Below are 547,610 nucleotides of genomic sequence, written 5' to 3'. Positions count from 1 at the left end.
GCCTAGTCTTGAAAGGGTAAAAGGCGTGACAGTAACATTATATATTATGAACAAATCAACAAGAAAATTTACGTGATAGTAAGCAATCGGCGACGCCCAGTAACACAACATCGTGGAGTTAAAAGTTAAGGATTTTTAAAGGTTGGGATTTGCGGATTGAAAATGGAAGGGAGAGAGATTGGGTCCATGGAAACCTTACTTACACAGCGAAACACAACGCAAGCATTATTTCACGTCAGTTTTCTTTATGGCCGTGGTATCACTCCATTTGTGCTAAAGCATGGATCTCCCACACCTAAAATTATGGATGAATGCAGGTCGCTTCCAACCGGTCAACCTGAAATTTATTGAGAAAGGTCTAAGTTCGGCGACAATGAATGATCTACCGCTGTTATGATGATGATTGAAATATGCAGTTAGTAAGTAACTATGAAAAGCAGCTTAATGCAGCCGGATAGTTCTACATTGTAACCTTTAAATACTAGACACAACTGTACACGCCAATAGACAGTTATGAACTAGTTAAATCCGGAATAAAGTAACTTACAACATTACTGAAACAGGTGCAAATTAGTTATTATATTAGACTTACACGTGGTACCTAAAGAAATTTCCCAGGCGAGTTACAATATTAGCAAGTTACGTGTGATGTATGTTGTCTTATAGATTTCGATTTTATACATGATCGTCCCATTGGAAGGGTGTCCCAGGGTGAAGGCCTCCCTACACTCCTTCCACTCTTCTCTGTTTAAAGCTTTTTGCGGTCAATACTTGTCAAAGATGTCGAATTCCGTACCGACATCTAATTTTGGGTCTGCCGTGACTATGTGTTAGGGATTATCTAAAAGACCTTAGGCATGCCAAATAGTTTACGATTGCAAAATAAAAGCTTACCAAAAACACATTTAGGTCTTTGACTGTCGAAAGAGATTTCTTCGAGGCAGATCCTCCGTTACCGTGATAATTTAATTTTTCATTTCTTTATGTAACCTTCGTGTCTTAGAATACTCTTTAAGGCTGTTAGGTCAGTCGGGGTCTAATACAGTATTTTACCCAGTACTAAGTTATATCATGAGATGGGAACACGAGACTGAAAGTCAGTTAACTACAAAAGTATTTAACGCACATAGTTCACAACAATATCTCCTGTGGTGTGTATATCTATTTATCAGTAAAATTGATCTTTAGAAACGTCATTTGCCATTCTCACGAGACATAAATATTTGCATGACATATACAGGAAATTAATGACGATTCAACGTATTGTACGATGCAAAAATTACAGAGTAGATCAAATCTTAACATTTTCTAAACAATTTCGTTAACTTAATATAGGATCCGCTGTTTCTGTGTAAAAAATAGAGTCGACACGATAAGGCAAGACAACCAAAATATTTCAAATAGATCTCTTTAATTATTCCGAACTTGTTTTGTTTTATTTAAACAAGCTAGGTATTTGGTTGGACCTACATATCTATGTAGGTCCAACCAAATAAAAAGTTCATCTGCACCTATAGTACGAATATGTTTATTTGTAATAAGGAAAGATAGTGTATTCGAGAACCAATCTAGAAATCGAAATACACCAGAATTATGCAAGATCTGAGAGGACACCATAATCTAAATATCTAGTAATAAGAAGAGGAGAAAATAGACCAATACCAAGATTCTTAAACTGAGCAAATGCGCCTATGGCAATAAAATTACAAAAAGAAATCCCATAAAATTTCCAAAATACAAAACGAATAATTTTGACTGACACCTACATCCCACCAGCAACTAAAAGTACACAAAAAAAACAACCAGGAGCCATCAACTAGACATGCGGATTAAAAGACCAAACAATCGTACTATATTTGCCAAAGGCTACATTCTCCGCAAATAGCCCACACCAAGCTATCAGTGTACTTAGGTAAACTTTCTAAGAGGCTGTAATGATGACTACGGAGCCGAGATAAATTCGTGACGTATTTCACACAATATATAAGGACGGGAGACCAAGATACAGACATTATTAGGAGACGCAAGTACACCAAGCAAGCAGTGTGTGGAATCGCAAAATAATTAATTAAATTATTACCATAGATATTGGATATTTTTGGTAAGGCTGCACTGCATATTAAACGGGATTTTATTAATAAAATATTATTTTAAAAATATGTGACTTTTTCTCTAAAGGAGAAGAACGTTCGAAAAAATAAAACTCCTCAATAATGAATGGAAAAAAAAACTTTTATGGTAAAAAGAAAAATAGCTGTGACTAAAGCTGATCTAAACTTTATAGTGTCACCCATTAATTATAGTTCTTAAAACAACAACACTATTGAAAAAATATAAGAAACCCTTTGAGATTAAATTCTCCAACTAAAGCCAAATTATATAAACCGTTTCTTATTTTACATAATTATAATATTAAATTACTACGTCAATTTACTCTCTACCCCAAGACTTTCTATCTAAATTGTTTTAAGGGCGTTGTTTAAGTTCTTGCAAAAAAGTCATTTTGGGCAGATGGGCAATAAGTATATTAATTCTGAAACAATACCGTTGAACCAAAAAAAAATTATTCTACTTTCATAGTGAAAAATGATGTCTTGGTTCGAATTTGTCCAATTCTTTCTCTATTCGTTTTTCTTACTGCTGAAGATCATGTTAACTTTGTAACCAGTTGTATCCTAAAGCGGTGTTAATGGTCCATTCCCTGATTAAGTGCAATACTAATTGGTATCACCATCTTTTTTGATATTTAGTCGAACCACATCTTGTAAATCTTCGGCCGTCCATTTTACAGATCACAATCAATCACAGGTAGCAACTGATGAAATAATGCTCTTGCTATTGACCTCTGCAATCAAAACCTTCACAATCGTAACTTCCCAGACTCAATTTACAGAAGATAAACTTTATATATAAATTCAAGGTTCTATTCTATGCAAGTTCATTATCACCTGACGTAGATATCTATACGTAGACAATGCATAATGCAATTGATAATGAAGATGTCACTAACTGAATTTAATCATTTGTTTGCAGATCCAAAAATGTGTAAGAAAGCTACAAGAGAGGTCGAGGTGGTGGAGACCGGAAAGAAGCAGTATTCCGCTTCTGTTGAAGAAGCGTTAACCATGACAGGTAAGTTATAAGGACCATAATTTAATGATATCATCTAAAACCCATACAGCGACTATTAGTTGAATCAAAATTGGTAGCTCTTAGCCCAAAGCAGTGAATGATAAGTTTAGCTGATTAAAGCTACTGCTAAACTCATATCATACAAATTTATTTACCGCTCTACCCAACATTAAAGTGAGCATTTATTGAATAAGCTTTACTTAGCCTACGAATGGGGGTTTCATTCAATCTATTTGCGTCATGTTGTTTCATATTTAGATCAATACCTACCTACCTATGTCAGATCTGTTACATCCATGATTAAAATTGATCCTATTCCTTTTTCTCAGGTTTCGGAAAGTACAACTTCGGATTACTTCTGGTATGCAGTTGGACGCTACAGGCTATGGGGATGGACATGTTTGGCAGCAGCTTCGTGATAGCTGCTGCTCACTGCGATCTAGAACTGACATTGCAGCAAAGAGCCCTGCTTACTGCCATGCCACTACTTGGTAAGTTATCAGAAGAAATTGCTATTCTCAATAATATAGCCAGTAATAATTTTAATGTCCAATAAAGAAAGATAAGCATTTTCCAATTTGGTCCTTCGAGCTTACATTTGGTCCTTTGAGTCTAAAAGGATTTTATATGTAATAACGTCTCTTACCATTTTTCTCCTTACTTTCAGGTGTGGTAGCGGGAGCTCAACTATGGGGTTACGTGTCTGATACTAAAGGAAGAAGGTTGACACTGGTACTGTCTATGTCAGTAGGCTTCGTGTTTGCAGCGCTCAGCAGTCTATCTCCAAACTGGCAGACAATGGCAGTCCTTAAACTGATTTCCTCTATTTTGTAAGTATTAATTCTATTTCCTATCATTATCAGTCTAAAAATAACAGACAAACATTTATAACTTTCTACAATTTTTTTCTTATGTTTAACATGTCTAAGAAAATTAATGATTACTAAATACACATCTTCGAAAACTTTTCTTTCATAGAGATATAAAAACAATTTTCACCAACAAGATGACTAGCTGTACAAACAAAATTGTAACGCCATCACCTACGGCTGTCCAAATATTGTTCACATTCGAAGCTCATTTTTCCCACGTTATCTAGATCATGTGACCAAATAAGAATACGTTTTAGATAACACATACAAAAATAGAAGCAAATAAAACCTTTAAATAACATTACTCGTGGGCAGTGGAAAATTACCAAACTTTACCTGATATGATAAAGAATTTATGACGACATAGAATTAAAAAACTTTCCATCTTAATTTTTGGTCCTTAGGGTCATATTAGTAAGAATTTGATCTTAAAATATTTTATGGTAAAAAAATACCTTAAAAGTTAAAATACATTTTAAGAATTTAAATACAAACAAAGATACATTCTTAATCCCTTACGACAAATCTGAAAAATCACAAGCACTTAATGATGTAGAGATGACACTAAGCAAACACGAGTGACGACATATATGTCGTGATCGTGAAACTTTACATCATGGAAGTAGCGTTAGTTATCTCATTATGCAAAGTTTTCCGAGTAAGTATTTGTACAATGATAACAAACCCCCTAGTGAGACAAAGACAAGATAACTACTGAATAAACTTTCTCAGCTCTATAGTAAGAATGTCAATAAGATGTTGGTGGTGCGATTTCTATTTACTTTTCTTTGTTAAAGGATACTGACCTACCGGAATTAGATTAGCTTTTTTGATTTTGGATTATGGTGTGATTAAGTTTGGTTTATGATCATTATAGGAGACCTTTTGCTTTGCATTCACGAAGTCATACGGTTACTAAAGTTTGACCCAACACTAAAGATAGATCTATAATTTTCATCATCTAACATTATTATGTACAAAAGTAAAAAATCTACCTTGACATAGTACTTATGAGTTTTGGTCCTTTGTCCCCAGCACTTCAGCCAGTAATTCAGGAGCATACACACTGTTGGGAGAGAGCTGTTCTGAACGCGCTCGCGGCCGCGCCATGTTGATGTGCTCCTGCGCACTCATGTGCTCACAGGCTACTGTTGCAGGTAATTTACTAACTTTATAACAGCTATTTGATAATAATCTGCAAACAATCATCTATATCTAATCTAAATATTCTAAGCTTTTTATTTTCATTAACCAAACATTTTTTTATTCTCAGTGATGGCCTACCCAATCCTGCCCCTGGACTTTGCGTACCACATCGACTTCCTTGGCGTGGTGTACCGACCCTGGCGTCTACTGGCCTTCATCATGGCTCTGCCGTGTTTGTTCACCGCCTGTCTGCTGCAGCTCTTCTACGAGAGCCCCAAGTTCCTCGTTACTCAAGGACGATATGAAGAGGCTTTGCATGTCCTGAAGAATATTTATGCTACTAACACTGGCAAGGATGCTGATAGCTTCCCAGTAAGTAGACTTTATAAAGTTCAATGCTGATAAATCTATTAGACTAGTTACAAAATATTAAAATGAATTTGTACCTCCACCATTAAAATGTTTGGTCCTTTGGTACTCATTCAAACTGATTCATCAGTCAAGATTTATTTTTATTTAGATTTTCATGACTTTTAAAGAGTTTTAATCATTCCCATCTTTTTCCCAGGTTCAAAAGCTTCAAGAAGATACTGAGAACAAGACTACAGAAGTTAGAGTATCATTCCTCAAGTCGGTGTGGCAGCAGACGGTGCCTCTGTTCAAGGCACCCCTGCTGAAGGAGACCCTCAAGCTGTTCTACCTCGTCGCTGTCATTTACATGACGTAAGTTATGGAAAATGAACCTTGCTGTCTTCCTTTTACAGTTCACTTTACCCTATCAGATCTGGCTTTACCTGATCTTTGAATGTGCTTGTGTTAATGTACTAATTAACCATCATTTTATTTCCAGTGGCAGCGGCTTCATCCTCTGGTTGCCTTACATCATGAACAACCTGTTCTTCGTGTTGGAGTCTGGTGGTGGTGAGGGCATGAACCTCTGCGCTATCATCGAGTACCCATCAGCTGCTGGTTTTGCTACTGGAAATATAACGGTAAGAGACTACTTCGATACTCTCTATTTGCTATCTATTATCAAAAAATATTTAACACTAGCTCCTTTCGCGCGGTTTCACCTAATCTGCTTGTCTCCTATTGGTCATAGCGTGATGTTTTATAGCCTATAACCTTCCTCGATAAATGCACTATTCAACACTAAAAGAATTATTCAAATCGGACCAGTAGTTCTGGAGATTAGCGCGTTCAAACAAACAAACAAACAAACAAACTCTTCAGCTTTATAGTATTAGTATAGAAGTATAGATTATCTAAGGAAATTTGGAATGCCTAAACCTTTATTATTAACCTCAAAATCTTCATTTTTCAGACTGTAGAAGTATGTGACGACACGATCCAGGACACTACATTATTCTCCGCGATGACATACGGCGCCATGGCTAGCTGTTCCAACGTGGTTCTTTCTCTGACCTGCGGCAGTCGGAAGCGCATGGCCATGATCTGCATCCTAGCCATGTCTGCGATCGCCGCCATCTTGCAGAACGTGGTGGCCGTGCCATTGGCTGGAGGGATCTTCTTCTTCTTCTTCCTCATGTGCGCACTGTCCATGGGCATCCTGAGCGTGTACTTCGTTGAGCTTTACCCGACTTCTCTAAGGTTGGTACCAAGAAATATAGTAATACTTTATTCTCTTTTTGATAAAGAGTTTGTGATACATGACGTCTGGTGAACAGAATACAAAAATATAAATTAAGTACTAGATATTTTGCTAATTACCGGCTCCAAAGAAGAAGGGCAAGGACTTCCATCTCCCTACTAGCATTTTTTCTCCCTGAAACTACAAGCCTACAGACACAGTTATAACTAAACTAACTAAATACATGAGCAACGCATCAGACACTATTTAGGTGCTATTCCGCTTCTTGAGGCGCACCTAAACTGATCAATCACGTGTGTGCCAGGCTTATTGATCGATTAATATAAAAGACACAAATAAAAGATATTACAGATAGCAATTTTATTACTACTCATGTTCGATAACTTTCATCATTGTCATGTCATCATTAAATGACAATAATTACGTAGATTTTTGAATTATGAAAGTCATTATGAAATTACTTTAATGCACGTTTTCTGACTCGTGTATCTGTTTAATAATTTCTTGCAATTACATTATATTAAAATTGGTCTTTTAATTTTTCATTAAATTCTACCCTGGGCATTAAAATAATGCCTACTATGATTTAAAAGTAGGTAACAGGATGAACTAAGACATATTTTTTTACGATTTACTTTACTCCAATTATATTCATAACTTGTCTAACCAATGTATGACACTTACCCAAACAATTATTTTTTATTTTACAGAGGCATGGTATCGTGTCTATCCGTGATGCTGGGCAGGTCGAGCGCCTTCCTCGGAGTGAACGTGATAGGTGCCCTCATCTCCAACAGCTGTGAGGCCACCTTCTACGGCTGGTCCCTCTTATTATTTAGTAAGTTGTCTTTTACTATTTTATTTTGTGATATTTGTTTGGACAGCCTTTTTATTTTTATTTATTTCATCGTCACGAAGCTTAGTTAGAATACCTAGTTTGCAATCTGCACACAAATATGGAAACCTGTGTCGGCTATGCAAACTAACTTAGCTTAGCTGTTTCTTCTTATCCCAACATTGAAAAACTTGCCTCACATATTGACAAAGCGGAAATGAGAGTCCTTGCTTTATTTGACAAGTGAACATTGAACTATTTGGGTCTTGTGTACAAAAATATATTAACAAAAAACTGCACCAAACACATAATCATTATGTAATGTGTCAATATCGTATCTAACTCATAAATAACTTGATTAGAGGTTATAGTAGTAGGTAAAGTTATAAATTATCTTATTTCTTTAATATTTTTATAGTATTTTTCTTTAAATTATCACTGATATTTTACATTCATAGCGCCGCTTTTATAAAAACCCTCTCGTGTAGACTAGGCTCATATAATCTAACAATTGTTAATGTGTGTGTGTTTTTGTATATTGATGTTTATTAACTTTTTTCTCTACTCTTTACAGGTGCCATAGTAGTAGCATGGTTCCTGCCCAAAGACAGAGCACCTAAGAAGTAAAGATTCAACCATCTGATGGTGACTGGATCTACTGAAGACTGAACTAAATCTACTCTTAGTTGTAAATAATGAGTGAATGAAATGAACGATGTAGAATGGTACTGACTGACTGAACATATTATAAAAATATAGTTGTTATGTTTATATTTGCTACAAAACAATAATATTTTGTAATCGTTAGTGCCATAAAGTTTATAGTCTATGCTTGGTTAGGGATTAATGTAATCTTTGTTATCTGTGGCTTGTGATTCCCGCGCTTTTATCACAAGTTTTATAGGTACAGGGTCAAGACTGCCATCTTGCGGACATTTTAAAAGTTATGTTTTCTTTTCTTAGTCCATTCATTGTTATAATAGTCAATTTCTAAATTAATATTGTACCTGACACGGCCATTTTAGTCAGTAAGTAATATTAGGTAGGTTATCTTAAGTAGTAGTTATATATGTATATTCTCATAGTTATAGCTATTAAGAATAAGTTAATGTATAAAAATATTTTCTTAAATAAACGTAGTTTAAAATATATTTTGTTTTCTTTTTCATATATTTAATGCTTAAGGCCCCAGCCCCATTGACCCGTTGCGACGACTCAACGTAAAACACAGCGCAACGGACAAGTACTGGGGTCTTGTTCTAATATTATGATATGCATGCGTATTATAAACTATTTATTCAAGGTAGGAAAACCAAAGAGTTGGTAAAATAAGTCATTTCTTTTTCTTCAATTACAGGAATTAATCCTGAAGTTAAGTTTTAACTTGTAAATTCAATTTTGTTTAATTTACTATTTATCATATCATAATATTCATTAAGTAAATATTTAGACTGTTCCTAAGCTAGAACAAGCTTGTTTAGCTTGTGCTGACTTCCAGTTTAAAATACGTCTGGCTGTCTTTTCTTTATTTAATTTTTATGGCAGCATAACAGCCTGTTCAGGCTTTACCCTGTTAACTAACATACTAGTGATTTTTTTCTGACAAAATTCAACATTTACTTATAAAAACTATAATACGAACTTAAGATTTATATTTGAATTGACATTACGACTTAAATAAAATAAATAATCTTCTAAACACAAGCCCTAATTCCGCATTCATAGCAATCTTAGTTGTTGACGACACAAATATTCAGATTCCTACAATCTATCTTGTACCTAAGTAGGTACATATATAATTATCGGATTATACAACACTAATTATTGAAATCACGCCACAGATTGATATCTTTTACGATAGAATTACTGCTGCTATCGAAACTATTGTCATACTTACTTTAAGAAAATCAGTTTTTCAAACTACCTAATCACACTAATAATATTATAGGTGAAACTGAAAGTTTGTTTGTTTGGATGTTTGTCAATCACGATGAACGGATTTTGAAATTTGGTACACAGACAGCGTATGAGCGTAAGACTTGTGTAATATTTTGTTATTTTTAGCTGTGGTCGTCCAACTGCAGAGCAAAGAGTTCCCTACCCTCCTTCCACTCCTCTCTGTGCAGAGCTTTTTGCGGCCAATCCTTATCGTAGGTGTCAAGTTCATCCCGCCATCTCCTTCTGGGCTTGCCGCGATGTCAGTTGACTTGGCTCTTGAGTGGGCTCTCCACTCACTTATATAGATAAGATACATATTAACACACAATATCGCGAGCGAAGCCGATGCCAAAAGCTAGTTAATAATAATCCAATACTTATTTATCAATTTATTTATTCTTTTTATTCGCTCGAAGATTTTTTTTTATTAGCTACCTATATACAAAGACGATCTTGTTCATAAAGCGACCAACTCTTACTTAGACTACATACTCTCTCTTAATCTAAATTTATACAGAGAAATAAAGATAGGGAGAGATAGGATATAAATAGTCCTAAAAGTCACGTGTACTGCTTAAACAAATATTATGTAATCTATCTACCTAGGCACAATTTAAGTATGTTAAGATTACTATAATAAAGGACTTATACCTAATCTAGGCGTCATAGCGCTTTAACCGATCACTAACGAACTGTAGATAAGATTAATTTATTATTTAACTACTGATACACTAATTTATCTCCAAATATATACATATAGATATATACATACATTTGTGTAAAGTATATCTACTTATATAAAGAAAAGTCGTGTTGGTTATAACTATTTATAACTCAAGACAAGATAACGGCCAAATACATACATTTATAATTATAAAGTATACTTATACAATGGAAAGTCGCGTTGCTTATACTATTTATAACTCAAGAACGCCTAAATCGATTTGAACTAGAAGATGGACATAAGATATAATCCTACAGAAAAAAACAACATTGCGCGTACGAAGTCGCGGGTAGAGGCTAGTATAGTTTGTTATAGGTATCTATAACAAACACGTGAATATAACAAAGATATTTTATCACATTATCTACCTATATACAATATTTGCGAACAACTTTGTCTTAATTGAGAACTATTTTGTTTATTCATATTTTTTCCTAAAATTTGACTCTATTATGATAATTTTTGAAAGGTGTATCGTATAAGTGATTCGATTTAGGGTCAATAAAAACGAGTTTCAACTGACTAGACTCCAAAAGGTGTCTCCTTGAGCTTAGGACGAATACGTAACTAGGTATATTAAACTAAATAGATATACCATATACTACATGTATAAATAAGAATACAACCCAAGATCAATATCATTACATTTCAATAACAATTGAGGGGTCGTAAAAGTCCAGGTACTCCTCCCTGGACTTTCTGGACTTACCAGTTCAGGAGAGGCAGTGATTCTCATAAATGCATTTATGTAACACCCACTTTTTCTCATTTAAATGTTAGGTGCTTGTATAAGCTGTACCTAAATGACACAGAAAATATAAAGGCAAAACCACACTTATTGGGGTTGGGTCCACTCCAGGTTATGTGACTGGGACAAGGAACAGTTTCAACAATGTCGCGGCGATGTCGTCTGACGTCGCCCGATGTCTCCGGGACACATGTCGCTCGATAAATCTTCCTAGTGGGGACGAGGCTTCATCACTAACACATTACAGTTACGGTTGGTATCTGAATTTCTCGTAAAGTAAGTAGAAGTTATTAATTAATCGTCTGAATCCACAGCAACAAGGATTACGCAACCACAATAAGTAATTGTACAAGAAATCGCAGTGCGTGCCGATTCTGAACCTTGAGTGGCTAATGCTAACTTTCTGAACGCGAGTCGTCAAATAACAAACTGTATTGGAATAATATTCCATGAAATAATACTCGTACTATGATATCCTTTAAGAAAAATACTTACTTTCCTACAAAATATAACTTGGGTGTCTTCAAGTCTCGAGTGAACAGGTTGCTCATAGGTAGGCGTCAGTCCATCGTCGGGCACTTCATACGCTTACCACCAGGTCGAGATGGTGGCCAAACGCCATCCAACATCCATCGCAAGTGCCAGTCACTTATGCCATGACGTTAAACGTGTTAAGTATAAAAATAAAAGTTACCAAACGTATAATATCTAATTCGCAATCACATTAAATATATGTGTTAAACATATTTAACGGTTTACTCACATAACAGGGTACAAGGTACCTCAACTAGTTTCAAGTTACACGGGGCTCATATTCATGAGCAGCATACGCTATCTTTGTCACTCATTTACTTTAATGCAAGATTATGCTATTGCTGTTTCATGTGTTATTTATTTTGGCATATAAACATTAGTTTACAGTAGTGGTCCCTCTCGGCAATCAAGAACGCAACAGATGAAGAGTGGTCCTATTTGATGCAGTCGTTCATGAGTTATGCGAACATATACACTTCGTTGAAAAATATTAATTTAATATTCGTCTCGGCAATAAACAGCACAACAAACAAAGAGTGGTCCAATTTGATGCAGCCGTTTAAGAGCTATGCGCTTACGTACACTTCTTACAATAAAAAATATTTGTCTATATATAAAAATAAGTCGGGTTTTCCTTCCTGGCGCTATAACTCCAGAACGCATGAACCGATTTCCATGGTTTTCCATTCGTTGGAAAGGTCTCAGATACAGGTGGCGAAACGGAGTTCGCCGTGTTTGCTAGTTATTTATATATGTAAATAAGTACTATATAAATAGATCTTAACAATGAAACAATAGAAGTATATTAATTATAAACGCAATACAACACGTGTCTGCGTATTTACACCCACTGACAAGATTGTAAAACTTATTTTTCTTTAATACTACCTGTGTAACCCGGCTTCGATTGAGTGTTATTCCTTATTGGTATGCATAAAGCTATGGTATCTAGACATTTTGGGATTGGGCTCCTAATATACAATTAGAACTGCTTATTGAAATTCTATCAAAATGTGCTCATATGTTTCTTTTTACCAGATCTCTATAAAAACGTAAGTATAACAACCTTAAAAATCAGCTGACATACCAAACTTATGCTATATTTTCCTACACTAATGTGAGGTCTTGTTAGATTAGAAACTTTTAGAAAAATAATCTTAGAAAGTAGGTACTTATTATACAACTCACACACATTGTTTGTAGAATAATGAGGTTGTTCCTAATTTACAAAAACACGAGTTTCCTTTTATTCTCGCCTTGATAACAGCTCCTCTCAGCACCAATTTTTACATTATTCAATTAATTGATTACGTTGTAAACAGATAAATTATTAGTAGATAATAATAATAGCAACTGCTAGGAAGGACTTTGGCACATATCGGTGTAGATAATTTTGCAAATTGGGTCCGTCGTATCGAAGTACAGCGATTATCTTCACATCGGCAAGTTACTCGTAATTTAATCATTCGTTTTAAAATCAAGCCCACCCAGGTCGCACGTTACGATGTCTTATAATGATTTTGTAAATTAAAAAGGCATTAGTCTTTTTAATTGTTTGAATATAATAGTTGAATTGTGTTTGTTCAATATTTTATTTGTGATTTATTTAATAATATTTAATAAAAAGTGAATTATTTGAAAATGGCAGAAAAAAATGGTGGTTCAGTTGAAAAACTATCGTTTGAGGCCGCTCTCGATAAAGCAGGTAAGTTCGTAATTTATGAGATAATTATAATTAAAATTTCTTATACTAATTTTAAGTTTCACTTATATAAGTATATTAATGGAGCTGGTGTTTCGGGTGTCCATGAGCGACGGGGATTGCTTACCATCAGGTGATCAGTCTGCGCGTTTACCGGCTTATACCATTATACAGAATTACGCATTCTTTATCATACACCATAAGGCAACTGAAACATTGGAGCCCATTCATAAAAGTTTGGGACAAAACTCCAACTTTAAGGATTCCTACTTAACTCACATCAATAGCCTGAAAGTACTCACTGCTGAGCAAAGACCTCTTCCCACACAGAGAAGGTACATGAGCATTAATCACCACGCTTGCTCTACGCGGGTAGAACAACCTACTTAACTCCCTTTTTTATGAAACACGCCGGTAAACGGGCAGACGTATCACCTGATGGTAAGCAATCGCCGCCGCCCATGGACACTTGAAACACCAGAGGCGTTACAAGTGCGTTGCCGGCTTTTTGGGGATTAGGAATTTTAGGGTTATTGTTCGGGAATCTGGGATTGGGAAGATTGGGAAGGGGGTAATTGGGCCTCCGGTAACCTCTCTCACACAACGAAACACGTCGGTAAAACGTCGACCCAAATCTTCCTATTTACACATATTCTTAAGACAAACGTGTAATGTTCCAGGTTTCGGCCTCTACAGCTACATAATGACGAGCCTGGCAGGGCTGGCCATCATTTCCTTCGCCTGCATAGTCTACGCCAACACCATCATAGTCCCCACCAGCGCCTGTGAACTGGCCACCACGGGCAGTCAGCAGGGACTCCTGGCTGCCGGACCTGTTGTAGGCAAGTTGTGACTTTAATTCGTAGGTGTAAGGTTGCATTTTGATTGACTGTCTTTCGGTCCAAGTGTACTTATAGATATCAGTGGTTCCCAACTGGTGGTCCGCAGAAGACAAAAATTGCCGCGAAGTGAAAAAAATATACAAGACCTCTGTTTAATTAATACTACGATTCAAGGTTGAATTAAACTTATATCAAAAGAGACAACTGATTATACAATAATGTGATTTTATGAATGAAAGTTTGAATGAATCTGAGTGTTGAACCACATGAAAAGAGTAATAACAATAGTGGTCCCTAACCTAACAAGAATGATATAAAAGACCACTTTTATAAAAGACTTAAGTAATTAGCATATTACCAAATTACACATTATCTAGACAGCTACATAATAATTAGCGTACTTTGTTCACATTTCCTGAGTTTTCTTCCTTCCATGAAAACAAAGAACCGGTCAAGTGCGTGTCAGTAAACTAATTCCATTACATAATATATACAACTAGCCAAAGATAGCACAGTTAAAAAAATACTAAGTTTCAGATAGGTACTTTTTATCGAACAAAAACAATAACTAATCTGAATCCAAAATATCTGGATTTAATTTATCTAAGTTTCTGAGTAATAATTGCGGCCGATAGTCTAAAGGCTGAAGGCCTGGTTTTTCTTTTGAGTTATCTAGTTACACTTTGAGTTATTTAAATACACTGATAAAAGCTACTATTACTCTACTAGTTTCGAGTCGTAGTGGGACTCTTTCTCACGAGAAGTCTGCACGAATGCGGTGACTCGAAAATCGTAGAGCGTTTCCCAGTATATTTAACTACACTTTCTAAGCAAATAGCTTTACTAAAAGATAGTAAACACTTACTTATTTTTTCTTATTGCTTAACGATTCAAAGGATCTCCTTACTCTAATTAAAATAGGTAGGTGGATAAATACTTCGAAGTAGGTTCTGATTTTGACAATCAGTAAGACTTTATAATCTTGCTTAGCTAAAAGAACTTTATCAGCATTATTCCTATCAATGTTTTTCTGTTCCATAATACTTAACAAGTAACTCGTTCACTCCCCAGGTTCGGTGCTGGGTGGTCTGACATGGGGCTACCTGGCGGACACGCGCGGCAGACGCAAGATGCTGCTGGTGGCTCTAGTGGGAGCCGTGGTCTTCAACCTCATCGCCAGCATCTCCGTCAACTGGATCATGCTGCTCATCTTCCAGTTCATTGCTTCTCTTTTGTAAGTTTCCTGAAGTCAGTTACTTCATTATAAGGTATCTCTTTAGGGAGGCCTCTGTTCAGCAGTGGACGTCTCTCGACTGATGATGATGATGATGATTGAAACGCAATAGCTAACGAATCACCTACGTGTCTGATAGGAAACAGTGTACTATAACGGGTAATGGTATTACGTGTGAATAAGGTTCCCAAACAGACAATCCTCTCTCACTAGTCTCTCCCCCATCCAAAATGCCCAATTCCCAAAAAGGCCGGTATGGCACGTGTAAGTCAACTCCTCTCGTATCTGCTTGTTTGCCGCCCTATACTGAAGACAAAGGCCAACTCAGTAAAAGCCTTAAATAGATCTACCCAATAAGTTTTTAGTTACCGGCTATTTAAGGCAAGGCAGGAGAATAAATAGGAACCAAATTGTTTCAAGAAGTTATACCGGTAGTGACCGTTTCAGTCTAAGAATTAGTCAGCACTAACTTATTTTTTTTATGAATACTTGAGTATAAACAAATAATTCTATACTTATATACAACGCCTTCCTCTCTTCTAATTTACTATTTGCTGTGCCCATCAGGGTCCACGATTGCTACCATGTTATTTATATTACCATCTTATCTTTACATTGTGGATTTGCAATAAAGAATTATGAATTATTATGTCTATGGTACGTATCAGTCAAAGAATTTCCTAAACATTATTATTTAGTTAAATCTGTTAAATCAGTCATAGATATACAGATGTATACTCATATATTTACATACCTACTTGTGCGTGAGTAAATAGGATAAGATAACAAAACGTGTTACTGCTAAAATGATTAATTGATGTACAATGAAATTGCGTTTATTTTGTCACAAAATATTAGTAGATGAAGGTGAGTCAGATCAGAGTAACATGGAAAATAGATTAGCTAACACTTTTATCTGGAAAATAGTAAATCAGATCGCCGTTTGTTATAATTATTGAACAATGAGTAATTAGGTACGAAGATTCAGATTATACCCATACCTAAAAACATAACACAGCATCACGGCGATCACCTGTTCTCAAAACGACGTAGGCAGTACCTTTACTTTGCTAGACCATATTGTCCACGACGTTTAGAGTATTAGTTGCTGGAAGAAAACTGTTGAAGGCAAATCCTCCGCTAAAAGTCAGAAAGCAAAAACGTTTTGTCTAACTTGAAGTACTCTTCAAGTTACTAGAAGTGCTCTTCAAGTGCCTTAACAACTTGATTCCCCCTAGTCCCTTCCATCATCGAACCACAAGACAAGCGGCAAAGCGCACGAAGCACGAAGCGCTTCGCTTCATGGTAGATATCCCACCCACTCACACGTAGCGCTTTGCTTCAAGCTTCCTTGTGCGAACTGCTAAGGAGTGGAATTCTTTGCAGGAGTCTGTTTTTCCTGATGTAGGTATAACCTGGGTGTCTTCTAAGCCCAAGTGAATAGGTTGCTTATGGGCAGACGTGCTCCATCGTAGGCCGCATCATCACTTACCATCAGGCGAGATAGCGGTCAAACGTCGACCCAACAAATGTAAAAAAAATCAAGTTAGTAGTCAACAAAATAAATAAATACATTTTGTTACTCTTCAAGTCTTCATGCCCTTCTCAACGGTCTAACTATTACAACTAGAAACCAAGAAAACTCGACGCAACTTATAGCTCAGTAGTTATCTAAGTTATGTCACTTACTTTGGAAATTACATTACAGTGGGTCCGGTATGTACTCGATGTCGATGTCACTGCTCAGCGAGAGTGTCCCCATGGCCAAGAGGAACCTCGTCGTGCTGCTGGTCTCCAGCATCTTCCTGCTGTCCCAGGGTATCATGGCAGGTGAGCACAATACAATAAACTTAACTAAAATAGGCCAATTTATCTCGAAATGGCTAAAAAATTAGTATTTCATATGAATCTGTGTAACTCTGACTGTTAGGTTACTAACTCAATTTTATTTGCATTTCGATACCATTCAAAATTAAAACACAATAGAGCAATTTGCAAATATACATAAAAATATTAATTATTACTCGACTAGTTTCAAGCCATGCTAGAGGCTCATATTTATGAGTAGCATTCCGCGACACACGACGCAGCGATTGAGGCGTTGATAGGTACGTAAGTACGCCGATAACTTAAAAATTAATTTAGTATGTCTCACGAAAGGTAAAATAACATTAAATATTATCCCTATTCAAACATAGGCATGTCCAATGCCCATTGCCGACCTTAGGTGATTGAGAAATCGAAGGTTTGTCATATCGATAGTGGTTTGTGGGTAAGCAACTTCGTCTATTTACAAACAAAGTACCTGTATATAGGAGGAAATACGGCTTTTGTTTGTCACAAGTCACAAACTATGTTGCAAAACCAATAGATAACACTTTTGTTCAAGTAAATAGATGCGAATAATCATAAAGTACACAAACGTTAACAGATGACGAAAATTTTAACAACAAAAGATTTTTAGTCCCTTTGTAATAGAAAGATTAGAAAGCCAATTATATCATGAAACGATCTCAAATGTTACTGAATCACTAAATATTACAATATTAGTTAATTACCAGGACCAAGACAGCACGTCTGAAACCGGGCTGTTCAAGTAAATTGCTTAAAATCACCCTACCCCTTTATTCCAGTATTGGCGATACCAATCATCCCCCTGAGCTTCTCCTACTACCTGGAAGCTCTGGACATCTACTGGAACTCCTGGCGGACGTTACTGGTGGTGTACGCGGTACCCAGCGTCCTCACCATCATCTTCATATCCCTGATGAAAGAGAGCCCTAAGTTCGTGTTCGTGAAGGGAGATGAACCAAGGGCTTTGGAGATTCTGAGGACTATTCACAGAGTCAATCATCTAAGGTCTAAAGAGGAATTTGAGGTGAGAGATGGTGACATTAGTTATGATATTTGTGTCGTTCTACGTGGAGCCTTGTTTAACAGTGGACGTCTCTCGGCTGATGATGATGATGATGATATTCTTAAGAATAAATTTTCATTTAATACAAGAGACACTGGTCTTGGCCGTGGATGTCAAATTACAATCGATTTAATATTTTCCTTTAATCGTAGGTTCATTTTATTTTTACTTAATAAACTTTTTGTTACTTGTATTCGTTGGTTGTACATGTGTGTTTGTTCTTTGTACCAGGTCCAAGGACTGATCCTAGAAGAGAACACAGGATCCAGTGGTTCCGCCAAAGACCAGATCGTGCCGCTGTTCAAACAACCACTCCTGAAATACACCTTCATCGTGATTATACTGTTTACCTTCCAACAGTTAGTATTTTAATACAATTACAGATAGTTAGTCTCGGGTTCCATTCCCGGATATAAATATATGGCATTTTTCGTCAGTATAGTAGTCATATAAGCATTAGTACCTAAGTTCGTCTATTTTGTTTCTTTGAGAGCTTATACATAAATGGTTGAGAGCGCGTAAAACAGATCGGATCAAAGTTAAAAGATTCTATGATGACGACTTTATAAAGACTTCAAAGATTTTAATTTTAAGGGTATCTTTTGAGAGACATATTAGAGCACCCACTAATTAATATCACCGCCATGTTTCAGAGTCGGAGCCTTCCTGGTCTGGTTACCAACCATCGCTGACCAGTTCGTGCGCATACTGCAGTCTGGTGATAACTCCGACCTGACCATTTGTGATATCATCGGCATGGAGGTACCCGTCAATGTAAGTACCAAAACCTTTCTACCTATGTTTTACAATAAATCCATTACATTTCAAAGATCTCGATAAGTGAACCTGTGAGTTGAGTATCATCATCATCATCAGCCGAGAGACGTCTACTGCTGAACAAAGGCCTCCCCTTAGTCCTCCACGTAGAACGACAAGCCGCCACCTGCATCCACTGGCTCCTCGCCACTCTGACGATGTCGTCGGTCCACCTAGTGGGAGGTCTGCCCACGCTGCGTCTTCCGGTCCGCGGTCGCCACTCAGTCACCTTCCTGGCCCAGCGGCCATCAGTCCTCCGAGCGACGTGGCCTGCCCATTGCCACTTCAGCCTGCATATTTTGAGAGCTATGTCTGTAACTCTTGTTCTTTGGCGAATTTCCATATTTCGGATTTTGTCGCGCAAAGATACTCCGAGCATAGCTCTCTCCATCGCACGCTGGGCGACTCTGAGCTTTTCTAAAAGGCCAGCAGTTAGGGACCATGTCTCGGTACCGTAAGTCATCACCGGCAACACACACTGGTTGTACATCCTGGTCTTCAGACACTGCGGGATTTTTGCGGAGTTGAGTATGGTTGCTCATTAAGCATACGTTTAGAATTTATTTTAAAAGAGAAAAAAAACATCCTGCCTACTATAACTGCACGGTTGACGCATTGGCTAAGTATCCGGCTGCTGCGTAACATGTTGCGGATTCGATTCTTGCATAGAAAAATCGTTATTTAGGTACTGGGTCCGGAGTGTGATGAGTATGAGAAATTGTACGTTTGTTAAAGCACTCACAAAAGAAAAAACAGAATAAGACCACTCGTTTTGTATCTAAATCCCTTTGTAACCCCAGATTAGGATGTAAAAATTCAAGACCTCTTTAGGTTACCTTTGCCTAACATGCTATGGGTACCGAAATATTTTGCAAACCTAATTATTCTTTGTTCTCATTTCCAGGAGGATGCAGTGCCCTGCGCCATGGATGAAACCTCCTTGCTAATCGTGCTCGGGTTGGCGGCAATGCAGTCTGTGTTCAACTTTGTCATGAGTTTGGTGAGCAAAGATTTATTTTCCTCTTTGTTACAATTATTTGCAGAGAATGCCCCTTTCTGTTTACTTATAGTATTTACAGAGGCAATCCTCTTTTATCCACCATCAACGCTATGACGCAAAAAATCTGCTTCATCTTTTACTTGCTTTATGGCTATACGTAATCAACCTTCAAGATTTTTTATTGTAAGTAATTAATAGCGTTGATGACGAATTGTGAAAATTAAAAATTTCATTTTGTCCGTCAGTTAGGTAAAGAAAAGATATTAGAAACGTATTTCTTTATTTTGTCAGATGACTTATCTATGGTGGATATCCTATTATCTACTAACGATAGAAATAAACCTTACATACAGTTTTCTAAACCACCTGATGATAAATAAATGGTGGTCATAGTCAATGACGTTAAGCAAGATTACAATACAACTATGACTTAAAAACTCTCTATTTCCACTTCCTCAGCTCCTAGGCCTCGTGGGTCGTCGTAACATGGTGCTGGTGGTGACCACACTGTGCGGTGTCTGCGGTATCTTGGTGAACCTGATGCCCAACGCCATCGCCAGTGCCATATTCTTCGCCATATTCCTTCAGGGAGTCGTCGTCATTGGGCTGTATACTGCCATTGTAGTTGCTATATTCCCTACTAATTTAAGGTAAATGGATAACATTGCATTTTACTTATAATATCGGTGTATATGTAAAACATAGGTACTTTTCACCAGTTTTGAATTTCAAAAGCCCAACTCTCCTTATTGACTTTTTTACTCGTACTAAGGTAACGAGTTTGCTTCACGTTGAACGAAAACGAGACGAAACAGCGTTAGGCGTTTCGATTGGACGGTGTAAATGAACCAACCAATCAGAGCGCTAAACACGCTCTCGTTAAATGTAAAACAAACTCGTACTAAGCCCTCTGATTGGTTGGTTTATTGGAGCCGGCCAACAAGACCGCGTTCGGCGCACTGATTGGTTCTTCTTACATTACATATTAAGTGCGAACGTTAAATCTCAAGTGAGCCTTTATTTTTTCAGGGCCATGGCAATTGCTCTTCCAATGACATTTGGACGTATCGGAACCTTCGCATCCGTGCAGATCATCAATTTGATGTTGGTTAACAGCTGCGAAGCCGGCTTTTATCTTTTCGCGTGTATTTTCGGAGGTAAGTGTACCTACACACCAATTCCAACTCTGTTTCCTAGAATTTAGAAATCAATATTAAACGTAATTTATTGTATTACAGCATCAATGATTGTCGCACTGTTTCTACCTGACGACCGACGCCTTCAAAAACCAATAGCTTCACCACCACCAGTAACAAATGTTGAAAATGATGAAATACTCAAAAGAGAAAGTGAAAAAATGTCTCACTTATAAAATATATTATTAGTAAAATAGCTATAAATAATTTAAGTTAGAATTTATTTATTATCTTGTTAAGTTTTCCACTCATTTAAAATAATCAGATCAGTGTAACACAATTATGTTTTAAGTAGTTATGTTAAATAAAAAACTACAGCCTATTTGCATTTTTACTCACCATCTAATAAATAATCTCTTATTGGAATGATTAAATATTTTTGGGTAAATAAGTTTACAAAGTCAGCTAAACGCACACAACGGAGCAAGTTTATTTGACAACTGTGACACATCACACTGACAGCTGTCTTCGTAAACGCACCAGTTGCGCTTGTCAGCTCGGTTATCAAAAAGTCGTGATAAAGATTTCTATCAGTTGAAAGTGAAATAACTCTAAATTAAAAACATCGATCGCGGGCGGCGGCTGTTCCTCGCAGAGCAACGTCCAAGGACACTCGGCTGATTACAGAGGTGACAAGAACTTGTATTATTATATTCGTCCTTGTCCGACGACGGCGATCAGGCGACCTGTCGCATTGATTTTTCTATAAAGCGAGCTAGTAAATATTGGTTAACGCTCATTAATCAGTATAAGATGTCTTTGAGGTTAACGGTGTCGGCGCTATAAACATTGGGTCATGTATTGCGGGCGCACATAAAACTGTTTAGTTTATCTCCAGCCCTGCGTGTGGTAACTGGTGACTGAGAGTGTCGGTCCCACGATACTACTACACTACTACTTAAGATAATAACCGTGATTATTAAAGGTGAGCTGATAATCAACCTTATTGCAGATTATAAAGATATCATGAAGGCCTCATTTTGGAGATTAATGAGTTTATAATAATATGAATGTAGTCTATGGCTCTTTTTATTGGTAGGCTATAATGTAAAGTAAGTAATCAATGGTCATCTGATTTTTGGTGGCCAGATTGTTTTGATAATTTTGTTTGTAAAAAGATAACAAGTTTGGGAAAAACATAAGATAACTAATGAATCATAACTACCTAGGTTACAAAGTGCAAATTCTGTGTGAATATTGTACATACTCATCTATTTTATTTATACAATATTGTAACTGACTCAAGACTATTCAACTACAAGTCATTTATTTTAATATTATTAAAGGGCCACATTAATTTAAAAAAAAACAACTAAAAACACTATTCTTCATTCAAATTCAAAATACAAATATTTAAATGAAGAACTCCATTTATATTCCAAACCGTTAAAAAAAACTTGCCATAACAAAAAAATATTCAAATAATATTCAAGTAAGTATCTCATTTACATGTTAAGCATTAAAAGTGAACATAAAATCAATTGTTTGTGTATGATGAAATCCTACAAGGGCTAAGCTTGATCAACATGTATCAAGTGTCCAATGATCCAGTTTAAATTTAGGTAATCCTGTTATAAAACATGACACAGTTATGCAGGCATTTGTTCAGAGTTACATTGCATTTGCATACAGCCAGGCTTCGTGTGATATACAGACAATAAAACACTAGGTAATGTATATAATTTTATTTATTTTCTAAACAGATACCTATCTGACCGCACTTTGGATGTGCTTGCTCACATAAATTTTATACCTACACTGCATACACAGTAAGTACAGTTGTAGGAAAAATTGCATATTTGCAATTCACTTAATGTTGATTACATTTAATATTTTTTTGTAATAGTAACATTGGCTGTAAGTTAAAATATAAAATGTGCTGCCACTTGTTGCTATTCGTTGAAAGTTAGGCCTTGATATTTTTTTATTATCAATGAGTTAAGCACTTTTTCAATTTAAGTTTATCAATGTTGCATTTGATATAACATTCTTTTTTTTATTATTAATTAATATATTTTTATTATCAGCCATGATCGTGGCACATGGCATACCCTGCTTCCACTCCTCTCTATATAAAGCTTTTTGCATTTATGTAAATTAATAAGTTAGTTAAATAAAATGTCTCCAGTTTATCTGCAGTTCACTTTGTTGTTTATAGTGATGTTACTTTTGATTTGTTTAGTAAATAATTCAACACCAAAATTTGCCAAATCAGTCCAGCAGTTCTCGAGTTTTAGCGAGACTAATGAACAGCAATTGATTTTTATAATTATAATGCATTAGTTAGTATCTGATTCATTTGTTACCAAAAGTATAAAATAAATTTTATAGTAGGTATGTATATTACAAAACCTTAACCATATTGAAGCTTTATACATTCAAAAAGGCATTAGATGATGATAATAGAATTAATTCTATTTCCATTTATCTTCACATACAATAAGCTTCAAACTTATTGTTAATACTATTTTACACAATTAAAGGTAGTACGCTATGAAAAGGTAGACTTTGTATAGTTTCTCACACACATACAACTTATTGACATGTGGACAATAATGTACATATGTGTGTGTTTTTGGACAAGCTGTCATAAATCAATAATTCTAGTTTATAGACAGTCTATCAATTTATTCTATAGCATTAAACTCTATAGGTGCTTTAGCCTAAACATAAATAGGTACCAGCCGAACTAACGAACGAGACGCGTAAACTGTACCTAGTAAAAATCGATAAATATTGTGCTTTACATAATGCTTTAAAAATTTGAGTTCCTATTTTTTTATACTTATGTAAATTTTCAGGCGTCTTATCATTGCTAGTCTATTGTTGAAGGCACTGATAATATCATGTAACAACTAAATTGGTATCATTAATATGCGATTTTTGTTTGACGGCGCCAGAGCGTAAACTTGTGTTTTTATTTAAATTATTACTTTTTCATGTAAAGGTACGCGTCCACAGGCCCGCATCACACGCACCGCACACAACGGATTTTAGTTTGTCTTGTATAGAAACTCATACAACTGCGTCCACTGATCCGCATCGTACGGACCGCATCATCAGCAATGCCTACATGCGATGCGTGCTGATGACGTCATACGGAATGCGTACGATGCGTGCGTTGCGTACGATGCGGGCCTGTGGACTTACCTTAATACTCCTGTTCTTCAAGAATTAAGAACACTTTAAAGCTAACTAATATCACAATACGACACTTAAAATATAACAAATAAAACCACCAAGAAGTCAGTCTGTCAGTTGCTTATGAAAAAAACTACTTATCCTTAATTAAAATAGAGTCCAATTTCCCACAGCTTGAGACAACGGCGCCAGTAAGTCAAGATGGCGAGCAGTTCGTGGGAGGAGTTCTTCGCTGTCCACCTGCCTCCGCCGGACTTTGAGGACAACAGGTCCCTGCTGAAGGAGTTCTGCGAGCGACACGACCAGTACGGGAACAAGATTGTACTTGTTACGGTGAGTTCATTCATATATTATAACCCTAATTGGAATAGAATAACCTATTAAGTTCTTTGCTCGTTCTTCTCCATAGGAATCTACACTTTGGAACGAGCAAATAGAGGACTGACCGACAGACAGACATTTTTTTTATATATTGTAATATTTGCTTTGACGTTCACAAGTGCCTTCCCGGTCTATTTGAAATGAATAATTTTGATTTTGACTTTATACATCACTTGACTTGACGCATGGCTATGCTTTGAAACAAATAGAACTAATAGGAGTGATCCCACGGCCCTTAAAAATTTGAACTGACAACGCTTGCTTTGTGTACACGGTAAGTTTTTACTGTTTATTCATCATTTTATGTGAGAGCAGTCATAGTCATGCTTCGGCACGAAAAGGGCTGGCTGGAGCAGAGTAATGCCACGGCCTGAAGAAATCCGATGTGAAAAAACGCTTGCGTTGTGTGCAGCCATGCCGGAGTCATGTTGTGCGCAGTCCGCAACGAGTCTGCAACATACTCGTAGTATGCGTATTGCCGTATTGCGGGTGTCCGTAGGCAGTTCTGATTGCTTAGGTGGCACTCTCATTTTCGCAAGCTCTTCTTATTATTCAGATTCACTCTATCCAGCCAGGCCCACTAACAGAAACCACATGAAAAAATATACTATTGCAATCAGATAGACACGGCAGGAGAGTTCGTGTTATACTTAAAAATATGTCGAAAATAATTCCTAGTTGTCAGTTATGATCTCATACATTTATGAACATAACAATAAAAGCAATTGTTTCATTGCTCTGACGAACAAAAACCAACCTTGTAGTTTTATGATGTGCAAGCGACATTCAGCCTTATGGTAGTTAAGCAATTTTATGACCGAATATACGACACGAATTAATATACATTAAGGTTGTTTATTGTTTGTATGGCGTCTATCCAGACGCTAGGCAAGCTTCCTTAATAACCTAATTTCTTTAATTGATTTCCAATTCAATTACAAGGGCAATAAAGATGAACCTTCAAAAACCAGGAACAGAACTGGGTATTAAGTACCTACTTAATAAGCTTTTATTATTTAGATACACAACACTTACCATAATTGTAATATCTCCCTAAAGTAGGTTAATCACATTACTATGTTACCCCTCTCGTATGCTTCAACTCCTTTGTATAATCTAACAGAATAATTTCCTGTTTACTAACAGGAATTTCCTGTTTACTAACAGGAAATTATTCTGCTCTAATACAGCTAATTAATATTGCTATTAATTTCATAGAGATAACCACTAAAGGGTATCGTAAAAGGCAAATGTTTCCCATAGGAACTATCAAGTTAGGTCGTAATTCCGCAGTTTTTTCTTTAATCAACCTTTAGTTCTAAGATTCCCTGCAATATAGACTTAATACATACATGCATAACCTCACGCCTGTCTCCGATGGGGGTAGGCAGAGACAATGGAACGCCAATTGCTACGAATCTTACAATATTTAATAATAAATGTATATCCCGATATAAATTCTGTTAAATCAAAACTATAAAGAATTTTGTCGCCTCGATACTTCCATACAAGTTACTAAAACCATATTGGCTGACCTTATAGGTACATACATACAACACAAATGTAAATACTAAAACAAAACATACTCCTATAACTTGAAACCTAGACATCCCAAAATATATCTGTCTAGGGCAAAGTAATTATCTTAATGTAAAAAGGCTCTAATTCTAAGTATATGCAATCAAGTAATTAGGTAATAAGGTGGTCGAACATGCCTTGACCTTTCGTACGAAATTACTCGTGAAATTCTGGCAGTAAAGATCAGGGAAACGCTAGTAGATGTAGTATAGTTTAGGCCAGGGATGGCGAACCATTGGCACGCGTGTCACTGATGACACGCAGCACAATATTTGGTCTACCAATAATTATTTATACTAAAATCTTATTTAGAAACATACATTTTAAACTTAAAACAGTATAACAATTACTTAAAGGTAAACACCACTTGACAAAAAAATTAATCACACTATTAGCTACAGCTACTTATCAGTAAAATATACAAGAAAACTTATTATTTACGCAATTGATCACAAAATCTGTCCTATACTTGTCGTTATTTTCACATATGAATAACATTGCCTAACGATTGCTTAACGAATTACTAAAACATTTTTATTTTAATGGCACATGTAGCACCTCAAAAAACATTTCTTTAAAAAAATACATTTTGGTAAGTAAAGGTTCGCCACCTCTGGTTTAGGCAGTAGCACGTCATAGCTGAAGGTCTAAGCTAGATTTATTATGCGAATGAGCTAGCATTTTTGTAAAGGTTGAAAATCTTGATAGGAGTGGGTAAGTAGTTGAAATTGCGGAAATAATTTGTAGTAGATGGAGGAGTAATGACTGGTCCTTAATGCCAAAGTTAATGTGAAAAATATTACAGTTTTGTGTCATGATTTTGAAAAAAGACACTTCAAATTATTCACCAGTTAGTTTACATTTTTTTTGAGTTGTGAAAATCCGATCCAATAACTTCTCCCGCGTTGGGCAAGGCGAGAGGGAGTATCACTCTTACTGACTAAATAGCACCCCGTTCCTTCTCCTGCTTTAAGCCGGAGCCCCGGTAACCTGTTACGTAGTCCGCAGCTCCGGATAGGGCATCAGCCCAACTGGGCCCCATCTGTTGTGGTGATCTGGCTCTTTGGCCAGTTAGTTAACATAAAATTATACACTGGGTTAATTTCATATCTCTTATGGCATTTTAAACCACTTCAGACTGTAAAACCCATCAGAAGGCATTAAACAAACATAATTAAGTAACCGCTTACACTTTAAAGTCCATTAATTAGTTTCCCTAAAGTCCTACTAACGTACAACTGATTACAACAAAAAGGTTTTGTGAAAACTTAATCGTAGTACTTAATACTGCCTGCATTGCGTGTTCCGATGTCTCGAGAGACCCTCAGTAGTTACTCACAGTCACTATATCATACTGACTGCGGCGCTAAACCGGCTATTATGACCATGTCGCACGGATTCATTACTTATTTAATACAACTTCATTGTGTATGCCACTTGTTGTACGAAAAGCAACCTTATTGTTATGAATTTAAAATTAATTGGCCCATATGTTTTCGTTTATATGTACGCTAACTGACGTTGGTCCCCTAGTGAACTACAAAAGACAATAGCACATAGTACAAAACAATTTAAGTGTGGGAGAGCCAAGCACGAATGCGACGGCTCGGCCGGAGTGATACCACGGCCTCACAGAAAACCGACGTGAAACAACGCTTGCGTTGTGTTTTGTTGTGTGAGTGAGATTACCGGAGGCCCAATTACCTCCCTTCCCAATCTTCCCTAACCTGTTGTTCGATTCCCCAACAACCCTTCTTCTAAAATTCCTTACCCGCAAAAGACCGACAACGCACTTGTAACGACTCTGGTTTTTCAAGTGACCATGGGCGGCGGCGATTGCCTAGCATCAGGTGATCCGTCTACTCGTTTACCGGCTTAACCATAAAAAATAGGTACTGTCTTTTGTACATTTGTAACTTGTGTAATACAATATTTCCATTTGTTCCTTCCAGTCGGGAGGCACGACAGTACCGCTGGAGCACAACACGGTCCGTTTCGTGGACAACTTCAGCGCTGGTACGCGAGGCGCCTCCTCCACGGAGTACTTCCTGGAGCAAGGGTACGCGGTCATCTTCATGCACCGCCAGAAGTCCCTGGAACCGTTCACCAGACACTTCACCGGCCAGAAGCTGCTTGATATGCTCGAAATCCAGGATCGAGGACCTAATACTACGATTTCGGGTAAGTTTACACATTATATAGGACCTATACAATGCGTGCTATCCTATAGGGCATTTCGTAATACTTATGCTATTACCATCGTACTCTAGTCATTTAATGGTTACTTAACCCAGTCCTTAGCAATTATTTTCAATACAAAATCGTTACTAAGAAATAGTTTAAGTAATCATTAAACTTCTATAAGTGCGGCAGTTAGGTTTCCACTTGTAGTTAGCAGTAGGTACCATTATTCTTCAAAGTTATTTTACAGTCAGAAGAGTCCGTTACCCTGACCTGTGTCAGGACCAATTTTGATAATAATTCTCCGTTCCTCCAGTGAAACCGGACAGCGTAGACGTCCTCGCACCGATCCTGCTCCGCTACAAAGCTGCGCACGCGGCGGGCGCCATCTTGCACGTGTCGTTCACCTCGGTGTCGGAGTACTTCTGGCTGCTGCGCGCGGCCTGCGAGTGTCTGGCCAACCTGGGCGCCAGGGCCGTGCTGTACCTGGCTGCGGCAGTGTCTGACTTCTATATTCCTAAGGATAGAGTGGTAAGTGACACTGTGACTAATGGAGCTAAGTAATTTGTGTGTTACCTAAACCGCTTTCGATACAGAAATATAGGACCCAGTAGAGTTAGGTGGTCACTTGCCTACAGTTAAACAATAGGGTGTTCAAATAAGAAATATAATCTACTTATACATTTCTTATAAAGGGTGTCCCAACAAGAACGCAAGATTTAAATTTTAAATAAAACGCAGATATTTAAAAAAAAATCGTGAGAGCTTTATAATATCGTAATGTAGAGAGTATGAGGTTATCTATGGAACAATACATCGGGCAGTAGCTGCCGCTGGTTTGCTGAAACATACGCGATCTTTCAATGAAAACTTCAATGACCGTTTTGCATAAATGCTGCGGTATTTCATTAATACAGCGTCCAATTTCCTTTTTAAGGCTTGAGTCGTCGTCGGCTTATTCGCATAAACCATCGACTTTAAGGAACCCCAAAGAAAAAAGTCTAATGGTGATAAATCATATGATCTAGGCGGCCAATTATGGTCACCAAAACGTGAAATAACACGACCGGGGCATGACTTATGCAGAAATTCAATTGTGTCTCTGGTTGTATGACATGTGGCGCCATCTTGTGGATACCACATGCCTTCCTAATCCATTTCTTCAATTCGAGGTACGAAAAGACTGGTTATCATTTTACGATACCGAACACCATGATTGACTGTTTGCGCTTGACCTGGCTCATTTTTAATCGTGTAGCGCTCCATTTTTACTAACCTCGTACCTTATACTAACAAACAATAACACGTGTTCAAATGTCAAACAATGATACTTCGAATGCCGCCAAATTTAAATCTTGCGTTCTTATTGGGACACCCGTTAGTAGGCACTAATGCCGCTAGTCATACTACTACAAACTCAAAAGTTAATACAATTTCAACTTTATTACAAAGCAATAAAGTTTAAACTTGCTCACATCTACATCTGTACCTCACTATTGCAACTGACCAAATCTTCGGTCCTCCAGCCGACCCACAAGATGCAATCAGCCTGTGGAGCTCCCATCATCCAGCTGCACTTGGTGCCGAAGATGTTGGCGCCGTTAGTCAACCTGTGGGTCCCGGAGGCCTACGTCGTGTCCTTCAAGCTGGAGACTGATGAGAACCTGCTGATCCCCAAGGCAAGGGCTGCTTTGGAGAAGTATAAGCATAAGGTAAGATGGATGTTGAGATGGTTTTCGTCACCGTAGAGATTTTATTACACTTTAGGGAACAGAGAGTAAAGTTCCCTAAGAAAAGAAGGATCCTCCGGTCAGGCTTTGTTCAGGATCGTGTCTGGCGGGCATTCTGCCAATGTTGCTGTTGTTCGTAGCGATTTTCTATCCATGTTTATTCGCATGTGCGATGTAGGATTTATGACGTCATCCGTTGATTTGATCGTCGATCGTCTATGTGCGACTTCTGTCATGTGTCGCTACAATACTTTCACAAAATGATGACTGATATCGATAAAGTTCCGTGTACGACTTAAAATATTGAAATCGATTTTTGTAATTGTTATTGGTTAAAACTTGTAACTGGCTCAGTTGTCTCAACTTTGGATTTTAGAATAAACCATAAAAATATCTAAACCTCATTGGAGTTAACAATATTGCCAAGCAGCTAGTAACTTCTACACAAATGAGTCTAAGTAAGAAAATTGATAACAAACTTTTTATTCTCAATTCTATTTCAATGGTACCTAACATTATCTACATTGGTTGCAGATGGTGGTAGCCAACCTCCTGCAGACGCGCCACCACCGAGTGATCCTGGTGTCTCCCGACATCTCGCAGGAGATCGTGCTTACTAGGGAGGAAGTTCATGCCGGTGAGAATTTGATTTATTTCTCATAATTATTACTAAAATATTTGTCTTTAAAAACTAAACACCTATTTCACATTCTTTAAATTAGTTAGCGATCGTATAGATCGAGATTGTCCTTCGTATACTCTAGTTCCAAACCGGTTCTTTTATACCTGTAGAAACTCAATTAACCGGACTAATTGTCGTTAGGCATTCGGATAATAGAAAATCCGGATGATCGAATTTACGAAGAAAAGCGAATTTTGTGCATACATATTATGTATTTATTAAAAACAACAAACGCATATGAATGAAAATTATTAATAATTATTATGAGATACATCTTCTTAGATTACATACAAACATGTACGTTACGTTGCATAAATCCAACATGTAGGTAATTTTAATATAATTGTCGGTAGTCCGGATAATCGCGAATCCGTATAACCGGGAGCCGGATAATCGAGTTCCTACTTTATACCTAAACTAGTACCTCGCCTTTCAATAGTTTGTAGGGATAACATGCATCAAACCACCACTACAATCTAAGAACAACCCATATTATTTACCTCTCACTACATAGCAACTGTCAGAGTTGACTTGACTATAATTGAAAATCCAGTTAATCTATCTTATTAATTACCTGACTATAAAATGTGAACATATTTGGTCCAGGCGTGGACATCGAGTCCTCGATAGTATGCGAGATAGTCCGTCTGCACGGGCTGCACATGCGCCTGGCGGGCGAGGCGGTGTCGCCGCCGCGCTCGCCGCGCTGATCTCTGCGCGCGCGGCCCCGACTCTACCTCACCAACGAGTAGCCGCGCCACCCACCCAAACAGTGACGTGAATAATGACTTCTGTGTACTGTTTACCCACTACACCTAAGTAAGTGACTTTAATCGAACTTAAACGTGTTTATCTATACCTTCTGTGTGTGTTTCAGTGTTTTCTTGTGAACGGTACTTGATTCTAAGCTGATTTTCTTTCGTATGGTTATTCAAACACTTTAAAAGGTTGAAGATATCATAATATATGTACCTAAAATCAATACAATCAATATGTGAGAAAATCCGCTTAGTATTCCTACGAACATATACGATTTAGTATTGTCGTGTATCAAGTATCTTATATCGATAAATCTATGGATGCTACTGTAAATAATAAAAGTCGATGGGCATATTTAATCGAGTCTCTATAAACATATTATAGCGAATATTTTTTATTCTGGTGTTTGTTGTAAGTATCTTTGTAACACTAGTATTGTAATATCGATTTGTAAAACTATCGATTGTCTCTTAATCGATATAAAAACTTCTCGAATAGGTAATCGATCGCTGCTATTATGTTATTGATTGATGATATTAATATCTTTTACCTTTCTTGTTATAAGTATACTATCTTTTTGCATAGAGAAGGGATACCTTCACGTTTTATCGATATTTTTTTTATTTATAAGTATTTGTGAAGAAATCAATTGAATCATCGATATTTATTTTATCTAGTAATCGTATTCGATGTTTTGTAAACACGTGTTAAGACAAACAAAATCACGTTGCCTTAAAAAAAATCGAGATTAAAAACAAAAGCGTCAGAAATTCTAATCGATTGAAAAATACTATCAGTTTACGTCTGACGTGCGTGGTTCATTGACACCAAACATATCGGCTGTGGGTCATATCACACGATGCGATAGTACAGCCCTTGTACAGTTTAAGGTCGATCCCAAACCCGATACCCCACTATCATCACCTAAAAAAAATACGATGATGAAACTCCACGAAATATTGACATTACTAAAAATGTTACAAGACTAAAAAAATATTTAACGTTATCGTTGTGTTGCCAGTCTAAATTATTATTCTTATTATTTGTTGAAAAATAAAAAGTTTTATTATCAGTTGCGCGTTTTTTGGCTATTTATAAATTGTATTTGAATATTAAATGTTTCAACTATATGTGCCCCAGTATGTTCTGAATAGATTTTATATATGTGTAACGTGTAACTATGGAACTTATATCTAAGTGTAACATAGTTTTAGACTGTATATAGGTATAATTCAAAATATATCTATCGAGAACTTCCAATAGGATTTTAAATGTTTACTCTATAAAAAATATATCATAAATTGTACTATTTATTATGAAATTTTGTCATGGGGTAACACTGGTTTATAACAAAAACGGTCATAGAAAAACTGTTTTAATATCGTTTTTGGTATAAAGAGATTAATTGTTAGTTAAATGGTTTTTTGATGTGTAGATGTATGACATAATTATATTAGTGTTATATGGGTTAAATAATAAGATTTATAGTTAAAATTATATATAATATATTATACTTTATATAAATGTTTTATAGGGCCTTAGGTGCAGGTGAAGTAACGTTAGAACAAAATTATTTGATATTTAACGTCACAATATTTTAGAGAGAGAAAACAGCCCAAGCTGTACCTTTGTACTGTACCCTTAGTACGAGTGTGCTTTACCTTGAACGAAAACGAAACGAGAGCGTTTGTCGCTCTGATTGGCCGGCTCGAATGAAATAACCAATCAGTATGCAGAACGCGCTCTCGTTTCGTTCTCGCTAAACGCTAAACTCTGAGATGAATTGGAACACAGCCCGATGTATGGGATTTGAGTCATTCTCTAGTTTATGGGACTCATAACATAATTGATTATAAGTGGGCTACATTGTATATGTGTATCTCTGCCTACTACTTCGAGGATTAAAAGGCGTGACGTCATACTATTATGGTCACCTGCATCTTATATTTATCCAAAAATATCAATAAATGTACTATTGATATTTATATAAACAAAAATATCTCTTTTTTATTTACAACTATTTTACATACGATGCGATTATTGTATATTAGTTCTTATTACAAGTAGGTAAGGTTTAAATTGTAATATTTATGTACTGTATCGTTATACAGGGTGTCCCAAAACTCAATGATGAAGTTTCACCCGATGGTAGACCTGCTTATGGGTATAAAAAATTTAATCAATTTTTTTTGTTGGGTTTTGGTACACACTGTATATTATGTTTTTTTTTATTTGTATATTAATGGTTAAATGTTGTCTCGTGTTAGGCTTAGGCTTTCGTTTCTACTTCTAACTAGACTTACTCCTCAGGACCACAACTTTGTAAGACAGATATAAGATAGCATTTTGATTAAATAAAAATCTTACGACTCATTTTTAAATACATAGATTATTAACTGTAAATTGGAAAGTTCGAGCCTTATTTTCAAATGCCTTATTTGGAATTTTTGTATAGTAAAACTTTTATGAGACAGAAAATTTAAATAAAGTTTATAATATGGCGTTTACTATTTTCGAGCCCGATCACTTTCGAGCTACAGCGGGGTCTTTAATTTGAACTAACGGGCAACCCAGAAATAGTATACGTAAGTTGAATAAACTTTATTTAAATCTCGTTTAGAAACTCATTGGTAGTATCTATAAAGCATTTTCTAGTAGTTTTTAAATATTTTGATGTTCAGTTATTACAAATTGAGTATTTTACACTTAGGCTGTTTCATCTTTTGATTATTTTACAGTTAGTACTAACTGGCAGATAGTTTGACGTATCTACCGTATATGAGTGAGCTCATTCTGTGTTCCAGAATAAGCCGTGTTTTTGTAATACCGAGGTTTTCCCAGCTACAAGATGGGTTACTTCAAAAAGGGAATAAGTAGGTTTCTTAAGGTTCGGCAAAGCGCATGTAATGTCCTTAGTGTTGCAAACTATCTGCCAGTTAAGCTAATAGACATTTATTGAGCAATCGTGAGAGCCCTTATAATATTATTTGACAAGTTTTAAAGATATTAAAAAGTTTTACATATCAAAAGCACACAATAGACAGTTTCGTGTTTTTCCTATTACTGTATCGTGAAACATATTAAATTAATTATGTTTCTTGACTTACGTAACTTGACTAACCGCTGTACTCAGTCATTTAATGGTTACTTAACCCAGTCCTTAGCAATTGTTTTCTGAACAAAATCGTTACTAAAAAATAGTTTAAGTAATCATTAAATAACTCTTAAGTACGGCAGTATTATGCTAAAGAGTTTCTTACGCGTCTTTGGCGTCGGTTATTACTAATACTGCTCATGAATATAGGTCCCGAACGTAGCTTGAAACAAGTCGAATTATCTCGAACAGTTACGCGAGCGAACCGTACAACATAACTAAGTTTCAAATGTTATCATTAGTAGTTTATTTCACGCGTTAGTCATTGTGCTGATAATTTTAACACAATTAATTTTGTTGATAAGCTTCCTAGATAGCTCGGAGCCGGTTTTATCGAGTTTCCAGTGAGCACTAGTGATCTCTTATTGTTCTTTCAGCTTTGTTATCTGTGAGTACCACTTCGTATTTCTGCGATGCTGGTAGACAAAGAGGGCGTACAAACGATATATAGCGTCATCTCTTTCTTTAATTTCTTCTTATAAATAAATATTAATAATAATAAAATACATATATTTCGAGCAACCTTAGCTCGTAAGTTGAGTAAACAAAATTACAAAATATACATACATAAAACATTTTGAATTGACTTGAAACCTATATGCACGTATTGTGTTTTAAGGTATAAATAGAGTATCATTGATTAATTTGACACGCAATTTAAAATAAAAGCGGTATTCTGGTAAAGTCGGCCCACTCTGCACTTCTTCTTATAATAATTAATTTAGTATGTCTCACGAAAGCTATAATAAAATTATGTTAAAATTCTTCAGAGAAAATCAAACTCTGCTGCATAAGGTGCTCCGTTTAACACGTTAACTGCCGCGTAGATCACCGGTGACCTACGTTAGTAGAGGATTTGCCTTCAACAGTTTTCTGATGGCAGTTAAAGCCTTAAATCTATTCGTTAAACATATTCATTGTACGAGCGACACCTCTTTTTATATAATAGTTGATCGATCAAAGGATTTTAATCAATTTAGCATTATCTATCCAAGTTTTTAAATGTATGATTATAAGTGTTAATACTGCTACATATAATGGAAAATATAAGCTCACTGTAACATGTTGCGATACGTGTTACAGGTACGATAGACGTGACTTTATCGTGCAACATGCAACACGAACGTGTATTGCAACGTGTCACGTGTCAATCTCTAAGTGAATTCGAAGTGCATGTAATGCCCCAAGTGTTGCAAGCGTTCATAGACCACAGTGACCACTTACCATAAAGTGAGCCGTTTGCTATGTAACATGAGGTTTATATGTAACATTATGTGTAGCAGTTAATATATTCACACTCCTAAACCCAGGAATGTTGGTTAACATCAAGAGATGGACATTTACTTTTGTTTCCTTCAAAAATTCATTTTTTATGTGTAATAAAAATCCTTTTGTACTTGTTTAAACGTATTAATGTAATTGACATTATTTTCCAAAACGGATATCTAATACTAAATGGGCTACTAACGTCACTTTAGCCACAGACTATACATAAAAGATAATACGTACGTATTGCAACCACAGATTAAAAAGATTCCACAAGTTATACAGACTGTTCACTAAATTATTGCCAAAACGATGAACAAAAACGATATTAGTATCGAATAGCTCGTTCCTAATGTTCTAGAACTGATATTAAAGTGTATATGAAATTGTTTATTTGTTAATTTGATTTGTTTTCTATTATAATTATGTTAATTCAATACTGTGTAAAGCACATGGGAATCTAATTGCGATCTTTCTTTAACCCTATAATGGAAAATCCTCATGAAGTCCCTGTGAGGAATATGAATTCATTGATTGAATTAAAAATGTTGGTTCATCAACTTTTTAAAAAATCATACGTTTGTCTACAGCAAACGTGCCACCATTTTGTGCATAAAATGGTTATTTGCGCATTCCCGCGTATTTACATAGTGTTGAAAAAACGAAACGCGAAAGTTAAATTTAAAAATTATTTATTTGGATGGTGTATTAAAGCGCTGTGTTTAAATTAATTATAAGTAAATGTGTGTATTTGGATATAAAGGGTATTTATCGTATAGATGTTGTGACGGAGTGGTGTTTATATCAGACTTATAGAAATGTTCTATGTAGATACATATTATACCTGTTTGTGGGTCTGTATGTTTGCGTGGGGTTTAAAACTCCAATTTTTACTAACGAAACATTAAGATTAACCACTGGTTAATGTATAGAACATGCATTTTTACACAAAGAGGTAAATGTTCCAAAATCTACCAAAATGGTAGTTTTTTGAGTTACTGGCAACATTGGACAAAGAACTCCCACGCACACATGCAAACAATGATTGTGTAAGTGTATTATCATGTTTTATAACTATTATATCATATTTTATGAAACGTTGATGTGTGAACAACCCGGTCCTCATGTTCTTCGAGTATTCAATCCATATATTATTACCTAGGTGTACTCTACGTATCTATTAGGTAATCAAATCCTTATGTACTTGACAATAAGGTCGAATACAGTTTTAACTTTTAACTCTGCTGTCGTGATGAACTTGGTGACTGTTCTTACACATGAGTCTGGCTATGATGGATAATTTTGCAGGTAAATACTTAGAAACACAATTGAACTGCATGTTTTGTAAGTAAAAAAGCAAAAAAATTCATTCTCAGTAAAATTACAGCGCTAATCAAGAGGTATTAGGTTCAGCAACGCCTACGAAAGTTGACCTTCGGTTGGGTGGTTCCCAGTCACTGACTTCTCCACAACGGCAGAGTATTCTCAGCACAATACAATACAGCTAGCTACTAGACTAGTTTCTACTTCTAGATTTGAAATTACTAATGTGGGGAGCACGAATTCAGTTTCATAATTATATCTATATAATACTTTTTGCTATCCCAGTAAATAAAAACGAAATAACCGAAATCGGTATTGAACTTTGAACAAATGGTTTCAATAAGATTACACCGTGATTGTACTACCTGCTTCATCATATCAGCTACAGGACGTCCACTGCTGAACATAGGCCTCCCCCTTCCAGATAGGCCGGTTGATAGCGACCTACATCCAGCGGCTCCCAGCGACCTGCCTATATCCTTTCAAATTGACGATATGGAATTGAATTCGTGCTTTATACAACGAAAACTTTTTGTACCTACGAGAATGAAATGCTTTCGTGGTCCATGTAACTTCAGTATGTTTATCAATACCTTTTTGAACACATTAAGTAAAAATTACAATTCGGCGTATCATCGATCGCACTAACGTATCATCGGTTGAGTGTGAACGGTAAACTGTTTACCCGACTGCGCCAGAAGGAGGGTTATTTTCTACACATTTAACTGTTCTGGCGATGCGTGACCGACAATACGCGTCAGGTATGAACTGACCCTAACACAACAACTACGCTAACGTACTCATATGTGGTACCAAAAGTACGCGAAGAAACGACAAAAAAACGCAATTTTCTATAAAAAAATCAAAATACTAAAGATCACTTATATAACTGCTAATTATTATTATTCTTCTTCCACGAAAGCATGAAGTTCTCGTTCCAACTTCTACCTAAGTATTGTGCCTACAGTTCCATATTGACGTACTACTGTGAGTTTATCTAACATGGGTATCTATCGTTGTGATATTGTACTGTCTACGCTACTCATGGAGACTTTACTACACGTGGATTAAATACTTTGGCATATTTTAATGTATTTGCTTGTTTTATTTTATTCACCCGTATATGAACAAACTGATTACCTGATGGGGAAATGCTCTACTAGTATCGAGTCATAGAGGAACCGACCTACCTACGACCTACTAACCAGTAGTATGCACGACGTTGCTGCGTCTGCGCATGCTACTCATCAAGAATATAATCCCTCTGTGACTCGAAACTAGTAGAGCTTTTCTCCATCAGGTGTTCAGTTTAGAGCTTTTCTCCATTAATGTATGTCTAACGATAGTTATTAAAAAAATATGATGACCTGATGGTAAGCTAATAACACCCATGAACTCTCACAACACCAGAGAAGTTACATGTGCGATATTGCGCTCGAATATCGTAAGTAACATCAAACGAGTAACATCAAAACAAACTAAAGCAGTAAGCTTTTGGTTAGGACCTAAAGTCGGTTAAAACATAATCAGTGATCTGAGTTTGGTCTTATAATCTACATTGCAATCGATAGCTTTTAACCCGCAACTCGCATAATTATGATTGTTATCGATTTCACATGTTACCGAACTATTGCTGACTCTAGTTTTCGAAAATAAAACAAAACATGAAATGACAGTTTCTCAGTTCAAAGTTGTCATGGCCTGTCAGAATTGCACTGAAATATTTGTAAATACATAAGAGTACTCGTTTACGTGGTTACATTAGTGGCGAATGTTATAGTTTGCATTCTTTTTGTTCAAAATTGCCCGAATATGGTGAGTAAGTCACACGCTATTTGAAACCCAAGATCCCAGTAACTATAGTGGACCTAGCAAGTAGGAACGCATCCCGATTTGTTCGCAACGAGAATAAAAAATGAAGAGAAGTACCAGCACGAACGATTCCTTCAGCGCAAGCAGCACTCAATCCTTCCCAAAATCTCTGCAAAACATATTTCCGGATGATGAAATAGAAGACGTTGTGGGCGAAGTTAAACTTTCAGAATCACAAAAAAGTGTAGCCATGTCAAATGTATACTCTATGGACTTCACGGACAGTAGTAGCTCAGAGAAACACAACTCCTCAGGCATGGAAACGTATATCTTAGAGTGGGACAGTGAGGACAGCGAATCTTCAGCTCTACAGGGCAATCTCAGCATCATCAGCGTGAAGGACAGTAGGCCAACCAAACCTATTCTTGTCAACAAAGACGCACAATGTGATGTCACGAAGAAAATAAGTAAATCTTCCTCCACCAGTCTAAACAAATGCTCCATCTTCGCACAAGAAATATTCACACAAACCAGTAAAACTATCATAGAGCTAGCTGAAAGTGACGGCGCGATCAGAAAGATCGACAGTAAAACGTTAGAAACACAAACTTCCTTTATATCCATAACAGAAAACAAAACTTTCGAGTACAGAATAGAAGTATCTGGTGCCGCACAAAATTTAATTAGAAACGATGTCGGTGACTCAGGCGACAACTATCTTGATGTTGTAACCCCACAACAAATATTCCCGACCTCCATCGACGATGGTTCATCAAAATTCGTAACATCCGAAACAGATAACGAAAAGTCTGATGACGGTACCAGTAATAATAGTTCGTGCAGTAACGACAAGCTCGCGGACATAGTCAATGACGATTTCAAAGACAACGACCTGCTATATGACGAGTCAAATGAAGATCGGTACGAGATCACCAGTGAATTTGAACAATCGCCAAATATCAGTGATATGGAGGAAGATTCACTCATGGAAATTAAAGCTAAAGATAGTAAAGTTGACAATGAGAGTGACACCTGCAACACGCCAATATCTGTTGATAATGATGTTGCTGAACTGTACACTAAATTATCTGAAACCGTAGAATTCTACATGCCGAACCAGGAACAAGAAAAGAGACGTATTATTGGGTACTTGACTCCTTTGACTGAGGAGTCAATTGTTAAGAAAGATAGTACAGGGGAAATGGAATGTAGTTCGTCTAACAACATCATAGACCTGACCGCAGACGACAACGACGTGCTGTTCACGAACAATGCTGGAATAAAAGTCAAATTATTCCCCAAAAGTGAATCTAACAAAGAAATTGAAAGTTTCAAGTTGCCCCCCATACAGGGGAACCACAATAACTCTGATGGCAACTTGAACTTTTTATTTAATGGTAAAGGATCGAACAAGAATAGCTCACCGGGTGATGATCGAAGGGACAGGAATCTGAATAGAAATATGGATAGATGGGAGATAGGAACTAAGGATCTGGCGTCAGGAGAGAGTCCACTGATTAGTGGAAGAAGTGGTAAGTTTACAAGATGTAAAATCGCATGTCTAGTAGGTAGCTCCGTAGTAAGATGCTCGTCCATTCTACATCAAATAAATAATCTGGGTCTCGTTCTCAACCGCATGCATATTTCTTATCCCTTAAAGTAATATCAATCCATTTTACATTAGACGCTGAGAGAGCGTCTCACGGGTCCGTGCAGCTGCCCCCAATACATGCGGAAGGACACGGGACGCACAGCCCCAGTAAACTTGATCAGCACTTGAGCAACTCGAGCAAGACAGACGCTGTGTCCTCGGAACCCACCTTGCCAATCAGTATTAAGGAGAAGATCAGAGAGCTGAAGATGAGTCACAGGCCACGAAACTCTTGGACTAATTCTAAGTATACGTAGTAAGAATAATGACGATATTTAAACACCATAGCTTCGGATTACCCTAAAAATAGACACTCAGTCTTTAATAATTTATGAGAATCTCGAAAACGTAATACGTCGTAAGGGTCCACTTAGGGATTACTACTGATGAACCTGAATCTTTTAAACTACGGTCTCTAACCTGCTTGCTAAGCTTGACGATTATGACCTTGACCAGGGGTTTGGTTAAGGAACGCCCATAGTCCAATAGTAGACTATTAGAAAAACACTCAAAAGAAATGTTACCCTTCATTTCCCTTTAGAGGAAAAATTTCGTAACAGAACAGTCGTAAAACCAGCATGTGTTTACCAGTGGATCAGGCAGTAGAAGCGGGTCTCCCAGCACGGTGTCTCCTGATGAGAGCCGGGTGACTGACGCTGCGGAGCGAGGGTGTGAGCTCGTCTGCATTGAGCTGCTCAAGAAACTGCGCTCGCAGTCTTGGTTAGTGTTTCCTAGAGTGATTATCATCTATTGAAGTCTGATGCGCACCCAAAATGCAAGTGTGCAAAGTGCAAGTGCCATATACTGCAATTGATTCCAGAATTTTAGATAATAACCAAGAAGTTTGAAAATTGCATTATGCTTGGCCCTACCAGCACCACTGTACTTGCGACAATCAAAAAACTTACAGTCAATATTAGATTTTATTTACATAATTTAGATCTGGAAGTCGTTGAAAGTCCTATGTTCAGTAATAGACGTATTGTGGCTTGTACGATGAAATTCATGCAGTAATAGAGTAGGCTACGCGATATCGCTGCGTCTGCGCACGCAGCTCTTGGTGAAGAAACCCTCTGTGACTCGAAACTAGTAGAGCTTTTCTCCATTAATTTACATGAGTAAACCGTGATTTTTAATTAACTTAGTATGTCTCACGATAGTTATTATAAAAATATAGTAAAAGAACAACTCACGCAAAACGTCCAATAACTTAACTAATGCTTTCTCTTGGTCATCAAAGAATTTAGTCAAGTAACCGATTCAATGACAAGCGTTTTGTGAACAGGTTTGAAGTAGCAGACTCGTTAGAGGACCTTCCTCGTCTGATGGACAAGTTTTGGGGCATCATAGCGGAGCATAGAATTGCAGATCTTATACGACAAGTAACTTTATACTTTTATTGTTCGTCATTTAGCTTATTTGAATTTAATAATATTGACCTATATTAAATAACATAATGGTCTGAATTTAAAGATTTTTTTATAGAATAAGCCGGTAAACAAGAACGCAGATTACCTGATAGTAAGCAATCGCCATCGCCCATGGACACTTGAATCACCAGAGGGGTTACAAGTACGATGCCGGCATTTTGGGGGTTAAGAATCCAAGGATTGTTGGGGATTTGGGGATGGGGTTTTAATGACCATACTACCTATTTGAGTAGTACATAAAGTTAAATAAGCATAATTTTAACGTAGATACATAATGTATGATAACGCTTAGTTTATAGTTTCAAATTGTCGTCTTGTCTGTCAGGTGACGGCACACGTGGAGTCACCGAGGACGCAGGTAGCGCGCGCCGCCTGCAATACTCTCGCCTCCATACTCAAAAATACCAATTACACAAAGAAACCGGTTAGTTGTTGCTTAGAATTTCATATTATATAAGAAAAGTGTATTTAACAAGTGAAAGAAATGAATACTTTGTGAATTTATAGCTGCAAAACACAAGAGTCTTATTTAGATTTCTTTTCTTATTTTTTATTTGAAAATACATGGCCTCATTCTAGAATTGTCTCCAATGTCATGAGTATGTTTGCAAACACATCATTTCATCTGTACATCGCACACCGAGACAGAACAACAATTTGTATCTATATCACACAAAGGAATTTTCCCCGGGGAAAACATTGCGCAACACACGAACGTATAGCCATAACCATTTCTTTACATCTTGAGAGCCAACTCGATTGTTATTGCAGGACTTTTACGAAGCAGTGACAATATTATTAATAAAGACTGGCAGCTTCAGTCGACCCGTGAGACGTGCTGCCAACGTGGCTCTGGACGATATAGTCTGTGGCGTGGACTTGAGCCATGCAATCACTGCTCTGTGCATACATGGCGCTAGGTAAGTACCTAACTAACTAAATAGTTCATCGGTCGGAGGGATCATCCAATTAAAAATGGTAAAGTTTTCATCATAAGGCTGGTAAAAAAAATTGTAAACTTAAGTATATATTGATAGAATCCCTGGCTTGAAAACCCGAACCCGAACCGAGAGCATATAAAACAAATATTTTAAAGCCATTACACCACCCGTAGCCCGTTGGGCTCGCTGTCATCGCAGCGGTAAGTCCCCTCTTTGAGGAGTGGCTAGAGAGGCGCCACGGCGTCCTCACCTACCGCCTGACGCAGGTGCCGGACATGGGAGTTTCGGTAGGTTCCTGTTCCTTATTGGGCGGGAGGAAACGCCCGGGTGTCATCACTGCGAGGACCGCCCGGAGGACACGGTAGAACATACGGTGGCGGTGTGCCCTGCATGGGCTGAGCACCGCCAAGTCCTCAGGGATGTGGTCGGCGACGGCGACCTCTCGCGCCCGGCACTGGTTCAGGCCATGGTGCGGAGCGAGAGGGACTGGGATGCCGTCTCCTCTTTCTGCGAAGCAGTCATGCTAGCCAAGGAGGAGGCGGGGCGCGTGAGAGAACAAACCTCCTTACGCCCCAGCCGTCGCGAGAGACACCCCGGGCGTCGGGGATCGCGGGACGATCTCCGGCCACCGTAAGTGCGGGCCTGCGGGCGGCGAGTAAGGGTAGCTCACCGCCCGAACAGAACCAGACCCGTGCGTGCGGCGCGTAGCGTTCCGCGCGCGCCTCAAAGAGCCATCAGACCACCACAGACGGGGCCCAGTAGGGCTGATGCCTGATCCGGAGCTGCGGACTACCTAGCGGGTTTACCGGGGCTCCGGCTCGAAAAGCAGGAGAAGGAACGGGGTGGTTTTTAGTCAGTAAGAGTCTGACACTCCCTCTCGCTTCGCCCAAGGTGGGAGAAGTCATTGGATGATATTCCCCACTGAAAAAAAAAAAAAGCCCGTAGTCGTAGCAATAGACAAAAATTGCACCAAAACTCGTAGCACGTAGCAGGTGTGTCGTAGACCCTGGCTCGTAGCGCATGGCAGGTGGGTCGTAGCCGTAGCCTACGGCGCGTAGCCCGTAGCGCAATAGTTCATGACCTATGAAATAAATGTCCTTGCTGCTCTTGCCATAGTTAACGGCCTTATATGATTATACAAAAAATATATTAAAAATACAAAAAATATACTAATGTGACATCAAATCTTGTAGCACCGTAGCACGTAGTAGTTATGTCGTAGCCCGTAGCCCTCATAAGTTATCTGTGGATATTAATCCGGCGGTAATTTTTCCAAGGTAAATTAGAGCTTACGATCAAGAAATTCTTTAAAAAATATATTGGTTCTATATTTAGTCACAAGAGTGCGCTAGTGCGGTGCGCGGCCGCGCGCCTGCTAGTGGTGTGCTGTGCACTGGGGGGCGGGGGGCGGGACTTGCTGCGCACACGCCCGCCCACCGCCGCCTGCGCACGCAAGCACGCGCTCCGCTCACTCGCTTTGCTGCTTGATGATAAAAGCACTGAAGCCAGGTATGTGAACTACAACCGCTTAAAAATTAACTGAATTATAAAAGATACAAATATTTATGATTTAGCTTAAATAACCTTGACTTTAAAACTTTTGAGCTTTGAAACACACCTTATACCCGAACATACTGGACTACAGTAGAACAAAAAAAAAATTATTAAATTTTTGCGTTGAAATAGTACAAAAAAATAAATGCTTACAGAAAATACGCCGAACGTTTGTACTCAATGTTGCGACCGCTTGCAAACTTCGAGGCTTACTACCTAACCGATGTGGACCTGGACACGGCGTCGCGGCAGATGAAGAAATACGACCAGCTGCTGCTGTGCGGCCCGCCGGAGACCAGGTGACGTCACACTGCCACTCATGACGCATCAGCGTGACGTCATCACCTCCTTGTAGCGTAAATCGCTGATTTACTTTCTCATTTATAGTTTGCGTTGAATTAAGGGAAGAAAATACTGGTACGAATAGATGCCTTCTCTATTTATTTTATCGCCGACGATGTATACGAATCTTTTAGTGCTTTTCTGATTGTATAAATAAATATATAAATGTAATAATCCATTAAAAACACAACAGCATAATTATAAACACAAAAATAATGAAATGTAAACGTTTACTGTCGTTATTTGGGTACCACGAGGCTTGCGATCAGTGCATTTTGAATGAGTTTTAACTAAATGCAATTGTGATTTCTCTAAATCTAATTCATAACTTTTTTGAAAATATTTAATACGATAACTTGTTAAGAATATCGGATGACATTATTATATCACTACGTTATAATATCATAATTTATTGTGTTAGTTTATTAGATTTTTTCACAAATTAACTATCGAATGAAGTACGAACTGTATACCAACTCTTTCAAGTTTGATTTCTTTTAAATAACTTGATTGACTGAAAATATATTTTGAAAGATTATTTTGCTTGTGGTCACATATGAAACTTTCTTTAAATACGCATACACATACCTACGCACTCAATTCTATGTAAGTAGCTAATGTGTGGGACTATGAAGTTCAGCCTACCTATTCGGTTATTAGTTCCTGTCGGTCATGTCGTATTGTGACAGAGAAGTATAAATATCCCGTCTCAAGTTCCAATGATAGCGTTAGTGACTATGTCTGTTTAAATTTTTTATTTTTTGTTCTGTAGCCACGTACTAGGGGCACGGTAATTGGTATTTAACTGGGCGGTTTAAGGTGTCTATTAACAGAAAAATAAATATACATCATCCCCAATCGAAAATTTCCACTCGAAAAGTCAGTTATTATCCCATTTTCCTTAAGTCAGTCAGTCCCGTGGTACCCAGATAGTATCAATTGATAGTTAATCTGTAGTTCTATGATATATAACTAAAACAAAATTTGTTTTCGTAATGAAAATAGAGTTTTGTAAATATATATACTGTATTTACATTATTTATCTCGATGCTTGTTTTATAAACATTTTAATCTGTGACAGTTATTAAGTAGTTTTTCGCTGTGAGTTTGTATGGCCACGGTTCTAAAATAAGTATGACATTCAGATTTATAGTAAACCATGTAGATTATGGGGGTTCTTTTATTTTACAGTGCTTTTTCGTAAGAGATGTGCTATGGTATGTTGTGTGGATGAGTTTGGCTTCCACCAATTATATTCATTGGTACAGCTTTGTACTGATGGAAACGAAGTCAGCTAAGTTATGTTGTTTATATGAAAAGATGCTATGGATGGCTTCTTTACTATCGATACATCGTATACTCGAGCTACGCATCTACCTCGCACAGCTACTTTGCGGCAGCGCATCTTTATAGCATATCTTACTCGCACAGCTACATAGCTTAGTATCGGTGGAAACAGTCACATAGTTTCGCAACTTAGCTACTACATCTTCGTAGCATAGCTACATAGCACATCTCTGGTGAAAAAGCACCCTTAGACTAGTTCCCTGACATATTTCCTCAGTTTTGACAATGCACACAAAGTATAAAAAGTATCAGATAGATATAGAAAAGAGATCGCAGAGATGAGGAACTTTAACAATATGTAATGATTTATATCAGCTCAGAGATAACCTCATCTCTGTTACAATCGTAATCATTAATATCAAACTATGGATTCTAGTATAACACCCTTAGTATGAGTTTGCTTTACGTTTAACGAGATCGAAACGAGAGCGTATTCGGCGTTCTGATTGGATGGTTTATTCGAGCCGGCCGTTCTAAGCCCTCAAAGCGTAGTTTCTACTACTTTAAATGTAATGCAAACTTATACTAAGGTTACAGGTGTGGCTCAGGAACAGGAGACACAGCACACGCATTCGAAGTAAGAAAACATTTTTTTCAATTTACTGAGTATCCAAAAAGTGTTCGATTTTGTATCTCATGCATGTAACTACAGAAGGAGAACGCTTGTCTACTAAGTACCTTATCCCCGAGGGGGTAGGCTGAGGTTCACATTGCGCAGGTAATGCCGCTATACAATGTACACCTACGTTTCACTATTTGTGTTATAAGTCCCAATAACATGGGGTGAGCCTATTGTCATATCCTGGGCACCATTCTAGACTCCGGACTACTACTCAGAAATTTTCGCTTATCTATTTGCTTTTGGTATTGGCTACATATACGTATTAGGCATTGGTTGAATGTAATAATATCTATCATTCATCATATATGCGAAAACAATCACGTGTGTATCAGATGAACTGACATTTGACAGATAACTGGAACGCATCATGAATGATTTTTAGCGCAGCTTGCGTGATTCACGAATAGAAACATGGTGCACGTGTAACGTCGTACGGGCGGCCGCCCTAGCGACACGATCGCACGACACGTCGCGCGTATGTAGTGCCCAGTACATCACCAATGACACACAGCACGGACAAACAACCTCTGTGTGCGTAAAACACAACTGACACGCTGCCAGTGTGCGTAAGGGCCCCGCGAGTGCATCCGCACTGCACAAGTGCACCCGCACTGCACCAACCAAGGTCAAGCGACCAACATTATATCAATATGTTCTATTGATAACTTTCTACGTGTTTCCAGATTGCGATTGTATTTAAAATCTAATAACAAAGCCAATTTATCTTATAATGTGATCTGACCTGGTGATCTTGACGTAAGTGCGCCTAGATAGTGCGTCGATACATCTGTTATTGGTACGGTGAAGTTGCCACAATCGTTCAGGTCACTTGGATTGTCACAACAATTGCAACTTGCGTGCGCGCAAATACCTCGGGGCCCCGCTGAACAGATGAGCGGGCAACGTGCTCGATTGGTTCCACGTCTGCATATTTCTAATGATCGATATAGTTATCTTAAATGTCGTCTTTGAAGTGCTATGCACTAGGCTATGGTATTCTGTTCCGCGTAGTATAACTATGTCTAAAGCTTCCTTATGAAGTAAAAATTTCCTTGAAAAATAACAAACAGGTTGCATAAAACACAATTATATTATAATCTGAAGACCAAAAAACATGAGAGTAGTCTTGCCCTTCAAAGAATACTTAAATAGGAATAATTATCTAGCGAAATAATATCGGTCAAACCCACTCTTTGTTCTGCTAGCCAGGCTAGTTGCCCACTAATTTATCAGAACTGACTCACAATTCAAGTAAAAAGGTTGCTGATAAACTCTTTTCTCCCATTTTACGAGCGAGATAACGGAGAAATAACATAAAACATATTGTTTTATAACACATTTCCACTATCTGTTTATCTGTAATGTCCCACCCACGACTATCTTTACGAGTCTGAAAAGAACCGCGGGTCATAAGTCAACTTATGACAATCGTTTACACTAGCGTAACCTGACATCTGTAATGACTCTTGTTACAAGTGCATAGAGTTTATAATCGTGTGGCTCACAGGTCTGTTACTGGTTGTATGAGTATCGGACCATTCTGTATGTTCTTGCTTGCTGGTCAAGTGATAGGTTAGTTTCTAGTCGATTTGTAAAGCTTGCTGTTTATCTATACTAGTTGTGGCGCGTGGATTTACTGTGATAAATAACATTATTTATATTTTTATATGATTTATTAATAAGGTATACTTATATTAATTTAATCCTTACATTTGGGTACTTTTCAACGCCCGTGTTTGCAGTTGTTATAGACTAGATGAGAAGTTAAATGTCTAACAGAATATATACATTTAAAAAAATCTGTACTGACGTCAATAACATCCACAGCTTCGGACACTACCTGGTTTATTGACTTCTTCTACAAAGAGTGGTTTGCAAGTTTTCAATTGGCAGGCGGGTTGGAGATAGCAGTTTAAAGACTTGAGATTAATCAAAGAGTGCTGTGTCTGGCAAATATTTGCAACTATTTGAGCGCCTATTACAGCAAATAGTAAATAAGAAAAAACTAAACTAAACTCTTTACTGATTGAGTTGTAATAGGCGCTGATTGAGTTCAGTTTTTTAGAGACTACGACAACGTAGATAAGGTAGATTTAGGAGCTATTAGCTAGTACATAGGTAGAGGCAGGATAATGAAAAGTTTTAACTTTTACAGGACAACATTATTTTATTTAATGTTTTTAAAAAAAATAGACTTTACATACATAAGTTTTTAGCATTTTCTTCTTATTTTATTTTATTATTCTTTTTCTTATCCTCTAATAATATCTTCTCATTTATTTCGTTGTGGGACCAAGATAGTCATTCATGTTCTTGGGACGCGCCGGACACCAGTTGTATCTACTGTAGATTCTTAAAGTTCTACAGGACTTGCAGCGGTATGGGAGGTTGTGGCGGGACTGTCCCATAAAAAAAGTATTAGACACCTCTTTCTACCCTTTCAGGGATTCAGAAGCGTGATGTTATGTTATGTTAACGTTGTTTAAGAATTGCAACACGAAAATGTAATCAGAGATCAGTGAGTAGGTATTACATAAAGTCGTCGACCACAATCGCACGTTTATTGTAATCACGGCAGAGTTATAATATAACTGCAAATAATAACATATTAATATAACTGCGAGATAAACCGGCGGCTTAACGTCACATTTACGTACGTAAACCATGTGTGCGGACTAACCACGTACGCATATTTATGAAGAAAGTTACTCGTTCTGCGTCTTTTGCTAATAAAGTAACATTACATATAATATATGTTTCTTATATACTATTATACAATGGGATATTTTCAACACGAGGCATCTAAAAGACCTTTCATAACAAAATTGAGCGTCAAACCATTTTAAGAAATTTTTAGGGAATACTGCCCTTAAAAAAACGTGAATGCAACAGTCTGTTTCACACCGAAGCATCTGAACAAATTTTAATATAGTACACAGTTATAATAAACCTTGAGAAAGGACGTAGAAACTATATATTATACTGTTATAGATATCATAGATACTGTCAGAAAGTCGTAAGTTTAAAATGGAACTGGGCTGGTCACATATGCTGTATGTCGGACGAGCAGTGGGCAAAACTCACTACTGAGTTAAGCCCACTCAACTTCAACAGACAAGTCGCGGTAAGTTTGGCTTTGGATAGCCACAAGGATTGGCACAGAACGCTTTGCACATAGAGGAGTGGAAGATAGGTTGGGCCCCCTTGCCCCGATTTGAGACGATCACGGCCCGGCCCTAATCAGCGGCCCGTCCCAAACCACTGCTGGACTATCGGCCTTCATAAGAGGGTTTGCCCTAATCTCTACGCTTGGTAGGCGAGTTAAAGATCGCAGTTCAAGTTTCAGGTTTATCAGAAAGCGCTGCTGTCTGGTCTCTGTCAAATGGCTTTTCCCATAAATCACCTTTGCTACACTTTCCAGATAAAATAATAATAGGGTTAGGTACCTACATATAATTAGATGGATACAAATACTCATGTCAAATATACATGAACCAGGAATATTTATTTATACTAACTTCATTCTTAAGCATGAATCATTTAGGTATAGGTAAATTAGCGGTTAGTTTATATACATAGTTCAATGGACTAAATAAAAATATGAGTCCATTCATAAAAATGGCACGCTTTAGATAACGTCCGAATTATTAGCTCAATGTTATCTCGTACCTACTCGGACGTAATTAATCCCAACCTAGCCGGCACACCTATTGACATTTAACACTTCTAATCTATTTCGTTACATTATTGGGCATATCGGTCTATATATAGAAGTGCATGTAACCAAATATTTACGTAGTGTTTCGCCATTGTGTTATGCCTATCACATAATCACCCATGATGTAACAGGTTATTGATTGCCATATCAAAATCTGCCAATATACGCAGCAGTTTGGGAAATTTTTTGTCAGTCATACGATGTACTTTTATCACATTTAAACTTTTAATGAGGCCGAGGAGTATGATACAATCACAACACATATTTAGTAAGAAACCAATTTATTATAATTGCCTACCTACGTAGTCATTATCTTAAACTAAACAATAAATATTTTAAGTTATACTTTAGAACAATTACCAAAACAATACTAGTGTTACATAAGTCTACGATAACAGGAACATTCTACAGACAAGCAGTGCCTTACTGCTTGCTTACTATTTACTATCTAATTTGACTTTCAGTCCTATGCCTAGGATAAAATACTACATTTCCATATTAAGTACAGAATACTTCTGTTAGGCGGTAGCCTAATATAGGCCAAATATTACAGTCAATACTCGGATACATATAAACCGTTCTTCTAGTCTGGAGCGCAGCCAAGACTTTCTTCCTTCAAACATATCTCGTCCTGATTGCTTGGCTTGCCGTACTGACACTTCTAAACTCCGTTTCACTCGGGCACTCGCTTCTTGTTTCTTAGTAGACACTCTACAAGATATGGACGGGTTTCAGTCGCTATAGATGTCCATACAGGCCACCCCTGACATCTGAGTCCAGCTCGAGTTGGCGAGGCGCGCGGCGGTCGGCCGGGGCTCGCTGGCGCACTACCGCATCCTCTGCACCTTGTGCGCCATGGGGATGTACCTGCAGACCTTCAGCATGCAGAAGGATGCACGCTTCTGTTTGTGCGGGTGTTTGTCGCCCCTCCGCGGCGGCCTGGCCACGCCCACCGACGCCAGCAGCAGCACGCTCAACACAACAATAAACAGGTGCAGGAAACGCATTGTGATTGTTTATTATTTGATTTACACAAATTTACTCGTAAATAAAGCTCTAAATATAATTCCAAAAGCACAGTATGTAGCTGTTTGGTGTGTCTCGTTGTCCGCTAGCTTGTGTACTGATGATTCTGTAAAGATGCTCGAGTTATATAGCGGCGGGGTTATCTCGCGCGTGGCTGATAACCCGCCAAAATGAAGTAGCCGATAGCGGCGAGGTTCGATGACTGCGCCTCAATGTCACTCGCGAGATAGGCTCCGTAGTAAAATTATCGTAACTAGGTAGAGTGCCACGTGCCGGCACACGCTGGGACCTAAATTCACTAAACACATGACATTTTTTCTCCTATCGAACACTTGTGAACTTAACCCGGTTGAACTTGTGGCTGTATTCATTTCACAAAACAATATTACAACAATGTATTTTATTAGGTACCGTTTATTAAGAACCGTAGGTAAGCAACAAGGTTCTCGTTGCATATCGTTCACGCTGTTTTATAGACAAAATAATACTTAATTAAAAAATAGCTTAGCAAACAAGAGATATGCACGAACTAAGTAAATAAATACGATGCAGATTACTATTGTTTATAGTTATATACATAAACAAAGTACATGTTGTATGTATACAAAGAAACCTGGCCTAAATCTCTCGCGGAGATAATTCGAAAGTTGACCGGAGAGTAGTTACAAGTTAGTGAATCATGCTCTCTCTGTAACCTACCTCAATTTTATTGAAAGCTTATTTACTTGTAGCAATCTTTCGTGTTTATCATCACGTAGGTAATTATGAAGCAAATATATTATATAGCTATTTTATTTACCTATAATATACAGCCTTACCTTATTTATAGCACTTGATAATTTTTTTATCATGAATTTAATTGGCATTTTGGCTCTTTATATGTAAGTAACATAGGCAGGCGTATAACATAACAATAGTACATTATTACCTCAATTAATATATTCCGGGTTAATACGTGTTAAATAAAATCGTATGACTTTTATAAACCTGTGGTTTTCCTTCCTCTTCCCCTAAAATGTGATGAAAGAGGAAACGGGCGATATGGCATGACTGATTATTTAACTTCCAGTTACCTCACTCCAATATAACAATCTCATATTTTGATTGCATCAGTAAATAAATAAAGAAGTCATGTAGGTATCCTGTTGTACACTAATTATTACGCAAAATCATTTTTATCACATTAAAAACATAACATATATTTAGCTAAAATAAAACAGACAATCAATAAATACCTATAGACAAAACTCATAACAGACTCGGTTCGATTTATGTTCTATTCTGTTGTCTAGACCGAATACTGATTGATGCTATAACTTTTGATTACGAGTAGTTAATTTGAAAGCTCGGAATTCAAAAATCATATCATTTTTCTTTTCATTAATGGCAAAAACAACGTATTCGAATCGAGTTTATATTTCGATTTCATTTAATAATCGAATATTTAGATTTCATTTATTTTTATTCAATCTCATTCCCGCCAAAATAAACGTCATCCCGCGACTTAATATCAATACGTTATCTGTGGCAGTCTAATTAAATTACCTACGTGAGGTATTAAAAAAGCGATAATTGTTTATAACTTTATAGCCATTGTGATATATGCCCACGATGTCCACCTCACGTATGTAATGTAGTCCATTATAAAAATATATATACTTATTGTAATATTTTTATGCAAGAAAACTGCAGATAGATAAAAGCCGTGTCATATTGTAAACTTGAGAACACACAGAGGGAGCCTGTTATCGCGTACCTACCGGACGTTAAAAAAAAAGATAGCTTATATTCTGAAAAATTAATAAAAAAAAATTGGCACAATCTTGTTCAAACTTGTTATTACGGACAGATTTTTGTGAGAACCGGTTTTGGGCGGTTATCAACGGTAATGTAATATGAGGTCGAAATGTTACCGATTTGCGAATAGTTCGCCCCTGTGTGTTCAAGTGACTAGTAACACGTATTTCAGGCATGATCGATATAAGTTGGATAATTATAGACTTCATTCTTTACTTCGTTAGTATAAATAACTTTAATGATATGATAATATATTGTTCAATGAAGTGCTAGACAGAGTATTGTATAATTAGTGCTCGTAAAAAGTTCTAAACTCTTTGGAAGAATCCCTATTAAGCTGTGTGATTGACTGTTGCATAAAAAAACAAATCGGAGTAGATTGCTGAATATCAGGCATAGATTCAGACTTTAAGGGATAGTTACAGATTTTAAGGGGCAAAATCATCCAATGACTTCTCCCGTCTTGGACGAGGCGAGAGGGAGTGTCAGCTAGGCAGTCCGCAGCTCCAAAAACTACTTAACTACGCCTATGTTATTTTGGCTGACCTAAGAGATCGAATTAATACACTATCAAAACAGTCTCGAATAGAATCGGTCAAGTACAGCTGTCAAGACAATCTATTATTCAATAATAACTAAATTAAGTACACATGTCCTGACTCTGATAGACATAATAAACAATTAAATTACGACATTTAGGTACCGACATCAGCAGATCAACCGATCCCAAAGTAACAAATTCCTTCAATAGATCTTGGACTTTATATCAAAAGGATAAGATTGAAAATTGTAACACAGAAAATTGTTATAAGGATACCTTGATATGCTGGTCTGTTGAAACAAGGAAAGTTCATAGAGGTATCTCGGTAGACAACACATCATGATCCACTAGTGGCCGCGACGGGGGCGACCTCTCGCACCTACCTCCTACACTTAATTAGGTCAATGAGATTGTCCAACCTTGATTCATTTTACAGTAAATAACGTGAACATTTAGACCCCTAGTTTATCTATCTAGGTTAACACCAGAGCGGCCAATCGCAGCTAACTAGAGACGAGATATCTTGCTCTTTGGACACCCAGTTCCGGATGGTAACACAATATTCAAATTAAGATCAATCTAGAATCTAGTTTTAGGGGGTTTAGGAAAGTTGAGCGAGTGAAATGTGAAGATTGGCTGAACAGGGTGATTCGAAGCCTCTAGCTAAGATACAGTTTAACATTCTGTCACATTATTGCTATATATTTGAAGATTGTTCAGCTTACGCAGGTGCAAAGGTGTTAAAGTTGATCTCATACTGCCATACATTATTGTAATTGGATGGTTCGCCAGAGTTTTCCAATTTTGCCAGGAAAACTGTTTAAAAGTTTTACTAACTTAACTTAAAATCATAGCAAAACGTACCTATGTTTCTTATGATTCAGAAGTATGATAACTATCTAAGTATGTAATTTATCAAATAAATAACGTTTTTATAATGCCGTCTAATACCTTATTTATTTCTATAATTTAACTAAACTAATACTATCTACATAATACCAACTTGGAATTCCCGAGACACATGTTAAAACTTGAGCGACGAACTTAATCCAACAGCCAATCAGAGCGCTCGCATCTGATATCATTCTATATTTAAATAACAATTATCCCTCGATTATGATAACGTATCTTGAATCGATATCAATGTATTATTTGACAACATAGTGAATCAGCGGATAAAATATTGATTCAAAATTTCTATAAGATTTTTTACTACGCAGTTAGTTAAATATTAGTTTAAAAAAAATGTGCGGTGTTCATGACGAAATCTGATAAAGGTTTGGTTGTATCTTTCCGACGGGTGATGCAATGTGTCACGATGTTGCTTGTAGCTCCAAAATGGCGGGTGACATTACTGAAACAGTTGTGCCAGCACCGTGATGGACTGGTGATCGACATCTTACCTAAAGGTTATCGTTAATTCGTATTCTTTTGTCTAGCAACTTCTATAGGTAAGTAGAACTGGACTTTGTATGGATCTCTTTTCGTGCAGTGTCGACTGCACGGTTGGCGCGCGAACAACTCTTTGAGTGATCCAAAAATTGTTGTGGCGGATCTAGCTGGCATGTATATTTAAACTTGTATGTTTGTAAATGCAAACACAATACAGGAGAAAAGCCTAGTGTTGGGCAAAGTAAAAAAAAAGAAAAAGTATTAAAGATAGAATACCTATAAAAGATAGAGAGACGTAGATATGATTAATAAGGTATGCTTTGGATATATACATACACTATACTTACATGAAGAAATTTTAGTAATTGCAAATTAATTAATTGAAGAGTAGAGTGTTATACCATATTAGAATCCTTATTAAATGCACCAACTTTGGTGTTTGCCACTACTAGTGTAGTAAATTTTTTTCAGTACAGTCACTTAAAGTAAGATGATTATTTTTTCTATAGTACTTCAGTCGTCTAATATTGACATCTTTTTCCCAACTAAAGCAGTTGGCTCAGAATTTATCATTCCATACCATACAAAATGCGGGCGAAAAAATAAATATTTGTAGCAGTCAGTTTTTCAGTCTTTGACCCTTGTTGAGTCAAAAGACTGGCAAAAAGTGTACTTTTTCAAGGATAACGTCGACTTCACGTGTACTATTCTTAAACTGCTAATCTACAATGTTAATGAAATATCAAGTCAGACTTGAAACACCATTCGTCATAGTGAGTGAAATCATCGATTCATGTATATAATCATGTATAACTTTATAATACACAATGGTACCTACTGATATATAATCATAATTGATGTACGTGAAGGCTTACTGTATCGAGTAGTTTAATCCTCCTTAATGTGCTTAATTTATTATTTATTGTACCTATTATTGCAGATTGTAAAGGCTTTTACAATATATGATCTAATGCTTAATAAATATTAAGTATACTTAAGATACATGTATATGTGACTACAGACGTGTGAATACATGAAATGATTTGCTAATTCAGCACAGTCTATTAAACACCTGCACAACTATGGAGTAAAACATTGTTGGGTTCTTTATTCTATTTCAGCTAAATATTGTAATAAAAAACTTTATAAAATAACGTTAAATTTCATGTCAAGCTTTAACGTTACAATTTAATTGCACTTAGAAGTACGGTACAATATGTCTGTGTAGACTTAGTTATTGAGAAAGTTTAATTAAAAGTAAACACCTAATGAAAAATAATTGGCATTATAAAACTAAGCATACACCAAGTCCATCTCTCCTTTCAATACAACATAAAAAAACAGTTTACCATTATTTATAAATAACAAATTTTCGTCAGAATCACGCCCATTTATCACCCGATATCATACTACCCACACCTACGAGATCGCGCGTCCATCACACAAGTAACCTTCAACCCGCCATTTCCTCTGCAAAAAATTATCTCCCGACTATAAATAAATAGGTGTTCACAAACTAAACAGATAAGCTTACGACACTGCGCATTAACTTGCGTGGGGTCTATTTTGGTACAGTTTCATCAGACTAGAGATCACAGACGTGATCGGTGCTTGGGTCACAGACACCCAAATAGACACGTGATGGGATTTTAATAAATTATCTGTTTTGTTATCTTTGTATTCCGTCGCGTGCGCCGTTGAAGGTAGCGGTGATGTAATCAATAGGTACCTACTATTTAATGAATTAATTCTCTCCGATGTCTGTTGAAGATTCCACGATGGTCGGCGTTCGTTGTGAGCGCAGGGATTAGGGAAGGACAAATTCTGTAATTAAACTTTAAAATATACTATAAAGACTGCTTAGTTGTTACAAATTTTCAAAAAAAATGTTGACCACGAGAGTTAATTAATCTTTTTATTATTTTTGGTCGCTCTGTATAATGAGCTTAATTATAGACATGAAGGTAGCTATGCTAGGAAGGAGGATAGGCTACTTAATTGGAATCATTAGTTTCATTATCATCATCAGCCGGAATACGTCTACTGTTGAAAAAAGGCCTCCCCCTTAGTCCTCACCGTCGACCGCCAAACCGCCACCTACATCCACTACTTCCCCCCACTTTGACGAGCCACTTAATCTAGAGGTCTACATTAGGTCTTCCGGTCTGCGGTCGCCACTCGGTCACTTTCCTGGCCTGGCAGAGCGACGTGGCCTGCCCACTGCCACATCATTAGTTTATTATTATCGATCAATCGACGTGTTAATTTAATTATAATTACTTACCTGATAGTACCTGATGCTATGGTTATTAGTTTGATAATGATAGTGTACGTAATCTCACGCAGGTGTGTTTTACACCTGATTATTTAACCTTTACGCAGACGAAAATAATCATTTAAGCCATTAGCCAGCTACGCGAAATATCCACACCAAAAGCCATCTAGCGATATAAAGCACTTTAAATTAATGTATAGAATATCCTGAATAGCTCTAGAGTAATTAGTAAATTGTTATTTAATTTATATTATGTTTTTAATTGTTAAAACCTCCTTTTTTAAAGGGTGGAAATCTTCCAATGACTTCTCCCGCCTTGGACGAGACGACAGAGAGTGTCAGACTTTTACTGACTAAAAACCACCCCGTTCCTACTCCTGCTTTTCGAGCCGGAGCCCTGGTAAACCCGCTAGGTAGTTCGCAGCTCCGGATCAGGCATCAGCCCTACTGGGCCTCATCTGTGGTGGTCTGATGGCTCTTTAAGTCGCGCGCAGAACCTACCCTAACCTAACCTACTCAAAAAAAAAAAGACCCCGGCAACTGAAATTGATACATCACATGATGTTGTTTATACGAAAACAAAATTGGATCATTCAAAGTTATCACAGACACCTATCCGACAGATAGTGATCTTTACATCCTCTGAACTTCGCACCTTTTATACATATACTGATGATACTGATAGCTCCTCCTGAGAGCTATTCGTGATTCATCGGATTCCATCAATCAAATCTATCAATGTATTGTGTTGTAATTTTTTTTTAAGCGGGGAACATCATTCTATTATTTCTACTCTTCTACTCCTGCGCTTTGAGCCGGAGCCCCAGTAAAACCGCTAGGTAGTCCGCAGCTCCAGGTCGGATTGTGCGGGAGGAAACGCCCGGGTGTCATCATTGTGAGGACCGTCCTGAGGACACAGTGGAACATACGGTGGCGCTGTGCCCTGCATGGGCTGAGCACCGCCGTGTCCTCAGGGATGTAGTCGGCGACGGCGACCTCTCGCGTCCGGCATTGGTACAAGCCATGGTGCGGAGCGAGGGGTACTGGGATGCCGTCTCCTCCTTCTGCGAAGCAGTCATGCTAACTAAGGAGGAGGCGGGGCGCGTGAGAGAACGAACCTCCTCACGCCCCAGCCGTCGCGAGAGACACTCCGGGCGTCGGGGATCGCGCGACGATCTCCGGCCACCGTAAGTGCATCAGCCTGCGGACGGCGAGCAAGGGTAGCTCGCCGCCCGACCAGAACCAGACCCGTGCGTGCGGCGCGTCGCGTTCCGCGCGCGCCTTAAAGAGCCATCAGACCACCACAGATGGGGCCCAATAGGGCTGATGCCTAATCCGGAGCTGCGGACTACCTAGCGGGTTTACCGGGGCTCCGGCTCGAAAGGCAGGAGAATATGTTATAAGTTTCTTGTAGGTAATAAGGGGTGAGCCTGTTGTCTTGAAACTTTTTGAAAAGCATATTGTATGTTCGCAACGACAACCTTCTAAAAGAAAGAAAGAAAAACGATTTATTTTGAATTCCTCTACACAACTGGGTCCAATTCCAATACGGAACAACTAATTGTGTAATAAACTGTTGTTCTACTGTTCTTCTACTCAATATGTGTTGTGTTTGTAAACGCAATCACGTATCGCATATAAAGAAACTCCAATTTTACTACGTTAAAAAAACTGCTTCCATTGATACTGAGTTGACCCCCCATTTAAACGCTACAAAAATATAGATAAGGAGTGACTCAACTTACACATGACACAATAACTTGAAAAACATAATATAATCGTACAAAACAACGTTATACAATCAAAATTACCCAAACGTTTAGGCAATCGCATAGTGTTTATACAAGAGACGCACTGCCTGCCAGGCAGATAGCCTACTCAGTAGATAAATTGCAATGAAGTCCATAAAACAACGACTATTAGCCGGATATATGTATATTGTATAGCTATAAATACGTGTCTTGTAGTTTTTTATATTATAAGCCGGCGAATGGATAGACGGATCACCTGATGGTAAGCAATCGCCGCCGCTTATGGACTCACGAACCACCAGAGGCCTTACAAGTGCGTTACCGGACTTTTGGGTTGGGAATTTAAGGGTTATTGATAAAACGGGAATTAAGATGGATCTTCACTCACACAATGAAATACAACTCAAGCATTGATTTCACGTCGGTTTTCTGCGAGGTTTTGGTATCACTACAGTCGAGCCGGCCCATTTGTGCCGAAGCATGGCTCTCCCACACTGAAAAATTATAATGAAGTCCATAAAAAGAAACAACTATCAACCGGATATTATGTATGTATAGCTATAGGTAAATACATGTCGTTTAGTGATGGCAGAGTGAAATACATTATATAGTCACTGCCCCTTACTGCAAATGTCGTAAGAGCCGAAGAAGAGATGCAACCATGAAGCTAAAGGTCTTTGTATTTTTATGTTGGGGAAAGACCATGGTTTGGCACGAATGGGCCAGCTTGAGCGAAGTGATACCACGGCCTCACACTTTCGTTGTTTGAGTGAGGTTACCGGAGGCCTATTTACCCCCTTCCCAATCTTCCTAATCCTCTATGCCCCAACAACCCTTAACGCCCTAAGCTATTTTTTATTGATTTTTATAATTGATTTTTATATAGATATAGAGATTCCGCTCGTCTTCAAAATGATGACACATTTGACCAGCAATAGTTCGACATCGTATGACTGTACATATGTAATACATATCTCTCTTACATTAGATCGGATAGCTTAAAAAACTTATTTTATTTCACAATCGATTCAGACAACAATGCCGTGATATTTCTCAGTAATTAAAAGTCGGTGATTACATTTTTTAATTACATGTTTGTCACGTAGGCCCATTAATCGCCGAGTGCGTATCACGAGCCTCAAATGTGAAGGCTTTGTAGGCACGATAACGACTGTAACGACTAACGACACTTATCTTAAGTAAGATAAATTCGTTAATAAGCCTCGTTAGTTCGTTACACGTACTTATGTTTTGTTTCTTGAATATTCTAAAGATATGTTTTGTTATTTAAAGTGAAGTATGAATTTGGATAATTTAAATAACTATCGTGTCGTGATTAGCATCAACTCTGCTCATAATGAATGTCCCTCTGTGACTCGAAACTAATGGAGCTTTTCACCATTACTATACGACCGGGAAAAAATGGGTCGACGTTTGGCCGCTATCTCGCCCGATGGTAAGTGATGATGCGGCCTACGATGAGCTATAAGCAACCTATTCACTAGGGCTTTGTAGACACCCAGGTTATACCCATCAGGAAAAACAGACTCCGGGAAGGAGTTCCACTCCCTAGCCGTTCGCACAAGGAAGCTTGAAGCGAAGCGCTTCGTGCGTGTGGGTATTTATTTTTTTAATTCATTTTCGAACCCTTAGTTTAGGGTCCGGCCGTGTCGGTGACATGAGGTGGTGCAATAAACGCCATGAGTCAAAGATTTCAGTCAGTCCCGTGCCATTCAATACAGTGATATTTAAATAGTTTTCATGATGTATAACCTAAGCAAAGATCCTGAATTTCTCATTCTTTGTATAGGTCTGTACCATATTTTGAAAAAGACGCATTCTACAATTATGTAGATATATTGACGTATTTAAACTGATAATGCAATCGAAAAAGTCAATAATAGCCTAACCCGGGGGTCGTATCTGCGACCACTCGACTAACGAGGCATTAATTATTATAATTTTTTAATTGGTAAGACAATGATGTAACTTAGGCGAATTATATCTCACTGTGATCTCTGGCCTCAAAATATTTTAAAAATTGTATTATGTAGGTATCTGTAACATTATTACAAATTAACTAAATGCAGAAATTAATATGAACATTGAAATTGACAAGAGCAAACGTAAAAAAGCCATGTGTTACGGATGTATACAAAACGTTCGTTTCTAAAAAGACCTTACACAACGCAACGACATACCTTTTATCCCCGTAGGGGTAGGCAGACGTGCACATTACGGCACGTAATGCCACTATACAATGTATTCACCATTTGAGCCTATTGCCATATACTGGGCACAATTCTAGACTCCGTGCTACTACTGAGTCGGGACAAAAACCGATACCCCTTGTCCGGCAGTCGCACTTGCGACCAGAAGAACAACGAGGCAGTCGAGGGAATCTTAAGAGGGACAATGAATCTAATGTACCTACCTGGTAATATGGTAATATTCTATAGACAAAACTACACAAAACGACCTCTTAACTACAAAATTCATTATTAATTCCCCAGAAAACAGATTAAGTAGGCCCCTACCTACAAATATCAAATATTTTTTAAGTCACATGTACCTAAAACAAGATATTTATTTTATTTATAAATGATAGACAAGAAAATTTCTTAGAATTTTAGCGATTTATTTTTGTGGAAGAATACTCACTTTATTTTAAAACAAATAAGTATTAATGATAAGGGATTCCCCACGGAAAATATTAATAAACATAAAATATTCCATTAAAATAACTAAATAAATATGTAGGCAAATAATTTTTGTAGGTATATAATTACGATAACCACAAAAATATTTACGTATCCTCAATCAATATTTTATATTTTTCTTTTTATAATACATTATTTTTTCCGTATGTGTTTTTCCATACAGGTATACATTAGATAAAAATATTTTTATAATAAGTATTGTGAGTCACGATTTACTCACGTACATAATGGAGCAAATAAATAAAAATATGTTGGCTAAAACTAATATTAGACACATCTAACATAAAGCGCTTCTGCCTACCCATTCTGGGAATAAAAAGACGTTGCGTATATATTTTGGTGGGAGGTCCAAACAGAATAATGTTATGGGTCAATGACCCTCAACGGGCACACCGATTGAAGTCCATTTACTAATAAAATTAAATGTTATGAAAACATTTAAGTTTTTTCAGCAATTACCTACATAGCATTACGCAGTTACTTCGATAAATGTACTTGGAATATGTATATACTTGAAATGCGTGTTCTACTGTGATAGTACTGCAGTATATACTTTCTTTATATAATAGGTATCTGTGTTTAACGTAATAAATTATGTAACATCAGCACCCAAGGTTAGTCTAAAATTTAATTTTGTAAACAAGATTGTCTACGTGAAACTCAGGGCACTATTCAATGCTGGATCGGTTCTCCACAATTTGAATTGAAAAACTGAACCAAGATATTTTAATTCATATAAAGATCGAACTTAAATCTTTGTGCGTACTACTGATATCTCTTCAGAATAGATATTTCTTCGAATCATCTGACTAAAAGTTATTGAATATAAGCAGGAGGGAACGGGGTGGTTTGAACATTATTTTAGAAGGTCAAACTTAAGTCATTGTGCCTACTACTGACATTCTGGATCATCTACTTAACCTTACTGGACTGTTCTTAAAAATATGTAGCTAACCGCCGCGCCTTACTCAGAGTCATTTAATGATTACCCAGACCTTAGCAATTGTTTCCGAAACAAAATCGTTACTAAGGAATATTTAAGGTAATAATTAATTGGCTCTGAGTGCGGCAGACGTAAAACCATTGACCACCATTCGTTGATATTGACGCAACAAGAACGATTTTAAAAACTATTTGTCAATGTAATAATTCTTTCATTTTATTTGTTATTTTTTTCTGTTATATTAACTTACTTGGTGGCACTTATCTCTACATGCAATAGTTTGTTTATTTTGATATTTAAAACATTGAACTTTACTGCCACACTCCGAGTAGGCATCGACGTAATCCAAGTTGTGAATGAACGCTAAAATTAACTACGAGTAAGATATTAAAATGGAGTAATTTATACGATATACACACATAATTCGCGTGTAACGGTATACCTACATATTAGTAGCTATTTTGTAGTAGTTTTATTTATAACTGACATTTTTATCACTAAAATTCAGAACCATTCTGAAGTACGGAGGACTCTCAACTAGCATGCACCACAACCAGATGCATGAATATGATGGAAATATCTCTCTATAGTTTCCATCTCTTGCTAATGGCTAGGCTCATGTGGGTTCAGTACTTCTTTAAAAGTAAGCTGGAGGCCCAATTATCCCCTTCCCAATCTTTCCCATCTCTGATTCCCCAACAACTCTTAAATTCCTAACCCCCAAGAGGCCGGCAACGCACTTGTAACGCCTCTGTTTAAGGTGTTCACGGGCGGCGGCGATTGCTTATCATCAGTGTTCCGTCTGCTCGTTTACCATATACCATACGTTTTAATCTATATTCAAAATTATGTTTGCGAAAGTATCTGACAGACACAACTATCAAACTAGACATAAGGATAGATTAAGTCAACCATTTTTTAGATTGTCAAAAATAAGTAAGTCATTTATGGGATTCTGTGTTAAATGTTATAATAGAGTTCCAATGGAAATACAGAATCTGAATGAATCAAAATTTAAACTATGTATTAAAAAAACGTTATGTAGACAAGCATACTACAAACTAAATGATTATATAGAAGATAAAAATGCTTGGAGGCAAGCTGGTCCGGCTCCACAGGATAACTAATAAAACGTAGTAATATAACCATGTTATTTCGATGTATTCTGTACTTTATACAATTATTGTAAATGTGAGAGCCCTGTAATTAACTGAAATCAAATTAGACTAGTAGAATGCATTTATGTCAGCTTGGAGTTGTCATGCTCACTCAAAGGTCTCATTGGCGGTGGCACGGACATTGGATCGCTCGATTCCCTGCAACATGGTTGAGTTGGGCGGTGCTGGTGTACGTGTCATGTTCGTGAACGGGCGCTGTCAACTGGGACTGGTCAGCTCCGGACTGCATTAATTTTTATTGTCCTCTAGGTTATTTTCTTTTTCTGTCACTTTGACTGTATATAAGTTTTACATTGTTCTCACATAGCTGAAGTAATCGAAACAATGTAACCAAGAATTGTATTGTAAATCTGATTGAAAAAGAGTAACCTATGGAGTTTCTTGCTCGTTCTTCTCCATAGGAATCTACACTTTGGAACGAGCAAATAGCTTCACTAGAGGACTGACCGACAGACAGACGTTATTAATATTATTATATTTGCTTTGACGTTCAAAAGTGCCTTCCTGGTCTATTTGAAATAAATGATTTTGACTTTGACTTTTGACTTTGACTTCACTCAATCACCATCATCAGCCCGTGTCCTTCTGTTGCTGGACATAGGCCTCTCCAATAGCTCACCACTGAGCTCGATCTTTAGCTCTTCTCATCCAACCGCAGCCAGTTATCTTGCGGATATCGTCACTCTACCTAGTTAGAGGGTGCCCTACATTACGTTTCACTCTATAGGTACAGTAATTACAGAGAGAGATAAAAATGTTATACAGTATACTGTATAAAAAAAAAGAAAGTCGTTTCTCCGTTGCACAGTTCATACATGCGAATAAGTATGTATATCTTCAATCCGCAGCACAACAAAAGAGACCCTAGTAACAAGAAGACAAATTCTAAAATAGGACAACGTCTTCAAACTTCGATAACATCATTTAATACGATTATGACGCGAGCAAATCCAATCTAGAACCTTCCTGGTCGGGTCACTTCAGTTCGGAGTCGTATCGTTGGTCGAAAGGCTGATTTATCAAAGGCTGTGTCACAAATGAATAATGGCTGAGATAAGCTATCGTGTACATCGTGCGATGCTTGGAATAACAATGAGACAATGACAGTCGACCCTTCTGCAAATGGTGCACATCGCCACGTGTAGCGCCATGCAGCGCGACACTACCTACGCAACATGACAGCGATATAATAACTTTCCTTTTCCAAGAAAACAGCTGAAAACATGTTTATGTAACCTCGTGGTTCAATTGTGTGAAGAAGACAATTGTTGAATTGAGAAGGACATTGTACAGTTTTATGAAGAATACCTACTCAATTTTAAGACGCTCTTAAGACTATTTCTGTCCCTATCAACTCTTTAAAAAATGACAGAGATAGCACGATATTTAAGTAGAACTTAAAATTGAGTAGCGTTTCAGTATTCGGGCGTTAGTTACTTATTTTTAGTTCTACCTGTGGTTCTTCATTGTAACGAAAATAATGCTCATCACAATTTCATACTCCATCTGAATGGTGTAACAGAGAAATAAACATTCATCGCCTACAAAATCGAAACATCGCCTAAGGATTTGTAATAACTTTAGTACACCTATCTAACTATCCCGGAGCTCCGGGCTGCCTAGCGGGCTACCGGAGCTCCAGTTCGAAAAGCAGGAGTAACAACGGGGTGGTTTTTAGTCAGTAAGAGTCTGATACTGCCTCTCGCCTTGGCAAGGGCGGGAGAAGATATTGGATGATTTTCCCCCTCGCAAAAAAACCTATCTAACTATTGCTGTTCTTTAATGAGTAAAGTATGTAAGTATTTTCATGAAAAACGTCGTCGTTCGTCTTCGGCATTAAGTTGTAATATCACGTTTGGGCTTTAGACTAATAGCTCGTAATCCCGTTGTACCATTTGCTTGTGGTTACTTTTGCCTTACTTGGAATAACGTATACAGATTATTATACATACTGATGCATATGCTTATGCAGAAATTATTTGACATAGACCGTTAAAACATCTACTTCTACTGATTAAAAAAATCTTTTGCTTAAATACAGACTAAACTGTCCACCCAGCTCTTGCTGAGTCGGGAAATCCCAGAAAACTCGTGTTAAACATAAAACATAAACGCACGCTACATGCGCACTGTCCCAGTGACTCCTAGAAAGCATCGCTCAACTAATTCCTAATCAGAGTAGTTGCCGATCAGTTATCAAGCACAGTATCGGTATCAGCAACAATAACACGGCATGCGGCGTCATGTAAACACAGGCACGTGTTAGGGCGTGTCTCACTGACCCATGCAACGCTTTTTATAAACACCACAGCTATGACAATTGCTTGACGTAAGCCGCTGATAATGCAGGGCAGCTCTAGTAGGACAACTTGTTACAAAATATTGAATTTAGAGACCGTATGTTCTGAATAGGTATGTAAATGTGATAATCACCAAAGTCGCCTCGTACGGAACCAACTAATCTTCGCCCACATACAAAAGATAACTGAAAACCTGGAGATCTGAACTAAATAAATAACATCACGTCACGTCTACACAGAATTTCCAATAAGGTAAGCAAGTTTCTTTCTAGGAATCTTTAAAGTAGCAAATGTTTTTTTCTTAAACTATCCTGACATTTCAAGATTACCACGGACGGACTCATGGCATTGCTTAAACGGCGGGGCTTCTGTATAATTTCCCTCGACTGTGGCATCAGATAGCACAGTGCGTACTTGCCGCGTTGCCGTCAGATAAGGCAGTTTTGGAATTTTCTTACAACACAACGATTTACGTTGAAAGTAATGTTGTTGGGTTTTATCACTAGATATTGTTGTGCTGACAATTACGTAGGTACGAGTGCGTTACTCTCTAACGTACGTACTACGTAGTTTGTGATTAGGTAATAGGCTTCGTATACCAATACAATACGTACATTAATGTTATGTAAGCAGCCTCTCCGTAGCGTCCTTTGATAAATTCAATGTTATCTTAAAGATGTGGTAGATACTTAATCTTAATCTTAAGTCTAAAACGCAACTTATTTTTACTTATGTAACACTGTAGCATGTAGATCCTTCTTTATATAGATAGGTATTTTCTACGAAGCGTTGCTACGAGTAAAAAGCAAATAAATTCTAAACGAATTCGCATCTCGTAGACAGGTCTACGCCGTAGCTGGAGCTAGAGTAGGCGCGTAGCGAGGGCTACAGTTTTACGGTGTAAACTATGTAGGTATGTATTATAGGTAGTTCTGACTTCAGAGATTATACCACTGGATGGAAAAAATATGAAGTTATTTTAGATTCTAATCACCTAATTACTTAAGTCATACTTTAACTGATTGTACACTATGATACCGAGTCTAAGAAGGAAAACTTAATACAAAATATTTCTGCAATATCATTGCAATCAGTTTTTACCAATTAATAAGTAAGTAGATAAGCCCAAATTACTCAATGTAATTTACGATAAATTGCCTCTCGTTAAATAAAATAAAGCGTAATAAATGTAAAAAAATCCGGCATCGTGGTGCGTGCTAATCATTATCAAAGTAATGAATTAACATAAGTCACTCATCATAAGTATGTCTATAATAAGATAATTGAAACAAAACTCGTTTGTAGAGGTTATCTGACACTATTGACGTTACTTTTAAAGCATTTGTTCTGATTCAGAACCGTTTCAGAGGTCAGTTACCCGATACGATGGTAGATATGATTTTATTTATTGCGGCAATAAATTGTCATTCTTATAATATTGGATTGTTTCATTGCGTTAATGTAAGGTAAGGTCGTGGCTCCTGTGTGCGCGGACACGCACACGTGGCCGTTAGGAATTATGATTTGGGTGCGTTTACGCGTAGTGTATGGAACTAGCTCTTGTTTTTCTTGAAGATTTCAGAAAATCTGTACTTACTAAAATCTCATGGTAGGAGACCATCTACTATTAAGTTTTAATTCAGTCCTTAACCTTACTATACTTAGGTAATAAAGAATGGTAGATACATTAAGGCTTACCGCTAACTGTATGTGGACAAAGGTACAACTTGGGCGCCTAACAGAGCGGGGCGGGTTCGGACGTCTGAGGCTCTAGGCTTCTTCAAGCACCTGCGTGTTCTTTGGGCAGTTATAAGCACACCTAAAGACACCTGTTTTAAATAATAATCGGCGTGTACGTTAAGTATTTAAAGTAGGTAACAAATAGATGCTCCGGAGTAGGTCTTTTAAAAGGACCTGTTGCCTCCTTTAGGTGCAGATGGTCCCTAGTTTTTTCCCCAAAAAGCTAGGGGCCTCTTGAAGGTTTCCCCGTCAACAATAAAGAAAGGTAACAATAGGATGTAGCACCTAAACATTGAGCCACCTTCACTGCTATAGATTAGGCTCAGCACCGGTATATCCTATCACATATGCATTATACTGGTGTGGGACTCCACCAAGAGTAGAGCGGTTACCAGCGTCGTCTCACCCGCTCACAGTCGGCCCACGCCAATATCTAAAGCATATTGACGTAAGCCTATTGTCGCATGACGAGCTAAAAATAAAACTGTTAATGGAAAATAACTATACGTATAATATTTATGTTTATATATCAGAAGCAGTGATCCGATGTTATATCTGCGACGACCTCTGGAGACATAATGATAACGATGTGGAAATCCATCAATTGAATTCGCAGAAGTTGGTGCATGCGAGTGTATGTAGGTAGTAAGGACTACAGGGTCGGACTCGGCTTCGACATGCGCGGCGTCCGTGCGTGCATCTATTGTTCGGAATCCGATATCGTCAGCAACTACGCAATAGGAAAGGGGAAACAAGTCCAGAGATTACGAGACAATAAATCAAGTAACGTTAGTAAACTTCCTGGTTATCGCTCTTGTCAAACAAATTGTTGTATTTGTTATGCATCACTTACACAACAATCATAATATTTGCCACTGTTGGAGTTGCGATACACTCCCGCCAGATGGCAGCACGTATAAACACTCGCTCAAAATGAAATAAAAGGCACAAAATGAAATTCTTAATAATAATTTATTGCAGACACAAACTGTTCAGTTCAGTGACCCCGCCGAACTGAATTTGGTGTACCACCCACATTTTGCGATCAATTATAAAATTACCTAACATTATGTACAAGTAAACTAAGACCTTATGAACATAAAATAAATAACCAATTTCTTCTAATAACTGAGTTACGAGCAAGATTACAGCTATTACGTCGTCCAAACTGTGCACAGAGTATGCGACTCTCTTCCACTCTAAGCGGACGGTTTTATCTTGCTAAATTCAACCTTACACATAGTAAAATAAACTGCAATTTAGCAAAATTCTTGTTATCAATAGTTGCAACTCCTTGCAAGTCCAAAAAAACATAAAACAACTAATTTGTACAAAGTCACTTATTAAAAATTGGTTCGTAATCCAAGTATTTGTAGAACACACAGCTCCATAAAGTAGTAAAAAGACAAGAGAATCGCATACTTTGTGTTTAGCAGTAGCGCAGGCCGCAGACTCCACTAGATCTGTACATTACTCTTGCTTGAAACAGATATGTAGGCAGTTAAATACACGTACAGATTATCCATCACTTGTAATGAAACTTGAGTATCAAATATCAAATAAAATATAAAAAAATCCTTAACGTATTCCAATTCATTCCTCAGTGAAGAGCCAACAGGCCCGCGCTACGTAACGATACAACATAAACAAACAAAAAAACAATTTGTTTTACATTGTGTTTAAAAAATACGAGATCATTGTTTCATGTGTAAAATATATATCGTTATAACGTTACTCTGAGCTTCGCGAGACTCGACGATGTTTTAAAAGATCACATTTTAGATATAGTACGGATTGCTCAGTCAGACATTTCATTAATACATTTTCAACCTAATTACACAAGTATAGGCCTCAAAATCTATTAGCGAAATTCACAAATTTGCGACCGTATTTTGTCAGGACTGCATACCCTGGTTCTTTAAGTATTGCTCACGTACGTAAACCAGGTACAACATGTGAATAACATTTTTATAAAGATTTGTACAATAAATAACATTTCTAAGTTCATTTGAGAACTAGAATTTCTAAGTACAGATGCCAGCTCATGCTTCCTCATCCTGTCAAGTATCATTAAAAGATTTTCAACCTTTTCCTATAGTGATAAAGTAGAAAATTGTTAGTCGTCGAGCCTCGCTTCGTGCCGCCCCGAGCAATATGAACACAGCTGGTGTGATTCATGACAGAATATATATCAAATTATAGAAAAATATACCTAAAGTACATTTGTGAACAAATTGTTATATAGCACGGACTCTCAGAGGTCCCGGCCTCTTTAGTTTGACACTCCTAAGTCACTGCGCAACAATCCCGTGTAATCAATATCAGCAAAGAGGAACTCCTTTGATAAAAATAAATTATTTATTGATATAAATCACATTATTGCTTATATCTCTGCGACACTGATTACACGCGACTGCGCTTACTATAATAGTTTACACTGTCGATGATAAATAACAATAAGTTACCAACAAATGCTGAATTGCACTACTTGTCTAATGTTTAGGCAGATACCGATGTAAACATACAAATATTTGTGAAACGAAATATTCATTATTAATAAATCCCTCCAATAAAAATGTCATAAACGCGTCTCGAACGCTTTAATTTTGGTAACATGTGCTTCCCGTATCCAGTCTGTTCTCAACTGAAAGTTGTCGCAAGTTTATACTCATACAAAATAATTGTCTCTAAGTTATTTTCGTCATCTTGTAACAACTTCTAATTGAAAACAAGCAAACAGTATTGTATCTATATTCACAGTTGCAGTGCGAGAGAGAGCGCGTACATTTGATGTAATATCTCGCTCACACTGCGACTCGAGAGTACAATGGCCACGATCCCTGTCACAAACAACAGAACACACATTGTAATCACCTCACACCTTATGTAAAAAACGGAATAATACGTAGTAACAATACAAAAAGTAATAATAATAAATTAAATGTAATTAAATTGATATTTACATAAATTAATCTAAATAACGTAAATGTTTAAAATACTTTTACAATGAGTTATTAGTATCACCCTTAGGGTATGTCCATTTGACTAAATCTTCATAAAGTTACTCGTTACAGCTCGCGACTGACGGCCGTGGCTGCGCTGCACCGGCCAGGCGTACATCTTTGTTATTTTTAAATAAATTATTAATAATAATTACCTGCTTTTGAGCTCTACCTCTAACGGGTATTTAAAGTAATTCAGTCGTTGTTAAATACTTATGTGTATCACTCCATACAACTAGATTTAATTTCAAGTCATTGGTTAAAATATGTTACAAATATTATTTTAAATCTACTTTTCATTGTTATAAAAAAATAACGACGCCTAGATCAGATGCAGCGAGCTACGACCGCAGCAACAAGCATATAGAATGGAAGCATAGTGAAATAAATTTAATATAAGTAGAAAAAAATATAAGAGTAGCGGGGTACCTATACCGAAATGCCCTTTATTAATTTGACTATTTAATTACATAGTTGACGCACCACACGTTATACACGCGCACTAAATGTATGTCACAACCAGAGCCCCGCCTGCGCGGGGAGAAAGCTACGTCAGTAACACAAGTCGCAGTACTGTGTCCGTGGTACAGTTCCGATATACCGCCGAGCAGCGGAGCGATCAATATGAGTCCGACTGCTCAGTCTATAAGGCACAAAAACAAACTCGGCGTACGATCACGCACTCTAAACATTTCGTGGGTCCGCTAGGAGTCCTGCTCGCGTCTAGACTAACATGTCGCGACGTCCCGCTGAAGGAAAGTCTACAACGTCTGGTGCGCCACACTCTCACCTCGACACTCTCCGCCACACCAGTCCTCCCCGAAATGTACACGCTTGGTCCTGTATTTACAACAATTACAATAAATTCAAATTGAACTAGATATTTACAAGCAGCCCGCCGAGAGCCTCGACGCCGTGGATCGCGATGAGAAGGCTCGCGCGGCTAGGCCTCCGTGGCCACGGGCTCGCGCGCGTGGTGGATCTTGACGTGCTTGTTGTGGTTGGACTTGTTGCTGGACGTCTTGCCGCAGACGGCGCAGGCGAAGGGGCGCGCGCCGCTGTGCACCTTCATGTGCTCGGCCAGGTAGTAGGAGCGGTGGAACGACTTGCCGCACTCCGCCACCTTGCACACGTACTTCTTGGCCGACTCGTGCTCGCGCACGTGGCGCTGGCAGTTGTACTTGCGGATGAACTGGCAGCCGCAGTAGTTGCACGTGTACGGCCGGACCGACTTGTGCGCGTTCATGTGCGAGATGTACTCCGACTGCCGGATGAAGGCGCCCTTGCACAGATTGCACTTGAACGGCTTGGAAGACCGGGACATGTGCGTCCAGCGGTGCAGCTTGAGGTTCCACTTGGTGGTGAAGGACTTGTTGCAGATGATACACACGAAGGGCCGCTGGCCGCTGTGGGTCTGCAGGTGCGTCCGCAGGTTGGATCTCAGGTACACCTGCAATGTACGCAAATACAGGTATTTCATTAGCATGCAGAGACACCGATGGATATACGACGAATATGAAGCGAGAGTTATGTACCTGTTTGCAGACGGGGCACTGCACGTTCTCGTTGTTGCCCTGCAGGCGGTCGGCGAGGAAGTACTGGTTGTGCGCGCGGCGGATGTGGCGTGTGAGCGAGGCGGCGTGCACGAACTTGTCGCTGCAGTAGTCGCAGGCCCGCGGGCGGTCTGCGTGCGTCTCCTGGTGCCAGCGCAGCTTGGCGCGCGAGTGCAGCACCAGCCCGCACTGGCACACGAAGTCGCGCACCTTGCTGCGCTTGTGCAGGTGGTGCCGGTCCCTGCAACCACGGGGCGTTAACAACATAGTCATCAACGGGCCCTACGAGGTATTGGCGACAACCTCCACGCTTGGCAAGCCATTTGGATATGACATTTTACTTAGTCAATGATATTTATACATCATCACCTACAAGATATTCACTACTGAACAATGGCTTTTCCCGTAGCCCACCGAACAACATAATACACTTCGACAAGGTGTTTGTGTATATTTCAATGTTAATGATCTACTGTGACCTATTACGAAAATAAACTCACCACATTGTAAATAATTAACAAAATATATAATGTAAATAAATGTAAATGCTCCTCTAAAGTAAATTAAATATCAATATCAACACCATTTTAAACTTAAATATAAATAAAAACAAATCTTAAAACACATGTAAACAAAATATTATTATGACAACATTGATTTCGCAACTTGACATTTGACATCTTATTTGTCAGTGAACTAGATTTTTATAAGGAGTTTGTGTTTTAATTCTATTTTATCTATACTTATGAATTTGTGCCTAATTCATCTGAGATAAATAGCTTCCTATGCAGAATAGTTACTGGTTACTCCCGCATCCTGACGACCACTGGCCACTTGGCGACCTTGGCCAGAAGTAGCCAAGACTGTCGCTGGCGACGAGACGTCACTATGGCGTGCCTCATAATGTAACATTCTCAGCGTTATAAGCTTTGGAAGCACGTGCTTTCTTAAAGTTACGAATCACTGTACTTAATTTTACTCAAAAACCCCTTTATTTTCGTGTGTATTGTTAACAAATTAGAGTGCATTGCAAAAGATGGCTCTTATTTCAACATAATTATGTTCAGAAAGGTCCAAGTGCCGTGTGTGTACCTGTGCTGCACCATGTTGGAGTACCGGCGGAAGGTGTCGTCGCAGAGCGTGCACTTGACGGGCGCGCGGCCCGTGTGCACGTTGTGGTGCTCCATCAGCTTCTGCCGCGTCAGGAACCGCTTCTCGCACACCTCGCATCTGGAACACGGGCCAAACACTCACTTACTTATGCCGAATTTGATATTATTATATCAATGATACAAAATTGTTAGAAAAATACAAAAAGGGCACCAACCACACTTACTTATAATTCTTAATTCCTAAATGTGTCTTTATATGCAGCGCGAGGTTTGCTCGCCTGAAGAAACATTTCCCACACGTGAGGCACTCGAGCGGATGTATCTTGAGATGTTCGTGAAATAATGTCTCTGTAACTTGGTCCACTTTACACGTGGGACACACGTAGTCTTTCCGTTTTCTCTTAACTTCTTGTTTGATCAGACGGTCTACTTCTATCTTAGGCTTGGCTTCTTCCACTTGAATATTCTCATACACTTGCAGTATCGAGGACGATATCGAATCTTTAGAGTCAATCGGCGTTAGGAGGTTATCTGAAATGTGATGAGTAATAATATAATATGATGAATGATGAGTAATAATAACTTCAGGAAAAATGAGAAGTCGTCGATGGCGTGACAACATGGAGGTAAAAAAACTCGTGCAGAGACGAATGCAATGAGCAAAACATTCGCAGTGATTTTGTCTGGCACACCAGGATTGTAGAATATAGAGGGAGCTTACTGGTGTCGTCCGGTTTCTCCTCCTTCATGATGGCCCGCGCGGTGACGAGGCGGCTGTAGGAGGCGGGCGCGTGCGGCGCGGCGTGCAGCAGCGCCTTGTGCGCGCGCAGCTCCTTCAGCGTGGCCACGCTGGCGCCGCACGTGCCGCACGTGTGGCGCCGCGCGCGAGCCCCGCTGGCGCCCGCCCGCGCCCGCCCGGCGCCGCCAGCGCCCCCAGCGCCCCGCCCGCCGCGCCCCGCCCGCCCTGCTCCCCCTGCAGCGGCCCTGTTTGCGTTCACCACCGCCGGCGACGGCGTTGCTATCGGCACGTCCTCGTCACTGTAAACATTAAACAACGCAATCACAACACAATGCCTCCACTAATAGAAAAAAATAAAAATGTCATTAACATCTTCGATTCAGTATAAAATTAAACTTTTAACAAATATGACATTCAAGAAGATTGAAACATTCTCTTGAATCATTTTGGTATAAATTACAAAGGTGTGACTTACATGACTAACATAGGCTCCTTGTCATTAGCGTCCACGTCTGAACCGTCGGAGGCAGACGCCCAACTCTCTCTGGCGATCAGGTCATACGGCTCCGAGGGCGTCACCTCGGAATACATCTGGAAATACCAAGCCACAACTAAAAAAACGTAACTCTACTCTCAACAAATAGTGCTTTACTAAAATATTTAGTGCTACTAAATACAAAAGACTAGATAATATAAAACTGACTGTTGACTGTACAAAACACGGAGTGAATTGAAGTTTATGATGAGTTGAATATTTAAGTGAAGTAGACGATGCCTTACCCCGCTCCAGGGCGACTCCATGTCCCCGTTGCTCTCCTGGCCGCTGAGCTCGCCGCGCGGCGGCATGCGCTCGTCGGCGCAGATGTTGAGCGGCGCGTCGCTGTCGCTGCGGCTCTCGCTGAGCACGTCGGCCTTGCTGTCGGGCTCGCAGCCGTCCACCTCGACGTCCGCCTGCACGTCTCTAGCACCTAGCTCGGAATAATCTATCCCGTTACTCTCTGCTATCTTGTAACTCTCGTGTATAAAGTTGGGCAGCACAAACTCGTCGTCTTTCTGCGACGGCTCGCCCCACAGGTACATACCATCTTTACCGCCATCCTTAAACGACGCCGCCTCACGTTCCGCATCAAACGCTTCGACGCGATCTGGAGTAAAGTAATCCGCGTATATGTTGTCCCCAAAATAATTTTCGTTCATCATATTGACAAATTGCTTGGTTTTTGATGTTCCTTCCAGATTTAACAATTCTCGGTCATTAGCTTCCTCGTTGAAACCCTCGTTGGACATATTGCCGTAGTTAATAACATTAATAGGTCGCAATGAGTCTATTGAATTTAGCATACGGTCAGATGGAGTCATGGTCTCATTACTAAATGCTCCTTCATTGCTTGAGTTTATTTCCTCTTTCACCTGTATGAGGTCCATGTTGCCACCAAATTCAGACTGATTCAGACTGCCAGCTTCCACTTGTTCTATATCCATAGATTGTTCCTCTGTATCAGCATCAAAGTCATTGTTCTCATCACCCTCCTTAATTTCTTCAACAGATATTGTTTGCAAGAGATTACTCTTTTCTTTGCAGTCTGTCTTATCAGTTTGGTGCATTTTATTCATAGTAAACTTTTCAGGAGTTCTGCAAGCTGATGATGATGAAGCCATAGAGTCTCTTTGCTCAATTTTCTTTGAAAGACTCACAGTTAAGGACTTGGCATTCTTAATTTGCAAAACTTTCTTGTGCTTCTTAACAAAGATATTGTTCAGTCTTAGTGTGTTGTGCCTGTAAGGCTTCTGGGGAAGTTGGGTCTTCTTTTCTGGAAGAGCTAGATTACTACGGCTAATTTGATTAGTCACCGGCTTAGGAGATATTGAGGTTCTATCAGTAGAATTGTCACCATTCTCTGACAACTCACTACATGGTGATATGGAAGGTTTCTCATTGCATATTAAATCTGGCACAGGACAGCTATCTGAAAAGTCTGTATCCAACTTATTATCTACAGAACTTTTACTTGGATTACCAACATTTTTTATCACAGAAAATGTATGGGATGCCATGCTGTCTCCACTAGACATTGAAGGCTGGGTGTCATCAGAAGACATTTGGTTGTTATCCTCTAAATCTGGGAGGATCTTTTCAGGACTATCTACTCGTTCCACAGGGTAGTCTGACTCACTAGGGCCAGTAAGATCCATGACGGTGTTTACCATATTCTTGTGATGTTGCACAGGAACTTCAACCTTGATGTTACTCAGAATCTTTAAGCCCTTAGTACCACCTGACATTTCTAACTTGGCATCAACATTGTCTGAAGATCTGTCAGTGCTGTCGGCAGGACTGTTCGCAACTGGCTGGGACATAGAAGAACTAGGATCTTCACAAATATTGTCAGTAGCAGGGGCAACCAGTGGGCCTACCTCAATAATAAGTGTTTTTGGATCATTCATACTCTGAACAGACTTGTCCATTGATATGCTGGGCATCATAGCTCCGGTATCATTATACATAGATGTGGGACATGCTTTGCTCATCATTTGTTGAGGTGTTGTGTACATACATGAAGTATTTCCGAACTGATCAACAACCATCACATTCTGATACATAGAGCTAGCCTGAGACAAGTTATTCACATTCTCGTTTCCAAGTAATGTAGGCATTGTGGTTATGAATGGCTTTCCATCTATATTGTGCACCATTTCTCTGTAGATAATTTGTGAGTTTTGGGTAACAACAGTAGTCCCCGGAGTGAATGCACTAGTACAAGACATTTGGTTGAGAGGGTTGCTACCTAGTGGAGGTGGAACTGTTTTGGTATCAATCTGCATCTGTGGGTTTGATATACCTCCTGTCATGATCATATTGTTTTGCACATTCTTCTGTACAAAAGTAGGTGCGGATGGCACCATTACCATGGGTTTGACCCCTGGGCCTATATATTGCACACCACCCATGTTGGTCTTAAGTAAAATGTTATTAGGTTTAGGTAGAACTTTGACAAGGTCACCTGCTTTCCTACTTGATGTTGGTAACAATTTCATATTGGGAGCAGCCATAGTTGGCACATTGTAAGGAAACATATTGTTGCTACTGTCCATTGCACTATATTCAGCACTTCGAGAAAACTTGATCTCTCTGTCTTCTTGTTGGTCCGGATAGTAAACAAACTGCTGGTCAAAGTCTGGGACTGGAGGAGATTGAAATGTTTGCTGAAGCTTATCTGCTTTTAAAAGAAATGGATTGTTTCCATGTTGTCCTACACTACTGCCAGGCAAACCATGGTTCTCAAAACCCATATCCAACATCCTGATATCAGGTGTGCCATTCCTAGACGTACTTGACAATGGTGTTGATTTAGAAGTTCTGCTTGGTGTTCTACGCCAATAACGATCATGTTCATTGCTCCGTGATGCAGGCCACTTGGTACTGTCATCTGTAGCAGGAGTCCGTGACCTGCTTCTGAATGATCGTTCAGAATGTGCAGGTGTAGAAGTTCTACTACCATAATTGGAGCTTTTAGAGTTTGATGCTATACTACACAAAGCTTTTATAACTTGGTCTTTGGGATGTGTATCCAAATGGGACTCCAAGGTGATCCCATTGTGAAGGAACAGCGTGCATACGGGGCACTGCACCGCGAGCTGATCCATGTTGCTGTCGGGGGCTGTTCACACGGTGACAAAAGCAATGGCGACACGGCCCGCAGCGCAACGTTGCGTTCGTATCAATACAATGTCGTCACAGCACGCGCACTTAGTCCGCGGAGGCAGGCCGCACAATGTCCGTGACGCGCATATCTACTATTCACACGTAAGGCTCTCGCTCGACCCACAACAATACATATCTTCGTTGCACGTCGTCTCCTTATCGATCTGTCAGACAAAATACTCTATATAAATATACGACATTAAGTCCACAACATCACATTCTACAAACTTGTTCAACGTGCAAACAGAGGACAAAAGAAAACAAAACCCCGAGATAAAGGCCATTGAGACATAAAAAAGTCGAGCATTATGTACAATGAAGAATGAACTGGATAACGATTTTCTGTCCGAAACACACGAACAGTACTCACCTATTATATTTTTTGTCATGTATAGTCCATGACATCGATTACTCTAAATAGATCCGTTAATTATTTACGACTAAGCTAAATCTAAAAATATTTCCAAATAGTCAGACATATTGCAGACGTCTTGTTCACGTTCACACACAAACTTTTATATTCCGATACACGAACCCGAACATCAATATGCGCTCGTGGCGATGTGCTATAATCGAATTTCTATACGTTTTTCTTATACAAACGAAACACTGCTAACACTGTATGCGTCAAACGGAATTTATTCATGATATTAACCATAGAGAATTAAAACTGGAATGATTTTGGTTTCCTGTTCTCATTTTTAATGCAAATGATTTATTGATACGTTATCAAAGTTTTAGACATGATTTTATTATTATTAACTTAACAAATCAAATAACTGTACTTGTCAAATAATAGCATCGAAAATAATACTCGATCACTTTACTTCTTTTATCGTTTTTGATGAGACATTGAACTGGAACGCGCTAAATAGGTCAATGACTTTAGGGTAGTTATTTTGTCCTTTGTGGACAAGGTCCATGCCCTCTAGAGTGGCACCTCAAATCGATTATCAACAAGAATCGATTTAGTTCCAAGGTGAATAAAGATTAGAGGCATTTGAGTGATGTCATTATAATGCCTTTCTTATTAGAATGATTCATTGACCAAACGAGAAAATCGCTGTACTGTGCGTTTCGTTCATCTATATTGAGGAAAAAGGCCCAAATGTTACAATACTTGCTTACATTTTACACTATAAATTATTATTCAGGTTAAACTACAAATTTAATATGGCGAACGATAGTAAATAAGGTGATTCGTCGAGGTCACGACCTTCAACATTGAGAACAAACGACGCAAGTAGACAGAAGAGGAGAAACAACCAATTACAACCTAGTAAATGTGAATAATCGATATAATAGATCCAAATCCATCGAATTGTCGAATCCACCCTTATCATTCATCGACTGACACACACAACTGAAAAACTGACATTGACATAATAATTATTGTGACATTTCCTTCTTTCAGTCTTCACAACTACAACTCATTGCGATAATATAAAATAAACTTGAATTTTTAATTAATTGAGAATCAAGTTTAACTTATCACTATCTATTACTATAGTTTCCACGTGAACTAGAATCAATCCTAATTCAAGATAAATTGAAATCAATTAGCAAAATGTCTTACAACTTCGAAGAGTTAACTTACAGCGGTGTGTATTTAATTAATTTTAATATTCTCTGCGTTTTAGCCACTGTATTTGGATTTAAAGAAACATTTTTTAAAGATCTAGTTCATCTAACTATAATAGCCGAAGCGAATATTTTCATTTTAATAACTATCAGTATGAAAACTGAAAACATGTTTTTGGTGCTATAATTTGTGAACTAATAATAGCTGTTAATATTATTATGTATGTATGTAAAACCCTTAATTAAATAGTCATAATGTGTATTTAATTCTAATAGTCAGTAAAAATGTTTGCTGTACTTAACTTTTCAACAAATACTAAACATTTCAGAAGCCAAAGACTTGCTTCGTCAATGGAGGGAGAACAATGAGAGAAGGAGTGAAGATGTGATGGAGTTATGGACTACAGTGTTAAGTGATGACTTGAGCAAACTTGGCAATGAGAGTGAGTACAATGTTCATTGACATATGTCATGAAAACAGCAACAATTGCGATGCAATGCAAATTATATCCTAATTCTCTAAATCTATTGTAACATTTGAGAAGCTACATAGAACTCACTACCAACCTTAAGCAAGGTTTTTATAAGGCCAGCATGCTTAAATGATTTTGATGCTCATATCCCAATGACCTACTATGATACTGATAGCTATAAGTCTGTGATATTTGACTAGGAGACTGGACGAAATCTTGAAAAGTTTTACAAATTGTTCATTTACCATTTTTATTTCAAATTTTCAGAACACCTGGTGTTGGAACAAGTTATATATGCTGCCCTGGACTGCCACTCATATGGAGTGGCCACCATGTGTATCTACATACTGTCCAATGAGTTCCCAGGCAGCATGCGTGTCATGAGGCACAAGGCAGCACTACTGGAGGCTGAGGAAAAGTTAGTACTAGTTATTTTTTTAAGCTTTTAATTAGTTTTTGCAATAACTCATAGGGACCCATATATCCATATCATCATATCAAGTTGGTTAAGACTCATAATTATCAACTAAGTTGACTGCTCATAAACAAGAGTCCAGTACCCTTAGTAAGAGTTTGCTTTACGTCAATGAAAACGAAGCAAGAGTGCATTTAGTTCTCTAATTGGCTGGCTCAAATGAAGCAACCAATCAGAGCGCCGAACTCACTCTCGTTTGATCATGTTAAATGTGAAACAAACTTGTACTAAGGGTACTGATGTGGCTTGAAACCATAATTCCAAACTATAAACTGCTATCAAAGCAGTCTGGAATATATCTTTTAGCTGAATACATACATACACACATATCGTCACGCCTTTTATCCCCGAAGGGGTAGGCAGAGGTGCACATTACGGCATGTAATGCCGCTATACAATGTACACCCACTTTTCACCATTTGTATTATAAGTCCAATGTAATAGGGGGTGAGCCTATTGCCATATACTGGACACAATTCCAAAGCAATTCTTTGCCTGACCCGGGAATCGAACCCGAGACCCCTTGTACGGCAGTCGCACTTGCGACCACTCGACCAACGAGGCAGTCTTTTAGCTGAACACAATAGACTTGTAGACATAAAACGAAAATGTTTTCATAACAAAATAAAATATGTTTCCAGGTATGATGAAGCTTTGGAAGTATTGGACAGTATTATAAAGGCTGATGAGACCAACTCGGCGGCCAGGAAGCGGCGTGTCGCCATACTGAAGGCTCAAGGACTCATCTCTGAAGCCATCAAGGAACTTGTTGACTACCTCAAGAAGTAAGATCACATATATTTATTAGACAACCTACTTCCGCATGGTTTCAGCTGTTGATTCAGAAGTTCAGATCATATCAAGTGGTTGCTCTGTTAATAGACTTCTACACATAAATAATTTTTAACTTAAATAATAATTTAGATTATAGGAGATTATAGTTTTCGACGAAACAAACACACACTTTATATATTTTGTAAGGTCTGGAAATAATTGAAAAATATTTATGCTTGCAAAGGATATGACAATGCGACAAATGATGCTCTAATGAAGGTTCAGAATCCAGTCAATAACTTAGTCTTAAACGATAAAAAGACAAAATGTATTAGATTTGTTTTGCCAAATGTTAAAAGTAATAAATGTGACATATCGGTTCGTCTTAGAATTGGAAAGGCATGGGAATCACCGTAGACCAAATTGCAGGGCCTCACATTACATCTCTAGCGGGACGATTAAGCTCTACAGCTTATGTTGTCTGCAAAATCCGACAGTCAACTGACATAGACACGGAAAGACTAGTGTACTTCAGTTACTTCCATAGCATATGGTACGGCATTTTACTGTGGGGACAGGCTGCTGACATTGAGTCTTTTTTAAACAAAATTCAGAGCTATCTACAATCTTGGTTTAGCGAACAGACTCAGGGAAAAGTTTAAGTAGATCAATAATGACCGTTCCATGTCAATTTATCTATGAAAACATTAATGTTAGGAAATCTAAACTTGTTTGACAAAGTGTCTGACAGACACAATTATGAAACTAGACATAAGGATAGATTGAGCCAGCCATTCTTTAGATTGTCAAAAATAAGTAAGTCGTTCATGGGATTCGGTGTTAAATGTTATAACATAATAAGAGGAAATAAAACACCTAAATGAGACAATTTAAATTATGTATTAAAAAAACGATGTGTAGATTAGCATACTACAAATTGAATGATTATATAGAGGATAAAAATGCTTGGAGGCAGTGGCCGGCTCCACAGGGTAACGAAAAAATGAAGTAATTCCAAGGACTGTAATAATGAAACCATGTTATTTCAATTTGTTCTGTTAAATTAGATAAATCATTGTTGTGAGAGCCTGTAATTTGCTAAGACTGTATTAGACTAGTAGAATGCACTTGTGTCAGCTTGGAGTTGTCATTCACTCATTTATTGGCGGCGGCACGGGCATTGGATCGCTCGATTCCCTGCAACATGGTTGAGTTGGGCAGTGCTGGTGTATGTCATGTTCGTGAACGGGCGCTGTCAACTGGGAAGTGGTTCCAGACTGCATTAATATTGACTTGTCCTCAGGGTTATTTTCATCACTTTGACTAATATTATTTTACATTGTTCTCACATAGTTGAAGCAATCGAAACAATGTAACCATGAATTGTATTGTGAATCTGTTCAAAAGAGTAACCTATGGAGTTTCTTGCTCGTTCTTCTCCATAGGAATCGACTTTGGAACGAGTAAATAGCTTCACAGAGGACTGACCGACAGACTGACGTTATTAATATTATTATATTTGCTTTGACGTTCAAAAGTGCCTTCCTGGTCTAATTGAAATAAATAATTTTGACTTTGACTTTGACTTTATGATGCTGACAAAATGTTAATGAAAGTTTTATTCTAAAAAAGCTCCACTTCTTAAAATTCGGTAAATTTTACTTAAAAATAAATTCCTTTTATGTTCAGGTTCATGTCAGACGTGGAGGCGTGGCAGGAGTTGTGCTCGCTGTACCTGCAGGTGCAGGAGTACTCGCGCGCCGCCTTCTGCGCCGAGGAGCTCATCCTGCACCAGCCACACAACCACCTCATGCACCAGCGCCTGGCCGACATCAGGTACACTATGGTAAGTGGACATTTAATCTTAGTCTTGTTTTAATTTATTAAAATTAACATACCATGGAAACCTGATTGATACCAACATGATGTGAATCTTATGTGTAACAACACAAACAACAACTTATTCTCCTTCTTTCTTCTTATTTGAGAAATACTTTAATTTTAGATATTTACTGTAGTAACAGGGTAGATTTTCTGTAGTAACATCCTCATTTAAAGCAAAAAACATGTAAAGTGTGTCGTTTTTTTTTCAATCTAATCACTTCGAGGAATAGTATTATGTTGTCATTTGTTAAATCTTGCCCCTGATCTTCTCACTTCCTCAGCAAATATTTTTAGATCGAAAAGTGATGATTATACATCAAAATTGTTGACTATAATGGTTTAGATTTTTTTCTAAATATGTCAATCATAATTTCCAGGGTGGTGTGGAGAACATGGAGTTAGCCAAGACTTACTACTGCCAGGCTTTGAAGCTCAACCCAGAGAACATGAGGGCCTTGCTTGGCCTGTTCTTGGTAAGTTTTAATCTGTACTAATAATCCTTTTAAAAAACATTGATGTTTGTAAAATCATTTATATTTACGAAAGTATCATTTGTTATACTAACATACCTACTTTTGTCAGTCACATACTGGTATTGGTCATCTGATATTGTTTACCCTTTCGTCTCCAAGTATATGAGACAACAATAGAATACACATTGTGTCTCGCACTGATCAGTCCTTCAGTATACGACGGGTTAAGCTTATTTTTTCCAATATCAAATTTGAGCTGCAGTAACGTCGCGCTTCATATCATAATGTATCTTCATTGAATAAATGTTTGTTCAGGTAACAAACAACCTACTGAACCACTACAAGTCAGCGGGCAACAGTTCCAAGCGCAAGGAGGTGTGGAAGCTGTGTCAGTGGGCGCAGTCGTCGGCCGCGCGCCGCCAGCGGGCCGCCCGCGCGCTGCCGCCTACTCCAGACCTCTCGCAGATGATGCTCGCACTCGCCATCACTGACTAACCATATTCTATAGCACTAATATAGATAAATTGTAACAATAATATTATAGAGGACCTGACTATATCGTCACTAGGGTACTTGTCTATAGTCATGTTTGTTTATTAATTATTATAATTATAAAGATACAGCACTGATTGTGTGTAAAATTATTAAGAATATAGTAATCATGCATTTTAAATTTAATGTCAGCGACAGTGACTCATCCAAAGTAGGGCTAGAACCCTAAAACCCCATTATAAAAAACAGATGTCATTCAAATAATAACAATAAAAATCTTACACTTAATATTACTTGAAATATTGTATATTATTTGAGGAAAACTTTGTTTGTTTGTTTGGTTGTAATGAATAGGCGTCACTTGTTACTGTCCGATTTTTTTATTCTGTCACCATCGAAAGCTACATTACCACGAGTTTTTAGGCTATACTTCATTTTGGAAAAAAATAGGGTTCCGTAAGATATTTGGATTTTTCGGACACAAACTGAAAAAATCAACCAAACGAAGTTACTCAATAAGTATCAGTTTATTTAAATAATATTTGGTCTTTGAAGGATTAAAATTGGACGTTTGGTTTTGAAGTTGTGTATGAAATTGCAAAATATTACGATTTCTGCTTCACGGCCCGTTGCGAAGTAGACGTCGCCAAGGCCAGGGGTGCGCGTGCGGGAGATCATCGCGGCTCACACTTACGCCGTTACGCCTAAACCAGTAAACCGAACATTTTTGATAAAATTTGGTGCAGAGATAGAATAGACCCTGAAGAACAACATAGACTTTACTTTTTATTGCAAAATATAGGGGAGAGTGGGTAAAATTAAGGTATGAATGTTCAATAGAAATTCGTCATTTTTAAAGCTGTAACAGTGAAACTTTGTATTTTTCTACACTTAATGGGGAACGAAAGAACATAAACTACTGTTTATTGCAAAAAAAAAAATAGGGGAGAGTGGGTAAAAATAGGGGATGAATGATCATATGGAAATTCGTCATTTTTAAATATTCTAACAGTGAAACTTTGTATTTAGACACTTTATGGGGAACGAAAGAACATAGGCTACTTTTTATTTTATAACAAATAAAAAGGGTAGAAGGCGTTTAATTTTGACCACCAACCACTAACACAACCACGCGGACGAAGTCGCGGGCAAAAGCTAGTTCTTCTATAAACATAATAGGTACGGCTTCAGCAGCAATCCCTTGAATGAGCGATCCTGGGACGTCACTTGTTATGTCTTCATCCCTTTTTTAATTTATCAGTGTTGTTATTTAATAGTAATCTTGGTAAGTAATCTTACCACATTTTTAAACTGTTTTTGACTTGTACGTACCTTAGTACGAGTTTGCTTTAAGCTATAACCAATAAGAGCGCCGAACGCAGTCTCGTTTCGTGTTCGTTCCACGTAAAACAAACTCGTACTAAGGGAATTGAACAAAGGATAGAAATTGTTTGTCGCCTTATTGCGACTGCAAAATAACAACTTTCGGATTCGGAACTAATATGTTAATTGGTAACGGATGCCAGCAGTGTACTTTTCATTCTGGTGTTTTGAGTGTCTCTGGGTGACGTTGTTTGTAAGATCATATTATACCATCTACTAAGAGAGTTGGTCTACTATCCACGACAGGATAATATGTCGTAGCCACTTCGCAGACAGTTTTCATTGTTTCTAGCAAGATGCAAGCATTAATTATCTTGGACAGTAGGCCTTAGATCACAAAATGTGTTTCCGTTATTATTTATTCCATATTGTGTATATTATGAAGATATATTTAAGTAAATCAAATGTTTTATTAACATCGAAAACATGGTGTATGGAATGTTTTTGGTTGTCAAAGTTGGGTATAAGTAATTATTATTTAATTTAAATAAATATTATGTTACCGTCAGTTTTTTGTTTTTCTATTTTTCTATTATACCTCCCTCTTTATAATATTCTTGTATGTATTGCAGAAAGTTCTGGATTTATAAATAAAAATCTTTAGTGGGTATTTCTCAATATTATTATTTTACTCTTTGTTGGGTATGTTTACAGACACAAAATCTTACTTGATAGTTTTTTCAGTCAAAAATATTAGTTGTAACAACTTATTAATTCAATATACAATGTGATAGGGGCGAGACTTCTAACCGTACTACATCTAATTTTATCGTCAAAAAAAATAATATGGGGGGTTGAACCCCTAATTGAAAATATTGAAAAATAGTGATTTTTTTTCGGTAAAAATAATTCACAAATGATTTTTTTTTTCACCAAAACATTATCAAACATATGAAAAAGTAATGAATTAGTTAGCCAAGGTTATTAGGTACCGTTTGTTGTTTTTTTTTTGTACTACGACGCATACAACCTTTGATATCAAAAAAAGTAAAAAAAAATATTAAAATAGCCATAACTTTTAGGGGAGGGGATTCGACCCCTTCGGCCCCCGACTTTTGTCGATAAAATTAGGTGTAGAACTCAGCCTTAACAGGTTAGAAGTCTCGCCCCTATCACATTGTATAAAAACAATCAAAAACTATCATTTTCGTTAGTTGGCTACTAGAAGGTTGCGGAATATTTTGTTATCCAGCATAATTAGACTTTTATACGTACTTCGTTTTTGTATATTTTAAGCAAATTTAAGACGATAAGTAAGTTATTTGCTGAAAAAATATAATCACTTTATAAAATGTTATCTTATAAAAGATCTAGAAGAAGAAGATGGCTATAATTCTTTAAAATATCGCGCTACGGTCAATAGGCGCCAAGAAGAGAGTGAAACATTACTGTTAAAATTCTTGTACCTTCTACTATAAAATGTTTAGTTTAACTTACATCGGCGAAAAGTAATTGAACTATTGTGTGTGTCTGTGTACCTACTCTTGCAATCTAACGATACCCCTTCGTCGAAAAATATTATACTGTTATCTATAAGAGTATAGACAGCGTAAAAAATAAATTTTTTACTTAGGTGCTAGTAATTAGTATGACTATGCTACTTGTACGTTTGTTTTAATTGAATGATTAAAACAAAACCTTTCAAAGTTACCAACGGAAAAGGATGCGTGTTTTACAATACATACGTAATTATTTTAATTTATATCTACTTGATTGGACGGTAAAAAAAATCCACTAGGTACTTACCATATTCAAAATTCTAACATGGAGGAACAATAAATAAAACCAACAAGAAAAAATGTTGTTAAAATCTGTATTTTAATTAACACTTAACATACATTATTTAACATCGTTACAGGTAACTTTCACGTGAAAATAAAATACTGACTGATTGAACCGAATGATTAAGGCAACAATCGAAATTATGTAATAACAATTTCAATCTGAAATCTTTGTATTAAGACGGATTTTCGATTAAAGGTCTGTTTCACAATATCCGGATAGCTGTTATGTGCTAGATAAATTGGAATTAACGACATAACTTGTATGAGTTATCAGTCACATAAGTTTGATCGGATAACTTATGTGAGGTTTCAAATCTATTAAACTTTTGTTAAAAACCAAGGGGACAGAATTCAAGGTTTTGGTTTAAGATCCGTCATCAATTCGTAATAAGACTAAGTGGTCCCAAGTCTTGGGAATGGAGCAGGAGTACGGAGGTTATGTTTCACGTGAGGTCATATCTGGTGGACTCCAGTTTCCTCGCGAGGTAGGCTGCGACCTCTTCGGCCCTTTTCTCTTTCCTCTCTCGTCTCGTCGTCTCACCCATAGTAAAGTACTTTTCCCTGCAAATAAATAGGTTAACATTTATTACCCTCAGTCCTACATTTATCTATAAAAAATTAAACTAGCTTTTCATCTAACATATACAGTGAAACATTCAGTCTATCCAATGAAAACTGCATACAAATCGTAAGTATTAGTAGTTTCTATAAGTCGTGCACAAACGCACAATGGGATATTTTAAAAATTATGTACCTAACTACTTAGGGAGGTATGTTAACAAAAACTATGCAAATAAATCATAACGTTTTTACTTGATCATCACAAATCTTTGTTTTATATTGTATACGAAATGTCGGTAGATTATGCAAAACAAGTCTAGTGTACAATCAGTCATTTCAATGATTTAAGACAAACACATAGCATAAACTACAGTGGGATATCCTCCTGCATACTTGAAAAACCACAAAGTTTTATTAAAACTTTACAAAATTAAAAACAAAAATTGTTTGATAACAAAATTCATTTTAGGTACTATGATATTATGATCTAACCGCGCCAACCAGTACAAACAAATATACATACATTGCATATTTTGCTTCGCTTTCAAAAGTTCGATATTGATATTATTTAAACAAATCCTTTACTTATAAATGACCTTGAACAGACAAAGTACATAGGTTACAAGAAATAAATAGTACGTTACCTAAAGTTATGGACTCCAGCGTTGGGATCTACTGGCATGTTGGGCACGTCATCTAGTATTTTCTCGTACGTGAGCAGTCTCCTCGCTGCCAGCTTGGAGAGCACCTGTTCCGAGTTAGCCACCAGCTTCAGACACGGGTGTGACGGTAACTGAGACTCCTGGTACTCTTCCCTGGAGACAATATTAATACAATTATAGACAGGACCCCGGTTTCACAATTCCCAGTTATAAAAAATAACTCGTATGTTATTCTAGATGATAAGCTATCTTGAGTGTTAAGTTTCATCAAAATTCATTTAGTAGTTTTCGCGTGAAAGAACTACTAACATTCATACATCCTCACAAACTTTTACTATTAAAATGCCCATTAGTAGGATAGAATTGCAAACGTTTTTGTGACGCCGAGTGTACTAAGTAGGTAAGGTAAGACTCATCTACTTTTAGCTTCGTCATAACAGGGACCTGTAGGTAAGGTAAGAAACAAAAAAAATTGATTAGCTTATTTATTTCTGTGTATATTGTGCAATAAATATGTGAATACATAAGCCTCATAACATTACTTTACATATACATATTTAGCATCCCTGCCCACCCTTTCGAATGTTATGTCATTATAAATCTATAGTAATTTATATTACATACAATAAACTATGTAAGTAAATAATGCATTTAAAAACAACTAAAGCGTTTTATATAATATAGGCTTACCCTCATACTTAAACATAAAAAATACCTAAGCACACCTAAGTAGGTATGACATGACAAAGTGTTCCCCTGAATTCCTTGTTGAGGGTAGAACGATATTACAATAGGTTAGATGACTGATTTCATAACTTTGAGCAGATAGTTAAAAAAATATTCAATGTACACTTTACGATTCCATCGTGCGTATAGATACGTTTTTATAGACTGTAGGTTGCATAAGGCAACAATAGGAATACTTGAGTTCACGACTAACATTTCATAATACATATATACAATACTAGCTACTTCCACGCGGTTTCACCCGCTCTGCTCGGCTCCTATTGGTCATAGCGTGATGTTTTATAGCCTATAACCTTCCTCGATAAATGCATCATCCAACAAAAAAAGAATTATTCAAATCGGACCAGTGGTTCCGGAGATTAGCGCGTTCAAACAAACAAACAAACTCTTCAGCTTATTCAGCTTTATAATATTAATAGTATATATTAATAGTATATATTAGTATAAGTATATATTAGTATATTAGTATAGTATAGATAGTATAGATTATATTTTACTATACACTATGTGAGCCGGCAAACTTCGCACTGCCTTTTATTCATTTATTCATTTTATTCCCACCTTTTAAACCTTCCCTGGACTTCCACAACTAATTCAAGACCAAAATTAGCCAAATCGGTCCAGCCGATCTCGATTGATTTTTATATATAGATTTTATTTTGTTTTTTTATTGTACACAAATAAAATCGAAGAGCAACCCATGGTTGGGAACATACCATATTATGTCCAACTTTAATAAAAACGTAACAAACGAAAAAATAAAACCGCATCAAAATCAGTTCAGCCAATCGCGAGATAAACACGGACAAACATACATACATACATACAAGTCAAATTGAGAACCTCCTTCTTTTTTGAAGTCGGTTAAAAGAAATCAGAAATACGAATTATATTATCCAAGGTAGGTAGTAATAAATAAATTGAACTTCGTAAGTATTACCATATAATATACACATACACATTCCGATCACCTTTAATAATTTTGTGGGTGGAACGAAAAATTGTGAATGCAAAATTACCAACTAATCTACTAATCATATTGAAATCTACAGCAATGGAACATTCCATAGTAATCTCTTGCAAATTAACTAAATTGTATATTTTAATGAAGTACCCACTAAATTGATGTAACAACCGCCTGCCACCGACCTATCTAATGTGCATCAGCTGTTATGGTGGGTAATTTTAAATGACTTGATAAAATCTTGTTCTTACACCGGCTGTCCACCGCTAATACTAGATACGGCGCTAGTTACGCCCCTGGACTTTATGCTTGTAGTATGGCAAAGTTAGGCTTGCAATGACTTAAGCGAGGCGAAAAGGAGTGTCGGACTCTTGCTGACTAAAAACCACGAAAATAGTTCGTAAAATTTTCTGAGTCAATGATATCCAGCATGGTGGTATAGAGTTGGAGTCAAAGCCATTTTTTTTAAACTGCTCGCTGTCTTCTTTGGCAGAATATTACTTCAGAAAAATGTGATATCTCGCTTCATTCACTTTTGTGCAATTGTTGACGCCATACATATTGGCAGTAAATTCTTGAACGGTGTTCATTTTTTCATCGTTAAAAAATTTCAATTGTTAAGTAATCATATTCTGGACTGAAATTTTTTAGACAACCCATTCGCAATATATTTATTGACTTATTTTATTTGATAAAGAATATCTTTCATCCATTAACCAGCTCGGTGAAGGTCGTTGTATGGCGGGATCCTATACTATCACGAAAGTTCGCAATAAATGGAATTGTAGTATGCAATCTTCGAAGTTTCGGACGAAACTTCGTTTTGTTGAATTAGAGTAGACTAGACCAGTATGAAATTTGGAACAGGGGTAGATTATGGTCTGGAATAAAACACAGGACGCCACCGCCCATGGCCACTTTAAGCACCAGAGACACAGTTACAAGTGCGTTGCCGGCCTTTTGGGGGTTAGGAATTAAAGGGTTATTGGGGAATCGAGGATGGGGAAGGGCGTTAATTGGGCCTCCGGTAACCTCACTCACACAACGAAAGTTATTTCACGTCGGTTTTCTATGAGGCCGTGGTATCACTGGCTCTCCCACACTTTGATCTTCTGTGGTTTTAAAAAACTTACCTAACTAGCGGGTACCAGCAGACTAGTCGTCGGCCCATCTCAAGATGTGTTGCGGCAAAGTTGAGGAGGTCGCTGTAGATGTGGCCCAAACCATACTCCACTTTAGAAGGTACATGGTTCGCCATGTGCTCCTCAGATAATGTGTAGTTCTCTCGCTCTATTCCTATCTTCTCTGTCGGCTCCCTAACGCCGTAGGGTGCTGAAAATTAAAACAATATTAGTGTCTTAGTAATATTATGAATATATAAGTTTGTGTGTATGTTTGTTGCTCAATTACGTCAAAACAGCTGAAGGGATCGGGATGAAATTTGGATCAGACGTAGATTATGGTCTGGAATAACACACGCAAAAGCTAGTACATAAAGTACTTTTGCATTCGTCTGTCCAGTAAGAGGTCTCGGTTTTGCTTCCAAATATCATTCCGAAACACCACTGACAAATCATCATGTATAAAGATATATTTAACAAACCGACCAAAAAGGAATACTTACGGTCAGTAATAATCGCGTCAAATTTAAGGTCCGACCTCCAATTGTGCAGTGAGAAATCGCTGACAACCACGTCTAGGTACCTGGATTCAGTTCCATACTGTCTCATGTTGCCCCGTATACTCTCTTCTTTCGTGCGAATCTAAAAAATATTAGTGTACTAGAAAAAGCATCCAATTAAGTTATTAAACACAGGTAAAACACTAAGCTGCCCCATATTGTATAATGTTTATTTATGAAATACAGAAATACAAACTAAATATATTTTCCCAATTAAAAGGGTCTCCTCTGTCAAAAGCAATTATTATTTAAATTTTTCCAGACAATAAAATATTAAAAATAATAAAATAAAATACTTTTTTGAATCAATAAAATATTGTTTAAAGGAATAAGTATGTACACTATTGCGTACTAAATTCTTAGAGAAATATCGTTTTAGGCCACTAGGCAAATTATAAAGATTAGAAAAAAACTAATAATACTTTTATAAATAGATTTTTAGTTTTCATTTCACTTATGTGTGTAGCATGGATTTCCGCAAAGTAACGCCCGTTTCTATTGAATTAATATTATACATATAAAAATAATATAGAAAAGCACCTCAACCTTCGCAACACATACTTTGTTACCTTTTGACCGACGCGAGTGGGGCGCGTCCTCGCGTGCAGCATCATGTAGTCGATGTCGGAGCCCCACACATACGCTACAAATATACACATACAACTTTAAGATATAGTTTAACACGACAAACATATAACTGAGGGCTTAGTACGAGTTTGTTTTATGTTTAACGAGATCGAAACGAGAGCGCGTTCGGCACAATTGAACCAACCAATCAGAGCATCGAACGTGGTAACATTTCGATCTCATTAAACATAAAACAAGCTCGTACTAAGAGTGAATAAAGTAGAATAAATACTGTCTCGTTTGTCAATTAGTTGTAAGTTGCAATTGCTAATTAAAATCCTAACAATAATGTATGCACCAGCATACACTGTCTGTATAAGATAATGATTAAGTATAAGTTTTTTGAAGGGAAGGAAGTTACGATACGCACGTAAACAACAAAAGCCAATATCTTTACCTCCAAAATGTGCCGCAGCAACAAGTAGAGACCCTGAGCCGACGAAAGGATCCAGCACCATGTCTCCGAGCTTCACTTGTGCCTGGTTGGCCATGATGATGGCCAGCTGCGCGTCCATGCTGGTGTTGCCGATAAACTGCCGCTTCTTCAACGAGTGCACCTGGATCAGGTCGCGTTGACCATCTGCTATCTGTTAAACAAGTAAATGGATGGGTGTCATGTGTACCTATGTGAAATTGTATGTTTGCTCAATAGCCACCTATTCCAGAAAAAAAAACCACAGGAGAAAATCTTAGAGTGGCCCAAAGTTAAAAAAATATTGGAATCTGTTAAAAAATATTATGACCATTCAGGTCATAAACAAAACAGTAAAGTTTTTCTCACCCATTTCCCAAAGAAGACATCATAGGGTTCGTCGGGAACATCATTAGGATCGACACCATAAAATTCCAGATAGGCTAAAGTCACATCTGGGTTCTTTAGCTTTACCGGACCTTCAAATGGTAAATAGCTGAAAGTCTAAAAAATTATACATATTTTTTTTTTATTTGGATTACTTATAAATGTATTGCAATAACATACTTAAATCAGTAGCTATACCTATATAATTTTAATTTGTTTATTGTTTAACACATTGACTGCCAACAAAAATTAGTTGAAGGCAAATCCTCCGCTAGCGCCGGTCACTTCTGCCCCCATGGCCTTTAATGTGTTAAACAACCTTCTTACACATGTGGAGTCTAAATTGAAACTATTGTATACAATATGTTGCAAGACTTTCAATGTCGTAATAAACTTGTGTGTGCCATGCCTAATAACCTAAATTATGTAATAAATGTAAGCAAGTACAAACGGACACTTACTTCAATTTTTGAAACCTTCTCCTTCATAGAGTAGTGCTTGCAAAAGGTCTCAACTTCGATCTTAAAAGATTTCTTAAGGGGACAACTCGATTCTATCAGTTCTTTTGGGCACAAACAGGTATTGCTCACACCATCATTATCTTTCTCTCCATTAACCCAACTGCCTGTCGAATTTTTCAACGAATTCTTCAAGTTCACGTGTAATTGTGACACGGTATTTGCTCTGGCCCATAATTCTATACAGTTTTTCAAAAGTACTGAACGAGAAGCAATCTTTCTGACGCAGTCTTCTGTAGGCATTTCTACAATACAATACGGCTTCCGAACGCATGGCTTCTCCACATACCTCACCGGTATATTCAATAACGATATAATACTTTGCATCTCCTGAAATACATAACATTTTAATATAGAAATCCACTCATCTACTCAGTTCATAAAATGTTTACGAAACTTACTGCATGACGGAAATCAATGTGTTCGTGGGCGAACCACATTAAGTATCTTCTCCACATTTTTGATTCAGTTTGCATAGTGTCTTAACAAAAATAATATTTAAAATAAATTCATCGTTTCAATAACATAACCTCAAAATATAAACAACGTTGTGTTTGTGTACATACGTTCGTGTGACACTGACAGTGACAGTAACACGTTGACACCTAACAGAATATTTTTGCGTCTATCTATGCCGTACTATTTCAAAAGTTAACTAGAAAATACATTATATAAAACTAGCTAGCTTTTTGATTTTAGGGTGATGTTTTATAACCTATGACCTTCATCGATAAATGGACTATCCAACACACAAATAAAATTCAATTCGGACCAGTAGTCCGGAGATTAGCGCATTCAAACAAACGAACAAACTAACTTCAGCTTTATTTATTTAAAAAAGTACAATATTAGATAAAATAATCTATTAGGCTATAATATATTATGCTACAATCAACAAGGGTCGAGCAACAGGTGTTGTAGGTGTCCAGGGGTAACCCTAATCGCTAGCCATACTGATATTACAGGTGATCCGTCTGCTCGTTTACCTCCTATTCCATAAAAAATCTGCGCAGGCGCAGGGGCGATAAAATATTGCTTGCGAATCCTGTAAAATTATCTCTTTTCTACATCTTTTCAGAAATAGCCTTTTGAATAGAAAATATATTCTGCCTACTTGTATTGTGAGTTTGATTCTTATCTTTTTGATTCAAGGTTGAACTGAAGTTCGAGCTATTATATTTATTTTAGCGGTTCGCGGGTACTCAATTTTTTCTACACACCTGTAGTCCCATGTAATGGGGGTGAACATAATTATTATCATGATCATTGCAAATAGGTACCTAAATTATTATTAGAGATCAAGATCCCAGAGTCCATTCAATATTCCTGACAACATACGTAAAAATCCATGGACTTAGTCCAATTTTTATGTGTCTAGCCCGTCGTTTAAGCTAGCGGGTGTATAATATTCATTATACACAATAATAATACTAAACTATAGTAAATATGTTTTATCAATTAGAAAATTAGTCAGGTAGTCACACTCACAACCATTCGACCAAGCCAAGTGAGGGTAGGAAGTGAAAAAAATAATCGACAGTGTGAGAGCTTCGCAAAAAAATTGGTTATTTGGGGATTGAGGGTATAATGAAAGGCATTCTAGATTAGCAGTCATACATTTTATTTTACTTCAAAAATAATTAATTACATAATAATATAGAATTCATGCATCACTGCTGCGATAAACCGACATTGTCATAGTTGTCCATTTAGGCAATTTAATTCTGTAGAAAAAAGCATTCCACTCTTTGATAGGTCATCCTGCAGCCTCATATTTAGTTTTCCCTCTCATCATCGACGTCATAATCAATAGACGACACATGAAGTCAAAACTTCCGACAATACACCAGGTTTAGTGCTCCTGCACACGACACAACACTGCTACACAGTATAAAAACCAGGCAGTTTTATTGGTTGGGTGGGTTTGGCGGATTTGGTGGATTTGATGGATTTGGAGGTGGATGTAGAAGCATCTGATAATGAGGACTTAGTGTAAAAATGGGAACATCTGGCAACTCACTATCTGCCATCAAAAGGCTGGTAAGCATGGGATGAGCTTCAAAGAGAGATGGCTATTCTGCTGTCCGCTCAACTTCTTGTCTGTATATTAGCCTTTGCTGGTACATATCAGCCAAAAAGTCTTCATAAATCGCTTTAACTGCGCCTGAGACCGGAACATAATGGCCATTGGGATGCTCAAATGTTACAGGGTCATTGAATTTGCTTGCAAGGCATTCACTCATTTCTGTAAAAGAAGGAAATATTTTAATAACATACAGATCCTTATTTTATTAACCCATCCGGTGTCTTATATGCCAACATAACACAGTAGGTTTGCAGGAGGTCAACAATGCAACAGGTTAAATGAAAGTTGAAATCTTTACCTTTGGGTATTGTGGAGTCAGTCTCTCCATACACATGTAAAGATGGAATGGTAATAATATTATGTTCATAGAATCCCCTGTGAACAAGACTTCCAGATAAGTAGCCTGATATAATGATAACAAATCTGAATCTGTACGGCAATACTGAAAAAAAGAGGGTAAAAATTATTTCACATGTTACATACAAAATCAAACATTATCATCTATTTCTTAGGAACATCTCTTACATCGTTTCTGCTGCATGGCTGCTAGTAAACCTACAAGACAGGCTCCTTGCGAGAATCCCAGAAGCCCATCAAACGGCCCAAGGTTATCCATTCCAGTTTTTATAGTCTGTAATGTTTCTTCAAATCCATAGGCTGGCCCACCAAGGCACTTTCCGCTGTAACTGTTGTCTTCAGTATTATACCACCATGTCCTAGGATCTGCACATGAATAACAAAGTAACATTATTAAAAATAATGTTTGTAAAAGTTGAAACATATTATGTTCTATATATGGTCATGAAACACTGCGAACATGCAGTTAATGATGTAACAGTAATATTATAAATTCAGTATTGCGATTCAAAATTTTGCTTTCAAGGGAATCAAAATACCTACATATTACATTTTGATGTGTATTTATGAGGGTTCCCTAAGTTCCCTCACAGTTAACTTTAATTTAAGGGGGAAACAAACAAGAGGGAAACAAGTAAAAGAATGGATAGTGTAATTACCTTGATCTCCACCACCTGTCGTGTCAGCAACAGCATGTGGGGCAGTTATATATGTAAGGTATGCATACTTATCAACAATTTTTCGGAAAGCACCTAATTTTGCTCTAAATTTTGCACCGTTTTGTTTATGACCATGAATGCACAAAATTTTCAGCTTCATTGGATCAATCTTTTTCTCTTTTTCTAGTTTGTCTGGACTTTTTGTTGTTGATGAGTTACTAGTTGAAGGTACAGAATTCGAAGTAAAATTTGCGGGTATTTGGCCTGGACTTGATGTTGTAGCCGATGGTGCCTCGCTTGATGTTGCAGTCGCTGGTGCTTCGGTCGAAGTTGAAGGCGACGGTGTTTCGCTTGAAGTTGAAACCGACGGCATTTCGGTATCGATGATAGAAGCCGAAGGTAGGTTTGAAGCAGAACTTGAGCCAGATTGCCCTTCCGACATTATGCCGCTTTAATTTAATAGGTACATTAAGAACATTCGATTTGCACAATTATATATTTACTGATATCTATTTCGTCACTCTAGAGCAACTCCAGAGGTTATATTCCTGAACTCAGACGGTAATTCCTGAACGGTAAGCAAACGGCATGCTTATAAGATAAACTAATTAAAATGACAACAGAAAACACTAGGTTATGGTATTTATACATAATATGCTGGGACCATTGGTCCACAGATAGTTAATCTACGTTGACCATTGATCTTTATTATAATAGATGACAAATTATTGTCTCACTGTGATTCTCTGATTGTGATTAGTGCTGTTTTATTTGGACATTGTTATGTATTCTCAAGTAATTTTCTCACAACTGGAAAGATATTTAAATAACGACTTAGTTTATTTTTTATTGATTTAGTTGAATTGGTTGCAATAAGAATTCGTACACCACTAGTCAGTTAGTCACGAACTATCTCAATTTGGCGCCAAAAGCTAAGCAAATGTCAAATTGTTTTGTTACACAGATATAGGTAGGCAAAAACTTGAAAATTGCAAGTTTTTGTTTGTTTTAAGCAGAAGAATAATATAATTTCAATTATAAAATGGAAGAAGGTGATTTTGATCAACGTTTAAGAGATTTACAGAGAGAATATCTTGAATTTTTGGACGATGAGGTAAGTTTCGAACTAGAACTAACCCTAATGTTTTCTACCGGTATCGAGAGTTCTACTCTCTTTATTTAACCTTGTGTTTGATAAATTTAAGGAAGACCAAGGGATTTATATGGAAAAGGTGAAGCAAATGATAGCTGATAAGTCGCAGCGGTTAGTTGTGAGCGTAAACGATCTGCGACGTAAGAATCCGGAGCGTGCTCGTAATTTGCTTGACAATGCATTTGAAGAACAGATAGCGTTCCAAAAAGCTCTGAAAGAATATGTCTCCTCTATCGACCCTACATACGCGAAGGTTCAAGAGGAGTTTTTCGTCGCGTTCAATGGTAGCTTCGGAAACAAACATGTTACACCTAGGAGTTTGACATCAAGGTATGTTTTGTAAATTTTTAAATAATACGTGTTTTAGTTGAAAACTATGTGAACTAATATAATAATTTCCTCTGTCCAGGTACTTGGGTAACTTAATATGTGTGGAAGGTATTGTGACCAGGGTGTCTCTGGTGCGACCCAAGGTAGTGCGCAGTGTGCACTACTGTCCGGCCACAAAGAAGGTTATGGAGAGGAAGTATACTGACCTGACTTCTTTTGAAGCCTTCCCTACTTCAGCTATCTATCCCACTAAGGTAACTTTACTATATCACATTGTTATAAAAACTTTTTCTAAACATTCCATGCAAACGTAATAATATAGTATTTAATGCTGTCCAACTTGAGAGATTGGATTTCATATCTGGCTTATATTATTTCTGTTTTTTAAATCTTAATATTACTAGCAGTTAACATGAAGAATATGTTCTTCTAGGATGATGAAGGCAATCCCTTGGAGACAGAGTATGGTCTCTCCCGCTACAAGGATCACCAAACCCTGACAGTCCAGGAGATGCCGGAGCGGGCACCAGCAGGCCAACTGCCCAGGAGTGTGGACATCATTTGTGATGATGACTTGGTGGACAAGTGTAAACCTGGAGACAGAGTGCAGATTGTAGGCAATTACCGTTGTTTGCCTAACAAGCAGGGCAGTTTCACTGCTGGTACTTTCAGGTAAATGAGTCTTCTATCTTTCAATTAGCTTGCTGTCAACGTCCTTGCTTGCAGGACAAAAAATTTGTGAATGATACTCAAACCTTCTTCAAAATTATTTTTATTCCTTGAGACACATTTGTAGGGAACATTGTCTAATTGCAGATCAAAGTAATTAGGATAAAAGTTTTTTGAGACTTGCCTCCAATAAGAAAAAGCGATACTAACCTTACAATATATTTACAGGACAATTCTAATAGCGAACAATGTGACACAAATCAACAAGGATATGAACATGAATATTACCTTAGAGGATGTGAAGCTCTGCAAGAGGTTAGCCAAGCGTGGTAATACAGATATGTTCGAGCTACTGTCCAAGTCACTAGCTCCCTCTATACATGGACATGATTATATTAAGAAAGCTATACTCTGCTTGCTGCTTGGCGGAATGGAGAAAGTCCTGCCTAATGGCACTAGACTTCGAGGGTAAGTTTTCTACAAATTCTATTTATTAACTAAAATAATCTCAGTAAATAATATTTTAGTCTCCAGACTACTCCTAACTTGCTTATTGTAAGGATTTTACTAGATATTATAGGACTTAAAATTGGATATGTGAATTTTTTATTTTTTTATTTCTTACTATTATATAATACATACAGAATCCTTAGGCTTGCTTTACATTGAACGAAGCAAAAGGGCGTTCGGCATTCAGATTGGCCGGCTGGAATGAACTAACCAATCAGAGCGCCTAACGCGTTCTCGTTTCGTTTTCGTTCAATTTAAAGCCAGCTGTACTAAGGATACAGTACATACCTACATACCAATAGTCTTCGTACTGAATAAATAATAGTTAAATAAAATAATTTCAATTAAATCAACCTTCTATAATGTTACAGTGACATCAACATTCTTCTAATTGGAGACCCGTCGGTAGCAAAGTCCCAGTTGCTTCGTTACGTGCTGCAGACGGCGCCGCGTGCCATTACCACTACTGGTCGAGGGTCCTCTGGTGTAGGTCTCACTGCTGCAGTCACCACTGACCCTGAGACTGGAGACCGCAGGTTGGTTTGTCACTTCCAGTAGCAAACATTTACTATCCCATTTCTAACTTACTTGACTACTTTATTATAGAAAAGGTGGTGGAATTAGGAAGTTTACCAGCTTTGAGTGTAGAAATTGAAGTTTAAGTCTATGTAAATTTTTAGAATATGTGACGTGGTAAAATTATTGGACGAAGAAGCTGTTGTGCAAACTACAGCATCTCTGTACATTATACATGGTTAAATAATGAAGAAGCATATCTTTGTACCTACATATCATTTACATACCGTACTCAATGGTGTTCTACAGCTTCTGCCTACATGCTATATGTATGTACTTTGTGTTCAGATTGGAAGCAGGTGCCATGGTGTTAGCAGACCGCGGTGTAGTATGTATCGACGAGTTTGACAAGATGTCGGACATCGACCGCACGGCCATCCACGAGGTGATGGAGCAGGGCCGCGTCACCATCGCCAAGGCGGGAGTGCACGCCACGCTCAACGCGCGCTGCTCCGTGCTCGCCGCCGCCAACCCGGTCTATGGAAGGGTCAGTAGCTCATACATTTATGACTTATGAAACTTCATATTTATGTAATATCAATTTAATATAATATATAAAGGGAATGTACTATGCTAACTAGAAAAATAACGCTCTGTAATGTATAGCTACGCATTTGGGGGGGGGGTTTGATCCCCAAAACCCCCCGGGCTACGCCTATGCTGTGCTGTGTGCTGACGGCAGAGTTGAACTTATGTATATTTGACACTACCTCTACTCTTCGCGCATGTGTCGTACTACACATTATAGAGAATGGGCAGCAATGATTAGTGTCTGCACTTAGAATGGAAGAAAGTTTAATTGTAATTGTAATGGCTTTCATTAAAAAATAGTGGCTTTGGCTGGCTTTCTGGCTGAGCACTGGCCTTTTTACGCCGTGTACACTTTTATTATTTGTTTTTAATTTCTGTTTTTATTCTGGTGCAAGTAAACTGTTTTTCTTTCTTTGTTTCTGAAATGATTTTCTTAACTGATAAATCCAATATTTTGTCCCACAGTACGACCAGTACAAGACGCCCATGGAGAACATAGGCCTGCAAGACTCGCTGCTCTCACGTTTCGATTTACTGTTCGTGATGCTGGACATCGCGGACGCAGACCACGACAACATGATATCTGAACACGTGCTTAGGATGCATAGATACAGGTAAACATCGTTAACATTACTTGTATGGAATAGCAGGGAAAACAAGATCAACTGATGTTAAAAAAAAATTGTTTCGTTTTTTATTCAATTTAGTCTTTAATGTTTTTGGCCACTTTGGCTTTGGTTATTGTTGTTTTACGCTGGTTTTCTGTTTATGTGTTTGTTATCTACTCTACTACACTGTGCATACGTAACGTACATACATATAAAACCTCATGCCTGTCTCCCACGGGGGTAGGCAGAGACTATACAACGCCAATTGCTACGAATCTCGCATACATCTTTCGTAATCATCAATCTTTTCATGCATGCTCGTCCATTACAAGTCTACTGTGCTATATATATACATATTATTTATATTTTTTTATATTTTAGGAACCCCAAGGAACAAGACGGTGAAGTTCTACCAATGGGCTCCACAGTAGAGATGCTTTCTACTGAGAATCCAGATAATGATGAAGCTGAGGTAACTATAACACATTCATGTTTAAGAAAACCATTCCATTGAAGAGTAATATGTCTTTAGATGTTAGTGTGGTAGATAAGGCTTATTTCTTTAATTAAATATGAGATATAAGTATATTATTGCCTGTTTGTAATGTAGGAAGCCAACCGTATATACAATTGGCAACTGCTGCGCGGTTTCCTAAACATTGTAACGTGATGTTTTTTTTGCTTCTTCGATAAATGGACTATTCAATCCAAAAATATTTTTTCATATCGAGCTAATACGTATTTCCTCAGATTAACGTGTACAAACAACCAAACTCTTTAGCTTTATATATTAGTATATAGAATATAGATATTTATGATTAATTCGTTACAATTACAATTTTTTTTTCTTTTACAGGAGACAAACGCCTCAATATACGAGAAGTACGATCCTCTATTACACGGGAACACTCGCAGCAAAAAGGAGCAGTACCTGAACACGAAGTTTATGCGCAAGTTCATCCACATCTCGCGGCTTATGAAGCCCAAGCTCACGCAGGAAGCGTCAGACGCCATCGCTGATGAATACGCCCGGCTCAGGAACCAGGATATGATGGACAGTGATGTGGCCAGGGTAAGTCTTTCTTTGTTAAAAGTGGGATCATCAATAATGTCACAACCCGCCCTGTGTGAGGCGTAAGGGTGTGTCAGACTCTTAATGAGTAAAAGCCACCCCATTCCTCTTCCTACTTTAGCTGGGAACCCGGTGCGGGTGATATGAACAATTCTTTACAGCTTGATGATTTAAAGACTGGATATATTAAAATCTGTTTTATTAATAACACCAATCTAATCTATGCTTGTTCAATTTCTGTCCCTGCACATAATGTTAGGTCTTCCCTACATAATATTAGGAAGGTTTTTTCTTAAATAATCTCTATGACAAACTAAGGCGTTAAATCTTTGTATGTAATGATTTTGGATTGAGATCGGTTATTACTTTAGGCCTTAAAGGAGAGAGAGAAACAGAAAGAACCATTCTATTTTGAATACTAGTATGTCTTAAGAAGATGTTTGTGTGGTAGGTTATTTCTTTAATTAAATGAAAGATATATGTATATTATAGGCTGTTTGAAATGTAGTAGGCCATATCAGTATTCCTATAAAGACAGTTTGTCTACCGCATTAACTTATATAAGACATAAATGTTTGACGAGGATCTCGACTAGTTTCAAGCCATGCAAGAGGCTCATATTCTTGAGTAGCATTCCGCGACACACGACGCGACGACAGTATCGCGCAGTCGTGTAATAATAATTAACTTATATAAGATCTGTATTATGTTCTGTAGACGCAACCGGTGACAGCTCGTACTCTGGAGACGCTGATCCGTCTGTCGACGGCGCACGCCAAGTGCCGGCTCAGCTCTCAGGTCACGCAGGACGACGCGCACGCCGCCATCGAACTAGTGCAGTTCGCGTACTTCAAGAAGGTAAGAGAAGTTGTAACGATAATAATATAATATACTAGCTACTTCCGCGCGGTTTCACCCGCTCTGCTCGGTTCCTATTAATCGTAGCGTGATGTTTTATAGCCTATAACCTTCCTCGATAAATGCGCTATCCAACACAAAATAATTATTTAAATCGGACCAGTAGTTCCTGAGATTAGCGCGTTCAAACAAACAAACAAACAATCAAACAAACAAACTCTTCAGCTTTATAATATTAGTATAGATTTGTAATTTAGGGAAATCTAATCATAATAAAGCGCTATACACATAAAAGATACCAATTGGCTGTGGTGTGGTGCTTAGATGTTTTAGTTTTTACAGATTTCCAATAGGGGTCGCAAACCGGGATACCGAATTTTGAAAATACCGGAATACCGGGCCAAATTTAGTAACACAAAGTATAACTACTTCGTTAGCTGCGAGTAGAAGCTAGTTCATTAATTACTAATTAACTAATAGGGCTCCATTGAGTGATATCCGTTAACAATGACAATACATTATGTAATGTATATTAGAATTATGATAATTACGTAATGATCTTTGAAGCTTAGAATGCAATCAATTGTAATCAAACAGTGTTCTGACTCCAGTGCGTTGTGACCGTTATATTGATTTAAATTCAATTTTTAATATAAAAATATTGTATTAGAAAATACCACGGGGTTTAGAAGTGTCTATAGCAATAGGTTCGCTTATTAAACCGCAGTGTTTGGTATACGAGTAATACGGTAATCTTGAAATGGGTCGTCAGGTATTGACAAAGGAGAAGCGTCGCAAGCGCCGCGTGTCTGAGGATGAAGGGGCCGCGTCGGATGGAGAGCAAGCAGCGCCGCCGCGCGCTAAGAAGTCCAGGAGAACGGTAAATATACCTTTTTTTTTATACATAATAAATATTATAAGTACAAATTAAAAATGTTTAAAAATTTACTGATTATAAGTAGTAGTAGTAGTAGTAGTATTGATTGTTTAGTTTAGCATTTTTTTTAATAAACTAATAAATTCCAGTTATTTATTATCCAGTTTTCTTATCTTGGTTCACAAAACTAACTTCTGGGAATCGACAGATGATAATAACTACATGTTAAGTGCACACATTCAGGTTGAATTTGGTTAAGACTTATGACCAGTTTCAATAGCTAATTAGGAAAAAACTAAACTCATGTTTCTCCTTTCAGGCGGGTGCTCAAGGCGAGGATCCTTACACGTTCTCATCAGATGAAGAGGCGGAGCCAGTACTGCGGGCCGCGCGCTCCTCACTGCCGGAGCCCACGCAGCGCTCCACCAGGTCCTCACAGAAGACACTTGACACCAACAGGTAAAAACCACTGATTCATCATCATCTAACGCCTAATGAACAGTTAACTTATTGTTTTAACTTCACAGTTTTACTATTCGCAATTTTGATTGGGGGGCCCTAGGATTAGGTTACTCTTATGGAGCTGTGGACTACCTAGCGGGTTTACCGGGGGCTCTAGCTGGAAAATCAGGAATAGGAATGGGGTGGGTTTTAGTCAGTGAGAGTCTGACACTCCCTCTCGCCTTGCCCTGGCGAGAGGGAGTCATTGGATGATTTTCCCCTACTAAAAAAACCTATGTTACTCTAAAAGTTTCCAATACTATTTCATGTTTACCATCGAGTTAGTTTAACATGTTGTCTACCAAAATTACAATTTAAAACCACACATTCTTTCTTTCTTTCCAGATTAACCCAATTCAAATCAGCATTACACCAGTTATTCAAAGAGGAGCGAGCGAACTCTCTGCCTTTATCGCGCGTGACGTCATTCGTGAATGAGAAGTATTCGCACGAGACGTTCGATGACGCTGAGATACTGGCTGCGCTGGACAAGATGACTCAGGATAACCAGGTCATGATGGCTGATGATATTGTGTTCTTGATCTAACAGATGTGATTGATGTGATTGTATCTGTAATACCCGGCACGAAACAGCCAGATTTTTACGTGATAAGGGTAAGAATTGCTCACTGTGTATTTTATTTTCGCATTATTTAACGGTTATTACCATCATTTTTTTATAATGTCTAATTGGTAGTAAGATAAGAATAAGAAAGGGCATTTGTGTTGACAATTAAAGGAGAAATAGTGAAACATTACACAGTGCGCGAACTTATATTCAAACCATGTCAAAATGTGGTCCTCGTTTATGTTGAGATCTGTAGCTAAGCTCGCTAGTGGTATAAACCTTAAATTGTTAAGTTTGTGTTGCGTAAGCGCAGGCGCAAGAAGTGTTGTTGGTTGGCAAAAATAAAGTTTGTTAACTGTACTCTTAGTACGAAATTGCCTATCGTATAATGAAAACGAAACGATAGCGCGATCGGCGCTCTGATTGGCTGGCGCGAATTAACCAACCAATCAGAGCGCTGAACGCGCATTCGTTTCTATTACGTTAAACGTAAAACAAAACTCGTACTAAGCCCTCTGTATTGTTTATTTTTCTGTAGTTTGGACTCACATTTTAAATTACCAGTGAAATTAGTTTTTGAAGATGCTATGATATGTAATCGATATGTCACATCGTAGTTTTGTGTACAGTTCAATTTAAGATTAATGTGTTACTACTTATTTTAACTTTAATTCAGGTTTATATAATCTTTAGTTCTACAACCCAGCCTATTATTTTGTACGTAATAATATCATCACGAGATACAATTCCCGCCTATAATTACGACAGTTTGTGTTATCATAATCATTGTCATGTTACTGTTACATAACGTTTAGATTTAAGTGCCTTTTGTACCTAATTATGTAATTCATAAATCAAGGTAAATAATGATTTACAATAAATAAAACAATTGATTTTTACAAACAATATTTTGTACATTTATTTAAATACACAATACTTAAACCTAGTTGGTTAGATGTAGTTATTTCCTTCCCTTCTTTCCTTTGCCTTTACTGAAGCCTCCTTTACCTTTTCCAGACTTATTAACTTTGCCTCCAAATACTTTTTTCTGTTTGTTAAAAGGTTTTTGTCCGTCGTTTCCATCTCTTTGGAACTTTCTACCTCCTTTTTTATCGTTTTGGAATTTCCTGCCGCCCGGCCTATCCTGTTGGAACTTCCTACCGCCTGGTCCATCCTGCTGGAACCTTTTGCCACCACCTTTATTGCCCTGGAAGTTCCTGCCGTCTTTCTGGTTACCCTTGAATGGCCTCTTACCATCTTGCTTGTGCGGATTGTTTATTTCTTGACTTTTATGGAATTTCTTCTTTATTTTATTATCTAATCTCATCTTTTTGAATCCTCGAGGTCCATCTTCGTCGCCTTTCCGTTTTTTACTTGGATCACGTGTGAAGAGGTCTAGAAACATAATAGCTAAAGTTAGTGCCAGTAAAACTTAACAGATAACTAAATTGTCTTAAACACACCCAATTTTTTTACATAGTCCAAAACTCTATTTCAATTGACCTTATTTCCAACAAGTGAATGTGTATTGAGTACAGCGAATTAGTATTGAGTACAGTGAATGAGTATTGAGTACAGTGAATGAGTATTGAGTACAATGAATGTGTATTATTGAGAACAGCGAACGAGTATTGAGTACAGTGAATGGGTATTGAGTACAGCGAACGAGTATTGAGTACAGTGAATGTGTATTGAGTACATCGAATGAGTATTGAGTACAGTGAATGTGTATTGAGTACAGCGAATGAGTATTGAGTACATCGAATGAGTATTGAGTACAGCGAATTAGTATTGAGTACATCGAATGAGTATTGAGTACAGTGAATGTGTATTGAGTACAGCGAATTAGTATTGAGTACAGCGAATCAGTATTGAGTACGTACCTTTCTCTGGTTCCTCGCCGACCTCCTGCCTGTAGTAGTCTGCGTCATCGTCCTCATCGTCCTGCTCCATGTCAGCGTGCTGGGACTCCGCGTTCGCTAGTTCCATCATCCTGCATGATTTCAAACTTGTAAGTAAGTACACTAAAATACGGTCTCTGGGTAGATACGATGTGGTTATACGCATCTGATATATATCAGATGCCACCTAAGCCTTAAACGCGAAAAGCAAACAAGAATTGAGTACATTGCAATATAGGCTAGTAAACGAAACTAAAGAACGAAAAGTCAAAGTTGAAAATATGAACGTAGGTTCTATAATAAACCTAATTACTCAAAAGTTCCAATTCTCAAGAGATAGATAACAGTTTAATTTTGCACTATCAGCTGATGCTGGTGGCTAGTGACAAAACAAACGTGTGAAACTGACTGACCTCTGACTTTCAGTCATCTCTTTCTTCTTCTTCATGCCCTCCAGTGCCTTCTGTTTGAGAGATTCCTTCTCTTGCTCTTTCCGCTTGACGTTCTCCTCTTGTTGTGCCTTTCGTTTCTCTTTCAGTCGTCTGAAATAGTAAAATAGGTAAATAATTTTAGTTTTATGTGATACCAATGCAAACGTCGTCAGTTATTACTTCTAACAAAATACCTACTTTAAACTTTTAGCATGATAGAATTAACTTATATTCGCCATGTTAAACAGTCCTTTACAATTAAGGTCCCTCGCCCACAACGATTTTTTTACCACAAGTGCGATAGAATCACTACAAAAAGTCGCTGTGGAGAGGGGCCATGACTTACAATAATTTCAATAACATTTAAATACCTTAACTGCAAGAAATAACTTACCTCTTTTCTTCTCTCTTCTTTTTGATCAACGCCTTCTCTTCTTCTGTCTTCTCTATAAGGTTATGGTATAGTACCTCACCATCCATTAAACCATCTTCTACCTGAATAAACAAATCAAACAATGTTTAATATGAATATCATCATTTTGGAATACAAATTAGCGACATTTACAACTACTACATAGCTTTGTTGGTGGAATGAACTGACCTTGACAAGTTGGAAAGATATCCTAGGACCTAGTTCGAACAGTCTGATGGCCGACTTGGACTCGGCAGCGGCACCTCGCGACGCCAAGCTCTGTGGGAGTACCACCTGCGAGTTTGGATCGTCCTCGAATTCACTTTCTGATAACATACCAGCTCTGGAAAATAAGGGCATAAATGAGAACAATAAGACAAGGAACTAATATTAGTATAGTAGACTCTACTAAAACAAAATAAAACAAAAAAAATGCAATAGGTATACTCACTTGTCGAAAAATTCAGACATATCCTTACAGCGATTTAAGTTGGGGATTTTGCCTTGCACCATCTGTAAATAAAAAGAAAAAATTTAAATTAGAAATTCTAGATGTTATAAACATGCAACTTGTTATCATATAACATGTTTTCAACAGTCAAATTATTATATTAATGGCAATAATGCTTGACAAGAATAGTAAAAAGAATTGTATCAAGAAAAACATTGCTAAATGACCCACTGACTTTTATATTACACAAAATATTATCAAAAGAATTATCTCAGTGCAGTTAATGTAATGCGTAAAGGTTTTAAATACCTTTTTAGTTCCTTTATTGAGTCCGACAGGAGTAGCTCGGATGGCGTAGTGTCGCATTTCAACAAGTTGTGTAGAAGGATTGTAGTTCATTAGTACGCAGCGCCGAATGTTCTTTAGTTTTACCTGAAATTACATACATATTATATTTGTATTAGTTGAGAAATCCATAAAATACATAAAACATAATATCCCCGTCAGAAACAATTAAAGAATTGAATGTACTCTTCGTTCGTTTTTATGATAATGATAACGACTTTCAATGTGGTTGAGCCATAAATTTTACGATCTCATTTCATTGGTACATCTGTACCTTTAGTACGAGTTTGCTTTACGTTTAAAGTAATCGAAACGAGAGCGCGTTTGGCGGTCTAATTGGCCGGTTCGAATAAACCAACTAATAAGAGCGCCGAATGCGCTCACCTTCCGATTACATATCGTCACGCCTTTAATCCCCTAAGGGGTAGGCAGAGGTGCACTTTTCACAATTTATGTTGTAAGTCCCATGTAATAGGTGGTGAGGCTATTGCCATATACCGGGCAGATTTCCAGACTCCGTGCTACTATTGACAAAATTCGAAAAACCGAAAAAAGCAGCAATACTTCGCCCGACCCCGGAATCGAACCCGAGACCCCTTGTTCGGCAGTCGCACTTGCGACCACTCGACCAACGAGGCAGTTTAATTTACCAAGAACAAATTTTATCTACATCGACTGTGCGACAAGGAACTCGGCCAACGAGGCAATCATTACTTTAGACGTAAAGCAAACTAAGGGTACTGGAAAAGATTATACTTACTGTGGTAATATTAATGGTGGGGAATATGTTCTGGAACATGGTGGCCATGAGTTTCATGTGCATGCCCTCTCCGGAGAAGCTGTTCAGCACGATGAGTGGGGCGTGTTGGAAGGCGCGCATCATCACGTACTGCTTGCGCATTGATGATATCACGTCGCGCGCTAGAGTGTACTGTGGATACAAACGAAATAATGTTTAGTATATTTGATTATATGGGTTGAGTGATCACTAGGGCAACTGCCGAGTACAGTTAAATTTGTTTAAAAGTCAATATGTGCATGATATCCAGTACTGTAGTGGATGCAGGTGATGGCTTGTCATTCTACGTGGAGGGAGACTAAGGGGAGGCCTTTGTTCAGCAGTGGATGTCTCTTGGTTGATGATGATGATCCAGTACTGCTACGTCTAGTGTATAACTATAACCTTGCCCCTTACATGTAGACTTGTGAAATTCATATATTATTTAAAAATAAAATCTCAATTCCATTATTTGCTTACCACAAGACATATAAAAATAAAGATGTGGCAAGATATTATTAGAATACAGTAATACTATTTTATTACAGTACAGTAGAAGCTCCTTATTCGCGGGGTATGCGTTCCGTAAATATGCCGCGAATACAGAAACCGTGAATATGGAATGGTAATTTGTATGGGGTTATAGGGGATACATTCCTAGATGACGAAATTAAGAAGCAAATAGTAGATAAAAAAAATGTTTAATTGAACTTTCTGATCATACAGATTGCCTGATGATAATATTATTATCATCAGGTTTAGGTCACACTAGGTTTAGGCAGAAGTCACAATCTAGACGTAGTTGTAATAAGGTCTATTTAATTTTTTTATCCTTCTACTGACGCGTTGACAAAGGATAGCGAATGTATTTTTTTAGGTTACGCACCGATATTTCGATTCGATCCGCGAATAAAGAAATTTTAGACCGCGAATATGGGAATTGGGTCGCAATTTTTCAATCCGCGAATAGTGAAACGGCGAATGAAGGAAGCGCGAATAAGGAGCTTCTACTGTACTGAAATACTTACGCTATGTATGCGGAATGTGAGTGTAGGTCCACGAGGCAGCCTTGCCATCCGCATGTACGAGCCGACGTCCGTCTCTGTGAACACCATCATGTGAGAGACATGCAGGTACCCGGACACTGACACAAAATCCTTTATTGTGTTCTTTTTCCGTTCCTGAAAAATAAACATTAGATAAATTCATATTTAATTTTAGATTTATTAAGTTACATATTTGTGTTCTGTTTGTCTTGCTGTTTGCTTTAAGCTAGCTTTCATTAGTGCACTGCAGAAAATAGGCCACCGCCAATGACTTCTAGATCTACCGGTTTTAAAATAGCTTTAGTGAGGCAATCAAGGTTCTCCTTAATCCTAAGCCAAATTATTATTGACTGCCAACAAAAATCTATCGAAGGCAAATCCTCTGCTAGGGCCGGTAACTTTAGCCCACCATGGCCTTTCATGTGTTAAACTAATAACTATTTTAAATAATATATATGAGTTTCACAAGTAGCATATTAACACATTAAAATTTAGAATTAAGCAGAATGTAGTACAACTGAAGCAATATTATGAAATTTAAATCAGGGTGATTGCTAAATATGACTTAACTAAGTTTCAAGTGCTTTCTAATTTACTACAACCATTGTTGATACTACTACGAGGTCTAGAAAACATTTTTTACCGACAAGGTTTACAGGAGGACGCAAAAATGTGAACAAGTTACTAAAATCACACAAAAATCTAACCTTTAATTGTGACGCTGTAAACGGTTCCATAAGCTTTCGGAAATCCTTCATGAGGTCTATGAGGTCCTTGCTGCACTGTCCTCGATGAATTACGAAGGAGTGAGGAGCCTTCACCAAATGCTCTGGCTCTAAAGACTCTTTGGAGGATGGATTCTTCTTCACACATTTTCCTTTACGTTTACCCATTGTAAGTACTTAATAAACTAGTGTCAATAAATATTAATATAATTTTAAGTCACTTTATTAAGTAAAAATATTTTTTGTCTGCACTCTTTGCAATGCAATAATAAATATCCACACATCCACGAGATTTTGTTTACTTTTGAGGTTAGGACATGCGTATTTGACAATGACAGTTAAATGACACTGCGTCCGTTTCGTTCAGAAACATAAAAACGCAAGCAATAGAAAAAACAAGAAAAAGTAACGTCATCATGCGGCGGGAAAATTTAACACCATACATCAGTGTAAAACTGAGGTGCTTATAATTATGTTGTAAGTCCTATATCCCATCTGCGACTTACGGTGAAACTAAAGTCGCTGTGGTTTTGCTTTATTTTGTACCTGACACAATAAAGGGATATTTCAGAATTGTTTAGTTGCACATTAAATACGAAAATGTGAGTTTGTGTGTTATTCAAGCACATCAAAACGTGAAGGGATCTCTATGAAATTTGGAACAGGTGTTGATTACGGTTTAAAATAACATATTATACCATTTTTATCCCACGAGAAAGCGGCAGCAAGCTGCAGGCAGAAGCTAGATATTATAAAAACATTTAACTCTATAATTATTATTAATTTACTTGCAGTCTTACTTAGTAAAAAAACAAACATTTAAATAAAAAAATTAAGGTTTATTTATTTCGTTAGTTTGTTTATCGATAACTGTATTTTACAACATTAAGCGAAATTGTAATAACGATTGCTGGCACTACGCAGTTCATGTCGATAGCTACCTATTAGCTGATTGCCTTCCATTAACCTTCAATTCAATTCGGACCAGTAGTTCCGGAGATTTGCAAGTTCGAATAAACTAATTCTTTAAGTTTAAAATACTAAACAAATTGTATAAGTACTTATATATTATGAACTTATTAAACATCATAGGTTAATGAAATTGATTACATCATTTCTGAACAATGGCAAAAGATTAATAACAAGGAAATATAAATAAAACTCGTCACAACAAATCAAAACAGCTTTATTTCCTGCTGGTTCATCTGTGGGTTGTTGAAACTACACTAGGTATTCTTTGTCTAAGTCTCATTATGTATTTCAAGCGGTTTTGTTCAATTATTTACTTAGTACTTGGTTTACAAAACCTCTCCGTTTTGAGACCTTAGATTACAATAGCTTAATGTTAAATGAATAAATACATAATTTCAAATGTGTTCTTGCTGAGTACGTAACATTGCAAGGTTAGTACCAGCACAGTAAACAAAGTTGAGTAATATGAGACGTAACAGCTAACCACACTATAGTTTCATACACCTTGAACTCGACTAGTTCACCAACTATATCCCCACTACCACGGCTTACTCGCACACTACAAATTCGATAGAGAGAAAGCATATGGTACAAAACATTGACTTATCACGACACGTAAATACTCAAGTAAACTCATGGTAGTGGTTCCGAATCACATAAGAATGGTTTTGAATTCTCTATCTTATTTTAAGTGCAATTAGGTGCAATATCGTTACCCACCAACTATCCTATTTTTGGGTATGAATTTAAAAAAGAAAGTGTATTTGGTAGCAAGTCTGACTCACAAAATTTTTAGTATGTTATTATCTAGCTATGCACCGAAAGCGGCTCGTCTGTCAGTGGGCCGCGGACACGCTCACACAGCAGACGTGTGGCCGTGTCGCTGGCCGCACCGGCAGCGCCGACGCGTATATAATGGATGAACCCCAACCAAAATATACAAAATATCTTACATTAATAAAGGTGCAATAGAAAATTACATAAAAAATAGAGAAAACATTGTTTCGTTGAGAGGAACTAGAAACATTCAAATTCATTTGCGATACGTTATTTTTTTAATATAAATCACAATAAAGAATGTTGCAGAGAAACGAAGATTACTTTTGTAATTATGAAATATAAAAAGCCCCTATTTTACCCCTATTAAATTAGCTACTATCTATAGTCCATTCTATACTATCTCAGTTAAATACCGTATCATTAATTTTATTTAAAATCATATTTATAATGTGTACACATGAACGTGACCGAAACTAAAGTAACACTGATAAACTGTGGGACGAACCGTACCCTCCACCAGCACGTTGGTGACATCGGACCCAACCTCAATGACCAAGTTCATGTCTTAGCATTCCAAAACGAATAGAAACCTAGCAGAAATAAATATAGCCGTAACAACTTGTATTACTGTGTAATAAAATTAAAAATTATAAAATCCACATACAAAATCAGATGTCACGAGATCAGTTTGCTTCGAGCGCATCAGCGAGTTTCTCAGTATTACTTTATGCTTCAAACAAACTGCTTATTAAAAAGACAATAGAGTATGTTTACTTGCAGCACTCGTGGTAACGTAAGCTTACAAGTAATCTAGCAATACAATTGCAACATTAATCAAAATATAGTTTATATGCCGCGGGGCTGCAAGTAAACACACCCCCACTCCGACTCACCGACGAGCCCTACGTAATGCTATCGTGAACGATGAGTTAATATTAGGGTACCCTCGAATATATGACAAAACGGTACAAGTTGAAGCGTCAAGCTTTAAAATCAAGTGTCGCGGAGTTAGTAACATAGATCGTTTAAACATTTATCAACTAGTTAAGTGCGAAAAATTATAGGCACAAACTTTCTAACATTCACTTTAATAATTGAGATACCATTTAATTTTATATTCCCAGCTATAAGTTCAAATGGTGTGATGTCATGGCCTAGGTAGTCTAACGAAGCCACAATAGATGATGAATGATTAATATCAATTGTGCCAATAAGTATATGTCCGCACCGCGCGAGGTTCTATTCTCTGTGTATTCGGTAGAGATGTACCGGCTGCCATATGTTACACCAACTATAGTTAAAATAAATACTATTAGCACTAGAACCTAGGTTTCAATTGAGCTAACTTAATCGATGTAATTTATTCGTAATCCTGCAATAGGTATTCCATGCGCTTCAAGTTGTAAACGTTGGATATAATGTAGACTAGTTGACTAATACTCGACTACCGATACATCCCTGAATGACTCTGTCGCAGAGTGCCACCAGATGGCGGCACGGTGCGGCAGGCGCGCGCGCGACGGCGCAGAAGTCACCTCAACATCTATATGTAACAAAACTAGTATGAACCACTTACAAATGTGTAACCACTGAGCAGTCGTGGTTGAAGTTTCGCAATAAACTACAAAAAGCTACACTCCCTTCGTACAAAGCATCACAAAAATACTACAAAGAAACGTGTAGACGTAACAGAATATGTTAAAATCGAGCAAAATGATCGATAAATTAATAACAAAATATGTTATATGCAAAAAAATATAATTAAGTTGTCGCTCGCGGGCGATGGTGGAGCCCCCGAGCGAGTTAGTTCAGTCGAATGAACTAGGTATATTACAAAATCGTTGTGATGCCAAGTTGGTGCTCGCATCAGTTTCGTCCAAACCATAGCCGAGTCGTTTAGTGTTGATCCATCTGGAAAATCATAATGTTCATTTTAATAATCACCACTCCAACCCTTGGGTTTATTAAGTTTTAAAAGCTTTTCAAAATCAGAATCAAGTGTAAAAGTCCGTTTTAATACTCAAAACATTAGCAACATTTTTAATATTGTTTTTATCTGCAAAAATATTGGTTTAGCAGGAAAGGCTTTGATCATGTCTAGATGGAGCATCATCATACAATAACAACAAAATGGTGTTGCAAACATTCTTGCATGTGGCTTGTGTTGCACTGTGCAAAAATGTCACTGTGTGCGTCAATAATGATACCAGTTTCAACGAAAATTCTCCCATAAACATTTAGATACACATAACAAAGTGACCACTTTGAAGAAAATGGGAGAAAATAGTAAACATTTCTTTGAATATCTTTTTTTAATATTTTTTATTGGACGCTGCGGACAGTATTTTTTCATATAAGTAATTATTTTTCCGTGTGAAAATAATCATATATTTTTTTATCGATTGATTTAATCATTTCAAACTGTCAAAAATCGAAACGAACATGTTAGCTAGAATAAATAATACATTGAAGCTTAGGTAAGTGTAAATGTTATAAATAATAAAATTATTATTTTATTTTTATTTCATACTGAGAGGGGAAAATTGAAGAAAAAATGGCAACACTGATAAAATATGGCGGAAATTGATTAGGTTAAAACATGAATTAAATAAATTATAACATTTGATTACTTTTTCATAGATAAGTGATCTATTACTACTTTATAAACTTCCTTTTCGGCATATTTTTTTACATTGTACTTTTTTGTTGACGTAATTATATTGTAGCATCCATGACACATGGTGACGCCTAGGTGACACGATTGGTAATACTTAACGGGAAAGTGCATTGCAGTGAACAACAGGTTTTCGTGACCTGACACTCCATCTAGACAAATATAATCAAAGATACCTTCCTCTCTGAGTAGGTACCTGGCATTAGTAACTTAATAAACTTAACTACAACTTTAGTACCACATTCAAACATGAGTACCCATCTTCTAAGTACTGAAATTATCGCACGTAGTTAAATAATTGATTCGAGACTGATAATGTATCATTAATAAATAAATAAAACACTTCACACACTAGAATTTTATTTTTGTTATCGATATTCGGTATTCCCAACACTATTCCAAAATAATGTGGGGTTAGGGGTAAGTCAAGGGTAGCAAAACTTGGCGGTTACAGGGTTAAATATTTTTATTTATTGTTTTAATTTTAGTTTCAAGTGATGTATGTTAAGGCATGATTTCTTGTATATTTGTGTAAATAAAACCAGATACCTTACTGTGTAAAATATCAAAATTAAGCTTTTATTACCAATGGCTTATGACTCTCACGAGCTAATAAGTGAGTACATACTTGTTCCTGGCCGTTAGTCTCCTGTGACTTCATCACGTCAGGCAAGTCCGGTGGAGAGGAGTAAGGAGTCAGATCCAGTGGTTCGAACTCGCCATTTTCCTTCCTGTATAAATATAAGCAATAAATACATATTAGTATTATTATGAAATAAAATTGTGTTCAATTACAGTGTCAGTTGCATATAATATGTAATAGACTGTGCATGTGGTCCTGTTCAAGGTCGTAAGGAGTCTCGCTCTTTTCCTTAATTTTATTAGACTTATGGATTTTAAATAAATAGATAATAGAGTAATTGAAAGAAAACTTAGGTTTAATCCTACGTAAATCCTCTAGTTACGGACTACCTAGCGGGCTTACCGTGAACTCCGGTTCGAAAATAAGGAGTAGGAACAGGGTGGTTTTTAGTGGGTGAAAGTTCGACACTCCCTCTCGCCTCGCCCAAGGCGAGAGAAATCATTGGATGATTTTACCCCTTAAGAAAAATGGTTCAATCAGTCGTAGTAAGAGTCTTATTCTTATGCAATAGAAGACCAACCTATTGCCATGCAAATATTTGAAATCGTAAGCTAATAAATAGGTCCTTATCCGACCTGAACACTGTGAATTCGTAGTCAGCAGTTAAGCTTCGACCAAAGAGCATGAGGTAATTATAAAACAATTTATGCTACTGTGAATTTGTAGCATAGCAACGAATCACTATCCATGACGCTGATCGCTGACGTTATTTCAGTAATAATAACTCTTACGTTACTTTACTCATATTAGACAGACGTTCTCGACAGTTCATTACGTTCTTGTTAATTGTATGTATATTTGAAATATTATTGAACTAACATTATTTTTAAATGTGGGAGAGCCATGCTTCGGCACGAATGGGCCGGCTCGGCCGGGGTGCTACCACGGCCTCACAGAATACCGACGTGAAATAACGGTTGCGTTGTGTGAGTGAAGTTACCGGAGGCCCAATTACCCCCTTTCCAATCTTCCTAATGCCCGATTCCCCAACAACCCTTAAATTCCTAACCCCCAAAAGGCCGGCAACGCACTTGTAACGTCTCTGGTGTTTCAAGTGTCCATGGACGGCGGCGATTGCGACTCTGTAGAGTTGTATGGTTATTTGTCACAACGAATCATTTAGGTACAATTTATAAGCTTAGTCATAAATATCAAGAATTTATTTATCAGTGAACTAATCTAAAACTTAATTAAAATATAATAATAATTATCTAAGCATTTCATATTGTTAACGACCAAAGACATTAAGCCCCACCGAGTTGGAAAATTGTTACTTATTTGTTAAGCAATAAGAGCGATTATCGCGACGCAAACTAACAGCATTCGTGTCGAGCCCTAACTCCCTGGGTGTATGAAAAATGCAATGGAATCATTCTAGGTAACAATTTCATTACATGGCGTGTTCAGGTCATGTAGTTATACGTGCAGTGTTGGCTCGAAATCGATATGGTGTCAAGGCAATAAAACCAATGTCGTTTCATTTATTTACCGTACACTGCAGGGTCACACCTAGTTTTAAGTGCATGACATTTTGCACTGACATGAAATATGTGCACGTTAGAGTAATGAAGAATAAAAAGATATAGTTTTCGCTCCCTACGTTTTACCAAAATGTTTTTCGTGTGACGAAAATCATCCAACGCCTTGGGCGAGGCAAGAGGGAGTGTCCGACTCTTACTGACGAAAAACCACCCCGTTCCTACTTTTGCTTTTCGAGCCGGAGCCCCGGTAAACCTCCGGATCAGCTCTCCATCACTCAATCCAAGGATCGATTTTCAGTATTGAATCACCCGAAGATTTACACATATTAACTCACTAGATGGCGCTATTAAAACATGTCTAGTTCGTCCAATCACAGCGATTCCCTAGGGCCCTATTACAACCTCTTAATTCCAGTCAATTGACGCCTTAAAATGAACTGCCTTGCTTATTCATATCGGTCTTATTGCCAGCCAGGCAGGAGTCATATGACACTTGATCAACTTCTAACTACTAGCTGGCTGTCATGGTCACTGGCTAGAAATTTCGTATGAGCGCTGATATCCTTCTGCCTATCATCTCAAGGCATATAATATAATATAATGAGTAACTAATTCCTAACAAATGAATTCAATAACAATGTCATGTTTGTTACTATACCAACTGTCTCTATCCACTTGCTGTTAAAACCACTCTGGGTAAAAAAAGTTTGAACTAGGTATTGTTACGTACTAGTGCTTGACCTTCACCCAACATTCAATTACACAGTGAGCTATCCGCAACTATTTTAGCAAGTCACACTTTTATGTAAATGCTACAGCTACAAATTGATGATGACAATTTGTTTACACCTACCTACACAGAGCCTTTAGAGATGCTTATTTTAAGTCATTTTGTTCAGGATCTTTTTTTATTTATTGTATAATTTTGTTTAGTATAAAAGGTAATGAGTTGAACCTAATTCTGAGTTTTAAGTATTTTGTCCATTTAGTGTCTTATGCACCATCACAAACTGACTGGTTTGCAGGGGTCAAACATGCGATGGGTTAAACAATAAAGTAATAGTTTTAATGACTATAAAGAATAGGATAGTCATTCAAATATAGGGCTAATAATAGCATAATCGGTCAAGTAGCCTATGTTTATAGGACCAGGTATTTTGGCTGATATGTAATGATGATGATATTGAAAGATTGTGTGTATACCTTAAAGCCAATCCGATAGGTGCAGGACACTGGGCCTTGGCTGTAGCCGATGTCAGGCCATATTCAGCCAGGGTCTTCTCATCGTCCATCAGCTGACTGTCCTTGTTGAACAGCATCTGACTTTGTGGTGTCACTTTCAAGATACCTGGTGATTTAGATATAAATAACATTAACATTTGTGATGATGACTCAATAATGTATAAATAATTATGATGTAATTGTATATTTAAATCTAAAGTTGTATTTACACTTGGACACAACTTAAGCTACTTTTTCCATGGTTGTTTTGGTAAAATTACTTCTTCTAAAGAGGTTTCACACATTGTTTATGGTTTAGACTTTCATGGGTGAATAATCCATCCCTTTTATTACTCTATTCTCATACTCTCTCTACTCATTAAAAAACAAATAAGGAACAAACAGCATAAACATTCTGTAAACTGACTGTGTACTAGTTATTTAAAGCAATAATGTAATGCAGTAATAACAACATAACTCTGGCAATGTAATGTTGCTCATATCTTTTATAGCACTCATTTGGCAATACTGGTCTAATTCTTGTGATTACTACAGCTGAAATAGTTTCTTACAGTCTAATGGTGCTTGTAGCTTAATTAAAAACACTGTGAGTATAGTTTTCATGAAATTGTAGAAGAACACAAGACTTCTATGGTATGTTTACTGTAATGTTGATAAAATATTATGTCCTTTAGTTGTTTTCTCTGCTTTTTTTTGGATAATTATGCACTAAAGTACTATGAACACTGTTGCTTATCTGAACAAGAGTTGGATAGTATTATTAGGATTGTTGTCATAGTTAAAAATGTTCCAAACAGTAACAATATAACTTTTTGCTGTACTTTCATCACTCTCCATTGTGTTTATTGAGAGGGGCTTAGTTATCTTGCTTTATATTGATTACATTGACACTGTAATCACTGTCCAAAGTCTAAACACACAACAACAGTGCACTTCCTAGGAAACAGTATACACTTTCTCCGCGTATTTATTCCAAAATTACTGGCAGTGAATTATGCTAACACTATTTTTTTTTTATTTGGTCATAAACATTCATATAATGCTTGTTTTAGCAACACACCTGGAAAATAAAACGAGTCATATTTTCCGTTGGAAAATGTCGCAATTGAGTACATTCCCAGCACATTAAACATTCACGAACAATGAAGAATAACACAAGGCTTAACAACAAAAGCTGCGCTGCGCGCCCGACATTGTATCCCGACTATAAATAGAATTTTCTCATATCGCGATAAACGCACCCACCTTCTATCATTTTCTTCAGTTCTAAGACAGTTGTCGTGTCCTTCGCGTCAGTGAAGATGGTTAATTTTTTTCGCCTAATCATGAGAAAGACATCCTGAAAACAAATTCCATTTTTGAGGTTACATCTTTCAAGCGAAAATCGCACGTCAATTTAACACTGATTACACAATTCTTCAATCACAGTTACAGATGAATGTATACTTCTGGAAACTTACCATTTTTCGTATATATTTATTTTATATTAACTATTTATTTTTAGGAAAAAACTCTCCAAGGCGTACCTACGAAACGAAATTATAACGAAATGACAACTGCAAGATTCCACAGATTACTAACTTCACTATAACGCTGCGTTGCAAAGCCAATGAGCAAATCGATTCTGAGTACTAAATACAACAATAATATAAAGCCAAAGAGAGGTAAAAGATTTAGAGCAATACTAAAAAATCTGTGATTATTTTACCTTGTAAAACGATCTCCGTAGTGTCATTTTTCTTTTAAAGTCCTCTTACCAAGATTCTGACCCCTATTTACCTATTGTGTTTTTTGTCCTTTTTTTTATTCATGCGACATACCCGGCCCTTTCCCATCCCTATATTGTGCAGTCTATGAACTTGAGCAATGTAAAAAAAATGATCTATGCTCACCACAGATTATTAATGACAGCTTCTAAGTTTACGCGTCAATTTCAGGTTTGTTCAAAAGCACTAAATTTTAAAACTATTAATCAAGTTAGGTAAGTTTTTTTTAGCGGAATATATTAGTCAAACGACGATACTGAAAATGTATTTTCAGTTTTTTTTATGTATAAGTTATAATATTGCTGGTAATACAAATAAATTTTATTAATAGGATTTTTAATGTGGTATAATTTTATATATATTTAGTAAATAAAGCTTTGTTTCTGAAATCTATCTTGTTTTTGAACGTATTAGCATTTTTAGCTTCGCACTTCGCGAAATGAAGGAAATATTGTTTGATGTGTTTTTAAGATTATAGTACTATTGCAATGTCATTTTTAAACATAAATAAAACTCTTCGTGTTATTCTTGTGATGTAAATATTTTCTAAAAGCAGTGTACACTTTAGTTCTGGGATAACCTCTGATAGGTTTTTACAATATGAACCCGCAAGTTTGTACGAATTGCTGCAATGAAAAGCCTGTAAATGCGACTGATAACCGGCTGGTAACTGAAAGTTGTGGTCATGTGAAATGTATGGACTGTTTGCTGCATGAGAAGACTGGGTGCCAAGCTTGCCTTAGTGAGAAATCGAGTCTTAGAGTTGAAGAAGGTTTGAACGAAAGTTTAGACGAGGAATTTGCGGAGGATAGTCCGCTGCCGGAGACTGACAAGTGCTATGATGAACTGGATAAGGAGGTACAGAGTGAGGTTTACGACGAGTTCTACAAGAAAAAGAAACTGGAAACATCACACATTAAAGTGGAAACTGGTAAGATGCACAACAGTTTCTGAACATTAGCCATATTGGGTGGAATGTCAAAAAGCTGATTTGTTTGTAAACAATGTAATGATACTCTTTATTATTTTTTATGTTAATAATTTTTCGATATAGTTATTATCTATTGGGAATTGTAACTGAAAATATCTCTGAGATAGTATCAGAAGTTTACATTCAAATTATAACATATTTCAAGGAACTATCCAGATTATTAAGTGATCTTTTTTATTAATTTTACTATGAAACTGACTGTTAAAATGGAAGTCTTGTGGCTGGTATGACAATGATGGTGATGTTGATCAACTTTAAAAATAAACACTGATTGCTCATTTGTTTGGTTTCAGATGCAAACGGCAAAACATTTTTGTGTACTGTGTGCAAGAAGAAGTTCCATGCTCCTAGTCAAGTGGCTTACCATGCTTACTGCAATGGGCAGCGGAAACCATACCAATGTCCAGAGTGCAACAAGGTATTGTTAGAGTAGCTTGCTAACTAGCATATTATTAATTTATTATCAACCTGTGTTAAGGGTGCTTTAACAAAGTGCTCAAGCCATTAGTTAAGGGAATTAGTATGTAAGTTTTCCTATAAAAAAATGCATAAAATAAAATTAGTTTTGAGTGTGATGATTAAAGCTGAACTTTATTTATATATTTAAGAATAAATAAATCCTGCAGTTGTAAAAAAATACTATGTTACTTTAATACTCTAAATATACACAAGTTATAAGTGTTCAGAAAGTGGCACATTAGAATGTGGACAATTGGCAATGTTTTTGTAGTATGGGACTGCATGTTGGAAAATAGGGAGGTGTGTGGTTTGTAACATCCCACTCTTCCTGTAAAGTGTCATGCATTATATTAAAGGTAAATCCAGTTATGACATCTCTTTGTACAGTAGAGTCCGTTTATAATGACATCGAAAGGAATTGACAAACACGTCATAATAAGCGGACGTCATACAAAGCGTTATGTATAAATGAAAATCTTTTTATGTAAATATGTATGTATTAAGTATTTTAATACAGAAACATAGTATATTTGCATATGTTTATATATTGTAAGGCCATATTAAATCAAAATCAAAATTGCACGTAATCAGCAGATTATTATAATAACACATACAAGTGTATTTTTTATTGTAAGTAATCTGTAATTTTTGTCTGCTTTTGTTTCTTCATTTTATTGTAAAAACAGACTCTCACACTATTGTGTATAGAAGACATAGCTATAGTCAAATTATCATTTTCAATATTGCTGTGGACAATGTGGACTCACTGAGATTCAAAACAAAAACTAGGCACGTGCCGAACGTCGTCGGGAATTAACGAACATTATTGAAGGTAAAGAATCGTGCCGGTCATTATAACCGGACATAATTTATTAAAAATGGGTCATATAAAGCGGCATGTCACTGTAAGGGAAGTCATTATATCCGACTTTTTTATAAAGAATTTTATATGAAAACCAAACTTCGTCATGCAATTACGTTATAATAACCGGTTGGTCAATATAGGCGGAGTCATAATAAACGGATTCTTCTGTATTTGCTACATGGTAGAAATGATTGATTAGATATATAATTATGTACATTTCCCTCTAATTTTGTATAAAACATTAAGTCCATTTTACATACATGTATGAAGTGTAATAAATAAATAAAAAGTAAATGAATGATTCTAATGTATATTTCAGACATTTGCAACCATGTCACATTACAAGTACCATATGCGTGTACACCGCAATGAGCGCACATACTCGTGTGACGTTTGTGGCGAGGGATTCTTCCAGATGTCCAAGTTACAGAGACATAAGTTGAAGCATACCAGTGAGTATTACAATATTTTTACTCTAATTATTTCAATAAAAACATATAATACAACTCAAACACTATGTATACATTTAGCTTAGCTTTTTGAAACTCACAAACTTTTCAATATAGATAATTTGTACATTTATTTACAGAGGAAAAGAAGTTTGCGTGCAACGAATGCAACAAGGCGTTCAACAACCTCTCGTCTCTACGTAAGCACGGCCTCACGCACACGGACGAGCGCCCGTTCTCCTGCCCTACCTGCGGGACCCGGTTCCGAGACAGTTCCAATCTGAGGAAACATAATATGCGGAAACACGGTAAGCCAGTTAAGATCAAAGTTATGTATTTAAAAGAGCCTATAAAAATACTCTTAATAATCTAGAAATTGAAGATGAAGATTAAGAGCAACAATAATTAATTAGTCTCGATTTGATTCCGCATGGAACAACTCTCCTTGTGTGATCCACAATTTGTTCCAATTTATGCATGGTAGTATGTCGTAGAAAGGAAGTGCGCTTGCGGCGGTTGGGGCGGGTGCGTGCGCCCGGGGTGCAGCGGCGGGGACGGGGGCGGGGGCGCGGCGGGGCGCAGCGCCTCGCGCCGCACCTACCAGTGTCCGCGCTGTCCGCGGGCCTTCCACTCCGGGAAGGACATGAGACGACACGCCGCCGTGCATACAGGTACGATACTACATTAACATTCACACTGACAAATAGGCAAAGTAAAAAAAAATACTCTACATTTTTTTATAAGTTGCAAAAACACTTGGTATTTATTTCAAATCTAGAGGAGCGTTTTTGTAGTTTTGACGTTAACGTTTGTTTCAGATTCCAAACCCTTTCGCTGTAAAGTATGTAGCCGCCGCTTCAGAAGGAAAGACAACCTCGAGCGCCACATCCGCAACACACACCCGGAGTACGTGCCTGCAACCGCGGTGGATTGCGACGAGACCATCCTCAAGCAGATCCAAGCCAATGGACATAGCACTAAACTTGATGACTACCAAAAGGACGAGAAGTTCAAACTAAAGATCATGAACCCACTGCCACCTCTACCAGACGAACTGATGCAGAAACATATGCATGAGACCGACAAGAAGCAAGAGAACGCTGACGAAGATGAAAAGATAGATAAGTCGTACATTTTGGTCGCTAACAATGCGCGGCAGAGCGTGATCGTTGGGAATAAAACTGCTACTGTCGAAAAAACCGTGGCAAATTCCCCTGAGCATTGCGAGTACGTACATAAAATTAGAAAAGCTTCCATTATACCTCTACCGCCGATAGACGTGCGGAAGATGATAGAATTGGAGGAACAAACTAATTTGAATAACTTGGATCTGGGTACTCCACCGAAGGACAAGAAGACGTTGTATGAGAAGATTTTGTACGGAGACAGAGATAAGAAGGATAGTGAGGAGCCGAATGTTGATTCGGGGCCCGAAGTCCATTGGAGAAGGAAGCTGAAGCAATCCGTTTCTATAGGTAAGACCATCAATGCCACATCTAACTAGCTGAGGTACTATCGCCCGAATACTCAAACGCTACTCAATTTTAAGTTGTACTTAAATATCGTGCTATCTCTGTCATTTTATAAAGAATTGATAGTGACAATACTACATTTGAGAGTGTCTTAAAATTGAGTAGCGTTTGAGTATTCGGGCATTAGTCAAGTAACCACCATTTTTATTGTAAAATAATATGTTTTTCTTTCGCAGATATATAATGAAGGCTGAGTCGAAGCAGGGTTGGTGGGAAAGGCAGTTATTGTGGTAGTATACAACCAATTTTATATGTATTTAATGCATATTAAGATATATTTCAAGAACTTAAGTACATTTTATCCATAGTGTTCTGATTACTTTTGATGCTACTGAGTTACTTTCACATTTTTCAAGTAACCCTTAGTAAGTTTTAGCAATAAACAAACTGTTATTCACGTTTCAATAACTCTTATAATTGCCCTTAGCACTAAAATTCGCGTTAAAATATTTTTCAATATATTTTTTTATTTCGTGCTAGTGTATACTATTGTTTAATGATTCTGTTCTGATAGGAAGCAGTCAATGTTACTAATACTAGGTTTATAAGTGCGTCCAAGACGCGTTAGGTTAGGCTAGGTAACACTACAATACATACTATTTGCTACAGTTACTATATTATCCGTGTATATATGAAATCAGATTTTAACAAGTTATACAAAATGTTTTATATTGAAATTATGAATTGGTATTTTCCGGCAGAGGACCAAATAAATGTTGTTTTTTTATGTTTGATCTCGATAGTGGTTTTAATAATAATTTGTTTTTAATGGTAATGTTGGGACTGAATTAATGGGGCAAGAGACTGATTGTAATGTGGGTAGGAAGGATTAAGAAGGTTGCATATAAAACAACAATCTTTGAATAATACAATTTTAGTGGAAATGTAACTTGTGCAATGAAATTTTGTTCTAATAATATCATCAAATAAATGCTCACACTGTTATATTGGTCTGCCAAAACTATATTTATGTGATAAAAATCTGTTATTTTGAGTCTGGAACTTTGAACAAAATATAAATAAATGAAATATATAATATTAGTTATTAAAATGTCGACTGAAGATCATGATCTCCGATGTAAGTTGATCTCACGTATTTTAAGTTGATGTTTAACATTTATTGTGAGGTACCATGTCGCATAAACTCGTTCACTTCGTCCTACCGATTTAAAAAAAAAACAATAAACAATCATGGCGGCTTGGAATTTACCGCCAAAAAGTTTCAACAAAACAATCTGTCTACAATAAATAAATCAAAACGAAACTAAGGTTGTGATGTATGTTTTTTACACATACTTTACATTTGCAAAGATAAATAAGTAACATTAATTAACAGACAATTACATTATTGTTTTGGTAATACACAATTTTGTAAAGGTGCATTTTCTTATAATTCAGAATTTTTACACATTTTCTTGTGTTGGTGTTTTACGCAATTGTATAAATCAAGCCTGTGATCAAGTTTTCTATACTACGAAATCCCGTAGAACAGTTTCATTTATAATTAATTGTGTAAAAAATCGTGTAGCTAGATAAAAATATAGGCAATAAGTGGACGAGCCGCGTTACTAGTACCATAATGTAATAACGAGCCGTTTAGTCATCCATTAATATTAAACTGATCGTCACTGTAACATGGAATGCATATTTTATACTATTCGTATCTGTATTTTGCTATATTTTGTATGAATATTTGTAATTTACATGAATTTAGAGACAAATAAATGCATTGAAAAGATACGGTGTATGTTTTATTGTCATTTATCAGTTGTGATCGCTACCTGAATGTATTGCCAATTGAAACAATATTCTTGGGTTGCAGCCAATTTTTTCTAGTAACGCATTAGGGAAATTGACAGAGACGGATTTAGATACTACGCAACGATGATATATTATATTATGGCTTTCGTAATATGTACGTTTTAATATTGTGCGCTATCTTTTTTTTATAGATTTCCCAAAAATAAATACCTACGACATTGACATAAAACAAATATAATTCTCTATTATATTTATAAGAATATTTGTGTACCAAAATACATTTCCGCAATGCCTTCAATCTTCAAGAACACATTGCATTACTGTTACTCTTTCTCATTCTTTATTTTAGTGTAGAACCGTTATCAATCCTAAATCCATCTCTGCTAAGTAGTTCAACAGATAAATCACAGGGAAGGGTGTTATGTAAGCTCGGGCAAGCCCGGTGTATTCGTAGTTCACAGTCAATGTTACTACTGACGTCCGCATTCTGCACTATGGACATAGTCGCCGATATACGAGACTTGTACAAAGATAATAAGTGGAGGGAAATAGTGGCTCGGTACCATGACCATCCGGAGAGAAATAAAGTATTGTGGGTGTACCCAAGTGAAGAAAACTTCAGTTTTGTCAAAAATTGCTTGGCGGAGTTACGTTGTGACAGGATCGTGAGCATCGGCTGTGGCAGCGGACTTCTAGAGTGGATGATCATTCAAGCTACTGGTAACACTTACAATTTATTTTTACTTGTCCAATTTTTCTACTGTGAAATTCACACAAAAAATAAAAACTGGAGTAATCACGTTATTTTTTGTAGCATTGCATTTCGTAGGCTGGCTATTAGGTGCAAGTGTAACTTTTTAAAATAATAATCAAATATTATTGAGCTGTATTGAATAGTGCACAACAAATTATGTACATAATTGCATTCCTTGCATTGCAGGCGTGCCAGTATCGGGCATAGAAGTAGACGGGGCGTGGTGGAGCTGCAAGTACGCCCCGCCGAACTTCATACCCCTACATATCACGTCCGCAGAAATGGACAAGGAGACAATCTCTATAATTCAGAGAAATAAAAACGCTGCTCTACTCTTTTGTTACTTCAACAATCGAAAAGCTTTTGATAACTACCTCAAGTATTACGACGGCAATGTGCTGATCATCATCGGGCCCCACGAGAAACCGGTCCATACAGACCCCAAGCCATTCAATGACGTCACTGACACTTGGACCCTCTACAAGTCCCAAGAAATAAGAAACAGCGGGGACTTCATTGTAGTATATGAAAAAACAAAAAGTATAACACATTCCATTTAATAAATAAATATTTACAATGATTAAGATTAACAGTCTTTTAAAAATATTATCTCGGTCTTAGAAAATATGAGAATGGGCTAGTTTCCACTTAGTCAAATGCAATACTTTTATCGAAATGTCAAAAACTAGATTTTCTATGAGTTTTATAGATCGTGAGTTATGATGTCATTATATAATTTTTTTGTGCCAAATAGTAAACTTAATTCCAGAAAATCATCTAGAAAAAAATCTGTAACCATTGAATGGAAGTGAAATTCTTTTTTAATATTTTATTGTACAGAACAGTCGAAATGATTTATTTTTGACCGAGGAAACTACCCATTTGGTGACACCCGAGCCGCTAAACGCATTGTACAACAACAAGATGCTTGTTAGGCAACATTCTCTTTATTTAATGATACATGATTATTTTTACATTTTACATACCGGCCTAAAAATAGTTATTTACAACAATTGCCTAGTTGGTCGAGTGCTCGCAAATGCGATCAATAAGGCAGATCTATGCAGATAATATATAATAGGGTCGACTATTTTAATCCTAGCTTAACGGCGATTTACTGGCGCCATGTTATTTTTATATTATACCTACCGATTTTAGGTACAAACATATTTTCTCCTTTTTACATTCCCAGTCGAAATATTCTAGTAAATTACATTGATTAGTCTAAAATATACACGTATGTATAGCTACACATTAAAATACATTACACATAACTATGTACAATAGTACAGAAATGTTGCCTAACAAGTAACGGGAGGTATTAACTACATCACAGAGGGAACATTCATAAGAGCAAATGGAAATCTCATTAATTCTTCATGAGTTCAATATTTTTAACATTTATTTTGTTAGTGGTCAGTCGCACCGTGGTATTCATGATGGGATCCATTACACTTTGAGTACAACCTTGGTTCTCACTTGCAGTGCTTACATTCCCTTCACTAGCAGAGTCCAGCAAATCCTTTTGGTTAATACTGGGCACTTCACTGACCATCCTGTTTAGATCGTCTGGTTGGAAGCCAGGCTCGTTGTCCAGGAGGAAGTGGAAGTCATTGTGCGGATACAACCCTTCCAAATTGTAGTATATGTCTAGCCGTGGCAGGAGCTTGTTGTCGTCAGAGTTGTCATCGATTTCTATCACATCATTCTGATCGTCTGATATCGGCTGCAGACTGACGCCAGTTAGATCCATGAGCCCGGATGTATACTTCTCTCCCGCGCACAAGTTGTCCAGGAAGAAATTGTCCATCGAAGATATAGCAGGGGGGTTTGGTGTCTCGTTATTGATCGGCAAGTTATAGAACGAATCTGATTTTACTTCGTTTTTAATTTCGCTAATATTCTTATGTATTTCTTCAAGCGGCGGTGATGCCTTATATTCGCGGGTTATAGCAGAATTGTTCAAAAGATTAGCATTACACATTCTTTCCAAACTTGGCGACTGCGTGTTTTGTTTTATTGTGCTCTCTAATTTGATGTAGCTGGGGTCATTGGTTTGGATCTTTTGCGGCGGTGGAAGCATCGTCATGGCATTCACATTAATTTGCTGGTTGAACGAGAATATTTGGGGGTTATTGCTGATTTCGGTATCGACTGGCGTGTTCACTGCGTCCGCTATCATCGGCTCCTGAGGATACACCATTATGTCCCTCGGAGACTGACTTAGTGACGGCTGAGGCTGCAGCTGCATGAACTGCGTCGTGATCAGGTTGTTGAAGGTGACGGGGCTAGCCAGCCCAAACCTCTCATTGTCCTCCAGCCTCCTGAATGCCATCTTTTGCTGTGAATGGAACATGTTTTCTTGATCTGGACCCTTCAGGATTAGATTGCTCTTCACTGATATTTTGGGTTTCTTTCTCGGTACTCCCTCTGGATCCATGGATATGTTGACAGGGGAGTTGCTGGACGAAGGTACTGGCAAGATCTGCGTCGGCTTTATGATTCCTGTTACTTTAGCTCCAGGCAGGGATATCTTGTCGCTAGGCTTCAATGTTATATTGTTGCGCAGCGATATTAGGGGAGCGGGAGGTAATCTAATCGGGAAGTTGGCCATGATGTTGTTGTTAATGCTGTTCGGTATGGAACAGTGACTGGACGTATGAGGGCTGTTATTATTTTGCAGAAGGTTTTGCTCCATTGACCCAGATGTATTCAGGAAGCCGTGTAGATTGGACGGGTTGCCATCGTAAGTAAGCAACGGGTGTTGCGCTTGGTACTGATGCCTTTCCATCATCGTATCGTTGGAGCTTTCGGAAAGGAGGCAGTCGGAGTTGTTGTCCTCCTTGCTGAGGTCGGTGACCATTAGCTGCGCGTTGAAGTTAGGCTGCTGAGTGTTGTTGCTTGTCGTGTTACAGAAATTCTTCACGTAGTTCTGCGGCAAGTTCTCTGCGTAGTTGTCACAGTCGTATACTTCTATTGGTATCTCATTGACAGGTTTGGGGGATACTTCTACTGGCTCGGGGTTAATAGTGGGATTTTCGCTTGGTTTCTCTGCTTCACTAGGTGGTATTGTCCACGTTGGTTTGACTTTGTTCATTTCAATAAGCACTTGAATTCCTTCTTTGTCGGAATGTGTGGTGAGATGTTGGAAGTACTTATCTTTCTTGATGCACTTGAAGGGGCAGTACGGGCAGCGGTACACGTCAGCATCGGTGACGCTAGGATGCTTGGAGATCATGTGGGAGGTGAACATGGTCGACTGTATGGCAGTATACGGGCAATGCTTACATTTGTAGACACTGTCCTTTGAATGCTGTTTCTTATGTCGGCGCAGACCGTTGTGGTCAGCCGATCTGTAGTTGCATTGGTCACACTGATACGGTTTATCTCCTGGAAAGAAGCATAATGAAATTATATTTTGGCCTGCTTTAGGCAGTTGTCCCACCAACGGCGAGTGAACGACTAACTATCGGCTATTTTCTCGCTCAAGAAATGTACAATAGATATACTTTCCGTGTAAACAAAAGAGATGCATATACAAATAGTTGATCGCTGACTGTTCACACTGCCGGCGAGTGCTCGCTTCACTAGTTTGTCGCTAAGCGACAAGAGCTATGACAGATAACACTCGCTCGGCGACACTCGCCAAGCGATTAAAACTCACGCCGAGCGAGCAACCAGTGGTCATTTTTCTACAGTAATCGTACTGATGCGAGTAATCGCCCGCCACACTCGCACACTCGCTTGTAGCCGAGCTACACAAATATCAGAACTACACACTCGCTCGCCACGTCTCGCTTAACTCGTTTCTAGTTCTAGCTCTACTCGTTACTCGTTCATCGTTGCCGGTGGGACAACTGCCTTATGAAGAAAAGTTTTTAACTTTCAGCACATTCCTCTGGAGAATATCACGAGAACGCTGGGGCGTAGCTAGCGCCGTATCTGCCGTATCAATTATACGGGGCCCCCGGTCCTCAGGGGCCCCACACATAAGCTCCCTGTTAAGGTAAGATTTGAGGCTTGAGAGACAGGACGGAAAAAGTAACAAGGTACATGATTTTCTCCCACCAAAAAAAAAAGAAGAGTTATACGGGGCCCCGTCAAAACACGCTACGTCACTGCGAGAACGAGAACTAACTATGCATGTTTTAAAAGACGAAGTTTAAATACAGAAATAAACAAAATTAAGTTTTAAATCATCAGTAGAAGAGTTAGATAATAGATATTTTTGGTAATTGCCGAGAACATTGCAGATACATACCAGTGTGTGACCTTAAATGCTGTTTGAGTTGCTCCTTCCTGGCCGTGGAGTAATCACACATCTCACACTTGTAAGGCTTGATCTTATCATGGACCTCAGCAACATGAGACTTCAGTCTGCGCTCATTGGAGAACTGGCGCTGGCAGATGGAGCAGCATAACGGAGTCTTACACTCCTTGTGTATGAGCTTATGTTTGGAAAGTTGGTTGGAGTTTTTGAAACCTTTCGAACATATTGGACCTGTAACAATTAGTTGACATTATTATAAAGAAATGGTGGTTGGTGTTTGGTAACTAATAATAAGGCTCTGTGTTTAATCAATACGATTGGGAAAAAATAATACAAAGTGAATTATGTTTTGTTATAGAGTTAAATATAGATTGATCTTAAAGCCCATATTTTAAACTGGAGACTGTAAAACAATAAAATCTTCATAAACAAAGTAATAACATAAAGTACTCACATATGAAGTCTTTCAGCTTTTTGTGACAATTCATGTGCACATTATAAAGCCTGTATCTATTATATGTCTTGAAGCCACACACATCGCAGGTTGGCAGTTCCATATCCACTTCATGGATCTTCCACAAGTGGGTGTGCAGCACATCTACCGCAGGAAACGCCTTGTTACACTCTGGACACACTAATTTACCATTTTGATGACACTGTCTATGATATGCAAGAGTCTGATCCTCCTTCAAACAAGTTCTACAACCATTCACTAAGCACATTGTTCCACCCTTCTTTGGCACCTCTATGCTACTCGGTTTGACTTCCTCTGTAACTTGGTCAGCTTTAAGGAGTAATGGAATGTGTGATAAATCTTTAGTCTGTGTTGGTGACAGTGTTGCCTCCATGGAACTTGAGCCCGGTGGTATTGAAGCTATCAAGTCGGGAGGTGCTGTGGTCACCGGTATCACATTACAGGACTGGCTCACCGTTCCTGCATCAGATACACTCACAAACTGTGGAGTCTCATTCGTATACACTATATTTATACTAGCCTCCTGTATAATTTCTTTAGGATCAACCTTTTCAAAGTTCGGAGTACTCATTTTATGTAATTCATCAACTGATATATATGCCACCCCTTTTGGCAAGTTGTTATTGATATTAACAGCATCGGGAACTATTTCTATGACTTGAGGTATCTTTATATCGGCTATATTCTGTGGAGGGGTGACAACTTGTCCTGTATCCGAGACTTCTCCATTTGTGCTTTCTGTTTTTAACTTGGCATTTTTGAGAGCTATTTGTACTAGGCTTTTGACCATTTTCTTTACGTCTCTGAAACCCATTTTGTGATGATTACGTAGATGTGTCCTGAGAGTCTCCTCAGCGTCAAAGATACTTGTGCAGCCAGGACAAGGGATTTGAATGTTATCTGCAAGACCATTGCTCTTGGCTAATTCAGGATGAACAGTGAATAGGTGGAACTTAATATCATCCTCTGCAAGAGCCATGTAAGGACAGGCTTCACACTTGAAGAATGGAGTCGATCCCACTGACTTTTCTTCATAAGACATGACCTTCTCCTTGGGCATAGGTTTCACTTCGTTTAACCTTTGATTTGGCATGGTATTTACACTCATTAGGAAGCATCTACCCGACATGATTGACGACACAAAGACCACTGCAACTGCCTATATTTTAATTTTGAAGATACAAATAAAAGCAAAACAATGCTTTTCAAAACAGCTGTACCCATGCGATGTGATGATCACCATTGTGATGGTTTTGAACTCTCAGCTGTTTGAATAAACAAAACGAGAGGTTAAAATGTTTAACTTTGAACAGATGAGACTCAATTATTAACAATTTTATTAATTATTTTACATGGTCTCTTTGGAGTTTTTTTTACTTGCTCAATCATTGACACTATTGACAGAATACTTTGACGGCTTGAAAGAAACATCAATATTACATCATGTTTTATCTGTGAAATCAGATGGTTAGGTGAGAATTTACGCATAATCAGATTTAAAAAATATAATATGTTCTTACGTTTTATTTAATGAAAATCATATGAAAATATAAAAAATGTGTATAAATCGTTCAGCTATTCAATATCATAGCTATTTTAGCAAAGGTATTAAAGTATAACTGTCAATCATAAATTTCTTTTTTTTTTTATTTCAGCAGCATTTATTGTAAATTGCACATATTTATTTATTACTTATTATTTAAGTTCTTATTTTATGTAGATTAATTTATAGTCACCATGTATTTAAATAAAAGTCGTTTACTAAAAGTCTATGATACATTCTGACGTTTTTATTTTTTTAAACTTGTCGATGGCCGGCAAATTGACTGACGTATCCCTTTGATGACAGTGTTTAGCATCGTGTCGTGTAATTCTAATTTAAAGTAAAGAAAAATACTGCAAAATGAGTGTGAGTACATACTTATTGGAAAATATCTTATAATGTGCAGTTACATTTTGATTCGTATTGAGAATATTCATTGTTTTTTCAGCTGGAAATTGAATCGATGGTGCGCTACACGTCTCCGATCAACCCGGCAGTTTTCCCGCATCTCACACTTCTCCTCCTTGGTATCGGGATTTTCTTCACTGCGTGGTTCTTTGTATACGAAGTTACAAGCACTAAAGTATCGAGGGATCTGTTCAAAGAATTGTTATTGTCGCTGGTCGCCTCCCTATTCTCCGGCTTCGGGATTCTCTTCTTACTACTATGGGTCGGAATATACGTGTAATATTGTAAAGAAAGTTAGTTTGTAAGCTATGTACAGCATTCCGAGAGTGTTTCACGAAATTGGTTCTGTTCAACCTAATACTTGTTTGTATTCATAAATTTTATATTTAAGAAAACAAGTGTTTTACTTATCTACGAAGAGTTTATTGTATTTTTATTGCTACTTAACAATTCTTAGCTTAATTACCAATGCAACACAAACACATTCCTACAATCTTAACAGATGTAAAATCACTACAGAGTATAAAACAATCACTTTCCGTCATCTATGTGACTACACTTAGATCTTAAAAATTATGCAACACATTTTGCTGGGGTTTGTAATAGACAGAATTAAAGGAAGGAGTATAGTTTACAATAACTGCTAATCTCACATGTGTAAAGCTGTGGGCAAAATATAGTTGTAATATAGATTAAGACTGAATAAACGAGTGCAGTAACATTGCAACTTGTTTTCCATCAAAAGAGATTCTTATTTGAAAGCAGATGGAAAATTGTTATTGCTGCTTCTATCTGCTGGATTGCTGGCTTTTCAGTACTGACAGTAAAATCTGCAAAACAAAGAAAATGTAAAATTAGATATTGGAGAATATCTTGAAACAAAGCTGGTCACGCAGCCACATCAAAAAAAAAAAAAATCTTTTGCGTTCCTGATAACAATTTTTTATCAAAATAAATATATAAACCAATAGGCAGCAATATAAAAAGTAGTCTATGTATTCTCCAGATAATAATAAATCCATGTTCCAAATTTCATCCCATCCGTAACCGTTTTGACGCGATTGAGTAACAAATATACATACAAACGTTTGGCCATCATCTCTCCTGGTACGGCAAGTGATGATGTGCCCGACGATGGGCAACCTATTCACTCGGGACCACAAATACGAAATTCGCCTTTTTTTATGGATTAGGTGGCAAACGAGTCACCTGATGGTAAGCGATCAGCGCCGCCCATGGACACCCGCAACACCAGAGGAGTCACAGGTGCGTTGCCGGCCTTTTAAAAGGCCTAAATATAGGGTCCAAAAATACCAAATTTGCCTAAATACATAATAACTACTTACTTATTTATGTTTGTAAGGCACATTCCATCATCTTTACTTTCGATACGATACTGTGTTCAAGTTTCAGTATATTCATTAGGTAGGTTAAAGAGTTGTTCGGCGAGGTTGTGCTGTTCCCTCTCTCGGCGGAATGCGTCATCAAGGAGCACTGTCTGGTGCATGCGATGGGACGCCAGCGCCTCGATGCGGTCGTACAATGTCGGGTGGGACAAGACAAACCGGCTGGATGGAGTAAAAGGGAAAACTGTATTAGGTACCTAGTACCTACATAATATTTGGAAAAAATGTAGTAGAGATCCGTGCGATTTTGTTTCTGCCTACCTACTCTCATGGGATAAAATCGTGAGTATTGTTAATGAAGAGTATAATATTTTTTTGTATGTAAATCCAATTAGCGCCGTTTGATTAATCTAGGGTTGGTATAGGAACCTTCAATCATTTACAACAATAAGGTATTGGTGCTTTTTACTGGTTGTTGATTACGTAACCGGATAATTCTCTTTTTATGTTTTTTTTTTATTGGTAATGGAATAGTCTTTGCCCATCTTATTTGATGGTAGGTAAGTGATGATTCGGCAACCTATTCACTCGAGACTTGAACACACACAAGTTGTACTCCTTAGGATGTTTCAAGGAAGATCTAATATAACTGTACTAAGTACTAAAGTACTAGTGTCTTATGAAATCACAATGTTACTTGAAGTCAAGTGCATCAAGTCGGTACAGCTGAGTAATCTCGACAGCGACTACAGTGGCTATGCGTTTGCTGTCCTTCATCAGTAACGCCACTTCGCCAAAATGGTGGCCGTCCTCCAAGTGGCACACCTGCGAACACACATTGTAGGTAGCACACAAATTCTAGGTGAAGTAAGTAGGTACCAATTATGTCTGTACATTATTTTAAGATTAAGTAGGTACAGACATAATTGGTACCTGCTTGGGCGTGATGGGGCGATGGCCCAGGGCGACAAATTCTGGGGGGCGCCGATGTCGCCGCCGATGGGTAAAAAAATAATACTTGATATTGCTTCCCTCAAGTGGGCGTCACAATATTTTCGCCCCAGGGATCAGTGGCCTTTACGCCGGCACTGTACAAACGCAACCGAAGCTGGACTAAAACACGATATGATGGGTTCCAAACTTAAAGAGTATCTACCTACAGTGCCGGCGTAAGGGCCACTGACACCCCGGGCGAAAATATTGTGGCGCCCACATGAGGGAAGCAATATCAAGTGTTAGTAGTAGTTTTTAATTTTTTTGGCGCCCCCCAGAATTTTCCGCCCTGGGCTATCGCCTCACCGCGCCCCCCCTCCCCTAACGCCGGCACTGTCTATCTACCTATTTAAAAATACGTAGTGATTCTAGTCAACTCTCAAGAGTCGAACCCAGCGTAATTGAACAGGTCTGAAGAAAAATGATCACCTCAACTCCCTTCAAGGAGTACACAGCAACAGTCCCAGTGGCTATGAAGTACATGCAGTCGCCGATGTCTCCGGCGCGGACCACCAGGTCATTGGACAGGTAGACCTCGGGGCGCAGGCAGCCCAGCACTGTGCCCACCACGCTCGCAGGCACGTCCTCGAACAACTTCACCTTGTGGACCAACGTGCGACACGTGTGCAGCTTGATTTCATCACGTAATTCCTCTGATGTAGGAAAAATCCATTAGAAAACTTAAATTACGTCCCTAAATTAATGACTTAAATTGATTGTACCACTGAATATGGAAAAAAAATGGTGGGTACTCAATTGTATGCGGTGTATCTACGCAAATTATAGACTTATAAAAACTTGCGATTTGAACTCAATAGGTACCCCTGTAGTGCAGTTAAGTCAAGTCAGGTCAGTCGGACAAATGCGCAGGCATATTTTATCTGTATCGTTAAGCAATCCACAAACAAGGTAATTAATTTCAATTTTACCCGAAAGACAGTCCAGTTCAGACTCTTCTTTAAAGTACCGCTCCTGATATCTGTACTTGTAGAATGCCCGCACACGTTTCTTCAAGGAAAGCGGGAACTGTCTGTATTTCATGTACTCCTGGTGAATGAAACACTCCGTTCAGGAATTTAAACATTCAATTCAGTTATCTATAGTTTGAATTGATCGACAGACATAAGTACCTATTCAAGTATTTATTGCGTCCATAATGTACACAGGTGTTTGAAAACTCATAAGTAGCTAAGAACTATTTACCAATAAAAGTGTCATAAGCAACTTACCTCTACTTGATTCATAAGTCCCTGGTACCGCATTGTAGACCCAAAGATTGTGAGATAACTTTTTATCAGGTAAACTGGTAAACAAATTACAAGTTTTTAAGAATACATAGAAAATATTTATAAGAAAATAAGCTACCTACATAATTAGTATTGCTTGTCGAGTAAATCAGTTTAGTTTATGAGGCAAGCAGGCACTGAAGCCCGACCTACCTAGCGTAAATACCATAAACATGGCGGCGTAGACAATGATCACGGAATGAATCAAGATTTCATCTGGCTCTGTTGAGCGGAACATAGTAAAGCCGGTACCTGAAAACAATGATACCTACTGTTATCATCAAATCTGTTATTATTAAAGTTTCAAGAATCACATAGCTATGCGCATTTTCGAAAACTAAATGTAAATGAGTAGCCCATGATCAATGGTCCCTGATAAAGAGCAAGCATGAACAGATGACGAAATAGTCTGCGTAGGTACTCCAATAGGAGAAAAAGTCTAGTGTAGGGACCTACTGTAATAATAATATATATTATAAGCATTAAAATATGTACCAAAGAATGCGGAAAGAGCAATTATAATAGCTTTATTGTATCGAGTGGACAGGTCATGTCCCATTAAGTCTTTCGTGCCGGGGATGCGCATGTAGAAGTTGTAATGTGTCGGCATCTCTCCGGACCCTGTAACGAGAAAACGGTACAACGAATACTTACTTACATTCTGAAACATCACAATAAGTATCGTACTACATCCTAACTGTTTTTTTGTTGTGGGGTGAAAATTATACAATAACTTCTCACACCTTGGGTGAGGCGAGAGGGAGTGTCAGACTCTTACTGACGAAAAACCACCCTGTTACTACTCCTGTTTTTCGAGCCGGAGCCGCGGAAAACTCGCTAGCTAGTCCGCAGCTCCGATTCTTCTTCTTTTGCCGACTCAATGTAACTTGATCAAAAACATGTATTTTTGAATTTAATATAAGGTCTAATCTGCTCACTGGTATTATTATATATTAAAGGGCTGCAGTATATTCACTGTACAAAGGTAGCATAATCATTAGTGATTTAATTGTAATACTGACAGTAGTAGACGACGATAGCCGGGCAATACATGAGGCAGCTGCACCAGTGCGAAGACAACACAAACATCATACTCAGGCGAACCAGACCGTGCACGATATACGACTCCGTGAACAGCTGAAGACAAAAACATGTTACAACTTTAGGTTACACTTGTGACTAACATGAATGTACTACGCTGGACGCAAGAGCATTATCTATGGCGTAAAGTCAATAAAGAATAAAAATCTGAGTTAATATAGTTAAAATTAAAGCTTGAAAATATTGATTTACAGAGTATCAGTCCGATTTAAGTAATCATTTTTGAATTCGTCTATCCTTCACGCCGTAAAACAGCGGTAAAGTGCTAGGTACTTACTAAATTAATATGACTTACCCTCAAAAAGACCTTTATATCAATAATAACGTTGTAGATCTTAGCAGATCTAAGTAGCGCCATCATATGAGCTACCAGCAGCCACCGGTTACCAGTATTCAGGTAAGTGAGGACGTAGACTCCTGGCAGGCTGGACGCCAGGTCCACAATGAACCATCGACGAAGGTAGTGACTGAGACAAATTAATTTACTTTTAAACAAGGGGACAAGACATTAGGGTAGCATAAAATAGTGAAAGCCATAGCAGAAAATATGTGATAACAGAAAAAAAAATCAGGTCTATAGGTAAGTATAGACTTCGGCACGTAACTTGGCAATTTTTATTTTAAATAATAAGAAAGTTCCGCCAATCCCACAGGGATTGATCCTCACAAGCATCGTGCGCAGACGCGGCGACGTTGCGCTGAATATTGAACGTCCGCGTTCGCGTATTTTTAGTTAATAAAGTAATTTTCTTGAAAAAAATGATAACAAAATCTTACCAAGTTATCTGCCAGCCTTATTACCTAGTCTGATTAGCTGGGATAGGTACAAGAAAAAACTTACCAAAAGATAGATTTCCTGCTCATAAAGACATGGAAATGACTTTTGTATAAGTATCCCGTGTTGAACTTGATGAAGATATCGACGAGGCAGACGAGCTGTAGGCCTACCATTACAAGGTCCAACCAGTGTATCTCCGGATTGTCGATATACTGCAGGATGAAAAACAGCCGGAAGCTCGACAAGACCATGTGTGCTAGATTTATAATTATCATCACGGACATCCAAACTAGGCTGAAATAAAAGATACATTTTTCAAACACCAGTTACTATTATTATCGTCAGCGTTATCAGTTAGGCAGCTATCAGTGAACAAGTGCTGAACAAGTGAGCAAGGGGCACATCTTAAGAGCGGATTTGTCACAATCCTCATGTTTGGAAGGCGGATTGGGAATCAAACTCAGTAGGGCTAGTCCGGTTCTCGAATGCGAAGTATCGTTTAATTTACTAATTTTTACTAATGAAATTATTTTAAATAACGTTTTATTGAAATGTCACCCCACATCGTCCGACATCGCTTGATGTGTCTGGGGACACATGTCGCTCGACCAATGTTCCTAGTGGAGATGAGGCTTAATCCAACCATATTTAACTGATCATTTGACATGTTATGTGTACTGTACAGTAAAATTTAACACCTGAACAAGCTAAGAGGGTGTATAACATTCCCTCCCTCCTCCAGTAGTTGTCTCTGTCGTTCGGCGACCACGGCCGAATAGCTTCGGAAATATTCGTACGTCTCCGGATGGTGTTTGGTGATCTGCCCCAGCTTGCGCAGGCTACGGCACATGCGACCGAGTAGCGTAGTCTTTTTGGGCAGCATACTGTCAGAACCTTGAAGAATATTGTCGTTATGTGCTATTTGCATAACGTAGGTACTACGAGAAAAATATCTTCTTTTTTAATTTTACTAGACTGCTTGGTAGAACTTTTTTTAAAGGGGGAGGAAATCATCCATTGACTTTTCTCGCCTCGGGCGAGGCGAGAGGGAGTTTCAGATTCTTACTGACTAAAAACCAACGCGTTTCTACTTCTGCTTTTCGAGTCGGAGGCCCGGCAACCCACTAGGCAGTCGCTTGGTACGGGAAAATACGTTTTATGTAAAAATGGCAATCATCAAATATGTAACTCGTCCTGCCCCAATAATGTCGGACTCTTGCGGACTAAAACTCAGGCCTTTCCAAATCTTACCATAGGTATACTGCTATACATAAACCCTTACGCCTGACACCACGGTATGACGGTATATGCTAGTATGCTCGAGCAGTACGCGACCCAGGGTAGCAATAAAAAGGAAGTATCGTATAAGTACTTGGAAGTGTGGGAGAGCCATGCTTCAGCAAGCACAAATGGGCAGCACCGACATGAAGCATCATTAAAATCCGCAGCTGGAATGGGCACACAACGCAAGCGTTGTTTCGTTGTGTGAGTGAGATTACCAGATTCTGCCGGAGGTCCAATTCCCCCCTTTCCAATTTCGATTCCCCAACAACCCTTATATTCCTAACCCCCAAAAGGCCGGCAACGCACTTATAACGCCACTGGTGTTTCAAGTGTCCATGGGCGGTGGCGATTGCTTACCATCAGGTGATACGTACTCGTTTACCGACTTATACTATTCTGTGGCTTATACCCTTATACCATTAAAATAAGTAATATATAAGTACTACATTTACTACCTACCGAGATTTAAATCGCAATTGTGTTTCTTGTGCGGCATTTTGTATTTATTCTTCTTCGGAAGTAATCTTGATATACTGTTATTTCAGATTTGTTTATGTAAATACTTATGCAAGTAAACTTAAGTTTTTAATGAATTTGACTTGTAAGATATATTATTAATCTAATAAGTAAGTACGATAAGCAAAAAATAAGGGCAACGTTTGTATCATTTTATTCATCTTGCTCATTTCCCCGCATCTTTATTATACTCTTGGCCTTATATTTATTTAACTCTTTGATGTTCCTATCAAGTTGGGTGCGTTTCACGTTCACTGACAGTTTCTTTTTTTTATTTGTCGTTGTAGCGTTCGATCTATTGTTTCACCGTATGAAACCTCTGTAGTCGTTCTATAATTATCTTGTCTTGTCGTCGGCAGTATTTTCGAACCGATACTACCTTCAAACCTTCAAGAAAAGAGCATACTCCTTTTGAAAAGGCCAGTGCCGGCGATAAGTGCATGTGCCGTGATGAGGCGATGGCCCAGGGCGACAAATTCTGGGGGGTGCCGATACCGCCGCCGATGGGATCCGCAAAAAACTAACACTTGATATTGCTTCCCTCAAGTGGGTGCCACAATATTTTCGCCCGGGGTATCAGTGGCCCTTACGCCGACACTGGAAAAGGCCGACAACGCACCTGTGACTCCTCTGGTGTTGCGAGTGTCCATGGGCGGCGCTGATCGCTTCATTGATCAGTTTTTCTGAACTAAAACATTATAGGCTCACCCCCTACTACATGGGACTTATGACAATGGTGAAAAGTGGGTGTATATTGCATAGCGGCATTACGTGTCGTTATGTGCACCTCTGCCCATCCCTTCGGGAATAAAAGGCGTGACGTTGCATTTATTACAAACTTTGGTCATGGTATTAAAAATAAAGAATCATTAAAAAAATATTTAATATTTTTATTTCTATATATAAACATAACACTTATACATTACGAGTATGTTATTACGTACCTACAACAGCTATGTTGATTGTTACGTACATTTTATCACACTATTATATAAAACATTTAAATTTAATGTAAAAAATGGTATAAAAATAAAATTTAATGTAAAATTATTAAATACATAAGTCTATGCAACTGATAAAAGTGTATTTAGTTTAACTTCTAAACTGGGAGTTGGAGAACTCTGGGTTGGAGGGGCTTGAGTTTACGCCAAAGTTGTTCCCGTGTGTCGCTATGGGGTTACGTGCAAAATTCTGGAAAATAATATTTAATTAATAAAATATATTGAACAAGCTCTTTATTTTTTCCTTAACCTTCAATTTTGACGAAACTGTTTTGACAATGCTCCTAATTATGTGTAATCCAACTGTGAAGACCGCGTTCAAATCCGTTGATTAGTTTCGAAGTTATAACATACCAGACAGACAGACAGACAAAAAATAAAAATAAAAATTGGTTTCTGTGACTCTTCTTTAGTTGCCTCCTATCAGTCTTTTGGAAAAATATTTAATGTACAGACATTCGATGTTTACTGTCTTATTGGGTATATGTAGGTATTGATTTAATTACCAGGCTCTCAATTTCGTTTTCGGGTGGGAAGTAATCCTTTCCAAACTGTTCCAAGTCTTCGACATCCAGCAGGTCATCGGATACTTCGCTGTAAAATATACAGACACATGTTGATTATCAAGTACCTGGGTGATTTTTCAAAAAACTTTAACAAATCATATTTCTGCCGCGTTATTAAGCATCGTGGTAGCTTGTTATCATTCTTATTTTTATTGGATTGGTTGAGAACAGTGTCACAGCTTAATTTATTGAAACCAAATTTTGTGTTGGAAACGGCAGAATTGTTAACTTTTGGTTGAGGATATTGACGCCGCTAACTTTTTATCTTTTTTTTGTAAATCACCCACCTACTCCTATTAAGTCTCTACGGTGGAAGCAGATACACAATTTGCATGGTCTTACTCTGATTAGGGCGCTTACTCTTGAAACCAATCGAAAGTCAATGCAATCTCAATAATAATTATATTTCAAAACTATGCAACCGCAATCGCAGCTATTAAAATAGCATTCAGAGTACGTAATATAAAGCCTGTACTGGCTGTACTGTATTGAATGTTTATTCAATAGTCATGCAATATGGAGGCAGCACTCGAGAATAGGTACGAAATTTCACAATATCAATGTCGATAGATCAGATTCAAGAGTAAGCGCCCAGGTACAATTCTAAAATCGGGAAATACATACTTTGTAAAGCCAATAAATTAATTGAAATATACAGTAAATATGACAGGTTCGAGTGAATAAATGCATTTAACGTAGAAGAGGAGAGAGGTGTTTTAAGTGTCCATGGACGGCGGCGATTGCTTACCATCAGGTGATACGTGTGCTCGTTTACCGGCGTGTTCCATAAAAAAGGATAATAAAACAAGGTACCTTATAGTGTCGAAGTTAGGTGTCTTAACATCCGGGTTATAGAAGGGATTGGAACCAGGTTCTGTGTGCTTGTTAATGTTTAGCACTGCTACTGACGCGTGGCTTGGCTCGATGTCCGTAGGAACATCTTTGATTGTGAGGGCTTCGATGCGCCGGTTCAGTCTGACAACATATTTAATTAGTTATTATTTTATGTATACATTACACACATATTATAATACAAAGAACAAAAGATAATTAATACATAAAAGTGAAGTACATAGGTAAGGTACTACATATTCCGATTGGAATGAAATCTCTTCCTGTAGACTTGTGGCAGGAAAAGTAATTATGACATATGTACTCAGTTTGTAATTATATACAGAACATTAAAATACCTAGAAAAGAGACTTAAATCTAAACAGACTAAACACCGAATAAATATAATAGCTAGCTAACAGCTGCAATAGCCGCAAAGTACACAAATAAATAAAGAAATCTACATATGAAATATATAAATATTGGAGGACTAAGATCTTGGACAATCTAATGACCCTGTCTAATGGCTATTGCAAATGATTTTTATTTAAGATATAAATAATGACTTGTATAATTTTCAAAATGCAAAACCGTGGAAATCGGTTCGTGCGTTCTGGAGTTATAGCATTTTTTTTTCAACAAAACTACTTGTAAATATAGCAATAATGGGTTCATTTATTAATTTAATTTTTTTACTAGATGTGGTAGATACTAACGTTCGGTTCCTAATGAAGAAAGCGATGAGGAGAGCGAGACAGATGACGGCGAGTAACGCTGCGATGCCGGCGAGGATGTACACCGCTAGCGCGTACTCTCCGCCGGGCAGCACAGTCGACCCTCCCGCCGCAAAGTCCAGTAGCGTCAATTGCTGAGTACTCAGTACCTCTCTGATGTCACGCATTGTATTGAGTTCCGTAAATAATCTAAGGACATCATATAAATTAGTATCATTTACCATTTTTACCGTACAAGGTGGGCAATCAATGCATTCAAAGCTAATGCTACTTAGGTATTCATAAGCAACGACATTGACTTACCCCTCAATATAGTCAGCTGGCACCGGCTGGTCGTCTCGTATGAAGTGAGCCTGGAGTTCTGTGTACCCCTCGCGAATCACGCCGTTGGCGTCGGTAGCCGGCAGCACGCTGTCTATGTTACAGGTCATACCAAACGCGTTGGCGAACGTTTGTGCAATCTAGTGGATGACGAGAATATATGAGACTCTAAAATGAATGGTGACTAACAACAGCACACACAGTTCTGGTATACTTACGAAATTTCTTCTCTCGTTAACTTCAGCTTCCGTGTTGTAGAACAGGAAGGCTACTCTAACGCGAGTCGATATCATGTAAATTGACACTTTTGCTCGATCACTCGCTCCACCTAAAAATGAAGGAGCTTTAAATTGAACAATCTCATAATATCCCCGATCTTGGAATTGCTTGATAAAAACTCATCGCTTGGCAGGCTTGTTTACGAGGGACCAACGAGGCAACCAAATGTACAAGAGCCGTACTAATATTTAATTCTCAAAAGCAAGGAACTATTTACTAGTCCATGCTTGATGCAACTTTGGATATAGCACTTCACTTCACTGGTATATAAACATTTTACATTGGTTAGCCTGTCCACATCTCCTCAACTGAAATCATAATTTGTCGAAAATGCTTCTTGGTGGCAATGTGACATCTATCACAATAGCTTTAAGAAACACTTACGCGTGTCACTAGCCACCACCTCGAAGTCGAAACTGCCGTGCATGACAGATGTTGGCTGGAAGTTCAGCGATATGACTCCGGTTGCAGAGTTAATGTCGAAGGCGTCCTCCACAACTGTTTGCAACGACTCGTCTATTTTCATGGTTTCTTGATCTATCGAGTAGACGATAGGAAGCCCTTCTGAATGTTTTGCCTGCAAATTATTGCCGAGTTCTAAATTTTGCAATTTTTAGTTTTCAATCAATTACTTACTATGATGACTATGAAGGGGGCATTGGATTCTTTGGATGTTTAAATAAGACTTTTTTACTTTTGTGATCATTGGTATGGCAAGAATTTGAGCCTATTTATAATAGCTTTTTTGTTACAAAGTTACTTTATTGTGACTGTTTCTGACATACTCAGTGTAAGGGGATAGTGTTGAGTGTGATACGAACCGCCAGGTAAACGAGCTCCTTGTGTATGCTATCGGTGTGTAAGACGCCAGCTGTGTAAAATTCACTTTCGAAGATCGGTCTAGGGTTTGCTTCTCGAACCTGAAAATATCATTACATATTTCAAATTGCGAACCAGCCTTCTATCAACGATAATATTATATTTTAGACAGATAAAATTATAGTTAAACTATTAGTTGCTCGAAGGTACCAGCTAACTGATATTGTAGGACTGAAATCATTCTGTCTGTTGAAATGATTCGTTGGTTCACAAGGTTCACTTACATATCCAGACCCAGCGTATTAGAGAGACTTTCTAAATAAGCCAGGTTTGCACTTTATCGAGAAATGAAAACCTAAAAAAAATCTCTTATCTGCGACGTTGCGGGTGGTGACACGAGAATAGACCTTATACCCATATCATAAAACTATTCGAGTAGAAAGGTTACGTGGGAACAGGATGATACTGACGCCGATAGTGACGGTGAGGAGTGAGGAGGACAAGGTGGAGGTGCCGCCAGGCGTGTTGGAAGCCGCCACCACTACCCTGTACTGCTCCTGTTGGCTGCGGTCCAGCGGCTTCAGCAAATAGATCACGTTAGTCTCCGGCTCCACGGCGAAGTGGTCACCATCGTTGCCATCTATGAAATTAATAAACGTATATTATAAAACCTAGATAGATAAGTGTTCGTTTACTACCAGAACGGCGAAGCCAAGATGTGGCTGAGGATGAAGCACAGACTTAGAAAGTACCTATTTACTCTGACCTTGAAAAGACCCGGGTTGTATTTCTCAGGAAAAATAGAACGGATGTTCTTAGCGACTTATGATAAATTAGCAGTATGACAAGACAAGGAGATAGAGAGAAGAAAACATGTCTCACCAACGATAGAGTAGTAGATGGTATGGCAGTCGTCCATACACCTGTAGTTTTTGGGGTCATCGGCCTGAGGAAGCTGAAACCTTTCCGACATACCAGCTTCCTTTTCTGTAACGATAAGTTAATAGGTTACTATGCTGTGGTTACTGCATACTATATACCAAGGAAGTAATAAATAAAATAAAAAATATTAATAATTTACAAGATTTGTAATAAAATGTAGGAGAGGAGATGCTACATCACTTGCACACGTATGCGCTACCTCATCTTTCAACCAAATCAAACTAAAAGTCTCGATATTTTATCTATGCGCATGAAAACTGGGGAACATGTTTATCATACATCACGAAAGTGTGGGTGAGCCATGCTTCGGCACGAATGGGCCGGCTCGACCGGAGTGATACCACGGCCTCAGAGAAAATCGACGTCAAAACGCTTTCGGTGTGTGAGTAAGGTTACCGGAGGCCCAATTACCCGCCTTCACAATATTCTCAATCCCCGATCCCCAACAAGCTTAAATCCCTAACCCCCAAAAGACTGGCAATGCACTTGTAACGCCTCTGGTATTTTAAGTGTCCATGGGCGGCGGCGATTGCTTGTGTCCGTATCTATACTGCACGTTATCATTATCTTTCCTGGTTGCATCTTAGCTCAATATTCAACAATGTCTCCGTCTTACCAACGAAGCGGACAGAAGCTGCGTTGTCGTCGAACACGGGGTCTCCCTGCGTCATCACAAACACCACAGTGACGGAGCAGTCGGTACTCCTAGGTCCCGGCTCCGTCCCGCCGTCCGTGGCCCGAATAACCAACTACAAATTAAATAATACTCAAACTCAAATAATTAATTGCATTCATTGTGTACATTTGGATAGTATATAATTAGGGGCATTTGTCAATATTACTCCAGGGGCCTTAGTCTGCTATTACAATTGTGTAAGAATGGTCAATCAGTGAGCAGTGCAAGAGGGACGGAGCTATACAACCTACATAGCTCCGTCCCTCTTGCACTGGTCAATGATCGATCATTCTGACACAATTGTAATAGCAGACTAAGGCCCCATCATCATCATCCCATCCCGAAAACGTCCACTGAACAAAGGCCTCCCCTTGGTCCTCCACGTAGAACGATGCCGCCACCTGCATCCACTGGCTCCCCGCCACTCTGACGATGTCGTCGGTCCACCTAGTGGGAGGTCTGCCCACGCTGCGTTTCCGGTCCGCGGTCGCCACTCAGTCACCTTCCTGGCCCAGCGGCCATCAGTCCTCCGAGCGACGTGGCCTGCCCATTGCTTCAGCCTGCATATTTTGAGAGCTATGTCTGTAACTCTTGTTCTTTGGCGAATTTCCATATTTCGGATTTTGTCGCGCAAAGATACTCCGAGCATAGCTCTCTCCATCGCGCGCTGGGCGACTCTGAGCCTTTCTAAAAGGCCAGCAGTTATACCATGTCTCGGTAATTACGTCATCAATGGCAACACACACTGGTTGTACATCCTGGTGTTCAGACACTGCGGGATTTTTGAAGAAGACTTCATCTTCCCATCTGCCCACTCGAGTTGGATTCTTCGAGCGACCTCTTTATCGAAGCCTACCTAGCTGGATATCTGACCCAGGTATGTGTAGTGGTCTACAACTTCGAGTATATCGTTCCCAACGACAACCGGTATAGGTGCAACATGGACATTTGACATGATTTTCGTCTTGTCCATGTTCATTTTAAGGCCCACCTGTTGGGAAACGGTATTGAGGTCGCTGAGCATGGTGTTCAGCTCTCCAGCGACTCTGCCATTACGACTATGTCTTCGGCGAAACGGAGATGAGTGATGTATTCGCCATTAATGTTGATGCCGCGTCCGCTCCAGTCCAAGCTTAAAAACGTCCTCCAGTGCGTTCGTGAACAGTTTCGGAGTATAACGTCTCCCTGTCTCACGCCCTTCCGCAACTGGATTGGCCTCGTAGTCTCTTCCTGGAGTCGGATGCGCATGGTGGCGTTGTTATACAAACACTTCAAAACCTCGATGTATCTATAGTCGATGTGGCACCGCTGGAGAGACTGAGCACCGCCCAGGTTTCGATTGAATCGAAGGCTTTCTCATAGTCCACAAACGCCAAGTAGTGGCAAGTTATACCCTCGGTCTTCTGTATAATCTGCCGCAGCGTATGAATGTGGTCTATGGTACTGAAACCTTTTCGGAATCCGGCTTGTTCGGGAGGCTGGAAGTCATCAAGCCTGCGTTCGAGACGGTTCGTGATGACCCTCGAAAACAGCTTATACACATGGCTCAGAAGTGAGATAGGTCTGTAGTTCTTTAGCAGACAGTTGTCGCCTTTTTACCCGACTGCGCCAGAAGGAGGGTTATGTTTTTCGAGTGTATGTATGTATGTATGTATGTATGTATGTATGTATGTATGTATGTATGTATGTATAATTGTTTGGCACGCTCTGCAGCCTAAACGGCTTGATGGATTTTGACTTGAAGGTGTCGTTAGATTCGTATTTACTGTGAGAGTGACACTGGATATATCAAAATTAAAAAAAAACAAAATGGCGGATTTTTGGCGCCGAATTCGAATATTTCTCACTCTCTGCCTAAACGGCTTGATGGATTTTGACTTGAGAGGTGTCATTAGATTCGTATTTACTGTGAGAGTGACACTGGATATATCAAAATAATAAAAAAACAAAATGTGGATTTTTGGCGCCAAATTCGAATATTGCTCACTCTCTAGGAACGACTCGATGGATTTCCGCTTGATAGTCGTTTGATTCGTATTTACTATGAGAGTGACACTAGATATATCAAAATGAAAAAATAATAAAACTAAAAAAAATAAATAAAAAAAAGTAATTTAAAAAACTAAAAAACCCGATGCGTTAATATTAAAATGAAAAAAACCTAAAACAAGAAAGTCATCGTAAAATTTAAGCAGTCGGGACCCATTCTAGAAAGCAAGCCGTATGCGTCCTCACTATATCTTTATATTTAGAATGGGTCCCGACTGCTTAAATTTTACGATGACTTTCTTGTTTTAGGGTTTTTTCATTTTAATATTATAAAGAAACGCAGTCGGGTTTTTTAGTTTTTTAAATTACTTTTTTATTTAAAGAACAGAACCACCACACTCCGTTGCCATGCTACCGGCGTGGTTCCCTCGAGTATGACAATTGAATAGCTTCTGGAGGACTAAAAGTTTTCCACAAGTTCCGACGGGATTAGTCATCGCCCGGCGCCTTGTTGTTTTTAAGCTACCATCCTAATCTCGTACAGGCTGATGTCTGGGATAGCCTCAGTGTAGTGCGCGTCAGTTTAGCTCTTGGGTCCCGAGCTGTACCGACGATGGGTTGCCGTGTTGAGGTGTATAACTGTCCGTAAAACCTCTGCTCTCCGAGGATCTGGACTTCGACGAGATGACGCTGCCATCCTCGAGCCTCGTATTTGGCTTTGCCCAACAGACGAATAAACTTGAGCCCTTGTTTCGCTCAATTAAGTCTCTGACTCTTGCGGCGTTATAGCAGACTAAGGCCCCAGTTTAGTAATAATTGTTGGAGAATGATCAACTATCTCCTTTCTCGTAAGATTTTCCAAATACGATAGGGTCAGGTTGGTTTTTCTACAACTTTTTTTGTTTAAGTTACGTGCTTGATTGAACATCAAAGAAACCAATTTTAATTAAAAATGATTACAATTGTAACTGAAACCGTAACAGCCTGTGACCCTTGCTCAACGCAATAGCCAGCCATACTGTAGTCGATTCATGTATCACACAATCACACTAATATTTTAAATGTGAACGTTTGTTTGTTTGGATATTAGTTCGTCAATCATGCTGAAACCACTGAACGGATTTTGATGAAATTTGGTATACAAACAGGGTATGAGTTGACTTGGGTGATAGGATACTTTTAATCCTACGGGAACCCTGGCGAAGACGCTGGCAGAAGCTGTTTTTCTTTACCATCGTTATCGTCATTTTGTTACGTCCAAAAATGTATTTAAGCTGTAGTTGTCTCGTAGAGATACAAAAGCTACGTAGCGTACGTGTATATGTAGCCAAGTAGTAACTGCGGGATTATGACTATTGTCAGTAGAATCATTTAGATTTAGTGCTCACTACAACATTAGTATAGTGTTTGTATTGAAAAGAGGATATATGATAATGCAACGCACCTCAAACTGCTGGACGCCAGCGGGCAATGCTTGCTTCAGCGTGAGCATTGCTGAGTTGTCACCGTCGTTCAACACATTGAAATATTCCGCAGCTTCATCTGGTAATATAAACTACAAGTAAATTTCGTTCACTCCCCCTTACGTTGATGTAGCAGTGATTTGTACTTCCAAAGAACCCTTATTATTTCACTTAATAAAAATGGATTTCATAAAAGTGCCTAAGAGCTTTACTCGATACAGGTTCTGATATGATTAATACTTTGAACCTATTTGCTGTTCATAAAATGAAACCTGATGAAGTCCTTACCGTTTCCAGCTATGGAGAAAGTTACTCTGCCTGCGTGTAGCCCATCTTCATCAGTGGCAGAGAGTCTGTCGAGGAACTCTCCGCTCGCGATATTAGCCAGAGCCAGCATACCATTGACTATGGCACGCTCCTGCAATAATAAGTGGAACACAAATGCTGCTTATGCTCAAACACTCTCCTGTAAATTATAATCTACAATGAAAGCCTAAAATTATTGAGACAGTTTAGCGTAGTGCGCTTTGGCAGTCATAAAATAAATAATAAATGATATTTATTTCTGTAAGTTGGTTATAAAATAACACTTTTACACGTCAATCTGTGAAATAACTTGATGAGGCCGGCATTTCCTATCCGATTACTCTAAGAAGAACTGCCGAAACAAACTCAGAGGTCATAGTCTCTTTTAAAGTCCAGACAATCAAATAAAGGATAATGTGAGAGAACCGTGCAAGCTAATTCTGATGTGGTCTTTTGAGGAAAGAACCACAACAGTATGAGTGGACCTATTCAGATGGCATTACACATGTGTCAGAAACAAGTTAAAAGTAAAAAAAACTTCGGTTGAATAACTTACCCTAGAAAGCCTGATGGTTGAGCCAGGAGTTGGGAACACAAACACCGGTGAATGGAAGTTGTATGGCCTGACGGTTAGTTGATAGGTCTCGAAAGAATCCAGCATCGGGACACCGTGGTCAAACGCCTAGAAATGATAATCACCTTACAGTTTTGTGATAAGATCGGGTGCATATCTTCACACAGCACCTGGTTAGTAAAAGACTTTTGGAAGTCATTCGCAGCTATAACGTTTTATTTATGACACAAAACAGAACTACGTTTATGTATCTTTATATAATTGCATTGTCGTGACACATGTGTTGCCAAGTGACAACCATTTAACGTAGTCTCAGCATTCAGTTCAAGGGAGTCAGTTAGTCAGTAGTGAGGGAGGGAGTTAGTAATAGCCCTCAAATCGCAACGCTTAAAAAGGCCGTTAAGCTGTTCAAAATATTTTAATTAAGACCTGTGTAATACCTTAACATGCTAATAAAGATTTTGAGTTTGAGTTATTGTGGGTCCAGTTGCAAAAGTTGAGCTTGTTCAATTTGAGAAAAATTACGGCAAGACGTCCATTCGTGAACAAAGGTCGTGTATTGGGGATAAGCACCATGCCTGCGGTTGGTAGGCAGGATCGCGGGTAGTTATCTAAATATTAAGCAGCTTTCACAGTTTCAGGACTTGTACCGGCTCTCAATTAACCTATATCTTCGAACTCTATATTTGCTTTGATTTAATACTTACACGTATCTCGACATCATAGGTTCCCCAGTATCCTCTAAGGTCCATGGTAGTCTCCAACTCTCCAACGAATTTCCAGGTATCGAGATCATCAATCGTTATTATTTTGAATGGATCTTGAGGAAGCTCGATGTCTCTATTGATCAATTTGATCGATCGAATTTCATATCCCACGCGAGAGTTGTCGTTGAATGGTTCATCTCTGTCGTGTGCGTGAATCTCTGGTGGAATGCGTTTTCCCTGAAAATTTTATCCAAAGTTAATTAGCACCACGAAAATTATCTTGTGTTCCTGTTCAGGTTCGATCAATATTGTAATGAGAGTAAACATTTTAATGGAAAATTCAAATACAGTTTCAAGGAGTGATTCCTTCTCAATTCTAAATTCGCCAAACGCCACCAGAACGTATCAAACCGTTAATGTTAATAGAACAGGGGAAGGGAACAGGAACAGGAACAATAATGTTTAAAAATATCACAAAAAGAACGCTATGTGTGTGCTGGGATCGAACCGGCATCTCGTCGGTTTATGTGTATTTCTCATGCGTATGCATAACTCTACTGCTGGCCTAAGTTCTCTTACCGGTAATTGAGCTAGTATTGTGTAAATTTATAATAAATTGTGGCATTTTTACCTCCACTTCACCTTCGGAAACGGTCCAAAATTCGCCATCAGGAATTGGTAGTTCCGGCTTATTGTCGTTTATATCAAGCAGTATAACACGCACCTCCGTGGAGATTGTGTTCTGATTGCCATCTAAACAAACACGCATTTTATGAGACTACTTTAATAATCGAACTTTGATGTTATTTGTTGCTCACACAGAAAAAATGTTTTAATGTAAACGTTACTTAAACGGGTAAAGATACTCCTTACAATTTTACCCAAAAAAATTTGGTTTTATAATGACTATAATACCTCCAGCGCCTTCCAAGTTATCGACGATGGTGAAGATGATCCTATGCTCCGGTTCCTCTCCGTCTCTGTCCAACACTTCGCTAGTGGTGAAGTGTACAAACAGTTCACCAGTATCAGGGTCCACTGCGAAGAAGTTCTCCAGCCTGTGGTTGAATGCGTAGTTGATTCTGTACGTCAGCGCGTTATTTGGTCCTGCAAAAGAATTTTGTTTTTATTAGATTAGAATAGATTATATGGTCTTTTTGTTAACATTTTTTTAGAAGTCGTGGATTGGTCAAGCGGTTCAAGCTGTATTTTAAGTGTATAAGTATTCTCAGTTCAAATGAAATATTATAGGATTTTGTGACTTTTCAATTCAACCGGTGCTGAATCTGGAACTGCTTCCGTTTCCTTGTCCTTCGTACCGTAATTTAATACATAGGTATCTAGTCCAACTACGTTCTTTTTTGGAATACTTAAATATCGGGTTATATAAGCACACTTACGATCTCTATCCTGGTCACTAGCGATGATCGTCGTGATCTTGGTACCATTGGGTGCGTTCTCATAGATGCGCTCTTCACTAGGGAACATATCTGTTTCCGCGCGTGGAATTTTGTTGTTCGTATCGGTTATCGCGATCGCTATCTGTAATTGTAAATTAAATATCAACAATACGATGCATTAATTCTCGAAGAAGTATTTGAAACCTATAAAAAATTATCGTGTTATACGGAATGCCACAGAATAAACGCCAGACTCCTAGGCACTGATTCAGGCCATGAACTGAAATTCCTCTGTCTCAAAAAGTCATGAGGAAATGATTTACGATATTTTATTATTATAGCAATAGAAGTAGGATAATGTTGTTTAAGTAACATATCATTAGAGAGATGATAGAAAATAAACGTAGTTCAGGGGCCTTAATCTGCTAGTGCGAAAGGGACGGAGCTATACAATCTACATAGCTCCGTCCCTCTCGCACTGCTCAGTGATCGACCATTCTGACACAATTTTAATAGCAGACTAAGGCCCCAGGCTGCTGGTCTCCTACTCACCTCTCCCTCGGTATTCCAGTAGGTGGGGTCAGGTGGGCACACAGGGAAGAACTCGTCAAGAGAGCACTTATCGCTGGCAGTGACCTTGTAATACAGGTAGAAGCGAGGTGGATCGTCTGCGTCAATTGCTTGGCCCTTGTTCACAGTCAGCTGACCGGTGACGTAGTTGATCGCTATCAGGTCATCAGGAGTGTCCTTGATGGGGCTAAAGTAAAAAAAGCACTAACCTATGTAAATAATGTTTTATAGGGAACTAGAGTAGCTACGACATGGGTAAATTTAACTCAAATCTCTTATTTTAATTAGTCCAAAAGCTATTTTTCAAAGTCCAATAACAAAATATATACCGTACCTTAATAAAAATATAAAATTCCTAGTCTTTTCAAATATTCGTATTAAGTAGAAATATCTAATGCTTGATAGCATTTGCATGTGTTAAGACTTCTGAACTGGGTTAATATTATACATTTAAGTGCAATGAATATTCGAAATGTACCTACATAGATAAATAGTCTGAAATATCTGGAGTGTAATCGAAAGACTTTAGATTTAGATCGTAGGTGTGTACATGAGGTTTTTTCTCTCGGATATATTTTAAAAGTAGGTATCTCAATGTTAAATACGATATTTTATGCGAGTATATAGATGATGATGGAATACTGACACCATGGTGTAGCGGACTCGGTTGTAGAGAGGGCCATCCAAGTCGGTGGCGAGCAGTGTACCGACGATGATTCCTTCGTCGGCCATCTCGCGCACGCGCAGTGGTTGCTGCAGCGTGTTGTCGGCCCATATCGGCCAGTTGTCGTTCATATCGATTATCGTCACCGTCAGCATTGCTGCAACCAATGTTTTATTATTCTACTGTCTCTGTTTTTACAAGAGTGTAGCTCTTTAGTCCTCATAAATGCTGACTTTTCTATGAAATCTTTTTGCTTTGCTCAATATTGGTTATATTGGACCAATATTGGACTATCGACGAGCAAATCAACGGATGACGTCATAAATATCCTGCATCGCACATTTGAAGTTTACATGCGAAATAACACGGATAGAAAATCCCAACGAACAACTGTTGGACAGAAAGCCCACCAAGCTGATCACCTCGCCTGGTCGAGGATCCTCCTTTTCTTAGGGAACTTTACTCTCTGTTCCCTAAAGATAGATAGGCGTATAATAAATGTAGTACTCATATTTAGGTTGGAACTGTCCATGTAATATAGGTAGTCAATTCTAGAGTGCAAAATGCCTTTACCTGATTACGGATAGCGGGAGTTTATATTTTCACTTACCTTCGTCATAATCAGGGCCAATGACAGTGTTGCGATCTATCACCCTGACGACGAGGTACAGCACCTCAAACTTCTCGTAATCGATGGTCACGCCATCACTGACCTCACTGGCCACCAAGTGACCCTCAGCTCTCCCGCGATTGTTAGGATCTGGGTATACCGTCAGAATTTCTACGCATCTGAAATGTCGGCACATAGGCACTGAGTAGCGTGTCATACAAAATTTTCTACAAAAATTTCTGAATTTTGTATATCAGAATACTAGTACAGTATACAAATTAGGTACATCCAAATATAAAGCGTCACGTAGTGGACTAAAACAATAAGGTAAAATACGACTGTTGGAATTGTCCTGTATCAAATGACTCAAACAAATACTAAAACAATAAGGTTGAAAATAAACGAAAGAAATCCGCTTCTGTTAGCTGGATGCACCATCACCACATCCACCACTGGTCTACACGGTAAGCGGAGGTTGTAATTTGTGTAAGTCTCCTGGGGCCCTAGTATGCTATTACAATTGTGTCATTGTAATAGCATACTAAGGCCCCTGTAGTCGTACCCGTGGTAGTCTGCAGTGTTGGGTCCATTGGTGCCCTGCTTCGTAGCATAAGAATTGTCCCAATCGATCTCGAAGTGTAAATCGGCCGTGGTGTCAGGATCTGTCGCCGTTAGCCCCTCGGTAATCGGGTGCCCGACTTCAACGTTCTCTTCTACACTTGGACTGGAACGTGGCTACAATAAAGAGAAAGCTTATTCATTCATTCAGTAAACTGAATAGAATAGGATAAATTCATTAATCAAAAACAACGACTTACTCATGTCAGTCATTCGAAATTAGAGAAATTATTGAAAAGTAAACCTTTATTAGAAAATATTAAGGTGGAATTTCAACAAATAAAATCTAACACAACAAGAAGGTATAAATAAACTGATGATAGAAAACATGTACTAGATACCTACTCTATCTCTATAACATGATCTAGAGGTTAGTGTAGGTATAAGAATGGATTGCCTCACCAGTCGCAGTATAGGTGGCGTGTTGTTGATGTCTTCCAAAAATATCGTGAGCTGTGTGGTAGCCCTGTTCTGAGGTAAACCTAGTGTATCAACAGCCAGAATCTGCAATTAGATGTCGGAACATTCAGCTATTTGTTTACGATCTAAACTACATACATTCTAAACCTAGAAAAACCGTTAGGCTACTCTTGATTGACAATTGTTTGTCTTGTACCCACGGAATAAAAAAAAACACGCGTAACACGCCCACATCACACTTTCACTAGTTTTCTGTATTCCGTGGTTACACCTATTTAGGCTTACTATAATTTGTAGGTGACATAAATAATTGAACAATGACCATACAGTTAATTTTTTTTTTTTTTATTAAAAACGTTAAACGTTGCCCCACACTAGGATTTTCTCCTGTGTCGTGGGTGCGTTTACAAACATACAAGTTCACATACACATGACACCCAGACCCGAAACAACAATTTGTGGATCACACAAAGAGTTGCTCCGTGCGGGAATCGAACCTGCTACCCGTTGCGCGGCAGCCAGTTGCCCAGCCACCGCACCAACCGTGCAGTCAAAGCTTTAGTTGTAGCGAGTTCAACTTCGACTCCCAGGTCCACAAATTGTTGCTGTGATAAAAGCATCCACGACAGAGTAAGGAGTTTAAGGAGCAACGTTTAAAAAAAGTTTCAATCAGATTGGCTAGTGCTGAAATCAACGCCGTAAACTCGACCTATTATGGCCACGTAGCATTTGGCTGTGCACTGGACATTTTGCGCTCTGACAACGTTTTTAATTATATTATTCATTGTTTTTACTGTTATATTACGATGACGATGATGAAGTTTACCTGAACTATGATTTCGTTCTGTCTTTGATAATCAAAGTAATCGTCCCGTGACACGTACACATCTCCAGTCTCTATGTCAATTCTTAGGAAGTTTGCAGCGTTGCCCAATATCGAGTGCCTAAACAGAAACAATATAAACGGAGTATTTAGTCTCCCGAAGACCGGTGCCTGGGTGTGATGCATATTTATAAAAAGTGTTAGGTACTATCTAAAATTTACTTTTACTTTAAAGAATAAAAACCATGTTCTAGGTTTGAATCAATTCATTTTAATCAGAAGTTGACTAAACCTAGAGAGCGCCCTAGGCAAGCACCTGGGCGCCTTTAATTTTTTAGGCGCTGCCGTCGCTTTAAGGGAAGTTCAGTACACGCGTCTCGCAGCGCCCTTCTTTAACCTGGCGCCTTAGGCTATAGGCGCTTGCCTAATTTGCCTTAGGGACAACACGGCTCTGCTTATTCTTATTCTGCTTGCTAATTACGACTTTGAAAGCTAACCAAAATTATATTTTGTAAGAAGAACTAATTTCTAAAATCTTTAGGTAGGTATACTCTCCAGGGACCCTTTGTCTTCTAGTGTCTTAGTCGTCATCCAATCACTAGCAACGGAAGAGATTATTTTTACTACTTACTCGACTATGTCACCGATGTCTCTGTCTTTAGCCCGGTATTTACCAACGTGGAAGCCATCACCGACCGTCTCCTCAAATGTCACGTTGTAGGCGTCCTCGTCGAATATAGGTAGCTCATCATTCCAATTGATAAGGTTAATGTTAATAATTGCTTCCCCAATGTGATTGTTATCGTGTCTGTCAATTGCTACTGCCTGTAAAGTTACAGCCATTAATAACTTATTCATATAGTAATTCTGTAAAACTTCAGCTTTGGTTGTAAAATTAAGTTTAAAATAATATACCTTTAGCTTTATTCCTGGTCTGTAGTCGTCATCTTCATAATCCAACATGTTATGGATTCTAGTACCTATGGTGAAAGACTGGGCCTGGTAACCTTCTTCAGGGGCGATGTAGAAAGCGGTATGGGCCCCCTCTGGCTGTATACTCTCTAAGTGAACGTCGTACTGAGCGTGGGGACCCTAGGAGAAATTGGAAATAAATTATACTTATATCCGGAATTATGCTCATCGACTGTAACTGTGAACAGGGGGCCTACTCTAATTCAACGAACGAACGAAAAAGCTTTACAGATTGCATACTACAATTCTATTTATTGCGAACTTTCGGGAACAAAAATTAAGATAAATAAATAGGTTTTAATATGAAATTAAAAATAAAACGTTATTCTATTAGTAAATCAATAAAACCTACGGACTCACAAATCTTTATAGCTAAAAGCAGAGTTACAGTGAAAGCGGACTCTCGTTCATCAGGTAAGATAAGAACACTGTAAAACAGTGTTCGTAGTATAAATTTAATATTTTTACAAGAGAAAATATTCACAGAATGTTTACAAAAATTAACAATTACTTACAATGTCACGGTCATGAAAACCAAACTCTTGCAAATCTAAGGTCATCGCAGTTTCTTCCATTATGGAGATCGTGTATTCTTTATGGAAGGGTTCTGGCCTCTGATCATTTATATCGTTAATTATAATCGTCACATTTGCTGAGGTCTCGAACGATGATTCACCTTCTTTGTCATTATCACCTTGTTTATATGCAATTATTCTTATATGAAACATATCCCTTTTCAGGTAGTCTCTGTCTATAGGAGCCACGTGGAATCTGGCACCGTCTCTGCCTTCCCCCATGTTCTCAATGCTGAAGAATTCTTTGTCTATAAACATAATAAGCAAATTAAAGTGGACAATTGCGTGAATAACTTAAAATATTGTTATTATTATGTATGTCTAAACACGGGACAGCAGGGTGCCGGTCATTTGGGAGGCGTATGAGGAGCCGAAGCCAACTGCGCATAGGCTTTTTAGACAACTTTAATCTAAGGGGCTTCTCACGTTAAGCGGACAACCAAAAGTGGTGATGAAGTTTCCTTAAACATATACAATGTGATAGGGGCGAGTCTTCTAACCCGTTAAGGCTGAGTTCTACACCTAATTTTATCGACAAAAGTCGAAGGTGGTGTCGAATCCCCTCCCCCTAAAAGTTATGGCTATAATATTTTTTTTACTTCAAAGACTAAACATGAATAAATCATGCGACCAGGAATGAAAAAAAAATCATTTGTGAATTATTTTTACCGAAAAATCACAATTTTTCATGGGGAGACGCTTCAACTCACAGTATATTTGGTTGGGTGGTATATATACTTCGCCTGGAAGTGTTTGGTAGATATAGTTAAATAAAGAAGGACAACGGAAATATTATAGTGGCTGAATGGTGAATAAATTACCACCACCACTTTACTCAAATCATCTGCATCTGCCTCTCTCGCCGCTTAAAAATTGTTTCTACCGTCCGAGCAGGATCGCTGCCCTCGCAACACCACTCTGGGCGGCCAAGAATGGCAAGCCAGAAGTGGGAGACCTGTTTCTCATCAGTGTTCACTCCAGTTAGCCAATTAAGACCACCTGGAGAAAAAGGAACGGTCACTTCCCTGGAACACTTGGGATGCTAGTAATAATAATAATTATCCGTCACCAACAACTATTGCAACAACTACAACGACTTGTTGAGTCTGAGGTTCCGTACTACAAGTATGTGCTCGACCCAGTTCTAGAAAACGGCCATGTTACAGTCTACTGGGACCGGTCTATCATCACTGACAGGACTATTGTAGCCAATAAATCTGATATAGTGGTGATAGACCGACAAGCGTGTGAAGCGGAAACCTCGTGAAAGCTGAGAAAGATAAACAAATAAAATATCTTGACTTGGCTCACGAGGTTATCGAGATATGGAATGTGGATTCGGCTATTATTAGGCCGATAGTGGTGCCGGTCAATAGGTTGATCCCTAAAAGCCTCGTCATCCATATTAAGAGGCGGACGTTAGGCTGATGGATCAAGGATCTGATACAGAAGGCAGTACTTCTGGAAACGGCACGTATTGTGAGGAGGTTTCTGTCTCTAGAGCCATATGTATTTCGCCGTGAATTATGCGAGTGATCCGTAGCTACGCTAATCGCATTCGATTCAATAGTATTGTATTGCGAGCACTGTATCTCTCATTACTGAGGCTTTAGTAATAATTTAATCTTACCTTCATCTTCAGTTTCTATACGATAGAATATAGGTTTATTGATTCCCGTGTCGCCATCAATAGCTCGCACTGTGAACGATTTCGCCTGTTTTTCATCAAACTGTTGCACAGCAAAGATCTCCATCCACCGAGGATTTCTATGTTCCACGTTCTCTACTTCAACCATCATGACCACGGTCCTATTGTTTGGTAAGGAATCCTGAGGATTTGCATTTGACAGTGATAGTGATGATAGTTATTAAAATAAAAAGGACTTCAAAATCCGAAAAATAGACAAAAAGTAAAAATAAAAAAGGCAAAAATAACTGTTAAAAGCACCCACTCACTGATAGACCCTTACGTATAACATAATTGGCCAAAAGAGAGTACCTAATTGATGTTTCCTAAATAAAATTTCATGTATTCACGTTATTTAATGCCTCACAAAATAATTTACTTACAGAAGCCGTGACTCTGAATATGTGTAGAGGATTCTCTTCGTAATCAAGAGATTTTTTCAATTCAAGAACCATATACACCTTCGTCCAATCGCCCGGATAATCTTTTCTGGTCAGTTCGAATACTTTTTCGTCTCCTCTCTCGCTGTCTATATGATAACTCATAACACTTGTACTGATCAGACCGTCTGCGTCGGACACGATATATTTACATTCTGTAACATGGGGTTCAACAAGTTCCTGAAAAATTATGTTCGATTAATTAACCTTTTGGATAATTTAATTTTCACTAACAATTAGAACCATATTTAATTTTTCTTCCAAGCAAGGAATGAATTTGCAGCCTCCCTCCCGCTCGCAACTGATGCAATGCACGTGCAGCAGAGATGCAACACTAAACACTCACTTATGACATGTAACAAATCACTCGAACTACACACTACACGTGTTTCGCTAATTCGCGGAACATCTTCTGGTGTAGACTCAGACGACATCCTTTTTTATACTTTGTCTAACACAATCCTATAGGCCACAGGTATGGGTGTTGCTGACGATACAGCGGGTTCGAGATCCGATTGTGGCAGTTATTTAGCATCATATTATTCAACTTGTTCCTTACCGGTAAGTTGCAAGGCTCTAACATCTCAATGATGGGCGCATTGTCGTCGATGTTCACAATATCCAGCCTCACCGTTACAACCAGCGACTGGCCTTCCACACTCACATCGAACGTGTATCTCTGCATATCAGGAGTTTCATAGTCCTGCCTTTAACAAGCACTATAGGTTACACACTATACCACTAGCGTAACAGTTCACCTCATAGGGCAGTATAGTCAAAGGATTCTTAGGTTTATATAGATAGTAATTGATCCGATTTGGGTTACTAGTATTCAATTTTAGAGATTCAGTAGGATAACAGTGCGGACCCCAGTCTTGCACATGCTGTTTTGAGGTTGCAAACCAATAAATGTAGGTACAAAGTTTGCAAGCCCTTCAGGATTCTTATTCGGAAATTCTATTCTATTCTAAAAGATGACCTTATAATATGACCTTATAATCACCTTTGAGTAATTACAAGATGCCAGTCTCCAGTTGCGTCAGGATATTTACGAATTTCGGCTCCAAGCATGTGGGCTGCACCAACACGAAAAGGTACTCTTATCTGAGGAGGGGTGTTTCCTGAAAGAAATTTATAGAAGTTTACTTATATAGTCTCGTTTTAGTTGAAGTTAAAAAGAAAATACTTATTTTTTGATTGGTCAAATATTGTAAACTATTCGTCCAATTAAGCAACGGAATGAACATTTTGTGTTGATAAATGAACATTATTATTAAAGCTGACGGCGGTAAGTATTTATGATTTCATTGGGATGGGGATAAGATTGTGACTTTACGTATGAATTGACATTATAACACCCAAATCTGCTTACCTTGGTAGTTAATTTTCGCAATGACTACGGGACCTTCGATCTCCTCCTCCATGTAAATTCTCTGGTCACCATGGTTGTTGCTCCAGGGATCAGGTTCATAGTCATTGAGGCAGACCTCTTCTCGATCCTCAGCTGGTAATAGTGGCTGCTGAGCCCATGTTAAACCTATCGAAATATTTGTTCAATTAAAAGAATCCATGGAAACTAAAAAAAAAACTTCTTGATCTTGATCTTGAAACTTCCTTGTGCGAACTGCTAGGGAGTGGAACTCCTTGCCGGAGTCTATGTTTCCTGATGGGTACAACCTGGGTGTCTTCAAAGCCCTAGTGAATAGGTTGCTTATGGGCTTCATCGTAGGCCGCATCATCACTTACCATCAGGCGAGATAGCGGCCAAACGTCGGCCCATTTCACATAAAAAAAAAAACTATAAAAAAGAGGTTTTGGTATTGAAGTATTAGTGTCACCCCCGTCGTGTCGCGTCGACTCAATCATACCGTAGCTTGGCTCTCTGATGGTAGATAATGATGTTCATTATCTAAAATTACTTGTAAGTGTTACTTACAAGTAATTTTTATTATGCATGCTTACCGTCAAAATTTTGTGGTGGGAAGTCAGGCCTGTCTGGTCTGGGTATTTGTACCATGTAGCCACATCGATCTGGAGACATAAGTACAAGTTATAGTTATGACACTTGTTAATAATGTTACACCTGCTTGCATAAAGTAATACAAGTTACTTAACTTCCAGAATAGGTAACTAAGTACAGTGTGCAATCTAAATGTTACTGATGAGATGAGATGTTGGTTATGTGTGACAACCAGTTACCTCAGGTTCCTCTCGCGTCGCACACTTTAAACTAGGCTAAATAATAACACAATCCACAACTTTTCAACAGTTAATTGGACCAATATCATTATCATGAAGGCTGACAGTTTGGATATACGCATGCCTAGTCGGTCTTCTAGTTACATATATAAAAATATAAATTGGTATTTGGTAGCTTAATGTAGTATCCTCCGTACCTACATTACCTACCTCGCTGTGCTGTAGCAGTGGTGAGTACCAGCAATGTTGCTGTCAGTATTCGCACATCGACCGCCATCTCATGATCTTGCAGTTCTCACTTCTCTAGCGATGTTACAGCTTTGTCTGTGGAAATGTATTTATTAACTATCTTTCTCCGATCATGTTCATTATTAGAATTCGTCCCCTCTAGGAACATTTGTCGAGCGACCCGTGTCCCGCTGGTGACAACGGGTGATGTCGGGCGACGTCGCTGCGACTTTATTAAAACTGTTCCGTGTCGCACAGTCGATGAATATTAGTGATAGATTGTGGACGGATTATATATTGTTAATATTAATATTTAATTATTTTATCTACCAAGAACAAATTTAATCTACCTCGACTGTGCGACAAGGAACAGTTTCAACAATGTCGCAGCGATGTCGTCTGACGTCGCTTGACATCGCCCGATGTCTCCGGGGACACAAGTCGCTTGACAAATGTTCCTAGTGGAGTCGAGGCTTAAGGGAACAGAGAGTGCACCTGTGCATTTATGACCGGAGCTGCGGACTACCTAGCGGGTTTACCGGGGCTCCGGCTCGAAAAGCAGGAGAAGGAACGGGGTGGTTTTTAGTCAGTAAAGTCTGACACTCCCTCTCGCCTTGCCCAAGGCGGGAGAAGTCATTGGATGATTTTCCGCCCTCAAAAAAATGCATTTATGTACCGACTCATTTTTCCCATTTAAAGATTTTTAGAGAAAATCGAACAAAATGTGTCGGTATAGGAATGTTTATGAAATCAAGTGCTTTATGTTTTGATAATTATCAGTAATTCTCAATCAGACATTCCCATCTTTGTGATAGTGAGGTAACGAGGCAGTTTGAATGTCGTACCGGTTACCGAAAATTAAAAAAAGATTTGATCTGAAAGATATCTAGATCTATCGATACCAAGGCCTAACTATAATAACATCACAACTTTTGCTTTTATGATATAAGCTGGTAAACGAGTAGGCGGATTACCTAATGGTAAGAAATCTTCGCTGCCCATGAACACCCGAAACACCAAAAGCGTTTCAAGTGCGTTGCCAACCTTTTGGGGGTTAGGAATTTAAGTTTTGTTGGGAATCGGGATTGGAAAGAGGGGGTTCTCTCACATAATCATCTTCATTTTCATCAAAAGGTAATACCTAATTACCCATAGTCTTCGCGCGCGCCTCAAGGAGTCATTAGACTACTACAGATAGGGCTCAGTTGAGCTGATGCTCGATGCGGTATCTGGTATATCTAAATTTATGATACATCTTTAAACAATCGTCAGACTTTTATGGATGGGCGTCATGGAAATACGAAGCATTAGATTCGAAAAGTCAAATCGGACAATGGAAAGAATGAAATAAATAAATATTGTTTTTTCATTCTGCAATGCAAAGTCTTTGTCGCAAGCTACCTAATCAATGTTTTGTAACATTCCATCTATAGGTATTTAAACCTCATCAACAATCCCGTATCAGTTCACAAATTATTTTTGCATTTTTTGACTATCTTAATACATTTCAAGGGTCCATTCAAAGCATACAGATAGTGTATATAATAATTACCTAGTATATAAATGTAGTGGTATACATATAACTATTACCTAGTACACATAGCGAGTACGAAAACATGTGCCAGTACTTATAATTTTATTATGAGGGAAAGTAAACAAAAGAAATTCAGAAGTGATCCGCCAATCGAATCTTGATAGATATTTTAATTATTATTTATCATTCTATGCTTTCGATCAATGTCCATATTATATTTATCGAACTTCTACGCATTCTAAATCAATATTTATATTTTAAACATTGCAAATACATCCCGGCCACTTATCTAAAATTTAAGGACGTTTGTTTGTTTATTAAAACTAAGATTCTAAAAGACAAGTAAAAAAATAATCGTGTAGTAACATGAAATACAGTATTAGTACTTGATGGTAAGCAGGCACTTAATAGCAGGTACTCCCTCCCTACTAATTTACTTAGGTGGCAAGTTTTTATATCTGACTAGCAAACCGGTCAACGCCGTTATAATGATTTTCCTGAATTTTCTTTGCTATAAACCTCACGGAGCACAAGACCTTTCCAACGAATGCAAAACCGTGGAAATCGGTTCGTGCATTTTGGAGTTATAGCGTCAGGAAGGAAAACCCGACTTATTTTTAGATAATAAAATGGAAGTAGAAGGTGGTAGAAGCCTAAAGATACAGACTGTGAAATAAGCTATTAAAGTAATACTAACCTGTCAATACTTTAACAATATTCCGAAATCTTAAACAATATTCCGAAATCTTTAACAATATTCCGAAATGTTTACACTGTACCCACAAACCACTAGAAAAAAATAAATAAAAAAAGTTTTCACCACAGAATGTCACTTTGTTTCACTATATTTAATGCGACTGTATGTTTTTTGTCAAAATCGTCGGATATCGATAAGATTAAACGATAGGTACCTAATTACGTATTTTACATATCGATTAAGGCGAACGATAGCCTCCGATAGCGGATTGCGATTAATATTTTGTATCCTGAAAAGTATTTAACCTACCAATGACTTTAGCGGAAAGTTTTTTTTTAAGGATAGACTCTGAATTTGTTTGTGGACGATCATCAGTGTATCATCATGTTTAAGTGGGGGAGAGCCATGCTTCGGCACGAATGGGTGTTGTTTCACGTCGGTTTTCGGTGACGCCGTGGTATCACCCCGGTCGAGCCGGCCCATTCATGCCGAAGCATGGCTCTCCCACACTTGAAATGTGTGATCCCACAAAAACATTTCATGTTAAATGTTGCCAAGACGAGACCATATAGCTCGCACTGTCAAAAAGTAATCAGATCCCGTGTAGAGCCAAGTTTCTAACCCTATACTTTTGAACTGGCGAGTCGGCCGCACGGACTTTTTGCTATTCGTCATATGGGCTTGAGCTTAAAAATCTATTCAATCTTCTAAACTCTTTCCGTGCGGCCAAACTTGGCTCTACACGGGATCTGATTACTTTTTGACAGTGCGAGCTATATGGTCTCGTCTTGGCAACATTTAACATGAAATGTTTTTGTGGGATTTCATTTCTTTTTGTAGGTTGCTTATGATAGAAAGATAAAATGAGCGACAAATTCACCTACTAAACTACTAAATTTATAAGAAAATTGGAAACGTAATCCTAATACTTTTTATCAATGAAAATTAAAACACTAGTATCTAAACCTTTACCTACTAAACTACTAACAATTAAATATTAGGCAAATGGTTTTTTTCTCCGCGATAGCAAACTTTTAAATCACCGAAATATTCCGAAAACTTTTCATTCAACGAGACAACCGTCAACGACGTCTGCCCTCGCGCGTCTGCCCGCGTTCGGGTGCCGCGCTCGCTGACGGGCCGATTATTTTTAGCTACTGCGCGGGGACGAGGGGGCAGGCGGCGGGCGTTGGCGCATACTATACTTACGATGCTTATGTTCAAAAGTATAGGTTGATTAATAAACACTTACCGAAGTGAAGTGTAGTAATATTATTCATATCTAAGTACTTATGGGTAGGATAATGTTTTGATTTGATGAAAAGTTTGTGTTCTATGTACTTGTGTATAATTTTCAGATCTCAAGCAGGAAATAGGGAATTAAGTTTCCCTATTTCAGATTTTTACCCCTCCGCGGCCGCATTCAGACCTCTAGGGTCAAAAGTTGCGGAAGTCTCGAACAAACTTTCACCCCCTAGTTTAAGGGGTTGGGGGGTAAAAGTTCCAAGTTTTAGGATTTTTTTGTTGTTTGGGTACTAATACTAGCTTACATACCAAATTTCAGTTTTCTAGGACTTCAGGAAGTACCTTAAGAATTTTGTTGATCATCAGTGAGTGAGTGAGTGACGAAATCGGGGTATTTTAGATATCAATAAAATCTAAAGTATAAGAGCTATGCAATTGAAACTTTAGAGGTTTATTAAGTCTACCACTGACATTATATCCTGAAAATTTTGTTTATCTGGTATAACCCAAACTCAAGTTATGAAGGTTCAAAAATACGACGAAGCGCTTCGAGAAAAGGTAGGTAGTGCCCTTGCGCTTCGCTTGGCTCGTCTTGGCGGGCACTACCGTGCCCCCAGATATATAATGATGTGTATAAAATTAAATAATGTTTTACAATAATCTACAAGACGGACATTAAATAAAAATTAGTCATCTATATATAGTCATAATAGGGTTTATTATTAGGAAGGAGTACCTAAATGTTTAGAATAATATCTAAGAATTTTGGCGAAAATACCGACATGTACAAGGGAGAGGTGACGCCGATGCTTATCACTCACGTTGTATATCTCACACTGTCCGTATCAATTGACGAAACTAAGGCGCCACGTACGCACAACTGTGAACTCTGACCCTTTCACCACGTGTCTGCTGTACCATTGACGTAGCTACGTAATAAACCCATCGAACGAGAAAGAACATTATTGTTACAAGTCTTATTATTATTTTTATTTGTTTAAAATTCTCTAAATTTACATTTTTAAATACTATACATACAAAATAAAATAATATTTAAAAATATAAAAATAGGAGCCGACCAGTAGCGGGAGCATGGTCCAAGCCACCGGTGGTTAGGGCTCCAGAGACAGAAACCTCCTCACAATACGTGCCGTTTCGAGGAGTACTGCCTTCTGCATCAGGCCCTTGATCCATCCGCCCAACCCCAGCCTCCTAAGGTGGTTGTCGAGGCTGTTGTTACCAAGTCTTTATTCTTACTCTATTCATTGACGTCGTTGTCATCCAGTACATACATATCGTCACGCCTTTAATCCCCGAAGGGGTAGGCAGAGGTGCACATTATGTCACGTAATGCCGCTGTGTACACCCACTTTTCACAATAATAATTATTCAAATTGGACCAGTAGTTTCGGAGATTAGCGCGTTCAAACAAACAAACTCTTCAGCTTTATAGATTAGTATAAAGTATAAGTATAAAAAGTATAAATTAGTATAAAAGTATATAGAGATGCGAAAGTTTGTGTTCCTTCAATTATCTGGAGAACAATCGGTACAGACAGACAGTATTTTCTAAAAACAAATACATATTTAGTACATTTCAAAGTATGTACGTCACAAGCCCCAATACTTGTGACTATATTCTTACACAAGACTTTGTAATTTCCCTTGTGTTGATAAACATTTCGTTGTTTCAAGGAAAGATTATCAAATTAAATGATTAATGCGCATTATGGTCAGGGCGTAATTTGGAAACTGACCAATTAATAGATTGTCGTGCAATCGATTGTATCCAAGTAATAGTTATTTATACGAGTATGTATAGTAGACTATCCAGATTTTTTTTATAACGTCACGCCTTTAATCCTTGATGGGGTAGGCAGAGGTGCACTTTATGGCACATAACGCCAATATAACACCCACATTTCACAATTTATGTTTTAAGTCCCATGTAATAGGTGGTGAGCCTATTGCCACATACGGGGTACATTTCCAAACTCCGTGCTACCACTGAGAAATTTTCGAAAAACCGAAAAAGCCCAGTAATACTTCGTTCGACCCGGGAATCGAACCCGAGACCCCTTGCCCGGCAGTCGCACTTGCAACCACTCGGCCAACGAGGCAGTCTGTTTCCAGAAAATATCATGCGTAAATGTACTTTTAATAAGAAGATCAAATCGACAAGAAGATATACGGGTGTACCTACATATACACGTATTTCTACGTTATAGGTCGAAGGTGTCCCAAAACAAACATTCCAAATAATGAACAGCATATCAGTCTGAAGTATTTTATCGTTATCAAGGAAAGTATTGAGCGATACGATTAGGAAGTGATACAATTATTTTTATGATTTGTATGCGACAAGGTACATACAATTATGTATATCTGTTTATGAGCCGTCTAATTCTTAAGATAACGGGGCTCCCCGATTTCTTGTGTATAAGCTGACAAAAGCATACCTACCTACTTTTTTTTGAGGGGGAAAATCATCCAATGACTTCTCCCGCCTTGGGCGAGGTGAGAGAGAGTGTCAGACTCTTACTGACTAAAAACCACCCCGTTCCTTCTCCTGCTTTTTGAGCCGGAGCCACGGTAAGCCCGCTAGGTAGTCCGCAGCTAAAGTATCTCTGCATTGTTGTCTATGCATTGAAATATGTGGTTGTTCGCAGTATGTGACATGCGTCTGGAGATATTTGAACGTCTCTGCCTGGCCCTCTGGACTAAAAACCCATATGGCGATACGAGTGCACCTTTAATTTTAACCCGTCGTCGTTTGCTGAAGCACTGATCAGTGTGAGACACAACGTGTATTCTATTGTTGTCTCATATACCCGCAGGCGAAAGGTTAAGTAAGTTTGCTATAGTTGTAGCTCCCGACTCAAAGCAGGAATAGGAACGGAGTGGTTTTTAGCCAGTAAGACTCTGATACTCCTTCTCGCCTTATAAAAGCGGGAGAAGTCATTGAAAAAAAAGTTTTATAAAGTTTATAGATTGAATACAATCTTTATAAGTAGCATTTACACGTCTTTGAAATTATGTGTAATAAGTAAGTATGCTTAAGTGCGATTGATAAAATATTTTAGTATGTAGGTACCTATCTACTTTCATGTTCTTATCTTGGTAGAAATATTTATATACTGACTTAGCGTGATGCTTCCAGCTCGAAGGAGAAAACAGATATTGCACCATAAAGGTCCATTTTCATAAGAATAGTTTATTTACCTATCATTAGAACTTGAGATGGATCACGGATGAACTGATCTTGGCGCTTACAAGTGCCGAAATATCGGAAACTCATCTAGACATAAATAAACATAGAAAATATCTTGAATGCTAATAATAGTGTTAGTGACCATGTCAGTTTAAAACAAGTTTACTTGCCTATTCTTAAAACTGACATATTTCACTTTATTTACAATTCCTGATAGATAGCATAATTTCAACAAATATTTTAAGCTTGTTTAAAAATGAACCTAACGTTTAAATAAATCAATCACATCTAATGTCAGTGTGTGACCCGCGATAAGGCACACTTTGATGCGCGGTAGGCGGGCCCTGCGCCGGCGCAACATCTCAGTTGAGAGCTGCTCGTCCAAGTATCAACGTACCCTTATCATTACAAGTGAGTTTGTTTTAACTTTCATATTATTATTCATTTATTTATAACATTTTAAATTGTGTTTAGTTTATTATTTTGTAGTAATTTAAAGAGTTAGGTTCTAGAAATGGTGAAAGGCTGTGTTTTTTACCGAAATTGTTAACTTAGGTTTATTATGACACCGAAATACGTTCCTATGTGTCTATCTATATACTAGGTATTCTATATCTACTATGTGTCTATGGGATTTCGGTAGTTTTACAGTCAGAATCACTCTTCAAAAGCCAATACGAGTATCTATTAGCCACTAATCATGTTTATATGTGGAATGAAAGATGTGTGATGTATCCCACACAGTTTAATCAATCCTTAAACTTATCCGTAACCAGTGAAATTGGTTGCAGATGATATAGTTTAGGTTAGTAATTATAACACTGCTGTTATAACTACAATACCAGATTTTTTATTAAATGTTACTTTGTACTTCAAAGTAAAGTTATTTGTATTCTGTTACTCTCAATTATCGACACAATAACACTTGATTGTGAGGGTACCTCGTTTATTTATTAACATTTATATAAATATCAATTGAATGAAATGAGAACGATATTCTGTTTACTACAGTAAGTAGATATTTTGTCATTCATAACTATCTGTTGCCCGCGACTTCGTTCGCGTAGTATAATTGTCTTTTAACAGAATTTGGATTTGTGATCAGTCTAGCCATTTCAGAGATTGGCCAGAAGAGACAGAAAAAAATTGTAAAAAAAATATTTTGATGGATGTACCTAAACCTGTAGTATTTATATTCATATGTATGAAGTAAAAGGCGGTTATTTAAATATTACAAACAGCCACTTAAATTTTTATTAACTAGATAAATAAAAATTCATTCTCAGATGTTGTTATTTCTACTTAAAATATTGGGTAAAAATGCTCCTAGTCCTAAGTAGTACTTATATAAAACTGAAATATTTGGTAAATATTAAGTAACGATAGTGTTAGTGACTGTCACTCGAAATTAATTAATTATTTCAAGTTTAGTAGAATGTCTGATACAAACAAAGATCGACCTAAAGATGTTGGATTAAGATCGGTTTTGGAAACATTACCGCGCAACGTAAAACAAAGCTCGCACTCGCGCTTCAAAGAGCCATCAGACCACCACAGATGGGGCCCAGTAGGGCAGATGCCTGATGCGGAGCTGCGGACTACCTAGCGGGTTTACCGGGGCTCCGGCTCTAAAAGCAGGAGTAGGAACGGGGTGGTTTTTAGTCAGTATGGGTCTGACACTCCCTCTCGCCTCGCCCAAGGCGGGAGAAATCATTGGATGATTTTCCCCCTCAAAAAAAGGCCCTCCGCTGGCTTAACGCGTGCATCTGTGACTCTGCTTGTGGGCACTGCAAGGGTGCAAGGTCCAAGTTACTCATCATCCCTTCTGATAAGAAATATACGATAACTCGTATCATACTGTTATAAAAATTACTACAAAGTGTGTCTCAGTTTGACTTGTATGTGCATGTTTGTTCGCGATTATCTCGCGATTGGCTGAACCGATTTAGATGCGGTTTTTAAAAAGTGTCAATTCTGTAATGACTTCACTCTTTAAATCACTGCCAACTATGCAGTCAACTGCAAATGCAGTCGTCACAACTGTGCAGTAGCCGCGGTGGCTGGGCAAGTAGCTGCTGTGCAATGTGTCGCGGGTTCGATACCCGCACGAAACAACTCTTTTTTGTGTGATCCACAGATTGTTCATGTGTATGTGAGCTTGTATGTTTGTAAACACAGCCACGGCACAGGAAAAAATCGTAGTGCCATTAAAAATGAGAAAAAAATATTGAATCAGAGTCGGATAGTTCCAGTGAAATAGCGCGTGCATTCGTGATTGGTGGTAGGGCACAAGGTCCATGTGCACTCTTGAACTAGTGATAGTGATGATCATACCCTATGATAAGAGACAGTATTAGTCATCAGCATGTTTCAGCATTAGAAGTTACTCCGGGTCAGGTCCTCCTATTTTCGAAGTCAGTACAGAACAGGTGTAGTCCACAGCTGCCATTATTAGAATTAGCGACATAAAGGCCACTACATATATAAAAAAGAAAAGTATATAAATAGTTGGATCGGAGAGTAAAATATTCACATCTATTGAACTGTGTACAAAATAATTTTATATCGGTTATCTGTAATTTTTGTACCCTTCGTGGTCGATCGATCGATTGTTTAATGGCAGCATATCGTGAAGTTACATAGAAAGTTTTGTTAGATGAAAATAAAATAATACGTGCTTACTTAAAATTACTTTTTAGACGAGGGTTGGTCTTGAGAGTTCCTCAAGTTTATATAAATTAGGTAATTTTGATAAGTTAATTAGCAATTTGAGTGACCGTGAAATAGTTTGCAGTCTATAAAAGTATCGCAATTAGTTTGAGGTGCAATCATAATGGAGATTTTCCTCCTAGCCAATAATAATGAATGATATACAAAACATCACGCGACGGCTACTCTCACTCGCATGTTCCAGCAATATCACGCGTCAATTCTGCAATCAACCGTAATGTTTACAATCAGACAATCACTCATTATGATAAGCAGATACTTGTTCGGTTCACAGAGTAACATGAAATCTAAGCTTCCTAAGATTTATGTAAATGTCATGCATATTCTCAATGATACTCGCCCTTGAGGCCGATGACTAATTTAATCATTTCCATTAATAAATATGACCTTATTCTTAGTACAGTCGTGTAACATCTTATTACCAATAGACTTATTATTTTAAAACTCACCGATCCGATAACCTTTGCAGTAAAATAAACAGTACCTATCATTATTCTTGTAAAGTCCAATCTTAATCGACAGTCAGTGCCGTGAAAAATCACAAACAACATCTTTTCGTGTAACAAATTACAGTTCGATTAAAAAGTAATAAATAAAAAAAGAAAAAATTTGACGTTCGAATGTCATTCGAATATAGCGCGAAAATTACGGTGACAAAGATGGCGGAAAACGGTGACGTGTATAAAAAAAGTTTTAACGGCACATGTACTTTGGGTGTGAACAAGCGGACGACCGGTTCCATTGCTAAAAAAGCTGAAGCATACTTGAACGCAGTCAAAGAAAGCTTAGGAACAGCACCAGGTGTGTTAATATATTTACCACAGATATAAATTATACCGATAAGAAATTTACACCCGTTGATTTCGATGATTGTAGATATTTTTTATGTACCTTTTTCAACCAGGGCAACTAGTATGTTCACGATACTATAAATATAGGAAGTAGATAGGTTGGAACGGAAAATAACTCTATACAGATTTTTCATATTCAAAAATATTTAAAAATGAACATGTCCATACACGCAGTTAGGTAGGGCAAGTGACCCGGTTGTGGCCATCGACCCCTTTGTGGCCATTTGGGCCTTCAAATATTTATAACTAAGGCATGGACAAATAAATTACTCTGTGATGTACAGTATTTAAAATATTGAATATGAGAGACATTGATACCGTTGGCAGCTTTAATGTGTCAAACTTCACTTCGATGCAACAAGTCATTCTTTTTAGTGGAGGGTGAAATTGTTAAGATCTTAACAAAAAGGCTAAGGCGAGCGGGTGAGGATTTCCTTTTATTTTTTAAATTTTTGCTTATTGTTTGGATGTTTATGTTAATACTACATGAAGAATATGTTGTCTAAGTGAAACTAATGTTATTTTGTCGCCATATGTTTCTGAAGTGAGGTTTTTAGAAGGTGGCCACTAATGGAGACAAAATTATGAATTTCTCCATCTTTGGCCACATGGCTGGCCAAAACTGGAGTACATAGACACCCCACTTCTTCCCCTTTATTTTATCGTGGCTTTTTTTCCTTGGCTTTACATATCAACAAATACATATTTTTCATTTTCAGAGATGCAATAAATTGCCTTCACACAAAGGGAAGGTCAGTTTACTTTGCAGCTTTTACCAACGTCATATAAATGTTGATCTCCTTATTTGTAAGTTAAATTAAAGTGAAGTAATAATATTTCATATTTTCCAAACTAAATAAAAATCATTGTTTGTAAAATGTCCAATTTAATTAATTTTTGATTACTTTTATAGTATTTTTTGATGGCCAGAACTGGCACACGACCGTGGCCAGAAATGGCACGAATGTGGCCAAAAATGGCACAAACTCCCTTTTTTTTTCTTTTATATACAGTTATTTTTCTATTGGACGTTCTTTAAAAAAGGGGTTTTCTTAGGTAAGGTAACATGTTAAATGACTTTTTACAAGAAATATGTTCGCGATAACAAAAACTATAAGTTAAGAAAGCCGCAAAGTCGACAAAATTCTTAAAGTGGCCAAAACCGGGTCACTTACGATACTAACAGAATATTTTTGTCTTATATAGCCTTATCTTGCAGGTATAAGTATATGTAATTATACATACATAATTATATCTTACTAGCAACATAATATTAACATAAAGTTATGGCATTTTAGTCCGGTCGTAGTCAGGTCTACGAAGCTACGCTACGATGCTACGGCCTACGAACTACGGACGGTCAAAAGTATTTTTTCAATTTCTACTAAATTGTAAATTGGCTTTAATTAGGTGTTTTTGTGTCGTTTGGTGATTAATCTCATTGTCTTCTATTTGCATGAACTTTCTGATTGTTTTACAAGTGTTCACGATTACTGCTTTTTGGAGGGTTACATGCAAGGTTTCTTCTTTATTTTAATAAAAATAGTACAATAGTACAGTTATATGAGCCAATTCATATTGAAAACTGTAACAGATTGATTCGATACATATCTATTATCGTATTTATCGGGATTCCCCGATAAATTATTTAAAAAGAAATGTCTATGCATTTCTTTTGTTTATCGATAAGTTTATTTTTTGTTATTATTATATTCAGTAGTTAGTAGATTTTATCACGTATAACGAACATATTTCCTTACATACTATGCATATCAAATTGATAAGCTATATTGTGTAAAGTCGGTTAAACATTTAATCCAAAAATGGAACTGAGAAGTAGGAATTGGAAGTAGCACTGTTTATAGGTTTTAAGCGTGGGAGAGCCATGCTTCGGCACGAACGGGCTGGCTCAACCGGAGTGATACCACGGCCTCACTGAAAAGCGACGTGAAACAACGCTTGCGTTGTGTTTCGTTGTGTGAGTGAGGTTACCGGAGGCCCAATTCCACCCTTCCCAATCTTCCCAATCCCCGATTCCCCAACAACCCTTAGATTCCTAACCCCCAAAAGGCCAGCAACGCACTTGTAACGCCTTTGATGTTTTAAGTGTCCATGGGCGGCGGCGATTGCTTACAGAAATAAAGAAAAAGTAATTTTCTTCTAAAATTACATCTTATTTTTGGTATTTTGTGAACAGTGGCAAAGGTTCAGCAAAGACCGAGTATACCGAAGCTGGAGGTGGTGCAGCGGGTGGCGGCCATACCCATCGTGGGCTCCGGCATCGAAGTCACCGAGAAAGTCTACTACAAGATTAGGGTAAATATTAATTCACTTATTTTTCCCCATGTACAGAAGGAAGTTATGAATTAAAGAAAAGAAATCACACAAAAATACGTATTTAGCATTCTAGGATCACACATTTGTAGTTATTTTAGTGATAGTTCTACTACATCACCCATTGTCTTATCTCCCGACTAATGTGTCATACATAATCTGGTAGTATTAAGTATATCTCATGACAAAAACCAGGATATTCTCGGTCAAAAAAAAAACACAACATATTTTGGAAATACTGACGACGTAATCACTTCCACCAGGAGTCAAACCCGCTGATCCGTTGGTATCTGTCGCTGGGCGAGAAGTCTTTGGCGACGGGCGTGCAGCTGGCACTACCAGCAGTGTTGCTATTCGAGACTCCCATCCATCAGCTCGACAAGTTCCTCTGCAAGTCGCTAGATGTCGTTGAGAAGACCGTGCCGTCCATCAATCTACCACCGCAAGCAGTAAGTACATTATTATAATAAGTTTTGTACATGTATAAAACCTTAAACCAGTGTATATAATTATATTAAGCCCTTCCGTTACTGAATGACTGACAGACAGACAACAACTTCTAGACTGGCCTAGGAAACTGAAACTTCTTATCATGTATGTTCCTTGAGGAGTATAGGGGAGCACTAAGAGAGGATCTCCCTAAATTCCCACGGGTAAGGGGAAAATAGGAGTTACCTTTTTGTGTATTCCAAGTTGCTAGAAAGCTGGTGACGTACCAATAAATGTCATGTTCGAAGAGAGCAATACTTATGAGTTTAGGATTAGGAAACTTTGAGTTTTGTCTGCAAATTATACATCCCTATATTATTTCTGGTTTAATTTAATTACAGCACGATTACGACAACACAATCGAATCGAATCGATGATGCATTCAAAAACTTCAATAAAGAATTTTGCGATATCTAAGATTTGAAACCGACATAAAAAAGTGCAGCTACTTAATTTATGTACTTACTAGTTAATTACGTTTATCAGTTCCGCGTATCGTATCAGGGACAATACTTATGCAGCTGCTACGATTGGTAGAAACTTCCATTTTGATCCACGATAACTAATCAATGAACGATAATGATGATTCATAAGAATTTATTTAAAAACACAATAATTATAAAGTCTCGTGTTGTTTCAAGCAAAGCTTACTTATTGAGGAATTTTAGGAAATATGTATATGATTAATATTTATAATTTTCTTCCATTTTTCACCAATTATGTTGTAGGTAAGGTAATTAACTGGTGAAAATGGGGATTTAAAGACATGCTAATAAAGTATTATGTTTTGTTAGGTAACCAATAACCATGTGAAAGAGGAATTTGATGCCATGCACCAGTTCAAACTGCATCCATATCTACTTAACATTCAAATCTCCAAATGATATTTTGTCCGTTCTTCAGCTAGCTGATTACGCTTTTTTTGGTCAAATGACTCCTCCCCTCTTGGATGAGGGTAAAGTGAGTAAACCGCCCCGATCCTATTCCTGCCGTGGTTATTGTGCTTATTGCCATTGGCTAGCGTGATCATCAGTGGATCACGCTTGCAAGACAATTTATGTCGACAAATTAGGACAATATTACATGAGAAATGGTTGTATGTCCGGTTAGGTGTGCATTGTTGATGTTTTGTAACAACTCCGATACTGCCGTTATCTCCGTCTCCGGTTTAGGTCATGTTGGTTCATGTAGCAATTATCGCGCGGTGTTACTTCACAGCTTCTTTTGATCAAGGCAATTATTTAGGTACATAATATGTAATATTAAAGTTATGATTACTGTTTATTACGAGTAAGACTGCTGATTAAAATATTAGCGGTATGATTTTTATGTTATTAGGCAAAGTTCTCATTTTTTAAATTTCAATATTATGTATTAGCGATAGCACCGAATATGGAATGGGCAATTAACTAGGTACCTACCTACTCATTACAATTTATAAGATGTCTAAAATAAGTGGCGAAAAGAACAGCCGTATTTTAGAAGTATAGATAGGTAGGTACTGACGTCAGCACACCGACCAAAATCATGAACACAAAAGATGCACAAGATTTCTTCAAAATAAACGTTTTACAGTTATAGTCGGCTATGTAGATCTGATCCGGAGCTGCGGAAAATCTAGCGGGTTTACCGGGGCTGCGGCTCGACAAGCAGGAGTAGGAACGGGGTGGTTTTTAGTCAGTAAGAGTCTGACACTCGCCCTCGCCTCGCCCAGGGCGGGAGCAGTCATTGGCTGATTGCCTCCCCTTAATAAAAAGGCTAGATACATACGTGTTATTGTGTCAACAGATGTACTCCGAGACCCGTAGGTTCGTGGTTCGTCGAGCGGACTCGGTGAAGCAGCTGGGCACTGCCGTGCTGGACTCGCGGGTGACCGCCGTCACCGCCACGGCGCTGGACCGCGCGCTCACCACCGCCGACAAGTACGTCGACAAGTACCTGCCTCCCGACCAACAGGACGCTTCGGATGGTAAGTGGAATGATATGAGAAGATAGATCTATAATATAAAAATAAATCGGGTTTTTCTTCCTGACGCTATAACTCCAGAACGCACGAACCGATTTCCACGGTTTTGCATTCGTTAGAAAGGCAAAGGTCTCGAGTTCCATGAGGTTTATAGCTAAGAAAATTCAGGAATAATTCAAGAGAAAATATTGGTGGCGAAACGGGGTTCGCAGGGTTTGCTAGTTTAATTATATGCCCAACTAGCAAAATCAGTATTTAAAACGATCTCAAGATTACTTTTATTTTCACTTATAAGAAACTTGTAGCATGTTACAAAGCTGGATTTGGGCGCAGTTATAAGATCAGTTATTTCTATATCTATCTTATAATCAACTTATAAAATGTTACTAAGCCCTATAATATACTTGACTAAGCGCAATAGCTTCTATAATGTTATGAGACTACACAATTACAAGTACAAACGCTCTTGTTAGTATCTGACATCAGTATCTTACTGAAGCAATCTTGTTTATATGGCACTAGTAATGTACTTAGTTATTAGTTATAAGTATATTTTAAGAGGTTATTTTTGTTGTTGCTTCGGGTCGTGGTGCCGGTTGTTCTGTAGTCATTTATTTTTAATAAAAACGTAACTATTATTTTGTGTTATTGTAAAATATAACTAATAATACATTTAAAATATAGGGTGTGAACCCGTGGGAAAGTCATATTTACTGTAAATGTGTACCAAAATTTAGTTAATTTCACAATGCCCTCCGAAAAATAGCACATTAGTATATTATTGTAAATTAATTATTTCAACAATGTCATGAATATCCGCCATGTTTTAAAATTGCTCTTCGTTAAATACTTTATAGAATCATTATAGGTAAATTAGTATTTGTAACAGTTTCTGTCCAGATAACTCTCCTCCATTTTAAAACAAATTAGGGTTCCCTTGAAGTCTGCCTGTTAATGGTCGATTTTCCTTTTTTTAGGATTTAAGGTCGTATTTCTGATACGACCATCTCTGATGTCGACTGTTTTTTGACAAAACCTTCTTTGATTTTACTTACAAATATGAGATGGCCTTGGACAAATACACATTTTGTGTTATCCGAAAGCTGCAATGGGTGTGGATTTCCAGTTTATATAAACAATATGTATAGACCTACTCATTTCGTTTGTAGTCAAGAAAACATAATAGTTTTATTGCATCAAATCTTTTTTGGTTCCCGATTTGCTCCCAGTACAGTATATATGACCATTACATCGAGGATGAATGCACAATTTGTTACTGATTTTGTATCCACATATTTTTTAAACACACCCATAAGTACTTAATTTTTTAATGTTAAAATAATTTTATCGGATAATATTTTTTTTTTGACATTTGTTATTTTTTTATAGTCAGTGGTCTCTGCGTTATTTAAATCGTATTCTTCTTCCCAATTTTCAACTTCTTTACTTTCTGAGTAGTGGGAAAAGGGTGAAAAAATATTATTGATCGCGGAACCCTCAATTACTTCACCTGTGTTTGCACTTGACGCGCTTGATTTATATCCCGATCCTGTTGTTTACTAGTAAAGTGATTGATCTACTATCTTATAAACTTTTTTGATCTTATAGCTGTCTTTTTAAGTACTATTAGACTAAAAAGAGTCTCGAGCAAGACTATGATGGCACAAACTTGTAATCGTTTCAGCTAAGTATGTTATAATATCATTTTCTCTCACAAAATGCTACTATAGGATTAAAATATTATTCAGGATTATTTAGTCTTACTTTAAACAATTATAGAAGACTTATTCCTTTAAGTGTCCTAAAAGATAATCTTATAGTTAACTAAAAGACTGAGGTATAAAGGCTATTTATTACTCTTGAGTATATGTATGCTTGTGAAATGCTATTACTAGTAAAAATGTCCTATAATTGTTTTAGAGTTCAGTCTTGTAGCGAACTGCAAGACCGAGATATAAAAACAAATGCACTTGAGTATGTTAAGGCTTGGCAAATGCTATTATAAGTTAAAAAGTCTATCGCAATGCCTTTACAAGAGCGTTATTAGTAGTGACAGACTTATAAGCTTTCTTTATAGGATTACTTTGCTTGTTGGGATGTGCTTATGTAGTAGAATTAGTATTACTTACCCCACTTCCCGTATTAATATAATTTTGTCCCGGACTCGTTTAGGAATGCAATTTGGATTAAATGTATAAAATTTATAATTAAGTGTATGCAAAACATTTGCACCTACCATTTAATAAAATGCTTTCTACTAGATAAGTGTTTAAGCAGGATTTAAACGAGATAAGAACCTAATCCACATTTAATTAATTTGGAATGTGTACCGTATGGGCTAAATCCACACTCATCACTCATATAAATTCGATCTACCTCTATAGGATCCAGTGGCATAACTACAGGGTGACAAGTAGGCAAAATGCAACGGGCCCCCAACTGTGAAGGGGGCTTCAAAGGTTCTCATCTGTACTTCTCTCTTTTCTGTATTGGGAAGGGCCCTCCCTTCTTCTCCCACTAGATGATGAATTTGCCACGGGCCTCGAACGGTGTAGTTACGCTACTAATAGAGTATTCTATGCTAATTGCATCAATTCTCATTTGAAATACTTATAAAGCGTTACATGTTTACTTAGACATACATACTATGTGTCCAACTAACTAATCTTACAGGCGATGGTTGATAAATACCGGATATAGGTAATCGTCACACTTTGATTAGGAAATTGTAATTAAAATGCAATACTAAAACTTTCAACAAATATGTTTTACTTGTGCAATCACAACATTATTATTGCCTACCATTTAACTATTTAGTATGTTCTGATAATATAGTATTATTAATATAAAAAATACAATTAATAAAAACCGCTGCGGTTCTGCCGTAGTACGGCGGGGACTCACATTTAAAGTGCACCTACTTTTGGGGAATTATTTATAAGGGCGGTGTTGTTATTCTTATTTGCAACGTACCTAATTGGACGAAAATAAACATTATTCATTGTCGATTGAGTAAATCCTCGTATTATCTTCATAATAATGAGCACTCTTTTAAGATTAGATTAGTACAAGCGATACCGGACGAGATCTAGCCGATAGCCTCAAAACGATAAGTAAATTCATTAAATAGTTTAATGATCGCATAATGCTCTTTGTTATAATCTTTTAATGTGTTACCTGATTACTTATTTTATTTTGATATTTACGTATACATGAAAGGAAACGGTAGTTAATCGATTCACATCATGAATAGGGATGATGACTGGGTCAAAAATAAATTATTACAACTTTTCAATACAATAAAATATTCAAAAATAATCACACTCTCATTCATAAATTTGATGAACTACTAATATCGATTTTTTCTAGCTAATTTTCTAGAAATAAGTCTGCTATTTGACGTTAAAAACTTATGCCGTCATAATAGAGTATTTCATACAAAGTTCATAGAAAATATCATTTTTGACGTTTTGAAAAAAGTATTGAATTTGACTAGTAGGAAACATGCCTGTTGTAATGTAATACTTAAATACGAGCCGTTCCCAATTCAATACATTGGCAACAGTCTCCAGACAGCTCTAAACGATCGGTCGCAAGGTTACACGATAACTCCAGTCTGAACCCTGTCTGGCCGACTTAACGGAAGCACTTACCTATTGTCCTATAAATAGGCCGTATTCCAATGCAATAAAGACTATTTTATCACTTTCCTCCCTAATTAACGAACCAATTAATGTTACTTTGAACTAGTATCTGTGGTTCTGCTGACAAATTAGACGTTATCGTGATACTGTGTTGGACTCTGCGCCCATTCATATGCCCCGATATACATATTATGACTAATTGCATTAATTAGATGTCGTCTGCTGTATTTTCGGGACACTGTACTTATTGATAATATCTGTTGTAATTAGGTCCAAGAATAAACAGATATTTCAGGTAGATTGTCGATGAAAGCAATGAAATGCATGATTATTGGTTTTTATCTGGTTTTAAAAGGTCGCCGACACCTATGGTATTTGTCTGTCTGTGAACACACTTAAGATGTTTTAAAAATAGCTACTTGGAAAAGTTGGAAGTATCCCAACTTTAGATTAATTTCTCTAAGTTCCCAAATACCATCGGTGTGGGTAGAATCCTAACGTAGTGCCCTTACCATAGTGGTGATCATAGTGACGAGCGCGGACGAGGTGGACGGCGGCGACAGCGGGCGCGCCCGCGCAGCGCAGGCGGTGCAACATGGCGCGCGGCTCGGCAGGAAGCTGCAGCGACGGCTCACCAGGCAGGCACTCGCCGAGGCTAAAGCCATTAAGGAACAGATCCATGTCCTCGTTTATGTTGCTGAGTTGGTAAGAAAGTTGATTAACTCATAACTTGAACTTAGAGAAATGGAGTGCATCATTGCATGTCGAGACGTTCATATTTAAGTTTAATTTTAGGTACTCTGTAACGTGTCCGTACATTACTTTCGTGGAGATATTTGTCACTTTTGATAGCAATAACTGGGCAACCATCTGTGCTACGCTACATTTGTTGTTCGGGGTCTAGATGGGATTTTAGTAAAAATACTAACGACATTAGAGTGACATAGGTTTGGAGTACATAAATCACAAATAAGGCTAACATTGGCCCCGTTTTCCCTCAGATAGCCACAGATCCGGTTTTGGCCTGGCAGAAGGCTAAGGAGCTTTTCGCCGAGCTGAGTCAACCGGAGCCGGAGAACCAGGCCCGACCTGCTACACTGGAGGAACTGGTGGTCCTGCTGACCAGGGAGACTGCCAGGAAGATGGTGCATCTCATCCACTACACACACACTGACCTACCCAAGTATGGAAACTACATCATGGATGTCTTTCGTCAGAACATTACTTATATTATGGTCTTAATTAATTTATGAACTTGGTCAATGTTTCATTGTTTCAGGAACGTCCGTCAAGGCATGACACTGATTACGAAAACTTTGAACACCGCTACCGATGCTCTGATGAAGGTAAGAGAGAGTGTGTCGATCAGACCCTTAATGACTTAAAACTACTCCGTTCCTACTCTTGGTTTTCGAGTGGGAGCCCTAGTAAACCCGCTACGTACTAATAGTGGTCCTTAACATAACAAGAATTATAAAAGTAATCCTTGATCAGCAAAAGATTGGGAACCCCTGATTAAAGTTTTACGATATTCGCAGGAAGAATGGGGTGAGAAATACTGTACTCTACTGAATGTTACCTCACCACAGCACTATTGTCCACTACATTGAAAAGTACTCCAACATTTGTATATCTCTATCGTTAGTGAGTATAATGGTATAATTCGCAGACGATGCCCGTGGAGACGGCGCTGTCTGAAGTGAAGGAATGGCGCAGCAAGCTGGAGACCCTCCTGCAACACCTGCAGAGTGCTTCTAAAACCTACCTGGTAAGTGTTACAACTTGCATCAAAGACCGCGGTTGAAGCAGTAGTTTGATTATGGGCTTCTTAAGTTATTTTTATTGGGTACCAAGGTACCATAATACTATATATGTAGTACTAAAAACTCAATCCTTTTTTTGAGGGGGTTAAATTATCCAATGACTTCTCCCACCTTGGGTGAGGCAAGAGGGAGTGCCAGACTGACTAAAAACCACCCATTCCTTCTCCTACTTTGAGCCGGAGCCCCGGTAACCGGTAACGTTGTCCGTAGCTCCGGAAGAAACTCAAGCCTTGGAGTGCATGTTAAACCATCAATCCAGATGGTCATTCCTATATCTATATCACACGCCAGTTGTTGATCGATAATTGGTGGACTTGGATGATCTTATGCCTCACTAGCGCCACTTGTTAAACAAAAGCTAATAGCATTAAATAACCTTTCAGGAACACTTGGCGATCTTCCTTGCTGGCAATGAAGAACGCGAGAAAATCGCGCCGCGGTCAACGTACGAACAACGAGATGCCTTAGCAGCCCTCAATGGCCTCAACTGATTCACTATTTCATTATTTTAAATTAGTTATTAATACCCAGTGCTGGATTCAACGTGTACGGGGCCCGTAGTAAAGTAGTAGGGCCCTCGTTCTGATGTCAATTATACAAAAACAATGTTTTACTTATATAGGGCCCACTTTGCTACGGGGCCTGTAGTATTTGATACCCTTATCTAGTTATATTTCCTTAAATCTTCAGATTAAACATGTGCAGGGCCCATAGCGAAGTAGAGGGGCTCTCGATTCACTTCTTTTATATAACAAATTACGCTAAAGTCCTCTTTTGCGTGGGCCCTGCAGCATTTGCTACTCTTTTTATTGGTTTACTTGCTTTCGGCACTGGTAATGTCTTTTTTGCCTATATAAAACCTTATTGTACCATATTTAATACTCTCTAGATTAGCCATATTCATCAAATAAATCGTAAAGTTTAGGTTTAGTTCATTAATCTTATGTCATTTTTGCGTTAAGTTGGGACTTATTTTCGACTGAGAACTAGGTATGTACCTAATTTTAATTATCCTTTTAAATCCATCCTCGATTTGACTAATAATACGACATAATCATCTCTAACAAATCGAATATTAAGTATAATAATATTTTATGAAATTGATACCATTGATTATATTAATTTTAAGCTTAATTTACTGATCAAAATAAATTAATTTTAAAATAATTGTAAGTCATTTCATGGGGCTCATGAAAATGTAAAATAAATGTTAAATTAAATTTATATTTCTACAGTTCTATGATTTTTTATTTAATTTTAATTTTTTGTTGTTTCTACAACTTCTCTTTCTCCTACTCCTTTTTCTTCTTTTATACTTCTTACATAATTTTAAAATGCTGGTTTTATGAACTTCAGTGACGTTTTGTCTGTCATGTCGACAAGCAACTATTGTCTCATAATAAAGTATTTTATAAAATGATATTTTAAACTTACATTTATATAAAAAATTCTAAGTAGCCGTTAATGGCAAAATATACAAAATGCATTTAAATGGTTTATTCAAAGACTACCCTCCACATCAATATTTTGTAAGTTTGTTCTATTTATTCCAAAGTAGTAGAAACATTCATTAATTTCAGCTCAAAGTGACTGTGTGTATTGTTTATTATCTTAAAATATTCTTGACCGCTGTAGTTCTGAAACATTACATTATACAACATTTCAAGAAAACAACGCGTATTTTTTTTATACACCCTTTAACGCACTTGTAACATCTGGCGAAGCTGGATCACTTGCCATCGTATGATTCTGGTACTTCGATGCTCCCGATCTCCTAAAGATGCAGTTAAATTGATCCTCTTTTTAAAGTCGGTTAAACGTAAACACTGCCCGGCGCGGGAATCAATCTAAACTAAGACTCGTAGTATTTGCCATTCGACCAACGAAGTGGTTGTTAAATTATATATTACACAATGCATGAGCTACTTATTAATTTCAGCCCAAAGATTATTCTGAAGAACTAGGATTGATTGAACCCGACCAGAATGAAGTTCGGCTTTCAAGCACACAATGGAAGACCCAAGCAACTTTTTTGATGTTGGCATTTGCTTTAGTGCTGTGGATATTCACATATCTGCTGATAATGGCTATTACCATGTGCTTTGACAAAAACTTCCGATCGGTTGGAAGTATCACCGAATCGATACAGTGGTATAATTTTACCACTTATGGTAAAATACCTATAGCAAATTTTTAAACTGTGGCGTGAAAATAAATATAAAATTTGTTTTATACGAATGATTTGTTCTTATTTAATTATAATTCCTATAGAAGGCTCGTAAAAACAATAAATTCATAAAAAAAAATTTAAAATAAAATCCTTAAAACATTATTTTTACTATCATTCATATTCATACACTGGCATCGTGGCATCGTTATGCGTCCAGGAGCGTAGGTGATGAATAAAGTAGCGGTGGCAGGGGTGGAAACCGTCAATGCGACGAGAATATCAGTTTGTGTTTTATCTATGGAACCCTAATGTCATGAACTGTCAACTGTCATTAAATGCATGACATTGACATAGTTTCGCCATTTGCTGTGCGCGTCATTTGCAGTTTCTTGTTTGTTGTCGTATAAAATTGTGATTTAGAATAAAATTATTATTATTTCACTGAAGAGGAGTTTCCAAGGCAGACCATGCCTTCAATAGACGTGCTTCCCCCTCCGGGGATGCCGATGGAGCCGCCGATAGAGGAGCCCCAAGCTCCTTCTGCTCCCGTCATTGGCATTATTTATCCTCCGCCAGAAGTGAGGAGTATCCTTTGAAATAACAAATACTACACATCAATTATCATTTCTTATTAATTGTTAATTATAACATATTGTTTACCCTTTAAATTCTAATGATCATAATCAAAATGCATTATAACCTAAAATTTTTAAATTGCTTGTTATTTGCACATTCATAGCAGGAATCAACACATATCGTGAACCAATACGCTGAAAATATATCAGACGTTTTAGGGGATATCGTTAAAATTATGGGTAGTCTAAATTGGCCGTGGTCATTGTATACAATTATTGCATTTAATCATCCTGCTTTCAATATCATGTTATCTAGTAAAACATTTATTAATCTCCATTTCAATTTCAGCTACATTCCTGAATACGACAATTGGAAGAAAAGTGTGATTGTATGATGAGGATGTATAATCCTAAGGTTACAGTTCCTTCCTAAATAAATAGGTATCTGTCATTTTTATTAATCAATTTTATTTCCAGCCATACACAAAATGATCTCCTTAACCAACCTCTTTAGATATTGTGGACAAAACTGCCAGCTTCGTAGCTCGAAATGGACCGGAGTTTGAAGCCCGTATCAGACAGAATGAGCTCGGAAACCCCAAGTTCAATTTCCTTAATTCCGGAGACCCGTACCATGCTTACTATCAACACAAGGTTAAAGAAATCAGGGAGGGAAAGGGTAAGATCACGTTTTAATATCTAATAATTTTAAATTTAAACATATTTAGGTATTTTACTTGACATCTTATCCACAAAAGGGGATTACATTTCAGAAGTTAATTAATAGAAGTTACCAAATATACAAATTCCTAACAAACTTTCATATATAAGTACTTTAATATACCACATTATAACTATTTTGTTCTCCATAGTAGTTGTCCATATTAAATAAGTACCTTTAGTTATTACACTCGAATGTATGAGTCCCATGAAAGAAATTAATTGCAAACTTTTTTACTAGTGCTCATATAATTAACCATTGCTTGAAATGTTTCCCAAACATTGAAATTAAAATGCTGAATCATAAATAGGTCCAGACCCAGGTGCCCCCGCGATGATGGGTATGCCTGCCATCCAGCGCCCTGGTCTCGCGCCCGCCACCGCAGCTCGTCAGCAAGAATTGTTGAAAGCTGCAGCTCCAGCTGAGCCACCACCACCACGTGACCCCCCACCAGAGTTTGAATTCATTGCAGACCCCCCATCTATCTCAGCACTTGAGCTTGACATAGTCAAACTGACCGCACAATTTGTGGCTAGGAACGGACGTCAGTTCCTTACCGACTTGATGAAGAAGGAAGAAAGGAACCATCAGTTTGATTTCCTTCGCCCGCAACACTCACTGTTCCAGTACTTTACTCGGCTGCTAGAACAGTATACGAAAGTGTTACTGCCACCAAAAGAACTAGTATCGAAGCTAGCTGCTGAAGTACGAAGCGGAGTATTAGAGCAAGCTCGTAGCAGAGCCGCCTGGCACTCTCACCAAGCGCGTCGTAAGGCAGCTGATGAAGCCAAAATCGAGAAAGAACGCCTTGCGTATGCTTCCATTGATTGGCATGACTTTGTCGTAGTAGAAACTGTGGACTATCCAGCGGGTGAGCCTGGAGACTTCCCACCCCCAACAACACCTTTGGAAGTGGGGGCTAGAGTGTTAGCACAAGAGAGGGGTGAAGACATTACACATGGAAATGAAGATGATGATACAGAGATGCAACTGGAATCTGAGTCGGAGTCTGAGACAGATGATGAACTAGCTGAGATGGAAGACCGCACACAACAACAGCAGCGTCCTGACGATAACCGCGTGCAGGACATGGAGGAAGAGAGCTCGTCGTCAGATGATGAAGGTCCTGCGGAGAGTGGGCCACGGGCGCCTGGAGACGAGGCACCGTTACCACCACGACCAGACCGCGTGGTTGTTAAGAAATACGATCCCAAACGTGCCAGACCTCAACCTACGCCAGCTTCAGAAGAATGGCTGGTGTCGCCTATCACTGGTGAGAAGATCCCGGCGAATAAGGTGGCTGACCACGTGCGCATCGGTCTGCTAGACCCGCGCTGGTTGGAGCAACGTGACCGCGCCGCCGCGGAACGTACCGACAGGGACGAGGCCCTCGCACCCGGAGCTGCTATTGAGGCTTCACTTAAACAGGTAAATGGATGTAACGCATACTAAAATTGTGCCACACTACTAACGAAATCACATAAGAAGATTAACACGTTCATATTGCGAAATACGTAACTTTGAATATTATAATGTTAAAACTTTAAAACATTTACATTGTGTACTAATCCATTATCTTAATGTCCGTAGCTCGCGGAACGTCGTACGGATATCTTCGGTGTGGGTGACGAAGAAACTGCCATCGGTAAGAAGATCGGAGAGGAAGAGCGGAGGAGGGACGACCGGGTCACGTGGGACGGTCACACCTCTAGTGTGGAGGCTGCTACTAGAGCTGCGCGTGCGCACATCACACTCGAAGACCAAATTCAGCAGATACACAAGGTAATATTTTCATATTGTCTATTTTTACAGATTTAACTACTATTTACAAAAGCTATGAAATGAAACCTGTTCCTATCCCTGCTACTTCGTTTTACCCTACATTTGGCAAAATTAATTGCACATGTTTTGACAATTTTCACGAAGATTTGTAGAATTTTGTTAGAATTCCATAGTCTTTCATTTCGTTTTACAATACAATATCATTGCTTTAACAGGTCAAGGGTCTACTCCCGGATGAAGAAAAAGAAAAGATTGGTCCGAAGCCAGTAGGTCCGCCGGGCGTGACCCGTGTGGCCCCGCCCCGTGCGGCGCCGGCCCCGCCCCCGCGCCCCCCGGCGCCAGCGCCCGCGCCCCCCGCGCCGCAGCCAGTGCTGCTGCAGCCGCTGCCGTCATTGATGGTGCTGCCACCAATGGCCCCGCGACCACCACTCATTCCCACTCCTGTTGGGGCCGTCACCGCGGTGGGGCCTGTTGGTGCTGTCGGTTAGTAACTAAAATTTTACCTTACTAATGCTTTAGAAGGCCTTTCTAACTTCAAAAGCCAACAATTTATGTGCTACTATATAATAGAATAGACTAACATAATATTATTTTATGTTTCCAACAGCTGCGGTGAGTGCGGGAGGGTTCCCGTTCGGTGCGGTGGCCCCCGTGGAGGAGGAGGAGGGTCCGGCCGCCAAGCGACCGCGCACTGAGGACGCCCTCGAGCCCGAGCACTCCTGGATGGCCAGGCATCCTGGACCTGTTCCACTACAGGTCAGATACATTTTGTAATGTTGTTTATCGACTTGTGTACATTGTTCGATACTGCATATTAGTATTGTCATGTTTTACTAGCAATCCTCTTATGCTCCTGTTTCTAACAGATTCTAATGTGCATTTTCATTTTAGCAAATTATTTTAAAGTAAAAGCATCGTTAATAACTAACGGAGTATCGATAGAACATTGATACTTCTTTAATCCAATGAGCAGCAAATGCGGTTTTACTTATAATCCCATACATAGTACATTACTTCAGACTTTACTTGTGTTTAGCAGCAACGTCACGACTTTATTCCCGAAAGGGTAGGCAGAGGTGCTCATTACGACTCGTAATGCCGCTATACAATGTAGTGTTATAAGAACCCGAGACCCCTACGCACTTGCGAGTCACTTTTACTTGTGTTTATTTACACAATTTGATCGATTTATACACACAGGTGGCGCTACCATCCCTGCCGGAGCGTACCGAGTGGCGGCTGGACGGGCGCGCGCTGCCGCTGAGCGTGGCGCTGTCCACGACGGTCGCGGAGCTCAAGAACATACTGCAGCGCTCCACCAACATGCCCACGGCCAAGCAGAAGCTGCAGTACGAGGTAACTCGATCACATCATACTGTTTTGTTACTAGTTTATTACATCTTAGGAAGTATGCAGACTTGTAGATCTTAAGGCGTCGTCATCATCGTTAGTCTGTTTCCGCACATCTGCTGGATATATGCCGCTCAAGTAGCATGCCACTGATCTTGATATTCAGTCCAGAAACACCTTCTAATACCTATATGTGTGTGCTCATGATCATGTTTTGCCAGTTACGAGTACTAAGTAATTGTATTTTAAATAGTTTTTGTAGTCTAATGCTAGTGACATGAAACTTGCACAATTATTTATATAGTGATATTACAGACACCTTAAGATTTGAACACTGCCAAATCCAGCATCCGACCTCCGCAATAATTAGTGGTCTTACAACTAAACATACCAAAGGGCTTAGTACGAGTTTTGTTTCAACGAGAACGCACTTGCGAAAACTCTGATTGGTTGGTTCATTCGCACCGGCCAATCATCTGTCGACTTACAACTAAACAAGTTTCAGGTTTCGTTCATCGTAAAACAAACTCGTACTAAGCAAGATCAAAGACTAAACTATGCATTATGTTACAGGGCCTGTTCTTCAAGGATACTAACACGCTGGCGTACTACAACGTGCCCCCTGGAGCCGTCCTACACCTGCAGGTCAAGGAGAGAGGTGGACGGAAGAAGTAAACCATTGTCAACCGAAAGTTTCTAATAGACCTAATTTTTCTCAATACCTTGTGCTTGGTTTCAAAATACCATGTTAAATGTGAACGTTTTGTCATTTATTTCATAAGAAGTCAAGTTTATTATTAAATAAATGAATTTATGACAAGATTTTCGTTTTTCTTTTTTTGGGAAACAGCTCGTCCTTCGAGCATGTTAGTGTAAAATAAAGTTATCGATAAAATTAAGATGTGATAAATATTTTGCTCTAAAACTATAGTTGTAGAGTTCTAATACTTGACTCGGAGCCGCGAACTGTCTAGCAGGTTACCGGGCCTCTGCTCGACAAGCAGGAGTAGAAACGTGGTAGATTTAGTCAGTAATAGTCTGACACTCCCTGTCGCCTCGCCCAAGGCGGAAGAAGTCATTGAGTGATTTCCCTCAAAAAAAAAAAAAAAGAGTTCTGCTAATACTGTTACAATGATAATACGTCATATTGGTTTCGGAGTACCAGAACCAAAGAGTATAATAAGTATAGTGGAAACTTCATAAGGCAGTATGTACTACTTATGTATAACAAATGGTACCAAATGGTTAGTGTAATATTACACCCGGCACTGGACAGCCGGTTTCTTTGCAACTTGGCTTGACACGCTCCCGCGTGTCGCGATTATGTATCCAAAATAGCTTCTTTTGATTATTTCAATAACTTCGGTTATGGTACGGGTTGTAATTTCGTTTTAAGGTACAAAATAAAACAAATTGATAATAGCAAACATTTATTTATAAAATCGTATAAAAATTAACAAAAATTTCATATAATTATGTAAATATCAAACGCATATTTCAGTTTAAAACAATTGATTGCAGATTAGATTTTAAAAGCAGACAAATGCACTGTTAACAATAATAGAGTAACATGATTTCATTTGAATAACTGATAACTATTATGCTTACAATATAATGGAATGTTGTTGGAATATTGCACAGCAAAGCACCATGAGATTGTCAAGTAAATAAATATAAAAATGTCTATAATAAATACATCGCTTATCACTATGATCACAAACATCAAGATTCTGAAACATTTTAATAAAAAATCAACAATAAAAATATCAACAAGTGTATGAAAAAGATGTATAATATGAAATATGAATAGAATGGAATGTTTACTAACATCACGCCTTTAAACCTCAAAGGAATAGGCAGAGTTAAGGTTAGCAAAATGTTCATCACTGGGAATGTGAATATCCTTATTTAAAAATGTGGTAAATAAGCTTTCATAATGAATATTAAAACATTAGCTATTAAATGCAGCCCCACAGATCCTTTAGCAGCAATTGGGAATACATGTAGGCACTTTATTTAGCACCAAGTTACACATGAGCCATTTTTGTGTCAGTAAAAGTGCACATTACATGTAGCACCTATTTTCGAGTCCCATGTATTATATTATTTCGCGTAAAAAATGTGATATGTATATTTCTGTTAAGTATATAGTCCAAGCGAAGTCCAGTATTGGACGTTATTATGATGATAGCCTGTTCGTGTATTACCCTAGTTTGGGGATGGTTTCAATGATCTGTCTGTAGCGAGCTAGCATTGGAGTGTAGATCTTGTCGTGATCCGGGTATGGGGTCGCTACTGGTGACACTTTCAGCTCGGAACCTGGAATTTAAAAATAGTATATTGTATGAAATGGTGCAATATTAAATATCACGCATTTTTGCAAGAATTTTATTAGGTTATATTTGTAACAATGTATTTATAATTTATCTGGAATGATATTTAAAATATTGATATTAAGGTTGGGCGGGCATGCAGGTGCATTTAGAGCGAGGCCACATTTGTTCGTTACGCTACGATGCGTCGTCGCAGCGTCGTTTTTCATATTTTTATAACACACCGACAAGTTTAGATTTATTATCTATACTAACATATAGGAAAATTTATAATTTATAAGTAGTAAATATAGAAATAAGAGATGCACTAACCAGGTAGAGTTATGCCAGTCTCCTTGCTCCATACCTCGGCGGCGCGGATAGCTGCTCCTAGCAACGCGGCGTTAGCGTGCTGATCCTACAAGTTATAGTAATAAAACAATAATTTTATTAACAAGTAGACTTTGGATTTTCTTATTGTGCGTCAGCTGACACCTAGGAAGAACGCGTCGATTTCGTTGAACGTTACTCCTACTAAGCCTTCTGTCTGTCAAGCGTGTCAAGGGTACAGGTTGGAGATCGAAGTTTAAAAGGTTTAAGTTTGTCAAAAAGTGCTGCTGGCCGATCCTTGTTAGGTAGAAATGGAAGAATTCACATTTAAAATGTATTTAAGTCGGACGTCACCACAAATGGTAATAAGGCAAGTTATTCCATTACCTGCACGTAGACGGGCGTGTCGAAGACATCGGCGAATATCTGCAACAGCTCCTTGTTGACTGACGCACCGCCCGTCGCTATCACACGGGACGACTTGTCTGGAAATATAGATTTTCATAGAAACCGTGGTATCACTTCAGTATAGTCGGCCTATTCGTGTTTTTTACGCACTACCACACTTCAGTAATATAAGTAGCTGACAGGAGCTAGTAGTCTTTATAAACAGGTAGATTATGGTTTCACTCATGAAATAAGTACAAAGAGGAGATGACATAATATAGTTGTACACTGAGACAAAACAAATGGGCCCTGCCCAATGATATTATAAGGTAAAAGATGTAGACAGGTTATAAGCGTTCAGAATGGAATCTCGCAATATCACATTAAAATGTGGACAGTTGGCAACATGTTTATTGCATAAGACTGCATGTTGGAGAATAAAGAGCCACGGTTTGTAATGTCTCGCACTATCCGTAAAGTGTCACGCATTATGTTACATCTACTCTTTATATTAGCTTCATGGTTTCAGTAACAGAGTATAGTTTTAGCCAGTAGCATACCGAGCGTGAAGCCCATGTCCTCTGCGTGCGCCCTGCGCGCGAGTGCCTGTCCCTCGAGCAGCGCGCGCGCCTCGTACTGCGGCGCGGCGCGCTCCACGCCGCGCCCCGCCCCGTCCTGCAGCCAGCGCCCCGCCGCCGCGCGCGGGACTATCTCCGCCGTGTCGTAGTAGATGCCTGCACATATACACATGGTTATATTTAGCTCACGACGAAATTGAGTGCCTTTTAACCTGCTCCCTAAGACTTTGACTTTTTTATGTTAAATGGGCCGACGTTTGGCCGCTATCTCGCCTGATGGTAAGTGATGATGCGGTCTACGATGGAGCACGTCTACCCATAAGCAACCTATTAACGGCCAACAAAAAAGAAGGCAATTACTCCGCTAGCGCCGATCGTTTTTATCCTCGATGGCGTTTAATGTGTTAAGCAGTCAACGATTGGTCTCATCTTCTCGACACTGGCAGAGCATTCCACAACCTAACAGCCTGTACAATAAATGACTTGCTGTAAGTTTTTATAGAATGCTGGGCCATCTACAATCTCAGATTCCCCGAACATTTACTATATCAACCCGTCGTATATATAATAATTATTATATGTATTTTCTATTGTTGTCTTATATCAGCACACGAAAGGTTAACTAGTAACTCACCCATATACCCCATATTCCCTCGAACAGTAGCGCGCAGTAGTTCATTGAAGGCGTCCCAGCTGTTGCCGGCCAGTCTGTCGCGATGGTTCTGTCTGGTCAGCGATCCGTTGGCGAAGCACAGCAGGGCCATGTAGGGGGCGTCGGGGGTGGGGCCCACCAGGACGTGGCCGGCGCTCGGGGCCGCGGGGGACTGGAGCCCTAGCAGCAGCGTGTCGCTCGTACCCAGGGACAGACCCACCCAACCCGAGCGGAGGCGGAGACCTGGGACAACGTGAAATATGTAGGTACTTTATTCCATGAAACGTTAGGTTAAGTTTTTAATAAACTACTTTAATGGGGTATAAGCCTATTATCATGTACTGGGTAGTATAACAGACTCCGCGCCTTTATTATATGAGTAATTACACTTCGAAACCAAAATAGTCGAAAGGGGAAACACTGTGACTTTATGAGACAAGGGGGCGGATTGAAAAAAAAATGTGTGACGTAATTTATGGATGGCCCCAAAGTATGATTTTTAAACATTCTTAACAAAATGCAAGATTCTAATCATTATTTCATTTAAGTAAGAAAAGTGCATTTAAAAGTCAACTTACAAACTCAATTAGAATAATTCCAAAACAATTTGCCAGTCCGTAAACACAGCAATATAAGTGAGATAAGTTATCTCGGCTGGATAAACTGTACATTAAACCGTAGTTACTGATAACTGGGCCAGTATCAACAACTTGAGAACTAGAACTGATAACTTTGACATCTTATCTTAATACAGTGTAAGATTTGTTTGTTCAACTGTCTGTTTGTCGTGTATGTAGATTGTAGCTCTTGAACATAGTTTAAGGTATTTACAATTTGGCACGTGGGTGGCCAAATGTATGCTATTTGATCAGAGATATCAAATTTAAAGGCAGATTAACAAATAAGAAAAAAATGGTATTTAAATGCGAAAGTTTGACATGAGAATGTATGTTTGTTACTCTTTCACGCAAAAAGTACTAAACAGATTTGAATGAAATTTTGCACTGAGCTAAATTAAAGTCTGGAATAAAACAAGAATTCTATTTATCTCGATAACGTGTTTTCTTTAATATTATATCACCTGCAAGAGCTGAACAGTTGTCTCCAGTAAAGGCGACCACTTTGCAGTCGGGTTTGAACGCGTATCGGCCCACGAAGTAGGGGCTGATAGAGCCCACCACCGTGGCACTGGGCACTGGGGTACCCAACTTGGAAGACAGAGATTCATCACCACACGCCTGGAACCATAGTAAGGGGAATAAGTTAAAACTATACTGCAGTTAATATATTTCATTACCTACCTATCAAATTATGAATTATTAGAATTAGAATTGAATGGTACCAATGAAATGATGATGATTTTATAACGATTAGTTTTAAATGAACAATACATTTAATAGTAAAGATAAGAAACTTGGAACAAGTACAAATAATGTAATGACTTAATGTAGATCTATTTAAGGAAGCTTTAATAAAAGGAACACTTTAGCGCGTGGTATGACGGAACACAGATCTACGAGACACGATGTGTTTTCTGTTGTGTCATATACCGACAGACAAGAAGTTAGCCAACACAAAATCCAACTAAAATAAAAACAAAGTATATATTTCAATTCATAACACACGAACCTGCAAACATTTCTCATCCCACTGCTTAGTTCTGATATCAAGGAGGTTCATGCCGGAGCCATCAGCGAGGTCTATGGGGGCTATCTTGCCGGCCAGGAGCGAGCAGGCGAAGGACGACACCAGCGAGATCCTGGCTGCCGCCTGGTACACCCGCGGCCGCTTCCTGAACATCTTACGGATCTGAGGACCTGTGAACCGCTCGTACGCACGGGATCCCGTGATCTTTGATAGCTCCTGGAGAAATGAGAAATGATCTGGTAGTATAGGAAGTGATGGTGGTAAAAGGCTAACTGATTTAAAAATTAGACATTCAAAATCACAGTAAAAAGGTCCTAATAGTAAATTTCATTAAAATCTATTTAGTACTTTTGAGTTTAAATGCAACCGAAAAAATTTAAAACATGTTGTTTGATTTTTTAAATAAATACATAATTATGTTAGTTCAAAACCAATGTTAAGTGCTTTATATCAAATAGATTACAAAATTAAGTACTTGACCAAACATATAAAAAATACTTTTAGGCCGATAGATAGTAAGCCTCCACCCACCTCAGCTCCTATAGCCTCCTCTAGCTCCTTACAGTCTACAGTGGTGCTGGAGTCCATCCACACAGGAGAATCAGTCACAAAGGCCGTGGCCAGCTGGGTGTGGAGGAACTCATCCGGAGACAGTTTGCCAAGCTTTGACTCAGCATCCTTAGACCACCATACTGAGCCATGTTGCTAGAAAACATAATGTTCATTAAATTTCAAATTACTATATCGTACTACATTTCTAACATTTACCATGTTCTATATAAATTATTTGTTTCAAAAGACTAATATGTATAAAATAAAGCATTGAAAAAAACTAAACTAACAGCATCATCATCATCATCAGCCAAGAAATGTCCATTGCTGAGCAATGGGCTCCCCTTAGTCCTCCACGTAAAACGAAATAGCATTGTCTTAATAAAATGTATTCTTTATATTTCTTTAAATATCTTTTACATTAAAATCTTTGATACTGGCAGTATAGTCAACAACATTGTATTTGAGACTCACTTGCCATCTTAGAAAAAAAAACACACCAAAAATATTTAAATTATGTCATTGTTTCAATTTTCCCATGTGTTTCAAGAATTTTATGTGATAACATAACATTATTATGATAAAACTTTATAACCGAAAATAGGTACTGCAGAACATTTAGATTTTTATTCCCCAAAATAATACATATTATTTTATAGATGTTTCCTTAGTGTGGACTATGTAGTATAAATAGTGGACAAGCCTGTTGCTACGCTATAAATTCAGATTGAACATACCTGTCCAGCTCCAGAAACCGCTTCAATGATAGAGAAGTCGACTCCAGCCACAACGAGGCGGTCCATCACCATGTCTAATGCTTTCACCCATAGTAACGGAGGTGCGATCACCTCACCTCGGTCAGTTCCACGTACCACACCTCCAGCCGTCCTAGGAGATCAGAGTCCAAATAAAGATAATTTATAAAACTTGGCTGCCTTTTATTATTTGGCAGAGATTTAAGACTCGTTAAATATTTATACAGTCATGAATAATGGATTTGTTCAATGTTAACAAGAATGTGCATGTGTGTGTACAGGAGGCTAACCAGTATTTGACATTTGTAAAATAGTCATCAAATCATTTTATACTTGTTTTGTGTGAAAATTACTTGAGGTGTTAAAACTTCATTGACTTAAAATTAAGTTGGTTAAGTATTTTAAGCTAAGGACAGAGTTTATGCGAATAAAATAATTTGTAATTGATTATATTACTATTATTTTTTTGTATGAAATTACCTAAATTCGGGCAGGTCCACATCAAATTCAACATCAGCCTCATGTAGTACACTAAAGTCTTCACCAATAACTATGGCTTTTAGCTGAAACAGACATATAATATGCAAAGAGTTATTGTAAAAATAAAATGAGAAAATATTTAATGATCCTTTTTTATTAATATTCTAAAAAATGGCTGAAGGGATCAGGATGTAATTTGGAACAGGGGTAGGTTACGATATAGAATAACACATAGGACACTTTTTATTCCAAGGGACCGCAGGCGAAGCCACTGGCAGAAGCTAGTTGAATATAGATATAGATTACTATTTTAACAAACAGTTCTAACATTAAGTTTATTTGTTAAAACCTAATTGCGAGACTGTAAAACAAAATTGTAAAAGAAAAAGTAATTCAATGCAATTTTTATTTTATTAAAATTGCCTTTTTTACTAAAAAATTAAAATAAGTTACATTTTACAATAATTTCATACTATTATCGTAATTACTTGTACAATTTACGTCAAATATTCATTCATTTGTTTACTTTTCAACCAAATAAAACTCATCAATCAATAACGAGAATTAAAATAACCAACTTGATTAATTAAAATCTTATCGCCTTGTTTATCTAATTTTACGGAATTAATTAACGAGTGTACAAAAAGTGGGTGAGGCAGACACAAACCCGATGAACACATTCAGAACAATAGCAAATACGCTACAATAAAAAAACTTTATAAAAAGTTTACGTACCCTTTGTGTACTAAAATCGAATCCCAAAAAAGTTCTTTTACTTGAATCCTCGGTCATTTTTATATTTTGACAGCACGGCCGGCCAGTGACACAGCTCTGAGGTGCGTTCAGGAACGCGATATCGACTCAGCTTTCGTGACTGAATGCCGTTTTGTAAAATTCCAACGCGATTTCACGATATCATTATAGTATTTTATTAGTCTCCGCACACAAATTAATCGCTCAGTCGTATGTTTGTTACTATTCGATAAAGAAGCACCAGTAGTATCGCTATTATCTCATTCATGTATTACGCAATCCGCGCCCACTTTTGCTTGTTTTGGAGATCATCATAAAACATGCGAATACCTAAATATAGGTATTATGTTCTATCTGATTTATGTATTATACTGACTAACCATTTTTTTTTATAACGAAGCAATTTTTCTTTCACTCTTATTTCTAGGCGCTACAGTGGACAGACAAGATCTCTCCGTTGGTTTTGCCCATATTTATTTGTTAAAAATATTTTCCATAGAACATGTACCTACGAATCCCTCCTCTGAAACTCATTTAATAAATGCAAAAAGAAAATTCAATATCAGAGATTAGGTATAGCGCATAGAACGACATTTGAACACGATAGGTAATGTAACGAACCATCCCGAGTTAGATTTCAAACAATACAATATTCGATTGGATTAAATTAGCGTAGTTTATAAACTAAAACTATAAAGATAACTTGCCTCTACATACAATAAAAGAAAAGAAAAATCATTCGTTAAAATAGAAAAAAATATGATTTGTGAACGGATTTCATATTTTAACAAGGTAACAGGAGAGCAGCGAAGCAGATCAACACACAATACAACAGTTATGTTGCATTGTTGGCCTTTTTAAGCAACATGGCAGTATGAATCATAGCGCGGAGGCCATGGAGGCTTACCTCACGGGTAGGTATACCGGGTTCACTGACCTATATAGCCTCAACTAATGACCGGCGTGTGGGTACACATGCTTAATTGAACAAAGCGCCTAATATTAGCTTATGTATATTTTTTTAAATTACCTGCTCTGGTCAGCTAGTTTTTACCTGTGCCCGAAGTAGGTTAACCTTTTTGTGTGTAATAACTTAATAGTTACTAAGTTCCAAAGCAACTAATAGTTGAACTGGATTGCACTAAGCATTTCAGGACTTCGTTGAATTTCTTAAGAACCTAAATACGTCTGTATATGTAATTTTAATGTAGATGTAATAAGTATGATTATGCAGTACCGATGCAGCTAAATTTTTTTTTATGGAATAGGTGGCAATCGAAAAAACGAGTCACCTGATGGTAAGCGATCAGCGCCGCCCATGGACACCCGCAACACCAGAGGAGTCACAAGTGCGTTGCCGGCCTTTTAAAAAGGAGTATGCTCTTGGGCAAAACCCTATTCATGTTAAGTTGTTAGCAATAGATTTTTAATTCAATTGTTTTTGCCTTTGACGGCAAACTGTGACAGCAGTCGTGGGTTCGAATCCTGAGTGGCGCCAGAGCTTAGTACATTCTAGAATTTTCGAAAGAAAAATTAAAAACGTTAGTGCTTGATGCATAGCGATACGCTCGTCCCTGAACATGTTATTTAATTAGATTAGATAGTTTTGGCGCCTACGCTTTTTATAACTACTACTTAAAATAGTATATTGCTATCATTATTTTGAAAGGTACGTTTATTAGAGCTGTAATAGCTCACATGCCACATATTTACCAATTCCTATAGTATAAATACCGGCCCTAGCCGATAGTTATTCAGAGTTTAAATTAGTAGTTAAATTAAAAATACATTGTTGGTGCACCTCGCCTATAGATACGTTTCTACCTACCCTTCTCAATGCTAACAAGCTTGATGTTATGTTCATGTATATAGGCAGAAACAACAGAGCGCCACCTAGTAGCATATTTAGTTCTTTACGTGCTACTCCATCACATTCATACTTCTGATTCGGGTGGCTAACTAGTATTGTCTTAAGTTGTTTGCATACATTTTTCTAGATTGACTCTTATTGGTGTGACCACTAAAATTTGTAAAATTCCGCAATCTTACCTTTTATAAATTTTCTGAACCATGCAATACAGATATTTATTTTTTATTAAGTTATGTTAAATTAAACAAACAAAATGCAACTATAAATGACACCCAGACCCGTAACAACAATTTGTAGATCACACAAAGAGTTGCTCCGTGCGAGAACGAACCCGCTACTCGTTGCACGGCAGCAAGTTGCCCAGCCACCACGCCAACCCTGCAGTCAATGATAAAAAATCTGTGGTAAAATCGGTAGGTATGTACCTACTTATCTCTATCCTCTGTGCAAATACGTATAGGTATGTCAGTAGGCGACTGACCTTTATAATTTTTGTGCATCGTCTGTTTTAAGACATAAGCAAGCATAACTAGCTCTCTAGCACTAGATTCCCAGGCATTTTGAGTTGAGGACTGACGAACAAGGAATACCATTTCCCATCATCTTTAAAAATGTTCCACAACGTAGCTAGCTGACCAAAAAGGTAGCACTCACACATACATAGGCGAGCACACAGAGGTTTCCGTGTGTGCTTACAAGGGTGGCATGTAACGAAACTAATCGCATGGAAAACCTACACGGGTGGCGAGGCGCGCTTTCGACGTCTATATTTATCTGTGCCACCCCACTGGGGACTGCTTGGCCGCGGTGCGCGGTGGGACGGACGTTTACGCCTTTAAACTTCAAATACGTGTCACTTTGCGAACGTTTGATCAAGATAATATTAGTGGAACGCAGCCTTTTGGTGCGGTGTTCTTTTTTTAAACCGCTGTCAAAATCAAACGATGGTGGCGTAGCTTGGTGAGGTTTTTGGGATGCGTGGCCCAAATTCCTGTAGGGCAGTACCTACCTAGCCAATGGTTTATTAGGTACTCGCCTATGGGGTATAGAACAGATATTGTAAACTTGTCTTTATCCTTCGAAGTTACAATAATTATATTTCAAATACCTATAAAGGGACCATTTGACGATTGTAAGCGTCAAGCTAAAGCTAAAACCTTTTCGATTTGTACTAAACTATTTATATTATGTTATACGGGTTAAGTATAATATTGTTAGATATGTATACGAGTACCCATTACCTAAGTTCTCACTACAATCATATACCTACTTACCTATACAGAAGTTAGTACTAATACTTTCTCTGTAGTTTAAGTTAATTTAATCCACGGAAATGTTATTAGAAAAGAAAACACAATAATATGAACAGAAACCATATTTGATTCTCATGATACAGCTAAAACAACAGGTAAAACGTCCTGGTTTTGGTTGACTTCTCGAATGCCTTCAATATGGTCAGTCACGACATCCTTTTAGGTATCCTATCCCACCTTACGGTCTCTGGCGAGTCACTGGAATGGTTTTCTTCTTATCTTCAGGAGCGTCAGCAGTCGGTCAAACATGGTGACTCAACATCTAATTGGCGCGAATTAAAAGCTGGCGTTCCTCAAGGCGGCATACTTTCACCTCTCTTATTTTCCATATTTATTAATCTAATCACCTCAGAACTTCAGTGTTCGTACCATCTGTATGCCGACGACTTGCAGGTTTATTGTCAGGCCGGCTTTGACGACTTACCGAGCGCCATCACTAAAATTAATGCTGACTTGTCTGCCATCAGCAGCTGGTCGGCACGGTTTGGAATTGCGGTGAACCCCAACAAATGCCAGGCGATCATCATCGGAAGCTCTCGGTCTCTGGGCAAGGTTGACAATACATCCCTGCCGCCTGTTGTCTTCGATGGTGCGATCGTGCCGTTCAGTAGTGACGTCAAAAATCTCGGCTTGCTCATTGACAGCAATCTGAACTGGCAGGCACAAGTCACAAATGTGTGCAAAAAGGTCACCGGATCACTGCGGTCTCTTTATCGCATTAAGAACTTGCTTCCGTCTACCACCAAGTCAATGCTAGTGCAGGCCTTATTGTTCCCTATTATTGACTATGCGGATGTTTGTTATTACGACCTGAATGCAGATCTCCTCAATAAACTTGACCGACTTCTGAATAACTGCATTCGATTCGTCTTCAACCTGCGTAAATATGATCACGTTTCTGCACATCGGCTGCAATTAAAGTGGCTGCCCATACGCCAGCGCAGGGAGCAAAGGGCGCTTACCACACTTTTTCCCTCCTCGATTCACCTTCTTCGCCTAACTATCTTTCCTCTCTCTTTCAATACACTTGCGCCAACCACAGCAAATATCTACGATCTTCCAATAACCGTCTCCTTCAGTGTCCTACTCATCACACTAAATTCCTTCATTCTTCTTTTTTTATTCAATCTATCTTGCTGTGGAACGCGCTACCCACCGATATCAGGATGCTGTCTGCTCGCTTGACGTTCAAGTGGAGAGTTCGGGAGCTTCTTTTGAAGAGATTATCATAGGGTTCATCTTGATCTTCACTATAAGTAGTATGTATATATTATAATATGTAGATAGTATATGTATTGTTATTATGTAGGTTTATTATGTTTCTATATTATTTAAATATATTTTGGTATATGTTTGTGTTAGAAAGTATATTGTATTTTTTTTCTCTCCTTGAGCTTTTCTTAATTTGCTTGGTCCATGCACCTACCACTGGTTCTTCATTGCATCACCTGTAGGTTTGGCTGGTAGAGAATGCCTGCGGCATTAAGCCCACCTAGTGTACACACTCATGTGCATGAAGAAATAAAATAAAAAAAATAAAACATTGAAAAAGAGAGGAAACCACGTGCAGTTCACAAATACTTGGAGATTATTCAGTTTGCTGAACATTTATTTGGCAGCGCTTGTAATCTGCCGTTAGTTCGTGCCAAACGCAACAGGTGGCGCTGATCGGGCGCTGCTCGCGTTATTTGGCATTCTTTTTTTGTTTTTCACCATTTCCAGCATCTGTGTGCACTAGTTAATGTTCACAGTGAAGTTTTACTTTGAATTTGAACGCAATTTTAAGAGGAACTGGGATTTTCTGTGTATTGTAACACTAACTACAATGTTTTTAGAGCTGGAACTCATATTTCTCACATATGTTAGGATTAGGACATTAATACCCATGTATAATATAAAAAATATATACAAGTAAAGACGCTTACCTTCTTTACGAAAGCTAAAATAAGGTTGTGTGACATGACAACTTGTAACTTGCTACGGTGTAGCATTGTCGTAGCTTCTTGCTACGAACTTCTTTCTACGGACCCGTAGCCTCTTGCTACGAGCTACGACATCATTCAATTATTCTTCTTTTTTAAAAGAAGAACTTACTACTTTTAAAAGCTGTGACTAAGTATGAGGTCCTTGATCAGAATATTAGTCTAAGCGCAGAATTCTACATAGTATGGAGTACCTATATCTACACAAAAAAATTTTGCTTTTGTATATTTGGCCGAATTAGGAAATATTTATAAAATACCTTACCTTATATATAATTATAAATATTTTTACCTTACCTTACCTCGTGCGTAGTTCTTATATATAAATATAAATACTTTTACCTTACCTTACCTCACACATAGTAATGGCTTATGGGACTACACATTTGACAAAGACCATACGCAGCGATCTCTGATAAAACTGAACCTTTCAAACTGCAATATCCAATCCACCTTGTTAAGCATGAAGATTACCTGTATGACAGAGCTTCTTAGGCATGTAGAGGATTGCGGACGACCTAGCGGGTTACTGGAGCTCCGGCTCGTAGAGCAGGAGTAGGAACGGAGTGGTTTTTAGTCAATAAGAGTCTGATACTCCCTCTCGCTTCACACAAGGCGGGAGAAGTCATTGGATGATTTACTCCCCTCAAAAAATAGAAAATATAAAGGTATGTAGAGGAGGCCCATAGTGTAGAAATGTACTGTACCCGCTGCTGTTGGCGAATAATGCTTTGGATGTGAATCAAGTCCACGACTTTACGCTCAACAGTTATAATGGTAACCTAGACTAACACATACTATTTACTATACATAATGATATCGACATAGACTATGTAGTATTGTCCTTGACTTAGCTTTTACATAATATTACGCAAGACTTTTAGAAGAAAAAATGGAAAGTTATAATTAATGCCTAATAATAACCTCGTGTGTATTTTGTCGAAGGAGAAGGCAGAGTTACACTGACTTTTTTAAGGGGGGAAAATCACCCATTGACTTCTCCTGCCTTGGGTGAGGTGAGAGGGAGTATCAGACTGTTGCTGACTAAAAACCACTCCGTTGCTACTTCTGCTTTTCGAGCCTCGGTAACTCGCTAGGTAGTTCACAGCTTCGGAGAGTCACACTGGCTCAACACGCAGCATTCGTCAGTTTATGGTATAGGTTCCAATAAAAGAAATTATTATCTGTTTCTACATCCTACTTCTTCTATAGTTAATAATAGATGCAATTTACAATGTAATTTAAAATTATGGCCTCTATTTATTTATGCCATAAGTACACCTTTTAGTTACGTTACGAATATTTCTTCAATAACCAAGCTACGCATAAATTCAATAAAAATAATTCGAAATTGGTATCCAAATTGAAGTACTTTTAAATATTAGACGTAGCATAGTATTTATGATTATTCTGTAATACTTCATTTATACATAGGTTCGGTATGGACATTTGAACATCGTCACTCATGGGTCAGCATTAGTAGCAGCCAACGAGACCAACGAAATGGCGCAGAGTTATAGTTACAAGTTGTTTGTAAGAGCAGCACTCTTTCGATTTTGTAGTCAAAAAGACTATCATCGTAGTTCTCAATGTGGTTTCATATTATATAGGTACTAGTTTAGTATAGGCTTGTTGCAAGAATCCGCTTGAAGATTAACCAACGTTACAGACTACGAACAGTTTCGAAGACATAAGGTTTCATATTATTTTTTCTTTTGCTTTTTAAATTCTATTAACAATTTCAGTACAACAGCGCTATGGCTGATTCTCATTGGATTCCAAATATCGAGTGCTGGAATAATTCGTTGAAGATGGTGTTTAGTAGATTGGGTGAGTGAGTGTGTGTTGATGTGCGCGGAGTGGTACGTCGGTGTGGTACGCGCGAGTGGCGTCTGGGTGTCGGGCCGCGCCGCGAGGATGCTGCGCCTCTTCAAATTGTAAACAAGAGCTTTTTCGATTGGTGGGCGGCACCGCGCACGCGTCGCACGACGTCTACTTGTAGCGACGTCGTCTTTATTTAATTTTTCAACAATATTTTGAAGATTTCGTACAAATTGTTAGTTTATCTGATTTTAAAAAGTTAATGTCTTAACGGTGACTGCCCGGTTTCGAGAGAACTAAAATATCCGCGTGTTTGATTATAAACATTACCACAACAAACAAACAACTAGCATTATGCACCGTGTAAAGTCAGCTGATTCAGGAGCTCAAATTGTGACAACATCAAAAAGTTTAGTGTAGTTATCGTTATGAATTTGTATTGGTAAGTAACTATTATGTTTATGATCATAGACATACATGTTTAGTTCAACTTCTACATTGAAACTCCACCGTAGGTAAACTTCCAATGTAAAACATGAAGCGCGGCTACAGTACAGTTCCTGAATACGTGTTGGCTGTTTGTGTGCATTCACAAAGTGCAGTCATCGGCACAGAGCGATATGTGATATTTGCTAAGAGATGAAAAGCTTCAAAGTAGGCTATTGTAAGTTGAGGAACGTTTCCAGAGATAAGAGTGGAAATCGATTGTGGTGTGCGGTGTTGCCGCCGGCCGCCGGCACGAGGTCGAGGCTGCGTGCGGCGCTGCGCGTGGCGCGGGCGGGGCGCGGGGGGCGCGGAGCGCGTGCGCGGGCCGGCCGGGGCGCGGGCGGCAGACGCGCCGCGATGGTGGGCCGCGACAGCCGCTCGGAGAGCGCGGCGCGCCCCTGGGCGCCGCGGCATGAGTAGCGCGCCAGCCCGGCCCGGCCCGCGCGCCCGCCATGGCGCAGGCCGCGCCCGCGCCCCATCGCACCCACTCCTTCGCGAAGAAGACCTTCCACAAGCCGACGTACTGCCACCACTGCTCGGACCTGCTGTGGGGCCTCATCGGGCAGGGCTACGGCTGCGAAGGTACGCGTCGCGCATGCGCCCCGTGCGCGTCGATACCGGCTCGGCGCGCGGCCGCCGCCGGCACGACCAGCGCGTTATGCAACCCGGAGCCCGCGCCTGGCCCCGGGCGTGTCCGCCCCGGCCCGGCCGCCCGCCCCGATCGATACCGCCCCGGCGCCCGGCGCCCGGCGCCCGCCCGGCCTCGCGCCTGGACTATCCTCCAACGAGTTCACGTGCACACGTCGCGTGCCAGCCCTGTATCGCCTTGCACTTGAAATTTCAAGGACGTAGGATGGCGCACCGCGCATGTGGCTCCCCCCAGTAGCTGGTCGTGCTGCACGCGTGGCGCCCCCTGTAGGCTGCCGCGGCTGTAAGTTATGGGGAGGGACGTGGTGGGGAGCCAGCAGGCCAGCTGAAAGCTGAGGGTGACGGTGGCACAGCGAGTGAGCATTCGGGAGCATATCGATCGATCTGTTTTGTAAGAGGTTTTTTCATAGCGGTGGCGCGGGGCGGGGCGCGGCGCTGCATCCCCCGCTCGTGTATCCCTAGGCTAAGCAACACGATGCGAGCGTGTCCCCATGCTCTGTGAGGTGGTAAGTGACCATTAGCCGCAGGGTGTGTGCTGTGTCCTCTACTCGACACTCACTCGTTAATTAGCTCCGAGATGAGAAGACATCTTGTTTTTGCGCATTTTGTTTTGGTCCCCTGGAGTTGCTTTATTGAAATATTACGTCCAACTAAAAATCGATGAACGCTTTCTTCTTGATTGTTACATTGTTGAAGCTTTCACTACGAGTCCGAGTTGTGTTCGTTACATGGTCCGCGGCCGCGGCACGTGAAACTACTTGCGATGAGCTCGAACTTACAGGCTCTACGTCTCGATGTGCGTAGCAGTACATTGTACAATACATTAATTAATTTGTTTTTCGGTTATGGACGATAAGTACCTACAGGCTAGGTTGCGTAAAACTCGGATATGTACAAATATTAGTATTATTATACATCGACTACATAACTTGATATATTTAAATGACAAAATGTTCCTGTTTGATCTTTTCCTCGTAATATCGACCGATACGTCACGTCACTATGCATTGTTATAAAATTAAGTAGTGACTAAACTGACCACATTTTAAAGTCCGTGATAATGTAGTAGATGGATAAACTGTACGAAAGTTAAGGATAATAATTGGGGAGCTAGTGTAGTAATGTAATACAGGTTGTAATTCGACATCTCTGGGTGCGTAGCTCGTGGCTCGTGTAGCGTATCGATCTCCACCTCTTCACGACACGTCCCTACGGGATTGGGCAAAGAGGAACGGCGTCGGATACATTGTACATGTACTCCGCCCAACTCTGCGTGATCGCTGTTACATTTCCAACAATAATTCACTAGTTAGGGACGTGTTTAATTATGTCAAATAGTGTATTATGTAATTCGATTGTTGTCGATGTTACGTTATCTCGGTTACAATAGTCATGCCTCGTGTAAACAAGTTAAATGTGAATCGAATGAGTATAGAGAACGGTTTTAGGGCCAATTCGACTATTTATTTTATTTTTATTATAACTTTCGTGAGACATATTAAAATAATTATTGTTATCGGCTCACGTAATTGTTTGACGAAGAACTCGACTAGTTTCAAGCCATACTATTATTTTAAGATTATCAAAAATAAATGATTATCATGTAAACCAAGAAAATATAATTGCTTTTATTGTAGTTGTGCGCTTCGTTGTTCGCTAAGTTGTCATAGGCTCGTGTATTCGTCTTACTTTATAAAACTAAAGCTTAGCTCTCTAACTTGATTTCTGATATTCTTTTTTTTTAATCTTGCACGCAAATAGTCAAACTAATTTGACAATAACAATAATGCTGCTTTTTATTATGCTGATAATTTTCTAATTTCCATATTTAACAATACTTATAGAAAAAGCAAGAATAGTACTTGTACAAACAATATTTAATAATTTAACTAAATAATTTGATTAAACAGTCTTACTTACGAATCTAGACTATTATGAGTCTTAATTTATTTTAACTAACTCAATCTTTACTTACACTCACACGTATCTATTTGCTTATTGCAAGGACGATTTTAATTTAACTAAGCCCGTATGTGTCGATAAAATGGGTAAATGGACTTTAATCAACTTTCTCTTGAAAAAATTATGTAATATTTTAATCCATATAAAAAGCTTTGATTTTAGCAAATGGAGCAGGAACTAGATACAAAGATTCCTCAGCTTCCTTAGCTTACCATATCCATTCTCGCAAAAATATACTATTAATCGGCTTCTTCTTATATGACTATATTTAGAAACATTCATGGAACCTAACCAACTTAACTCGATAATGTGCAGGAAACAAAGTCTTGTAATGCAAGATATAAAGTTGTAGGTGTACTTAGGCTACGGTGAGCGCTTACATTTAATCGGACGCGTAAACTTTCTTGCTACTGATTGTAATAAAAAAAAATCGTCATCATCATCATCAGCTGGAAGAAGTCCAGTGATGATCAAAGGTTTCTCCTTTAGTCCTCCATGTTTAACAACAACTCGCTACTTCCATTCATTGGGTCCCCGCGACTCCGCCGATGGCGTCGCCACTTCACCTAAGCGGGACATAAAAAAGTTTTATAATTATTACTATCTTCTGCCAGTTACTTCGCCCGCTTTCCAGTGGGATAAAAAGTCCAATATTCTATCACCTAAGTCAGCTCATACCCTAAGTCTGCTATATCAAATTTCATTAAAATCCTTTCAGTACCGTACTTTCAGCGTGATTGACGGACAAACATCCAAACAAATAAAATTTAACATTTAGTAATAATTACCCGATTAGTATTATACCCATATCAATAGTAGATATGGAAATACCTCAGGATCACGGATATATCTGTAATATTATGAATACATTAGACCATGTTTTCCAGAAACATGGATCTATAATAACCAAGGTGTCAACTCTATGAAACTTAGGTCCCATTTTACATTAATATTTTTGATGAGATATTCCTAACACATCCCAGAAAATATGACATGTTAAATTCATTCTTAAATATTTTTATCAAACTGTATTGAATGCTGATACTTATTTTAAAACATTTCGTTCGTAAATACGAGAAATTATTGACACCTTGATATGAAAAAATAAAATTGTTGCCCCACACGCACACGCAGGATTTTGTCATATGTCGTGGGTGCGTTTACAAACATCAATTTCATATACACCTAACTAAGTGTTAGGTTAGCTAACAAGTCTTGTAACTTGGAAATGTACCCGCGACACAAGCCACGGCAGCCAGTTGCCCAGCCACCGCGCCCAGCGAGCAGTGAAGTCAAAAGTTTTATAAACAGACTAAAATGATGGCGATCTTGAGCTTACAATTGTATAAGTTACGGTTTTGTTAACATATTTTCCTTCACCAACTTCACTCTATATTATCGTGTCTATGTAGAAATAGTCACATTGTACTTGGTAGCGTTTCACATACGGGCATTCATCTTTATCTAGCTAGGTACAGTTATTTATTAATAATCGTTATAACTATTATTTTATTTACGTATTGACTTAACATTTATTGTTTTAACTAGCTTCTACCAGTGGCTTCTCCCTCATTCCCGTGGGATAAAAATTAATCTAGCACCCAAGTCAACTGTCTGTCTGTATAACAAATTTCATGAAAATAGGTTCAGTAGATTCAGCGTGATAACCAACAAACTCCCATAAAATAAATACAAAAGTAACTGTAACTCTTACAACAAAACAAGAAATTGCATGTAATTAAAATAATACACGTAATGTCCCTACATTATACGGTCACATGTCACGTCATTTACATTTATTTCTGTAATTAGCGCACTAATCAATGTGCAGCTGACACGAAATGTTAATAACTTATAGTGTTTTTAACTATTTTAATGTATCTTTCGTTAAATGATCTTTGTTTCTACTCTTTGATAATGTCATCATTATTACTGATCTTTGAACACTATATTTTGAGAATAGAAAGTAATTTTGGAACGTAAAAGATCTAACTTTTCTTCAAACACAATAATTTTGAACCCGTAACATTTCGTAGCAAGGTCCGCGTAGCGCCCGCCGTAGAAAGTAGGCGTAGCAAATTGTAGTAGTTCGGCGTAGCAGGCTACGGCGTAGTATTAGGTGTACAATGCACAAAAAGATTGTTACATTTTTATATTATTTATAGTTTGTTATATTTATTGGCGCTTGCTAATTTATGTGAAGCGTTTACTACGGCGTCGTACGTCACTGCCGCAAGGTCCTCGTAAGAATAACTTTAGATTTTCGCATTAGAGGTCATAGTAAATTATACAAATATAACGGGTAGTTGCTATATTTGTAGCGCGCTGTTACTGGAATTAGCTTCAAATGATGTCGGTGTTACATGCGTTACGCTCAGTTCCGTTTTCTCCCTGCGTGCGACGTACATGAAAGCTCTCCTATGTACGTACTTATTATGTTTCAGTAGAATATATGTCCCACGATACAATATAACAGTACGTATATAACAACACTCTCTATAGATGCCATTTTTCCAATGATGCGGTAAAATGTCACGCATTATAATAGCCTGTCTATCTCGCGTACAAACTTATTTTCCCCACAATAGCATATTGTATTACACAGAGCTAAAAGGGCTTCAGAGATACATTGTAACACCACACGTCTGAACAAAAGCCGCAAAGAGCTTGCAGAACAAACTGTCACTGCAACATGCAAGACAGTTTCAAACAAAACCATTGGACGAACAACGCAACAATAACGTTCATTATGTAGCGTTGACGCGCACTATCTCGACACACGTCGCGCGACAAAGCGACGCGCGCGAGACAATGCGCGTCCGACCGCCCCGCGCCGCGCACCCATTGTCTCGAGATAAGGGATGCGGCGCGGCGCGGCGCGGCACGACGTGTGCGAATGGACAAGTTATTGTCGCGCGGATACAGCCTTAGGACATCTCTTTTGAATAACGTGACGTCATTGAAGGCGCGTGTATTGTGCACGCTTATCACTTATCAGATGATTATGACGTGCCGGTGTGCCGTTACAGTGGCGACGTGCCTTTTGTTCGATGTTATAGAATACAGGCTCGCCTCAACACGTATGTAATATGTCGCCTATAATGCACGAATATAGTACAATACAATGAAACACAACGAATATAGAATTAAATTGGTGACGAAACATGGAATACTATCTTGGATCGTAGTTACATATGCACATTGTCTAAATTAACAAACTTACATGAAGTATAAAGATTTTAAGTAGCAATCAACCGTCCAACCAACCACTTATAAAATGGTTGAACTTGGACACTGAAGCCATGAAGTACAAGTTCAAGCTAAACATTGACACCAACAATCACTGTTAATGATTCCTTCACACTTGCCCCAGACCTAGTGTTTAACTTCAATTTTTAACTAAGCTAATTGCCTCCCCATACTAATTTAAGCCTTATTGTATGAAAACCTAAGTTGAAATTGCCTTGAGTTAATAACTAGGTGGGCGTTCAGGAAACACCTCAGTCGATCAGTTCACCATTTGTTTTAATAATGGTTTCCGTGGGTTGTGTGTGACACGCCATGACGTTTCTATTTCTGGATACTATTTACATGTAATTAACAGAAACGTCTAAAAATATTTTGGAAAAGTTTTGTCCGACATAATATTGGAAATACCAGTCCAATTAATGTGAAAAGATTTGAGATTACTTATCACTTTATCATCTACACTGTTGTTAATCTAAACTTAAATTACACAACAGTTTGTCCTGAATAATATTCCTGACATGACGTCATAAATACTACTCAGGTAACAAACTCTTTCACTTACAATGTTCACATTCATTCCAAAATAACACCACTGCACAAACTTCCATAACGGCCGCAAAACGCAAGCCTTTAAAGTGCAAAAAGAAAAATAAACCATGTTTATTTTTGATTCCACAAAAGCCTATTGACGTTCTAAATATAGAACTCCTTGGTCTTGCAAGCGAGTTTAAAAAATATCGTACTGGCTGGCTTGGGTCGGTACCGGGGCTACGCCCGGCGTATGTAGGCCAGCCCTGACGTCACACGGTGATGACCCAGTTCCATCGCCATTGAGAGACGCGCGTCAATGGTGCCCCCCCTGCACCGCGGGCCCCGGCCGGCCTTCGTGCAGCAACAGTGCACTACCCGCGACAAAGAACGTGCCAAAAAAATAACTAAATTCATCAAAAATGTACCCTAAAATATTCAAACTACATTCATTTCTTAGGCTTCCTAAGATATCCCAGCTAAATGTAACAAAATTGAAAATTAATATTAATATCTTGATCAAAATACTTTAAACATCTCATATGTAATTATATCACACTTACAATATTGATGAATCTCATATGTCAATGATATAACGTGTAGTGCAAGTTTAGGAAGTACGTAACAGCAGTAATTCATCGAACTAGGTTACTGAACGGCGAGGCACAGGCGCGCTTTCATTCAGCCCGCACCGCGCATTCAAAGTGTATAGTCAAAGGGAGCGCGGCGTGTTGCGCGACACGGCGACACGGCGACACCCAGCACTTGCTGCCTTTGTGCGCCATGTAAATGTCGCAGAATCGCGCGGCTTTAATTTGTTCTTTGTGATGCACTCCGTCACTCCAAGCTGAGGATTCAGTGGCTCGTCCTCATTACTACCTCCTCATATTGTGCCAGTTACACTTAATGAGGCTGTTGCTGTTGCACTGTGTACTGTATACCTCAGCTTTGTTTTCTTTGAGCTCCACATTTTAAATTGAAATGGTTTCTATAAACAATTTTAAGATTCTACATTCATATCTTTCATTTTTAAATTCTGTAAATAAAGCACTTACAATAAAGCAGTAGAAAAGCTTCAATATTCTATGCCTAGACTTATTTAAAAGTTCATACACGTGTAGCTGAGCAACTTTAGACTTGCTCTCCGTAGCTGAGTGTATCCAATTCCATATTATATGTAGCAGCTAGAACAATAGTAGTATAGTTAGGAACGAAATCCACATCGCCTGCACAGTGCACAATAACAAAAGAGCTTGCACAATGGGCGAAAACTTAGTTCTCGCTTTGCGCCGGGACACTGGCCGATCTATTATTTACATCAGACGAGAAAGCATTGTCTGTAAGTCAGCGCTATTCAATTATTAATGCAGTTCTGTTGCACTTCGCCTTTTGTGCCGTGTTCCGGCTTAATGATATGAACATGGGCGACGCAACGACTTCTGAATGGGCGATGTTCATTAGTGCAAGTACGGCGAGTGTCTGCCTGAATGAGACTGCTCCTCATTAAAATATAATATGCGTGTATATGTGTAGGTACTCCGGCTCTGCTCGCTTTAATTAGCAGAGTTATTTTATAACATTTTGCTAGTACTCGGTGCCTATATGAAAAGGTGAAGCGATTCAAAATGTTTGTATCGTAGAGCTTTTTATAAATACTGGATTGGGCTAGAGTTGTATTATAAATATTTGGATTGCATTTGCAATAGTTTCTATCAAATACAATAATTAGTAGTTTGATCTTCGATCAACTGGTTCTTATAATTGATCGAAGAGTTTGATGGATCCTAATATAGAAAGAATTTTATTTATGTTACTTGAATCACGTAGTGGTAGTCGTATTTAGTATACAACTAAAAAATGTGACTAAAGTTCGAAATAGACAACAACACCTTACATTAATTAAATCTACCAACGCAATTACACTGATCTACAACCTACAACACACAACTAAAAACATTACCTCAAAAAAAAAGAACTATGTCAACAAAATAAAACAGCAATTATTCTTCCAAAATTTTGCGCTATTAAAATTTGGCAATGGTGCGTATGTGGGTCACAGTCGGTACTCACAATAGTTCTATTTATAACATAGTAAAACTAAAATACACCAGTATTCTTGTACGGACGGACGGAAATAAACCGCATGTGTATGGAATACGGGCTAACATTTGTCCTACTCGTTGTTACTTCACTATAAACGTGTTAAGAGTTACCTACAACACTCCTTGCAGGAGCTAACTTATACACCTTCGGAAATCAATTACCTTCTGTAGTAGGTTAAATAAAAATCACGGTTTACTCACGTACATTAATGGAGAAAAGCTCTACTAGTTTCGAGCGCGCACACTGCTCACGATGAAGAGTCCCTTTGTGACTTGAAACTAGTAGAGCTTTAATCCATTAATGTACCAGAGTACACCGTGATTTTTATTTAATTTAGTATGTCTCACGATAGTTATTATAAAAAAGTAATGTAGTAGGGTGAGCTTACAATCAGATATACAGAGATTATGACTTTAACTACTAAATAGTATTTAAATAAAACTCAAAACATTTATTTCAATTAATCCTACATACAGACAATTATCAAACTCTAACAATTAACCATTCTCTTAAACTGGATAATATGTTTTTACACAAAACTTTAATAGTACTATTGATCATTTAAATAGAGACCCTGTTTCCAGCAGTTGCGTAAACTGACTACGTAGTCAAACATAAAAAGTGTCTAAAATTACAGAATAGGTCTTACGGTATCGGAGCAGTGACGTCATAGCTGGAGCCATTATGTAGACTCGTGTGACGTCACTGTTACTCTCTGGTACTATAGCTGTTAGTTTAGGTCACAGCTATAGGTTGGACTTGTGAAATGGTTACATTCTGGTTTCTTGGTTGTAATGTGAAATATTAATGACCAATTAACCTGTTTCAAGTTAAATGATAAATGATATTTATTTCAAATAGATTATAAAATTTTTACACGTCAATAAGTTAACATATTTATTTCACAGAAAGAGAAATAAAGAGGGTTTTGAACTTGAAATTATATTTTACAGTACTTTTGCCTTAGTTAGACTATTAATTGAATAGTTCTAATATACATTGATTGACCAAGACAAACATCAACCGATATTTCCAACCATAATTTAGCTAATATTATTTTTAATACTTATTATATTTTTTTAAGTATTAATGCAATGTAATATTACCGAAGAGTACGTACATATCACGCCCCTATCGTACCTCACTGACGCGGCTAGGTACCACGTGTGACGTCACTATGTACGACCTAATTCCCTCAGCTCTCATCCCGCTACACACACGGAATCATGCGGTGCATACTCGATTTTAAACTCTATTCTCAAAGCTATATTATCTAAATTACCTTACCTTGCTTTATAAAGGGTTAAATCGCCGCATGGAGACGGCAGATTGCAATACATTAATCACCATCCTTTATTATAAGTGTCGAAAGATCTCCTTAAAAGACCACGTAGCAGTGTTCTCTAATAAACCTGATCCTTTCAAACTACGATCTCCAAATCGCTAGCCACGCCTGGAGATTACGTCAAACACATCTTTTGTAGAGAACACTTATAGTCCAGCAGTGGACTCTCAATTCCTGTTGATGTAAAATATTACGAATTTAATGCAAAAATATCGTGTATAATACCTACTACGAGACTGGCGTAGCGCGTCGTAGCAAGGTCCGCGTAGCAACGGCGTAGCGCGTAGCTATTTTTAGCCTGAACGTACTTATTGGATTGCCCCGCTCTCAACTTTTATACAAACGAAATGTAGTATACTCAAATATCTTTACGCGTACATACGTTTATGGGGTAGATAGATAGGTTTAATATAGAGTAAAAAAACTTGGTAATACTTTCGCGATATTGCGGTTTGGTTTCTGTATTTTGTTTTCACATATTACTTAGAACAAATATAACGATTTATTCAGCGATATCATATTAATAACGTAATAAAACAATAGTTTTACAGATATCTTTAAAATGTTTAAACAGTACTGAACGGTTTCCCGCTACTTAATGAATCCAGTAATATTGTCCGTGCACCTCTGACGTCACCACTCAGTGACCTAATAATCTACTAGCATTTCATCGCAGATCGCAGCCAATCTCATTCACAGGAAATTATATTTTATGCAACTTTGATTTGAATTCAATTTTAATATAACTATTTCACTAATCGGTGGTATTTTTGTCGAATCGGATTCTTGATACAAAATGAACTATTAGATAATAAAAATAAGAATTATAATTCCAAGCTGGTGAAGATTACATATTTATCCGATGTTATTAATAATAAAGAAAACAGTTTAAAGCTTTTTCTTTTAAGAACATTTTTTTGCATTTGATTTTTTATAAAATTTATAAGTTACTTAACGAAGAAGTCAATGGTTGACCAAATGACCATAAAGTACATAATTAACGTAACTATAAAGTCTGTTTTAAGATAAACTATGTCTCCAGTAAGTGCGGTTCATGGACCGCTGTAGATTTCCCCCGGGCGGGCGGACGTACGTACAAATTGATTCAGCATTAATTCAATCAAATTACTCTATGAGCTTTTCATAATGTTATAGTCTATCCCAGTTTTAAACGTAATATATGATTAAGTCAGTTTTTTGTATTTAAATATTTATCTTAAGTGTTGTAGATTGATGACAAGCTTTAGGCCATTTGCATTGATAGATAGGCAAACCTTTTGTACTTTAGTGAAACAACTACAATTCGAAAAGTAGTGAAGCGGATCCAGAGATTAGTAGAAACGTGAAAGTTTACATATAACAGTTTTAAACAGTGTATATTTAGTTAAAATGTGTGTGATGATAGGGCGGTTCTCATCTCGATCGGCGGCGTAACCGGGTCGGGCGCTCCGCTCGCTCGGCGCGAACTGTGTCACTCGTGACGTCAGAGGGTACCGCCCGCGCCGCTCCCCAGCGCGACCACGCCGCCACCGACCAGCTCGGAATATTATCAATTATTATGACTGATTACTTATGTAGACACCACTCTTAAATGGGTCAACGAACCGCCGTGTGTGATTTTTTTCTACAAAACACTATCCCGTGCCAAATCTTCGGTTTGGATATTTTTTGTTAAAATTTTACGTGGGCTATTGAAAGTTGCTGTGTATCAAACTTTTACAAATCATCGACTGAAATATCTTCTCTTTATATTATTACCGAGAAGTATTTCCTTTAGTGAAATGGAAATTTACTGATTCACGCGGCGATCGTTGTAAGCTTTATCAATTATATTATCGACGAAATGGTTTCAATGAAGTCTAGTGATTCATATTCATTTGTAGTGATAAATATTTTGATTTTGTCAGTAACTAGCGGCACCTGTCGTCACCGCGTCTACTTGAGTAGTTAGTCACCGCGCCGTGTGGCGTGTGCAGATCCCGACGATCTTACAAACTACTTTACTAGGAACTGATTACTAACTCTTAGTTATTCCGAACGTAATTTGTTTTTATTTCTGTTGCTTCATGTGAGAAGGGCATAATTTGATTCTATTACTGAGTCACGGAAAACTTTTCTCGGAACGACTAGCGACTGCTTCGGTTACGTGTTTCTAGTAAATCATTAAACTACTTCGAACCAACAGAAAAATAATATAGGTACACATGTAAATATGTAGGTAGGTACAACCGTTTTAGTTTTTTTAGGAATGATATGAGTTCCTCTATAATACCATCGATAGGTTTCGGTTATATTCTTCGTAGTTGCCTAAATAGTTGCGAAACTGCTACTTTACGTAGCACATAAGTGCGTACGTCACCGGCGGTAACTGACGGTTATTTTTAACCGTGTTTACTGTCGTAACAGTGTCTATTTCAGAAATTTGGATTACGTGTCGATTGGATGGAGTTTCGTTAAGTTTGGAAAACAAAATGTGCTTCGTAAAGTTTACGATGTTATGTTTGGTCACGGAGAATTACATGGAGCCATTAATGCACACTAAGTAGCCAGTCATTTGTAATTGTTTGCGGTAATATCAATACCTTAATTGGTGCATTGTTATTATATCTTTTTATCAATCCTACAAAGTTTAGAAAAACTATTTGATTCAATAACTGTGTTATCTTTTTGTTAAGCTTTCTTTATAAATATCGGTTTACGATCAAACAACAAATCGAATGATTTTAGTGTCCTAGTATAAAGTTACTGACTATTATCAATTCCTTTTTAAAGCTCTCAAATCGTCCATTACATGTAATATTTATTCAAGAACCAATTACAAGGGCCTCACAGTGGCGGCATTCACTTCGGCCGTACTCTGTACACTGTTGCAACATTTACGGCCGGAGCTGATGTATTGGTTGTAAGAAAGATTTACCGAGCCGACCACTGCGCGTGACGTCACCGCTTGTATTTATCTCAAGGCTCTCCTAGGGCCTACTTCTGTTAAATTATGATCCAGCCGGCCCGTACCTCGTTATTTATTGTACGGCCTTTTTATTTGAGATGTTAACTGTGAAAGAAGTATGGCGGCCTGTCATTACAACGTATTTGGATTTGGAACAGTGTTGCGCGTTGCCTGGTTTCATAAGGTTTGGGTATTCATTTGTTTAATATTTGCTATGATGATTTTGTTGAGATTACTCGTATTATTTCGGTGTTAAAATCTCACAAAATTATGTGGCTTTCTAGTCTGTTCGCATCTTGTCCTGATGGTACATACATTCTTCTCGAAACAACTCAAAAATGAATATTATCTTTGATATGGGCGTTCGTACTAATATATAGATTTAAGCATCTTCTAGTAGTGTTGAAGTAACAGAAACATATCAAGTCCATAGTATATTTTTCCAAATCCGGGTATGAGTAGGTCTTTGGCCCATTTGCATGTTAGTACTGTTGGCATTTATCTCCTAAACTAGTGAATGTTTACAGGCGCCAGAGCAGGTGTCGTGTAGTTCCGTATACGCAGCGTTTGATCTCACCCACGCTGTCATAAACTATTTACACTACCTTTATGGTCATCTATAATTGTCTATTGTTTATCTGTCCATTGATTAAAGAGGTCTGCTAGTTGTACATTGTGCCTAGTTGTTAGGCTCGTTTCATGTCCCGATGTACTTACACTTTGGATTTTTTTATTGATCGTACCACTTCTCTTGTCAGAACTAGAAGGTAGTGATGAAAGACACGTTGTAATTATTATGTTTTGTTCCTTAGTTTTCTGGATGTCTATATTTGATATTATGTTTCATCTTACGTCATTGTATAGAGACTTTTCAACAACTCTTTTTTCTTAAAGAAATCAGTTATTTAATAGATGTATGTAATTATACAGATACGTTAGAGAGTGACATCCATACGTAGTTAGTATTACAAATCGAGTGTAGTACTTAGGAAGAAAACAGAGGATATGATGTCTACCACCAATGAAGTACTATGGCAGTATGTATGATACAACAACGAAGAAGGCAACACGCCGCCGAGTACTTGGTGATGAGGTTATCGAACGTAACTAACTAATCTTTATCCAGCAAACAAGATGCAAAGGCATCGAAATTATACAGCCAAAGCTCCCGATGGGGATAGAGCTAAGCCACCCGCGGCTAAGTCAAATTCGAACGGCGAGGTGGAGCGCGATTGGCTTGCGCGCGTGACGTCAATGCCGACCTCCCGCCGCGCCCCGCGCGTCCCGCACGCCCCCCGAAGGCCGCGCCACTCGCTTCTGAAAAATAATCACGATTTTCGGACGGAACGATTTTTTTTCTTCTTTTCTTCACCACGTACAGTGAGACTTCATTGTTTTAATGTTTGTAGGTGAAGGTGTTATCCAATTATTTCTGCGGTGATTCGAAATGTGGTATCGCTGGCTCGCACGTGTTGGGCTAGTCTACGATCTACAACATCGGCTACTATGTACGCATGTATTGTATAGGTACTAATTCGTATATTCGGTGCTCAGTTACGTAGATCACGTAAGCACGAATGATTAATTCGTAGAATAATGAACGTACGTACAACATTGTCAGATGAAATTAATTGAAAGCTTCATTTTCGTTCCGTTATTTTGGAAATCCATTTTTAGTATAAAAAATTAGGATATTTTGAGTTTCCTATTTATTTGTCTATAAGCAAAGAGATTGCGACGCATTAATATATTGATGTTAACAAAATACTTTCGCGTGCATAGATTATTTCTTTGCACATAGTATTTTCAGATACGAAACCAGTGAAGAGAATAAATCGAATTTTTAAAGTGTAGTAGATTTCCAGTGTATTTATTGTAATATTGTCCTATTCTAGTTCCGTAACAGGATGTGCTATATATATGAAACTCGCGTTTACTATAGCATACCTATACGTTACACGAGTAAACCTAGTAAATGACGATGAATCCTTATATGGTATCTTAAAAAGAAAATTACCCAAAGTTCCCAAAAATCTGCACCCGAATTAAACCGAATCGATTCAAAACCCAACTCGATTGAAAACAAAATCGATTAGCAACAACGTTTGTTTCGCGCCCCGTAAGTCAATACGGATTGTAGAACAAGTCGCGAGTGACATGGAGGCCTATAGAACAGCACGCGATGCCAACAGGTGGCTTGAATTTTTACGATACATAATTAAGTACCACCGCACGAGCTAAGGACATGGTGACACTAGTAATGGCTGGGTGGCAACTATATCTACCACCACTGTGAGACAATCATATCATAACAATTGGTTGCTCGAGAAATTGTTCACTAGTTTTCGTTATTTGTTCAATTAAATTGCAGTGCTTGTGACCAATTATTTGATAAGTATTTATTAAGAGTATTGTGTGCAGTACGTACCTAATTAGATACAGAACTTATATTACAAAGATGTAAGTAGGTAAATTATAACTAACTATTATTAAACTGATATACGTAACTACCGCAGCTGAACTTTTATTTCGAGCGATCAATGAAAAAGCACGTGACAGACTGCGACTCTAGAGTCGGGATGGCGAACATCTGTCAAAATATACATAAAAAAATAAATCAAGGTTGTTTTTTAGCAATGGCGTTCCTCAATGAGGAACAATATTCAATAATTCCGCCTATAAATACAATGAAGCGCCGAATATGGCGCCAGAATTGCTCGCGTCGCGGCGTGCGTGCACGCATGTTTACAAGCGCCCGCGCTATATATAGCCAGCCGGCTATTTGTGGTGTCTCTGATTCATTGCGTTAATTAGCCTTATTTCGGACAACGACGGGTTACGCCGAATAGTTTAAATTTAACAACTCAACTCGAGCTTTTAATAACCATCGACTAGTTTTATTGTTTTCTGTGAGTATTGTTTAGTTCGAACGCAATTATCTGCTGTTTATAAGACTCGTAATCTAGAGTCAGGATACCAAACTATCGAACTAATCATTCTAATTCAACAATTTAATGGCAGAAGCTCTATATACCACTCGGTAAAGTTATAAACGGTCTTATAGTAGGTAGGTAGGTACATGCGTCGGTATATAATTATGAATTCGTCCATATGATAAACATTGAACTTCACGATGATGATCACGCCGGTAGGCTATTGCCCTCCGGCTATTTCAGTTCTTGTCTAGTGAGTGTTTACTTTGGCACTACGACTTGCGATGGGCACACGAACTTACCTCCAAAAAAGTTCCGTGACTAAGAGTACTTTCAAAGAACTCTCTATTCCATTTTTGGTATTGAGAGGTTAAAATCAGTAACGGAAATTTTATTTACAGTATGACGAAACGATCCATTCAAATTAGAAACTATATGAACGGAATTTCATCACACACGCAATAATTATTAGAAAGATAAAATAGATACAGCATTAATAGAGGATAAAACATTTCATCAAATTGCCTTACGTCTGTCTGGCTGAATGTGGTCAGTTGGTAATTAATTAAAAAAAAAGCAATGACAGCTGAATTTTGAATGTAGAACGAGGTGTTTTATAGTGTCACCTTCCCGAGCAGCGTGGTGCCGCGCGGGCTGCAGCCGCGTCTGTTCCTCCAGATCCGTGTGTATCGGAGCGGCCCCGCCCGAGGTTATTTAAATATACCGTGACGTATTACCGGCAGAACTACACCACTAATATGTTTCCTTGATCCCCATCCGGCTGTGCCCTTCCGCGTATAAAAACCCGCTGTAGTTTATTGACAAGCGCACACTATAAATAACTTACTTTGTTTTATGTTTCGCGTACGTTACGGGGTAAAGGTTGTTATTTGTTAGCTCCGTATTATTTTTATTTTCGTATCTATTTACAACTTTAACTGGTTTTAAGTAGATCGTATAAATTATACGTATCTACGTAATATGGTAAATATAGAAACTACGTTACCTTTTACGTGCTCGTGTATTAAAATGAAAAGGTTACATGGCAACAGTACGTTTGGATTTTTATATTAACTAACTAGGTACAGTATCTGAACTCTATTTGACATATTAAATACTCTCGTGAATTTATTCCATTATTTTCCTTTTCACACGCCTTACCTAAATAGGTAAATAAGTTATGTTTCCATAAGGAAATAAATTCTTTTTCCGTGTCGGTTAAAACTATGATAGTGAAAAAAATATTATTTAAGTTATGCAACTATAAAACAAATTTTGATTTTATTCCCTAAATTAAAATAAGTAGAGTAGAGTGTACAACGAAATACGCTACGAGTGTCGTAGAACTTCGTAGAGCCTAACACATCCACGGAAAACATTGATCTGTTTAATCATTTAACGAAATGTATAAAAACGCACGCTGTATCCCATACAACCTACGCGAGACTTCCAAACGTTCAGGTTACATCATAACGATATCTGAGAAAATCGGTTACCAAAGGGAACCTAGACGTAATCACTATAATTAGATCATGTTTTAAAATATACAATTTCCTCACAAGGACATACTTAGAGTTGGTACTGTAGCAATTTTATCTAAATTATTATACATTACCTACTCGTGTTAATTATATATTATGTGTAATATACAGGGTGTCCCTGAAGTCGACGTCCAACAGGCACCAGATGATCGGCAAGGTTCCAAATGTTATCAGAAAAATATAAAAAAAATTCTAAGTCCTACAGTTTTTAAATTACAGTGACTTATGTGTTATCCACGAAAAAGTACACTCTGTGCCAGTCTTTTCACTCTTTTTGCTACAAATCTTAATTTTTTCGTCTGCAGTCTTCCTTACATTATCCTGAATAGTGCTCCAGTAATATGGAATCATAAATTCTTAGCCAACTGCTTTAGATTGGAAAACATTGTTAGTTTTAGAGGAACCAAATACTCTGAATAAAATTTTCACCTTACTTTAAGTGACTGTACTGAATAAATTATGTATGGCGCTAGTAGTGGCAAATTTCACCAAAGTTGGCGCATTTAATGAGGATTCTAAAATGGTATAGCACTTTGCACATTATTTCTTAAATTCGACGCAAAAAAAGATTTTTCAACGAAACTCCGTTTCGATGAATTTATTTGAACTTACTAAAAATTCTTCTAGTGTACTCAAATCATACGTTATAACCTCGTATGCACTAGACAACACTTTGCACGCGATTTGTTATCATCATGTTGAAAATCAGCGAGGATCTCTTGTCAAACAACATTGTCTGTTTACCCGTGATTTCGCTTGCAGCTTTCGTCGGCAATATTATCGCTAGACGAACTGGTGTTGTGCATCTCGAGCCATCGTACACGGGCTTCGGCATTTTAGCTGAGCACTGGCTTTTTTGCGCCGTGTTGATTATTTATTTTTTAAATTATTTTTTGCTTTACCTGCAATTCCTTGTAACGGTGCAAATAACTCTGTCTCGAAAAACTAAAGAATATTTGATGCTTCGTCCCGCATTTGATCACAAGGCATGAACACGTAACTTAATCGGAGGATTCATCAATTTCTTTTTTTTTTATGGTGATATGACGAGTAACTGTGCGTAAGGGCTCATGCACACCATACCATTACCGCGTCGATATGCTGTGTACATGAATCTGCCGCGTCCGTTCCTTTTGATTTTACTACACATTTGATAATATGTTTGATGCACTATGAACATCATATTGCAATCATTCAATATTATTTAGTGAAACATGATACACAACATCAGTTCCTCTAGTAAGTCTAGTAATATTGCCGACGAATGCTTCAAGCGAAATCATGAGTAGACAGACAATGTTGTTTGACAAGAGATCCTCGCTGATTTTCAACATGATGATAACAAATCGTGTGAAAAGTGTTGTCTAGTGCATACGAGGTTATAACGAATGATTTGAGTACACTAGAAGAATTTTTAGTAAGCTCAAATAAATTCATCGAAACGGAGTTTCGTTGAAAAATCTTTTTGTGTCGAATTTAAGAAATAATGTGCAAAGTGCTATACCATTTTAGAATCCTCATTAAATGCGCCAACTTTGGTGAAATTTGCCACTACTAGCGCCATACATAATTTATTCAGTACAGTCACTTAAAGTAAGGTGAAAATTTTATTCAGAGTATTTGGTTCCTCTAAAACTAACAATGTTTTCCAATCTAAAGCAGTTGGCTAAGAATTTATGATTCCATATTACTGGAGCACTATCCAGGATAATGTAAGGAAGACTGCAGACGAAAAAATTAAGATTTGTAGCAACAAGAGTCAAAAGACTGGCACAGGGTGTACTTTTTCGTGGATAACACATAAGTCACTGTAATTTGAAAACTGTAGGACTTAGAATTTTTTTTATATTTTTCTGATAACAGTTGGAATCTTGCTGATCATCTAGTGCCCGTTGGACGTCGATTTCAGGGACACCCTGTAGATATAGTAGCAAAAGCCCAAACATCAAAAACGTAAAGCAAGCAAAGTGTAAGAGGTTATCCAACATTCGGCTACTGCCGACGACAATATAAATTGGCAACATCAGTGTCTCCAGTGGGATGGCGGAGAGATGCGGGCATGCGCGCCCCTATCGATCCATGCTTCGAGATGACTTTACGAGAGGCCCGCGCTCGAGCGCCCCAGCCGTGCATGTCCCGACGTTGCCGACTATTTTGTCTACGGCGCCACTAGTCGTACAAACTCCTTTTTTTGCTTTTTATTCTATTTTTAAATTAGGAAAAAAATACACTACATATTATTATAGGTATCGTATCGTCTTTGCACCTACTCTTCAAATACAAATGCTTAATTAAAAAAAAAATAGTTTTTAATTATTTGAATTTGGAAATAAATCTTAGCTATTATTCGAATGCAGTGAATTCATCATAAATTACATTGAAGAGGGAGAACGATTAGAAAGCAATACATTACTGCTATCTTGGCAGGCACTTCAAACCTCTTACGTTCGTAACTACTTGCTTGTGTATCGTAGTTTCATGGTAATCACAATACGGTGTGGAGATTAACTAGCATCCGACCTAATTCAATTAGTCTCGAGATTGAATTCATTGCTTTCCGTATACATTGCACTAAATATCCCTCGATGCACTACTGTCTATTAATTAACTTTAAACACATCTTGTTAAATAGGTGTCCATATCTTAATAATCTAAATAACAATAGCCAAATTTTGACGCTAGATTTTTCCTTAAATAATTCTTTTACTTAAGCATACCCGTTTGTAGACGCGTGTTATATTCTACAGTGAATGCCAATAATAAAGGCTAGGAATGATTATATTCTGGAGCTGCGGACTACCTAGCGGGTTTACCGGGGCTCTGGCTCGAAAAGCAGGAGTAGGAACGGTTTGTCCTTCAGCAAAACGGTCAGTAAAAGTCTGACACTCCCTCCCGCCTCGCCCAAGGCGGGAGAAGTCATTGGATGATTTTCCCCCATCAAAAAAAAAAAAACAAAAGGAATGATTATATATATACCTATATAAAAAGGTCTGTATGTTTATGATAAGTGCATACAATCGGGTCCGTGCGTGGCTCGGGTCCCCACGGTGTCATGTGGCATGGCATGTCCGAACTTGATCAGGGACGATGCATCGCGTGCCTTGTAATGTAATGCGTCCCCACCACTATTAGCTTATTGAATACCTTCATGTACACGACTGATATGTTTTCCATTACCGAAGCTCAGAGGTACACTATTGTTGTATCTAGTTTATTAATTTCATCTATTGGTTTTATGAGCGAGTGTTGTTTTATGATTCAATTTGGTTATGGAATAATGGTAATTGTGATTCGGTCTTAATAGATTAAAAAGGTCAAATGAAAACAAAAAGCGAAGACGTATCTTCATAGGATATTCAATTTGTAAAACTTAGTTCTACGCACTACGGTTTTTGTAGTGGGGATCAAAAATAAAAATGAGATATTCTGCGCAGAAACATGTGGAATACACCACTAAGATACAGGCATGCTTGTGCCTAAGTGGCATTAGCACACAAATACATTTTTTCATCACAAAATGAATTCTCATCCCCTTTACATTCGAGGTAAATTAATTTGAAGGGAATCGCCCGATGGTCCGCGCACAGTAACACCGAAGTCGCTAATGGTCACCCATCCAATTTATTACAGCACTAATCGCAATTTACGACATGGAACTATCGCGGGGACATTATCACCTTACGCTTGGGGAGCGTGTATGACGTCATCTGACATTACAACCTCTCTGTTTACAGTCTGCAACTTCATAGTGCACGAGCGATGCGTGGGGCAAGTGGTGACGCCGTGCTGCGGGGTGGCGCCGAGCCTCATCAAGGTAATATACACTCTATTTCGTATATTACATGACACATTTACCAGTACATTGCAATAGAACAGATAGCTAACTGTGTATCATTCCCACAGAACCCAGTGGCTCACTGCTGGTCAGAGCCCACACACCACAAACGCAAGTTTTGTACGGTGTGCCGGAAGCGGCTCGATGAATTACCAGCTCTACATTGCATGAGTGAGTACTGCTACACGTGACTACTGCGGAATCTCTTTCATTTTGAGTAATGTTAACGTTCCTTTTTATGATAGGTGACACGTTGAGATGCTGGTGTTACGAGTAAATATTATGACTTTTTGATTTGTAGAAACGCTACTTGTGATGATGTACTATGGTTTGTGTACTGCTAAGACAACAGCACTCGTGTTTGTTTAGCTATTTAGCGTCACATGATTTAAATTCCGACAAACGTAGGCTCGACTGTACTACTCGATGCATCACAGCTACACGTATGTTTTGCTTAGCTTGTAAGTGCGGCCAGTGTAGTGACACGTGTGTTGTCGTGCAGTATGCGAGTACTACGTGCATGGAGAATGCGTAGACTTCGCTGCAGCCGACTGCAAGGAGAACGCGACCTACTGCGCGGGCAGCGAGCCGCGCCACGTGCATCACTGGCGCGAGGGCAACCTGCCCGCGAACAGCAAATGCTCCGCGTGCCGGCGGGCCTGCTGGTCCGCCGAGTGCCTCACGGGCTACCGCTGCGAGTGGTGCGGCAGTACGGTGCGTACACATATACATCTCTTACACCCCACTACTTGTAGTCTGTGCACTCCTTACATCGTTACTGACCGCGCGCTCGTCCCACAGTGCCACGCAGGATGTCGCGCCCTCATACAGGACGATTGCAACTTCGGGATGCTGCAGCCGATCTTCTTACCACCGTCGGCGGTGTCTATCCCGCGCACGGAGGTGCCCATGGAAGCCATCATCGGCGTGCACGTGCGGCCGCCGCCGTCGCAGCGGGACTTCGGCTGCCGTAAGTGTCCCACAAACAGTGGCCCCGGCAAACACCGCTTCCCGCCACGTACATGTGCCACGCAATTCGCAGCGAGCTTCCTTAGTATAGGCCTCGCTTGTAAAGTAGTCGGAAGGTTCGCGCTCAGCTGGTCACAGGCACACACGGTCACAGATCTGCTGCTTCAAGATGCAGAGGATCAACACAGGAACTTTTTGCCAAACTATTTTTTGTTATGACTCGCTTTGCTAATGAATTCTTTATCTTACATTGGGTTTGGAATCATAGCAATAATTTTTCCAAGTTACACTTCTTTTGGCTTGACTCCCTCAGTACACTTTTACCTTGGTCTTTCGACTGTGCACTCGGTTCGAAGTACGTGAGTGAAGGGGTTGATGATCGTGCGTGGCTGGTCGGCGGCGGCACAGTCGCGGTAGGCGGTGTAGGTCGGACGCGACTCGGCGAATCGCTTGGCACATGCGTTGAGCGGCGTGGCGTGAGCGTGTGTGTTGGGGCAGCGCGCGCTGGCGGATGGGCGCCGGCGCGGCTGGTGACGCTGGCGCGGCGCCTGCTGCCCGCCGCCTGCAGCCCGCACGGTGGCGCGTCGCCCCCCTACTCCAGAGGTAACCCGCCCGCGCCCAGCCCGCGCCCCCACGACCTCCACGCCCCGCGTCTAGCGCACCCGCACCGGCTCCCGCAGCTGTACCTACCAGGGACCGTACCAGCAGCACCTGGCGCTCCGCACCGCTCGTCCGACATGATCTCTTGCTCGAGACGCTTGTAGTTTCATTTTTCAGAAACCTGTAGAACACGGTTGCCTGGTCGGTACATCTCCATGCATGTTGCTTGACTGAACTCTTACTGCAGTGAAGTCAAGCGAAACGTAAAGGCTTTCTCTGTCAGCTTACACCTTCCTTCTAGATGCTCTACAAACTGTATATATGTTTAAAACACTAACTCTATCCTGTCCCACACAAGGATGTTTACGGGTCTACAATAATATAATTTAATGGATTAAAACATGGTCACCTATGTACAGAACATGTGACACGAGTAGCAACTATCACCGTACACATTCTTGTCTTACACTGAAGCTGTCTCTCCTTCTCTCTTGGTTTCTGTGTGTGCATGAGGCGACTGCTTTATAACCGAGTAACACACATACTGCACACCTGCGGCACTCTGTACCTCACTACTCGATGCCGTCACACGACTCTCTATACCTTCCCTGTTCATGAAACTACAAGACCTCAAAAAGATAATTAATCTAGTATTTTTCTATTTCCAATATTCTGAGTAATACCATGGAGTCTGATTACATGCCCGATGGGCTTGCCCGTATTACATACATAGAAGAAAAGGGCAATTGGTGAATGTACTACGAAACATACCAAGTTAAGCATGTTATAAAATAAACAATCCTTGAAACAATAAAAGATACAAGGAAACAAAATATGGCGACTGAATGTTACCTACTTATTTCTATTCTGTAAGTGAATGCTCCCTTGGCAATATCTCCACACGGCTTGTATCTCCACAATAGTGTATATCTTTAGCTGACCTGTCCCGGCGCCGGCACTAGTCTTGTAGTTGAGTGAAGCCCTGGTTATCCGTGCCCACTCCCTCACATAGCTCAGGGCGGTCAGTCCAAGAATACTCATGATGCAGTATTCCAACGGCACGAAGGTAACAGACGGATATCGCGATATTAACGACATACATTGTGTGTATTTATTTATGCTTAAGTGTCCAACGCTGCTTTGTGTAAGATGTCATTATTGAAAACACGTTCACAACAAGCAATGTACCTTCATTAACATTTTCTATCTAGCAACAGGCAAAGATGGCTGATTTACTTTTTTAATAATGACATCACGATATTAATGTATGTTTATAAAAGTTGTATGATGGTCAGTTTCCAATTGAAAACGCTATTGTTTCTATATTGAACTCACAGTGAATATCTTTCTTTTATATATGTATGAATTAACTTATTACTTGACTAGTCATACAACTTCATGTTAGTAGATAAATAATGACTACTTCATACATCGAGATGTAAGGTACAAAATACAGTTTTCAGTTCCACTATAAAATACAAATGATAATATCAAATGAATTTAAGTACTGTCTCGATGTATGTATAACATAAAAGAACAAAATAATAAACCTATAACATAAATATAAACTATGATAACTCTTTTGGCTGCGATGTTTCGCTTACTTAGGAGCGCTGTGTCCTGGACTTTATACAATCCCGAAAACCGCTTCGATACAGATAAATAATAAAACATTAAAAATAAAATATGACTAAACTAGAGAGTACTGGCAGCTCCTTATAATGAGGTTGAGGCTGACAGCCTCGGCTTCATTCTACGGGCTGTGTCTGACTTCTTGTATCTTACGAGAAGTGACATGTTTCCTCCACAAACATAAATAATGGCGACGGGGGTGTGTATGTGAGCGATATGGGTGTTGCAGCACGCAGTGTCAGCGAGGAGTTCAGTTCCGGCTGCGAGGGCCGTTCGGGCTCCGGCGGCGGCTCCACGGGCGCTCCCGCCGACCAGGACCACCGCCCGGACCACAAACAGCATCGGGACAGGACCCCGGATGATCGAGATGAAGGTAATTCAACCACACATTTTACACTCAATAAGAACATATCAACACCCTGGGAAAGACCTCGCAAAGGCACTTTTAAAAGCCAGTTCATCAGTGAGCATTAATTTTACCACATTTACTTCAAGTGGATGAGCGCTTAAGATAATCCTACATCGAATTTATGTATTTTGGCAACAGAAGTGGTGAAGGTGTACGACGGCGAGGCAGCTTGGTCTCGGCGGCTGTACCGGCCCGTAGTAGTGGGTCGCAACTGGAATGAGCGCGAGCTGGTCGCAGCGGCGCTGCGTGCCTTCCACGTGGCGCGCGACCCCGACCTGTTCGAGCTCACCGACGCACTGGCCGGCGACGAGCCCCCGCTCAGGGACCCCACGCCCCTCGCGCATGTTACACGCCTTCCCAACAAGAGACCGGCACTCTTCTTACGATTCAAGTGAGTACAGAACTACAACTTCTATAAGTCACGATGCAATAGCGATCTAGAAGAAGTGACGATACAATGAAACCCAACACAAATACTTAATAACCTCTACCTGATTGAGAAGATATTAGCATTTTCCTGCTCAGATAACAAAATAGTGTTAAAAATACAAACACTAAGTTTTCCTGCATAGGTAATACATATTACAATCAGGATTGCAACCTGCATAGTTTTGTTACATTCTTATACAAATTTCTAAGAAGACATGTCTGGTTTTTGTGAGTTCAGTGTTCTAGTAATATTCCTAAGAATGTTCAACAGTTCTAAGAAAGAATCGTCAGATTATGTTTGTGGGTGATTCGGTTCTCCTGAACGGTTGGTTGGTTGTGTGCAGAGAACCAGAGAGTGGTGGTGGCGAGGTACGAGTGTACCCGGGGCGGGTAGCGGGCGCCGGCGAGACGTTCGTGACGGTCGGCATCACCGGCGACGACGCCGTGGCCGACCTGATGGCCGCCGCGCTCGAACGGTTTGGACTCGACCCCGCGCGGGCCGTGCATGACTATCGTTGCTCAGAGATATTGCTAGACCGCGGAGGTAAGTGTCTTAGCACATTACACCTTATACAATTTATATAGAAACTTGTCTTTAAATTCAACCACTTGATAATAGAAGACAGTAGAAAAATAGAAGATGAGTAGCGTAGTGGTATTGTGTGGGCTCGGTAATCACGCGTAGCTTGCAACTGTTGGCCCAGTGTCGGAGCGCGTGCTGGAGGAGGACGAGCGGCCGTGGCGCATCGTGGTGCGGCTGGCGCGCGAGTCCGTGCGCCGCATGGAGCTGGCGCGCTTCTACCTGCAGCCGCGCCGCGACCCGCACGGACCCACGCTCGCGCTCTTCGTCGCCTCCCTACCGCCCGGCCTCTCCGAGAGGAACTACGAGAACATCTTGGTCGAGTTCCTGGGTGCCGGTCAGTATACTACATCTTTTCCACTTTAATATCATAATGATTCTTCTTCTTTCTGTCTTTATCTCAAGTTACTTATAGGTCGCAATAATTATCTTCTTTTACAATATTAATTCAAAGCAAGAGTTCCTTTCTTATTTTACCATTATCAATCATGTTGGAACTGCACCAAGTACGAGAAATAACTAAAGGTGAACGTTGCAGATAACAAGTTCACCTCGATCGGCCCGATCTACTACGAGTACGGGTCGATGGTGATCACGTATGAGGACGCGAGCAAAGCGGTGCGCGCGCTTTATGCGCTCAGAGAGGCCAAATATGAAGATAAGCATTTATTGGGTAAGTTAACTTTACACGCAAAATCATTAGTATTACATAAATAAATACTTCATCTTTCTTCTTCTTCAGTCTCTCACTGACTGACACTAAAGACAGTATTATCATGTGAGTGTAATGTTTCCGCAGTGATGTTGTTGCCGAGCATCGAGCCTTCGATGGTGCCGGCGGGCGTGAAGCCTCTGCTGGTGTTCGTTAACGTTAAGTCTGGAGGCTGTCAAGGCCTCGAGCTCATTTCTTCCTTCCGCAAACTCCTAAACCCCTACCAGGTGTTTGACCTTGAAAATGGAGGTCCGCTGCCTGGGTAAGTGACATTTTTAACCTTTTAACCTTCCTCCATAATAATTTTCGAGTCAATATCAATCAAATGCAATCCAATATCCGTCTAGATTACTCTGTAAGTAGGCCACGAAAACCACAAGAGTATTACCAATGTTATATATTCCGTGTGCAGATTGTACGTGTTTCGTCACATTCCCAACTACAAGATCCTAGTGTGCGGCGGCGATGGCACGATCGGTTGGGTGCTGCAGTGTCTCGACAACGTCGGCCAGGACTCGCAGTGCTCCAACCCACCCTGTGCCATCGTGCCGCTTGGCACTGGTAAGTATCCCATCAATAGGGACTTAAATAACTTTATTATTATCAATTACGAACAATAGGAACCAATAGTTTAATTAATACGAACAACAGGTAACCAAGACACCTCCAAGTGTTCACTGCTCATCTTCAGGTAACGACTTGGCCCGCACCCTCCGCTGGGGCTCCGGTTACACTGGTTGCGAGGACCCTCTGTCGTTGCTGCGTGACGTCATAGATGCCGAGGAGATCCGCCTCGACCGCTGGACTGTTGTCTTCCACCCCGAGGATAAGCAGGACGAGCCTAAGGAGCTCTCCAAGCAACTACCTGGTTAGTGGACAGTTCCATTGCAGCAGTGATGATTAACATTTCTTTTTGTTTTGTAAATCATTATAAGAGCTGTTCTTCATCAGTTTTGTAGCTCAAATCTTTCTCACCACACAAAGTAGTGAAACACCCAAATTGCATAAAGTTCAGAAAAAAATCCATTTCGTATCCATTAATTTCTTCCGCCTTAAAACCAGTAGCATATCATAATCATGATAGTGTTTGTGACTACATTTGTGTGATTCCGCAGCGTCTGTGACCACAGGATCACAGAGCGAGGACAACTCGCAGATCCTCGTGATGAACAACTACTTCGGCATCGGGATAGACGCGGACCTCTGCTTAGATTTCCATAATGCTCGTGAAGAGAATCCTAATAAGTTTAATAGCAGGTACGTACTGCATACTTTACTGAACACCCTTTCATTCTAGACAGAATATCAGTATCAGAATATGTGAAACGGTAATGGAATGGAACTTCGTGTTTGCTTTAGGCTCAGAAACAAAGGTGTGTACGTGAAGATGGGACTCCGGAAGATGGTGGGGCGCAAGATGTGCAAGGATCTGCACAAAGCCATCCGTCTGGAGGTGGACGGCAAACTAGTCGAACTGCCGCAGCTAGAGGGCATCATCATTTTGAATATACTCAGGTAATTATATACTCCTAGCTATGTTGCTCAGCTATGAGCATTTACTTGAAGAAAATTGTAGTTTACGCAACAGCAACAACGTGACTTTCGACATCTGTTCATCCGTTTTCGTATTTAAAAATTTAGAAGAATAATAAGACTGATAATCTGACCTGTATTTCCAGCTGGGGTTCAGGTGCCAATCCATGGGGCCCGGAGAAAGACGATCAGTTCAGCAAGCCCAACCACTGGGACGGCATGCTGGAGATCGTGGGCGTCACCGGCGTCGTACACCTGGGACAGATCCAGTCTGGCTTGCGAGGCGCCATGCGGATAGCGCAGGTACGACCCTGTACAAAGAGATTTTGTAAATGTATAGAACGAAGTACATATAGAAATTTATTACCATGCATGTGTGTATTGAAAGACCACCATCTTCTTTTAAACCAAGTCAATGAACGGTATGGAAGTATAGAAGATTCAGTAGGTCTGATATACAGTCACCTTAGCCGATGTGCCTGCTTCAGTAAACCAGCATATTTCTTACCTCTTGCTCTGTTCCAGGGTGGCCACATCAAAATCAACCTTAAGAGCGAGATCCCCGTGCAGGTGGACGGCGAGCCGTGGGTGGCGGCGCCTTCCGAGGTGGTGGTGCTCAAGTCTGCGCTCAAGGTAACTATGTCCACCACTTACCTACTCCTACTGTAGACAACGAGGGTTGAGGCATATCTCGGTGTGAACAACCTTGCTAACTATGTGTCTAAGAGTCCATTTCAAGGTCGACGTGTTGAGCCTCATCAGCTCAGTGGGTGTTCCAGAATGTGTACACTGTAAGTCTGGCGACGCAAGCAATCTCCCACTTGTTTACAGCATCCTATACACAGTTCGGCCACGTGTCGTACTGCTCAACTCTCGTTGGACGTAAGCTCCAATCTGTGTTTGCATGTGCTCGCTTGCCTGGGCCCGCACAGGGCTCAAATTTTAAAGCTTATTTAAAACATTTTAAGTATTATTCTTAAATTTTATTCAAATTAAAAGTTTCACTTGGTCACCTGGAGGCTCGGTCTAGGTTCACATTGATTTCAAGTACTGTTCCATACATGACAAAATTCAATTTATCTTAAACTGATCTTATATTAGACTTTCGAATTGAGTAATAGAAGCGACCGAGCACAGATGATGAAGCAAAGCTTTGTACTATAAGATCTACCGCCCCGAGTCACGTATCGCCCGAGCACTCAAACTCCACTCAGCACCGATGTTACACTAGTTATTCCGAGCGGCGACGTGGCCCGCACCGCGCCACGTCGCCGCTCCGGCCCGCGCCCCGTCCGGTCGGCAGCATACGTACACCTGACCATACATACGCAGCAACATCGGCACGCGCGGGTAATACGTTCAGTCGATCGCACTTCTGGGCACTCGTACTTCGGACTACCGCTTTGTACATACGTTAGCGAGGCACGGCCGTAGTAGCACGGGTCAGGTGTACGTAGCGGGGCGGGGCGGGGCGGTGCGGGCGGCGGGCGGCGCGTGACGTGCGTGTGCTGCAGGCGACCATGCTGAAGAAAACCAAGCGCGGGTCCGCGGGCGCGTCGTCGGCGGCGGGCACCTGACCGCTCGCGCCCCGCCCCGCCGCTGCCAGTCGCGCCCCGTCCGCAGGCCACCATGCTGAAGAAGCGCGGCAAGGTGCGGCGCCGCAACACGGAGCCCAGCATGCCGCGCTCGCCGGAGCGGCCCGAGCGGCCCGAGCGGCCCGAGCGGCCCGAGCTGCGCGAGCGGCCCGAGCGGGCCGAGCGGGCCGCCGACTCCTGAATCTGGCTGAGCGAGCGCCTGATCTAACGCGCCCGCCCGCCCGGGGCTCAGGGCGGGCGCGCGCGGGCGCTCGCTGCGCCGCGTGGCTGGCCGTCACGCGGGTCGCTGTCCGCCGCACCTCTCGTGTATATAAATTTAAAATCAAAATATATAAACATAAATATAAAAAGAATAAAATTAATAGGTGATAGAACAGTTGTTTTATTTAGAAAAAATATTTCACATAATATATATGCAAAAAGAATGTACATTAAATGAATTTAATGAAGACGTATAACATTACAACGTTTTTTCTTTCTATCCTCTGGTATTCACCCTGATTCCTCAGCGACCGAGCGCCTCTTTGTGCGTCCACAAGATAAGCGTAAATAAGATTTTGAAATAATCTGTGAGTCCACACACAATATGCATTGTATAATGTAGATCCGATGGGCAAGGTCGGACAGAGATTTGTAAGCAACCATTGTAGGTAACTGACATAGTAATGGTCATGGAAACCAAAAGACTAATTTTCTTGAACAAGAATAGCTTAATATTTTTAATGAATATAGGATGAATACGGAAATAAATACGGAAGTTATTCCAAAAGCTCTTGGGCCTCGTATGTACCGTACCTAAGGAAGGCCCTTGTCCAATAGTGGGACAGAACCCTCAGTTAAGGGCAGTAACTCATGGCGAATCACTCAATAAAAGTACGAAGACTAGGGAACCAGGATCATGAAAAGGCGGTAGACAATATAAAATGACTCCAGGCTTTGGGTTATTGCTATTAAAATTTAGGCACAACTCGAGAAGAACTTGTAGACATCATATTTGGATAGATTAAGGAAAACATAATCTGTAAGTTTTTTTATGGCATAGGTCGGTAAACAAGCGGCCTGATCACCTGGTGGTAAGCAATCGGCGTCACCTATAGTCACCCGAAAGACCAGAGGTGTTGTGTGCCTTTTGGACGGGTTAGGAATTTAAGGATTGATTGGGATTTGGGGTAATTGGGCCTACGGTAACCTCACTCACACGACAAAACACAACGCAAGCGTTGTTTCACGTCACTTTTCTGTGAGGCCTTGGTATCACTCCAGTCGAGCCGGCCCATTCGTGCTGAAGCATGGCTCTCCCACACTTAAAAGAGAAGAACCAGATGAGGAGTAAGGGAGATAAGGATGTAAGTATAATATTAAAAATGAAAAAAGGAAACCAAAAGAAACTTTAAAAGAAAACAACAAAACTGCAATCAATATTTTTATTTATTTTTATTATCTCATCCCGAGACTTAAGACTAGTACAAAGCACTACCATTCTTAGTTACCGTTACAGAAACGTCTATAGACGTCACAAAGTAATTTAGTCTTTAAGACTGCTTAATTAAAGCTTAAATTATAACAGCAAGCGAATTAAGTTGACCAAAATGGGACTGTTAAGACAAAACGCCTTTTATTCTCCGAAGGGGTAGACAGAATAGCATATACCCTTAGTACGAGTTTGTTTTACGTTGAACGAAAACGAAACGAGAGCGCGTTCGGCGCTCTGATTGGTTGGAATATTCGAGCCGGCCAATCAGAGCGCTGAACGCCGTCTCATTTCGACCACTTTAAACGTAAAGCAAAATCATACTAAGGCTTCAGTTATGTTATGAGTCCCATATAATAGAAGGTGAGTCTATTGCCATTACACAATACAGATTATATAAATGACTATTTACAATAGAATAAGATGGGCTACAAGCGTGAAATAGATTTAAAAATATATTTTGTACTTGATCAGATAGTAACGCAATGTGCTGTGTTCAAAGTTGTATATTTAAATGGTGGACTAACATTTTTGAAAATATTGGGATGTCATTTAAAAAGGTTGATTCATTTGTGATGTGTTTCAATTAATTAATATTTTTACAATCTTGCAAATAAATGACACAACCTTGATCATTAATCTCACAATTATAATAAACTCCTGGTCCAAAATCTTCTGGAACCATTTGGAACCATCTATTTTTATCTTTAGTCCACCACTTGTTAAAGAGAATAAATATTAAATACATACAATTCCAAGTTTTACACATGACGAAAATTTATACAATATTTTTGTTTTAAATAAATATAAAATCAGTATAAAGGTAAACAATTGCACACGAGTCTTAAGCCAATAGATTATTCGTCACATTTTATGCATCGATTCGATTTCTCAAACCACTCGAGTCTTACAAGTAAATCATAAACTTAAACCTAATTGTAATAATAATTATCAAATATAGCGCATAGCGTCAAAAGTACACATTCTCAGGTATCTTGAGAACACCATGTACTTAATCCAAGGCATTAGAAATCACAATATTCGTGCCCCACAGCATAAGACTGGATTCATCGAAAAAGGAACCTACATCCCACGACAATAAGACCTACTTTCAATTTATCAAATTCATATCAGTCCAAATTTTTTTTTAATCATTTTTTTACAATATTTACAGAAAATACATTGAAAATGGGATCCAAAACTAATTATTTTTTGTTCAATTTAGTGCTATGAAAATAATCCATAGTTTAAATTCGATTTGGATGCAGATAAAGCCGTATTGAACGTGAAAATTAAGCAGGAATACTTGGTTATACAAATCACCGTACTACGTTACAAAGTCACGCAAAAATGAACCTTAAATTACACAGCAATAAAGCATTAAATTATTTCAAGATGCCAGAGGGAAAGGTCAAAGAACTTACGCCTACTAAGAATCTATTTGAATTGGGAATTATGAAAAACACACATTATATTCACTACGTCACTACAGCGAATTAGTTTTGCAACAACCTTATTTAAAAACTCATCAAGGCAGATTGACACTTAGGTAGTTAACCGTAGATATATATTTCATTGTCTCTGCATCTGCGCTGAATCCATCTTTATTTTGCTTATCTTTATACCAATTAGTTTGGCTCACTGAACAAGACATTTTTCGCATTGTTTTAAATAATTGTTTTTGCTTATTGTAATGGATCTCATTTTATTTATTCACTGATATTTTGACAATTGTGTAAGGTAATTGGTTTTTTTTTCTAAGTTTACATAATATCCGACTTTATCCACAATAGACCAGTCTGTGTACTCCCTTATATACAAATATGTCTTACACGCTTAGTCAAAGTAATTTACTGTATTACATTTACTTTCTTTCAACTTTTTGTAATTAAAATTTTAACTTAAAGCACCTTTCTTTATGCATTAAATTAGGTTGGTTTTGAGACAAGATGTTTATAAGTTAGATTAAAAATGTCTTTTATTTCATACGACGTAAGGTTGATTTTTACATATCCAACGCAATGTGCAGTCGATTCTAACGCGAATATCACTTTACCATCATATCGGCTGCCCTTAAGTAATGACTTTTGTTTACAATCCAGCAGTACAGTGTACAGTAGTCAGATCACACAGAAAAACTACTAAATACATTGATAATATTTGCGCATGACTTACTAAAGACCGGAATCCTGAATCTCAGCTATGTGACAACCCTGCAGATCGAGCTTTAGTTCTGGAAAGAAGGAAGATGTTGCTAAATGATACTATAATAATGGACATATGAAAATATGCATGGTTCAATAAAGATTATGAACTAAAAAAATCCTTAAAGAATATTTATTAGTTATTTGCGTTATATAGTTGCGCAATCATGTTGGTACACCTCTGGTGTTGCGGGTGTCCATGGGCGGCGCTGATCGCTTGCCATCAGGTGATCCAGCTGCATTATTTTACAAGCAATTGTTCCGTGTAAGAATCAATGCGTCAATCAAGCAGACAAAATACATTAATCATACTCTTTCTATTAAAGTTTGGGCGAAGCAAAGGTGGATAAGGTAAAAACAAAATATAAAGTAACAATAATAATTCCAAACTTGTATTATAACACATACATAGTGTCGAGTAGGCAGCGGTGCTTCAGACTCGGCCATGTAGCTGCGCACGCGACTGAAGCGGAACGGCGGGAACTTGCCGGGCGTGAGCTCGAAGTGGGTCCACTGGTCGCGCCGCGTGCACGCCGCGTAGTGCCGCCACTCCATGCGCCAGTTGCGCGCGCTGCGGGACCCCACCAGCTCCAACTCCTGGAGACCATGACATAACATACCATTGCATCATGAAATAATATTCTGAATAAGTCTTTGACTGCCAATAGAAAACTGTTGAAGGCAAATCCTCCGCTAACGTCGGTCACCGGTGACCACTACGGCGTTCAATGTGTTAATTTTTGTTGCTTTCATAAATGTAGTTCAGTACCCTTAGTACGAGTTTTGCTTTACGTTGAACGAAAACCAAACGAGCGCGTTCGGCTCTCGTCGGCTGGGGCGAATGAACCAACCAATCAGAGCACCGAACGCGCTCGTTTCTTTCTCGATAAACGTAAAAAGAAATTTGTACTAAGCTCTTAGAAACAACTTATTAACTGATTTTGGTCAATGGAAACATCCGACAGATACACAGATGCCAAAATTTAAGAAACGAATGGGCCTACTCTACTAGATTGGTTTACCATAATCTCCACGCTTGGCAACACGGTTAAAGATCGTAAGTTTAAAAGAATCCTTTTCACAAACCTAATTAGATTTGATAAGGAATGCTTCTACTATAATATAATAATAATCTTTTTTGAAACATGTAGCTAGTCGACTCTTCCAACACCCGAGGAAAATAGAAATGGTGACAAATATATTTACTTCACTACATGGTTAAAGTATACTACTCACCACGTGGAAGGTCTGTTCCTGTTGCTGCTCTATCTCCTTGTGTCGGGAGCGGAACCGCGTGTTGGAGGCCGCCGGCTTCTTCTCCTGGTTCACTCTCTTCACCACTATCACAACCTGCATTCATTCAATTATTTATTTGTTTAAGTCAAACTGAGCTCCAAGTACAGTCGCCAAAACGAATGTTGGGACACGAAATGTCAGAGGGAGTTGTGGGCGAGAGCCCTCTTCGTCACACATAGGTATGTGTAGGCAGCAATAAAACAATAAACTGTTACTTCAATAGCTACTGATGGAGCCGAAACAAACTCAGAGGTCTCAGTCTTTCAAAGTGCAAATATGGTTCACAAAGTACATCAAAGATAAGTTTCATATTTTCACTCGATGTTTTGTGGTGGGGGAAAATTGAAACAGTGTATTTTCTCGTTATTTCATATAGTTTTAATCATGTCTTCTTCGAAGTAGAGTATAATTGACATCAAGTCGAAAGCTAAAATGAGAACGTGTCATTGATACTTGTTGTGAATTTTATTCAAACCTATAATTTCTGTATACATCATGAGAGTTATTTAAATATTATGGTAGGAGTACCTTTTCCCCAACGACTCGGTAGTGGCCGGGCATGATGCCGAGCCCGTGCTTGAACTGCCGGCTCTTGAGGTGGCTCACGCACGACTGGGGCTCGTCCGGCGTCGTCCACATCAGCACTGAGCCATCCGCGAAGAACCTAACACATAATCAATAAATAAATATGATAGTATTCCTCATAAAAGAACATACTTAGGTATGTTCACATAGAAGAATATACTTAGGCATGTTCAAATTATAAAAGCTTAAAGTTTAAAATAATATAAAAAACAACTTAATTAAAGTTGAAATAGTAAATAAAATTCTCATAGGAAAAGTTTTTATGAAACTTTGTAAAATAAAGCGGGAACTAAGAATAGGTATATCGAACTGTCAAAGCCGATTCGAATTTCAAATGTCAATAGAAAACTTTAATGGAAACGGCATCACGAAAATTAATAAATAAATAAATAAATCACTTATCGAGATCTTTTTATTGGTAACACTGTAAAACTTTCAAAAGTAGGGGTTACTACCGCTTCGCGTCGGAGCCCCGGTAACATATCACGCTTAACCCACGACCATTTGAACTCACCTGAGGTACCGATAGTAGTCAATAAGGAACCAGGACTGGTAGAACTCGTTCTGGTAGCACTTGTCCCCGTGTCGCACGTACGTCGTCTTGGCAATGTAGACGCCGTGCAGGTGCACCCGCGGCCGCGCCATGTACATCTGGCGCCAGGATATGTAGCCGTGCGACGCCAGGGTGCCACACTCTATGCCCCATGTGCTGGAGACGTCATGTTTTATTATAGATGGTTTAAGAAATATTGTTTTAAAAGACTTTTGCTGTGTTTTAAAAAGAGGTCCAATTACCCCCTTCCCATTTTTCCAAATCCTTGATTCCCCAACAACCCTTAAATTGCTAACCCCCTAAAGGCCGGCGATACAAGTGCGTTCACTTGTATCGCCTGTGGTGTTTTGACGGCATAAGGTATTGATAAATATTACAAAAATGATTAAAATGCTAAACAAAATATTATTTTCTCCATATTCAGCCTACTACCTATTTCCGTTTTTTTTTTTCTTAGATAGGAGTTTTTAGACAAGCAGCTTGCCTAGAACCACATTTTCATCACAATTTACATTATTGTTCAACGTGAAAAGTAATAAAACATGGCAACTAAACTTACTTGAGACAAAGCGAGCGCCAGATGTCTGGCTCCCTAGCAGCGACATACAGTCCGCGGCACACGTTGGACACCTGGTCCAGTGAGAACACGTCCAGCTCGGAGCTGACCACCCAGCGCAGTATCTCCAGGATCACTTCGTACGGCAGCCAGGAGATGTGGGCATCCTGCACAGAAGATAAGCTGGAAGATGATGACAATTCCATACATCAAAATGTTCTGTAGCACGTTATTGAGTGCTGCGGGGTGGTTTTTAGTCAGTAAGAGTCTGACCCTCCCTTTCGCATCAACCATACTAAGATGGGAGAAGTCATTAGATAAGATTCCACCTTCAAAAAAAAATCACGATTTTGGGAGACTGTGGGAAACGAGACTATTTTTAAGAGGAGATACTTCGTAAGAATAGTCTCGATTTCGTCACTAAAACCTATTGACCAATATTTTAAGGCATTAGATGTAAACCACTGGTCTGCAAATACTACATATCTAAGTAGTATTTGCCTAGAATACGAGATCGTAGAATGAAATAGTAGATAAATAAAAAGTGCCTTTTCAATATTAGTTTTCTTAATAGCATTTTAATATACGTGGATATAAATTATGAAATTGTTCCACAAAAAAGAATTCTGAAGAAGAATGGTCTAAACGGAACCAAGAAGAATTTAATAATTCATCATATGATAATCATGTGACAACATCGGATACTGATGGAACCATGCACAAGTGCGACATTCGACATTCGACTTTAAAAGAAAAATAATATTAGATTAAGATCTCTTTTCATTAAGAAGGAAATCATATCTGCCATAGACTTGTCAGAATGACAATAAAATACATCTATAAGTGACTTTTATTGAATGTTTTACTAATACAATAATTAAAACGTTAAATAAACTTATAGAGTATTTTAGTTATTGAGCTGTGATCGAGGAAAGGAACATAATTTGTAAAATTGTTCACAATGGAAAATCGAGGCCATAAAAAGAGACAGAGAAGTGAGAATTGGTTTAAACAAGACAAGGTAATGTTATTTTCTAGAAGAAAAACAATACATAAGTCTTTAATTACAATATTTAGCTAATTATATGTACATCTTTATAGCTGCTATTGACGGAACTGGTCAAAGTAAGAGTGTCCGATATAGAGAATAAAAACACAGATACAAATACTAATACGAAAAAGCACGCAGCTTGGGTTGACTTGCAAAGCAGGTACATTATCCTACACTTATTAGCTCTTATTTTGGGACCTTAACATATCAGATTTTAACTCTTGTATGCCAGTATATAAAACACAATAGAATGCACATTGTGTCTCGCGTAGATCTGCGCTCCCAGCGTACTATGAACCATGTACCCGATGCTAAGCGTGGAGATTATGGGAAACCTTCTTATTTAGAGAAGGCCCTTAACCGGTCACAACACTATTAACCAAAGGCAAGGAAGTTCATATCTCTAGACTAGCTAGACTAGCTTCTGTCAGTGACTTCGACCGCGTTCCCGTAGGATAATTATTAAGCCTATGTCCAAATTTCATCTTGAATAGCCTAACCCTAACCCTAGAATATAATGTGTGATTGTACTGACTTACTTCTGACTCAACGGGGCTGGCATGTTCTAAGAATAAAAGCCCCTAAAATAAAAGATAAAAAAAATATTCTTGATCCCTACAATCGTTTTTACGTAACAAAAAAAGTCACTCACAAACTTTTGCATTTATATTAGTAAGAATCTTAGTAAACAAGACATTATTACAGTTTCAACAGTATGTGCGCTGGTGGTAAACGCACCATATCACAATTAAAATCACAATGGGGCATTATAAAAATGAACACGAAGAGAATGAGAATTGAGGAGAAAAAACTAGCGATGGCTGGTAGTAGCGACCCAGTGCAAGAGAGCCCTAACAAACTAGACGATGTTGGCACCTTGCTACCATTCGACTTTATGCTAGAAAGAAATAAAGCTAATCACGATCACGATGAAAATCATCAGGTATATCATATTACTATTTATTTTTTAGTACAATCGTTTGTAAATTAAAATAATGCCTTACATGCACTATTTGAGAAAAGCTCTACAAGTTTCAAGTGCTTTTGGGACTCTTATTTATGTAACTGTCTCATCATAGTTATTACATTAAAATATTGTATTTATTATTGAATTTTATTATTATTTCAGGTCAAACCTAAAGAAGTAGAGAGATCATCATCAACGGATTCAATTAAATTAGTAATAAATGAGGATGACATTATAATAGAGGTAAATAATGGTGATGAGTAGTCAACAACTTTGAAATACTGCAGAACTTTAACTTATTATTTGATAATATTTCAGGACATTCCATGTTCGAAACAGACAGAGGACACGAAAGAAGAAGTATCAAATAAGGACCATCAAAATGACAATCAGGTAAATGAGAACATTTATTTTCATAAGTTCAATATAAAAAATATGGTTTTCACCGATGTAGACCTTTACTTCATTGCGGGTTTGCTGGCAGCGAGCAAGGATAGCTCGCCGCCCGACCAGAACCAGACCCGTGAGTACGGCGCCTTGCAATCCGCTCGCGCTATCAGACCACCACAGATGGGGCCCAGTAGGGCTGACACCTGACCCGGAGCTGCGGACTACCTAGCGGGTTTACCGGGGCTCCGGCTCGAAAAGCAAAAGTAGGAACGGGTTTCTTTTTAGTCAATAAGAGTCTGACACTCCTTTTCGCCTCGCCCAAAGCGGTAGAAGACATTGGATGATTTTCCCCGCTCAAAAAAAACCTCTACAGGGACCTCGACAGGGTCATTTCTTTTTTTATGGTATAGGAGGCAAAAGAGCAGACAGATTTCTATAGTAAGTTTATTTTTTTTTTTTTTTTAATATGTTTATTTACATTTGTTCTCCACGGACTCTTGGTCCGTGCCCTTGTCATACAATTTGTTTTTCTTTTTACAATAAATCTTATCAATATGGTATCTACCTTACACACTACAATTAACCACAACTATTAAATTTTAGCTACAAAGTTGTAGTAAGTTTATTTTACAAACTTATTACTCACATCGTGTGAGCTGAAAACGCACTATTCATTATACTATTTTCTTTTAGGACATGTCATCATCATGTTATAGGAAAAAACAGAAAGCGGCTGGAAACAAGGTCAGCAGTTATTTTATTATAATACTAGCAAACACGGTGATCTCTGTTTCGCCACCAATGGTTTTCCCTGTTTTCCTGCTATTCTCTTGAAGTCTTCCCAAATTTCCTGCTTTTCTCTTGTATTGTCTTTGCTATAAACCTCACGGAGCTCGAACACCTTTCCAAATCCGTGGAAATCGGTTCGTGCGTTCTTAAGTTATAGGTCAGCAAGGAAAACCTGACTTATTTTTATATTATAGATTATGGAATACTTTTATACTCATTTTTTTTTTAATTTCGTCAGACACCTACCATATGCGGCGCTAGTATAACAGACTTCGAAATAAAATGCAGAAAGGAGCTGCACGCCATACAAATGGAAAATGAGAAACGGAAATCCAGAAACTTGGACCTCGAAGAAGAGTTGTTGAGAAGAAAAATAGAATATTATGAGAAAAAGAGCAGATCACTTGTAGAATGAACTTATTATTATTGTAATTGCTATGTTAATAATGTTAATTTAAGTTTCTATGAATAAATAAATTCATATTAAAATGAGCATTTCATTTTATTTATGTTTTCATCTCCACTTTTATAAACCCAAATTGTGAAATTTGTTTACATACATAACGTTTGAACACGTTCTCTGCCGGTCGACGGTGAAGCGCAATAAAAACGTTGTTTGTTTCTCTGTAACATGCCGTTTTGCATCTAACGATGCGCAATATGTCGTGCGACATGTTGTGTGTTTCTCTGCAACATGCTGTATTGCATCAAAAAATGTCAAGTGAAGACGTGAAGCCACGCAAGTAAAATCATGTTGCTTAATTCTTAATTATAATAACTATAGAATAATAAGAATAATTCTGCGCTAACATTCAACTTACAACATGTTATGCAGCATTTTATACAGTATACATGTCAAATAGTGGACAACGAAGTGTATATGGTGTACTGGTCATCAAAGACTCACCCTAGTCTCAAGCTCAGGTTCACACAGTGCCCCTTTCGAAGCGAGGATCCTCCTCAACTTGCTCAGTAGGTCCTCCCCTTCGATTTCCTCCTCATCATCTTCAGGGTACGCCACCTTTGGTATTATCACGTCTGTTTCTATCTCCTCCTCTGGACAAACGAAGGAAAAGAGTTAGATGGCTTGGAGATGATTAAAATGTATAGGTGTGACGTTGTGTTGCATTTGTTTCAAATTCGGTTGATTATTGAAAAAGTATACTAGTAAAAGTACACTAGTAACTGCGTAAGGCTACTTGGGAGATACTTCTGTTCCTTTCAATTTGGCATGTGATCAATTTATAAAAGACTATATTCTGACCGGAATTATTCTCTTTTGCCACACATAATTCATTTATCACAACTCTACAGGATAATCACCCTTAGATTATGTTACTATTGTCAGACCTCACTATCCAAATTACTACCCTCTAAGACTGCATAGCACACTTGTTCCTTTTCTAATTTGGTATGGCTTACCTTCAGGCATCTCGGCCTGTAGTTCGTTATGCAGACGCTTCTCCACGTCGGGCAGTATCTGCAGCGAGTACTTGTAGTGCTGGATGGCTTCATACAGCCTGCCGCGCCGCTCCATCTCTATACCGCTCAGGAACAACTGCTTAGCCTACAGAATATAAAGGGTATTTATTTTACATGCGAATAAATATTCAACAGTTATTTTTTCCTTAATTTCCTTACTGGATATGGACTAATATTTTTTTATGGTAGGTATCACTCTGGTCGACCTGGCCTATTCGTGCAGGGCTCTCTGAGTTTTACAGATATTCGTATTTTCTACATAATCACATTCACATATCTTTGACAAAAGCATGCCTTTTGGTGTAATAATTAGATTATCTATTTAATCTACCTATCTATCTATATATTTCTATTTAAAGCCAATGGCTTTCTCCAAGGGCGACCATGTCTATTGCGTTCTAGTGTTCTCTTGGACATGTGACGGACGATGCCTTGATGCTGATAATACCTTGCCATTAGTTGATCCATCTGCTTTTTGGCCTTCTATAGAATCTATACTTACTAATATTATAAAGCTGAAGAGTTTGTTTGATTGTTTGTTTGTTTGAAAGCGCTAATCTCCGGAACTACTGGTCCGAATTGAATAATTACTTTTTGTGTTGGATACTTCATTTATCGAGGAAGCCTATAGACTATAAAACAACAAGCTATAACCAATAGGAGGCACCGAGCCAGAGCGGGTGAAACCGCGGAAGTAGCTAGTCTACCATAAAAAGGTGTAAATGCACTCTGTAAGTACCTTTTCTTCATCAGAGATAGGTTCAGAGAACTGCTTCTGTTTCGGCGGCGTGCTCCTCTTCGGGGTAGCATTGGCTTCCAATTCCCGCTGCCACTGTTGACGGAAAGCCGCCAACTCGTCGTCCGCATTCTAAACAAACAAATCATAGAACATTATTTATTTATCTATTTAAAACAAATAATTAGCTATACAATAAAATTACAATATATAAGACTGTTTTCACTAAACATCACAACTTTCTGTGCACTTGTACTTTGTGGCGTCTTCTAAGGGTTACAGCTGTCTCATAAGAGTGAAGTTTAGTTAAGAAAAGTTTGTCCTATATGGAATGTTTCTATTACTTTCAAGACATTATTTATACATAGGACTTCATTGTTATAATTTTTTTTCTGCTATAGATCCTAGTTTACAGGAATTGTACTGGTGTGGGTAAGTCTGGTGAGATTATCTCAATCTATAAAAGGTACCACTAATATAGAAAAAAAAAATAACAACAATATCTACATATTTACTTTGACAAGGTTTATGACCATCAACAATTACCATGACTTGCATATACTTTTAAAGCGACATTTAATAACTATTACTGGACCTGAGTAATATCAGTGATAAGGAAATACAGTCTGATATGGAGCTGATAACAGTTCCAGCTATTTATTCCTGTTATGGTGAGAACTTCAGGTATTCAACTTGGTTTAGTACTATACTATATTGGCAAAAATTTTTAGAATACCATTAAGATTCATCATGCCAGGTAGTCTAATTATGTGCCTTGAATTTTATTCAATGGTTAGTAAAAGAAAATGTGAGTCTATGTGTTGCAAAAAAAAAGAAATTATATAGCACCAAGGGCACATTCTGGACCGGAGTAGATGACTACCTAGCGGTTTTAATAGGGCTCTGGCTCAAAAAGCAGGAGTGAAAAGAAGGTGGTTTTAGTCAGTAAGAAAGAGTCTGACAACTCTCGCTGATGCTCGATGCTGATAGTAAATAAGCCGGCCATTGCATTTCTTTTTTCATTTTACACTTTACAAAAGTACTTATTTCATTAATTACACAATGAGGGAAATATTGGTGTAATTATTTTGGCAAATTGTTTAAATTATCTTATGACTATGAATATTTTATGTAATATAAGATAAGCAGTCCACAATTTTCATTGAATGATAGTTAATGATGACTCATCATCCTATTAAGTATAAAAATATATTGTAGATAATATTATACTTATTCATTTGTGTTTTTTTTTATTTAGGTTGTAGAATGAGACTACTCTTTCTTATTCGAAAGCCATATTTATATCTATAACAATAGTTTTACAATTTGAGAAATATTATGATACTAGATAAGGATTCATGTTTGGTACAAATATTATAAAACAAAATAAACATTTAACATAGAAAACAAGTTTTTTTTATAGACAAAGTTACAGAACCTAGACACATCAACAGTTGGACAGACAACAACCTATCAATATACTTTTTAAACAAGTACAAGAACATTTATGTAATGATTTTTTTGTTAGTAAACTTGAACTTGGGTTTTTGTTGTTGCTCCTATTGAAAGAGAGGGGGAGGGTGGAACGACATGACCAAATTGTCGGTATAGCAAGAATCCAGTAGATGCAGACGGCGGACTAAGGGGGAGGCGTTTGTTCAACACAGTGGACTTCCAACTGATGACGATGATGATGATGAAACTTGTATAAAAGTTATAAAAAGTTGTAATAATAATTTTGTTTCAACATACCTGTGTCTTATCTTGGACATTTAATTTCTTAAGTGAATCCTCAATTTCTACCACATCATCAGGTGACGAGGATGAGGGGTCTTCCTGCTCCTCCCCCTCACTGTCTCCTCCCGCGCCACCAACCGGCGAACCAGTTGCAGAAACTTGAGACTAAAAGAAAATTTAATTAAAAAACTTATAAACATAACACAAGACAGGTAGTTATAGTGAATAGTGATATTATATGACAGAGTAGTAAATGCTAGTGCTTTTCATCTTATTTAATTGAATATACCTATTAATAATTTTACATTTTTATACAAAAAGTAGGTAAAAAAAATAAAAATTGATCAGATAAGTTTCTCCCGGTTTGATACATTATATCTAGATCTACAGTTAAGCCAGGGTAATGATTGTTTATATATGTTTCTATTAACATCATATATTTGTAAATTTACCTATTTTAGGTCAGTATGTTATCTAAAAATTGCCAAAACGTAGTAAACAAATTACAAAAATAAACCAACACTTACCATTTTTATATTTTTCTATAGGTAACCTTGGAATGGGCTTTGCAAGAAATTACAGTGTGTTTTATAATAGCATTAATATTTTTGCCATATGTTGCACTAAACAAAATCACTCGCAAATAAACTATTATCCAAGGTTTCCACTTCCACTTAGCATGTCAATTCAATTTGTCAATGAGCCGCAGACGGAAGAAAACTCTACCAGTGTCTACCTGTCACTAATGTCAATGTAACTCTTTCATAAGTCACAGATAATATAAATATTAAACCGAATGAGCTCTTGATTAGACTTGATTCTCAATACTATTGGTCAGATTTGGCCATTATTTATTTAAAAAATATTAGACATATACAATGTCTCACTTGATAATTATGTGCCCAGTGTTAAATAATATAACCTAAATGCATAATAGTATCTATAAATATGTATTGTAAATGCATATTATTAAGTTATTTCATGTAATGCAATTTGATTCAAATAATCGACTAAGTCGTTTAATTATTTGACATAATCTGTGCTTCTGTCGTATGTTCTGTCAACATTTCGTATGACGTCACCCATCAATGATATTGATCATGTCGTCACGTCAGCCAACAATTATTTTGGCTATATTTTAACTGTATTCAAGGAAAAATATGTAGTAAAGTTTTAATTAATGTCCTTAAGTATCAAACATTCCTTTTTACATATATTGTGGGACTTAGATTTAAGATTTAAAGATGGTGAGTAACCTCTAACGAGTAGCATTTTCCTTGGCTTATTTATTACGTTTTTGTTGGTTTCTACATGGATTTAATCCAATCCTAAGAGTTTATATTTTAGCTTATAAGTGTATTATTTTAATTATTCCGAATTCGTGCTGTATAAGACACCGAAATAGCTGTAATATTGAGGCCAAAAATGTTCATATTTCAGATGCAGTTCATGTTATTGTTCAGCCGGCAAGGCAAACTAAGACTGCAGAAATGGTACGTGGCGCACCCAGACAAGCTGAAGAAGAAGATCACACGAGAACTTATAACCACTGTGCTAGCCAGGAAGCCTAAGATGTGTTCCTTCTTAGAGTGGAAAGATGTCAAAATAGTTTACAAAAGGTATTTGACCTCTTTTATAAACAAATAATACTGACACTGGGTAGTGGTAACAATATTGTGCTAATATGATTCACTATCATGTTATCAGATGAAACATACACTAATCTATCTTCTGTCTTATTAGATTGTCCAAATAGAAAGAAATAAAAACAGTTTTTTGCACACTTTATAAAATATTGCAGGCAAAACAATAAAATAGACCAGTGCTCAGCTAAAATATCATGTAATAATGTTTGTAACAATAACTATTTAATTGAAAACATTATTTTTTATTGTATAGTCAGTTTTGTCAACCAGTGCTTACCTTTTCATTTACTGATTTTAAATTCTTATAAGATATGTGGAAAAAAAATAACAAGAAATTCAATGAGTGTCTACCATAAAGCTCTGATCTCTATCAACAGATATGCGTCTCTATACTTCTGTTGTGCGATGGAGCAAGAGGACAATGAGCTGTTGACCCTCGAGCTGATACATCGCTATGTGGAACTGCTTGACAAGTACTTTGGCAGTGTGAGTATGTTTATTCTTTCATCTCAGCGCCATATTGGCCATAAATAGACTATGATGATTTATATATAGCCTATAGCTTCCTCGATAAATAGACTATGCAACAAATAGAATTTTCAAATCAGACCAATACTTCCAGAGATCAGCACATTTAAAGAAAGAAACTTTTTAGCTCTGTATATTAGTGCAAATAGCTTCATTCACAAATATATCTGCCAAACAAGGGATCCGATTTTCCTGTCTTGTCTTGACTTGAATTTGATAACTTATCATTGACTACATTGTTAATTCTGGCAACTCAAATGACTGTTTTAAAGTCTAGTTTAATAATCAACATGCAATTTTTCCAGGTATGTGAGCTGGATATAATCTTCAACTTTGAGAAGGCATACTTTATCCTGGATGAGTTGGTGCTCGGTGGTGAGCTGCAAGAGACCAGCAAGAAGAATGTCCTGAAGGCCATCGCTGCACAGGATCTACTCCAAGAGGTCAGTAGTCAGGATAATGAGCTTGTCTAATTAATATTATGGGTTATGCAGGTGTTAGGTTTAATTCTATTGGCAGATTTTTTGTTGGCTTACTTAATGTGCTTCTTCCAAGATTTTCATTAATTTATTAAGCTCTTGGTAAATGTGGAACAAATTAATAAATGAAAAATATTATTATTATGGTATAGGGCACAATATGTTAATAACAAAAAATCTGCATGTGATGTAATATTCAGAGAGAGATACTAATGCAATATAGGCAGGGCCGTACTCAGGATGATAATATAATGGTGCAATATCAAATAACCATTTTTAAACTTTTGCTATTTTATCTTAGGTGTTTGTTAAGTAACTTGATTCATATTATTTAGGATTAAACATGTGTTTAACTAATCAAGCTGATCCTATATTCTGATTCCTCAATAATTTCTAACATTATTTATACTATAAGTAACATTAATTATGTAGTTCCTAAATATTAGTTATCAATGATTTATCCTGTTCTTTAAGATTGTTACTAGTGAAAATTAATAGAAATTAACAGACTAATATCAGATTTATATTTAACTTGAAGATGTAGGAAATAGTTTTATTTAAATATAAACAAAACTGCCATAAACTGGAATCATACTAGTCATGATGCAGCTAGATGGTTTTATAGACGTAAATATTGAGTATATAAATAAATATAGGTATATAAAGTGGACCAGTTAATAGGACAGTGGCCTCAGTAGTGCCTTTTGATTATGTATTAGATGTAACACTAATGTACGCGCGTAGGAGCACTGCCTTTTAGATTAACTTCGAAGACGCACTAATGTCTAACACATATCAATTCTAAAGCTATCGTGTAATAACACTATGTGTAGCATATTTGTCTGGAAACATATTTCTTTCAACATCTAATTCTAAATTAAACAAAACCATATCTGTAACTAATGTGAAACAAATATGCTTTCAGAATGAATACGACATATCACGAAATATTAAACAAACACGTTTACACGTGTCATTTGATAGACAGCGAAATTTAAATATTTAAGAGTTAAACGAATATTATGAATAGATAGATAATATTAGTGCCTAAACAAAAAAATATATTTAAAAAGTTGTTTAAAAATGTATGTTAGTCACTGTAAATGATATTATAACAGAATACTCAGCACTTTAACACATACAAAAAAAATGTGAATGTTTTAGTTATCTGCAAAACTCAAAGCTAAAATGACTAGTCTAATGAGTGATGCAGTCGGCGTTTGGAGAATTACTTTTGCTCAATTACTAAACAAAGACATTATTATACTATGTTGCTTCAGAGTTTGTAGAACAGGTGATAGAGGATAGATATTTCAATAATTTCTTGCTCAATACTAGGTACTACTTACTAATACTCTACTGTGTACTCCTCATGCCGCCGCCGGCTGTGATCTCACTCTCTGCTTCTTACTTCTCCTTCCACTGCACTCTGCTAATTTTCTCCTTTGTTTTGGTGTGAAATGCATGCATTGGTGGCGGTCAGGACCTGAACGATGGATTGTTACACTGATGTGTCGCACAACATTGGAAAATTAATTAGTTTACTATTTTAAATATATTTAAAGCTGTGCATGCATGTGCTTTTCCTTATTTTGTATTTATCTAAGTATTATGTAGTTAGTTGTTTTTTAATTATGTATGTAGTTTGTATTTACTTTTATTCATTATATTTTGCGACTCTTGCATGGCTATGTAGAACTAACGTAGCTCCATTTACAGTCACACACACATACAGAATATAAATCTCAGAGAAACATGAATTATCTCGATTCTAGATCTGTCATGCGATATTGTGTACTTGTGAGTAGGGACAGAGGCGTCATTATAGTTAGTTATAAATAGTTTATCTGTATATCGTTGCTTCATACATATATGTGTAGTTAAAGTTTATTATTACATTGTATCGGACACTGCTTTACCATGCTTTTCTGTACACTACACTGTACGTCCCTCAAATGAAATGTACCAACGAGATAGCATAAGTATCTATTGCTCAATCTCTTCATTTAGAGGTCATTCATCCTTACGAGTCATGAATATAACATTTTTCAAAAATATATTTGTGTTATATACGTACGTACATACATTGTAAAACAGTGTCGTTTTTGGTTATTGGTTATGGTCTGGCTGTTCATGCATTTACTGTAATGGGTTGTCGAAATACATTATATAAACAAATTAATCTGTTTTCTTGCATGTACCGAGTCCCGTCCCGAGTTGCCGTACCACGAGTTAGCCGTTACATTATTATAACAAAATAGTCCCAGAACTGAGCATTTAAACCTAAACGCACCATTCATTAGGTGTGCGTAGTAAGATTCTTTTATCAGATAAATATATAATACTATTAAAATGCTCGTCCAATCAATGAATAGTTAGGTGTCAGAATGTATTGTACAGCTCGAGTAACTCGTGGTGCGGCAGTCCCATGTGTCCGGTGTGGTGTCGTAAAGGTGCTATGTATGTCCGTGGTACTCCTCTAACGCTTCCCCTTGGCGTGGACCAGTAATTATGTAACAGTTAACAGCATGCTAATTTTCTTGTAATTTTGATAACGTATTAACATTTATAACAATTTAAAAATATATTGGCGTGGATATTGCAATCTGTGTAAAAAAGAATATGCCCCTTATCAAAATGAAAATATAATAATCTGAACATACTAAATTCAGAAATCAGAGTCCAGCCCTGGATTTTTTTAAATTTTAGTTCTATAAACTACAATTACCTACGTATACCTAATAATTATAATTTAAAGTAAACAATGAGAGATAGAAAGAGTAGGCACTTACAAAGTATACTAATGTATGCATGGTAAGATGTGAATATGAAGTACGTAAGTACTGGAGCATCTAGCTTAGCTGCATGTTGACGGCGTGGATTGTGTTAGGACGAGACAGTGGACGCGGCGCTCCGGGAGGTGGGGCTCCTCTAGACACGGCGGCCGGCGGCGACGTGCACCCCCTGCCCAATACCACCGCGCTAACAAAACGAAGTTCTAAGACAACACCATCTGTCGCCTCGCCTACTCTAACTAAACTCCAAAACACCATTTGCCATAATCATATTTTTAATATCACTATTATATGTCTACAACATATTCATTTTAGAATTTTTTATAGACTGTCATCGTCAGTCGTACATTATTAGATAGAAATAATATTTAATAATGATCTTGTAGATTTTCTACTGTAGTTATTTGGCGACTGATACTTAAGATTGGTTTTAAATTATCATTACATTAACCATTTTAATATATAGGTAAGTATTTTATATGAATGTATTGACGGAATTGTTTCTACAGGCCAAAGTGGACCAAGACGAAATATTATTTTATAAATTATCTTAATCGAATGTATTTTATAGAAGTAAGTTGACTATTTCGGAGTTTCTCTTAACTAGTTGTAATATTAATTGTTCATTAGACTTTATGTTTGTGTTCGTTGTCTTTATTTTAATGGTCGTCCATATTGTTTACGTGGTGCGTTGAACTATTATAATTTTATTGATTGTTACAAAACGAATTATTATTTAAATAAGTTAAAATTTTATTCCTTGCGAAGTTTATTTACTTTTGTTTATTGACATGACCTAACGAATTTCATTGTTTATTGTTTATAAGCCAAAACACTGAAAATGTGTTAATTAGCTTTATTATAAGTTTTTCTAGTTCAAATCAAGTTGAGATTTAAAGTTACTATTTGAAAAAACTATTAGCTTCGGTTATTTGAGATTTCCTTACAGAATCCTTAAGATTTTGTGTTAAAAATAAGTATTTCTTTTTTTATAAATTTAATCGGGTATTTTATCAAAGATTGAAAGATTTTGTGACGTAAAAACATAATCAAGGAGTTATGTGCAATAATGTGTATTAATCCCTACTATGATAATGTTTCGTTCCATGATACATATTATGTCTATGTGATAAAATTACATATTTCTAATAAAATATATTTTACAAGTTATAAACATTTTTACTTTCAATGCCCCTTTTCTGTAGAAAAGGTAATGCGACCAAATTTAATTTGATAAAAGAGGTTAAACGTGTAAATTTGAAAGGAAGTGTGGATAACCGAAAAGCGATGGCTCGGTCTAACACGGCCACGAGCGACTCTGGCTCAGTGATACCCCTTGTTGCAGGAGGAGACGCCCCAGGGCTTCTTCGACGACCACGGGCTCGGGTAAGCAGGCGCCGGCCCGGCCCCCTCGCCCCAGCCACATACGTAGCGACCACGTACAACATTACAAACGTCACGGATTTTGATATTAGAACATTGTAACAAACCTCGTTTTGATATTGATGTCATTAGGGTTGCGACTCGCGTGTACAAGGATATACATATGTAAAATATATTACAGAATATTGTCAACATAGTGATATAGTTGTTGTTTATTGAAATACCTAACTGTTGTACTCAGTAGTCATATACCAGGTTCATTACTTTATTGTTCTGTGGTTTCATTTGCGTATTGTATTCAACTTTGAGCTTTTAGTTTATAAGTAGGCATTTAATTACAAATATTTTTTGCACTTGAGAGGTTGTTTACCTATTACAGTATCAATGGCAACTGCTTATGTACTTAATTTAGTTTAGTAATGATTTGAATGTTGGTAGAACTGCTTCTTTCTATGTACGTAACGTTGGTACATAATGTTGGTTATGAATAAGTTTTTCAGTATCGTTATGTAACTGTGGTAAATGAATAATAATGGTTTGTGCCAAAAGAAGCATACATACTTATATTTTGGTAAAGATTCGCTTATATTGTTATGGATAATAGAGTAGATGAAGTTATGTAAATCTCTTTATATGTTATTACTGAGAATGGTACACTTGCAATACTAGCCCTCCACTTTGTTACATTGCTATGGGACTCGCAGACTGCATGAATAGTTTGTTAGACAAGTATCACACGTACTCGTACTGTGTCGATGTACCTCTCACTAGTACACCCGACGGCCGCCCGCGGCGTTGAAAAGACTGTGCGATTCACATCATTTGTATACATTTGTACATTTGTAAACTTTACAGTATTTATTGCGCTATATTCGTGTAAGCTCCCAACGTCTTACGTCAGACTTTAATCTCATATCACGTTCATATCTACAAATTATCAAGAGGCCTAAGGATCAAACAAATATAACATTCTCTTTGAAACATATTGCGTATTAAATTAATATTTAAGAAATCAAACTGCGTTTTATTTGTATATAAAAATCTTTTATTAAAATGCGATTAAAAACTCGCTACATGATTATAAAATAGCTTCATTACAATAAAATAATTGAATATTGAAGACATATCGACAGTCTTTGATTACTATAAATACATTACATTAAATGCGCCATAACAATGTGGGTACAGCCTGTATACCGGCATTGTGGCTGACTTAACTAAGGACAGACGCGTTGTTATTATTAGCGAGTGTGAATGGTCCACGACCTCATTCTGTATGAGGACGCGCGTTATCGCACGCCGCTGAAACTGCAACGCGCTAAAAATAACTGCGCCTGCAGCTTACACGTTAAACATAATAATTAATAATATTAATTGTTATTACAATAAAATAGGTATAAACATTTAATTAGAAGTTTCTGTAGACTTGGATTCAGGTGTGGATTTCACCTTGTTGGCGGTGGTGGGGGAGGATTCTTCCGTGTTCTTGGGAGGGGAGGATGTCGCCGACGCTGGGGGCGAGGGCTCCGGCGTCTGGAACTTCTCCTTCTCCTGCTGCTCTTGTTCTTTCTCTTGCTGTTGCGCGTCACTGGTCACTTTAGCAAGATGTAGGGCTGCTAACAACGCGGTGATGTACCGACGTACATCCAGTTCCACACCTGCGATAATAACAATTATAAATTAATATCTGAGTGGCTCGTAGGTCGAATATTTTGGGTTCGATTCCCGGGCCGAGTAAAGTATAATTATGGGTCTTTTCTTCAGTAGTAGCTGAAATATTTTCAGTGTCGAGAATTGTAATTGTGAAAGGTAGGTGTTACATTGTAAATGTAGATCTCTGCCTATCCTACATGGCGTGACGTTATGTTATCATTATCAGACGTATCAGTGACGTTGATGATAAGATTAACTTGCAATATAATACGGTCGCTGAAGGTCGGTAGAGGTGAATGTTTAAAGTATCAATTTGCGTACATTTGCATATTAAATGTTACTTGTATTGACGGGTATTGTTTTGGTAATACCTACAGTGTTGCTTTGTAATATAAAGATTATAATTGATTGCAATACAATATTTATAATACCGAAGAATCGAACAAGAATTTTATTATTTTCGATTAAAAAGAAGACACCCACGCTATGATTTTCTTTATATAGGTAGGTTGGGTTTGTCAAACCCGGAAAAACAGTTAATATTTTCATTAGCAATGGTCGTTTTGCATCACCTAACAGTTCACAATATCAACCTGGACTTTGTCTACACGTATGATTCTACACATAGTACAACAATGAGTCAACTGCAAAGTCCACTTCTAGTAAAGTGGACTGTGATGTGCTAATGACTAATGCAATGTATCTAGAAAGTACTATGTAATTACTCTTCACAGTTTACCTGCTATTTTTATCATAAACATAAGTTATTGCAAATAAAGCCGGGAGGGCCTTAGTGGATGTATTCTAGCTAATATGTAATTCTTTTTTATGGAATAGGCCAGTAACTGCCGCACTTAGAGTCATTTAATGATTACTTAAACTATTCCTTACGATTTTGTATGGAAAACAATTGCTAAGGACTGGGTTAATTAACCATTAAATGACTTTGAGTACGGCGGTTAATGAGGTACCCGCAGCACCAAAAAAGTTACAAGTGCGTTACCGACCTTTTGAATTAAAAATGAGGGAAGGAGACGATGATATATGATGATGATGGTTTATATATACAAGTTGTTTGACAATGTACCTGAGTTCCTAAGCTCGTTCACTTTGTAGGCGAGGTTGGCCCACACTCGGCGCGCTGCAACGGCGCTCAGCCGGCCAACAGTCTGCACTGTATGCAGCGCCGGGTCGTTCGACACCGCTACAATTTCATCTACAATTAACAAATCATTACATCCCTTGACTAATTGTCAACTTTTCTCATCTAACTACAAGTTGACATGCACTTACATACTAAGTTAATATAAATCATGCTTTTAATCTGGGCTTAGTTGTGAAAGGGCAAATTTTTTACTATTATACATAGGTACACATTGATAGTGCAACACAGAATCTCTCGAAAACAAGAGGAAAATTAAATTTATTACTACAGCTAACTGGGTCATTAGATTATTACATGCATAGAGTAAATATCACTACTACCTACTGAATAAGTGTTTACTAAGATTTTCCTTTAGTAGCTTAACTACCTACCTATCACGTAAGTATTTGCCCTTGTAACAATTATACTAAATAGAGTAGTAGACAGTATGAAAATTATTATTTTTAATTTTGTCAAATAAGTAAACAATACTAAGTAAATCACGATATTTCAATTCAATGTGTGGACGAGAAAATACGTGTCTAATGTTTTAAAATCTGGTAGATCCAGACGGACATTAAAAAATATATTTGGATTCTACCTTATACATTATATTATTTTGTTTAAATACTACGTCTACACAATAAGCTTGTAAGTCCTGCTTCATATCTTTAGATTAAGATAAAAAGTAATCTGTTTGAATCGTCATTGTGCAATAATCCTGTGTAGTGCAATCAGGGCTTGGATTTCATATCAGTAACTAAGCACTTTTGATCTTCAATCTGTAGGCCATGTCACCATGTGCCTTAATATGATTTAGAAACGAAATTGGTGCAGCTATTACCACGTGAAAACATTTTTGTTTTTTGTTATATGTTAACAGAGTGTTATATTTCAAATTATAACAGAAAAGATTATTGGCAAACAGTTACTTAATATTTTTTTATAACTTGTCTATTGTATGTAAATTAATCAATATGTGTACTTAAATTGATTTATTTTAATTGAATTTAAAGCATTTAAATTACTTATTATTAAGTAGGTAGCAATCTTTATTCATTATTTTCAAAAACTTGATTGTTTAATTTAATCAAAATTAGTTCAGCAGTTTAGGCACAAAAACCAAACGAATTTTGGGTAAAGAGAATATAAAACAATTTGATAAAGGATAATGTTAAAAAAAGAAGACCATGTGTTGACTCTAAGTAGCTTAGAACAAGAGTAAAAGAAAGAAGGATTAGTTTACCATCTAGCAGTTAAGAATTTTCTACAATATTAGTAACTAGGTTCCATGTACATATACCTATTAGCCTTAATTTCCAACAAGGTTACTTATAGTACTTACTGCTAGTTTCCTCCTGAGCTCCGACGGCAGGTAGGTAGTGGTCGAGCAGCTGCATGGCGTACGATGCACCGGCGTCCACGCTGTGCACCACCTTCTGACCGTATGCTGTGGTCAGCAGCGCGTTCGCCTTCGCCCATGAGAGCTCCTTGAGGGAGTGGACGCGGTTCTCCGCTGCTGTTTTGGCTGTGTATACCTGGGGACAAGGTTTTAGTGTTAATTTATTATTGGATTTTTTTTTGGTGTAATAGAGGGTAAACAAGCGGATGGATCAACTGATGGCATGGAACCAGCGCCGTTTGTTAGTCTTTCTATCTCATGTTTTTCATTGTTAATTTAGAAATATCACTTTAGTTTGATTAATAATAAGGCGTTTTTTGATGGGGGAAAATCATCCAATGATTTCCACCTTGGGTGAGGCGAGAGGGAGTATCAGACTCTTACAGACTAAAAACCACTCCGTTCCTACTCCTGCTTTAAACGGCAGCCCCGGTAACCTGTTACGTCATCCGCAACTACGGAGAGGGTAAGCCTATTACTTATTTCAGATACCAGTACAGGTAATGCATGCTGCTATCTACTATCTGGCTGATCTAAGCTGGGGATACCCGGCCTCTACATTTCTCGAAAATTAACCACATGATTTCTGTCGGTATCGGTAGCCGTATTTGCGATCACAAGACAACAACAAAGTGAAATTGTAGTATATTGTTATATGATTGATTTCATATAATTGATACCCAGTTATTTACATAGTGGACCCCGATAACTATGGCGAGACAATGAGTTTTCTATTGTGTCTTATATACGAGAGGTTAAATCATTGTAGCCAGCAATTGTGCACATCCCGTAAACTCGTAAAGCTCAATGCCGTATGGCTTTGTGTATATTTTCTGCGGTCGATGACATTGCAGCAGTATTTTTATGAAGAAAGAAAGTTTTGTGCTATATTTAGTAGCTGTGTATGTCCTCAAATTGCATGCCGATGTAAACGAATGTAAAGAGTGTTGCGTCGCACTAATCACAAATATGTACCTACTGATGTTTCAAAAATGTGCATTTTATTTTAGGATAGTCTACTACATTTTCCTTTTTTTTTGAATAAAACAGTGTTTATTAACGTTGACTTGACTTATCGGTTATCCATACAAATCATACAATCAATATATCAACTTACGATACAAATAATTTATTTCACTATAAATTAAAATGATTAATTTCATATCAGCTTTTTCATAGTACGATAGGTATTGCAAGAAATTCACACAAAGTATAAGTTTCATAATGATATGATTTTCAAATACATATTTTCAGACATAGGTACCTAAGTAGGATTTTTATTCAAATAATTACATATTTATCTATGTACTTATATCTTATATATCCTGAACGTAACGCGGACTTTAATCTTGTAACCTTGACAACGACTATCTAATTCTATTTACATTGTGTTTGACCTACACCTATGTACCTATGTTACAGCTTATTTTTATCGTAAATTAACTGTAAATCATTAATTTATAACATCATTAACGTTAACCTATAGATAAAAACGTTGCTCAATGCGTGAACATGCATACCTTACTTATGTGCAGCTATAGTTAGGTAGATGCATAATAATTAACGTAGCTGAGAATCTTGAAGAGCAAATCTTTTTATCCTTGACAATTTAAAATCTAATTTTACGCTTAATAACTCGATTAGCGCAAACTATTAGCTTCTGGATTCCATGTCTCGTCAAGTAGGTAATTAGGTGACTATCTCGACCTCTCATGTTATTACCTAAGGAAGATAAGTATTAGTGCTTATGTACACATGCTCATATGTACATTGTGTTAGCACCATTGGAACTGTTCACACAGCCACACAATGGTGTCAGAAACATCCAGAATGTATACAGTTTCGAGAAAGAATCATGTAGTTTCATAAAAGATGTTTATCGTGACAAGTGGATACGTTCCGGTTCATTGTCCAGTCCACCGCGTGATAATGAGTCGCTGCTCACATTATCTTATCGGTGCAGTGTTACCCGTTCTAGCTGCTTGTCGCTATGAGCAAATATAACTAAATATAAAGACTATACACGGTGTAACAAAAAGGGGGTATACACATCAAGTGCACGGTTTCTAGATAACATAACAAACGATACGGGAAGGGTTTTTTAAACTCATGTTTTCATGGAACGAAGTTATGAATTTTTCTAATATTTTTTTTTTCATGCGAATCAAAATTACGTACATAGGTACTAGGCGATCAGATTTACTGAAGAAATGTTTCGTAATTAGCGAGTGACCTCTGTAGTGTAGTGACAAGTTTGTATGATTTATAAAGTTTGTATGATATCAAGAACCATGCGACACCAAGTATTTGGTACCAATTTTTTTAATCGTATTTTATTAAGCTGAAACTTTGTGTAGAGATGTATATGGGTATTTTGTTACACGATGTATAGGTTAGAAGGCTAGTCGTTTTTTATTTTTGTCTGGTAGACAGCTGCATTAAAGTATTTACAAAGAACTTTATTTTTGTTTTTACGAGCGTGTGACCGCTGCTTGTTGCTAGTTTATGTACAGAATTATTAATTAGTTAGGTAAAAACTGATGCTATTATTTCGCTCATGTTTTGAAACCTTTGTTGAATGCTAGCTAGTCGTCGTGGCTATTAGATAGGTCTCAATTATACAATTATATACAGCGAAAGAGGTATGTAAGATTCGTAGCAATTGGCGTTACATTGTCTCAGCCTACCCTCGTGGGAGATAGGCGTGAAGTTACGTATGTATATAGCTGGTAGGTAAAAATATTTGCCTTTTATGACAATTTACGCAGTTACAAATTATCTTAAAAATGCATGCAACTAAAATTAGTCAGGAATTTTCCACGATACCGATAAATATTCGGCGATAGCTTTTGCAAAACAGTACCTACCTAGATTACATATTAACGAACGATCATAATTACTAATCTGATATGATTACTGAGAACTTAATACGTATGTATTTATCGTCATAGCGCTTGGCCGCAAGTCACAACGACTTATAATAAAGTTATAACGTGAGTTTCAGGAATGTGGTGTGCCTGGGTAGTCTGTAGTTATATCACTAACCGCGGGACACCGCTAGCATAGGTACGTACCGGTTACATGAGCATACCAGGTCAACCGTACTCTATACTTATGTATAGTTAGGTACTCTGTATAGTAAATACTGCAGCAGTGTAAAGAGACTGGAGACCATGCCTATTAATATCACAATCTATACATACATATATTGATTTTGACGGGACTTTTATTGGCAGGTAGCTGATGTACTAAGGAGTAACTAAGGCTACTTTTATTTGTTACAAAGTCCGTAATACACGCGAGCGAAGCCACAGGCATCAGGTAGTTTCACATAAAATGAATAGAAAGAAGTAGTTCTTATTTTATTGTACCTGACCCTTTTTAAATTAATTTGAAACTTGATATTTGTATGTACAAAGTCCTGTGACCTCACATAACGGGCCTATCTAACGGAAATTAGATTTCTCGGAAATGGTGAAAAGGCGGAAAAGTGTTGTAAGTAGGTATATGTATAGTTCATTTCCATAAAATAAATAATACATGAGAGTTTACGAACTCTTCCCAGTAGCTTAACTGAGGATACTCAGCTAATAGACATGACGCATCCAAAGAAATTCTAGAATTCTTAAATAGTTTGGCTTTTATTTATTCTTAAAATCTGATCTATGTCATTAGCTAATTTCATCAATAACGGTTTAGCTGTTTAGGTGTAAGAATAAACGAAGCAAATGCATTAATAAGAAACCGCATTATAAATAATATTGCAGACTTGACAGTTACATTATTACACCACCTTATTTACCTCTACTAGGTACTACATACATATCGTGAATATCAAAGAACCGTAATTGCAACAAAAAAGGTTGCATGAACGAAGCACTACCACATACGGAGTAGATAATAGCCACCGGTCCAACAAAACCGGTCGAAACTTCCGACCGACGGAAATGGCTACGCATATTTTGACGCGGGAGTCGCGGGACCATGTTTTATAAACAAACTGCTGATGTGATGATCCGATATAATAATAACGTAACATTGCATTGTATGATAGATAATCATTACACGGATAGTGCAACATCCTGCTCTAAAGTTGCACTTTGAACCGTGTCGCCGATATATTGGGGGCTGGGGGCTTTGGGCCACTTCCTGACCTGAGATAAATATGCATCCGCGTCCGGCATATTCTTATTATTAATTCGACTTTGAATGCTGATAACGGAAATTGGTTTTACAATTCATTTTTTGTGTTTTAATTAACGAGTTCTCTGCTGCATTTCGCCTGTAATATTAGTTCTAACCATCGAGGTCTATCTGTAGACTAAAATTAGAATTGTAGTTCTAGTATGTTTAAATAAGTCTAGTCAGCTAAGGCCGCAATTTTAACAGTCTCATAAAATCGTAACAAGCAATGACGTAAATTAAATCAATCAACTACATTTTACGTAAAATCTGAAGGTAGATTGAAGAAAAAGAAGCGAAATCTTACCTTATTAACATGTGGTGAGATTCTGGACAGGACTGCTTGTTTGGTGGTCTCCACAATGACCTTGGGTTGTTCTGTGACGAGTGGCACGCGGCGCTCCAGCTCGTCGATGGCGGCGGCCACCCTGGCGTCTCCAGCAGCAAGGGGCGCCGCCACGTAGGGCGCCGCTGTGTTGGCGGCGCGGTACACACCCGCCTCAGCAGTGGATAGGGCCCATTCTAGCAAGGAGTGGGCTCCTGTATCAATGGAAGAGAATATTTAGAGTCTTGTTCCCTCCTATAATTAATTACAGCAAAAAGAGAAAGGGTCTCTTATTCTGGATGGGTGCAAGCGTTTACTACATTTCCAGATGGCATGCTTTTACAAAGAATTTCGATTATCGAAATATTGAACAGAATTAGGTCTGAGATGCAGTTGAATAAATATTATGATCATGAGAATAAGATAGGTAGGTATATAAAACTTAACTTGTTAATAAACACTTGGTAAGTAGTTACCTTGAAAAATTATTACTTCTAAAATAGGTACAGCATTTTTTTCTTAAGAGTTATTTTTTGCAGTATGACATTATACCTACATTATTGCAATACTTATAGTTTTTTCTGTGTCACTGTGTCATCATAACAACATAACAATGCTTATAATGCAAGACAACATAATATATTACTCTTATGTAAATTGTACACAGCAATTCATAAAGTCAGCGAGATTATTTAGACAACTGGTTACATTTTCGATTGTGTCTACCCACTTATGAAATGTTTATTGAAAATCTAATAAGACTCAAATTGGACACTGATTAGTAAAGTTATGTAGACTATAGAAGATATCTTACACATTTTTAGACATAAAGAATATTACAAGTATATTAAAAGAAAGAAATACCTTTGACTCTTGTGTAGAAAGCTCCGACTTGTCCAACGGCCGCCTCAACTGTGGGCAAAGCCATGGCCTTCTGCACGGACTGCAGCTGCGGCATTGTTTGAGCACTTACTTCTGTAGCCATCTGCAGCAAATACAAAATAATTAAATTAAAATCTTAGTATTAAAAAAAATATTAAACTTTTTTTTCTAAAGTGCTAAAAAAATTACAGAATTAACTGTCTATTACATCTTGAAAGTGATTAAATATAACGCACTTAATAATCCAATAGTAGCGTATTGTCTACCTTCAACAATATTACAAAAATTTGCAATCCAAAGCAGATTTCACTATAAATAATTAAAAAAATGCAATAGACTGTGAAATAATAATTGGTTTAAACACATTAGAAAACTGCAATAATACATATTTATTTAATTACTGTACTGTAATAATTTAAATAATAAGTTTTAAAACCTACCTTAGAAATACACGAAACTTTTTAAATACTTTCTAAAAGTCCGAACAAACGTAAATGTTCACGATTATTTGTTACTTGTTCAATACAATTCAATCGACTGACTGAAGTAAACTGATGTTTTAATAGAAAATATATACGTGATAAGCCGCTCGTACGTATGACGAATGAATAATTAAATAAACTTATTTAATTTTATGATTCAACACTTTGTTTGGACTTTGGTCAGATACAACTAGTGATGTGTGATGTGTATGGCATGTGTTGACATTCACGTTAAAAGTGAAATTAGTTTTACAGTTTTAGTCGATTATGTAAACACTAATACTTCAAGATTTCAAGTAGAACAATAGATTGTTCCTATTACAGAAATAGTATTTTTCAGTTTTATGGAGCGTAAATAATATCAATTTAAACTTATACAGTTAAATAGAATAGTTTTTAGTAATACAGATATAAAGAAGCATTGGGGGAAATTTTAAAGAAAGAGACCACGCTAGAGAGAAAGAAAGAGATGAACTAACTGAGCAGTGTCTAAGCATGAATCCAATAGGGAAAATATTTTTTACATTCTTATTAACTAATAAGATAATTACATATTGGAAATAAAACAAACATTTATTCAAATCACTTAATTTTCCCTCTCGAAAAGTCTATAAAATTACATCATAACTTCATCAAACATTATTGGTTGGTCGCCAAATGCCAATGACGAACATTGATCGCAAAATTTGTGGAACGAGGCCAGCACACGTGTAATCATACACAAACATTGGACGAGGAACGTATTCTGATTGGCTGTCAGACAAGCGGTCTCAGTGTTTTTTGTTTTGAAGAATAATAATTAGAACATTTTTCATTAAAATTGAAAAATGTCGTGGAATAGCGATACTGTTTTAGAATTCTTAGAACTGTACAGAAGAGAGCAACATTTGTGGGATCCAAAACATCCGCTGCACAGAAATAGAAGTGAAGTTTCCGAGTCCTGGCTTAGGATACAGGCATCTTTAAGCATACATTGTTCTATTACTGATCTAAAGAAGAAAAAGGAATCATTAATGACGTCCTTCAGAATGCATCTCAGCAAAAAGAAAGTTCAACCGGGATATCGCACGACTTGGTTCGCCTATTCACTAATGGAGAGTTTTCTTGGCGGCAAATACGAATGTGATAGCACAAATCAATTGGAAAATGAGGTAAATATTAATAGCTTCTATGTTATTTATTTATTTTAATACTTGTACCGGTATTTGAATAATAATATTTGTTCATCTTTAACGACAAGTTTCGTGTCTTTGGTAAAGTATTGGACCAAATTGGAACCAATTGCGTAATGCCTATAACCATTTAGTTTGTATATTTGGCAGCCAAACTTTGGTACGACACATATGCCAATTCGATATTGGATTGGTTTTTACAAATTAGTTTTGCTTTTAAATTATGGTTATCTCAGATGTGTCTAGGCACTTTGTTGTTTGATATTTCAAACGTTTACTTTGTACGCTAAATAAATTAAAGTAGGTACATTATTTCATAGTTAATCATACTATTTTATTTCAAACTTCTGGTACTGATAGCCTCGTTTGTTGAATGGTTAAAAGCGCGACTGCTGAACGTGAAGTTTAGGGTTTGATTAAATTCATGTTTTGAATTAAACCTGGTGTTTAGTTATATTAATTCTCTTTATCCTTAAAGTGAAAAATTGTACTTACGTAATAGTATTTTGTAATCTGGATTCAATTCGCATACTTTATAAATAAGTGCATTACAGGGTAGGTAGAGTACTCTAACACACTTCTATCCAATATTTACAGGTTTTTTTATTTGTTTCAGTATTATACAAATACAGGAAACTACTCAACACAACCAGGGATTCCAGACCATACGAACAACATCAATAGAAATATCAGTATAGCTGATAAACACACAGCTATGGTTCGACAAAATAAACCAGTTTCTCCGAAAACACCAACCAACAAAAATAGTTCAGAATTAAATTATGCAAAGAAACGAATGGATGAAGCTGTAACGTATTTGAAGAATGCATCATCAGGTGGCGTGAAGCATGAAATGGACGAATATGAGTTATACGGTCAGCTATTGGCGAAGAAACTGAGAAAATTAGACGAACACCAACGTGATTTAGCGATGCATGAAATCGACAATGTCATGTTTCGCGCAAAAATGCAGAGTACTACGTCACAGCAAAGGAGTTATTCAACGTCACCGTCGCCTGTTCCTCGGAAGCTGAAATCTCCTATATTTATAGTGACGCAACAGAATCCCACTAACATACAGTACGAAGACGAAAATATTACGTATCAAGAGCAGCCGCCATCTTAGAGGCAGCTCAATGTTTGTTGAGGATATTTGATTGTAGCTGGTTGCAGCTGAACCACACGGTTCGCAGTGCTCTGGAGTATACGGCACGTGGGTCGAGGAAGATGCAATACTAGACAGAGATTGATTATTATTAGTTATACAATTGGTTAATAACTTGCTTTATTTATTTATTCACTAAACTTTAGAAGCAATACACCAAGTGTGAAATGTATATACATAGTTTGTATAGCTGCTAGAAAGTTAAACTTACGATATTTAACATAGTTAAATACTCACATTGCAATATATTTTGTTTTCGTTAATATTATTTATGTGATATTATCTTTATAGTGCACAACTATTAGCTATATTTTATTTAAAAAGAAGTTTTGTTTGTAATAAATTTTGAAATTAAACTGAGAGTAATGCAGGATTATTTTTTAATTACCTAACTACTAATTTTAATTTTTAAATATAAGTTTAATAGTAATTGCGGTTATTTTTTGATCTAAAGAAATAGTCATAAACCAGCTAAATGGTTAAATATCTATTTAGTGGTAGAACCTAGATAATTTATGAGGACCGCAAATGCCTACCTACAATAATTATATTATGGTGGATACGTGTTAAAATCCAGTTACTATCAGAATACATTCAAAATGTCTAATAATATTAGAAGCTACACATACCGATAACACAAACACCTTTCAAATTACCGAGTTTGATAAAAAGGATTAATTACTAAACAGACTACCAAAATATCGTCATTACTTTGTAACTAAATAGACACGTTTTATAAACAAATATGACGAATAGTAACTGTGAATGACCGTGATAAATGATGTCACAATTTAGTTTTGTGTGTATAGGGTCTAAGTCCAGATCCTCCGCCTTGAACTGTTTCCTCAACAAGTATACCGTACTTTGGACGCGACTAAAGATTACGTACGGTACGTGGACATTGAAGATAGGCTTACCTAGCGGTCAGTAGTACAATTCCAAGAATAGGTACACTGACTTATACAGCACCATATACAATTACGATTTTATTCATACGACTATTTAGGTATTCCTAATACTGACGTGGTCTTGGTAAATAATTTAATATTGTGAAATCAATGACAAAATATTACTTGAACACTTTTATCAATACCCATGGCCCTATTTCATGCATGTAACACGTAAATGGGTCATAGTTTAGGAGATACTTAATCATGAGTAGTCCAGGGCTGTTTCTAATAGATTTGTTTATTTTATGATGTATTAATGTAGGTACGTAAGGAAGATGTTGATAAACTAGTATATGAGATAAGTTTGAGTATCAGCGTGATCCAAAGCATGATGCACTGGGTAACGTGTTAGGGTCAAAGAGCGCAAATGTTACATAAATAATAATATTTATCGTAAAAGTTAGAAAATTCCATCATGCGTTTGTCAGCTGTTTAGAGCAGTGACGGTGTAAATCAACTTTGTAAAGTGAGTTCAAATGAAAAAAACTATTTGGGATCGAAGTTCTTACCTACCACGTTTACGTTTTAAAATTAATGGTGTATAACTAGTAGGTAATAATTTCCGGAAGGAAATGTTGGGTCGAGGAAGAAAAATAGTAGGATGAGGACAGCAATTGTTTTTACATTATTTGATTTTGGCAAATTTTTAATTATTGCGTGGTATCAGCCGAGTAGATACCTATATTTGTCATCATCTACTCTTCGACGGCCGCGGATGTTGAACCGGCTAGGGACTAGGAACTACACATTTAACAGAATTGACCAGCAGTGCTCTGATGATAAGGATTGAATCTACTAAACTGAGATCTCCTATCTCAAATTCACGTGCTATTAGCTATGTAGACTTGGCAAATACACGTTTCATGGCAAAGGCTCATGATGAAACTACAAAGTTTGATATACGTATCAAATCATTTCGGTGCTCTTAACATATAAACTAGTTTGACTATATGCCCGGTTTACATTATTCCAGTCCAGCGATCCAGTCCAGTACTGGATTGCTTACTGGAAAAAGTAAACCGGCACTGGAATGAACTGAATCCAGTAAGCATTCCAGTCCAGTAACTGGATTCGCGGTCTACTTTTCGGTCCAGTGCGATCAATCCAGTGCAACTGGAATAATGTACACGGCCTTATACAGTCCATTCCAGTGCTGACGAAGTACACACGTGATTGGTTATTTTTGCGGACTTTTAGGTATTCCTAATACTGACGTGGTCTTGGTAGAAACTTAATTTAATATTGTGAAATCAATGACAAAATATTACATGAACGCTTTTATCAATACCCATGGCCCTATTTCATGCATGTAACACGTAAATGGGTCATAGTTTAGGAGATACTTAATCATGAGTAGTCCAGGGCTGTTTCTAATAGATTTGTTTACTTTCCGATGTGTTAATGTAGGTACGTAAGGAAGATGTTGATAAACGAGTATATGAGATAAGTTTGAGTATCGGCGTGATCCAAAGCATGATGCACTGGTAACGTGTTAGGGTCAAAGAGCGCAAATGTTACATAAATAATAATATTTATCGTAAAAGTTAGAAAATTCCATCATGCGTTTGTCAGCTGTTTAGAGCAGTGACGGTGTAAATCAACTTTGTAAAGTGAGTTCAAATGAAAAAATAATTTGGGATCAAAGTTCTTACGTTTTAAAATTACAGAGTACCTACGTACCCACATAATTTTATAAAAAAAACTAGTAAGTAATAATATTTTCACATTTTCGGAAGGCAAAGTTGGGTCAAGGGAAAAATAGTAAAGGATGAGCTGCAATTGTTTTTACATTATTTGATAATAGCAAATTTTAAATTTTTGCGTGGTGTCGGCCGAGTAGAATAATATAAAAGACCTATATTTAGCATCACCTCTACTCTTCGACGGCCGCGGGTGTTGAACTAGCTGGCTAGGGACTAGGGACTACACATTTGACAGAACTAGGCAGCAGTGCTCTCTGATCAATCTGAATCTGTTAAACTGAGATCACACATGCTAAGTATGGCAAATCCTTTTCATGGCAAAGGCTCATGATGAAACTACAAAGTTTGATATACGTATCAAATCATTTCGGTGCTCTTAACATATAAACTAGTTTGACTATACCGCAAAACAACTTATAGTCATCTAGAATACCATAACTACAATTTTCAAAGTCCTTAGTAGGAAGTATTAGCTTCAACTCATTATAATATGACCCAAAAGATAAATGACAGCGTAAAAATGTATAGTGCACCTACAAACCAACAATACATATTATACTTAATATGGTTTACGTGGAAAAGAGATTTTCTAAACGAATTGACCAAGTATGAAATTCTATTAAGGTTTCTATTTTCTGCAATTTGATATAAAAAAGATTTTCTTTTTATTTATTTTCAAGGAGAACTATTGCAAAAAGTACATAATACTGGCATAATAAAATGATGTTATCTCAAAATCTCAAGTTTTCTAGTGGCTAGGATTTTTTTTTCTAGTAGTGATTGACTTCAAAAATCGACTAACAACGACAAGATTTACATACTTCAACTACTATTTGGCATATTCACAGCTGATTGTTGCGTTTCAGTGCTAAATTTCATACAACATTGAACATCTAATTACCTTTATCTTTTTCTAACATTATTGATATACAATACTCTATCCTGCTGTCAGTCAACATATGATTTTTCAACACTTTGTTTTGATTTTGGGGAATAACACGAATGTACATAAATAAAATCGTTTCATAAAAGGTTTAACTATTGTTGTTTGATTTTAAAATACTCATTTGGATAGTAATCGATCATCATGGCTACAATGGTGAAGGAGAAACGCAAAGATGTAAGTGCTAAATAAGTTAAAATGTAATCCTTTGTTTTAGTTTTTGCGCAGCTATATAAACATGTTGTTTACTAAGCATGCATGTTGCATTTAAAACATGCAATTCGCATGGCCTTACTCCTATAGTCAATTCCATTCTTTTATAAATAAATTCCATTCTTGTAAATATATTTTAAATAGAGCAATATGTATGGAAAGTCGTCTAATACAAACGTTCTGTCCTTGATGTATTTAACTGAATATTTTGGCTCATTCCTTTCATATTTTCATATTTTCATTTATTACGAAGTCACAATGAATGAATTAAAATATTTTAATAATATCTTAGGGATATTTACATGCTCTTATTAGTATAAACTTGTTAAACATTATTAATAATTGCTTTATTGAAAATTAAAAGTCACTTATCACTTATTTCTCTTTCTAAATATAAAATTAATTATCTATCATAGTACCATTATAAAAACAAACAATTATTTTCAGAAAAAGAAATCAAAAGAAAGAGCTAGCACCACAAGAGAACTATCACCAGTTAACATAGCTCCTCCAACATTTGAGGAGTTGGTCTACACTACTGAAAGTTCCTGTGAAGCCGAGTCATCGCAAAATGTTACCATTGAATCTTTCACCGAAGTTTCATACACAGAACAAACTGAAACCAATAATATAAGTATAGAAGTAATAGAAGAGAATAGAGAAAATACAGAAGAAGTTTATAGTGAACAAATTAATGTAGAAAGTAATTTAAATCAAGAATGTTTAGTACAATCTCAGAATATAGAAACTGTTAAAGTTGCAGAACCAAGTCTATTTACCAAAGAGTCTACAGTAGAAGGTGCTTACAAAGAGTTGCAAAGGAAACTAGAACGCATGGCTATACCGACTGAAGTTACCGAAGCAATAAGTCCAGAAAGACAGTTCGAACTTATTCATCCTGATGCTTATTTAAGTACCGAGCAACAGTTACCGGAATCTTCTTCAGAAGTGTTAGAAGATGTAATGCCATCAGCTCCCTGCTTCGAAGAAGTACCGAAAATGGTGCAACGAGAAGAAGTGTTTATAGAAACTAAGCCTAAAGTGAAATGTATGTCTCTTGAAGATGCTATAAAGCTTTGTGGAGGGAAGGAGATGGAGGAAGTGAGAGCTATGAGCCAAAGAGAAGAGGAGTTAGTGGAAGCGGGACCGATGAGTGGACCGGAACATCCACTTGTTGATCTGTTGTCCACATTCAGGTTTGTTACTGTATATTTAGCTGTGTACTATTCTGGATGTTTAGTTTATTGCAATATAAGCTGTTGGATTGTTACTATGTTTACTAGAAACTACTCTTATTTTATTTACTCATTAACAGACAATTAGTTACTCATTAACAGATTATCAAGGGAAAGTGGCATAGTACCCTGAAACCTATTTTACTGTCTTTTCCGTCGAGTAGTTGCACAACTGACCATGCCACACATGACATCACGGTTTCAATTCCTAGACACGAGATTTCAAAGTTTGCAAACTGGTGATTAGTAATATCAACATTACAACTACTATCTTGTTCTGTTGTTTAGATCATCACTAATAGCAGTGGAGAGAGAACGAGTAAAGCTTGCTGCCGGGTTTGCAGACGAAGAGAAAAGGAGAGCCACACTTTGGAAGATAGAGAAACGATATGTGAATCTATCTGAGAAGTGTCAGTGTGGGCTCAATGTGGACCTGAGAGCTAGCTATGAGTACGCTGAGCTGAACAAGGAGAGGCTGCCTATTGCCAAGATGAGGCTGGAGGGTCTACTGCGAGATGTACAGGATTCTTACTGTCATCACCAGCATGCTGCTCTGTTGGCACATTGTCAGGTACGCTTTTAATAAAATGTTTCTTTTTTATAATGTTTTTGTACTGCTGTTGTTGGTTCACCAGGCTCTTGATATTGATAATGTTTTTGTACTGCCTTCGTTGGTTGGCTCCCACCAGGCTCTTGGCCATTGCATCAACCATGTAGTCAAAGTGCATTTCATTGCAGATTCAATATACTAATTATAATGTTACAGTTGCATTGCAGAAGTGCTCACATAGTACATATGCATATTAGGTACAAAAGTTATACAATTATCAGCCTAGGTACCAACTGTTATCTGTTAATTGTCCTGTTTTTGTAGTGTTATAAAACATTGCATTTAAGTTTAGCATCGTGATGACTAATAACATCACAACACGCCCACACTCTTTATACCTAAAGGATAGACAGTGGTAGATTGTACAGTGTTCACTACTACATTAGTGTATCCAGGGGCCTTAGTCTGCTATTACAATTATGTCAGAATGGTCGATCATTAAGCTATACAACCTACATAGCTCCATCCCTCTCGCATTGCTCAATGATCGACCATTCTGACACAATTGTAATAGCAGACTAAGGCCCCAATTGTTTAATACTAATTTAATATTAGTCCCATTATCCATTTACATACCTTTGAACTGAGACAATAATTCTTAACTAAGATTGATCTATTTTATTACTTATTACTGAAAATTAAGGTACATAATTGAATAAGCTTAAATAAATTCCCACTTTCCTAGATCGAGGAGTTAATCTCAGAGACTATACAGAGCAACAAGCTGGTGATACGTGAAGCTCTCTCTCTAGTGCTGCAAGCGCTGCGTCTCAGCGACAACGCGCCTGAAGCGCTCGCCAGCGCTTTACAGCGGTGGGCCGTAGCGCTTTCCGCTGCCTTGGTCGACAACCGAGATCTGAGACAACTGCTGTTCCTTATACATCATTTGTTTAAGTGAGTATCCCCCGAATACTGATATGCTACTTAATATTAAGTTGTACTTAAATATCGTGCTATCTCTGTCATTTTACAAAGAATTTTTAGAGACACTAGCTACTTCCACGCGGTTTCACCCGCTCTGCTTGGCTCCTATTGGTCATAGCGTGATGTTTTTTAGCCTATAGCCTTCCTTGATAAATGCACTATTCAGCACAAAAATAATTATTCAAATCGGATCAGCAGTTTCTGAGATTAGCGCGTTCAAACAAACAAACAATCAAACAAACTCTTCAGCTTTATAATATTAGTATAGATTAGTATAGATAAGACACAGAACTATTTTTGGGAGCGAATTAAAATTGAGTGGCGTTTGAGTATTTGAATATATGACCTACTGCCAATCAGTAGTCGATTTTATTTGTATGAGTCATTAGTTGTTTTTTCAGTGAATATTTATCTTTTTATTATAATTTCCAGACAGTCTCGATCCGTACAGTGGGCGTCACAAGTGATAAACGTGCACGTGGACAGTGCCTCCCCCTGGCGGATACTTGCGATACTAGAGTTGTTACTCGTCCGCTCCCGGACTGAATCTGCGCTTGAGTGCATTGAGGGTGAGAATATTGAGTTCCTAGTACAATATTGTGTTTATTTTATGCGAGAGTTTCCGTGTTTTGTTGTGAAATCGAGTTAGAAATGAGGAAATATGCAGATCCGTTGCCAATATAGTCTAGTTGAAATAAATATATATAAAATAAAATAACTACGGCCAATGGGGCAGAAATGGTCTGAATTGGAAGCCGCATAAGGACAAGCTCAACGCACTACGTATGTACGCAATTATTTCACGATTAGCTTAACCGATATTGATGCAATTTTTAGAAAAAAAAAATACAGGTTTTATATATTAATCTATTTCAGAAAAGGAAATTGAAGTTGGTTTTTTTAGTATATTTTTAAGTAGTATTTAGTTAGTACTTTTAGAGTATATTTTCTTATAAATATTTATAATAATGCATAATGATAATGTTCCTCAGAGTGCGAGGATGCGTGGGAGGAGGTGGACGAGCACGGCGGCGGGGGCGCCGTGAGTGAGGGCTCGCTGCGGGAGCGGGACCTGCTCGCGCTGCTGCGGACCTTCGCGCTCCGGGACCTCGTCGCCAGGCTCGTGCTGTTCACGCATACTGTGAGTTACTCCATACGGATGCAAAGAGTCCAAGTGTCTAATAAATCCGGAGCTGCGGACTACCTAGCGGGTTTACCGGGGCTCCGGCTCGAAAAGCAGGAGAAAGAACGGGGTGGTTTTTAGTCAGTAAGAGTCTGACACTCCCTTTCGCTTCGCTCAAGGCGGGAGAAGTCATTGGATGATTTTCCCCCCTTAAAAAAAAGTGTCTAATAAATATCTTCTTTTAAATGTCTTGTATATTTATCACCACTAAGCAAGACAGTCACCAAAAGTACCACTTTCTAAATATAAGAAAATGTGCCAGGATATCCGCCAAGCGCGTCCCCAAGAATGGGGAGACAGTACCGGCGGGCGCGGCGTGGTGCGCGCGTGTGGCGGCGTGCGCGTGTGGCTGCACGTGCTGCGCCGCGCCGCACGCGCACACGCGAAGTACGCGCGGCTACTGGAACATCTGCGGCACCTCGCTGCACGCACGCTGCACGCGTTGGCCTGCCTGCACCTTACTTCTAGGTACGTTCAAAAAATAAAAGATCAATCAATGAAATAGATTGATTTTATCTTTATATATATAATTCTTCTGTAAGTGTGTATGTCACTGAACTTCTCTTAAACGACTGAACCGATTTCGATGAAATTTTTTGTGTGTCTTCAAGGGGATCTGAGAATGGTTTAGATTCACAATTTTGTCCGCTGGACAATGTTTTTTTAATTAATTTTTAATTTATTAGAAGTTGTTGATTTTGGAATGTTTTACATCGGATCCGACGGACGGCGCTACCATCGCAGTGTCAAATATTAATGACGTTAGATATTGTCATAACATTTGAATAATAATTTTCACCAAAAAGGTCCAGAATGTTTTAGCTTATTAAAAAAAAGATTAAAATTTTCAAATTAAAGACGTGTAGACAGGACAACGTCTGTCGGGTCCGCTAGTTATTATGTATCTCCTTTTCCATGCACGGGACCACAGGGTCCCGGACCTTTGGAAGGCATACGAGGAGCCCAAACCAACGTTGCTATGTTTGACTTGGAACTGATAATAACTTTTTTACATTTTCTCTTACCTAATAAACTCTTTCTCCTACTCCTACAGAGCATTCTACACCCCCGACATAGAGGAGAAGATATCAGCGGAGTTGGAAGCAGCATTCTGCGCCGGGTTCCACCTGTATGATGGACAGGACCTGCATCACCTACCCGCCACATTGCTATCTGATGATGCCGCCAAGGAGTACTGTATATCTCTCATTGTGGGGTTGCATGGTAAGTGATTTTATGGGATAAGGGGGAAGGGGGAACGGTTTACCTGATGGTAAGCAATCAGCGCGCCCATGGACACCTGCAACGCTAAAAGAGTTACACATGTGTTGTTAGCCTTTTGGTAATTTGAAGATTAGGATTGGGCGAGGAAAGGGAGAGAGAGAGAGAGAGAGGAGGAGGAGGATAGGAGATGAGATGAAGGGATTAAGCTTCTGATAATCTCACGTAATGACAAAATATAACATATTTGGTTATTTCGCTCCAGTTTCCAATGAGGCGTTAAAATAAAAGTTTATTTATCCAACAGATACAACTCCGAAACAACTGGATCAGCTTGCAATAGAGTTGCCAGTGTTACCGTGCGACGTGCGCGTGCGCATCATATCGCAGGCCGCCATCGATCGCGCGCAGGACCACGAGCTCGCCAGGCTGCTGTTAGAATTCTTATTACAGGTAATAAAAAGTGTTAATTTGATAATTTATAATTATTTTTAATATTTAATTGTATTGAAAAGTCGAAATATTTTATTTTTAACTGAGTTATAATACTCAATTGTTTCGGTAAATACACCTACTACTCAAAAGAGAACATAACATGATATTATGTATTTTTATACATTATATAATTACGTTTCCAGACCGGATTGAAGCGTAAATCAATGTCGTGTAAGATGCAGTGCGACGCGGCTGCGCGGGAGTGCGTGGGCACGTTACTGGCCACGCACGTGTATCTACACACCATGGCTCTGCATATACTGGCCGATCTTAGTGTGGGTGAGTACTATATGTATATGATACGGGGGATTTACCCAAACTTAAAATGCCGGATTGGGGATTTAGTTCAGTTAGAGGACGTTGCTGTCTGTCTCTCAATGGCCAGTCAAACTAGCAATCCCCCCTCCACTCCCTCCCCCTTCTTCCTTACACAAAATGTTATATTTATAATATTAGTAGGAAGTAGAGTAGAATAGGAAAGTAGATCATCAACACCCTGTGAGAGTCCATTGCTGGACTATGATGGCTGTCAGCTACAAAAGAGGAGTTTGCCATAATCACCACGCTTGATCAGCAGGGTAAAGAAGATCACAGTTTACTTTAGAAGTTTAAGTTTATTCGAGAGTGCCGCTGTCTGTCCCTTATTCTACTCGTAAGACACCCGCGAGGAGACTAAGCTCGCAAATATATTTCTCTCTATAGAATAGATAATGTGTAAACTAACTATTCTACTAATCATACTTATATATGCGAAAGTTTGTGAGTATGCATGATTGTTTACTTTTAACGCAAAAACTAGTGTAGGGATTGGGATGAAATTTGGAATAGGGATAGATTATGGTCTGGAATAACACATAGGCTACTTTTTATCCCACGAGAACGCGGGCAAAGCCGCTGACAAAAGTCTAAAGCTAGTCACATATCGACGGTTGAAAGCCTAATTGAGCTAAACGAAGCATTTTTTTGTGATATTGAATTAAATATATATTCGGAATCAGTGATTTTTCTCCAGCGAATGATATATATTAACTCAATATCGCAAAAACTGTCGCTTGGATCAATTAGCCATTCAACCGTCGATATAATTTGTGTTTACAGTGGAGTCCCTAGACCCGTCGTGCGTGAAGACGTTAAAGGTGAACAAATGGCGGCCCAGTACCGGGGAGGCGCGGGCGCTGCTGGACGACTGGTCCCGGCGCTGCCAGGCCTTGCTGCAGCATCTGTTGCTCGAGATGGATTATACACCTTATGTGTAAGTGCGCAATGTTTATTTTGCTTTGACTTGTAGGTTATGGTGCTTAGATTTTTTGTGATTTTTGCTTTAGTAAGTCGTAATTAATAGGTTAATTAAATGTTTATGAAATTTATTGAAAAATATGACTTACTCCCTTGAAATAAAAGTCCTATTAGTTTACCCCTTCAACCCTTCTTACACTTGAGATTCACCCCTTCAAAGAAAATAGAACAACAAAATTGTGTATAAAATTACGAACATTTGTTAACATTACCTAATCCTTTACAGCGGAGTCTCTTTAGACGTGCAGCTGAGCATAGGTGCCTGGTTGTGTGAGTGGGTGCGGGTTCGGTCCCCCGGCAGCAGTGGGGGCGCGCCCCCCGAGTGGTGCTGGAGCGTGCTGCGGCGCCTGCGCCCCCACCGCACGACGTGGCGCCTCGCCCCCGACGCGCCCCCGCCCGACCCTGAACCGACAGACTTGTTCTCCACTGCTTATGCCCTCATGTCTTCGTCTTGGGGACATTGTATACCTGTCGTATGTATATTGTGTATCTAATTGTGATATTTATGTTTTGTTGAGGATTTTAATTTATTTACTAAATAATAGAAAACCAATATCACAAAGTATGACATTTAATTGGTGGTTTTGTGGAGGGGGGGGTGACCGAATGACTCCTCCCACCCTGAGGGAGACGTACGAGAGTGTTAGACTATAAAACACTTTGTTCCTATTCTGGCTTCGTGCCCGAGATACGATACGAGGCCAGAGATGCGATCGTCGACGCCCGAACCACACCGTTAATATCATTTATATTTGTAACACATAGACATTTTCAGCATCTGTTGTATGAGAGGCCTTTATTGATAAATATAAGTATTATTCCTACAGATATGTTCGGAGGGAGTGTCGGGGCTGTGTAGACTGGCGGGCAGCCGTCCCCGCGACGCGGTGCAGTGCCTGGCCGGGGCCATGCTCGTCATGGCGCAGTCGCCCGAGTCGCTCGCATACACGCCCAAGTCAGTAACGTACATTATAATAATAATAATACCATGTTTATCGCTAGGCAAACTAACGACCAATCCAGTACGCTAAGAAACTGAATATAACTTGCATAAATTGGCAAATGAGCAGACGGATCACCTGAGGGTAAGCAAAAAAACAATCGTCGCAGACTCATGAAACTACAGAAATTACAATTGTGCTGCCGACCTTTTAAGGGTTTGGGGGTTGGGATTGAGGGATGGGGGATAGAAGAGGGGGTCAGTTTGGGATGTTGGATGGAAGAGGGGAGGGCCTTCACTGGAACCGGTTCATTTGCAACCGGCTTGATCACGTTACTGTTTGATAATGTAACTCGATTAATTTCGAGTCACGTTAAAAGTTCATACATAACGAATTATAAAGCATAATTTAAGTTGTTTAATGAGAGTTATATTATGTGGTTTGTTTTTCACTAGGTTTGCAGAAGTAATATCCCTCCTCCTGAACTCCGGCCCGACCCTGGTGCAGCGTGCACTGGGCCGCGGCGGAGTCACCGGGGCTGATCTACTACTGCGGCTCATACTGGCACAGCTTGAGGATAGGTTAGTCTAGCAATACCTATGGTGTTTTCAAGTTTGTATCTACTGTAGATCCTGGCCTACAGGAGTTACAGCGGTAAAGGAGATAGTGGCGGGCTTGTCCCATTAAAAAAAGCATTACCTATTGTTAGTCCTTATATATTATGTACACTAACAAAAGCTCTTCACAGTCTATTGCTGGACTACGGGTCTCCTCTACATGAAAGGTGAGATAATGGTATATCTGCCATTATCTCGACAATCGGCAAGCGGGTTAGACAACGCAGTTTAAATTACAACTAAGTGGAGGTTACGTGTACTTCTACATACGCATTCCGTCAGCTTTAATCTTAAGGGCTTTATCATACTAGTGGTTTGGGAATGGTTATGCGATGACGTTGCAGATGCGCAATAATATTGGCCATTCGTAATAGCACGTATTTTCCATGTGTTCACAACCTTCTCACTGTGTTACCAAGGTGAGTTTGCGATGCATTCACTGCGCATCCACGGTGCATCTGCAGCGTGTGTCTTGATGGGCACTCGTAACATATTCGTTGCAACCCGGTTCCATTTTGAGGATGTTCGCAATCCGCTAATATCATAAGACCCTGCCTGTTTCACTACCTTCTTTTAAATTCATCACTTATATGCTAGATAGGTCATTCAAATCAGAGAGCCTACTCTAATTCAATGAAAAACAAAGTTTCGTCCGAAACTTAGCAAAGTTTCAACTATGAGATTTCATACTACAAACCCGTTTATTGCGAACATTTGTGAACAAAAATTAACCAATGAAATGAAGATAAATAAATAGGTTTAGATTTGAAATTAAAAATAAAACGTTATTTTATTAATAAGTTAATAAAACCTACGGCCGAAGATTAAACGAAACTTCGCATTCGAGTACCTCGAAACTTCCCATTCGCCGAAGCGAGTGGACCTACAGTTCTTTATTTGAAATTATTATAGCGGGAGCGGTTATCTAGACATCGTAAAACAGGGCCTTACATTTATATATTGTTCCCCCGTACAGCGGCGAGTCCCGCGCGAGTGTACTGAGTGCGTGGCTGCACGTACTGTGGGGGCGGGGCCCGGCCGGCGCATGCGCACTGGCCGACGCGGCCGCCGCCGCCACTAGGGACTGGCCCGTACTCGACGCGTATGCTGCTGGATTGTTGCAGGTAATCCTAGTATTTAGTTTTGATTATAAAGTTAAGATAATTAGATCTTTTTTTATGGAATTATAATAATTACATTAGCTATTTGAGTGTAGTTGTCTAAGTTCCTATTGTTTGCTTTTGGATTTAACAGTTACAGATAGAATAGACTCTTTATTTAGAATCGTGTCCAGATTTTTAAAGATTTTTCTCTAAAAAATATACTCATAGGTATAAAATCAGACAACAAACAAGCTCAATTGAATAAGATCTAAGTCTAACCTGTACACTATCAGTACACATTACATTTTTTTATACCAATTTGTACACTTTTAGGAGGAAAACGCGAAAGAACACATAAACCAAGCAGTTCGCAACGCTGGTACAGCGCCGTTACTGTGCGAGTGTATACTGCGGGCCTACCACGCGCAGTACGCGCGCGTACACGGTGCACTGTGCACCCAGCTACACCTGCAGCGTACTGCCAACGCCAGGATACACGTCGATAATGCTCTGCAGGTAGGTAGAACAAGAAATATCAAATTAATTGAATTACAAATTTGTCCTGAGGTATAAGGTTAAATATATGAATTGTAGTTAAACAACTCTATTAGTTTCAGTCACATTGGAGCTCATATATATGAGTAACCAACCAATGTTTTTGTTTACTATATTAAAAAAGTAGTTGATTACCACACTTGGATTTTCTCCTGTGTCGTGGGTGCATTTACAAACATACAAGTTTACATACATGTGACACCCAGACCCGAAACAACAATTTATGGACCACACAAAGAGTTGCTCCGTGCGGGAATTAAACCTGCTACGTGATGCGTGGCAGCCGGTTGTCCAGCCACCGGGCCAAACGTGCAGTCAAATTGAATCTATATAATCTAATATCTAATAATTTAAAGCGGAAGAGTTTGTTTGTTTGTTTGAACGCGCTAATCTCCAGAACTACTGGTCCGATTTGAATAATTATTTTAACGACAAGTACCAATGTGACTTTTTCCGAAATTGTAACATGAGACACATAATATATTATTATATCTGAGTACACTACACAATAGCACTATCGAAACTGTTTTCAATAAATTAGTCAATAAGCAATAATGTTCCAGAAACTAGGCACGAAGCTAACATCAGACGAGCTGGCGATGTACCGCGCGGCGGCGGCAGCGCTGGCGGCGCCGGCCGCGCACCCCGCGCATCTCACGCTGTGGCGCCTGTACATGCATCTCTATCTGCAGGGGCCGCCCGACTACGGGTAGGTACTCTTTATATCACACACTTCTTTGAGGAGGAAAATCTTAAATTATCTGTAGTGACACATGACAAGTGACGTAGTACGAGTTTGCTTGTATTTAACGACATCGAAACGAGAGTGCGTTCGGCGCTCTGATTAGTTGGTTCACTGGAACTGGTCGTTTCGTTTTCTTTCAACGTAAAGCAAACTCGTACTAAGGTTACGTTTTACATGTCGATAATGAGAGCGCGTTCGGCGTTTAATTGGTTGGTTTACTAGAGCCGGCCGTTCTCGTTTAATTTTTTTCTTTCAATGTAAAGCGAATTCGTACTAAGGGTACAGAATTCGCACATAGACAATCGACGAGCAAATCAACGGATGACGTCATAAATCCTATATCGCACATATGAAGTTAAAATGCGAATAAACTTGGATAGAAAATCCCAACGAACAACAGTTGGACATAAAGCCTGCCAGGGATGATCACCTCGCCTGGTCGGAGGATCCTCGTTTTCCGATCATGTCAATGTCACCAGTGCAAGAAACAGAGAATAAAGTTACCTAAGATATCGTCATCCGTTGATTTATTCGTTGACTGTCTATGCGCGAATTCTATCTGCTGTCGCCATATAAAATGGTTCCTCCCGCTCTAGGTAAAGCGTGAGTGTCAAACTCTTTCTGACTAAACACCATACCTATCCTACTACTACTTCAAACCTGAGCTATATTGCTATCCTTTACAAATAACATTATATTAATATTTTACACAGGTCAGTACCAGCAGTAGGCCCGCTATTCTTCAGCGGTCTAATAAAATCCCGTACACTTGCCCAACTGAAACGAAAACTCCAGGAAACGATCACCTACCACCACAACGAAGGTGAAGCTCTGAAAATCGAGCACAAATCAATCGATACTAGCGACACACAATCGATATCTCGAGCGGAAAAAGCGAGTCCGTCCAAAATGGAAGATGGTCTGTTACCAGCCTTATCGATAGTCGATTTGACGGGAGAATCGAGTGAGTCCAGCGATACTGAGGACGATAGTCGCAGTGAGAAGGAATCGAGTCCGAATAGTGAGGCGGTTGATGCCAAGAGGAATGTTTATAATCTCATTGTTTATCATGCTGGGGCTGAAAAGTAAGTTACCATTTTTCTCGTATCGTCACGCCTTTTATCTCCGAAGGGGTAGGCAGAGATGCACATTACAACACGTAATGCCACTGTACAATGTATACCCACTTTTCACCATTTGTGTTATAAGTCCCATGTAATAGGGGGTTTGTCTATTGTTATACACTGGGTACAATACCAGCGTCCGTGCTACAAATGAGAAATTATTGAAAAAAAAATGCAGTAGTAATCGCACGCAAGGGGTTTTCTCGAAACCCCTAGTGGTCGTACTTGCGACCACTCGACCAACGAGGCAGTCAGTTAACACATAGTAGTACATATTTTGTATAAGTTTATTTCCCAAGTTTATTTTTCTGGTTTGCCCAGCATCTCAAAGGTTATTTATTAGTTTTTGTAATTGCCTTATTATTCTGTGTTTAGGATGTTTAACGAATACCTGTCATGGCTGGAGGAAGGCGACAAAGTCCGTGTGCCGCCACACTACGCCGACCTGGCCAGGTTCATACCGGAACAGGTAAGTCTACCACAATACTGGAATATAAATACAGGTTACGTACTATATATATAGTGTATATCAGTCTAATTATTTAGTATGCAGGTAGGATTACTAGCCAACTAGGGGTCGGTTCATATCTGACGTAAAATACGCCGAGTGTATCATCGATCGCACTAACGTATAATCAGTTGAGTGTGAACGGTCAAGTATTTTTCTATACATTTTGTCAGTTCTGGTGTTATGCAACCGATATTACGCGACGTATCTTCTGTCAGATATGTACCGAGCTTATTGGTTACTGCCTTTGTCTTAAATCAATATTGTTTTTTTATTAACTGCATACTAAATAATTTTATGAGTTACGATGGAGTTTATTGCTCGTTCTTCTCCATAGGAATCTACATTTTAGAACGGCCACCTTCTCTTGATGTTTTTTAATTTCAATCTCTTTTCCAGGCGTTAGAAGCAGCATGGAAGCGTGCAGTGGTCCGTCCAGTACCGTGTATAGAAGTGGACAGCTTCCCCCTCCCCACTGCACCGCCGGCGCAGGACGCCGCCCCTCCACAGACACCCTTCCATGTAGCTGTCGATAATATACTCAGGATTAAAGACCATTCTAGAAGGAGGTACGTCATAGATCATCATGATCATTATCAATCCCCCCTACCCCAGTCCCCATTCTTCAAATCCCAAATCCCCATAATAATTTGACTGTACACACGCCAATTTTTTTTTTAATGAAATACGCCATTAAACCTGCATACTTATCACACCAGAGGCGTTACTAGTGCGTTGCCGGCTTTTTGGGGGTTAGGAATTTAAGGGTTGTTATTCGGGAATCGGGGATTAAGAAGATTGGGGAGGGGGAAATGGACCTCCGATTTTGTGTTCCAAAATAATCGCAATACTTAATATTTCTTTTTCTTCTCCAGAAGGAAGCGATCAGTAATCAAGTCGCCAGTGGAGGACGTGGACTTCAAAGATGCGCGTACGCTGCTATCTCTAGTCGACAAACATTTGAAAGACATCGAGAGACTTGCGCAGTAAGTTATTATTTACCATGTTTATTTCAGTATGCAAGTGTATTACAGACTCTAATGCTTTTGCTATAAATTTCAAAATCGCATAACTCATAATGAGTACAGACACATAAAACTTATATCCAATCTTTTAACACGTTTACCGTTACGTAGGTACCGGCCACTAACGTAGGTTACGTTAGTGGAGGATTTGCTGTCAACAGTTTTCTGATGGCGGTTAAAGGCTTAAATTTCATCAATAGATTTTCCACTTTATTACAAAGGATTAAGGTTTAAAATATAATTTTGATGTTGAATATTACACTTGTCTTTCTTCCGTATGAACCAGGGAGTGGTGTACAGAGGTGGGTCGCGTGTCGTCCCTGGACGGTCGGCTGTGGGAGCTGGTGTCGGCGCTGCGCGTGCGCCGCGCCCTGCCGCCCGTGCGCAAGCAGTGCGCTAACAAGTGCAAGCACATCACTATCTATATACCGGTATGTATCTGTTCATTTTTATCGTCATTTTGTAAAATTAATAAAAAAACTATTGAATTATTCGATGAGAATGGGGATGATAGTTTGACTAGGTTATCGCTAAGACTGGGTAGTGGATCTTTCTCAAAATTGGATATACATAATTTAAGTTGTACTAAAATTATGACTTTTTTGTATTGCAATGTCACGGCTTTTATCCCCGAAAGGGAAGGCAGAGGGTTCACGTTACGGCACGTAATGTCATTATACAATGTACACCCACTTTTCATACAAGTGCCATTTAATAGGGGGTGAGCTTATTGTCATATACTGGGCAAAATTCCAGACACCCGGGATACTACTGAAAAATTTTCGAAAAAGCCCAGCAATACTTTGTTAGACCCGGGTATCGCACCCCCAGTCGCACTTTGCGATCACTAGACCAACGAGGCAGTCTTACTTCTTTTTTGTGTTGACGGAGAAGTGTATATTGGCATTATTAAAGTTGTATCGATATTGGTATAGGAGCAAGAGTGGTGCGTATCAGTGGATGCGGAGCGCGGCGTGCGCGACAACCGCAGCAGCGCGCGCGCAGCACTACGGCGACTCGCGCGGGCACGACCACACGCTGCGCGGACTGCCGCCGCGCTGCATACTATTGCTAGGTAACATGCTTTTTTTATTCGTGACATAAACCGGCAAACAGGCATACATTATATACAATCGACGCCGACCATGGATACACAAAACACCAAAGAAGTTATAAGTGTGTTGCTGGTCTTTTGAGGATAAAAGATTTTTAAAATTGGCTTCCAATAAACTCCTTTCACGCCGATTATATCTGTGAGGCTGTGGTGTCACTCCAGTCCAGTCGGTCCATTCCTATCGAAGCATCTCCCACACTTGATAACAAGATTTCCAAATGTAACCACGTTTCTAACCCCCTTGTCCTCCCTCCAGACGTACCCGCAGTAGTGAGGCGGCGGTGCGTGTAGTGGAGCGTGCGTGGCGCTGCGCGGGCGCACCACACTGCGCCGCATGTACTCCGGCCTCCGCACTACTCCACGCACTCGTCTCACAACTTGCTGAGGTAATTAATATTCGTATTATTTAAATAGTGCATTGGAGTTTAAAAAAATATTTAATTATAATACATATATTAAACAATTAAATCTACAAAGAATCATTATGGACTTAGACTTCTGATAATATAAATTCAGATTTATTCGATACATTGTAAAATAAATAATTAGTTTGTGACTCACACGTTAAAACAGCTGAAGGAATCGGGATAAAATTTGAAACAAGGGTAGATTATAGTCTGGAATAACACATAGGCTACTTTTTCATGGGAATGATTGGCAATGATTGGCATGGGTTTGGCAGAAGCTAGTTATTGACAATGCGGAATGTATTCCAGCGCTGGATATGCCACAACGGGCGTATATGTGCGGAGCTGCTGGGCTCGTGGGGCAAGCGCTCCAGCAGCTCCCTGCAGCAGTCGCTGTGCGGAGCCCTGCTGGCGCCGCGGCAGCTGCCGGCGGAGGCCTGGCCCCTCGTCTACATGCAGCTGCTGGGGACACAGCTGCCTTCGCATACACTGTTCAGTTATTTGTCTAAGGTAAGTAGTTTAGAAGCAGTAACGTGGTGTTTTGGTTGAGATCTTTTAGGGAAAGTTGGAAAATCATTTGCTAACTTATCTTAGAAATACTTTGTCTTTACAGTGATAAACACAATAAATATTTTTTTAACATAACGTAATAATGTAATTTATGTTTAGGTGAGTAATGGTCAAATACTCAAACATCATTCAATTTTAAGACGCGCTCAAGAATAGTTCTGTCTCTACAAATTCTTTGTAAATGACAGAGATAGCACGATATTTAAGTGCAACTTAAAATTGAGTAGCATTTCAGTATTCGGGCGTAATTCACGAAAAGCAATTACTATGAAATCTTAGTTATGGTATACAGCAAGTCAAAATCTAAAACTGTTAAAACTCCATAAATGATTAAACATAGCAGGAAACTTTAATGCTTGGATACTTCCAAACTGGTTTTATATCCCTTCTAGTTCGAAATGAGTCGCTGGTCGGAAACTGCGGACGCTGCCCAACGTAAAGAGATGTTGGACGCCTTACTCCGTACAGTCCAGCGCTGGGGTCCCACGCCTGAAGCGGAGCACTGCATGCTGGTGGAACTGCTGGGGCTGCATACTGCAGTGTTGCTGGACGCGAGGGAACTTGGCCAGCATCTCGTCACATGCGCCGGCGCAGCCGTGGACAACAAGCTGCCGGCCGGACACTGGGTGCATCTCATCCGAGCTGTGGATGCTAAAGCCTCGGCGGTGCCTTTTGATCAGGTATAAATAGCATAATGGTATTAAATTTATGTTTAATTTTGTTGACCACTAGAACTAGTAGAGATCGAGCTATAGTTACTTAAGTAACATACATAACTCACAGTCTCGTACCAATTTCATAGAAAACTTTTGATTTAACAATTTGAAATAGTATTTAATTTGACTAGTTGTCAAGAATCCAATAGTGGATTTACAAGCACAATATATTCAAGACACTATAAAACGTGTTACATTCCCTACAGCTAGGCCACATACTTCGCGAGCTGGGAGTGGTGTGGTGGGAGGCGCGCACGCGCGTGCAGGCGGGCCCCGCGCTGCAAGCCGTGCAGGCCGTGCAGGCTATGCACGCCGTGCACGTGGCGCGTCTACTGCACGCACTGCTGCGGGCCTTCGTGCACGCTGCACGGGCACTCAGCTACACGCCCGACAGGGGTAACTAATTAAAAAAATCTTAATCTTATAATTAAAAAAATAGAAAAATATTGATTATATAATTAAATTTAAATATTTTTTTGCAGTCGAAGTACAATTTCAGTAATTTATAGTATTTAAAAAGAAATTACCTAATAACGTAACGTCAACACAGCTCCCCCTTTTCTCACCGAATCATAAAAAAATGACATAACATTAGATGTTTTTGGCACTCTACACTAGCTAAATGCCGTCTATTGTACTAATCAATTTTAATTCCTTTTGACTCAGGTATGCTTCACTACCTGGTCATGTTGTTGACAAATGTTAAATACAGCGAAGTAAAATGTGACATGTGATCCGCAGTGGCATGGTACGCGTGGTCCGGGCTGCAGGAGTCGTGGTGTGCGTGGGTGTCGCCCCAGGCGGGCGCTCCGCCCCTGCTGCCGTCCACCGCCGACCTGGAGGCCTACACGCCCATGCTCCGGCACTTCCTTGACTGTGTGCACCAGGTCATGCTGGACTGTCCTGGTTAGTAACATAATATTATATACCTACTCTATGTTAAGCTAACGGATTGGTAATCAAACGGCGCTGCCCATGGACACCTCATGCAGTACTACTGATTGCTTGCCATTATCATACAATGTTCCCTCAATCTTATTAAAAAGGGTTTCAAAATTTGAAATCATCATCAATAATCTGTGAGAGACCACTGCTGGACTACAAAGAGGTTTTTTTGAGAGTTAGAGATCCCAGATTAAGGGGATCAAGTTTATTATATAGAGGATCGTTGCTGCCCGGTAATAGGGGGTGAGCCTACAGCCATATTCTGGGTACAATGTTAAATATGTAGTACTTTAAAAAGACGGGATATTTTATTATTAGAACTTATGACGGGATATTTACCATGTTTATTCATTTTGGTGAGTTTCCGATATTTCGGCACTGTTGCAAGCGCCATGATCCCGTCATAAGTTCTAATAATAGTGTTAGTGACCATGTCAGTTTAAAAACTTATAAGACGGGATATTAATTTGAAAGCACTTACTTCTTTAGTTTTTACACATTTTTGGAATTAATTCTGTCCAGGCACAGAGATCCACCTCCTGCAGCAAATATTCGAGTGGTGCGTGCAGTCGTACATGTCGGCGCAGGGCCCCGGCTCGGGCGGCGCCCCGGGCCCCGCCTCGGGTCCCGCTTTGCAGGAAGCCCGAGTACAGGCCTCCGCCCTACTCGCTGAGATGGCCAAGCTGCCCTGGTCGGAGCACCAGTGGTTCTATGGCAAGTGTTTGCAGCAGGCTTTACAGGTAAGCATTGGATCAAATTAGGGAATATTTTTATTGCCCTGGCTCGAAGTAGGAACGGAGTGGTTATTAGTTAGTAAGAGTCTGACATTCACCCACTCGCCTCATTCTGGTTGGAACGACACATATGATTATCCTCTCAATAAATTAAAAATTTAAAAAACCCCCGACACAAAAACTTAATTTCCCTTTAAAAAGTAAAAAATAATAAAAGAAACTTAATCTTAAAGTACCTAAGAATGTACTAATAATTCTAAAAAAAAATACGTCGCGTTGGGGGACCGCTCCTAATTATTTGTTACTTACTGTTTAAGTACTTAACTATAATGCAGAAAATAGAAACATAGCGGCGCGGGCGGCGGTGTGCAGTCCGTATGAATGCGGTCCCCCAACGAGACGTATTTTTTTTTAGAATTATTAGTACATTCTTAGGTACTTTAAGATTAAGTTTCTTTTATTATTTTTTACTTTTTAAAGGGAAATTAAGTTTTTGTGTCGGGGGATTTTTAAATTTTTAATTTAATTTTTTATTTCATACTTTTTATAGGTAGGTTAGGTTAAGTTAGGCTTAGTATATTACATATACTTACTATAATTTCGATTCTTGTTAAGGTAAAGATTACACCTAAGGTCAAGCTCGTTCGCTTTTTTTTTGACTTATTAATTACTAGTTTTTGTTTCTATAAGTAGGCTAAAGATTACATTGGTGCAAGATTTTTTGTTTATAATAAAACGTTAAATTAAAAAAAAAATATTTTTGTTATTAAATTTTTAATTTATTTTTTAATCAATTTTTTATTTTTGTTATTATGAAAAAATAATATCTTTCAATATCTTCTTTCAGTGCGGTTTCATTTGAGACCCCATCCCCAGTATATTTGCAGATCTTCGGTTAATCTCCCGCTTACGTTACTTTCACCGCCCATAACTTTAAAACGGCTCAACCGATTTTCATCAAACATGTCTAAGAACACTCGCACATAAGTCCCCTTTCATACGAAAAAAACTAAATTGAAATCACTGCATCCGTTCGGGAGTTATGATGCCACAGACAGACAGACAGACACGTCAAACTAATAACACCCCTCTTTTGGCGTCGGGGGTTAAAAAGGGGAGATGTTGGTGGTACAATGGAAAGCGTGTCATTTAGATGTTGAACCCACGAACCAATAAAAAATCTAAATGTTTAAAAACCCCGTTTTTTTAACCCCTGATTATTTTGCAACTGTTTATCCATTGTACACAGATATCAAATCACACAGACCGCGAGCTGACGTCCTGGTGTACTAACACGTGGGGCTGCGCACGCGCAGACACGTTGCTGCGCGGCTGTGAACCTGCGCAACTGGCGCCGCATCTAGCGCAGCTACTGTATTTCTTCACGGGGACGTTACTGCCACACTCACAACAGGTAATAACTTGAACATAATTACCTATTAATGGAAAATAATTGAAACTAATTGGTTGATAAATAATAAAATCAATCAATCCTCCCTCTATCCCTCATCCCGTGTCTCCAAATGTTTAATCCCTAAAAGGTTGCGGCGCCGATTGCTTACCATTAGGTGACCCGCCTGTTCGTTTACCGGCTTATAACATAAAAACAAAACAAGTATTTTATACGTATCTAGGGGAGCTTAGACTAAATAATGGAATTTTTAACCGGTAGATGTGACATGTGACTGATGTGAAACGATTATCTATTTTATTCTAACTCTCAATACTTGTTTATTTATTCGAGTAGATACTAGAAGAAGCGTGCCAGTTACCATGGCGGCGCCTGCCGGAGCCGGCGCTGGACGAGGCGTTGGACCGGTTCTACATGGTGCACCACAACCCCGCCGTGCCGTACCACGACCTGCCGCAGTTCAAGTAACTATCATTTGATATTTATAACATTGATATTTAAGATATGTTGAAGCGTAAGCAATCATCTAATGGTAAAATATAATGTCTAATATGTCAAGAAAAATAATAAAAAAAAATTACTACTAGAGTAGAGTAGAATACATATGTTAGTCCCCCTTCCCCTCGCGTGGGTGTCGTACAAACCGATTGAGGAACTACACATTTACACAACTACGCATATGTTTTCTAACAAAACTGGACCTTTTAAACCACGATCTTAAATGCGCCTGAAAAATGTAGTATTTATTACGGGGTCGCGGAAGATTTGATGAGTTGCCGAGGCTTCGGCTCGAAAAGCAGAAGTAAGAACAGGGTGCTTTTTAGTCAGTAAGTGTCTGACACTCCCTCTCATCTCGCCCAAGACAAGAGAAAAATCATCCAATGAGTATTCCTAGTCATTGGAGGTTTTTCCCCCTTTAAAAAGGGGGATATTGTGGCAAACTTCCCCTTTTTGTAGAAGAGTGTTGATGATGTTGGTGAAAGTTTACTTATCTTATTTATATGTTTGGTCTGCATAATCAAATTGTACGAAATGGTTTCCAAATTCGTTTCTTAATTACTGAATGATGCACTTATAGTAATATGATATTTATACACCAGGGTGATCCTGGTAGCCTGTGAGCTATCGACCCTCCAGCCTGCATCATCAGAGCCCCTGTCCTGCCTGAAGCGTGCGCGCGGAGTGTCGCAGTGGGTGCGCGCCGCGTGCGCCCCTGCGCTAACTGCGCATGTCACTGCGCAAACTGCGCATCTACTGCGCGTCATGGAGATGTTAGGTACGTTGTACATGTGGACATTTATATACTAATATTGTTTATTATTTTAGGCGCTTTACATAATTTGAGCCAAGATAGACAAATCGTAAATCGAGTTACGCAACAACGAACTTGTAACTCCTCTGGTATTGCGTAGCACTATTTGGATGCCAGCAGGTGGCGCTGATCACTCACCATAAGCTTAACGACATGTTCATTTGCTAGATCTAGTCTTAATGTAATTGCAGAACTAAAATTCTAGACGTAAATTTATAAAATCTCATAATTTGGTCTCGCAAATAATTTTCCATACAAGTCGTTCACATGTCACCCATTTCGAAAGTAGATCTTCAGTGCCATTTATAAAGAAAGTGAACCCTTTGCCTTCCAGCGCCACATTTAGAAGAGTCGGGAGGAGAGCTGGAGGAGTTGATGTCTCGCGCCGTCGTCATCATGTGTATAGAGCCTGCAGCGACCTCTGCCTTACCGGTAAGAAACTTTATAATTTTAGTTTACAAGGAAAATACCCTTTGTTTTAAAATTACTATTTACAGGAGTGTTGTTTTTTTTTTCATAAAATATTAATATGATCATTGATCTTTGTCATACATATTTCCAATTTTTATGTGTCTGCCTTACTCGACTAGTTTCAGGCTACGCCATGGGCTTATTATAGTCATGTAAAGCATAGTGCGACCAAAGACGTATCGAGCGTCAGTTGTTAATTTAATATTGACAATTACATATGATACACATTTATGTTTTTTTTAAATAATTATGTTTTTGACAATATACTGCACTTAAAACTTACCTTAACTCATTGAACGCTACGGGGGTCACCGGTGACCGACGTTAGCGGAGGATTTGACTTCAACAGTTTTCTATTGGCAGACAAAGACAAAATTTTATTTTATAAATCAAACAAGCACATCTGACCTTTGTGTCTGTATATGCCTATTTAATTACCCCACATTTCTTACCCGCAGGTGTGGGTATCGTGGGTATCCAGCGCGAGTCCCCGCTTGGTCCGCGCCACAGTATCGGCGGCGGCGGCGCTGACTGCCTTCGAGTACTTCGCCGTGCTCGCCGACACCGCTGTGCGGGCACTGCTACTCTGTACTGGTGAGAGCATTAATACATTTGCTACCACCCCACCCCCTGGGGGTGTCGTGTGTAATCTATTGGACTACATATTCTACAGAGAGCAAGCACCAGCTTTCTGATAAACCTAATCGGTTTAAACTGCAATTAATTATAGGTACTTACTTATGATTTAAAATGTTTTAGCTTTTAAGAAACAAGTATGCTATGTAACGTTAAAATTCATCTATCAGACAAAATTCATAGAAAAGTGTGTATAGTTTTTGACATTTAGATAAAAAGTACTAAATTAGACAAGTGGTAATCACATCTATTTGTGTTTCCCCAGAGCCAGTAGGTTGGGGCGAGGTATCGTCCCGCTGGCAGTCGTGTCCGTGGCGCGAGGGGGGTCCGCTGTGCGTGCGTGCGCGCCTGCACGCCGCGTACGCAGCCGCACTCACACACACGCACACCCCGCGCGCACTGCACGACCTACTCGCTGCACTACTGGCCGCTGACATACACTTGTACGTTTATAAATACATATAATATTGGATGAAACATAAACAGCTATCGTTCCAGCTTGCTTCATTTATATGTAACAATTTGTGATTTTTTATGAAATAGAGGGTAAACGAGCAGACACCCGTCTGCTCACCTGATGGTGAGCGATCAGCGCCGCTCATGAACACGCATGTTTTAAAAAGGCACCCATAACCCAGGAGAAAAGCCTAATGTATTAAAAAAAAAGAAAAACAAGTATATAGATAGCCAATCATAATAGATGAATACAAAAAATCACAAACACCTAGTATTTTGTTTTTATCACTGACTAGGGCTGCTTCATTCACATTTTGTTATATGTATAAGCAACCATACAAATAAAAAGGTCGCATATAAAAATATCATTTTATTTTCCAATAGCGTGGACAACGAACCAATGATAGCGGTGTGGATATGCTTCGCGTGCCGTATAGCTGTCTCGCTCCCACAAGATACTGATGAAGCACGGGAGAGCTGCGCGTGCGCACGGTCGCTAGTGTCGCGCTGGGCAGAGACACCGCGCCGGTCTATACTCAGGGTCGTCACTATGCATACTGATACTGATAAACCTACTGCACTGTGAGTACTGCTTATTAACAATAATAGATCTTATTACTAAGCTGGAAGAGTGGTTTTTAAATAACATGTAATTGGAGAAATCATCAATTGGGAGAAGTTTACTGCCAAATAACTGCGGAACGTCGAGTCGAGAGTAAAAATATCTACCTAAAAATTACGCCGTTTAAAATAGAGCCATCTGACAAACTTTCATACACATTCATAAGACGAGAAACAGTTTAACCCATTTAGTACTACCGGAGCTGCGGACTACCTAGCGTGATATAGAGGCTGGAAAAGCAGGAGTAGGAACGAAGTGGTTTTTAGTTAGTAAGAGTCTGATACGCGCTCTCTATGGTCCAAGGCGGGAGAAGTAATTGGATGTTTTCCCCCCTCAAAAAACCCCATTTAGTACTATCATACTAACGTCACATTTCACTAGGTAGCTAAATAACAATAATTGTTAATCATTTCTTATTTTCCTTCCAGCCATCGCATCCTTTGCCGCTACGCTCAATGCGTGATGTCCCCCGACGACAACGCACGCCGGAACTATGAGACCGCCTGCAGTACCACGTTGGGCGCCAACAGTGACGTCATCACGTGGGCCGCCTCCCCGCAACTCACCAAACTAGTTAGACTCGCCATCAGACTATGGCCAAAGTATGAGAAATACTTCCAACACGAAATGAAATTAGCTCCCGAAGAAAATAATGTAAGTGTTTAAAGACTGTCTTTATATGTAGTGTAGTTATTTTAACGAATTTTATTATGAATAATGTGCAGTCTAATTTGCTCTTTATAGTAGTGAGAATAAAGTGTTAAATGCCGTGTCCTTTACGGAGAGAAGTAGTTTGCGCAACTAGCTTGTAATGTTTTAAAGTAAACTTGGAAGCTTTGATGAAACATATAGATAATGCCGCTATACAATGTACACCCAAGTTACATAAAACTGTATATAATTATAGTATTATTTTGCTAAGCCTTGCCAAAATTTAGAATAAAATTATTTTTTAATAAAAGTTGCGCAAAACTGTGTAACTTGCGCTAAGTTGCGCATGTCGTGGTACAATGCGCAACGCTAAAAATAAATACGTACACCTTTAGAATGTTTTTAAATAATACTCTGTAGACGAACCAATTTTAAATCGATATTATTATAGTAATTTAAGTTTATTATTTGTGACTGAATGTGTAATAAAAGTGAAAATGTCTACCGTATAGATAGAAAAGTATAAAGAGAGGAAACGCTTCATAGCGTATGACTGATAAAAATACTTCTAAAATTTTATGAAATTTTTAATACTATCATTAGAACCTGAGACATGATATTTACCATGTTTATTTATGTCCATGAGTTTCCGTGATCATGGCGCTTGCAACAGTGCTGAAATATCGGAAACTCACATAGTCATTAACAAATTACCATGTCAGTTTAAAAACTTACTTACTAATTATGTATTTAGAAAAGACTTATTTGTTTTTTTTTTATAATCTAGTTATGAATATCCATTCCTAAAGGTATTAGCGAAAGACTAAATACTAGTTCATTGTAAATCCTTATTATTTTAGTTATTAAAATACTGTTTCGAAAATTCCTTATTAATATGTGTACTAGTCAAATGTATGACAAAATTATTAATTAGCTACCAAATGTTTTTTTTATATTCTTATTAAAATTAAAGACTGCACGGTTGGCGTAGTGACTGGGCAACCGGCTGCCGCATACCGTGTAGCGGGTTCGATTCCCGCACGAAACAACTCTTTGTGTGATCCACAAACTGTTGTTTCGGGTCAGGGTGTCATGTGTATGTGAACTTGTATGTTTGTAAACGCACCCATGACACAGGAGAAATGCCTAGTGTGGGGGTAACGTTTAAAAAAATTGAATTATGAATTATTATTTAACACAATCCCAATAACAGAAGATAGATCGGTAAATTGTGTCTATTCAAATTTTGTTAGTTTAATGTAATAAAACAATTGTTAAGTGCTGGTATGTAATATATTATTATGCTATGTATGTATTGTATAAATAAACATATCACACGTACTGGGTGACAGGCTCACCGTTTTAATATTATAGTATATTTAATAATACTCTTTTTAAAATTATTCTCAGCCAACTCTATATAATTATTAATTACAATTCAATTAAATGAGATGTGTACTGTTTTTTTATGAAACAAAATGTTACAATCAATAATGCTTCTGATTGATGAATTGGTTGCTCAAATAAAACAATGTTATGTTAGCTTTAAAATAAATATAATTTTCTAATTAACTGGGTTTATTATTTTACAATATTTAAGTCTTACATCTATTACAATAATAAATACTTTTTAACACTAAAATATTATATTATATTAGAAATATATTACATTGTTTGCAATTGCAATCAACCACAGCTCACACCTAGCAAGCTCTAGGTTTGAATGGCACATTTCACGTAAATTTAAAAAGGTACTGTCAGCACAGTTGTTTGGTATGCAGATAACAAAATAAACAATTAACTTAGTACAGAGACAGTAGCTATTATTAAGTATGTATATGGTTTTTAACCAAGCCATTAGTCGGTTCAGTAGTCAACCAATGGTTGAATCAATTTTTATTTTCGTACCTACACACTAAATAGTGGCACTGACTGTACTTATTGCTTTAGGAATAAGTCGTGGACCATTTTTAAAGATTTCAACAATGAATCATATAAAAACGAAAGTATGAACCAAATTATCTTTTAAATATTCTAATACCATTTGACACACAGTTTGAGCTGAATATTATCTATATTATAAAGATCAATGTCCACTCGTGACAGATGTTATCAGTCGCTTATTGATAAAGATGACTATTACACGTGTTCGCAAACATGTCCCAAGTACTCGTTAGAACATATCTTTTAATATATGTATTATATCACTTATATTATGTGACTGGGTCCTGAGACTTGATTACAACTATTTTAGCACTTATTTACAAGGCAGGTAAGTCTAAATTAAAACTTCATTGAGCAATATTTCACTTAGTTAATAATTTAAATAAATTATGCTTAAATAAAATTCGACTTAATCTCTTCTCTCATATCTCCCTAAGTATTGTGGGTACAAATGCCAATAATGCTACCATATTTATTATAAACAAGCTACACCAAATTGTCCTTTTTACCAACATACAACTTTATTATAAAGTCATACGGTTGAAAATCGATTGCCTAACAGATTAGGATCACTACATAGTATAAAACAAAGTCGCTTTTTCTGTCCCTATGTCCCTTTGTTTGCTTAAATCTTTAAAACTACGCAACAGATTTCGATGCGGTATTTTTTAATAGATAGAATGATTCAAGAGGAAGGTTTATATGTATAAAACATGCATTATTACCATTGCACCCATGCGAAGCTGGGGTGATGCACTAGTTAATAATAAGTACCTTATATATTGGCATTTGTACACAACACTTTACTTTGAGAGTCTTTTCATGTCACACGCATTCTAAAACCTTTTCCCATGGTAATGTATGACGAGCCCCAGTACAGCGGATACGGTGGCGATACCACTAGCCTGTGGTACACTGAGCCTGCTCCCCCACAGCCAGCCAGGTGGCAGCCAGCTGACTGCATGTATGGTGTCCAGCAGGAACTTGGTGGTGGTCAGGGACGCCTGTGTGAACCTTGCAGGCGCACACTTCGTCCGGTCTGGTCGTCTTAGAGCCTCTGATGACGCGTTGAGGGCACGGATTGATCTGTGATTGTAATTGTTATTGTAGTTATTTAGTTTAAGTTTTAGTTCTTTGTTTCTTGTATGTATTTGAGGCCTTTGTGATGATGTATTTTGGGGTGTTTTGTAGAGATGTGAATTATATTAAATTTATTTTGGTCTGCGAAGTCAAATAGTGAATCTGAGCAGATTTTTGTTAAACTATTGCTGATTTCATTTTTATTATTGAAGTGTTTAGATATTTTAAAGACTTGTTACTTACAAGGGTTCGACAGAAATAAATAATTGAAATAGTAAAGATATAGGACTAGTAATCTTCATAAAAATATTTACAATATTTATGTTTCTGAATGTAATAAATTAACAAATGGCTTATAGGTAGTAAATAATAAAAGCAATAAATGTGTAAGCCAAACTTTTTATTAAATTATCATATTCTGCTCGAAATGTAGGATTACTGTCAGTGTCATGATAAGCCCTTATTGAGATCAGTGTCATTAAGATAAAACAATCTTGGTCGCCTAGCTTCACTTCTAGGGTAGAAACACCAATAGTTAACAAATGTCTTACAAAATAGCTCTTAGTGCCACTTAGCTTTTCCACTAGAGATGTGCTATGCTATGTTGCTGTAGATACTTTTGGCTTCCACCAATCATATTCGTTGCTACGCAGAGCACTGGTGGAAACAGACTCAGCTAAGCTATGTTTTTTATATGGAGAGATGCGTGCTATGGATGGCATCCCCATTATCGATACATTGCATACTCGAGCTACGCATCTTCCTCACACAGCTACATATCTTAGTATCAGTGGAAACAGTCACATAGTTTCACAGCTTATCTATTACATCTTCGTAGCATAGCTACATAGCACATCTTTAGTAGAAAAGCTTCCTTAACCAGTCAAAAAGTTATTTCTCAAAAGAAGAGGTATCAAATAAGGTACAGAACAAATAAATTCTTTTGTAACTTTGTAAACCTATCTCTAACGAACCTGAGGAAGCCGACAAACGCCGACAGTGACCAGAACAGTTTGTGTGCCGTCCGGATCTTGAACTCTGTGTCCTTGGACACGTGCAGCATGCCCGTGTCTATGAGGAACGATAGTTTCTCAGCCTGGAGGTACGCCAGGGTGAACGCACTGCCTGCCACGCCCAGGGTACCCCAGAATGAACCGTCCTGCAAGAAAATGCTTTTGTGATTTGGTCCTTATAAAAGGCTCTTCCTTCTATACGGTAGGTGGCTAGTAAGGTTTAAAAAACACCTTCATAAGTGCAAAACTATTATCCGGAGCCGCGGACTGCCTAGCGCTTTACCGGGGCTCCGGCTCCAGCTCGAAAAGCAGGAGTAGTAACGGGGTGGTATTTAGTCAGTAAGAGTCTGACACTCCCTCTCGCCTCGCTCAAGGCGGGAGAATCTATTGGATAATTTTCCCCCCTTAAAAAAGGTACAAAACCATTAAATTACTCTTGCCCTGAATAAGGTGGGAGTGTCAGACTATAACGAACTCTACTCCTGCTTCGAGCCGGAGCCCCAAATCTGAATATTGACTCTATTCTGTTATGTATTCTTATTTTACTATCTTCTTCTTTCAGACTATCAGTTATTATCAAACTTCTAGTTTGGTATAACAAAATTCAGACTCAACAGCCATGTGCCTGTACCTACTGTCAGGCAACCGGGTAGGTTTTTCTTACTGTTACTTACTTATTTACATCTACTTATTTAAAGTTTCAAAACATTTAAGTTGACAAATGCTTTTCATGAAATAACTTACTTTCGTTCCAAATCCGTAAGCGAGTGCAGTTTTGAGAGCCATAGCATCGTCGAAGAGCCGCATGCAGGCGCGGGCGGCCGCCAGTCGCGCGCTCGCTGACATCACGTCCTGCCGCTTGGCTGTAGAGCCCCATAGCTTCAGAGCGTAGCATGCTAGGTTTACCACCTAAATAGAGACAAGGTATCATACAGTAAAGATATAATATATAAACTAGCATAAATATAAAAAAAAATATTTGTATCACTATCCTTCAACAGCGCTTTGTACTAAAAAACCTTCAAGTTCAAACGATATAAATAATAAGTAAGTACAAGTACTATTTATATACTATGGATGAATGGATAAAAATTTGGCGCGTAAAGAGTGTCAATTTCGTTAGGTGAAGATGTGGTAATGTGAAGAACAAACACACATTGCACTTTGAATATTTGCTATGCTTATGTGATTGTGTCTTGTAATGTGTAAACAAGTAATAAGTAAAAGTATGCTTTCTGGTGTTTCGATTTAAGGTTCCTTTTTGATCCGGCTGATTTGAAAATACGAGTAGCTGGTTTAATTTAAACAAGACCAATCTACCAGCGACTTTAACTGATTCAATCGAATCACATAAACCAATAAAGATACCTATAATAATCAAACAATAAAAAAATATCTTGAACTGAAAACAAAATTCATTCACAAAATGCAAGCACATGTGCAATCATTGATTAAGTACATAATTTATTTACCAATATCGTAATAATATCACCACACCAATAAATGAAGTATCACACATACCTACTTTATCTTTACATAAGTAAACAGGTAGTACATGTATCACATATCATAATTATTATTAATATAAGTTCTTCCTACCTTATCCCGATTAGCGTGCGCCTGCAACAGATCAGCCAATTCGTTCACAGCAGCCATGACACTTTAACAACCTCAATAGCTACTGCTCTCCTTCAATAACCCACGATAACACTGACGTATTCAACTATGTAATGTTTTTCCCAAAAACATCTACTACAGTTATGTAAGCAATCAATTTGATAGCCAAACGTAGTTATCTGCACATGACATTGTAATCTTTGTGAATTAGATATGAAAATATAGATATTTAGTACAGTCAGCACAGCTATTTACTAAGCAGGTAAGATTAAAGATTGATTCAGTACAGAAATAGTAACCATTGGTTGGCTACTGAACCAGGAGTAGGTTACAGAGGATATGATAATGTTCGTTAAAAATTATACAATTTACCACCGTCCTCAGTCATTTAATGGTTACTTAACCCAGTCCTTAGCAATTGTTTTCGATACAAAATCGTTACTAAGGAATAGTTTAAGTAATCATTACATGTCTCTGAGGGCGGCAGTTAGTATCAAAAGCAAAGAATCTATATCTATAAGGCCCGAATACTCAAACGCTCTCAAATGTAGTTCTGTCACTATCAATTCTTTATAAAATGACAGAGATAGCACGATATTTAAGTACAACTTAAAATTGAGTAGCGTTTGAGTATTCGGGCGTAAATGTATGATAACTTCTGTCTCTGTGCTAAGTCAATCTTTATTTTCTTACCTGAATAATAAATAGCTGTGCTGATTGTACCTACTGTTCTGAACTGAATAGAACAGGTATGAAGTATGTGTCTTATAGCTATCTTGTGTATGATAACTATGGCTTTATGAACTACACTTATCTATGATTAGTAAAATAAACACTTGATGTATTACAATGGTATTTGTTTTATATGAATGGTCTATATTCCTTCTGTTGAAACATAACATACATCTTCCATCTTTCATTGGAAAACTGGTAGAACCTATTGAACGCTACCTACTACGTTCCTTGAATACTAGCAATGAAATAAAAGCCTTATAAGTAAATAAATGTTTTTCAAATAACATTTAAGATAATATAGATATAAGTAGAAGTATGTGATACCAGGCTTGCAGACATAGCAAAGAGTATTTTATAAATTTTCAGTGCAAGATCACCATTGTATGATAAGACCGCTCATTAGACTCATACTACTTCAAATTTATGTAATCTAAGCTACTTAAATGTGTACAATAAAGCATATAAAAATAAATAAAATCAGTTATCGTATTTAGTAATATAGTAGAACCTAATTCGCTACAACAATTACGGTCCCATTCTGCATAATTATTTTATCAATTGTTATCATATTTTAAAATTGATCTACATTTAGATCAAGTTGGCACAAAATAATAATCTTAACATACTTTTGCTGAAATATTTGTACCAATGCAAAATGTACCTAAATGGTTAGCTATCACAACTCAAGTTCTTTTACCACATCTAATCTCCAAATATGATTGGAAAACGACATTACATACAAAGATAAATATGATAATGTATTGGTTATTGGTCATATTTTTTGAAATAAAACAGAATATCAGTTAAAGTTGTATATTTTTATATCTATCTAACATTATGAACTATGAAATGTACATAAACGGATTAGCTACAGCTAAAAAAGTTGGTACTTAAGTAGAAGTCTAAACAACATTGGAACGGAATTTAATTAAATGTTTAATTAAGTTTCTTTTAGTTTGACTAATGGATAATTTAACGTGTTTATTACGTTGCATATTATCTGGTACAAAGGGGCGTGGCTATAGACAACTTAGTCAGATATTGTAAAGAAGGCCCTCAATAGATTATATTGAAACAAGTCATTCAACATAATGCACGATAAAAATGACGACATCGCCATTAAAGTAACATGTTCGAATGAGATAGCGGGATTCCCTCTCTACATATTTAAATGCATTTTTTCATTACACTTTTTACGTTGTCATAGCTTATTTGTACAGAGTTATTCACAACAAAATTTGATTTCAACAACATTGCGTGTGTAGCTATTTAAATATATTCGTGAATTAGTTATGCAGTGTAAAGATCAGCGTCCACAATCCCACATCGCACGAATCGGACTAAAAATTAATCCGTTTGATGCGATCCGTCCGATGCGTGCGATGCGTACGATGCGGGTCTGTGGACGCTTACCTTAAGTAAATATAGTTAATATTAAACTACCTATAATTTATTCTATTTGAGCAGTGCAAATACAAAGCCCCACAAACTTATACAACCCGGAAATTGAATATTTGGCACTAATTGACGTTTTGTTATTTAAAGTAATCTGCGTATTATTTTTTGTTGTTTGATGTTATCAACTTTCCGCAATTTATTGGCAAGTTGGCAAGATTTATTGATTGTCGCCATTTTGATAGGTAATGCTTTTTATTTTCTAATAAGAATACTAATCATTTGGGAATTTTTCATTTGTAACATCAAAGTGTATTTAGGTACCTACATATAGGAAAATTAGTATTTCTATGTAACACACATGTTTGTTACCAATACATTCAGGTATCTTTACAACAGTCTCTTGTAAACTAAATAAAATGAATACAAAGGCAAAATATACAGTATTCACAAATAGGTTGTACCTGCCAACCGGTATATGAAATACCTAACTAGTTACATCGACCAACTGCATGTTAGTCGAAAATCGCCTTTATTAACCGCGTAATAAAGACGTTACTAGCAATTGGAAGTATAATAGTCACATTTTCGATGTCAAATATATCTATAATAATTTTATTTATTTCAATAATCGTTTCTTCGCGAAGTACATGGCAATACCTATGACTGATGATGTGGTTGCTATGGCCGCTACTTTCGTTGATCCAATCTTTTCTCCCCAAAGCCAACCCTCGGGCAGGCAGCTGATAGCGTGGGTGATGTCCAGGCATAGTTTTCCTGCTACTATGCTTTCTAATATAAGTCTGACGTCTAGGTGTTTCTTGGCATCGGCTCCACCATTTTCTGATGCTTTTTGTAAACAATCACGACTCCACCATAGTTTTCTTATTGAGCTTGATGTTCTAGAAAGAAAAATAAATTTTAATGAAGTATTTTGTCTTTCAGACTATTTCGTTGGTCAAGTGCTATTGCAAGCACGAGTACCAAGAGGTCTCAGGTTTGTTCCATGACAACAAAATAAAATAACTATCTTAAATCTCGAGTTGTTTTTTGGAGGATCATATCTAAAAACAAGATAAAATTGGTAAAAAAAAGAACAACGTTAAATGTTTTGCATCCGCATGATGTCTTTATCAATTTATATTTCTTATCAATTTCCGAATCAGATAAATGTGCACTATTATTGTGCGATATGAACTAAAAAATAGAACTTACAGTGATTGCAATAAATGTGTCGTAAGACAGTAAGTAATCTTAACCATAAGATAATAATTAGCATTTGATTGATACAGGAAGTAAATAAGCGACATATAGATCTATGAATAGAGACAAAGAGAATGTCGGACACGGAAATCGTTATAATAACTAGATAAGAACTATATTACACACTACGCGCCTTCAATTTTAACTGTACAGGTAAATTGTAGGTCCATGCAGCCTACACACCTTACGATTTAACTGTATAGTCGAACTGTACTGTCGCGTGCGTAAGACTATACTGCACTTAAGTTCCGGTCGATATATTTGGCAAGACCAGAGGCGGATTATCCATAAGGCAAACTAGGCACGTGCCTAGGGGCGCGGGATCTCAGAATTTTTAAATAAATAAAGACAATAACATATCAACGATTAAGAATTAAATGCTGATCTGCAATAGATTATATTGCACAACACAAGCATCGATATACTCGTATTATGCAATATTGCGCGTTTGTTGCGTCGTTGCGTCGTTCTCGAGCGTCGGATGTTACTTTGCATGCAATAGATTCCGGAGATCCCTGCCGCCGGGGTAGAGGCGCGGCTAGCGCGGTGGCGGCAACTAAGTTTTGTCGTCACGTCGCGTCGTCGTCAGTCAGTTACGCGCGCTTCGACGCTCCTATTGTTTACTTTCTCGCTGTGGTATTTGTGTGTATCAATTACCTTTTAGAGTATTTCTCAAAGAATGAGTGAATTAAAAAAGAAACCTAGTGGTGCATCATATAACCACTCAAACGTCCGGCCCGCGCGACCGTTTATCTCTCTAACGTCCAGCCGCGCACGGCATCCGAACCGCGCGCGACTCGCAAGTTCATCGTAACAAAAAACCTATATAGCTACTGAACCGTAATGCCTAGAATAAAGAAAAGAATACCAAAGTCAAAGTCAAAGTCAAAATTATTTATTTCAATTAGACCAGGAAGGCACTTTTGAACGTCAAAGCAAATATAATAATATTAATAATGTCAGTCTGTCGGTCAGTCCTCTAGTGAAGCTATTTGCTCGTTCCAAAGTGTAGATTCCTATGGAGAAGAACGAGCAAGAAACTCCATAGGTTACTCTTTTCCAATCAGTTTCACAATACAATTCATGGTTACATTGTTTCGATTGCTTCAACTATGTGAGAACAATGTAAAACTAATATTTAGTCAAAGTGATAGAAAAAGAAAATAACCCTGAGGACAATAATCTTAATGCAGTCTGGAGCTGACCAGTCCCAGTTGACAGCGCCCGTTCACGAACATGACACGTACACCAGCACCGACCAACTCAACCATGTTGCAGGGAATCGAGCGATCCAATGCCCGTGCCACCGCCAATGAGACCTTTGAGTGAGCATGACAACTCCAAGCTGACACAAGTGCATTCTACTAGTCTAATACAGTTTTAGCTAATTACAGGGCTCTCACATTTACAATGATTGTATCTAATTTAACAGAACAAATTGAAATAACATGGTTTTATTATTACATTATTGGAATTACTTTATTTTTTCGTTACCCTGTGGAGCTGGACCAGCCTGCCTCCAAGCATTTTTATCCTCTATATAATCATTCAATTTGTAGTATGCTAATCTACACATCGTTTTTTTAATACATAATTTAAATTGTCTTTCATTTAGGTGTTTTATTTCCTCTGGAATTTTGTTATAACATTTAACACCGAATCCCATGAACGACTTACTTATTTTTGACAATCTAAAGAATGGCTGGCTCAATCTATCCTTATGTCTAGTTTCATAATTGTGTCTGTCAGACACTTTGTCAAACAAGTTTAGATTTTTCCTAACATACATAATGTTTTCATAGATAAATTGACATGGAACGGTCATAATATTGATCTCCCTAAACTTTTCCCTGAGAGATTCGCGACGACCAAGATTGTAGATAGCTCTGACGGCGCGCTTTTGTAAAATAAAAATAGACTCAATGTCAGCAGCCTGTCCCCACAGTAAAATGCCGTACGACATGATGCTATGGAAGTAACTAAAGTACACTAGTCTTGCCGTGTCTATGTCGGTTAACTGTCGGATTTTCCAGACAGCATAAGCTGCAGAGCTTAATCGTCCCGCTAGAGATGTAATGTGAGGACCCCATTGCAATTTGTCGTCTACGGTGATTCCCAGGAAAGTAGTCTCTTTTACAAATTCTAATTTTTCACGATTCAATAATATGTCACATTTATTACTTTTAACATTTGGCAAAACAAATCTAATACATTTTGTCTTTTTATCGTTTAAGACTAAGTTATTGACTGTAAACCAATTCTGAACCTTCATTAGAGCATCATTTACGTCGTCATAATTATTTGTTCGTCTGTTTATTTTAAAAACTAGTGATGTGTCATCAGCAAATAATACCATTTGAGGTTCATTTTTGAATAAATGGGGCAAGTCATTTATATATGCCAAAAATAGGAATGGACCTAGTATTGATCCCTGAGGTACACCCATAGATACGCTAGCCCCATGTGAGTTTACTTTGTTTATTTGAACTTTAAGTTGCCTATCCTGAAGGTATGACTTTAATAGATTTAGCGATACCCCTCGAATGCCGTACCAAAAAAAAGATTGAAGAATACTGATCAATCTTAACGATTTTTTTAAATCTTTAGTTAATCTTTAAAATACAATAAAACGGGTTAAACATGAAACACAGAAAAAAAAACAGAATTATTTCTACCTTTTTAGAATATACGGAGACCATTGCCTGCAACAGAAAAAAGCCTTTCATATGGAACAGATGTTCCAACTATGCAAAAGTATTTGTTGGCAATCGGTGTTATTGAGCCGTACAAGGAATTTCTTTGCTGATACCAATATGTGATAGGGTCTGACGTTTCGAAGTCGACGACAGGCTGTGTTAAATAATGTTTTAATTCATCTTGTAAACCGTCTCCTTGACTTTCTGATTGCAGCTGATTTCTTACCAACTTGTTGTGAAATTCCCAAATGTTAGATTCTTCTGCTTCCTTCATCTGAATTTCCAAATTTTTTTCTGGATTTTCATGATTTGTATTGTTCTCTAATTGTTGTTTTGAAGTTACAATCATATTATTAATTTTATTAATAACTCTGGAGCATGCTAATTTGTCAGAGAAATGAATTTTCTTGAACCTCGGATCCAGTAGTGTCGTGGTAGCTAAAACATGTACTTGTTCCACTGTACTGAATCTCTTACTTAATTCTTCCAATAATTATAATATAAATATTTTTTGGTTGCAGAGCCAACATCCGTTTCCGTCTTTATAGCACTATATGTTTTTATAAGACAGGATACTATTGGTATAATTTTGCTTGATGTTACAAATTTTTCTACACATATTTCTTTTGTCACAGCTTCCATGGGTTTTAAAGTATTTATAAGATCTCTAATACCATCCAGTTGACTGGCGGTTAACATTGGCGGAGCTTTCGGGTGGTTAAGTAATATTGTAGCACGTAGATTTGATAACTTTACAAATCGAACTAAAATTCGACTGTGGCATCTGATCCTGAAAACTCTGGCAATTTCATGGTTTGGCAATGGCAACAGAATTGCTGAAAGTTTGCGCGGCTAATTTTACTTTCATAACCTGCTTTGTAAAGTTAACATGCTGATTTTTGAGACGGTTAGCTAAATGAACACCTTCTCTTTCTTGCAATTCATTTAATTTTTCAATATACTGCCACGAAATGGTTCGACCCTCTGCATCTAATAATTCTTTTTTTTGACCAAGTGTATTTCTAACTAATTTCAACATGTGCGCGGGGTCTGGAATTATAACAATCTCTTGTCCATTAACTTTGAAAAAGGGTGTGATATTTTCTGGTGACTCCAAATTACAACCTAAAATCTTAGCCATAGCAAAATTTGCAGGGCACCCGTCAAATGTTAAGGATGCATCTATAATATTACATTCAATTAGCAAATTGATACAATTATTTATTAAACAAATATACAAAACTTATTTTGTTTCATTTATTAATAATAATAAATTATTTAAGCTTTTACACAATCTATATCTACAAGCATTAGCGTAAGTACAAGGGTCCTGGTCTACTAAAGTCTAGGGTTTGATGATACAACGTCATCGTAATTGCAAAAACAACTAGTTAAAATTTTTAGTATTAGGATGGCCATTTATGGCTGGTACAGGGGCGCCGATAAAGTGATTGCCTAGAGCGCTCTGGACCTTTAATCCGCCACTGGGCAAGACAGTAATAGTATTCCCTTCTTGTATCTATGAGTGACGAGATTTCGATTTCTGGACCACATCAAGCCAAACTATATTAATGCAGTTTTTGGTATAGAATATTTTTATTATTGCCGCGTTGTTCGAATGGTAGCAAGAGCGACTAATACACGAGCCGGCGGCATGTGCGCTCAGCAAAAACCCAGTGGGACTGAGTACAGAAGCCTTTATAGGGGTGTGAGGATAGAGAATTTGTATATACAACCCTAAAGAAATATTAGCATCAAGTACTTACTGTATAAGTGATATAAGCAGACTAGCAGCCCACAGCATTGTGCTGACAGTCTCTAGTTTGTAAGCAGTGTCGTCTGACAGCTTGAGGACGCCCACATCATACAGCCAGCATGCCTTCTCCACCGGTAAGAATGCCTGGTCCACCATGTTGGCTACTACTCCTAGTATTGCTGCTGCTCTTGTAGTTTCCTGTGAAAACGGAGTATGTTATGAATTCTACTACTATTCGTGAATACCTATAATTGTTATTGGCTTTTTCTTGCATTATTGTCACATTATACCCCATTTTCTTATCAAATTGTACAGTTGTTGGTTTTTCATGTGTTTAAATAAATTTGATACTTTAATTTGCATATCAAATTATGTCGTAATAGAAGTTAAGAATTTAGTTTAAAAAATAAATTCTGTAACAATTTTACTTTGCAATGAATTCTACAATATCAAACTTGAAATGTTACAACAAATAGAGGAAAAAGTAAGACTAAAAGATCAATTTGTAGTAATTACTGTTTTTCCTAGCTTTCCTAGCAAAATTATTTAGTTGATACCTACATGTCGTCCTAAACCATAGTTGTATGTGTGCCTGATCATGGGGATATCATCGAAGAGTCGCAGCATCATCCTGGCATTGGACAACCGAGAGCCGGCTGACTGCCACGGCTTCTCATCTTGAACACATCCATACAGTTTGCATGCATAACAAGCTAGACGGACCACCTGTATAAATAAAACAAAACAAAATTAAATAAAATCAACACCTGGCACATTACAAAACAAATAATTGTTTTATTTTAAAGTGCTAGTTAATGTATTATTATTTTCATGAAAAACAGATGAAAATATACATAGTGTTTTATCAAAACAAAGGACATTGTGTAGCTGAAAATCATATGACCAAAATAAAAAAAAGTATATACATTATTAACCACACAAGACACAATATGTTTTCTATTTTGTCTCATGTACTGGCAGACAAAAGGTTAATCTTAACATTTGTATAAAATTTGAATATTTTGTCATCTATAAATTCCTAGAATTAAATTAGTAATGAACTTGAGAATTTTAAATTAAATAAGTTTGCTTCCTTATTGTAGTATTTACATATTATTTGCCATTTGAATATTTAATAACATGTTTAAGCAATTTGTATCAACCAACAAGCTATTGTATGTTGAGTGGATTTAGGTATTTAATAAATATTATTTTTTAATGATGAAACTGTTTTATTTATAATCTTATAATGTTAAGTGAGCATCTCTTTCGTTCCAATCTGTTAAGCAAGAAATAAAAATTGTAGATAATAATTTTATTTGCTTATTGTATTGGTAATAAATAACATGAGTTATAAAACAACACATGGATAAAAAATTATCTTTATTATGAATTAAAGATCATAAAATTACATTGTAATTAGGCAGATAATGCGAGTCAAAGGTCCGCTCTTTAGAAGTAATTAGGTATATTGACAGATATTAATAAAAGTTATGAGAGTCAGGTTACTAGTGTAACCGGTGTAAGTACCAAGTAAATACCAAGGCCGCCGTGTTTCCGCATACCATACCTTGTCTCTCCCATTGTAGCTGTCCAAAAGATCACAAATATCGTCCACTATCGAAGACATTTCACTAAAACTTCACTGTTTTTATCAAAATCTCAAGATTGTATGAAACTGATTTATTATCTAACGGAATGGCCAGTCCGAATTCGCGCACTATCACAAAACTCGCGGAAGCGTGCGCCTGAGTACATTTACGGTTGATAACTATTACATTTCTCCAATCTATTAGATTGTTAGCGTTTCGCAACCTTGAGACTCGAGTCCCACTTCGTTTTCGAAAGCGTCCAACTGTCCACTAGCCTGTCAAAGACAGCTGACGATGACGCTTTTGACATTACTTTGACAGATCGGCCATATTAACTTTGCGTTTAGTTACGTTGCGTTTTCGTCCAGTTTTTCTTTTCTATAGAGTTTCATGATTAGTTATGAATAAAATATTGTGTCCAACAACAATAATAGAAAATCCAACATAAATATGGCATCGTTTTCAATAATTATTGAGAAAATATTATCTCAATATCAAGGTTCATTAAAAGCAAAAAATAAATCGTGAGACCGATTTCGGCTGTCAAAGTCAAAACAAAACGTTAAGCTATACGAGTGTACGAGTATTTGGTAAACATTGCCAAAATATTGCATTTTACTTGCGAATTGTAATGAAACTAGCACGATGAACGTGTTTCCAATAACCGATATCCCGGAGTTCTCCAAGAAGAAACGTATCGTGGTGGTCGGCGTTATTGGGAAGTCGCCGTATCGGTACCCAAACAAAGCAACCCCACTTGTACCCTCCGCACAATCCGCAGAAGTAAGCTTCTACCAACATTTTTATTATATATTATTAAAAATAAAATAATTATTGATAAAAAATGCCCTAGCTTTACTAGCTTAATTAATAAATTTTATTGAAAACATTAGTATGTGATATTTTTTATTATTATTTAAGATATAACAATTTTTTGCCCATATTTTAGAGTTGTAGAACGAAAAAAGATGTTGGTTTTTTCATAGATTAATTAAATAAAAGAAAAGAAACAATAACCCATTTTTGAAAAACATTGTCCACAGAACGGAATAGAATGTCACTGGGATGAACGTCGCTCCATCCTCTACTTACACGCTGTAACATACCTTGACACAAAAAGACTGACAACCCTCGCAGCTTCTCTAAATGAGGAGGCTGAGAGTGAAGACCAGGAGGCTGATGCCGCAAACTGGTTGGTGGCCTCAGGAGAGCTGGCTGCAGAGTCCTGCAAGGCTATAGCTCTGCTGTTCCACTTGTGTCACATTGTTGTTCTGTCTTCTCCAACATCAGTGTTTGATCTCGGATACCTGCAGCTGTTTAAAGCTATTGATGCTTATAGGTAAGATTTATTAATGGTTTTTAGATTTAGATTTCAGCCATAATCGTCTGCTGTAGGGCAAAGGTGTCTCTACCCTCCTTCCACATAATTAATGTATTATTTTTACTAATGTTTTTTATTTACAAACATATTTATGAATTTGTTATCTAATTTCCATAAAAGCAGTGACATAAGTGAAGGATGGGACAGATTTGTAAAAACCATCACTTTTCAATTATTTTGTAGATACATTCTTTCATAGCTATTCTTCTAACTTGCAGAACAGAACAAATAGGGCGCAGTACAGAAGCGTTACTGAACATAAAAGCGACGGGTGCGTGGGAGTCACACGGGCGGTGTTGTTGCCCTCGCCTGCTGTTCCACTTCCGCCGCGCCCCCAACCCTGTGAAGAAGGTACCGGCTGCACTGAAGAGATTAGAACATGCTGTGGAGGATCAATTGTACTTCATACTTAGGAAAGCCCGGATTATTACCAATGTTTGGTGAGGCTCTTAAATGTGTTATTTCATCATTGCATTTTAATGATTGTTAAAGCATCATACTAGTTAACATTACACACAAAATACATGCTCACTGTAACGTGTTCAAAGTAGTAATGTCGGTAACACGCGATTTTGTTCATAATATTCGTTGCCAAAGAGAATTAGGTTGATCTGAAGCTGCGGACTACCTAGTGGATTTACCGGAAATAAACATATACCGGCCGTTGAAAAGCGCTAGTAGTAGGTAGACCTGATGAAGACGAGGTGTAACCTAATCATTAAAGAAACAGTCTAGTAACTAGTAAACCAAACATGATATAAATTACATATGTATACCCATATAACTTACAATAAAGATACTTAGACTTTGACTCTAAATAATCATTCCTTTCAGTGCCAAGTCCCTGTTCGCGATACCAAAGAACGAAGAGTTTGTATACATAAGCGGTGACGAAGAGAGCACGAGTGCGCGCGAAGTGAGCGCACTGGTCCGTGGTTTGGTCGCGCGATGCAACTCGATACCGGACACTCCGCCGCCGCGTCCCACCTTCCGCCAGTTCCTACAGACGCACATAGACATGGCCTTCGGAGAAGGATTCGATGATAACGTCGGGAAATATGCTATGAGCACGTCGTTCTTTGAGGTGAGTGCGGTTTAGAATAAATAGAGGGCTTATTCGCGTAACTGATTTACGGGGGTGCGCACTAAACGGCGCTTATCTAACAAGATGATAGTTTGTCCAATTACTGTAGCTGTCAATATTTGAATGTTCAATGATGTGGCACTCGGAAATTATATTAGACGAAAATACGAGAGATCCATACTCCGCCAGCTGGTGAGCAAAATTTTCTTTTAGGAAGTACATCATCATCATCATCTAGCTGAGAGACGTCTCTTACTGACTAAAAACCTCCCCATCTCTTTATTACTTTGAGGGTAGCCCCAGTCTTATTATTACAACCATACCTAGCTATTCCATCCTTCACTCAACTTAAAGCTTACTACAATGATTCCCAAATTCCATTTCAAAAATGTTCCACCATTATATCCTGCAGCTACCGAGTGCTCCAGCATGGCGTGCGGCTGCGCAGGCGCTGTCGGCAGTGTACCTGGCGCCAGTTGCGCGGGCGCAGGACGAGCCCGCCTCCCTAGCACTATACGACGCACTCGCCACTGACGTACGATTCTCCCAAGCCAGATGCGCCAAGGTAACATATTATATTTCAATTTAGTTTTAGAAGCTTATAAAGTATATATGTGAAAGTACAGAAGTATATTCTTTGTTCTACAGGTGTTGCCTATAGCACAGGCATCATACGCGGAAGGTTTACCTGCTCATTACTCCAGCCAACATCATGCACATAAGGTTAGTCCATAGACTATAGGTAACAGAACACTGAATTTAGAGCCTTATGTAAAGGCAATAAAAGTTATTTTGCCAAATAACCCTAATATAATATATATTCTAGGTTAGTTTAGCACTGGGCGTGCTGGACAGCATGGCGCGGGGTCCGCTAGCCCGCGGGGCCCGCGCCCGGCTCAGCGCCGCCTGCACCGCCATCTGGCGCACGCGCAGCCTGTGCGAGGCACTCTCTCTAACGGGCCACGTCTGCATCGAGCCCGAGCAGTAAGTCTACCTACTGCAAGTGTACTGTATTATATCAGTGATCGGATTATATTTGCCTAAAATTAAAGTGTTGGTTAATATGGAATGCACTTTTGTATCGAAAAATCCCGGAATTTCGGATTCATCAAATTTAGTTTTTTTTACTATGGTATCAAATCGGGTGTAGGAATTATATTTATCTAGTTTAAGGTGTGGGATAATATTATGGAATGCACTTTTGTGTCGAAAAAGTCCTGTGATTTCGGATTCAAGAAATTTACTGTATTAATTATATATATAGATTAGTTTCGCATTCCCGAATTTTCTGAAATCCCGGGATTTATATTGCAAAAAATATGTTTTAAGAAGCCGCTTTCATAATTTTCTAACCAAAAATAAACTTTAGGCAAATATGATCACTGATTATTATAGAGTAGGTATACAATGCAGTTGTCGGTTGCAGTGACAGTAGCAAGGAGCACTCGTCGGGCGTGCGCTACATATCGGCGTGCAACTGCGGGCGCTGCAAGTGGTCCCGCGAGGACCCGTACTCGCTGCGGCGCGCCAACTGCACCTTCTACACGGAGGCCGCCGAGGAGTGCGGCGTCTGCCCCACTCTGCAGACCATCGACTTCCCCGTCTTCCAGCCCTCTACGCCCTCTTACAAGTAAGTACCTTTCGACTCAGAACCTTATCATATCAGATGGCGAGCGTCCACAAAGCGGATCGGAAACGCAACGAACACGCGACGCAGGCGCAGCGAATTTACGAATGAGATTACGAATAGCAAAGTAGACGCCATGTTTGTCATTGACTTACTACAAACATGCGGCGCATTCAGTGCGCGCCTGTCTCGCCCTCGTAGCCTCTCGCAAATCACTAGTATGATAGGCTAACTTATAATCTTGTTTCATCTACCACTTTTTTAAATTGAGATAGATGTCATAGCCACTTCATCCGTCGATTAATTTTGTTCATAAAGAAAAGTTGAGAAATGTGCAAATACCAAAGTTGCGTGCATGTAAACATGTGAGTATTGTTTAACCGTTTTATATTCTTAACATAATCCTAAGTAACATCAATATATCTGTAGAGCGGCGGCCCTAAAGGAAGCGGAGGAAGCCGCAGAACGCTCGGCGCCGCGTCGGTCGCCGGCGGGGTCGGGCGTGTCGCCCGCGTCGGCCGCGTCGGCCGCGTCGCCCGACAACAACTGGTCCGCGCCCGACGCGCTGTCGCCCGGCTCCGCGCACGACGAGGAAGACGACGACAAGTCGCACGACTCGGACCGATACGTCGTGCCCGTTAGAGGCGATGCCGCGACTGGTAACTATACTCTCTACTGATTTCAACTGTTCATCTCAAACTTAATTATTTATACGCTTGCTTGATCGACTTTCGCAAAAAGGTTTTGCGCAAAGTGCGCATTTTGCGCAATCAGTTCATTGACTGAATTATTTTGTTTAAAGCTTACATGAAACGTTTTGTCCTCAGAAAAGATAATGAGTCGCCAGCCATCGACGACGGAGTACCTGCCAGGCATGCTGCACCTGGGCAGCCCGGCGGGGCTGCTGCCGGCCTTCGCGAGCTGGTCGCTGGTGTGCCTGGGCGCGTCCAGCCTGTACTCGCACGCGCTGGGCCTGCCCGAGCACCTGCAGCCCGGCTTCCTGCCACACACCAACTATCTGCTGCCCTGGGACTGCGCCGTAAGGTACTGTAGCTTGCATTATACTTACGGAACGCTTGTAGCCCGGCTTCCTGCTACACCAACTATCAGCTACCCTATAAATATTATGTCGTAGGTAACTGTACAACTTAAATCCCCCTAGTTCATTTCACACTAATGGCAAAACACTACGAATTATAATAAATATTCCATGTATACGCACGAAGCATTTTGGTCGTCTCTGTTAAATGTTTCAACGCCCGCGGGAAGAGCAAGACAGCAAGATATTATAGAGAGTGTATAGTAACAGTAGTGGTCGGCTACAGGCTGGAGTCAATGAGCGGGTGGCGGGTGTCGGGCCCCACTCGCGGCCGCGGCAAGATATTATAGAGAGTGTATAGTAACAGTAGTGGTCGGCTACAGGCTGGAGTCAATGAGCGGGTGGCGGGTGTCGGGCCCCACTCGCGGCCGCGGCAAGATATTATAGAGAGTGTATAGTAACAGTAGTGGTCGGCTACAGGCTGGAGTCAATGAGCGGGTGGCGGGTGTCGGGCCCCACTCGCGGCCGCGGCAAGATATTATAGAGAGTGTATAGTAACAGTAGTGGTCGGCTACAGGCTGGAGTCAATGAGCGGGTGGCGGGTGTCGGGCCCCACTCGCGGCCGCGGCAAGATATTATAGAGAGTGTATAGTAACAGTAGTGGTCGGCTACAGGCTGGAGTCAATGAGCGGGTGGCGGGTGTCGGGCCCCACTCGCGGCCGCGGCAAGATATTATAGAGAGTGTATAGTAACAGTAGTGGTCGGCTACAGGCTGGAGTCAATGAGCGGGTGGCGGGTGTCGGGCCCCACTCGCGGCCGCGGCAAGATATTATAGAGAGTGTATAGTAACAGTAGTGGTCGGCTACAGGCTGGAGTCAATGAGCGGGTGGCGGGTGTCGGGCCCCACTCGCGGCCGCGGCAAGATATTATAGAGAGTGTATAGTAACAGTAGTGGTCGGCTACAGGCTGGAGTCAATGAGCGGGTGGCGGGTGTCGGGCCCCACTCGCGGCCGCGGCAAGATATTATAGAGAGTGTATAGTAACAGTAGTGGTCGGCTACAGGCTGGAGTCAATGAGCGGGTGGCGGGTGTCGGGCCCCACTCGCGGCCGCGGCAAGATATTATAGAGAGTGTATAGTAACAGTAGTGGTCGGCTACAGGCTGGAGTCAATGAGCGGGTGGCGGGTGTCGGGCCCCACTCGCGGCCGCGGCAAGATATTATAGAGAGTGTATAGTAACAGTAGTGGTCGGCTACAGGCTGGAGTCAATGAGCGGGTGGCGGGTGTCGGGCCCCACTCGCGGCCGCGGCAAGATATTATAGAGAGTGTATAGTAACAGTAGTGGTCGGCTACAGGCTGGAGTCAATGAGCGGGTGGCGGGTGTCGGGCCCCACTCGCGGCCGCGGCAAGATATTATAGAGAGTGTATAGTAACAGTAGTGGTCGGCTACAGGCTGGAGTCAATGAGCGGGTGGCGGGTGTCGGGCCCCACTCGCGGCCGCGGCAAGATATTATAGAGAGTGTATAGTAACAGTAGTGGTCGGCTACAGGCTGGAGTCAATGAGCGGGTGGCGGGTGTCGGGCCCCACTCGCGGCCGCGGCAAGATATTATAGAGAGTGTATAGTAACAGTAGTGGTCGGCTACAGGCTGGAGTCAATGAGCGGGTGGCGGGTGTCGGGCCCCACTCGCGGCCGCGGCAAGATATTATAGAGAGTGTATAGTAACAGTAGTGGTCGGCTACAGGCTGGAGTCAATGAGCGGGTGGCGGGTGTCGGGCCCCACTCGCGGCCGCGGCAAGATATTATAGAGAGTGTATAGTAACAGTAGTGGTCGGCTACAGGCTGGAGTCAATGAGCGGGTGGCGGGTGTCGGGCCCCACTCGCGGCCGCGGCAAGATATTATAGAGAGTGTATAGTAACAGTAGTGGTCGGCTACAGGCTGGAGTCAATGAGCGGGTGGCGGGTGTCGGGCCCCACTCGCGGCCGCGGCAAGATATTATAGAGAGTGTATAGTAACAGTAGTGGTCGGCTACAGGCTGGAGTCAATGAGCGGGTGGCGGGTGTCGGGCCCCACTCGCGGCCGCGGCAAGATATTATAGAGAGTGTATAGTAACAGTAGTGGTCGGCTACAGGCTGGAGTCAATGAGCGGGTGGCGGGTGTCGGGCCCCACTCGCGGCCGCGGCAAGATATTATAGAGAGTGTATAGTAACAGTAGTGGTCGGCTACAGGCTGGAGTCAATGAGCGGGTGGCGGGTGTCGGGCCCCACTCGCGGCCGCGGCAAGATATTATAGAGAGTGTATAGTAACAGTAGTGGTCGGCTACAGGCTGGAGTCAATGAGCGGGTGGCGGGTGTCGGGCCCCACTCGCGGCCGCGGCAAGATATTATAGAGAGTGTATAGTAACAGTAGTGGTCGGCTACAGGCTGGAGTCAATGAGCGGGTGGCGGGTGTCGGGCCCCACTCGCGGCCGCGGCAAGATATTATAGAGAGTGTATAGTAACAGTAGTGGTCGGCTACAGGCTGGAGTCAATGAGCGGGTGGCGGGTGTCGGGCCCCACTCGCGGCCGCGGCAAGATATTATAGAGAGTGTATAGTAACAGTAGTGGTCGGCTACAGGCTGGAGTCAATGAGCGGGTGGCGGGTGTCGGGCCCCACTCGCGGCCGCGGCAAGATATTATAGAGAGTGTATAGTAACAGTAGTGGTCGGCTACAGGCTGGAGTCAATGAGCGGGTGGCGGGTGTCGGGCCCCACTCGCGGCCGCGGCAAGATATTATAGAGAGTGTATAGTAACAGTAGTGGTCGGCTACAGGCTGGAGTCAATGAGCGGGTGGCGGGTGTCGGGCCCCACTCGCGGCCGCGGCAAGATATTATAGAGAGTGTATAGTAACAGTAGTGGTCGGCTACAGGCTGGAGTCAATGAGCGGGTGGCGGGTGTCGGGCCCCACTCGCGGCCGCGGCAAGATATTATAGAGAGTGTATAGTAACAGTAGTGGTCGGCTACAGGCTGGAGTCAATGAGCGGGTGGCGGGTGTCGGGCCCCACTCGCGGCCGCGGCAAGATATTATAGAGAGTGTATAGTAACAGTAGTGGTCGGCTACAGGCTGGAGTCAATGAGCGGGTGGCGGGTGTCGGGCCCCACTCGCGGCCGCGGCAAGATCGCACCGCACCATCACCTCACGGTCAAGATATTCATCGGATTCGAGTACGAGTGCCCTAGGGGTCACAGGTAAACTTGCATTCACTCTATACTTCTTTGTATTATAACTTTCAAGAGACATGATTATTCAATTAATTAATTATTTTAACGGTAACTGTTTGGTAATTAAAGTCAACTGGTTTCCAGTTACGCTAAGAGTTCATATTTTTATAGTGATTTAATTTTTAAAATGAATTTCGTGTATAAATTTCGTACGGTGGACGTCCGTAGGTTCATGATGTCGTCCCCGGACACGGTGGTGTCGGGCGGCGGGGGCGCGCTGGGGCGCGAGGCGGGCGCGGCGGGGGCGCGGCTGGCGGGCGCGGACATGCCGCTGTACACGCCCTGCGTGTGCCGCGCCGCGCCCGCGCCCGCGCCCCCCGCCGCCTCGCTGGCGCAACTCACGCGCCTACACGTCGTCACGCCTAAGGCGCCCGTACACGTCACTCTAGACCCTAAGGTAATCACTTTAATGGCCAACTTCACATATTGGAAAATAGAATGTAATTTGTGTTAACTATCTACCAGTTAAATCTATAGACTACTTCCATGAGAGTGCTGAGTACCGATACACTCCAAGTATTCTTACAGATGAATGAATGAACGAATGAAGCTTTTTAGTCGTGCCATTTTATTCTAACTGACCAGATTTGACATTTTTGTGCATCTTAGCCTACCTATACCTGAGCTTAAAATCAATATCGTCACGCCTTTTACCCCGAAAGGGGTAGGCAGAGGTACGCATTACGGCAATTATGCCACTGTGCAATGTACACCCACTTTTCACAATGTATGTCATGTATGTCCCAAGAACTGATCGTGAAATTACGTATATTTTTGAGCTAAAGCACAAATCACTTAAATTCCAGGTCCAACCAACACCAGGAGGACCGATCTTCGTCCCGCAACCGGCGGGCTCCCCACCCATCAAGTTGTCAGCCTCAGCGTACTGGGTGCTGCGCCTCCCATACATGTACTCGGACGAGAGGGGCTGCCTCCCGCGGCCCAGGCCCGGAGCCCCCCTCCAGCCAGGCACCATCATAGCCCCACTCTTCGGCCTACAGGACTAACACAACCCCTGGGCCCAGAAGACCCCGAAAAAACTCTCAAAGACAGCCAAACGAAGAGCGCAACGAATGAAGCAATCCAACCAACTGAACGACACCGAACAAGGCTTGTAATTCAATTTTGGACCTTACTGACTTTTACATAGAGTTCATAATGATATTTATGTTGCAGAAGTGCGTTTTTGACGTTTCTATCAGTGTTAGTTGGTAGATAAAAAAAACTAATTAATTGAAATACAATTTACTAGATGTTTTTGTACCATTTAGCAAGAGAATTGATGTTGTCTACAATAAATAAATGTCTAAGATTTGCAAATAAATATTTCTAGAAATCTCCAAAAATAAGTAAATTTAATAAATAAATAGCAACCGATATACATGAAAATATATATAGCTGTGTGTCGAATACGTCTAGTTAATCACTAATAGACCTATTACACAAATTAAAAAAATATCTCAACCTCTCTGAAATTAGTAGTTTTACCGAAAGAGCAGGACAAACACGTCTGAATTGTTGTCTATAATATGTAGCTCTATGTCTAGTATCGATAAATAATCATTCAGTAAAAAACTAACATAACTATTATGACTTTATTACCAAAAATCACAACAGGCAACAAAAGTATAATAAATACTGAGGGAAGAACTAATATAAATAATAAAAAAACTAAACATTGTCTCAATGCCAGCGATAAATAAACCTTATAACAATCTAGATATAGTCTAGTTTCCACAAATGTATGCACTACAGACTACATTGTAGGAATGGGTGCCGATATCGAATATCGATGTATTTAATAAAACATTTTATAATTAAACAGAAACTAGTCATAAAATGGAAGAAATATAGTTTTATTTTTATTAAAATTAAAAGTAATAGTTAAATAAATGATAATATATGCGTCCTAACAAGTTTCTTATGTGTGTCGTTATTTATAAATTTTATGGATATAAAAAAAAGAATGTAACGGTTGCGCTAAACGTTCAAAAATATGAATCGGGAAGTTGTATTTACTTGAAAAAAAAGGTAAAATAAAGAAATGTGTAACAACGCCATCTATCGAGTTAGATGGTGAACTATAATAACCTAAATAAATGAGATGAAAAAGAATGACTGAAAATGTAATGGAATTTCGAATTATTATATATTTTTTATCCCGCTCCCTTTTTGTAATGAAAACCGCGGGCTATAAGCTAGTATATGTGAATTATTGACGTGACTATTGTAATAAAATAGTCTTAAATTATTATAAAAATATTATTCCAGTAAATAAAGTAAGCTGTGCATTTAAAATAAATAAAACAACCGATGGATGTTACTTTTGTTTGAATACAGATTGCAAATAAATATTTTTGTCTTGGAAATTGTGTTTTATTGTACATTGACTGTCCTTTAATTCATAAGTGCATTTTATTTTGGTTTTAGACCATTTACTTATTCTCAGTAATTATCTTAATTTATTTTAGAATTTATTAAGTTAAAGCATTCCGTGAAAACGGCAAACGTGTTACTAAAAAGTACATGCGTTAATTTTTATTTAAAATAACGTATATTTTCTGCTGTTTGTTTTTGCCTAAAGTATTACAAATATCATAAAACACATCAATTTAATTGTTTTAAAAATAAACTGGCTTAAATATTTAATTGTATTGCATTTGACTTCACCACACATGCGCATGACGTAGCAAACCACGTGCTCACCGCCGCCATCTTGCGCGCGCAAATCCGTTCTAAATACAAATAATATTATCTTCACTAGGAGAAATAATTGTACATTTTCTTTTAGAGCAAAATTAGAGAAATACTTTTGAGTATCATTTGAAATTAAGTTTAGATTTTTTTGTATCGAAATTGAATAAAGAGTAAAGTATAGTGGGCGTGGCTTGTGATGTCAGTGAGTGGGTGGTAGGGGCGGAGGTGGGGTGGGTACGGCTTCCTGCTTGGAAGCGCGCTCTCTCTGGTTCAGTCTTCTGTGCGCCGCCGTCGCGCAAACAACCTGGCCTGGAACTCTGTTCGACTCGCCCTAGAATACATCGGAACTTTGAAACTTTTTTAGCGGCACATATGCCGCTTCTACACCAGGTGAACTTTTCTTTTTTTAATGTTTTCTATTATTTACTTTATATTTGTCATATCTACTTCTATTCTCTGTGCCTTTTAGCTGGAATTATTGAACGTTTCTAAAAATATTTGACCCGGTCCGATTGGTTTCGTATTTTATTTAGCCTGGGTCACCCAGTTAAGTTCTCGATCCTGAACTTTCTATGGCATATAAATTAATCTACTGGCTGCCAATTTAGTTCAGTTTATTGCCTATATAATAGTTCTACCCTCGTCTACGGCGTAAAATCTGCTAGTGTAAATTTCGGCTATGTTGCGTTGATTGCAAACTACCCTCATTTCAATATTTTTATTGGTCTTATCATACGATAAAGGATTTAAAATTTTTAAAAGCTGTCCTCATGTAGAATTTGTTTTTTTTCGTACCGGTTGCCCTGCTGGTAGTGATTGTTATTAATACCGCCAAAATGTTTTGGGCTAGACAAAGTTGTTAGTTGGGATTATTTATCGACAGTTTTCGAAAAGCCCGCGATGGTTGTGATGATACTCTTTAACTGATAAAACAGTATATTGCCTACCTTCACATTTTACAAAAGTTTTTTTCTACAGGACACTAGCCGGGGTGGCGGCGGCTCCGAGGAGCACCGTACCCTGGCTGACTTCCTGGGTCTCGACACCACGCAGCTATCCGAGCCTGCATCCACGCCCGTCGCACACCGCAACAGTGTGAGTACTTCTTTATATTATTTATTCATGTATTTATCGATGCTGTTTATGAAATGTGTATATATACCGTTGATTAGTATGAAATAAAACTACTCGAGAATGTTACTTGGTTTCTAAACAATTTTCGATGGTCACATTTTTTATGATCACATTGCAATATGTGGCTATTTAAATTCGTGGATTGTAGTTTTTCTACCATGGTCGTTAATTTTCCAATTTTCATAAAAATATAAAATTTGGGTACCTTCTTGCGTTTTTTGTACCTCCATGCTACGGTTCAAGAATCGTTAAGTTTTAAAAAGTTCGCGCGGGAATTACTGTTGTGTAAGTTAACTTCATTTACCCTCACTTTTGTTACACGCTGCTCTCGTCAGTTCCGACAGTTTAGACATCGGTTTTTTGACTATGTGAGTATTTAGTATCTATGCTTGGAGTTTTGTTTTTACTTTCAATTTCTTGTTTCCTCTTTTTACTTCTACCCGATACCCGGTTTTATAGTTTTTTAATCGATACAAAACTAATAAAAATTTTGGTATGCAAACTACCCTCAAACCAATACCTCATCCCGCATTCAAGGACAATGTCTAGTATTAACTTCTACCCACAAAATGTAATCCCACACTAGTTTTTATTTGCTTAACGTCTAAAAACGCGTTTAACTGCCAATTTTTAAGAATGGAACAAGAGCGTAGCGGCCCCATGTTGGGCGCCAAGACGCTCGTATGCAAGTATCGCAACATGTATCATATTGTTATATTCATGCAGCGCCAAGAGCTTAAATCAAATTTTAAGTACAGAGCACTCCGTAGGTTTTATTGTCTGTTCATAATGTACCGTACGACATCCGGTTTGATGCCAGTTAATGTTAGCCGAGATTGGTGCCAACAGTGGCCCGTATTAATGGGCCGGCCGTGCCAAATAATGCGGCCCGGATCGCTTGGGTTACTGCACTTGCATTAGCCGGCATCCGAGGATTCCCTATCTCACCCCGTCTATATGAGATGCGTACATTTTATGGCTCGCTTAATAGCTTCTATGAACTATACACAATTCGGGACTTTGATTTACAACCCCATTTGTCTGCAGTCATATTTGACCTTGCACTAAGCAGATTCATATTTAAACTATTTGCAAGCTTCGTCTATTTGCGGCATATCAATATTTGGGTCCTCTACAGTGAGGACTATCGACGTCTCCATGAATATTTCATTACCCACTTGCAGCGAAATTTTGAGAAGTTTAAAACTATTTTCACTTCCCGTTATTTATCGGTTGCGACGTGAATAGATGCTGAATCTTCTCCATTTAGTAATGTACTATTCGGGTCCGGGCGCGTATGACACGACTCGAGGGTTGAATATTTTCCAGTGAGTTATTTTATCGATTCCGGTCAAATGCATTACCGTGATTAGAACAGATATGTATTTGGAAAATGGACATGTAACTTGAAATTACTTTTTCGTGTAATTGTTGTAATTAATTAACACATTGATGCACGTACTGGTGCCCGTTTACTACTACTTTGTTGAAATTAAAGTTCGCTTTGTTATTATTAGACCGCGGTACCATTATGGAACACAGTAGTATCCTGTTTTAATTCTTAGACGAAGCTTAAAGTAATCGTGTCGTGCCAGTGTTCCGCGGCAAGAGGCGCGCGTCACAACATACCCTCCAATATTGTGGAGCAAGTTAGCAATCGCGCACTTGGCAGGCGTCTGCCGGTATCGCCGGCTATTGGCATGCATCTGGCAATATAATATTATTTGTGTAGGCTCATGCCAAGGCTCTCGCGTTTAATCGGCTCGCGCTCGCGACCCGGAAAACTATCTTGGATACAGATACCCGGTTTTTCATGCTTATTAGCTTTGCCCACTTGCTGCGTTTGACTGCTTCCAAGATAGACCATTTTATCTAATACTTTTCTGAACTTAGATTACCTATCGCTTGCTAACCAAACAATTCAATTTAGATCCTATATCGATACCTTTATTATACTAAACTCTAAAGTTAACATATTTCCAGTAACGCAGCGATCTTCAGTTGCGGATAAAGCAAAGCTTTTAGTTGGTCTATTGAATAAGTTGGTAGTAAAACATGGAAACTTGTTGGGAACACATCGGGAAACAAATCTTATTTTATGGGATATCCGATGCTGCGGTCCTCGTATATTATGCGGTTACGCGGCATTGGGTGTTTCGGGAATTGTATTTAATAATTTATATCATAACTGGGACGTTCGTTTCTATAGATTTTGGAAAAAGCTTTGAATAAACCTTTTAGTTTTGTCTGTGCCTAAGTTTAGTACTCTGAAGTGCCTCTAGAGCAGTGAATTGGGTCGCACAAACAGATTCATTTGTCTAGTCATTAATGAAGTAAAGAAGGGTTAAGTAAATGTTGCCGACTCTGGACGTCTTTTCTTTGTTTCAGAGTTTCGTTAAATAGACAAATTAACTGTAGTTATTGTTTTAAGCTTAAGAAGTTATCGAAACTAAATTAGTGACTGAAAATGTTGTGCCTGCTAAATATAAAATACTACATAATGTCATTTCCTGTAGATTGATTACAATAACTTATCTTTTGTTAGATTTTGCACCTGAAGCTAGAATTTTGACCATAGATCTAACAAAGTAATAAGTGGCTTAAATTCTATCCTCCCGATGGTACAAGTGACGTCTGCTAAGCGAGTGTATTTGCGCAGGAGTGTGGAGGTGACAACGGTTGGCGCTGGGAGGAGGAGCCTAGCAGCCCAGAGGCTGCGCAGACGCCGCGAGCGCTCGTACCGCCCGCCTGCTTCCCGCCTAGACATCCCACGGCCTTCACTAGTTACAGGTATGTAAAAATCAAGACTATCTACAAAAAGACGACCCACTAACCTCTATATAAAATTTCTAAATCCCTTAGTTTTGAATGTTTCGTAAAACAAACTGTAAAAGTTGCAATATCTAAAAATGATCGTATCCTTATGAGTGATATACTTGTAGTACAAAAATTTAAATGATTAAGTCGTTAGCTTACAGGCAACTGATATATAAAATGTAGAACTTTATTTGTATTCAGAAAACTAAACAGTGTAAACATTACTATCCGCGTTGAAAGCACAATTTTTCTTTGGTAAGTGTAGTAGCGGCGTCCATTAATACTAATTAAAAACTTGCGTACCTTAATGCGTCGCGTGGGTGAACGTTCTAAGTAGCCTAGTGTACTTTAATGAAGTAATTAGCACTAAGTACGCTTGTTCCAGTGAAAGCGCGCAGCCAGGCAGCCTCTGGTCCGAGGAGTGCACCTCCGAACAAGGCATTACCGATCTTGTGGCCTCTTTAGTAAGTACTCTTTTCGTTTGTAATTTTGTTGTGGTAGTTGCTTGCAGTTCTAAGTTAGATGGCTTTTTTCGATGTTCAGGTATTTAAGACTTTAATTTTGACTGAGAATCTAACGCCTAAAAATAGTGTAGTAGCTGTTGGGAAGCTTGGCCTATAATTTTTTTTTTACATTTGACCGGTGCCTCCTTACGATTTGTATTGTTTCTCATATTCATATTACATTATAAGTATTATAAACACAAGCATCATATTAATAATAGTATTTTAATATGAATCAAATAGTTTTGTAGGTATGTGTATCTCCAGAGGTACAGTAAGTGCGTGTTTCAGAAGGCCCTGGCGATGCCCACCGCGTCGGTGTCGCTGCCGCCTGTGTCGCTCGGCTGTGACCGACTGGAGCGCTTCGAAGGCATGTACGGGGTCGACAAGGATGAGCCGTGGAACGAGCAGAACTCCAGGGAACATCGCGGGTCTATGCTGCCCAGGCGGGCTTCTTTTTGTAAGTATCTAGTTTAGGTATTTTCATGTTTGTGTCTTGGCTTAAAGGAGTTGCCGCGGTATGGGAGTTTCTGGCGGGCTTGTCCCATAAAAAAATCTAATTTAGTCTGAATATTTGAACGTTTCTAGTCCTTGTATGCTACATGACTGCTGTAGTGGTTTTAATATATCAATGCGCAAGATACCGCCGCTACCTTGGTTTCTAGCAATAGCTATTCGGTTAAAATATTTGTAAAAGCCCTAACTTTGCAAATGGTCTGTCATTTGAAGATTTTTGCACCGAGTAGATAAAATGTCTTCAATAAAATGTACCCGATTACAATGACTACCCCAAATGTCTTCTTTTCTAGAAGACAATAGCAATATCATCCAGGACTGTTTGCAGGCGGAGTGGTATCGAATGGCCGCAACGGGAGCGAGGTGTTGCGCTGGGGGGGGAAGTTGCCCCCGCGCTGCGTGTACCCCACGGGGGGGTTCAGCTCGAAAGTGTTCCTGGGCGGGCTGCCGTGGGACATCAACGAAGCCTCGCTCATGCAGACCCTGAAGCATTTTCAGCCTATACGGTGAGTCACTAGTTTGTCTATTTTAACTTTTTTGTGATAGGACGGCGACATGGTAAACAAACGGCGCTGTCCATGTACACCCGCAGCACCAGAGTTAAAGTGCGTTACTGACATTTTAGTTAGGGATAGGCATATTATAGCTGTGTGAGCTAGAAGCATCTAGCTAATTGCCAATTTCCAAATCCCCAAGCTAAATAGCATCGGGGAGAGGGGACGTATTGGGTCTCCAACCTCACTCACACAGCAAAACACAACTCAAAGCGTTGTTTCACGCCCGTTTTGTGAGCCGTGGTGTCACTCCATTCCTGTCAAAATACGACTTACTCACATTTTTTTACTTACTTTAACCAATTCGTCTATTTCCCAGCGTGGAATGGCCAGGCCGCGACCGCCCCCCGGCGGCGGGGGGGTCGGGCGCCCCGGACAGCGGGTGCCCGCGCGGGTTCGCGTACGTCATCTTCGAGAGCGAGCGCCGCGTGCGCGCGCTGCTGGCCGCCAGCCGCCGCGACGGGAACGACTGGTACTACCGCATCGGCTCCCGCAAGACTAGGAGCAAGGAGGTACATATATTTGTTTTAGTTTTAAAAGCTAGTTTGCTTTTATTATTGAAAATAAAAATGGTTTTTATGGTAAGCGTCCACAGGTCCGTATCGTACGCATCGCACGCATGGCACGCATTGGACGGATCGGACGATCACCGTACGACGCGGATCAGTGGATGCAGGTGTATGAGTTTCTATACAAGACAAAATAAATTCCGTTACGTGCGAAGCGTGCGACGCGGGCCTGTGGACGCTCACGTTTAACAAACAATATCATTGATTTATTACGCAGTTTCCAGATATAAAATATTTGTCATGGTGTATAAACTTCTCCATCTTTTTTTTTATTGGTGCAATTACTAGATCTGTATTGAAATATTTGACCATGTATTTATAAGTTTGGTTTGTTGCCAGGTGCAAGTGATCCCGTGGGCGCTGTCGGACTCCAACTGGGTGAGCGGGGGCTCGGTCCGGCTGGAGCCGGCGCGGACCGTGTTCGTGGGCGCGCTGCACGGCATGCTCTCGGCCTCCGCACTCGCTACCATCATGAACGACCTGTTCTCCGGGGTCGTTTATGCAGGTAATTTGGTCATTGTATTACTATTGATATTGGAATGCATTATTCATTTGTCATTATTTTAGGTTTTAAACTATAGACCACATTGGTTGGGTTCAATTGCAAAGTGGCAAATCTAGTGGTAATGTAAGACTATGGGGTATGACTTTTTTGGGGTATAAGTTAGATTGCCAAATAAATATAAGTGATTTACTTGATACTGGGGCTACTGCCCAAGTATAAAGTAAGTTACCCTTGCGCCTTTATAGGCACGTGGCCTGTCATGTCTGGCCTTTATGAGATTGTAGGATTGCCATCCTTACTAATTTTTAAGCTCAATAAATCATTTAAAACAATTAAAAAAAGTAATAAACCATTACTTTTTTACATTTATAATTTAATTTTAATGTTTTATTCCAGGAATAGACACGGACAAGTACAAGTACCCGATCGGCTCGGGCCGCGTGACGTTCAACAACGTGCGCTCGTACGTGCGAGCCATCTCCGCCGCCTACGTGCAGATACACACCGACAAGTTCACTAAGAAGGTATGTAATAACTCGTGCTGTTTTGGACTTTGTTGACTATATTATTTGGGGGTGTTTTACCTTAACACGTTACTTAGACAACATTGTAAAGGTTGATTATCAATATTAGTTCAATGATAATGAGTCGTGTGATTTTGAAGTTTGTGGTCTTATTTTGATTAAGTTTATTTCAGTTTTTAAACATTTCGTTGATAACATTTACACACAATGGCCTTATGACAGTTATATCGTATAATATTTGAGAAAATTACTTTGTTCCGGAAACAATTGCTAAAGACTAGGTTAAGTAATAAGACAGTAACTTTATTTTTGTTTCTATTATTTTACTATTATACTAAGTATATTAATTCTTTCTATAAATTGTTTTAGGTACAAGTGAACCCCTACCTAGAGGACTCGATGTGCTCCGTGTGCAACTTGCAGCAGGGACCGTACTTCTGTCGGGAACCTACTTGTTTCGGGTGAGTTTACATTATTTCACTGCTTATAGTAATAATAATATACCTTACATAATACCTACTCAATTTAAATTCTCTTATAATACTAGTTTTTAAAAATAAAGCGAAACCCCTATTTTATTAGATTAAAAAAAAGTTGATCCGCACTATAATTTTCTCCTTTGTCCTGGGTGCGTTTACACGTACGTAAACGTATAATAATTTTCAAATGACAATATCCCTGAGCCGAAACGAATATTTGGCGATCAGTTGTTCCGTGCGGGAATTGAACACGATACTTGTAACATCCTTTATTTAGACAAAAGCAAACTGTTTCTTGCTTTTTGATAGCTTTAGTTTACAACTAATGAATGAGTTGGATCCTAATATTTATTAGCAATGTTACCTAACCTGTATTTCCTGTCCCAGGTACTTCTGCCGTTCGTGTTGGTCGTGGCAGCACTCGACGGACAACCACAAGCCACTGATGCGCAACTCCAAGAGTGCCAGCCCCCGCGCCATCCTGCCCACGCAGGACTCCAACCCCGACCACCACAACTATAACGGCATCTACGGACATGCCAACGAAAGTGAGTACTCTATTCATTACATTACTCGTGTTGTCTACCCAAACTTTAGTTTGTAGTCAGAATTGTCCCGTCTCACTCTGTTAACTAATTCTACTGACTATAACCATGTAATAATTTGCATTTTCGCAGTTCGAATAGTCAGTTCCTATAATCTCTCAAACTTATGAAACTATCAGACTCCAGGAAATGCCCTAGACTATTACGTCTCTACTTAACCATGTCTTCAAATATTTCCACTTGCAGTTAGCAAATGAAATTTTGCTGCCTTAGGTAGGCAGCAAAATTCTAAAAATAAATTGGAATTCAGAGTACATACAACTTACCCATGTTTATTTCGACAGGTACGCCGTCTCCCGCGACGAGCGGTACGAGCGGTACGAGCGAGGAGCCCGGCAGCGGCGGCAGTGGACTGAGCGAGGAGGCCGAGGGCGGCGGGGACGACGCGGCCGAGGGCGGAGTCTCCAGCTGGCTCAACTAGTCCTCCGCGCCGCAGCCCTGCAGAGCCAACGTTACGCCACGGCCCACATTACGCCACGGAATTACATTACGCCGCGGCCCGCATCACATTACGCCACGGTTACGCCACGGACCTGCAGTAGCTGCTGCCCGCTGTTGTCGACCCGCTATTAAGTTCGGCGCTTCGCCAACATTCTGCTTGTTTGTTGATTCATTACGGTAAGATACTCGAACGTTCCGATAACCTCCGTTTTTATTTCAGTATTTTAGTTTTATTTCGTTCAGTTTAATTTTTAATATCGTAGTATAAAAATGAACTTAACTTCGTATATTATTATTAACATTGTCTTTATAAATTGGAATAAATTTAAAGTTGAATACGAGTGTTATCGTGCATTCGAGTACTTACCGACAGCTCAATTATTGATCTCAATTATTGCATTTGATTGTTAATTTTGTTTTTATATTTACTTCTATTTTCTAATTTGTAGACTTGTTTTTGGTTGTTTAAAAATTAAGTCTACACTTTTTTATATATTTTGTTGTATTTGGATATTATTGTATCCCTTTGAACGCCACGGTCGGGTAAAGCCGACAAATTGAACATCTGTAGACACGAATAATCAAAAACATGTCATTTGTCAGTTAAACCCGACTGTGGCGTGTTTATTATTTATCAAGTACTGATTATTTTTGCATTATATAAGTAACGGTATGCCGTTATACCTAGTTGATAATTTTATCAAACAATTTGATATATTGTAATACGCTAACAGCGTAGAAATGTTCCTTAGACAAATTTTACGTATGTGCCTATTAGAATTAGGTGATTTTAATAAATTTTAAATGTGCCTCCTAGTAAGCCCTGTAGTAGCGATTTTAAACTTTTTTAAACGGGCTTTTAAAATGTATAATCATGGTTTTAATATACTAGGATGTTCAATACGAAATGTTGATTTTATGTGAATCGCTTGTTTGATTTTTAACTATACAAAATATACTTGTTATTGCGAACTTCTTTGTATTATTTCATAACTCCCTCTAAACACATATTTACACTTGATTTAAATTGGGGAATTTATAACATTTCACTTGTTTGGGAATAAATTCAGTTCATACAACAGTACGAATGAGGCTATAAACAATGAGTGCCTAATTTTATTTACATTATACATAGGCGTACACAAAAAGGTAATTAGGCGTACACTAAAATGGTATTTTTTTAGTGAATAGATAGATTTATATTTCTTACCGGACAAACCTGATTTTAGCACAAACTAGTTTTGCCTAGGGTAAACTCATGTGAATGCTCTTACCGCGCGGTCATATGAACTTAGCCTTATACGCACTCTAGTATAAACTAATATGACCTAGACTAAACAGTAAAATAAATAAAAAATGGCCGAATCCTGAGGTTTTGTGAGATGCAGCTGCAACAAAAACTGTTCTACAAATAGATGCCATTGCAATAAAGCAATGATAATATAATTTCCATGTAAAAATAAATTATAATTTTAATTATAGACGTATGAGTATTATGGCGCTTTTACATTAGGTCGGTCGTAGGTCGGTCACCGAAGGCATGTGTGGGTGAACTGAGGGACCACCCTGGGAATTCGCGAAATGAAAGTTCTAGGATTTAGTAGTACACCTAAAACAATTGTAGAACGAATCTGGGAATTTGTAAACAAATATATTAAAAACTACGACCCATAAAGTGTGGTCCCTCAGTTCTCAAAGACGATCAGCCAGATCTCGGAAAGTATCTTATAAAATAAGGTTTTGTGAATACAGATATTTAGTAAAGAATTTGTAAAGATATCTATTAAATAACAGACCACAAAGCATTAAAGATAAAAAAAAGTATAACAACTGAACTGTGGTCCCTCAGTCCACATAACAAAGATAAATATTTTAGTGAATATTACTGAATAAAACCATTATTATTCTACATAAAGTTTTAGTAAAAGTCTTAAAACATATTGTAAAAAGAAATGGATCTTAAATATCGAAGCATTTCGAAGATAGCGATGATTAAAAGTGGTCCCTCAATCCTCTCCTCCACTGACATATAGACACTGCTAGCTGCTAGACGAGAGGAATATCAGAAAGTCTAGTGTACTTAACATTTAGTAAAAGTTTTCTACTAAATAATAGGTATATAAAATTTTGTATTTCTTACCTCTAAGCTGAGAAAATATTAATTTTTTAATCCTATGAAAATAGGTAGACCAGTGTGACCACAAAATCAAACAAAGTGTAGACAGTACTATTATTCTTTATTTAATATATCATTATTTAGATGAAACGAAAACAAGGTTGTACGGTTAATTCAATGCTTTATTACATGGCTTATGTGTATTTAATAAAAAGTAGAAAAAAATTACAAAATTAACTCATCACTTAATTACCTATAATACTTTTATTTAAGTAAGTGACATTTGGACGGAGCTTAATGAGTGTAAGTATATTTGTTGGTCAGTACTTTCAATAATTTTGAGACGTTGATCATCGTAGCAAAACAAACGCTCATTGATAAAACAGTGACATCGGTAATGGCCAAGACCGCCTGGAATTAATGCTGGAATGAATTCAGATGCGCCCAGGATTTTGTAGGTTTTGTTCTTTACTGTTACGCGGTATCAGGAACATTACTAAGACAATTTTTATCAGTGCCATTCAAATCGAATGAAATTATGTTTTAAAGCTCGTAATAGTTCCTATTTCTTTCATCGATGGTAATCGCGTCTTCTAAAATACCGTACCTATGCCAAATATTTCAATAAAATTTATATTTAAGGGTAAAAACGCAATGTCTCTCTTTGTTTTATTTAAATAATGATATATTAAATAAAGAATAATAGTACTGTCTACACTTTGTTTGATTTTGTGGTCACACTGGTCTACCTATTTTCATAGGATTAAAAAATTAATATTTTCTCAGCTTAGAGGTAAGAAATACAAAATTTTATATACCTATTATTTAGTAGAAAACTTTACTAAATGTTAAGTACACTAGACTTTCTGATATTCCTCTCGTCTAGCAGCTAGCAGTGTCTATATGTCAGTGGAGGAGAGGATTGAGGGACCACTTTTAATCATCGCTATCTTCGAAATGCTTCGATATTTAAGATCCATTTCTTTTTACAATATGTTTTAAGACTTTTACTAAAACTTTATGTAGAATAATAATGGTTTTATTCAGTAATATTCACTAAAATATTTATCTTTGTTATGTGGACTGAGGGACCACAGTTCAGTTGTTATACTTTTTTTTATCTTTAATGCTTTGTGGTCTGTTATTTAATAGATATCTATACAAATTCTTTACTAAATATCTGTATTCACAAAACCTTATTTTATAAGATACTTTCCGAGATCTGGCTGATCGTCTTTGAGAACTGAGGGACCACACTTTATGGGTCGTAGTTTTTAATATATTTGTTTACAAATTCCCAGATTCGTTCTACAATTGTTTTAGGTGTACTACTAAATCCTAGAACTTTCATTTCGCGAATTCCCAGGGTGGTCCCTCAGTTCACCCACACATACCGAAGGCGGCGGCCGCATTCGGTTTAACAGAAAGAAATCAAATGACCAGATTGGATTTGTTTTGTTGTTGCTTTGGTGAAAATGACTTTAGGTCAAACCCGATTTCAGAACAAACTGATGGCGCATTTACATTAGTCAGTTAGACCGTATTCGGCTGCAGGCCGTATTCGGTCACCGACTAATATAAACAGGTATTAGTTTGTTCTGAAATCGGTTTGACCGGTAACACTTCCACCAACAAAGCAACAACAAAACAAAACCAATCTGGTCATTTGATTTCTCGAGTGAGTTCATTTCTACTCCTACACGCTCGCCTCTTTCCGTCCAACTATTGGTAGGTGGAAATAAAAGTATCCACTTCCCACTTACGATTTTGATGAAAGCGTGCTTCCGTTCTGCTCGCGATGGAAACCGACTTAAGTTGCTTTTCCACCACATTTTTCATATGCTACGTCACTGTGGATACGTTTGGCTTTCAACATAATCATGGGTACACAAAGCTTAGCCCTGGTGGAAACGGTGAAGCGGAGCATTCAACTAAGATATGTTTTTTATATGGAAGGATGCGTGCTATGGATGGCTTCCCTATTACCGATACATCGCATACTCGAGCTGCGCTTCGGCCTCATTGCTTTGTAGCGACACATCTTCACAGCACATCTTACTCATATTTATAATAAACTGACTGCCTCAAAATAAGTATTGAGATATTTTTAGTGTATTACCATTTTATAAATAAATAATAAGGAAATGAAACGTCTTGTTTTAATTTATCAATATTTTTATTTTATCGATAACTTCGGTACATTTGGGGCTTCCGTTCAATCTAGTGGTACAATCCAGTAGTTGAGCGGGTGTTGCCCGCAAAAGGCTTCGCAGACTATATACATTGTGCAGAGTAGTTAATTTACAAATAAATCTTTCATCACCAGTTTACACAAAACATAAGGATCACAACACTTTACTCATAAAACAATAGTAATTCGTACCATAATAGGATAGTTTCCTACTAGTCAAATTCTACATTTTTCCGAAACGTCAGAAACGATTTTTTTCCATGAATTTTGTATGAAATAGTGCGTTATGACGTCGGCAGATTATTGCGTCAAATAGCAGACTTATTTCTAGAAAATTAGGTAAAAATATGAAAATTAAGTAGATCATCAAATCTATGAATGAAAGTGTGATTATTTTATTGTATTGAAAAGTCGAAATAATTTATTTTTGACTGAGGAAACTACCCAATTATAGGAACCTGCACTACAATTTTTTCCTGTGTCGTGGGTACGTTTACAAACATACAATTTCTCAAACACATGACACCCAGACCCGAAACAACTATTTGTAAATCACAGAAAGGGTTGCTTCGCGCGGGAATCGAACCCGCGTGCAGTCATTATAATTATACTAACAACCTGCCCCTACTTCGCACGTTAGCTAGTTACTACTTAGTTTTTATTTATCAGAATGTAAAAATGGTCCTTATTACATTGATATAAGGTACATAATGCAATATTTGTAAGTAATGTGTACATAGATTACTCTAATTAAATGAGAATTTCATAAAGTAACAATAACAAAAATGAACCTTAATAGAGTGCAATAAGGTCGGTGATACATTGTAAGTAACGTTGACTAGTCGAAGCTCATGCTCATGTCGGAGGTGTTGGTGGCGTCGGCAGGGGGCGTCACTGGCGCCGCCGGGGGGGAGATGTTCACTGCTGGGAATGGGAACTGGGGGATCTCTTCTTCTGGAAATTTTAAATAAGATATTTACTTTACATAAACTGACAAAATACATTATTATACTGTTTCTGTTAGTTAGTTATTAATTATTGTTTCTAAAAGCATAAAGGTAGTCGAATAATCTTAAACGTTCAAGCGGCTTATATCGATTATACGAGAATATCCGACTAGTTTCGAGTTCAGCCGAAGCCCTTCATCAGCTCATAACAAACTAAGCGTAGCATTCTTATTTGCTTATAAACTAATGTTCATACGTTGTATAAACATTATGTAGCACACAGTACGTGATTTAACTTAGAAAAGTATTAATTAACCTATCTAGACGACCAGCATAGCATAAATAAACACAAATTGTTCATACACACCTGTGAGCTGAGCATCAAGTCGATCCACGATGGCATCGAGTAAGGCCAGCGCCACTACATCATCAGGATCGTGTGCCAATGCAGCATGGAGTAACGCGGCTGCATCTCTCTCCCTCCCCAGCAGAGCGTGGCAGAGTCCCATGGCACACAGTGTCGCAGGCCGAGCGGGGCGCAGCGCTAGGGCTCGCCCGTGCCAAACTAGGGCTTCCCGCGGCCGACCCAGCGCACGATACGCGTGGCCTAACGCGTCTAATGTCGCGGCCCAACGGGGACTTACCTGGGGGAAGGAACACGTGTTTAATATGAACAATGACAAAGAAATTATTGTTATTTAGAGATATGAGAGAACTAGAGTTTTTTTTAAGACTTCACAGAAAAAAATCCTAGGGCTCATGATTTACTTTTAAAACGGCGAACTTAAAAAAAAATACAGGAAAGCTTACTTCTTGTTTGTCAGGCGGCGTGGCGGCTTCGAGTGCGAGAGTGAAGAGTGTCCGTGCGGCGTGGTAGTCCCCGGCGCCGTAGGCCGCCGCCCCCGCCTCGTGCGCCACGTGCGGGGACCGCGCCCCCGCCACCACGCGGGACCACACCGCCTTGTCGCCCGCGCCGCCCTCGCCCTCCTCCACTGCCTGCCATGTTTATACTCCGTTATTTACACTTTTCCGAAAATGAGAGCTCGCAACTTTTTTTTTGCTTTAATTTAGCATTAAGTCTGTTTGTCATTGAAAACAAATGGTAGTCTTCATAGAACAATTGGGTAGTTTCCTAGGTCAAAAATAAATTATTTTGATATTTCAATATAATAAAATATCCCAAATTAATCGTATTTTCATTAATTCATTTGACGATATACTTATTTATTTAATTTTTCTTGCTATTTTTTGCGTAATAAAGTATGCTGTTTGACGAAAAAAAATTATGACGTCATAATTTGCAATGTCATACAAAATTCATAGAAAAGTAACGTTATTGACATTTAAATAAAAGTATAGAATTTGACTAGTAGGATAATACCCTATTACAAATATTTTTTTTCTGACTGAGGAAACTATCCGATTATATTCGACTAGCTTCTGCCCGCGACTTCGTCCGCGGAAAATTTCTTGTTTTAACATAAGATCACACTCGGCGCTATTGTAGCTTCCTATTAGTAAAATATTTTTTGGAATCGGATCAGTAATTTCGAAGATTACCGAAATTCTTTTACGGCACCTTCGGGTTGAAATGGTACGATGATGTCATTAAATAATTTATGTCACATATCAATCAATTATAATCTGCTTCAATTACGTCAAATACGTACCAACGAACGAACAAAAGTACGTTCAAGTTCGGTACCTATTTAATTTAATGCTTCTCTATACAATGTGATAGGGGTGGGACTTCTAAGCCGTTAAGGCTATAGTACGACATCTAATGGCCATAGTCAAAAAGCTAATGGCCATGTTCGCCAAGCTTGGCCTAATCGAAAAGCTTGAAAAATAGTCGATTTTTTCGGCCAAAATAGTTCACCAATGCTATTTTTTGGTCGCCAAAACGTTATCAAACATATGAAAAAAGGCTATAGTCGACATTAGCTTGGCCAAGGTTATTAGCTACTGGCCATGGTTACCGCCAAGCTTGGCCATAGTCGCCAAGCTTGGCCAAATAGTCGCCAAGCTTGCCATAGTCGCCAAGCTTGGCCATAGTCGCCAAGCTTGGCCAAGACCGCCAAGCTTGGTCATTGTCGATAACCTTGGCCATGTATCGCCAAGCTTGGTCATTGCCTGGTAACGGGTTGGCCATTATCGCCAAGCTTGGCTATTGTCTACACAGCTTGGCCATTGTCTCCAAACTTGGCCATTGTCAAATCCAAGCTTGGCCATTGTCGACAAACTTGGCCATTGTCGCCAAACTTGGCCATTGTCTCCAAGCTTGGCCATTGTCTCCAAACTTGGCCATTGTCTCCAAACTTGGCCATTGTCTCCAAGCTTGGCCATTGTCTCCAAACTTGGCCATTGTCTCCAAGCTTGGCCATTGTTCCAAGCTTGGCCATTGTCTCCAAACTTGGCCATTGTCTCCAAACTTGGCCATTGTCTCCAAGCTTGGCCATTGTCTCCAAACTTGGCCATTTCTCCAAGCTTGGCCATTGTCTCCAAACTTGGCCATTGTCTCCAAACTTGGCCAACGTCCCAATAATTGCCATATTTTGTTGCTAAGCTTGGCCAAAGTAAGCTGAAGCTTGGCCATAATACAATAAAAGACGTATAAAAGATAGAAACTTTTTTGTAGAAATCACCAGATTGCCAAGCATTGGCCAATTTTAAGCCAACTGCTTGGCCAGCGCATGCAAGCTTGGCCATGCTTTATGAGCTATTTCTGTCCAAGCTTGCTAGACAAAAGCTTGTGATTGCTTGGCCAATATCGCCAAGTTATAAAAATAATTTTATAGCCTATAGTCGCTCAAGAATAATGGCCATGCTTTTACCAGTCGAAAAGCTTGGCCATGCTTGGATCATACTAGTTCCAGAGATTGGCCACGCTAAATACAAACTTAAAAATTTTACGCCTTTATAATATTAGTATATTATTAGACATACAAACAATTTCCTCACTTAATTGCCAATCGCAGTTGCAAAAAAGCGCCAGTGCCTGGTCTCAGTTAAATGTGTAGTTCTTTACGACAACCGTGCACACGGGAAGATAGGTCATAACAAATTAAATTCAATTTTGCTGTCAACACAATGATTGTAAATAAATATTGATTTATTTGTCGTGCGTGTAAAGATCAAGACAAGACTAATCATGGTGAAAGATTAATAACTACGAGTAATTATTATGTAATACGTTCAAGGATAATTTTAATTTAACGAATTGCTATTATTTTTGTAAAATTCAAATTAATATATTCCGGCGCATCATGAACAGGAAAACTCTATTCATATGAGACGTGAGAATATCATCGCAATGTCTGTCGATTTTGACGTTCCTCGATCAAATAGCGCTATCAGATACTATGCATGGTAAATGTTTTATTATTCAAATCGTACCCGTAGTTCCTGAGATTAGCGCGTTCAAACAAACAAACTCTTCAGCTTCGTAAAATATTAGTATAGATAGCATAGATTACAAGCCGATGCTAGTACGCACTGACCTTGACCTTGGCGTTGCTGTGCAGCTGTGCGGCGCGGGTGAGGAACCGCTCGCACATGGTGAAGTTGTTCAGCAGCGCGCACTCCACGCCCACGTACAGCGGGGGCAGGTGGCAGCCTGACATTAGCTGGCTAGCCTGCGGACAGACAAACGCAACGTTTTTTTATGGCATAGAGCGGCAAAAGAACAATAATTGGGTAGTATCTTCGGTCAAAAATAACATTATTACAACTTGCCGGTTCAATACAATAAAATATTAAAAAATAATCACACTCTCGTTCACTAAATTTGATGAACTACTTAATTTTCGATTTTTTCTAGCTAAATTTCCTAGAAATAAGCTCCATGCTATTTGACGGCACTATTTCCTACAGACAAATTCATAGAAAATATCGTTTTTGACTTTTCGAAAAAAGTATTGAATATGACTAGTAGAAAACTAGCCTATTACCTAAGAATTACCTGATGGTAAGCAATAAACCCCACCCGTGGACACTTACTACAGTAGACGAGTTACAAGTGCGTTGCCGGTTTTCAAGGATTGGGAATTTAGGGGATGGGGGATTACGAAAAGGGGGATTGAGGATCTGGTAACCTCATTCACAGGGCGAAACAACTTAAGCATTGTTTTATGCAGATTTTTTACGAGAATTTGGAATCACTCCAGTAGAACAGTGTCCATTCATGCCGAAACATGGCTCTTCCACACTCAAATAGAATTTAAATTTTATTACCAAAGCAATAAGGTAGAAAGTTACCTTGAAGTACGCCGCCATGGCCTGGTCGTGTTCGTTGTCGGCGGCGAAGCTATGTCCGTAGGCGAGCCACACGCAGCCCGCGCTCGGCTCCAAACTCTTCGCCTTGCTTAAGTAACGACGCGCTAACTCGCTCTTACCTGTACCATGATAACATTCAATAAAGTCGAAGTCGAAGCATTTATTTCAACTAAACCATAAACAGATACTTTTGAAACTTCAACAATTAAATAAATTAATAATACTTTATCCGTCAGTGAAGTAAGTGCTCGTTCCAAACGGTAGATTCGAATGGAGAAGCAAGAAACTACACCATTACTTTTCTTTAATTGGCTGGTTAAGTTGGAGTAGCCAATCAGAGCGCTGAACGTCATTAACGTGTCGATCGCGTTAACGACTATCACTAAAGCTTACAAGTGTTTTACAGGTTTTTTTACATACAAGGCAAGCGTTGTTACACATTTATAAATTAAGTAAGTAAAAAAGTCTCACCTATAAGATAATAGTAGCAGCCGACAGCGTACCAGGACGTCCACGCGTGCGGGTACGCGTCCACCAACGAGTGGGCGAAGGCGAACAGTTCCGAGCTACGCTTCAACTCCACCAGGCACGCCGCGCGGACCTGCCGTGTACATACACGTACATTTTTAGTCTCATAAAACTCAAATTACAAGAAGTAAAATGATGTGGTCCTTCGAGCCGCATTATATTTATGTGTGGTGACATATTTAAACAAAAACTGCCACATAGGGCCTTATCGTTCTACTGGATGTCGAGCGTCTTCAATGTAGAATGGGCGTGAGGAGCGTAGTGTAAACGGTGATTTGTTTTGATTGAACATTGGTCTATAAACGACACTTCACTATCGAATACAAATGGTAGGTCATGATCTATGATCTGCGTAAATATATCCTAGAATTTTAGAAGATACTAGTGATGCCCTACAATTTTGAATACGTGGCTCTTTGTCAAAAGCCTTTAGGCACTAGATAACAATATATTCCGTTACCTCGACGCAGCACCACGGGTCGACAGTGTCGAGCGCCCGCAGCGCGTCCGTCCAGCGGCAGGCGGCCGCCAGGCGGCGCGCGCGGCTCTGCGCCGCCTCCATCATGCGACCGCCCACCGCCTCCGCCTCCGCTGTTATCTGGAACATTTATACAACTAGATATTTTTTAACCTAAATATTATATACCAGCATATGGATCTTGCCAAGTGGCTGGCAACTCACATGGCGATTGGTAATTAGATTTGGGAACTGGGGCCATCATCCTTTCAAAGTTAAAGTCAAAGCATTTATTTCAATTAATCCTAAATTAGGCACTTTTGGAATGTCAAATATTGCTCATTCTTAATCTTATTCCTCAATCCTCAAAACCCTAGTCCCCAAACACTTGTAACTCTGGTATTGTGTGAATCCTTGGGCAGTATCCGATTGCTTACCATCAGGTAATGCTTCTGCTTGTTTGCCGGCCTATAAAATAAAAAAAGAAACACACTTCGTATCAGCTAGTAGAGTATGACACAAGTATACATACGGGGCAGTCGGTATCGGGCGGCGGCAGTGCGATGGGTGCGGGCGAGTACCGGTGCAGGCGCTGTCTGTACGCGGCGCGGAGCAGGGCGCCCTCCGCCGCGCTCAGCTGGGAGTTGATCGGGAGTGACTCTATCAACTCGCTCTCTGAGAAAATAGTATTTAATTTCAAACTAGTTATTAACTTTTTTAAACTGACATGGTCACTAACACTAGTATTGGAACTCGAAATTAACGGGATATATACCATGTTTTCCTATTTCTATGAGTTTCTGATGTTTCGGCACTGTTGCAAGCGCCATGATTACGAATGAACAGTTCATCTGTGATCATGGCGCTTGATCGGACACTCATAGAAATAGGAAAAACATAACCCTCCTTCTGGCGCAGTCGGGTAAAAACATGGTAAATATCCCGTTTCGAGTTCTAATACTAGAGTTATCAACTTTAATATTAAGATGGCGCACCCTGGTGCGGCGTGAGCGCGTGTTGTTCGAGCAACAAGTCGAGTGCCTCGTAGTGCGCGCAGTCTGCCCGCAGCGCGGCGGCGAGGGCCTCGGCCGCCGCCTCGCGCCGCTCCAGCGCCGTCAGCGCGCGCGCCTGCCATACCAACACTCCTGCTAGGGCGCGCTGGAACATTAAACCACATTTACTGCATCAACACCCCGTGATATACTATAAACCTCCTCGTCATAAGCAGAACTTGTCACACTTTGTTAACTCTCTATGCTCAGTAAGAAGGTTGTTGAATATAATGAACACCCTAATTTAACAAGAAAACATGTCCAAACATTCTGGTTTCCATTTCAAAGAGTAGCCGGAACAGACAGACCAACAGATAAAATGTTTAAAAATATGATTTGGGTGTATGTATCATATGTATATTGGTATGTTGTATGTAGTATAGTAGATGCACAAATTTTATTTATTAGTCTAGACTAGATGTGCTTATAAAGGTAGAGTTTTTGGGAATAAAAGACCTGACTGATGTTATAATAAAAAATAACATATTCCTTACATTATGTGTCTGGTCCGTGTTCCTGGGCTCAAGCAGCATGGGATCACACTCGTCCATCAAGTTGAGGGCGGTGGCCGGCTCCCGCGCCGCCAGGAACGCGCGCATCGCCACGCCCAGGCATAGTAGATGACGCCTGGAGATATACAAGTTATATCATGAAATATTATGGTTTGTATATATATGAGTTACAATATCATATTAACAGATCAGTCTAATGAAGTTAAAGTCAAAGTCAAAATTATTTACTTCAAATAGACCATGGAGGCATTTTTGAATGTCAAAAATGAGCATTAAGCTGCATGTTAAACGCAAGACATTTAGTTATGACTACATAGATACATTTGTGTGTCATATTTTATTTATATAAAAAAAAACAGATTATCTAACAATCCAATTCATAAAATCAAGTAAATCTATACTGTCATAACCAACAATGTAGCAGCAAAAAGTAGGGTTCAATTTTGACTGGTACATAAGGAAGTTCATTACTTAAATATATTTTACCTATGTAGTCCTCTAGAGGTGACTGCATGTGCAGCCCTGTGCAGTTCTCCCCGGGCGAGCATGGCACTGGCCAGCAGCCACACATCGTCTCCACTGGCGGAGTCCAGCCCACCACCTGCCGCAGCTGCTGCTGCATCCGCCCAGAATAGGGCACTGGTCCATTGACCCTTAAAAAAAATGCTTGCTTTAATAGACAGAAATCAATCATACTTTTGGTCACTGGTGATCAATGCTTAGTAAAGGATTCACTTTCAGTAGTTAATGCTTTAATTAGGTAGTTTGTATTATATTTCATTGACTACAAAATACAATCAATTTAATCTATAGCCTACTTTTAAAAATTGGATGTAATCTTCAACTTAAGAATGCGATTTCATTAAAGACATTATAGAAATTAAAATAATGTTTATTTCACTCCTAGAGCAAATAAGAGGGTTAGCTATCAAAATTATTGATGTTTAATGAACATAATACAGAATAAACAATAAAGTTAGAATGTTAATATTATAGTAAATAGCAAATGTTATAACATGACAGCACATTGATCTACTAAACTACAACTCCAACATATTATGATAGCAAAAATGTATCATACAGTCCACATAACATTACAAAACATTTAATGCACTGTATGCACGAGTAATTATAAATTAAATAGTTTACAAATACCCATATAACCTACTTAACAATATAGATTAACAATAACTTGAAAAAATATTATTTATTTACCAATTCAGAATACTGCTTCACCAGCGACCGCATCAAATCGATGTTCATGCACCCTTCTATACTACTTCTACCGATAGATTCAGTTTTATCCATGTCTCTGTCGGAAACTAGTGCACTTTAACACAACATACAGTTTTCAAGTTAACCAGCCTATAAAGTTGTTTATAACTTAACCAACAAGCACTTATGACTAGAATTATATATTTAAAGCAAATTTTTATCAGAAAAATGTGATATTGGTTTATTTTTCTTTAATTTTGCGAATGTTTTCGTTTATCCCGCCGACTATTTGACGTTAAACAAGTTTTTAAAAACAATCTTTGACATGTTGACTTTGACACAGACTGACATTAGCCAAGCCATCTAGCTAAAGCTAAAGCTACGCTTCCGTGAAATATTGTAAAAATATTACTAACTGGGAATATTTGATAAAATAATTTTAACACAACACATCTTATTAGAGAGAGTTCTAAAATATAATAATTTTTTTAGATAAGTATGATGCAGTAATTTCTAAAATTAATAATGTTTCAATCTTTTTGATGACGAACGTATTTTTATTTTTAGTACTAAACTATGCGATCAATTTAAAATGATAGTACAGCATTCTATTGCTTACTCTTTTGCTCTAAAGGAATCAAGCTTTCGTTTTGTCTTCATTTTATTGAAAATAAACACAACTCAATTTGGTCGCATGTTAGATACCCATGCTGTCAAATGACAGATTTGAATTTTGATGACGGAAAGAAAAAGGTTATACACAGTAAAAGAGGGAATAGGTTGATTTAAGATAAACGTATTTAATAACTGTTATTAAATATTATTTAGGTGTACCTATCTCTTATTTGTGCAGTGTAATTATAGAATCATAATTTGAGTTTTGTATACATTCAAATAGTCCAATTAAAGCAACGTGTCCTAGGTTAGGCCGTTGGTGAAACATGTTAGTTCATTTAAAATAACATGACAGAGAGGAAAATGTGCAAGTTCTACAATTTAAACGTACCTGAACGTCGATCTGGGGAGGGTGGCCAAGGTGGTCACGGTGGTGGCGTTAACCAGAACCACGGTAATAATGACGAGGATGACAGGAACTCTGACGAGGCGACGCCGCCTCCGGTGCCGGCGCACGAGCACAAGCTCGAGTATTCCTACTGGATGTGGTTCTCGCGACGCCCCCCCGCGCGCGAGTTGTCCACTTCTCCTTCAGGCTACGTTCAGGTTTGTAGCAGTTCTAGCTGAATGTCCATCCTGCCATACTCACAGGGTACATGGCAAACTATCTGCCATATTACCTCTTGACCAACCAGACAGGTATAAACAATAACTCTTCTAAACTGTTTATTTGAACTACTAAACAGCTTCCTACAAACTGTAGTCAAAAGAAATTGTATTAATATGCAAATTGTATGTAATTTACATATGTTTATCAATATGGCACAGTTGGTGGGCCTACTTTACTATTTTTAGTACTTTTAAAGTTGGTAAGTAGCTCACTTGTACTAAAACTTTGATTCAACTAGTTCACTGTGCAAAAAGTTACTTTCTACATATTATCTGTTGATTTGCATGAACTTTTATTTAACTGTTACAGCCAGCTTTTGACACTATACAGGAAGAAAGTTCTGCCTACATTGTAAACCCATAACTACCTCACCATAAAATAACAAACTAAACAAAGAAATTTCATAATATTTACATTAACAACAATATATTATAGTTGTAATAATAAACTTCAGAACCTCTCCAACACCTTTTAACATTTAAACCAACTATGTCACTTGATTTGCATTTATTAGCATGACCTCAATTTTACGGAGGTAGTAGTAACTTCTGCTGATTATTGTGTTTATAACATAACTACTTATTTTGTGCTTTTATTAATCATTCATGTTGTTTATTCCCTAGGCCTTGGTAAAAGTTATTTAATACTCAACTTACTCAAGTTTTTTCAAAGGTTAAGTTTTTATTTGACATACAGGTAGCTTCTACAAACTTTTAAAACAAGTCATGTCACAAGTCACATTATTCATTCCAATTCCAATTAAACCATAAATAGGTACTTTTGAAGTGTCAACAAATAAAGTCAAACAAATAGTCTGTCAGTCTGTCCATCAGTGAAGCCAGGTGCTTGTTGCAAAGTGTAGCTTGGAGTGGAGAAGAACGAGAAAGAAACTCCATTTGCTACTCTTTTTTAAATACATGTTTACAATTTCTCAAACTTATGAGACATCAAAACAAAATATAATCTTTTATTAAGACAAAAGGGGATAATGGCATTATTAATCATTGATAATTTTTTTGGAGTATCCAAAGTAGAGAGATAAGATTTCTATTAGGTAATTGTGCAATTTAGGCTACCTTTCATTGTGAATACATACACAAAAATATATATAAACTCTTTTCAAAATGAATTTTCAGCTTCCAATACTGAATTGTTTATTCAGAGAGTGCAAGTATAGTTTGCACTCAACTAGGTCAGCTATTGCCACTCAATTATTCCCTATCTGTGCTACTGTATTGTGTCCATTTCTGAAGCAACCTACATTCAACTGTGCATAATGACATTTCACAGTCAATGGAGCTTGAATTCAATGAAAAATGGAACATAAACAAAGTTATAATGAATTTAAGGAAAAAAAATAATAATAATTAGACAAGGATCTAAAATTAGTTTATAATGACATATTATTTAATTAAAGTTTTTCCTTAATTAATCTAAATTAGTTACAATAAAATTGTTATATGAACTTTTAAATGTTACCCCCATATTAGTATTTTCCTATTCTATGTGAATGGGTGTGTTTGCCAACAAATAAAAAATTATCTTATGCGTAAATCGAATTCGCCAAATTGTGCGGCAGCTGGTATTTATAATTATACGCAAAAACGCGCCAACCATGCAAACGAAATTTAACCGATTCGTTGCGGATGGCACGACAGACGTGCCATCCAATTTTTTTACATATGGCGTATGACACGCGTTTCGTGTCATTTTTAAATGTCTTTTATCTCGCTCAAATCGAAAATAAATACAATTCAAGGGTAAACAAGAAAAAATAACATTTTATTCTGTACATGGCTGATGGCACAATAGGCGAATATCAACTGATATGGCGCTTGACACGACTGTCGTGTCACGAAATATTTGTTCGTCGCCACGCATAAAAGTGCACCAAAATGGGCGTCGCAACGAATCGGTTAAATACCAATTTTGCAGTTTACAGACAAATAAATTGCATAGTTACAGAAACAATATAAATTATGAAGAGGTGTAGAATTAGCTGTAGGTATTTATAATTATACCAATAACAAGTATGTAGGTATGACAGTTTGTACCTACTTGCCAAAATAGCAAATTCCATAAAATGTAATGGGTAAACATTTCCTGACAAAAAAGGTGCTTTACACAATTTTTATTTTAATTAAAAGAACTTACATTTTTTTCGTTATTATATTACTTTGACTTTTTTGGTGTGAGCCCTTTTCAGCACACTGCTAATAATAGTGACTGCTCTGCTGCATTAATAAAATACCCAATCATTCTTAGCTCGATTCGAGAATCGAACCCAAACCCTGCGCACTTGCGACCACTATACCTATTAAGTATTGAACAAAGTATTTTTAAGTTTTAAAAATAAGGTTTATTTTTCAAATATAACAGTACTTTTTATTGCCAATTTGCAGGCGTTACGTTTGGTGGGTAGGGTGGCCAGCGTGGAACAGTGGTGGGGCCTGTACACGCACCTGGCGCGGCCGTCGGAGCTGCCGCCGCTGTCCGACCTGCACCTCTTCAAACTGGGCATCAAGCCCATGTGGGAAGACCCCGCCAATGTCAATGGAGGGAAATGGGTAAGCAAGTGTTATGAAACTAGTTTTAAACACATTGAAAAAACTGGCATCTATAATTTTATCTAACTACCTAGGTAGTACATTTATTCTAGTTTCTAAGATAGTTTTGCGCTTGTTCCAGGTCGTGCGGCTACGCAAAACACAGACGGGACGTGCGTGGGAGGATTTGTGTATGGCAATGTTGGGGGAGCAGTTCATGGTCGGCCCGGAGCTCTGCGGTGTTGTTCTATCCGTACGGTTCCAGGTAAACAACTTGCTGCCGATGACCAATTTGATAGACATAAAAAGAATGTGAATGTGAGTGTAGTAATGTGACTGTGTTTGTGTTATAGGACGATCACCTAGCGGTGTGGCATCGCACGGCGTCGGACACGGCGATGGCGGCGCGCGTGCGAGACGCGCTGCGGCGCATCCTGCAGCTGCCGGCGACGGTGCCCATCGAGTACAAGGCGCACGGCGACTGCCTGCGCGCGTCCGCCAGCCGCGCGGCGGCGGACGAGGCGCCGAGCCCGCCCAGCCCGTCGCCCTCGTCCTAGCCGCCGCCGTCGCAGCTACTGCGGTGTGAAGGAACATGACACTGTCGCCGTGACCTGTGGTGCACCGAGTACGCGCCGATAACTTTAGTTTGCCCTGCCGAACCCAAACTGTTCAACGCAAAACGAGACTTGTGACATTACCTTTCTGTAATTGTTAACTATTAAATCAGTACCGATATTAGGAATACTTTTGTTATAGGCTAAAGTTAACCTTCACCCGTACTACACCAGCTAGCAGAGAATGATAATGTATTAATTTGTATTATTGATTGAATCTGAGATATGAGATACAACTGCTGCCCGCAATAGTCTCGCCGGCGGCTCACGGCGGGCCCGCGCTGCCGATGTACATATAGTCAAATTCCGAGTAAATAAAACTAGTTTGTGTACGCGGCGTCGAGCCGTGAGCTCTGGCGCCACACACGCTACCCGATACTATTGTACAGTGAAGGAATATAATAAAGAATCAGCATTTGTATACTTTACATGTGTTTTTTCTTATCATTACCACAAAGCGTAAAAGCTATTGCAGACAGATAGGTATTTTAGTATTTTTAGACGGCGCCAAGCCAATCGAGGTCAATGGACTTGAAATAAAACATATTGTTTGTCTAGAAAATATATTTTAATACATCAAATTTCAACAGACGTTCACGTTTGTTAATTTAAAATAAAAAATAAATGATAAACATGGCCATTAAGACATTCGTTATTCGACTAAACACGACACGACGTATTGACATCAACGTAATGTCTAAAGAGTGTCTAAACACTACACAATCTAACTTCTGCTACTTGTTTTACAATAGTTTATGCTAGAGCTGTGAACACACGGGAAATTTACAATGGAATTAGGCCTTTACTAACAACATTGAACTGGAGAATGTTTCTCTACAAAGTTAGGTATTTGTAAGACAATATGCGATTTACATAAGCTTCAACCAGTCTCACTTCTTCACTCTTGTAGAGAAACACATCTACAGTTCTATAAATTCATCTCATATTGATCTAATTGATCTAGGTTTCTGTGAGTGTGTCCACAGCCTAAAACTCTGACATTCAGACGAAAATATCCTATACTAGACTTAGATCTACATTATTTACATTTGGCAACATTACTTAGTCTATGTGTGGTGATATGCACACGGCATAGGTAAATCAAATTGTCTATGATTTCCCATTTTGATATTTCAATTATTATGTTCTAAAATCACAATATTTTCAATGATATTTTTTCAGGGGTCTGTTCTCTTGCGTCACTTGGCCGAATTACTCAACGAAGTGGCATAAGAGGACAAAATCACAGTTTTATTTTTACATACAAAGTGCGTTCATCGATATTTTAAACTTGTTTCCGACGGAGATTACTTTGTAAGTTGAGTTTCTCCTTGAAAACTTGACTATGTGCAGTTAGCATAACCAGTCCAGTCTATGGCACGACGTGTACTGTATACTTACATTCGCAATGATATTACGACTAGCTGCTGTTCAGATTTATCACTCACACGATCAAGTCACGCATTAAGTCCAATCTACATAATTTATTATTCAATTCAATCCAATATTATTCCAGCAATTACTCGTGGCGCCACGAGCCCTCCAATAGCCAATCGTTTATCAAATCTTTATTTACACTTTAACTTTCATTTTTTAACAAAACTAAGTGTGTGAGTGATAAGCCTCAACAGACGCACGACCTAAGACTGATTAGCGCTAAGTAACATTAAAATTAAACTTAGCAAATGACATCCACTTACGCGAATACTAACACTAATTTCATTGCTTCAATTTCACATTATAATTTAGCACTTTAGAAACGCCTCACAAATCATGAGCCAATAAACTAAGTAAATAAAGCCAATTATACAAATAATACCAGTCTTACTAAATAAGAGGTCCCATGTGAGAGTCCGGCAAGATTACTCGACTACAATATACTTGTATCAATTCCGTTAATTATTATATAGGGATAGCATATTGTTCTGGCAGTGCAGTGCTGTACCGTACATATTAACACGGAGCAATTTATCTCCTGCTCACTGCAATCACTTATATTGTAGACTAAACACTTCCCTCAGACATAGTCTACAAATAATTTTCTTCAACTTGCATAAATTGCTCCATGCTAACCAACCAAATAATATAAATGTTTGATTTAATCTACACACAATAGGGACCTCATTACATTAAAAAAAGTTTCTAAAAATAAAACACGAATATAACAATGTTATGTTACTAAAAATAAAATATAACACGAGTATTAAATAAAATAGCGTAGCCTGGTTAAGCTGCAATTTTGTTAGTACTTAGACCGAATTTACTAAAGAAAAAATGTTGTATAAACAAACATCGACTTTATGATCGAATAAATAAGATCGAGATTACTAGTCGAAATTAGCAAAAAAATAAAATATTTAAAATAATATTGATAAATATTTACATTTACCAGTTCATCGATGTTCGATAAATACGATAGTTTCAGTTAGGGCCTGTCTGGACTTCGTAAACAAAAATATTGAAGTGATGTTGTTTGCATGTAAGCAGGCCCTTATCATATACCCTCAGATAATCTATTTAACTGATACTAGTCTGATATAATCCTGTTTGTCAGGAACATTAGTTTACTGCGCCGCTAACGTTACAACGCATCAAGTGCCAGGAAGTCCCAACGGTTAAGGAAAGGGAGCGCGAACGACAATTACCATACATTAGATCGTGGTAGGATGTTTACGAAGGATGCTTATGAATAACTCAGTAAGCTGTTTGTGGCAACCAATTTAATGTCTAGCCTGGGTCTACTCGCTCTAATAGATTGTACTTGTTGGTACCTAGAACAACGCGCCTACAGATATTTTGGACGAGGGACTTTATAAAGGACATTTTAACCCCATAAAGTTGCTATTTTTTTTTCAATTGACACATGATGCGGCATGGTGTACATAATAATGTATTCGCATATCCTGTCGTAATTTCTTTACCCTTTTAAATATTCAAAGGCGAGCCGCCCTTAATTAGCCATGTCGGAATCTCATAGATCATTAAAAAGGACGCGTTCTAATTTTGGAATCGACCCGATCGCTACGAGAATAGCATTTAGAGATGAGTTATTACAGTTGCTTCGGAAAAAGGGTCGTTGTCGTTTATACTAGTCCGGTTCAATCTGTGAACCGCCGAGTGAAAAATAACAGCGAACACAGCTATGAATTTAAATGTTTCCTACATTTTACTTGTAGATTGCTTCGAGAGACCAAACGAACGTATTTTAGTGAATCGTGTCGCATTATTAATATAGAAATTATCGAGTTTCATATCAAACAGGTTTTGTGGCAGTCTAAAATGTGTTTTTCTTTTATTAGTTACGCAAGATTGCGACACTAGCACAAAATTAACTCTCGTTTAGCTAAAGACTAGATGTCTAGGAGTCTACAAGGCGGAACTGGGATTCGGATACAATTACGTACCACTAGTAGTGACTTTCCATTTCATTTCAATTCCTATTACTTTGTGCCCGTAATTAATTATCTCAGAAATATTGGACTGTGTGCTTCGTTGATTGATGTGCCATTCAAATATTGTGCGCATTTCAAAATGAAATAATTTCCTAAATTATTATAAAAACGTTTACAATTTTCTAGATTTTTTAGCTAGTACTTATAACAGTTATATCGGTGCTGCCAATATAAAAAAATCTATCTAAAACAAGGATTGAAGTCAATTGATTATTTCACATTAACATAGTCATATAAAGAAATCATGAAGAAACTGCATTACACATACACACACAGAGCGGTATTAAATTCATTGATACTTGCGTCCAAACGATTTGAAATTTTATAATACTTGTATTAAACTAGGTTGCATGTATATGTAATGTAGTTTCAGGTGGCAATGTAAAATTAGGCTATACTACAAAAAAAAAAAAAACAATACAATAAGTATTTCGACAGTCATAATAATTTTAAAATACAATTTAAATATTGGACTGAATAGATTACAATTAATATAAGCTTTTTATAGCCATATTTTACAATATATTGTCAATGTTACCACCCTCATAGAGATGAAACAATGAAATAAAAAGACAACTCGATAAGACCCTTAGAATATTGCGATACCACCTTGAAACACTCAGCTTCAAGAATACATAGTACAATGTATAATTGATTGTCCACTTCGTAATTTGTACTTTACCTTTGACACACCGGCCACAGCAGACTGTACAACACTTGCAGGTACAGCGAAGGATAAAAAAATATTCACTTTGAACTAACTAAACGATTGTTTTCTGTACCTAGTGTCGTTTAGAACTGTATGAGCGGCAGTTCGACGTAGGTGTGACGTCAGCAGGGCTGCTGGTCTGCGAGCTCGTGGATGAGGAGGGGCGTGGTGTCGGGCGTCAGCGCCGGCGCCGCGGCCGCGGGCTGCTGGGCACACACGCGCTCCAGCACGCACGACGCAGACAGCCGCGCCTCCGCGTCGTGGTCCCAGCACTCCTCCATCGTGTCGCACAGGACTGAGAGACCCTGGAGACACACATTCATGTAATGCTGGGCCATTTAGAGGGAGAGAACAATATGTTCAGATGACTTATTAGGTAGAATGAATAGTAAAAAAACTTAAAATAATCTACCAATTTAATCTACACAATTAAGAAGGAAGGAAAACTGCTAAACACTGAACTAATAAAGCAATTCATTAATAAAATTATTGAAATCACATCTTAATTTATTGCTCATTGTGTAGCACTTGTAATGTTTCTAAACCATTAAGGAAACCAGGTCACCCTGTATAAAGTGTAACAAAAAAAAAGCAACTTACGGGATGATTTCGCCAGTGTGGTGGTATATGTGGCCTGAGTTTCCTCTGGACCACGGCTTCCTGCATTTCTTCGAGACTGGGATGTGAGCCTACTTCCTCTTCGAGCGGCAGACGGTACTGGCCTGGTAATTCTGGGGCTGCGTCGCTGCATCTACAATGGATTTAATCGTGGAGCTTACAATTTGCTCAAGTGACTTCATTAAGTTTTTTAACTGTTGCTTCAATGTTGTGTTCTTTCAATTTCAATTCTAGTGTTCTACACAAATATAATAATTTGTTACGATTGATTTAGATATCCTAACTTGAGCCAAATAAATAAGTTATAAGTCTCAAGTCACCTTTGCTTCAAATTAAATGACCTATGTAAAAATACTGCAGCAAAAATATTCACTTCACAAGTGATGAATTTAACCCAAAAACACAAATGGGGCGCTTCTAAACTTAGTTCTGCCTCTAGAAGACTTCCAGAAAGTTGAGCGAATAATAAATTCATTGGAAATAGGTTCCACCCAGGTAACTATTAATAGACTTTTATTCGATTTTGCGACAGGTCAAGGCACATATTTCTGGCCTGGGCTGGAAAACGAAGGTAACCAATAAAGCTTATATAGGTTGAGCTATTTCCGGTGGTCTATGATGAGTCTATCTGATAAAATATTGCACCGATTAAGAGGCGCCAACTCGTCGCATGACACATTCATTTTTACACTCAGATCATTAAATCTTCATAGTTAATTCATTAGTTATTTTATGATACAACAACATGGAGTTATATAGACATTAATATACAAGTCTAAACAATTCAACCTTGCATCCGAATACCAAGCGAATCTGCAAATTAAGTGAGATTGCACAATGAGCTTACCTTGACGCGATCTCCCAGAGCACGAGCGCGCACGCATACATGTCTATCCTTAGGAAGGCGTCCTTTGTGAAGTTGATAGCTCCGTCCAGTACTTCGGGTGCCATGTACCGTCGAGTCCCAACCTGTCCGTGTGCATCACCACAGCCTCTTCCAGCGACGAATATTAATGCTAGTCCAAAGTCCGCAATGCAAGCGCTTAAGTCAGCTTTAAGGAGAACATTCTTAGATTTGAAGTCTCTGTGAGCCACGGCCGGCTTCCCGCCTCCCTCCTCGTGCAGGTGAGCGAGCCCACGCGCCACACACGCAGCGATGCGCCAAGCTTCCACCCAAGTTAACGTGTGGCCTTTCAGATAGTCGCACAGAGAACCCTGGCGGCAAAACATCAGCATTATAATCATTGCACATAGTTAATGGGTTACGTTCAGAATACATAAGAGAGCTTAGCAGTTATATTACTCATTCGTCATTCTAAATATAGATTCGACTTGTAGAACCTGTCAGGAAATTCTTTCGTGCTTCGGACATATCGATCTATCAAGATGCAGACGGATATTTTTAACTTACTCGTTTTGTGTCGACACTTATGTAACTTTTCACACAAAAGAATTATTGTAAAGAGTCTACAATAACATTTCCTGCTATGTAAACATGTTACTTCATCATCATTGTGATTATATTAAGACGAGTGCTGTTTAAAGTACGTCATGTAGTTATGCAAAACTTACCTTCTCATGGTAAGCTGTAACGAGCCAGTATTCCGCCTGTAGGTTGTCGCCCTTCTTGTCCACGCCGATGTAATGCAGGATGTCTGGGTGATCCATCCGCGCCAGCCTGAAGATCTCCTGTTCAGCGAGCCACGACTGTTTGTCTTGCAAGGGGAATACTTTCACCGCGACGTCTCGTTGTCCAAGTTTCGCTCTCCACACCGCCCCGAATCGGCCGCGCGCCCTGACCTCGCAGAGTGTGACCTGGCCCACTAGTCCGACGGCCTCGTTTTCCATTCCAGCGCCGGCCGACGGTGGTCTCGACAACGACGCTTCTCCGTTAGCTAGCTCAGCGAATGATGTTCCTTTGCGCTTTCTGTACAGCAGGTAACAGCCGACTAGGATCGCGAACAACAAGAACAGCGGTGTCAGAGTGTAAGCTATCACTGCCTGCGTATCGTCGTCAGCGTTGGGTACTGCTGAGGCGGGCACTCTCTCAGGCGGTATTTCAGTTTGGGCTGACATTCCAGCCTCTATGCCAGGGAACACTGCGTTTTGATTGCACATGTCTCCTTCGCAGCAGCAGTGGAGGAGCGGCAGCTTGGAGTTGTGGAGCCGGCAGTTGGAGGCCCTGTCTGTGCAGGAGACAGTGTCCACGAAACATCCTTTCACCTTCAGATACGCCTTGTTGGTTTCATTATCGAACTGCCACAGTACAAAGCAATGGTTGCTCTTGTCTGCTTCGACGGGTTGGCATTCTTCCTTGATGACATTAGGGACACATGTGGAGTTCTTGGCAGTGTCGCAAGTAGATGTTTGTGAGCCATTGTAGAACTCGCAGTACCTCGTGGTGACTCGGCCTTCTTTCGGCCGCGGCGGGAAATTCCCGTCAGAGGGCGGGGCTGCTGTTAGTGACGTCACTTGTGTACCTTCAACAAAATATTTTCTCATTACTAACCATTTGGTGCAAGATTATGTTTCACTGAACAACAGGAATTGGCCAAAACCGAAACTATTTTAAAATAGGTCAGAGCTTCATTAATTTTCATAACTACTCTATATTTTATTTAATATAAAAGTTACATACAGTAAAAGTAAATAACTATGAATGTTGTTTATCAAATGCTTTTTGCTACAAAATGCACATTCCTGTGTTACTTGATGACATAGCAATGCTGATTTCCGCAAAATAGTCCGGTCAATATACGATATTGAAATATCAAAAATTCCGACAGAGCTGAATTTTGGTACAGACCTTTATTTTACTATAAAGATTAAAATATTAAAAGTCCCCATCTATCCCATATGTGCTTCAAAAGTTATTCGGGGTCAAAGGTCAAGATTTTAGGTTTTTTGAGTTTTTCTCAAAAACCGTAAGTTTTTTTGAAAAACTACCTCAGACCAAATTTGTAGATCTCAAAATTCTCTACAAAATGGTCCTTATAAGTTTTTCTATAAGTATTACCGTTTCTAAGATAGATTCGTGTGTCCCCACACACATTTTTCCACTTTGGAAGCGTCTAACTTTCAAACGATTGATTTTGACGAAAAGTGGTTTTAGAAACCTTAATGTCTTTTTTAAAGACCTATCCATAGACACCCATCACGGATATGTAAGCTGAAAAAAAAAATATTTTTTAATCAGTTCCATGTATGGAGTGCCCCCTTTACTTTTTAAATTTATAAATTTTTATTCAAAATTCGAATAGCGGTTACCGAAATACACCATCTTACAAAGTTTCAACTATGTAGGCCCAACAGTTTCGGAAATAAATGTCTGTCCGTCCGTCCGTCCGTCCGTCCGTATGTCACAGCCTGTTGGGCCACGAAACTGTTGGGCCTACATAGTTGAAACTTTGTTGAATGATGTATTTCGGTAACAGCTACTTGAATTTTTAATAAAAATTTGTAAATTTAAAAATTAAAGATGGAACTCTCCATACATGGAACAGATTAAAAAAAAAATTTTTTTTCAGCTAACATATCCGTGATGGGTGTCTATGGATAGGTCTTTAAAAAAGACATTAAGGTTTCTAAAACCACTTTTCGTCAAAATCAATCGTTTGAAAGTTAGACGCTTCCAAAGTGGAAAAATGTGTGTGGGGACACACGAATCTATCTTAGAAACGGTAATACTTATATAAGACAATTATTCTATTTTTATGGAATTTACGACAAATTAAACCATGCGTTGCTCTGTAAATGAAAGTTTTTTATTTTAGTATTTTACAATGAATAATCACAACATAACATTACTGTATTGGTAAAACTTTACCTGTAAATGAAAGAAACGACATTTAAAGTTATATTGTCGCTCTTATTCCACTAATTAGTTTATAACAAAATAAATTAAATTCAATTCTTTGACAAATAAAAAATCATGACGTCTCCCGTCTCCACCGACACTATCGTCAGCGCCACCTATCGTCTCAACATGTAACCATTATTTCCTTTACATCTCCCCCTTAAATTGAAAATTCCTCTGGAAATTTTCACTTTTCCAATATCCCTTTATTTATTCTGGTATGGGCACAGGAGTCAGTTTAGTAATATGAAACAGATTTGATTCCTTCTTCTTGTGGCCTGTATTAATCTTGTATATTGATTGTGATACTTTTTCTTCTATTTTAAATGGACCAATCCTTAACTCATCCAATTTTCTTCTATTTAATTTGTGTCCATTTTCAACATATACCATATCACCTACTTCGAAATTATATTTTATTCTCTTCTTATTTACTATTGTTTTATTGTACTCATGTGATTTTATAGATCTCTCTATTGCAGTTTTTCTATCTCTCATCCAGTCACTTGTTTGTTTTTCCAGTTTTAGTTCATTGGGTATTAGTGAGACATCGGTGCCATCCATTAGGTATCTTGGTGCAAAACCTGTTATTGAATGTTCTGTATTGTTATATTTGTCTACACAATTATGAGCAATACTCGTCCATGCTGTAGTATTTGGTTTTTCATTTAGCTTGCATCTTATTTTATTTACCAGTGTTTGGTTAAGCCTCTCGTTGAGTCCATTGGAAAAAGGTGAGTTTACTGCAGTGAAAATTAGTGTGATAGATTTTTTTGTAAAAATGTTTTAAATTCTTGTGAATTTATCCCGGGGTACTGATCAGTGAGTACTATACCAATTTCATGACAATTCGGTACATTATTTAAAAGTTTTATGAAGTCTTTAGCACTCTGTGTCTTTGAATTTACTATATAAGCGTATCGAGTAAAATGATCGACTAAGAGGTGCAGATATTTCTTAGTTGACCTAGAACCTCCGAATCCCCCAATTGTGTCTATTGAGACAATTTCCAATGGTTTTGTAGCAGGACCTAGGTACGACATTAAACCATATTTTAACTGTCCTCTTGTCTTATTCTTTATACATATATCGCATAATTTACATGTTTTTGTTATGTTTTTAGTTAAATTCCTTGCTGTGTATAGTTTTCCTATTTTCTTTTGCATTTGTTTTATGCCTATGTGACACATATTTTCATGAATTAATTTTACAAATTTTATACTAAATTCTTCTGATAGTATTATTTTTTCTTGTTTCTTTATCTTTTTGAAATATATATTGTCTTTATAAATCAACTTGTTTTTGTATTTTTTTATATCTTCATTATTTTTTTGATCTGTCAATATGTCACTCAATGTTATTAAGTTAATTATCTTTAACTGTTCATGTATCTCTTTATTTGGTTCTATTACTGGGTTTCTGCTTAAACAATCAGCTTCTACATTATCCTTTCCTGGTGTATATTTTATAGTGAAGTCGTATTGTGATAAATAGTAAGACAGTTCTCCCAACTCTTCATCGGTTCTAGATTTGATATTTAAGTTTGCCAAAGGTTTGTGGTCAGAGAATACTGTGAAACGTTTGCCTATCAACCAGTATTGCCAGTATTTTATAGCTTCTTTAATAGCTAAGCATTCCAAGTATATTGCCTTCTTTTTCTTCTGGGCTTCATTTAATTTTTTTGAGAAATATGCCACAGGTTTTTCCTTTCCGTCAGGTTGAATTTGTTTAAACACAGCTCCAATTCCTGCAATTGATGCATCTGTGTATATATTTATTGGCAGGTCTTGGTCAAAAATTTCTAAAATGGGTTGTGAGCACAGCAACTGTTTTATCTTCTCAAAAGCTTTTTGACAATCATTTGACCAAATAAACCGTTGGTTTTTTCTCAGTAAATTATGTAGTGGCTCTAAAATAGTTGAACTGTTAGGTATAAACTCACGGTAGAAGTTGATTTTTCCTAAAAGCTGTCGAATATTTTTCTGATTTCTTGGTGTTGGAAACTCTTTTATTGAAATTAAGTTGTCTCTCAATGGTCTTACAGTGTTATTTTCTATTACATGTCCTAAATATTTTACAGAATTAGTTGCAAATCGACACTTGGTGAACTTTAGCCGGAATCCTTCTTCTTGAATTGCTTCTAAAAGCTGTGATAAATGATTTATGTGATCTGCATATGATTTTGAATAAATTAAAATGTCATCTATAAAATTTACAGCGAAGTCTTTTAATTTGTACTTCTTTAGTATGTTGCTTAAAATCCTTTGGAATATTGCAGGTGAGGTTTTTAAACCGAAGGGCAAGCATGTCCACTGGTAATGGCCTTCCTGGGTGACAAAAGCAGTTTTCTTTCTATCTTCTACTCGCAATGGAATAGACCAGAACGCTGAGTTGATGTCTAATGTAGAAAAGTACTTACAGTTTCTTGTTTTGGTTACTAAGTCCTCAATCAAAGGGAATGGTTGAGCCTGAGGTACCACTATTTTGTTTAGGTCCCTGAAATCAATACATAATCTTGTTTTTCTATTGTCTTCTTTTTTGAAAGCCAAGGTTACTGGTGCTGCAAATGGGCTGTAAGATTGTTCTATAAGGTCTCTTTCTAGCAATTTACTCACTTGTTCTTCTATCTCCAGTTTATCTTCTAATGAGCATCTGTAGGGTCTTTTATGACAGTATGTATCCACAAGTAGATCAATGTGTGCTTCATAGTTTTTTACAGTTCCAATATCATATTTGTCTTTTGCAAAGCTTGATTTGTATTTACTTATGAGTTTATTTATATCAGATTTTTGTTCATTATTCAGATGACTCAGATCCATGTTAAATTCTTCATCTTTTACATGTTCATTAAAATTTACAATATTCAAATCTTCTTTGTTAGTGCTTGTTTTCATATAATTTTCAAAATGCTGTCCTCCTTCTGTTTTCTTTTCTTGAGGCTTCTGTGTGATTTCTAAATTTTCATCTTGTATCAATTTAAACTCTTTTATTATATCAAGTCCAATTAGAAAATCATATTTAAAGTTTTCTCCCTCTACAACGTAAACACCAATTTGCTTCTCTATATTAAAGATCTTAATTTTTATTATTGTAAATCCTTTTGTGTTTTTGACACCATTAATTGTTATTAGGTTTGCATTTTTGTATACATTATGGCCTTGTTTTTTTAATCTTAATAACTTAGAATTGATTAAGGATACGTTGGAACCAGAATCATATATACCTAATATATCTAATTTGTCCTCCAATGTTAGTTTTACCTCAATTAATGGTGTGATTACTCGTTTTTTGGCTCATTGTCACTTAATTCCACATCTAGCACTGTATTGTTCACATTCCTTCTATAGTTTCCCTTGTAGTTATAATCTTTATTTTCATCAGATTGTTTATTGAACCAACATTTTTCTTCGGCGTGAAAACGGTTCCCTTTATTTAATTTTTCGCATATTTTGCAGGGCATTTTCTCACTTTTCAATTGACTGTCAGATGAATTTCTTTTAAATTTGCTATTATAATTTTTTCCTGTTTGTTCATGTTTACCAATTTCCTTAAAAAGATTTGCAGTTGAAGTTATAACTTCCTTATCCATTTTGTACATTATATAATCAGGTAGACCCATAATGGTGAGATTAATCAATGTTTGTGTGTCAATTTTGCTATTTATTTCTAATAGTAATCTTTCTTTTTTAATGGCATATTCAAGTAATGACCCTCCTTGGTATTTATAAGTAAAAGCATATTTAATTTGTGACCAACCTTTACTTCCATATGTCTCACAAAAATTTGTTTTCCATAATTCCCATCCTGCATTGATAGTATGTTTTATCAACATACTTGTGTACCAATCTAAGCACTGTTTTTCAAGCAAATACTTTAAAATCTCAATCTTCTCTGTATCTTTTAATATCTCAAAACGGGTGCATTCCTTCTCAAATTCATCCATCCATTGATTAACACTTGATGTTTTTCCTGAAAACTTCTCAATTAAGAATCTTTCCGCTATTTTTCCTAACTTTTTGTATTCACCTCTCACACTGACATTATTCCCAGGATGCTCCGCTTCAGGTGTAATTTCATCTAGATATTGATCACCAAATTGTACATTTTCACCTTCATCCAAGTAACATTTTTTTAAGTCTTCTGTTAAGGGGATCCATATTTTCCGTGATTGATGCCTTTTCTTCAGAGAGTTCTTGATTTTGGTGAAATAGTCTGTAGCAGTTATGGCTATGTGTTTACTTACAGGCTTCAAATCATCCGGTATATCAAATAATCGTCCATCTGGAGTTTCGATTGACGTTATGCAAATTAAATTAGTTTTTCCATCAGATCCTCCTAATATTGTGAAGGTGAATCGTAATTTTTCCATTATTCTTCACTAAAAATGTCGTTTTATAAGACAATTATTCTATTTTTATGGAATTTACGACAAATTAAACCATGCGTTGCTCTGTAAATGAAAGTTTTTTATTTTAGTATTTTACAATGAATAATCACAACATAACATTACTGTATTGGTAAAACTTTACCTGTAAATGAAAGAAACGACATTTAAAGTTATATTGTCGCTCTTATTCCACTAATTAGTTTATAACAAAATAAATTAAATTCAATTCTTTGACAAATAAAAAATCATGACGTCTCCCGTCTCCACCGACACTATCGTCAGCGCCACCTATCGTCTCAACATGTAACCATTATTTCCTTTACACTTATAGAAAAACTTATAAGGACCATTTTGTAGAGAATTTTGAGATCTACATATTTGGTCTGAGGTATTTTTTTGAAAAAACTTACGGTTTTTGAGAAAAACTCAAAAAACCTAAAATCTTGACCTTTGACCCCGAATAACTTTTGAAGCACATATAGGATCGATGGGGACTTTTAAATTTTTAATCTTTATAGTAAAATAAAGGTCTGTACCAAAATTCAGCTCTGTCGGAATTTTTGTTCTTTCATTACTGTTTTCAGGTCTAAATTGACCGGACTAAAAATGATAATTGAGCAATTATTTCATGAATTCAATGTCATAGAAATCACTGTTTACTAAGCTATGTACTATTTAGTTTGTACTCATTTCTGTTTACCTAATAGATTATAATTCAAATTGCTAAATAAATATCGCTAGCCATATAGTATTTTAATTTCACCTTGTTTTTTAATTGCAGCAATAAGTTTGACCATCACAATTACAATAAAACTTAACATTTTAATATTATAAATGCAAAAGTAGTTGTTTGTCTTATTCTCATATGACAATTGGGCGACTTTATTGTACGATTTTGTGTCTAAAGATAGTTATTTATAGAAAGTTGGAATTGGGGAATGAAATGGGCTAGGTTTTTCCTTTATCTATACAAGTGAAGCCACAAGTTAATAGCTATTATGACTATGTGCATAATGTAGTTTTTGAAAGGTGGGCGTTAAAACTAATGAAGGTCATTGTACCAGTAATGCTCTCACATGTTATACATAGTACAGAGATGGTGAACCTTTATGTAACAACATGCCACCAAAATATTTTGTTTTTGGTAACTAGTTCATTACACTTTTTTTTTAGCCTTATTTATTTGCAGAGTGTATTTTATTAGACAATGTCACCCCAAATTAAAAAGTTAGATGAACTTTGAATCTTAGGTAATTCATTCTGAAAATAGTAACAGGCATAGGACAGATTTTGTGATGAATGGCATAATAAATAATAATTTGCTGCATCATGCCAACGGTTCACAGCCTCTGTTATAGTAGGTAGAGTAGTAATCAGAGAATGTAATTACACATATACAAATATGATTAATCTTAGTTTAGTCCGATAATCTAGAAACAAATACAATGTCTAGATAATTATAATCTGTTATTTACATTCATTACACAGTGATATTTCATTACATTCTAGTTATGTGAAGAATTTATTATGGGGGAAAATGATTACAAAGATATAAGTTTTTTCTTTGTTTTAGTTTTAAATTGACTTAACTATTTAAGTTTGTATTTTAATTTTTAATTAATATTTATATTTCTAATCACTGTAAAGGTCTCACTGTTTCATTTCTGCCAATAGGTAGGCAAATACACTTAGTTTACACACTTTTACTTACACATTTTAAACCCACAATTTCTGATTACCTGGTAGAGTACTTTTATTTATTTCAAATTATAAGTTTTACTAGTGTAAAATCATCATAACAATCTATTACAAATCTTACTACTGATTACTGTTAGAGCAGTTAGAAGTAAATTCTTTGATAATATAGGTCACTGGTGACTTATGCTGTGGTTAACATATTAATAACTAGAAAATAAGATAAATAGTTCTCAATTTAGAAACTAAGTAACTTAACTACAACTTTAGGTTGTTTACTATAACTGAGATAATAAAACAATATTACAATGTAAAGTAGACTTTGTTGATTTTGATATAAATTACAATTTTAGCTAGAAAATCCTCATTTTTAAATCAAGTCAGAAATTACCACACTCAATAATGTGAAAATAATAATATAATAATGAAGTTAAAGGATTTTCCCAGTGTTTATAGAAATCTAATACAACTAATGTCTTAGATTGTTATGAATTACTATGTCATGTATTGTTTATCAGAGGTCAAACATGTGCAACTAACTATTCACATTCATTAATAAATACACTTACACATGATTTCTTTCATATTAGGTTATACTTGTTATGCAAAAAACTTGATGAATAATCGTTTTATAAGGTTCTAGCTACATGTTGACCAATAGTGACAAATAATGTACATGTTTAGTAGTGTGACCAAACTATGGTAGTGTAAATACCAACATTATTTGTCAACAACCTGACTAAAACAAAGGATCATTACAACAAGCGTGTTTCATGAAAACTTGCGTTTTTTTGCAGCAGAAACATCAAATCACAAATGTGTATCTTATCAAAGTGCAAACATTAGCTTTGTGAATAGAATGATAAATAGAGAGAGGCTTACCTAACATCAGCACCGCGGTCAGGTACAATATCTTCGGAGCCATCATCAGAACCATGGCGCAGGCGGGTACAGCCCTCCGGACCCGACGCGACAATCCAATGTTATTTTTATACGCGGCCCCGACATCAAACGTCTAGTCTATTTAGGAAATTCCGACATAAGTACATGTCAGATAAACAACGCACATCCCAATACGGTCAATTCAAACACATCCACTATAAACAACTACACACTAAACGTTGCAATGTGCACGAAGATCAATTTAAATTAATCCAATAATCTCAATTGCATTGATTTCAATTAGTATTTCCGAAAATAAAGAGCATCATACAAATCCGAGTACGAGGCTTCACTTTTTTGACATTTCTAGTGGTGCACCGGATTAGCTTACTAATCTTGTAGGTTACACCTTTTTTTGGTTATGTTTGGGTTTTTGTTTTTTTTTCATGATTGCGTGACTTGATATAATTTCGACCTAGTAATCAACTGTTGAATTCTTTATTAAATAAGACAAATAACAAACAGTTCTGGAAAAACTAAGTAACGTAACAAGGAAAATTAGTTAATAGAATTTGTGAGAAGAAAAGAAAAGTTTTGAGGGAGATTTATATATTAGAATATTTTAAATTTCGACAGATATTGTGTCTTACATGAAAATGTTAATAAAATACCAAAAAATGTTTTTTTCGGTAATTTTTACATGAGTTGACAAAATAAATTTAATATTCGACTAAATAATCGACTAAGAACCACACTAATATTTTTTACTTGGGAACCCCATTGATTTATATTTTTGACATTGACAATTTCAGTATTTGACATCTGTCACGAAAGTAAACAAGAATGTTAGAAATTGTGGAACATGTTTAAATGTAAAAATATTTATTATATTAATTAAATTATATTGCAATACGAACCAAAAATGTTATAGGGAGTTAAAGATAACATGTCATTCTTCTATTTAACGCCGGTAAAAGGTGACCTACCAGTACATTTATTAGAAGTTATTCTTCTTAATAGAGTGGAACATTTAAAAACAATTTTGACTGATAAACCCATGATATACAACGAATATGTTGTAGAGGGAAGCATATACGATAACGTAGGACACTTCACATTATGCGTGATATTAATTTTATGCGAGGACAGAGAGTTTACGGAATATATTTTGAAATCAGAGTTGGAGTTGTTCAAGCGCCGTTTAACGTCTTTATCTGCGTACGAACTAAGATCGTTTGCTAAGAAAATACTCAGAAGTATTAAAAAGCAAGATAAAGTACCGAAACTCATTGAATCTCTGCAGATACTGTGTCAACATTTAATGCTAAAGGAAGTGGCGCAACATATTTGTTCTGTGCACAACAGTGACTGCACAGTACACAATATACACTTGAACTTCACACAATGCCTTCGCCTTGTAGCCAGGAGACAAGTAGAAATTACAAATGGAGTGGCAACTGTACCTTGTGGGAGATGGCTACAGTATTTAATATCTCTTTTTAGGGAAAACTTAATCAACAGAATAAACAACACTGATGTAACTCCACTGAAGAGTGACGCAAGAATTATGGAGCTCCTTCATAAAGTAAAGAAAGACTATAATCTGTCTAAAGTCAAACCTAATGTATTATTGAGTAAGGATGTGGACTCTGCATCCCGGTTTTTCCCTCCGTGTATGCTGAACCTTCACCAAAATCTCAGGAGAAGGCACAGATTATCCCATACACAGAGGTTCCATTACAGTTTATTTTTAAAAGATATTGGCATGCCTATAGAAGAGTCTGTAGAGTTTTGGAGAGCAGAGTACAGGCTACATCCAAATGGACACCACAGTTGTTGTCATAACTGGGAAAAAGATGAGAAGAAATATGTGTATGGTATTAGACACATGTATGGATTGGAAGGATCCAGGAAAAACTACCCCTCAGTCAACTGTAGCACTATACAAAGTATAGACAGTTCATGCTCCGAAGGAGGTTGTCCATTCAAATCCTTTGACTACCAAAAAATGGTTCCACTTTTAAAAAACTGCTCAGAGCCAGTGTTGTCACAAATAGTTGAATTAAAAAAGAAAAGGCTGTATACAAATGCTTGCATGTTTTTTATGCAAAATTCTTATTCTAAGTCAGATAGTTGTGATAGTTGTAGCTTTAATTTTACTCCTGTTAAATATTATTCTGTAGCATCTAATGAAGTAAAGTTATGATGAATTATTTTAAACAAATTAATATATTATTTTCTTTTGTGCGATGTCTCAGTCAGTCTCTACAAGAACCAAACAAAATTATTAAATAACACTACAAAATTATGAATTTAAACCTTAATTACACACAAAAAAGCAATGAAGTTTTAATATTGATTGTATTATACTAGAGTAGTTGGTACATTACATACTAACGAAAAAAAGGTAACAACATGCGTACTGTTATTACGAAATAATATGTAATACATAAGTCTGATAAATAGACACATTGTAATGTCGCAAGTAATCTGACACACGACAAATTCGCTTTGTTGACCTCACAAGACGATCCTACGAAATAAGCCGTTTATTTTGTCACGAAAACAATATTAATATAATAATACTTAAACAACATTGTGTTTTTATTTGTTTAGGATGAATAATCTGTGGTTTAGTGTCCTAATCTTTTTGTTAGACAGTGTACAGTAGCATTTAATTGGTTGTTCATAGCCTTTGAAGACAGTTTCCAGTTTCCTTCTGGTTATAACCTGTCGATGAACTAGGCCGCTACTGCTTTTCAATTTACATCGTTTAATTTTCTGCTATTTAATAGTGCTGATAGTCTTCAAACCTTGATTTTAAGATACTGCATATAACTACCTACCTATCTTTTTTTAGGGTGGAAAATCATACCTACAATGTCTTTTCTCCCCTTGGGCGAGGCCAGAAGGAGTGTCAAGACTCTTACTGATTAAAAACCAATGTCGTTCCTACTCTTGCTTTTCAAACCGAAGCCCCGGTAAAAGCGCTTGGTAGTCCGTAGCTTCGGAACCTACCTACCTTCCTACTGCTTTAATCGTAAACTGAGAATCAGCTGAATTCTCTGTCTAAGTACGGCTTTAATATACGGTCAAAGAGTAAAATAAGTGGTCTATGTTCACGCTTCAAACTGTCAATATGGCATCAACAAACATCAAATTCGATGACATTTTTCAGAGGAACAGTACCTAACAATATTCCTATTATTTCCGAAGAATTCATTCACAGTTCTAAGCTAACCTAACCAAATGTGTCGGGGTGCCAGCTATCATTTCACTCTAGGGGTGGAAGTGGAACAGCTACCTCCACACGGAGTCGGATTTACGAGGTACCTATACCAATAATTTCTCATGCCAGATTTTCCATATTTTTAGTTCTCTCATATTATTATGGACCACCCCTTGTTTATAAAATATGTTAACCAACGTTACGGTTAAATATATCATTCTGTGCATCACATGTACCCACATGTATGACTGGGCTCTTTGAAGACCTTGATACCACCCTATGATTTCCCGCAGCTTTGGAAAGAAGCAACCGTACCGATTGGCCTTCCTAACCGAGGAGTACCGCTTCATCAGACTGCTCAGCGCCTTCGGTAAGATTTACAAGGGTTTATTTATAAGCGGCTTTCGAGCCAGTCACCCTAGTGTTCACCACCTGGCCAGTGTCAGAGATAGAGTTCGGTTTTCGATGATGCGAAGGGACCTTCGCATCATCGAAATTGTCCAACGCACGCCAGCGCCTAATAATTTTTCGCCATCGCGGGAGCGTTCCACAAAATTGGGCATAAGTGCACAATGACTTGATTTACAAGATGTTCCAACTAACTTAGTGTACGAGATCGTCTTGTGCTCATCATAGCGTACCTACCAAAGATGCACTTTCTAGCTCCCACCCAATTTGAACTGGTGTACCGCAAGGATCAGTACTTTCTCCTTATTTTTTCATACTGTACTTCAAATTCTCAACCAATCCGCAGATAGAATTCTCCGTTATTTATAGGTGCCAACAATACGTACGTCATAACCTCGCCATCATAGCTCTTCAGCACGTTTAGGCAGTGTGCATCTTATCATCTAGATACCTATTCAGATTTAGTTATTTTACCGCAGTGCGTGAATAATTATTGATTAGGTATGCAACTTTGATGTAGACACAAAACACCTGCCATTCGATAAATAGGCACATTATCACTAATATTAGCTAGTCATGACAGTCATCATGTCATGACACTTATAACTATTGGAGGAATCCGGAAACTGTCATAGATATCCTAAATACAGTAGGTAGCTTAGCAATTAACAACTACGATTAAGAACTTATTTGTCATCTTGTACAGATAGGGGAAAATCTCCTTCTGTATATTTTATTTAAAAATTAAGTTATTAGAGTTTATGATATTTCAATAGATATCGAATACAAAGCTAGACCTAATGCCCCAGAAATGTATGGAGGAAGCCATGAATTATTTATTGATGGCAGGGCCAAGGTTGAGATACCGTGTGACGGTGCAGCCAGCGCCCATCACTTCAGTGCAATCAAACACATCGATTATTTACAGCCACGTAGGTACTACGAACACTCGAATGTATATTGAATAACTTTAAACACTTCATATCTTGGTTTAAGTTTAACTGTTCAGCTGAGTACTTACGGGGCTATAGCTATCGAAGTTGTATTTGTCATTTTCTTAGATTGGGTAGGTAGGTGTGGAGAATCTTCATCGGCAGTCCTTCGTCTTTCAAAGTCCTTGGTTGTCCTTATAAAATTTACTGATAAAATATGGGCTGTTAGTAACACACATTGTAAACCGGTATGATTTTATTCGACATAAAATGCCATTATTTTATTGTTTTGTACATTAAAGTTTAAAATTTAAAGAACAGTTTTACTTACATGCAAATCTACCAAATGCCATAATACAAAATACTTATAACGTGGTTGTTATACATAACTATATATTGTAGGTAAGTAATATTATGTATATCTTGTGCGTGAGAATATCTTAGGTATTATTTTAATTTCACGATAGATTTTGATTTAGTTATCCAACGAATTATGACAATGTAAAAGACAAAGTAGGTATATGATTTTTTTTGAGGGGGGAAAGTCATCCAATGACTTCTCCCGCCTTGGGCGAGGAGGTAGTATCAGACTCTTACTGACTAAAAACAACGCCGTTCCTACTCTTGCTTTTCGAGCTGGAGCCCCGGTACCCGCTAGGCAGTCCGCAGCAAAAAGTTTATATGATGAAGTAGCTTTAATAGTGAGAATCGATACACCTACTCAAAGATCATGCTTAAATAACTTAAATTACCGCAGCCGGTTGCCCAACCACTGCGCCAAATAACAGTTAGGTACAGTCAAATTATTGAGAATCAAAAATAAGGTAAATTGATGCACTATTAGGTACTTATAAATATCCTTGGGTGTCCATGGGTTGCGTTTGCTTACAGTCAGGTGATCCGTTGGCTCGTATACCAACTTATGACATAAGAAAAAATAACACAATACCTAGGTAGGTACTTGTTGAACGATTTCAAGAGGGAATGTTTCGTGTTGTTTTTTGTAGTCCGACACTTTGGGAAGTGAGGGGCTCTTAAAATAATGAGGGAGCTTATCAACAGGCGCGCCCCTCGACACCTCGGAGTGATTCTTCAAACTGGCCGTGAATAACACCTCCTATCTAGTATCTAGTTCTGTTTTTACCGACTTCACAAAAAGGAGGAGGTACTATGTTCGGCTGTTTGTATGTTTTTTTTTTTTTGTATGTTTGTTCATCGAATACTTCGTCAATTGTAGACGGATTTTCAAAATTCTTTTTTTATTCGAAAGTAGATAGTTCTGAGGTGGTCCCATTGTCACCAAGTTAGGATCTGATGATGGGATCTTAGAGAAATCGAGGGAACTCCTCAAATATTATAGGGAACTATATAGTGATTTTGGTATATTCATCTAGAATTGAAGCATTTACAGTCAAAAAGTAACCTTTGAAGAGGTGGAACTGATGAAGAAGACCAGAAATGGCCAATGGAACTTCATACTCACAAGAAATCACAATAAAGTTATACTCCGTCAATTGTCGACGGATTTTCAAAATTCTTTTTTTGTTCGAAAGTAGATAGTTCTGAGGTGGTCCCATTGTCACCAAGTTAGGATCTGATGATGGGATCTTAGAGAAATCGAGGGAACTCCTCAAATATTATAGGGAACTATATAGTGATTTTGGTATATTCATCTAGAATTGAAGCATTTACAGTCAAAAAGTAACCTTTGGAACTGATGAAGAAGACCAGAAATGGCCAATGGAACTTCATACTCACATAGAAATCACAATAAAGTTAATAAGTGACTGTGACAATACAAATAAATAAAGTAGTTATTGAGATAGAGAATTTTAACCGACTTTTTGATCTATTAACTTCATGTTTCATTTGCTAATTAGGTACTTATTTCCTTAAAACTTTATGTTGGATATATGGACTACTTCCGCGGTAATTCGCTGTATTGGTATATATGGTACCTATAGTAGCGATGTTTTTTTCCCCATTTTATTTTTGGATAAGGATATCTATCTAATATTATTCTATCACGTAGGCCTAATAGGAATATTATTGACAAATTAATAATAATTAAATTAAAAATTATAGATATTTCAGAATCTACATTTACTATTCACTTATTACCTACTGAGCATTCAATATTTCTCAAATTCTCCGTTTAGGGAACTATCCGGGGATTACCCCACTTGTACAGGAATGTGCTTATCACTATTCTGCTAATAAAATAGTACTTATAGTTTTATGACTTTATAGTCCATCGAATGATTCATTAACCGAATGAATACTTGGTCCTGAAATAGTTTAATCAATATAGGTATACTTATTGATAATCAGCTTATTTATATGGATAGGCATGTCAATCAGGATTATAAGGGCGAAGTCGATATCAAATCGATTTCATTTCATTAGATAGCTATCTACGTACCTACATACATATCTTGTAAACTGTGCCTATAAGACTATAAGTATAATACAATTATAGGTCATTGTAAATAGATATGTATTATGAAATAGCTCTTTAAAGTTTAGCTTATTTCTATGGAACCACGTTCATAGACATGAACTCTGCTTAAAGTAGTAGGTACCTAGAGTAGTTAAAAATATATTGAACAGAATAACTTCGTGACCGTGATCACCTTCAACCAATTCAGTTCTCTCTCAGGAAATGTGAAAGCAAATGTTACGTTCATGAAAGAACAGTCGACAAGTAGCTACGACCCGTCGCCAACGAATGTATAGACTAGACTCAGGCCACTTACATTAGAACTAGAATCATTCTACCAAACACTTAGACAAAAATATTCCAAGTTAATAGTCAGGGCCATTAGGCGCGCCACTAATTTCTTACGAGCATTTATAGCGCTGATGCTAAACTAATCGGCGAGGTAGCAAGGCAAGGCGCGTCCGTGAATCAGTTTGCACGCACCAGTGGTAGGCGCTGAAACATCTGCTCGTATCACACGGGACACGGCCGCTGATAACGTGCTTTAGTCGGCACAGGTTGCTCGCGGGTGCGGGCGGCGCCACACTGCTCCGCCATGGACGCTCGACAGCCCGGCGCGCGGTTCCCGGTCACCTTCAACGGGGAGCGGTACGACCTGGTCCGCTTCATGCGCGACCACCCCGGGGGAGTCAACACCCTCAAGCACTACAAAGACAAGTCCATAGTGCAAGCGATGGCCAAGTTCGGCCACAGTAACAGTGCGTACCACATGATGAGTGACCTGAAAGTGGACAGTGCTCAGTTGAAGGATGTGAACTTGACCGGTGCAGTGAGTGAGAACGGGAGGATCATTACCAAGGAGGAGGACACGAGGGAAGTCGAGCAAATCAAGTTTCTGGAGGAACTAGAGGTTTGTTTATGTTTTCAGTAATTCTGTTTTCTGTGTAGATGTTTATTTCTTATCACTCTGCTTACCTCCTTTTGATCTTGGGTCTTTAGGTGTAGAGCCATGTTATTGGTGTTCAAAAATCGATGTATTTATTCCATTTTTTTTTTATTGGTTAAATAGTTCTATTTCCGAAGATATATTTTGAAACAAGTGCACACATAGGGAGAGAGAGAGACAAGAAATGCGACCTCAATTAAATTAATTAAGTGAAAAAAGTAGGTAACGCTTTGCGTACTCATTTTCAGCAAAAGCTCATTTCACTTGAAAGTTTCCATACTAGTGATCACAGAATAAAATAAACTCGTACTGAAATTCAGTTTTGTGAGCATTTGCTTATAAACATCAGCCAGTACATAATATTTAACATCACGCCTCTGATCCCAAGTAAGGGTTGGTAGAAACTGTCAGTAGCTGATCTAAAACTATATAGGTACCTATGTACTGCTACAATAAAATAAAGAAAGTAAACAATGTATAAGCCAGTAATTAATGAGATGGTGTTATTTATAAAATACATAACAGTGTCAAGGTCTCATAACAGTGTGGCTTAGAGCTTTCATAATATGAAAAGTAGTATAATACAAGTCTGTAATAAAAAGCACTGCGTTATAATTATAATATTATAACGATGTTATACGTAAAGATGAGTATAGACTACCGAAACTGGGGGTCTACTCTAATTCAACGAAAAACGAAGTTTCGTCCGAAACTTCGCAAATTTCGTACTACAATTCCATTTATTGCGAACCTTTGTGAACAAAAATGAACAAATGAAATGAAGATAAATAAATAGGTTTTGATATGAAATTAAAAATAAAACGTTATTTCAAGTAATTCTATTAGTAAATCAATAAAACCTACGGCCGAAAATTAAACGAAACTTTGGATTTGAGAACCGGAGTAGGCCCCCGTACTTGTAACAGAACAACGAGCTGCTCTATGAAAAGTTAGTAAGTTAGCTAGTGTACCATCCTTCTAAAATGCTCTGGAAACTTTGGCTAAGCTTTTGCCTGTATTGTACCATTCGTAAGAACGTTACATTACACAGAAAATGTTGTAGTCTATACTCATCTTTGTAAGTACTCGATATATCGCAATATCGCCTTATCCATTAAAAAAAATAATTAAAACCATTTAAAATATAATACAATATTTCACGATTTTCTTTAAGTGCCATGTATAGGAGCCTACTTATATGGCAAAATTCCAGACTCTGTGCTATTCCTGAAAAACTTATAAATCGAAAAAAACATCAATACAACTTTTCGCGATCCGTTACTTGTACGGCAGTCGAGCTTACGTCTTATCTAGCACATGTGGTATTGGATACCTAGTAATATTTATATGCTTTCGTTGTTTCGCCGGGTGAGGGAGTTTACAGGAGGTCCAATTCTCCAAATGGTCAGCAATGCACGTGTAACACCTTAATTATTGTGGAAGTCCATGGGTGGCGCTGATTGCTTATTCAGTCAGGTGATCCGTTTTCTGGTTTGCCACCCCACTCCATAAAAAATGCAGTTGTTTACAACTTAAATTATAATGAAAGGTAGTATAATAAAAGGTCATGTCTTAAATTATAATAAACGGTAAAAAATAACTTTTAAAAGAAAATTACCTCACAAATATAAGGTCGATGTTATCTCTATTGGGTAAAGTAATACTATTTTAATATCATTATTTATTAGTTAATGAATTTCGTTCACCAATAGATATTTACGCGGGGATGTACCTACTTAATATTATGTACACATCTAGGTAGGTACATAAAAAAGAAAGTCCTGTTATTTAGGGTGGTTTTCCACCAGAGATGGTACCTTACGCTATTGAGGTGTAAGGGTGCTCCTCCTTTTTAGTAATTCGGTTATAAAATAAAGATCGTTGCCACTTACCGTTTATCGATTAATGCAAGTCCAATTTTAGTATAGGTATGTACTGCCGAAGCAAGTACTCAAGTACTCAAGTAAGTCAATACAAAGGCCTGATAAACTACAAGCTATCTCCAAAATACAGGTAAAAGTGACAAAAATTAACAAAAATTGGCAATAGTTCAGTTTATCACGTTTGTAAGAGTCGCGTTCGTTATCCTTATCGGCCTATTTGTTATCGATCAGACAAAAATGTCTATAATTTATGAGTCAGATAAAACGTTTTGAAGGAACATAGAATATACTTTATTGGGGCAGCCGCACTTATACGTATTACTTAAGGGGCAGAACAGAGTAAATAAACGTATGAAATAGGCTCCGACATTATACACTCAGTGTAAATATAAATCGAATGTCTTACTATAAACACGAGTGTCTATAATTGGAAATTTTATTATGACACAATACTTGTGATCCATATAACATACACAAAAACATCGACAGCCTATATAAGTGGTCACTGCTGACCAAAGGCCTTTCCTCATATGGAGAAGGTTTGAACATTAATCACCACGCTCGCTCAATACGGGTTGGCGATTTCAAACTTATAATTAGAAATTATGAGCCCAGGTTTCCTCATGATGTTTTCCTTCACCGTTTGTCAGTGGTGTGTACTAACTCGGAAAAAGTCACATTGGTACGTTTCGAGCCCGCATCCTCATGCATGAGAAGCGGACGTCTTAAACCTTCGGGCCACCACGACTATGTGTGCGCGGTTCAATTGAAATATATGTAAACAGCTAGTTGCGTATAAATGTGTCACAAATTGTCTCCTAATTGGTAGGAAAGTTTTTGAAAAAAAAAACACATTGTTATTTGCTAGCTAGGTTTCGAACTGGCACCCTTATGATTGAAGTGAGCACCTTAACCTCCGGGCCACGACGCTTATGACGACACGTCACGTTAAGTACCAAATGCAATTAAGGTCAGTATACGCGTATGTTGTCAAGCTGAGGTTAAAACCATGTTTTCTTTTTAGACTAAGTATTTCATAATTTGTTGTTTGGCTTTTTTGGGGTCGATTTCGAGACGATTTTTACCACTTTCCTCCTCCTGGTCCTCTTATTTTTGTAATTATTTTAGTGGTTTAGTTCTATTTCAAACGCAACTGCTTAGCAAAGGGGCTCTGAGTTCTCGATTCTCACAGTACTCGATGCCATATCAGTATGTATGTGTTTTAAGCATGGAAATAAAATCTCCGTCAGGGATTAAATAGTATCTAGGGGATCTTAAATCCAAATAATGTAATTTTTAGTCAGGGCCGGATTTGGTATAGGCTCGGGTGGCATACCCAGGATTCTTGAGATTTTACATATGTGGACCCGGGCCTCTGCTGGCATACGTCACTTACTTTTTACAAAAATCAATAACTGAAGAAGTCGGGTTTACTTTTGAATGAGGAAATTGATATTATTTTCATTCAAACCATAGTTTGAAAGAAAAAAACCCATAATTCATGATGCCATCTACACCTATTATAGCATGTCGCATAGAAGAACACATTGTATTCCGGATATTGTTAAGTGTGTATCAATGTCTATATTATCAAATTAATACCGTGCTTAGCCCTTATATCTATGATTCACGACAATTAGGTATAGTAAGGATAGGTACCTATACCAAATCTGATAAACGGTCATTACCTATACTAATTTGCATGAGTAAAGGAAGATAATTTAGAAATGACGTAATGATATGACCAATTCAGTAATAACACTGTGTTTATCATAATGGGCTAATTAAAGATCTTGATAACAAAGTCTAGTACCTAATTTTAGTCATTTAGTTTATTTTCCTCAAGATTGTGGACGGAAATAAACTATCCGTCCCATGATAGCCATTGAGTAAAATGCTGTCGGCTATTACTGAAAATATTATACCTAGGCAAATCCATCATCATCTTCTGGAGATGTCTAATGTTGAACAAATGCTTTTCCCTGATGTTTCTCCCTTGATAAGCTTGCAAGCGGATTAGGAACTGTAGTTAGGTTACCGATTTATTTAAGGATGCAACATGCAGTTATTAAACTAAACCCTCAATATTTGATCGCAGCTTCAGGACATATCAGGGTCAATAGGTAAATTGTAATAACAAGGCTCAGTAATTGACAGTCACAAGAACAATTGAACAAGAGCCTTAAAATTCTTTTTTATTGCGGATTCCATGTAACAAGGATCCTTATTTAACATATCTATGCAATTAGGTACATACGGTAACATTTAGTATATTACGACTACTACCAAAATTGAAATTACAATTCTAAAATCTAAATATTTACTCACTCAAGAATCGGAACTAAGATCTTGCCCAATAGTTTTTATACAAGTGAATCCATTAACGAAGCTCGAGAATTTACCAATGAATGCTTATTATTTTTTCAGCATGAATTTCATTGAGTATTTATTAGATACGTACTGTCTCGTACGTACGTAAGCGGTTGTAAGTAATGTTATTGTTATCAGATCATGCGGCCGCGGCTATCAATGTATGCGTGACTGATAGGCCAGTGTTTATATCTAACCTGGCCATATATATTAATATTTTAAATTTTCGGTGAAATGCAACAACACGTGCGATAACGCGTAATTATACAGGGATTAATTTTATTACGGTCGGTTTTAAAGAGTTGATAGATAGCCACTATCCAGCAGAAAAATACTGTCTTACTAATATTTTAAGCGCCTGAGTTTCTAAGGTTGTATGCATGCTTGTAACAAAAACTTTTGGACACATTTCACTGATAGATTGATTTTTGTCTAAAAGTTAGAAAAACTTTTACTGAAATTTTGATATTGTAGGTAGTACCGACAGAGCGTATCGTATCGTATACGACGAGGTTCGCCTTCTAATACTTCTATTTAACACACTACACTACTTACACTTATGGCATAAAATAGTTAAAATTATTATGTGCACCAAAAAGTGTATAGGTACTACTAACAAATACAATTATTTTCACTGTTAAATTAATGCATGGTATTGTCTTCATTAGATGTTCCACAGTCTCTTATCCGTGGTACATAAAATATCACATGATCAAAGAAAGATCCAAATATTTTCTACCGAAAAGATAACAAAGCCTCCTTGGCTTTATTTGAAGTCTAAAAGAATCGTTCCATTTTTAAATCTGTCCCCGCGCCATCTTAATTTTTTGACACTTCAACAGACACGAATGGAATACAAGTATATTCAGCTGTGACACGAGAGACCCTTACCAATAAGTAGGCGTCTATTGTAAGAGGTTTATACCTACTTAATTTTTTACATGATTTCCTAAAACACAATATTTCAAGCTCAGTGTGACAACAAAGGCATATTTATTTGATTCTGCCAGTGGCCTTGGCACAAATCTATGTTTTTAATTTATTAATGGATGGGGCAAGCTGACTGAGGCGTGAGTCAAGCGAAGTAGTTAGTTCTTTATGTGTTGCCATGTAAATTGGCACATTTATGTATGAAGGTTCTACTTTCGGTTTTCTTAATGCTTAATTAATTTATAATTTCTCAAATGCTGCACATTGACGTTTTATATAGCTTCCCTTGTTTGCTTATCAGACACAATATTATTTTCATAAAAGTGGGGGTCCTGAAAATAGGCTGGAGGCTATATTGTGTTTATCTAACATTTCGATTGTCTCTCAATTAATTTATAGATCTAGGTATGGTTCCTTGAGATCTTGACGTAAGCGCAACTAGACAGTCCGTGAATGGCGAAGCTCAATTTGTGACAAATAAAATAATTAAAGTATTACACCGATTGACAGATCAGAATAGGGTCAACTAGACTATCATATGCTTGACGTTATTGATTACTACAATATTATTACAATTACTACTATTGTATTGCGTAAATCATGCTCGCAAGACAAATATCTACGGGTACATCTGTACCCTTAGTACGAGTTTGATTTACGATGAACGAAAACGAAACGAGACTGCGTTCGCCGTTTTGATTGGCCGGCGCGAATGAAGCAACCAATCAGAGCACCGAACACGGTCTCGTTTCGTTTTCGTTCAACGTAATGCAAACTCGTACTAAGGGTACTGAACATACTAGCTGACTTTCTAGTGTCTTCTCCTTATGTACCTATCTATTTCATTTAACATTTCAAATCATATTATGTAAATGCACTTGTGATTTAATCTGATTAGAACTTTCCCCCAATACGTAAAATCAGCACAGGTAATTAAACTCCTAGACTACCTAGCGGGTTTACCGGGCCTCCGGCTCGAAAAGCAGGAGTAGGAACGGAGTGGTTTTTAGTCAGTAAGAGTCTGACACTCGTCGCCCACTGCGGGAGAAGGCATTGGATGATTCACAAAAAGTAGTTAAACTCGCACGACGTTTCACAGTAGCGTAGCAATGGTCCATAGTAGCAAAGCAACAAACCTTAAACAGTGCGTTTCTAACTATGTAGGAAATTATTTAATGCGACGTCATGATTACAATCAATGTTTAAAATATTAGGGACTTTACCTCGTGTATGTAAGCAACACAGGTTGCCCCTGTATTTATTTTGCTACGTAATCAAAACATTCGTTTTTATAAACCGATGCTATTCTTTAGTAACAAAGCTTTTTGATTTGAAATATAACAAGGAGTTGATTCTTCGAAATGTTATTGCTTTGGAAACGTTTCAAAGTCATGGCTACCTAAGACGACTAAGCAACAATACTTATCATTATTGTAGGAAGTTTGGAACGGTAATATGAGGTGGGGCCCACGCAACCCACCTAAATACGGCCCTGTAAGTTTAGATAGAGGAAAGATGTTTCTGAACGGGCAATATGTTGGTATTATGTGGATCTAATTTCATTAGTTATTTTTAAATTTTATTTTATACTGTTCGGAGTTTGAATACTTTAACATTGTTTTTCTAACTGAGAAATTATAAAAAAATTGGTGATAATATTTAAAATGTTTGATTGTAAGAGCAAATGTTTTTCCACCAGAGATGTGCTATGCTATGTTGCTATGGATGTGTTTGGCTTCCATCAATCATTCATCACAGCTAGGTAGCTTAGTATCAATGGAAAAGGTCACATAGTTTTGCAGCTAAGGTATCAAATCTTCGTAGTGTAGCTACATAACACATGTCTGGTAGAAAAGCAACCTAAGAGTCCAAAAAGTTCCTTTAACGACACAATAGGTGCATGTTACCTAAAGATTCTAAGTATTAAGGTACTTATGTAGGTTCTAAAAATGATTCCACTACTAATGACTGGGCTTCTTAGGATTGCACAGCCTACGTACTTGATAATCTGGACTGAATGCTTGTAACATAATACTTGTATCTACAAGACCCATTCATCGGACTAGAAGGAAGTAGATAACAAATGATAACGGATGTACCTATGTACTTATTGCACGTACATAGGTACGTGACAGGGTTTTATTTTTCGGAATAATCTGACTAGTTATCTAGTTATAGACGTATTTAGTAGAGGTGTAGTTGTCGTGAGCGCGATTCTGATATTCCAGTACCGATCTTAATATTTGGGATGTTTTTTTTTTATGGAGGAAAATCACCAACCACCCTGTTCCTACTCCTGTTTTTCGAGCCGGAGCCCCGGTAACCCGCTAGGTAGGTCGCAGCTCCGGTCGGCATCAGCCCTACTGGGCACCATTTGTGGTGGTTAATAATCTAGACCTAGCCTAAAACGAAATATGCTAAACTCCGATGAAAACACTCTTACATTTGGTAACCATTAGGTACTGTTACCTATTTTTATATTCAAGCAATTAATAGAACAGAATATAATAATTTATTTGTATTGAATTTAGGTACATAATATAAGGCCTTAATTTTTTTAATTTCTGCTTAATTAAATCAAATGAGTAAATGCCTGTCAGCTGATCTCTACGTTCTCAATTTTCTTTGAATTAACTTCCAATTAAAAAGTATTGCCATCGCTACATACATATCTACGTATACATAGTACTTACGTACGTAGATATTGCACATACTTCATTTGCTAACCGCTAAATACCGATGTTATTTTTCATCAAATTATCGCAATATTTCGATGTTGATAACGACTGATAAGCAAGGCTAGTTATAGTGACTGAAATATTGAATAGTGCCTCTTATGTACTCTGCTACTATTTATTAATATCTATGATACTCTTTGATTCAATATTAGGTACTTATGCCCGAATACTGAAATGGCACTCAATTTTAAGTTGCACTTAAATATCGTGCTATCTCTGTCATTTTATAAAGAATTGATAGCGACAGAACTAGTGTTGAGAGTGTCTTAAAATTGAGTAGCGTTTGAGTAATTGGACATTACTCTAGTGAAGTACTGGTGTTACGAATATGTAACTATGACTCTAACCTAGCCGTACGGTGACGGTATACGGTAAAGTAGAATAAATTTTACACCAGCTCCATAGTTCTTCGTGTGGATGTCATAAGAATCGACTGAGGGACTACATTTGCCACATGCGCCTTTATATCATTATTTATCCGAGACCGGGTAGCAGCGTTGTCTGATTTCCGGATCTCTGGGTCGGAAACACAGAATACTATCGAAGAGCTGGAGTAGGAGTGGAATGTTTTTTTAGCGTTATCTGATAAACCTAATTCTTTAAAACTGCGATATTAAAACAAACCACATGCCACGTGAAGATTATGGCCAACTCCCCTTTGGAAAGGCGGTCCATGGCCCGTAGTCCAACAGTGCACTCTTACAACATGATCGTCAACAGATGATGATGCTAATGACATTGATTATGTTCAACTCTGTCTACCACTTCGTCTGTAGATCTAGATTAGGCTGGTAACAACTGATAACATTTCTATCAAATATCATGCGCCTTTATTTCATCCGGGTTGTTAAATGTGTAATAGGAAAGAATATCATAACAACAAGAGAAATGATTCTATCCTCGACATTCGAATCAAGCTCAAGGCCTACAATTAGACCATATCGGCAATAAAAATACTTATCACGTTTATGACTGCATTTTGTAACAAAGCGGCTGATAAAAAACGTAGATGGGTGGAAAAGACGACGACTACCAAATAAAAGATGGATTTTTGTGAAATTATTCGCAAGGAATTATGGACTTTGTGATGAAATTTGTTATGACTCTATCCCAACTGTCTCAAAATGACCCATTCCAACCCATGACAGTCCATGCCTGGAGTAAAGTTTTCCTTACTTTTTGTTTTAATCTCCACGTTTGACAGTATGGTTGGAGATCGGCGTTTTTTAAAGATTCAGGTTTATCAAAGAGCTCTAGTGACCAACACAATCTCTGTCAAAAAAAAGTAGGGATAGAGACAAATGTAGCCAATACACGGTTAGATTGAAGATGACTATAATAGGCATAACTTAAGCTCCATTTTCCTTTGTTCCAGGCGCGGTTAGACTGGTCAAAACCTTTATTGAGTCAGTTGGATGCCATCGCCCCTCACTACGACACGTGGGTGAACTCAGCAGTGTATAGGAAGTGCAGGCTCTTCGCCAGCCCTGTGCTGGAGAGTCTCACGTACACACCTTGGTACCTGGTGCCTATGTTCTGGGTGCCAATCATATTGTACCTTGGAGTCACACAGTATATGGAGCTGGTCGCTTGCGGAGGTATGTCTGCACATATTTCTTTAAAAATGTTAATTGGTTTTTGTATTATAACTATTGTAAAATATATTATACTAGCTACTTCCGCGGTTCGTGCGGTTTCACCCGCTCTGCTCGGCTCCTATTGATCGTAACGCGATGTTATATAGCCTATAACCTTCCTCGATAAATGGACTATCCAACACAAAATTATTCAATTCGCACCAGTAGTTCCGGAGATTAGCGCGTTCAAACAATAAAACAAACAATCAAACAAACAAACTCTTCAGCTTTATAATATTAGTATAGATTTAATAAATAAAATTGGCTAGGTAGGTAGTCGGTTTACTAATGTAACTGATTATGGGCCCTGGCGTTGGTTGAAACTAGTCGAGCAAAATAGTGCTGTACATAGTCACATCCACATAGGTGTAAAGGTGATAAATATATTATAAGCACTTTTTCCACTGTCTTAATTATCTATTTATTTATTTCTGTTGAATCTACATTTTGGAGGTCTATATCTTAAGTCTACTATTTTCAGTCGGAATGCTAGCTAAATATTGCGATAATTTGCTCGATAGACTGAGTTAATTAATTGGGCTATTTAATACCACTGATTGTGTGAATCTTGTTGCTATGTTATTAATAAAAACCTCATGGTCGTCTATTAATTTTATTACTTTGTTTTGTAAGGATTTAAATTAAGGACTATGTACACAGTACACATAAAATAGGGATCGACTAAACTATGTAACTGTATTTGCTCAAATTCGTATACGTTCGGTAAGTTAGACGAGATCTGTGAAAGTTTAAATATCTGGTTTCTATTTTAATCAAAAAGAAACGGTCGTTAAAGATAGACAGGACAAGAATGACAAAAGGAAGTTTTTAATCTCTTACTTCCCTTTAGAATAGAGACATAAAATATGTCCTGTAACTAATTCCGAAGCTTCAAAAGCTATCCACCAATGTGTCATTTATCTTTCCAGATTCCTGTAAGCAGCCGTCGCTCACAAACATTCAGTATATCTATCACATAGTATTAGGGGTTATATTATGGACCATGCTGGAGTACGGTCTACACAGATGGGTGTTCCACCTCAATCCAGGATCTTCAGTCACGATGATTAAGTTACATTTCCTCATACATGGAATGCATCATAAGGTGAGTTCTCAAACACGATGATGACCGATGTTAATAAGGTCAAGTTGGGTAGATTTTATTTGTCGGTTCGATTTTAATCTTTTATTCTTGTAGTGCATACCTAAAGAAGATTTATTAGGGTGGAAAACAAACGCAGTCTGAGAAAATTCAGGTAGAACCAACGGCTTTAGAGTTTATATTTTTTTTGAAGACGTAAAACAGAAATTTATCTCTAGATTACAGATTATTGGTATCAAATAATTGTTAAAAAGTCTCAATAACAACTATTTATTTTTCTTTAGATCAATTTCGCAAATCTTTTAACAGTCACTTCGCCACAATACAACTCAAAGATGATTTTTTTTTCTGCAAATATTGCTTGAACAAGGATATCCTGCAGTAGTCATTCATAAATGATTCACGTCAAATTCTTTCATTCAGGATTATCACTTAGTATCGTATAAGTAGAATCTATCAGTGGGATCTCGTTTAACAGTAGGTAATCTGTCTAAACACATTGATTTATTTGTGATAAAACTATATCATGATCAGACATTTACGTCAGCCTTCTACGCACACCTAATACGTGGGTATATTATCATCTCGTGATTCATTCAGATCAAGCTTCCTGATAGGTAGTGGTTGCAAATACATAGGTACTCTCTAGAGCAACTTTCATCCAAAACACCTTTTCTGTCTCTTGACACTGAGTGTGAGATGAGATTGAAATGCCAACTGTCCTCGATTTGAGACCCGCCATCAGATTTCTAAGCTTCTGACTAGCTGACGGCTTTCATAAAAATGTTCGTATGTTTGAGTGTTCTTTGTGTGAACCGCTCCTTTCCAGAATCTGTGTTTCCAGAAGGATAATAAAGCCTATGTATTTCGAGTGCATAGGTTGCTTATAGGTAGGCATACTCCAACGTCGGCCACATTATCGCTTACCATTAGTTGAATTAGTGGCAAAAAATTAAAAAGTCTCGAAATACTAACAATACATTAGATTTTTACTTTTAATTCCGCTCATAGCATATTTCTCCAAATTCTGTATTATTCCACAGGTTCCGTTTGACGGGCTCCGTCAGGTGTTCCCGCCAATCCCAGCGTTCGTACTGTCCGTCGTGATATATTCAATATTGCAGTATTTCGCCGATTACTCGTTCATTAAACTCACTGGAGGACTCATTGGTAAGTTTATATTTTTCACTGCTTTTTGGGAGAAATCAGCTACACACATATATGAGATTTTTGGAAAATGTATTTAATCCAGGAGTATTGTGAGTTATCAATGGAAAAAGGAAATGCATAATAAATACTGATTTGTCGTCTAGAATAGCACTTGACTGATCCTCATTAACTTTCTATATTATAGACAGACATATTATAAATGCGAAAGTTTGTATGTTTGTTACTCATTCACGTCAAAACAGCTGAAGGAATTGAGATGAAATTTGTAACAGATCTGGAATAACGCATAGGCTACTTTTAATCCCACGACACGGCGGGCGAAGGCGCTGACAGTAGCTAGTATCATATATTGGATCAATTTGTACAGGTAGACATGTGGAACGTTGGCAGGGTACACACGTAACATGTAGTAGGCCTATCAGATTGTGACTAGATATTGTTTCTTATCTATATACTTCGATAAGCCGTTCTCAAAACTCCCGTAATAGGAATGCCAATAATTATCCACGTACATAAGTACTTACACTGTAGGATTAACCTTACTTAGGTACAAAGTTACACATAGATATCTACTAGATAGTTAAATAATGTATTTTTTACTAGCTTTATATTTGTGGTTCTGCCCATGAGAATTTAGAACATTTCTCTCAGGGAGATAGTCTATGTTATTGCTAGAAAAACAACCTTTCTAGTGAAATAATTTTTAAAATCGGTCGAGTAGTTTTGAAGATTACTCTATGCAAACATTCCTTAATAATTCTTTCCTCTTTTATTACCCGACTGCGCCAGAAGGAGGGTTATGTTTTTCGAGTGTATGTATGTATGTATGTATGTATGTATGTATGTATAATTGTTTGGCACGCTCTACAGCCTAAACGACTTGATGGATTTTGACTTGAGAGGTGTCGTTAGATTCGTATTTACTGTGAGAGTGACACTGGGTATATCAAAATAATAAAAAAACAAAATGGCGGATTTTTGGCGCCAAATTCGAATATTTCTCACTCTCTAGCCTAAACGACTTGATGGATTTTGACTTGAGAGGTGTCGTTAGATTCGTATTTACTGTGAGAGTGACACTGAATATATCAAAATAATAAAAAAAAACTAATGGCGGATTTTTGGCGCCAAGTTCGAATATTTCTCACTCTCTAGCTTGGATGGATTTCCGCTTGATAGGGGTCGTTTGATTCGTATTGAATGTGAGAGTGACACTTGATATATCAAAATACAAAAATAATAAAACTAAAAAAAATTAAATAAAAAAGGTAATTTAAAAAACTAAAAAACCCGACTGCGTTTCTTTATAATATTAAAATGAAAAAACCCTAAAACAAGAAAGTCATCGTAAAATTTAAGCAGTCGGGACCCATTCTAAATATGGGTTCATACGGCTGGCTTTCTAGAATGGGTCCCGACTGCTTAAATTTTACGATGACTTTCTTGTTTTAGGGTTTTTATTTTAATATTATAAAGAAACGCAGTCGGGTTTTTAATTTTTAAATTACCTTTTTTATATTAACTATAACTATACGTAGATAATGATTTGGATTTTAGTTAGATGGTGCAAAGTTTATTTTATCATGACTAACGTTTTATGGCCAATTGGCTGATAACACTCATTGGTTCTATCTCATAATTATCTTCTTAAATACTTAATTATACAATCGTACGTATTAGAATCTGCATTATAATCTCCTGGCTTAAGATAAACGAAAGATGTATCAAATTATGCCTACATTGAACAGTTGTGTACTAGACAATAAGCAGTAGATATCTAGGTATGTGTTATGAAATAACTAGTGTGTTCGTGTATTATTAGACTCCTAATCGAACTGGAATGATGAATGGTGATGAGCAGGCCGGCGGGAGGTCTGCGTCAGCCGTTATGGACGCACGATACAATACACTTCTCATCTTCAACCAATTTAGGGTTAGGTGAGACATAATTATGTGTATTTAGGCAAAAATGGGAGCGGTATTTGGTAGTTCAGAAAGTGGCAAATACGAATTAGACAGTAAGGGGTTATCAAAGGGATGATGACGGGGTATTAAAATTAAAAATCTATTTCCTCCGTCAGTTAGGTAATGAAAAAATATTAGACACGTCATTTTTTATTTAAAGTAACAGTGTTTAGATAAAACGAATCAAAGTTTAGTAGTGGGAGCAAATACGTAATTTCTACGCATAAAATGTATCCAGAAGTGACGTCACGCGATATTTCAAATCCATTTTAAGTTAAAGTACAAAATAATATGATAAATATCGATTCCTATTTATTTCTGATGACTTGACAAGGTTTCGAGGTTCGGCACTATTGCAAATCCCTTGACATCATAGATGAGCTGAAGAGCTCAATAACCGATAATTTTTGTATACAGGTATAATATAGTTATTATCACAAGGAATCGTAGATTTTACAATCATTTTTAAACGCGACAACCCTAGGTTTTCAGACGTCAGTGCGTCTCGTGCGTAATGGAAGCGACGTTTAATATTATATGTAAATAGGAGTAGGTATCTTATGTGGATCAGATGCATAGGTAATTTGAATGATCAGTGTTTAGTTCTTAAAATAGTTTGTGATGATAGGATGGCGTTTTATTTTATATGAAAAGATGACCCCGAAGTATCTCCATAAAAGAATAAAGAAGGAGAGTAGGCATTTTGTTAAACAAATCATTGAAGCTTTCAAAGTCAAAATCATTTATTTCAAATAGACCAGGAAGGCACTTTTGAACGTCAAAGCAAATATAATAATATTAATAACGTCTGTCTGTCGGTCAGTCCTCTAGTGAAGCTATTTGCTCATTCCAAAGTGTAGATTCCTATGGAGAAGAACGATATAAGAATCTCCATAGGTTACTTTTTTTTTATCGAATCAATGATTTACTTTTTAATACAATTTTTGGTTACATTGTTTTGTTTGTTTGCCTTTGCCATTGTTTGCCTTTAACTCTTTTTCAAACTCTAGACTAATCCGTTGCCGAAGGGCTTAAAATAATGTCAATGCGATTAGTAGAGCTATTTTGTCAATAGACAACTCTTGCCTTTTGTCTATAATACGGTAGTTTCCAACTAGTAAAATTCAATACTTTTATCTAAATGTCATAAACGATACTTTTCTATTTTGTAGGACATCACTACTAGTGACTAACTAAAAGTAGCCTATTTTACACCTTAGTAGATCAGCTACCTGCCAATAAGTCCGATCAAATTCGATCCAGATGTTTCAGAGCAATCTCTAAAATATTACAATATAAATAAATACTACCCTACATAGTAAATTACTAATATTACTTTGCTAAACATTTTTTTATCGAAACGATGCATCATTTCTTTTTAAACCGCCTATCAAAACACGAGGTACATCCAGTTTGAACCAGATACATTTCCTGGGCTCTTATCGCTGTTATCTCCGCAGGGTACCTGACGTACGACATGATTCATTACTACGTGCACCATGGCTCGCCCCGTGACGGCACCTACCTCTACGCCATGAAGAGGTACCACTCCAATCATCACTTCATCAACCATGACAAAGGTGAGTCTTTTTGTACTGGTACTCTGTAGTACCTTTTTTAGTGTTCAGTTTTCTGGGGAGAAAATCCAGGGGGTGTGGGATTCTTACTTCACTAAAAACCCAGAGTTGTATTATCTCTAATGCCTTGTTCGCATTACGCTAGCATTTTAGTCCAGTAGCGAGTACTTAGTAGTTATCTCTTACTTCTGTCAAGTTCTGTCCCAAAGCCGAAGCGTGAGGTGCATAAGGCAAACGAGGCAAGTCCCTCAAGCGCCAGGGACGAGCGTGCCCAAAAGAATAGAGTGGCGCCGGCGTCAAAAAAAATTTGTAGCACTATTGAGGTGCTTGCACAGGACACTCTCTAGGTTTAATCCACCTCTGCTAAAACCCGGTGGCCACTAACCCTTTATACAGAATAAAAATGCCTATTAGAGGGATATTTGGCTCTCTGGTTCGGTCGCAGGGTAATTATACGAGTAACTCTACCCGTTCTTACAACTTGCATTCTGCGGCGCGTTGAGCCTCTTTTTATTAGGTCGTCTGCCCATCTTGAGGAGATTGGTATGATGGAAACATTTCATACCTTTCTATGTTCGCAAAAATAAAAGATTTGATAAGTAGGATACACCTTTGGCTAACATTAAAACAAAAAAGGTGTGAAGTTAAATGTTTAACTACAAATTCTATTGGATGTGTACATTTTGGTGTTACACTTATTTTATCTGTTACGTCACATCTGATTATAGCTTTATCAATGTGTTTTTGATCTTGGTGTGTGTTACACTTACGTACATACATACATACATACATATATATATAAATACATACTTGGTTTTTAATACTGACTGTTTGGTAAATTTTGCACTGTTGAGACAGTGGAAAATGAAATTAATGTTAAATAATAAATTAAAAGGTTTCATTTTTTTTTCTTTCACTTCTTAAGAACTCTGAGGCTTCGATAAAATTAAATACAAAGTACTTAAATAACAAAAACTTGATTCAACAAGGTTTTGGGTCCCCTTGTGACTTGGAATTAATCGGACATCCCCAATTCATTTCTATAGGAACCTTGGTTAACTTGTACAAATGTTATTCTATGTATTTATTATGTCTTATAATTGGTATATTTATATTTTTCATATTTCTGTATTGTTTTTTTTTTGTTTCAGCCTTTGGCATCAGCAGTAAGCTGTGGGACGTTGTTTTCAGAACATTTGTACACGTAAAAAAGTTAGGTTTTAGCTTACATTGGTAGGATTAGCTATAGCATAGTTAGGTACTGAGTTTCAATTGTTGATATTCTGCCAAAGTTTATTTAATGTATGGAGTCAGCAATGCTGTGAACCTTCGATAGAGGGCAGGAGGGTTGTTATAGTGTAAAGATTTTTAATCTGTATAATATAGGATAGCCGTTGTTATATGTAGTGTTGATAATATTTATGTTAAAGTTTATTTTTTTATTTAAGATTTGTAAATGGTGAAACCTGTGTGTGTTATTGATACATAATTGTGTACATCTCTGTTTCCCTTGGGAGTATAAGTCTTGAATTTATTTACATATGTAGCAATCAGAACTGTGGATCGATCATGTAGTCTACATAGTTTATTTAGAATGCAATTTTAAACACATTTATTTATTGTTTAATCTATCTATATCAGTGGTTTCCAACCTTTTCCTAGTCAAGGGCCACTTTTGTAATGTTGTTAAGTTAGAAACGACTAATACTATTACTTTTTTCGTGTGGTCCCACACTAAGATTTCTCATTCCCTTATTATAAATATAGTGTCTGTTAGATTTTTTAAATAAGTTGCCTCCTTTGATATACCTAATAAGTTGAGCTATACCCGTGGTATTTATTAGACAGAGGACCGGTAGTATTCATGTTTTTTTTTGCTTCTGCAGACCTTTTGTGGTCCACGGACCACCGGTTGGGAACCACTGGTCTATATAGTGTAGGTAAAAGTATTGACCTCTCGTAACCGTGTCATAGTGTCAGATTCAAGGTTCTAAGTAAAAGTAAAACAGTAATAGATAACTAATATCCAGCTTGTTATTCTGCGAACGGTTAGCAGAGTTACCCGGCTATTGGTGAAGGCTGGAAGAGGTTATTAGATTGACGGTTATAACCATAGATAGATATAGTAAAGAAGTTATTAACTTCTTATTCTTAACATTTCTGTGATCATAACTACAAACGGCCAGTTTCAATCAATTGTCTATCTGTAGATATACGGCCAATTACAATACAAATTCCCTGGATTAGGGTTGGATTAAGATCGGTTACTGAATTGTTCAGCCAAGGTTTGCGTCATTTGCCGAATGCATCCATCCTTCACAAACAATAAGCGGCCTACAAATGACAAATGCTTGCATTTTGCTTAGAAACAATGAAAACTGTCCACGAAACGGTAACGTTAATTCCGTCTAGGCTGATTTTTGACAAATGTACGCATTCGTAAAATGACGCAACCTGGCTAGTAGACCTACCTTGTAAGCTTCATACGAAATGTATGAAATCTTCAAATAGCTAAGTTATTGGGTCTGACCGAGATTTCTTTTAATATGTGACAAATAATAGGTAGTATAGAAATGTTTGCTTTGGGGAAAATAGTTTAATATAGGTTATTATGAACGTAAGAGTTGGTCGACGATTGCATTTTTATGATTTTTAGTTATTGTTCTTACAAAAGTCTCATATTCATAATTTTATGATAAGTAAATACCTAATAATAGGTAAGAAGTTAAATATTGTTGTTGTCGTCATGGGAAAATAATTCTTTCTTCATGCATGACGGACATTTGGCAGTTTTCATTTTCATTTTGCGAAATACTTTAAAAATATTGTGTTCTTACATAAATTTCGCAATGTTTAGATAGGCGAAATGATTGTGTGCCATGTTATACCTACATAAAACAAAATGCCTATATTTTTCTTTTTATTATCACTTTGCTATAAAATCAAAAATCATGAAAATATATCGAGTTTTTATTGAAATATAAAAGTAATGGTGTACCTAAACCGGCTTTGTTTTTATGTACCTACATAATATGTACAGTATATTATATATTTAATAAAATTTCTGGTTATTTCGATTTCTCTATTTACTTATTTTCTGTACTCTAAACATTTACATTCCTTTTACATAAACATTACCTACACATGTATGTTTAGAATCGATGGTCAAGTTGCAAAGTGCCTTAGTCACTATCACTATTAACATAAGTCATTATAGGCTTATAAAAATAATCTGAGACTATAAAAATATTTTTCGTAAAAATATGATGCAATAAATAGTCCAAAGTTAAGAAACTCACGTTTACCTATACAATATGATGTATATTTACCTATAATATGTATAGTGTTACCTATTAGTTACTTATCAAATAAAATTTTATGTGTCATACTCATCATGCCTAATTACTTTTTTATTATACACATTTCTAATACCTAATGTGGTTTTTTGATTAGGTAAATCTAAATAGGATTTTAATTGGTGTTTTTTTTTAACATTGTTAACGCACTGTCTATGTTTGAGATCATGTAGGTACTTATGACTATGACTTATCTATGACTATGATATATCACTTGTAAAGTCAACAAATATGACAAAAATGCTCGTACTGTCGATTTTTTTTATATTTAATTTTTATGGGATGCTCTGGTACCTCGACCTTTCGAGGAATTAAAAATAACTGCGATATGTATAAGAAAAATGCATTTAATTCTTTTTTTTTTCTGGACTTTACCGAACTGGGTAAGAAAAGGGGTCATCAATTAGCATAGTTGTATGTCCTTTTTAAACTAAATTGAGTAGTTTTGAAAATAGACAAATTTGTATCATCAATGTATATAAATACTTTTGTACATACTATATAGGTAATAACTATAAACCATATATAAAATAATTGTTTTTAATATTTCTGTGTTATAGGTATACTTTCATGTAAATAATATCTTTCATTTTATGCTAACGCAAGCGAATTACTGATGCAATTACATTGTCACATGCTTATAGTAATCGTAAAATAGTTTGACGACCATGATAAGCTGTGGTTTACACATGTTATCGTTTTTCCGTTAAAACAAGGTTAAGTCAATTCTTGGAATTACGGACGGCATTAGGGCGGGATACCCAGTGACGTCATAATTTGGAAAACAAAATGGAAGGTCAGGAACAGATTATGTCTGCATTAGTGTTAATTTCTTTACGCTTTGCTTTTCTTCAATTTAAATCTTGAAATTATATAGACGTAGTATTTTTTTGATTTTCAACTGTTATTAAATATAACATTGTGTCTCGAGTAAATCTGCGTTCCGGCACACGACGGGTTAAAGGAGAAAATCTAATAAAGATTTTGAATTATAGCAATTATTAAAGATTTTTAAGATTCTGATTTCTCGATCACCTTCCACTGGTTCCTAAAAGCCCAAATGCCGTTTCCCTCCAAGCTACAAGTCGGATATTATGTGTACTTATTTATTTATTGTGATATACAGCCCACAGATTATGTAATTCTCACGCCTGTAATTAGTAATTTCATAGAATGAAATTGTGCTATAAACAATAATTATTATTGTGAATATTTTAAATAAAAGTTTTGTTTAAGTTTGTAATTTGTTTCGTACTTTTATTTTATGACCTACTTTTTTTTGTGATGGGAGAAAATCATCCAGTGACTTTTCCCGCCTTAGGCGAGGCGAGAGGGAGTGTCAGACTCTTACTGGCTAAAAACCACGCTGTTGCTACTCCTGCTTTTCGAGCCGGAACCCCGGTTAACCAGATAGGTAGTCCCCAGCTCCGGTTCTTTCCGCGATTTTACGGATCTACTACTAACAAAATGCCTGAATTAACAACTAATTTCATCAAATTCCATATATTTTTAATCAATTTCACCTCTATTGTGACATCAAAATGCCTTTATTCGCCTACTTTCACACTATCAATCGAGTCATAATCTTTTACCTACATTTTAATATACGGGCCGTACTTACACCTAGTGAAATTGATAAAACACGCGTAGCCCATAGCCTATAGCTTGTTATTACAACATTGTTATGTAGCAACGATTAGAAATTAGTATATTAATTAAAGTATCTAGCTACCTACTTAGGTAATCAGATGAATCATACGAAATAAAGGTTGGTAGGTAATGATTGCGAAAATAAGTAATATTCACACATAAACATGCTTTATCCTTCCAAACAGTTAACTAAACAAGATTTGCGTAATGTACGTGACATGATAAGATGTTAAATTATTCGAATTGTAACAACCGAAATTATTATTTTAACTAATTTTCATTTCATTTCAAATGCATTTACAACAAAACGGGACGCCATTTTTGTTGATTTTTTTTTATCGAAGTTTACTCTCTGTTCTAATTTCAAACTTATATTTTTCTTTTTTTGTGAAAAATTATATGGCGTCAACAATCCTATGTTCATTACTCTGAGTGCCAGTTACAATGACAGTGATTACAATATTTCGTGATTACAGGAGTGTTTTGCGTGTGTCCGTATTTTTGTGTTTGTTATTAAATACCAGTGGATGTTGCCTAAGTGATTGGGACTTGGATTTCTTGACTGATGACCTATTCCCTGATGTGTCTCCTTTACTGGCCAGTACCAAATCTTTCTTAGAAGATTTGCTTAAAATAAATAATTATTCTATGGGTGAGTTGTGGTTGTGGCAACATTTTTTTTGGTATCTGAGCTTTGCCTAATTTTTAACTGTTCTATCCATTTCAAAAACTTTTTCTAATATCTATAATTCGAAAAATTCTGGGTTTTATAAATAAAAAGTCTATGCATGACAAACATGTCAAACTATTGACGTGGTAGTGCTGCTATGACAGTAATTACAGTGCTGGTCCGCCGTTCGCCAGAATTGACTTCATTGTGCTACATTCAAAGAACTTTGCAATCGATACTAACAATCGACTTTTCAAGAACTTTTTACTACTCACATTAATTAAGTTCTTAGAAACTCCACTTCAAATAAAATATTCATAACTGGCAGTTATAAACAAAAAAATAATTGAAATTCGAACACAGAAGAAGAAGAATCTCCGATCTCTTCCGAAATGGTAGCCGAGTGCATCCGAAGAGGTCGCGAACTTTCCCGAGCGGCTAAACGACGGAACAACGAGCTGGTGGGCAATGGCGTCAGTCTGGAAGACTCCTCCCCTGCAATGCTGCACTTCTTTTCCGCCAAATTACCTTCAGATGTCAGGAAAGCTTCTGATGTTTCCCATGAGATTATTTCCGCTACTAAGCTGCTACAGATGAAAATGTGTTCTGGGTATAACGCAACTTTTCTTAAGATATTATACTTATTTCACTGCACTTTAAATGCCACTGTGATTATCTTTTATTATCCTTTGTTATAAACACTAACCTACTTCAGAAGCTGGGATTACCTTTCGTATTATTCAATATCCTTATTCTCCAATCAGCAGCGTAACTCCAAACACATTTGTATCGTTCTTGGAGCACCAGGGCATCCGAATGAAGGACGCTACGTACTGCCACCAAGTCAAGGTATGCTGCAGCAGCAAGAACAAGTACAGGACTATTGACGGCACGTGCAATAATAAGGAGCATCCTGAGTGGGGCAGGAGGGGAGCACCGTTCACCAGGATCGCAACACCGCGGTATGCAGATGGTGGGTGTGAAGTTGTATCTTAATTTACTTCAGATCATTGATATCATCATCATCATATCAGCCACAGGACGTCCACTGCTGAACATCTAATCGTCTAACTTAACTCAGTGCCTTAAGACAAAACTGTATAGTGTGTTACAAGTGATGATCTATGGAACCGAAACGTAGTCTCTAACTTTGGCCCTTATAAAGAAGCTCAAGGTCGCTCAGTGCGCTATGGAAAGAGCCATGCTTGTAGTTTCTTTGCGAGATCGAATCAATTATATGCGGCACTATAATTTAATAGGTTTATGAAACACCTCTAAACTACTATTCTTCCCATCTTCTACGCAATACTTTCCAGGAATATACGCAATGCCAGTAGCGAAGAGTGGTCATCAGCTTCCCAATCCTCGCGTCCTCTCCACGAGGCTGTTCCAAGACCAGCCTATCGGAAGCCGTGTGCTCAACAATATGAACATGCAGTGGGGACAGTTCGTCACACATGACATGGTGTTCCAAGTTATGGAAGTCACTGGTAACAGGGTCATGATATTTCTTCTACTACTTACATTAGGATCCAGTTTAGTTGGACCCTTGTAAATATTCCATTTTGATGGGATAAATTAAGTCTTTGATTATTTTGTTTTGGCTTTGTGATATCTAACGTATCTACAATTTTTTATTAGGTACCAAAAATTGTATCAAATATATCAAATCAAATATCAATTTATTTCTAGTCCATTTTCAGCTTGCTTGCAGTAGTTATTAACAAAATGGCTTCTATATTCTTGCTTTCTAAGACACCAAAAAGGCTTACGGAATACCCAAAGCTTCCTTGTTTTCTCACAGACAAAGGTGGCATCCAATGTTGCCTAGGCGAAGGCAAGGGCATACTTCCTTCAGAATGGCTAAACGATAAGTGTATTCCCATATCGGTGCCTGATGATGACCAGTTCTATAGATGCCATGGTATTAAATGTTTAAACTTCGTTCGAAGCGTCACTACTCCAAGAGATGATTGTAGTTTGGGACATGCTGAGCAGGTACGTAAGAGACTTTAGTTTTCGAAGAAAAAGCAAAGAAGTTTCACAAGTACCTAGGTATGAGAATTTCAATTGGTAATAGCAAAAAAAAATTCTAGTGCTGTATGTCCTTCACACATTTTTTCTGCTATTCTATTTCCACAATAAATGTACACAATTAGCATTCAATATTAAACTTGAGGTTTCCAATCATTGGTTCAATAATTGATTTAATTTAGGTACTGTATCTAGTTTATTTTGCACTTCCTCAATAGTAATTGAGTTTACTTATCAAGTCGTTTTTTTGTTAAATCAGTCTGCATCTATTTTTATAGTTAATCAAGACCGTCTGCAATCTGCAAGGCTGGCTTGAAACCTTTTTTTAAACTCCTCATATTACTAGATACTAATTTACTGGACACGAATTGATTGCTTTTAAGATGAACACAGTGACCAGTTACCTAGATGGGTCGCCTATCTACGGCTCCGATAAGAAGCTAGCTTCAAAGCTAAGGAGCTGGATTGGTGGACGACTGCGCCAGGAGTCACGGAAGGACTGTCTTCGAGGATTCCTGCCCAGTGTCAGTGACAAGTTCGCCGTATGTGACTTGAGGAACTCTTCAGAACCCTGCTATTTGGCTGGTAATATGAACTATGTATAAACTATACTTCGTATGTCTAATTACATGTTCTCTAACTCACTCAGGAACCTTGATACAATTTGAAATGAAAATTAAAGATATTTTTATGCAGTGATAATCATGAATATGAACCTAGTAAAATCTCAAAAGTTTAAAGAAGACTAGATCATCTTTTATTTTGAAGCGATTTAAAAATAACACACAATAAAAAGCAAATCAATCACAACAGAAATCGAATAAAATTCTCAAGCGTTTTCATCACGATCCGAAAATACTCCAGACTCGTCCCATTTTTGCAGCCATTTTATAATATTTCTAGGGGACACCAGAATCAATCAGACTCCGACCTTGGCCATGCTGCACACTCTACTGCTGAGGGAACACAATCGGGTAGCAGATACCCTAAGCGACCTGAACCCACTGTGGAGCGATGAGAAGTTGTACCAAGAAGCAAGGAGGATTGTCATAGCTGAGATACAGCACATCACGTACCAGGAGTGGTTGCCTGCTAACTTTGGTGAGGGATAGCATCTTTTAATGGTAGATTGCGTGCAGTTTTGGAGGGTTCTTTCTGTAGATATTTAATGGATTTCTAATTATGGATGTAGAATCCTAGTTCAGGATTATGTCACAGTCCATGTCCATTTTCCATGCTTAGCAACAGACAAGGAAATGTCATAGAAATGTACTGCTACTCTTCTACATGTTTAGTACGGTATTAAACTACTAAACTAGTAGTTAATTTAATTTTAATTGTGTTTGTGTTTCTCGATCATATTCATCACATTTTTTGACCAAAAATTTCAGCTATACATATAACTCTAAATTACATTCAAACTACATTACTTTCTAGGGGAATACTACCTCCGCTACTATGGGATATCTCCGTCAACGCTGTATACTCGAGATTACAGTCCCGAAGTGAACCCTGGCATCATCAACAGCTTCGGAGCAGCTGCCTTCAGGTTCCTGCACACCGTCATCAGCGATAACATCATGACATGTCCCAACAGTTACAATGCGGCGTATTTGTATAAGTAAGTAGGAATTTGTTAGTTTTAAATACTTAAAGAATGTTGAAAAGAGTTGTCTCTTAGCTTACAACATAATAGAGAATAGATAAAATTATCATAGGAGGTACTACTACTACTACTTACTTCATCATATCGCCACGCCTTTTACCCCCACTGAACATCCAGGTTCCACAATTTATGTTGTAAGTCCCATGTAGTAGGTTGAGCCTATTATACCCGGCATTTTCAAACTCCGTGCTACAAATAGCGAAATTTTCGAAAAACCGAATTAGGATACTACTACTTTTAGTAAATTGCAGAGAAATTACTAAGATGTTATAGAAATTTTATGCTACTTGATTAGACTAGTAGGATAAATTAGGGGTCCCTAAACAATCGTCTTCTGTCGTCCAATTGATAAACGAACATCTGTAAATTCACCTAAATATAGCTAAACTAAACAATTAAACAAAGCTCCACATTTTGTATTTCCAGATTAAGCGACCACTACTTCAACCCGAGTCTTCTGGAATCTTCCCCAGACTCATTTGACGATGTTGTACGCGGCATCATAGCTCAGAATGCAGGGGAATCTGACCCTTACTGTTCAGGGGAGATCACCAACTTGCTGTTCAAGTCCCATAACCGATGGGGTATGGACCTCATAGCCATGGACATACAACGTGGCAGGGATCATGGGATCGCATCATATAACGACTTTAGGTAATATTAAATGGAGCCTTTTGTAGGTTGAGCCGGTCCATTCGTGCCAAAGCATAGTTCTCCCACACTTAAATGTGGATGAACCCTTTTTCTACGATAAGATGGTGACATTGAAGGCGGTGATTAATGCGTTTATATTTCAGGGAAATCTGCGGATTACCTAGAGCAAGATGCTTTCAAGAATTAGCGAATGAGATATCACAAGATGTGAGTAAATAAAAAATCTAAATTATATGTCTTACTTAGCGCAAAAATACATGAAAAAATCTTTTCTTTTCTTCCAGCGCATAAACGCTCTTCAGCATCTATACGAGTGTGTGGACGATATAGACCTGTTTGTGGGCGGTGCCATGGAGCGAGACGTGTATGGTTCCATCCTAGGCCATACCTTCCAATGTATAGTGGCCGAACAGTTCTACAGGACTAGGATATCTGACCGGTACTTCTATGACAACGGAGAGATGCCGCATTCTTTTACTAGTGGTAAGTACGAGGTGTTTTAGACTTTAAAGACGAATATGTAAGGTTCATATTTCATTGAAAATGGGAAAGAGAGGTGTTTAAAAGGCAGTTAGTCATATTGTACCTTTACACATTTCAGATCAACTAAAAGAACTAAAGAAGGCATCAATGGCCCGTTTAATCTGCGACAATACAGACAGTGTGTACTATGTACAGAAGAAAGCGTTTGAAGTGGAGTCTACATACAATCCTAAATATAGATGTGATGATTACAACGCTATACCGTATGTGGATCTTACTGCTTGGAAACAACCCTCAATCTTTGATTGATGAAGTAGATACAAACGCAACACTTGCGCAAGTTGTCGGCCACTTGCGCTACCGGTTTGCGCAGAGTTGCGCTAAGGGTTTGCGCAGGCTTACGCTACCGGTTTGCGTAGACTTTCGCTAAGGGTTTGCGCAGACTTATTGTAAAAGTTTGCGCAAACTTGCGCATTATAATATTGTTAATATCCCCTGTTACAGCTACATATAATTTGTAATACATATAAATATTGAAGTTAAATGCAGCATTGTTATGCATAAATGTCTTTATAAGTATATCACATAAGTATTCTAAAATAGATTTTATAATAATAAAAAATACTAGAAATATATTTGAAACGTTTAATAAAATAAGAAAACAAGTTATAACGTGTCATGTATATTATTTTAAACCTTATAGCATAGTAACAGATATTAGATTTATTCGATATAGATAAAGTATCACAATTTAATATTATAGCTGCACATTTATGAAATAGCTGGAAAGGGGTTATTTACTCGACTGGCTTACACGCTTATACATAAATAAATACATAACTAATACATAGAGTTCATCATGTGAAACCAAGGAGGGAAGACATATCCATCACAAGTAATATAGGATGAGGTTGCTTTTCCACCAGAGACGAGCTATGCTACGAAGATGTAATAGCTAAGCCGTGAAACTGTTTCCACTGATACTAAGCTATGTAGCTGTGCGAGGAAGATGCAATGTATCGATAGTAGGGAATTCACAGCAACGTAGCATAGCACATTTCTGGTGGAAAAGCACTCTAAAGATAGCAAGAAAAGATAGTATATTGTGAATTGGAAAACAAAACAGATATTGTTTCTATTTGTACTGAATAAAAATGTCGATGCCAAGAAAGACAATTTGCAGTCGAGTTTAATAACTTTTTACTTAACTATGACTTACTGTAAAATATTAATTATTAACATTATTGCACTACAAAGATTTAGACATATTTTGGCAGGATAATTATCAACAACCTTTACTTAAGTCTGAGTAGCAGACTTACCCTACAGTTAATAGATTATTATATCAATAGTATAATATCGCGAAACTCTTTAATTATATTTTAGAAGTGTTTATGATTATAGTAACTTAGTTCTATGTGAAGCAAGTATAGAGATGTTACTTCTAATTTGTTGAACATATGAACATATTATGATATAGTATGGATACTATATTCATAACTTATGAATATAGTATCCATACTATATCATAATCATTACTAACTTATGAATCATAAGTTAGTAATGATTACAAAAGTAGTGGAATGACTAATTTAATTAACCTCTTGTCTGTCCGTATTTGAAAATGTTCGTATGAGAAAACACATTGTGTCTTGCGTAGATGCGTTCCGACATACAACGGGTTAAGTTACCATAACTTCATAGTGAATGAAATCATAGGATTTGGAATGTCATATTCAGTGTTAATTACGAGAGTATAATTTCCACTGTGGGCCAAAACTTTGCATGTTTGTTAACACATTAAACGCCATGGGGGCAAAAGTGACCGGCGCTAGCGGAGGATTTGCTTTCAACAGATTTCTGTTAAGCGCGCCATCTGTTGGTCATTTGCTGAAACATCTTCATTGTGGTCACCACAGATACATTACAAAGTTATATCAACAAATTAAAAGTAAAATTTATAATACCACAACCTCTACATACAACTAAATTACACTACACTGTCTGAACTAAACAATTCCAACTACAGTTTCAATTTCAACTCTATAACGGATACAAATAAGGTCTATTTTACTATATCAACAAATTCCGGTTACCCTGTTTATCCTTACCGAGGAAGTTGTTGATCTTGTTTTGGAAAGTGTTCCATGTGACTGATGTGTTCACGATCTGGGAGAGACCGGCTGGCTTCACCATCCTTTCGAAGAACGGTCTTTTGTAGAGCCTTTGAGCCTCCAGTCTCTGGTCTTCTGTCACTCTACGGTCGTCCAAGTGGTTGAGAGACGGGAACTGGGATATTACGAAGAGCCTGGAATGAGAAAATGATTGTAAGATTTTGTTTTCATGCTGTAGTATTTTTTTGTCGTGAAACTAGTTGTCTAATTTCTCTTGTTACATAGAATGCAACTTTATTTATAAGTGCATAAGGTTTAAAATCTATTATATGAAAATAATCATGACTTAGTGACAGAATTTTGTCATTATCAAAGTCGTTATCTGAGTCTATTGCACGGAAAATAATAGAGCTTGTAATCGGTTCATGGCTAAACACAGTTTTTGGACAGTCGCATTACATGTTGTAATGTGCATCTCTGCCTACCCCTTCGGGGATAAAAAGGCGTAACAATACGATAGGATAATTATAAATTCTCACCTGTATTGCAAGTACTCGTAAAAAGTGCCTCCATTGAAATAGCTGGGTGCTGCGGGGTTACCCATCAGAGAAAGGTACTGTAGATTAGGACACGACTCCTTCAGCTTACCCACCCACGGGTAGAGCGACGCTACCTTACAACGATTCAGCCTGAAGAAAAAAAACAAAATTATTTTAATTTGGCAACACCTTCCAACATGGCGGATTGTTTTGTACATTTGAATTTCGACTCTATATACTTTGTGTAAGGTCCACTTTCGATTAATCACCACTCAGACTCACCTACAATAATAAACAAAATTCAAAATGGTACACTTTTTGGTGCATTTGAATAGCAACTTAATTCCCATTATCATTAAGATGTAATTTCAGTATGCCACCAAAAATACTTCTATCACACAGATAATCTAGATTTACTGGTAAGCTTTACCAGCCTTGTGCTACAAATTAGATAACAGAATTTATAAATAACATAGGTATATGCATTTAGTTACTAAATGTTGTTGTTGAATTGTAATGGGCTGTGTTTAAGGTGTAAGCCGGTAAACGAGCAGACGGATCACCTGATGGACACCCGTCCATGGGTGGCGGCTATTGCTTACCATCAAACACCACCAAACACCTGAAGCGTTACAAGAGCGATGCCTTTTGGGGTTAGGAATTTAAGGTTAAGGTAAATTTGTTAGGGAATCGGGGATTGGGAAGATTGGGAAGGGGGATAATGGGGCCTCTGGTAACCTCACTCACACAGCGAAACTCTGTTTCATGTCGGTTCTGCGAGACCGTGGTATCAGGTCCGGTCTTGCCTCTACTCATGGCTCTCCCACACTTAAAGTATGTCAGTCAGTTCATCTACTCATCATCATCCTAATATAACTAGTGTAAGTGGTTCTCAGTATATGTGCACATCTGCCTATCTCTACGAAAATTAGAAGGTGTGATGATATGTATTTATCTAACACGCTAAATGCTATAGGGGATACCAGTGACCAATGTTAGCTGACGTAAAATAAGTCAAGTTTACTATTCAAAGGCTTATTATTTTTACTGACCACAATAGTTCTAGTTTGGGCAGTGGAGGCAGGTAGCAGTTCTCTGTGATGGGGTTATCATCAGCTATCAGTGAGGTGAGGCTCTTGAAGTACACCAGAGCATCTAGGTTCCTGGAAATGAGATGTCCAGCTTTTAGTATTTATCTTCATGTTCAAACTATCTTAGATTGCACGGTTGGTTCTCCACACTCTGTTTGATTGACAAATTGTTGTTTCAGGTCTAGGTGTCATGTGTATGTGAACTTATAAACGCAACCACGACACAGGAGAAAATCCTAGTGCGGGGCAAAGTTTTTTAAACAAAATAAGAAACAAAAGAGAATCTGATCTACAATCTACATTCATAGCTATAGTCATTTGAAATCCCATTATCTCTACCCACCCCAATAAGAGGAGATAGGTGTGATGATCATATTATATTTATGTAAAAGATTGTGATAATGTAATCATAGCTGTTTCTTTTTATTTACCTAAGATAGATAATAAAATTTAGAGCACCTCAATTTAGGCTGGTTAAATATTTATTTAGTTTTAAATAAGTAGCAGAATGTCTAACATAAAAACTCATATCATTGTCTCGCAGACACAAATATTTAAGTTAAGTATGGTTTATCTGCATGCTGCTTGATTTGTCTAGACGGGGTCTCATGCTCTAGGATTGATTGCCAGGTTCGGCAAAGTATTACTAAGCTTTATTCGGTTTTTTGAAAATTTCTCAGTAGCATGACGTCTGGAACTATATAACACAAATGGTGAAAAGCAGGTGTACATTATATAGCAGCATTACATGCTGTAATAAGCACCTCTGCCTACCCCTTCAAGGATAAAAATGCGTGCCATTGTGTATATGTGTATAGTTAGTTAAAACTTACGTAATCTTATTATGGCTAATGTCCAGGTACTTGATGTGGTCAGAAAACCTTTCCACAATAGTTTTTGGTATTTCATAGAGCCTCTCATAAGCTAGGGTTAGTTTTCCATTCTCCTCATCATTGTCTGTGGTTGTGCCCACAGATCTGAAACATTTTATAACTATTGGTTAAAATAATTTAGCTTAAAAATAAATCATCATTTAAGTTTTTATTGAAGAATATCTGCCTATCTGCAAAGTCATTCAGTAACTTACTTAAATATGGTATTTTTACTGAAAAAAATAATTACAGAAAATATTTCAAACATTTAGGGATATTACTGAAGTTTAAATAGAGTACTAACTAGTTAGTACTTGAGAATGTGTCAAACTTTTTATTATTTCTGCTACTGGCAGCGATAAACATTTTGCATACTGCCTAACTTTATCATAATGAATTACCTTGAATTTTTTTTTAAGAATTCCAAAACAAGATATTATCTTTTTATCAAAATTAAATGCATTGTGGATGATTAATGATATTGATAAACACAAGTTTAAAATGTTTTATACTCACGCAATAATATCAGGTGGTAAGGGAGTCTCAGACATGTCGGTCATAGAGTCTACTAATGCGTCTCTGGAGACATCCACCGATATTACTCCTTCATCAGGAGCAGGTTGCACACTGGGGTAACTGAAGCAAACAACTTATTTATATTCATACTTCAATGTTTATTATTATTTCTAACGTTACATGCGCAATGTCTTAAGACTGACATACTATTAATTAATAATCTTAATTTTAGTACAACATCGTTCACATTTAAAAATAAAGAAGGAAGTTTAAAAATATAGTTAATCGACATTTGAATTTAGAATGCAAGGTGAGCGTGATGTGCAGAAGTGCATTTGTTTAGTTTTATTATTATGTTCATTATATTATTATACAGTTAAATAACATTGTTTCAAAATTGAATATTAGAATATTTTTGCATTAAGTTACAAAAAGTTTGTAAGGGAGGGGGCCTTGGATCAGTAACATTTGAAAAGGTCGAAATATTATATTGAAAGCTTCCTACTTATTTAGTTATTTAACTGTTTTTATAATCTGTTATTATACGTTCACTTTATTTACCTTTTTAAAATTATTTTTAACACAAATCAAGACAAATCTCACAGAGTAAACAAATCAGTTAAACAGGTAAACCAGGTGTTCCCTTCACCAAAAATCTGACTTTGTGAATGGTAGATTAAATCTACCACAGGTTATTTAAAAAATCATATCAAATCTTTTATTTAAATAAGTATTAAGATTTTTTTATTAATTAAAGACGAGGAAAGATGATAAAATGACACTAATCAACATAATACCTAACTAATCAAAGTCATGCGTATCTATACATACCTATTAACAAATGATTGATCATCATCCATTTTGAATTAGAATTTGTAGAAAATTTTCAGATTTAACACAGAAATAGATTTTTTAAAATTATTTCATACACATTTTAATTGAATTTGACACAATTACACAATATCAGAACAATAAATAAAGTAACTGTTTAGTGCGTCCATGTGCGCGGTTATCTATCGACTCCGTATACCAATAGCAGAGACAGTGATAAGCAAATAGTTTGTTTGTATAATGCCATATAGGTAGGCACATTGATAAGACCTCGAGGTTCGACACTTGATAATACATTTGACTGCGCATACACTTATTACATACTAGATACTACCATACTAGTCATACGTAATACTGAATGGATGTACGCACAATGCACATACCAACGTATGTTGGTATACCAAAGCATAAGATTCATTTTCTGCGATACTTATTCGTTATCCTGATTATTTAGATCATAAAACAATTACTAGACTACCAAAGATCGAGAAATTCATGCTGATAAATATATGGGAGTCCAAATCTTCCTCCTGATATCAAATTATTATTGGTTCACTTAGCAAATGTGCAAATTGGGCTAATACTAGTTTAGATCAACATATTATATTATCTTTAAACTTAAATCGTTACAAGCAAAAGTATTTAATTATAGTTGATAAACACAATAGGATATCCCCTATCTATTAGATCACGGGACTCATAATAAAACTGGTGAACAGTGTTTATAAGTCCCGTGTTGTTTCGATTGTGCATCTCTATCAGCCCAGTGCCCATTCAGGAAAAAGGCGTGATGTTTTTGTACTCGTACAGACCGATTGATTAATGTTGTTAAGGATTTGAAATGGAAACGTTACTTTTCTAGCTACGAATGCGTATAAAGTACAGTACCAGCTTGAAAACTGTCCCATTGCCGAGTAAAGGTTTGCCTTAAGGTGGATTGAAGATTACAGTTTACAGTTTAAATAATGAAGATACCTAATTAAATTGAAAAAACTGTATTATGACTTCCTAGGTCCCTAAATCGCATTCTCATGCTTGAATGGCGGGCACCTTAGGGCAGCTCATTTTGAGATGCAACGCAACGCGACGTTGCACGCACTTCTTAAGTAAGTGTGATTAGAAAGTTGGGATGCATCTTACGGCGCAGCGCGACGTCACTGTCCATTCCAGTATCTTCGCATTGCGTCATCGTCATATCTCGATGTGAATTACTACTACTACTACATACCTTATATTTCAGTACACTTGATACTACTTTTAAAAAGTAAAGATTTGATACTCTGTAATTGCAATAAACTGATCGGCAATAGGAAATAATTTCACTTATTGATTTTTGGTAGCATTAAATTTTACGATAAAGGCAACATTTCTACCGAAACGTCATGTGTCGTCAGACACGTCATAACAACAACAGCTGGAGTTGGCAAAATAAATTCGTGTAAAAATTGTATTTCAGTTCTAAGCAAAATAAATAAAAAGAAGATAAATTAAACATGGACGTAAGTAATCTAATAGTAGTTGTAAGTATAAAATGACGGTATAAAGTTATACATAATTTAATTCATAACCTGTTTTAGGAAAGTAATATTCCAATAGACATCAATATTGGAAAATTACAAGATTGGTTGGTTAGCCGTCGGCATGTGAGCAAGGAATGGCAGAAGGGTGTCCCAGCTGTGCGGGAGAAGATCAACAATGCGTTGCAGGACATGCCCAAACACGATGACATAGCTAGTCTACTGGCTGGCAGCTACATCAACTACTTCCATTGCTTAAAAATCATTGAGATCTTAAAAGAAACTGAGGCAGACAGTAAAAACCTGTTTGGAAGGTAACAGAACAATTTTTAAGTAGATTTCCTTTTTCAAATTTAGTAAAAGTTAAGGTAGAATAGAAACTTAGGCAGTGAATTTCAATATGCCATCATTATTGCCTGTTTCTAGGTAATAAATTGAAAGTGTATTTATAAAAAAAAATGTATTAAAATTATAACAGATTCAACATTTTATCATTCTTCATATCATTTTAACAACTAGATAACCCAATAAGATTCAAACTTAACATAAAAATAAACTAATTTATTCACCTTGACACATTTGCATATGTTTTAAACATTACTATGAATATTATTATAGGTATGGGTCACAAAGGATGAAGGACTGGCAGGATATAGCCCGTAACTATGAGAGAGACAACCTGTACTTGGCGGAGGCAGCTCAGATCTTAGTGAGGAACATTAATTATGAGATACCGGGGCTCAAGAAACAGATTGCTAAAGAAGAACAGTTGCAAGTTGTAAGTACCTAATTAAGAATAAGTATTTATTTCAAATCTATACAACATTAATTAGATAATTAATTGTGAAGCTAGTAAGCTCATATTAAAAACTCTAATAAGATTATAGTTAGGCCATCTGGCACTATGGAACAAGCAAATAGCTGCACTAGAGGACTGACCGACAGACAGACAGATATTGCTTTTTTTAATATTTGACATTCAAAAATGCCTACCTAAATAAATAATTTTGACTTAATTACTTATAGTAGATTCTAACTAGATTCTTATTGGGAAAAAGGGATTGTCATTATTTCCCAATAATATTTAATATTGTTTAGTTTTTTTATATAATAACTTTTTCGGCTTACTCATATATTTGATGAGGAACTCGATTCGAGCTCGAGATTCAAGATATATAAGAATTATGAGCATATTAATGAGCAGCATTCCGCGTAATTTAGGTATATGCATCATAGCCAGAATGCAGTGACTGATACCAAACCTGTTTATTGCAGGAATGTGAGAAGAAGCATACAGATTTCCTAAAGAATGAAGCGTCCAGTAAGACAGAGTTCTTGACACTTTGCAAGCAGCTCGGTATTCAAGGAGAAAGGATTAAGAAGGAGCTGGTGGACAGACTTCAGGAGTTGCCAGATATTTATGATAAGGTAGGTCTATTCATAATACAGTAATAGCTGTATGATTACACTGATAACGCAGTGGCTGGGCAACTGACCGCCGTGCAACGTGTCAGGGTTCAATCTCGCACGGAACAACTCTTTGTGTGATCCACATGTAATGTTGTTCTGGGTTTGGGTGTCATGTGTATGTGAAATTATATCTTTGTTAACGTACTTGAGACACAGGAGAAAATACAAATTTGGGGCAATGTTAAAAAAAAGAATCAAAATAGATTTTATAAAAATGCTAAAGTGGATTCTACAGTTTTTTCCTTATTTAGCCCTTTTGTAACAAAAGGTGTGACATTATTAGAAATTAATTGAATATTTTTCTTTCTTTAATGCCCCATTAACTGGTCTTAGGATACAGTTTACAAGGTGCATAATGTAAGTAATAATTGCACTCTATTAACTGTATACAATATCACCTTCATTAAACTAGCCAACTGCACAGTGCACAGGAGATATTGTAAGGTGCAAGGTGCAAGCAGTATGTTGTAGGGCAATATGACATATCCTTGGGAAAAGCCTCGTCTAATATTCCACATTAAATGTTGTCGATTATTACACATTAAATTCCTTTTTTCACAGATAGGCACATCATTAAAGCCGTTGCAGCCAGGCATAGACTTATACGCAGCATTTACAAAATACATTCTTGGTGACAAAGCGTCAGAGGTGTTGCCATTATTGCAATTTGTGGTGGAGCATGGCAACACTACAGTGTACGAGTGGAGTTACGGGGAAGCGCCGCTTAGCGTGGAACCTGATCCTATTCACATTGAAATTGATGATGAAGACCAGGGGGCTGGGGATCAGGTAATGACTCAATATTGCTTTTGATTCAAAGTAACGGTTAACTCACTAATTTTTAAGTATTTTTTTACATTTAATGTATGTGTTTCCATTGTTAATAGTGCCTTAATAGAATAAATAAATAAACTCACGTGAAATATTTGAGAAATACTCTCTTAATTTCGAGTCACAACGGGATTCTTATTCATGAGCAGCGTGCGTGGCGCGGCAATGTCGCGCAGCTAACGTAACTTTGTGACTTGAAGTAACTTTAATAATAATATTTTAAATATTTCAGACGCTATTCTCTTATATTTTACGTTAGTAAGCCGCTATTTTTAATTAATGTAGTATAATTTTTGATAGATGATAGACACAAAAATTATAGAAACTTAATATTGTCATCTCCAGATAGACTTTGGCGACGGTGGTGCGATTGACTTCGGCTCCCTGGACGCGCCGGCAGAGATCGACTTCGGAGACGGAGACGCCGGCGCCGAGATCGACTGGGGCAACATTGATGTCGCGGCCCCGGAGAATATTGTAAGTAAATTATGAATTATTAATGACTTAAAACAATTTATGATATGTAATTCAGTCAAAAAATTATTCAAACCTAAGTTTCAAAATTTTATGGATCGGTAGATTTGGATACTATAGAAATTAGCGATATTTTGTTATTGTCGATTTTTGGATTACTCTTACAGCAGATCTTAATCTGCTCTTCTTCACAGTAGTTAGATGTACCGTGAAGACCAACATCGTGAAGAAACTAAGACTTGTAGTTTAAAATATAAGTTTCAGATCGACAACCCACCTTAAACAAGCATAGTGATTAATGCTTATTCCTCCTCCGTGCGGGATGAAGCTTTGGCTCAGTAGTAGGCCCTTATAGGCTAATGGTAATTAATACTCATCTTCTTCCCAGGATATATCAGCAGACCTAGCGCACGTGTCGCTGGAGGAGTCCGGCATAGTGGTGGAGGAGCAGGGGGTGTGCGGCGGAGTGGCGCGGGGGAAGGATGCCCTCACCCTACTCGACAACCCGGCCACTAGGAACCAGATCATTGACCAGCTTGTTGAGGTATTTATTCAGGATTTGTGTGAAAGTTGTACTATTTATTTCGGTTATACTGAAATGGTATTTGTAAGTCATGAAATATATGTTTGCCGGTCGGTTCTGTAGTAAAGCAATTATTTGTTTGTTTCAAAGATTATTATTATCTAGTGGAACGACGAAAAACGGAGAAAGAACTTGTCTGTACCCTTAGTACGAGTTTGCTTTACGTTTAACTAAATCGCGTTCACAATAGCCCGTTCGGCGCTCTGATTGACCGGCTCGAATGACCCAACCAATCAGAGCGCAGAACGCGCTCTCGTTTCGATTTTCTCAGACCTCCGTTACGTACTTTCGTTATTACTTACTTCTATTCCACAATCTGCCTATATCACAATTCAGATTCCTTTAGGCACTTTTAACTTATAATTCCGCGAGTAAGACTTACTATGTCCATGAGCTGCCAACATATTACTCTTGCTTAAATAATAACAAATATGTTTCACAAAAAAAATCTATATTTTTCTTATACTAATATTTTTTTGTTCAACTTCACAGCTAGAATCATTCCTAAAGATGCGTCTGTACGAGACGAACACATCAGGCGACAACCATTCCTTCAGCCTGCTGGAGCAGCTGCCGACGGAGAGTACGGCGGCGCTGACCGCCATGTTGGACGCCGTGCAGGTCGCCGCCGGCAAGCTCACCGCGCCAGAGATCAACCATCTGCATAATGTTAAGCATTCTCCTAGGTATGATGTGTTTTTTATTACGTTTGCTTAACTTTAATTAAGGTTTTACTGGTGGTTATAGATATTGGAATATATCTGCTTCCCCGGTTATTTAAGAAGATATTAGAAAAAAATATATTGACACCTATGATAAGGATTGACCGCAGAAAGCTTTGCACAGAGAAGAGTGGAAGTAAGGTAGGGAGATCTTTGCCCTGCAGTGGGACGATTGAAAAATAAATATTTTTTTAACTTTCGAGTAGCCTGTCTACTGTAATATTTCTTAGTCGATACGTATTCCCGTTTTGAAAGGCCGACATCTCACTTTTGTGTTATTAGTTTTTATGAGTAGCACTAAACGTTGGCTTCAGTCAGCTCGTTTAAAACGACAGCCATTTGATTGAAAATAGACCTAAAACAGCACTAGCGCCATCTACTAAACACAAAACACTAACAACCCATACTAAAAATATTAAACGAACTCACAAATTCATAATAATTCCCTCCCAACAGATACGTAGACGTGCTAACAGCGCAACTGAAGCAGAAGCTGGCTCTCTGCGACAAGTTGTCCCGGCTGGCGGCGCGCGCGGCCGACCAGCGCGCCGCGGCCAGCGCACGCGCCGCAGAGCTGCGCCCCGTACTCACGCGCATCATCGCCCGGACCAAGGAGCTGCAGGCACAGGTACGTAGCGTACTTAACTTACATTATATTATATTAAATAGTATTGTACTACAATAGTGAATGCAATACTTTGATTAAAATGTCAAAAACGGTACTTTTATATACAGTATGGAATTAAATGAACGACGTCATAATGTTTAAGCGTGAAATGACATACTTAATACTTCTTAAGAAATGGACAATTTATTGTATTAGTAAGAAATTGTTCGCCGAAAACACAGTAGGGGTAGGCAGAGCTGCACATTACGGAACGCAATGCCACTATACAATGTACACCGACTTTTCTCCGTTTGTATTATAAGTGCCATGTAATAGGTAACCCTATTGCCATATTTGACCACAATTCCAGACTCCGTGCTACTACTGAGAAATGTTCGAAAAACTGAAAAAGCCCAGTAATACTTTGCCTGACCCCGGAATCGAACCCGAGACCCCTTGTCCGGTAGCCTGCTCGCCAAAATAAATAATCTTGTACATTTTGCTTGTTTACTAACAATAGTTTTCTTTCTACAGATTGAAAGTGAAATATCGAAGAAGTACAAGGGTCGGCCAGTGAACATCATCGGAGGCGTCAAGTTCTTATAGATTCTCGGCTACTGTACATATTGTTGGTTCTATTCGTTATCTTAAATAAATTATATATATACGGTTCATTTTATACAACTATGGCGTCTTTATTTAAACGTTCTTTTTATGGTATGAGCCGGTAAACGAGTCTACGGGTTTACGAGTTACCTACAGTACATGGTAAGCAATTGCCACCGCCCATGGGCAACCGAAATCCCAGAGGCGTTGCCGGCCTTTTGGGGGTTAAGAGTTGTTAGGGAATCGGGAATTGGGCCTCCAGGGGCCTTAGTCTGCTATTACAATTGTGTCAGAATGGTCGATCATTGAGCAGTGCAAGAGGGACGGAGCTATGTAGGTTGTATAGCTCCTTCTCTCTTGCACTGCTGACTAAGGCCCCAGTAATCTCACTCACACAACGCAAGCGTTCTTTCACGTCGGTTTTCTGTGAGCACGTGGTTTCACTCCGGTCGAGCCGACCCATTCGTGCCGAAGCATGGCTCTCTCACACGTTCTTTAAACGAGCAAGCGTTAAAATAATTAATTATATTATGTATGTATTTAAAAAAGCTTACCGCCTGCGGCTTCTCTCGCGTTTTGAAATATGTTCAGTACAAACCAACAAAAACACCTTGTATAATATTATAATAGTACACTTAAGTAAGTATCTAAAGGTTAAACTTAAGTACCTACATTGTACAATCACTTCATTAAAATTTAAATAAACAACTTGTTAAAAGCACTCCGCACTTGAAGTAAGGTCAGACCTCATCAAAATCGGCGCAGCAATTACGGAGATACAAGTGTGAAGTCCGGACAAACACTTGACACACTCACACTACATTTATATGGAGACAAACTAATTAAACTATTATGTCAATAAATGAAACAAGATTATCTTAACAAGTTTTTAATAAAAAAAATCGAATACAAGACGATATCTAGACCTATAATACTTTTATCAACGAATAATTACAAAAAATACAATCACAGACTATTTACTTAAATATAACTTAACCATAGAAATACACATAAGGGTAATAGTAATAATACGTGGGGTAATAGACGGGGAAGTAATAATAAGGGTAGTAATACGGCCAATAGATCACACACTCTGGTTTCTTGTCTTTCTCTGTATCATTGGCGCCACTCCTCGTCATCTGCTGTGAATTTTTCAGGCAGTGCGGCTTCGCTGGGTTCGATCTACATTCGCTTAGTAATACTATTATAATGTATAGTAAGAATACGTTGAATAACCGGATCATCTGCAATATTAAAGAAGTAGATTGTAGGTTGCCCATTTATGACTGAATTAAACATGAATGGTCTCGAAACTGTGGTGACCCGCTTCTCATACATGAGAGTGCGGGTTGAAAACCTACCAACAGCGAGTACCAATGTGATTTTTTCCGAGTTATACGTACTTTCTAAGATTATTTAGACACCACTGACAAACGCTGAAAGAAAACAGGTTTCCATCACACTTATAATTTCAAATTATAAGTTTGAAAACGCCAACCCGCATTGAGCAAGTGTGGTGATTAATGCTCAAACTTTCTCCGTCTGAGAAGAGACCTTTGGTCAGCAGTGGCCAAGGCTGATGATGATGATAATGATGAACCTCCTGGCATGATCTTAAACCTCTGGGCAGGGCAAAAAAAGCGTGACATAGTGTTAGGTAACTTACATTAACACATTGAACGCCGTGGTGGTCACCGGTGACCGACGTTAGCGGAGGATTTGCCTTTAAAAGTTTTCTATTGGCAGTCAAAGACTTAAATATATATTTTATTTATTGTAATTATAACGATTATACTTACATTTGTTAGCAACATATTTGTAGAATAAGATATTACAAGAGTTTCTTTGCTGCTAAATCAATAGAAGTGAGATATACAACTTCAATCAGTGTAGGCACGTTATGAAACACATAAGTATTATGCTGTGTTTTAAAACAACATTATCAATTGTCTCGCTCTTGACATAACCAGCTAATCAAGTATTGATTCACCGTGAACTTTCATTGATTAGTTTGTCACTATCAATCTGATTTGTCTTTTCAAAAGTGACTAGAAGAAATCTGTGATTTTCATAAACTGCGAAAGACGACTTCAGTTGCTTGATATGGCATCAATGTAGGCAGGTCGGTAAGTTGTAAGTTTAAGTCGCAAATCTGTAAAAAGATAAGGGTTATTTTGTTGTGAAGTTTTGATTGGAAAACTAGAAATCAATGAGAAATTGCAGAAATAGGGTTAAAATAAACGTAAACTTTAAACTGTAGTTTTAACACAAACAAAAATGAACTTACTAAGAAGATACAAAGTGGAATCTAATACCTAATTAAATGTTTGGGTTGTTGGCTTTTTTCCTAATAGAAAAACAAGCCCCATTATATGTAGAATATAAAATTGCCTACATACTACTATTAAGTAACTAAACCGTTTACAGGTTTAGCTTGCCCTTAAACTTAGCAAATCTTACAATCGATAGAAGTATGCGGGCTTCGCAATAGTAGGTAGGATCTCCTCACTTAGATAAGGTGTGATCTAAGCTTGATTGATCATTTTACTAGCCTTGGACTTGGTGGAAAGATTCTAGCGATCTAAGTACTTACTAACTTTTTACACACATACTGATAAATAATAAAATCTCCCGATGGATTTCCATTACCCTAATGCCAGTCTGTCTGTGTAACTCGGTGGCCAGTCTATCTAACTAGACTAACCCACTGGGCAGGAGATATTATAGTGTACAAGTGTGTTTGCAAACACAGGTGAACTCTCTGTTCCCTCAGTCTTTGAACCCGATGGGACGGCAGACAGACACGACCGGAGAGAGGTCAGGCGCAGGACCAACGATTTTACGTGCCTTCCGAGCGGACCTTAAACACCTTGGAGGCTTCTCCATGACTTATTATGATAATTAATTTTATTAGGATTATTACCACTTGTACCTCTTGTACATCTGTTTAATTTACTAGATTTTTTGTTATTTTCCCAGTAAAAGTAAGAAATATTATTTCAATATTACCTAGGTCTCAAATTATCCGCACTCCCTGGTAAGCACTTTGTCTTATTTATTTACTTTCACCACTGCTCTGTCTGAGCACTCGAACAACTAACATATGTTTCTCAATTAAATGGCTACTATATACCTATTATAACAATGAATTCTTATCTCTAGAATATCTACACAATTTATTTTCCCGATTTCACCTGCAGAAGAAAATATAGGTATGGTACGGACACGCTGATATGTTATTTCTAAGCTTGGCTCTCTAGTAATTATGTGCATAGAGTATTGTAGACGCATGCCTAAGACAGCAAGCAAAGCCAAGGACGTCACACAGCATATTGAGGAACACAAGTAGGAGTGGACTGATCACGTTGCACGCAAGTGGAGGCCGTGGATCGAAAAACCTGTCCTTGTGGGCAGAAGAAAGACCCCAGATGATACGATCATATCAAACGAACAGCTGGTACGAAATGAATGGAAATTGCTCAAGACTCTAGCGGTAGAAAAAGGCTAAAGAAGAAGTAGAAGTTTCATAAACTTGTCTTTAAAATACAACAGAAGAAGTTTATGAGTCTGTTAACCCACATGACATAAATATCCTGTATCTATTTGTTTTTACACACAAACAGACATAAGTATTAATTTCTTTATGTTTCATTGAATTAATTGATCAGTATATTAAAGCACGTGTAAAAGAAAAACGTGTGACCTGCGGTTGTAGTCGCGTGCAGTGGGTAATAGCATTGATAAACTCTTTAATAAGTTTTCTTGCTATTATGTAGGTACTTATAATGTCGGCGGAATGCAGTTGTCAACAGGAATGGGAGTATTTTTTTAGTCAGACATCCCCGCATCCCCGCCTTAACCAAGGCGGGAATTCTTTGATGATTTTTCAACCAAAGGACCAAAAGTCTCCTCTCTCACGGAGAAAGATTGAGCATTAATCACCACGCTCGCTTAATACGGGTTGTATTGGTGATTTCAAACTTATAATTAGAAATTATAAGCCCACGATGTTTTTCTTTACCGTTAGTCAGTGGTGTCTAAATAATCTTTGAAAGTACATATAACTTGGAAAATGACACATTGGTACCTACCAACGGCAACGTTGGCAGGTTTCGAACCCACGCCCTCATCCATGAGAAGCGGGCGACTTAAACCACCTTGGGCCGCCACGACATTGTGCCATTTCGTTCTTACTTACTCGTTATTAATTAAACAATACTTATAGAATAATATTTTGAGCAAAATCTAACATGTATAGCCCAGATATCAATATTGTTTAGTTTAAAACACAATCCTATTTACACATACGCATTCAATCTTAGTGAAATTCTTATCACAGTCTCATCCTTATCACGCATTTTCACTTCAACAAATCGCCTAACCTTTTGTCCCTTTCATTTTATATGAAAATGATAGAGATAGCTTATATTATGTAGGCTGTTTTGTATGTTGTGATTTTGAATAAAGATCAGCTGATCAGCTTAAAATGGAGGGTCCGGTCTTATTGACCAATCACTTGGAAAAGGTAAGGGTTGGTATCAAGATCGTATGTTTTACAAATATGCTGTTGTTGTATTGCTAATCAATGGTATTTTTGAATATTGTATTGTGTGTACCCGTCTTTATGTATAAAGCTGGTGTTCCATTGTCGGGTATGAAGAGTGGGTGTCGGTTATGTTTAAATGTCATCGAAGGGTACATTTCTAATATTGATATTTAATGTCTTCTGTATGTGCGTTGAGACAAAGTTGCCTACACTGAATAGTATCTAAGTAGGTACCTACATATCCGGAGCTGCTGACTGCCTAGCGGGTTACTGGGGCTCCGGCTCGAAAAGCAGGAGTAGGAACGGGGTGGTTATTAGTCAGTAAAAGTCTGACACTCCCTCTCGCTTCACCCTAAGCGGGAGAAAGCATTGGATGATTTCTCCCCTCAAAAAACCTACATATTAAGATTTTCTATAAAATTAAACTATTTTGTATACGTCCCATATAGTGCAAATTAATACCTATTTGACATGTTTAAATTAGAAAAGTTCAAACTGCAATAGTAAGGCCATTCTCATGAGAAACCTAAGTATTGTATACCTTATGTCCTTAGGCATAGCTATTAACATAAAGCTAACATAGCTATGTTGAGACTAGATATACAAAAGCCATTGTTTGAGTTGCTCTCTTACCTTACTAACGCAGTAAGTGACCGATTACTTTTATAATAGCTCTAGTCCTAGTACAAACATACGCACATCAAACTACCCTTCAATACATTTACGACTTTCGAACAAAAGAATAAGTCTGAAATTCCAATAAATAAATTTGGTGTTTTGGGGTAGCTTCACATGCTGCCAGTTAATCCATCGTGGGATATACTCATACATTGTATGTTTCATACAATAGTAGAGGTAATCAGTTAGATGCAAAGATACGTTACTCGTGCGTCCAAACTATTACAATATAAAAAAAAAACTAGATTTATGCAATTTTTGGAAAGTATACCGACGATTTTAATCTAATTCTTTTGTGTTTTATAAATGTACGTAGATATGGCTACCTTATATATTTTGTTTTGGTTACTACCTAATGTATTACGACATTTTTTTTTTCGTTTTGTGTGAAAGGTTATTTTATGTGAAGTGATTGCATTTGTTTTAGTCATCGTTGGTGAGTATTTAATGTCATTTTGTGTAGGATATGGTTTTCAGAATCAATATTCAGGTTAGGCATTATAATTATTAAGGTTTGTTTTTATTCTGCAGGCAGTGGGTAGAATCTGGAGATCATGTTACAGGTTATAATAAAACAACTTTGATAGTACTGTTTGTTTATTTACAAGCCTTATTTACCTTTAACCTCCTGAGTCCGAGGGTATGATATTTTCGTTTATTGATTTGATTTTTACAACATGATATCTTACCATTATATAGACACAAGAAAAAATAAAATTAAAATTAAAATTATAATTATTAACTAAAATTACAACGTGTCGTTTCACGAAAAAAACTTGATGCTAAACTGGTGCACTTCGGTAAATTTAGAATTTCAGTACTCAGGAGGTTAAGCCAAGAATACACTAGGAGACAAATGTCACCGGACATGTATCGGCAACATTTAACATACATTATTATTACAACATATATGATAGCGACAACACGTCACTATGTCCGTAGCGATGTCGTGTCGCGCGATGTTGCCAAAGTCATCAAAGGCATCGTCGCGCTATTTCACACAACGTCGCTGGCGACATTAATTATTGTCCCCTATTGTCTCCTTGGCGTTATCCTAAAACCTTAAAATAACTATGGTAACCATTCCATAGGAATGACTTGGTAACTATAGATTACATTTTGTACAATGATTTTAAGATTTTAATTACATACCTAATTGCCCTTTAAATAATTGATCAGTTAAAAATAGGCGAATAACCCAATAGTATCACAACCTGATTACGTTTACGTTGCGGTATTTTTACTTGATCTACATAATATTTGTCTGTATGTCATCGGAACATGAGCAGGTTTTGCAGCAGCCGTATCGGCGAGGATCGACACAGAGCCCGTCTTCGAGGACACCGGTACCTTCGCACACACATTGCGAATTTTCTGCAATGAGAAAAGTGTAAACATAAAATGTCTGTAGAGCAATACATCATCACGTAAAGGACGTCACGTAAACGTCATTCTCTTAGGCAAAAATTGTGCCGATCCCCTATAATCTATAGTAACTAAGGAATTAATACTCAAAACTATTTGGTTCTACTAAAGAAGCGATAATAGTTTAGCTCCTTTTAGACTAAATACTTCACAAGCGCCATCTAGGCACCAATAATGACGTTGGGCAACAAAAAAGACGTATCTACTCGTACAAACAATTATTCCAAAAAACTTTTTCATCATCATCAGCCTGTTCTCGTCCACTGCTAGACATAGGCCTCTCCAATGGCACGCCACTAAGCTCGATCTTCAGCTCTACGCATCTAACCACTAGCAGCCACCTTGCAAAGGTTACATACTTAATAAAGTTATTACAGGACATCACATCTCACCTATCACACTCGCAGAGTCGTCCAGCGCACCGGTTAATGAAGTCATGCTGCGAGTCGAAGTTCTCCAACGCACACAGAGGCTGGCCATGGTAGCACTTCCAGAAGTAAGGCTGCAAGTACACCGTGTAGAACGGGCAGTAGATGTTCTCGTAACATTCGTCGTGGAGCTTGCAACACCTGGAGGTGGAAAGGGATTTATTGGTCTTGGTGATGTTGATTTAGGATTTGTGTTAATATTGACAAATAGATAAATTAACAGTACACAACTTTAGTTTTGTGGTTAATTGTTGACAGTCATCGACAATTTTATTCAGCTAGACCATGGGTCTGCTAAAGGAGATTACTATGGTCTCCACGCTTGGCAATAAATGGGTTGAAGACCGCATAATTAGTTTGATCAGATGACATTACTGCCTGGGTTTAGTCAAAGGTTTATACAACTTAAATGGCTTTTAAAAATGTATACAATTAAGAGAATTAAACCTATTTCAGCATACACTTTATTATAGCACTTATTATGACTATGATTTTAATTTAATTAATTATTCACAACATATAAAAATTTCTAGCGTCCGATTTATCGAACGTTATGCCGTAATGGGTTAAAATGACGATGTTCCTCATCACACTCACCTATCAATACCGTCAGTAGGTCTCCCTTCCCCTAGGAAGCCGCAGTAGCACCCATATCCCTTGTAAGACAGAGGATCACAGCCAGTGGCACAGTACAACATGTTGTACAGGTGGAACACGCCACGCTTGCCACGGTTCTCCGTCTTACTCATGTATACTTGGGGATCTATGTTTCTGGAAACAAACATAATAATATTATATTTATTGAATTCCCAAAACCCCAAATTTCCAATCTCTAAAAGGCTGGCAACGCAATTGTAACTGCTGAGAGTGTCCATAGGCGGTGCAGAATGCTTAACATTAGGTGTTCCATCTGATTCGCTTGTTTGCCGTACTATACGATAAAAAACATGAAAAATGGACTGAGCATTGATGGCTAATTCAAGGTAATTCATTTTGCTATTTTTTGTCATTGAAAATGTTAAGAAGGATGCCTGACGCTAAAAACACTTTAAAATCTCATAAAAACTCACCTGACCCCTTTCCTATAATCGTCTTCAAGCACGGAGTACCTAAAGGGATCCCTGGCGAATCCAACCAGCAGTGGACCGCTAGCGTCCTTATAACTAAGTTGTTCTTCTATCTCATTACTCCTGGTGTCATTGTGGATGTACTTAGGACTATTTACATGGCTGCTAAAACTACTGACTGCGGTATATGGCTTGTAGACAGTTTGTAACTGTGCGTAGTGTGTGTTGTTGTATATTTGGTCGTACGTTAGGTGTCTTGGCCAATCTGGAAAGAGAGAAAATGGTTGTTAGAGATTTTTGAAGGTGGCTTAAATTATTGAAATAAAGGAAGTGCGAACAACAGATTATACAAAATCAAAGAGCATCAAGTGTTGAAGAATTGCATTATGTATAATTAAGTCCTTGAAGATGTCAATGAAGATTCACGTTTAAAAACAATATTTTTCTGTGCACTTTTTTAAGAAATGGACCATATCAATACTTGATAGCAGTATCGTTTTGACTAGATAAACACAAATCAGTTACGTAAATAAGGCTTATTTGCATCATCCACCAAACAATAAAAGCAGATCAAAATCCTCGTATTATGGTAAAAATCTGTTTCAGTGTTTCACGGCCTGATTGTCGTAGGACAATGTATTAATTGAATAGATACGTTTACATAGACGATACTGCGATAGCATACAATATACTATTGTTGGTGTAGGTAACGAACTGTGAAAATGTGTAACTGTGTCTATTTAGAACATTTCACTGGTGTATTGGTCAAGTAAATGGTACATATGATAAGACTACAGGTTGTACAGATATTGATTAGTGAATCGTAGTAAGTGTAGTTGTAGTATTTTTGGGCTAATTAATAATAAATAATGTCTACGTTTCTATGTCATATGTAATGTCACCTAGTTTGATGGCATCAGAGTTTATCTACAAAATCACATCTGCCTATTAACAAAATGACCTTATGCCTACTATCCCGAACGGGTAATTTGATGAATGTATGCAAGCCACAAATTACAATAGGTGGGCTATTAATGGCAAATGATTGCTTTTTGCTTAGACGCAATGAAAATTGTTCACGAAGCGGTAAAATAATTATTGCTACTATGTTGTGTATGCGTTAATAAAATTATGAGTCATGTTCGTGGTTCTCACTTAGAACTAACTTCTTTTACTACAATAAGCATGACATTGTATTATAAATTATTAACTTCTCAACTATGTACTTCCATGGGAAGTGAACATCAAAAACATTCACGTTCTGACCTCTCACCTCACATACTTAAGAGTCATTACACCTTGCCAAATCATTGCTAACTAATGGCAAATTGAAATCTTACTACATCAAACGAAATTAAACCTTATTGTGAGAGTAGAAGAGTTGATTAGGGCTTTGGGAACCAATGAAAGGGTTTTTTAATAGAGGAATGTTACGCATCATGGTGATTTACAAAGTAGACTTGATTTAAATCTGAGGTACGAGGCTTTGAATCTAAAACATGAATGCCGGTCATTTGAATACTTTATGATTGGAGTGTCGTATGGTAATACATTTCTTTTCTTTTATGGGATCAAATTATCCCTTACGGGCATTGGGATAGGTGGTTACGTTTTTAGATTGCCTTTGTTTATAACTGTTATTATTAGAACTTCAAAATTTGTACCTTAGACAGGAATGCATTGTAATGGATAGATTGGGAAGTTTCAATTGAAGTAATGATTTTAATGTAGTCTAAAATGTATTCTTTTTTATTACCGATTTCAAATATAGGATAAGGTGCTCTGTTCGGATGATTGTTTTATTAGGTCTAATATTTGGTGTTCAGGACATATTTTAGAATCCTATAGGTAAAAAAATAGATAAAAATGACAAGTTTTTGTTGACAAGGTGCACTAGCCAAGCATGTCACTAACTAAAACCATTACTATTGTTTAAATATTCTATTAAAACGATAATAATCACGTGCGACATGCGAAACTGAATAAATAAATAATTAACATTGATCAAGCGACGATTTTAATCAAATTTACATTTAAAATGATACATAATGCCGTTGTTTTGTGTCTAATTACAATGAAATTATGAAGTAAATGTCTTATTGTACTTTAAGTATTGTTTTTTGACCTGACCTTCACCTAAGTCTGAGATACTTATGTATATGTTAATCTACGATTTAATACAATGTTTGTTCTTGCAACGATTTAGATTGGATTATGAACAATGAGACATTTCGGTATTAAATTCTCACTATTTTTGTCAACCATTTTGATCTTCTTATCTCACTAGGTTTATGCAAGTTTGAATGTTATTTTTAGTTTTACTTACACATAGTTCAAATTAGATACAATGACAATACAGACGATATGGGAGTAATTATAATAGTTTGAGAAAAAACATAAATTGAATGGAAATTTTGTCTTGGTAACAGTATATTTTTAACCGACTCCTCAAAAAGGAGGAGGTACTCAATTCGGCTGGTATGTTTTTTTTTCTAGCTATCGAGGTTTATGGACCAATTTACGTACTTAATTCTTTTTCGTTTTTGTCTGTAACTACGTGTCGATGAACTATGTGATGTGTGTATCGCAAAGACGTGAGTTAATTCTTATTAGAAACAACTACAGCATGAAGGGTTTATTAGTACCTAGATATTTCTTTATAGATCACCTCTTGTTAGTATTTTGGGAAATAAAGGCGTGATGTTATTTTGTATGTATGTGTGTCGTAAACGGTAAAAGGCTTGTTGACACAGAGGATGATTCATATGTCAAAGTTACCCAAAAGCGTTGTTTCGAAATTGGACTGTTCATTTGTTGTTTCGTGTTGACATTAATGGTGTTAGGGTACTTTTCCACTAGAGATGTGCTATGCTACGTTACTGGATGCGTTTGGCTTCCACCACCAATCATATTCATTGGCACATAGCATAGCACTGGCGGAAACGTACCTACTCAGCTAAACTATGTATTTATATGGAAAGATGCGTGCTATGAATTCGTGATATGGGCGGCTTCCCTACTATCGCTATATCGCATACTCGAGCTGCGCACCTTTCTTGCACTGCACTGTTACTTAGGTTAGTATTAGTGTAAACGGTCACATAGTTTCACAGCTTAGCTGTTACATCTTCGTAGCATAGCTAGATAGCACATCTCTAATGTTTCGCATAGCCGACGCAGGTTTCCATAGTTCCAACAGCAAGAGCTATAACTTAGCTCAGCTCTTGGTCTGCAATCGGCTTTATGATAGTTTATGTTATCGTTAAAAGTAGTTTATTCTTAACCTTTTACAAATATAAATAACATCATAGTCACCACTGGAGGTTTTTTAATTCTTTCTGTTGTGTGCCCGAGATTTATGACTCTGTTTATCTCAGGAATTGAGTCACAAACTCGTAAATTCGTAAATTGGTTACCTGGGAATGAGCCTTGATGTTATTTTAATATTTTATTAACAATCAACAATCGTACAAATGCCTTTCTCTAGTTGGTTTAAAAACAAAGGAGATTAAAACGATCCTTAATCTGATAAGTACTATTAAGTTGCTGAATGCCATTGTTGTAATTTAGACAACGACTTATTGACCAATAATTACGATTATGTGTCAAGGTTCAATGTATATAGGCTTATGTAAAATATCTAGTAAATAAATATGGTTTTCAACAGTCTAGGACTTGTCAAATATGGTTCAAATGTTGCTAGTGGGCGGTATGAGAGTCCCTTGACATTTTATGAGAATGCAATGATTACCATACTTGTGATAATTTATAATGTTTTTAATCTGGTGTGGAAATTAACATAATTGCTTTATTTTTTAGTAAGATAAGTCATTTATTAATGTTGTGTGTAATATATTTGTTTACATAGATTGCGAGATGAGTTCGTAGATTTTGATAGATTAAATTAATTATTCTAGTTAAGTTGTTGAAGATAAACTTAATCTGGGTCGTTTTATACACTAAAGATATCCACGAGAATCAACGGGTAGCATCCACTTTTGAATTTGGTTCCAGTTTTATCTATACATATAATAAAATCGTAGAAAAGTGCTGTCTGTACATTGAAAATAAAAATAAAAAAAATAGCAGGGGTTATTGTTATGTCGATGTCGAACCCAAAAATGTAATTAACTTTTTTTTTGTCTGTTTGTCTGTTTGTCTGTTTGTCTGTTTGTCTGTTTGTCTGTTTGTCTGTTCGTCTGTGCGCGCTAATCTCAGAAACGGCTGATCCGAGTTGGATGCGGTTTTCACGAATATATTGTGGGATGCTTAAATTTACATTTAGTGTTTGTTTCATGTCAATCGGTTCATAAATAAAAAAGTTATGTCAAATTAAAGAATCACGTCGAACATTCTATGCTTATACCATTAATCTCCGCAACTATTTGACGGATTTGGTTGAAATTTGGTACAGATATAGTTTAGAACCTTAGAAAGGACATAGATATATTTTTATTTCAAAAATCAAAAAATAAAAATAAGAAATAAATTATTTATAAATAATTCTATGTCGATCGTTACACGACTTCGGTTCATGTTATTGTTTTAATTTATCGAAAAAAAGTAAATAAATAGTAAAAAGGTATGAAAAAAATAATATCAATATAATAAAACATTTAGTACAAAGAAAATGCTCTAACGGAGTATAGATAATTCTATGTCGATCGTTACACGACTTCGGTTCATGTTATTGTTTTAATTCATCGAAAAAAAGTAAATAAATAGTAAAAAGGTATGAAAAAAATAATATCAATATAATAAAACATTTAGTACAAAGAAAATGCTCTAACGGAGTATAGATAATTATATGTCGATCGTTACACGACTTCGGTTCATGTTATTGTTTTAATTCATCGAAAAAAGTAAATAAATAGTAAAAAGGTATGAAAAAAATAATATCAATATAATTAAACTTTTAGTACAAAGAAAATGCCCGAACGGAGTATAAATAAATAATCCAAGTTGTCTTTATCCTCGATAGATGGCGTTGGGATCGAAATAGATCGCGCTATGGTTTCGTTACATTCATTTGGTTGGGTATCGGCCGAGCGCTTCGGTACTATCGTAGAAAAAGTGTATTATCAGTCGTATGATTATTTGTCTGTAGTGGTCCTGCTGTTTCGTATATTCTAAATTGGTTTCGTTGTATTTGTCAATTAATAAGTTTATTTGTTGGGTTTTCCTGGTTTTTTAGTTAAGGACGCGTTCTCAAATCTGACGTAAATAAGCTATTTTTCAGTACATATTACGACCAAAAGAAACTTAACTGAACATAACTAACAATTACAATAGATAGATCACTTCTTTATCTCCAAAATATTGATTTGTAATGTGAAAAAAAGTTATATTTTATTATTGCAAACACGATTTTTCTTTACCTCTTCACACAAAATTGACAAAAAAGGGTTGAGTTTAGGAACATTTTACTGCTACTACACGCATAATTCTGAATCTCAAAAAAATATCCCGGGGAAGCAGACATAATCAAAAATTATACTGTGGGAAAAAATTACGAAAATATTTCAAATTGTCTCGGAAATAAATAAAAGTTCCCGTTTAATTTTTTCTCATATTTTGCTGTCAGACATCAACTTTAAAGCGTAGCAATAAGGGTTATTTTATTTGTTTACTATTTAGATTTATTGGATAGAAAATGTCAAATGAAATTTCAGTCCGCGCTCGAGCGCTGTCGTGGGTGGACGCTGCGTCGCCTGTTACAAAAAATGGCCTTGAAAAAGATCGCTGTACGAGTACAAAATATTTGATATTATACTTCACAAACCAATCTTGATATTTTTACCGACTTCACAAAAAGGAGGAAGTACTATGTTCGGCTGTTTGTATGTTTTTTTTTACACATTCTGTACGAGCAACACTTTACTGAATATAGAATGTTTCGTTATATTATTTTGAACATGAGGTTAAATCAAAATCCAAGATGGCGCCGACAAGATTTGCCAACTTTCCACCATGGGTGTCATTTTCATGGTTTTTGGGGTCGCTTATAGCGAATATGGAGTCAAAATCAAAATCCAAGATGGCGCCGACTAGATTTGCCAACTTTCCATCATGGGTGTCATTTTCGTGGTTTTTGGGGTCGCTTATAGCGAATATGGAGTCAAAATCAAAATCCAAGATGGCGCCGACAAGATTTGCCAACTTTCCGACATGGGTGTCATTTTCATGGTTTTTGGGGTCGCTTATAGCGAATATGGAGTCAAAATCAAAATCCAAGATGGCGCCGACTAGATTTACCAACTTTCCATCATGGGTGTCATTTTCGTGGTTTTTGGGGTCGCTTATAGCGAATATGGAGTCAAAATCAAAATCCAAGATGGCGCCGACAAGATTTGCCAACTTTCCATCATGGGTGTCATTTTCATGGTTTTTGGGGTCGCTTATAGCGAATATGGAGTCAAAATCAAAATCCAAGATGGCGCCGACTAGATTTGCCAACTTTCCATCATGGGTGTCATTTTCGTGGTTTTTGGGGTCGCTTATAGCGAATATGGAGTCAAAATCAAAATCCAAGATGGCGCCGACAAGATTTGCCAACTTTCCATCATGGGAGTCATTTTCATGGTTTTTGGGGTCGCTTATAGCGAATATGGAGTCAAAATCAAAATCCAAGATGGCGCCGACTAGATTTGCCAACTTTCCATCATGGGTGTCATTTTCATGGTTTTTGGGGTCGCTTATAACGAATATAAAGTGAAAATCTAAGTTCAAGATGGCGCCGACATAAATATATAAATGACCATGCCAGATCCTGCCCCACTTAATTTCATCAATGTACAAAAAATGTAAATTAATCAAAATTATGCAATGAAAATAAGACCCTTGGTTACTTAATTATTATTCTGATAAACTTGCGGATAAAAATTAGGAAATAAAAAGAATTTTAAAAACCCAAGGCCTATTTCCTGTATTTATCGCGACCCTCTGCGTTTCTTAGTACGCTTGCACAAGGAACAAAACGAGTAATTCAATAAAAAAAAGATTTATTAATGTAATGTGTACGAATTTTAATATGAATTTGGTTTTAATACATACTGCTAGTTAATTTTTTTTATATAATATATATTATAATGAATGCATATTATAATTATGATTTCGTGTTTGAACGTTAGTGATTAGATGTAACGAAACCTCATTGGCGTGCGTGTGTCATTATGTCCAAAAAGTCATTATTTGACATTCTCTCTGTCTGTTCTGTTTACATTGTTGTTTCGTTATGATTATGAATTAAAGTAGGATTACTAAAGGTGATATTAGTGATGAGTGATGACATTCCTTCCTTTCATAGCTAAACACCCTATGATAGCATTGTAATTTAATTATTTCTACCATTATAACTGCAATTAACCTAACCTAAATGTAATATTTTGTACTTAGATTCATATAGAAACCGCAAGATCTAAAGGCTTTTAATCATGTTTTTAGTTATCACTAATAGAGCAGCAATAGAATGCTACATTTGGCATGTCTGTACACTATATTTTTTTGGTGGGACAAAGCTCTATAGAGATTCTGGCATTGTCATTTTTCGACATGAGTGTCATTGTTGTGGTTTTTGGGGTCGCTAATATCGAATACGGAGTGAATCATTCGATTTTATAAAAATTGTCTTCTTCCGGAATTAATTGACCCAAGACAGGCAAGAAATATGAATTTACGGGCTCATTCCTCGCATATTCAAACAAATATCGTGAAAATAAAGAATTGATGTTTAATTTATTTTATGTATTTTCTTTGTTTGTTCCACCCAGGTCTTGTCACGTTCGTTACCATAATTGTTTTTTTTTATCTTGGCGACCCCGAAAACCATTGATATAAAACCATAATAAAATATACAATGTGATAGGGGTGAGACTTCTAACCCGTTAAGGCTGAGTTCTACATCTAATTTTATCGACAAAAGTCGGGGGTCGAAGGGGTCGAATCCCCTCCCCCTTAAAATTATGGCAATTTTAATGTTTTTTTTACTTTTTTTGATATCAAAGGTTGTATGCGTCGTAGAAACAAAAAAAAAAAACGACAAACGGTAGCTAATAACCTTGGCTAACTAATTCATTACTTTTTTCAAATGTTTGATAATGTTTTGGTGAGAAAAAAATCATTTGTGAATTATATTTACCGAAAAAATCACAATTTTTCAATATTTTCAATTAGGGGTTCAACCCCCATATTATTTTTTTTGTCGATAAAATTAGATGTAGTACTCAGCCTTAACGGGTTAGAAGTCCCACCCCTATCACATTGTAGATTAAAAAAACTTAAAAACATGTTTTTGTGATGAACCGAACAAAATAATTTTAATATTAATACTAACAGTAGGCGGAAAATTTAGTATTGTTATGAGAATAATTAGTATAAAAGATATGGCGAAAAAGTGCTCATCACGCTAAATATCTTTTCTTGAAAGTATATTCAAATCTCTTCAGGTTCGGCTGGGCTGGAGTTCATGTCAGGGATTCTACATCCTCGATTTTCGTATGGCGCTAAAATGTGCTCATCACGCTGAACAACTTTTCTTAAGATAGTATATTCATATCTCTTCAGGTTCATCTGGGCTGTTAAGTGTCCACGTCAGGGATTCCTGACCCTTGATTAATTTCTACGAGGTATTAATTTGCCACCGGTCCTTGATAAGTCTACAAAGTTTGAACGAAATCGGTCCGTTTAAAATGGGTAAAAATCGAGTTGGAAGAGGTCGGTTATATAGAAACATACAAACAAACACACATACATACATCCTTTACATATGAAACTAAATAAAAGCATGTAAAAAGTTAGTTTTGCGTTGGCACCATTTGATTTTTGATTTCGAACGCTTACTTTCCGAAAACTATGAAAATGACACCAATCGAATAATCCGAGCCCAAATTCGGCACTGAACGGAATTGAACAACAGATAACACAAAACATTTGAGTCTACGCACGCACTAAACAAAATAAAAATATTAAAAAAGAAAGTAAGAAAATATTCAAACTTTCAAAGTATCAAGTTCATTTTGTCATAATTTCCGCAGCTATCCGTGCGTATGTGTGTATTGTCGAGAGTCGTGTCAATGTAGTGATGCGATTCGATACCTGTCAATTATGAGAACGCGTCCTTAAACTATTTAACGTAGGTTTAGTTTGATATCGATTATTAGTAGTTACTGTAGTTAGTTTTTTTAATAAAATTGTAAGTCTAATTTATAAATTAATTAGATTAGATTTAAGTCGTTTCTTTTAAATTATTTAGTTTAAGCTTGGTTATTATAGCATAGAGGATAGGTTGTAATATAGTTTCTTTTTTAATTGTTATAAATTCGTAATTCGTAGCTTTCTTTAGTTTTAAGTTAGTTTAAGTCCGTTTTCAAACTATTTTTTCAATGCCCTAAGTGAGTATACATCTATTAAATTCAAACGCAGAGCTCATTATGTTGATTTTTGAAGAGTTCCCTGGAATATCTTCCACATCTCATTTTTGAAGAGATCCCGCGAGATCGGGAACTATGTGGTTAAAACCAAAAATTTGACGGAAGTCACTATTCCACGCGAACGAAGTCGCGGGCAAAAGCTAGTACATAATATTTTTGACCATCTATACATAGTATAAAACAAAGTCGCCCATTTTGTCTGTAGTCCCTTCGTATGCATAAAACTTTAAAACTACGCAACGGATTTTGATGCGGTTTTCACTAATAAAAAGAGTATTTTCTCCGACAGGTTTTTATATATAATTGAAATACATTGAAACTATATTAGCTGAGTTATAGCGATTTATGTCCAAGAAGTCAGAAAAAAAATCTAATTGAAGATTGCATTTGTGCGTGCGCCGCTTATACCGTTGGATACAAGTAAGAACAATGTATAGCAAAAACATTGGTCTTTATTAGTTCTACAAAAAAGTCCGCGATGACATATATCCAGCTTTTTTATTTAAGTCACAAAAACTACTTTTCTGTATTAAAAAAACATTTAATTCGTTGGGTGATGTTTAACTGGTGATATAACCAATAATACATATATCCTTATCATAATAAGTAAGTTCATCATCACGAGCATTTAATTTAGATTATTTTTGCAGTTTACAGTGTGTTATTTAGACATATAGTTTAGGAGATATCACGATATTAGTATTGCGGCACGGTACGGGCCGGCCGCGGCGGCGGGGGCAGCGTCCCTATAAATAATATTAAAAAGTAGGTACTACGACTTTGATCTATACATATAAGATAAAAAAAAATCTGTACATTACTTAAATATTTTTTCCAAAAACTGATAGGGGGGGCGATCAAAGAAGAGTCACAGAAACCAAAAAACATTTTAATATTTTAAACGCGGTTAAGGGAAAGAGAAGTTATTGTGAATTGAAAATTAGTATCCAATATGTGTTGGTGCGTTGACTGTATTTGTCGAAGTAGCGGGATACACGCAAACGAAGTTGCGCGGGTCAGCTAGTATATTCATAATGTCCTGCCTGGCTCAGCCCTCGATACAATGTGCCTAATTAATGACATAATTAGCGAAACGTGATTGCACTATAACTTAACCTCTGTATACCCCTCAGGGCATTAACAGACGTGATGCCACATCATGTACGTAATTGAGTACCAATGGAATTCGGACATTGTCTCGATGTCTCAATGACCATCACCTCAATGAGATAAATCATCGAAATACATATAAAAACTAGCACAACTGGATTGGTAACTTGTTGCACAGTGGACAAGTGACCTGGCCAAATCTGGATCATATTCCCATTGTACCGGTTTTTTCTCAGGTCAGCTTACATAATGCAAGAATGGGCATTTTTGTCCAACGACTCGATGTTTTACTTTGTGATGAATATGCAGTCCTTATTATATGTAAAATATGTGCTTGAAATATGTAGGAGTACCTTACTGTTGGTTTTGTTTACATTTTGTAATCGTATTGCGTGTGTTTACGACTTTAAGTTCAAGTAAGTACACGGTTGTGTTTGTAGAGTGAGACAATGTTGGTTTAAGTAGTCTTGGGTTAATCAGTAGGTAGGTGTCTTAATATCGGTAGTAGAAATGATCTATGTAGAGCTTTATGTAAAAGTCATACCTAGGCTTTTGTGAATCAGTCATACTTATTGATATTGATTTTGAAGTTTTTTCTAATAAGTAGATCTACTTGATGAAATAAGTCTTTTCATTTTAGCGGTTTTTGAAATAACCATGTTGTTTTTAACTAAAGAGTTTTATATTTTACGTTATCTCAAAGAAAATTATCCAGAGCAAGGATAGCTTGCCAGTGGTAACCTGTAAATATTGCGTGAGTAGGAAAATACACAATTTTCCGTAATTAACATGGAGACCAAGGAGAGGTTACTTTTTACGAGTAAATGTGTAATTTAAATATTTTTTATTTTACTTATTATAACAAGCTTCTGTTTAAGAGATACGCAACCTCATTAGTTGCACCTCCATGGCACAATATTGACCCTACTTTTAGCTCTTGACCCAAATGGTTTAATTTTGATAAATATTTGATCACGTACTGAGAAATGTGACGATAACTATTGATCTTATGATGTTCCATGGTCATACTATTGCAGATTAATGGGATGAGTCAATGCATTCTACGAAAGTGTTGTAAATTGTGTTTATTATGTCCTTGAGTGATTTATAATGTATATGGGTAATTTGTTTAGTCTATAGATAGAGTTTATATCGATGCCCTCTGGCCAAAAGAGGGTAAACGATATTTTTATGCGATATTAAGTTACACACATTATTCGATGGAGAAAAAATGGCTGATTCCGAATATGTATATAACTTAAAATTGCAAAAAATGTCGCTTACCATCGTTTGGCCAGAAAGCATCGATATTGACATTGTTTGCCGAATTTTGCATTTGGCATTAGGTGTGAATAAAATTGATGTCAGTTATAATAAAACTTATCGAGTTCTATGAATTATATTTATATCATTACTATGTGGATAACTTCCTTATCTATACTAATATTATAAAGCTGAAGAGTTTGTTTGTTTGTTTGTTTAAACGCGCTAATCTCCGGAACTACAGGTCCGAATTGAATAATTCTTTTTGTGTTGGATAGTGCATTTATCGAGGAAGGCTATAGGCTATAAAACATCACGCTATGACCAATAGGAGCCGAGCAGAGCGGGTGAAACCGCGCGGAAGTAGCTAGTAGTATATATTAAGTAGCCTCAATCTATACATATAATAAAATCGTAGAAAAGTGCTGTCTGTACATTGAAAATAAAAATAAAAAAAATAGCAGGGGTTATTGTTATGTCGATGTCGAACCCAAAAATGTAATTAACTTTTTTTTTGTCTGTTTGTCTGTTTGTCTGTTTGTCTGTTCGTCTGTGCGCGCTAATCTCAGAAACGGCTGATCCGAGTTGGATGCGGTTTTCACGAATATATTGTGGGATGCTTAAATTTACATTTAGTGTTTGTTTCATGTCAATCGGTTCATAAATAAAAAAGTTATGTCAAATTAAAGAATCACGTCGAACATTCTATGCTTATACCATTAATCTCCGCAACTATTTGACGGATTTGGTTGAAATTTGGTACAGATATAGTTTAGAACCTTAGAAAGGACATAGATATATTTTTATTTCAAAAATCAAAAAATAAAAATAAGAAATAAATTATTTATAAATAATTCTATGTCGATCGTTACACGACTTCGGTTCATGTTATTGTTTTAATTCATCGAAAAAAAGTAAATAAATAGTAAAAAGGTATGAAAAAAATAATATCAATATAATTAAACTTTTAGTACAAAGAAAATGCCCGAACGGAGTATAAATAAATAATCCAAGTTGTCTTTATCCTCGATAGATGGCGTTGGGATCGAAATAGATCGCGCTATGGTTTCGTTACATTCATTTGGTTGGGTATCGGCCGAGCGCTTCGGTACTATCGTAGAAAAAGTGTATTATCAGTCGTATGATTATTTGTCTGTAGTGGTCCTGCTGTTTCGTATATTCTAAATTGGTTTCGTTGTATTTGTCAATTAATAAGTTTATTTGTTGGGTTTTCCTGGTTTTTTGGTTAAACTATTTAACGTAGGTTTAGTTTGATATCGATTATTAGTAGTTACTGTAGTTAGTTTTTTTAATAAAATTGTAAGTCTAATTTTTTTAATTAGATTAGATTTAAGTCGTTTCTTTTAATTATTTAGTTTAAGCTTGGTTATTATAGCATAGAGGATAGGTTGTAATATAGTTTCTTTTTTAATTGTTATAAATTCGTAATTCGTAGCTTTCTTTAGTTTTAAGTTAGTTTAAGTCTGTTTTTAAACTATTTTTTCAATGCCCTAAGTGAGTATACATCTATTAAATTCAAACGCAGAGCTCATTATGTTGATTTTTGAAGAGTTCCCTGGAATATCTTCCACATCTCATTTTTGAAGAGATCCCGCGAGATCGGGAACTATGTGGTTAAAACCAAAAATTTGCCGGAAGTCACTATTCCACGCGAACGAAGTCGCGGGCAAAAGCTATACATATAATAAAATCGTAGAAAAGTGCTGTCTGTACATTGAAAATAAAAATAAAAAAATTAGCAGGGGTTATTGTTATGTCGATGTCGAACCCAAAAATGTAATTAACTTTTTTTTTGTCTGTTTGTCTGTTTGTCTGTGTGTCTATGCGCGCTAATCTCAGAAACGGCTGATCCGAGTTGGATGCGGTTTTCACGAATATATTGTGGTATGCTTGAATTTACATTTAGTGTTTGTTTCATGTCAATCGGTTCATAAATAAAAAAGTTATGTCAAATTAAAGAATCACGTCGAACACTATTCTATGCTTATACCATTAATCTCCGCAACTATTTGACGGATTTGGTTGAAATTAGGTACAGATGTAGTTTAGAACCTTAGAAAGGACATAGGATAGTTTTTATTTCAAAAATCAAATAATAAAAATAAATAATAAATTTATTCCGGACATACAGCCCGACATTGTTCAATTTCGTACTTATAGTACTATCGTAGAAGAAGTGTATTATCAGTCGTATGATTATTTGTCTGTAGTGGTCCTGCTGTTTCGTATATTCTAAATAAATTAGTTTCGTTGTATTTGTCAATTAATAAGTTTATTTGTTGGGATTTCCTGGTTTTCTGGTTAAATTATTTAACGTAGGTTTAGTTTGATATCGATATCGATTATTAGTAGTTACTGTAGTTAGTTTTTTTAATAAAATTGTAAGTCTAATTTATTAATTAATTAGATAGATTAGATTTAAGTCGTTTCTTTTAAATTATTTAGTTTAAGCTTGGTTATTATAGCATAGAGGATAGGTTGTAATATAATTTCTTTTTTAATAGTTATAAATTCGTAATTCGTAGCTTTCTTTAGTTTTAAGTTTGTTTTCATCTTAAGTTCGGAAAGATTATAATATTTCTTTAGTTTAAGTCCGTTTTTAAACTATTTTTTTCAATGCCCTTAGTAAGTATACATCTATTAAATTCAAACGCAGAGCTCATTATGTTGATTTTTGAAGAGTTCCTTGGAATATCTTCTACATTTCATTTTTGAAGAGATTCCGCGAGATCGGAAACTATGTGGTTAAAACCAAAAATTTGCCGGAAGTCACTACTCCACGCGAACGAAGTCGCGGGCAAAAGCTATCGATAATATAAATTAATTCAAACCATTTTATTCAAAGTCTGAAGTGAATAATATATGTCTTACAAACTCAGTATTTATAAAAGACACCAGTTAATATATTTAGCAAACATAACATAAACCTAATTACATACTTAGTTATCTTAATGAAAAAGTAAGATTACATTACAAAATGCAACCCACATTAAGATTTTTGTCACTAAAGCCTTGGTAGTTAATTGCAAAAAATAGTATTTGCGCAAGACAACATGAATTTGATTTCATTACTGCAAACATTTGGCAAGTTTAAAAGACTAAGAGTAATAGGCATTCTTGTTAAACAAGTATCATAATTATAATCAGTTATTTAGATCAGATTTAATGATGTTATATAAGTGAAAGTAAAGTCGGTTAGAAGACGTAATTCTTCCACATTTTGGTTGCCACCGGTTGACCGCCAACGAAAGCGGTTTGCTACGTTTCCATTAAACCACGGTAATTTGTAAAAAGAGCCGAATTTTATTTATTTTCTTGTTATTCTTTAGGTACCGTTGCTCTGGAGAAATTTGTCTTAAGTTATGGTTGTCGGTTTTTATTGTTTTTATGGAGTATGATTGAGGTAGAGAAATGTTGTTTGAAGCGGTGTTGGTTCCGTATTTATTTTATGTATTTTTATTTAAATTTCAATCGAGGTATGTAGGCAATTAATATTGAAATGGTAATGTTGGACTGCAAATAGAAGTTATGGGAGGCGTATAAAATACACGTATTGCAAGTTAGATAAAACATTTAAAAACTATGTTACATATTTAGCATATCTGTTGCGTCTCTTATAGCTGATTTCAATAGCCGATCTCAGTTCAAAATCTTTAGATTAAAATCAATCCACATTAGTTCTATAAAGTTTCTGTTAAAAATGAAGATCGATCCAAAGATTTTGGATTAAGATCGGTAATTGAAATTGGCAGTTGGTCACTGGTCCGGTTGAATTGAAATAAAAGATATTTGGAAAAAAATCAAAATTAAACATTTGAGTTATAGATAAGTAATTTCAATGGAGTCAAACCAAGGATTTAGAGTAGTAGTTGTGTGAGTACACGATCGCGAAAACATTTCAGTTAATGAATATTTCTTTATAGATAACTGATGGCAAAGATTGTTGTCTCATAAATTAAGATTAAACACAGAATAGATAGTAAACATTGCAATTTGAACCCATTGCCAAAGATATTAAGAAACACATGAATGTCACTAACAAGTGGTATTCAGAACATTAAGTAATTAATACGTGTTGCAGTTTTAGTGAAATCGTTTAATGTTACGACACGATAATAGTGACATTTTGGTGTTATTGTGGCGCGGACAATTTCTATGGTGATAGAAAGTGGATCTTACTGCCATCATGAATGTGCAGTTTTAAGTGAAACTTGTTGGTATCAAAGAAAGCTTGTAAATTCCTCTTTTATACAACAAAGTATTACTCAATCTGCCTATCGCAGCGTCTTGTTGTACAGCAGTCGTTAATTCGATAACGGACTTCGAGATTCCCGTGATTGATTCTCAAGTTATTACTTTTACGAGTATCTCCGCATGTTGATAGACAGCTTAATACCAATAATAGTATCTAACTATTAGTAAGTACTTATGGTAGTATTAAAATAGAAGAAAGAAAGAAATATATATCTTTTTATTAGGTACAAACACCAGGCGAAATATAATAAAAAAAGAACAATAAAAATAAATGTAAATATACACAAGTTCAGCATGAATGCCAGACATTAGTACCTGAGACTTTTTCGACTGAACCTGTGGCTGTATCACAACAGACGTAAAGCAGTATCAGAGTGCATGGTATTGTAAATAGGTGGTCATTGTATCTCATTATAGTGGCAAGTATTATATTGACAAAAAACATACTAAATTAGTTGGTACCAGGTACATCGTACACCATTTGTCCACGCCGCTATTGCCCTTAAGGCAAAACCGTGACAAATACCCATATGCCATGATTATGTTAATAGATGAACAAGGAAGAGACAATACTTTACTTGTTTAACAAATTGTTATACTAAGTAAACATCCCTGTTTATAAATGTACAGCTGTAATTTATTGTCTAAACATTAGCATTGAAATGAATAGTGCAAATGATTGTAAAGGATTCTCACACAATCTAACAACTAAATGTTTCTGTATGTCATTAGGCTATGCATGCTATATAAACATTAGGTAAGTACTTACTGCACATAATATATCATCTCTACCAATTTTCTGTTACTTTGTTTGGCCTTTGGTCGAAACTATCGTTCTTAACAATAAATAGGTACTACATAATACTTAATAATTGCAACGTGACGCCTTTTAACTTCGACAGGATAGGCAGAGATGCATATTAGGGCACGTAATGCCACTATACAATGTACACTCGCTTTTCAACATTTGTGTTATAAGTCCCATATCTCGGTCTCATGTAATAAAGGGTGCTACTACTGAGAAGAAGCCCAGAAATATTTTGCCCGACCCGGAATTCGAATACAGTTGTACTTGCGACCACTCAATCAACGAGGAGAAATACCTAATAAATGGAGAAATATATTTAATGAAGATGGTCTATAATGTTACTAGGTGTGTCAGTGTGGCGTAAACTCTAGCTGAATGTCAATATTTTAATGCAACGGACGTGCAGCAACCTTCTTTAATCGAAATTAACATTTCAGAAACTTGGAAATATAAAAAAAACAATGATGAAATATGTTTTGTTTATGAATTTAAAGTTGATGTTTAGTCATTGACTAGTTAAAATTTGGGTCAGTAGAAAGGTAGAGGACGATTAAATGAGAAGGCACTAAGAAAAGTTGTATGAGGAATTGAAAAAAAGGAGTCTGATAACATTCTGATATAGTAGAACCAATAAGGCTTTATTAATTTATCCACAATTTTTTCAAGAACACACTGAATTGGTTTGTAGCTAAACCTGATGTTTATTTATTTTCACACTTCTTTTACATAACATCTCTAATAGTCAATCTTAGGATGATGCAGAAAGATACAATAGTAGGCAAAAAAGATGTTGATGCACACCCAGACAGACAACTTTACTTTACTTTTATGTGCATATTGCATTCGTTCGTGTTTATTCTAAAGATTAACATCCAAGGAATAACATTGTTTTTTTGCGGTAGCGTGCAAATTATATCAAACATTATCAGACGGATGCGAACATTACAAGTTTACAAGATCATTTATTTTACATCTATGATATAAATTGAATGCAAGTGAATTACACAATAATTATAATAACATTAACTATATGGGTCAGTGTCGTGTAATAATAGGTGATCGTTATATCACGCTAATGTGCTAACGACCTTAGAATAAGATCGTGTTTAGATAACTGCAATAAAAACTGCATTTTGATAGAGAGATAAACTGTTTGTTAAAAATAGAGTTCTTTTTTGCAAGGTTCCGCATTTAAATACTAATTATTAAAAATAATGACTACTGAGATTACACTGTTTGTATTTCGGTAATTATCGGTTTTTTTAATGGAATAGTGGGTTAGCGATCAGTGCCGCCCATGGACATCCGCAACAACAGAGGAGTCACAGGTGCCTTTTAAAATGGTAAACGTGTTTTTTTTCTATTTTAATAGATAGTTCAGTTTCTGATCTTACGTGGGTAATAAACTTTTTTAAAACTAGGCAGTAAATAATAATAGTGAATCATTCTCCTTCTTTCTGTGTCTTCCTAATTACCATAAAAATAACATTTGTAATAGTAAAACATTTCTTGTTGACTTAATAGGAAATTACGTATGTAATTCTAGGCACATACCGCATTATTTTTTAATAAGATTGAATGTTCTTTGTTACAATAACCATATAAAGGTTTATGGTGTATTTCCTTGTGTGACCCATAAAGGAAGTGCAGAGAATGCCATCTCAGTACACATATAGACCATTTTACCATCGTCGTGAATTGTAATCGTCTAATTTATAGTATTGTACCATGTGGATTGAGGTTAACAAAAGATGTTAAAAAGGTCACATAATAACGCCAATCAAACGCCAACTATTATGTATTATTTCCACTATAAAAACATTATTAGGTGACCAATAAATGACCTGTGTTATACTTATTTCTTTTTGTTAAACATGGATGTGTACGTATTTAGGTAAAGTAATCATGGTTGATTGCAAATCTTACAATAATTAATTCAGTTGACCATTCTTTTAAGATACAAATTTTTTTAGAAGAGAACTTTTAAAAATTCAAAGTACAGAATCTTGTTACGACTTTATCAAGTCAATCGGTATGTAGTAGGTCTGTTACGAACAATCGCGTCGGAAATGCATTGTGTAATCGAGTTAATGGTGGAATCGATTATTGGGCTCGCCGTTCCGTTGCGTTTTCGCGACACTGCTCGCGGAAAAGTTCACTATACCATTTGACATAATTTTTATGTAATATCAAAGTACTTACATGAAGTTTCACGGTTACCGCAATTGCGTTAGTCTGATTACACATGATTGTATTGTTGTTTTGAATTCTGTTTCGGTCATTCCCACAATGATGTTTAGCCCTCGACATTTTTAAGCAACCTTGCTTTTTATTATACGTAATCTCAGAACGAGTAAGTGAATATGTGAATGTGTAGGACGTATATTTTTGCTGTTTATTTTGTGGGAACAACCACAGGACTTTCTTAAATATCTGTTCGGGACCTCACATTCAAACCTCACCCTTACAGCTATGATCACCCGATACAAAACTCCCTTTATTTTTAAAGTACCGAAATTTTGCAAACAAACTTCATTGTACAGAAAGGATTAAAAATTCAATTAATGAAGGGACCAACTTTGTCGATCGTGTAAAAGTTGAATAGATTCCTATACTTAATTACGAATTCCAAAAGGAGTGTAGAGTATATTTGTCATTGAAAAGGTTTATGTAGCGGTCGATAGGTGGGCGGTCACTGGTAGACCACAATCTTTGCAAAATGGAATCATTTATGTATTTTAAATTCGGGGCTGCGGGGGCGCGTAGCGTACCTACTTTAATTTGGAGATGTATCGAAATCTAAGGGTAGTCTTATCGATTAATTGATTCTATTTTTACTGTTACAATATACTATTGCTATTTGAATTGATTATGAGACTGTATCGTTGGAGTCACACGCAAAGCCTCCAGACGGAGTTATAAATAAATAAATTCTTATTACTTTTAACTAGCTACTTTCGCGCGGTTTCACCCGCTCTGCTCGGTTCCTATTGGTCATAGCGTGATGTTTTATAGCCTATAGCCTTCCTTGATAAATGCACTACCCAACACAAAAAGAATTATTCAAATCGGACCAGTAGTTCCGGAGATTAGCGCGTTCAAACAAACAAACAAACAAACAAACTCGTCAGCTTTATAATATTAGTATAGATTTAAGCATGAATGCTATTATTGACAGACAAAGATGACTATGCCATAATCATATCCCTTTTAAATCTACATAGAAACATTACAAGCCCTTAAACGTACTTCTAGTTATAAGTAGTTACATGTGTAACTAGTATCAACAAGTGTCATTGTCTGTCACGCATATGGAAAGGGCTTACTGCATATTTTGTACGAGAAGAGAACAATGCTGACTATTATTTGGAAATTACACTCGCCTTATAGATCAGAGAGTCTATTTATAGATTGTATGCTAAATATAAAGTGTTCTAAAACTATCTGAAACGGCTTTAATGGGAGGCAGTGTTGTGTTTGAAGATTATTAATGACATTTATGATATAAAAAGTCTCATAAACGATTATAAAGCAAGAGATTGAGACGTAGAAGTCCAAAAACTGACTTTAAACGTAAGTAGGCATCCCAAAGTGAAACACTGAGTTACTGGTCCAAAATGCCTATTCTTGTATTATGTAAGCTGACCTGAGAAAAACTGTTACAATGGGAATATGATCCAGATTTGGCCAGGTAACGTATACATTGTGCATACTAACTTTATAAATTAAATTTTCTCATCTGTATCATTCAACATCACTGTTCTCATCTAATGGAATATTTTCATGGCTTGAAAGGCCTTCTCATTGAATTTTTGTTTGCTATAGTTATAATCCTCATTAGACATCGTAGTTAGGATATCGAAAGTTTATACGATGACGATGCATGTCTATTAGATCGCAGGTTTAGGACATAGCTCAAAATTTCTTCTTCCTCTCCTTATCGCAAGCTTCTTGGGGTTGGCATAATATATCTTAATTTTCCATTTTCACATAATTCTAGCTCACACATACTTAACTCATTCCTAAAAATTTAATCTGGGACATTAGTACGAGTTTGCTTTACGTTAAACGAGATCGAAACTAGACCGCATTCGGCGCTCTTATTGGCCGGCTCCACAAAACCAACCAATCAGTGCGTCAAACGCGATCTTTTCGATCTCGTACTAAGCCCTCTGTGATTCACGTTTAAAAATTTCAATTATGTATACAAAGATTATTCGTAGCTCTATATGTAATGCAAGGTGAACATAATGCCCTCTCACTAACTTCTGCTTAGATAATATCTGTAAGATGATCATTACACAATCTTAATCTTAATTTAATTGCTTTTTCTGTATTGTTTCCATTGTTAGTGTATTTTTAATTTTTATTATACGAGTACAATACTTATTTGATGTACATTTTATCTGTATAGGACATTTGAATCGTCACAGTAGAATACTTTTAGCATCACCTCGACTTTTCAACTGCACCCGGTTGAAGAGTTGAGTCTTTATTTAAACTTATTTGGTACAGTTTCATTACAGTTTCCTTTTGTCATTAAAGTTACAAGACAACTACACATTTTATTCAATAGGAATTAATTATTTAACCCCTTTTTTCTCCCGCCTGGGTGAGGTGAGGGGGTGTGTCAGATGTTTACTGTATTAAATTCCGAAGAACACGAAGCGATATAATTAAAGAATTATTTCAGTAGGTACCCTATTTACACGATAAGTCTTTAATTGTTCTGCTTAATTTAGATTTATAATCAGCATCATGCTTGTTGTTACCTATCAGAAATATTTATGGAAGGCTTCCAGTCGTTTTTCACATCTTTGGCTTTAATTATTCGACTAATGTTTACAATTTTGTTTTGGCTTAGAATATACGTTCTGTTACAACAAAACGCAGAAAAAAAGCTACAATATATATATTGATCTATTGTTAAAATAACTTCATTAAATATAAAATGTCTCTCACCTGCTTTGCAGAGTACTGATGGCACAAACAACACAAACAGACCCGCATAAATGGCCACCAAACTATTTAATTTTCGACACGCACAGATAAAACATGCCACTGTTCTCCAAACACTCGTGTTTTTGCCGGCTCCCCGCAATTTTGAACTGTTTACCACCATTTTTAGAGTTTTAATTTAAATAGCACACGTTGTTTAAAGTCACATCACAGATTATAATAATGTTTACAAAAATAGTTCATAACAACTAAAATACTTTTATAAAAATGTCGATTTCAATGAAATTTTTTACTTGAAACATTACATTTATACAAATTATTTCTATTTTAAAAATATTCTTCACAAAATAAAATGGAAGAAAGCTTTTAATATTTTGTCAATGTTCGTAAATAATTCTGTTTTTAAATCTCGCGCTCTAAAAGCGCGGGAAGACGCGCGCGGATCATGCGCGGTGTGCGGCGCAATGATCTGTCATTTTTTCACCGGGCACAGACCTCCCGCTATACTGCCTTCTGTTTGATTCAAACAGCCTAAAGTACGTAGGTAAGTGTATCATTGTGATCGTGACCAATTTTCTGGTCCATATACATAACTTGTAATTTACGGAAATAAAACATGTACCTAGGTACCATTTGTTTGTTTTGGAGATAAAACTGGAAAGTTTTTTTTTTAATAATTACTTTCACTTTCATTGTTTCAAAACGATTATCGAAACAATAATGGTGCTATAAACTATAGAACTTATATTATTTAAAAAATAAAAGATGACAATATAGAGATGTCAAAAGTTCTTTATTTAAAATAAGGTTTAAGAGGTTAATGACTCGTGACTTGACATAATCAATACTAACTTATTATTAGTTTACGGTATATTTTTTTTCTTAGAACTGGATTCATATAGATCCGTAAATAACTTAAGAATTTATTAACCTGGTCGGGTCAACGCTCTTTCTTCATCTAAAAAATTAGATGTCATTAATATTTTTATTTTTTTCGTTAGTTTGACAATAAATCTATCTGTCTCCGTTTTATTTTTAATTAGATACATGGTAAAGTTCTTTTCAATGACATGTTTTATATTGATATAAATGATGAATAGCATTTAAGTGTTTACACATATCATCTTAGCTGGATAGCCACCAAATTATGTTGTTACGTTGCGTTGCCCGACTCGGGAATCGACTCTGAGATCACAGAAACAGTGACCTCTATGTCGGTACTCAGTTACATTTCTTACTACTAGGTACTTCACCAACTATAGATAACGATACTATTATATCGAGTGGAATCCATTTTTAAATTATTTAGATTGGAATCGATTTATTATATCCGGATTCCAACTTTTTTTAATTACCCCTTTCCCAATGGGCCTTGAAAAGATAGAGAAATCAATTTTCTCTGACCACACGTACAAAAATACGCAGTTTCTTAATCATCGTAAACATGTGTAAGTACTCGTATCGATAAATTACCGATGAAAGCACCATTACACGAAGATTAATTTATTTACTGCGGTTTAATGGAACGGGCCGGAAATTCAATAACAATTACCAATCATAATAATTCGATATTCAACGTTTGAGAACACTTAAAAATTATGGCGCGCGTAATTTTATTGTTGTCGCCATATTTGACGTTAGAGGACGCCATGGAACGGCGAAGATAAATAAACGAAGTCTGATTATTTGAATTTAGAATAGTGTTTTAATATTTACAGGTAAGTTTTGTTTTCTTTCTGGCCTGTTATATTTTTATTTTACACTTCTTTTGTTTAATTAGGGTAGGTGTTTAAGATGATACCTTGGATATTTTTATACCGATGATAAATGATATGCATAACATATTTTTTTAAGCAGTGGCAGTACAAATAATTAATTATGGCGTAAATAATTTTACATACATGTGCACACGCTAAGAAATGTTCTAAACCTTTTTATTCTTTTACAGAAATGCAACTAACAATCAAAGTATTCCTAGCAATACTTATTTTACAAACAACCACGATGACAACGATGGGTCGTCCTAACCGCCGTAGTAGTAATCCAAATTGTGTCAAATTACCAGACAACTGTGCCCCGAAGATTATCACATTCCCTGTCTACTATCCAGCCTTCTATTACCCAGCGTTTTGTTGTCCACCAGTTACATTTTTCGGTTAAAAAAGGCACGTTTGATTTTTGAATTTAGAATGGTACGTCAACATGAACAAGAATTCTGTTTTGTATTGAGGCGATGAGTGAGGCGATTTAAGGTAAGCATCCACAGACCCGCATCATACGCATCGCATGCATCGGATGGGTCGCATCAAAGGGATTAATTTTGTGTCCACTGTGTCGGCAGCGTTTGAATTGCCAACGCGATATCGGATTGCCGATGTCACTTTTACTCGAATTTTGGGGAATCGGCATTCCGTATGACCTCATTGGTACGCATCGTATGTAGGTATTGCCGATGAGCAGTCCGTACAGTGCGGATCAGTGGACGCAGTTGTATAAGTTTCTATACAAGACAAACCTGTTGCGTGCGATACGTACGATGCGGACCTATGGACGCGTACCTTTTGCGCCAAAATATTATTATTACTTATTAGAATTTTGTTTGTAAATAATAAAATATCATATTTGAGAATTTATTTATGAAAAGGTTTTTCGAGTTTTGAAATGTACAATAACGATGCAATGTTTTATAGTTCTTACGTATTTTATTGGTATTAGATTTTGTCGACATTTTGCTATAAAACTAATAGAGACGTTTAGGTGATGAATACATCTCATGTTTGTAATGCAACGCCTAGAAAAAAGTTTATTTCATCAATTTTATTTTATTCGTTCATTTCATTAATATCTGAATTGAAATTGTATTGCCATATAATTCCAGGTCCCAAACTATTAATTACTGTTTTTTTTAAAACAGGCACTTCTTTAATATTTTACCTTATTTTTGGGGGGTGGCAATCATCTAATGACTTCTCCGCCTTGGGCAGGGCGAGAGGGAGTGTCAGACTCTTACTGACTAAAAACCACCCCGTTCCTACTCCTGCTTTTCGAGCCGGAGGCCCGGTAACCCGGGTCGGTAACATTTTACCTTATTCAGGAATTGAACCTGAGAACCTTTGCTTGGAGGTCACATTAGTGAGCGATACATCGACGACGAACCAGTCTTGTAAGATCATGTGTAAACGCCTTTATATATATTACGATTTATATTTCATTTCATATAAGTTGTAACACTGCATTACATGTGAACTGTTATATAAGCCTGTTATACGTTATATCATAACACGATAAGTCATATAAGATGTGAATAAAAGATAATTTTACTTAATATCACGTTTAAAGTTAGTGTTTTTTTACCTCTGTGTTTGATGATGTTGAAGAATTTTGTTAAAAAGTGAGTATGGATATAGGTATCTTTAATAACAATTGTGATAGTATGGAATCTTTGAATGGTGCCTAAGACACTTCTCCTTAATATCTCATGTTAAGGGGAAGTACCATTCATTATTTAGCCTTATTATAAGGCATATTTCAGTGTCTCGTTGTCCTTCTCAATCCCCGATTCCTCTCGAACTCTGAAAGGCCGGCAACGCACTATCGGTTTTTATCAGGTGATCCGTCTGTTCGTTAATACCATACGGATTTATACCATAAAAAATATAACTGATATTAAGTCTTAACTATTCTTCAAACTATGTTTTCCTTTCTTAAAAGTCAAAGTCTAAAATTATGTGAGTAATGTTGTGTGTATAACAACCTTTCAAGTTTAAGAAGAAAAAGTAAAGGATAGAACCGGAATCTATGGATACATGGCAATCAATCATGACCCACTTCCTGACGCGTTTGTAACTAAATCAAACTTTGAAGTACAAACAGATTGTAGGATGATAGCTGTACCCTTAGTACGAGTTTGCTTTACGTTGAACGAAAACGATACGAGAGCCCGTTCGGCGCTTTGATTGGTTGGTTTATTCGAGCCGGCCAATCAGAGCGACGAACGCGCTCTCGTTTTAATTACTTTAAACGTAAAGCAAACTCATACTAAGGTTACAGTGCTTATCATTGCCACAAGATATGTTTTCGTTTATATGTGTATGTAATACAACCAACCAACGCATACAACTTTTGACAAAAATGGATCCTATTCCTAAGACTTTGTATCGAGTTCACTTATTCAATTCTTCCGATAATCAATTTCAGATGAAAATCCTCATCATGCTCCTTCTATCAGCGTCAGTACACTGCTATCACCGTGACTACGGACCAATCTTCGGTCCCTTCAACCCGACATACACAGAACTGGCCACAGAATGCACAGAGACTGACACTCACTCCTGCTTAGTCATCCCCACGAAGAAGATTTGTAGGGAGAAGCTGCAGTTACCACTGAACCCTTATGTACCACTGCCCTGGTGGTATTTCTACTGCCAATGGCTGGTGACGTTACCACCACCGCCAACAACGAAGACTAGTACGGTGCACCCTTTTTATAGGAAGACTTTAGATGAAGTGTTGGAGTATAAGAAACGTTTGAAGAATAGGAATAATTTGTTTGAATATAAATGAGAAAGTGAAATGTTTATTTCCACATTAGCTATAGTAAACGATTTAGAGTAAATTATTTTGTTATCCTAAGTATCTCCTTGATCACCGCCACCCATGGACACACGAAACACCAGAGGTGTTACAAGTGCATTGCCAGCCTTTTGGGGGTTAGGAATTTAAGGGTTGTTGGGGAATCAGACATTGGGAAGGGGTGTAATTGGGCCTCCGGTAACCTCACTTGCATCACGCAAGCGTTGTTGTGAGGTTGTGGTATCACTCCGGTCGAGACGGCCCAATCGTACCAAAGCATAGCCAACACTTAATTAAAAAAATAATGATAGTATAATTTCCAATCTCTCAAAGCATTGTTTCTTTATAACCCAGCAACACTACAATGAAATGATTTTAATATCAATGCAGAGTGAACACAGTGCGCTGGATCGATGCATATTTCTCATCACTATAATGGCAGCATTACTATAAACAAAGACAAATAATACGCCGCCGCCGTTGAGCCTTTTGTACGCCGCATTATAAGTAGGCCTCAGTTATATTGCAGGGACAGGTGTAGAGCAGAAGGTTTAATCAGAGTATTCATGCCTAATGTAAGCAATATATTTGTTATCATCTTTGCTAACGATATACGAAAAATGAGCGAAATAAGTAGTTTAGCCAAAAAGTGAATTATTCTCTTTGAGCTAATTTGAACACTCTTTACAAATACGACATTGCAATAGCTAAGCCACATGTCCGTAACATTCCTAGACAACCTACAGCTTACAGCTTACCTTACCTTACAGCTTTTTTGTGGTCAAGGAACATAGAGCTGTTCACACAGAATTTAATACGGTACTTAATTAATTTCATTATTTATTTTGTTTGAAACTACCAATTTTTTAATTTTCGGGTTTTGTTGAAATATTTACTTGTATTATGAATTGAATATAAAATTAATGAATAATGAAAGACGCTAACCTACCTCTTGATAGTCTGTGGGTTAAAAAATTTTACACTGCAAAATAGATACTGAACCTTCTGACTACCCTATGTTTGTTTGTGGGCTGTTGTTACTTGTTCGAAGTACGCCATAAATGTAAAAGGTTAAGAAATTATTGTGGTGAGAGCTCTAGCCGAGGGTTTTGTTTGAATCTTTTTCTTTTTGTATTCCCTTTAAAAGTCATAGGTTAACAGCTGTTTCCATTCTGGTCAGTGCTTGGTAAACAATAAGCATTTTTGAAAATGTATTTTTTTTCAGCAAGGGGTTCATTTGAAAATGATTTGCTTCTTCGCTGTTTATAGAGGTAATGAAGTGAACAGATTATTTATATCTTGGTATTATAGCCATCAGTATAAATTAATTTAATATGGCAATGCTGCCAGCCCTTTTCTTTAATGTTGTACCAGACTATGATTTTCTCCTGTATCGTGGGTGCGTTTTCACAAATACAAGTTCACATACACATGACACTCAGACCCAAAACAACAATTTGTGGCAATCACACAACGTGTTGCTCCGTACGGGAATCGAACGGCAGCCAGTTGCCCAGTCACTACAGTAACCGTGCCGTCAACCTCACGTGCAGTCAACTTTTCGGTACCCTAACTCATATCTCCAATGAGAAAAATTTTTTTGGTTAGATTTATTTTATTTTCTATTTTTTTGAAATACTAGGAAACGACCTAATCTTTCATCTTCATAAATGTTGTGTAGCAACGTCGAGCTTTAATCCCCGAAGGGGTAGGCAGACGTGCACATTACGGCACCTATTGCCGCTATATAAAGTACACTTTTCATCATTTCTGTTATAAGTCCCATGTAATAGGGGTGAGCCTATTGAAAACATATTATGACCATTATAAAATTACAAACTCACCTACACAGTAAATATATTAGATCGTAAACCCCAAGATGGAGGATTAATGCCAAAATTAAATCAATTATTGATGGGCGACCTTTTGGTAATGGCGACACAGTCTTTAAGTACACAAGTTAGTTTCAACCTTTTAGTATTTTGATAATAGAGTTTAAAGTTCCTTTTAAACAATATTTTGTAAATATTGATTGTTTTTTTTAAATGTCACTTTTACAATAACAACAGTTAAGAGTAAGGAAACATCTCTAAACTAACTTTTGGATAGTTTTATTACCAATCACATTGAGATAAATAACACTTAGGTAGGTAAAGGTTGTTAGTCGAGTGATTGATTAGAAAATAAACTAAATTGCGTCTACTAAGAAGGTAGGCGTGCTTTATCGTCGGCCACATCATCGCTTACCACTAGGCGAGATGAAGGCCAAGCGCCATCCTATTAAGTTTAAAAAAATAAATTAGATTGACGATGATATTCAATAAATTATATGCGAAAACTTAGGAAGCCTGTATACCTATGGGAAATTATAATCGTTAGTTCGTTCTAGAGTAATTTAATATCATATGTTCAGGTTGGGACGTGTAAAATTTTAAGATACGAATTTGAAACCATCATTTTTATGATTATTTTCTTCCCTTCCAATATGTAACAGTATAAATAAAATATTCTCAAACAACAAATACCAAAAATATATAGAGCGTGAAATCAGGAATGGATTGCAAAAAATAATATCATGTAAGCATTCATACATTGGGGTGAAAACGCTTCGGTTCAAAAAAAGAAAAGTATCCATAGACAAAATGTATAAACACCTTTGCAACCGCAATAACCTCAGAATTTTGGCGCCATTTTCCCTAAACACACGTACTATTTATATTAAATTTTATTTGTTATCTGTGAAGAAATATTCTTTGCGTTTTAGGCCAGAGTTCCCACAGTTTAGTATCAGTTGGGAGATATATTTTTTATGGTCTTTCTTTAAGGTTATTTTTTCTTGTTTCAAAATAATTTAAGGGTTCATAATATGATCGTGAACTTTAGCCTGGAAAAAGGTTGCGTTACGTTTAACATATTATTATCTTACGTTTTACTAAAGCTCCGAAAGCCAGCCTTTTTTTAGAATTACATAGGTAAAATTCGATAATAGGGTTAGATAACTAAGCAGGTGTAGGAACGGGGTGATTTTTAGTCAGTAAGAGTCTGACACTCCCTCTCGCCTCGTCCAAGGCGGGAGAAGTCATTGGTTGATTTTCCTCACTTAAAAAAAGGGTAGATGACTAATTTTATTGTGATGTCCGTCTTGTCTCGTCTAAAATTTTTTCATTACTTAACAGACGGACTAAATAGATTTTTAATTTCCATACCTTGTCAACATACCTATTGTGTATGTGTGGAGTGTGTGTATGTGTGAATTACTTACACGGTTAATTGCACATTGAACACGTGCATAGACGAAATTAATTGTTTCAATAATGTGTTAGACATTATTCATTGTAATTTTTATTTTTAATTTACACGTGCTATTGATATTTTGTGGGACATTTTTGTAAAGAACTGCTCAGCTATTCATGTGTGGACCAACGACTAAACTGACATGGGTACGTTTTTAAAAACTATATTGAAAATTTTTTGAATAGAAAAATATTTGATGCGTTTATTTCATACAGACACTTATTTAGATATTTTTTCAAGTATTCAAGTATTTATTGCATCCATAATGTACTTAGGATTTCCACCCTTTTCCAACATTAATCACCAATTTTGTCCTTAGCTGCTAATCATCACCATCATCCACCTCATGGTGATAGAGAGTCGTCTGGTCCCCAGAACCAAACGAAGACTATCTCGCAAGAATAACGACTTCGAACTACCAAAGGAATTCTTCGATGAGACCCTGAGTCTTCAATCAAAGTTTAGGGTTCCTAGCACAGAATTCTGCAAAGAAATGTCCTTAAAAGCGGAGGCCCATTACGTAGTTCTGCCATGGTGGTATCATTATTGTCAGGATTTGCATGAAAAGCGTGTTAGGACTAAGAAAGGGAACCCCCACTTCACTGCCATCCACCAGTACATCCTGAATGAGGTGCAGGCCTATAAGAAGAGGCTGCGGGCCAAACAGCAGAAGATGTCACAACTCGAGCAGGAGCTCCTGGCCTCGTAGAAGATTCAGATGTCAATAAATGTCTTCATGTGTTATATGGTTACGTTTTTTTTTTCAATTTGGTCGAGAGTTTATGTAACGTATCATATACGCGCGACGATCGCTGGCCTTCCTTTTTTTTTTTTTTAGATGTCGTGGGGTAACCTTGAAATGGCGCCTAGTTTTTTGGGGATAAAAAGATTATGGAGTGTGGGATTTTTACCTCACTAAAACCTCCTTGGTGGCCACCCTCTACATCTGTAAGGAGCACCGAGACCTCTTAGTAGACCTGCTCCGGTAATCGCTGGCCTCCCTAAGTGCGGGTCCGCGGACGACGAGCTAAGGTAATTCGCCTCCCGACCAGAACCAGACCCGTGCGTAAAGCGCGTCGCGTTCCGCGTACACCTCAAAGAGCCATCAGACCACCACAGATAAGGCCCAGTAGGGCTGATGCTGACCCGGAGCTGCAGACTGCCTAGCGGGTTACCGGGGCTCCAGCTTGCAAAGCAGGAGTAGGGACGGGGTAGTTTTTAGTGCAACCTCAAAAGAGCCTGCAAAACAGTAATATATTATACAATAAGTTTTTATAAGGGTGGAAAATCATCCAATGACTTCTCCCGCCTTGGGCGAGCGGCGAGGCGAAAGCGAGTGTCAGACTCTTACTGACTAAAAATCACCGTTCCTACTCCTGGTTTTAGAGCCGGAGCCCCGGTAAATCCACTAGGTACCTAGCTCCGTAACACACTTTAGCCTAACAATCGAGCCTACAACTAAACCAATGATGGGGTTAGCAACAAGCTGAAAACAAACAAACAAGTGAATGAAAAACAAGTCGATATCATGAACCAATGTAATAAATACATTTCAAGTGCTTGCTTACAGAGTGGCTGTTAATAATGCTGATAAGCTTACACTATCGAGTTCATTTTATTATGAACTGATAACGGGCTGTTGTAATTGTTTTGTACTTCTTTCATTAACACTGCTTCACGTACTAGATTAGGAGCGGTGATTTTGATCGATGGAGGCTCTTGTACTAAATCAGAGGTTTAACTTAATCGGTCTATTCATGTGTTTGAGAGCTTGGGTGATGCAATTTGTATATTATATGTAATTGTTTATTTTTGAATGATATTCTGTATCCGAATTTGATAACTTGAGCTGAATGGTGACGGGAGAGGGAGAGTAGAATTCGTCACCAAGCCCACTCTTCCCGCGGGTGTCTTAAGAAAATACTAACCTGCATTTGAAAATCACTGGGCAGCAGCGTTCTCTGATAGAACTAACGCCTGAACTGTGATCTCCAAACCTTTTTTTAAAAGGGATTTTAACCTGGGAAGGTTCAAGTATACTTCAAATCTAACTTAAGAGTTGAACTCTCTTTGGAGTTCTTAAAATGCTTGAATGAATATTAATCCATTAATCAATAAGCAGATAAATCTAACGACTTACCAGTTTTTATAATGTCCAGTTTGTCCCCAATACATATTACTAACTAACAGTTTGGGAAAAGATATACGTTAAATTAATGACCATTCAAATGATCTTGATAAGGATCAAGGACAAACAGTTAGGCATGTAAAACAAAAAAAAGGATAACACTAAACTGCTATCGTGTAAATTTTACCGTTTTCCGATAACACTCAAAATAGAGCTATTGGTAACTCCATTGTTTTCTTAGAAACTCAAAAAGAAAAATTCGACTTAATTTCTGCTTTCTTTCTACTCCCACCCTATCATTCGTCATTCATAGTCTTTATGAAGAGCACTAATTTTACTCCAAGTAACATTATTTACAAATTAGAATACAGTAAATACATATTTTCGGTGTCTACACAAAACTGATATCTATCTATCTCTGGATTTCTAGACAAAAATAGTATCAAATTAAGGGCATATACTCTAAAAACTTTTAATGTAACTTGTAATGAAGCGTGCTAAGCAATGTAAGGCCAAAAAACAAATCGATTTTTGACAAATAGTTGTTCGTGTTTACAAAACTATCGGTAAACGATTTCCTTCAAGCATCAGTGTATGGACAGCGTATGTGCGAGCCACAGCATCAATGCGAACTCTGCGAAACAATGGACTTTCTTCAAATTGTAAGTTTAAAAAAATAATAATTATTAATAAAACTATTTGTTTTGGTCTTTCTTCTTTATTGACGTCAAAGTATTATGTCTTTTTTGGCTTTTCCAAAAGATTTTCGAAGTCTAAAATCGCAAATTGGGACGATATTAAAAATCAGTGTTAAGTGCATACCTTCAGGAATAGGAGATGTGTTAAATCAAAGCATTTATATCAATTAATTCGAAGTAGGCACTTTTTAAAACCAAATTGTCCGTCAGTCTGTCAGTAGAGCTGTGAGCCTCATGTTATGTCTCTTTATTTATTGCCTAGGTAGGACAGTTGTGAGCAATTTGTTTTTATTTTGTAAAACATTCTTGTGACCTGTCTGTTTTTGAATGATGTTTTATTGTGTCATAGTAATGTATGTTATTTAGTTTTTATTGCTATGCATTTATTTATTGGTAGTAGTTCCATTAGATTTATAACGTAAACGTACTTGTAATACCAATACCATTTTTAGACACATTTTGCCGAATTATTGTATATGATAGGTTTATTGCGCATTTTAGGTTGTTAAGTATTTCTTAAGTTATGATATATGACAATTAACAGATATAAAACGTTTTGTTACAGTTTATACTAACCGTATACATGACACAAGTCGTAAGAACAAAATCGAGGTCGAAGAAATACAAATCGTCGTCTTCAGACGAGGACAGCATAGAGAACCTCCTGTACTACAAGGATTGCCAGCGGCAGGGCAAGACGGAGGCCCCACCAAAATCCGCCCCAATGATATATGAAGCACGAACACCACCGCCACCGCCACCACCCCCCAGGCAGCCAGAATGTCCTTTCCCAAAGATGTGTTGCGCCCTAACCTGCGGCAACGAATGCGGCGTGGGTGGGGGTGGTAGTATCGGTGGTGGGGGAAACTACCCATCAGCAGGTTACATGAGACATTCAGAATTTAATAACTTCCAGCCGATCCAGAGTTTACAACCAATGATTCAACAACCTCATCAGCCGGGGATGGGTATTCAACAGCAAATGATACAAAGGAGAAAAAAGAAGGTGAAACTGCCTCCACCCAAGATACAAGCACCACCGCAGACAAGAAGAGACTTCTCAGGGTTTACCAAAGAGAAGATAAAAGGGTTGATCGCCCAGGACAATGATATCAGGAAGATTCTGAAGGATTTGGTCACGGTCACCATGCAGAAGGTGGATCTGCTAGACATGATCAATTCGAATAGAAAGGATGATGAGGACGTCACAGAGATGACGTCACCGGCTCCTGTGTTCAATTTAGAGGAATATGATGAATGAAAGGAGACTTTTGTTTTGTCGATTCCTCTGTAATTGTAATATTACTTAACTGTGTTGTAGGTTATACTTATTTAGGTGATTTAATATGAATAAAATTTGTTAATTTTGGTATTTATTTTTGCCGATATACCTCAATAAGTTATGCTTATAACATTGTAGGTGTGAAAATGCCAAGTCAATTCACATGTATCACTCTATGTGGGTCATAATTTAAAAAATGCAAAAAGTTACCTTGTTGTACCTTCAATGTAAAATATAATGTTAAATTATTTGGAAAATTTCGCTATACAGGTACCAGTTGGAAACTCTCGGAATTCTCACGTGGAATTAGCACAAAAATGGACGACGTGGCGGTAGAACTTTTGTTAACAATTATCATGCATTATCCTGTGACGAGTCCGTTCTGTAATGCGATGCAAATTACTAACAAAATACAGTGGAAGTTGGAATAATTTACAAAATATTTCTATACCAGCTCCAGTAATGTGGTGGCGGCACGGTACAATTTGCCAAAACTCCTTTTCTTCGGATGTGATAAAAACCGACAAAGGGATTTCGTATTTGACTGGGAGTACTAACTTCTAGAGAGTCCTAGAGAGCTGGACTATAGACCTGTACTTAAAAAGGACCTCCTTCTCTACATAAAGGAATTCCATACCTTAAATTCCATACTTGGTTTGCAGGTGATAGCAGTGTTAAAGGTTTACGTTGATCACGGCTGCTGGAAATTCATTTGTAAATGTCACGATGTATTCTTCACTTACTAAGCATCATTCAAACTCGTCATACTTGAGACATTTAACTGCACGGTTAGTTGGCGCGGTGGCTGCGGCGTAACGTGTAGCGGGTTCGATTCTCGCATGGAATAACTCTTTGCGTGGTCTCACTAGACCTGGTTATTAGTAGAAAAGTGGTTTTTATAATTTAGTACATATATGTTATTTCAGTTACAAAAACAACGAAGCCTAAATGCACACATTCTATTTGAGAACTGTACTAAAAGCTCAGTAGTACGTAACATAGGGCAAGTGACCCGGTTGTGGCCATCGACCCCTTTGTGGCCACTTGGGCCTTCAAATATTTATAACTAAGGCATGGACAAATAAATTACTCTGTTATGTACAGTATTTAAAATATTGAATATTGGAGACACTGATACCGTTCGCAGCTTTGATGTGTCAAACTTCACTTCGATGCAACAAGTCATTCTTTTTAGTTGTGGGTGAAATTGTTAAGATCTTAACAAAAAGGCTAAGGCGAGCGGGTGAGGATTTGGTTTTTATTTTTTTAATCTTTGCTTATTGTTTGGATGTTTATGTTAATACTACATGAAGAATATATTGTCTAAGTGGAACTAAAGTTATTTTGTCGCCACATGTTTCTGAAGTGGGATTATTAGAAGGTGGCCACTAATGGAGACAAAATTATGAATTTCTCCATCTTTGGCCACACGGCTGGCCAAAACTTTTGTACATAAACGCCCCACTTCTAGTCAGTTATCGTAATTTATTTATTAATGCTTTTTCCTTGGCTTTACATATCAACAAACACATATTTTTCATTTTCAGAGATGCAATAAATTGCCTTCACACAAAGGGGAGGTCAGTTTACTTTGCAGCTTTTACCAACGTCATATAAATGTTGATCTCTTTATTTGTAGGTTAAATTCAAGTGAAGTAATAATATTTCATATTTTCCAAATTAAATGAAAACCATTGTTTCTAAAATGTCAAATTTAATTAATACATTTTGATTACTTTTATTGTATTTTTTGATGGCCAGAACTGGCACACGACCGTGGCCAGAAATGGCACGAATCTGGCCAAAAATGGCACAAACTCCCTTTTTTTTTCTTTTTTATACAGTTATTTTTTTACTGGACGTTCTTTAAAAAAAGGGTTTTCTTAGGCAAGATTAACACATGTTAAATGATTTTTTACAAGAAATATGTTCGTGATAACAAAAACTATAAGTTAAGAAAGTCTCAAAGTCGACAAAATTCTTAAAGTGGCCACAACCGGGTCACTCACGATATATTCCAACAGTGAGTTTAAAGTTTAAACCAACATTTAACTTACAACTTTGGCAGTGTAACTAGGTGCAAAGCCACCTGAACTCAGTATTGCAGGCCACAGAGAATAAATATGAGTCCCAGGACTTACTTCTGTAGTTTACATACATCCTACACGCTTCTACTTTAAGGTAAAGATGCCAGCACATCAAGATATACTAAAATCTGCAATTGATTTTTAACTTTATCGCGAAGTGATAAGGTTGGAATTGATTTACGTTATTGATTAATATTATTTTCTGAGATTCTGTTGATATCACTATTTGTAACAATTTACAGGTTACTGATAGTGATAAATGACTATCAGGGAATATCTTAGGGCATTAAATCTGCTATTCATTGTTTGTGAAGAAGATTGAAATAAAAAAAAGTACATAGTCACCGTAACCGCAACCGAAGTACACTTGTATCACAGAAGCATACTAATTCATAGTGCACAAATGTGTTGTGGACTATGAAGAAACTGCATAATAGCGTGTGTAATTGAGCTAAAAATTGTATGGCTTAACATTGGAAACATTTAAGATGTTTTTTACCATTAATATTCCTACTTTTAGGTTAAAAGACATGTAGGTACGCTAAGGCTAGCATACAAGTCTAGTCTGCAAATGATCTTACCTGAACTCGGAACACCTACTCACTTACGTACGCGTGAGCTGTCATCCTGACAGCTACCATAGCTAGTGATGTATTCGTGTTCACACATATAACAAATGAAGGTAGTCACTCGCCACTCCACATGATAAACGATGACGTCACTATACTGGTACGTCTAGTTTCCTTTCTGTTGCCGCTACAATAGAGTTGTAGGAATGTGGTTTTGTTTGAAATATACTTACTTTTTATTTTAAATTTACTTTTGTAGGTAGTTAAAGAATATACATGTATTTTCAGCTACAACCAGGTGAGATAGTGACAAAACACATGCACCATCGCTTACAATCAGGCGAGTTACGAGTGGTGTCTAAATATCGGTCCGTTTCTAATATAAAAAAAATGGAAGAAATACCTATATTACAAAAGTAAAAATGTCTTTTTCATTTTAAAAATTTGATCCTTTTTTCAACTTTAATAATGTACAAGATATTTTCAACTATTTGACAACTAACTAGAAAACTAAAAATTCAAGAAATGTTAATATTATAGGTATTTACTATTTACAAATCATCAAAAAATACGTCCGAATCTTCCACAATGGAAAAAGTGTCCAGAAGGCGGCATTGCCATTTTTAAAATGCTTTAATTTAATTAACAAACCATTATACAAGTCGGTTTGCCTTCACTATATGTCACTGGTGTCTGAATAATCTTAGAAAGTACATAAAAGATAAATACCTATATATACAATGTGTCTAAAAATAGGTATAGTGGACACGTAACATAGGCTATGTAACTTAACATGATTATAATAATTGAATTTAGTAAATCATTTACGAGGAACCATCGGTTATGACATGTTATTTGTAATTCGCTAATGTTGACGTATATTGTGGTTGTTCCAAGAATACACTCATAGCGTAGGAGTTAAACTTTGATTTGTATTAACTTGTAAGCGATTGTTGTAATCTATTGGTACGAGTGTGTTTCGGGGTAGGACGGAAATTTCTTCAGCAATAAATTGTCAGCTAATCCTTGTCTCTATAATGTCCTTATAAGAAGTCTGTGGGTGATTGTATAAAAGTCAAAGACATCGAAAAAAAGTATAGAAAATTATGTCTAATGTAACTACAACCTTTTTTTTAAGCGGGGACAATCTTTCAATGGTTTCTCCAGGTTTGGGCGAGGCGAAAAGGAATGTCGGACTCTTAGTAACTAAAAACTACTACCCCATTCCTACTTCTGCCCTTCGAGCTGGAGCCCCGGTAAACGCGCTAGGTAGTACACAGCTCTGGATCAGGTATCAACCTTACTGGGCCCCATCTGTGGTGTAACTACAACCTACGTTTTCATTATTTCTTAATACTAAGATGGAAAGAAAGAGGAAGGGCATTGTTTAGAAGTAGACATATTTTGGTGGTTATAAGTAGTCTCATGTGATAGAAAATATCTATCCCTATTGCTTAGTACATTTTCTGGTTTAAATGTTTGTCTTGTTCAGGAAACCGACTGTGAACAAAACAAAATGCACACAGAAAATTCGTAATGTTGACTCAAAATCTTAACGTCTTAGCGTTATACACAGTGAATGTATGTATGTATGTACATTGGCAATAATCTGTATGTATACAGGATGAAAGGGTAAAAATATAAAATTAAATTGTATCCTTTTTCCCGCGGCTTCGCCCGCGTGTATAAAGGAAAAATGTGACCTATATGACTCTCCAGCCTTTTAATGCTCCCTAGATATAAAAATCGCACCATAAAAAGCTTATATTTATAATAGGTCGGCGTTTGGCCACCACCTCGCCTGGTGGTAAGCGATGCGATGGTCTAGCCGACGACTGTGGAACACGCCTACCTATAATAAGCAGCCAATTTACTCGACACTTGACTATACCCAGATTGTATCCCTCTGGAAATAGAGACTCAGGCAAGGAAGACCATACAAGATCGCACAACCACCCACACGAAGCAAAGTTTTGTTCGAGTGGGTGGGATATATCACATAGGGATCCTGAGTTGCCATTTTTCTGATGATGCGTTGGTGAAATGGACTAAAAGAAATGAAGTTACAAAGGGCGGCGCTGATCGTTTACCATCAGGTGATTCGGTTGCTCGTTTGCCTACTATTCCAAAAAAAAAGTTTTGCAATTCCTCCGATATAAAAAGAGCGACAAACAAACACACTATTCCATTTTAAATATTAGTAAGTATACTTTGAACATTGTATTGCTTGTTTTTATTTTTTATTTTTAGTTGAGAGTTTTAAGTTATATTTAGCAGCAATTAGTACGTAACAATTATTTTGTACTTAAAAGTAGTAAAGAGGGTTATTCCGAGCTTTGTAGTGTAAGAGTTGTGTATGGAGCTAAGTGGACTAATACGGTTTGTTTTGAATTGTACCGATTTTGGAAAAGTACCTATGTATATTTCATAGAATTACGTACAGTAGTTGAGATACAGATAGAGAGAAAAGGAGAGATTCACAAGCATCTTTATAGGCAATATTATCTGTCAGTTAAATCTATTTGTGATTGTGAGCAGGCTGGTCTAGATGTAAATCGGACGGTGCAATGCCATTTTCCATGGAGGTCTATTCCATTTTTCCATTTCCATGTCCATTTTTCATGAGAATATGTAACCAATATAGTTTTATTAACATTTTTATGAGTCTTGGTCACTTGAAATAAGCGAGTGTATTATTATTATTATTTGGGTGGTACTTTAAAACAGTAAAACAGTAAATTTTGTTTTTATATTAAAAATAATATTTTTTTATATTAAAAAGAAGTTGTAATATAATTAAGAAGATTTAAAACTGCTTAATTAACTTAATTTTAGTTCTAGTTCAAAGATAAATATAGGCACACGATTTTGAAAAAACTAAGTTAATAATAAGTGCAATGAAATAAAGTAATTCTTAATTAAAATCCGTTACAAAGTTTGGTATCCCTTCATCCCTGTACATCAATCGACCCTGTTTTGTTCAAGGGTGATTTTATAGTCACTCGCATATGAACCTATCCCAAACTGCAAACATCCCTAATCTATTTTAAACCTTATTGCAAAAAATTTTAAGTTGAATATGTATCTGTTAGAAAGGTGTAGGTTCATGTGCTGGTATGTGACCCTTGGGAAGCGGTCAATGGGTAAAAACAAGATCCTACTGATTGGTCTTTCTATGTTAGTAGTTAATTGATACATATTCATATGTATTTTAGGAAATTGTATTTTGAATTAAATAATTTGTTTATTTTTTGTTGTATTTAAATTGTGGAGTATTCGTTTCGTACAACTACATAGTTTCTTATTGATAAATAGAAGCATAATGTGATATTTTTTTTTGTGGAATAGTGGGAAACGAGCAGACTTGTTACCTGATGGTTAGCGATCAGCGCCGCCCATAGACGCCCACAACACCAGAGCAGTCACAGGTGCGTTGCCGGCCTTTTAAATAAGAATGAGCTCTTTTCTTGAAGGTTCGATGGTGAAAAAAATGTACGACGTACAATAAACTACACATTGCACTGTGACAATGCACTTTACACAAGTTAAGTTATATCATTCATGTATGACTGGGTGAGCCTATATTGTCATACAATCGACCCAATTTCCGATTTTGTCCAAATAAAATTTTTCGAAAACTAACACTCAGTAATATTTTGCGTGATCTGGCAATTTAATGATGCCTGCCTGCCTTTTAGTTCGATATTCACGCTTGTGACGTTGCGTTAAATTTGTAAATTAATCGAATTGCACGCTTAAATATTCGACGAATGGTAACGCTTTTAAATTATTTACATCAGCAAAAATATTTAAGTAATTGAAATTATGAATTCAAAATAATCAGCAAATTGTCAGGATCGTTATTCACATTATAATGGGAATACAATTAATATCTTCAGCTTATACTTAGATTTATTCGAAGTAAATTATTAAGATTACTTACAACTTAAAAATAACCAAAAAATACCGAATAAAAACTAACTTAAAATTAATATCTTAAGCTTACAACAACAGGTGAAGCCACGCTACGAAGTACTACGCGCTACGACGCTTGCTACGCGGCTACGAATGCTTAGTAATCACAACGGCCGGCTACGTGTAAACACATCAACGTTGTAATTAAAATGCTGCTCGAGTGCTTCCTAGTCTAATAAAGTGGTAAAAACTACCCACAATCAACTGATTGCATGTTTTAATAACTGACATCAAGTTTGGATGTGAGAGAGACAAACATACATATTGTCGTCTCCTTCCCCCACTGAGGTTGAAATCTGTGTTGCGAGTGGCCGACGAACGTAGGGCGGGAACGTAGAGCGAACAATGTCTAGACAAGACATTGTTATACAGTTTTTGTTTCTTATTATTTTTATGAATTTTCTACTGTTTTTCTTGTGTGATTATATTTTCTTGGCGTCTTTTATTGAGTTGGCTAAGGTAGTTATGGAGCCTCCTAAATCTTGTTGATTTACAACTTGTGAGTATTTTTGAAATTATCCAACAATTAAATGCTCACAACAGTGAAATATCACGTTTACAAAACGTTTTTTAATTTTCGTAAACCTTTCTCTACCTTTTGTCAAGCGAACTAAATTGTCAAGAAAGTATTTTTGATTAAAAAGCCTCTTTCATGTTACCATAATTATGACTTCAAATTCAAGGTCATAATATCAAATATCAACACTAACTAATTCAATTTACACCAACTTCCGTAACTAAACAATAAAATTCCAAAAACACCTAAACGATGACGCACGCTGATTTTCTATAACAACAATCATTCTACATTCACAGGTTTATCAAAAAAGTCCACATTGCAAACAGTTTTAATACCTGCTTACGTCACGCGTCCCACGCAACCCTAGTCTATGGTTCTAAAGGTCTATGGTCGCCGTTTAAAAGCGCGGATCTTTCCCGCCCAAGCGCACTCGTCGCTAAACTTTAGGGGCATATGCCATGCACTGATCACTTAAAGTCTAACTAGTGGTGATATACGAAGTCCAGAATACACTCAGTAAAAGGTAAGGCTTTTGATTTTATTATCGTTTATTTTTTTTAACAACTTTTTTTAATAGGGAATTTTATTTTGAATTCTAATAAACGGGGTGTTTAAAAAAGTTGTATGTTTTTTTTTCTTGTGTACAACTTTAAATCGTTGTGTGTGATAATATTGAGTTATTATAATATTTAAAGGTTCATAGAAAGGTTATTTTTTTCAATAAAACTTACATAAAAGTAACTTTTCTCCCATGAAAAGTTTTCAAAGGTCCTTTGTAAATTGAAAATATGGCTAAAGTTTGCCGGTACAATACCCGCGGTATACAACTTTTAATATTACTAAAAGTGTTTTGATATCACGAAGTGGTTTATGAATTTCCTGGTGTTTGTAGCCAAGTTATAAGCAAAAGCCATCTAAAGATATTGCGGCAATAATCTTCGGTAGTATATTTTAGCGGTTATTTAAAAAAATGTGTATTTTTTAAAACAGCAGTTACCTATTTATAAATTCGTGCATTATGTTGTTTAACTTCAAATATGAGAATTCTTTGCATCGGTACGTAAAGAGTATAAAATTATGTATAATCATTCTGTGTTTAGCAACTTTTTTTAATAAACCATATTCTAAATTTGAATCTTGACTTTATAATGTGAACGTGTCAATTTTTAAATGCGTTCCATTGTATTTACGAAGCACTTTTTAAAAAAAGTATAAAGTTGATGTCATGACGCTAAGTTGAATTTTATTTTTAGTAGCATTAAATATAAGAAGGTTTATCCCAAAGACTTAAAAACTTGACAACAGACTTGGAAAGAAAGAAAAATAAAAGGATAAAAGGTTAGTTTAGCCGTGACTATATATAAGACCCGCATATTTCGAACTTATCGGTAAATAACGGACCTACGTCATTAAGTCTTCTTATTTTCTACTTAACTATCTTTAAATAATAGTAACAAATAATACGGTTAAATTCTTATTTCGAAGTAAAAAACGTTTTTTTTTTCAAATAAGTTACACAATTTTTTTTTTGCATCAAATGTAATAAACAGAACTTTGAATATAATATCGAATCAATGAATGCAAGTGTTATTTTTTTAATATTTTGATAAATGAAAAAATGACATTCCAATTCATAAAATATTAATATTCATAAGTACTTACCATAATTTAGTTATTATAATGTGCTGTCTATTATTTTCGAATACAGATGACATTTCTGTAAAAAATATTTCGTATACACTAGTAAATATGTGTATTAGATTAAAAAAAACTATTGCAACTACGCAAAAAATAGTGTAATAAAAAGAACGAATTAAAAATGAGTATTGAAAATATGACAAGAATTTAAGAAAAACATTGTTTTTAAAATTAAAAAAGACATATAATAAAAAAATCGTTGATATTTGTCACTGAGGTAAGATATTTAAGTGTCTATTATGAATATCTTGTTCAAATAATACTACTCATTCTGGACTGTAAATTAATTTTAACATTAATATTATAATTATTGACGTTAAACAGAATTCGTTAATGATTGTAACTGAATTAAGAATCTCATCAAGATGGAAGTTTTTTAATTTTTTCATTTATTATGCATGAAGTGTCAAATGTCAACGCGTAATTTTTTTACTTGATGTTTTTAAATCCAACCTTATTTTATAAAACAATTTGGAGAATCTCAACACGGTATCTAATTGAAAAATAGTTTGAATTTGAGTTAAAATTATCAAAAACCTACAGAAATTTTATACGGATATAAAACACGAGACTGTTTGATTTAAAAGCCTTGCAGTGATCGCAAATACATTTATAGAACATTATTCAAGGCACAAAATACCTTAATATTTTTATAACAAAGTCCACATTTCCACAAACAAGACTTAAAACAATACAGATATTAAAAATTCTTGCTAGACTTGCATTATGACATTACAACGAGAATGCGTGCACCAGCAAATTAGACCCTAATATTAATACATGCTCATTATACAACGTGCAACAGTTGGCTGCAAACTAAGGGTTGTGTTCTGGTGTAAAATTAAATGCTAGAACATGTAGAGTAATTGTTATTCTTAGCTAAATAACAAAGGGATGTTTTGATAATGTGATAGCATTTTTGAGAATAGCTAGACTATTCTGTAATTATTTTGCCAATTCGAATTATTTGAAGTGAGCTCGATCGCATTCTCACCCGTCATTGGTCGATATTATTCTTATAATCATCGACATGGCGAACTGTGTTCGATTTAGATGTATGTGTCTGGTATAATGGCAATAGGCTCACCTCCATTACATGGGACTCATAAAAATAAATGGTGAAAAGTGGGTAAATATTGTACAGTGGCATTACATGCCGGTATATGCACCTCTGTATTCCTTCGGGGTTAAAAGGCGTGATGATAATATTCAGATATGTTACTAAAAAGGAACATACATTTTTATCACATAACTTATGAAAAATTGTAACATGATTGCTTGCCTGGCATGTCAGTCAAAACCTAGGTCTTTATAATCAGTGATTTAGTATAGAATGATTATAATTTATACCGTAATAACAAACATTTAAGTTATTTATGAATTCCTTTCAAAGCTTCTTTCAAATTCGAAGCAGATTATTTGGAAACTATTCATGGCATTAAGTTAATAACCTATGCATTATTCAATGACTTGATAGTCATTTTTATAGTTGTGTTATCAACCGATCAGTTTTAAAGATGTAGTCGATGTGATCGAGTGCTCTATTAGAGGAATTTGCATTTGAACAATAAAAAAATGAAAACAAGCCGCGCGTATTGTAGTAAGTATTTTTTACTATTGTCTACTACGTTTAAATGGCGAAAAGGACAATGTAATATGCACAATATATAGACTTTTATCTTTTTCTTCCGAGAATAAGTATTCTATTTTTCTGATTCATAAGTCATTCATGTCACAAAATATACAGGGCACCAGTCGCTTGCAATAAAACTAAGTATACGTAATAGATGTCACACTCAGTTTAAATTCGTCTTTCTTGTAATTTAAAGTACCTAAGAATTTCAATTAAAACTTCCGAAAATAGACCCGATCCGAGATTCAATAGCTCTTATACATACTTCGTTAGTATTAAAATAGATTAGGTATATATATTTACAATCGTGCACGAAAAGCTACCCAAAACTCTTCATCCCAATTTTAACTCTAATCACAATGCAATAAAATAGAAAATCCATTAAATAAATTAACAATTTAGAGTAGTTTGAAGTGCTGGCATGTATACCTATGTTTATAAGTGTGAAATAAAGTGCAGTACACACAACATAAGTCCATGTCATATCGTGTTGCAAGTTGCAAGTTTGTATCACAAGTGACGGGCCGCGGCGGGCGATACCGACGTGCTAATTATAATTTCTGCACACAAGACTAGTCTAATATATAATAACTAGTATTATAATCTTGAGAAAAATGCTCCATATATTGTAATATTGTTGCTTATGGAGGAATATCGAGAAAACAGTTGAATAAATATAGGTACAGTCAACTCTCTCGTAATTCAAACCTTCAATAATTCGAATCTCTCTAATACGTCGAAGTTATTACGCGATGCCTAAAAATATATTAATATTTAACACTAAATTAATACATTTTTATACATTTGGTAATTTGAACGAAAAAAGTCATTGCTACGTAACCAAATGGCTCGTTAATCCAATATGCAGTTTTTTAGGTTGTTGGTTGACGCATATTTTCTTAGATATTCTTGGTATTGGAGGAAAATTTAAAAATAAAATCAAATGAATTTACTTGATGTGTCGTACAATAGTGAAGAAATTTCGTACCCCGGACCAGTTAAGAAGTTTAATAAACATTGACTCTACTCTGCATAAAGTGGTTCCCAAATACGCACGATGCGTCGCTTCTTCAATAAAAACGATTGATAGCAATTGTTTTCATTGACGAAGCGACAGTGAAAGAGGTAGCTCTTTCATAACAAAAAGCACACGTGGCTATTTTTGTATGAAAAAATAATAATACTCATACATAATCAATAATTTATACTTACTATTGTAATCTTCGAACACAACACTACCTCCCATTAAAGCCGTGGCAGATACTTTTAGAACAGCTTGTATATTAAATAAGTAGGCACTTCGATAAAATAGGGTTCTTTGCACACAAAAACTTATATTGTATTATGTTGGGATAGAGACTTGAAAAATGATTCATGTGAGGGAGTTTGACGTACGCGTCAGGTGAATATTATTGTGTATTCGTATTTTCTTAATACTTTAAGTGTTTTTTCTTGTATTTTCGAAGTAAAATTTCTATTCATAAGCGGTTTAAAATTTACGAGAAGTAAATATATCAATAGTCTTTAATTTAAAAGATAGATATTTGAGTTATTTATTCATTACATTATCAAATGAAAACAAAATTATTTATTAAAATTAATACACTTATGGAGCATAAAAAAGTAAAGAGATCAAGTTGTACTGAAATAAATAAAAACGGTACATTTTCTAGTTCACTAAGCTGTCAAGTAAAAAGAAAACTTAATACCAAGTGCTTAGTTTACTATTTTAAACAACAAAGTGTTACAGACTATCGTTGGAACACGTCTTAAGAAGAATGGTACATTGCAGGGAACTCTTGGTACAATATTGTTGATTCTGCGTTTAAGTATTTTCACCGTTTGTAATTGTTATAAGGCCCATGTAATAGGGATGAGTCTATTGCCATACACAGTGGGTAAAGTGACAAGAAAACTCACATAACTAATTCGAAGAAGAAAATCTTTTAAAAATCATATTCATAATAATATTCATTTATTTGCTTTCCACTATGTATAGATATTCTTACAGGTAAATTAAGTAAGAATTATGGACCCAGTTTGGGCACAGCAGCAATCGGACATATATTCCAGTAGGTGTACTAAAACAGAAGTAAATCACTGTAGTACAATATTATCTTTCAATTTCAATGTTTATAAAGATTATCTACATGCTATATTAGGAAATTGATCGTATTAAATGTCCGAGACAGTCCACAGCTGGACTATAGGTCTCGTCTCCACGCTCGGACATTGCAGTTTAAAAAGATCATGTGTATCTCTTATAAAGGTCAGGTATATCAGACTCAGAACTGCAAGCTGCCTAGCGGGTTACTGGGGCTCCTGCTCGAAAAGCAGGAGTAGGAATGGGTTGGTAGTTAGCCAGTAAGCCTCGCCCAAGGTGGGAGAAGTCATTGGAAAAAGGTATATCAGAAAACACTAACGCCCGATCTCTGTAAAATATGCACTCCCTAAGTCGCCTATTACAACCCGCGGAAAGACTAACGGTAGTGACAAGCATCTTACTTTACTGTCTCCACACGGCATGAAATCAATACTTAGTTGAAATATTTCAATAATTCCCCACAGAGGCGTCGAGTTTCATTGTTTGGATAGGTGCTACAACTTTTGAAGACGGCCCGTCACAACTTGAAAGTGATAAATGGCTCGAAATTATAATCATTGTAATTGATAAACGTAATCGATATTAGGTAAATGTTAATGTAATTAGTGTTCTAAACTAACGAGAGGTAAAGCCTATTTTAGTTTGGCACCTACTATAATAATTATAACTGATTATTTATAATTTAGGAAACAGAGAGTAAAGTTCCCTAAGAAAACGAGGATCCTCCGACCAGGCGAGGTGATCATGCCTGGCGGGCTTTCTGTCCAACTGTTGTTCGTCGGGATTTTCCATCCACTGAACCACTTCAGTTATCTGGCTGATTTCTTCGGGTAAAGGTTAGCATTGCCATACGAGGAGGCAATACTGTCTTCTAGGAGTATTTTCACAATAGGTCAAGCCTATTTCCCGTAAACCACACAACTACTAATGCGATTATTAGTGTTTGATATCAGCGAAATAGTCAAAATCATACTACATACATAATTAACATGTGAGTTGCTACCATTGATGTATACAACTATGCGCCTGTTTTACCACCTTCATATAAGTGCCCGATAAACTTATGTAACAGATAGTGCATACAAATTACGTTCTTAATTCAAAGTTACCTGATACATAGCGGTTATCCAGACATTGTGAAACAAGTCCTATAAGTATTTTGTTTTTCGCCATAGGAACACAGAAAAAAGTCGCTGTCGATCATGTAAAAATAAGTGAATTCCGTATAAATAGATTGTGTAGCGCGTCACTCGAGAATATCAGTAAGTACCGCCTCGTCATAAAGTGATGAATACTTTTACGACAACATACTCGTAAAACTGATTGAAAGCATTTCTTTCTATGATTTTTATTTGTTTTCCATGTTTTTCCTTTTGCGTCACCTACGCAAAAGAAAATCGTCCCAAAGATAGATTTAAACATTTCCTTCGTAGTGCAAAGTTTAGAATTGTCCACCCTCTCCGGACATTGGTAAGGGGTATGCTCCATGTTTTATATTTGGAACAAAGTGAGACGTTCCTTAAGTTTTGAAAATGATAAAGTTATGTGGTACTGCCCACCAGTAGTTCATTTAGAATTTATATCTCAAATGTTATATGTATACTTTACTTAAACCAGAAGCGGCATATTTGACCATCTTCAATGTAGATCGAAATTAAATATTATGAAATTCACCAGTATTTTAAATAAATATTAAAAATCGCTTTTAGTAAAACTTATTTCAAAAATATGTTCATAGTAATGAGCAACGTCACGCATTTTATCTCCGAAAGGGTAGGGGCATAGATACACAAAGCGGTACAATATAGACGCAACACTTCAAATCGATACATTCAATTACCAATTGTAAAGTCGTTTCTGTTTTTCCTTATCGATACAATTAATAAGCCATTTCAACATGTAAGAAAATAGTCCATGTAAAGTAAATATTTTTTGTAGGTATTTCTAAATCAACATGCAAACATATTTTTTATAAAATAAAAATAAGTCGGGTTTCCTTCACTATAAATTCAAAATGCACGAACCGATTTCCACGGTTTTGCATTCGTTGGAAAGGTCTCGGGCTCCGTGAAGTATATAAGAAATAAAATTCAAGAAAATTTTTTAGAGAAAAGCAGGAAATCGGGGAAAATCATTGGTGGCGAAACGGAGTTCGCCGGGTTTGCGAGTTATTTATACAAATACAAGCTCGCACGTTGATTTAGTATTGAATTGTGAAACGGAAAACTGAGATTCCGTAGATATCAAATTAATTAGGTTCTGCATTCGTTAATTAAGATTTCATCACGCTCGCATTTTTTAGATTACCTATTGTTTTTATTTAATCAAAATTGTTGATAATATTTTTGGATTCGATATTTTAAAAAGATATACTACTACTGTACTACTAGACTATGTAGTGATAAGCACAGAAAGGATTCATGAAATCAGATTTATTAAAGAAGTATACTGAGCGAATGTGAAAGGGATCGGTAGAGCGCACCCAAACGGACATATATCGAGTAGATACGGATACTCGTATATTAAAAAAGGGCCAAATTAAAAGTACGCTGACCCGACGAGCAAGCATGCGAATTGTCCGTCTGTCTGTGTCAGTGAAGCTAGGTGCTTGTTCTATAGTGTAGCTTCGAAATGGAGAAGAAAGAGCAAGAAACTCTAGTTGTAGCAATACTAATTTATTATCTATAGATTATTGAGTAGGAGTAATTGCTGACCTTTTTGCAATTATGTAAGTTATGATAGAGAAGTTCTAAGTTCATCGGTTGTTACTTAACGCTATCAGTTACTTAGCTAAGTTCTTACATAAAACAACTTTAGATTTCCTAGAAAAATCTAGTAAGAGATAAATAAGACTTGGATGATTTTACAAGCCTTTTTTGTGGTATGACGCTTGATATACAGGGTGTCCCTGAAGTGGACGTCCAACAGGCACCAGATGATCGGCAAGGTTCTAACTGTGATCAGAAAAATATAAAAAAAATCTATGTCCTACAGTTTTTAAATAAGGTGGTGGTTTTTTTAGGGTGACTGGTAATTAGTGAACGATATTCAAACACGTGATTGTACTCATGATTACAAAAAACTTTTCCAAAGAAAGTTTTATTTTTATCTCAATAGCGGACTTATTCCGATCGATGTTGCAAACGATGATGACGAAACTATTACTTGTACAATTAATAATTTACAACCGGACACTATACCAAATCATTACTGGAAGTTCATTCAAATACATTGCGATAATTAAACCCTAGTTAGGAGTTTTGATAAAATATTTGAACTTGAAGTGAAGTTAACGAGTTTACATTGTTCAATAACAAGTACAAGTTCAGTTTACAAAGACATGAGACGAGAACTTAGCTTTTGTAGATAACTCGTACGTCTATTGGTGGAGCCATGTGTACTTGTCATCCCTGCCAAGTGTACGACTTCAGTCGTGATATTAGTACAAAAATGATTTTTAAATGTCATTAATTGAAGAAAATGTGACCAATTTCAGTTAGTAGTGTTTCATTAATGCTTGACTAGCTTCCGTCGGTTTTGCCCCCGAGTTCCCGTGAGATAAAAGTATTATCACCCAAGTCAGCTCATGTCCTGTCTGTATACGAAGTTGACGGACAAACATCTAAACATCTTGTCACATTTACAATATTAGTATGATTTTTGAAATGATACAATAATAAGGTACATTGTAGGAATGTTGATAAAAATGCTTGTGTTGAAAATTTAAGATTATGATAATTTTTCTTTGAGTGTTCCAATTTTAATAATGATTTATTCATAGTATCCTGTCATAGAAGATTGCGTGTGCTAAACATAGCCACATAGTGCAGGGATGAAGTTATCGTAAACGAAGTTTAGTTGTAATATAAAATTGAATGTAGTAGACTTCTTCAAAGAAGATAGAACATTGCACAGCTGAAATACATGAATATTATTTTCTGAATAAATCTATCATCTTAAAACACAACACACTCAATTTACCAATACACTAATTACTACCAAAAAGGTCCCGTTCCCATCATATTCACACAAATCGAGTATGTCACGAAGTTTGCGCGGGCCGCGGTCAAACCCGCTCAAGTGTACTAACTGCCGCTAACTTCATTATTAACTTAACGCCTTGCTAACTTAACTTACCGATCTATTAAGTTACATGTGGTTTGCTTAGATCGAATCATGTTATGAGTTTCGGTTATGGTTTTGTTGTTGCATTTTTCTTTGTTATTTTGTTGTTAGTTAACCAGTTATGGGGGAAAATAAGCCAATGAATTTTCCCACCTTGGGCGAGGCGAGAGGGGTGTCAGACTTTTACTGACTAAAATCCACCCCACATTTCCATATTTTCGAGCCGGGGCCCCAGTAAACCCGCTAGGTAGTCCGCAGCTCCGGTAATTCCACAGTTAGGATCAAATTAAGTTTTAGTAGGTATAGTTTTGTACGTATAGTGATGAATAAGAGTCCCGTTGTGATTTGAAACTAGTAGAGCTTTTCTCAATCATTTTCACGTAGATAATCTTCAATTAATTTTGTATGTCTCACGAAGACAGTAATCCACCGTACTCAGAGTAATTTAATAGTTACTTAAACCTTCTACATAAAGAAAGGTTTAAGTAATAATTAAATGGATCTCAGTGCGGTAATTAAGGCACTAAAAATTTAGGCAAATTAAAACCTTTTTGACGTATTATTAATTATTTGCTACTACTCCGACCTTCGAGGCGGTCAGTAGTGATAAGCCCAAAGACAGTTTTATATTGGGTTGGGTTTGCATGAGATTTAAAAGTCAGTTAATTTAAAGATTTAAAAGATCTACGATATGGTATGGTTCTGCAAAGATTTTATGGCGAGACTGACCATAAAAGTTTCTAAAGTCGCCGTAAAATTAATTCTAAATGATTGAATTTTAAAGCGAACTGATAACATATCTTCGTAAGAGATTTAGTGAATACGGTTTCTTATTAGATAGTATTTTTTTTAATGGGTAATCTCTCGTCTGTCGGTACATAAGACATAATAGAAAACACATTGTGTCTCGCGTAGATCTGTGTTCCGGCTACAACGGACTAACAAACTTGAGAATTTGAGGTTGTATTATCGAAATTGTGAAAGAATGAAAAGCTTGTATTTTACCTACTACAAGCGTACCCTTGCTTAAAAGGTTATTCCTATAATTGTAAATCAATGAATGTAGATAAAAATAGTTGATAAAATAAAAAAAAAGCCGCACTAAGCTTGATGGTATATTTCTGACAATAATAATACGTACATACAAAATAAATTTATGATAGTCTCGCAATATTTTTAAGCTCGAAAATTCAGCTCTAAAATGTCAAACATACAGCTACAGCCAATTCAGTGAAGCACGCAGTCGTTCACAGCTACAAAATGTCCGTTAGCAATCTCCACCTAGTGACGTCACACTCCAAATCAACTCGATCCGTTGACACGAAAATTAGTCAAATGCCAATCGAGTAAGTTCTCGAATCGGATTGCGACAAATACAGTCACCGAACGCTTGAACAGATGGACAAACGATAAAATCAATTCTACAGCAAACTGCATGTTCTACAGAATTCTGAACAGAACGCATACCCACAAATCACATTGTCGCCGCCAGGCATCGACCATTACATCTAGACCCTTCATCTGAGTTTACAGGAACAAAGTTGGTAGTTACAGGTATCTAGAGAGTTCAAGTTAGAGTGGGCATGATAACGGTGTCTCCGGACGTCCGGTTATGTGTAACTAAGTTGTTTTCCCGGTGGGAACGTTCTGATTACAGCGCACGGATCGGTTGGCCGGTATTTGTCGGTTTGCTGGGCGTTATACGGATGATAGAAATAGTCTAATGTAGTTAGCCAGTTTAGTTTCAAAAAGAAGTACCTAATTAGGTATTCCAATCTAATTAAACGGAGGAAAACCCTTACTCTTTCAGTATAATGCAAACTATCTATAACAAAATTTAAGAAAACCTAACGTTAAATCACTGAGCCATAAAAATCAACAAAAATTAAAAATAACACTTTATAAAAACAACCCTTATTGTTGAGATTGTAAAATCAACCGTAATCTAATTGAAATACAGTCGATTACATTCTGTTCATTTTCAAATTAAGGTATCCAGACTTATTTGAAAACTCATTCTAAAATATGGTTGAACATTCTCCAACTCTATTGGCTATTAATGATATTCGAATGTTATTTGAATATTTAAATTAGTGTTCCTAATTCAAAATGCGTGGATTGTGGAGTGGTATCAAATATGACGCCATTTTGCATTCATTTTTAAGTTTGTTTATTGTTCTTTGTCAAACGACTTATTATTTGATTAAATAGAAAAATAAAGATTACATATTTACTTTTAGAATGAACTAGAGGATAGGTCTTTTTTTTTTTTTTTTTTTTTTTTTCAGGGGGAAAATCATCCAATGACTTCTCTCGCCAGGGCAAAGCGAGAGGGAGTGTCAGACTCTTACTGACTAAAAACCACCCCGTTTCTTCTCCTGCTTGTCAAGCCGGAGCCCCGGTAAACCCGCTAGGTAGTCCGCAGCTCCGGATAGGATAGGTCTAAAGGCCGGTAACGCACCTGTGCTTCCTCTAGTGTTGCACGTGTCCATGGGCGGCGCTAATCGCTAACCATCAGTGACCGTCTGCTCGTTTGCCCCCTATTCCATAAAAAATAGGCTTTTGGCTGAATATAGAATGTTTTGTCACCCCTTGTACTCTTTCTTCGGAAGGGCTGAATATGAAACATACACTAACATTAGAACTTAAGACCGGATATTTACCATGTTTATTTATGTCGATAAGTTTCGGATATTTCGGCACTGTTGCAGGGGCCATGATCACGGATGAACTGAATATGAAATATACATTTGCCATATTTCATTAAGAAAACATTTCCTAAAGTAAGATTTAAATTAAGACGAAAGTAATCCATAATTTTGGCATGGCGATTCCCTTTGATTATAATTAGCTACGCATTTATTATTTTCCGAAACCAGAAGCATCAAAGCAAGTATTTATAAAGATTCCACGGTGTTGCCAACAAATGAAACAATAGAACCTACTGTTTTGTTAATAATTGTTTGGGGAAGAATTGATTTCTTAAAATTCAGATCGAGCAAAATTAGGTAATTCTATTTTGATTTTTTCTATAACAGAACCAGAGGTTAAGTTATGTGGCAATTAATCTATTCAATATAACTAACAAACAGAGGGTATAACATTAAAATTAAATATGTTAACACAATTTAGAATTTAAAAATAAAGTTTGATTTTATAAATAGAATTTTGAACATAAACCAACAATTAATGGACTTTTCAAATATATTTTTGGAAAAGGAACATTGATTCCCAGGAATTTGAAAATGTGAAACAAATTATTTGATTATTTTTAGCCGAATTTATTTATCCATTTCGGGAAACGATCTCCTCGGTCCAGTGCGGCCCACTCGCCCGTTGGATGTATTTTTTTTTTACTTTTTGAATAATAATTAATCGTCGATTTTTACCCGTCAATTGAAGCTATATTTAATTTTTATTTTACACGGTGAAATAAAATCAACGTAACATTAACGCGGGCGCATTTTTTTTTTATTTTACGTTTCGTTGATGGGTACACAAAATCGGTTGAATATTATTATTCTATTTACATAGCTTTCTTTTTCGATGATACAGAGGTGCAAGGCAAAACGTATATTTTTTTGTTAGATAAGTCTCATTCCCGCAATAGAAATTATTATTAATTTACCAGCGCCCCAGCTTCGCATGCAATGGTGATATATTATGCTTATATTATGCATATAAACCTTCCTCTTGAATCACTCTATCTATTAAAAAAATGCATCAAAATCCGTTGCGTAGTTTTAAAGATTTAAGCATACAAAGGAACATAGGGACAGAGAAAGCGACTTTGTTTTATATTATGTAGTGAAGTATACAGACATATTGGTCAATCATAATATTATAAATGTGTAAGTTTGTTTGTTTGAATGTCTACTATAATTATTTTATTTTCTGTTTGTTGCAGAAACAAAAATGGCCCAAATGTACTTAGCTGTGACCGTCGTAGTGTTGTTGGCGATCTCACACGGCGTCAGTGCGAAACGTAAGTATTTAGATACTAAGCTACATTATATACTTAAATATATAATACCAATGTATGAATCAATGGACCGGGAAATCAAAAATCTACTTTCTATACTTCGGTGAAAATTCCTAAAAAAATATGGTAGCTCAGTCAGTCAACAAATTATCTAAAATTGTAATTTTAAAATGTAAAGAGGTAAGTATTAGTATTAGTATACTTCGGTGAAAATTCCTAAAAAAATATAGTAGCTCAGTCAGTCCACACATTAAGTCAAGTCAATCTAAAAATGTAAAGAGTTAAGTATTAGTATAGGCGTTATTTCAACCTCATTATTTAAACGACGTACAAAAATAATAAAACAGAACATGACTTTTAAACTATTGTATTTATAGTTCAATGCTGTTTAAAATAAAAGATTCCCGAAACAATAACTAGGTCACCGCAGAAACTGATAAATTTCAATACAATCGATAATCAGCCTTAGCACCTACACGATAAACTATACAATTCTGTACCCTTAATACAAGTTTGCTTTACGTTGAACGAGATTGAAACTTATTTTGGATTGGTTCATTCGCGCCGGCCAATCAGTACCCTTAGTACGAGTTTGCTTTACGTTTAAAGTAATCAAAACGAGAACGCGTTCGGCGCACTGATTGGCTGGCTCGAAAAAAGTCCAAAAACCTCGTACTAAGGGTACTAAGCGCCGAACGCGCTCTCGTTTCGTTCTTGTTAAAAGTAAAAAGAACACATACTAAGCCCTCTGCACGATAACTTCAATGTAGGCTGTACATAAACTTTGAATCAACAATCCTGTTTATTCCTACCTCCCGATTACCACTGGAAAGTAAACTAAATTGTTTAACTTTAACCAAAGTTACCAAACTTGCCAAAACTTGCCCCAAATTAAGGCTTAACTCGGAACAAATGAGTAAAAGTCGCGAAGAAAGTACTTCCATCGCCGAATGTACATAGAAGTTACGTTTATGGTCATAATATTGTTCGTAATAGGCTATAAGTCATGTTTATGTTACAGAATATCTATTTTGCAAAAAAAATACGTACCTATGTTCTCAGTAAAAAGATTGAAAAGCTCTTTTGCCTCTTTTCTGGTTAAATCAAAGTATTAATGCCATTATTTGTTTTAAACGCAACCAGTTAAGGTATTTCAGATTTTTGGGTTTGTTATTTCTAATAATATTACGCATGTACAGAATAAAATATAAAATATTATGAATTTAAATTAACAACCTCTTTAGTATGTTTCCTAATTAACTGGCTGTTAAACACGAAAAAATACGAGTTGAAGCCTTTTACAAAACGAAAAAAGAAAAATATTTTTTTTTCTTTTTTAGTGGCGTCCATAATATTTCTTCGACATAAATGGCCAGTAGTTTATAATTTATGCGGTGTTAAAAACTTTTTGCACTAAAAGTTTTATATTTACATAGACTTAATAGCTATGTGAACAGTTATTGTTTGTTTTTAGTTTAAAGTTTTGAATTACCAATTTATTTTGAGAATTTTATCATTTCTTAGCTTATAAAAGAAAAGAAATAAATATAAGTTGAGAATATCTTCAAAATATATGAAGAAAAGTGGTCAGAAGCATGACAATCATATGTCAAAAGGAGGGAACCAATTTAATGTTGAAGGGGTGTAGTAAATGAAGAGAGTTTCTCATCGTCTATGGTACCCTAGAGAATAGACGGGGAAATGTCTTTGGCGGGAAAATAATCATTTTGAAAATCATGAAAAATATTTTGCTTGAGAATGAGAAATAGTAAATAAGAATTAAATAAATTATGTCGTGATAGCCCGGTTGTATAAGTAACTCGCTTCTGTGCATGAGAGTGCGGCTTCGAAACCTACTAACGGGAAAGTACCAATGGGAGTTTTTCTGAGTTTTATGTACTTTCTAAGATTATTTAAACACCACTGACAAACGGTGAAGGAAAACATCGTGAGGAAACTTGGGCTTATAATTTTTAATTGTATGTTTGAAATCGCCAACCCGTATTAAGCAAGCGTGGTGATTAATTCTCAAACCTTTTCCGTGTGAGAAGAGGCTTTTGGTCAGCAGTGGCCACTTATAGGCGGTTAATGAGAAATAAATTCACATTTGCTCATATATAAAAAAAAATGTGTATGGTTTTTTTTGGTTTATACTGTGTATACTATACTACGTAAAGAGCAAAGAGAAAGAGTAATAAAAAGTTTCTTTTTAATTAGGTACGTAATATTTTGTCGGGAAAGTAAGTGTTCGTGGAAAACAGTTTTAAATTAATTTAATAATTTCATTTAAAATATGAATTTTCTAGAAAGTAAAAAATAGACTTTAGACATAAAATTAACACGTTAGAGTAACAACCTAATTAGGAACGTGTTATTAAAAATAGTATTTAATTTAATTTTTAAACGTCGTTGTGTTTTGAGGGAGGAATTATTTTTTACATTAATTATATTATAATATTTTACATGTTCCATATTATTTAATACAACTTTTCGTTATTTAAATTTTGTCGTCGTTAAAATTGAATTTCTTTTCTACCTCACTAATTATTATACGAATTATATTTTTTTAAATACACCTTTTCTTTATTTATTTAAAAGAAATATGAACTTGCACTATGACTTTCTCTTGGATTGTGGGTGCGTTTGTTTACAATACAAACAAACAGTCGCAGTACCAACTGTACAGTTAATAATTATCATTTATTTATCATTTACAGTCCCTTTAATTTCTCATACACTAAGGGTCGGTTCATATCTGACGGAACATGCGTCGCGTATTATCGGTCGCGTAACGCCAGAACAGACAAATGTACCTATAGAAAAATAATTGACCGTTTACACTCAACTGATGATACGCTCGACATATTTTACGTCAGATAATATGAACTAACCCTAAAATACACCGTCCCCTCGCGACACCTACACTTACTACCTCCTAATAATATAACTCAACTAATTTCACGTTTACCAACTTACACTTAGTGACGGAGACGAAATCGATCGACAGTCATTTGTCAAAATTAGTCTGTCACTTTGACAGCACATGTACCTACTTACCTGTGAGGAGGCAACTTTGTACAGAAACAAGTTTGGCACAATGTATTATGTAGCAAGTTCCAACAAGTTCGTCCTGTGCCTACCTCGTATTTTCATTGTTTAATTATTGTATTGTCTGTGTAGAATCAATAGATCTGTAAAACAATATTAGGTACAGTCATCGTCAAAAGTCAATGACCACATTTAGATTTTCAAAATCACTATACATTATATCACCCATAAGTCGGTCAACAAGAAGGACGCCAGTATTGCATGAACTTCATTAAGGATCAAAACTAACTAAACACTACTAGGCAAAGGTCACTGAACACCATATTGTCACAAATTGCTAATCGTTATAATATCCAAAAACATCATAACATTCCAAATACGCATTGTAGTGTCCATTTCTGTTTTCGATTTTGGAAATTTTATTATAAACTCATAGTAAAACTAGTATTACTTAACTTATTTAACTATTTTTAATTAACTTCTGTAAGCCAGAAGCTACAGTACATACAACCACGAAAAAAAAAACCGCCGGGTACTGAAATCCGCGGCGTGTCCCATGGACATGAATTACTATCTTAGATCCCGCAACGAAATAAATCAGAAGATATTATTAGAGGAGAAGTAAAAGTCAGCTTCTAAAACCAATATTTTCACCTACAAAACCTTAACTTAAAATTACAATAACAATTACACCCAAAAAATTCAGTCATAATCGACAATCCAAATTCTAAAGACTCCCTTTCATCAAACGGAAACAATAAAGTTTTATGATAAAGAGAAAAATGCTTGCGACCACCATTTCATTCGGGAGGTCCACTTGTAAACAATTTCTGGACCCTTTAAAACAAACTAAGGACCTCTCGACGATTTCGGAATATTTGTAAAACTTCAGTTGGTTAGGGAGTCAGTAGAAAGCCTTCTGTAGTTAAGCTAAGTTACTCTTTATGATAATTTCTGTCTGGATTATATATTCGCGTCTGTAATAATAGGGATGATAACGGGGTATGAAAATTAAAAATCTATTTAGTCCGTCAGTTAGGTGATGAAAAAATATTAGACACGTATTTTTGTCATATAAGATAACAATATTTAGATAAAACGAATCAAAGTTTAGAAGTGGGAGCAAATATGTCATTTCTACGTATAAAACGTACCTAGAAGCACGTAGGTAATTAGAAAGTATTTGATTGTGAAAATAAAAAAAATACGTGTATAATATTTTAAATTAATCTACAAGACCAGTGCTACCAGCACGCTTGCAGCCCTTTTCTATTGTTTTCAATATAAAAAGAACGCCGTGCTTATTAAGTATTCATATGTTAAGTCTTTAACTCTTTGATCAATTTACCTATGCTTAGTCATATATTATTTTACGAACATCAACTAGCAATCACTAAGAAAACTCTATCAAATACTTACACATACAACCTCTTTGATCCATACTCCTTACAGGATCCTCAAGTACCTCCCATTGTGTATTAGGCTGAAGCCGTGAGCTATCTACATCTCTGTCTGGTCGATTTCTCTTAACACTGATAATGTTTACATGTTACGCATTTATGTGATGTATCAGGTGTGTGTGTGTGCGAGTATTCATGTGATGGTTCAGGTGTGTGTGTGTGCGTGTATTTATGTGATGTATCAGGTGTGTGTGTGTGCGAGTATTTATGTGATGCTTCAGGTGTGTGTGTGTGTGTGTTTATGAGTATGTTACTTTCAAGGTTAGGTAGGGTTCAAGAATTGCGAGTCGGACTGGTATACCAGTATACAAATAATTAGCAAAAAAATTATGTATGGAAGTTATTTTATTTTATTTGTTATTAATGTGGCAAAAGAAATACATCATCTAGGAAAATTTCTACTGATTATGAGATGCAGCCTTTTTTTAGAGGGGGAAAAATCGTCCAATGACTTTTCCCGCCTTGGGTGTGTCAGACTCTTACTGAATTAAAACCACCCCGTTTCTTCTCCTGTTTTGATCTGGAGCCTGGGCAACTTAGGTTGTCCGCAGCTCCAGATTGAGACGCAGCCTTGTGACAGATTCGGACATTCGGTCTTGTTTAATGAAGGTCTAAAATAAAACTACAAATAATCGTAAATTGACCTTTATCATTATTAAAACTTCACAACATTGAAACACAACTTATTTACATTTATTTTAAAACCTCCTACTTTCAGTTAGGTATTCGTTAAATAAAGTATACCATGGTGTCCTTTTTTAACTTATATTCAACTTTGCGGTTGAAATTATAAGTTTTCTTTCCCTTTGAACATTCATCAGAGTCTGTTTCATAAAATTATTTCAATATTTTATTCATATTTGTTATTATTTTAAGTTAATTTCGTACAGTTTCTGTTTTGTTCGAAACCCAAACTAAACTAATAGTTTGTACGAAGAATGTCTAAAGGTAAGCGTCCACAGACCCGCATCGTACGCATCGGACGGATCGCATCAAACGGATATATTTTTCAGACTGCGTATCGATAGCAATCGGATTGCTAATCCCACTTTCACTCGGATTTTTGGCATCGGCGTTCCGTATGACGTCATCGGAGCGCATTGCATGTTGGAATTGCCGATGAGCAGTCCGTACAGTGCGGATCAGTGGACGCAGTTGTATAAGTTTCTATACAAGACAAACTAAAATCCGTTGCGTGCGACCTTTAACGTCCACTTGGCCAATATTTTATTTATAATGTAATTTTAACACAGAGTTATTGCTCACATTTTTATGAATAAGTAGGTAGGCATACAGAAACCCTTTTACTATTTAATCAGTCAATTGTCGATAGAGCTTTTCTTGTAAGGCGGCAATTATTTCTTATTTTATCGATTTTTTTCAAATAAGTTTGGGAGAGCCATGCTTCGACACGAATGGGCTGGCTCGACCGGAGTGACACGACGGCCTCACAGAAAACCGACGTGAAATAACGCTTGCGTTGTGTTCCACGTCAATTACCCGCCTTCCTAATCCCCGATTCTTCAACAAACCTTGAATTCCTATCCCCCAAAACGACGGCAACTCACTTGTAACCTCTTGTGTTTCGCGAGTACACGTGCGGCGCCGATTGCTTACCATCGGGTGATCTGTTTGCTCTTTTCCCATGAAAAGCGGGAAATCATTTCAAACCATAATTGATAAGATCAGATCGATACTTAGAACAAATACTATTATAGTATAATTTATTAAACCCAAAGAATCTTGAACCCAGAATCACTCTGTCAGTTAAATGAGCAACCACATAACCAACCAAACTAATCGAGTTATTAACAAGCTACGCAATAACACCTACTTATCTACTTACCCTCTTACATGATATCACTAAACAGGGCTCGAACTAAGCCTAAGTTGGCTTACACAACGTGTTTGTATGTTTGTTTGTCGGTTATGTTATGTACCGATGTTGTGTTGACTCGTCGTAACTGATACAAACTGTTAGGCATCTAATTTACAACTAATTATGTGTTTAAGTAGTCGTGGTGGCCCGGAGGTTTCAGACGCCTGCTTCCTATGCATGAGAGTGCGGGTACGAACTTTACCAATGGCAAGTACCAATATGACTTTTTCTGAGTTATATGTACATCCTAAAATTAGGTCTACTACTGACAAACGGCGAAGGAAAACAATGAGAAATTATAACGTGAGCTTATAATTTCTTGTTATAAGTTTGAAATTGTCGACCCACATTGAACATTTAACAACATTGAACAATTAACAAAGCACTTTATACAAATCTTCACATAAGTAGGTACTTGGAATACAACCAGGATGTTCTAAGAAAGTAGAATATTCTTTACCAAAAGTTGGTCTAGAATATTATCAGAAGTAAGAAAGGCAAACGGTAAAGGAATATATGTTCGTGTACGTCTAGTTTGAGTTAAAACTCAAAACGGTTCTTTTGAGTGAGACGTGAGCCCGCCTTTTGTGAGTGGCAAGTAAATTGGCACTCACTCACTCACTCAGTTCTCACATATGTGCATTTAAAGGCTGTTTGTTCAGTTTTCTTCGTATTGTCATAGTTTATAATAAAGTATAGGTTTTCTGTGTCATACAACATGTTAAAGTTATTTTGTCTTGTCAAGCGAAGCGTTTAAGTTTATCACAAAGCACTGTTGACTGGTTTTTGTCAATGTGTTGTCCCATAGTCGGATCTTAACCCCGCAGGAAGAGTAGGTGGTAAGATTCACTGCCGCCAACACACTTTCCAATTGGATAATCACTTTAAAATATATTTTGTTGTTCATATACAAGCCATCGAAACTTATATAACCGTCTTATTTTTTTGAGGGGATGAAAATAATTTAATAACTTCTCCCGTCCGGGTGAGGTGAGAGGCAGTATCAGACTCTTACTGACTAAAAATCACCCCTCCCTACTCCTGCTTTAAACCAGAGCCCCAGTAAACCCTCTAGGTCATCCGTATATAAATTGTCTCAGCGATTAAAAGTTATCTGTTTACCCACGGTCTATATATTGTACTCGTAGATTACCTGAGAAGAAGGAAAAGTTTTTTTTTTGCATTTTAATACAAACTTTTGAAACAAAAGCTAATGCTAGTTCCTATATTGTTGTGAAGTTTAGTTAAAATAGTTTTAATTCCAGCACTAATTGGTCCCTTGGATTCTTTTCTTTTAAGCTAGTTTCTCTGTTTCTAAGACTTTTAGTTAAAATGTTGTTAGATATTATACATAATATCACGCTAGAGATGCACATTTCAAGTGGATTGGAAGGACATTGGATGATTTTCCCCCCTCAAAAAAAGTGTAATACATTTTGCTACGTACCTACTATCCAATTATCACCAGTTATTTTATAAGATAACATATACTAGGGACAATTTTAGACTACCACTAAAAAATAAGAGAAGATATTAATTTCATGTTTTTATACAACGAACAAACATAAATCCCATAGTAAAAGTATTGTAAAATATATGTTCCGTCGAGAAAACGTTGGCTCAACTTCTATGAAGTGCATAGGTTCAAGTCCCTCGTTGCTTGCAAATGCATTTCACGTACGATGGCTGTGAAACCTGCCTTCAAACTTACCTATGTACTCGTACGTTCTTGAGAATTGTCGGTTAAGATTCTTTGCGTTCTTTTTGTTCTTTTTTACGCTAAGATTTCTAAGATTTTCGTCGTGGGTGTGTACTTCACATCACTACTAGGCCAAGAACAACAATAATGTATGGTTCACGTGTCATCGATTAGTGTGATTCTGTCATCATTTTCAACTGAAAGACGTCCATAGTAATACAAAGGCAACATAACTGATTAGCATGTAAACTTACGTATTTATTTTACTTTTCTCTAGTGAATACTTCAAATAAACAGTCAATTTCAATAATTTTACAATTCATTACTCAATCCAGTACTCATACTTTGAGACACAATATATAAGTATGCATAAACGCGACAGACAAGCGGTGCAAAGAGAACCAGCATTTGAACAAAGGCGCAATAGTACAACCATTTACAAATATATAGGTCCCGACTACTATATCAAAGGAGAATTATCGCCAGACAACCTTCTTCATAATGAACTTGAAACTCTAAAATCTTAGAGTTGTAACAAAGTACTGCATTCCTTATAAGATGGGAGCTGTGGTCCATTCATTAGAGCGACCCCAGATTACCTTAGTTTGACATTCATGGAAATCCGAACGTGGTTATTAGTAGGTAACCAGTTGACTGTAATTAAACGCTGACTGACTAAGGAGCTTGCATATTCTGGTGCATTGTAACTTGCAGCGAAGAATTATTAAGTTCTTCAGTGATCGAATATAGGCAATATCTTTCAGTAATAGCATAAGTATATGTATAAGAGGGTAAAGAATACATAAATAACGCACTCTTTAATCCCCGAAGGGTTAAGAATCGTGAAGCAAGTACAAAGAGGAGATGCAATAATGTGATTGTGCACTCTGATACAAATCTGACTATTTTACGCAACGGATTTTGATGCGTTTTTTTATATAGAGTGATTCAAGAGGAAGGTTGCATTGCATCCATGCGAAGTTAGGGCGGGTTGCTAGTGACATTATAAGTAAAAGGTGGAGATAGGTAGGTAATAAGCGCCTAGTACGCAGTAGAAGATTACACAAGGAGCAAGCAAGGAGTTTCGATTCTGTATGGAAACATTCAAGCAGAATTGAAACTACAACACATGCGTTTCAAACCTAGACATGGAACCCCTTTCCGATAGGTACTCATTTTCATAAGTATCAAAGGAAAGGAACGAATTACGATTGACTGACAGACAGATTGTCTGACTTAAACCCATGTAATGCAATAATGGATCGAGTGCAGCTATGCCTTTATTCAGTCAGTTTGCAATTTATTTTGCATTACATTATGCCAATCGCGGAAAGAGGTACATATCAAGCTAGACAAAGCCAGTATGATAATCTGGTTTTGTATATATTAGTATGATAAACCAATTTCTTTTGTATTGTGATCCGTTATTTGGAATTAGGCTCTTTATATGATAACAGATTAGCCCCAATGGTATTTAAGTCTTGGACTGCCAATAGAAAACTGTTGAAGGCAAATCCTCCGCTAACGTCGTTCACCGGTGACCACCACGGCGTTCAATGTGTTAATACATAGCTGGTGAAAATATTATATTTAACGTGTCCATCTGTCCATCTGTATTTTGGATAGGTATTCGAGGAATATAGTTTAGGAAAGGTTTTTGGCGAGGAACTCGACTGGTTTCCAGCCCTAATGGGGCTTATTCATGACGAACACCTACGTTGTTTGTGCCTATCCCAAAATATCCACAAATGTACCCACGTATGTGTATAATACAATCGTTTTCTTGTGTTTTCCTTCAATAAAATTACCATAAATATCACTTACATGGAGTATAATGATTGCCCAGTAAAATGGGTCGTAATTTCATATTTATTGGACGATAAATTAATAGTAGTGTATGTTTATTTCTATCTATTTGTTTTATTTTATTTTAGTTAGAAGTGAAAACACCACATGATATTATGATCAATATCTATTTATTTGCTATATCATTTGACAACTCTCAGCTATATACATTTAGGTAGGTACTTATATACCGGTAAACTATGGCAACTTTACCAGACCCTTGGCAACTTTACCATACTATAGGTATTCGGTATAAACTCATTTATCTAAAAATCTACCCACTAGAATTCTGTTTTGTAATAGTAGTATTTTTTAGACTTTAAAAGGAAATATTTACTATATTTTGCGTAGACGTAAGACTGCTATTATGCCAGTAATGGCCGTCACAATGTATGCGTGAAAATGTGCTAAAAGTTAGTAGTTCCTAAATTGTACTCACAGAGCCTAAATTATTTGTCACAGGTGAGTGAAATTTTGATCTTGTATGTATAATATAGTTGGGATTACTGTTGTAATGTCAGCAATTGCTTTTTCTTTAATTTATTGATAAATAATCGCTTCGGTAATGTTGACACAGGTTAGGTAAAGTTGCCACGGCCTGCTTTGTGGCAACTTTACCTACAGTTAGGGTTGGCAATAAATGGTTTTTTCCTTGTTTGTGTGTATGTAACCATTTTCGAATACCTAAATTTCCCAGCATAATAGTGAATATCCTGGATGATAAGTTATAATGTATTTAATAATACCTTTTGTTTTAGAGTCAAAATGGCTCACATGAAACAAAACCGCAGAAAACTCGGAGCTAGACAATATAAAAAGTATACGAAAGTAATGTTAAAATTAGCTATGGAGATAGTGAAGTCAAAAAATTAAAAAGTCAAAAGATTAAACATTATTTTGTAGCCTTTTTTTACAATTTTAAACATAAATACTTAAAATTTTAGAACTTAATTTAGTTTAAAAGGGAACAATATTTATGTCAGATATTTATCCTTTTTTTTACTTTAGGTTTAAGGTTTATATTTTTTTTTTAAATATACATGTCATAAAAATAATTCTCATTTTTTGACAACCCCGAGCGTAACAAATTATTTGTATGTAAATTACGATGAAACCCGTGGCAACTTTCTCGACTGTCTGTGTAGCCGTTATCTTTATAGATTTCCTCATATTGTTTGCATTATAATACGAAGAGGTAATACCTAGATGAAGCCCTCTGTACCTCAACAACTCTTTAATATGCAATACACGATGAATACGGCGCGTAGGTAAAGTTGCCAAAAATTTGGTATCTTTACCCATGTTGTTTTTTCTTTATTACGGCTAAAGTAAGCGTTTGTATATAATGACGTTTACGGTAAAGTGAGCCAGATAGACTACAATTCTAAATATATAGTTTTGGTTTCTATGCGTCTTATGGTTAAAAATATATTTCGATTTTTGTTCCAAAATATGGTAAAGTTGCCATGTTTTACGGTACGGCTTTAGCGTGGTTGGTTGATAATTCTGTAGTCGGAAAATACTGGCATATAAAAAATACTTTTAAGGATAAATAATAGTAATATTCTAAAACCTATGTTACCATAGGTTTTAGAATATTACAAAACAATCTAGTCGTTTCGGAACTTTTGCAATATGAGAAAAATCACTGAGAGACAGCACCTGTAGAGGAACAGTATAACATTCCAATTAGATTTTTAAATACGTACAACATAGGGTATAAAATAGAGAAGCATAATATAAAGTGCAAGCTTCATCATAACAATATAAATGATAGTAGAGTAAGTCTGTCAGTTTGTGCACGCAATGTAGTACAATTAATGCATTGTTCATTGCGCGTGCTTTTTCTACTGAGAGAGGTCTTAACCATTCATTGGAGACGATAATTAAATAAACTATTTTTATGACAGAAAAATAATTGCCCCATAGTCTAGAGAGCTTTACTTTCATACTGTGGGTAGCTGTTGTTGTTAGTAAGAGTGTGGTACTCCCTCTCGCCTCCCCAAGGCGGAAGAAGTCATTTGATGATTTTCCTCCGTTATAATGGGTTGTTGTTTTTGTTGTTGAAAAATTAAGTAAAAACTAAGTAACTTACTTAATGTCCTACGTCCCCAAGGTGGGCCAGCGAGCGACCAGAAGTCCTCCATCGCAACCGGTATTGATCTTCCCGTTTCACTTTACATTACTTTGTAATCTGTGCCAAATAGCATTGTCAGTAGTCTAATTGAGTGAAAAGAAAAAACCACCAACTGACCAAAATCCTCTTCTCACACGGACAAGGTTTGAGCATTAATCACCACGCTTACTCAATGCGGGTTGGCAAACATATGAGTGATGATAAGAGATTGACATACATTTACTAAGAGTCGCTGCTTCTCGTTAAATGAGCCGTAATCTTGGCCACCACCTCCGTGGTTCAAAAGCAAAATGTAAATAAAATACCTCTGCTTATCCCCTTAGAGACCAACCGTGATATTGTTATTTTAAACTCAACTTCAAAGTTTGGGACACAAGTTACTCGAAGAAATATTTTCGTAATCACTGAGCTTAACAAACGAATTGGTTATCAATTTGGAAATTATTTTTATCAGCTTAAGAAACGTTAACCCTTCCCTTGGATAATCCCCTAATTTCAGTTTACGAAAGTAGCGATGTCGATGGTATTTTCCCCCAGATTTGGTACGTATCTTCGAAATATTCCATGATAATATTATGGAATGCGAAAAAACATTATAATTATTTTTTTGGATTATGGGATATGTTCTGTAGAGGGAATTCTTCTTCTGAATATAAGAAATGTGATATTATTCGACTTCACTAGAGGACTGATCGACAGACTGACAGACATGTTTAATATTGTTATATTTAGTTTGATGTTCTAAAGTGCCTTCCTGGTCTATTTAAAAAAAATAATTAGATTAAGAATAATTGGAGACTTTCACTTTGGCTATTCTACTAATATTATAATTCTAAAAGTTTATAAACAAGGATAATATTCTTGTTACCCTTTCATGCGAAAACTACTTATCAGGAATAACACACAGGATACTTTTTATCCTGGAAGTGGTTGGCAGAAGCTGGTATGTAATAAATTCGTGCAAATATTTCGTAACAAAACAACTAGTTTCCTAGTTCCGTGTGGGAACAAAAACTGTAATGTAATAATGTACTACTAACCACATGTTTTGTTGAATTCTAATTTAGAGTATCTGTGGTTTTATGTTATTCTAAGTTGCAATCAGTTTGTGTTGTTTGTATGTATTTTAATCCGTACCACACTTAGTCTGTTTTCTAAATTGCTATGTTTGATGTTGTGAATAGACCTATTAAACCTAGGTCTCGATTCCATGCTCTTGTTAGTTTGTTACTTGTCGTTGCCAATTAGTTACAATTTTACAGTCAATAATACTTTAACGTTAAGATATTTCATGCAAGAGATAATTTGACAGAAGTTTACTGGGTGCTACTGCCCAATTTAATGGCAGATCATGGTTTTAGGACATATCTCACTAAACTCGTAAATGTTATAACTCCCAAGATTACTTAAAACTTACATTTTATACTTGAAATAACCAGCATTCTGGTATGTTAATTCTACTTAAAACTTGTAATAGTAGAAATGTCTTTCAGGACCGCGTCACCGAAGTCGGCTAAAATATTTAGTACAATACCTACAGGTCTAAACCTAAAAGCTATATTTACCCCTGTCATAAAGTGGGTGTGACACACCTTAGTAAATGTCACCAAACTTAATGGATCATAATCACATAACAAGATTACCTACAAAATGGATTATCAATTAACACGGAAATCTCATGTTTTGAGATAATCGATTTATAAACTTAGACCAGAGTTCAATGACCGTTGTAAGTGCTGCGAAGATTTTGTGCTATTTATTGGAAGGTGTACATTTCATGAATTCTTTTTATATTATAGTAATCATCACACCACATCAACAGCGCGTATAAGTAGCCACTACTGACCAAAGGCGTCTTCTCGCACGGAGAAAGTTTGCGCATTAATTACCAAGCTTGCTCAATACGGATTAGCGATTTTAAACATAGAAATTATAGACCCAGTTTTTGTCACGATGTTTTCCTTCACCGTTTTTCAACTTAAGAGGGTACATATAACTCGGTAAAAGTCACATTGTTACTTTACCGTTGGTAGGTTAAAGAAGCTGGTGCATTAAAACTCCAGACTTCGGGCTACCACGACCACGACATACATACAGAGTAATCATTATTGCTAATATCGACCGACTTTCCAAAAAGAGAGGAGGTTCTCAATTCGGCCAGTATGCTTTAAGAGGTGTTCTATTGTGTGGAGGAGGAACATTTACTTCTGGAATATCACGGGCTGATGACGAGGGACTTATTATGCATAGTCCTGTAGTTGACTGCCACGTGACTGCTTATGATGATCATATATTGATCATAGCTAAACCTCACGAGGTTTAGCACCATTAGCTGGTATCTATCACAGCCGTGCGTAATCGGATGCTACCGGATTGTGACCGACCCGGTGACGCAACGGCTTAGCTTAGTACTGTCGCCGGTTTTAGAACGGTTGTGATAAAATGGTGCTGGTATATACAGCAATAGTATTTAGATACAATCATATGTGTGTTTGGAAGTTTGTTTGTATAGTGAGCTATTGGGTACAGTCTTTTTTGTTCACTAGTGGACGTCTCTCGGCTGCTGATGATGATAATGTATACTGAATGTAAGCATGTTTGTTGAACACGGGGTCCTGCTATGAAAATTCAAGATTTTTTTTTAAGAGCCAAACCATCGAATGACTCTTCCGCCTTGGGCGTGGCAAGGGCGAGTGTCAGACTCTTACTGGCTATAAACCTCTCCGTCCCGATAGGCAGTTCGCAGCTCTGAAAGATCTAGCTTTACTTTAGTTAAAATTATATTTAAATTATTGGGTCAAAATGATAATGCATATTACCTACATATGCTTTCATCTATTATATTATTATTACTATTCGAATATTTCAACAACCTAAAGTCAAAGGTTCAGGTCACATCAAAGTGGACTTTACGCCATCAATAATAGAGTTCGCTAGGGCTAATCCGGCGACACCCGGCTACATTCCGGTTCGGTTACGTCCACACGTGTACGGTTGTACGGTTGTCCGGCCGATATGTTGCTACACCGGCTTAATTCCATTGCGACCCAGTCCTATTTTAGTTGGGCTGTGACCTATCTAGATGTTTAGGTTTAGTTGTAGGTATTGTTGAATTCGTATGTTATGTGGGTGATACTATTTTGGGGCTATTTAAAAGAGATCATTCTATAATTATCTATTACACATTTCTTTTAAAGATAACAATGAAGGGAACATATGTGATTGTGTCGTCAAAATGATTATATCCAAATCCTTGAGGTTGGGTCGCTTTTGGATATAATTGTGTGATGGTGGAAGTCTTGGAGTGAGGTCCCAAATATTATAGAATGGTATAAATATTATACACACAATGATTTGGCAAACAAGATTTATCCCAACTACACAAAAATAACATGGGAATAATTTTCAAAAAAAAAAGAAATTACTGTATTTCTCATCTCTCTTATAGATACAACTTCTGTGTCTAGTTACTGAAAGATTTGACGAAATCAAAATGTCTACCTACATCCAAAATCAATGGCTGAAATTTACATACAAAGAGTTCAATCGAAAAATACCCTAAAATGGTTAAAATCAACGTTCACCGTTTCGTTCAAACTTAGCATTTCCAGCTTTATTTGTTGAACTGGTGGCCGGCGAGCAAACAAACAAACACACAAACAAAGAAACGTACGTAGATGAGGTTATGCAAGACCAAAAACTACAGCAAAAAGTCCTCGGTTCAATTCCAGACTCGTTTGTTTGCGATACTGATTGAAAAGGGGAACAATTCACTTTTAAGGTCTTAATTCAGTGTTCAAATTGGTGCAGGTTAGGTTCTAGATTTTTTGGAATTGACTGTATTACTGGTTGAAGTTTAAAAAGGCTTTCTATTTGATGATTTGCTTCGTTAAAAATCTTCTTTAACTTATTTGCTTCTTTAACAATACTTCATTCTTTATTTTTAAGTGTTATCTTGTACTATGGTTTTCTCTTGCAGCGTGGGTGCATATGAATACGATACATACATACACCAAAATATATTTTTTTTTACAATTTTTGTTTGTTTCTCTTTTCGTTTCGGCTAATCTCGGAAATGACTAGACCGGTTTTGACGGGACTTTTATTAGTAGGTAGCTGATGTACTAAGAAGTAACTTAGGCTATCTTTATTAGTTACAAAGTCCGCAATCCACGCGCGTGAAGCCGCTAGCATCTTCTAATTTCACATAACCATAAAGCAGTAAGCTGTTTCATAAAAAAGTTTATAAAACCTGAAGTTTTATCATCAAAACTATATAAAAATAGTTTTCAAACTTAACTTTATTATCATAACAGTAATTAATAAGCTTGAAACATGCCAATTCACGTTAGCAGTTCAATATTTAATTATTCAAAATATATGCCATTTGAACTTCGACCTAATTCCGTGAATCGATAGTCATATGTATAAAAAGATTGCTTGGCACCACATTCATACCTTTTTGCTGTGGACACAATAGTTTGTACACACTTTTTGTGTTAATAGGCCTTCAGTCCTACTTGGTATTGGCTTTTTAGTAATATCGACGTAATAATATGATGACGTCATTTCAAATTTTATTTTGTCAACTGTGAATCATAATTCTGAGTCTTTGTTTTAATTTTTTGAGGGGAAAAAGTAATCCAATGACTTCTCCTGCCTTGGGTGAGGCAAGAGGGAGTGTCAGACTCTTACTAACTAAAAACCACCCTGTTCTTACTCCTGCTTTTCGAGTCGGAACCACGGTAACCCGCTTGGCAGTCCGTAATCATCAACCTAAAACTGCATCATTGCAAGGCAAAGGGCGTATACTCTTGAATCTCTGAATCTCAATGTTAATACAATTTCAATCCAATAAAATATCAATAATTATTGAATATCAAAACTATACAACCCTAATCGTAGCTGTTAAAATAGCATTCAGAGTACGGAATGTAAAGCCAAACTAAATACCATTTAGTTCGTTCAATATCCACGCATTACGGATGCAATAGGCGATAGTGTGGCAACTCAAGAGTTTTTCAAGAGAAATTTCAAAATATCAATGTCTTGATCAATCGGAATTGGTTTCAAGAGTAAGACCCCGGGTTTCTTCACAGATGGAAAGAAATGCTTAAGACAAAATATTCATTATTAAAAAAAAAAAACTAGGATGGTATAAAATAATGATTATCAACTGGTTACAGTACAATGCTACGCTGTGATGACACGTTGCTACGTATTGCTACGTCACTCGGCGTTACAAAACAAATTGCTACGAAAACGCTACGAGTTGTTCTTTTTTATTGCAAACATTTACAATTTTAATAGAAATATTAAAACTATCAAAATAATCTCTTGAGACTTGAAAATCATTATGTACTCTATTTTAATGTATGTTTGTTACATTATTTTCAGTTATTCAAAAGTTACATAGTAAGTTTAGACTATGAAAAATACACATTTATAAAGAAAATTATGTTCGTACATAAAAGATGTTATTTCAGCCATTAGTCTGTGTAAATTGTGTAAGTTTTTATATAAAATCTCTGAAAATATCTATTTGAAAAGTGAAAGTTTTTCTAACGAATGTTAGTTTACTTTTACTTTTTTTTATAATTTTCGTCAATAACAAATATTATTCCAATGATTTTAAGTTTAATTTTATTGTTGAGCATAATCTTAAGTCGGTTAAAGAGTCATCAAGCCACCACAGATGGGGCAAGCAAGGCTGGAGTAGGAACAGAGTGGTTTTTAGTCAGTAAGAGTCTGACATTCTCTCTCGCCTCGCCTCGTCCAGGCGGCAGAAATGATTGGATGATTTTCCCCTCTCAAAAATAGTCGGTTGCTATTTAAAATTTTACGTAATATCCCTTATATGATGGACTCTAGACCTACGCATCTTATCACGCTATCGCTACTTATAGCACGTGTTACGTGTGTACTACTATTTCTAATATTGTAAAGTTCGTATATTCAAAATTTAAAAAAAGTAATTTTTGTTTTGTCCACAGGTGGGTGTTCTGCCTTTGGTCACTCATGCTTCGGTGGCCACGGCAAGAGGTCGGGTGATACTGCTGCCATGGATGTAAGTATACATACATACATTCAACGGTTTACGAGGGGTAAGCTGTACATTCATCAACTTTGACACATCTATGAACAAAATTCCCTGAAGTTACATTTTCAGATTGAGTTACGTGTTGATTGGTTTAGCTTTTTGAGATCTATATGCCACAGATATTTAAGACCATGTTTTTGAGGTTGTATTTTTAATTGGTTGGTTTTAAACAATAATAATAATTTATAAAAAAGCAGATATAAAAATGTCGCACGAAATAATTTTTTAAACAACGAATGAAAGAAACATTTTAACACGTTCGTCAGCGCCGTCGTACTGAATGAACAGTACTTACTGAAAGGAAATTGTGAATATTTTAGGTATAAGTGTGAAAGCTTAATTGCATCGTAATTATCTTTTCGAAAATAAGTATATTTTTACCTCTCATTTCGAGTATGAAAGTGGTCTAGACTGACAAAAATGTTTAGGTATTAATGTACTCGTGTAAAATGAAATAATATTTTGCTTATCATTGCCATTGAGTTTAATTATTTATTTTTTGTAAGTAGTAATTCAGATATTAAATTTATATTATTGACAACTATGCTACCTATTTGTTATGCGTTTTTAAAATGCAATTAATAACATAATTTTGCTACTGTTTTTAAACTTTACTTATCTTTTAACTTTACTAAGTACAGAAGGCAATTTAAAAAAATAAAAGGCTTTTAAAAATTAGTCATCATCTAAACATAAATTTGTATCACCTATATACATCATGTCCATCAGACATGTCAAAAGAACGTTACACAAAATTAAACTTTATTCCCATATTGATTCAGTTGAGTATCTCTTAACGTTTCACTTTTGTACTGGAAACTTAAAAAGAGGAATTGGGAGGGTTCTTCACACTCCTAAATCTACATACGACCTTATAGTTTCACGATAATGGAAGATAAATATTGAAGTATAACGTTATAATGTTTTATAAGACGTTAGAGTTCGGCTCTCAGGTTAGTCGGCTTCGAAAGAAAGGTTTTTAAAAGTTCAGATATGGTTTGATTTCACATGACCCTTTGTTTATTATCATTGTGTCTGTCTTATTTATCATGTCTGTCGTGGTGGCCCGGTGGTTTAAGATGCGCCATTCTCATACATGAGAGTGCGGGCTTGAAATCTGCCAATGGCAATTACCAATGTGATTCATCGCGAGGAAACCTGGGCTTATAATTTCTATTTATAAGTTTGAAATCGCCAACACGCATTGAGCAAGCGTGGTGATTAATGCTCAAACCTTATTCGTGTGAGAAGAGGCTTTTGGTCAGCAGTAGCCACTTATAGGCTGTTGATGTGAAGTGTTTACATGACTGATAAAAAATTGCAGTTTTTAAATATCAGATAGCTTCACAATCTTTTATAATGACTTATGGTCAAGTGAAGTTTGATTGCATTCTTAATAGACTTCAAAAAAGGAGGGTCTCAATTCATTCAAAACTTTAACAGCTCATTTCATCAAAAATAAAACACACCCAACAATCGAGTAGGCGTTTATACGTTAGATCTATACATATAATAAAATCGTAGAAAAGTGCTGTCTGTACATTGAAAATAAAAATAAAAAAAATAGCAGGGGTTATTGTTATGTCGATGTCGAACCCAAAATTGTAATTAACTTTTTTTTTGTCTGTTTGTCTGTTTGTCTGTTTGTCTGTTCGTCTGTGCGCGCTAATCTCAGAAACGGCTGATCCGAGTTGGATGCGGTTTTCACGAATATATTGTGGGATGCTTAAATTTACATTTAGTGTTTGTTTCATGTCAATCGGTTCATAAATAAAAAAGTTATGTCAAATTAAAGAATCACGTCGAACATTCTATGCTTATACCATTAATCTCCGCAACTATTTGACGGATTTGGTTGAAATTTGGTACAGATATAGTTTAGAACCTTAGAAAGGACATAGATATATTTTTATTTCAAAAATCAAAAAATAAAAATAAGAAATAAATTATTTATAAATAATTCTATGTCGATCGTTACACGACTTCGGTTCATGTTATTGTTTTAATTCATCGAAAAAAGTAAATAAATAGTAAAAAGGTATGAAAAAAATAATATCAATATAATAAAACATTTAGTACAAAGAAAATGCTCTAACGGAGTATAGATAATTCTATGTCGATCGTTACACGACTTCGGTTCATGTTATTGTTTTAATTTATCGAAAAAAGTAAATAAATAGTAAAAAGGTATGAAAAAAATAATATCAATATAATAAAACATTTAGTACAAAGAAAATGCTCTAACGGAGTATAGATAATTCTATGTCGATCGTTACACGACTTCGGTTCATGTTATTGTTTTAATTCATCGAAAAAAGTAAATAAATAGTAAAAAGGTATGAAAAAAATAATATCAATATAATTAAACTTTTAGTACAAAGAAAATGCCCGAACGGAGTATAAATAAATAATCCAAGTTGTCTTTATCCTCGATAGATGGCGTTGGGATCGAAATAGATCGCGCTATGGTTTCGTTACATTCATTTGGTTGGGTATCGGCCGAGCGCTTCGGTACTATCGTAGAAAAAGTGTATTATCAGTCGTATGATTATTTGTCTGTAGTGGTCCTGCTGTTTCGTATATTCTAAATTGGTTTCGTTGTATTTGTCAATTAATAAGTTTATTTGTTGGGTTTTCCTGGTTTTTTGGTTAAACTATTTAACGTAGGTTTAGTTTGATATCGATTATTAGTAGTTACTGTATTTAGTTTTTTTAATAAAATTGTAAGTCTAATTTATAAATTAATTAGATTAGATTTAAGTCGTTTCTTTTAAATTATTTAATTTAAGCTTGGTTATTATAGCATAGAGGATAGGTTGTAATATAGTTTCTTTTTTAATTGTTATAAATTCGTAATTCGTAGCTTTCTTTAGTTTTAAGTTAGTTTAAGTCCGTTTTTAAACTATTTTTTCAATGCCCTAAGTGAGTATACATCTATTAAATTCAAACGCAGAGCTCATTATGTTGATTTTTGAAGAGTTCCCTGGAATATCTTCCACATCTCATTTTTGAAGAGTACCCGCGAGATCGGGAGCTATGTGGTTAAAACCAAAAATTTGCCGGAAGTCACTATTCCACGCGAACGAAGTCGCGGGCAAAAGCTAGTAATTAAATAAACAGCAACAATTATGTTAAAAGCTTGACAGTTTTACACATCGTTGAAATCATACAGTTAATAGTAAATGATAGGGCCATTATAATGGCCACCACAAATTAAAATCTCCGTGCCATTGCGTGCCACCAATGGTTAATAAAATTGTTTGATGGTGACCACCGCGAGCCACTAATGATATCGTCGGTAACATTGCTACTAGTGATGGTCGTATTGATTTCAAGTTTTCGCGAATTGTGTAGGCCGAATATTGAGTTGTGGTAGTGTGATACATAGATGGATAGGGAGTTTAATATGAAAATTGTTTGCTACTGACATTAAATTATATTAATTTTATTATTTATGCTGTACATTATCCAGCTGATAACTAAGCTCTAATATTGTTACGTCATTTTCTATGGAGATTAACCCACCACCTGTGATTTTGAAGTATAGACCAGTTGTTATTTGATATACGTTTTGATGAGGATATCGTGATGATAACCGATTGGTTAATATAAGAAATCATATTATGTTCATTCCGTTTTTTCAATTTATGAAAGTTTAATCTAAATTTTCTTTAGATTTATTGAGGTAAACGGTAGGACAAGCACTTGTATCAGTTCAAATTGACTATTCGGCCCAAATATTCGGCGAACAATGCAGGCCGAAAATAATACTTGTCCACTGTCCAGCACATCACTAGAGACATATCCATATGGCTAATGCCGGACATAGTAACCTCCATATTTCCTAATTACAAACTTCACTTGCTTTTAGTGAAACTTTTGTAATTGAAGCATGCCCGTCAGGGGGCTCTTACGTTACACATTACTTTGTTGGAACAATTGTTATATGTCAAACTTTTGTTTGTGTTGTTCACTTACCTTATTAAATAACCATGTGGAACTTGAAGTTTAATTGTTTTGTTTTACTTAGTGTTAAGATGGATGGATAGAAAGTGTATCTTAATTGTACTTTATTTGCAAAGGTACATGGTTGCTTAGATTGTTTAGTATTTAGTTTTTCTCTTTAAGTAAGTCAAGTCTCTGTTAAGTAACAACCTTAAAACTTTACTTATGTATAACTTTGATTTAGACAAGTTATTTTTCATATAATTTGTACTTAGGCATTTATTTACGTCTCGTTGCTTCGTATACTAGTGTAGAACTACATTGATCAATGATCGTAAATGCCTTGAAAGAAGATATTTTAGTTTCGATTCGCAGCTCAAATAGTCTTTTAAATTGCACAATTCTTAGAAATAGAAATAGATCCTAAAAAGCAACTGGCCATGGAAGTAAAAGGCGACAAATACTAGCCTCTGTACCAATTACGAGTGGACAAGAATGTACACCGTTTTCGTCCTAATTGTGCACCAGTTAGCAAGGCTCCTCTCAATAGACGCACCGATGCAGCGCTCCAAATAACGATTTAGAGCGCTGTCACTTGGTCTCTATTCTGTCTTTTCCAGAGAGGAAAGAGACACTATCCGGACTGTAACTATTGAGGATAGTGCTTCTCACAGGATATGTAATTCGTCGTTGCAAAAAGATTGTCGAGAAAAAGTGTCTACTTTGATTCTTAGTTCTGTCAAAATGTATTGGAATTTTCGATCTTAGTAACTTTATACTTATTTACTAATTAACTTTATAGTTTCGTGTTGTAATGATTCTCTATAAAAATAGTTGTGAAAATAAAATAAAAATGTATTCCTATATGTATGTGGATTGAGCCGTATGTGATCTTCAATATTTTTTTTGTGGGAACGAGCAGACAGGATTACCTGATGGTAAGCAATCGCCACCGTCCATGGACACCTGAAACACCAGAGGCGTTACAAGTGCGTTGCCGGCCTTTTGGGGGTTGTTGGAGAATCGTGGATTGGGAAAGGGGTTATTAATTAGGCCTCTAGTAACCTCACTTACACAACGAAATATAACGCAGGCGTAGTTTGACGTTGGTTCTCCGTGGTATTTTCAACTAGCAAACACACAACTTTCTAATAATATTCTAGCTTAACATCGCGTTCCTCAACAGCAGACAACTCGCTCAATATCTCCATCATTTTTGTGCAGCAGTTATCAAGTCAGGAGTTGATGGTGCGCCACCAGTTGGGGCAGGAGGAGACGCCGCCCCACCCTGTGTACCCCCACTCTGGCTACAACGTGCTACCGTCAGGGGATGACATCATCCCCATCAGGGATGGAGGTGAGGATGACAGTACGTAGAGACAATTTAGTTGATTTTTATGTTTTGTTATTTTTTTTTATGTTGAACTTGGGTCCAGTCTTTCGGTGATGGAACGAACTACGTGTAGGATTCACGAAATATTTAGTCTGACATGTCTTGCGATAGATATTATAAAAATATCAAAAAAAATTATGTTTTTGTGTTATGTGTAAATAACCTAAGGAGCTGATGGTGTACCAGTTCATAAATGTTTTGTACTTGGCTAAAACGTGCTATCGAATTATTAGGGGATTGTTTTTTTTAAATACCTATTGTATTTTTCAATAACATGTTTCCTAGATCTTTAGTTCTCATTAAACTTTTCGTCATATCCCTAATTATATAAGTTTTTAAACTGACATGGTCACACTATCATTACAACTTAAGACGGGATAGGTCTATGGGTTTCCGATATTTCGACACAATTGCAAGCCATCTTTAAGTTTGCCATCCCGTCTTAAGTTTTAATGATACCTAATTATGGTGTTCTGTTTTGTTGAAACATTGGCCCACACTTGGATTTCCTCCTGTGCTGTGGGTGCGTTAACAAACTTAGAAGTTCACATACACATGTTTGGCTATGCAATCTATCATGTCAAACTTTTGAGACACATAATACGTCAAGTTACATTATGTATTCTTCAATGCACATTTTTTTACGATGGAGCACGTATAAGCAACATTAACTCAGGTTTTGAAGACACCCCAAGTTACGGTTCAGGAAACACAGATTCCTTTATTATACACATTTAGGTATTCACCCACCTAAAATCAACATACATCATAAACAACCAATCAAACTTCACAGACACAAGACTAGACGAACCAGCATTACTATTAACCACCCAATCCTAGCCAGCGACAATTAATAATAGATACCCATCCATGTCTGCAGGTGTATACGACCACGAAGAGAGTGCGCGTGCCCGCGAGGTAATGAAGATGAAATTCCGAAACATCTTCAAACATTGGGTAAGTTATTTAATATTGTAGTTTAATTATATAAGGTTGACTGGTAATTCGCCTTATGTACTATTCCCACAATACAATTGTATTTAATAAATAAATATTGGTTGGTATGTCTGGGCTGGTAATCATTATCGATTGTACGATTAATTGTTTCTTTCACCCATTAAAGAAAACTCTAGAAAGAAAATATTAAATTAGGGTAAGGTTTTATTTTTAAATACCGTCTCGGAATACTTAGTCTTAAGTCAAAGTTCCTTGGTGCTTAACGACTGGGCTTCTCCTAGTTGTAACTTCCATAATATCGATACACCGGATACTCGAGCTGCGCATCTTCCTTGCACAGCTACATAGCTTAGTATCAGTGGAAATAGTCATATAGTTTCACAGCTTAGCTATTACATCTTCGGATCTTCGTAACATATAGAGCACATATCTGGTGGAAAGTTATCATTATTGCTTGATAATAAATATAAAGAAACAAATTAAGATACCAAGATTAGACAAGACGGTATGGTAATGAGATCACTAACGCCCTCTTTCTGTTGCAGATGGACAACTACAGGCGGTCACAGCAAAACCCAGACGACGGTTACTACGTTGAATCCCTATAAATTATATTAAACATATGACATATTACCAGTCTCTAACAAATCTTTTAAACTACCTACACGACTACTAAAAATAAACTTGATTTTCAAATAACAACTCTAAATTGATAAACATAAAACATAATTTACAATAAATTATAAAAAATATACATTGTTTTGTGATTATTACATAAACATACATATATAACTTACAAAAAAATATTTCAGAGAAGTATAAATTATAATAGATTTTTTGTTATAAAATATTTGAAAATCAAGTTTATTTAAATATAAAATATAATATTCCATTAACGATCGCGTTTATCTTTTATAGTAGATACATTATAATTATAATATAAAAGAATATATCTTGTCAATTAAATAATAATTTTCACGAAAAAAAAATCAATTAAAATTGTTGATTATATTGAAAATACCTCTATGATCTATTGCTGGAAAAAGGCTGGAAAATATCTTTATTTTAATCATAAAAAATAATAAAATATATAATAATAAACACTAAAATATCTTCTCTTTTCTTTATATAATTTTTCTAAATTTAATTGTCATGGTACCTGAAAATAATTTTCAAATAAAACAATCCTTGTTATTTACTTCCTAATAATAAATATTAAAAAAAAAAATGTTTCGGCTAGCATAAGTTTACCATCGAGATCCGATTATAAATAATTATTAACTTATTATATTACATAATAAATATGTAGAAATTGACTGTCTCTATGAAATAAGAATGTTTTGTGTATTTATTAAATGGTTAGATACATACTATGTGGCAACGATGTTTTATTTATATTCTTCACTGAATAATGTGCTCGTGGACTATACAACAGTTTAAGAGACTGTGTGTGCCTAGTATGCCTTCGCTATATAAAGAGGTTTTGCCTTATTGTACTTTTGCACGGATAAACTGGAGTATATGCGGGTGGATGTTTATGAGCAGACGAATCGGTCTACCCTCTTTCTAGTTAGTTTTTTGCTAACGACATCGCTACTAATGTCACTTGTATCACTCACAAATCGATCCAGTTCTCGAGAGGCAAAATCTATTTCACCTGATAGTAAGCTTGTCATGCCCGTAATGTATCCTAAACTTGAAGACACCCAAACCCCAGTTAGTTGGAGTAACAGTTAAAAAAGGCTTACTAGATGTATCAGGAATGTACACTGCTTACGCCCGAAATCAATAACCGAATTCAATTTAGAGTCTTTGGGTGCGTTTTTGACAATCAAGTTGTATCGAACTTTCAATCATAAAATCTTTGGGTCGATTTTTGACAATAGTTGTATAAAAAACGTAAGAAGAGCTATACGTAAGCTTAAACAAAACACTTTCTTAAATAATAGTAACCTAAAATAAAAACACTCACATCCTACATATAATGGCAACCATATAATATACCATAAGAGATACAAAACCCCCACTTTGCACCCTTTTATGTGAAACTCTCGAGATTTGATGAACAGCCACTTACCTTCTATGGCATACATTTACCTACTAAATTAGAAAAATATTTCGTCAGGTTAAAGGGTGTTGCTGAGGAAGGATTTTTACAATGTACTGCAGAATAGGAATGATGGTATAAGCCGGTAAACTAAAAGACAGATCACCTGATGGTAAATAATCGCCTTTGCTCATGGACACCCAAAACACCAGTTGCGTTGGCGTTGCCGACCTTTTGGGGGTTAGGAATTTAACAGTTGCTGGGGAATCAGTGATTGGGAAGATTGGGAAGCATGGCTCTCCCACACTGGAATGGTAAAGTTTTAAAATACCTATGTACTAGATTAGTAAAGGTGTACATTATAAATATGTTTAAGTATCTTAAAATATTGTCACACCTTTTATTCCCGAAGAGGTAGACAGAGGTGCACATTACGGCATGTAATGCATAACATATAATGTACACCCACTTTTTTCCACTTGTTTTATAAGTCCCATGTAATAGGGGGTGAGCCTATTTGAGTCTTAAAGAAATTTCTGCCAGCATCTTCGCACGCGTTCCAGTGAAATAAAAAGCCCTATCACTTAAGTCAGTTCTTACCCTGTCTCTATACCAAATTTTATCAAAATCCGTTCAGTGGTTTCGTCAGGTATGATTTGATCAGGATTGATTGACAGACAAACACTCAAACAACTAAACTTTCACATTTATGATACTAGCTTATGCCAGCGACTTCGTTTGTGGTCCCGAGGGATAAAAATTGCCCTATGTGTTATTCCACACCATAACCTGCCTCTATTCCAAATTTCATCCCGATCCCTTCAGCCATTTTGACGTGATAGAGTTACAAACAAACATTTGTATTTATAATATAATATTAGTGTAATTAGTGTAAATAATAAAATACATATAGGTACATGCACTTTTGTAACATCAAAATGGAATTGTCCATCAGTCTGCCCATCAATGAAGCTGAAGCTATATAGGTGCTCGCTCTTAGGTTGTCTAAAGTTCAGTAGAATCGTAAGCCTAGGTACATACTTCTATATTACGTATATACAACGAATCTACGTATCTACTAAAAAGCATAATAAAACCAAAAACATATATCTCCTTACATAACCGGTAATGATTCACATTACCATCAGTAATGATAAGGATTTAAGAGGAGAATAAGTAAAGATTAAGCATAAAAGTAGCTTAAGTATGGAGTGTATCTAAGTAACAATAGTCGTACTTAACTTAATGTTCGGTATAAAACATAATACATTACGATATTTTGCTGAATGAACGCTTAACATGTGATCCTTCTCTTTAGGATTAAGTTCTTTGTTAAGTAAAATGCTACGTGCAAAGACTCTATAGATCAGGATTATAGAAATATCTAAGTATGATTCCTAATAGCCTAAGTACATTTGTAACATCGCAGGTTTCACAAGTAAGTTGCAAACTATGGAGAAAATAGTTTCACTAAAGCCTAGGATACACTTGAGGGCAAATGTCCCACGACATGTCAAGAAAGGCGGATTTTGCCTGATATATTCGTGTATAGCGACAACGTGCGACATGTCGACCAAAGTCCGGCAACGTCGCGATTCTTCATCCAACGTTGATGTTGATGTGTCGCAGGACATTTATCCTCTAGTGTATTCATAGCTTAAGTCATCATTTCTAGGAGAGAACGCCCTAAATGATGGAAGAATCTCCTAAACGATTGTGCAAACAGCGGACTGTGTACCTCTAGACCAGAAACAATTTTTTCTAGACGAAAGACTGGCAGCCACTACGTTATCGCTTCACGTTGTTGATCGTTGACAGGATAGTATTTCTCTGGCTTAATAAAATTGTCCCATTCATGTTACATAAAGCAGCTAGGCTCTACTACCGTAACAGGTTCATAGTTCTTTAAAAAGTGAAAACTAAAATGTTAAAAGTACAATATTACAAGTAAATATTGCTAAAAGTGGGTGATTTTCCTGCGTTTCGGCATCAGCATCAGCTTAATATAACAAAATCCATTTAAAAATCCCAAAGCTAACACAATGCATGTCAAAATGTCACCTCCAAAGTATGATATGTTTGTTTCACGTCACCAATTATAAAACTTTTAATTAGGTTTTAATTCATAAAGTAAATAGAAAGAAACGGGTGGGACGTCACACCGTGGGATTTGGGATTATATCCGATTTTATGGTGTTGGACTTTCATAAGTAATTATGGATTAGAGTTGTGTGAGGTGACCAAAGAGCTACGTTGCCAGCCTTTTGGGGGTTTAGAATCTATGGGTTGTTGGGAAATCGGGGACTGGGAAGATTAGGAAGAGAGGTAATTGGGCCTCCAGTAATCTCACTCACACAACGCAAGCGTTGTTTCACATCGGTTTCCTGTAACGCCATGGTATTACGCCCGTCGAGCTAGCCCATTCGTGCCGCATTAAGCATGGCGCACACTTAAAACTACAATTTATATTTGACACACATATTGTTTTTTCTTTGATTTTCTTGTTTTTATAGAAAAGGGAGAAGATGAATAATCTGAATGTAAGTGACCAGCGCCCATCTTCCACGTGTAAAACGCCCACGTGTTATACCGAGAACATTCCGAAGTTTGAAACATTCTGAATCATCATCAAGACGTCATCAGTTAAAGATCTCAACAGATACTATAAATGCAAAAATAGAGTGATTATTACATTGTTTGTTATATTTATTGATAAACATGATAACATTTTCCTTTTCAAATTGAACTGGTCAAGTCTGCCGCATGTCGGACGAGCTGTGGACAAAACTCATTACTGAGTAGAGTCAACGTCAACAGACGTCGCGGCAGGCCCAGAAGGAGATGGCGAAACGAACTTGACACCTACGATAAGGATTGGCCACAGAAAGCTCTGCACAGAGAGGCGTGGAAGGAGGGTAGGGAGACTTTTGCCAAGCAGTGGGATGAACACGGCTAAAAATAAAATAAACATATCGTCACGCCTTTAATGCCTGAAGGGGTAGGCAGAGGTGCACATTATGGCACGTAATGCCACTATGTACACCCACTTTTCACATTTTATGTTGTAAGTCCCATGTAATAGGTGGTGAGCCTATTGCCATATACCGGGCACATTTCCAGACTCCGTGCTACTACTGAGAAATTTTCGAAATGCCGAAAAAAGCCCAATAATACTTCGTAAATATAAAATAAAATAATAAAAATTGTGAGCACGGTAAAGGATATAAGATATCTTTTAGACGGGTGAAGTTGAGTGTAAAAGCTAGCATATACAATACTATTATTCAAAATAAATAAAGCGTATGTACCAATGTATTTATTATATGTACTTCAATAGATATCAGAACAATATGCGGTCCTTCTAAGAATGCTTATCAAAACTTGCGTTCAGTGGTTTCAGTAACTGATTAGCTACGAGTGTTGGTAAATAGTTTGGATTTCAATTAATTTAACAAATTCTGTGGGTAATCAAATCAATTGAATTATTGTTGAATTTCTTGTGAAGGACTTAACATTGTTTTGAGATGTTGTAGTGTAGATACGGGCGACATCTTGCTGTTTCTCTAACTGCTTTAAATAATGTTAAATTATTTTTTGACTTGCTAATAAAAAGTGCCGTAATAAGAAGAAGGTCTCGGGTTCGATTGCCAGGTCGGTCACAGTATTGTTGAGATTCTTTTAGTTTTTCGAAAATTTTCAGTAGTAGCACGGAGTCTGGCATAGTAAATCTACAATAACTCGCACTTCTGTTATCAATTTTCAGTACTTACCTATTTTTTTAATTTTCGTTTTTCTGTCAGACATTTGCTACAAAAACTTAGTTTGAAATACAATTAGATTCAAGCATAATAGGTATTCTATTATTGAACAGATATTATTGTCTAAGTCAAAGTTCCAAAGTTAAAGGGTGCTTTTCCACTAAAGATGTGCTATGAAGCTATTCTACGAAGATGTAATAGCTAAGCTGTGAAACTGTGTGACAGTTTCCTTTGGTACTGAGCTATATAATAGCTCGAGTATGCGATGTATCGATAGTAGAAATCCATAGCACACATCTTTCCATATAAAAAACACAGCTTAGCTGGGTCCGTTTCCACTAGTGCTAAGCTATGTGTACCAATAAATATGATTGGTGGAAGCCAAACGCATCCACAGCAACGTAGCATAGCACATCTTTAGTGGAAAAGCACCGTAATTCAAAGAAAACGCAACTTCTCTGTATCTAAGAATATGAAACATTAATTATGATGTTTGTATGTTAAGAAAATGTAGAAATTATAACAATACAATACACAAATAAATGTTTGGAAACAAACTCCGCCGTGGTACCTTTACTGAACGTGCGAGAATGTGAATTTATTTCGTAGACGAGTCGCTTAGATTTGTAAATTGTGGATATGAATTCTTAGAGATATCTGTCAAAAGTCAAAGTCAACATTATTTGGTTTAAACAGACTGGAAAGGCACTTTTGAACGTCAAAGCAAATATATTAACAATGTCTGTCTGTTGGTCAGTCCTCATGTGAAGCCATTTGCTCGTTCCAAAGTGTAGATTATGAAGAAGAACGAGCAAGGAACTTCATAGGTTAATCTGTTTCAATCAGATTCACAATACAATTCTTATTTACATTGTTTCGATTGCTTTAACTATGTGAGAACAGATTTCAGTTTCAGTTTTAATCTCTTAGAGCAGGTTAAGATTGAATAACAAAAAAATAAAATAAAGAATCTTACGTTTTTACACTAACCGACTGACGTTCATGAGAAATATATATTTTATGAAATTAACAAAACCAGAATTAAAGATAAATAACAATATAGCAAACATACAACAGCCAGGACGACAACTTGAGGACAATAAGGAAACCCAGCTTAAGTAAGACTAAGCTAATATATAGCTACTGCGATTGTTCCAGTAATTTATTGGCAGAGATTGGGCTTCACTTCCAAATAAATAGAACATTTTTATGCTATGCTGGTGGGCTTTTGTTCCAAAGATTTTTTTAATCTAATAAAGAATATTCTTTTTTGGTTTATATTAGCCTTGAATGGGGGGGGGGCATATTGTCATGAACTTGGTTTGTGTAACTAAATTTTTTAAAGTTAAAAAAGATAGTAAACACAATATTGAAGTTTAATATTCTCCTGAAATTTACTTATACATTTTTAAATAGACTTGCCCAATTACCCCCTTCCCAATCTTCTCAATCCCCCAAGAACTCTTAAATTTTTATCCCTCAAATGGCCAGCGTCCCACTTGTAATGTCTCTGGTGTTTCGGGTGTCCATTGGTGGCGGCAATTGTTTACGATTAGGTGATCCATCTGTTTGTTTACTGGTTTACATATATCATAAAAAATAGACTTATTGACTCAAATTAAAACGTTAAACAAATAATACCTATTTGTTATGTTTAACTGTTTTTTAAAGGTTATTGTATAATCATCAAGATTAAGAATGTGTATCAAACACTAGATCGAGAGGACGTCGAGATGGAGGTCAAGCTAAATAAAACCATTATAAAATTAACTTTAACGCTTGCTAAAATTAAAAGAACATCCAGATTTGTACAATCCAAGACTCAACTCGCTTGTGTTAGCAATTAAAAGTTACATATTACTGAATAGTCGTCACCGGCAGAGATGTACGCGTTACTTTGTTGAAATAAAAATAGATTTAAAAACCCATTTATATTAGGGAAACTACATTATTGAGACTACATTGTAAACATTGAATAAAATGTTGTTTAAAATTTAAATATACTATTTTTTACTATCTGAATCTCTTTTTTTGAGCGAACCAAATCATCTAATGACAAGATGAAGACACTTACAGACTAAAACAGTACTGTACCTTCTTCGGCTTTTTGACCCGGAGCGGAACCGCGGTAAACCAGCTAGTGCACCGGATCAGGCATCAGCCCTAGTGGGCCCCATCTTTGGTGGTCTGATGGCTCTTTAAGACGCGGGCGGACCCACTATTTAAATCCTAGAAGTTTAGTTTAGAATCCTGGGTGTTTTAAATTAATAAATGTTAACTGTTTTCATCTAGGATTTATAGCACAAATTTTGAAGTATGTAGAGTATACAGTAAAACCCACTTTAAATCAAAATAACTTCCCAACAAGAATATCTTTCGCCTTAAAATCAGATCGTTTATTTTCTTCCCTTACAAAAAGGTGCAAGTGAATCGACCTTATCTCCAATATCCTTCTAAAATATCAATAGTTCTATTCATACCCCGTGTCACTCGTGTGCATATAAAATTTCATTTTAAAATGGACTTTATGAGACGCGCTGTCAAATATCCTCGATCATGTTAGGGGTGCTGAAACGGTGTGCTGTTGTGGTTTCAGGGTTTTTACGGGTTTATAAAAGATTTTTCGATCGTTGGATTTACACCCTTATCTATAAAATACTATATTTTGTATGTGACTGCCTCTTTGAATGCGTACAAGTGGAGTCTAGGCGTCTAGGCCCTACTGCGAAGACCGCCGTGTCCTCAGGGATGTGGTCGGTGACGGCGACCCCTCGCTTTTGGCATTGGTTCAGGTCATGGTGCGTAGCGAGGGGAACTGGGATGCCGTCTCCTTCACGTCACTTCACGATCCAGAAGAAGAGTCTAGGGTGGAACAAGGATTTTTTTTAAAGTAAAACGGGGTTTTCTTGCAAAACTTGTAAGAAAAGAAAGTTAAGCTTGTAGCTTTTACTATGTCAGTGAAACAGTTCACATTTACCCTTTGGGGAACATAAGTCTTACATTTAGCACTGAAACGTGTAGACAATAGTAAAAACACTAAATTAAACTTCGCGGAACACTTGTTAAAGACGTGTTAAACTGAAAATAGTTGCTGTAGTAACTGTAGTTTTAATTATGAGGTATACGTGACTGCAGTTTACTTGTGAAATGTGAAGTTAGGGTGAAGACAGACAAACCGACGGTAGTCGTGCGGTTTTTTGTGTGAATGAGACAACAATTATTCATTTAAATGTATGCTTTATGTAGTATACTTTTTGTGTATTATTTAACATAATATACTAAAATTTATATTGGGCCAATGATAACTGATATTACTCTTAGCATGAGTTTTGAGTTTTTGTCAGATTGTGTGTTTGTCAATTAATCACGTCCAAATGGGTAAAGGGATCGAGATGAAATTTGGAACAGAGGTAGATTATAGTCAGGAATAACACATAGGCTCCTTTTTATCCCACGGGAACGCGGGCGAAGTCGCTAGCAGAAGCTAGTATTAACATTATTTACGCACGTCATACGTAATTTTGTGTGATAGGTCCTAATGTTTCTTTGTTAGGTTTTCCCATAGGAATATAAAAGGAAAGAGTAACAATATATTAACAGGACAGGTGTACAAGAATATGTATTAATGTTCTTTCTAAATTAAAACAGATTACACCAGTCCTATATTTTCTACCATTTTAACCAACCGAATTATTAATTAAGTTGTTTAGAAATTTAATTTTACATTCAGATAATTTAATCTCAGCAGACATTTTTTTATGAGATAAGTAGGGCGGCAAACGAGTCGAAGGACCTGATGGTAATCAATCACACATGGATAGTACATCCGCAATACCAGAGGAGTTAGAAGTACGTTGCCGGTCTTTTGTGGGAATAAAAAGGTATGAAAGAAAAAACCACAACTGAAAAAAATTAAATATTATGGTGTAGGTAATAATATTTATTATTATAAGCTGTACTAGAGGCTGTTGATGAAACGAAAGAGCTACATATTATGTAAGATCTGTAGCTATAGGCGTTCCATAGACCATCCATATCCTTTTCTTAGTGAAATTTTACTCCCTGTTCCCTAAACATAGTCTCTGCTTACTCCCATTCAGAGAGACAGACCGTGAGGCTATGTATGTAGAAGGCGCACTTCACCACTCATAAAAGTCCTTTTACTACTAAAAATCCTCTATTTTAAAACGTTCACATATCCAATGTCAGTTTCCAATTATGTATGTACGGCATCCATATGTGGGCTGTTCGCTAGCTCGCTACATTTTCCGGTGTTTACGCCGAGACTGTTACTCGACTGAATAAGGAAATGAGCTCGCTAACGATACGACTACCTCGTTCTTATGTCACCCTGGTACTTTGTGCGCTGGGTAACTTAGAAAATAGGGGAATTTTATTTGTTGTTTTGGGATTTTTTGAAAAATATTAAGAAAAAGATGTATTGATTTTGTATTTTATAAGTTTTTTATAAGAAGGAATGGAATAAGTAAGAGGAATCGAAATGTATAATTTGATTTCATTTTAAACTATATCACAAAATATACTAACAAATTAATTCGATAAAATTCAAAGAAAATTATCATCATTATTATTTTATAACCAAGCAAAACTTATCTATTTGTAGAAATACAATAATACAGACCATTCGTACCTCTGCCTCAATCGAAAATACTTACACTTAATCAAGTCAATAATTTACCTGTCTCTCTTTAAATTAAAGTTTGAAATAAAATCATAACACATCATATAATTAGCCGGCTCGAATAAACCTACCAATCAGACCGTCGAACGCACTCTCATTACGATTACTTTAAACGTAAATCAAAATCGTACTAAGGGTACAGATAAATATAACGTCTTTACAAAAAATCATACTTAAATCTAGCTACATTAAAATCCATTGACACATTCTATAAATTACCTTTCCCATAGAATGCAAAAACGAAGATTTTATTGCAATAATCTATTGGAAAATTGCCATCAAATGATACCTTTCATCCAGCACTCGTTTAGGAGGTGGGTAATCTAGGGACACATGAAAAATTCAATTTGTTCAAGTGGACGGAACACCGCTGTGATTAATGCGCACTAGATGTGCCTAGCTTACGGTAAAATAAATATAATATTAGTTTGTACTCGCGGTTTTGCTCGTGTTACCAGGTTAAAAAGTACCCTATGTACAATTCTGGATTATGATATGTCTGTGTGTCCAGATATCGTCTAAATCCGTTTGGTGGTTTTTGCGTGAAAGAGTAACGAAGTAAGTAAGTAATTTTTTCTCATTTCTAATAGGTAACAGCTGTTGCCAGCGGCTTTATCTGCGTTATTGGGATAAAAGTAGCCACAAGCAGACGGATCACCTGGTGGTAAGTAATTGGTGCCGCCTATGGACATACAAAACATCAAAGGCATCACAAGTGCGTTTCCGGCCTTTGGGCGTTAGGAATTTCAGGATTGTTGGGATTTTGGGGGATTGAGGAAATTGGGGAGGGAATAATTGTAATTGGACCTCCTAATTTTGGCCTATAATTTATGGTTATATCATTCAGATCCGTTAAGTAGTTTTAGGTGAAATAATGACATACTATCTTGAGACATACTAATAATCACGGTTAACTCACGTAAATTAATAGGGAAAAACGCTACTAGTTTCGAGTCACAGAGGGGGTCGTGCGCAGACGCGGCTCGAAACTAGTAGAACTTTTCTCCATTAATTTATGATGCGTGATTTTTAGTTAATTTTAGTTACTTACCATCCATACAAACATACTAACAAACTTTCACATTTATAATATCAGTAGGATAAGGTCTATGTATAATCCCATGTGTATCGTTAGAAGTTGATGGGATTGTTAGATATGTATTATCACGCCTGCTATCCTCTTGAGGCTCAGCTGAAGTGATGGTGGGACTTTATCTCCTGTTTGTTATTTGTCCCATGTCATGAAGGTCGTTTATGGAACAATTTTGGGGCTGATTGATGTTGACTTTTCAAATAAATGTTGATGTTTAGAGAAGATATGAAAATTCACAACAAGCTATGAATAACTAGTATAAACTGACTGTTGGATGTATGGAAAGAACGTACAATGCGAGGTCATGATAAACTGTTTTTGAATAGATTCATGTGCCGTATGTTCGTAAAATCTTACTAATATTATAAATGCTAATGTTTGTGAGTTTGTGTGTATGTTTGTTACTCAATCGCGTCAAAATGGCTGAAAATTTCTAAACATCTGATAGGAACAGGGGTAGATAGATAGGGCACTTTTATTCCAAGGGAACGCTAGTCAATATCTTCACTACACATCTATCGTGACTACTATAATAATATCAATATATAAAAATCAATTGCTGTTCGTTAGTCTCACTAAAACTCGAGAACGGCTAGACCGATTTGGCAAATTTTTGGCTTGAATTTTATTTGTAAAAGTCCACGGAAGGTTTAAAAAAGTGAGAAAATTAATATTTGAGGCGGTACGAAGTTTGCCGGGTCAGCTAGTAAGTTATAAAAGAACGCTTTGTATCGAAATCCATTGATATAGTTTTCAATCAATTTAGTGTTATAATCGTTAAAAGTTAAAAATCAAAAGAATTGCTGTTCGTTAGTCTTATCTAATTCAAATCTCGAGAACGGCATTAGACTATCGATTTGGCAAATTTAGTTGGCTTGAACTTTTTATATGTAAAAGGCCACGGAAGGTTTGTAAAAACTGTACGTGAGATAAATTAATATTTGATAAGGCGCAACAAATCACCTGTTCTGGATATCTTAAAAAACGTGGCCAAATTTGCTATTAGTTAAGTTATAATTAAGACCAAAAGCTTTGATCCATCATAAATCCATTTGAATAGCTAGTTTTCAAAGGAGATCAATGGCTTTTTTAGGCTGTAAAAATCGTAATTTAAAAAATCGAATAAAATGTCTGATCAATATTTGTATTTAGAACTAAATATGACGGGATATTTACCATCAGTTTTTGATTCACTTCGATGAATCTGTTTCCAAAATGACAGATATTTTGGCACATGTTGCAAGCGCCATACTATACCTACTATGGATTAACTGAGGCGATTTTACGATTAATTATAGAAATCCCAGCAGTCATGGAAGTTTCTAATCAATAGTTTATTGTTAGTGACCATTAGTAGAAAAACATATTTTAATAATTTAAAATCGAATAAAAGTTAAGGTTTAAATTGAAAAGAATTTTACATCTTCGTTGCAACTGAGCGGTTGGATCGAACGGTCGTGTTCTGCAATTCAAATCGTACGAGTGTGTCGTTGCGATGCTACACGAGAGTCTTGCATCTATCGATGTGTCTATCGATGTAGGTAGCTGCACCTCGCTACTAATTCATTCTCATTTTTGTTGAGCGATTTTTTTTATCATATGGGGTGGCAGGGTCTCTTGGCTGCAAGTCGCGTTCCAATTTATAGGTATAGCTATCTGAAAAATGCACTCATCTGAAACCCTATGTTCAGGAGAATATTTTAAACAAACAAACAAACAATGGTACAGATTTGGGGGGACAATCATCTGACAGAAAAAGCCTATGTTCAGCAGTACATTGACTTTGATTTATGAAAGATGCGAGAAATTGGGTCTTGCACTCAGAATTTGGGCGAAAGGAACAATGCAAGTGTGGGTTTTATTCCGTTTTTTTTTATTTTTATTAATGTGGGCAAAGCATAAATATATATAATCTTAATTTTGACTTTGACTTAGGAAAGCGAAGATTTGGGTCTCACTACAAGTGTGGATTTACACCGATTTTTAGCTGAGAGCATGTCACCTATTTTTTTCAGCTAATATGTCGTTGTATCGTTATTTGTAGACGAAAATGTCTCAGATTGAATTCTGTGGTTCGAAATATAAGATTAATAAGTGAATGGAATTAAAGTTAAGCCAAGTTTTGGATAATGGCCTATTATCTACAACTTGGCTACTTATTTAAAGCAGTAGGTATTGTATATAATTATATTATTCTATTATTATGATTATAGCCGAAATGCGGGGGCATTTGAAAAACCCTTTGGTAAGGCTTTATCATTCATAAATCATTAATAAGCATTTGTAATATTAGTATGTGAATAATATGTAGCAACGATTTCAAAACTAAAGCAAACTTAATTTAAATCGGTCTCACCATCAGAAAATTCTTATTCTATTGTAATAAAGAAACCGAGAAATGAATTTCAATCAACAACTCATTGAGAACAAACACTCGGGAGTTGTTTACCACCAATTAACGGAATTAAAATAGAGATGTCGCTACGGTCGGTGCAGTGAGGCGGCGATGGAAAAAGGATGCTTTAATTGTTTTGTTTTTTATACAGCCCTCTATCGTTGTACTTAGACTAGTCAGGGAATGTACTGAGTTGTAATTAAATTGGAAATACGTTACATCACGCCTTATTGATCTCCGAAGGGGTAGGTAGGAGTGCATAATATGTACAATGTAACATTTTGTACAAGTTGTTTGTAGTGCGTATAATATTATTTTTTGAGAATTAAAATTCCAATAAATTTCCATTTCACTTCATAGTTATAAAACTCAAGTTGAAAATCGAAACTCGTTAAAAACACCTCAAAAGTACTTAATGAAGTCCAAGTCATGAATCAAACTCGAAACCTCTTTCTCGGCATTCGTACTTACGACTATTAAAAACTTACATCCAAACGTATTTTAAGAAACACTCATATTGTCCTCTTACCTATTGTCCACTCACTTAAAGAAATAGCCAGCTAGAGAAATGGCCTGTAGCCTGCCCACCACTTGATCACAAATAACTGTCGACACAAGAATGCAAGATAAATGTACTATTATGAAAATATAACGCACTGTTATTTACGGAAACTAGACGCTAGGAGAGAAATGAGAATTTAAGTGTGGGAGAGCCATGCTTCGGCACGAATGGGCCGGCTCGACCGGAGTGATACCACGGCCTTACCGAAAACCGACGTGAAACAACGCTTACGTTGTGTTTTCCTGTGTGAGTGAGGTTGCCGGAGGTCCAATTTCCCTCTTCCCAATCCACGATTCCCCAACAACCTAATTCCTAACTCCCAAAAGGCCGGCAATGCACTTCTAAAAAAAGGAAGTAATTTAGCCTCTGTAACCACAACACACAACGAAGCACAACGCAAGCGTTGTTTCACGTCGGTTTTCTGTGAGGCCGTGGTATCACTCCGGTCGAGCCGGCCCATTCGTGGCGAAGTATGGCTCTTCCACACTTATTTTGGTTTTACTTTTAAATTGATTCAGTTCAGTAATCGCTTTACCCACCAACTTATGTTTCAAGAAAGAGGCAATAACTTCATGTGTCTAGGGACTATCGGAAAATAGTTTTAATATTACCCTAAAGTTAACGCAAGTTTTTGTGATTTCAACGGAAGGGTACAGATTCTTGTGATACCAAGTATGTAAGATTATGTACGAGTAAATATAAAATAAATAATGTAAGTTTAAATAAAAACTTATTATAACATAACTTCACTAAGTGTACCTTGAAGGTGTAGGTAGAGCAGTGAAATCCTAAGTAACATAGGATGGGCTTATTATATACTTGGGACAGTTTCAGTCATAGTCTTTGGAACGAGTTCCTAGCTTCATTGACGAACAGACTGACAGACTATTACATATTTATTTCTTTATTTGTTGATATTACAAAAGTATCTAAGTATGGATCAACCCATAATTGGTTGATTATTTGAATTAATGAATTTTGACTTGGTCTTTGAAATAATTTATTCAGATTTTCAAAACCTCTTGCTCAGCAGTTTCACTGGGCAGTCAGTGAGAGTTACCATAAGAAAGATATTAATATAACAAACTACATGATACGTTTACAGTAATACTTAATTTAGCAAATGAGAATAAATGCAACAGGCCTGCAAATACTGAAAGGGCTATCATCATTGTTGTACTAAATAGGTTTGTTTCTGTCTGTTTATGGCGTGTTTAACTACGGTGTAGAGTATAAGCCGACAGCGGTAAATATTTCAGAACTCGGTGCTTTTACTAGGACATCAGTCCTGTTTTTCATATGTGTTTCTAGAAGGGTTACCAGTTGCTTTACTATACAAATACAAATTTAAAAATACCCTATTTGTCACTTGTCAATATATATTTTTTTATAATAGGCTGTCTGATAAAAGAAGGTTTAGGAACCGATTGTCATTTTTCAAACTATTTTTCTTGTGGGACAGGCTGTCTGCTCAAAAACGGTTTGAAAATGGAATTTTCGAATACAAAATAGATGCCATGTTCTGTGTTTTAAAAAATCTCAGTATGATAAGCACTTTTTATTTTTAAAACACAAAATATGTTGTCCACTACTTAATCTTGTCCCACAGAAAATTTTGAAAGTAGGCACAATTATACTTACCTGAATCCCGCCGAGACTGACCCGACAATGCTTTTAGTGCAAACTTACATTTGTACAAACATACATACATATAGTTTGTATTGTACGAAATAAAGTAGAGGGTTATTACAAGAGCAATTTTTAGATGGGCCGTAATTGATAGCACTTTTTGAGTTTTGGAAATTAAATCATTAAACCTGTATTTTGTAAATGGTCAATACGAGGAGTGCATATTGTGGCTAACGTAATTATGGAGTGATTATTCAGAACATCTTAAGACAGTTTATGTGTTTGTGTACAGTTGTAATTGTAGCGCTATTTAAGAGTGACCTGGGTGTCTTCAAAGCCTTAGTGAATAGGTTGCTTATGGGCAGACGTGCTCCACCGTAGGCCGCATCATCACTTACCATCAGGCGAGAACATAGAAACAAAGAGTGTAAGTCGTTTTGCCAGGATCAATAACAAATTATCAATGTAATAAAATGTGATTTTTATCATATTACTTTTTTTTATAAGTTACCGAACCGAACCGAATCGAACCCGCGACACGTTGTATGGCAGCCAGTTGCCCAGCTACCGCGCAAATGTGGTTTTTATCACATTACTGTATTTTTACTTTGATTAATCTTGTAGATAAGTCATTTTATTTGATAGTAATACTTTGAAAACTTAGAAAAATCTCAATCATAGAGGATAGCAAAATAATAGACAATAATTCGAAGATGAATCTGCCTTATATTTTACAGTTTCATTTTATATAATAACACCAACAATTATGAACATTTGCATGTCTACTATAATTTACAAATAACTAGATAAACATATTTATTAGGGAATTTGGTTTCATATTGTATTGTATAACAAGCATTGATTTCGAGAAATTATACAGTCACATATAATTTGTAAATTAAAACGGGTTTTTTTGTATTTTTGATATTAGTGACATCTATTGACGATTGCACGTAGTTAAAATATTGTTTTATTCATTTTATCACTTAATTAAATGCTAGTTTTCATGTGCCTTGCATTTTAATTAAAAATAAATCATAAATAGATAATATTAAATAAGTATTAACACAATAATGGTGTTAGTTTAAAAGCGAAATCGTCTCTGAATATTATGCAGTTAGAAATGTGATTAATTGGTTATTTTTAAAAGGATTAATAAAAACATCTTATACGTTTACAAATGGCACATTTTATCTTATATTCTAATCTATACAACTATTTGCCAATTGCAACCCAACCTTACAATTGACGTATTTAAATACATTCGTTAAAATTAGAGTATTAAATTAAAATACATATTTTGAATTAATTATTATAAATATTATACATAGTATGAATTATATAAATATAAGAAAACAAATTTTGAAATTAATAACGTCAGTCAATCTTTGGTATAATTTGATTTTTGTTTATTTAATTTACTTTTCTTCAGGCGATTCTCTCTGAAACAAAAGAGAAATAAATATGATTATACATATTTAGCAAAAACATCCTTAAGTTCAATATTGCGTCTAAAATAAGTTGTAAGTCCTATGAGACTTCCAAAAAGCATTTGTAACGCAATGGAAATCCTCCTGGGGTCTTAGTCTGCTATTACAATTGTGTCAGAATGGTGAAGTGCGAGAGGGACGGAGCTATAGAACCTTCATAGCTCCGTCTCTCTCGCACTTCTCAGTGATCGACCATTCTGACACAATTGTAATAGCAGACTAAGGCCGCTGGACCCACGTCGAGGGGACGACGAGGCAGCGTGCCAGACTCGTACCGGCTCAAACCACCGCAGTGTTCCTCTACTGCCTGTGAGCGTGATCCGAGTTACCCTTGCGGATTTACCGCACCCTTCCAAAATACATTAGAATAATATTTGTCAACAATATTTCTGGTAATTACTACGAAGTAATCCACTTCAACTTCAACGTACCAATTAAAATCTATAATTGTCATGAATAATTATAAAATATTGGATGGATAATAGATAATTAATAATTCTAAGCAAACAATTCTTCAATCCACCCTTTCAGTTATAATTATTTGAAAGCTAATTTGCATCTCTTCGAAAAGTTAAAAACACTGTTAGAATAATCACCAACAGCCTCTAAGTGGCCACCGTTGATCAAAGTTCTCTTCTCACAAGGAGAAGGTTTGAGCATTAATCACCACGCTTGCTCACTGTAGGTTGGCGATTTCAAACTTATAATTAGAAATTATAATTATGTTAATATATAAATTATGAGTTAAAATAATGCAGAAATGAAAAAGAAAATGTTTCATTACTCTCATAGAAAAGTATTTGATGTCAAGTCTTACACAAATTGTGCATATAAAATTTGGCAGATAGTAGTTATTGAGAACCAAATTTTTAACTGAAATTTGTCACATTTCCATTTAATTTTAACTGGCAGGTCATTCAAATTATGTACACCCTATGCTTTTATGTTTTTATATTTGGCTGTACCTATTCAGAGCCTCTGTTGTATCTATTCAGAGCCTCTGGCACTAGATATAAAAATATCTTACCATGATTTGCCACATTTTCATCTTAGATAACAGATCGTCGTCCAGCATAGGCTTGGCTTCCATATTTCGGCTGAAAGGCAGTTCCACAGGTCCGTCGTCGTTGTTGAGCCTAGAAAATACAAAGAGCATATAAGGACAAATTTTACTTTTAATAAAATCTCAAACAGAGAACCGTTACCAAAACGAATACTTTATTGGTCGACTCAAAATTAATGTTTAATTGGTATTTTTAAACTTTGCAAATGTGAGTACCGAACAAGGAATATGCACCTCTACCTACCCTTCTAAGAGATTAAAGGTTATATTTATTTCTAAATTAATATAAAATCGTATTAAGAAAAATCCAAATTTAAAGTATTTTATATAATATATAACACGTTACATGTATACTTATAAGAACAATAATGTTATCTTTCCTAACGCAATATTCGTGGTTAAGGCACTTCCCTATTACGTGATCTCAAATATTAGTTCTACCCTAAAGTTAAGCAACTTAAGTTAAGAAAGTATCAGTGTACGTAATATTATGAAAACACGTACAACTAGAGGTAGTAAAGAATTCTCGCCGACGTTAAACTTCTAACATGCGGTTTTTGAAAGAAAACTAAATTATTCTTTAGTAGTTTAAGCTATTAGTTTGCTGTGCAATAAGTAATAGCTTCATCCTCTAACACAATGCATAGTGCACTTTGTAGTATTTAATTAATCCCAATTAATAACATATTGTTATAACTGAAATGTGCCTGTACTATAACTAAGTTATCAGAAAATTCCTACGTTAATCGGAAATCGAGCTTGAGGCGCCCTTAATCGGTTACACTTGCAAATATTCAACAAAGAAAGCTTTTAAGTGAAAGGACCCGTAACGCCATCTATACGCAGTTTCCCCGCAATACTTACATCAGTTTGTTAGCCGCGGGCGAGTCGTCTGGCATGTTCATTTGGAAAATGGCGTCGATGTCGTCATTCTTAGTCAACTGGTTTACGTGGTTCTGGAATTTGAAAATAGATGGCGTTGTTATACCTAAAAGTTTTGACTTGGTAGCCAAAGGGCAGAGTATATTGGGCATTATAGATTAATAAAAGCTCTAGCTGTAACAAAAAATAAGCCTGTTCAACTCTCCAGTTTCCTATTTCCACACAAAAATAATTCCGTTGTGATGTGAAATAAAGACTAATAAACAAACATACACAAAATAAACGATGTTTTTAGGTAAGTATCTAATAAGGTTTTCCATTCTCTTACCAGTTCAGCATTAGCAGCCATGCGTCGCAGCAGCCTGGTGAGGTACCAATCAGGGGCCGACGCTGGAGGCTTGCCGGACCTCTTGCCATGAGCTGGAAGTAAAAAAATAATCTTGTATTAACATATTTGATCTTATGATTAACTTATTGTCTGTCTGTCTGTCAGTCAATGAGATGCAATAGAAAACATTGGGTCTCGACATACAACGCGTAAAATGGTTAAGTACAAAAATATGGGCCGATTAAGTGCCACCGTAAGCGTGGTGTTGTGGATGGCGAGAAACGATAGTTTGCTGCTCGACCAGAGCCGTACCCGAGCGTACGACGAGCACGAGTAGCTTGTCGCCGACACAACCAGACCCAAGAGGACGGCACGCCACGCCGTATTCCATACGCTTTTCAAAGAACGATTAGACCAATCAGATAGGTTTATTAAAGTGAATCCGTTAACATTAGTCGACATTCAAAAAGTTTTGAACATAGTTCATCGATTATGACTATGATAATGTTCCTTTCAATCCTTCAATATCCTGTCCATTGTGCAAGTTTTGTATGTCGTTAATTTTAATTGAAGTTTTGACATTGTAATAGATTTAATTTAGAATTAATAGAACTAGTACAGGCCTTGCTTAGGTCATTCGCAAATAGTCTTGGAAAAACATAGCAAAATGAGTTTTTATGTCAGTCTCCGCCACACGAATCATGGGAGAGCCATACTTTGGCACGAGTAGGCCGCCTCGCTCGACCGGAACGATACCACGGTCACACAGAAAACCGACGTGAAACAACGGTTGCGTTGTGTTTCGTAGTGTGGGTACGATTACTGGACGCCCAACCTTCCCAATCCCTGATTCCCCAACAACCCTTAAATTCCTTACCCATAAAAGGCTAGTAACGCACTGGTAACGCCTCTAGTGTTTCGAGTGTCGGCGATTATTAATCATCATCAGGTCATCCGTCTGTGTGTTTACCGGCTTGTACCATAAAAATGTAAACGAAAAATTATTTCGACCTCTTGTCTTGACGTAGACAACCTACGTGGTTTTCCAACCCAAGAATCTAGGATTCTATTTGGGATACTTTTGCGTTTAACAATATAATATTATTATGTGTTTTCACGCTTGATAAGTGGGTTGGAATTAAATATAATATAAATAGTTCAAGTTTATACTTAACACCCATGGAAAGTGTAGAACTAGTGACACATTTTAACACAAATAATTAAAATTCTTTAGATAAACGTTCAATTATTTTCGTTACTAATTAATATTCGTCCCTTATACTGTTACTGCGTTATAATGTTGCTGTACACTAGGACACAGTTTCGGACAAACATTGTATATTTAAATATTGAATTTGCTTTGCACCCGGGGAGTAATCTTTACATAGTATTACATGTCTCTTTGAGTCTTTTAAAAAGGAAGATCATAAGTTAATGATTTATTCTTATTTTATTAGTTACTTCGGCGTTTTGAGCTTACAATTTCGTTTATGGTGTTGTTACAATTCCGTTGATTGTGTACGTATTCATTGTTATGGTAAGATCAGCAAGTGAGCCGCCGATTTACCTGATGGTAAGCATGCGCTGCCGCCCATGGACACCCGAAGCACTAAAGGCGCCACGAGCGTTATCGGCCTTTTGGTTGGGTTCTTGGGGAATCGGGGATTAGGAAGATTGGGAAGGGAGTAGTTAGATTTAGATTTCAGCCATGATCGTCCCATTGCAGGGCAAAGGCCTCCCTACTTTCCTTCCACTCCTCTCTGTTTAAAGGGAGTAATTGGACCTCCGGTAATAAATTAAGTCTTTACTTATCATACAAAATTTTGATTAAATATGTTACTATCTCAATCGACCATATTCCACATCTCTTTCCTAATATATGCCTATTTTTATTAAGTACTTTGTTCAACAGCTTGTAGCCATGTGTGTAACCAGCCTTAGCAATTAAGGCGGTCCCGATTGTGCTCATTATGCGGGCTGGGATTAAAACGTCGGCAGGTGACTTGTATTAGACATTTTATACAATACAGATTATACGATATTATTATATTGTTTTTCGGATAATGTTGTAATAGTAGCTAAACACACACATACACCGGCTTTAAAATATTAGAAGGAAAGGTTAGAATTTTCTACTCTATCGTTTTATTCCTATTTAAGTATATTAGTTAGTATATAATTATGATTTGTTCCTGTTACATATTTTATATTATTTGTGCTGTTAAGCTGGCCACTTATAAGAGTGGAAACTTTTATATGATCTTCTTTTGTTTTACGAAATATATTGAATGTGCTTCTGACTATTTGAATAAATCACATGTTAAATTATTTCGGCAATATATTATATTTAAAATAGCAGTTCCACAACCTACCAGGGTTTATTGAAGCAATACAAAGGTGTATTGATTATTACCGTATTCACTAGTTGCTTTTAAAAAGTCATAATATTAAATATTTTTAATTTTGGTATTTTTAGTAATGAAATTAAATGTTAGGGTTAAATAATATGTAAAATTATATGGCATTGTCTTGGAACCAGCGGTTTATTACGTTTTATAAATAAATAAATAATAAAGTAAATAAATTTCTGTGGTAGACAGTCGTTACCGATTTCATAAATAGTACGTTAATGGTAATGGAATACTCAGTATTTGTTTGTTTAGGAAGCGATAAAGTTTCATCTTGAATTTCAATGAGAATCAGAATTTCAATCAGAATATTTATGGTCACCTGTAATTTTTAACCAAGTAACAATAATAAGGTTTGTTAATTATGTGTGGGAGAGCCATGCTTCGGCATGTGTGGGCTGGCTTGATCGCAGTGATACCACGGCCTCTTAGAAAACCAACGTGAAACAACGCTTGCCAACGCAAGCGTCAATAAGTGAGTAAACCGGTGGCCAAATTCCCCCTTCCCAATCTTCCCAATCCCCGATTCCCTAACAACCCTTAAATTCCTAACCCTCAAAAGACCGGCAACGCACTTGTAACGCCTCTGGTGTTTCAAGTGTCCATGGCAAAAAATATGTAATATTTTTTATATTAAAGTTTACCAATATTTTGTCCATTCACTAAGTTCATTGGAATATGGCTCAGACCTTTCCAATGGTGAGGTCTGACGGCCCCCAATACTCGGAGTAGACCCTTCATAGAATGGGAAGGAAAATGTAAGGTTTCCATCAAAATATTGTGTTTCCTTACCAATTTAGTGATAGAATTTATTTTAGTTACGAATCGTCACTTCAATGAAAATTCAAATATCGCGTGATGTACTTGACTTTAATTAATTTATTTAAAATATGTTATATAACAATATCTTTAAATCATGGATCGACTCGTTGTCGACAATGTTAGAGCTAATTAGACGATTGTCTTTAGCTTTTCTCAATATATGTACATATATGTATAGGTACACCGTTATTTTAGTTAAGACTAGACAAGGTGCTTTTTTGTAACATTTTAAAAATATATAACCTTTTTATTATAGCTTTCGTGAGACATACTAAATTAATTATCATGTTTATTTAATAAATTGATATTATGTCATCGGCTTACTCGCGTAACTGTTTGACGATGAACTTGACTTGCTACTGTCTTGCTACAGTCGCCGCGTCGTGTGTCCATGCTGCTCATGAATATAAGCCTCTAGCGTGGCTTAGAACTAGTCGAGTTCCTCGTCAAACAGTTACGTGAGTAAGCCGATAACAAAATAATTATCAAATAAACCTTTAGGTAGATACAATCAAAATCAGAAAAAAACCCAATTACCATACAAATACCTACATAATTGCAACAAAACTCATCCGATGCAGATCGTGGGAGTAATTTGAAAGCACCATAAGTGTCAATAAACGGTAATAATCCCACTATCACGGAATGTGGGAGTGGACATCAATATTACGTGTGTAAAGCCCACGGATTAAAATAAAAGCAATATTCACGATAGTAGTTTGCCGGCTAACGTTATAAAAATGGCCGCCGACAACGTATAGGTAAATGATATTTGATTGGGCCATCATCGGTTTTTGGTTAGTGTTATCTAAGTTTTGTCTAGTCTGGAGATTCTTTGTTTTGTTACTCTTTGTTTTTTTGGTTAGTTAAAGTGTTATAATTATAGTGATAATATATCGTGGTTGTGTAATAAGGTTACACGTTTAATGACAGGATCAAGAATTAAACTTTTATATTTATAGAATTAGGAAATTGCGTTGTGGAAATAAACTGACATAAACTAAATAAGAAAGTTACGTTTTTTTTCACACAAACTTTCACATTGGCGCGGTTTTACCCACTAAGCTCCTCTTCTATTGATTTGAGCGTGATGTTTTATATCTTTCTCGATAAATGGACAACACAACAAAAACATATCATTTAAATTGGACCTGCTTTCCAGTTTCAGAGATTATTGCTTTCAAACAAACTCTTCAGCTTTATATGTATAAATAGTATAGTATATACGATTGGGGTATAATGTATGTGTATTTACCAGGGATTCTAAATGTGTAACAATATGTAACTTAATCTTACGATATCTGTATATATCTATATATATGATAAATAGGTCATTGAACTCACCTCCCCAGCACGAATGGCCGTAGCTTAAGCAGGAACCTGAAACCATACAAATATTACATTTAGGATTTTGATATTAATAGAATTTGCAACTTTAGATATTGATTTTGGGCCTTAAATATCTTGTTAATGTAGTGAGTACTACCATTTTAGAGTCTAGCTTAAATATATCTGATTATTTTTTGTTGATTTTTTGTTATAAGATGTTCTAAAATTATCCACGGCTTTAATGGGAGGTAGTGTTGTATTTGAAGATTACTATAGTGAAAAAAATCGATATATTATGATGGTTTTCCATTATAAGTATCATACTACATTGAACATGGATTATGCTAATGCGAATCAGTTCTGAAGTATTTTCTGTTTTTGACTGCCAATAGAAAACTTCAAGGTAAATGCTCCGCTAACTTCGGTCACCGGTGACCACCACGCTGTTCAATGTGTTATTCGTCTAGTTTTCGTATTCTTACCATTGCCTTAAAAAAACTATCTATACTCAATCTCGAACCAAATCAAATGCAAAACAACTTCACAAAACACTATCCACGAAGAAGTCATTAGACACAAATAGACTTCTACGCCAAGAAGGTATATGACTATTAGACTTCTACGCCACGGGTACCGAGATTACTGGGACTACAGTGTCCCATCCCTAACAGCACTTTGTGTCTTAACAACTAGAGATGCATTAGCTTTGAGTGTCCTGCTAATACGATCATAGTGTAGTCCAATAACTGAATACGTGACCTAGGTATTTAGGTCATTTAGGAAGATGATAGGATGATAGGACATAGGTAGTCATGAGGTCAATTTCATTGTGTTCGATGGTATATGGATGTCTATTAAAGGTCAATTTATTCGTTTCTTGGATTTGATCCTGTTAGATTTCGGTTAGTTAAGATGTAAAAAAAACAAACTACCGAACATAGTACCTCCTCTTTTTTAAAGTCGGTAATAATGTGGCTAGATGCAATCAATGCAGGTGTTGTGTTTTTCTTACGAGATTATTATTGTAGCTTTTCTTTTTAATCCAACAGTGCTTTTAATCCAACCCTACTTGTACATGATGGTGTAAAAAATACTTGAAGTATTTAAGTATAGAAATTATCGCAGAAGTAAAATTACTAAATGTACAATGAAAAAGCTTAATGTACAATAAGAAAAAGCGAATAGTATGGGCAAAACAGTTAAGATTTTTAAAATTTCTAGTTGCTCTAAAAAATCCTGCTTTTTTGGTACGTCAAAATAACCCTATTATAGGGTATTAAAATTTAAATAAATTATCTTACTCAGTAGTCACAATACATAGTTGATCCTGACTTGTCTTAGTAAGTAAAACACAAACTGAATACGTAAAACACGTGTTAAAACGCGAACCTCCATTTTTTTCAAGTCGGTTTAAAAAATCATCTTATACTCTTACATGAATTACCTACGTCACAACCCATAGGTGCCTACACTTCACAAAATAGCAGTACTACAATCAATTCATATTCAGAATCAGTGGTACAATTCAATTGTTTTCAAACACACTGATATATTGTTGAACGCATAAAGATTTCCCTACGGAACCATTGGCAGGGTTCCCTTTGAGCACCATCTCTTCATTGGAAACAATTTGCTCATTCGATTTTACAAAGAGATGTTCATATAAATCACTTTGTTTACCTTTCAGACTGGTTTGAAGTCTGTTTATTTTATTGACATAGAATTTTGTTTGGTCGGAAAAGGTGTTGTTAATGTCGCAGGGATTTATTTTTAAAAACAACTTAAAGGGAGTGTGAATTGTATTGGTGTTGTCAAGCGACTTTTTATTCAAATGTAGATATACTTAAGAGTGAATTTGTCTTGTTCCTGTAAAATACAGATAAGTGAGTGTGATACCAAGGTCACACAGAAAATCGACGTGAAACAAAGCTTGCGTTGTGTTTGGTTGTGTGGGTGAGGTTACCATAGGCCCAATCACCACCCTTCCCAATCGGGGTGATTCTCAATCTTCACTTCTAAATTTTGATTCGTTTTATGTAAGTATTGTTTTCTTATACGACAAAATTTTCAGCAAGACGTACCAAATGGGCCGTAAGCATGTGTGACTAGTTGATTAATCGCCCAAAAATACGTGTCTAATGTTATTTCATTACCTAACTGACGGAGTAAATAGAATTTTAATCTTTATATCCCGTCATCATCCCTATTATTAGGTGGAACGCATGGTCTTTATTATTTTCCAAAACCTCAAGAAAGAAAGAACATGACATAAACAAGACATCAATACAGAAGTTAGACAAAATTAATCTAGACACTAAACAATTTCTTATCCCTAACATAACACTATCATTAGGTAAATTCGAATTTCATGTACCTTTAGATAATACATGTCCAACTTTGGTCCTAACTAACTCACCTACAAGATGAAGGATGTTAGAAAGGCGATCTTAATTCTAAGACAACACCTTTGTACCTAGTATAATGACGTCAGACTTTTAGATATACTCATTTTGTTGATGAGTCAATCGATTTGAACTTCTTTGCTATGAATTAGGGATGATGTCGGGGTATGAAAATTAAAAATCTATTTAGTCCGTCAGTTAGGTAATGAAGAAATATTCGACACGAATTTCTTGGTTTTGTCATATAATTATTACAATACTTAGATAAAACGAAACAAAGTTTAGGAGTGGGAGTAAATACGTCATTTCTACGTATAAAATGTACCTAGAAGTGACGTCACACGATATTTCAAATCGATATATCTTCGAAAGTATTTGATTCCGTAAGAAAATAAAAAAACGTGTCTAATGTTTTACAATAATCTACAAGACGAACATTAAAATAAAAATTAGACATCTATCCGATGATAAAGACGGTATATTAAAGTTGTACGTAGTTCTATTATTTTATTTAATAATGTTTTATTCAATGAGGTCGACCTAAATCCAAAGCCTAATCGCCACTTTAAATCAATTTCTGTACCAAAGAGGAGATCATTCAAATGAGAAATTAATTAAATGAAATGTACATAAAACTAAGTTTTTTAACTAAATTCTTCTACACTTGAAGCAATGTTTACATTTCAATTCAACACAAACAAAGCTAAACTAACAATTTTAATAATATCTCAATATAATAAATTAAAAAATACTACGAATATAGCCTTGACTATGCGTTTTACACTAACTATCGGGAAAGCGTTTAACAAATGATTCTTAGAACTAAATAAATATATGAGTTCATGGAACAGAGTGAATGGTAATGAGGGAATCAGTATGCAAACTCATGCTGAGTAGCAGTAGCAGCCCAGTAACAGTGACCCATGCCGTGTTTTCCTATAAAACTGTAAAATTGACAATTCACACGTGACTTGTTAACAAGCTCTTGGAATATTGCACAGAGTAGAGAATTCGTTGCAGAGGCAGCACTTCGAAATGGTTATTTAGATTTTTCTATTATTTTTGTTTAGTATAGATATTTTTGTTAATTATTTAATTCATGCATGCATGTTGTAATTTTAGATCTGTTTTATTGTGTGATGCTTTGTTTAAATATTCCTTGTTCTGCTAAAAAAATATAAATATTTCATGTGTTTTATTGTAACAATGATTACTTTTGTTTGTGTTGCATTTCTGGTGCAACGTGCCCGGTGCCGAATAAATTATTTTCTTTCTTTCTTTGATGTTATTACAAGCTTAATTTCCACATGAAAAAAAAGATTTTTTTAATACTGGAAAATTATTAGTCAAAACTAGCTATAATCCTATAATATTATTCCAGTTAACTAGGTACTCAGAAATCATAAGCATTCTTCCGATATTTGAAGAGGTAACGCGCAAAAAACTCAATTAGATACCAATCTATTTAAAATTCATGGTTTCGCGAAATCAAATTAAGAACACAAGGACCCGACATCTTGTGGCTACAATACAATGTTGCCAATATAATAAAACCCACTTACATTTCGTTAACAAACTTTTGTTTAAAAACAAAGGTACGATTAATTTTGAATAATGGCCTATTGGCCGTAATTCCTACTCCAATAAAAACAATTGTTTGTATCTAATTACTTATTGGTAGAAACTCTCTATTATTTGTCTTGCTTGACACACAAAACTGCCCACATATTTTATTTTAATATAATTGAACTTTTAAAGCATTGAATTTATATTTAGGACGAGTGCTTGAAGGTATAATTTAATATACTTTTTCATTGCTGTTCTATAATATATTGAATCGTAAATAGCACTAGACATTAATGGAAGTACAACAGATAATTTTAATGTGTAAAAAAAGAGTAAGAAGAGACTGAATAATATGGGCAAAATTGTGAAAAGACTTTTGGTATAAGTAGTTACTCTATAAAATCTGGCGTTTTTTTGGTACGTAATTTTTTTTTCTGGGTATAAAACATTAAAGATCATCTTTTCTCAATGGTCACTATACATAGGTCGGTATACGGTCGCGACCAAGTCGTGATTTTACATTAATCTTTATAAACGACGAAATACACTGAAAAATACGTCTTCTGATTAGATATCTGATCTATTTGAGGCAGCCATAGCATGCAGAAAATGACTAAAAACTTAGTAGCTTGTTAGTAATACTAAACATACTAAGCCTAAACTAGTATTAGGTATTTAATATGACAACTTAAGCCCTATTCAAAATCTAAAACATTACAAAACCAATCAAATCTCTCGATTCTCAAATTTTAAATTTAGAACAAACAACAGTAACATGCACTGGCCTACGATTGATGCATTATGTATGTACAGCCAAAGCGCATGCGCTTGTATCAATCTTTGCATGTCCATACCTCCGCGTTGACTGCGCCACCCGCCGACTTTTTCTAAGAGGGTCGACGTTTTGCTACCCCTACTGTTAATTCTCTGCTCTGTGGATGAAATACATGTTATTAGTTTAGGCTATGGATGATAACGATGACGAGCCTCTTGCTTGTTAGGCAAAACCCGCGACATCGTGGGTACAGAAATGTCATTCCCGTGGGAAATTGGGAAAATCCTCTTTTAATGCTCCCATACACTTCTCAAGGAACATAGACGGTAAGTTTCAGCTTTCTATGTCCGGTAGTTTTATTTATAGTTAGATAGAGAATGCTTAGTACAAGTTGGTTTTATGTTTAACAAGATCAAAACGTTACCACGTTTTCACTCTGATTGGTTTATTTATTAGAGCATACCAATCAGAGCGCCGAACGCGTTCACGTACCTAAATGTAAAACGAACTCATACTAAGGCCCTAGATGATAGTAGGTCAATATAGACAGGAAAGTTTATACATATATCTCTATAAACATGATTGACATAATGTGCCGAAAATTTGTGTTATAGTTTCTTGATGTATTTTGGTACATCAAAATTCGATTAATTGTTAGACAATGAAATGAAATGAACTAATGATTCATCAAAGTTCGCGTCTAATACGATGTAAAATGAATGTCGCTGTTGTCTTTTTGTTTGGTTTACACAACTGCTGGGCATGTCGTCAGTCTACGTTCAATGGTTAAGCTATTTCTTAGTAACGATCTTGTTCCGAAAACAATTGCTACGGACTGGGTTAAGTAAGGATTAAATGAGTCGTTGTATGGCTGTTAATAACCAATAATTCTTAGTTTCATGTTTTTTTGTTTATTTAGATTAATTAGTGCGTTTACTGTTAATTAATTAAACTGCTAAAAACAAAAAAGTGTTTAACACAGATCCTCCTAAATCATAATCTTTGCTTCTCATTGAATTTTTTCCAATAAATTAATTCATGGATATCATCAGTATTAAATTATGTTATGAAAAATGTGATTGGAAGGGTTGAGTCGACTGGTATGTTTGAAAATCATATGTAAAGAGCCTCTAGAATGGCTTGAAACTAGTCAAACAGTTGCGTGAGTATTCCCAAAAAAGTCGAATCCAAAAAAAGACTGTCGACATTAAATTAATTATTAATTTAATGTAATTCACGACAGTCTTTTTAATCATATTAATTACATTAATAATTACATTAATTTAATAATTAATAATATATATAATTAATAATTAATTTAATGTAATTCACGACAGTCTTTTTTGGGATTCGACTTTTTTCGGATTACTCACGCAACTGTTTGACTAGTTTCAAGCCATTCTAGAGGCTCATATACATATAATTTTCAAACACTCCATTCGAGTCAACCCTTCCAATCACTTATTTTTCATAACACACCAAACAAAATCATCCCACCAAAAAATCAAAGTCCATTTTACCAACCCTAAAACGCCTATGGACTAAACAAACAATTTTTAATCAACGGCTAAACAGCGTTTAAGATGAAAACTGACATTATTGGCACTTGTACTGTCTACTGTCCGTTGTGATCGGAAATGGGCAGTCGCCCACGTGCCGGGCAAACGAGAAACGCATTGTTTTTTAAAACGGTTACAACACTATTGATAGATTAAAATGTCGTGTCGTTTCTAAATGTGTTGTTTTTATTGTATTATTGCAATTTTATTGTATTGTATTTTATTGTGAATAATGTGGTTGCGTGTGGTGTGGTATTGAGTTAATATGTGGATTAAATGTGTTTAATAAAACAGTTTGTCTTCTTTGCAGTAACTTATTATGTTCAGATATCATCACGTTTATGAAAAATAGACTTCATAATAACATTACTGTTTTCTTGGAAGATCCAATATATCCTCCAAAATATGCAAATACAAATAGATTTTGTTAATGACCCAAATTTTTCGTTTGCTTATCTTTTAGAAAACTAACGTCGGCAACTCATCCGCTAACGTAGGCGCTATTGCGCTGCGCTTAGTGGTGCTTTTCCACCAGAGATGTGCTATGTAGCTATGCTACGACGACGTAATAGCTAAGCTGTAGAACTATGTGACCGTTTCCAATGATACTAAGCTATATAGCTGTGCTATGAAGATGTTTCGTCGCAAAGTAGCTGTGCAAGGAAGATGCGTAACTCGCGTTTGCAATGTATCGATAATAGGGAAGTCATCCATAGCACGCATCTTTCTATATTATAAAAAACATTGCTTAGTAGAGTCCAGTTTGACCAGTGCTAAGCTATGTTTACTCATGAATATGATTAGTGGAAGCCAAACGCATTCACAGTAGCATAGCACATTGCTAGTGAAAAAGCAGCCTAAGTCACCAAAAATTCTTGTAATGACAAAGAGAATGAAAAATAAAGTAAATATCTATTTTATACCTTTCTGTTCCATGGTCCACGCACCAAATTTTTTGTAATTTCCTTAAATTATTCCGCGGACATTAGTGTGGATTATACATTAAGTAGTTTATGTTCCAATAAAGAAAAATGACAAATAAAGTAAATATCTGTCATTTTAACCTACTCTATACAATATCGTGCACGACCTACCCCAATGCAACATGCAGGTCGACGCAATATGAAAGTACTGGCCATTAATTAATGGCTGAGTAACGATAATTAATGGGATTACTTGGAAGTTCATAACCTTTGTTACTTACTCATTACTTTTTGTATTTTTAGTTAAGTGCTCGTCATTGGAAATAGAGTTATTTCGTTTTTTCTTGTTAGGAACATTTTTTTGTCTTTATATATTTCCAATATTGCTAAATTTTAAGAAGATGGGTTGAGTGGGTAAAGCGCAAGGCAACAATCAAGCGTGTTTTTGCATTTTACTTTTATAATTGAAATTTGTAAGCGTATGTAACATATTAACCATGCTTTTAGTAGTTTTTAGATTAAATACCCAAATTATTGTTAGGCACACGCGTCCGATATTTTACGACGCCCCTAAATATATGTAATAACTTCGACAAATATTTCTTAATTTATTGGCACTAGTGATGGATAATAAAACTGATTTATATCACACATACATTAATACATACACATAATATCACACGTACACACAATCACATCATAATAAATAATGAATATTTAAAGTACTACAAATTAAAATTGCGAACCTCAACTTTTTAAGTCAGGTCCTACCTAAAATCTTCTCCTAAGTCTGAAAAACAATGCTGAAAACCGCATCAAAATCGGTTTACAAACAAACAAACATACATACACGTCAAACTAAGAACCTCTTTCTTTTGAAGTTGGTTAACAAGCACACGCAAGTCTAGTCTAGTCTAGGTACCCTGGAAAAATACTACAACAATCATCATTAAACAATTCTCAAAGGGATGTTCCAGAAAGTTCTTCTAATTGCCCTTTAATAATACCACGGGGAAGGGAAACAGTTCAAACGTATTCTTTTATATTGCACCTTGCAATTATACATTGTTAGGTTTACAAAGTAGTATGCTAATGTGTTTGTTCGAATTAAGTTCTTTTGTTTAGCTTCTGGGTTAATGACCTTTATTTGGAGTAGGCTGTTTAGAATATAAATTCATACGATTGCATGGTAGACGTGGTGGCTGGGTAACCGGCTACCGTGCAAAGTGTTGCGGTTTTCGATTCCCGCACGGAACAAAACTTTTTGAGATACACAAATTGTTGTTTCGAGTCTGGGTGTCATGTGTATATGAACTTGTAAATTTGTTAACGCACCCACGACACACGAGAAAATCTTAGTGTGGTGAAACGCTTTTAAAAAAAAAAAAAATACATATTTATGCAGTGAAAAAGAGGCGCTAATAGTATATGCATACGTAACGAGGCGACTCTTAATAACCAAAGAGGAATGCAGAAGTACATAAAAATGTGTACAATGCATATTTTTCATTAGAATGAACCGAGTCTGAAATTCTGGATAATTTCAGACTCGGTGTTATAACTGACAAATTTTCTAAAAACTAAAAAATGTCCAATCACCTATTGCCCGATCTAGAATCAGTACTTACTCTTAGTATGAGCTTGCTTTACGTTTAAAGTAATCGAAACGAAAGCGTGTTCGGGGCTCTGATTGCCCGGCTCGAATAAACCAACCTATCGCGCACGATAACTGATACAGCATCCATAGCTCAGTTATCGTACTTGTAACCACTTCTGTACAGACTTGTCTAACCTTCTGGGATAGAACAGGTCAAATGAAAACATAAAAACATAAAATAATACTGTTCATTTCTTATTATTTTGCATTTCACCGTGTTTATTTATTTTATATTAATAATAAATTTATATTATTTTGTTACGAAAACAACGCGGAGTTATTTCAAAATGTTCATTTGTTTTATTATTCAAGTTTATTCAAGTATCTATTGTTGGAATATGCTTCATTCAATGTAATAATAATTGGTTGGGATTCAATTCATTTCTGTAAATTCAAAATTTTGGTTAAAATGCCAATATTCAGTATCAGTTAACCAACTTTCGCAGCGTAAGTACGAATGGGCCGGCTCGGCTGGAGTGATACCAAATAAACAGAATACAGACGTGAAATAATTCTTGCGTTTTGTTTTGTAGTGTGAGTGAGGTTACTGGAGGCCTAATCACCCTCTTCAATGTCCCCAATCCCCAAACCAACAATCGTCAAATTCCTAACCTCAAAAGGCCGGCAACGCACTTCTAAACCCTTTGGTGTTTCGGGTGTCCATAAGCGGCGCTATGCGACGTCTGAAACCTTTACACAACACACGCGACCTATCTATCAATCTAAAATTTGAAATTTCGAAATAGGATATCTTAATATTTTGCCTGAGCCCTCTCTTGTTCACCACTCACGACTATAACTGTAGCACAGTTGAAAAACAGGCCTCAAGTAGGTAACAATCCACTTTTTGAACAAAAGTCTGACATCCCACGAGGTTAGATAGACCGACATATTTACAGTTATTGAAAAAAGTTTAACAACTAAACAAAACATGTGTTTGATCAAATCAATAAGTCAAATTGAATCAAGTTAATGTCAAGTTTGAACTTCGTAACTTTGTCACCAAAAAGTAAAAAAAAGTATGAAGTAAGGTGACAGTGTCAATGTAATCATGTTACCGATTTTTTTTATACGTGATTGGAATACTATGTAGGTAGCATTTATTTTTGTAGCGATGCGTAGGTATTTTAATACTTGTATGGTTAGTTGTAGGTAATTTTATTGAGTCGGTTGCTTGTAGATAGTATTTTTTGTTATTTATTTACTAAGCAAAGGATCTTTGTTTCGATTTTTGATCAAGGTTCAGTAAAGTTTTATTTAGGGTGTTTTAGTTTTTTCGGAGTTGCGGACAATGTAACAGGTTACCGGGGCTCAGACTCAAAGCAGGAGAAGGAACGGGGTGATTTTTAGTTAGTATAAGTCTGACACTCCCTTTCAACTCATCCCAAAAAATCTTAGTCAAAAGCACGGACTCCACATGGATAATAATACATCTCTTTTAAATAATTTGTAAAAAAATGGGAGTTACATTGAAAGTACATCTGTGTCTAAACTCTGATTAAACGGTGTTTGTATAACAGGCATTATGTAGTTACCTAATAAGGTATACAATGCAATAAAATGCTTACCGACTTAACCTTAAACAGGGATTTTGTAAAACACCAGTGACATTTGTCACCAACTCTAATAACATGTTACCCGGTACACCCACACCCCTGTTTCGGTGGAAGCCATTTGCAAAATGATGGCGAATGAGATTTGTCAAGGATTTCGCGGATAAGCCTTCTTGCATACATTACCTATTCGTCATCAGGTAGGTATTAACGCTTATTCACTGATATTACGTCAGAATTTCGTCATATTTCAGGAAATGTTACGAAAAGAAAAATTGGCTCCAATATTTTTGTTTTTCATTTCCGTCAACAAATGTGTGAGAATATCATTGGCAGATATTGTTTCTTTTTTTAATATTATAAGCCGGTAAACGAGCAGATAAAGCTATCGCCGCCAGCCGAAACACCATATGCGTTACAAGTGCATTGCCGCCCTTTTGGGGTAATTAGGCCTCCGGTAACCTCATTCACACAACGAAACGCAACGCAAGCGTTGTTTCACGTCGGTTTTCTGAGAGGGCGAGGTATCAATCCGGTCGAGATGGCCCATTCGTGACGAAGCAAGCAAGATAATTGGTTTATGATTTGCGGCTGTCATAGAAACCGCAATACTGCCAATACCACACATAGGCAGACAATTATCAACATAATTATTGTACATCGTTAACGTAATTTAGTATACTGTCTATTGTGTAACAATAGACAGTATACTAAATTACAGTAAGTAAGACAATCAACACTGGATTCGATAATCAGAGTAAAAAAAAAAACAGTTATTAAATTTTCCTATTTTGGTAATTCTCTTTTGAAGGGGAAATGGGAGTAATATTATTGAGGAGGAAAAAGGTGTAACTGCATAGACCTCTTCGGAATATTAAAATAATAGGGCACAGTTCCCGATAATCCAATCTTACTTTTATTAGTGTAATATTATTTACACAAAGCAAGACAACAGCTTCAAATCTGTAAAGGGCTAAGAAAAGTGCGCAAATTCGGTGTAATACCTAGTTTACCAGTTATGATATAAGTGCCATGTCATAGGTTGGGGGTAAGCATATCCCATTCCTGATTTTACGCTTTTTACATTACACCTATTTAAAAAAAATCTTGTATTGACACCAATGATGCCTTTAACCTTTTTAAATTTAAAAAGTATATGTTCGTTTTTATTTTGAGTTAATGCTTATAATATGAAAAAAAGGATTATAATAAAAAAGATTTTAATTTAGTAATTTATAATACAAACCAATGCATTTCGAAAATTCAAGTGGTATCAAAACCAAGAAAATATCTATTAAGTTATGAATCAAACCAACACAAACCAGTTAGAAATTAAGCTAGCCAAAATGTCAAAATACAGCTCACTGAGATACTCACAAACTGAAATAGCTCGTAAGTATATCGACACCAGCAATTTATACTACGCTAACTCGAAATTTGGAAAAAACTTTTTTATGCCAAGTTGCTTAAAATGTGTGTTTACATACGTCATAAAAAAATTGAGAAGAAATATGCAAAAATAAGAAAGTTACAAATCTTATAAAACGCTAAGTAAAGGTTCTTTTTGAAATCACTCGATTTATATTACGCCAACTATTATTAGCGGAGTGTGCGCGCGGATCACTTTGGTCAAAGTCCGTGCAACACTGCACTAACTCATAGTTAGCGTAGTTTAGTGCGTTCGTGTGAATACTTGTTCGTTTGTAAAATGAACGACTTAGCGACTTTTACGTAGTAAATACTTATGTGTTAACGTATTAATTAGTTTATTAATGGTACTTTGACTATTCTTTTTGTAATTAAGTACATTTCTTTATAAAAATATTGAAATATGCATCAGATGATTGATCATGCACTACGACCTCCCGTACTACACTACGCTAACATAAGTTAGACGTGTATAAGATGTAACATTTTTTTGATGAATTACGTTTATATACGGCTAACTTGCGCTAAATCAAAAAATATAAATAATTAAGGAAATATAAATATGAGATATTACAATGAATAAATTAAATATTAAGCATACCAAATTTGAAAAAAGTATCTTAATTAATGTAAAAGTTATCACGTTTTTCCCTTTAAACGTCTCTACTGTAAAGTACGCTTTTTGAGTTAGCGTAGTATAAATTGCTGGTGTCGATATGTATAGTTAGGTTCAGTTTAACAAATGACGCGTTTAGCTACTAAGCGTTGGTTGTCAGCACTCAGGGAGAGTACAACAGACGTTTTAGTTCTATAGTGCTCAGGGCTTTTACACTGTTGCTCATCCATTGTGCTATTTTCAAGCTATTTTTTACTGGTTTTTAAAGGAAATATGGTTTTCACGGTTGAAATTTCGATATATAGGTACAAATAATGTCTTTTAGAAGACGTAATTAACTTTTGTGAGTGTATTACTCATATAAAAGATTTTTTTCTAAAACAAACCAAAAAATAGTTTGTAAATTTGTAGTGGTACTTTAAAGTGCTATTATAAGGGACATCAACTATGCATATTTTAATAATAACTTGAGTCCCTATTCATAATTTACCAAATACAGATATTACAACAGCTTCGATTAACATCTGAATTTCTAGTCAAATATCACTAAATCTCTACTGGTACTACAAAGTACCAGTACAGATTCTGCAGCTATTTCGACTTGGATTACAATCTAAACATTCGTCTTGTACCAAATCTTGCTAGACAAGGTACTATAAAGTCTGTTTCAATTTGGATTTGAATATCTGTCTAAATGTTGATTCTGTGGCTTACCTGTAGCACATTCTGCAAGACATATGACGAGTAGCAGCGCAAACACTTTGGTGACGGTGCTGCGTGTCGAGCTGGCTCTGTTCGATCTGCGATCCATTGTGGTACTTCGAGTGGTAGATGCTGTAACAAACGGTGTGTATTATTTTTTGTAGATGTGTGTCAAATGTAGAAGAGTACTGGGTTTAGCGATAATAGATTTGAAATGTTGGTATTTTTAATATTTTTTTTACATGTAATTTAATATTTTTTTATGTATTTTATTCCATGACTGGCTGATTTGGTTGGTACACCGCTTTACTGGTACTTTTTTAATGGTAAATTTTTTTTTATTTATTAAGTTATTTTCGACAAGCGACAGGAGTGCAGCAATCTCCTTTTACCCGTTATAAAAATCATAAAAAGATTTTCATCTCATTTTCACATCACACCAGAATTTTATCAGAATCAAAAATGTAATTTTATAGTTCTTAAACTTCAATTGCATACAATAGAACAATACTCCAAAAAGACACAACACAAAGTACTCTTACACAAACTCAACATGCATAAATGCATTACATAAACTGTAATCAACACTCGTGAACTAAGATCTCATTCATTGTTCAAGGGAAAGCAAATATTTCGTCCAAATGAAATGTCTACATCCAATGCTAAGACTAACTGCAACTTGAATGCAATTAGCATATGAGTAACTAAACAATGTAGCATTCTTGTTTGCAATTAATGAGCATCATCAAACAATTTGTATTGTTTTTGTTTGGAACTCAGAATAGGACTTGTTTGCAGTCTAGACTTCTTCTTTGATCTATTAGGATATAAAAGGAAGTATCAATGACCTTTATAAATAGTAAAGCTGTTTGATCGGTGATTTTATTATTAAAAATATAGTTAGAATGTTGCTAAAATGCATTCAAAAGGTTTGCATTGCAATAGCCCCCTTTGAAAGGTCAAGTAATAAACAATGATTCGGAGCTGCGGACTACCTAGTGGGTTAGCGGGGCTCCGGATCGAAAAGCAGGAGTAGGAACGGGGTGGTTTTTAGTCAGTACGAGTCTGACGCTCCGTCTCGCCATGCCTAAGGCGGGAGAAGTCATTGGATGATTTTCCTTAAAAAATGTAGTAAATGATTTTTGGTGTCACTTTCAGTGTCACTAAATATGATTATTAAAGATCGCATTAAAATCGATTCCCGTTTAGGATCTATGATGCTTTATTGCCATTTTTAATCGAGAGTAAAATTTAATTATAATATTTTAACTAGCATATTGTCGATTATACTCTTTATTACTGCCTACAAAGGAACGTTAACGACTATTTCCATAGCGGGGTAAGCTGCCAAGTTGGACAGTTTGCGGTGAACCGAACTAATTAGTTCAATCTCTACTACCTGCATCTCCTGGCAACTTGTGCACTGTTATTATTGTAATCTAACTGCATAGCTGATTCACTTGGAAAACTTTGGCTATTAGCTAAAAATAAAACACATAACTTCAAATATCCTAATTCGGCATTATTTTAATTTATTAGGTTAGATATTACTCTATAGATATTATTATTTTATACAACAGTTGATTTCGAGACGACAAATCTCTATATAAGAACATTAAATAAATATTATGGAGACTTAGTGAGGGCACATACTGCTGGCTTTCTAGAATGGGTCCCGACTGCTTAAATTTTTCTTGTATTCTTGTTTTAGGGTTTTTTCATTTTCATATTATAAAGAAACGCAGTCGGGTTTTTTAGTTTTTTAAATTACCTTTTTTATTTTATTTTCTTTTAGTTTTATTATTTGTTATACATATTTTGATATATCTAGTGTCACTCTCACAGTAAATACGAATCAAACGACCGCTATCGAGCTGAAATCCATCGAGTCGTTCAGGCTAGAGAGTGAGCAATATTCGAATTTGGTGCCAAAAAACCGCCATTTTGTTTTTTTATTATTTTAATGTATCCAGTGTCACTCTCACAGTAAATACGAATCTAACGACACCTCTCAAGCCAAAATCCGTCAAGCCGTTTAGGCTGCAGAGCGTGCCAAACAATTATACATACATACATACATACATACATACTCTCGAAAAACATAACCCTCCTTCTGGCGCAGTCGGGTAAAAAAGCCATGCTTCAGCACGAATAGGCCGGTTCGACGGGATTGATACCATCCTCACAGAAAAACCGACATGAAACAACGCTTGCGTTATGTTTCGTCGTGTGCGTGAGGTTACCGGAGGCCCAATTACCCATCTGCCCAATCTCCCCAATCCTCAAAATCCTAACCCCCCGAAAGGCTGGCAACGCACTAGTAACGCTTCTAGATTTTTGGGTATATATATAATTGCTTACCATCCATCAGTTAGTTTAGTTATTTATAAAAAATATTTCTGATATTTTCTTAAAGCATGATAGGAGTTAATAATATGTTATTTGATAGCCAACTAAACTAATTCTACTCTCCGTCATTATTTTTTTTTCTTTTTGTATTCTTAGGAAAATAAATGTGTTTGTTTATTTAACTACATTTATAATAAAACTTAATAATAATATGCAAAAAGTTGCAATAGAAACCTTCATGAGGTAAGCCTTTTAATCTAGGATGTCGCTCTGTAGAAAAATGTAAAAGATCATAATCAGCGCTACAGCGTGGGGTCCAAAGTAAAAGATAAAGCGATTCACAAATTTTTTGCTCAGTTAAAGGTTAATGATATTGCTGTCGTTTAAAATTGAAAGAAAACTCAATGCTTTTGTGTTGTGTATTAAATTGTCAATAGGAAACTTAATAAGTACGGTATATGTTTCAAAATGTTTGAACAAAAAACGAGTAAGTTTGAAAAATTACCATTTGTTGAGTTATTTGCAAAATTAAAATATATTATACTGAAACTACTATAAAATATTGAAAAAGCTCATAAATACACTCTTTAATCGCCGCCCTACACCTTTGGTGCTTCGGATGTCCATATCCGAAGCACCAAAGGTGTTTCAAGTACGTTGCCGGCTTTTTGGGGGTTAGGAATTTTAGGGTTGTTGGGGAATCGGGGATTGGGAAGACACAACGCAAGCTTTGTTTCACGTCGGTTTTTAAAAACACTAGGTTACTTTACAGGTTTATACATTCTTTCCTTTAAAAATTCTAGTACAGAAAACTACTACAGAAAACCGACAATAAATAACCTTCCTTATCACAATTCCTCAGTTTATCGCTACCGCCCACAACTTAGCCCACGCGTCCTAAGAGTGGCGGTTATCTAAACAATACATTTGCATGTCTCCAGCCACCGGGACAGGTATATCTTGCAACTACTGAATACTCCTTTATTTATAATGCTTAGTTTTTTTTTTCATGCAACTTGCTACTATATTGCCACGGGCAGGTCGTTGCAAATGTATGGAGCTTTTGTTTCGTGTTTTAATGTGGGGTCTTCATGTTTGTTGGGTAGAATTTTTATATTAATCTAAGACATACATATTAAAAATGGTTCTTTACTTGTTTCTATAAGTATATGCATGGTTACGTCTTTTATCTGTTTGCAGAGGTGCACATTACGGCACTTAATACCGTGGTATAATGTACACCTACTTTTCACCATTTGTATTATAAGTCCCTTGTAATATAGGGAGGTGTAGCCTATTGCCATATACCGGGCATAATTCCGGACTCAGTGTTTCTACTGAGAAAATTTTGAAAATCCGGCAGTCGCACTTGCAACCACACGAACAACGAGGCAACTTGTTGCTATATACATACATATGTGTAATTGTACCTATAGCGTATACTTTTCGCATTAAAATATTTATGTATTGCCAGAATAAAATAGATTGTTAAATCTATAAAAAATATATGAACGGTGACAACGAAGAATAAGAAGTTAAGAGTAGGTACGAGTACTTCAAATATTTAATTACTATAATTTAGTTTAGCACCCGGTAGATAGTCCTTTCTTAGTAATTAAAATCAACAGTTAGCTACTACCTATCTCAGAAACTTACTGGACAGTCGAGTTTAAATATTGAATTTAATTTAATAATTGGTATATTTTAGATAGAAGTTTTCTTATGAATTTAACTTTGTTAAAGCTAGTGGATAAATCTGTTTAAAATGATATAAGTTTTTAAACTGACATGGTCATTAGTAATATCATTAGAACTTAAAACGGGATATTTACCATGTTTATTAGTTTTTGTGAGTTTCCGATGTTAAAGTACTAATGTGACTTTTTCCCAGTTATATGTACTTTCTAAGCATATTTAGACACCACTGACAAACGGTAAAGGAAAACATCCTGAGGAAACCTGGGCTTATAATTTCTAATTATAAGTTTGAAATCACCAACTCGCATTGAGCGAGGTAATTAATGCTCAAACCTTCTCCATGTAAGCAGAGTTTTTAGCACTTATAAAGGCTGTTGATGTGATAATTTATAAATAACTTTCAGTAAATGAATTTTTACCGACTTCAAAAAAAGTAAGTCGTGAGGAGTCAGTGCCATAAGCTCATATCAAAATAATATAACTGAATGCTCACTTGTAAACAGCTAAGATTTGAAGGAATAATTTTATTTATAACTTATGGCACCGGCTTCTAACCTATCAATGGGTGGATAACCTATCATTAGGTACTTATGATAGTAATTTTTTACTTTTTTATTGTTTTTAGTTTTTGGTGTTTTTGATCGAGCAAATAGCTTCACTAGAGGACTGACCTACAGACAGACGTTATTAATATTATTATATTTGCTTTGACGTTCAAAAGCGCCTTCCAGGTCTATTTGAAATAAATCATTTTGACTTTGACTTTGAAATCGGTTTATTTTAAACGCAATTTTTTTATCATTGGCCAGTTGCAAAACGTTGTTTGTTCACGTTTAGTAACAAAACCCGTATTCAAGGAAACTCTACCTTATAGGTTCGATTCAATACCAGTAAACCAATGAGTTGGCAATATTATTCAGTATAACTTTATGGCAGGTAACGTTAAATAAACAACGGTTAAACGTTATTTAATTAACGAGAACTTTAACTTGGATCATGCATATTCCATTGTTATGATTATATCAATATAACTACTGCCAATAATGTTAGGAAAACGTTTCTGTTCTATTTTTAATCGTTATTTATTTTTAAACGGTTTTATTTAGTTTCACCTGTTTGTTTGGGTCAAATTTAGTAAATGGCATTTAACCCCCTTCCTGACGTTCGATCGATCTGATATTTGGTACACACTCTTAATCTTGATGACCATACAATATAAATCGTTTTTATGTAGGTATTACTTGTTTATTAAAATACTGCTTTAGGTATATCATGGATGAGTGGTCGTAAATGTGACTGCTGAGCATAGAAACTTGGGATCGATTCTCAGTGTCGATTTAAGTAATTTTGGTCTAGTTTTCGGAAAATGTCTCCATATCTAAAATAGATATGCACTGAGTCTGATGATAATCGGTTTACCATTGACTTCTTAGGGCTCACGCAATAAAGAATTGGTGTAAATTGGGTATTACATTTTATACGTCTTTAGGGAACAGAGAGTAAAGTTCCCTAAGAAAAGGATCCTTCGACCAGGCGAGTTAATCATTCCTGAGGGCTTTCTGCCCAACGGTAGTTCGTTGGGATTTTCTATCCGCGTTAATTCGTATGTGCGATATATTATGACGTCATCCGTTGATTTGTTCGTCTATCGTCTATAAGTGCGACTTCTGTCATCTGTCATTTGTCGCCACCATGAAGCAAATACAAAGAGGAGATGTCATAACTGGATTTCCCTTTAACATAATGCGTGACACTTTACGGAGAGCGCTGGACGTTACAAACCACGCCTCTTTATTTTCCAACATGCGTTGACACGTTGTCAATTGTCCATATTTTAATGTGCCAGTTTCTGAGCGCCAATAACCTATCTATATCTTTTTACTTATAGTATTATTGGGCCGGGCCCATAATATGTTTTTCTCACAGTGCACGATCACATTAGGGTATCTCCTCTCTGTACTTGCTTGATGATCGCCACGCGTCTATTTGCAACTATTCTTTATACCCTTCAGGGATTAAAAGTAGTGCCATTATGAATTTCTTTGCAAATGAATGAATTTAAAATATGAATTTCTGTTTTAACAACTTAATACGAACATGAACAATGCATCGTGCACAGAGTATTCACGATAATTTATTAAATAATGTCCACAATCGAATATTAACGTACAATCCATCATTAATTATTACTGAACACCCATCATTACCTGTAAAGTTTCTGAAATTCACGAAACTGAAGACAATGTATTGTGTACTTGTATGCAAACTGTGGATGTTTGTCATAATTGTTTATCAATATTTTATTTACTGTGTTGTATTTATCCGCTTGTCAAGTTTAAAATAGCCAACTCGCACTGAACAAGCGTGGTGATTAATGCTCAAACCGTCTCCGTGTGAGAAGAGACCTTTGGTCAGCAGTGGCCAGTTGTAGGCTGTTGATGTGAATATGTGTTATATTTTTCATTGGCGGAAGTACAATGTGAAATAAACTCGAAAAACATAACCCTCCTACTGGCGCTGGGAGGAGCTCCTCCGCGTCTCGGGAAAACTATTCTAAATCACTATTCCACACGGACGTACTAACCAAGTCGCGGGCATAACTAGTAATCATCTATATTATATAAATATTTAAACCGATATGGTCACTAGTAATATTAGAACCTAAAATGGGATATTTACCATGTTTATTTTGTTTTTATGAGTTTCCGATATTTCGGCATTGTTGCAAGCGCCATGATTATTGATGAACTGTCGGAAACTCACATTAACTAATAAACATGATAAATATTCCGTTTTAAGTTCTAGTAATCATCGTATTTTTCGTATTGTAAAGCTCGTATCTGCCTACTCCATCCAGAATCAACAGGCGTCATTGTGCATATTTATAAACCACCTCTTTAATTTAACGAAATTGAAAAAAAAAATGGTTTAAATGTTAAACAAAAGAGGTGTATTAATTAATTTCGTGATTGATGGAATGTTAAAACATCTTATTTTGTTTGTTTAACGTAGGTACCTACCAGTATGTGCCTATACTTGGGTAATTTGGGCACATTGCCCACGTATGACTGATATTTTTTGTTACCCAAAAAGAATACTTAAAAATATCGGTATAATATCATGCTTTTAAGCCCTATAGGGGTAGGTAGAGTATGTAAACGAACATTTATCTTTCACAAATTATTTTTTTATAATAAAACTTAAGTTATACTAAGTGTGGGAGAGCCATGCTTCAGTACGAATAGGCCGGCTCAACCGGAGTGATACCACGGCCTCACAGAAAACCGACGTGAAACAACGCTTGCGTTGTGTAAGTAAGTAAGGTTACCGGAGACCTAATTACCCCCTTTACCAATCTTCCCAATCCTCGATCCCAACAATCTTATAACTCCTCTGAAGTTGCAGGTGTCCATAGGCGGCGGCGATTTACCGGTTTATACATTTAAAAAAACTGATAAATAATGTTATGTTGAGTCTCATGTGAATCCATTGCACTAGAATTCGAAAATTTACGTATTACTAACATTCTCCATTGTTGTAGAATTGTGTTAAAGTTGTGTAATTAAGATTCGAAAGAGTATTCTTTTATTGTCTTTCATTCATAACCACGAATCGGTTTTTATATTATTTATGATATAATATTTGTGTCTCAAAATAGAAGGTTGGAAATAATGATGTAGGCTAGTTTTTTCCTTTCACGTACGAAGCCGGAGGCGGACAGCTAGTTAGTTCATAATTGAATCAGAAAATTAGTCACCGACTTCATTATAATATTTGGAAATAAAATACTACATAATTTTAGCAAACACCTCTTCTTATACAGAACTGGAATACACATTTATCACCACGCTTGTTCTAAATGGTTAAACTCAAAGTCAAAATTATTTATTTCAAATAGACCGGGGAAGGCACTTTTGAACGTCAAAGCAAATATTACAATAATAATAAAAAGAAAATCTGTCTGTCGGCTAGTCCTCTAGTGAAGCTATTTGATCGTTTCAAAGTGTAGATCCTATGGATTAGTGATTTTAATTTTACATATAATTATTGTATTTTGTAGTTTATAAAATATGACGCGTTTTATTTCATAAAGTGGCTGAAGGGCACACATTATGTGGAAAACACCTAATTTCCACCAATTATGTATTTTGTCTTGCTGTATTTTGTAAGTATTGCTGAAATTTTTTCCGTTTCTCAGTAGTAGCACGGAGTCTGTAATTGTGCCCAGTTTCTGAGAGTAAGCTCGCCCCTTATTACATGAGACTTACAATATGAATGGTGAAAAGTGGGTGTACATTGTACAGTGGCATTACATGCCATAATGTGCAACTTCGGGGATAAAAAGACGTGACGATACGACGATGTATTTTGTCGTATTCTTAGTTTGTTTGGTACCGTACGGGTTAACGAGGCGCAACGTTTTTTTTTAACGAAAAAATCATAACGCTTTATATTAAATCTGCCGAAATAAGTACGCAGGTTACATTAATAGGGTAGATGACAATTTTTTTATGTCCGTCTTGTCGATAATTTTTTAAATATTAGACATGTATTTTTTATTTTGCGAGACGTCACTTCGACGGTACATTTTATACTTAGAAATGACGTATTTTCTCCCACTCCTAAACTTTGATTCTACGTGAATATTTGATTGTTATTTTATAATATCGTGTATAATATTTTTTCATTACCTAACTGACGGTCTAATTAGATTTTTAATTTTCATACCCCGTCATCATCACATCATTATCTTGACTGAATGACTAACTAAAAACCAGTCATATCATACATACGAGTAGTTTACGTGAAATTAAAGAAACTCTATACATTTCTTTTTCATAATTATTAAGCCCTTTCAAAAGTGCCTCGAAGACTCTTTGAGGTAGATTAAAAAACTGCCGTCTTTTTAAAACTGTTGCTCTATTTATTAAGATGGATGATAACTACATTTTTCTTTGCAAAACTTCTGTAGAAATATGTTGAGGAAATAGTTATTAAGTTTGTTTGTAAGTTTCCTTTTGATATTGAGTTGTTAAACCTATACTGCGGTTTACTCATTGGTGATTTTTTAATTTTTATTATTTGATTTTAAGTTATGTTGCATGTAGATTTTCACTGGTAATATGTAAACTATTTATTTATTTTATTTTTAGATATTTAATAAGAAAATATTCTAAAGTTTTTTTTATAAAAGTTTTATTTATATTTATATATTTCACTCATAAATTTTATTCTTAAATATATATTTTTCTTGAATAAAATTAATTCATTAAAATAAAAAAATTACGATTTAAAATTTCCACCTCTTAGTTTTAAGACAAATAAAATACAACCCCCTATACAACGACCACAAAAAAAAATACATAAAAAACTGGTGCGTACTTACATCTGTCCGTAAGTCCCGTCCGCACAGCTAGCGAGAAACAGGTATCTACTCGCCGATAGCACATCGCCCTCCCTTATATAGCGGCACCGGCCAGTACTCGTAAACGAGCGACGCCAGATTAAAAAATATTATGTGTTTTATAACGACTTGCATGTGACGTCATTACACACCATTATTTCTTACGTTATTGTTTGATTGGAATTAGGAGTTAGGGGTTAAGAAAAAATCGAAAGTATGTTTTTAGTTAGGATATAGGGGTAATTAAGCAAAGAAATTGATTGAAAATGTTGATAACGCGTAAATATAAATTCAAAAGACATTTTGAGTTGCTATTTTAGATTTTTAGTGTTAAAAAACGTTTAATTTTTTTAAAGAAATCATAACGATACTACAAAGTACATAAATACAATTGGCACTATAATATGCAATAATTTTACGTACTTACAGTATATTATCTATTGATAAAATGTCGAAAATAATACAAAAGAAAAAATCTATTAAGGATTACATTATTAGGAAATGCATTACTGAATTTCATGAGGCAGAAAGTTCTTTAAAAACATTACTCCCAAGTGATGCATATTATTTGTAACGAAAGGAAAATAATAGCGTTAACTGACGGACAGGAAACATGGAGTTTGGAATCAGAACCAACTGCCAAGCAAGTGATTTAGTTACCGGGTTGAGCAAAATTATTTTTTTCTTCTTTGATTATAGTATGACAGTAGACTTTGCAACTATACCCGGTTTATAGAAATAATATTCTCTATATGTAATTT

At 37.0% G+C, this 547,610-nt stretch overlaps 44 protein-coding genes and 1 long non-coding RNA gene across 100 annotated transcripts; 27 read left to right on the top strand and 18 right to left on the bottom strand.

Moving 5' to 3' along the window:
• The first annotated feature begins 1,943 nt into the window (after positions 1 to 1,943).
• LOC118270044 (synaptic vesicle glycoprotein 2C-like) lies at positions 1,944 to 8,746 on the top strand. Its single transcript, XM_035585489.2, has 11 exons — positions 1,944 to 2,101; positions 3,034 to 3,132; positions 3,462 to 3,623; positions 3,800 to 3,962; positions 5,040 to 5,161; positions 5,278 to 5,522; positions 5,719 to 5,873; positions 6,001 to 6,142; positions 6,475 to 6,761; positions 7,473 to 7,600; positions 8,172 to 8,746. The coding sequence occupies exons 2-11, from the start codon at positions 3,042 to 3,044 to the stop codon at positions 8,222 to 8,224; spliced, it is 1,548 nt and encodes a 515-aa protein (XP_035441382.1). The 5' UTR covers positions 1,944 to 2,101; positions 3,034 to 3,041; the 3' UTR covers positions 8,225 to 8,746.
• Positions 8,747 to 12,985: 4,239 nt separating this feature from the next.
• Positions 12,986 to 21,570, top strand: LOC118269734 (putative transporter svop-1). Its single transcript, XM_050706903.1, has 11 exons — positions 12,986 to 13,246; positions 13,924 to 14,085; positions 15,157 to 15,319; positions 17,028 to 17,149; positions 17,953 to 18,197; positions 18,468 to 18,595; positions 18,890 to 19,010; positions 19,957 to 20,052; positions 20,512 to 20,702; positions 21,082 to 21,209; positions 21,291 to 21,570. Exons 1-11 carry the CDS (start codon positions 13,183 to 13,185, stop codon positions 21,422 to 21,424), a joined length of 1,554 nt encoding a protein of 517 aa, XP_050562860.1. The 5' UTR covers positions 12,986 to 13,182; the 3' UTR covers positions 21,425 to 21,570.
• Positions 21,571 to 21,723: 153 nt separating this feature from the next.
• LOC118269761 (phosphopantothenate--cysteine ligase) lies at positions 21,724 to 38,537 on the top strand. Of its 2 annotated transcripts, XR_007707444.1 has the most exons (8): positions 21,724 to 21,877; positions 24,563 to 24,722; positions 28,301 to 28,529; positions 28,846 to 29,060; positions 30,056 to 30,241; positions 30,794 to 30,896; positions 31,548 to 36,023; positions 36,111 to 38,537. XR_007707444.1 is itself a non-coding variant. In XM_050706743.1 (7 exons), the coding sequence occupies exons 2-7, from the start codon at positions 24,591 to 24,593 to the stop codon at positions 31,649 to 31,651; spliced, it is 969 nt and encodes a 322-aa protein (XP_050562700.1). In that variant the 5' UTR covers positions 21,949 to 22,173; positions 24,563 to 24,590; the 3' UTR covers positions 31,652 to 32,408. The 2 variants fall into 2 exon arrangements, 1 of the variants encoding a protein (XP_050562700.1); XM_050706743.1 differs by lacking the exons at positions 21,724 to 21,877; positions 36,111 to 38,537 and adding an exon at positions 21,949 to 22,173 and having other exon boundaries at positions 31,548 to 32,408.
• Positions 38,538 to 39,114: 577 nt separating this feature from the next.
• On the top strand, positions 39,115 to 46,342 carry LOC118270014 (uncharacterized). 2 transcript variants are annotated; one of them, XM_035585430.2, is made up of 8 exons: positions 39,115 to 40,787; positions 40,940 to 41,153; positions 41,498 to 41,626; positions 42,192 to 42,288; positions 42,662 to 42,760; positions 43,108 to 43,256; positions 44,613 to 44,786; positions 44,987 to 46,342. In XM_035585430.2, the coding sequence occupies exons 1-8, from the start codon at positions 39,359 to 39,361 to the stop codon at positions 45,132 to 45,134; spliced, it is 2,439 nt and encodes an 812-aa protein (XP_035441323.1). In that variant the 5' UTR covers positions 39,115 to 39,358; the 3' UTR covers positions 45,135 to 46,342. The 2 variants fall into 2 exon arrangements, with proteins under 2 accessions (XP_035441323.1, XP_035441322.1); XM_035585429.2 differs by having other exon boundaries at positions 40,940 to 41,162.
• A 23,134-nt stretch (positions 46,343 to 69,476) lies between these two features.
• LOC118269555 (uncharacterized) lies at positions 69,477 to 79,181 on the bottom strand. Of its 2 annotated transcripts, XM_035584699.2 has the most exons (9): positions 79,003 to 79,181; positions 76,012 to 78,796; positions 75,710 to 75,897; positions 75,405 to 75,520; positions 74,912 to 75,228; positions 74,415 to 74,721; positions 74,171 to 74,308; positions 73,061 to 73,319; positions 69,477 to 72,975 (listed from the first exon to the last, which is right to left on the bottom strand). In XM_035584699.2, the coding sequence occupies exons 2-9, from the start codon at positions 78,572 to 78,574 to the stop codon at positions 72,469 to 72,471; spliced, it is 4,395 nt and encodes a 1,464-aa protein (XP_035440592.2). In that variant the 5' UTR covers positions 78,575 to 78,796; positions 79,003 to 79,181; the 3' UTR covers positions 69,477 to 72,468. The 2 variants fall into 2 exon arrangements, with proteins under 2 accessions (XP_035440592.2, XP_035440591.2); XM_035584698.2 differs by having other exon boundaries at positions 75,710 to 78,796; positions 79,003 to 79,179.
• Positions 79,182 to 80,028: 847 nt separating this feature from the next.
• LOC118269694 (ER membrane protein complex subunit 2-A) lies at positions 80,029 to 85,088 on the top strand. Its single transcript, XM_035584944.2, has 7 exons — positions 80,029 to 80,233; positions 80,543 to 80,656; positions 80,954 to 81,104; positions 81,803 to 81,946; positions 83,625 to 83,781; positions 84,197 to 84,292; positions 84,608 to 85,088. Exons 1-7 carry the CDS (start codon positions 80,200 to 80,202, stop codon positions 84,785 to 84,787), a joined length of 876 nt encoding a protein of 291 aa, XP_035440837.1. The 5' UTR covers positions 80,029 to 80,199; the 3' UTR covers positions 84,788 to 85,088.
• A 2,876-nt stretch (positions 85,089 to 87,964) lies between these two features.
• On the bottom strand, positions 87,965 to 95,129 carry LOC118270009 (tRNA (guanine(10)-N2)-methyltransferase homolog). The gene is made up of 9 exons (XM_035585422.2): positions 94,912 to 95,129; positions 94,454 to 94,840; positions 93,975 to 94,109; positions 93,591 to 93,780; positions 93,136 to 93,209; positions 92,510 to 92,648; positions 92,019 to 92,217; positions 89,157 to 89,327; positions 87,965 to 88,512 (listed from the first exon to the last, which is right to left on the bottom strand). Exons 1-9 carry the CDS (start codon positions 94,984 to 94,986, stop codon positions 88,395 to 88,397), a joined length of 1,488 nt encoding a protein of 495 aa, XP_035441315.2. The 5' UTR covers positions 94,987 to 95,129; the 3' UTR covers positions 87,965 to 88,394.
• A 985-nt stretch (positions 95,130 to 96,114) lies between these two features.
• On the bottom strand, positions 96,115 to 98,295 carry LOC118269635 (esterase OVCA2). Its single transcript, XM_035584833.2, has 4 exons — positions 97,613 to 98,295; positions 97,122 to 97,319; positions 96,895 to 97,038; positions 96,115 to 96,755 (listed from the first exon to the last, which is right to left on the bottom strand). The coding sequence occupies exons 1-4, from the start codon at positions 98,052 to 98,054 to the stop codon at positions 96,583 to 96,585; spliced, it is 957 nt and encodes a 318-aa protein (XP_035440726.2). The 5' UTR covers positions 98,055 to 98,295; the 3' UTR covers positions 96,115 to 96,582.
• Positions 98,296 to 98,513: 218 nt separating this feature from the next.
• LOC118269633 (DNA replication licensing factor Mcm3) lies at positions 98,514 to 106,771 on the top strand. Its single transcript, XM_035584830.2, has 14 exons — positions 98,514 to 98,726; positions 98,818 to 99,095; positions 99,175 to 99,349; positions 99,529 to 99,767; positions 99,993 to 100,232; positions 100,646 to 100,810; positions 101,139 to 101,337; positions 101,847 to 101,995; positions 102,371 to 102,461; positions 102,846 to 103,061; positions 103,779 to 103,919; positions 104,692 to 104,799; positions 105,116 to 105,255; positions 105,643 to 106,771. Exons 1-14 carry the CDS (start codon positions 98,655 to 98,657, stop codon positions 105,842 to 105,844), a joined length of 2,415 nt encoding a protein of 804 aa, XP_035440723.2. The 5' UTR covers positions 98,514 to 98,654; the 3' UTR covers positions 105,845 to 106,771.
• On the bottom strand, positions 106,759 to 112,288 carry LOC118269634 (protein Peter pan). Its single transcript, XM_035584832.2, has 10 exons — positions 111,937 to 112,288; positions 111,212 to 111,364; positions 110,166 to 110,336; positions 109,370 to 109,492; positions 109,061 to 109,122; positions 108,799 to 108,952; positions 108,592 to 108,692; positions 108,180 to 108,308; positions 107,749 to 107,858; positions 106,759 to 107,260 (listed from the first exon to the last, which is right to left on the bottom strand). The coding sequence occupies exons 1-10, from the start codon at positions 112,120 to 112,122 to the stop codon at positions 106,827 to 106,829; spliced, it is 1,623 nt and encodes a 540-aa protein (XP_035440725.2). The 5' UTR covers positions 112,123 to 112,288; the 3' UTR covers positions 106,759 to 106,826.
• Positions 112,289 to 113,124: 836 nt separating this feature from the next.
• Positions 113,125 to 121,496, bottom strand: LOC118269649 (elongin-B). 3 transcript variants are annotated; one of them, XM_050706941.1, is made up of 5 exons: positions 121,455 to 121,496; positions 120,992 to 121,085; positions 119,708 to 119,852; positions 117,009 to 117,111; positions 113,125 to 115,617 (listed from the first exon to the last, which is right to left on the bottom strand). In XM_050706941.1, the coding sequence occupies exons 1-5, from the start codon at positions 121,479 to 121,481 to the stop codon at positions 115,603 to 115,605; spliced, it is 384 nt and encodes a 127-aa protein (XP_050562898.1). In that variant the 5' UTR covers positions 121,482 to 121,496; the 3' UTR covers positions 113,125 to 115,602. The 3 variants fall into 3 exon arrangements, with proteins under 3 accessions (XP_050562898.1, XP_035440746.1, XP_035440745.1); XM_035584853.2 differs by lacking the exon at positions 121,455 to 121,496 and adding an exon at positions 121,207 to 121,373; XM_035584852.2 differs by lacking the exons at positions 113,125 to 115,617; positions 121,455 to 121,496 and adding an exon at positions 121,207 to 121,373 and having other exon boundaries at positions 116,931 to 117,111.
• Positions 121,497 to 121,894: 398 nt separating this feature from the next.
• On the top strand, positions 121,895 to 127,548 carry LOC118269605 (zinc finger protein 660). Its single transcript, XM_035584789.2, has 7 exons — positions 121,895 to 122,443; positions 122,797 to 122,921; positions 124,147 to 124,279; positions 124,417 to 124,584; positions 124,771 to 124,947; positions 125,095 to 125,751; positions 125,985 to 127,548. The coding sequence occupies exons 1-7, from the start codon at positions 122,113 to 122,115 to the stop codon at positions 125,990 to 125,992; spliced, it is 1,599 nt and encodes a 532-aa protein (XP_035440682.2). The 5' UTR covers positions 121,895 to 122,112; the 3' UTR covers positions 125,993 to 127,548.
• Positions 127,549 to 127,825: 277 nt separating this feature from the next.
• On the top strand, positions 127,826 to 128,909 carry LOC118269606 (uncharacterized). Its single transcript, XM_035584790.2, has 2 exons — positions 127,826 to 128,289; positions 128,510 to 128,909. The coding sequence occupies exons 1-2, from the start codon at positions 128,034 to 128,036 to the stop codon at positions 128,881 to 128,883; spliced, it is 630 nt and encodes a 209-aa protein (XP_035440683.1). The 5' UTR covers positions 127,826 to 128,033; the 3' UTR covers positions 128,884 to 128,909.
• On the bottom strand, positions 128,865 to 134,514 carry LOC118269604 (uncharacterized). Its single transcript, XM_035584788.2, has 3 exons — positions 133,048 to 134,514; positions 132,585 to 132,824; positions 128,865 to 131,713 (listed from the first exon to the last, which is right to left on the bottom strand). Exons 1-3 carry the CDS (start codon positions 134,195 to 134,197, stop codon positions 129,693 to 129,695), a joined length of 3,411 nt encoding a protein of 1,136 aa, XP_035440681.2. The 5' UTR covers positions 134,198 to 134,514; the 3' UTR covers positions 128,865 to 129,692.
• Positions 134,515 to 134,832: 318 nt separating this feature from the next.
• LOC118270013 (transmembrane protein 258) lies at positions 134,833 to 135,417 on the top strand. Its single transcript, XM_035585428.2, has 2 exons — positions 134,833 to 134,977; positions 135,060 to 135,417. The coding sequence occupies exons 1-2, from the start codon at positions 134,972 to 134,974 to the stop codon at positions 135,297 to 135,299; spliced, it is 246 nt and encodes an 81-aa protein (XP_035441321.1). The 5' UTR covers positions 134,833 to 134,971; the 3' UTR covers positions 135,300 to 135,417.
• A 296-nt stretch (positions 135,418 to 135,713) lies between these two features.
• LOC118270011 (potassium/sodium hyperpolarization-activated cyclic nucleotide-gated channel 3-like) lies at positions 135,714 to 142,942 on the bottom strand. The gene is made up of 13 exons (XM_035585427.2): positions 142,267 to 142,942; positions 141,222 to 141,417; positions 140,587 to 140,817; positions 140,041 to 140,212; positions 139,667 to 139,781; positions 139,140 to 139,265; positions 138,798 to 138,896; positions 138,588 to 138,661; positions 138,288 to 138,405; positions 137,788 to 138,011; positions 137,063 to 137,190; positions 136,366 to 136,587; positions 135,714 to 135,849 (listed from the first exon to the last, which is right to left on the bottom strand). Exons 1-12 carry the CDS (start codon positions 142,301 to 142,303, stop codon positions 136,422 to 136,424), a joined length of 1,686 nt encoding a protein of 561 aa, XP_035441320.2. The 5' UTR covers positions 142,304 to 142,942; the 3' UTR covers positions 135,714 to 135,849; positions 136,366 to 136,421.
• A 250-nt stretch (positions 142,943 to 143,192) lies between these two features.
• Positions 143,193 to 167,139, bottom strand: LOC118269657 (protocadherin Fat 3). Its single transcript, XM_035584870.2, has 35 exons — positions 166,969 to 167,139; positions 164,720 to 164,833; positions 164,273 to 164,341; positions 163,683 to 163,847; positions 163,314 to 163,431; positions 162,870 to 163,017; positions 162,254 to 162,490; positions 161,814 to 162,012; positions 160,124 to 160,431; positions 159,552 to 159,728; positions 159,268 to 159,461; positions 158,640 to 158,757; positions 157,796 to 157,897; positions 157,338 to 157,510; positions 156,776 to 156,954; positions 156,148 to 156,322; positions 155,484 to 155,688; positions 154,932 to 155,073; positions 154,447 to 154,638; positions 154,163 to 154,284; positions 153,532 to 153,768; positions 152,807 to 152,932; positions 152,233 to 152,362; positions 151,926 to 152,023; positions 148,433 to 148,565; positions 147,757 to 147,861; positions 147,345 to 147,514; positions 146,877 to 146,975; positions 146,440 to 146,632; positions 145,995 to 146,104; positions 145,759 to 145,916; positions 145,438 to 145,644; positions 144,704 to 144,865; positions 143,831 to 143,918; positions 143,193 to 143,514 (listed from the first exon to the last, which is right to left on the bottom strand). Exons 2-35 carry the CDS (start codon positions 164,784 to 164,786, stop codon positions 143,416 to 143,418), a joined length of 5,205 nt encoding a protein of 1,734 aa, XP_035440763.2. The 5' UTR covers positions 164,787 to 164,833; positions 166,969 to 167,139; the 3' UTR covers positions 143,193 to 143,415.
• Positions 167,140 to 171,687: 4,548 nt separating this feature from the next.
• On the top strand, positions 171,688 to 186,497 carry LOC118269804 (lipid storage droplets surface-binding protein 1). 3 transcript variants are annotated; one of them, XM_035585124.2, is made up of 9 exons: positions 171,688 to 171,835; positions 177,203 to 177,321; positions 177,603 to 177,788; positions 179,617 to 179,797; positions 183,956 to 184,143; positions 184,440 to 184,621; positions 184,718 to 184,784; positions 185,108 to 185,206; positions 185,645 to 186,497. In XM_035585124.2, the coding sequence occupies exons 1-9, from the start codon at positions 171,751 to 171,753 to the stop codon at positions 185,750 to 185,752; spliced, it is 1,215 nt and encodes a 404-aa protein (XP_035441017.1). In that variant the 5' UTR covers positions 171,688 to 171,750; the 3' UTR covers positions 185,753 to 186,497. The 3 variants fall into 3 exon arrangements, with proteins under 3 accessions (XP_035441017.1, XP_035441015.1, XP_035441016.1); XM_035585122.2 differs by lacking the exon at positions 171,688 to 171,835 and adding an exon at positions 174,665 to 174,955; XM_035585123.2 differs by lacking the exon at positions 171,688 to 171,835 and adding an exon at positions 174,667 to 174,955 and having other exon boundaries at positions 183,968 to 184,143.
• Positions 186,498 to 187,768: 1,271 nt separating this feature from the next.
• LOC118269856 (splicing factor 3A subunit 1) lies at positions 187,769 to 192,681 on the top strand. 2 transcript variants are annotated; one of them, XM_035585191.2, is made up of 8 exons: positions 187,769 to 188,016; positions 188,521 to 188,685; positions 189,038 to 190,155; positions 190,318 to 190,509; positions 190,725 to 190,992; positions 191,117 to 191,265; positions 191,710 to 191,865; positions 192,433 to 192,681. In XM_035585191.2, exons 1-8 carry the CDS (start codon positions 187,899 to 187,901, stop codon positions 192,532 to 192,534), a joined length of 2,268 nt encoding a protein of 755 aa, XP_035441084.2. In that variant the 5' UTR covers positions 187,769 to 187,898; the 3' UTR covers positions 192,535 to 192,681. The 2 variants fall into 2 exon arrangements, with proteins under 2 accessions (XP_035441084.2, XP_050562896.1); XM_050706939.1 differs by lacking the exon at positions 187,769 to 188,016 and adding an exon at positions 188,264 to 188,447.
• Positions 192,682 to 193,276: 595 nt separating this feature from the next.
• On the bottom strand, positions 193,277 to 200,533 carry LOC118269899 (xylulose kinase). The gene is made up of 11 exons (XM_050706940.1): positions 200,288 to 200,533; positions 199,553 to 199,635; positions 199,055 to 199,205; positions 198,297 to 198,470; positions 197,748 to 197,981; positions 197,200 to 197,356; positions 196,101 to 196,361; positions 195,449 to 195,622; positions 194,889 to 194,986; positions 194,505 to 194,589; positions 193,277 to 194,178 (listed from the first exon to the last, which is right to left on the bottom strand). Exons 1-11 carry the CDS (start codon positions 200,342 to 200,344, stop codon positions 194,063 to 194,065), a joined length of 1,590 nt encoding a protein of 529 aa, XP_050562897.1. The 5' UTR covers positions 200,345 to 200,533; the 3' UTR covers positions 193,277 to 194,062.
• Positions 200,534 to 208,105: 7,572 nt separating this feature from the next.
• LOC118269679 (diacylglycerol kinase theta) lies at positions 208,106 to 237,701 on the top strand. 7 transcript variants are annotated; one of them, XM_050707135.1, is made up of 19 exons: positions 208,106 to 208,359; positions 228,768 to 228,847; positions 228,937 to 229,039; positions 229,371 to 229,582; positions 229,670 to 229,838; positions 230,336 to 230,440; positions 232,299 to 232,442; positions 232,617 to 232,869; positions 233,252 to 233,451; positions 233,612 to 233,824; positions 234,026 to 234,160; positions 234,287 to 234,461; positions 234,612 to 234,760; positions 234,891 to 235,067; positions 235,330 to 235,456; positions 235,559 to 235,714; positions 235,879 to 236,035; positions 236,258 to 236,365; positions 237,356 to 237,701. In XM_050707135.1, the coding sequence occupies exons 1-19, from the start codon at positions 208,230 to 208,232 to the stop codon at positions 237,506 to 237,508; spliced, it is 2,946 nt and encodes a 981-aa protein (XP_050563092.1). In that variant the 5' UTR covers positions 208,106 to 208,229; the 3' UTR covers positions 237,509 to 237,701. The 7 variants fall into 7 exon arrangements, with proteins under 7 accessions (XP_050563092.1, XP_035440818.1, XP_050563093.1 ...); XM_035584925.2 differs by having other exon boundaries at positions 235,315 to 235,456; XM_050707136.1 differs by having other exon boundaries at positions 235,315 to 235,456; positions 237,247 to 237,701.
• A 2,777-nt stretch (positions 237,702 to 240,478) lies between these two features.
• On the bottom strand, positions 240,479 to 251,886 carry LOC118269861 (F-box only protein 9). The gene is made up of 11 exons (XM_050707133.1): positions 251,672 to 251,886; positions 251,160 to 251,309; positions 249,411 to 249,539; positions 248,612 to 248,756; positions 248,097 to 248,245; positions 243,996 to 244,159; positions 243,398 to 243,592; positions 242,827 to 242,962; positions 242,239 to 242,352; positions 241,411 to 241,599; positions 240,479 to 241,031 (listed from the first exon to the last, which is right to left on the bottom strand). Exons 1-11 carry the CDS (start codon positions 251,672 to 251,674, stop codon positions 241,026 to 241,028), a joined length of 1,380 nt encoding a protein of 459 aa, XP_050563090.1. The 5' UTR covers positions 251,675 to 251,886; the 3' UTR covers positions 240,479 to 241,025.
• LOC118269862 (uncharacterized) lies at positions 244,557 to 247,630 on the top strand. The gene is made up of 7 exons (XM_050707134.1): positions 244,557 to 245,013; positions 245,094 to 245,203; positions 245,749 to 245,986; positions 246,173 to 246,253; positions 246,329 to 246,403; positions 247,094 to 247,144; positions 247,428 to 247,630. The coding sequence occupies exons 1-7, from the start codon at positions 244,954 to 244,956 to the stop codon at positions 247,602 to 247,604; spliced, it is 792 nt and encodes a 263-aa protein (XP_050563091.1). The 5' UTR covers positions 244,557 to 244,953; the 3' UTR covers positions 247,605 to 247,630.
• Positions 251,887 to 252,208: 322 nt separating the features above from the next.
• LOC118269581 (AP-1 complex subunit sigma-2) lies at positions 252,209 to 258,992 on the top strand. Of its 2 annotated transcripts, none has more exons than XM_035584750.2 (5): positions 252,209 to 252,391; positions 252,585 to 252,763; positions 253,168 to 253,276; positions 253,624 to 253,761; positions 257,938 to 258,992. In XM_035584750.2, the coding sequence occupies exons 1-5, from the start codon at positions 252,389 to 252,391 to the stop codon at positions 257,980 to 257,982; spliced, it is 474 nt and encodes a 157-aa protein (XP_035440643.1). In that variant the 5' UTR covers positions 252,209 to 252,388; the 3' UTR covers positions 257,983 to 258,992. The 2 variants fall into 2 exon arrangements, with proteins under 2 accessions (XP_035440643.1, XP_035440644.1); XM_035584751.2 differs by having other exon boundaries at positions 256,688 to 258,992.
• Positions 258,993 to 258,997: 5 nt separating this feature from the next.
• Positions 258,998 to 268,229, bottom strand: LOC118269580 (lipid storage droplets surface-binding protein 2). 2 transcript variants are annotated; one of them, XM_050707127.1, is made up of 6 exons: positions 268,004 to 268,229; positions 267,546 to 267,666; positions 266,664 to 266,896; positions 262,118 to 262,310; positions 260,716 to 260,832; positions 258,998 to 259,633 (listed from the first exon to the last, which is right to left on the bottom strand). In XM_050707127.1, the coding sequence occupies exons 2-6, from the start codon at positions 267,664 to 267,666 to the stop codon at positions 259,380 to 259,382; spliced, it is 918 nt and encodes a 305-aa protein (XP_050563084.1). In that variant the 5' UTR covers positions 268,004 to 268,229; the 3' UTR covers positions 258,998 to 259,379. The 2 variants fall into 2 exon arrangements, with proteins under 2 accessions (XP_050563084.1, XP_035440642.2); XM_035584749.2 differs by having other exon boundaries at positions 260,716 to 260,844; positions 268,004 to 268,227.
• Positions 268,230 to 268,539: 310 nt separating this feature from the next.
• LOC118269685 (uncharacterized) lies at positions 268,540 to 270,755 on the top strand. The gene is made up of 2 exons (XM_035584934.2): positions 268,540 to 269,196; positions 269,834 to 270,755. Exons 1-2 carry the CDS (start codon positions 268,873 to 268,875, stop codon positions 270,341 to 270,343), a joined length of 834 nt encoding a protein of 277 aa, XP_035440827.2. The 5' UTR covers positions 268,540 to 268,872; the 3' UTR covers positions 270,344 to 270,755.
• A 3,239-nt stretch (positions 270,756 to 273,994) lies between these two features.
• Positions 273,995 to 299,390, top strand: LOC118270074 (uncharacterized). The gene is made up of 37 exons (XM_050707126.1): positions 273,995 to 274,155; positions 274,639 to 275,387; positions 275,715 to 275,997; positions 276,722 to 276,930; positions 277,393 to 277,529; positions 277,953 to 278,101; positions 278,406 to 278,611; positions 279,198 to 279,367; positions 279,672 to 279,817; positions 280,003 to 280,138; positions 280,958 to 281,111; positions 281,382 to 281,628; positions 281,983 to 282,110; positions 282,552 to 282,677; positions 283,690 to 283,837; positions 284,150 to 284,332; positions 284,935 to 285,080; positions 285,830 to 286,201; positions 286,616 to 286,709; positions 287,148 to 287,317; positions 287,624 to 287,734; positions 288,060 to 288,204; positions 288,709 to 288,848; positions 289,144 to 289,273; positions 289,604 to 289,804; positions 290,257 to 290,544; positions 290,787 to 290,976; positions 291,322 to 291,486; positions 292,048 to 292,265; positions 293,509 to 293,673; positions 294,007 to 294,134; positions 294,771 to 294,946; positions 295,317 to 295,414; positions 295,912 to 296,047; positions 296,355 to 296,532; positions 296,930 to 297,127; positions 297,596 to 299,390. The coding sequence occupies exons 1-37, from the start codon at positions 274,123 to 274,125 to the stop codon at positions 297,831 to 297,833; spliced, it is 6,891 nt and encodes a 2,296-aa protein (XP_050563083.1). The 5' UTR covers positions 273,995 to 274,122; the 3' UTR covers positions 297,834 to 299,390.
• LOC118269806 (peroxisomal membrane protein 11C-like) lies at positions 299,090 to 304,228 on the bottom strand. The gene is made up of 5 exons (XM_035585126.2): positions 304,166 to 304,228; positions 303,455 to 303,670; positions 302,600 to 302,764; positions 301,817 to 302,001; positions 299,090 to 300,848 (listed from the first exon to the last, which is right to left on the bottom strand). Exons 2-5 carry the CDS (start codon positions 303,509 to 303,511, stop codon positions 300,599 to 300,601), a joined length of 657 nt encoding a protein of 218 aa, XP_035441019.1. The 5' UTR covers positions 303,512 to 303,670; positions 304,166 to 304,228; the 3' UTR covers positions 299,090 to 300,598.
• A 778-nt stretch (positions 304,229 to 305,006) lies between these two features.
• Positions 305,007 to 313,194, bottom strand: LOC118270002 (peroxisomal membrane protein 11C-like). The gene is made up of 4 exons (XM_035585414.2): positions 312,888 to 313,194; positions 311,879 to 312,043; positions 311,328 to 311,515; positions 305,007 to 306,504 (listed from the first exon to the last, which is right to left on the bottom strand). The coding sequence occupies exons 1-4, from the start codon at positions 312,945 to 312,947 to the stop codon at positions 306,222 to 306,224; spliced, it is 696 nt and encodes a 231-aa protein (XP_035441307.1). The 5' UTR covers positions 312,948 to 313,194; the 3' UTR covers positions 305,007 to 306,221.
• A 256-nt stretch (positions 313,195 to 313,450) lies between these two features.
• LOC118269743 (nonsense-mediated mRNA decay factor SMG8) lies at positions 313,451 to 323,667 on the top strand. Of its 30 annotated transcripts, XM_035585014.2 has the most exons (13): positions 313,451 to 313,692; positions 313,953 to 314,248; positions 314,509 to 314,730; positions 315,125 to 315,374; positions 315,787 to 315,939; positions 316,023 to 316,097; positions 316,201 to 316,358; positions 316,801 to 317,004; positions 317,431 to 317,660; positions 317,829 to 318,045; positions 321,140 to 321,265; positions 321,467 to 321,695; positions 322,105 to 323,667. In XM_035585014.2, the coding sequence occupies exons 1-13, from the start codon at positions 313,555 to 313,557 to the stop codon at positions 322,303 to 322,305; spliced, it is 2,499 nt and encodes an 832-aa protein (XP_035440907.2). In that variant the 5' UTR covers positions 313,451 to 313,554; the 3' UTR covers positions 322,306 to 323,667. The 30 variants fall into 30 exon arrangements, with proteins under 30 accessions (XP_035440907.2, XP_050562791.1, XP_050562792.1 ...); XM_050706834.1 differs by lacking the exons at positions 321,140 to 321,265; positions 321,467 to 321,695; positions 322,105 to 323,667 and adding an exon at positions 321,043 to 321,131; XM_050706835.1 differs by lacking the exons at positions 321,140 to 321,265; positions 321,467 to 321,695; positions 322,105 to 323,667 and adding an exon at positions 320,946 to 321,034.
• A 590-nt stretch (positions 323,668 to 324,257) lies between these two features.
• Positions 324,258 to 333,614, top strand: LOC118270039 (cytoplasmic polyadenylation element-binding protein 1-A). 2 transcript variants are annotated; one of them, XM_035585481.2, is made up of 12 exons: positions 324,258 to 324,385; positions 324,974 to 325,090; positions 327,789 to 327,919; positions 328,332 to 328,410; positions 328,741 to 328,909; positions 329,294 to 329,471; positions 329,839 to 330,031; positions 330,428 to 330,593; positions 330,990 to 331,117; positions 331,487 to 331,578; positions 331,984 to 332,144; positions 332,486 to 333,614. In XM_035585481.2, the coding sequence occupies exons 1-12, from the start codon at positions 324,368 to 324,370 to the stop codon at positions 332,620 to 332,622; spliced, it is 1,569 nt and encodes a 522-aa protein (XP_035441374.1). In that variant the 5' UTR covers positions 324,258 to 324,367; the 3' UTR covers positions 332,623 to 333,614. The 2 variants fall into 2 exon arrangements, with proteins under 2 accessions (XP_035441374.1, XP_035441375.1); XM_035585482.2 differs by having other exon boundaries at positions 324,337 to 324,385; positions 328,744 to 328,909.
• A 3,298-nt stretch (positions 333,615 to 336,912) lies between these two features.
• On the bottom strand, positions 336,913 to 346,254 carry LOC118269686 (cell division cycle protein 16 homolog). The gene is made up of 12 exons (XM_035584935.2): positions 345,936 to 346,254; positions 345,207 to 345,373; positions 344,703 to 344,835; positions 344,152 to 344,314; positions 343,689 to 343,831; positions 343,160 to 343,297; positions 342,643 to 342,772; positions 342,154 to 342,290; positions 341,397 to 341,531; positions 338,707 to 338,892; positions 338,264 to 338,540; positions 336,913 to 337,903 (listed from the first exon to the last, which is right to left on the bottom strand). Exons 1-12 carry the CDS (start codon positions 346,026 to 346,028, stop codon positions 337,788 to 337,790), a joined length of 1,818 nt encoding a protein of 605 aa, XP_035440828.1. The 5' UTR covers positions 346,029 to 346,254; the 3' UTR covers positions 336,913 to 337,787.
• Positions 346,255 to 346,651: 397 nt separating this feature from the next.
• Positions 346,652 to 350,808, top strand: LOC118269524 (eukaryotic translation initiation factor 4E-4). Its single transcript, XM_035584650.2, has 4 exons — positions 346,652 to 347,156; positions 349,623 to 349,787; positions 349,909 to 350,031; positions 350,120 to 350,808. The coding sequence occupies exons 1-4, from the start codon at positions 346,899 to 346,901 to the stop codon at positions 350,321 to 350,323; spliced, it is 750 nt and encodes a 249-aa protein (XP_035440543.1). The 5' UTR covers positions 346,652 to 346,898; the 3' UTR covers positions 350,324 to 350,808.
• A 118-nt stretch (positions 350,809 to 350,926) lies between these two features.
• On the bottom strand, positions 350,927 to 366,365 carry LOC118269523 (activin receptor type-2A). Its single transcript, XM_035584649.2, has 5 exons — positions 365,980 to 366,365; positions 356,732 to 357,639; positions 356,007 to 356,374; positions 355,142 to 355,292; positions 350,927 to 354,846 (listed from the first exon to the last, which is right to left on the bottom strand). Exons 1-5 carry the CDS (start codon positions 366,032 to 366,034, stop codon positions 354,664 to 354,666), a joined length of 1,665 nt encoding a protein of 554 aa, XP_035440542.1. The 5' UTR covers positions 366,035 to 366,365; the 3' UTR covers positions 350,927 to 354,663.
• A 419-nt stretch (positions 366,366 to 366,784) lies between these two features.
• LOC118269525 (DNA primase large subunit-like) lies at positions 366,785 to 368,573 on the top strand. Its single transcript, XM_035584651.2, has one exon. The coding sequence runs from the start codon at positions 366,926 to 366,928 to the stop codon at positions 368,183 to 368,185; it is 1,260 nt and encodes a 419-aa protein (XP_035440544.2). The 5' UTR covers positions 366,785 to 366,925; the 3' UTR covers positions 368,186 to 368,573.
• Positions 368,574 to 370,933: 2,360 nt separating this feature from the next.
• On the top strand, positions 370,934 to 393,905 carry LOC118269952 (uncharacterized). Of its 2 annotated transcripts, XM_035585350.2 has the most exons (7): positions 370,934 to 370,950; positions 373,537 to 373,898; positions 383,231 to 383,453; positions 384,422 to 384,597; positions 385,638 to 385,764; positions 389,190 to 389,309; positions 390,458 to 393,905. In XM_035585350.2, the coding sequence occupies exons 2-7, from the start codon at positions 373,584 to 373,586 to the stop codon at positions 390,541 to 390,543; spliced, it is 1,047 nt and encodes a 348-aa protein (XP_035441243.2). In that variant the 5' UTR covers positions 370,934 to 370,950; positions 373,537 to 373,583; the 3' UTR covers positions 390,544 to 393,905. The 2 variants fall into 2 exon arrangements, with proteins under 2 accessions (XP_035441243.2, XP_050562706.1); XM_050706749.1 differs by lacking the exon at positions 370,934 to 370,950 and having other exon boundaries at positions 373,127 to 373,898.
• Positions 393,906 to 394,037: 132 nt separating this feature from the next.
• On the top strand, positions 394,038 to 400,259 carry LOC118269755 (peroxidase-like). Of its 3 annotated transcripts, none has more exons than XM_050706748.1 (12): positions 394,038 to 394,964; positions 395,349 to 395,592; positions 395,747 to 395,955; positions 396,299 to 396,472; positions 396,787 to 396,980; positions 397,400 to 397,601; positions 397,920 to 398,117; positions 398,454 to 398,637; positions 399,109 to 399,336; positions 399,480 to 399,543; positions 399,621 to 399,819; positions 399,938 to 400,259. In XM_050706748.1, exons 1-12 carry the CDS (start codon positions 394,757 to 394,759, stop codon positions 400,126 to 400,128), a joined length of 2,295 nt encoding a protein of 764 aa, XP_050562705.1. In that variant the 5' UTR covers positions 394,038 to 394,756; the 3' UTR covers positions 400,129 to 400,259. The 3 variants fall into 3 exon arrangements, with proteins under 3 accessions (XP_050562705.1, XP_050562704.1, XP_035440941.2); XM_050706747.1 differs by having other exon boundaries at positions 395,346 to 395,592; positions 395,750 to 395,955; XM_035585048.2 differs by having other exon boundaries at positions 395,346 to 395,592.
• Positions 400,260 to 401,002: 743 nt separating this feature from the next.
• Positions 401,003 to 406,105, bottom strand: LOC118269674 (leucine-rich melanocyte differentiation-associated protein-like). Of its 3 annotated transcripts, none has more exons than XM_035584898.2 (6): positions 405,783 to 406,105; positions 404,952 to 405,071; positions 404,397 to 404,540; positions 403,525 to 403,635; positions 402,473 to 402,622; positions 401,003 to 402,127 (listed from the first exon to the last, which is right to left on the bottom strand). In XM_035584898.2, the coding sequence occupies exons 1-6, from the start codon at positions 405,809 to 405,811 to the stop codon at positions 401,893 to 401,895; spliced, it is 789 nt and encodes a 262-aa protein (XP_035440791.2). In that variant the 5' UTR covers positions 405,812 to 406,105; the 3' UTR covers positions 401,003 to 401,892. The 3 variants fall into 3 exon arrangements, with proteins under 3 accessions (XP_035440791.2, XP_035440792.2, XP_050562703.1); XM_035584899.2 differs by lacking the exon at positions 405,783 to 406,105 and adding an exon at positions 405,513 to 405,671; XM_050706746.1 differs by lacking the exon at positions 405,783 to 406,105 and adding an exon at positions 405,476 to 405,600 and having other exon boundaries at positions 404,952 to 405,074.
• A 1,011-nt stretch (positions 406,106 to 407,116) lies between these two features.
• On the top strand, positions 407,117 to 412,670 carry LOC118269990 (CDK5RAP3-like protein). Its single transcript, XM_035585400.2, has 10 exons — positions 407,117 to 407,281; positions 407,360 to 407,613; positions 407,918 to 408,077; positions 408,575 to 408,727; positions 409,331 to 409,558; positions 409,946 to 410,077; positions 410,463 to 410,618; positions 411,150 to 411,343; positions 411,836 to 412,007; positions 412,521 to 412,670. The coding sequence occupies exons 1-10, from the start codon at positions 407,276 to 407,278 to the stop codon at positions 412,590 to 412,592; spliced, it is 1,527 nt and encodes a 508-aa protein (XP_035441293.1). The 5' UTR covers positions 407,117 to 407,275; the 3' UTR covers positions 412,593 to 412,670.
• Positions 412,671 to 418,429: 5,759 nt separating this feature from the next.
• Positions 418,430 to 443,058, bottom strand: LOC118269790 (uncharacterized). Its single transcript, XM_035585102.2, has 5 exons — positions 442,583 to 443,058; positions 420,740 to 421,001; positions 420,267 to 420,440; positions 419,634 to 419,810; positions 418,430 to 419,190 (listed from the first exon to the last, which is right to left on the bottom strand). Exons 1-5 carry the CDS (start codon positions 442,740 to 442,742, stop codon positions 419,088 to 419,090), a joined length of 876 nt encoding a protein of 291 aa, XP_035440995.2. The 5' UTR covers positions 442,743 to 443,058; the 3' UTR covers positions 418,430 to 419,087.
• A 2,680-nt stretch (positions 443,059 to 445,738) lies between these two features.
• Positions 445,739 to 447,169, top strand: LOC126912798 (uncharacterized). The gene is made up of 2 exons (XR_007707446.1): positions 445,739 to 445,970; positions 446,777 to 447,169. It is a non-coding gene; the product is annotated as an uncharacterized LOC126912798 (long non-coding RNA).
• A 3,355-nt stretch (positions 447,170 to 450,524) lies between these two features.
• On the top strand, positions 450,525 to 451,191 carry LOC126912797 (uncharacterized). Its single transcript, XM_050706744.1, has 2 exons — positions 450,525 to 450,591; positions 450,765 to 451,191. The coding sequence occupies exons 1-2, from the start codon at positions 450,562 to 450,564 to the stop codon at positions 451,152 to 451,154; spliced, it is 420 nt and encodes a 139-aa protein (XP_050562701.1). The 5' UTR covers positions 450,525 to 450,561; the 3' UTR covers positions 451,155 to 451,191.
• Positions 451,192 to 453,063: 1,872 nt separating this feature from the next.
• On the top strand, positions 453,064 to 454,532 carry LOC118270075 (uncharacterized). Its single transcript, XM_035585519.2, has 2 exons — positions 453,064 to 453,235; positions 453,837 to 454,532. The coding sequence occupies exons 1-2, from the start codon at positions 453,179 to 453,181 to the stop codon at positions 454,530 to 454,532; spliced, it is 753 nt and encodes a 250-aa protein (XP_035441412.2). The 5' UTR covers positions 453,064 to 453,178.
• Positions 454,533 to 462,070: 7,538 nt separating this feature from the next.
• On the top strand, positions 462,071 to 501,090 carry LOC118269803 (neuropeptide CCHamide-2). 4 transcript variants are annotated; one of them, XM_035585121.2, is made up of 6 exons: positions 462,071 to 462,227; positions 475,172 to 475,249; positions 493,308 to 493,381; positions 498,587 to 498,716; positions 499,633 to 499,709; positions 500,255 to 501,090. In XM_035585121.2, exons 2-6 carry the CDS (start codon positions 475,180 to 475,182, stop codon positions 500,315 to 500,317), a joined length of 414 nt encoding a protein of 137 aa, XP_035441014.2. In that variant the 5' UTR covers positions 462,071 to 462,227; positions 475,172 to 475,179; the 3' UTR covers positions 500,318 to 501,090. The 4 variants fall into 4 exon arrangements, with proteins under 4 accessions (XP_035441014.2, XP_035441011.2, XP_035441012.2 ...); XM_035585118.2 differs by having other exon boundaries at positions 498,587 to 498,728; XM_035585119.2 differs by having other exon boundaries at positions 462,072 to 462,227; positions 498,584 to 498,716.
• Positions 501,091 to 517,061: 15,971 nt separating this feature from the next.
• On the bottom strand, positions 517,062 to 546,891 carry LOC118269812 (neuropeptide CCHamide-1). 2 transcript variants are annotated; one of them, XM_035585131.2, is made up of 8 exons: positions 546,832 to 546,891; positions 537,411 to 537,530; positions 529,040 to 529,117; positions 524,233 to 524,268; positions 519,659 to 519,750; positions 519,313 to 519,404; positions 518,413 to 518,521; positions 517,062 to 517,337 (listed from the first exon to the last, which is right to left on the bottom strand). In XM_035585131.2, exons 2-8 carry the CDS (start codon positions 537,505 to 537,507, stop codon positions 517,314 to 517,316), a joined length of 528 nt encoding a protein of 175 aa, XP_035441024.2. In that variant the 5' UTR covers positions 537,508 to 537,530; positions 546,832 to 546,891; the 3' UTR covers positions 517,062 to 517,313. The 2 variants fall into 2 exon arrangements, with proteins under 2 accessions (XP_035441024.2, XP_035441026.2); XM_035585133.2 differs by lacking the exon at positions 529,040 to 529,117.
• Between the last annotated feature and the right edge of the window lie 719 nt (positions 546,892 to 547,610).

The sequence above is a fragment of the Spodoptera frugiperda genome, chromosome 30 (assembly GCF_023101765.2).
Source record: "Spodoptera frugiperda isolate SF20-4 chromosome 30, AGI-APGP_CSIRO_Sfru_2.0, whole genome shotgun sequence".
Classification (NCBI taxonomy): Eukaryota; Metazoa; Arthropoda; class Insecta; order Lepidoptera; family Noctuidae; genus Spodoptera; species Spodoptera frugiperda.
The sequence above is the reverse complement of the archived record's forward strand: the minus strand, read 5'-3'. Positions and strand labels throughout refer to the sequence as shown.

Excerpts from the sequence above, each read along its gene's own strand:
- LOC118269862 (XM_050707134.1), top strand. The coding sequence starts at position 244,954 with ATGGAAAATCGAGGCCATAAAAAGAGACAGAGAAGTGAGAATTGGTTT. Across the intron at positions 246,254-246,328 it reads AGGATGACATTATAATAGAG|GACATTCCATGTTCGAAACA; the intron begins GTAAATAATGGT and ends ATAATATTTCAG. Across the intron at positions 246,404-247,093 it reads ACCATCAAAATGACAATCAG|GACATGTCATCATCATGTTA; the intron begins GTAAATGAGAAC and ends ATTTTCTTTTAG.
- LOC118270039 (XM_035585481.2), top strand. Across the intron at positions 329,472-329,838 it reads AAGCATTTTCAGCCTATACG|CGTGGAATGGCCAGGCCGCG; the intron begins GTGAGTCACTAG and ends TCTATTTCCCAG. Across the intron at positions 330,594-330,989 it reads CTCCGGGGTCGTTTATGCAG|GAATAGACACGGACAAGTAC; the intron begins GTAATTTGGTCA and ends GTTTTATTCCAG.
- LOC118270074 (XM_050707126.1), top strand. The coding sequence starts at position 274,123 with ATGGCTACAATGGTGAAGGAGAAACGCAAAGAT. Across the intron at positions 294,135-294,770 it reads CACGACCTGCCGCAGTTCAA|GGTGATCCTGGTAGCCTGTG; the intron begins GTAACTATCATT and ends TTTATACACCAG. Across the intron at positions 297,128-297,595 it reads ACTGATAAACCTACTGCACT|CCATCGCATCCTTTGCCGCT; the intron begins GTGAGTACTGCT and ends TTTTCCTTCCAG.
- LOC118269635 (XM_035584833.2), bottom strand. The coding sequence starts at position 98,054 with ATGTCGGAAGGGCAATCTGGCTCAAGTTCTGCTTCAAACCTACCTTCG. Across the intron at positions 97,320-97,612 it reads GACAGGTGGTGGAGATCAAG|ATCCTAGGACATGGTGGTAT; the intron begins GTAATTACACTA and ends ATTCATGTGCAG. Across the intron at positions 97,039-97,121 it reads AGCCATGCAGCAGAAACGAT|TATTGCCGTACAGATTCAGA; the intron begins GTAAGAGATGTT and ends TCTTTTTTTCAG.
- LOC118269580 (XM_035584749.2), bottom strand. The coding sequence starts at position 267,666 with ATGGCTACAGAAGTAAGTGCTCAAACAATGCCGCAGCTGCAGTCCGTG. Across the intron at positions 260,845-262,117 it reads AGCTCAGGAGGAAACTAGCA|ATGAAATTGTAGCGGTGTCG; the intron begins GTAAGTACTATA and ends TGTTAATTGTAG. Across the intron at positions 259,634-260,715 it reads GAACGAGCTTAGGAACTCAG|GTGTGGAACTGGATGTACGT; the intron begins GTACATTGTCAA and ends TTATTATCGCAG.
- LOC118269861 (XM_050707133.1), bottom strand. Across the intron at positions 248,757-249,410 it reads CTATCTCTGATGAAGAAAAG|GCTAAGCAGTTGTTCCTGAG; the intron begins GTACTTACAGAG and ends TATATTCTGTAG. Across the intron at positions 248,246-248,611 it reads ACAGGCCGAGATGCCTGAAG|AGGAGGAGATAGAAACAGAC; the intron begins GTAAGCCATACC and ends TCGTTTGTCCAG.
- LOC118269694 (XM_035584944.2), top strand. The coding sequence starts at position 80,200 with ATGTCTTACAACTTCGAAGAGTTAACTTACAGCG. Across the intron at positions 81,105-81,802 it reads CTACTGGAGGCTGAGGAAAA|GTATGATGAAGCTTTGGAAG; the intron begins GTTAGTACTAGT and ends ATATGTTTCCAG. Across the intron at positions 84,293-84,607 it reads CCTTGCTTGGCCTGTTCTTG|GTAACAAACAACCTACTGAA; the intron begins GTAAGTTTTAAT and ends ATGTTTGTTCAG.
- LOC118269649 (XM_035584852.2), bottom strand. Across the intron at positions 119,853-120,991 it reads ACTGAAGAAAATGATAGAAG|GTATCTTGAAAGTGACACCA; the intron begins GTGGGTGCGTTT and ends CTAAATCACCAG. Across the intron at positions 117,112-119,707 it reads CCTATCGGATTGGCTTTAAG|GAAGGAAAATGGCGAGTTCG; the intron begins GTATACACACAA and ends ATATTTATACAG.
- LOC118269952 (XM_035585350.2), top strand. The coding sequence starts at position 373,584 with ATGGACGCTCGACAGCCCGGCGCGCGGTTCCCGGTCACCTTCAACGGG. Across the intron at positions 384,598-385,637 it reads TACATGGAATGCATCATAAG|GTTCCGTTTGACGGGCTCCG; the intron begins GTGAGTTCTCAA and ends ATTATTCCACAG. Across the intron at positions 389,310-390,457 it reads CTTCATCAACCATGACAAAG|CCTTTGGCATCAGCAGTAAG; the intron begins GTGAGTCTTTTT and ends TTTTTGTTTCAG.
- LOC118269803 (XM_035585117.2), top strand. The coding sequence starts at position 475,180 with ATGGCCCAAATGTACTTAGCTGTGACCGTCGTAGTGTTGTTGGCGATC. Across the intron at positions 475,250-493,307 it reads ACACGGCGTCAGTGCGAAAC|GTGGGTGTTCTGCCTTTGGT; the intron begins GTAAGTATTTAG and ends TTTTGTCCACAG. Across the intron at positions 498,729-499,632 it reads GGATGGAGGTGAGGATGACA|GTGTATACGACCACGAAGAG; the intron begins GTACGTAGAGAC and ends CCATGTCTGCAG.
- LOC118269812 (XM_035585131.2), bottom strand. The coding sequence starts at position 537,507 with ATGGATCGCAGATCGAACAGAGCCAGCTCGACACGCAGCACCGTCACC. Across the intron at positions 529,118-537,410 it reads TCTTGCAGAATGTGCTACAG|AGCAGAGAATTAACAGTAGG; the intron begins GTAAGCCACAGA and ends TTTCATCCACAG. Across the intron at positions 518,522-519,312 it reads CCCGCGGCTAACAAACTGAT|GCTCAACAACGACGACGGAC; the intron begins GTAAGTATTGCG and ends TGTATTTTCTAG.
- LOC118269674 (XM_035584898.2), bottom strand. The coding sequence starts at position 405,811 with ATGGATGATGATCAATCATTTGTTAATAG. Across the intron at positions 405,072-405,782 it reads GATCAATCATTTGTTAATAG|TTACCCCAGTGTGCAACCTG; the intron begins GTATGTATAGAT and ends TGTTTGCTTCAG. Across the intron at positions 403,636-404,396 it reads ATTAGCCATAATAAGATTAC|GAACCTAGATGCTCTGGTGT; the intron begins GTAAGTTTTAAC and ends TCTCATTTCCAG.
- LOC118269686 (XM_035584935.2), bottom strand. The coding sequence starts at position 346,028 with ATGGATAAAACTGAATCTATCGGTAGAAGTAGTATAGAAGGGTGCATG. Across the intron at positions 343,832-344,151 it reads CGCGCTCACGCCGCACCAGG|AGAGCGAGTTGATAGAGTCA; the intron begins GTGCGCCATCTT and ends CTATTTTCTCAG. Across the intron at positions 338,893-341,396 it reads ACAGCAACGCCAAGGTCAAG|GCAGTGGAGGAGGGCGAGGG; the intron begins GTCAGTGCGTAC and ends TAAACATGGCAG.
- LOC118269761 (XM_050706743.1), top strand. The coding sequence starts at position 24,591 with ATGGCGAGCAGTTCGTGGGAGGAGTTCTTCGCTGTCCACCTGCCTCCG. Across the intron at positions 28,530-28,845 it reads ACCTAATACTACGATTTCGG|TGAAACCGGACAGCGTAGAC; the intron begins GTAAGTTTACAC and ends CCGTTCCTCCAG. Across the intron at positions 29,061-30,055 it reads ATATTCCTAAGGATAGAGTG|CCGACCCACAAGATGCAATC; the intron begins GTAAGTGACACT and ends TCGGTCCTCCAG.
- LOC118269581 (XM_035584750.2), top strand. Across the intron at positions 253,277-253,623 it reads TTGACAAGTACTTTGGCAGT|GTATGTGAGCTGGATATAAT; the intron begins GTGAGTATGTTT and ends CAATTTTTCCAG. Across the intron at positions 253,762-257,937 it reads CACAGGATCTACTCCAAGAG|GAGGAGACGCCCCAGGGCTT; the intron begins GTCAGTAGTCAG and ends CCCTTGTTGCAG.
- LOC118269525 (XM_035584651.2), top strand. The coding sequence starts at position 366,926 with ATGTCATTCTTCTATTTAACGCCGGTAAAAGGTGACCTACCAGTACAT.
- LOC118269604 (XM_035584788.2), bottom strand. The coding sequence starts at position 134,197 with ATGTCGGGTAGATGCTTCCTAATGAGTGTAAATACCATGCCAAATCAA. Across the intron at positions 132,825-133,047 it reads AAAGCTGAAAGACTTCATAT|GTCCAATATGTTCGAAAGGT; the intron begins GTGAGTACTTTA and ends TAATTGTTACAG. Across the intron at positions 131,714-132,584 it reads GCATTTAAGGTCACACACTG|GAGATAAACCGTATCAGTGT; the intron begins GTATGTATCTGC and ends GCTTCTTTCCAG.
- LOC118270002 (XM_035585414.2), bottom strand. The coding sequence starts at position 312,947 with ATGTCTTCGATAGTGGACGATATTTGTGATCTTTTGGACAGCTACAAT. Across the intron at positions 311,516-311,878 it reads ACTATGGTTTAGGACGACAT|GAAACTACAAGAGCAGCAGC; the intron begins GTAGGTATCAAC and ends CCGTTTTCACAG. Across the intron at positions 306,505-311,327 it reads CTGCTTATATCACTTATACA|AACATCAAGCTCAATAAGAA; the intron begins GTAAGTACTTGA and ends TTTTCTTTCTAG.
- LOC118269605 (XM_035584789.2), top strand. The coding sequence starts at position 122,113 with ATGAACCCGCAAGTTTGTACGAATTGCTGCAATGAAAAGCCTGTAAAT. Across the intron at positions 122,444-122,796 it reads ACACATTAAAGTGGAAACTG|ATGCAAACGGCAAAACATTT; the intron begins GTAAGATGCACA and ends GTTTGGTTTCAG. Across the intron at positions 124,948-125,094 it reads ACACGCCGCCGTGCATACAG|ATTCCAAACCCTTTCGCTGT; the intron begins GTACGATACTAC and ends CGTTTGTTTCAG.
- LOC118269755 (XM_035585048.2), top strand. The coding sequence starts at position 394,757 with ATGACAGTGATTACAATATTTCGTGATTACAGGAGTGTTTTGCGTGTG. Across the intron at positions 397,602-397,919 it reads AGAACCCTGCTATTTGGCTG|GGGACACCAGAATCAATCAG; the intron begins GTAATATGAACT and ends TAATATTTCTAG. Across the intron at positions 399,820-399,937 it reads GCCGCATTCTTTTACTAGTG|ATCAACTAAAAGAACTAAAG; the intron begins GTAAGTACGAGG and ends TACACATTTCAG.
- LOC118269804 (XM_035585122.2), top strand. The coding sequence starts at position 174,775 with ATGTCATTCGAATATAGCGCGAAAATTACGGTGACAAAGATGGCGGAA. Across the intron at positions 177,322-177,602 it reads AAGTCTACTACAAGATTAGG|GAGTCAAACCCGCTGATCCG; the intron begins GTAAATATTAAT and ends CACTTCCACCAG. Across the intron at positions 184,785-185,107 it reads CTACCGATGCTCTGATGAAG|ACGATGCCCGTGGAGACGGC; the intron begins GTAAGAGAGAGT and ends TATAATTCGCAG.
- LOC118269606 (XM_035584790.2), top strand. The coding sequence starts at position 128,034 with ATGTTACTACTGACGTCCGCATTCTGCACTATGGACATAGTCGCCGAT. Across the intron at positions 128,290-128,509 it reads GATGATCATTCAAGCTACTG|GCGTGCCAGTATCGGGCATA; the intron begins GTAACACTTACA and ends CTTGCATTGCAG.
- LOC118270014 (XM_035585429.2), top strand. The coding sequence starts at position 39,359 with ATGAAGAGAAGTACCAGCACGAACGATTCCTTCAGCGCAAGCAGCACT. Across the intron at positions 41,627-42,191 it reads AAACTGCGCTCGCAGTCTTG|GTTTGAAGTAGCAGACTCGT; the intron begins GTTAGTGTTTCC and ends TTTTGTGAACAG. Across the intron at positions 42,289-42,661 it reads TTGCAGATCTTATACGACAA|GTGACGGCACACGTGGAGTC; the intron begins GTAACTTTATAC and ends CTTGTCTGTCAG.
- LOC118270075 (XM_035585519.2), top strand. The coding sequence starts at position 453,179 with ATGTGCGAGCCACAGCATCAATGCGAACTCTGCGAAACAATGGACTTT. Across the intron at positions 453,236-453,836 it reads CAATGGACTTTCTTCAAATT|TTTATACTAACCGTATACAT; the intron begins GTAAGTTTAAAA and ends GTTTTGTTACAG.
- LOC118269634 (XM_035584832.2), bottom strand. The coding sequence starts at position 112,122 with ATGGGTAAACGTAAAGGAAAATGTGTGAAGAAGAATCCATCCTCCAAA. Across the intron at positions 109,493-110,165 it reads CCACCATTAATATTACCACA|GTAAAACTAAAGAACATTCG; the intron begins GTAAGTATAATC and ends ATGTAATTTCAG. Across the intron at positions 108,309-108,591 it reads AAGAAGAGAGAAGAAAAGAG|ACGACTGAAAGAGAAACGAA; the intron begins GTAAGTTATTTC and ends TTACTATTTCAG.
- LOC118269657 (XM_035584870.2), bottom strand. The coding sequence starts at position 164,786 with ATGGCGGTCGATGTGCGAATACTGACAGCAACATTGCTGGTACTCACC. Across the intron at positions 152,933-153,531 it reads CCTATGATGTCGAGATACGT|GCGTTTGACCACGGTGTCCC; the intron begins GTAAGTATTAAA and ends TATCATTTCTAG. Across the intron at positions 147,862-148,432 it reads AGCTTCTGTCCGCTTCGTTG|AAAAGGAAGCTGGTATGTCG; the intron begins GTAAGACGGAGA and ends TTATCGTTACAG.
- LOC118269899 (XM_050706940.1), bottom strand. The coding sequence starts at position 200,344 with ATGACCGAGGATTCAAGTAAAAGAACTTTTTTGGGATTCGATTTTAGT. Across the intron at positions 199,636-200,287 it reads TCGATTTTAGTACACAAAGG|CTAAAAGCCATAGTTATTGG; the intron begins GTACGTAAACTT and ends TGTCTGTTTCAG. Across the intron at positions 199,206-199,552 it reads GTGGACCTGCCCGAATTTAG|GACGGCTGGAGGTGTGGTAC; the intron begins GTAATTTCATAC and ends CTGATCTCCTAG.
- LOC118269555 (XM_035584698.2), bottom strand. The coding sequence starts at position 78,574 with ATGGATCAGCTCGCGGTGCAGTGCCCCGTATGCACGCTGTTCCTTCAC. Across the intron at positions 75,229-75,404 it reads AAGGAGCCTATGTTAGTCAT|TGACGAGGACGTGCCGATAG; the intron begins GTAAGTCACACC and ends TAATGTTTACAG. Across the intron at positions 74,309-74,414 it reads TTAGGAATTAAGAATTATAA|ATGCGAGGTGTGCGAGAAGC; the intron begins GTAAGTGTGGTT and ends CCCGTGTTCCAG.
- LOC118269633 (XM_035584830.2), top strand. The coding sequence starts at position 98,655 with ATGGAAGAAGGTGATTTTGATCAACGTTTAAGAGATTTACAGAGAGAA. Across the intron at positions 99,768-99,992 it reads TTCACTGCTGGTACTTTCAG|GACAATTCTAATAGCGAACA; the intron begins GTAAATGAGTCT and ends ATATATTTACAG. Across the intron at positions 103,062-103,778 it reads TGGACAGTGATGTGGCCAGG|ACGCAACCGGTGACAGCTCG; the intron begins GTAAGTCTTTCT and ends TATGTTCTGTAG.
- LOC118269685 (XM_035584934.2), top strand. The coding sequence starts at position 268,873 with ATGTCGTGGAATAGCGATACTGTTTTAGAATTCTTAGAACTGTACAGA. Across the intron at positions 269,197-269,833 it reads CAAATCAATTGGAAAATGAG|TATTATACAAATACAGGAAA; the intron begins GTAAATATTAAT and ends TATTTGTTTCAG.
- LOC118270044 (XM_035585489.2), top strand. The coding sequence starts at position 3,042 with ATGTGTAAGAAAGCTACAAGAGAGGTCGAGGTGGTGGAGACCGGAAAG. Across the intron at positions 3,963-5,039 it reads AAACTGATTTCCTCTATTTT|CACTTCAGCCAGTAATTCAG; the intron begins GTAAGTATTAAT and ends CTTTGTCCCCAG. Across the intron at positions 5,523-5,718 it reads AGGATGCTGATAGCTTCCCA|GTTCAAAAGCTTCAAGAAGA; the intron begins GTAAGTAGACTT and ends TCTTTTTCCCAG.
- LOC126912797 (XM_050706744.1), top strand. The coding sequence starts at position 450,562 with ATGTGTGGACCAACGACTAAACTGACATGG. Across the intron at positions 450,592-450,764 it reads CAACGACTAAACTGACATGG|CTGCTAATCATCACCATCAT; the intron begins GTACGTTTTTAA and ends TTTTGTCCTTAG.
- LOC118270011 (XM_035585427.2), bottom strand. The coding sequence starts at position 142,303 with ATGCCGCACAAGAAACACAATTGCGATTTAAATCTCG. Across the intron at positions 139,266-139,666 it reads GGCTATCGTCGTCTACTACT|GGTCCGGAGAGATGCCGACA; the intron begins GTCAGTATTACA and ends TTCTCGTTACAG. Across the intron at positions 138,406-138,587 it reads GACTTATGAATCAAGTAGAG|GAGTACATGAAATACAGACA; the intron begins GTAAGTTGCTTA and ends TTCATTCACCAG.
- LOC118269856 (XM_035585191.2), top strand. The coding sequence starts at position 187,899 with ATGCCTTCAATAGACGTGCTTCCCCCTCCGGGGATGCCGATGGAGCCG. Across the intron at positions 190,156-190,317 it reads TTGAGGCTTCACTTAAACAG|CTCGCGGAACGTCGTACGGA; the intron begins GTAAATGGATGT and ends TAATGTCCGTAG. Across the intron at positions 190,510-190,724 it reads AAATTCAGCAGATACACAAG|GTCAAGGGTCTACTCCCGGA; the intron begins GTAATATTTTCA and ends TTGCTTTAACAG.
- LOC118269790 (XM_035585102.2), bottom strand. The coding sequence starts at position 442,742 with ATGGTGGTAAACAGTTCAAAATTGCGGGGAGCCGGCAAAAACACGAGT. Across the intron at positions 420,441-420,739 it reads GATTATAGGAAAGGGGTCAG|AAACATAGATCCCCAAGTAT; the intron begins GTGAGTTTTTAT and ends GTTTGTTTCCAG. Across the intron at positions 419,811-420,266 it reads CCTACTGACGGTATTGATAG|GTGTTGCAAGCTCCACGACG; the intron begins GTGAGTGTGATG and ends TTCCACCTCCAG.
- LOC118269990 (XM_035585400.2), top strand. Across the intron at positions 410,619-411,149 it reads TCATTGACCAGCTTGTTGAG|CTAGAATCATTCCTAAAGAT; the intron begins GTATTTATTCAG and ends TCAACTTCACAG. Across the intron at positions 411,344-411,835 it reads AATGTTAAGCATTCTCCTAG|ATACGTAGACGTGCTAACAG; the intron begins GTATGATGTGTT and ends CCCTCCCAACAG.
- LOC118269734 (XM_050706903.1), top strand. The coding sequence starts at position 13,183 with ATGGCAGAAAAAAATGGTGGTTCAGTTGAAAAACTATCGTTTGAGGCC. Across the intron at positions 13,247-13,923 it reads GGCCGCTCTCGATAAAGCAG|GTTTCGGCCTCTACAGCTAC; the intron begins GTAAGTTCGTAA and ends GTAATGTTCCAG. Across the intron at positions 20,703-21,081 it reads ATATTCCCTACTAATTTAAG|GGCCATGGCAATTGCTCTTC; the intron begins GTAAATGGATAA and ends TTATTTTTTCAG.
- LOC118269524 (XM_035584650.2), top strand. The coding sequence starts at position 346,899 with ATGACAGAGAGGAAAATGTGCAAGTTCTACAATTTAAACGTACCTGAA. Across the intron at positions 347,157-349,622 it reads CTCCTTCAGGCTACGTTCAG|GCGTTACGTTTGGTGGGTAG; the intron begins GTTTGTAGCAGT and ends GCCAATTTGCAG. Across the intron at positions 350,032-350,119 it reads TTCTATCCGTACGGTTCCAG|GACGATCACCTAGCGGTGTG; the intron begins GTAAACAACTTG and ends TTTGTGTTATAG.
- LOC118269806 (XM_035585126.2), bottom strand. The coding sequence starts at position 303,511 with ATGGCTGCTGTGAACGAATTGGCTGATCTGTTGCAGGCGCACGCTAAT. Across the intron at positions 302,765-303,454 it reads CGCACGCTAATCGGGATAAG|GTGGTAAACCTAGCATGCTA; the intron begins GTAGGAAGAACT and ends GTCTCTATTTAG. Across the intron at positions 302,002-302,599 it reads CTTACGGATTTGGAACGAAA|GACGGTTCATTCTGGGGTAC; the intron begins GTAAGTTATTTC and ends ATTTTCTTGCAG.
- LOC118269743 (XM_035585014.2), top strand. The coding sequence starts at position 313,555 with ATGAACGTGTTTCCAATAACCGATATCCCGGAGTTCTCCAAGAAGAAA. Across the intron at positions 317,005-317,430 it reads CCCTCTACGCCCTCTTACAA|AGCGGCGGCCCTAAAGGAAG; the intron begins GTAAGTACCTTT and ends ATATATCTGTAG. Across the intron at positions 321,696-322,104 it reads ACGTCACTCTAGACCCTAAG|GTCCAACCAACACCAGGAGG; the intron begins GTAATCACTTTA and ends CTTAAATTCCAG.
- LOC118269523 (XM_035584649.2), bottom strand. The coding sequence starts at position 366,034 with ATGGTTCTGATGATGGCTCCGAAGATATTGTACCTGACCGCGGTGCTG. Across the intron at positions 355,293-356,006 it reads CTCTGGGAGATCGCGTCAAG|ATGCAGCGACGCAGCCCCAG; the intron begins GTAAGCTCATTG and ends AATCCATTGTAG. Across the intron at positions 354,847-355,141 it reads CACACTGGCGAAATCATCCC|GGTCTCTCAGTCCTGTGCGA; the intron begins GTAAGTTGCTTT and ends GTGTGTCTCCAG.
- LOC118269679 (XM_035584925.2), top strand. The coding sequence starts at position 208,230 with ATGGCGCAGGCCGCGCCCGCGCCCCATCGCACCCACTCCTTCGCGAAG. Across the intron at positions 229,040-229,370 it reads ACCAGCTCTACATTGCATGA|TATGCGAGTACTACGTGCAT; the intron begins GTGAGTACTGCT and ends GTTGTCGTGCAG. Across the intron at positions 234,161-234,286 it reads TGAAGATAAGCATTTATTGG|TGATGTTGTTGCCGAGCATC; the intron begins GTAAGTTAACTT and ends ATGTTTCCGCAG.
- LOC118270009 (XM_035585422.2), bottom strand. The coding sequence starts at position 94,986 with ATGCAAACTGAATCAAAAATGTGGAGAAGATACTTAATGTGGTTCGCC. Across the intron at positions 93,781-93,974 it reads ATGTCTTCTTTGGGAAATGG|ATAGCAGATGGTCAACGCGA; the intron begins GTGAGAAAAACT and ends CTTGTTTAACAG. Across the intron at positions 88,513-89,156 it reads GCTGGAGTCCATAACTTTAG|GGAAAAGTACTTTACTATGG; the intron begins GTAACGTACTAT and ends ATTTATTTGCAG.